This window comes from Cololabis saira, chromosome 18, assembly GCF_033807715.1.
Source record: "Cololabis saira isolate AMF1-May2022 chromosome 18, fColSai1.1, whole genome shotgun sequence".
NCBI lineage: Eukaryota > Metazoa > Chordata > Actinopteri > Beloniformes > Belonidae > Cololabis > Cololabis saira.
In genome coordinates, this window is record NC_084604.1 from 7,561,467 (window position 1) to 8,117,390 (window position 555,924).

At 41.6% G+C, this 555,924-nt stretch overlaps 9 protein-coding genes across 9 annotated transcripts in view; 7 read left to right on the plus strand and 2 right to left on the minus strand.

Annotated features, from left to right (window-relative positions):
- Positions 1–16,553, plus strand: part of LOC133418714 (AN1-type zinc finger protein 3-like) — an 18,873-nt gene extending 2,320 nt beyond the window's left edge. Inside the window, exons 2-6 of the mRNA XM_061707555.1 lie at positions 4,111–4,151; positions 6,938–7,132; positions 10,383–10,448; positions 10,529–10,699; positions 14,088–16,553. Of these exons, the coding sequence (XP_061563539.1) occupies positions 4,111–4,151; positions 6,938–7,132; positions 10,383–10,448; positions 10,529–10,699; positions 14,088–14,242 (628 nt within the window). The 3' untranslated portion in view covers positions 14,243–16,553. The remainder of the gene's footprint in view (positions 1–4,110; positions 4,152–6,937; positions 7,133–10,382; positions 10,449–10,528; positions 10,700–14,087) is intronic.
- Positions 16,554–99,058: 82,505 nt separating this feature from the next.
- On the plus strand, positions 99,059–376,384 carry galnt14 (UDP-N-acetyl-alpha-D-galactosamine:polypeptide N-acetylgalactosaminyltransferase 14 (GalNAc-T14)). Its single transcript, XM_061707516.1, has 15 exons — positions 99,059–99,064; positions 101,668–101,837; positions 238,297–238,395; positions 257,898–257,965; positions 261,687–261,752; positions 295,251–295,372; positions 299,975–300,062; positions 326,630–326,714; positions 331,171–331,274; positions 333,791–333,917; positions 343,873–343,965; positions 344,926–345,009; positions 348,008–348,152; positions 351,085–351,204; positions 375,977–376,384. The coding sequence occupies exons 1-15, from the start codon at positions 99,059–99,061 to the stop codon at positions 376,133–376,135; spliced, it is 1,536 nt and encodes a 511-aa protein (XP_061563500.1). The 3' UTR covers positions 376,136–376,384.
- Positions 376,385–384,586: 8,202 nt separating this feature from the next.
- On the plus strand, positions 384,587–418,182 carry vash2 (vasohibin 2). The gene is made up of 9 exons (XM_061746483.1): positions 384,587–384,682; positions 385,226–385,628; positions 395,472–395,560; positions 395,795–395,851; positions 400,795–400,869; positions 402,980–403,217; positions 403,303–403,446; positions 410,561–410,679; positions 414,022–418,182. The coding sequence occupies exons 2-9, from the start codon at positions 385,308–385,310 to the stop codon at positions 414,089–414,091; spliced, it is 1,113 nt and encodes a 370-aa protein (XP_061602467.1). The 5' UTR covers positions 384,587–384,682; positions 385,226–385,307; the 3' UTR covers positions 414,092–418,182.
- Positions 418,183–422,818: 4,636 nt separating this feature from the next.
- Positions 422,819–436,587, minus strand: LOC133418693 (calpain-1 catalytic subunit-like). The gene is made up of 20 exons (XM_061707517.1): positions 436,321–436,587; positions 436,050–436,137; positions 435,831–435,946; positions 435,612–435,745; positions 435,311–435,500; positions 433,739–433,813; positions 433,539–433,624; positions 433,387–433,458; positions 433,112–433,269; positions 432,733–432,890; positions 429,843–430,084; positions 427,938–428,022; positions 427,764–427,838; positions 427,578–427,635; positions 427,423–427,478; positions 425,722–425,790; positions 425,491–425,569; positions 425,256–425,369; positions 425,074–425,129; positions 422,819–424,210 (listed from the first exon to the last, which is right to left on the minus strand). The coding sequence occupies exons 1-20, from the start codon at positions 436,558–436,560 to the stop codon at positions 424,184–424,186; spliced, it is 2,178 nt and encodes a 725-aa protein (XP_061563501.1). The 5' UTR covers positions 436,561–436,587; the 3' UTR covers positions 422,819–424,183.
- A 46,248-nt stretch (positions 436,588–482,835) lies between these two features.
- angel2 (angel homolog 2 (Drosophila)) lies at positions 482,836–497,131 on the minus strand. Its single transcript, XM_061747084.1, has 10 exons — positions 497,013–497,131; positions 492,303–493,270; positions 491,115–491,326; positions 489,474–489,543; positions 487,656–488,086; positions 486,629–486,764; positions 485,781–485,812; positions 485,470–485,489; positions 484,668–484,798; positions 482,836–483,759 (listed from the first exon to the last, which is right to left on the minus strand). Exons 2-10 carry the CDS (start codon positions 493,096–493,098, stop codon positions 483,566–483,568), a joined length of 2,022 nt encoding a protein of 673 aa, XP_061603068.1. The 5' UTR covers positions 493,099–493,270; positions 497,013–497,131; the 3' UTR covers positions 482,836–483,565.
- Positions 497,132–499,410: 2,279 nt separating this feature from the next.
- rpl7l1 (ribosomal protein L7-like 1) lies at positions 499,411–505,750 on the plus strand. Its single transcript, XM_061747083.1, has 6 exons — positions 499,411–499,453; positions 501,065–501,176; positions 501,357–501,520; positions 503,098–503,235; positions 503,345–503,454; positions 505,193–505,750. Exons 1-6 carry the CDS (start codon positions 499,440–499,442, stop codon positions 505,399–505,401), a joined length of 747 nt encoding a protein of 248 aa, XP_061603067.1. The 5' UTR covers positions 499,411–499,439; the 3' UTR covers positions 505,402–505,750.
- Positions 505,751–507,910: 2,160 nt separating this feature from the next.
- Positions 507,911–509,912, plus strand: srp9 (signal recognition particle 9). Its single transcript, XM_061746681.1, has 3 exons — positions 507,911–508,070; positions 508,200–508,268; positions 509,234–509,912. Exons 1-3 carry the CDS (start codon positions 507,999–508,001, stop codon positions 509,351–509,353), a joined length of 261 nt encoding a protein of 86 aa, XP_061602665.1. The 5' UTR covers positions 507,911–507,998; the 3' UTR covers positions 509,354–509,912.
- A 1,716-nt stretch (positions 509,913–511,628) lies between these two features.
- On the plus strand, positions 511,629–523,975 carry ephx1 (epoxide hydrolase 1, microsomal (xenobiotic)). Its single transcript, XM_061707099.1, has 9 exons — positions 511,629–511,802; positions 514,672–514,861; positions 514,961–515,141; positions 517,174–517,392; positions 520,266–520,395; positions 520,569–520,783; positions 521,706–521,814; positions 522,028–522,150; positions 523,398–523,975. The coding sequence occupies exons 2-9, from the start codon at positions 514,679–514,681 to the stop codon at positions 523,600–523,602; spliced, it is 1,365 nt and encodes a 454-aa protein (XP_061563083.1). The 5' UTR covers positions 511,629–511,802; positions 514,672–514,678; the 3' UTR covers positions 523,603–523,975.
- Positions 523,976–530,633: 6,658 nt separating this feature from the next.
- Positions 530,634–538,273, plus strand: LOC133418694 (transcription factor 23-like). The gene is made up of 4 exons (XM_061707518.1): positions 530,634–530,747; positions 532,712–532,804; positions 535,783–535,947; positions 537,490–538,273. The coding sequence occupies exons 1-4, from the start codon at positions 530,634–530,636 to the stop codon at positions 537,616–537,618; spliced, it is 501 nt and encodes a 166-aa protein (XP_061563502.1). The 3' UTR covers positions 537,619–538,273.
- The last annotated feature ends 17,651 nt before the right edge of the window (positions 538,274–555,924 follow it).

Here is a 555,924-nt window from a genome sequence, read left to right on the forward strand (position 1 = left end):
CCTCTCCTCTGGGAACACTGGACGTTATGTTTGAATGAAGGCCTGGTCGTAAGATACAGTATGTACATTTTACAGTTTAATTGCCAAGTATGCTGGCACAAAGTAGAGGTGCACCGATCAGGATTTTGAGGGCCGATCACTGATAGTCAATATCTGCCGATCCCGATCACACCGTGAAATCCATAAATTCGTCAATAGTGTTGTCTCATGTACACAACACTGACATTGTATTATTAGGTATAAAAATTAGGAGATGAGAAAGTATCATGAATTGTTTGTTTTATTGCAGGCTGAGGCAATGAGCAATATTTCACCCTAGAGACTCTTGGAGATGATTTAGGGTGCTTTCACTCCTGTCCCGTTTGGAGCAGTTGTTCCGGAACAGGGAGCGTTTCCCCCTAAAGATCGGTTCGTTTTGGTATATGTGAACACAGCAATCACGCTCGGATGCGACACAAGCGAGCCGAGATCCTAGGAGAGGTGGTCTCGTCTCGCTTCCATTCCAGACCTGGAGCGGTTTGTTTGCAGTGAGAACATAATCGACACAGCAACCCACACAACTCCATTCAGTGACTACTTTTACATGCAGTCAAAATTCAAGTCAAGGTCAATATTCCGGTTACTGAAACATTGGGAATAATCTGTTTCCATGTGTGAGCAAACAGGGTTATCCCTGTATACATGGTAATCAATCATTTGGGATATCTCAATCAAACCAGCGACGCACCGAGAACGTCATGACGCAATTCCTGTCATTTCCGCTTCTTCTTCCTGTATCCAAAACAACAACAGCGCAAACCCGGCTGCAGCAGGCGGCCTCTCGTCCGCCGCCGAGCTCCGCTCTGCACCGGTAGCACATAAATGAATGGGTAAAGGCTGATTTATGGTTCCGCGTTAAATCGACGCAGAGCCTACGTCGTACCCTACGCTCTGCGTCGGTGTAACGCGGAACCATAAATCAGCCTAAAGCCGCCGGCTGCGGTCTGCGCTGAAAGGGCCGTGTCGTTTATCCCGGGGTACAGAAGAGGAAACTCCTTCCGCGTTCATTTGACCAATCAGAGAGCAGCTGGTTCGCGCATGGCATTTGTTAACAGCTTTGAAACGGTACAGACGTTTGCCTTGTGAACACAAACGCTACAGACGAGAAACGGAACAACTGTATCGATTCAGCCCCTGAATCGATACAGACAAAACAAACGGGCCACAGGTGTGAAAGCAGCCTTAGTTTGTTGTAACTGTGTGTAATATTGAAGCAGTAATTTCAGAGTATGTTGTCATTAATGGCTAGTTTTCTGTGTTTTCTTAACCTATTTTTCTATGTAACACAATTTGCTTTCATCTCCAGCTTGAAGTTTCAGTTGCAGTTGAGTATTTATTTATAACCTCTAGGGCTGCAGCTATCGAATATTTTAGTAATCGAGTATTCTACTGAAAATTCCATCGATTAATCGAGTAATCAGATAAAACATATTTTTGTTTAGTTAAAGAGCAATTATAAATATACATAAGATGTAGTAACCGACGACATAGGGATCTTATCAAGAAATGTTCTTATTTCTAACCTAAAAATGCCATTACACCTGATAACACACATCACTTAAAATGTTAGGTGTTTTTCCCACGTGTTTCAATTGAACTTTCATTTGTGTCAAGCAAATTTTAAGTTCTAGTTAAAGCAGCACTATGTAACTTTTCCACCTTAATATAATATTTCCAGAGTCATTGTGATGGTACATCAACTTCCAACAGGTTTAATGAACCTCTGTCATGGTCTGAGGGGTCTGTATCACCTTCACTGGCACTATGTAACTTTGAGGTGGATGGTAGGAACCCTTCCACACTACTGGTAAAGCACTACCGCTTTTGTCCAAAGGAGCCGCCAAACTCAACAAAAGCTGAAAGTTACATTGTGCTGTTTTAAGTTAAAGTCTTGATAAGATTTTGAGTGTTGGCAGTGTTCAAAATAAAATTCTGCTGTATTGGAGCACATTAGGCACCAGGAGAAGCTGCAGCGTTGAGGATGTACTGTTGTGGTATCAGCTCTGTCTTATAGTGAAGATGCAACAGTGTTGCCTTGGTGTCCAGCTGGAAATGCTCCCACACTTTCGACATTTTCTGCCTTTTCTTTTAGTTAAAACCAAACATATCCGCCGCCTCTTTTTTCTTCCTTTACGTGCGCGGCGTCAACGTGTTGTGCCGCATTAAACGTAGTCCGGGCGCAATACCTGCTTTGAGCTGCAAAATTAAACCAAACCTCGAGACAGAGAAAATTCCTCGATCATTTTTTGTAATCGAATTACTCGAATTATTGGAGGAATCGTTTCAGCCCTAATCCCAAATTCATCCAGAAGTATTGTGGTGTCTTACACACAAAAATATCTTTTAAAGATCCATAACTGTTATTTGCTCTTATTGTTTGGTCAGACTCACTATATATAAAGTTTTCATGCCAGCATCTTGGATTTATTATTATTTGAGAACAAACTACAGTATACCTGAAGATTTTCTTTGATATGAACTTCTCGGTTATCGCATCCGTATTGGCCAGCAGAACCAGTTAATTATTGGTTTTGGCTCAAATTCCAACTGTTGTTCGCCTCCAGTTTAAATTTTATAAAAGAGAAATTGTTGACATTATAACAGTCTCTCCCATTTGTTTTGGGTACGTTGTGGTGCAGCGATTGAAACAAATGAATTTTGACTTTGGTGACTCGCAGGTGTCATGACTGAAACAGGTAAAAAAACGGCTTACGGTTTTTGGGTTTACGGTTCAGGACACACAAAGGGCTTTGTTGTTTCATTGATGGGCTTGCTAAGCTGTGTAAGGATGATTCTTTGTCTTTGTCTCTGTTAACACGCAATACAAGTTCAACAGTTGCAATTAAAACATTCTAGGCTGATTGTTTACAAGGATTTGAATGTTTTAAAGGACTCTTATATGGGTTTCAATCATAGCATCAGGGCTATATGATGATGAAATATGATGCGATAGTCAAACATTTTCATTGCAGGAAGTTTATGGGCTCAAATTAAAGCCATAAATATTTTGTATCTGTAAATAAACTTTGTGAATGAATAAATGAGACGTAAAATGTAAATTTATTTTTTTAGAAAGGCGCTTTATGAAAATAAGTCCATTTACTTGTATTAGTTTGCAGCCCAGTCTTGCCACATCCAATATGGCGGCGACGTCAGTAGGAGATGCAATGTGCTGATTGGCTATCCAGAAACGCTTTGAAACCCGTGCCAAAGATCGCTGATTGGCTCTTATTATTGGCATGTCAAAACAGTGCCATAATTCGTAGTTGTAAAAAAAGTTTGTAGCTTTTGTAAAAAAAGCTTTGTATATCCAGTGTTGCACACAGATGAATTAATTCCACAGCTACAAATATTTTTTGCACATGCACAAAATATTTCTACAAGTACCAATATTTTTTGCACATGCACAAAATATTTCTACAAGTACAAATATTTTTTGCACACGCACAAAATATTTCTACAAGTACAAATATTTTTTGCAAGTACAAATATTTTTTGCACACGCACAAAATATTTCTACAAGTACAAAGTTTATTTACAGATACAAAATATTTATGGCTTTAATTTGAGCCCATAGAAGTTCAACAGAAACCTAAGCCGGTAGACGGTGGGAGGCAGGTTCGCTGAAGCAAGTAATTGACAGAAGTTCACAATTAAAAAAAAAAAAAAAAAAAAAGAAGAAATGATTATGCCTAACACAAGCATATATGTCATCTTTGGCTCAAGATGTGGTTTGTCTTTTTGAAAGTGGAAAAAAGGATCAATCTCTGGTGGCCTTTATCAGAGGCCATACCACAATTCATTGATGTTTGTTTTACGTTATTATGTTTAGCCACGCTACACTAAATTCAAACAGTTTATGGCCATATTATCTTTAGTCGCATATCAAATAATGCCTACATTGTTGATAATTTAGCTGCCCTGAAATGACTTTGGCTTTCAAATTTAAACTTTTTAAAATAAAGCATTGTAACACACAATGTTTTATATGTAAAAAGTTTTAATAATTTTAAAACAAAATCTGGACGTTCATGCGCTTAGTTGTATTTGCCTTTTCTCATGTTTTTTCAGGTCCAGTGAGACCATGAACCTATGCTCCAAATGTTTTGAAGGTAAGTGTTTTTGATGTGAATGAAGACTGGATTTGAATAAATCACTCATTGTCTTCCAGGTCACAACGCATATCGCCCGCGTCAAATGAGGCAAGGCACAAAAAAGTGAGAAAATAGATAATAAAATGTCACTGTATTGTTTTTCTGTGCCGACCTGGGTTAGAATCTTTATCATCGACGCAATAGTGAAAGATGAGATGAAAATATAAGAATTAAAAAAAGATTTTGTGACAGAGAAAACACTTTATGCAGTTTTTGAGAAAAAGCTAAAGTATTGCCTGACAATGCTTTTTCTAAACAGCCTAAAAAAAAAAAAAAAAAAAATATATATATATATATATATATATATATATATATATATATATATATATATACTGTATATGATATATTAAAATATATATTAAAAATTAATATATATGCCATAGGTTTTTACCAACTTAGTATTAATCATTAATATATATGCAGACAAAAAAAAAACAGCCTAATGATCAAAATAAAAAATAAATACATCTACTATTAGGTTGTTGGTTTTCCAGACAAAACTGGAAACAGCAGGTCAGAGCTTGAAGAAAATCCATGTTTGTGACTAGTTGCAGTCGGTCCATCTGTACTAAGAAGTCCCAGGAGGAAAAAGGAAAAGTGACATGATGCGTCTACGGTTTGAAGTTTTGTCCGCAGTCGCGTCCATAAATGGCAACGAAACTCGGATTTACATTAAAACAAAGATCTGAAACTGCCTTGAAAAGTCAGAATCAGCTGCAACGGTGTAACGAGTGTAAGAAAAAAAAAAAATTCCCTATTAAAGTTTACAAGTGTGAACAGATGCCCCGGTCTGTTCAGGTCCTGGTTTGAGTCCTGCAACGGTAACAGGCTGAGAATAGACAATACACATGAGTACAGCAGCTGAATAAAAGTGGGTTAGCCCATGTGTGGAAAAGGAACTATAATCTAGGCCCACTTCCTTCACCTTCTTGTGAAGATAAATTGTACAGATGATATCTGCATAGTTCAGGGGTCGGCAACCCGCGGCTCTTTAGCGCCGCCCTAGTGCCTTCCTGGAGCTTTTTCAAAAATGTTTGACCTTTTTTATTCTTTTTTTTCTTTTCTTTTTTTCTTCTTTTTTCTTTTTTTAATTTCGACATTTCGACTTTTTTCTCGAGATTGTACTTCAACATTAATCTCGACATTTCGACTTTTGTTTTTCGACATTTCGACTTTTTTCTCAACATTTCGAATTTTTTCTCGAAGTGCATAATGAAAAAAAAAATCTTCCCCCAGTTATAACTAACATAGATACATGCAGCATGCGTTGTCTTCATTCTAAGGCTTCTACAAGACTTTTCATTTTTTGCGGCTCCAGACATATTTGTTTTTTGTGTTTTTGGTCCAATATGGCTCTTTCAACATTTTGGGTTGCCGACCCCTGGCATAGTTGGATAATCTGAGATGGTAAAGTGCAGCTGTACGAGGCGATCTCTCCCTCGCTGAGCCATCTCTTTGGAGAACTGTTGGCCATGTGGTAATGCAGTATGATATGAGGATCACATTCAAGTTTGATATGTTTTGTTCTTGGAAACATTCACCATCTAAAATAAGTTTTTAAGTGGTTTTGAGGGGTCTTCAGTTGCTGGGTAGCATTTTTACACAAACGACAGGAAAACCGTCAGTGTGTCAGAGTTGGTGCCCTGGGAATGTGAACAATGATTACTTTAATCCTTGATTAATTGAACCAGAATTTGTATTATTATTGTTCCAATGGACCAACAATTGGAACTGGATGACCAGCAACAGACTAGGGCTGGGCAATATGGACCAAAAGTCATATCTCGATATTTTCTAGCTGAATGGCGATACTCGATATATATATCGATATTTTTTCTGTGCCATAATTGGGGTTTCCCCAAAGCATTATAGCATAGCATCTCTGTTAGCTTCATTTTTTTCTGAGGCAAACCCTTAAAAAAACAGTCAGTTTTAATACAAAGCCTCGTGCCAAATGTCACACAGGTACATTTATTAACAGAGGTCTGCACAATATCAAAATGTATAAAACAAATGAAATAAAAACTGCCTGCATATATAGAATAAAAATGCTTCTTGAATAAAATAAAACAAATATCCCTTTCCTGCATAACAATTAAATTAAAATACACTGTGCAATTAATACAATGTAGACAGTAACAGGCAGACTTTTCCACTGAGGTTGACAGTTGTGCAAATAACAAAACATTTGTGCAAATCTCAAATAAAACATTCAAGTCAATTTGTCACAAAATAAGCTATATCAAAATCATTAAAATGTTTATTTTTTTTTCTCTCGACATAAACGGTATTGTCTCGTACCATATCGCGTTTGAAAATATATCGATATATATTAAAATCTTGATATATCGCCCAGCCCTACAACAGATTATGAGCCTGGAACATTATTCAGTTCAGAAGTGACGAAGCCGTCTGGGTGAGGCGTGAAGCGAAAGTCCAGTCGCCTTCGTTTCCACCTGGATGACCCGGATGACTGAGAATCTGCACCAGCATATTGTTGTTGTTGTTTTTAAGATTGTAATTTTGAATTTTTTGCAGTTGCATCTCAAATCATGTTTTTTGTGCAGTTGAATGCAGAATGACCACAATGGCGGGAGGTTGCAATGTCAAGAGGTGCACACGTGCAGATTCCATTGTTTCAGCTTCATTTCTCTTTCCCTTCTCTCTGTTTGATGATCTAATCCATCGCGCTGTCCTTTCTTTTGACCTTCCTCTATTCACTTGCTGACTGTTCTTGACCCCAGATGTCCAGAAGAAGCAGCCAGTGGATGACTGCACATCCAAGCCAATCCAAAGCAGCGGGAGTAGCCAATCAGCTGTTTTCAGTAGCGAGACGAGCAGTAGCAGTAGCCAATCCCTGTCGTTGTCCCTGCCCTCTCACTCGGAGCAGCCGTCAGGGGAAGAGCCCGTGTCCATGTTTTCCACCAACATGAGGGAAGGTAATTTGACATCGAGTATTTACGTTTACTATGTTCTTTTTCACTTTTTGAATAATTGCTGAATACAGATTTGTGTGTTTTAGCCACTTGTAAAGGAAGATATAAAGCATGGCTGACTTTGGATAAGTAACAGTTACAGTCCAGTGGGATGCTAAAATATTCAGTTATTCACACACGCTCGCCCGAGTCCAGCATATTTGGTGGCATATTAAATCAGACAACTGAACTAACTGGCTCCCTAACCGGCTCCATAACTAGCCCACTAACTAGCCCACTAACCAGGGGCCTCATTTATAAAAGAGTGCGTAGGATCCATACTAAAAGTGTGCGTGCGCACAACAAAATCCGGATTTATAAAACCGTGTGCACGCACATCTGCACGCAATGTTCTCTTTATAAATCACAGTCCTGCTGGAAGGTTGCGCAGGTGAATTCGCCTCATATCCCGCCCTCTACACGCCCACTTTCTACCATGAATGGTCAATACAAAGCACCTGGCGACTGTATTTGCATATAAATGAGCCTGCTGAGCATGCGCAGCGGCTTCCTGCAGTCTGTTTCTGCTGCGCGTCAGGATGAATGAGACGTGTCGAGCCACCGTGCCACTAAATTTCACGGAGACTGAGATGGAGATGTTGTGGATGAGGTGGAGGACAGGAAAACCACATTATTTAGTGGTCACAGTAGTGGCATCACTAACAAAAATAAAGCGAGTGAGTGGCAGCACGTCGTTGCTGCGCTAAACGCCGTGAGTGCCACGGACAGATCTGTGGCAGAAATAAAAAAGAAGTGGTGCGATCTGAAGGTGGAGGCCAAGAGGAGCGTGGCCCGGTGTCGTGCCAAAAAGTGAGTTGCCTGCCAGAATCTGATTTCTGGCCGCGGGAGCGCGCTCAGCAGCACGTTGAGCGATAGCGCTAAAATGTCGATTTTCAGATTATGAAGATCAAGAATGAGATCAAGTCATATTTAGGCAGAAACAACTTTTCATTAACTGTATTTGGCCTTCAATCAATTTTTGGCAGGTAAAAAGACCCATTTTCAGGGGAGAAATCAGATTCTGGCAGGAAATCACTTTTTGGCACGACACCGGCACGGCGTGTCCTGCACCGCGTCTGCAGCAGCAGCACCAGAGAGATCCAAGCATTGACGCTGAGCTTCAAACACAGAGGGACACGATCAGCGCTATTATATTATAAGTCTGATATGTGATGACATTAAAAGTATGACGTCTGCGTCGCCAGTTCCCCATATCTTCAAAATGTTTGTGCGCTAGGATCAAGGTTTGCGAAAAGATATGCACATTTTCCCGTTACGTTTTTTTTTTTAAATCCCAACCTTTGTGTAAAAGGTGGCGTGCGCATCTTTCAAGCCCTGTTTTGTGCGCACGCAAGCTTTATAAATGAGGCCCCAGGACATTAACCGGCTCTAATTAGTCATGTTTCCATCACCCCTACATTTGCACAAAACTATTGAAAAAGAAATCCTGTAATGGAAACGGCTCTAATTGGAAAAAACTCAAACATTGCAAAAACCTTTTTACAGTTCATTTTTTAAGCGACTCCAAAATCTGTCACAAAAGTGTAATGTAAACGCTGTTTGAGAATCTCCACGTCTCCGCCAGCGCCGGACGTGACGTAGCCGGTCAATATAAAGGCATCAAAATGTAGTTTCCAGCTGCTCTTGGCCTCATTAATACAACGTAGTTGTGCTTAACACCACTTGATCATTATGTATTACATAAGGGCTTTGCCTCTGAATAATCATGAATTATCATCTGACCAATCTCTCAACAGCAGTAACGGCAATCGCGTCTAGTCATGTCTTGAGTTTTGACTCTGATCTCTCCATCAGAGCATTATCTGATCGTTTCACTGTCCAGATTGCTGCTTGGTGCTGATAGGGAAGTACAGAGTGTATTTTTAAAGTTTTGCTTGTTAAATGCAGCTGAAAATAACACTATTTGATGAGTGAGGGTGAACTAAAAAGGTGTCTTTATAATATAGCATTGTCAGACAAAAGCAAGCACATATTTAATCTGGAGTCATCATCAATATAAAAGGGGCTTAATCCATAGATTCAGACTAAACCAGCTCTGGAAACAATTCCTTTGGTTTCCCACATTATTTTAACTGTCACATACACGTGACCTTCAGAAGCACAAGCTTAAACTGCAGCAATTTCGTTTGTGGACATATGTGTACAGTAGATGTGGCCTAATATGGCGGCGGCAGTAGCTCAGGTGGAGCGGGTCGTCCAATGATCGGAAGGTCGGCGGTTCGAATCCCGCTCTGTCCCAGTTTGATGTCGTAGTGTCCTTGGGCAAGACACCTTACCCACCTTGCCTCGTGTGAATGTGTGTGAATGTTGGTGGTGGTCAGAGGGGCCGTTAGGCGCGATATGGCAGCCACGCTTCCGTCAGTCTGCCCCAGGGCAGCTGTGGCTACAATGTAGCCACCACCACTGGAGAGAATGTGTATGAATGAATAATGATCTCTGTAAAGCGCTCTGGGTGCCTAGAAGGGCGCTATATAAATCCAAGTCATTATTATTATTATTATTATTATTATTATTATTATTATTATTATTATTATTATTATTATTATTATTATTATTATTAATATGACTTAAAGGGGACCTATTATGGCGTCTAATACCTATTTTAAACAGGCCTTGAATTTTTTTGCTAAATAAATTAGAAATTCAGCCTCTGAGCCATGTCTTTATCATCCCATTCTCTAACCTCATTATCTATGAGGGATTCTGAGTGGGCGGGGCTATGATAATGAGGCTCTGTGCTGATTGGCTGCCTGAATGACGCGATACACCGCTATGAAAACATGGCGGAAGCTCTGGCCGGCGGAGTTAGTTGTGGGCGTGGTTTCACGCATCGGACCACTTTATATATGTTAAAGCAAGAGAAAAAACCTGTTTTTCATAATAGGTCGCCTTTAAGAAAAAAAAAGGTTTGCACCCCAAATGTCAGCACCCTGCTTGCACTATAATACAATCAGTGTGCTGGTTAGCTTCACATATAGTACATTCGTATGGCAAAATAACAAAAAAATGTTTAAAAGTAACATTTTATGCTTTTAAGGTGTAAAATTGAGAGCAGTGATGTTTCTACTTAAGACACGTTGCTTTTATGATCATTGTATGTAGTGGTCTGTTATTTTTATACATGCTCTTTTCTGCCTTTCATGGAGGTAATTTCACTTCATCTTTCACCCATCCTGTAATTGTCCGTTTGCAGGCACGTCGTCGACAGAAACCGCCCAGGGCACACTCTGCACACCCACCAAACGTCCACGAGAAACCGGTACAGCCCGTCTCTCCTCTCTACGCTGTGCGTGTTCTGCCCTACTAAACCCTCCCTGATAACTGTACTGTTGGTTCCAGCCTCCAGCCCCGAGAGCGAGGCCACCTCGGAGAAGCGGCTGCGGACAGAAGACAAGGAGGGGAGCAGCCAAGAAGCCCACAGGGCGCCCAGGCAGAAGAACCGCCGGCGCTGCTATCGCTGCCAAACCAGACTAGAACTAGTGCAGCAGGAACTGGGCTCCTGTCGCTGCGGTCAGTACCCGGCCTTTACTGCTCAGGTCACATGCATGTTACTTAGAGCAAAGAGATTACACAAACACCAGAACAGCATCGCTTACGCTGAGAGAGACTCCCCAGTTTGGTGGAAAATGACTGCGTTTACATGCACTCAATAACCCTTTTAAAACCCCAATATTAGCAATAACCCGAAATTTGCACAGCCATGTAAACTCCAAAAACCCCTTTGAATAACCCGAATTTGCTCATATTCGGGTTTTTAAAAACCCGAATATGACCCCTGGGTTACTCCTTTTAAAACCCGAATATTTGGTCATGTGAACGCCAAACGGAATATCCCCATCAAACGGAACAGGAATTTGTTTTCTGCGCATGCTCTGTTCGCAAGGAATCTTGATCTTTTGAGTCCAGGAAGTTCTTATAAACACGGAGAAACACAAGACCAGGAGGAGACTAATCACTTCATAAATGTAATGAAGGATATGAACATTTCTGCATTTGTAGACGGTAGAAAGAACCGGGATAGCGAGATTTACAGGAAGGTGAGCTAAAAGTTGCGCAAAGCAGCATTTGTTTTTAATTTGGATACAGGAAGAAGAAGCGGAAATGACGGTAATTGCGTCATCACGTTCTCCGTGCGTCGCTGGTTTGATCCAGATATCCCAAATGATTAATTCAATTCAATTCAATTTTATTTATATAGTGTCTAATACAACAAAAGTTGTCTCTAGACGCTTTCCAGAGACCCAGAACATAAACATAAACCCCCGAGCAATTATTACATAAACAATGGCAGGTAAAAACTCCCCCAGTGGGAGAAAAACCTTAAGCCAAACAGTAGCAAGGAAAAACTCCCCTTTTAGGAGGGAAGAAACCTTGAGCAGGACTCATAAGGGGGGACCCTCATGCCGAGGGCCAGACTGGGGGTCAGGGACGTCAACAGCACAGCAGGCAGGTGGAAGCAGCAACGGGATGACTGGGGGTGGGGACCGCAGGCCAGCATGCAGCTCCCGAAGCTCCGGAAGCTCCGGCCCAATCAGCAAGTCCCAGGTTGGGGTGCAGGGTCGGGGAAAGGTTGAGAAGGGGCAGGGCCAGGGCCAGGGAGAGGAGTCCTGACGGACAAACCTCTCCCCCGCCTGCCCGGGCCGTTACCCTGCCCCTCTCACTCCCACGCTGCAGGTTCCGGTGTTGTGCATTCAAAAATGCTCTTCGCCACCGGCAGAGGATGCTGCACCATGTACAAAAGAGAAAAAAGGGAGGAGAAGGGGGGGCCAGCACAAGAAACTACAGGAGCGACTCTAAGACACTAGAGTCTACACTACCTAGAGATTTACCAACACCAGCTAGAGGTTTACTAAACACTAACTAAAGGCTTTACTAAACAGAAAGGTTTTAAGTTTAGTTTTAAAGGTGGAGGTGGTGTCAGCCTCCTTAACCCAGATTGTATATAGTAGTAGTAGTAGTATGGAGATAGTAGTGGTGCCTGATAGCAGAAGACCGTCCTCCAAATCTACATTTGGATACTCTAGGACAGGGGTTCTTAACCTTTCTGACCTTGGGGCCCAATTTTTTCAGTACAGAGTGGCCCGGGGCCCATTAAATATAAACACTGTATAGCAGGGGTATTCAACTAAAACTTTAAGAGGTCCATTTAGAGAAAATTTACTCAAGCGAAGGTCCAGAACATCATAATATATATATATATATATATATATATATATATATATATGTGTGTGTGTGTATATATTCAAGTAGCCTCATAGTTGTATCAACATCTGCATCCGACTGTTATATTAAAAAAAGTACATATTTGCCCATTAACATGTTTAACTTGAATTAAACATTATTTTTTCTCTTAAAAATAAAGTAGATTTTATTTTATTTTTCAAATGTTATCTTATTTTATTTCTCTACCAGCAGTTTGAATTTCCCCTTTTCTTTGTTAATTGTCTCAACACATTTTTATACTAAATTAATATAAACACATCTTAACAATTGACCAGTTTTGCAGTTTTTCTTTCTTCCCCTCTTATAATCTTATGCCCCCACTTTCTGTTGTTCAGTGAGAGAACTGAGCTCTAACTTCTCCTGTCAGGACTTTAAATCTGGGCTGGATGGTGTCAGGTTCTCATATGCATGTGGAGGTGCTCATTGATGAGCCTGAAACGATATTTAGTTTTAATTATGTTCACTGTGGAGAAAGCTGCTTCACAGCTGTATCTGGACCCAAACATGCTCAGGATGTTTTAAGATGGTCAGTTTATTTTTCTGTGACTTCAGTTCAGACTTGAGTGGATATGTTTGATGAAAAACTTTGTGTTTTGTTTCAGTGGCGTTTCACTTTCGCACTTTGAACGCCACGGTCTCTGAACGTATGAGACACTGGTTTTGTCCCAGTGGGAAGACTGAACAGGATGAATTTGTCCATTCCGGGTTGCATATTTAAAAATACAGCGAGGACAAAACTTAGTTTGATTTTACTTTAAGTTATTTACATTAATAAGTTGTCAGGACTCAGTGTGTCGGGTTCATCCGAGCCTGATCAGCTGCGACGGGCACAGCCCGCACCGCAGCTCTCTGGTCGCGCTGCAGCAGTTACTTTCCGATGCTTTTTCGAAAGCCCGAACAGTCCAGTCCAGCAGACACGACAGCCCACGCATCTACATCTACCATCCTTCAGCAGTAACGACGGAGCCGCCGCCCGAGCGGCAGCCTCAGCCGACCTCCCCGGCCGCGGGGACGTGCCGGGATAAATGATCACGCCGCGCTCGCTTGCTCTGGGCGCAGACCCAATTAATCGATCCCTAATCCTGGCGGATCTAAACCTAGTCTGTGCAAAATGAAGGATTTTCTCTGTAAAGACACACCATTTCTCTTACTATTACACGTACAGCTAGCTGAGTGTCTTCTTCTCCTCATTTGGTTGGGAGTTGCTATGCAGTCCCGCGGCCCTCGCGGCCCACACGTACAAAACTGAATTTTTTTTGGCGGCCCACTAGATGGCGCTCGCGGCCCAAGTGTGGGCCGCGGCCCTATGGTTAAGAATCACTGCTCTAGGAACTACGAGTAAACCTGCACTCCGAACAGCGATCTCTGCCAGGAACATAAGGCACTATCAGGTCTTGCATTAATGACCATGTAAACGGAATATTCCGAATGTTTCAGTAACCGGAATATTAGCAATAACCCGAATTTTGACTGCATGTAAATGTAGTCAATGTCTCAAGATGTTCAAGTGAATAGATGATTGATTTAAAAAAAAAAAAAAAAAAACACAAAAAAAAACCTTAATTCCGCTTTTTTATTGTCATTCATTTCAATGTCTTTTCATACATTTTTTAAAGTAGCACACATTTGCTGAGTGAATGATGTATTGGGGTTTCTCTTCATTCCCACCTTCCAGGCTACGTCTTCTGCATGCTGCACCGTCTCCCGGAGCAACACGACTGCCTGTTCGACCACCTGGGGCGCGGGCGCGAGGAGGCCGTCCTCAAGATGGTGAAGCTGGACCGCAAGGTCGGCCGCTCGTGCCAGCGCATTGGGGAGGAGTGCTCCTGATCGGCTCACGGAATAACCAGCCATCCTATCACAGATGACGCTTGTAGAGGATGAGGAGATGAAAGGAGAGCTAGGAGGAATGACCATGGGTAAGGGGGTGGGAGGGGAGGAACGCTGCTCCACATCCTGCATCATCTGACCCAACCATTCTGGATTTGAGCTTGTGGCCAGTCCTGATTTCCCATCTGGAGCATGTGTTTGGACTCTGGATGAAGCAGATTTGCAGAGCCACATTCTGCATGTTCACGAACACAGCCTTACCCCCCCCACCCATCCAGCCGACTCTGCTGCTCCTGTCATGGTTTCCTCCTCTCTGCTTCCCCCCGTACTGGCAGGAGGGACCGGCTCATGAACTGTTACAGCGTTCAGCTGAATTGATCCACTTGGTTTCTTCTCTTCCCCCCCATTACTTTCTCGTGGCCGGGGGTCCAGCTCTCTCCCACAGCCACTCCTCAGGTCGCCATGCAGGGGTTGGACTATTAAACACGTCACTCAAAACCCATCTTCTTTTGTTTTTATTCCACTAGTTTAGATCCATGCACAGCACCTTTTTTTGTTTGCTCACGCGTGGTTCCAGCAGCAACATATTTGTGCGGGTTTGAGTGTTTGTTTTGGTAACTTAAAGGCAGTCCGATAATAACGCTGTCATGGGTTTTGTTTTTGGGTTTTTTTGGTGTGTGTGTGTCTCATGGTGATTAGCTGTTTTTCCTGCTTGACCGTGGTCTCGTGGAGGACAGTGCAGCCATTCCTGCCTCTGTTCATATGGACTGTTGAATAAACTAAAAATGCAAATATTAAAAAAGGAGAAAAGGAAAAAAAAAAGCACTAACGGAAAAGAGTTGCTCTTATAAATCCTGTGTAGCAGATCCTCTTCTACCACTTCCTCTCCCCTTTTCAGTTTACTGGCTTCTGTTGTCGGGGCGGAAAGCGGAAAAACCACCGACTGTTTGTGTTCTGTTGAAGACGTCTTTAAAAACACCATGTAGAAATAAAATACATGAACTTTCTAAGTGGTTGTTGATCAGTGGTGAACTGAGTATGTGAACTACTAATTACCCTTTAAACAGTTCTGTAATTCCTCTCACGGGTTAGGCTTAAATTTCTTGAAAATTTAAGATATCAGGCATCTTTTTGGAATATAATACTTTTATATATATCGCAGTTGATTTTCCTACACAACTCTTATCAATGTTTGTGAGCTTTCTTTTAAATCAAACATAAAGGGGTTTATAATTTGTTAATGCAGCAAACACAGGGCTGCGAATCTCAAATTAAGAAAAACAGCATAAATTGGAGATTTCTTACTGAAAAGCAGCACTTGTTCGATATAGTTGAGGAAAACTGAACAAAATGCTGGCTAATATAAAAATGCTGGGACGTGCACATGTTCCTAGGTTTAATGAATACTCCCAGACTCCTGTCACTTTAGCAAAGCATAATGCAACCATCATTGGTTGTCTTAAATTTTACAACTGATAATCATTTTCAGGTATATTTGGGGAGAAACTCAAAGCTGTGAGAGTCGTCACGGATCAGAACTGTCTCTCGACTGTATCATCATACATAGACTTGTTTGGCTGCAGAAATGCAAATACCTAAGTTTTGTGGTTTCTCTAAATGGTCCGAGTCAGTATTTACAGTCTGGGTCACATCTCCTTTTCTGGAAACGTCTACAGAACACGTTTTCTTTTCTCCTACTTTATGATTACTACTATCTTTTTTTTTTTGTAGTTTGGGCATTAAGCAAACGTGTGCATTAAGATTTTAATTTGTAATCTGTTTAAAACGGATGCAGACTCACCCACAAAATGTACTTTGCAGCATTATTAGAAGTGTCGTTTGTTTTAACTGTGCATTGTTGTTTTTCAATTTGGAGAACTGACAACGGTGAGAAAATCTTTCCTCGAGTGTCTGGAGAGTCAAAGAGCTTGGTGTTTTTGTAACGGAGCTCCAGAAGAGTTGATGGGGCTGAAAGCCTGTAGAACTCCACTTTACTATGCTAATCTTTCTCCTCCCACTTCTCCAGCAAGAACGCAGCAAAGCCTGGAAAGAGTTTGCAAAGTGTCATGGCTGGTTCCTATTTTGACTTTTTTTCCTTTCTTTTTTTTGAGTGCAAATGACAAATGGAAAAATGAATCTTTCTGTACCTTTTTAAAGAAAAAAATATTTAACCTTCTGTCAGTTTGAGTTACTTACTCCCTAGCATAGTGTATTTAGTTAAATGTATAAATCAAGAACATCATTTTTTTTTCTTTAATTTTACCTTGTTCCATCTTCTGCCGAGGAAAATAAACTGGATTAGAGGATGCAACGTCTGTATCTGTGTGTTTTCATTACTATTTCAGCATTTCTTTTTTTTTTTTTTGCCATCAAATTTTGTCAATTTTAACCTCAGGCTACAAACGCCACATTAAAATGCAAATGTAAAGAAAGGAGATGAAAGAAACCCACTAACTTATAATAAATATAGTTCATGTTTTGTCTCATTGGCTTCGCTTAATTCATTAATATGTTTCCAATGTGATGCAAGTGCTCATTCACCTCAAACCTAATCCAAATACTTGGGGCAGTGTACATTTGTGGGTAGTGATGGGTGGAATCTCTGCAGCACATCGTACAGAATCAGCAGCATTCATGGATCTGCAGCTTCTTCAGTGGATGAAGAGCACAAACTTTCACTGGACACCCATTAACTCTCCATTAACTCTTTACTCCAGAATTGTCCTCTACCCTTGGCTGATACAACCACATGGGCAAGGGATTACTATAGGAAACCTTTTTCCAGTTATACATACCGTATTTTCTGGACTATAAGCCGCTACTTTTTTCATAGGTTTTCAACCATGCGGCTTATACAAAGGTGCAGCTATTCTGTGGATTTTTCTTCCACCGCTCGGGGCGCTCTAACCGGAATTAGAATAAAAACTAAGACAAAATAAATGCAAAGAAGAATACGCTACTTCTTCTTTAGCAGATAGAAGTAGAAGCAGATTTCAAACAGATAAATAGATAAATAAATACCGGTTATTTTCTCTTGGTTCTGTCCCGTTTTAATCAGCAAAGTTGCTGCCGTGTTAAAAGACACTGTTAGGAAAGATCTATTTAGGTACAAACATGTACATCATTTACAGTTCAAAATCCTTCTGTACATGTAGTAAATATCTAATCTAACAACATAAATATCTGCGGCTTGCATATCTGTTTTTTTTTTAAATAGAGCGGATGCAGTTTATATGCAGGTGCGGCTTATAGTCCAGAAAATGTAGTTATATTCACTAATTCAACTTATGAAAACAAGAATTGAATAATACGTTTAGAAAACCCAAAGGGAAATTATTTTGTTGCAATGTAAATTAATGAGATAATGTATAAAGTAAAAAAATGTAAACACATAAGAAATTGTTGGATAACAGGTGTGTTTGATCTTCTTGGATGCATCAGTGTTGACAACAAGGAGTAAATCTTCAGTTGTCACAGGTAAACTTGTAAATGGTATGGATGGAAGCATCCATCCAACAGCTCATCCTCCTGGTTGCAGGGGCCTGTACTACGAAGTAAGTTCAACATACCCAGGATATCTTTTCCTTATCCAGATTCACTAACCCGGACAATTGCAATCACGCTAAGCGGTCACACGACGGTGGTTATCAACTCGGTATATCAACCCAGGTTTCTCCAATCTGGATATGAGCGCGTGCACATAAAAGGGGCGGTGTTTTCAGCGCATGACCAATCGCAAGCATGGAGAAGTCCGCTGTCAGAGCCGCTTATTTCAGTAGCGAAGAGCAAACAATAATTCTACGGAAATATGATGAGTATAGGCATATAATACAGGCAAAAAGCAACACAGTTGCAGCTGCAAAATGCAGGAAAGACAGCTGGCAAAAGATCGCTGACTGTATAAATGCGTCACTGCCCCATCATTAGGGCATAAGTAGATCTGACTATAATTACAGTTGTCTATTCTGTTAAATGCATGTGTTGCTTAGATGTATTCGTATGGCATGTATGACAATTGTAGCCTCATTCCTTCCGCTGCAACCCCAGCGGAGTGAAACGCACATGGGAGCAAATAAAAAATAAATATAAAAACATAATTCAAAGCGGTAAGTAGGCTCACTTTCATATCTTAGAAGTACAACAAGTACAAGGCTTTAGTGTTTCTATCACTCTCTGTTTTAGGATGATATCAGTATACAAAAGCACAATGAAATAGCATTGACATTACTTGCAGCAAACAGAAAAAAAAATGACAAGAAGAAGATCGGAGGGATCCTCTCACGATCCGCGCACCGAGCTCCACTGGATTCTCTTCGAAATGGCATGCCATTTTCCAAGAGAGCTGATTGGTCAGTGGGCGGTGCTTTTAAACCCGGCGATCTGTATCTCGAACATAACCTGCTCCGGAGCAGGTTAGCTGTTCAGCATAAGTTACCATGGCGATGTACCCCGGTAAGAAGTGAACCACCGTCGTAGTCCTGAAAACCCAGGGTTAAACCTGAAGTTACCTCGCTAACCCCAAATTCCGCTTCGTAGTACAGGCCCCTGATGTGCTCCCTCACAATAACACGTCCAGCTGTTGGTAACAAACACTGCAGCCACTCGTACCCACTTCTCTCGCTCTCTCTGAAGCCTTCTGTCCACGCAGAACGATGCTGGTCCAGAACCTCCGCCTGCAGCAGTGGAGGATCTACACTATTTTACATGGGGGGGCAAAGGAGAGGCAGGGGGTCGAGACCAGGGGACCAAAAAAAAAATATGTCTGGAGCCACAAAAAATGAAAATTCTTGTATAAGCGTTAGAATGAAGGCAACACATGCTGTATGTATCTATATATATACATATATATATACATATATATATATATACATATATATATATATATATATACTTATATATATATATATATATATACATATATATATATATATATACATATATATATATATATATATATACATATATATATATATATATATATATATATACATATATATATATATATACATATATATATATATATATATATATATATATATATATATATATATATATATACATACATACATACATACATACATATATATATATATATATATATATATATATATATATACATATATATATATATATATATATATATATATATATATATATATATATATATATATATATATATTTTTTTTTTTTTTTTTTTCTTTTTTATTTATTTATTTATTTATTTTTTTTCATTATGCACTTCAAGAAAAAAGTTGAAATGTCAAGATTAATTTTTTTTTTGTATGATTTATTTATAAAACTTTGAGCATACAAATACACAATACACCACCTACATGGAGAGAGACTGATACATAGATGAATACCATGGAACAGGGTACCAAAAAAGAGGCAGTTTTATCCCCCATTCCCACCCCCACCCCTTCCCTCCCGTACAAGTAAAAACGAAACTAACACAACTAATTATATACATAAATGAAAAAAAAAATAAATAAAAATAAATAAATAAAAAACAAAACAAAAAAAACTGCTACTGTACTATAGGCTAATGTCCATGTGTGTGTGTGTGTGTGTGTGTGTGTGTGTGTGTGTGCGTGCATGCGTGCGTGGGGGGGGCAGCAAGACTAGGTTGTCTAGATGTCAGGGTCAACCTCTAATTTGAGAGATCTGACATGATCTAGGAAGGGTTGCCATATTTTATGGAACTTCCGTTCGGAGAAACGAAGAGAGTATTTAATATTTTCCAGTCTCATAAAATGCAGTGCGTCTTTAATCCATTGAATGAGAGAGAGGGTAAGGGCAGTCAAGATTAATGTTGAAGTACAATCTTGAGAAAAAAGTCAAAATTTCGAGAAAAAAAAAGTCCAAATGTCGAGATTAATGTTGATTCGATGAAAGGACTAGATGGCCTTTTCAGTCCTACCCCTAAATTTTGCGCGTTCCCTTGAGGGTAGTGGTGTCCCAATTCCTCTTTGCATCTAGGGCTAGTGGACATAACGAGGGGTAGGGGGTATCAGAATCAGAATCAGAAAAGGGTTTATTGCCAAGTTTTCACACGAGGAATTTGTTTTGGGGATTGGTGCAACACAATACAAATATAAAAACAAATATATAAGAGATAAAATAAAATGAAATGTATAAACAATAAAAAGTATAAACAGTAAAATAAAATGTAGACCAGAATGAATCAGTATGAATCTAGCCCTTCACAGCGAGGGATTTCAGATGCTGACTCGCCAACCGAGGGGTAGAGAAAATTCCCAGAATGCTTTACTTTCATAATATTCACTCAGTGAATGTACATAATCACTTGCTTGCCCGTTGTTGCGAAGTCTTTTCAGATCTCGCGGCGACGCGCGCCGTACGGTGCGCGTCGCCGCGTGTCGCCGCATAACCTACACCGTAGGCTCTGGGTTGATTTAACGCAGAATCATAAATCAGCCTTTATTCTGCCGAGATCTGAAAAAATTTCACTTTATATTCACTTTATATTATCACTTTATAATATATTATATTATATTTTTTATTGCTTCTTTTTATATTCAGACAAATTAATGTGGCAGCTACAACTGTTAGATTTCATCTATTAAACCAACATTTATCTTCCTAAATTATTTATTTCAGCCACAGAGCTGCAGGTCAGTTCGTTGGATCACTTTCTCCCCGGGACGACGGCGTGGGTCGACCCGGCGATCATGTCTGTACTCCGGCCGTGAGCTGCTGCTGCTGCTGCTGCTGCTGCTGCTGCTGCTGCTGCTGTTCTCCCGAGCCGGCGACTCTTCTCATCCCCGATAATATCCCAGAACATTTCTTAACAGGCGTTATTTGGATAAACTGAGCCCAGGTTGGGGATCTTAACTGTTACTTTTACGCCTGAAAAAATATTAAAACTTAATAAAGTGGCATATTAACAGCGCTACAGCTGAAATTAAAACAGCTTTTAGCTCTCGGCTTCCTGATATGGTGTGACGTATGTGCAAACGTAACTACGCAGTCTCTTACGTACCCGAACGTAAACCACGCAGTGACGTAGCAAGTGGTGTCCCAATCCCTAGGGAACATTACAAAGCCCTACCCTGGTGGCTTCATTTTGAGGGTGAAGTGGTAGTGAGTGAGGGCTAGTGGTAGTGAGTAGGGTGAACATTGGGATTGGCCCTTTGTTGCTGCTCCTCAGTGGTCCTCTCCCCATCTGAACCTCCTGATGAACATTCTTCAAATGCCCCAATGGAAGCTTAACTGTATCACTGGAACTCAACTGGTGTCACCTCTTTGTCACTGAGTACCTTAAATAAATCTGTCATCTTCATGAAGGCACATTGTTGTGTTTTCCTAATGCTTCCTCACTAAACTGTTTCAGCTTCAGCTGCATCTTCAGAACTGATGAACTCCCAAACCAGGGGAAACTAATGAAATAAAGCAGGAAACTGTTTTACACTCTGCAAAAGAGGAAGCTTGAGCTGAGTTGAAACTTAGATGTGTATCACTTGTGTTGGTTAAAATTATCTCCAAAATTATTAAATGTACTTTTAAATGTTGAATTGAAATATTTGAATAAATCAATGTAAAGATATTTATACCTACAGTAATGAGAAAATTAAAGTAAATCCTCTCTGAAGTTTTATGAAGCAGGACATTGTTAAAAATAGATAAATACATAAGTAATAAAATTAAGAAAAAGGATATGTATCTGGTCCTCACTAAGTCTTAAAATTCACAAGTGAATGACAACACATAACATGTAAATAACTTTTTTTGGCATCATTTATTTCATAAAAACCATCCCTTCAGTGTGTGCCTTTACTTTTATTTCTTATTATTTTATACTTATTATCAATCCAAAAATAGTGATTACAAAATTGATAAATTGAGGTATAAGTATGCTGAGATTCATCCTGCAGTGGCAGTGAGGTGATTAGTATCTTACCTGAATGCATTAAGTGACGGGAGCATTATTTTATAGGATGTTACTGGACTATCAAATTATGCTACCCCTGCAATATTGATTTTAAATGGATAATATGGGATGTTGAGTATTTGATCCTTCAAAATACACTACCCATGACATGAATTGCATTACACTTTGTGAACATTATACAATAAAGAACAAAAATAAAACAATTCTATGGCTTTATTTGATATTCATTCAGTCATTCACCTTTATTTAACAAGGCAGGTAATTAAGAACATTCTTATTTACAATGATGGCCTGGCAAGCGACAAGGACCACTTGGGGGAAAAGGAAGTGGGCTAGGGAGAAAAACACAGTCAAATTGTAGCTCTACAAACGTAGAAAACCGTTAGGTAGCATTTTTTGATAGGGTAGCAAAAATCGATAGACAGACGCTATCAGTTTATGCGGCGGTAACATTTTTCGACAAAGCAGAGGAAATCGACAAAACACCGTCACTACCATGTCTTCAACACGGCAGTGGGCTCACCGCCAGGCCTGCTGTGGGAGCTGACTTGTAATAATAATAATAATTAAAGCTGCAAGCAGCGATGAACGGGCCCTCACACTCATGGCCACCGCCCCCCATAAGCATATCAGAAATGACACCACCCACGACTTTCTATGTCAAACCATTCAAAAGTTATGGCAGAAAATAGGGACAACCAATCAGAAGAAGGGGCGGGGCTGATTTGCACCAATTATGGTCAAGGACTCAAAACCATATCCGATGACACCACCCACGAGTCTTTGGCCGCGTTCGGACTGCAGGCAAATATCCGATTTTTAGCCCATCCAGATTGAAACTGGATGACTCTTTTGAAGTCTGAACAGTCCCAAACCGCATGAGATCCGATTTTTGCAAACCAGATCGAAAACCACCTCCGGGAGGTAGTTTCATATCCGATCCATATCGCATTTGGGCAGATGCGTGTCAGTCTGAACAGCTCCAAACACTCAGATCGGATATGACTATCCCAGACGCTCCAAACCACCCGCCCATTTCCAGTTGTGGAGCTACTCATCCTTTCACAGAGAGCATGTACAATCTCTGATGTCACGTCAAAAACTATTATTTGTAGTTTAAGTGTTACAAATTCACATTACAACATGTTTTAATAGCAAAGAAAAAGACCGCATTTCCACGTACGGTGTGCGTCGCCGCCTACCCTACGCCGTAGTCTCTGCGTTGGTGTAACGCGGAACCATAAATCAGCCTTCATATCTTCCTATCAGTCGCGCTGTGAGCCTGAACCTGCAGCCCGTCAGCTCATTTGTTGTTCATTGCTGGTTCGTTTTGTTAACTCTGAGCTTTGTTGGTTGGTTTGTTAGTTTGCTGGTGGTTTTGTTCTGAACACCTTTTTCTATTTCTCATTTTGCTGGGACGTCGGTCCCTCCGCCGAGACACATGCGGTATGCGTTCATTGTTATGTCTAAAAATGATGCGCAGTGCCGACCCAATCAGGAATGGTACAGATATATATATATATATTTTTATATATATATATAAAAAAATAAAATTATAAAAAAAATAAAGGATCCCCATTACCTTTGATCGGGTGGGCAGGACGCACGTTTTGCCCCAAAACCAGCCTCAGTACACAGAGGTCCGACGGGAGGATTAGAGTGAGATGGGGCAGTCTCAAACGATTTAAAATATTGCACAGTGTATTCCCAGCTTTACAGGTATACAGCATGTGAGCTGGCTCCATATTGTTATTGTTTTTGATGTCGCAATTACATGACTTCACACAGTACACGCGCTGGGTGACGCCTCTGCTCCGACTTCGTTGCTACGGCAACCCGCCAGATTAGTCAATGATGTGGCCCAGTCTGAACAGAGCCATATCCGATATGGACACTTGCTAAAAACAGTGTGGACAGTCAGCCCTGAAAATCGGATATGAGAAGGAATCAGATATATATCAGATTTGCCTGCAGTCTGAACGCGGCCTTTATGTCAAACCATTCAAAAGTTATTGCAGAAAAAATCGGAAGTATCACATATCGACCAATCAGAAGAAGGCGCTGGGCTAATTCATGCCAATGAAGGTCAAGTACTCAAAACCGAGTCAGATGACACCACCCACGAGTCTTTATGTCAAACCATTCAAAAGTTATGGCAGAGAAAAGTTTTCTAGGGGGCGCTGTTGAGCCATCTTGCCACGCCCATTAATGCAAACCATGAAATATCAAATTTATCACCAGGCCTGGCTGGCATGCAGAATTTGGTGACTTTTGGGGAACTATCAAATATGGACCAATCAGATGAAGGGTGGGGCGCGCTTTTTGGCGTCTAGCGTCGCCACGGAAATGCTTTTGAAAGAGAAAAGTAATGCGCGTTGTCGCAGGATGGAGACGCATATTTTGATGTATACACCTGAGTGCACGTTACGGTTCGGGCCGTATTAACTGCCGAAGGAATGGCATAAATTGCGCCAAAATTACACGATTAATTAAAAATGGCCGACTTCCTGTTCGGTTTCGGCTATGGCGCGAAGAGACTTTTCTTTAAGTTGTGACATGATACAGGTGTATACCGACTTTCGTGCATGTATGTCAAACCGTATTGTGGGGCTTGAGGCACAAAGTTTTCTAGGGGGCGCTGTTGAGCCATTTTGCCACGCCCATTAATGCCAACCATTAAAAATCAAATTTTTCGCCAGGCCTGGCTTGCGTGCAAAATTTGGTGACTTTTGGGGCACGTTTAGGGGGGCAAAGAGGCCCTCATTTTGTCGGAAGAAAGAATAAAGAAAGAATTCCTACAGATACAATAGGGCCTTCGCACTGTAAGTGCTCGGGCCCTAATAAAATCAAAATAAGAGATAAAAGGGATAAAAAGTCAAGACATAGCAGAAAAGAGAATAAAACAATTAAAAACAGAAACTAGGGGGAAAAAACAACAGCATTGTCTAGTGATAAAATGCTTTGCTAAAAAGAAAGGTTTTTAGTCCTCTTTTTAAATTGTCCGTGGTTTGTGGTGTCCTTAGGTTGTCAGGGAGGGCATTTAGTGACGCGGGGCAGAGACACTAAAGGCCCCGTCACCCAAGGGTGCAGAGTCTGGTCCTGGGAACATGAAGGCGGTTAGTGTGAGGAGAGCGGAGGGAGCGTGTAGTGGGTTGTGGGAAGAGTAGTTATTTGAGGCAGGGGGGGGGGCATTTCCATGGACACTCTGGTGAGTGAGGAGGGAGACCTTATATTCTAATATCTTATTTTAGTTGTGCATTCACATACTTATGTGCACACACATAAGTTCACCCAACCAAATATGCTGGTTTAATCAGAACAACAATTTAATGCTGGATATTCAAATTCCAAAACTAAGAGCGGGTTGTTACTCTGCACAGACACTAGATGGTGCAACAAGACAATACAAATCTGTTTTCTTCCTCGCATCATGTTAACTTCGTGCACTATGAGCTTAGGGGGATGTCTGATGATTTATGGATATCAAATTTGGGATAACTGACATTTTTGTCAGCTATTTTGTATATGTGATTAGAGTAAAAGCCCCTGTTTTAATTTGAGCTTGTAGAGTTCAGACGGATGTGAGCACCAGTGTTCCAGCAGCGCGACCTGCGTCGTGGAAACGGACAGGTTTGAGTTGAGGGATGGCAGGTTTGAGTTGAGAGATGGCAGGTTTGGAGTTGAGAGATGGCAGGTTGGAGTTGAGAGATGGCAGGTTGGAGTTGAAAGATGGCAGGTTTGAGGTTGGAGTTGAGAGATGGCAGGTTGGAGTTGAAAGATGGCAGGTTTGAGGTTGGAGTTGAGAGATGGCAGGTTTGAGGTTGGAGTTGAGAGATGGCAGGTTGGAGTTGAGAGATGGCAGGTTGGAGTTGAAAGATGGCAGGTTTGAGGTTGGAGTTGAGAGATGGCAGGTTGGAGTTGAGAGATGGCAGGTTTGAGTTGAGAGATGGCAGGTTTGAGTTGAGAGATGGCAGGTTTGGAGTTGAGAGATGGCGTCTTCGTTCCTGGAGGCATCGGGCTGACCAGTGGGATACCAGTCTACTTTTTCCCTTTTCTCTCTTTTCCTCTTCCATTCCTCATCTGCCCATCTCCCCTGTCCTCTCAGGGTACATGTCCATGATACCTTCAAATCTGGCACGGATGTTCATTTCGACTCAAAGCAGGGCTGTTTAGGTTTCTCTCTGTCCCATTTTCTTACAACGACCCTGCGATCTTTTCTGTGTTTATACATATTTCAACAAACTCTTATTTTGAGAGAAAAGGGTTATGAGACATTTTTGGGCAACCATATCAGTTATTTTCTTTGTTTTCATCCCTGGTGTGTCACATGTAGGCTGTTTGTTTGTTTGGAGAAGTATTCGACCCTGCGGATGAGTGAAGACCTAAAACTGCTGGACTTAAAGCTTAAAGACGCCGCCTTTCTTCGGCGTTGACTCAGAGCTGTTGGGGGTGGAGCTCCACACTGACCTGTCCATGCTGACCCGTCCATGCTGACCCGTCCACACTGACCCGTCCACACTGACCCGTCCACACTGACCCGTCCACAATGACACATCCACACTGACCCGTCCACACTGACCCGTCCATGCTGACCCGTCCACGCTGACCCGTCCACGCTGACCCGTCCACGCTGACCTGTCCACGCTGACCCGTCCATGCTGACCCGTCCACAATGACACATCCACACTGACCCGTCCACGCTGACCCGTCCACGCTGACCCGTCCACGCTGACCTGTCCACAATGACACATCCACACTGACCCGTCCACGCTGACCCGTCCACGCTGACCTGTCCACAATGACACATCCACACTGACCCGTCCACGCTGACCCGTCCACGCTGACCCGTCCACACTGACCCGTCCACGCTGACCCGTCCACGCTAACCCGTCCACTCTGACCCGTCCACGTCCACTCTGACCCGTCCACACTCTCTCTCCCGTCCACGCTGACCCGTCCACACTCTCTCTCCCGTCCACAATGACCCGTCCACACTGACCCGTCCACACTCTCTCTCCCATCCATGCTCTCTTTCTCTCCCATCCACGTTTTTTCTCTCTCATCCACGCTCCCTCTCTCTCGTCCACACTCTCTTTCCCATCCTCTCTCTCTCATCCCCGTTCTCTCTCATCCTCTCTCTCTCTCATCCTCTCTCCGGAGGGTCCATCCATCTCCACCTCAGTGAAACACCCGCACACGCGCTACTTGAACCCGCGTCTGTCAGCGCTCTCAGTCCGCGCTGTCAGTCCGCGCTCTCTCCCTCTCCATCTCTCTCTGTCTCTGTCTCTCCGTCTGTCTCTTCTGAGAGTTGGAGCCGGCTGCTGCAGGTCGGCGGCTCCACGGAGCGTGTTTCTTTCCCCGCCAGCCTCTCTTCCTCCGATGGGATTCTGACAGCAGCCGGACTGCGGGCTCCGCCGACTCCTTCTCCCCAGCGGGAAATGACGCGTGTGTGCCGGCGGCTGGCGGTGGCCGCGGCGGTGCTGGTGTGGCTGGGAGCGCTGGTGTACCTGCTGGTGCTGGGGCGCAGGAACTTCCCCGAGCTGGGGGCTCCTGGAGGGCAGGGAGCCGCCGGAGGGCAGGGAGCCGCTGGAGCGCAAGGACCCGCCGGAGCGCAAGGCGCCGCGTCGCACAACCAGGTGAAGTCCTACACCTTATTCTGCCGCTGTGTGCAGCCTGGGATGGAGATAACTGGTCTGCCCGCAGTAAAACCAGGGATCTTCCTTTGCCTCCCAGCTGTATTTTTGTCAATCCCATAATATGAGCGATTTAATATGAGGGATCTGACTTGTTGTAGTGATTGGTTGTTTAGGAAGCTTACATACCCATTAACTCTCGTTTCAATGTTGTAACATATTTTGGTTGCCTATTTTTGATCAAAACCTTGACTATAAAGGTAGTTTTAGAGCTACGTAAATGTTGCAATCAATATCTTTGAATTTAGTTTTTTCTTCATTTATGAGTTGGGGTGGGGTTATAAATATGTGTAAGAGTTGCTTGTTTTTTTTTGTCAGAGTTTAACAAGAAGTTACTCGGCTATCTGTGGTGTCAGTGAGCATTTTAACTTCATATTTTTTTCATTGTAAAATTTCTGTTTTCTAAACGCTTCTATAACAATTTGCTTGGACACAACAATACAAAGTTCCCACAAGACGTCCGGAATGACTTTTATGCACTACATCAATTTGCCGTTTTCAGTTACTTTTTTAATTCTCTCCAATGTCGAAGTTTATAGTGAACTTGCAATGATTAATTTAAAGATTCAACTTTCAATTCAATTCAAATTTATTTATAGAGCGTCTAATACAACAGATGTTGTCTCTAGACGCTTTCCAGAGATCCAGACCACATGAACATAAACATAAACATAAACCCCCGAGCAATTATTACATAAACAATGGCAGGTAAAAACTCCCATAGTGGGAGAAAAACCTTAAGCCAAACAGTGGCAAGAAAAACTCCCCTTTAGGAGGGAAGAAACCTTGAGCAGGACCAGGCTCATAAAGGGGGACCCTCCTGCCGAAGGAGATGGTTGAATTTGTTCAAAACGTGTCGCAGGGAAAGATGTTAGCAGGTGCATTACTAACATGCAGCAAAATAGTAGTCGACTTAGAAAAGTAGACGAAACGAAATTCATATTTATTGTGGCAAAAAAAAAATGCTCTTGATGAGCCATCAGGTTGAGAAAGGGCCAAGAGAAATCGAAAGAGCCGACGTTCATTTTTATATGGGCTGTGACGTCATCAATCACATTTTACCCCCCTACAAAATCAATAACACCCCCTGGTGGAGTGGAACAGGTACACCGTACAGGATACATTAGATTAGATTAGATTGTCCTTTATTCCTCCCTCAATGAGGAAATTCTCTTTGTGCAGCAGCAGTAGCCTACACTTAACACACACATGCAGCGAAAGGGTAAAAAAAGTTAAAAAAATACAATTACAAAATATAAACAGTATATACATTGGAAGGAAAATAAAAGTAGTGCAGTACGAGAAGAAAAAAGCAGGTAGGATGTGTATGAGGTATAAAGATATTGCACATCTTGTTATTGTCCGTTGCTACGGTGATCAGCCTGGTTGTGCAGTCTGATGGCAGCGGGGAGGAAGGACCTGCGATGCCTCTCAGTGACGCATCGCGGGTGATGAACCCGGTGGCTGATGGAGCTCTCCAGGGTTCTGACAGTCTCATGAAGGGGGTGGGAGACATTGTCCATGATGGATGATGTGACAGACTCACAAGGGGGAACGCAAGAGCGAGACTGTGGTGGAGTAAAGAATGAATTTATTGTAGAGAAGGGGAAAAAGGGGGTCCGGTTAGGGCAGAGGTGGTTGCTGGCATGGGGAATGGCTGGCGTGGGGAGGAGAGTAAAATGGAGGGCTGAGCGGAAGGCAGGGGTATCTTGGAGCGGGAGGGTGGCTGGGAGAACAGACTGGTGGGTAGCTGGCAGATGAGAATGGTCCTGGGGGAACAGCAGAAAAACAGTCAGTAACCGAGCTCAAAAAACAACAAGGAGATATTACTAGGATTTCACTTGAATCGGCCTGACGTGCGCACCACAGAGGTTTGACAACAATCTGGCGAGGAGTGGTGGAAAAGCCAGTGTAGATATACTGCAGTGGAGATGAGTTGATGGATGGCAGGTGTGGAGACTGAGGGAGCTGATGAGCTGATGGCAGGCAGGTGTGGAGGAATCCAGGAGCTGAGAGTGAGTGGCAGATGACCACACCCACACCAGCACACAAAACAAAACACAGGGAGAGACACAAGGAAACACAAGGGAGGGGAGAACACAGGGAAACACAGGGGGAGAGGGAGGTACAGCCATGGCTGTAACAGATGACAGCTTTGCCACCATCCTCCTCTCCCCCACCACCTCCACAGGACAGAGCCGGCTTTCCTCACCACCTTGTCCAGTCTCTTCCTCTCTGCTGCTGTGATGCTGCTGCTCCAGCAGACCACACCATAAGACTCCAGCATGGTCCAGTCTGTCCCTCAGGAGTTCTGGCTGGATGATGTTGAAGGCACTGGAGAAATCAGTGGGTGTCCTCAACCCGATGCTCGGCTGGTAGGCGAACTGCATCGAGTCGGCGGAGGAGCTCACCAGGGGGCGCAGGTGGTGGAGGACCAGCCTCTCTAGGGTCTTTGGGTGTGATGTCAGGGCCACTGGCTGGTAGTCGTCGAAGTCGCTGGGTCGAGATGACTTGGGCACCGGTACCACATTCAGTCATACACACATGTCAACACTCCCACTTATGAATGACTTGTATACTGTACAGCTTTTAACAATCAAAATAACTAACTCAAAAATAAATGAAAAGTACATTCCTATGTACTTAACATATATACAATACATTGACACTTAAACCAAACATGTCTCCTGAAAACCTCATTAACTTAAAGGGTACCTATTATGGCATCTAATCCCTATTTTAAACAAGCATTGAATGTCTTAAAAACAAGCTTTTAATTGTTTTTGCTAAATAAATTAGAAATTCAGCCTCTGAGCCATGTCTTTATCTTCCCAGTTTCTAACCTCCTTCTCTATGCGGGATTCTGAGTGGGCGGGCGGCTATGATAATGAGGCACTGTACTGATTGGCTGCCTGACGCGAATGACGCGATACACCGAGAGAAAATGGTGGAAGCTCCGGCCGGCGGAGTTACCGTGTCCTAACACCGTGTCATAACTGCATGCATGGGAGCGAGCGAGCGTCAGCGACAAAATCAATTCCATTGCTTTATTTTCTATTGGACTGTCCTAACTGCCCCATCGATGCTGCGCGACGCGGCGCACGGTTTTGAGCTGGCCGTTTCCTGCTGCTCGCGTTGAAAGCCGGTTGAAAGCGCTGTAGGAAACGGTCACGGATGAAGAACCGCTGATCCAGTTAGTTGAAATGAGAAGTTATCTCTATGATACCTCCTCATTTCACTACAAAAACCTCAATATAGTGGCAGCTGCTGGAGGGAGATGGACAGAGAGCGTCCCATGTCACACAGTGCGACGCGATAGTCGGACGCTCGCATGCAGTTACACTGTTTTATAGTTGTGGGCGTGGTTCGCATTTTGGTTACATAATGAAAATGCGCAAATCTGAATGGCTCGTAGAAGCCACATCACACTGGATGGCTCATCCGGGCGGCTGTACAGACACTACAGAATTTGGTTGCTTTCCTCCTTCTCTGAGTTGGCAGGCTGAGGGAGACCTTTAACCTTTGAGACAGGCTTGGTCATAGGATCTGCAATCATCTCATCCGTAGGACAGTACACAGTACAAGTGTCAACCTCCCTTCTTTAATCAGGTACCTGATGAAATGATACTTGATATCCACATGTTTGCACCTTTGCCTGCACACAGGGTTGTTAACAAGTGCAATAGTGCCTTGGTTATTCTCATAAACAACAGTTTTAACATACTCATAGTTGTCAATACCCTTCAGTAATTGCTCCAAATAGATGTTAGTAGATGTAGATGTTGTTAGAGCTAAAGCCATGTATCCGGCTTCACATGTGGATAGCGCTACTGTAGGTTGCTTTTTACTTCTCCAAGGTACCAGTGAGCTGTCTTTGCTCATGCTCACACAGTAACCAGACGTGCTCCGTCTGTTGGTGTTGTTGGTCCCCCAATCTGCGTCACTGTATGCCCGGAGGCCTAAACCATTGCTCATCTTCCTAAAAGTCAGCTGCTTGTCTATAGTACCTATTAGAAAACGCAGTACATGTTTCACTGTCACCAAATTTTCATCTGTGGGGTTTGCAAAATGTTGTGCTCACCACAAAACATAGATCAGGTCTTGTACAAGTGGCTAAGTAGATAAGACTACCTACAGCTTCCCTGTACTTCCTAACATCAGTCATCTTAGGTGCATCATCAGAGTAGTCACACTTTTGTTCACACTGATGCTTAAGTGTTCTGCACTCCTGCATGTCAAAGCGGTTTAGAATATTTTCCACATATCTCTGTTGTGACGTTGTTACACAATCATTGGATTGACTGAAATGTATCCCTAGAAAATGTTTCAACCTGCCTAGGTCCTTCATTTTAAACCTGGTGGAAAGTATTGCCTTCACTTGCTCTTGACTTCTCATGTTTGCTGCGATAATAAGATCATCCACCCAGATTACTATCATCACCTTCCTCGCCTGCTTAGACTCTTGTGTAGACACAATGGTCCGCTGGGTTCTGTGTGAAGTTGTCATTTATCAAACATTTGTGTAGCATCTCATTCCAAACAGTCCCGATTGCTTCAGGCCATAGAGAGATTTCTCTAGTTGAAACACTAGGTTCCCTTCCACTTTTTTGTAACCCTTCAGGTGATCCATGTATATGTCTCGGTCTATGGGTGCATGTAGATACGCTGTCTTTACGTCCATCTGGTGTAGTACCAAGTTCTCTTGGGCTGCCTTCTGCATGACTACACGTATGCTGGTCAGATTGGCCGTGGGGGAGAATGTCTCACCATAATTTATTCCTGCTATCTGACTATATCCCTTTGCCACAAATCTGGCCTTGTACTGTTCACATCCATCAGTATAATCTCACGATACGGTACGATACACGATATTGAGGTCACGATAACGATACGATACGATACGATATTATAGCAGTATTTTTTTAACAACCTTGAATGAGGAACATATGACTGGAAAAAAATGTCTTTTATTTGAAAGACACAAAATACAAAATAATGCTGTGCGTTTGCCCTATTGTTACAGTTTGTAATACTTAACTATAACTATAACTATAATACGTAATACTATAACTGTTTAAGTTTTAAAGAGAAAGTCAGGCCAACCATTTTCCACAAACTGAACTAAAAGTAAATGTCAGGTTTGCATTATGCATCTTCAGTTTCATACAAGTACAAATATTTTGCCACAAACTGAATAGTTTCTCTCATGTATGATTTGACTTTTTTCTTTTCCAGAAATTTAACAACTAAAATTAAATAAATAAATAAAAGTAAATTAATAGATAAAATAATAATAATAATAAAAAATACATGCAATTTTACATCATAAAAAAGATTGATTCATGCTCACCTTATAAGTGTAAGAGGAGATTTATTTTTGTTAAGAAGGTTAGTTTGGTAATTCAGGGTTCATTATTTTATTTTATTATTTTATAAATATATTCTTTATATTCTGTAAATCAGGGACTATAATTACACTAGTCAGTTAATCTGTAGTTGTTAATATGTTTTAGATTGGGCGGAGTGATACGGCACTAGGTGCTGTGTTGATGTTTTAAAATCCTACACTGTTGAGCGGACATTGAAGTACACTGGAACTCACGCAGAAGTTGTCCCGTGTTTATCCAACTCATGACCCCAAAAAGGTTTAATTTAATAAGGTAAGGCTTAACTCTACACCAGCCTTACATAAGTAAAAGTTCAGAGCTCAAAACGGGACCGCAAAACGGGACTAATTTCTTCTGAGCGGAGTAAGATTTTGGTCCGCGGGTCGAGGTGCGGTCGGATGCGCGTTACTAGTCAACACAATAGATTAATATTAATAACCCAATATCGCGATACAGTTTGTCCCCTCCACGACACGTATTGTGACGTTTTTGTATCGCAAAATTTCGTGGCACGATATGTTGTTACACCACTAATCACTACCCACCTACCTCCCATTGTCTTTCTGCCCTCTGGCAATTTGGTCAGGGCAAAGGTCTGGTTTTCCTCTAGTGACTGCATGTTGTCGTGCATTGCCCTCTTCCATTCGCGTGACTGTGGTGATGCCATAGCCTGTTTAAAGATCAGTGGCACTCCACACACTGCTCGGTAGCAATAGTCTACACTAGTGAGCGTACTGTCATCAACGGCGCTATCTTCCTGAGTATAATCACTAGGATAACTCTGGGGCTTGCGCTCTCTACAGGGGGTATCTCCCACTGCTTGGGGCCTGTGGCGTCACCCTGTGGTGCTCCATCATCTCCTGGAGATTCCTGGAGTCTCGTGTCTGATTTTATTCTTTCTCAGTAGTGTCTGAAAATCTCTGTTAGTAAACTCGGCACCATTATCTGACCGGATGCATTTCATAGTGCCATAAGGTGCTACGTCAGCCAGGAACTTTTCAGTAGCCTGTATGGCATCAATTTTTGCTTTGAGAAAGTATGTGAAAACTGCTCCTGTACACACATCTACAAAAAAAGAGTGCATATACCTGTAACCATAAATTGACTAAGTCACTGGACCAGCTAGATCAGTATTCACCAGTTCAAGTGATGTCTTCACCTTGTCAATTGCATTTCTGTTTTTTGTCTGAGTTAACTTCCCTTTTATGCATACAGGTACATGACATTCTTTGTCAGGCTTACGCTTTGCTCCTTTAATGTGCATTCCTACTGTTAAATCCTGCAGTTTTAGTATATCGTTGTAGTTACAATGACCTATAATCTTGTGCCAGGTTTGGATGTCATGGCTAACATTTCACACATCATTTTCATCGCACTCTGTTTGCAAGTGGTACATTCTGTTACACACTTGAATGTTAAACCCTGTGCCATTTGGCACCATAAGAACCCCATTACCTCCCTGGAAGAGTACCATGGAACCATTTGCAGTGGCACACTTTATGGAGAAGATTTCTTGAGGGAATGAAGGGATGTACAGGGCGTTCTTAAGTGTTACTGTAAATCTGCGTCCGTCGCTGTCAATGAGACACACCTGTGCGTCTCCTCTTCCTTGCGCCAACCCGAATGTCCATTTCCCATCGGCCAGCTCCACATGCTGTGCCTCTCTGGCTTGAATGAGCTGTCAAAGGTCTTGAACTGGCTTCTGTCGTTGAGGATGTGTGACGACGCGCCTGTATCGACAATCAACCCTTTCCTCTCGATCTGCCGCTGCTGCGCTGGCTTGCAGGTGTCCTCAGTCACTGCCTGGAATGTGAAGTCGTCTCCCGCGGGTCTCTGCGCGTTGATCTGTTCTCCACGACTCGCTGCACGACCGCCACTGCACCAAGCTTTCTTAGTGCATTCGTCTTTTCGGTGTCCCTTTTCTCCACATCGCCAACATGCCATGTCTGTCAATAATCCGCCGGACTTTTTCTTCGGTGCTGTATGGGCTTTTTGCACCCTTTCTCCCGCTTCCTCAGTTACTGGCTCTACATCCTCCGACGCTTCAAAGTTTCGCAGCTTAGCCTTGAATTCCACCAGTTTCATGTCCACTGAACCACGTGTTACCATCAGCGTAAACACCTTGTACTTCTGTGGAAGTCCTCTCATAATCATAGCCATCATTAGCTCCTCACTCGGCGCTTCGCCTGCACCTTTGAGTGCCGTAATGATTTGCTTTGCCGGATAATGTACTCAGTCTCAGTCTCAGTATCCACTTTCTTCAGCGAGGTCAACATTATGTACATGGAGACAATCCGTGGCCTACCTTTGCCAATGTAGTGCTCTCTCAACACTTGCAGACTTTCATGTCCCTTATTTTTAGTGTCTCTGAATATCAGTCCCAAACTCAAGTTGTCCAGTAGTGGAGCCATTCGTCATTGCGTCAGCATTCAGCTTGTCATCCTTGGCTTGTTCCGAGGCGGTCAGTTATCCACCTGGCTCGTTCAAAATAGTCTCTTTTAATCCAACACGGTGGATACAACACAGCATCCATTCTTCCCAGAGCTCATATTCCTCGACCCTACCGTTGACCACTTGGTCTTATTATGGTTTGCCATTTTTCTCTGCTCAGTTTAGCTCTCTGGTTTCACTGCGCTAAACTAGCTACCACACTTTTAACTAACTACTGTAGCTAACGTGTTCGTCGCCGTCAAACTATTCTCGTAATTACTGGGCCCATAACCTGTTAGCAGGTGCTAGGGCTGGGCGATATATCGAGATTTTAATATATGTCGATATATTTTCAAACACGATATGGTACGAGACAATATCGTTTATATCGATTTAAATTTATTTATTTTTTTACATTTTTTTTTTTTTTTTTTTACATTTTTTTTTTAATGATTTTGATATAGCTTATTTTGTGACAAATTGACTTGAATGTTTTATTTGAGATTTGCACAAATGTTTTGTTATTTGCACAACTGTCAACCTGGAAAAGTCTGCCTGTTACTGTCTACATTGTATTAATTGCACAGTGTATTTTAATTTAATTGTTATGCAGGAAAGGGATATTTGTTTTATTTTATTCAAGAAGCTTTTTTATTCTATATATGCAGGCAGTTTATTTTTATTTCATTTGTTTTATACATTTTGATATTGTGCAGACCTCTGTTAACAAAGGTACCTGTGTGATATTTGGCACGAGGCTTTGTATTGAAACTGACTGTTTTTTTAAGGGTTTGCCTCAGAAAAAAATGAAGCTAACAGAGATGCTATGCTATAATGCTTTTGGGGAAACCCCAATTAAGGCACAGAAAAAATATCGAGATATATATCGAGTATCGCCATTTAGCTAGAAAATATCGAGATATGACTTTTGGTCTATATCACCCAGCCCTAGCAGGTGCACTAACACGCAGCAGAATAGTAGTTCGACTTAGAATAGTAAACGAAACAAAATGTCACTACAGCCTTTTTGGCATATTTATTGTGGCAAACCTAAACTGGTCTTGATGAGCTATCAGGTTGAGAAAGGGCCAAGAGAAATTGAAAGAGGCGTCATTCATTTTTATATTGGCTGTGACGTCACCAATCATATTTTACCCCCCTACAAAACCAATAACACCCCCTGGTGGAGTGGAACAGGTACACCGTACAGGATACGTTCAGTCATACACACGTGTCAACAAAAGATAAGAGGCGAGGTATTTCTCAGGCGGTCCGGTGTTTTACCACTAATCCAAATAATAGGAATGCCCTCTATTTATGAGATTGTGCAGCCGGTTGACTTTATTTTCATGAATTTAATGAATACCTCCAGCGACACTAAGGTGGAAGGTTTTTAGATGGAAAGATCCTTTCATTCATGTTTGTGGAGTTTGAGAAATGCTACATGCCAAGCCTCAGCAGCCTGTCTACATGAAAAGTGTTTTTCATTGATGTAACAAAAATACACTGATGTTACAGAGAGCTGCTTATAAGTTATTCACATTTTCTTATCAGATCTGTGTGCTTCCTGTAGCCCCCGTAAATAAACATCTTTTTAATTATGACTTCATTAAATTCATGAAAATAAAGTGGTACTCCTGTAAGTTTTTAGATACCTATTGTGAATGGAAAGATATTCTAATAGTATATAAAAAAGCCATACGCAAAGCCAGAACATCTTATTATTCAACGTTGATAGAGGATAACAAAAGTAACCCACGTTTTCTGTTCAGCACTGTAGCCAGGCTGACAAAGAGTCACAACTCTGTTGTGCATTCCTGCAGCTCTCAGTAGTGAAGACTTTATGAGCTTCTTCTCAGTAAAATCATCAAAATTAGAGATGATATAAATAAGGCCCACCCGGTAGCGGTTGTGGGCGTTTCTTCAGCTTTAGCTACTGCCTAGGCTCTGACTTGGCAGAACTAGTTCCTAGAGTATCCAAATGTAGATTTGGAGGGCGGGTGTTCTGCTATCAGGCACCATTACTATGGAACCAACTTCCAATCTGGGTTAAGGAGGCTGACACCACCTCCACCTTTAAAACTAAACTGAAAACCTTTCTGTTTAGTAAAGCCTATAGTTAGTGTTAGCAAACCTCTAGTTAGTGTTTAGTAAACCTCTAGTGAGGGTAAACTCTAGTGTGTTAGAATCAGTAGTCATAGTTGCAGCTATAGAACAAGACTATAATAGTTAGTCTCAAACATAGCTTCGTGGTAGATATGCTGCTATAGGCTTATGCTGCAGGGGGGCACCGACATGATCCACTGGGCGGTGCCTCTCACCCTTCTTCTCTTCTTTTCTTCTCTTCCATTTTCATTTATTAATTATAAGTATCTCATAGACACCATTTTTGTCCATCGTACCCCCATCCCCACCCTTTTCTCTTCTGTTGTAATAGACGATATATAAATAAAATTGAATTGAATTGAATTGAAATGAATGGCACATATTGTAACCCTTGACCTGCCTCGGGTCCTTGTTAATCATTGCCAGGGAAGGAGGGCGGTCTAAGAACCAACGCTCTGGTGTTTATGTTATTGTGATTCGCTCTTGATGTTAGTATTTGCTCTGTGAGTGAGCTGCAAGTATATAAACCAGACACTGGTTTATACCAGCTTTAAGAAGAGCCCACCGGATCAATGCAAAGTGTCTGTGTGATCATCTGCATAGTGTGTTTATGTTACTGTAAATATATGTGTTGCATTTCAGTCAGTTTGTTGTTAAGGAAGAGTGACACAACAAATCCCTTCCATGTCTATTAAAGGACCCCTTTGATTACACAGCAGTTCAATTGACTATCAGCAGTTTTCCTCTCTTTGACCAACAACATCATCAAGTCATCATTGAACTCCACCCACTGTGCCTTTGTCTCCACTCTCACTCACACTTTCATTTTTATAATTCCTTGTTATGTCCACTTCTTTTTCTTAACTGCCATAATTGAGCAGCGGCTTCTTCTCAGCAGTTGTCACATTTCATTGATTGGCTTTAGCACTAATTACAAACAGAGCCAGCCCGTCAGCAGGAAAAGGCAAAGCCAATCACGTTAATTATCTCTGTTTAAGAGGTGGGTTATTGAGTCTCGAGTAGACAAACTGTATTTTAACCCTTTCTGTGGCGAGATAATTACACGTTTTATCTGCCAGGGAGTTTTTTTTCATGACCAAAATCAGGGTTAGGGACAGTTCAGCATCAGAGGAAATTGGAAGATGTCCTCAACATTCCAACCCAGATTGACATGCTTTCTTGATAGACTGGATGAAACATAACGCATCTGAAGACATGCATGGATGCAGGATATGAACTGCAACAGCATCTTGGTTGCAACCGTTTCGTCCACAAGAGCACTTGAAAAGAAAAGAATCCATACTGATAAGCGCCCAAGGTCGACCGGATTACTCAGTGTCTTCTGGCTGGACTGATATAATGTTTTTTAATAGACAGATTATTTTCACATCATAATATTAACATTGAAACTGATCCAGCATTACTACAGGCTGACAGTTTAGTTTTTGAATGAAGGTGACAATTACATTACAAAAACTACATGTCTTTTAATGTGATTGAAGGAATTTCCTTGAGGCTCGCTCCAAAGTCAAGGAAAACCTCAAGGGCAAGTCATTTTTTCCAACAGAATTATTATTATTACAGGGATCATTCTCTTTACATGGATGACAATCATATAAACACAGACCTTATTTTTAATAAGACAATTTCAGTTATTCAATTTTGATGCTTGTATTTTAATTGTATTGTAATTGTAAGTAATTGTACTATGTATGTTTATCCTTCTGAGACCTGGGGTACGGATATGTGGAGATCTCACATTACACTGTCTATATCATAATATATAATTGCTTAAATATGTTAAAAGGAAAAAGAAATTGCACCGGGTCTTTGGAGGTTAAATAAGTATTAGGGATGCAAATTGATCAAATAATTAATAAATCAAGAGTTGGTTGACCTTTTTTATCAATTAACATGCATGCTGTGGATCTGACTTTGCAAACTTGTTGAGCATTTGTACTTAAATGTAGTGCCACGTCATGTACATTCAACTTGTTTGTCATAACCAAGCGCCAACCATCTAACTTCTGGGTTGTGGCTTATTCAATTCAATTTTATTTATATAGCATCTATTACAACAGATCTCTAGGATCTTTCCAGAGACCAGAACAAGATCCCCGAGCAATTATTACATAAACATAACATAAACAATGGCAGGTAAAAACTCCCGTAGTGGGAGAAAAACTTTACGCCAAACAGTGGCAAGAAAAACTCCCCTTTAGGAGGGAAGAAACCTGGAGCAGGACCTGGATCATAAGGGGGTAGAAACCTGGACCAGGACCTGGATCATAAGGGGGTAGAAACCTGGACCAGGACCTGGATCATAAGGGGGTAGAAACCTGGACCAGGACCTGGATCATAAGGGGGTAGAAACCTGGACCAGGACCTGGATCATAAGGGGGAACCTCCTGCTGAAGACCAGCTGGGCAGAGCAGGAAAAGAGAGCTAAGATTCATTGCAGTTCCTCAGCTCTCCTCTAGAGGCTGGCTGCAAAAGCAAATCAATCTATTGACTTCCATGTTGAAATGTCCAACTTTAGAGCAGAAATAAACATATTTATATATCCGCCTGGTTCAAAAACCATTTTGGTCTCAATTGTTTTATTTCACAACCATGAATGAATGTTCCAATACCTTTTTTTTCTTTCCATTTCTGATACTTGGACTCTAGGTATCGGCCTATACCAAGTACTAATCCGATATCAGTGTAAATAAGACATTTTATTTTCTAATAACAAATTAAACAATTAATTTAGATTTAGTAGTTTTATTAAACAGAGAAATCCAACATTTTAATGACCAGCAAAGGGGTGGCCATTCAGGACAATGAATTATCTAACTTTGTCCATCATTGTTCTGGTTATTGTCCATCTATCGGGAATTTCTCTTGTTTCTTGAAGCTGACTCCAGAGTCTGCTGTGTTTTTTTTTGCTGTTTGTTTAGTTTTTTTTTCTGTTTTATTAATGTTGTTGCAGTTCTTCTGTTTTGTTTTTTTCTATTTTTATTTCTTTTTTTATTTTCTTTAGTATAAGAAAAAGAGAGAATTCTCTGACCGTACTGCTTCCATTCTCTATGCCATTTATGACAATACTATGATTATCTTGTTTCCATGAGATTCTTAATAAATAAATTCATCACAAAAAAAAGAAAAATCGATACCCTTATTTTTGCAGGTAACAAGTACTTCTAATACTGGTGTCAATATCAATACAACTTTAGTCTAAAGGTACATTCTCAGTATGCCTGTCATGACACATGTTAAAAAAGAGAGGGATAGAGGTTAAAAGTTAATTTTAACACTAGGGGAGCAATGAAAAACATTTCATTTTGCTCTGATATTCTGCTATGGGCTTTAGGTGCACAAGAGCAGAGGGCTGTCTAGACTGCAGTCTTCATTGAGGGTGTTGTGCAGGCAGGTGCTCACGTGCATTGGGAAGCTCTGACACTTGAAGGCCTTGTTTAATGGCTATGTTGTGCAGAACACAGCGGGTCAATATTATTTTGCACAGTTTGGATTTATAGAGCAGGTTCCCACCGTTTGTGTCTGGCACCACCCTCGTGACACCAGGCTCTGAGGTCTGAGTCACTGTGAGAATGTCTGTCAGCACATCAAGTCCATTTAATCAACACAGCGATACTTTAAGAAACGCAAGCTGAAATTAGGTGTGAGAATTGCTGATTGATTAAGATAAACGTGTCACATTTCTCATTTATTCTCATGCTTAAAGCATTTCAAAGTTATCTGCGTGTAGTGAAAATAGCAGTGTGTATACGGCAGTCATGTTGCAAAGTCTGAGAATGACAAGTAATATATATGTGTGTACCCCTCATACTCCAACCACGAGAGCTGTGTGGTTGGATGCAGGGACAGATTTTGTTTATACAAATTAATTCTGCTCACATGTTTGCAAAAAAACTGCTGAAAAACATCCAAGTGCCTGAAAAATACATGAACAATTTTCTCACATTTATATTCAAGTGAGCAAGTGAACAAGCACATGTCGAGCTTAGGTATTGAAATTAGGTATCAAATGAAGTGGAGTTTCTAAATACCTGATGGTATTGAACCATTAGGACTGATATAATTGTATGGGTTTTCCATACCCAGCCCGAGGGGCAGGCCTGGAAGAAAATAGGAAATCTGAATTGTTGCAACCAGAACTTCTCTTCACTTCAGGAAAAAGACACAAACTTTGTTTGAACGATGAGCTGGATATCCCACTGACATGCATTATTCTGCATTTGTGCATAAGGGCACAATCTTGGACAAATTCAGACTTTTTTTGTTTCTTGACAATATGTTTCACTGCGCGGTTGCGTTTGTTATGACATATTCAAAAGTTCCAAGATGGGGTTCACAATTGCTGAAGAAAAATGGCGAACCATGTCTGTCTTTAGACGCTTCTGCTCTGTCAACATTCAGCATCAAGTTCTGAATTACAATAATCACAAGCATCATAAGTGTAACTTGTGCATTTCCTCCTTTTTACTGCCTTTCTTCTGGCTGCTTCACACCATCTCCACAACGTGGGCATTGCATATTCATCCCTGACCTGCAGCTATGTCCTTATATTCACACTGACAACGTTTCTGTTCCGCAGCTATCTTTTTACAATGTCACATACATTTTTAATGTTTGTAGGGGGGGGGTTATTGTTGATAATATGTGGCCAGTTTTGAGACTAACAAAAGCTGTTTATTTTACTGGCGATTGTTTCTTTGATGCTCATATCAGGTGAAACTGGATGCTGCACACTGTTGTTAGGATTTCATGAAATTATTGAAGCTCAAAACTGTCTAGGCTCTCTCTTCAAAGTAATCTCATTCTGATTAAGAGCCAAGGGTAGACAAAAATTAGATTAGAAGTTAAATACAATACACATTGTTGGAGAGGAGACGGGGGAAAGGTGACACCTTAAGGCGATTTCTCCTTGATCTGACTCTCCTAATGAAATTAATTTGCAATACACATGCCATGGGGGAATAAGCAGACGCTTAGCTGTGGGGAGTCTCACCTGTGAGCTAGGCTTGACACCCCAGGGAAAAGGAAGATGGAAGTGACACGTCTCTTAGGCTCAACCAATGAAATTCACTTGCAAAGAACACCCCCTTTAGAGTATAAATTCAACTAGGCTGATGACCACGCATTTCTTTCCTACCCATGAGAGAAGTGTACCTCCGGCCGGAGACAAATGTACCTCCGGCCGGAAAAACCTTGTGCTTGACATGATTAAAAGTTGTATTAACCTGTGATTCCATTCCACTAGTCTTTCTTGGTTCTCCAGACAAACGGACACGATAATTCTTTCACTGTGCAGTGGGGTTTCAGAGACAGCGAAAACATATATTACATAGTCTTACCTGGTGCACTTTTGCTAATCTGGAGGTAGCAGAAGAACTGAAATATATATTATTACGTTCTACATCTGCAACAGACATATATTACCATGTACTTCATGCCAGAGCTCTGTTTTTGTTATTAAAGTTACATTCACATTAGCAGTGTGGCGGTGTGGAAATGTCACTACATGCGATTTTATGCAATATATTGCAAAAGTCGGTGGGAAGTGACTTGTAAAAGATGTTCATTCATATGTAAAATTTCTGATTTCCATCTTTAAGGCGACTGCAAAATGATCACCTGATGCTTGTTTTAGGAAAAAACTGAAAAAAAGATAAGCTAATATCTAATATAATTGGAGAAGGTCTTATCAACTCTAACGTTTGTTAAGTTATGCTCTTCTTAATATTTGTTAAAAGAACATTTTCTCTGTGAAAATATAGAAATTATGAGGACAAAGGATATTAACTAAGACAGCACTGTTTTCCTTTCATTTCCTTTTATTTATTTTCCTCTTTTTTCTGAGTACAAGGACTCTTCAAAAATCTGACGATTAAGGCAATGAAGCTTAATTTGCTGTTGTTGAAAGTGGCCCTGAATAACATTCTCAGCTAAACGCTTTGGATTTGATATGTAATTAATCTACTTCAGATGAATTGGCAGAACAGCTGCTGCTACTTCAGTCTGCACATATCAGAAGAGGTAAAAACACTTCATGTGTGAGCTATCAGCCTACTCGTGTGCGTTCTCTCTTAAAGACAGTTTGTGTGTGTTTGTGTGTCTAAGTGAATGTTGTGTGTTTTTATGTCTTTTTTAAGTCATTGCATATGCACCTTCTCAGCAAATACTCCACCAGATACACACTTGTCAACGTAATCCCCCAGTTTTTCAGTCCCAGTGTAAAGCTGTTGGATTACTCTGCAGGTAAAGAGTGCTTTGTTATATCATCACCATGCACGCAGGTCCATTACAGGAATACCGGGAATGAACTAGGCTTGTTTTGTGTGGCGTACTCAGTCACAGAAAATACTATAAGCAAAAGTAAATATGTTAAAACTTCATATGCTGAATTACATGAAACAAAATGCACTCAGTCTGATACCGAAGTTAGAAGGAATGCTTGTTGCATCAGTTTAAAAGTCAGATGTCCTTGTTTTGCATTTGATGATACACTTTTCTGTGTCCACAAGAAAGGCAATTGTATATGTCAGTTTCTCTGAGTGTTCAGGCAAATTGTCCACATGCAGCCCAAAGTTTATGACAGCAGAGGTTGTATGCACCGATGCTACACACTTGAAAATGAGTGAATTTGTGCTGACATAGTTACCGTATTTTCGCGACCATAAGGCGCAACTTTTTTTTTTTTTTTTTTTTTTAAATGTGCCGGGCGCCTTAAGAAACGGTGCGCCGTGTCTATTACCTGAATTACGGTAATGTCAGGTCGGCCACCATGAGAAGGTAAAAAGAGAAGGGGGCGGGTGAAGCTGAATGAGACCATCCACTGAGCTGTTTAATGCGAAACAGATGATGAAGACTTTTAAGGATTTGCTTGATGTGTAAAGTGAAATAAAATACAATCAAACTAAGTTTTGCTCCGCTCTATTTAAATAAGCACACTTGTGTGTGAGTGTTCTGCAGCGCCGGCCGGTCGGAACCGTCCACATTCCCCGGTTAAAGCAGCGGCTGCAGCAGCGCGGTGATGGTCGCTGCTGCAGCCGACTTCCTGGTTCCCCAAGCGGGTCCGATGACCTGGTTCCCGGCCGCTTTAAGAGCAGAGATTTCTGGGGTCTGTCTCAGGTCAGATCAGCTTCACTTTCCGAGATTTGCAGCCAAATCTGTCGGTTACAAACCCGGTACCGGATCCCGACATGCGCGTGTGTGTATTCGCGGCGCGACACACAGATTCTCATGTAGGCTATGTGGTGCTGGACTGGCGCAGCTGATGGACAGAAACTTATGGTGATTTTTAAAAGAAAAACTTTGCATAAGAGGTTTCCAGCCGGAGTCATTATAAGGGTGAATGAAAAGAGGGGGCTGGATGAAGGGATGATGATGATCAAGAAGCTGAGACAGGTCTGGAAATTCGGACTGGCGCAGATGAATTAACGGAGCTCCTGTCGGATACAAACCCCGGTACCGGCTCCCCGACAGCGCGTGTGTGTGAGCGGGTCCAGCGCGAGGGTCCCGGGACGCGGGACCCGGGACCGCCGCGGGACCAGCGCGGGGGGGGGGGGGCGGACCGGGACCCGGTCCGCCGCGGGACCAGCGCGGGGGGGGGGCGGACCGGGACCCGGGACCCGGTCCAGCGCGAGGGAGCAAACGGGGAGCGGGACCGGGGACCGCCGCGGTCGGGATTTTTAAAAGAAAAGCGTTCCCTAAAGAGACTTTTCCAGCCAGAGTGAAATGAAAAGGGCTGGATGGATGAGGAGATGATCAGTGGCTGAGACAGGTTTGTGCAGCAACCCGGTGGTTTTTTAAAATTCTTTAATGCAGAAACAGAATATGAACCTTTGAAGGGTTTGATTGATGTGAAAAGTGAAATAAAATATCAAACTAAGTTTTGCTTCTGCTGTATTTTTAGCGCATGTGTGTTTTGCAACGCGTGTCTGTGCAGCTCCGTCTCCGTAGATGGCGCCTTTTGGGTCGGTGCGCCGTATGTGTGTTTTAAAACCAAAAATGACACACAAAACTGAGGGTGCGCCTTTCCACACAGTGCGCCATATGGTCGCGAAAATACGGTATACAGTTATACTTGAATGATAGCTGTATACGTGCTATTTCACCATTGTTACTGGCTTTGGCTTAACAGTTGTCTATTATATAATAGGAATACTTTGCTGCATGATCATATTGTAAAGTGTACGACTCCAACAGGAAGAATCTTATAAAATCATTAAAAAATGCTCCAGTTTGGTGAGATTTTCAGGAAATGAATGATGTTTAATATTCCTCTTCATTACTCTCTCTTTAGCTCCTGCTCTATAACGGTGATCTTTCCTTTTCAAGTCAGTGGGGATGTGGGGCCTCATTATTTGTTACGCTTCCGCAATAAAAGGTTTATGATTATATTGGCTTTTATATTAATTATATAATTACATGCTAATCACAGATAGATAGATAGATAGATAGATAGATAGATAGATAGATAGATAGATAGATAGAAATGACATACATTTAGGAAGACATGTTCAGGGGGAGTGGAGACAGTGTAGCTTGAGTGAATAGTGCCAGAAACCAAGGTGAGCATGTGCTTTGTGGATAGTGCGATGATAAAAAAAGAGTACAAGAGATAAATAAATAAATTACAAAAAAATGACAAACTTGGTGTGTGGGTGGGTGTTGGGGCAGGCTGAGGTCGACCTATGTGGAGAGATGTCCAGCTCCCTTCTCCCCTTCAGTCAGTACGTTTACATGCAGCAGTTCAATCGGATTTCTGATCATATAAGACATCGTTCGGACTTTTAAACTGCATGTAAACACCTTAATCCGATCTACTTCGGACCTATTTCGGACTTATATCAGACATTTAATAAATGGATAGCAAAACCTAGATAATTCGTTCACAGTCAGAATTTTAACGCCATGTATACGGAGACATCGGAAATTGCAGTCTGCGCATGCTGGAGAATTTCCTCTGGGACATTCACCCGGAAATGAAAGGAGACGGCTCGTGTTAAATAGTTGTTTAAACACCTTTACAAAGATTGCGAAAGAGATGGCAGAAGCTTCATCAGGACACCAGAGCAGATGAAAATAAAGTGGAAAAATATACAGAAGGCGTAACATTGGCACCAAACAAAGACAGGTCAACCAGAAGTGGCTCTTTGTTGAAATGGTTACAAATTGTTACCATGGTTACAGCGCCAGATAGCGTCACAGAGTCAGCCATGCTCTGGACATTTATCCCATTCTCTGAACAGCATGTAAACTCAGACAAGTGATTGGGTCTTCTGGATGTTTATCTGATACCATCAGAAATCCCATTTCTTTGCTGCATGGAAACGGACTGAGTGAAGCGTCTCAGAGCTGAATGGCCAAAAGAGTTCCTCAGCCTGTTTGATGAGCATGACAGTCAGTCAGTACGTTTACATGCACTAACAGGGTGTCCAATTGTTGCCTTAATCCAACCGATTTCAAATTTTTAAAAGCCATGTATACACCTTAGCCGGGTTGAACAGAAGTTCTTGAGATGGAGCTTTTAAGTGTCAGATAATGCTCCTAATCCGAGTTATTCCAGCATGTATACCAACCCAGGCTGAGCCGAGCTAGCGACTGCAGCTCGGCTCGAGCTCGAGCCGCGGGAGCAGGAATAATAACAGTCACGGCATCACAACAACACGGTAACAGAAGAAGAAGAAGAAGGAGACTTTGTGTGCATTTTACCTGCAACATAATCAGGCTTAGTATACGACATGTACTCTGCTGCTGGTTTGGTTTTGCTGTGCTTGGTTTGACTTTCACAGCACCTCAGATACTTTAAAGAAGTTAATCATATCAACCCCCTGATCAGTGCTCTTTAAAGGAGCATGAGGATGGATTGAGGCAGGATTTATGAAAAAAATTCGTATACGTTTAAAGTTTTCTAGTAATAATGTCAGATGAAGCGTTCCAAACCAAAAAGAATGAGCCCTCTAGCGTATCTCTCCGTTGCCTTGAACAGGCTGTGTGCTGCAAAATGTGCTGCAATTGTGCCTGGAATTTCCCGCACTGCCCTGTGGATGTGACGTCACATGACGCTGCATGCGCGTTCTCCCCGTTCTCCCGTGCCGGCTTCGCTGTTGGCTGCAGTACCCCCAACGGCCGTCGTGGCGAAGGGTGGCGCTAGAGAGTCTAATTTCTTAAAAGGAGCCTCAAGCTCCTTTAATGTAGTAATGATCATTTATCTTTACAGTGGGAACTGGCACAGAATTGCCCTTTAAATCTCCTTTAACTTTTAAACCAGTGGCTATAATGTTTTTTGTAACTCTTTTTTTTAATCCCCTTTGCAAATACAACGTTTTCCATTTCTGAGTTGCGTTTCAGTTATTTTTCTCCGGAGGTTCCTGAGGAATAAGATCGATGCTCAAGTCGCTCTGCTTGCCTCGTATATCACAACACCCAGTTACTCCAGAATGGGAAAAGCTGCATACACAATACTCCAAATTACACTAAATTACATATGTACACACATACACAAACTGGCTCCGCACTCACTGTTGAAATGATTCATTTTCCTATGTAAAATACAGTTATTGTTCCTTTCTCCTTCTCTCTCCTTATCAGTAGGTTTTTGCATGGACAAGAGGAGTGGGAAATGAGTTTTCAGAGGAACTATAGCCAGTGCCAAGGGAGGGAATAATAGTAATAATGTTTTATACGAGGCTCTTAGTTTGGCAGGGCCCACAGGTTGGCTATCTAAACTGGCCTCTGGCATCAGGGACCTAATTTGTTTAACACTCCTATCACAGCAGGAACAAATGTGACTGTTAATGGTTAAAGCAGCTGAATTACGACAAGAGTCACCTCCCAGTTTAGTTTTTTTTTTTTTTTTAAACATTTGTTTATTGGATTTTCACAGAAGTATACAAAGCAGAGGTAGTTTTGTAGTTACATGCAAACTTCCAGTACAACCCAGTAAATAGAAACCTTATAAAAGAAAAGACTGTGTTTTTCTTTTTCACCCCAAAAATAAATAAAAAAAAACAATACAAAAAAAAAAACATCATCAGAGACCAAAACAAAAACATAACATATAGGACATACTGCAAGCCAAATTAAAAAAATAATAATAGTAATAACAAATAAAAAAGCAAACATCAAACAAACATAAAACATCAGTCCAGAAGTATTACATATAAGATTTACCGTGACCCGCGCCGCAGCGCCCCACCCCTAGTACAAGTTTATAAAGCCACTATTCCACCGGACCTCACCTGTCCGCCACTAGAGTAGGATCCAGACTTCGTACAAAGGTGAAGAATGGACCCCAGGCCCTCCGAAATTTGTCCACAGAGCCATTAAGGGAGAATCTGATCTTCTCCAGTTTAAGATTATACAAAATATCCCTTATCCAGTGGGTGTAGGAGGGGGGGGAGCGACTCTTCCAATTTATCACTATCAACCTCCTAGCCAACAACGTAACAAAAGCCAAAACATCCCTCTCCGATTTGGAAAGAGAGGGCAATGAGGGGAAAACCCTAAACAAGGCTCCTAGAGGAGTAGGTTCCACTCTCTGCCCCACTATCTTTGATAGAGAGCGGAAAATCTCTGTCCAAAAGTTGTTTAATGAGGGGCAAAGCCAAAAGGTATGCATGAGGTCTGCTGGAGTTTGTCGGCATCTATAACAGTCAGGCGATACAGTATCGTATATTTTAGACAACCTTTCTTTGGTGTAATAGATGCGATGTAAAAGTTTGCATCTCCCAGTTTAGTTTTGACAAAACCAGAATCTGTTTTTTGGAAAAATGAAACAAACACAATGTAATCCCTGCCAGTTGAAAAAAAATCTGTTCAACTCGACACTACCTGAATTTTAAATAACGAAAGTATGTTATGTTATTTTAGTTTTCCGTTTATCCATTATTGCCTTCTAACATTTTTTCCCCCCAGTTGTCTGCAGTTTTATTAATGGTTAATATCAAATTTGGCAAAACCTGAAAGCCACATACATATATGTATATATATGCATTTTGATCTTGAAACAAAGTTTTTTTAACCTTTTTTATTCTCCAACTTTTGAACCCTGATGTTTTGTATTGGGGTTAAATCATCATGAAAGGTGGTCTCTTACTATCTTCTATCAAGAGCATCTATTTTCTTGCATGCTGAGATATTGCACTGCTCTCTCTCAGAACTTTATCTCTTCCCTTACACCCAAAAAGTGCTTGCTTGTGTGCAAACAAACATGTTCTGCTACTTCTCAAAACTCTGCCTCTGGTCTGAGATGCACTGCAGATTGCTTCCTTGACTTGTACTTCTTTTCTGTACTTGTGAAACATTTGCCCTTTGATTTTCTTTTTTTTTTTTTGCTTTAAGTTTCCTGTCAAATGTGCTTGTTAAAACATCTCAGCCAACAGTGGGCAGGATATGATGCTGATGTGACTGCCTCTTTCATAGTGTTCTTATTTTACTTCATACTTTTTTCCTCCAAATTATTAAAAGTTAACTTGGTTCAGCAGATCATACGTAACAATATTTTAATAAAATTCTACTTGTTTGTTGTTTAGAAAGTAATTTGGTAGTCGGTGGTTAGAGCTGCCTCACAGAAAAGTCTGATTCCAGTTTCAGCTGACACCTTTCTGCATTCCTTATGCCAGTGTGGGTTTAATCTGGGTATTCTGGCCAAAACATGTTGTCATGTTTGGCGTCCTGTCCATGCCTTGACTAACAGCTGGGATCGGCTCCAGCAGACCCCCGTGACTGAAAGGATAAAGTGGGTATAGGAAATGGATGGATGGATAAATAAAAAAAATTATGACTGCGTAACACATTAACAAAAGTATTCTTACAAATTGAGATGTTTATTTTAATGTCACATTAATATTGTCAGTCTCTTAAAATTCCATTGAATAATAATTGTAATAATAACATAATTAATTGTAATGCATATTGCATATTCATCTCTGACCTGCAGCTATGTCCTTATATTCACACTGACAAAGTTTCTGTTCCGCAGCTATCTTTTTACAATGTCACCAACATTTTTAATGTTTGTGGGAGGGGGGGTTATTGTTGATAATATGTGTCCAGTTTTGAGACTAACAAAAGCTGTTTATTTTACTGGCGACTGTTTCTTTGATTCTCATATCAAGTATGAAGAAAACCCACATGGATACTGCACATGTGCAGTGGGGTTTCAGACACAGCGAAAACATATATTACGTATTCTTACCTGGTGCACTTTTGCTAATCTGGTAGCAGATGAACTGAAATATATATTATTACGTTCTACATCTGCAACAGACATATATTACCATGTACTTCATGCCAGAGCTCTGTTTTTGTTATCAAAGTTAAATTAACTTTTACAAAGCTGAAACACATCATTAGCAGTGTGGCGGTGAGGAAATGTCGCTACATACGTGCGATTTTATGCAATATATTGCAAAAGTAGGTCGGAAGTGACTTGTAAAAGATGTTCATTCATACGTAAAATTTCTGATTTCCATCTTTAAGGCGACTGCAAAATGATCACCTGATGCTTGTTTTAGGAAAAATCTGAAAAAAAGATAAGCTAATATCTAATATAATTGGAGAAGGTCTTTTTTTAACTCTAACGTTTGTTAAGTTATGCTCTTCTTCAGTGTCCCTGAAACTGCTGTCTACATGTTGTTATGGGGTAATTGACCATTAAACAGATCAACTGATGTAATTAGTGACATCATCAACACCATTCTGTGTTTCTTAACTGGGAGTTGGGTCAACTGTTATGTGCTCCGTAAAAGCTAAAAGTAGCAAAAAATGTCCACCTTGTCATAGTCCATCCCGTCATCAATGTTTCAATGATCGGATGGACCACGACACGGTGGACACATCTACATGTTTTCAAAATTCTGATATATTGACACATATTAAAATAGTTATAACTTATAACAGCAAAGGCTTAACTAGTCTGTAGCAGAAGTATCAATATTGACTTTTTAGGTTATGAACGAGTACTTTTATTTTATACGTGGAAAACAAATTTGAAATCACTGTACCAATTCTGTGTGAGCGAGTATGCTTCTCACAAAGCATAAAAAAATGAGGCTTTGACTTTTTGCTTTCCCAGAAGTTAATATGTGCATGAGAAAGGAATCAGAGCAGACCACATCAATTCATCGCAGATCTCCTTTGCATGATAGCTGTTCCGTTAGTTTGTCAGCCTGTCTGCTTGGGTCTCTATGCAGAGATTGTTTTTCTCTTTCATCCAGAATGAACTGATCCATGTTAAACTCCTGATGCATGTAATGGACAGTTGTGATGCCTTCGGTGAAAAGCCACAATTTAAATGATCATGAAAATAAAGAAATAAGCATGAGGTGGTTTTTATTTTTTGCTAGATAAAGTGTAGAACAGACCAACTACCTTTCTCCAACCAATCTTTGTAAAAGAATGATTTTTGTTTTATCAAGATGCATCTGATGTTCCAAAGCGGGACTGAATGTATTGAAAAATTGTGTTGAAAATTATGTTTCCAGTATTGCCGTCATATAACTGGAACATAATACCATCAAAATATTTAAAGCTTTTATGAGGAAAATTATACCAGACTTTCTTTATTTTTATGAAGCTCTGTAACAATTTGAGTTTGATGGATCAAAATCGATCATATTTAACCCCCATTCATGTTTCTCCAAAGGAAATTAAAGTTCTCTTATCCATTTTATCAGTAAATGCAATGGAAAACTGGATAAACGTCAGTGTCAACCCAATTATTTATTTATTTATTTATGATGTTATGATTATGTCTTAATGTGTTAGTTGGGGGGGGGGGGCTGGTGGCCTGGGTTCGGGGTTCTTCCTTGTCGGCGTCTCTCGGGTGGCGGGGTTGCGCCCGTTAGGCGAAGCAGCATTAGTTTTGCAAGGATCTTGCCAGCAATTAGCAATTGAGAGCAAAGAGATGCCACAACTGTTACCACAGGATGACCTGTCTCCCTTCTTTTTATAAATGGTGACAATGTTGCTGTCTTTCCATTCCTGGGGAAGTGTCTCACTTTGCCAGATCTTGCAGATAAGATGGTAGAGCTGTCCCAATAAGAGGTAACCTCCTATCTTGAGGACCTCGCCGGGAAGTCCATCAGGGCCAGGGCTTTTCTTGTTTATGAGGCTCCTGACTGCGGAGAGAACCTCAGTGAACTTGGGTGGTTCATCGAGAGAAGGAACTGATGGAAGTTCTGGGAGAGCATTGATTTATTTGGTTCAGCAGGGAGTTGAAATGTTCGCCCCATCGTTCAAGGATCTGCTGTTTCTCCTTGAGTAGCACAGAACCATCTGCGGATCTTACTGGCACGATATTTTGCATACAGGGACTTAACAGTATCATAGAAAGCGAATGAGTTGTTATTGTCTGCATGCCTTTGGATTTCTTGGGCTTTTCTGAGCCACCACTCTTTCTCCATGCTTCAAAGTTGTTTCTGTGTCTCACTGCGGATGGCTTTATAGTGAGAGAGGAGAAATGGAGAGTGGGGGTTGGAGAGCAGTGCGGCATGGGCTTTAAGCTTGGCTCCAAGAAGCTCCTGTATATCAGTAAGCTATTGTCAAACCAGTCTTGATGTTGTTTTTGCGTGAAACCGATGGTCTCTGAGGCAGCTTGATGTATTGCTGACTTCAGTTTTGCCCACTCGCTTTCAATATCAAGGACACTGTCATCCTCCTCCAGGGTGGCGAGCCTCTCTGCCAACTTGCTGCGGTAGCGGTCAACGTACTGTGGAGAGTCGAGAGCCCTGCAGGCGAGACGCTTCCGGGACTGCTGTTTTTTGTGTGGTAGTCGAATCTTCAGCTTTAGACTGGATCTAATCAGCCGGTGATTGGTCCAGCATTCAGCCCCACGCATGGCCCGAGTTATACAGACATCATTCTGGTCCTGTTGCCGAGTGATGATGTAATCCAGTAAGTGCCAATGTTTCGACCTGGGGTGCATCCATGATGTGATGTACTTCTTTTTCAGCTGAAATATGGTGTTGGTTAGGATCAGCTGATGCTCAGAGCACAAAGGAGTCGGAGACCATTGCTATTTATTTTCTCCGTCCCATGTCTTCCGATGACTTGTTTCCACAGTTTGTTGTCAGTGCCTACACGGGCATTGAAATCGCCCATTAGGACAAGCTTGTCGGAGTCAGGGATTTTAGACAGTGTGGCATAAAGGGGACTCATAGAAGGCATCTTTGGTGTTTTCGTCAACATCCAATGTGGGAGCATAGGCACTGATTAAGGAAGCAAAGCGACCTTTCACTAAGGGGATACGCCAAGTCATAAGCCGTTCGCTGATGCCTTGAGGGGACTCAGGGATGTTACTGAGTAGCTTGCTTTTCACGGCAAAGCGAACTCCGTGGAGTCTGCGTTCGTCTTCTGTGAGACCCTTCCAGAAGAAGGTGTAGCCTTCACTGAGTTTCACTCAATGCCGCAATGTCTATGTTATACCTCCTGAGTTCATGTGCAATGAGAGCAGTCTGTCTTCGAGGTCTCTCCGTCCCGTCTCTAGCATCAAGGAGGGTGCGGACATTCCAAGTAGCTAGTTTCATAGTCATAGACTTCGGTTTAATGTGGTTCTTTCGACCACAGAAAAGGGATGCCTTGGTGGCTGCGGTAGGCCACCCAGGTATAAAAGGGACAAACAATTTTTGAGTCACCTTTTCTAAACCCTTCCCCTATAAGGGGTGAGCAGTGTGGACCCTAAATAGGGCTGCTCAGACGCACGGGATGCTGCTGAAGGAAGATGTTGTTCCAGACCCATCCTCACGAAGACCATTAGCCTCTGTGCAGGATTCAAGCTAGAAGCTTCCAGTCACATCCATGACCTGCCCCCGTCACTCTATCCTATTGCCAGCGGACTTCTATGGTGGAAGCTGAAGCCTGCGCTGCTGCCCTACATCTACTTGCCGAGGATCAACAGGGACTTGAGACATTTTGTGACACAGTAACCCCCCCCCCGACACATGACTAGGCTGATTCAATGAGTTTGCTACTTTTTGCGTGGCAGCAGCGCTAGGAGCTACCATATCTCCTGAATAATGATTTTCATTTGGTCAGCTACACACTCAGAACTGTCACTTGTTGGATTTGGCGTACATGTGAGTCTGACCTGAGGCGTAGGCGGGCTGGTGTCTTGGTCAGCTGTATTACGGGCGCTGGCACTAGAAATTGGCTCTACAGCGTGTGTAGCAACACCTGGGGTGGGACTATCAACAGCAAAAGAGATGGGGGGAACTACGCCCCTGCCCCTGCCAATGTGAATGGGTGTGCCAAACCGTGGAGACAATGCATTACTCTGAGTAAACGTTTTACAAAAGTGTTTGACACAAAGAGTTCAGTTCACCTCAATATGTGAAATCATCAACAAAAAAACAGCAAATAATCTGTGTGACAGGTCACTAGTATGGCACACTAAGTTATCCGTGTCACTGTGACACTCTGCACAATAATGAGCTTCACTACAATGCCCGCTACCTGTGTAACTGAAACCTCAAATACTGTGAGCTGATGGACTAATGAAGTGATGTGGCAGGCAGGACAGTCACCGGATCGACGAGCTTGATTGAAGTCTCGAGTTACGGCACCATTGTAACCGCTGTGTACCCGTCCCACCAAGGATCCACACACCGGCTGGACTGGATGATGAGGCTTTTTATTTGGTAGCTGCAACGAGTGACACAACACACACGCACAATGTGGTTAGCACCTCCACTGGCACTCAAGATTGTTAGCAGTGCGCTGGAAACTGCTAACCAAATAATGTTTACATTTCACATAAGTGCATTTCAAAAGATATAAACCATTACAATTGTCAGGGTGGTTGGAGTAGGACCCAGATGCAGGAGAGCAGGAGGCAGGAGTTCCAAAAACTGTGATTTATTCACTCAAATAAACAAAAGGCGCTGCTGAGCAGGATCGAGAAAAAACCAAAAACATGGACGTGAATAAAAAACTTGAGGTGGAAAACATAGAGGGAGGAAACAGTACGGACCAGCAGGGAGCAAGGGAAAGACAAGACCAGATATACACTAGGGTTAGCGGGACACAGGTGCAGACGATCAGGGCAGATGGGAAACAGGAAGGTCAAACCAGAACTTAAACACAAAGACATGGGCTTCAAAATAAAGCAGGAAGTGACAAAACTGTGATGAGTTTTAACAGGATACTCTAACAGGTAATCGTATAGTGGTTTTACATTTTACAATGAATTCAACTCGACATATTTTATAACATCCCTTTTCTTTTTATTCATGAAAATAGAAAAATACAATTACAACAAAATAGTGGTCAAAATAAATAACCAAATTGCCTTAAACCAGCAATATATAATAGGCTATATGAATAATGACAGACAATAAACAGTATGAGCCTATAACCGTGACTCAATATAATTTTAAAATGGAGCATTTAGTACAATAGCAATTTACCTGCAACGAGCGACACAACACACACACACACGATGTGGTTAGCATCTCCACTGGCACTCAAGATCTACGAAGAACAATAGCATCGACTTCAATACAAAGTACAGCACAATTAATGTAAGTGAAAACAGAACGAAACAAAAATACACTGAAATAGCATGGCAACGTCCGTTACATGACTGTGTATGCTACAAGAATTATCTCATTAGTTTTAACGCAGTTAATAAACATTTTGCAGAGCAACAAAAGATCGTGGCTTACTGTTAGCAGTCCGCCTGACTAACCACCTTGGACTTGGGGTGCTCAAAACACCCGGAGCCACCTGGTGGCTAAAGTGTGAACCTTATTCTCCATCCGGTTACATATAATTTTCCTCATAAAAGATTTTTATGGTATTATGTTCCAATTAGATGACGGCAATACTTTCAACACAATTTTTCAATACATTCAGTCCCGCTTTGGAACATCAGATGCATCTTGATAAAACAAAAATCATTCTTTTACAAAGATTGGTTGGAGAAAGGTAGTTGGTCTGTTCTACTCTTTATCCAACAAAAAATTAAAACCACCTCATTGATTGCTTTTTCTTTATTTTCATGATAATTTAAATTGTTGGCTTTTCACCAAAGGCATCACAACTATCCATTAAATTTACAATAAATTTACCATTAAATTATTCTGGATGAAAGAGAAAAACAATCTCTGCATAGAGACCCAGGAAGACAGGCTGACAAATGAACTGAAAAGCTATCATGCAAAGGAGATCTTCGAAGAATTGATGTGGTCTGCTCTGATTCCTTTCTCATTGGTTCCTAGCAGTTCACTTCTAGTGGCTGGAAAAATCAAGGGGGAGGGATCTTAAGTATGAACGAAAACAGCGCATTCATAGCTGTACAAAACGTTGTTTTTTACTTGCATCATGGTTGTACAAAAGGCCACTTTTAACGCTGTGTTTGATGCGCGTCTATGAACGCCGCTTTTTGCGATGTTTAAGGGCCGCGGAAAACGCAGCTTTTTACACCACTCGTATAAAACGCAGCAAAGTGACAAACATGCGTGTCAAAACAGCGGCGGCAGATCCACACAGTCCTGGTGCAGATAGAGTCATGCTCGTTATGTCTGTGGTCGTCGGAAGATGCAGCATTGATGGTGCTGGTGGGCTGATTTGTCCACCGATGATCAATCGTGTGAGCTGGATCCAGAGGTTCTTCAGTCATCGCTGGACCGACACGACTTTGCGCCATATATTTCGGTAAATTAATCTCCTGACGACATGCGTGTGCTGCTGCAAGCTTGTAACTGGCTGCTGCAGCTCGTCCCCGTCGGTAGCGCAGGATGACAGCCAGCTCTCTGCTGTGGTCTCGGACTCGCCGTGTCTGGTTTTGAGCTGAATTAGTAACAAGTCGTCAAATGAAACGGAGGACATGCAGAAATATTGTCGCTGTTTCTCATCATCAGTTGCTGCATCGGCAGGACTTGGAGCTCTCCAGTCTCCCGACAGCTCTGGTTGAACGGCCAGACAAACCATCTCCGATCACACTGTTTTCTTTACCGAGATCACAAGAAAAGCAGAGCAGTGATCTCCTTTTCATCCCGTGTTGCTGTCTTGTTCATTTATCTTTATTCCACCAGCTGGTTTATTAGACTACTACCAAATATTTTATCACTTTTCTAATTCTGGCTCTGCATACTGCCCCCAATCGGTCACCGCCGGTACGACACGTTCTCCTCGCGTACTACAGTACTTGAGTGGCGTTGCAACGGATGCGAACGCAGACTCAAAAAGCAAGTATATCTGCCCCTTTATAATCTAAATGCCAAAAAGGTGTGAGAGAATAAAGGGTGGTGCATTTGTGTGTAAGATTAAGGCAAATATTATGTGAAGAGCGCAGTTTCTCTCCACTGACATTTTTGTGTGTGCATCTGTGTGTGTTTGTTCTTGCGTGACAGTCATAATTCACACCTTAATGCTTTTAGGATTAAGCAATCGCATTAGTTTATAGTAAGAACAGGGTAAAATGAGGACAGAGGTTGTGATAAAAAAATATAACTGAGGAAATTTTAGACAGAATCATACTGCATGGAAAGAAGCATGCACTAATAGGCATACGGGGAGTCTACAGAAGAAATGTGGACAGCATAACTGGGAGAGAACAAAAGGGAGAAAAGGAAAGGGGTAACAAAAGGACATTATGATGCAAAGAAAACACCAATTTCTACATTTTTTTTTTTTGGCCACGGAAAAATAGAACATTTATAAATACATTTATGAATACAGAGAGGGTGGGAGGAAGAGAAACAAAAAGAGATGGAGAAAGAGCCAATACTCACAAATGCACACACACACCTAAAAGAACAAGAGTGAGTCAACAGGGAGCAAATAAACTGGTTTCAAGCAGACAGAGTACAAGCTGTTTTTTGCTATCACCAGTCATTTGTGATCCGTGTGTCATTTCTCCATTCGGCGCCAGCCACAGCCAGCTTCTCCCATCTGCTTTTGTTACAACACGAGATAGTCTTAATATGCTCACAGCACTGTCCGGCAAGTTAAAGCAGTGAGGTAAAACAAATAATAAATCATTAAGCAAGGAAGAAAAGTGTAATTCTCCAGCTTAAATTCCTTTTTCAGATGTGCACTCTTCTTCAATAGTCTGAGGATTTCTGTTAATGAGCACCCAGCTTGCTATTCCATAAAACACACTGCAGTATCCTTCTTATATCTTTAGTAATAGCGATGTGGACGCTCAACCCTGCAGGCAGGATTTTCAAATCTTCAAGATTACAAAGAAGGCCTGTATGCCCATCTTTACAATGATTTCTTATTTAGAGCCAATGTTTTGCTTCTAATTTGTGAGCTGCTTCTCCATAATAAAATGTATGATGTAAGAAAACAGTGTTAGTTCTCTTTTTTATAAAAATCTTCGAATCTTGATATATCTCTTTCTGGCATAAAGGTGCAACAACAACGGCCCATATTCCCCCACCTCCCCATCCTCTCCACTTTACCTCCAGACCTTTCAAACACAAAGTGGATGTGGAATAAAGGGCCAACAGTCTAGGATGAGTTTTGGTGAACTCACCTACATATGTGATACATTCTATCTCACAGCTGAAAGTTTTTATCATGGACGGACGGTCCAAAACAAATGTATATTATTATATATATTTGTTCCAAATAGGTTTTATTTCACACTGTTTTTTATAGTAGCCAACACCACACATCTTGTATTCACCTCTGTGATCTGTAGCATAATCAGTATCTGAATCAGTAACCCCTCGTTATGTCCCGATCCAATCATAACCGGAAATCAGGGCCGATCATGCGACTTCCGAAGGATTGGGATCGGGTGGAAATGATCAGTTTTTTCATTTTTATTTTAATTTCACTAAATTACATTATTTAATCAATAATTATATACATGATGTATGTATTGTCTATCAATAAGTTTCGCTGTTAATAAGTACAGTTTATGTCAGGTGCGAAGTAGGCGTAACCTTCAATCTCGAGTAGCAGTTGTAATTAGTGAGCTGATGTCACCATTGCCAACTTACTTTGTTGCTATATTTAGCGAGTTTTCAGAACCCTTTTAGCAAATAGTAATATATGTAGAAACCTTTTTTCAGGTGTTATTGAAGAGTTTTATAAAATAACTTGAAGGCTCATAGCGTTGAGTTTATAAGATATAAGATGTGCAATATCTGCCAATCTGCCAGTCTACCTCACAACACTCCACCTGCTTTTTGTGCACTGTTTCTTTCTTTCAACCAACTGTATATACTGTTCATATTTCTGTGATTATACATATTTTATATATATATTTTTTGTATTTTTTATATATTTTTTATTTCTGACTTTTTAGTCTTTTTACCCCTCCCCTGCATGTGTGTGCTAAGTGTACTGCTGCCAACAAAAATAAGTTTCCCCACTGAGGGAGAAAATAAAGGATATCTTATCTTATCTTATCTTTTCACTCTTCTCAGTGAGCAGCTTGTGCTGCTCTGTGCCCGTCCTCCACACCAAAGTGCTCTCAGCTGCCCTCAGCTTTGCTCATTTAATAAGAATTGTAATAATGGTTATTTATTGTTCTAATTAATGTAATGATCGGAAAAAATATTCAATGGCTCTGCACTGGCCTATAGTCAGGACAAAGGCTGGGGGTTGGAATTGTGACAAAAAAAGAAAGTGTCTTTTGTAGTTCTAAACATATCTAGTGTTTTTTACTGCTTTTTTTTTTATCTCTCCCATTACCTTATTCCTCTTTTCTGCAGCATCCATCACAACAAAATCAAATTGTAAAACAAATTGCTACTTCTTTACTGGGGAGTTGGTAAGACTGGCTGACGTAAACGTTGAGCAAACTTGAAACGGGCTCACCAGCATTTCAGAAATGTAATTTAGGATGTCGACTGTTTGCAATTTGGGATTTTTTTTTTGTGTGTGTGTGTATTGCCAAAGTATGGGATTGGGATTTGGTATTAGCCGATACTCAAAATCAAATGACTCGGACTCAGTGGCAAAAGAATGTCATTGGGACATAGTAACTACCATGTGAATGATGACTTTCCAAATAAGGTCATAGCAATAGAAAGCAATAATCCTATTAAGACATATGGTGTATGGCACATGTTTTAGTCTTGTTATTCTGGATATGTAAACACTAAACTATACAAGCAGTTCTAACCACCTAAACACAGCTAAATACAGCCTAATATAGTCAGGTGATCATTCATTTATATTGCAAATAAATTGATCATAATCTTATACTCCATTTGATTCAAATTATTTCATGAAAATTGTACAAAGCATCTATCATGGGAGATCCCCAGCAGTCTAGGCTCATAGAAGTACAACTGTGTGAATTGCTACAGGTCATCTGAACCAGTCCTAAATATAGCATTTTTAAAAGCAAATTTTAAGCTTTAGTGTCAAACTTGAGAGGATATCTTCAACCGGAACGCAATACATACCCGAGGCTCCTCCATGTTTCACAGCAGTTACCGTCTGGAAGCTGGTGCCATCAAAGGGAAGCCTGATATTTCAAGCTAAGATTCTCGTTTTACTTCTTGAAACTCTGGGAAACACAAGTAAGCCTACAGACTGTGAGCCAAATGCTCTGTTGCGGTAATTTGCAACAGTGAGTCCTTTACGATGACTCAGGGCTCGGCTTTAAGGGCTTTATATGCCATGAGACAAATTTTAAATTCTATCCAGGATTTCACACGTATCCAATAAAGCTAATTTAGGATCAGATAAATCTGATTTCTCTTGCTAATTATCAACAGGACCCCCCCTAGGATTTTGGATCAGCTGGAGGCTTTTCAAAGTAATTTTGATGCATTTGTATGCATTTGTCAAGTGACAAATGCATACATTTTTGTGTCCTCTTATTTAACATGAAATTCTTCCTTCTAGTTTCTGATCTGCTGTCCCGTGCTAATTATAGATCTCCTTTGAGTCTTTGTGCTTTGCTTTGATCCACCAAGATTGAAATCGGTCACATCTCTAATCAATAACATGGTGGTTTGCTTAAGTTAGCAGGTCAGCAAAGAGACACCAGTAGCTTGTGATGTAATGTCAGCTTTATCATAGTTTACTTTGCATAATTATCAGGTCGACAAAAGACATTGCCTCTGTGTTTTAACCGGTGATAGTCAATCTAAATCGGTTTAAAGGTATGGAGGATTTTTTGCGACAAAATTAAATAAATAAATACATCATTAATTAATTAAAATGGTAATGAAATATATCATTAATTAATTAATTAAATGTGTCATTAATTAATTACAATTCTAATGAAATATGTCATTAATTAATTAAAATACAATTCATTTTAAGTAAAAATATATATTATTTATTATTATTATTTCAGCATTTAATTAATTAATTACACATTTAATCAATGATTTCGTGTTACGTGTGAATCATGAAATGTAAAACTGCATTTAATTAATTAATTACACATTTAATTAATGATTTTGTGTTGCTGAATCATGAAATTTAAATGTAAAACTGTCAGTTTCACTCGTCAAACTCAGTGGGCGGGGCTAACGCAAATCCAGCAGAGGAAGCAGAGAAACTTCCTCTGCTTTACATGCTACATGCTCAGGGTCAGCAGGTCCTGCTTCCACATACTCTGCAAGATCGAAGATATCGCTCACCAACTCTCTACAAAGTTCACGAAAATCCTCCGAACTCACAGCTGCCATGTTTTGAACGGCTTCCTCTTCCACCTTCAGATTTAGACCAAAGCAGTGGATTCCACTGGATTCGCGTTAGCCCCGCCCACCGAGTTTGATGAGTGAAACTGACAGTTTTACATTTACATTTCATGATTCAGCAACACGAAATCATTAATTAAATGTGTCATTAATTAATTAAATGCAGTTTTACATTTCATGATTCACACGTAACACAAAATCATTAATTAAATGTGTCATTAATTAATTAAATGCTGAGATAATAAATATATATTTTTACTTAAAGTGAATTGTATTTTAATTAATTAATGACATATTTCATTCTAATTTTAATTAATTAATGACATATTTCATTCTAATTTTAATTAATTAATGACACATTTAATTAATTAATAATATATTTAATTCCCATTTTAATTAATTAATGATGTATTTATTTATTTAATTTTGGCACAAAAAATCCTCCATATAAAAAAGGCATCTTACGTTAAGTTATGTTGTATTTATGTAATAATTGATCGGGGGTCATGTTCTGGGTCTCTGGAAAGCGCCTAGAGACAACTTCTGTTGTAATAGATGCTATATAAATAAAATTGAATTGAATTGAATCTTTTTCTTCATAAACAGAAAGTGTGAAATTTGTCTTCTTCTCTCTTCATTCTTTGTATTTTTCCATGAGCCAGCATCTCAATAATTACATTGAGTTTAAATCCTTTCAAATTCAATTTAATTAATGTGCATCAGAATGGAGCGCCATTACATTCACAATTAAATAGATAAATAAATACTTGCATTAATAAATATTCCATGAAATAAATAAATATGACAATCAAATAAATACAAAATAAATTAAAATAAATTACTACAATTTATATTTTTGTCATGACACTTATTTCATCATGGTATCATTATTTATTTATTGTAAAATGTCTGAGAATAAAAGCATCTCAGACTGTCAGATAGGCTGCCATTCTTTAGCCGTCTGACGAATCAGAAACTAACTTCAGCGTTATGGACTGTCTTGCCAACTCTGACATTATGGCTGTATTTAGCTTTCAGACCCCGCTAGCGATTTTTTGGTCTGTTTTTTTATTTGTTTCCAAAAACTGACTGGCGGCGTATATTAGGGACTTCTTTCAGGTTTTATTGAAGACTTTTGTAGACTCAAACGTGAAAGTATTTATCATTTTTTCACATCACAGCGAGAAGTAGTGGGTCCTGCTGTGGCCCCTCCCCGTGGTGGCCCAGTAGTAATATGCAGATAAAGGTGACCCAGTGGTCTGTGTCTACGGCTGTTTTCAGGTCTAGCTACTGTCACAGCTTTGCTCCTCCTCCCTATTGTGTTTTGAAGTCACATGACTCTGTGATGCCATGCAAACAAACAAGCAGGCTCCGCAGAGGACGATAGTTTTTCTCTTTGTTTATTTTTTTATAAAACAATCCAAGCATGCCACTGTATTCGTTAAAATTGTCCTGCTAGTGTTCTTTTGTTTTTGAACAGAAACTTTTATTTTGATATTTTCTATTCATCTATAAACTTTGCCCAATTCAAACTTGGGGTTTAACTAATTTATGATCCAAAGGAAAAACATCACAAAAACACTTAAAGGAGCATGAGGCTCCTTTTAAGAAATGAGACTCATTAGCGCCACCCTTCACCACGACGGCTGTCGGGGGTACTGCAGCCAACAGGGAAGCCGGCACGGGAGAACGGGGAGAACGTGCATGCAGCGTCATGTGTCATGTGTCATGTGTCACATCCGCCGCCCAGCGCGGGAAATTCCGGCCCGGAATTGCAGCACATTTTGCAGCACACAGCCTGTTCAAGGCAACGGAGAGATACACCAGAGGGCTCATTCTTTTTGATTTGGAACGCTTCATCTGACATTATTACTAGAAAACTTGAAACATTTACGAATTATTTTCATAAATCCTGCCTCAATCCTGCCTCAAGCTCCTTTAAAGGTCATGATAATTCACTCAGATTTAGCAATTTAATGATGTATCCACTTGAATTGTTAAAAGTATCAGTATCATATTGGTATCGGTGATACTGGCCCTGTATTTAATTGGTATCAGATTGATATCAGAATGATATCAAATTTCGCAGTATCGCACACCACTATGGACCAGTCTTCATGCAGCATCCACGATCCCACCGTTGGCTGATCCAGCTCTGAACAGGTGCTCTGAATTATGATAAATTATTATTGATATCATTTTAATCAATTTCCATCCATCCGTCTTCCACCGCTTATCCGGAACCGGTTGGTCGCGGGGGCAGCAGTCTCAACAGAGATGCCCAGACTTCCTTCACCCCAGACACTTCCTCCAGCTCTTCCGAGGGGAGTACGCAACCCAGTCTCACATAAAAACGTACCCTGCCTACGTTGGTCGTACGAGGCGTTCTCCAGCGTGTCCTGGGTCTTCCCCGGGGTCTCCTCCCGGTGGGACATGCCTGGAACACCTCCCCAGGGAGGAGGGACATGCCTGGAACTCCTCCCTAGGGAGGAGGGACATGCCTGGAACACCTCCCTAGGGAGGCGTCCGGAACAGATGTCCAAGCCACCTCAGCTGACTCCTCTCAATGTGAAGGAGCAGCGGCTCGACTCCGAGCTCCTCCCGGGTGACCGAACTCCTCACCCTATCTCTAAGGGAGTGTCCAACCACCCTGCGGAGGAAACTCATCTCGCCCGCTTGTATCCGCGATCTCGTCCTTTCGGTCACTACCCAAAGTTCATGACCATAGGTGAGTGTAGGTACGTAGATTGACCGGTAAATCGAGAGCTTTGCCTTTTGACTCAGCTCTTTCTTCACCACTAATCTAATCAATTTAATAATTCTAAAAATTATTCAATGGCTGTCAGCATCGGCCAGTATTCAGGATTAACGGAGTTGGCAACAGTGGGCGTGGAAAGGGATTCTCTGGAATGGTGAGGCTACTTGGCATCAGTGTAAGTGGGGTGGCGCACCCATTCCATCAAGGTGGCTGGTAGCCTCTCTGAATAAGTCTGAGCTGCTTTTAGTCATTTTACAGTAGTCAAATACAAAACATCCAGTGGAAGTGTTTTTTTCTTCCTCTTTTTGGATGTTTTTTTTTTTTTACTGAGGTTTCTTGTCTTCTTCCCGCTTTCCTGTCGTGCGGATCTGCTTAAGTTCACCACTACGACCAAACCCATCCAGAAAACCACAACCCTTCATTTAAATATAAGGAATTGAGATAAAAAGAGCTCTGAAATAAAAATGTAATACGAAATCATGGCAGTACCAAATAAAAGTCTCACTCATTAAAAACATTTCCATTTTGAATAAAGGTGTCATGAAATAGGTATGTTGTCATTTGAAAAATATAAATTGTATTAATTTATTTTATTTTCATGTTTAAGTATTTCTTTATTTATTTAATTGTGAATGTGTGCTGAGGCTGTTGTGAATTAGCTGAGCTTAGGCCCGTTGAGTGTCATACACTTCGATTTCCTTCCCATTTAAATATTACTTCTTATAGAGATGAGATCCTGTAGTTGTCAGCTTGGAGTTTGGTAGTCTTATGATCCCCTACAGTATCCCGTACAGCTCAATGATAACTTCAGGAAGGTTTTCTGAAACAATTGCTAGCTCCTCTTTCCACATTTATTCCTTAGTAGTTCCATAATATAGATGGGGTACTTGGTATGGCAGATACTGTGACCACAGTGTTAGCAAAGAAACCAATTCATCACTATATATATTTTTTATGTCTCTGCACGAACACAAACAGACATTGGAACGAATAGATATTGCGTGCGTGCATGCAAACACACATGAACGCACGCAATATCTATTGCATGCACGCGCGCACGCACAAAAAACACACAAACACACAGACAAATCTATAATCTCAGAATACTTCTTCGGCTGAGTAAGGGAAATTTTATTTTGCTCTCATCACTCAGAGTCCATTTATACAGAAAGTGCAATTTTCTAGTTCTTGTTTTCATGCAGTCACCTCTAAACCAAGCCTGCAAATGTTCAATTTATCAACCCAAATTAATCAAACACCCACATATGACATGACAAGTTAGAGCACATGAACTAAATAGAATCACTACTGGAAAATTTGATTGTCCATCCATCCATCCATTATCTATACCCGCTTTATCCTTTGCAGGGTCACGGGGGTCTGCTGGAGCCTATCCCAGCTATTTTCAGTTGTGAAAATTTGATTGTTGGAGTATAAATTCAGGCAACAGTACATAAACAGAAAAGGATACATTTACAAGCAAATCTAGATCTGCTCGAAAGATTGTTTTTAGTCCTGTGTCTTGTGATATTCACCTGGCAACAACTACAGTAATATAATGACACCATATGCAGTGTTGGCAGATGAGACTTTGGAGGATTAATTTTCTCACTTAAAGAAGCAGATAGCTATTCAATATCCAGGGTGTAGATTAGAAACACTTCTTCACAGTAACATGTCCAGGATTATACCATATACGCTGTTGACACTCACTGCCATCCTTTTGCTTTGTTTGCAGTCTCTGTCTCCCGGTATAAAAACGGGACAGATTGGTGTTGGAGATTCCAATCCCTAAGCATGAATTGTAGCTATTTTGAGTGAGAACAGAATACATGTTTGCAGCAAAGAGGCAGTTAATGTTAGCACAGGAGGTAACAGACCTACATCAAAGTACATTACTATTTTAAACCTCTGAGAAGATTCAGGAATTTCATTTCACTTAAGTGATGGTGTGGATGGGGTCAAAAATGATAACTTCCAATTTTCAATTTTGTGTGTGTACAAAATGTGTGTAAACTGTGCTGTTTGTACAGGTATCACTGTCCTGGTACTGCTTTATAGGGATTTTTGTTCTGGTCTATGTTTAAAAAAGAAAAACATAAGATGTCACACTTTCAAGGCATCAGTATTGTCATTGCAGCTGCTGAGGCTAGGGTGGTGGAGTGGGGTGGTGGGGGTGACGACATCCACTGCCAATCCAGGAAGCAGGAACACACGGAAGCACACGTCAGGCACTGGAAATCTGCAACAAAAAAAACACAAACAAAACACGAAACCGGCACGGAGCCAACCAAAACATGAACAGCAAGCACGCAGGTGAACAAGCCAGTGTGTATGTCTATGCGTGTGTATGCGTGTATGTATATGATCATGTGTGTGTGTGTGTGTGTGTGTGTGTATATATATGTGACTAAGTGGCTATATGTGTGTATGTGTATGTATGTGACTGAGTGGCTATATGTGTGTGTGTGTGTGTGTGTGTGTGTGTGTGTGTGTGTGTGTGTGTGTGTAATAAACCAAACAAAGCTCCACCTGAAGTGTATCTATAGTGGGGGAGGGGGGGGAGCAACCCCGCCACCCACGAGGCCAGAGGCCGACACGGAAGAACCCGGAACCCAGGCCACCGGCAACCCCACAGAGGGGAGAAGTAGGAGGGAGGCAACCCACCGCCTGCAAGGCCCCCCCCCCCCCGGCGGCGGCCGAGAGGGCCCGCGGGCGGGGCCCCCCACGGCGCGGAAGGAAGCAGCCAGGGATCCCGCGGCGGCGGACCGCGACCCAGGCAATCCCCGGCCACCCGGTCCGGGCCGGACACGTGGCCAGGAGGCCCTCAACCTTCAGGCCAACGACCCCCACCCGGCAGGGGGCCAGCCTGCCCGGAGAGACAGAGCCGTGGCGGCCGCCGACGTGGGCAGGCGCACCCGCCCCCACGAAAGTGGCCCTCCAAGACCAGAGGGGCGCACCGCCGCAGAGGCAGCGGGGGGGACCGGAGACAGGCCCGGAGAGAGGGAACCCCCCAACAAGGCGACACCCGTGCAGGCCCGACAACGGAGGGCCCCGGACCCAGGCATCCCATTCATTCATCCATTCACCTATCTGATACCTATACTAATAATGAGATATACTATAATAATAAGATATACTATACCTAATAATAATACTAATAATACTAATAATAATAATAATAATAATAATAATGATAATCATCATCTTTGTTTTAATATAATATTGATAAATTATTAAGTTTTGTTGTTCTGCCAATGGAGGCTCAAATCCTCCATGGCAGGACCCTTCCACACCGCATTCTCACCGACACAGACACACAATCACGCACCGTTTCCCCCTCCCCGGGGGGGTCCAGCACCGCCAGAAGGCACCCGAGGCTGCACGGCGAGCCCCGCCAGGCCCGGGTATCCCGACCCACCCATCCCAGGCCGGCGAGGGAACGCGGGTGATGTGGGACCCCCTCCCGCCCCTGGTGTTGAGTGCATGTGATTAATGCCATAAAAACAGGGAGTGGGAGGGCCAAGTATCGATTTGACACCGACCCCCCCTCCCGAACTACGTGTCATTGTCAAATGTATTTATTAAGTGTTGAATGTGCAGTGTCTACTTTGCTGTTAAAACCGTGAGGCGGATTTAAAAGGAGGATTTAAAGGAGAGCTCCTATCTCTGTCCCCTTTTTACCTTCCTTTTTCGCTTCAAGTCACCCATGAAACCAATTTATTTATCTTCTGCTTAAACACAAACACACGCACAAGCACAAATTTGATGTATCCCAACCAAAATTAAACAACAAATGAATAAATCCAGAGCTCTAAACTTTGCACACACCACTAACTTCATTCTCTTTCACACACCTGCCGCCAAGAGATTTAATATTCAATCTGTTTTTGTTCAGATGTCTTTCCCACACAAGGCTTAGGGTTTTATGTTACCTTCTGTTACTCTCCCTGTTTGTTGTTCAGTAACCCCACACATGTGCATGGGTTTCAGCATGTTATTTATGTGTCAACATCATACCAAAAAAATGATCTTTGAGGGACATGTGTCCGAGACAGATTACGGGGGAGTGGCAGAAAAGTAGACGGAAGAAACATTTTATCTAGTTACTTTGTTTTTACTCAAGGCTTTTGTAGAGCACAAATCCTTGCTTTGCTTATAGACTGCTTCCCCTGCAAAGCACCCTCACACCAATTACAACACACATCCAAAGACCCATGCACTTATATTCTCCAGTGAAGGAAGATTTTGTGAAATTGAGGAATTTTTAACAGCTTGGTTAGGATAAACCACAGTCTCAGACTGATGTCCACTGGGATTCATGTATGGATTAGAGCGATGGCAAGAGCATCCCTGCAACAACAGAAGCACCTGAATTATAGATATAGACAATGTTATCTTACAGAACAGGAAGAAAGGGTCTTGGTTTTCCAGGACAGTGTAACTAGTTTACACTGGGAGAGGGCAATGTTATTTGAATTATGTTTTTTTTATTTCTTTTGGTGTGGCCATCGTCATCTTAAGCTTGAGTTATGGTTCTGCGTCAAAACGACGCCGTGCCTACGGCGTGTGCTACGCGTCGACGCAGACCACACGCCGTCACTGACGCCGTCACCGACGCCGTCACTGACGTGCACCTCCCGAAAATTGTAACTATGCGTAGAGGCGACGCAGACCACACGCAGACGGAGAGGGCTGTGATTGGTTCGCTTGGTAGCAACGCATTTCCGGTTTCCGGTTCATCCAGCTTTTATTAGTTCATCTTTGACTGAAAAAAATCTCTGTACACATTAAATAAAGACAATGCTTCAGTTTTTCCCTCTTTAATTCCTGTGTACATTGTACATTTGGCCAATGAAGATATTCTGATTCTGATAACAATCAAAGAGAAATTGAAAGCGTGTCTGGCTTATTTGGCTTCTTACATTGTGGACAGCCCTCTTTTGGGGTAACAAAAAGAACAACAGCTGAATAATGGACCTACATTTTGTGTCTTTCTGCCATTTACTGAAATAAGCAGAAGAAGAGATGTGCCTTCAGTATGCAGGAAGTCTTTTTTTATCTAATACTATGCAAATATGAGGAAAAAATGGATCCTCAAAAGTAGCTAAATTTAAACTCGGAGATGCACAGTTCCAGATAAATTGAAGCATGTTCACTTGTGTGCACAGTGGGGATGTTAGGCGAACGTAGTGAGATAACATATAGTCCGCACACATTTTACAAAATAGAAACTAAATCAAGTTAAGTCGATACCATAACTTCATCAACAAAGATCTTATTAACCCGATATTTGGGACAAATAAACACTTATTTCAATGTGAACCAGGATAGTCATATAATGTGACAGTAAACCTGTTCTTCCTGACAACATATTTGTGGTGTTTTTAACGGTATTTTTCTGTATATGCTTCGCTTAGATTGTTGTGCTGATGCTGCTTGTTTTTGTGAGATGGAGGTAAAAATGTGCATCTGTACGAGGTAATGTTTAAATTACTTCCCATCTGTTATCTCATACATATGCATGCACATGGCACACGCACACAAGCAGAAGATCAGCGCTTGTTTTTCTTCACAGTTATGGACGTCAATTGATGCAGAAAGCCTTGCAGGACTGTGGAAAAAATGCTTAAAATTCATGGCAAATTTTGGGTGCAAACATAAACATAGTTTATCTGTTTATCTCATCCTCTCTTTAACACTCTCTCTTTTCTCCATACGTGCTATAGCAGATGCTTTTATGACTGGCTCTTTATTGTATGAATATGCAATGTGATCCTCTCCTGGTCCCCGAGGAGACACTCAGGATAATCTCAGCTCTGCTGCCTACACAGGCAGGTCAAAGGTCAGAAGACGGCCTTATCTGCAGAGCCTACAGAATGAAGCGCTTAGATAAATCCACTGAATATCCTGAAGTAGAAATAAATATGCATTCTTAATTGTCAAATCGCAGAAAATTGGCTTATTAACCACTGACACAAGCATGGATTATGAAATCAGTATTCAAGTATATTAAATCAAGTTTCACCTTCATAGGAAAATAAGCAGTGTTCTGAAATCTGAGATGCTGGTGGACACTTTCCAGCAGAAGAAGTTAAAATTGAAAATGTTGTGGAACACACATTCCATTTATGAGTATATCCTGCTGTGATTTGATCGATCTCAGTTAATATAGCACATAGAATATCAATGGAAAGAGTGATTCAATCAGCCCATGATAAATTGTGGCAGCAGTGCATCCATTAATCCCAGTTGTCTCTGGTGAAAGTTTGTTAAACTGCCAGGTGAATAGTGAGGCAGGTTTTGGCTGCTATTCGCAGCTCTCTGTTGCCATGATTCTGCTCATATCAGTCTACAAGGGACTCCTCTAACTTTGAATCTTTGAGTAGGTGCATTGCCAACCTTTGCTTACAGCATTAATCATGTTCTCAGAGCTATTGTGTAAACGTTCTTATAATCTGCTGCATCTGATCTGCTTTTCACAAAATTAATTCAAGTCTCATCCAGAACAAGATGCCTTTGAAAGTTAAGCAGGCTGCCCCCAAGTTGAATATGCAGTTGTAATATCTAAGCAGAAGGGTTAACTAGCAAGTTAACTGGCTCATTCGAGGCTGATGCATTGCAATTCAATTCAATTCAATTCAATTCAATTCAATTCAATTCAATTCAATTCAATTCAATTCAATTCAATTTTATTTATATAGCATCTATTACAACATAAGTTGTCTCTAGGATCTTTCCAGAGACCAGAACATGATCCCCGAGCAATTATTACATAAACATAACATAAACAATGGCAGGTAAAAACTCCCCTAGTGGGAGAAAAACCTTAAGCCGAACAGTGGCAAGAAAAACTCCCCTTTAGGAGGAAAGAAACCTGGAGCAGGACCTGGATCATAAGGGGGGACCCTCCTGCTGAAGACCAGCTGGGTAGAGCAGGAAAAGAGGAAACAGACAGAGAGAATGAAGATCAGAGAAAGGAGAGACACCTGTCTCCACCTGTCTGTGTGGATGTCCGCATATAGCAGACATCCACACAGGTTCGAGCAAGCAGTGGGATGATCAGAGGGGGGACCGCAGGTCAGCACGCAGCTCCTGAAGCTCTGGCCTGCAAACATGCACAAAAGAGAAAAAGAGGGGGCAGACCAGCACAACAAACTACAAGAACGATGGACAACAATGATGGCTATGAGACTTAGCTCTATTGACGAGTGAGGTCAGCTCAGGGAGGTCTATAGGATCAAAACAGTCTAGAGATAAGTCAGAGCCTAGGGAAGTCGCTAAAGCTGAAGAAACTCCCACAACTGTTGCTTAAGTTGATTTCTTCTCTAATTCTCATGATTTTACTGCTAAAGAAGCTCATAAAGTCTTCACTACTGAGAGTTGCAGGAATGCACGGCTCCACAGAGTTGTGACTCTTTGTCAGCCTGGCTACAGTGCTGAACAGAAAACATGGGTTACTTTTATTATCCTCTATCAACGATGAATAATAAGCTGTTCTGGCTTTGCGAATTGCTTTTTTATATACTATTAGAATATCTTTCCATTCACGTTAGGAGTCTACAGACTTACAAGAGTACCTCTTCCTTTCCATTTTACGCACGTTTTGTTTCAACATGTGGATATCTGAATTATACCAGGGAGTTAAGCTCCTGTGGTTGGAAACCCTCCTTTTCAAAGGAGCAACTTCATCTAAAGCTGAGTGCAGAAAATCAGCAGTGTTACTAGCAAGGAAATCAACATCTGCAGAGGTAGAACCCAGGTCACTGGCCTCGTTTATTTCACTATTTTCCACTATCGTAAAATGAACAATGGCCTCCCTAAATTTAGCAATAGCTTCATCTGACAAACATCTGCTAAAATAATACCTCCTATTTTGCGCTTCAATATCGACAATATTAAATTCAAACGTTATTAAAAAGAGGGAGTTTACAGATCTACAAATCAGTAGGAGTATATTTTGTCTTTGCTCATTTATGGGATGCTTGCATTTTTTCTGATAATTGGTGCTTGTTTGTGTTTGATTTTCATACATTTAGAAAAAATGTGTCAGTGAAGCAAATCCAACCAGTAATATACTAAAACGTGACATGCACAAGTATTGAAATCCCTTTTCTTTTTGTAATGACCTAATCTTTGATATTTAGGTTCTAATTGTAATTACTGCATCATCTTTGAGATTGACAATGGTCATTGATTATATTCATTGTAACGTTGCTCAGCTCGCTGCGCTCTCATTAACCTTGGGATTTTTTTTGGCATCCCAGTTATTCATTGGCAGCCCTGCTGACTTTGCCCTTAAAGCCGTGACACATCAACGCCACGTCAAGAACCTGCAGTGATTACAGGGTCTCCTGCAGTCTCTTCCTGTCAACGGCATCTGGGGGGGAAAGGAGTACTTGGAACCACTACAAAAAGCACTTCTAACTAATGACTAGGACAAACAATATATAGCTGTACAAGATGATATAGGTAGACACGTACATTAGAATAAAAGAAATGTAGCACTATGTTCATTTAAAAAGAAGTAAAGTAAACACAGGAGCTCTAATCCTAGAACCATCTGTGCTTTTTTCTAGTGTTTAGATGCTCAAGTCAATGATAGTTTTTTATATTTATACTTTTTTATGTTTAAGCTTTTCATTTAAAATTGACATGGAGTTAGCATTAGGCTTATATTAACTTTAGTTTGTGTTGAAGTTCAGCTACTACCCTGAAAAGCCAATAACAGTAATCTCTTTCTCACGGACGTGACAATAATTTAACATGTTGAATGAAAAAAAAAGGGAAGGAGTCTTAACAGTGCAGACAGTTTGAGACACACTTTAAAACAAGAGGGACAGATGTTCTCCAATCCCCCGACACTCGACTGTCAATTGGTATGTCACTGCTTTCATAGACCGATGATTGCTGCTGAGTCTGTTCACCTGGTCATAGATTGTTTAGCAGACTCCTGTAGCTTAAATACCAAAACTGTGTAATGATAACAGCAAATGAGTATTTGCTTCGTATGTGTTGGTTATGTGAATACTGCTTATACATCCAGACAGTAGGGGGCGCGCAGCGTCTGAGCAGATTAACTGAAGAAGTAGACCTGTTAGAGTCGTCCTGCCTGTAACTGCACTGTGGAACAACCAGAGGTGTCTTCAGTATTCACATTCATTACTCAGGTAGAAGTATAGATACTAGAGTTTAAAAATACTCCTGTAGAAGTTGAAGTATCAACTCAAGTTTTTTACTCAAGTAAAAGTAAAAAGTACTGGTTTCAAAACTACTTAAAGTATAAAAGTAAAAGTAATGTAAGGGGGAAAAAAGCCATTAAGGACAAAAGCCATTGAAAATGAATGCATCTTAGTATAATGCAAATATATTAAAGAACCATATACGTGTACTATTGAGCATTAACATGTGTTTCAGAGAGCAGGAGATATGATGACTAGTTGCCTATAAGTATTGTAATGGTGCAAAAAGTCAAACTTCAGAGGCATGTTATCATTTATCCTAACCTTTATTGGAATGTACATCCAAGTTTAGTTGCAGGAATCTGAGGGAACGGATGTAAGAACAAAACTGGACAAGAACATCTGAAACAACCACAACCAAATTCACTCTATCCGGATGGAGCAATTTAACTGGATAGTTTTTTTTAAAGGCCCAAATGAAATAGAGTAACGAGGCTGTTTTTAAAATGTAAGGAGTAAAAAGTACAGATAATTGCGTGAAAATGTAAGGAGTAAAAATAAAAAGTCGTCTGAAAAATAATTATTCCAGTGAAGTATAGATAACCAAAATTTCTACTTAAGTAAGTATTTGTACTTTGTTACTTGACACCTCTGGGAAAAACTGCTATATAAACGCACCTTCATCTTCAAGTAAAGGTGTTGTTATTGAAACCCAGCCCACACAAAAACAATACAAACTGGTCATTCATTCCGGCTGTAAAAATGCAGATAAAGCCGCAACGTTTTTCAAGAAATCATGAGAAATGATGTCTTATGTGAAAATGCTAGTGTTGAAGTTTATCTGCGTGTTCAGGCAGTCGGGCCTGTGTGTGGTGTTGTTTATTCTTCTGTGTGTTGTGGTCATGGATAGAGATGTATGAGCTGGAGCAGAAAACAATATAGAAACCAAACAAGCACTTCTGCTGCAGGGAGAGATCTATACATAGCCTTAATTGATGACTGGGCAATGTGTGTGTATGTGTGTATTCACCCTTCTCCTGGGTGAGGCAGCATTGGAGAGACGAGTGTGTGTGTGTGTGTGTGTGTGTGTGTGTGTGTGTGTGTGTGTGTGTGTGTGTGTGTGTGTGTGTGTGTGTGTGTGTGTGTGTGTGTGTGTGTGTGTGTGTGTGTGTGTGTAGCGGTGCTCTCTCTAGACTTAAGCTCAATAAGCTCTTACTTCAACAAACAGCAACCACTTCACATACAAAATGTGAAGAGATGGAAAGCACAATGAATGGAAGACATAAGAGAATATAAAAAAGGAAGAAAATGGTAGAAATTGAGCAAAACAAAACTGATGAGAGGAGAAGTAAAAAGTCACAAACACAGTCACATGGAAGGTGGGACTGGATGTGGAAGAAATAGTGAAAAAAGTACATAGAAGGATTTTTTTTTATAAAAAAGACAAAATGTTTTATTCTATGTTGTTGATGTGACAAAGTGACGTTGATGTGATGTCTGTTAACCACAGAGGAAATCATTAATCAATCATATCGTTATACTACCAGTTAAACCATGTACAGACATTGTAACCTTCTATTAAAGAAAGAAAACCCCACTGAAACAACCTGAAACTGACAAAAAAAATAATGAATAATAATCAACTGAATGTTGAAGAATGAAAATCAGACATTTCTTTTGATTTGTGGTTCAACAGAATCATTTAAGAATATGGATTATTAAAACTGGCAGGTACTTCTTTCATGATGTAATAAAAGTATGTTGCAGTCATTTTTTTTCTTTTACTAACCCAAACCTAAAATTGACAGAAAACGAAAGCAAAAAAACCAACCTAAAGAATGTTAAAAGGGATGCTTTTGTTTCACTCCTCCCTCCATCCATCCATCCATCCATCCATCCATCCATCCATCCATCCATCCATCCATCCATCCATCCATCCATCCATCCATCCATCCATCCATCCATCCATCCATCCATGCATCCCCTCCTGCCCCAAAAATGTGGGTATTTATTCTATATTTGCTTCAGTAAATTTATCTACTGTACCATGAGCCTTTGCATCATTTCCACAGTACCAGCCAGTAATTGTAACACATGATGCCAAGACTGTGTGTCACTGAACTGATCAGTTGGTTCGGTTCTGCATGTGCTGGGTTTGGATAGGTGTCAATACGGTGTCATGGAGCATTATTTTGAAAAGTACCAATATCTCATTAGTTTGCATAAGTGAACATGTTAGAGCTGGAGCAGCTGGAATGTCATGGCTCCAAAATGAAACATTCTTTCACATACAGCACGCTTTGATGGCTTTAATGAGTCTGACTCTCGTGACTGAGTTGGTTTAAACAGTGATTAGCACATTTAATAAGAGCGTTACTAACATTAATGGTTATCTTTTTTTAAATATAACATAATAAAAAAGATCTGCTTCTGCATAATTGCACTGAAATAAATGGTGGTCTTGGGATTTATATTTTTGAGATGATTTTTTGTGGGAACTGCTTCTTTAGTGTTAAGTGAGATTAATTAAGTGGGGTTAATTAAGTGAGACTGTATACATTCCTCCTCATGGAAATCTGAAAACAAAATCCCCAACAAACAAACATCAAATAGCTGAAAGATTGCATTTTTTTAATATGTCGGTGAACCCAATATTTGAATGAGTTTGATGATGTTTAAAATTCCACAGTCCTGTAAGAACTCTTAATTCATGCTAAATGTAGCTGCTAAAGTCACTTATTATACCGTATTTTCTGCACTATCAGGCACACTTAAAATCATTTTGTTGTGCTTACTGACCTCAAACTAGTTTTATGTGGTACACTGCGCTCAAAAATAGTGCAGATTTAGTGACTTTGGTAGCGACCGAGCTGCTCTGCTTGACTGACTGTCGGACCGCTCAGCTGACACATTAAAGTTGGTTTGATACAGGTTCCAACGTCAGACAACGTTAAACAACTAATTATGTAGTGTTGGCAAACAACCATCATCCAACATCTAGGCAGTGTTACCTTACTATACTGTAATTAGACATCCAGCGTTAGGTTTTTAGAGCAAACACAATTTTCAAATCAGTATATATACACAGTATATATACAGTGTATATATATATATATATATATATATATATATATATATATATATATATATATATATATATATATAAAAACCTGTTTGATATAAATACCTCAACCATTTAAGTTAATCTTAAATTAGCTTTTAATTCTCCTCTACAATCAATGGGTAAACAATTTTTTTAATCATACCCTCGATCTCGTCCTTGCCTACGAACCCGATAATCTGTTAGTGTCGCTTGTCTTATTGCTATCCAAATACTATTTAATAGCGTTTGAATTTAACATTGTCGACGTTGAAGCGCAAAATAGGAGGTATTATTTTAGCAGATTTTTTAGCCCTTCCTTGAACCGCCACCTTACTGTGGTGGAGGGGTTTGTGTGCCCAAGTGATCCTAGGAGCTATGTTGTCGGGGGCATTACGCCCCTGGTAGGGTCTCCCATGGCAAACAGGTCCTGGGTGATGGGCCAGACTAAGAGCGGTTCACAAGCTTATCATGGTTAACAGAAGAGCAAGGACAGTTACGTCGCCCGGATCAGCGTCCCCGGGGCCCCTCCCTGGAGCCAGTCCTGGGGTTGGGGCTCGTAGGCAAGCACCTGGTGGCCGGGTCTTTGCCCGCGGGACCCGGCTGGGCTCAGCCCGAAACGGCGACGTGGGTCTGCCTTCCTGTAGGCCCACCACCCGCAGGAAGGTCCATGAAAGGCCGGTGCAATGTGGGCTGGCTAGCAGTCGTGGCGGGGTGCCTCGACGACCCAACCCCCTGGACCAAAACCCTCGCAGTAGGGACATGGAATGTCACCTCGCTGGGGGGGAAGGAGCCGGAGCTTGTGCGTGAGGTTGAGAGATACCGGCTAGAGATAGTCGGGCTCACCTCCACACATAGCTTGGGCTCTGGAACCCAGCTCCTTGAAAGGGGCTGGACCCTCCACTACTCTGGAGTTGCCCAGGGTGAAAGGCGGCGGGCTGGTGTGGGCTTGTTTATAGCCCCCAGCTCAGTCGCCATGTGTTGGAGTTTACCCCAGTGAACGAGAGGGTCGCTTCCCTGCGCCTTCGGGTCGGGAAAAGGTCTCTCACTGTTGTTTGTGCCTACGGGCCGAACAGCAGTGCGGAGTACCCGGCCTTCTTGGGGTCCCTGGGAGGAGTACTGGATAGTGCTCCAACTGGGGACTCCATTGTTCTACTGAGGGACTTCAACGCTCACGTGGGCAATGAAAGTGATACCTGGAGAGGCAAGATTGGGAGGAACGGCCTCCCCGATCTGAACCTGAGCGGTGTTTTGTTGTTGGACTTCTGTGCTAGTCACAGTTTGTCCATAACGAACACCATGTTCAAACATAAGGGTGTCCATCAGTGCACGTGGCACCAGGACACCCTAGGCCGGAGGTCAATGATCGACTTTGTTGTCGTTTCATCTGACCTTCGTCCGCATGTCTTGGACACTCGGGTGAAGAGAGGGGCTGAGCTGTCAACTGATCACCACCTGGTGGTGAGCTGGATGCGCTGGCGGAGGAGGAGGTTGGACAGACCTGGCAGACCCAAACGGATTGTGAGGGTCTGTTGGGAACGTCTGGCTGAGCCCTTTGTCAGGGACATCTTCAACTCTCACCTCCGAGAGAACTTCTCTCAGATCCCGTGGGAGGCGGGGGACATCGAGTCCGAGTGGACCATGTTCTCTGTCTCCATTGTCAACGCAGCGGTTCGAAGTTGTGGACGCAAGGTCTCCGGTGCCTGTCGTGGCGGCAATCCTAGAACCCGGTGGTGGACACCGGAAGTACAGGATGCCGTCAGACTGAAGAAGGAGTCCTACCGGGCTATGTTGGCCTGTGGGACTCCTGACGCAGTAGATAGTCGCGGCTCAGTCGCGGCTCGGCCGCGGCTCGGCCGCGGCTCGGCCGCGGCTCGGCCGCGGCTCGGGCAGTCCTGGAGGCAAAAACTCGGGTCTGGGAGGAGTTCGGGGAGGCCATGGAGGAAGACTTTCGGTCGGTCTCGAGGAAATTCTGGAGGACCGTTCGGCGCCTCAGAAGGGGGAAGCAGTACTCTGCCGGCACCGTTTACGGTGCCGGCAGAGTACTGCTTCCCCCTTCTGAGCTCTCAGGCAGTGCTCTCACTGCCTGAGAGCACTGCTCTCAGGCAGTGCCATTCTGTGGGGGGTCGTCAATGAGTATGGAGTCCGGGGACCTTCAGCACGTGCTGGGGCGGTTTGAGGCCGAGTGCGACGCGGCAAGGATGAGAATCACCACCTCCAAAACCGAGGCCATGGTTCTCCATCGGGAAAGGGTGGCATGCCTTCTCCGGGTGGGTGGAGAAATCCTTAGTTCAGGTGGAGGAGTTCAAGTATCTCGGGATCTTGTTCACGAGTGAGGGAACGATGGAGCATGAGATTGACAGATCGGTGCAGTGTCCGCAGTTCGATGAAGCTATTGCTAAATTAAGGGAGGCTATCGCTCATCTTACGATAGTGGAAAATAGTGACGCAGTTGAGGCCAGCGACCTGGGTTCTACCTCTGCAGATGTTGATTTCCTTGTTAGTAACACTGCAGATTTGCAGGTTTCTTCAGAACAGTCGAAGGTCTGTTATGATGTTCCACAGGGTTCAGTGCTAGGGCCAATCTTGTTCAGTTTAAAAATGCAGCCATTGGGAAGTATAATCCAGAATCACAACATACATTTTCATTGCTATGCTGATGATACGCAGCTCTATTTGTCTATTTAAGCCGGATGAAACAGAAGCCGGATGAAACAGAACCTTTAGCTAAACTTCCGGCATGTCTTAGGGACATCAAGGACTGGATGTCTGGAAATGTTTTGCTTCTTAATTCAGATAAAACAGAGGTTATTATTTTTGGTCCAAAGTAGGGCTGTTCGATTAATCGATTTTAAATCGTAATCGTGATTATGTAATTAGAACGATGTTAAAACGTGAAACTCGTAAAATCGATTTTTCACTTTTTCTTTTTTTTTTTTTTAACTTGTCTGCACACATATTAATTAGAGATGCACCGATCGATCGGCCCCTGATCGGGATCGGGCCGATAATGGCCCTATCGGTTTTGATCGGAGATCGGAAAATAATAGTTCAGAGCGGCCGATCTGATGACGTTTACAACAACAAACCCCCGCCCGCGCGGGCGTTCCCGCATTTCAGACCGAGTTGTCCTAAGGAGGCGTCGGCCTCGCCGGTGCGGGAGTTTTACAATGTCTGAAAAGGACAACAAATTTGCAGTTTGCAAAGTGTGTCCAAAGGAGATACCACGAGGAGGAATGTTACAAAAGAATTTCAACACAACGAAGCTGATAAGACATTTGAAAGTTCTTCACACAGAGTATATTGAGTTTTCAAAGTTGGCTGCAGCAGAAAAAAGGGAGAGAAAAAAAGGAGCGCGCAGCAACGCCACTAACTCCGCTGTAATACCTGTAACAGAGACTTACAAATGACAGGAATAAAAATAAAGAACTACATCGTAAGGTAATTCATTCATATGCTTTGCTCATCAGCCGCTTTCAGTTGTAGAAGACATCGGGTTTAAACACGTTTGCAGCTTGGATCTGCGGTGCGCCCTGCCGCGGTGCGCGGTGCCGCGTCGTAAATATTTCACTGATGAAATCCCGTCTGAAATCCTCTCGCAGAGTGATGCAGAAAAACTAATTCACGCGTTTGTATCTTCTTGGCTAGATGACTGTAATATATTATTAGCAGGAAGTAATTAGCTGAATATCCTCCAGCTGATCCAAAATGCAGCAGTGCGAGTGCTGACAGGAATCAGCAGGAGAGACCACGTCTCTCCAGTGTTAGCGTCGCTACATTGGCTCCCTGTAAAATTCAGAATCCAATTCAAAATTGTATTATTTGCGTATAAAGCCCAAAACGGCTTAGCGCCATGATATTTGCAAGACCTGATAGTTCCTTATGTTCCTAACAGAGCTCTCCGTTCTCAGAGTGCAGGTTTACTCGTAGTTCCTAGAGTATCCAAATGTAGATTTGGAGGGCGGGCGTTCTGCTATCAGGAACCGTTACTATGGAACCAACTTCCAATCTGGTTAAGGAGGCTGACACCACCTCCACCTTTAAAACTAAACTTAAAACCTTTCTGTTTAGTAAAGCCTCTAGTTAGTGTTTAGTAAACCTGTAGTTAGTGTTAGTAAACCTCTAGTTAGTGTTTAGTAAACCTCTAGTTAGTGTTAGTAAACCTCTAGTTAGTGTTTAGTAAACCTCTAGTTAGTGTTAGTAAACCTCTAGTTAGTGTTTAGTAAACCTCTAGTTAGTGTTTAGTAAACCTGTAGTTGGTGTTAGTAAACCTCTAGTTAGTGTTTAGTAAACCTCTAGTTAGTGTTAGTAAACCTCTAGTTAGTGTTTAGTAAACCTCTAGTTAGTGTTAGTAAACCTTTAGTTAGTGTTAGTAAACCTCTAGTTAGTGTTTAGTAAACCTCTAGTTAGTGTTTAGTAAACCTCTAGTTAGTGTTAGTAAACCTTTAGTTAGTGTTAGTAAACCTCTAGTTAGTGTTAGTAAACCTCTAGTGTGTTAGAGTCAGTAGTCATAGCTGCAGCTATAGAACAAGACTAGAATAGTTAGTCTCAAACATAGCTTTGTGGTAGATATGCTGCTATTGTTAGGGGTTATGTCCTTGGACCCAAGCGCACGACATCAGACAGGTTCAAGGTTAGCCCAAAAAAAGGCGTAGTTTATTTTCACAAACAAAAAAACACTGCCTCCTTAAATGGCAGGGGAAAGAAAACTCACTGTAACGAATACAGGAAAAAAGTCCTCAACAAAAATCCACAAAAGTAATCCAAGACTCCAGAAAACCCCGACCAAACACAGGAGTGACAAGAACGAACTCACAAGAGTTCGCCGGCAGTTCTGACCCTTAAATCCTTCTTGGAATCATCTGATGCGCTGCAGCTGCGTCAAGGCGCGCTCCCGTGTTGGCTCGGCTGCGTCGCCGGGCGCGTCGCCGGGCGCGTCGCCGGGCGCGTCGCCGGGCGCGTCGCCGGGCGCGTCGCCGGGCGCGTCGCCGGGCGCGTCGCCGGGCGCGTCGCCGGGCGCGTCGCCGGGCGCGTCGCCGGGCGCGTCGCCGGGCGCGTCGCCGGGCGCGTCGCCGGGCGCGTCGCCGGGCGCGTCGCCGGGCGCGCAGATCTCTGACTGCGCGCTGCGCTGACTCTGCTTCTGCAGCGCAATCGGCCCGAGGGGAAACCCCAGCTGGCCGAGACCTAACAGCTATAGGCCTATGCTGTAGGGGGGCACCGATTGATCTACTGAGCGGTGCTCATCACCCCTCTTTTTCTTTCCTTTCTCAGTTATTAATATAAGTATCTCATAACCATCATTGTTCTCCACTGTTCTTGTAGTTGTAGATGTTTGCAGGCCAGAGCTTCAGGATCTGCATGCTGCCCTGCAGTCCCCCCCTCTGATCATCCCACTGCTTGCTTCCACCTGTCTGCATGGATGTCTGGTAGATGCATGCCGGCACCTGACCTGCATTAACCCCCCCCTCCAGCTGGCCGGTTCCCCCCCTTATGATCCAGGTCCTGGTCCAGGTTTCTTCCTCCTAAAGGGGAGTTTTTCTTGCCACTGTTCGGCTTAAGGTTTTTCTCCCACTAGGCGAGTTTTTACCTGCCATTGTTTATGTTATGTTTATGTAATAATTGCTCGTCATGTTCTGGGTCTCTGGAAAGATCCTAGAGACAGCTGCTGTTGTAATAGACGCTATATAAATAAAATTGAATTGAATCGTATTTTAAAACAAAAATCAGTATCAAATAACTGCTGATCTGCGGGGGTAGATTGTAAGTATAAGCGTTGTAGGATATATGCATTTGCTTTCAAATGTGAATGGTGTTTGTATCCTTGTTTTCATTTCACGTATTAATTATGACTGGTAATAAAAGCAGACATCTACTTTGTAATATCAAGGTTAAATAATCTTGGATTAAGAAAACAAAGTATGCATTCTTTGATTTGAATTGTAGATTTTTATCTCTTGTAGAAAGTTTTGTTGGATCTTCTCCAACTTCACACTGATTAAAGCAGAATGCAGAAAGTGCTGATCCATCGTTTTCTACTGGCTGTGTTCTGCTGCTTTGATTTCTCTTGGGCAAATCAGACAAAAAAGGGCAATGGCACCCATGAATCGCTCTGAAGCTGATATGACAATTTAAAGGCGCAAACTTACAGAGCAGTTTGCTTTTTCCTGAGATGGAAAACTCTGATATCTGGTTGCGGTGTGAAAAACTAATGGGCAAACTTCAGATATCAAGATTTAAAAAAAAGAAAGAAAAGTGTATAAATTAGGTCTATTGTGCTGTTAGTTGTTTCAAGCTTGGATGTTTTTGTTTCGTCTTACCTGCGTGGACTGTGACTAATTCCACTCATTTCTGTTTTCTTTTGTGCATTTTATTTTTTTAGCCTTTATAATTTCTCTTCTGGGTGTTTATCTGTATGAGGTTTTCAAATTAAGCATTTCACTGCCACCCTGTGTCCCATAATGCTTAATCTGCTGCGGAAAACCAATAAGATATATTTCATTTTTGCAGAGGATTTATTATTTTGCTGTAATGATGAAAACTCCCAAATATATTCAGCTTCTTGAGGATGTATTTTTGATTCCGTTTTGTTGTTGTCTATTTTTTACAAGAAAATCATTAGATATATTGTACTTTTCCCATGGTTGCCATTAAATGCCAGAAAGACAATGCTAGGGAAGTAAGAAATCCATAGAATTAAACACCACACGTAAGCTGGGGGCAATAATCATGTGTGCAAGGTTTAGTCTCTCTTCTATAAAGCCTGAGTTAGAAACCTTTTCAATTCGGGCACATGGAGTATGATATTCCTCTTACCTCTTTTGCAATGGCACTGATAACCACCATTTCTCTCAATTTAATTTGCCTTGGACATATCCTTTGTTTTATGTGTTATTACAGTCATTACAAAAGTGATACATCACATTATCACAAATGGGTAGACATTAGAGCTGCAAGATTGACCGGCCATGGATGGCAATTTGGTGATTTTCAGCCTGAGCGGCCTGACCGGTGACCGGAAGGTCACCAGCACTTTTTACCCATTATATTCCGATCCGTTTTGCACATGCACCACATAATGTATGCAGCACATTAAACGTGAAAGAGTTGGTATACACGTAGCATGAGCAACATGATAATAATGATATTATTCATTTTCATTTATTGATTAATTCCAGACATGTCAAAACCATTGTATAGAGCATATACAATCCCTTGTAAATACATGTATATAAATAGATGAATCTATTTCAACTGAATGTTCACAAAATAAATAACTGATAAAACAAATCTATACCCAATAGATTTGTAGCTGTATGTATACACTATCAGTATATACATACCTATATACATGCACACGCATAACACACAATACACATAAAATCTGTTTAACATATCTGAAAAGGGGGAGGAACATGTAAAACGTATTCAACCCTAACCCTTCTCCAATGTTCCATAATACATGCTAAATAATAAAAACCATGACCTCCCCAAAAAAATTATAATTGTTGAGCTTTGAGTATAAAAAAAAGGGATGAATAAAGTGTTTCTGAAAAATACGAACTAGCAGAATCGGTATTGGCATGTCACACTCACTGACCAAGAAAATTGCAATTGGTACATCTGTAGTAGACGTGTAAGTGTTCATATGGGGGATCTGGGGTATAATGGTGTAATGAAGAGACACACAAGGTTAATACCTTAGATATCATGGGTCATCTGACTGGTACATACTGAGGTGAGGGGGGGAGGTTTGTAACATGTGATTAATCAGAAATAGTTGATACAATATTGTCCATTCTCAGTTCAGGTCAGGTGTAAAAAGCTTGGGTGGAAGATAATTGGGCTTCTTTTCACGGCTTTTGAAGACATTTCAACTCTCAAGCACAAACGTATCAAGAAAATACTTCAAACCCGTGGATACAAAAATATGTCTTAGTTAATTAATGTAGAAAAAACAAAAAAATAAATAAAAGTCACAAACACAACAGCAGATGTCACAGCTGTAAACAAAGTATAAAAAAGGGCAAAAACATTCACTCCATATATGACAGAAGTGTCTGGGAAACTTTGAAGTGTTTTCCATCGTTACATCTCTGCACTTCAAAACTAACTCAGACAAATATTGTTTCGTCTGAAAGGTAAACACTCAAACAGAAACTGAGCTCCACTGTACTGTATAGGCAGGCCAGTGGAGAGGAATACACAGATCTCTATTAAAAGGGAAACAACCATTCCACAATTGCATGGCATAACTCAGGAGAGTCAGCTTCTCAGGCCAAGACCAATCTGTGCACCATCTCAACGATAAGGGACACTGTTTTAAGGACACTAATGTATAGTGGAAAATTTTACAAGATATGGTCGCTAGACCATGTTCCGGAGTCCGGTGCCTCTCTACAAGGATTTTGGATGACATGGGCTGACAAAAGACTAAAGGATTTCTGAGAAATTACATTGCAACAAGATAATTTACCTTTGGGGAATAATAAAGTATTCAGTTAAATTCAGTACAGTTCAATTCAGTTCAGTTTTCTGGACAGAGAAAGATAAGTGGCTTATCAAGTGATTTCCCAATCATTCACACCTTGATTCACGTGATCAGATTTTTTCCCATGCTGACATGATATTATAGAGAAAACATTTGACCCACAGGAGGGATGAGTGGGTACTGACCCACTCACTTATCACTCGTGAATCCACTGGGATTCAGTGTGACTTCAATGACTCACAAGAATGAATATAACCCTCATCCTACTTAAGTCTTCAAACCAAATTAGCCAGAACTGAAGAATGTGAAAGGTAAAACTGTCTTTAAGAACCAAGAAAAGAAGTTCAGATAACATCTACTCAAGCTTTTGCTAAAGCATACTAGCGTTAACATTGTTATGCTTCATACAGTGGTTTTGTGGTTCCTGTGGTTTCAGTGGTTCCTGGAAGTAATAGAAAGAAAGCTACACTGTTTTTGACCACTGTTCATTCCTCAACTCTTTTGGATTCAGTCCTCCAATTCTTTAATTCTTAGGAAGCTGTGAGAAGGTATTTTGGTATCTTCAGGAGGTATTTCATCACCTAGCCTCGGTAAGAGGTTACATAGACTTGAAGTATCTCGTGTTAAGGTTTTCAGGACTTATGTCTTATTGGTCCTACGTTTTAGTGAAGTAGTTCAGTTATCCTGTAGTGGAAAAAGAAAACTGAACATAAAGTAGTTTAACATTTCAACAAGTCCACTCTTATTAGGGCCCGAGCACGGACAGTGCGAAGGCCCTATTGTATCTGTAGGAATTTAATTTTTTTGCCCACCTAAAACGTGCCCCAAAAGTCACCAAATTTTGCACGCAAGCCAGGCCTGGCGAAAAATGTGATATTTAATGGTTTGCATTAATGGGCGTGGCAACAGCGCCCCCTAATCTACGGTGTAGGTTACACGGTGACGCGCGTCACTGCGTTCCCTACGCCGTAGGCTCTGCGATTTAACGCGGAACCAGCTGCTGCTGCCGAGCCGGCGGCTCTTCTCATCTCCGAAAACATCGGAGCAAATTTCTTAACAGGCGTTATTTGGATAAACTGAGCCCAGGTTGGGGATCTTAACGGTTACTTTTACGCCTGAAAAAATCTTAAAACTTAATAAAGTGGCATATTAACAGCACTACAGTGGAAATTGAAACAGCTTTTAGCTCTCGGCTTCCTGACATGGTGTGACGTAAGTGCAAACGTAACTACGCAGTCGCTTACGTACCTGGACATAAACCACGCAGTGACGTACAGTAGCAAGTGGTGTCCCAATCCCTAGGGAAGATTACAAACCCTTGTGGCTTCATTTTGAGGGCTAGTGGTAGTGAGTAGGGTGAACATTGGGATTGGCCCTTAGATGTTGGGTTTTAAACGTTCCTTAGAGCCCACATCCTCTGCTTCCAATGTCTTTGGTCTTGTTCAAATGGCCATTTCTCGTCATCATGTACTTGTTCACCAAAAACTGATGCAATACATGTTTTCATGTTAATTCATTTCCCTCCGGGGATTAAAAAAGTATTTTTGAATTGAACTGAATTGTATTGGACCCTACATTGCAAAATCCGCCAACTGGGGGCTCACAAGTAAGCGTCCTCATGTAGCAGTCCCAAGTCTAGGTACAGTAAGTGGGAAGGGTTGTGTCAGGGAGAGCATCCAACATAAAACCTGTTCCAAAATCAATATACAGAGCATCGATCCGCTGTGCTGGCCCTCAAAGGCAAAAGCCATAAGAATGATAAGAAAAAAAAATTCTATTGTACCACTATGACTATTTTTTAGTACTGATACCATGGTTTAAATGCAGGTTTTACTCTGTTCTTCATCCTGTCTTCTTGATACAGTATGTGGATTTTGCTGTCAGATGATATGTGATAACCGCGTCACCTGGGATGCAAGTCTGTGTGAAGATCTCAGCGTTCTCATTAGAATTCAAAATGTATCAGTATGTCTGGTCCAGATGAATTAATATGTTCCTTTGGTGGTTTAACACGCTTGCTCCCGTTCAGGCAGACACTTTAATGCCCATACAGGGTTCCACCCTGTTTTTCCAGTGGTTCGTGCCTCAGGTCTGTTAATTGAATGTCTCTACTCATGTTAGCAGCCGTGAAAGGCATTGAGAGGATGCCATGGTACATTAGCAAGACAAGGGTGTGTGCGTGTGTGGGGGTCCGTGTGTTGTAAGTAAGACACAATCCACAGCACCTTGAATGCTGATTTTTTTTAACTTCTACCGAGACGAGGTGTAAACAAATCAAACAAGGGCGATGAGGCTGTAGCATCTATTTATGAGGGTAGCGTCCAGAGAAACGGAAATGTTCATTTTTCTACTCTTCTTCTCTGATTTTTATCCACACATTCTTGTCCCTATCTATCATCTTTTTTTCTACCCCCAATCCCGTCATTATGTAATATGTTTTTTTCTTCTATTTTGATGTCCACATTTTCAGCCTTCTCTTTCTACTCTTCTTTGTTCCACTTTCTTTCCTTCTTTTCACTTGTCTTTTCTTATATAAACCTCATCCGTGTTGAATCGAATTAGTTCTCCAATGTCTTAATTGCGTCTCCACCGTTTTAATGTGGTGATGAAAGTAGAAGTTTCTTGGGGAACTACCACAACTGTTTCCTTTGTTTTAGCTTTACACTCACAAGAAGAAAAAACTTTTTTTTAACTTAACATTGCAGTATGTTGGGGGTTGTTGGGTGTAGTTTTCCAGCATGCCTTATAGGCAATGTGTTTGTTGGCATTGGTTAAAAGTTATTGTTCATTATCTGTTCTTGTTATTGAGGATTTTTGCAGTAGGAAGTTATTGATGATGTACAGTATGCAGATGATATTGATGATGAACAGTTTTGTGCATGTGGAGACAGTATTTCACTGTGGGTGAGAGTGCATGAACAGTTCTTCAGGAGGTGTAACATCACGCTGAATCAAATGTTGTGCAGATGAACTATTTATGATTCAGATATCTATAGCTGTACACAGTTTGTGATTAAACAAATTCTTGTCACCAAATGCAGTCGTTAAAGACATTTCTGGAAGCGTGCATGCTTTCTGGTCACTGTTAACCAGTTGTATACGCTGCAGACTTGGAGCTATGCCGTATCTTTCTACCTGTGACAGGAAAGTTCTGGCTTCAGATGTTATTATGAGGGGGAGACACAGTGTGGCAATAAAAACGAGGGTTGAGGGTCCATGCTATCCTTAAACAGAGACACGAGTTTGGAGGGTTCAGGAACTGCACTTGTATACAGTTTTCAGGTGCAGCCTGCTTAAGGCTCACAGCAGTTTGACAATCTGCTGAGGAGAGAAGCACCAAGGCTCACAAGACTGTGCGAGATTTGGAGTAATCACCTGCTCCAGAAGAACAGAACGTTTTACTGTGAAAGAAATAAAAAAAAACACTCTCTTTTTAAATAGGCCCATGTCTATTGAAGTGTATGTGGTGTTAGGGTGAGGTTTTGGCATGGCTGCAGGGAGTGTGGCAGTAGTTCAGGTGATTGTGGCAGCAGAGGATGGACCGGCTATTTTCACCCTGCTCATTAACATCTCCCCTTTATATACAGTAAAATCTGTGTGTTTGCTCTGAAAACAGCACGTCATAAATAAACTGTGCTGACTGTTTATGTTGTGTGTTTAGTTCTGGTCGCTGGGTTTAGCTACACCCAGGTTGTTTCAGATGTCTGTTCCAAAGCTTTCATCTTTATATCACAGTATGTCGTCAAATTCGTACTGTACAGCTCAGGAAAGTGGGATTTCACTTTGAAGGGAGAAAAATGTGTTTTGTGTCCTGAAGATGTCCTGAATTCCCAAAACACAGTCTGCACCTGCTGTTTAGTATTATTGTAAACTGTGAGAGAAGCGCTTGGTTCGCACGGGAGAACTCCCGGGCGAACCTGGACTTAGCGTGGGAACTGGCAGGCGGGGGTTGAAGGGGCAACCCCTTCCGTGAGAAAGGTATAAAAGACAGGGAAGCCGGAAGTCCAGTCAGAGTCTGCCGTGGGTTAGTGCAGGACGCCCGGCGCAGTTTTTTTTCCTTGGCCTACTCAAACCGGACTGTCCCCGGCTCTCCCAGTCCTCTGTGTTAAGGTGAGAGTTTATCAAGGCCTAGCCCCTATGTGATTGTATGTTGCTCTGTAATTTGCGGGGGGTAACTTGACACAGAGTTATCCTAGCAAACGAGTAATTGCTCTGCCATTTGCGGGGGATGACCTGACCCGTTATCCTAGCAAACTGGTGGTTTTGTGTGGATGTCTTCTATGTAAATGCTTGCTTTTTGCTAATAAATGTATTCATATCTTATAGCAAAGGCGAGGTGTGTGTGTGTGATTCATTTTGGTACAGCCGACCACTCCTAGAACCTAATTGAGATTTCTCCCAAAACACACTTAAATCAGTGTGGCAGAGTGGAGGAGCTGCAGCCACTCAGGTTGACGGGGCGCAGGTGTGGCCCGTCAACCTCATCACCCTGCCAGCCTTATAAAGAGGACTGAGGAGTCAGACTGGGGCTGAAGCTGCTGGCGTGAGGTGCTTGTACACTGGGTGTTGGTGAAACTGGGTAAATAAAAGGGTTCTTCACAAAGCTCCGTGTCTCTCCATCCTGTCGGTCGGGCCCCGTGGCACTCACCGTGCTACACTGGCACCCAACGTGGGGCCCGATGGGAGGAGATGAATGGAGCGGGCCCTGGACGCGCTCGCCCAGGCCATTGCGGACCTGGCCGCCCTGCGCCGGGACCAGGGCGGGTATCAGCTCGCTGTGTTGGCGGCGCTGATGCCCGCGGATCGACCCACCCCTGCGCCCCGCTTGAGGTTCACTGCAGCAGCGCGGGAGGGGCTGGCGGTGCCGCAGCTGAGAGGCCGGGAGGCAGAAGCTGCGGGCCGCCAAGCGACGGCTCCCGAGACGGCGGGGCCGACGGAGCGACCTATCCCGGCTCCACGCCTGAGGTTTGCCGTGGCAGCGCTGGCGGCGCTGCAGCCGACCGGCCGTGAGGCAGTCGCTGCAGGTCGCCAGGAGTCGGAGGCGGAGTCGGAGGCGGAGTCGGAGGCAGAGTCGGAGGCGGAGGCGGAGGCGGAGGCGGATGCGATGGCGGAGTCGGCTGCAGAGGTGGAGGCGGACCAGCAGGGCGGCGTGACGGAGGAGGCGGTCCTGGACACGCCAGCTCCAGACCAGGGCTGCGCCGTGGAGGAGGCGGTCCTGGAGGCGGACCAGCGGCCGACGCGGGTCCGCGTCACGGAGGAGGGGGTGGTCCTGGATGCACCGTCTGACCCGAGGCCACCATGGGCCCGGTACCGAGAGCGGCGTTATCGGCGGTCGGCCCGTCGCCGAGGACGGCCGCCCGACCGTTCCCGCTGGTCGGCCCGAGGGCGACCTCCCGACGGTGCTCGGCGGCCGTCTGAACCAGGAAGGCCCAGGGCGCAGACGCGGGTTCCGGGCTTCCTCTCCCGCTCCGCGGGGGGGGGAGTAGGCTCGGCCGGACGGACCCCGGCGCGAGTTTGGCGTTGGGGGTGTGTGGCAGAGTGGAGGAGCTGCAGCCACTCAGGCTGACGGGGCGCAGGTGTGGCCCGTCAACCTCATCACCCTGCCAGCCTTATAAAGAGGACGGAGGAGTCAGACTGGGGCTGAAGCTGCTGGCGTGAGGTGCTTGTACACTGGGTGTTGGTGAAACTGGGTAAATAAAAGGGTTCTTCACAAAGCTCCGTGTCTCTCCATCCTGTCGGTCGGGCCCCGTGGCACTCACCGTGCTACAATCAGCTTTCTCGTCTACTGTCTTTGTGCCTTGTCAGGTTATTCGTATTGTGCTTCCTACTAGAGCCCTGTTCGGAACTGTTTTCTTCATCCCGCTCCCGCTGAATTTCTGACCATTACCGCCAGCTCCCGCAGTGTTTATATCCACTCCCGCCCGCATCCGCAAAACTCATGAATTCATGCCGCACAATAATAGAGATGCATTGATTTTGTGTCTTCTCCCGTCCCGCAAGAGAAATGTCCTGGACAAATCTATCTGATTTAATGTTAACATGATAATTGTGGAGCTGGATGGATAATTGACAGTTCATAGGTCACCTGACCGAAAGTTAGATACAAATCCATCATTGTCATCATCCACAAGCTATTTCACCTTTCGCGCACGCATCAATTATGATTGAGGTTATAGTTATAGCTGTGAGTGGCTCAAATAACACTAATAAATAACATCAAATAAACAAAGTTAACGAATGAAATGAATTAATTTAACAAATTAACCACTTGGCCATTACATTGCTGTAGAGAGAGCGAATGCTGCTGACCGATTGAAGTTCAAATCCCACGTCTCTCTTCCAAGATGCTCCACAGACACTAAACGCAGTTTCGCCAAATATCTGACGGGCCTTGCTTTGTCTTTGTTTTGTAAAGACCTTGTTTGAGGTTCTTTTCCACGCCGCCCGCTCCTGCCCGCAACAAAGTTCAAACTGCCCACTCCCGCGAGATTTGCGTTGGTTCCCGCGGGACTCAATCCCAATGCAGCCCTCTAGTGAACCATTTTCTTAAACTTCATTGCAGAGTGTAGTGTCCCTGTGCTGTCACACAGCACTAGGCCACTCTTGCACCAAACAACACATAAAAATGACCCAGGGCTGAAGTGCCCAGCACGTCCTGTATCAAAGGCCCTTCAGAAGTAGTTGATAAATAACGTGTTGTCTTAGGTGGTAATAATATTAGACGATGTGTCACTGTAACTGAGTTTTTGGAGGTTACCAGATCTATTTTACTAGAATGTAGTTCCGAACTGTTCTGGATTTCTTTCCTCCCTGTTTGTATCCATTTTTTTCTCAATTCATCTTCTTCTTCTAACATTTCTTTTAAGTTTCTATTAAATTTATTTTCACATTTGTAATTTTCCTTGCTCATTTTTGAATTTTTCATCTGTGGACTATCAACTCTCTTTTTCTAATTCATCAATCATCTTTTTCGTTACTCACATCCATTCCCTTCACATCTTACACACCACATTGAACTATAACCTTAATAGGTGTCTAATAATTAGACAGATATTTAATCAAAAAGATTTTGGGCATCTCTTCTCTTCCTCTTGGTATTTTTTCCATCTCTTTCTTTTGCTGCATCTTCCTTTCACATATATTTCACACATCTTCATGGCATCTTCTCTTTAATTATTCTCTTCTTTCCTTTCCCTTCCTCCTCCTGTCACCTTCTCATCTTATTTCGATATGCTTATCACTTCTAATCTATTCCGTGGTTTCCACTGGCTTTTTATTTTTTCCCTCTTAGCCTCCATCTCTCCTATTTTGCCCCTTCATATTCCTCTGGTCGTCCTCTTTTCCTTATTCCCTGTGTCTTTACCTCTCAACAGACCATTTCATACTTCTCTCCTGCATCTTGCTTTACATTAATTTCTCTCTTAGCTCCTCTGTTACTCTTTTTCTATTTTACTGTCCTTTTGCCCACATCTTAATTTTCTCCTCTTTGTCAGTTTTTTCCTGCAGGCTGTCCCTTCTTCAGCCTTTCCTCTTTTTGTCTTCCTTTTGTGAATTAACGTTTTGCTTCTTTACCCTGTCTTCCCTTTTCCATCCATCCCTATACCCTCGCCTCTATTCCTCCTGGTTTGTTGTCACATCCACCAGGGGAAGAACTAGCAACACAGACCCGAGCTCAAAGCGTTCTAATGACCCCGTTATGACAATGTGTTGTATCAGCCAGTCGACTGGCTGAAGAGCAAGATGAAAGAATAAGGGAAGACTGTTAGTTGTTTTGCACCATAAATGTTGTTCTGTTAAACACACCATTGACGCTGTTCCCCTGCGTGCGTGGGTCTCTGTGTGTGTCCATTCATCACTTATGGATGACTATGTGTGTGATCATTGGAAAGAAATATGGCCTTGGGGGAGGGGGTTTATGATGCACCAAGGGAGAGACAGAGACAATACATTTGTCACATCTCTCACCCTAAAGTAAACATCGTTTCTCTTATATACTACATAAATTAACACAGAAGCGCACACCTCCTCTCTAACAAGAAAACACACTCTGCAACATCTCAAGTGACACCTTCCACACAAAAAACATTTATGCCTGCAATCTCTCAAACATTCAAACATTCACAGCCCACTCAAACCCTCCTGCATGTAAAACGAATTTGTAAAAAAAAAAAAAAAAATTCTGTACTGTTTTATAAATGGTAGAAACTCTCTTTTGAAATACTCATACTTTCATTTTCATACTCTGACAGAAAGTGCAGTTCTAGCTTTTATTTTCATTACCAACACATGAATGTTTGGAGCTTAAGGTGATTTATGTGCCACATTAACATTTCATATTTTATTTTATACTTGCTTTTGGCGGGGGTGGGTGGGGGGGTTCTGCAAAGTCTTTGTGTCACTGGGAACAAAGTCTTTCTGGTGCTTCCAGAGAATTTAGGAACTGACTTTTAATGTGGCACCACTGGGGACGTGGCTCCTGATTGGCATATTAAAGGGCCGCAGTGCTGCTTTAGCACGCTCCACCCTATAAACCACCAACTGCATATGTTTTTTAATACTTGCTTCTGCTTTCCACAGATGCATACATGAGCTTTAAGCCTTCCAGACAGCAGTTCAAACACATCTGAGCTCAGACAGTGATTATACTGAACATTTTGTTACTTTTATTTTCTCATCAAAGGTAGGATTTTGTTTCACATTACTGTAGTTTTAAAGTGGCATTTCCAAACATTTACTAGTGTTCAAGGATATCCTATTACCAGAGGGGAAGAAGGAAATATTGAAATTCAAGAAATAATAGGGTTTGTTTTTTTCAATTAATTTTTGAAATTATTATGTCTTTGAGTTCATTTTCAGCCGGTGAATACATCACATGCTGCCACAGATGTCAAAATGAACTGAATGCCTTTTCATTACTGCTTACTGTTAAGTGAAAAGAAAATAGAGGGTGGAAGGTAGATTATCTCTTTTTTCCAAAAGGACTGTAGTGCGGTCACTCTGTTGATGTTTGCATATGTTTATGCCAGCACGTGTTCTCTTAAACATATGCTACAAATAATTCAAAATATTATAAAGCTAAAGTCAACTTGTGTATTCATTTTTTTTTATGTTAGACTACAGACAGTTCAGAAGCAAGTCGACCTCAGTAATTTCTTTTTATTTTCTGTCACTATAGTCAGGGGGATTTTGGGTACTGTAGCTGAAGTCGCCGAAGTAACGGTGCTAAAATCGATAATGATTCATTACAGTCCCACATCACATGTGTAAAGATCCCCAAAATGGCACCTTTAAAGAGACACACTTACGACGCAGAGTTCAAACTCAAGGCTATCAGCCACGGGGATTGCATGGGAGCGGTGGATGGCGGAAGAGGAACACACGTTCACCAAGACGGGACGGCAGCGCCGCGCGTCGTACGCCACCATCTGCTAGTGGATCGGGGATGCCTGGGCTGATATATCAGCCTGAACTGTGTTCCGAGCTTTCACAAAGGCAGGAATCGTCACAGACCTTCAAGACAATAGCAGTGATGCTGATCTGGAGAAGGCATTTGACCGTGTCCCTCGTGCTATTCTGTGGGGGGGTCAGTGAGTATGGAGTCCGGGGCCCTCTATTAAGGGCTGTCCGGTCTCTGTATGATCGGAGCAGGAGTCTGGTTCTCATTGCCGGCAGTAGATCAAACTTGTTCCCGGTGCATGTTGGATTCCGGCAGGGCTGCCCTTTGTCACCGGTCCTGTTCATAATTTTTATGGACAGGATTTCTAGGCGCAGCCAGGGGCCAGGGGATCCGGTTTGGGAACCACAGGATTTCATCTCTGCTTTTTGCAGATGATGTTGTCCTGTTGGCTTCATCGGACCGGGACCTTCAGCATGTGCTGGGGCGGTTTGAGGCTGGATGCAAAGCGGGGATGACAATCGGCACTTCCACTGGGAAAGGGTGGTGTGCCTTCTCCGGGTGGGTGGAGTCCTGCCTCAGGTGGAAGAGTTCAAGTATCTCGGGGTCTTGTTCACGAGTGAGGGAAAGAGCGAGAGAAAGATGGAGCATGAGATTGACAGACGGATCGGTGCAGCGTCCGCAGTTCTGTGGTCAGTGTACCGGACCGTCGTGGTGAAGGAAGAGCTGAGTCAAAAGGCGAAGCTCTCGATTTACCGGTCAATCTACGCACCTACCCTCACCTATGGTCATGAACTTTGGGTAATGTCAGAAAGGACAAGATCACGGATACAAGCGGCCGAGATGAGTTTCCTCCGCAGGGTGGCTGGACGCTCCCTTAGAGATAGGGTGAGGAGTTTGGTCACCCGGGAGGAGCTCGGAGTCGAGCCGCTGCTCCTTCACATTGAGAGGAGTCAGCTGAGGTGGCTTGGGCATCTGTACCGGATCCTCCTGGACGCCTCCCTAGGGAGGTGTTCCAGGCATGTCCCTCCTCCCTAGGGAGGTGTTCCAGGCATGTCCCACCTCCCTAGGGAGGTGTTCCAGGCATGTCCCTACTCCCTAGGGAGGTGTTCCAGGCATGTCCCTCCAGGAGGAGGCCCCGGGGGAAGACCCAGGACACGCTGGAGAGACTATGTCTCTCGGCTGGCCTGGGAATGTCTCGGACTCCCCTCAGAAGAGCTGGAGGAAGAGATGGAAGAAGAGCTGGAGGAAGTGTCTGGGTTGAAGGAAGTCTGGGCATCTCTGCTGAGACTGCTGCCCTGCGACTGAGTAACGGATAAGCGGAAAAAAATGGATGGATGGATATATAATGTACAGTATATGATACAAAATATAGATGCAAGTAAATCTTCATATTTACTGTCCTGGGCAGCTCACACACCTTTACCTATAATGTCATATGACATCCTGTATATCCCAGCTTACGTTCATTATCAACTAAATTTGGACCTGAAGTCTGAATTTAAGTGTATTTTCTGTACAAAGATGTCAAACCTTGACATCTGAGTAAATAACTGAGACTGTATTGATTTACTAAATTAACAGGCCCTTCACAGTGTCAGCAGGTGTTTAAGATTTGTTTGGGCTCTTGTGGCCCTTTATTCAAGTTGCTGACAGGAAAGGGGTAGAGAGAGGGAATGGGGATGACATGCTTAACCCACTATGCCACAGAGCGGCCCAACATGCAGTTTTTTCTACATACATTTTGTCCTTCTTTGTCCTCCATTTCTCCATGACTCTGGTTACAGTCAGGGGTGCTTTTGACAAGTTTCTTCTCCATAGAGAGCATGGCCAATGCATTAAGATGATGCTGTGTTGTTGTGTTCCTGAGAAGGTCTAGATTCTCTTCAGAAGCCTCTCAGATCAGCTGTAGTCAGAGGAGTTGAGATGATGATCTTAAGCAGAGCCACCGTCTCTGAGAAGGTGTCCTGGAGATTATTCCCCAAGAAGAGCTGGTTCAGAACCACAGAACTCATCATAGCTGTAGATGAGGCCCAGTTCAGTTTTCACCTTGTTCAGCAGAGGATAAACCTCCATGGTGTTCAGTCCTGCTTCAGGGTTGTTGTACTGCTGGAATCCGTCTGCTTGTAGAAGTGCAGCACTGATCAGCTGCTGGGAGAAGGAGAACTGGTCTTATACACAGCCTAAGATGGTGTCACAAACCTAAAACATGAATGCATCAATTTAATAGAACTTGGAGATGGGTATAAGTCAGCTTTAGGTGATATGATCTCATATATAAAAACAAATTATTTTATCTATTATGTGTTCATTAGATTTAAGAGAAAATGCAAATAAACATAGCACCTCTATAAAAGTAACAATTATATTATGCATTGTCTATTCTAAGGTGTGTTCCCCACTTTTGTGCACAACACACCACTAAAATTAAAAACATTGTAAAAGACCAACACCACATATTTAGCTTCCATCTCACCTCTGTAGCTCCCCTCTGAAGGTCACCTGAAGGTCACCTGAAGGTCATCTGGACTGAGTCGACAGTTGATTGATAGCGATGTCTGGCTGATCAGGACCAAGCTGTCTTTACGTCGAGCTTCTGTCAAATCGCATGGTTTTAAGTGAGTTCACTAAATTTCATTTCTCTTTCACCATTTAGCTTCTTCCTCCGTTGGTCGTCTCCAACTCCCACCCAAACTCAAACTCACTCTGCTGCACCTTGTGACAGATGGACATGGTTTAACATAGCTCTGGGCGCAGCAGGGCAGCACCAACAAACATCCATCTCTTGTATTGAAGAGAGGCAACTGCTCATGTACAACTTCTGTGGGCAAAGATTCTTGCGCGCCGGGGAGGAAACACATGACCAATCAGTAATTCTAGACAACATAGATGAACATAAAAACCTTTACTCACTTACTCACTAACGATATACTATTTATTTTGCTCATCATCTAAAAAATTGTAAATAAATAAATATTTTTATCCCGATTTTTTACCCATTTTATAACTCAGTGCTCTTTACCCTGGGCATTGCTCCCTCTACCAACCCCGGGAGGGCCTTGCACTGAGCTCAAGTCTCCTCCTTAACCTGAGGAGTGAGCAGGCCGCTTCTTTTCACCCGACAGGGTGGGGCTTCTCTGGCGCGTGGAATGATCATGTTATTCCTGTCAGATCATCCCCCCCCCATTGTGGATTTGTTTATTTGTTTATTTATAGGATCCCCATTAGCTGATGTCGCAACATCGGCTATTCTTCCTGGGGTCCCCAATGCAATTTAAAATAACATAGTCCACACATACACACATTTATCGCTGTTACAGGTCACTGTAACCCGAGTCATCATATACACAAACAGCAAACTTTTTGTCTAAAATACATTATTGGTACAAAGAATGCATCATACAGTCATTACAATACCACAAAGTATAACCCGCAAATAAATTCCTGTAATAAATTATAGCACGTTATATATTTCTTACCCATTGAATTTTATGTAAATAGTCTTTTGCTACCTTTTTAAAACTGTATTTTGATGTAATATTTTTGATGTTATTAGGTAATGCGTTCCATCCTGTGATAGCTCTGTATAAAACAGTGTGTTTGTTCTTGGCTTAGGTGCCAGTAAATTATCATAACATGATTGTGTGGTTGGATATTTATTGACATTTCTAGTGAACACCATCTGATCTGCAAAATATTGTGGTTTTTTACTATTAATCAATTAAGTCCTCATGAAAGTAAGGAGACTTAATTTTAATCCGTCTACAACCAACAGCCATGATAAATGCTGATGCATTTTTAAGATATTTGCATGCAGTGAACAATTTAAAGCAGTGGATCACGTTATTCCAGCCAGATCCCATCCAGGATCACGTTATTCCTGCCAGATCCCCCCCACCCCCTCTGGCGCCCCGGCTGGCCAGAGGGGGCAGTAGAGCCCAGGACTGCTGCATGTTTTTGTGAGGGAAGATCACATTAGCTACCCTAGGGAGCCAACCCCACCCAGGGTGGGAACTTAACACACCCTCAGCACCCACTGAGAATTGAACCCAGGACCTTCTAGCTGTGAGATGGCTGCACTACAAGCTGCACCACTATGCCCCCTAGAGTTCATTATTTTAGTCATGATAGAACCATCTCCTGATTCTGATCGACTGAAGGATCTGTCTCTGTAAACTAAAGATGTGATCAAGGTAATCCTATGTGGTTCAATAGAGGGTAATGGGACTTCTTTGTTTTTGAAGATGTTTCACCAGTTTCTGAAAGGTTTTTTTCATTTCTATGTCACTTGTGGCGAGATTCATGTTTCACATGTTGCTGGGACACTCAAACTTGGAGAATCACTAAAGTCACATAAAAAATGTGTTGTCCAAGTCACAAAAAATGAATGTCCAGCCATTTCCCCTTTGCCTTTATTGTAGATTACTGGACTTGCTCTCTTGTGTAGCAATATTTTTTTGTTAAAGGAGCATGAGGCTCCTTTTAAGAAATGAGACTCTCTAGCGCCACCCTTCACCACGACGGCCGTCGGGGGTACTGCAGCCAACAGTGAAGCCGGCACGGGAGAACAGGGAGAACGTGCATGCAGCGTCATGTGACGTCACATCCGTAGGACAGCGCGGGAAATTCGGAGGCCGAATTGCAGCACATTTTGCAGCACACAGCCTGTTCAAGGCAACGGAGAGATACACTAGAGGGGTCATTCTTTTGGGTTTGGAAAGCTTCATCTGACATTATTACTAGAAAACTTAAAACTTATACTAATTTTTTTCATAAATCCTGCCTCAATCCTGCCTCATGCTCCTTTAATTGTAGTCAGGCCAGCTGACAGTCTTGCCGGGGCCCCGGAAAAAATAATCTAAGATGGGCCCCCCTACACCCGGATCTCTCCTTCTCTCCTCTTCCTCTCCTCTCCCTCTGCTCTTCAGGTTTTTATACAAGCTAATGGACGTTAACATTAGAGCTAGCCAGTTAGGTTAAGTTACGAGGTTGGTAAACGTTGGCTGCGCTGTTTCTTACCTTGCTCTACGCTGACTTTATTAATTCCAGCTTCACCGTCACCACCTTTTTAAAAATATTTGTGTAGAGAATCTCTGGGGCCTCTATTTTCTTCTTCTCTTCTTCTCTTCTTCTCTTTTCTCTTCTTTTTCCCTTCTTTTCTGAGCACCGGACTTGTGCTGACCGGACATTTTGACCATTCTAATTCTAATGGTTGAATTAAATGATAACATCAAGTTTTGATCAGCGGCCAAACCATTTTTGTGTTGGGGGTTCTTGACCACAAGGACAATTAGGAAGAAAACAAATAACAAGCTTTTATGTAACTCAAATACTACATATCTTTTCCACAAATAGGCATATTTTGAAACATTTTGAAAAATGATTCCATTATTTAATGAGAATTAGAAAAAAAAAAAAAAAAATATATATATATATTATTATTTTTTTTTTCAGTTCTGGGCCCCCCCCTACCCTGGGCCCGGGACATCAGACCCGTTTGCCCCCCCCTATCGGTGGGCGTGATTGTAATAGTTAAAGTAAATGCTGATGCAACATGTACGCAGCTCTGTGTTTGAAAGATAAAAAGATGAAAATGTTACATCACATCATCAGTATGAGATAAAAAAGAAACTATAAGATTTTTATACTTTGCTAAAACACAACAAAATGTTCTAAAGGGAAAATAAAACAGTCACAAAATACAGAAAAAAGCAATGAAGGAAAAACCAAACAAAAAAAAACACTATTTTTACTGTTTAATACCAAAGATCAGCAGGTAAAAAACTGTTCTGAATTGTACTGAACTAAAATGACTCTAAAAGCTTTTCACCTGCTTTTTAAAAAGGCTTCTTGTTAATAGAAAACATGCAGATTCACATGCTACCACTTATAATGTGGCATTTATGACTAAATCTCACATTCGCCCTGATGACGCAGGGAAAATGCCAGTCGACATCAAAGGCTGATGCTTTTTGCTCCAAACCAAGCAACACATGTACAACATATTAAAGTTGGTTTTAACACTTCTAAAGGAACAACAATAGTTTTTTTGTTTCTGATTGGATGATACATTCATGTTTTAAATTATTAGGATGTTAACTAGGATGTGTCTAGGATGTTAACTAGGATGAAGATCTGACTCATGAGACCATGTGGAGCTGCTTTCAGTCTGTTAACTAACAACGTGCTGAGACACAGCGGAAACATCATAATTAATCCAACAAACATGTCAGAGTTCCTTTGTCATAGATCATGAAGTGAGACAGCTTGCTATAAGAAAGTGATGGGAAGTTAGTTAATTTTGAAATAGATAATTTGTTCTTGCTCTTGTGATTTTCAGATTTCTGATGCAGAATGGGAGGATATGTTGGAGGGTTTTGATGAACGGAGTTATCTGAACGCTCGACGCTGGAAGCCTGGTGACGACCCGTATACACTCTATGCCTTCAACCAGAGAGAGAGTGAGCGCATCCCTAGCAACCGAGCCCTGAAGGACACGCGACACGACAGGTACAGACAGCCTGAAGGAAACACGGAACATCCAGTTACATTTACTCATTTAGTAGATATTTACCCAAAGCGACTTACAAGTGAGGAACATCAATCCAGCTACAGCACATAAGAGACCCTGGCATTAAGTCAAAAGACATAAAATAATAATCATACAATAAATAAATACAAGACATAATTTAAGAGATAAGAGGGATTTAGTAGTGCCACAATTAACAAACTGAAATTGTGAGCTTATAATGTTTTAATTGATGGTTGATGGTAGCATTCAGGTGATGTGATTTCAACCTTTAGCCATGCATATTAAGCCAAACCGTGCATTTCTTACCTGAACATTGACTATATATGTATTCATATCTCCCTCTCACAATGTATTTTTTAAGTCTATTGTTTTTTAATGGGTCAGATGGGGCTAAAGTTGGTTGTCTGCCTTTCCACTTCATCCACAGGACGTTACAGGCGGCATCAGAAAACATAACACTTCTGGAGCTTTTGAAAATGTCTAAAATCTCTGCTTGTTCACTTTTAAAGTGGTGTGAGGAAGAAAACGATTTGATCACAAATTTGTCAAAAGTGTCACTGTCAAACTCATACGTACAGTATTGGTCTGGAGGTAGATTTTGTTTAGTTTATGGTGCAACACAAACCAATTACAAACCTAAAATATTTACTCACCAAAATTAGAACCACAAACATGAACCACAAGTGAGTAAAATATCGGATTAACAGAAATACATGTTCTGTTTGCTGAGCTTAATCACGATGGGAGCAAAGGCGTTCTGCTGCGCTCAGCCTGATCTCTGGATGGATATTTCTATTACACACAGACAGCAGTGTGATGTATGAATCCGTCAAGAGTGCACTGCAATAAATAGAGTTTATCAGCACACAAACAAACCAAACTCCAACACCTTGCAGGCATAAACACATGTGACAGTACAGATAAGGCCTTGTGTTGTAGGTAGATGAAGATGCAGACACACACAGAATTACACAGTAACAGCAGGATCTCCTGGAGCTTGTAATTATTCTGTTCCTTAATTTAGATTATGGAGTATGCTGACACCAGCAATTATTATTATAATCCAACCGTTTGCTGAGAAATTAAATTAAAGAAAAATATAAATCCTCTGAGCGAAGCACCCTTCTCATATGTTGGAAAGATGCTGAGCAGGAAGATAAGGAGCATGTCGTTTTGATAGTGTCTGCTTACTTATATTTTAGGAGATAAAATACTTCCTGGCACATTTGTATTTAATCTTTTCCCGTATATTTTGTTGGAGGGAACTGTATTTACTCAAGCACTGTCTTTTATGTCAAATGTGGTTAGAGCAAATACATACACAAGCCAAATAATGGATCTGCTGTTGGAAGATGAAGACGTTGGACTGACCAACATCTAAAACCAATCCAGATACATGTAGGTTACTTAATATTTTAAAAGGCTAACATTAGCTCCTGTGATAGGTACAGTTGCAGCAAAGGGGGATTAAATCAATTAGTCTGGTTAATCGATGAAAATTATGAAAAATGTATTATTTGCGTGACACACTTTTTCACTTTTCACATCAAGTGCTATTTTATCGTGACAATAATTATCATCCCTATTCTGCTGCTTGTTCACTTTAATCAAGACCGAAGTGCAGAGGTGGGTAGAGTAGCCAAAAATTGTACTCAAGTAAAAGTACTGTTACTTCAGAATAATATGACTCAAGTAGAAGTAAAAAGTAGTCATCCAAATAATTACTTGAGTAAAAGTAAAAAAGTACTTGGTGAAAAAACTACTCAAGTACTGAGTAAGTGTTGAGTAACGTCTGATTAATTTTTTTTAACACAACTATTCAAACAGACAAAAGTACAAAATAATCATCTTCAGGCAAATTAAATCAATAAAATAATAAAATAAATTAAAATTAATAAAAAATAAAAAAAGCTTAAATTAAAATTAGTAAGTAAATTCAACTACTTTACTAAATAATAAATAAATAAATTAAGCACAAGTAGCACAAAATTTCAAGCCTTTGTACTTTTATTTTTTAACCAGCTCCGCAGGCAGAACTAGAACAAGCCCATGAACTCATAGAAACTCTGTGTGTGTTTGAGTCTGTGTAAATGTGACAAAACATGCAAAAACAAAAAATTTTCCCAAAGAATCACCCAGTGATGTCATGAGATTAACGCGTACACGGATAAAAGTGATAAAAGAAAAGTAACAGCTCAATGTAGCCTAATGTAGCGGAGGAAGAGTAACAATTTCTCCTTCACAAATCTACTCAAGTAAAAGTAAAAAGTATAGTGATTCAAAACTACTCCTAAAAGTACAACATTTCCCAAAACTTACTCAAGTAAATGTAACAGAGTAAATGTAACTCGTTACTACCCACCTCTGCCGAAGTGACATCACAAGTGATGTTATACATGCTGTAATTACTCAGCGATAAACAGGAAGCTTCTTTCGGTGTGTCAGAGGTGCATGAGGATGAGTTTTCAATTGCTTTTTACATATTTTATTTATCGTATTTTACATATCGTACATATGGAGTAGAATAAAGCACATTTGTGTCAGAAGTTGTTTCCTGTATAAAACATGCACTGTCATGTCATCCCTCAGATGAGGAGATACATGATGTGTCACTCAGTCATATCTTGTGTGCTGGCTCTCAGTGCTAGTGTGAGTTGTCTTACATCCATATGTGTTGGGTAATGTGTGTAAGTGTGCATTGTGCTGATCACCTGCATCATCCGCTGTGCTAACCGAGGAGGGAACTTCCCTGTGGAGAACTGCAGGCACAGGACACACGGCACTGAGCATGGACGTGCGTGTGTAATAGTGAGTGTGTTAGAAAAGTGAGAAGGGTAGGTAGGAGGGGGGGAGCAGGGATATGCTTACACATCCATCTGTTATCAGGGAGGTAGGGGGTTGATAGCTCTCATTTATCTCTTATAGGACAGTGATGAAGTGTGTGCGTGTGTGTGTGTATGTGTGTGTGTGTGTGAGTGTGGAAATGAAGGGTTTGGCTGTGATTATGTGTTAACTGGCTTCTCATGTAGCTGTGGATCAGAGGAGCACTTGGCAGGGAATAATGATAACACCTCGCTCTGAAAATAGAGAAACTGCAGTGAAATTCGTAACTGAAGCTCAAGATGATTTTTGTTCTTAGAAAACTCAGTTTCGATTGTGGACTTACTGAAGTGCCTCCTACACTTTGGCTGGGCTCGACAGAAGAGGTATTTTGTTTAAATTCAATGCAGTTGGTACAGAAAAAAGAGGAACTCTCTTCAAAGGCTGATGATACAAATAGAAGTTGCATATGGACATCTATGTATGAAGGTCAAACATTTAGCTTTACATCCAGTGCAACCCGTTCTCACATCAAAATGTGAAATAGCAACGTTGGTACAGTACAAAACGTATTAGTTTCACAATAAGGCCTCTCAAATTGTGATATTGTCAAATTTTTTTCCCTATCATTTTTTATTGGCCTGCCAAAAAGTCATGTGACTGCCCGCAGCTGCCTTGTAAAAATAAAAACATGGCAGCCATCCTTGTCTTTTCAGTGGAAAATGCATTATTTTAAGGTAGTTTTGACATATAAAATCGTTTTGATTATATTTCTACCGAGAAATATACATTGAAATGTCATAATATTCGTTCAGTTGATGTATATGACTTTTGGTTTGTTAATTAATACGATGAATCTTTCAGGTCTCGGGATAAAATTGTTAGTTTTATGTTTTCTGTTGTTGCTAAGCTGGTTGCTAAGTGTGCCGCTATGGATGAAACCAAGTGCTTGTATCCTATTTGAATTGTTATTTACATTATGTAGTTATATGAGCTGAAGCTTTGATTTTCATAATGTCATGTACACGGGCATCGTTCCAGACAGCCAGACTTTGCTGTATACTGTATACTATACACCCTGTATACTTCCTGTGTTTTTCATTCAGATTGCTGTGATTGTTATAATAATAATAATAATTCATTTTATTTGGAGGCGCCTTTCACGTCACCCAAGGTCACCTTACAGAATAAAAACACAAGAAATACAATTAAAAATAGAATGACACCTACATTTCCCTCAGGGAATTAATAACAGTGGAGGAGCTACTGTCCAACTATTCCTCTTCAGAGAGAGTCATCCAAAGTCACCGTTTTCTGTCCCAAAATACTTTGGTACGTGTTGCGTGCTGTGGCCTGCTGAGCTTGAACCTGGTGCAATCTTCTCTTCAGTAAACAGAGTAGCCCCTCACTACCTCTCTCTCCGTCAATGCCTCGGTACTGCCTGAAAATATATATGATATAAAAATGTATTACCCACATGTTACCAGACAAGTAATTTGCAAAATAATTTATCGTACTTACTTTGTCCAGTGATGCCTCGGGAAAGCTCTTCAGTCACTCTTGCCATTTTCTTCATGTACTCCCAGTGCTGCTTGACTTCACAAATCACAATTACTACTTCTTCATAATCTCATCGTAGACCTTTTTCTTCTGTACCATATCACCATGACCTGCAATCCATCACAAGGTATTGTCAACTGTCTTACATTTATGGCAAGATGTGCATATTAACACTTTTGTATTCAGTGTCTTTCAATGTTTACTTACGTTCCCATGGCCAGGAGTAGTTGTCCTCAGTCAAGAGCTCATTAGGGGGAGGGAGTTTTTCAGCTTCCCCCACAACAGCATTGTATTCATTGATGGAATCTTCAAAGGCTTTCTTTTCTACAGCAATCTTTTTCCTGAGTTGATGCCTCCGCTTATTGCAATCTAGAATGTGAAACAAAATCATTAAGTGTATTATATGGAGCAAAGTCCCCCTCAAATATGCAACACTGCACAATATGCACTCCAGTACACTACCACCATCCACTATAACCTCAATAATAAACAAAGTACAATGATCACCTTTCTGACAATGTCAACAAACACTGAAAATGTAAAAGCTTAAAAGTAGAATGTACGGCAGAGCTGTTGTAGTGGATTGCATTAGAGAATTGAACGCAGGACCTTCTAGCTGTGAGACAGCTGCACTACCAGCTGCACCACTATGCCACCTTAGTCAGTTAACTTAATTTTGTCTACTTTTTAAAATACTCAGCTGTACAAACAAGCATACTGCGCTGTATTTAAGTGAGACAAATGGGAGATTGTATACTTTTCAAATAAATCTTTTGACAGTCAAAATAAAGGTATATACAGTTGAGGGCGATATTATTAGCCCCCTTACAAAATAGTGCTTGTTTTCTAAGTGTTTTCCAAGTGATATTAACCAGAGCAAAATAAGCTGAACACAGCTTTTTGTAGACTTCGTAGTTTTATTTTGGATGCTTATACTATTTTATATTCCACTCAGAAATGAAGATATTGTACAAAACACAAAAACTACCAGGGTCAAAATTATTAGCCCCCCACACCCTAATAGTCAATTGTGTATCCTTTTTGCTGTATTACTGCCTGCAGACGTTTGTTGTAGTTTACAACAAGTCTCTCACTTCATTTGAGGAATCCTGGCCCATTCTTCTTTGGCAAATCTCTCCAGTTCCTCTAGATTTGATGGGTGCCTGGCATGGACATGTTTCTTTAGGTCACCCCACAGATTTTCTATTGGATTTAAGTCAGGGCTTTGTGCAGGCCATTCAATGACATCCACTTTGGTTGTATGGAGATAGTTCTTCACCAAGAGGGAGGTGTGTTTAGGATCCTTGTCATGTTGGAAGATGAAGTGACGTCTCAGACCCAGTTTCACAGCTGACTGCCTACGGTTCTCTTTCAAAATAGCCAAATATTTTTCTTTATTCATGATTCCATCCACCTTGACAAGATTTCCTGTTCCAGATGCACTGAAGCATCCCCACAGCATAATACTCCCACCACCATGCTTCACTGTGGGGATGGTGTTCTTTGGGTTGAATGCCTGTCCTTTTTTTCTCCAAACGTAAGCAGTGTCCCTGTGGCCAAAGAGCTCTAGTTTAGTCTCGTCAGACCATAAGACACGCTTCCAGTATGAATAATCTTTCTCCAGGTTGTCTCGAACATACTGAAGTCTGGCTTGAAGATGCCTCTTCCTCAAAAGTGGGGTTTTTCTTGGTCTGCACCCTCGTAGGTCATTCCTGTGCAGAGCTCTAGTTATGGTCTTCTTCGAGACAATGATTCCTGATGTGGCCAAGTCATTTGCCAGTGCCTTGGAAGTTAATCTGGGGTTTCTAGACACGTCTCTCACCAGTTTCCTCTCCAGTCTCTCTGAAATCTTTCTATTTCTACCTCTGCCAGGCTTGTTCTGCACTGTGTTGCTGTCTTTGGAGCGTTGAATGATGCCTTTCACTCCAGTCCTTGACACCTGGAAACGGTTGGATATCTTCGTATATCCCTCCCCTGCTTTGTGGGCATCTATAATTCTTATTCTGAGGTCCACACTGATTTCCTTTGTTTTTGGCATGTTGCTTCCTCAACTGCCAGCTCCATAATGAGGCTTTTATACCATGTTTTGGCTTGAGTTAATTAACTTAACTGAATTGAGTGCTATCACCTGTTTGACCTGATTACCTTTATGCACATCACCTGTGAAGGTTAAGCACATGACTGCATAAAGGTGGCTTGTGTGATTAATAAATGGTAATTTCTTAAAGGGGGCTAATAATAATGTCCCTTGTCATTTTAGCTTTTTCTTACATAATAATGTTTTGGTGCACAAATATAAATGTTTTGGCCCATATAATGACAAATTGTATGTTCAGGAATGCTCTGTTAGAACTGCCTTGCTCTGCTAAAAAGGATCTTGCCAGAAACTCGAAAAAACTTAAAATTCCATAGGGGGGCTGTTAATATCGTCTTCAACTGTGTATATATATATATATATATATATATATATATATATATATATATATATATATATATATATACATATATATATATATATATATACACATATATATACATATATATTCATAGCAACATTAAAAAGATAGGACTTTCCAGGATCTCCATTTGAGTTTTTATTTATTTATTTATGCAAGTGTGTAGCTTCTGTTTCTTAAAATATCAAAAGTAGATTCAGTTTTTTCAGGGTTTTTTTCTTCCCAGTTTGCAGTTTGCCTTTGTAGCTAAGTTTCTTTTTTATTTTAGATTTCGGGACTGGAGTCTGCATAAAAACATTGTTGGCAGGGCAAAGGAAGAGGTGAGAGCGAGGAAGACAGCTGGTGCTGAGGCAGAGAAAAAGATTATAACTCAAGATGAAATTAGGAAAATGAGGAGAAGAGGAGGAGAGGTGGTGGAAAAGATAAGAAACGGGGGAGATGCCACAAGCTGCTGAGAGGAGAGATAATTGCCACATGCAGAGCTTGAGAGGCTGTGTGTGTTCGTTTACGGTATATGTATAAACCACTCTACTTCAGTACACTGCTATTATCTCAGTGAGCAGGATAACCTCCCTCTGCCTGCTTTCAGACCATCTGTAAATCCAGCAATCACTACCCTGGAGGGATTAGATCCAAGCAGGAAGACAATGGGATGATACAGGAAGGATACATCTCCTTTACTGCTGCTGTGGCTTGATGTAATGACGGGAATCTGACATTGTTTTATTGCAGAAAGATGGTATTGTGTTCTTTGAGCTTATATATATATATATATATATATATATATATATATATATATATATATATATATATATATATATATATATATATATATATATATATATATATATATATATATATGTATATATATATATTTTCATCAATATCTTGGCTACCATTACTAATTTGTCCCCAACTAGACCGAGAGCTTGATGACTTGAGAATTAGCAGCAGTGACCCTAAGTATTTTTTAAAATCCATTTACCAGCGCTGCCACAAAATAGGATTTTAATGCAGCCTAAGGTCCTAAGGCCAGTGTGCTCCTTTTGCCTGACACAACCCTACAGTATGCATTTTGCGTAAATGCAGAGGGTTGTGTCAGGAAGGGCATCCGACGTAAAAACATACGCCAAATAAACAATGATGCAAGTAATGAATTGAATTGAAAATTGGGGTCCAGCTGCCGAAGCTGATCTTCCATTCGAAACATCCTGCGCAGAGGGGTCAGCGAACCCACCTACCTGGTTGGTCGGTGACCCCGCCCTCACAATCCCTGTTGGCCCACAGGCATCCGGTGCTTCATCATCCGAGTTGCTCTGACGTGCTGATAGGATCTGTGCTTAGGCCATGCTCAACAGGCCTTCCGCATTTACAAGCTCTCTCTGCAAATCATGGTTTGCCAGTTTCTCCCGTTCATATTTTTGTCGCAACTCATTAAGTTTGTCTCCATGTTCCGCAGCCTGCAGTTCGGCCTTACGTTGCCATAGGAGGGCCAGCTGGCCCAAAACGTTGGCTATACGGATTTCTTTGGTCGCTCCCTTTTCATGGTTTCCCGGGCTGCTCATCGTGGCTTATTAGACCAGGGGAGAATCAGGAGATGGAAGGGAACCTGGATGGTTGAAAACACTTCTTTTTTCAACCGAATATAAAACTAGCCTAGTGGTCCTTCTCACTAACCTTTGATCACCTCTACTGGTCATGTGTCCTATGCGAGTCTTCTGGCCCTCTGATGTTTATTATGTTTCTTTATTATGTCTCTTTTCTTTGTTTTTCAGAAAACAAAAATGTACACTGCGTTTATGTCCTACATCTGGATCTTCCTCCACAAAATATGTTTGACAACAAGACTTTTGTTTCCACTTCATAAGAATGGTTTTCTTTGCAATACATAACGCAGTGAGAACCAAGTGAGCAAAATTAGGTTTCATGTGGATGTCACCCAGGGGACCTAGTAGGCATAGTGTGGAGCACGTGGGAATTTTGCAATTGATCCATGTTGATAAATCTTCACATACCTCCAGCCAAGATTTCTGCACAGGTGCACAAACCCATAAAGCATGCCTGTAATTATCAGGGCTGTTCTCTGTGCACTGTGAGCAGATATTAGAGGTGACAAAACCCATCTCGAACATCCTTTGTCCTGTATAATGTGTTCTGTAAACAACTTTGTACTGTATAAGTTGTAAGTTTGGATTCTTGGTCATTGTGAAAATATTTAAACATATTTGTGACCAAGAAATTTGATTAGGGTTAAGAGATAAGTCAGTCTCCCATTTTGAAATCAGAAGAGAGAACGAGTTATCTGTATTGGACATTAATCTGTATAGTTTTGATAGTAATTCTGGGGTGTTTAGATTAAGTAATTCTGTTACCTTAATGGGAAGTTGCAGATCCGCTAATCCCATATCAAGGTACAGTTTATGATTATATGTTCTAAATACTTTATTTCTTGCTCTCTCCACTGAGTGATATTGGCCGTATTTTTATTATTTTGAAGAATGTCTGGGTTGTTCCAGATGGGCGTGCAATTACAGTACATCAAAAAAAGGGAGATTTTGGTTATTTTAAGGAAGTCCCAACCGGCTATCAGAGATGAGCTAATATTTATACTTTTAAAGCATTTTTCATGCTTGATATTTTGACTAGTAAATGGTAAATCTGAGATTTCCAAATCATTGCAAAACACTTGTTCTGAATCCAGCCATTGATTATCTAGTAAGTGATTTTTGAACCATTTTAAGATATATTGTAACTCATTGGCTAAGAAGTAATACTGGAAGTTGGATAAATCTTAACATTCCACAGTCTCTGGTTTTTTGTAACATTTTTAAGTTAATACGTGGTGGTTTGTTTTTCCATAAAAATGTTAATATATATGAGTCCAATGACTTAAACCATGAGAGGTTTGAAGGGTATCATTGAGAAAAGATAATTTATTTTTGGTAAAACCATCAATTTTACGGTGTCAATGAGTGAAATGGAAGAGAATAATAGCAGCTGCTAAAGGCTCGATAAATATTGCAAATAGAGAAAGAGAAAGAGGACAACCCTGTCTGTACAGTACCTCTCTGAAAGTTAAAGTTTGTAGAAGTTTGATTGCTTCTCCTTACACATGCCTTTTTATCCAATCAATAAAAGATTTGCCAAATCGAAATTTATGCAAAGTTGCCAATACAAATTTTCAATTTACCTGATCAAATGCTTTTTCTGCATCTAGAGATATAATTGTAGTTTCCAGATTATTGATATCTGAATTATCTATAATATTAATTAGTCTACATGTATTAAAAAGAAAAGTCTACCCTTAATAAAGCCTGTTTGATCCGGGTGTATAATATAAGGGATTATTCTTTCCAAACCTTTGGAAAGAGTTTTGCAGATTATTTTGAGATCTACATTTATAAGGGATATATATATATATATATATATATATATATATATATCGATGGGAGCGTACTGTAGGATCTTTGCCTGGTTTCAATACGAGGCTGATATTAGAAGATTTCATAGTTGAGGGTAAATTCATAACCTTCTCATGATGTAACTTTGGCAGGTTGATATTTCCAAGAAACAGGTCAATTTAGCTGCTGGTAATCATATCAAATGTTAAACCTCTGGTTTTCACACGTTCTGTGTCACTTACTTGATCACGCACTTTGTCAGTAACCTTCTGCATGTCTGTGTGCCTGCAAGCGTGAATATGTGTCTTGCACATACCCTCTAACATTAGTATCCCTTGACACACAGTCAACCATTTAGTCATGTCCATGAATCACAACATGGAGTCAAACATTACTCACTCTATTAACTTTGATGGCTCCCACACAAACACTCTGTCCTTCTCAGATCACAAGCCCAAGACAACAGTCAAATGTTAAACGTTAACAACCACTAGCACACCCCCCCCCCAAGCTCATTGACTCGATCAACTCTTGTAGTGATGACTGATCGGAAAATCTGCTCTCAAGAGGCTAAGATTCTTTTTGAATGGTAGTTTAATAGTGTGGGTTGTGATAACACTTTATGGAAATGTTTTAACAGTTGCTTTACTTCCGGTACTCTGCTATATTACTTCATCTGCTTCTTTCCAGTAAATATAGGTATGAGGAATTGCTATTAGGTAGATGCATTTAAATTAGGACTGAATGGGGATACTGGGTAGGAAATGAAATACCTTAACAGTGATCGTTTAAAACGTATTGAGTCTGCATAGTGCTCAGTGCATTGTGACTGGATGGTAAGATAATGTAAATAACAGCATTAACTCTGTGCAACATATCACTGACATAAATAATCACCACAATCAATCAAAGCACTCATTCAGAAATGTAGGAATGACAATGAAATCATGGAATCTCTGGATGCTTGTCAAATTTAATTTTGCTACTTCCGTGTCTGCCATATAATGTGGTTTACTTTGCTTAAAACAGCCATAATTCCGAAATGGTGAATGCTAAGTTTAAAAGTTGTTCACATCTTTATTTGTTTCAATTCCATCTTGATGGTGAATAAAGTTGGTCGGTAAGATATTGGCACATGGATATTTAGAAACCTTAACATGAATCTAAAAAAATCACTTTTTTAAACACATTTGATGAAATCTCTTAAGACAAAAATGTAATTACTCATACGTCTTAATAATTCTAATACTTCAACAAGTTCCTCTCCCAGAAAGTAGGCTACATGACTTCTATTACATTTACCACTGTTTACAATGAATTTAACAAACAGTACAAGCCGTTGCAAGAAAATCCCTTTGGTGCACTGTGGGTAATCTGCTGATGTGGAACCTGAGCTCTGGAGCACCCAGTACTCTACAACAGTGTAGAGTGACAGTGATGCTAAGCAGCTTTACCATAGCCAGCGCCTCAGCTAACCATTTTGCTGTGCTTTTGAGATGACAGCATGACAAAACAATCGAAGCTGAAGATACTATGACTGTATTAAAAAAAGAAAAGAAATTGATACCTGAATAGATATAATTCACTCTTTATGATTGATCTTTCCCAATATTAATCTCCAAATGTTTATCATTGGAAAAATGTCATGTCATCACTTTGTTTTGTTTTGATGAGTGTGAAGAATTGCATGATGAGAAAACGCAGAACGTTTGTAACACGACCCCAGCTGCTCCTGAAATTGACTGAGACGATGAATATCAGTAAAGCTCTGATGTTTCATTGATTTCACTTCTTAAATCCTGTTTTAGTTCTGAGAGGAAGAAGGAGAGAAAGGGAATGAGGCAAATTAAACACAGAGTTTTAAAGTCTTGTATATTTCAGGCATGGATAGTGAAAGTTACTGTAAATGAACGGCTGAGCCTTTTGACACATTGGCATGCAGCTATCTGCGTTGTGTTTTGCTCTGGTGCATCCATTGTGTTGTTTAGTGTTTCCTGTCCAAAGAAGAAGCAGATAAGGGAGGCAGAAGAACATTTGTGTAACTGCTGAAAAGTGTATGAATCTCATCACAACATAGCACATTGAAGGCCTTATACTGGTTTCATTTTGTAAGCCCTCAAATGACAGACTGAAGGAGGATGTGCAACAAAAGCAGCATATTAGTATTAAAACTAGGTTATAGCAGTTATTCACTCTTTAAAATATGTTTTCATGTTATTTTGTGCCTCATCTCATCTCAGCTTTCTTTTATATAGCTTTTAGTTGTGCCATGGACTGCCATTATATAATGTGTTCATGTGCATGCACACACTAGCAAGGTTGTGCCAGCTATTGATTGTTCTTGTCCTTGATTGATTTGTCTTCATTGATCAATTAGTGTAAGTGCTTGTCAACCATCCTGTCACTGCTACTTTTTCCAAGAAAGATTGCTTTTACATCCACTTCTTGTCTTCCATCCATCCATCCATCCATCCATTTTCCTCCATCTATCCGAGATTCGGCCGCAGGGGCAGTAACCTAAGCAGGGTGTTCCAGACTTCCTTTTCCTAGGCCACTTCATCCAACTCATCTGGGGGGTTCCCAAGGCATTCCTAGTCCAGCTGAAATACATAGTCCCTCCTGCGTGTCCTGGGTCTTCCGTGGGGTCTCCTCCTCATCCCAATCGCTTCACATTTGCCTGCAAACTATGTTCCAGTGAAAGTTGAAGGTCTTCGCCTCGATGAAGCCAACAGAACCACATCATCTGCAAAAACCAAAGACCCGATTCTGAGGTCACCAAACCAGACTCCTTTCACTTGTCGGCTGCACCTAGAAATTCTGTCCCTAAAATTAATGAACAGAATCGTTTCAGAATCAAGTCCAACCCCCACAGGAAACACGTCTAACTTACAGCTGTGAATGCAGACTAAGCTCTGACACTGGAAGTAGAGGGACCAGAACCCCCATATTTCTGGCAAAAAGACCTTACCAGGGAGGCTGAGGAGTGTGATCCTTCTATAGTTGGAGCACACCTTTCTGTCCCCCTTCTTAAAGAGAGGGACGGCTACCTAGCCTGCCAATCCAGGAGCACTGTCCCCAATATCAATGCAATCTTGCACAAGCGCGTCAACCAAGACAGCCTCAAAATATCCAGAGCCTGAAGGAACTCAGGGGGGATCTCATCCATTTCTAGGGCCTTGCCATCTAGGTGTTTCTCAACTACCTCAGAGACCTCCGCCCCAGAGATAGGAGATCCCACCTCCAAGTTCAAATGCCCTGCTTCCTCAAAGGAAGGCATGTCGGTGGAATTGAGGATTTCCTGAAAGTATTTCCTCCACCAACTCATAACATCCCAAGTTGAAGTCATTTTTTAAAAGCATTGGAACTGCAACAGAGCTGCCAGACCTCCAATATCCTGACATCTCCAGCTACCTTTCCTTCATCCTACTCCGGGCATTCTCTAAAACAGTGTTTTTCAAACTTTTTTGAGCCAAGGAACATTTCTTTCATTGACAAAATCCTGCAGCACACTACCAGCTGAAAATTTGAAAAAAAGCTTATATTAACAATAGAAGTGTTATATTGTTAATATTAGTGCTGTCAAATGAAAAATTGAGAGATTAATTAATTAAGATCTGTAATTAATTAATGAATCTAATTAATCTCTTTTTTTTAATCTTGCCTAAGAATTGTTGAGAAAAGCCCTCAACTTGATGTGTCTTCCTTTAATTACATTAATTACATCATTACATTATTGTGTCAGATCACAACATTTATACATAACCTCCAAAAAAGTGGCTTTATAGTCCTATGCAGGGTGCAGTCGGATGCAGCCCTAGCCATTTACATCCACTTGGCAAGAACATTTGCCAGCTTCTCGGTCGCAGACTTGCGCATGCACGGGGTGCTCTCCTGCGTTGCTGTGGTTTGATAAATTGCTAACATCTTTGCTGCCAACTTTAGCTGTGGCTGCGCTCGCGACCGGTCGCTTTGCGTTTATGTGGCTAAACTTGAGCTGCTTCGGTGGTGAGCAAATCCCTTTCCACAAAGAACACATATCACTCTACCTTGTATCAAAGCCGTTTTAGAGGGGCATTTTAGAAATGTAAATTCCCCATTCACTGGACCGACAACTTTCACATGCTCCTCCATTTTCACTTCTCTTCTCCGTTACCCACCGTTCCTCCCCATGCCTGTCCAGATACAATAGGAGTCTACCAGCGCATGCTAAACACGCCCAAACACAGTGACAGCCAATCAATGTCCACTTCAAGGTGGGACTGACCATTGTTTTCCACCCCTAACAACTCAAGCACAAGAAGCCAATTGCACAAACACAGATTTCATAATAAAGGCAACTCAAACAGAAAAAGTAAAGCTAGAGATTAAAAAATAGTTTAAGCGATTAAAAAACATAACGCGCTGGATATGCCTGTATTTATTCAATCGAAATGAACACGCTAATTTGACACCCCTAGTCAATATATGGGAACTTCACTGTCAGGCTGAAAACCAAACTGGCCCGTTTGGTGCATACAGCCATGAAGGTGATGGTGAAATGGACCATCATTCCTTGCAGTTCATCTATGAACAAACAGTTGTCAGGCAGGCCCAGAGGACGGTAGCTGAGCCATTCCACATCCTTTACTCGGAATGTGAGCTCCTGCCCTCTGGGAGACGATACAGGGTTCCCAAGTGCATATTGAATCACTTTAAAAACTCATTTGTGCCAATCTCCTTCAAACTCCTGAACAATGCTCCATGAGGTCAAATGACTTGCAATAACTTTATTCAATTATTTTTTATATTGTGTTTCATTATGGTCATTTTTAGTGTGTTTCAATTAGTGTATTTGTGTGTTTTAATTGTTGCTAAAATGGTGTGCCTGGTGATGTATTGTTTTGTCACTGTAGCTGTCAAGGCATTTGTGGCATAGCTGTGGATTCCAAGACAAATTTCCCCAAGTGGGACAATAAAATATATGAATTAAATTGAATTGAAATGAATTGAATATAAGCTTTTTTAACATTGAAGAATTATGTTGAATTATAATTAGGGATGGGCCGATACTGCTCTCATATACTCTCATATAACTTACTGGTTAGTGACTCTAGGGGAGATGTTGAGCCGCCCAGCGGCTCCCCGGGTGAGTGTGCAGACTGGCAGCCGAGCAGCCTCCGAGCTGCCGGCTGCTCAGCCAGCTGTTCCATGTTTCAGTTTGTTCTATCTTCCTTAATTATACAAACTGGACGGTTGAGTATTACCCTTACTCACAGGGAACTTTATTAAACACTCCACATAACTCACAGTACAACATAAACAATCTCATTGTTACATTCCGGTTAGCCGCGTTAGCCGCGTTAGCCGGTTAGCCGCAATAGCCGCGTCGACAGCCCGCAGTCTGACTTGCTTTTGTCGTCGTCCATTATTTTGAAATATGTCCACACTGCTGACATTAATTGTTTCATTAATTGTTGCTATCTTGCCTGAAATGGCGCTGCCAGTCTCACCCACGGGCACCACTCTCCTCCCCCAACCACGCACCACGCCGGCTAACCGGACTTTAACAATGGGATTGTTTATGGTCTTCTTCTTCTCTGTTTTATTGGCGGATCACAACCAACTTTAAGGTGCATACCGCCACCTACTGTACAAGAGTGTGTAACATCATTTAATTTAGCCTGTTTTTCAAATTCCATTTGATTGTTTATGTTGCTTCACCGCACATGCGCAATTGATGTACCTGCGATGAGACAGCGCGGAGGAAAGCCCGGCCGGCTGAGTTTTGTTTAAAATTGAATTTCTGTTGCAAATAAAACCTGTCTTCGAATTCATTGCATTTTTCATTGCATTTTTAGCCTAGTTATTTTTGTGGTAGAAGTATCGGATCGGTACTTGGTATCGGCGAGTACACAAATTAAAATACTCATACTCGTACTCGGTGTGAAAAAAATGGTATCGGGGCATCCCTAATTATAATGTCTTGAATACAAACACAAAGAAAAAGTCTTTCATATCTATTCTCACTCAGTGTGAAACCTGGGCGTGTTTAGATGAACACAGAGCTGATATCCTGACAGGAATCAATGAAAGACACACACAAAGCTCTTCCTCCATAGCTCTCAGTCTTTCTCTGTTTTTAGTTTTTACATCAATCAGGTTTGAAAAGCCCACTTCACACAGATATGTTGTGGAAAATTTGGAGCAATGTCAAAATAGCTTTGTTGGCCAGCATGGGGAACTCCTTGGCACCTGCCAAACAAAAACTGTCCAAAGGTAAATCAGCAAAGCTTAGCTTGAGACTACGATCTGGTCTCAGTTCAGTTAGTTCCTCCTGCTCCCGTAAAGTCATGTCCTTTCAAACAGCTGATGCTGAGCTGAATGGGTCCCTAACCCAGTCAAGGCATTCTGTGGAGGCTGAAGAGAAATAAAATGACATCTTATCCTCAAGAGCTTTCAAATGTTTAACTAGTATCTCACACATTGCAGTAGTGAGATTCTAGTTAAACATTTGCTGCCAAAGTTTCACTTTTGAACAGAATCCATTCATTTTATCTGTACTTGTAAGCAGGTTTTGATTTCGGCCTTGCATTCCTGTGTTCAGGTTATTCAGATGAAGAAAAATATCTGCCAGGTATGCCGCCCTTGCACACCACTCATCACTTGCAAGCAACTTTGCGTAATCTGACCCCTCATTTGTCAGAAACACTTTAAGTTCTTCTGGCAGCTCATACACACGGGCCAGCAACCATCAGACCTCCGTATGAAACAGAAAGCCTTTTCATATGCCATTTCCAAAGCCGCAAATATGAAAGTTTACCATGGGCACAACATCATCCAACACAGGAACAAAGTCTGCTGGTAAAATCTTGGCTATGCGGTGTAAAAAACTGTGCGTAATGATTTTTCCTTCACTCTTCTTACAACCATGGTTGCAGCTCTATCAGTGCAGACACGTGCAAATTTTCCAGCTTAAGTCCTCTTTTTTCCAGATATTCTGATGTTACCCAAGAAATTTCCTCTCGTGTTGTTTTTTCTGGCAAAGCCTTGCAAAATAGAAAGTTTTCTCTGATTGAGTTGATCATCTCCACTAATATCAGTAGACTCATCAAGTTGCAACACAAGTTTATTACTGATACGGATCTTGTCCAAAACCACACTTTCGATGTCTGCAGACATCTCATCAATATGTCTGGAAGTGTTATCTGGGAGAGGGACTTTGGCTATTTCTTTAGCCACTCCGGGTCCGAGCATCTCATTTACAGTACAATGGCTTTGCAGGCGGGAGGTATTGCTCTGCACCGTCTGGGACTGTCTTGATGTAGCCATAAGTCCAGCGACATTGTAGCTAGCTTTAAGGACTTTATTGTTTACCTTTGCGGTTTTTCTCATGAAAGTTGCCTGTTTCTCCGTATGTTCACACAGGCGTACAAAATACTCCACATTTTTGTTTTGAAGTGAAAGGTGTTTCATTTGGAGATGGCGTTTAAGTTTACTTGGGACCATAGCGCTGTTGGAGAGCTTTTCACCACATACCAAGCACAACGGAGTCAGTGCCGTTCCATCTCCGGTAAAAGTAAAACCAAATGAAAGATAGCTTTCGTTGTATTGCCTCGCGCCAGAGACTTTGCTCGACGTCACTGTCTTTGCTTTCTTTTGACCTCCACTCATACTAGGGCCTTCATCTGGGATTTTGTCCAGGGTCCAGTTCAGAGTCAGCATTTTTCCTCTTCAAAAACGTATCCATCACTTTCACCTTCGTCCCGCTATCCACAATGCCACCCTCAATGCCACTGGAGGCCGCTGCATCCACGCTGTCTCTGAGAACAAGGCAATTAGCTACCTGCTGCTGTCACTTATTGGTATGGAGTACAGAGTACTACTCGGTTACTCTTCCAGGAGCTAGACTGCACAGGCACACAAATTGGATAATTTCCCACGGCAACACCTGACAATATCTCCCGGCACACCAGTGTGTGTACAGTGGCTGAAAAACACTGCTCTAACAGATTACAAAAGCCTTGAGGGGTATAAATGGACGTTCTGCCCTGGATATGTGACCAACATTCTGTATTAGAATCTTTCAGCAAATGATTATTCCATCATTATTGGAAGAATGAGTGGCACATCATTCATTTAATTAACAAAGGCACTAAATAAAGACACAACACCAACGCAGTCAGTGTAGGCCAATGTAATCAAATAGACCATTTACTATGTGAAAAGCTCTATCTGTTCTCCTTTTTCGAATATTCTGGGATCCGTTGCACAACAGCTATCGGGCATTGTTACTACCAGATACCGGCGCAGAAACTTCCTTCTCTCCCGATTCAGCCTTACTGCCCATATGGCGTTGTTTACATTCCAGGGTGTTGCAAGCTGGGAATTCTGACATCACGGTCCGGAGCTATATAGGACTCCTTCTTCAGCCTGATGGCATCCATAACCACTGGTTTTCACCAGCATGTTTGTGGATTATGACAACTTTACGGCCACAGCTCTGGTTAACTAAACATGGTCCACTCAGACTCAAGGTGCCCCACCTTCCCCGGGCATGGTTGAAGCTCTGCCAGAAATGGGCGTTGACGCTGGAAATTTCTTTTTGTAGATATAGAAAAATAAATAATTGGATACATCTGTGAATAATACAGATACATGTGGTTGTCCATAGAAAAAATTTGAAGGATGACATAAGAATATTTAAATGTGCCTGAGAGTCCAGTTGAGTTTGTGTTTTAGTTGTTATGTTATGTTATGTTATGAATCTTTATTTCGGCTTGTACACACTTTTTTACAAAACAAGATGAAAAGGTAAAAAAAAAACATTTCTTTTGCCGAAAAGGTGTAGCTGAAGCCGTAGCTTATAGTGCCGACCCTTTTTTTCTTATGATCAGCATAAATACGAGACATTAGCTTTTACTCTGTGGAAACAAACAATGCATAAAGAAGACAAAAATAAGTAAGACAAAATATAAAATTGAAGTTTCACATTCTAGAATGTTTTTGATAGTATACTTTATATTTATAGTGTTTTATATTTATTTACAGTATTTTCTTTAAACATTTCCTTAAACTTGAAGATAGAACTACACATTTTTAGGCCGTTGTCACAACTATTCCATATTTCTCTAGCCTTAACTGATGTACATCTCTTTTTAATATTAGTTCTTGCTGTCGGCTTCTCAAACACGAGTTTCCCCGTCAGATCATAGCGGGTTTCCTTTATTTGGAACAAATCCTGAATGTAGCTTGGTAGCAGTTTTTGCTGGGCTTTAAAGGCAAATAAAACAGTAAAGTATTATATTTAATAAAGAGATTATTTGTTGGTTTATAATAGTCAGATCTATTAATTAACGCTCTTTTCTGTAACAGGAAAATAGGGTTTGTATTTGTTTTATAGGTGTTTTATAGGAGTTGGATCATTTCAAGAACAACAACATAAGTGTTGTTTTGCTCATGATGATTTCTTCCTCTGTTCAGACTTTTTCTTAATATTATATTCTTATTATAATACATACGCATACCTAATATGTGTTTTGTTACATGTATTTTAAAGATTCACTAATCCACCACACAATTGTGACACACCATTCTGCACACACTGCACCCGTCACTGCCTTCAATTGTTCCCTGTCTTGTTCTTTCATGTTTCACATCAGTGGTTTTAGTTCTCTCTTGGAGAATCAGGGATTCAGCTCTTAATGTTTGATCAGTCTGTCAAAGAGGACTGTTGGAGGACACATTCACTTTCATGCACACAAAAAACTGCATCTGCTGCAAGATTAAAATGCATATATTGGCAACAAGGTTTTGCCAGTTAAGGTATAAACCATTGATAAATATGCAGATTATGTTGAAATGCCTTCTTGTACATAGCATCTGTCTTCATGGGTCAGCATAACAGGTCAATGTGTTTGTGTGGGAGACAGAAAGGTGAGAAGCAGAAAACAAAGGTCTGCATGCTGTACAGTTGGCTATTTTGGATAGTACAAAATGAAAATATGTGTATCTTGCCAAATATATTCAGGCAGGCATTAATATATTAGAGGGAGCCAAAAAAATCATTACATTTGTGTCGAAAACCTTTGTGATTCTGATGAAAGAGGTTGAAGGTTGTGTATCCTGCCAGCTTCACTTTTAGTGATTGCTTAAAGGCAAAAAGGCAAAAACATTTTGTGGCATTGTTATTTTCATTGGAATCAAGTTTAAGTTTGTAGGTTTAAGTTTGTCAGCTCAAATCTTTTGTTTATAGTTCCTCTCTGGGTTATTTCAACTGTGCATGTAGTACATCTTTGAGAACTCTGTCCTCAAAGTGTAACAGCATGGATCCTAAATAGATGTAATTCGTCATGTTCTTAATGAGTGCTTTTTAATCCATTAAAATAGTATATTTTGTTCAACAAAAGGCTATTATATGATGCCTAAGTGCAGTCTGACAAGAAATGTTTTTGGGCTGTAGTTGTTGATATTATTTTTGTTGATAATCTTTTATGGACCTTAGTTTTGCGGCAGTTGTCTGGCTGACAAATAACATTTAATTGTCAGAGTTTTATGTGGCTATATTATTTTGTTGATATAGTTTATTAGAAAATAGTACAAGTTTTCCTCTTTTCATGTCTTATTGCAGTGAGCATTTAACTGACCTTATTCAACATTGTTATGATTTTAATTTTCCTGTATTATGGTTGTATATGTGTTTTTCTTCTTAGCCATAACCCTGCACTATCCAAATGCAGTGCAGAGTTACTGTTGTAAACAGCTTGCAAACAGCTGGTTGTAACTTCAAGCAGAAGGTCTTTGACATGCAGGTAGGACACACAAATACACAAAATCTGAACCCAGCACACATTTGGCAGCAAATCACCTTTCCCCTGCTGAGTTGTTGATAATTAGAAGTATAACACAACAGTGAAGGTAAGTAATTGTCTTTTGGTGTGTTTATTTTTGGATAGTAAGTGTGTTCTTTTCAGGTTCTATTTTTTTAATTTTGGCCATGTTCCACCATGAATCTTTAACTGTAGCTTCTTGCAAAATGTTTGTGAACTTATCACCTTTAAAATTGTTTTAAAATTGGCTGTTTTGAGAGTTGTGGAAATAGGGACCTCTTTCATTTTATGTAAATATATGTATATTGTAGCGAGTCGTAACGGGAGTAAGAGGCAGAGAGTTGAAGGTAGGAGCGATCTTTATTGCAAACATTTACAATGAACTCGCTAACTAACTGAGGGGGGTCGGGTTGGTGGGGCCCCGGGGGACGACTGCGTCGAGGGGCCTAAGCCAATTCCAATGGCCTGGAAATGTCCACGTGGGCAGGCTTTACCCTGTTGTGGAAAATGTCAGGTCTAGAACCAAAGTCCACAATCAAAGTCTTATCCCCCTTCTGCAGGACCTTAAATGGTCCATCGTAGGGAGGCCGTAGCGGCCCACGGTGAGCATCGTGTCAAATGAAAACAAAATCCGCTTCTAGTAGATTGGGGGGAACCCTGGAGACAGGGATGCCGTGCTGCGACGTGGGAATGGGGTTGAATGCCTTGTTGGCCTCCAGCAGGGCAGACCGCTGTCCAGTCGCAGACCAGGGTGTCGTGGCATCCGGAACGAATTCCCCAGGAACCCGTAGCACCTGGCCGTAAACCAACTCGGCCCGATGAAGATTGCAGGTCCTCTTTAGGAGCATTCCATAGGCCGAGCATGACCCAGGGGAGTTTATCCACCCAGTTACCTTCTGTCAAACTGGCACGCAGGGCGGCTTTCATCGAGTGATGAAACCACTCACACAAACCGTTAGCCTGGGGAATATATGCAGTGGTGCGGTGCAGCTTGATCCCCAAACCACGGGCGACCCCGTTCCAGATCTCTGAGGTGAACTGTGTACCTCGGTCAGAGGAGAGGTCAGAAGGGGCACCGAAACATGCAATCCATGTGCCTATGAACGCTTCGGGCCACGTCGGTGGACGATGTCGAGGCAAGAGGAATGGCTTCCGCCCAGTGGGTCGTCCTATCCACCATGGTGAGGAGGTAAATTAAACCATGGGACTGGGGGAGTGGCCCGACCAGGTCGATATTGACGTGGTCAAACCTCTTCTCCATCCATCCATCGTCGGCCGCTTATCCGTTCCTGGGTCGCGGGGGAAGCAGTCTCAGCAGAGATCTCAGCAGACTTCCTTCACCCCAGACACTTCCTCCAGCTCTTCCGAGGGGAGTCCCTGGCGTTCCCAGGCCAGCTGAGAGACATAGTCTAGTCTCTCCAGCGTGTCCTGGGTCTTCCCCGGGGTCTCCTCCCGGAGGGACATGCCTGGAACACCTCCCTAGGGAGGCGTCCAGGAGGCATCCGGTACAGATGCCCAAGCCACCTCAGCTGACTCCTCTCAATGTGAAGGAGCAACGGCTCGACTCCGAGCTCCTCCCGGGTGACCAAACTCCTCACCCTATCTCTAAGGGAGCGTCCAGCCACCGTGTGGAGGAAACTCATCTCGGCCGCTTGTATCCATGATCTCGTCCTTTCGGTCACTACCCAAAGTTCATGATCATAGGTGAGGGTAGATGCGTAGATTGACCGGTAAATCGAGAGCTTCGCCTTTCGACTCGGCTCCTTCTTCACCACGACGGTCCGGTACATCGACCGCATAACTGCGGACGCTGCACCGATCGGTCTGTCAATCTCACGCCCCATCGTTCCCTCACTCGTGAACAAGACCCCGAGATACTTGAATTCCTCCACCTGAGGCAGGACTTCTCCACCCACCCGGAGAAGGCACGCCACCCTTTCCCGGTGGAGAACCATGGTCTCGGTCTTGGAGGTGCTGATTCTCATCCCTGCCGCGTCGCACTCGGCCTCAAACCGCCCCAGCACATGCTGAAGGTCCCGGTCCGATGAAGCCAACAGGACAACATCATCTGCAAAGAGCAGAGATGAAATCCTGTGGTTCCCAAACCGGATCCCCTCCGGCCGCTGGCTGCGCCTAGAAATTCTGTCCATAAAAATTATGAAATGGACCGGTGACAAAGGGCAGCCCTGCCGGAGTCCAACATGCACTGGGAACAAGTCTCATCTACTGCCGGCAATGCGAACCAGACTCCTGCTCCGATCATTCAGAGACCGGACAACCCTTAACAGAGCCCCCCACAGAATGGCACGAGGGACACGGTCAAATGCCTTCTTCAGATCCACAAAACACATGTAGACTGTTTGGGCAAATTCCCATGAACCCTTGAGCAACCTGCGGAGGGTGTAGGGCTGGTCCAGTGTTCCGCGACCGGGACCGGGACATGTCCCTACCTCTCAGTAGGGACATGGAATGTCACAAACCTCTTCTCAGGAACAGGACATGGTTCCAATGGGGCTTTAATGTGGCGGTGTACCTTCCCGCGTTGGCAGGCCATGCACCGTGCTGCCCACAACGAATTCAACATACTCGACATATTCGACATATTTTTGACTTCATTTTAACATCATCCCTTTTCTTTTTATTTATGAAAATAGAAAAATACAATTACAATAAAATAGTGATCAAAATAAATAATGTAATTGCCTTAAACCAGCAATATATAAAAGGGCTACATGAATAATGACAGACAATAAACAGCATGAGCCTATAGCATGAGCCTATAACCGTGACTCTATATAATTTAAAACGGAGCATTTAGTACAATAGCAATTTACCTGCAACGAGCGACACAACACACACCCGATGTGGTTAACGCCTCCACTGGCATTCAAGATCTACGAAGGAAAATAGCATCGACTTCAATACAAAGTACAGCACAACTAACGTAAGTGACAACAGAACGAAACAAAAATAGCCTACACTGAAATAGCATGGCAACGTCCGTTACATGACTGTGTATGCTACAAGAATTATCTCATTCGTTTTAATGCATTTAATAAACTTTTTTGCGGAGCAACAAAAAATCGTGGCTTACCGTTAGCAGTACGCTGGAAACTGCTAACAACATCCAGTTAACAGTCATGAAAACAGAGACCTGAACTTAACCTTGAGTACCAGCAGATGGTGCAGGACAATATATACACAACCTATATGCAACCATATTTCAGCAGTAAGTTATTCTTATACCCGTTACATATGTATGTATAAATGTGTGTATATTCAGGAGCTGCCACTGTCCTATAGTTAAAACTATCGAAAAATTATCAAAAGGAGCTTCTCTGCATTGTATGAGAACCAATTCAAGACCTTGTTTGTGCTTTGTTCCCTTCTGAAAATCAGTTGTCCACAAGGTATGCCATTTTAAAATGCATTAGTGAGTTGTTTGCACAGCTACAGAACGTAATGGTTTCTGAATTGTATTTTTTCTTTTAGTTTAATAAAATAAATACATTTTAACATGCATAAATAAACCTCTGTTTGAAACACTTGTGTTTTTCTGCACTTCATCAGACAGACCTTTGATAATGTATAATTTATTATTACATTATTATGATATTGTAAAATCTAATTCTCGCCTGAAAATAGCTGGGATAGGCTCCAGCAGACCCCCGTGACCCTGAAAAGGATAAAGCGGGTATAGATAATGGATGGATGGATGGAAAATCTAATTTTGACAATCTCAGTGAAAAAATTGTCCAGCGATAATGATAAATGGAGTTTTATATTTGTAGCACGGCGAGTGCCACGGGGCCCGACCGACAGGATGGAGAGGACACGGAGTTTAGTGCAGAATCCCTTTTATTAGCAACACATACCGCCACACGTGCACAAGCATCACACAGCTCCTCAGCAGCAGCTCCTCCGACCCCTTTGCTGCTGTCCAGCTCTGCCTTATAAGGCAGGCAGGGTGGAGAGACCCCCAACGCCAATCTCGCGCCGGGGTCCGTCCGGCCGAGCCTACTCCCCCCCCGCCCACTCGGAGCGGGAGAGGAAACTCGGAACCCCCCGGGTCGTCCTGGTCGGGGGGTCGTCCCCGGCGTCGGCCTGACCGCCGAGGAAGCCGCTCTCGGGGCCGGGCCCATGGTGGCCTCGGGCCAAACGGTGCGTCCAGGACCACCCCCTCCTCCGTGACGCGGCCCCGCGCCAGCTGCCGGTCCGCCTCCAGGACCGCCTCCTCCTTGACGCTCTGCTCTGGCCGCTGGTCCGGCCCCGTCTCCGCGGGACCCGCCGTCGCTAGTGACTCCGCCGCCGTCCCGCCGCCCTGCCGCCCTGCTGGTCCGCCCCCGGGACCGCCTCCTCCACCCCTGCGCCCTGCTAGTCCGCCTCCACCTCTGCAGCCGACTCTGCCTCCGACTCCGCCTCCGTCTCCGACTCCATCCCAGGAGCCGTCGCCTGGCGGCCCGCAACTTCTGCCTCCCGGCCTGTCAGCTGCGGCGCCGCCAGCTCCTCCCGTGCTGCTGCGGCAAACCTCAAACGTGGCGCAGGGGTGGGTCGCTCCGCGGGCATCAGCGCCGCCAGCACAGCGAGCTGATGCTCGCCCTGGTCCCGAAGCACGGCTGCCAGGTCCGCCATGGCAAGGGCGAGCACCTCCAGGGCCCGCTCCGTGCCTCTCATCCCGTCGGGCCCCACGTTGGGAGCCAGTGTAGCACGGCGAGTGCCACGGGGCCTGACCGACAGGATGGAGAGGACACGGAGTTTAGTGCAGAATCCCTTTTATTAGCAACACACACCGCCACACGTGCACAAGCATCACACAGCTCCTCAGCAGCAGCTCCTCCGACCCCTTGCTGCTGTCCAGCTCTGCCTTATAAGGCAGGCAGGGTGGAGAGCGGCAGCCACTCAGGCGGATGGGACACAGGTGCGTGTGTCCCATCAACCTCTCCACCCTGCCACAATATTAACCCCAACCCACTCAAGCATTTTTACACACAACTCACATTCACTCATCCACACACACTCTCAATCTACAGATATCAACAATTAATCACACACTAATGACAACATCAGAGGCAATCTTGAGTATATATGGACTTTGAGGTCAGGAATTAAACCACCATCCTTCCCAAAGGCTGAAGAGGCTCTGCCTCCTAAACCATAGTTTCCTCGATCCAACAGAGATCTAATAAGACAAGTGGAAGCACTTGAGATCTTCCTTTTTTTCATTAAGAAATTAGTCTTATTTTTTATGAGATTTTTTTAAATGTGTTTTTATTTTTATTAATTTTTATTTTTCGCATTTTTATTATTAATATCATTATTTGCCTCTCTTGTATTGATTCGTAACTCATTTAATCTGTGTGGTTGGGGATCTAGGGCAGGTGGCAGCAGATGGAAAGTTGCAGAAAAGCATGTAAGACTCCAAACAGTGCAGTGAAACATCAAAGCCATGGTAAAAATCTGGTTGCAGCAAAGCTTAAGAATCTGCCTCTTCTGTCAAATCCACAACTCATCTGGATTTCAGAGCCAAAAAGATAATTTTGCATTACAATATTTTAATTTGGTTTAAAGTGGGAAAAAATGCTTTTGTATTTGTATTCCTCTGCATGTACATATTTGGCTAAGTACAGCAAAAGCTGAAATTTGAGGTCTCAGATTTCTATCTAAATTCCCTTAGAGAGGGTTTCAGTCAATTTCACATACCGGTAATCAGATGATCATTTCCAGTTAAAGGCTGTCAGGCCAAGACAGTTTGGCAGGCAGAGAAGGGAACTGGCTCAAACTGTTTCTGACTCATGTCTTTCATCCTCTTGTCAAATCTTTTCAGAGAGATTGAAAACATGTTTTAGTATAAATTCCTCCTCAAAAAAACAAAAGAACAAGGTAAATGCATCTTGTAGTATTCTTATGCACAGAACAACGGGTTTTTCAGGGTACCCAGTTGACCTTTGGTCTTTGTTTCCATGATTTCTCCCAATAAGTGTGGTTGTAATTGGAAGGTTGGCCAGCCATGGTTTTAGCAACACGTAAGTGATGACTGTTTTATGATCAGGTATGACCACTATGCACTGTATTTGTATCAAAGCTAAAACTGAAAGTTGGTGCCGCTCCAACACTACAGTAAGAGCTTGTGAATCTGAACCAGAAGTGGCAAGTAAACCATCTTTGTTGTGTTGGCACCGGGGATGTGTGTTAATTTAGTGCAAACATGATCTGAGCAGTGAGACTAAAGAAATTAACTGAGCTGAATTGGTGACTTAGTTGCATGTGTAATGCTAGCAAGAAAGAAAAACAAACAAAAGGCATACAGAGAATCAACTAACTTCAGTGTATTTACAGAAAACACCGATCAGGTTCACCCATTATCACACCTGGATGGTGTGTGTGTGTGTGTGTGTGTGTGTGTGTGTGTGTGTGTGTGTGTGTGTGTGTGTGTGTGTGTGTGTGTGTGTGTGTGGGGGGGGGGGTGACTAAAGGAGAACGTAATCTGTAATGTTACACAATGCAGGTAATGAGTTCCTTGATACCCTGTATCCAGCATACATGGAAATACATGGAATGATTTTGAGATCATTTACAGGAAAGAATGGAAATGTTTGTCTGAAGGAATTGTGCATGTTCACGAGCCATAGGTTTTTCCCTTTGGTTGAATTTCTGGGGGATTTCCAATCAAAAATCTGCTTGCTTTTCAGAAAATGTGTCTTATTTTGATTGCCAGTCTTTGTTTTTCAGAGATATTTACAAGCTTTTTGAGTTAAGCTGGATGCAAATCTACTCTCGAGGTACCAGAAGTTAAAATTAGATGGCTGAAAAAGAGCGCAATGAAGCAACTATAATAATAGCAGATGTTGTGAATGTGAAGAGACAATGTTCATCTTTCAGAGGAGTTAATGAAAAGAGGAAAACAATAATCTAATGTCATACCTTTACCTTCACATTAAATTCTTTTATAAACAGGTTGTAGTTTTCTGAATAAGATTTAAAGGAAACTGAGTTCCTGGCTTAGCCACAAAGATAGACATGGATGAATGAAAATGTAACGGCGTGAAGAGAGACAGAGCAGAGTACAAGATGAAGGGAAGAGAGAGAGATGGATCAGTCGTTCTCCGAACGTGACAGCCTCATTGCTGTGTAAATGAGAAAGAAGCAGGATAAAAACAAGAAAGGAAATTGTTCCGTCTGGATCTTCAGCTGTAGTGTCATTATCCTGAAAGGTCTTGTGCTGCCTCTTGTCTCCATTTTCTCTGGTCTCATCTGCTCTGCTATCCAGCCGTCTAATAGAGCAGTACACGCAAATTGTTCACGTTAATTAAGTGGAGGACAGGAGAAAGGTGGAATAGTGGAGGAAATATAACTCCTCCTACTGTATTCTAAAGATGAACGTCAGGCTGAAAAAAATAACAAAAAATATTCTCCCATTTTGTTCATGCTAATAGTTTTTATGCTAGACTGTATATGTTAGGCTTATTTTAGGTGTCCAAGGAAGGAGCACTGGGTGATAAAATGGGGTATATATATATATATATATATATATATATATATATATATATATATATATATATATATATATATATATATATATATATATACATAAAAGAGGACAGATAGTACTTTGATGCTTTGCTTTTACCATCAGTCACTGTAGCAGGGAAGAAACTGTTGTAAAAGTGTGTCTTCCGTGTGATGATACTTTCCGTTCTGCTTTGTCTAAGGCTGTACTTAGAGTGTTTATGTTTGAGGAGGTTGCGTGCTGGGTGATGTGTGTCTCTGATGATGCTATGTGCTAGTGATGCACCGAATGTTCGGTAACCGAAATTGTTAGGGCGAAAATAGCAAAAAAACACTTTCGGTGTTCGGTGGAATAAGTGGAGGAAAAAAACGAACAATTAATAACGGCGTGTGATGATGCAATCAAACAGAGAACAGCGTGGAGTGATGGGGAGCGGTGTTAAATGCAGCAAACATGTCAGCATGTCAGATCATTACTTGGATGTGGGGAAAAAGCAGAGGACACGAGAAATGATGCAGGCTGAGTTGAATTTGGGAAAGCCGCTTGGTGATGGAGACGGTGACGGGACACACAGCGCAGGAGATCGGGGAGAGAGTGCAGAGAAAAGGGCCCGTACTACCGATGTGGTGGTGAACCTTCACTGTCTGATATGTTTGACGAGATCTTCCAAGAAAATAACCCAGATTTTTACAATTATTATACAAGGCTTCAAATTTCGGAGATCAGCCCCACCGCGACCCGATTAATTGGATTTGAACGGGAGAAAATGAAAAAGGATTATGATTATCAGCAGGATTATCAGCGAATTGTTTGCAGTCTCTGGCTTCAGTGTACCATGGTGCCTTAAGGTTAATCACTGGTTGCAGAGCCCTCACTCACCACTGCACCTGATATTATCCACTGGTACAGTTTTATCTATATATATCTATATTTAAAAAAGGGAAGAATTCAGCAGCTGTATGGTGTAAAGTTTTATACATTTTTTTTTATTTTACACAGTTTATCACTCTCCTGTCATTACCAAAGAGTTTGCATTGTTATTACAGAAGTAATTTTAACTAACCATGCAAAAGTCTTAGTAGATGCATTTCCTGTCAATGTAAAATGATAAACTGCTATACAGTAAATGCAGAGCAGACTAATCATCACATTCATTATCAATCGTATTTTTTTGTGGTTTGATGAAATAGCATTAGTTCAATTAATGCTCTGCCCTTACTTTTTACTGTTCTTTTTATTGACAGACTCACCTGCTCCTTGTCAGAGGACCTCGTAATTCACTAGCAGTTGTGGATGTAAATTTCTTTATGTGACAAATTAGTTCCCTGGTCATAGCCTCAACCTTACGACTACACGCTTGAGCAGTATAGATCTATGTAGCAGTGCAGAGGAGGAGTTAACAGGCTGTGCTGACAGTAGTTTACAGTATATTGATCTGCCCTCCGGTGACAGAGGTTTCAACATCTGCTAGCTGAGGGCCAGAGTTCACTAATTTCCTCTAATCAAGTTCACCACTGCAATACAGTGGATGTTATTGAGAGAGACAGAGTCCAAATGGCCGATGGAAGAGATGGAAATAATTATATTGCTTTGGCTGTTAAAAACTGTATTTTTTTATCGGGGCCCGGGCACTGAGATTGCGAGGACCCTATCTCTTGTGATTGTGGACTGTTGGTTTGTATAAAAATAATACATTTGAGCATGTCCTTTTGGGCTTTGGGGAACACTGATCAACATTTTTTACAATTTATCACCATTTTATAGACCAAAATCCGAAAAGATTGTTTATTTTTATTAACTTTTTGTATCACTAGCAGCTAAATATCAGCAGAAAAGTTTTTTTGAAATCTTTCTTGTTTTTATTTTATTCATGAGGTCGGGCAGTGTCTTAAGTTGAGTTGAATTCATATTTTTCTGTTAAATTCACTATTATTCACCTGTTATTTCGTTTGCAGTTTGTCAGCCACTTCTTCGTTTGAACCATGAGCCATTTTCTTGATTTTTCCTTCTCTGAGGGTCACATTAGTTCCAAGGGAACACGGGGGAGAACATGCAAACTCCACACAACTCCTTTCGACAACCCCAGGGTGTGGGTGCTGAAGTCAGAGTCATCAGGACCTTCTAACTGTGAGACGGCACTACCAGCTGTGCCACTGTTCCCCTTGTTAGGGCCCGAGCTCTTACAGTGTGAAGGCCCTATTGAATCTGTAGGAAATGTTCTCTTTTTTTTTTCCTTCTTCCAATGAAATGAGGGTCTTTTTGCCCCCTAAACGTGCCCCAAAAGTCACCAAATTTTGCACGCAAGCCAGACCTGGCGAAAAATGTGATATTTAATGGTTTGCATTAATGGGCGTGGCAAATGGCTCAACAGCGCCCCCTAGAAAACTTTGTGCCTCAAGCCCCATAATACGGTTTGATGTACATGCACGAAAATTGGTACACACCTGTATCATCTCAATTCAATTCAATTCAATTCAATTTTATTTATATAGCGTCTAATACAACAGAGTTGTCTCTAGACGCTTTACAGAGACCCATACCCAGAACATGACCCCCGAGCAGTTATTACATAAACAATGGCAGGTAAAAACTCCCCTGGTGGGAGAAAAACCTTAAGCCAAACAGTGGCAAGGAAAAACTCCCCTTTAGGAGGGAAGAAACCTTGAGCAGGACCAGGCTCATCAGGGGGGACCCTCCTGCCGAGGGCATCTCGCAACTTAAAGAAAAGTCTCTTGGCGCCATGGCCGAAACCGAACAGGAAGTCGGCCATTTTGAATTAATCGTGTAATTTTGGCGCAATTTATGCAATTTCTTCGGCCGTTAGCCAACAGAAAAATTTTCAATTGAATCATTTTTTTGGTCAATTCATCAACTCTCAAATTTCCACTAGAGATTTTATTAAAATTTTATTAGAATTCTCACAATACTTATGATAGACTGATTAATTATTGTTTATTATTTTTTTCCTCCTTAACGAAGGTGGTGTCCCTAATGAGATGGTCACGCTACATTCATTGTTGAAATCCATGGTTGTTAAATTACTGCCAAAATGCCCGAAAACCAAGAAGCAGCGCTCCAATAATGTTGACTGATTGTCTTTTTGTAACTGAATTTATGCAAAGTTTCCCAAGCTGAATTACATTAAACATGGTATGGAGTTCATATGGCTAAAGATAAAGTGTTACAGTTTGGTGTGGATCAGAATAATTTCTGTTATATTTACAGTATTAGCCTTGGCTGCAGTTGTGACCCTTAAATTCTCTTTTAATGAATAGATCAGCTGGAGATAAAATGCTTAATTTGTGATAATATTAATGTGGAAAAAAAGGTATGCCCTCTTAATTTGGAGCTTTCATGCACTTAAAACATTTGTCAAGACCTTATCAGGTTTTATAATTAGGTGAACCCAATCTCACATGAACATCATTACTGAATAGACCAATGATGTCATACTTTACATATTTAAATACTTAGCAGCAGTAAAAGCAACTTGAAGTAATGTTTATAAATCAGATTAAAGATCAGATTAATGCCCACTCTGGTATCATCTGCACGCAATACAATTATCCAGGAGTCTTCTGGTTTCCTCAAAAGCAACTTTGCAAGCCTAAGCCATTACTGTATGTATGTTTTTGCTTTTTTTATTATTCTTTTTTGTAAAGAGAGATTTTCACCTGACAACCTTTCCTAACAAGCCATGCTTGTGCAGTATTTTTCTGATAGTACTGACATAAACTTAAATAATAGAATTCAAATTGTTTAGAAATTGCTATTTGGCTAACAGAAGGCAACAAGCCTTTAGAGAAAGCAAAACAGCTCCATTTTCTTATTTTTAAGTTTCTTATATTTCAGTCTAAAATTAGGATGAAATTGGGGTGACATGCCCTTTTGGAAAGATGGACACCTGTCTTATCTTTTTTTTTTAAAACTTGTGAATAATTATTTTCACAGTCGGATGATGGAATCCAAATTGTTTGGAAATGGCTTTATAACCCTGACCAGATTAGTGGGCAGCGCCACTGGTTTCTTGAAGGTCATTGCTCAACCTTTCTCCTGCACATTGTGTACACAAGCCTGAATGCTCCAGATCAGCAGTCTGCTTCCATAGAGGTGCTTACACTTGACGATGATCAGATGATTGTTGGGTTAGCTGAGTTACCTAGGTACTACTTTCAGTCTTAATTACTATCAAAGTAGTACCTCATTTCTTTCTCGATAATTCCGTTTTATGCTGTAATTGTTGTTGAATAAGTATGTCATATTTCACATGTTGTTTCTCATCTGAGCTTGTTCGCTAATTATAAGACCTGTTATTAGCCATGATTTTGTTTTTAATATTCTGATATGTAGGATTGACAGAGTTTTTTCACTTGACTGTAGTTTCTCATTACATTATTTTTGATGTAAATGTAATTTATTCTTGATAGTAAAAGAAGTTTACAACATTTCTCCTCTACCAGTATGGCGTGTATGTGAACCTTTCTTACTTATGCCGACTAATAACATAATGGCCTTTGGGCTGAATGTTGGTGTTTTCTTGGTGTGTGGATGACATAAATTTCCCTATTCTTGTCAGAGCAGTGGAAAATGGAGTCTCCAAATTAATAATTTTCACATCTTCTCTTTTACTCAGCCCTCTGAAGGCAGTACAGGAAATTAGATCTGATTCTCTGATCGTTTGGTTTGGTTCCAAGGGACATTGGCTTTTCATCCTCACTGCTTGTTCATTCCCTGTATTATTTTACATCCAAATTCACTCCTTTATGTTCCATTTTATTTCTTTCTCACTGTAGCTCAGATAAAAGGATGTAAATTTAGGGAGCAGGTGATGACTGTTGGGCAAACGACCTGAGTGACTGGTGTACTTGAGAGAAAAGAAACACCTTGATGCTAGAAACTTAAACGTGTATATTTTTTTTGTTATCATCTCTGTCACGACGCGGTTGTAATAGGACCCAGATGCAGGAGGCAGGAGTTCCAAAAAGTGTGTCTAGTGTGCCTAGTGCCCAGGGAGTCTGGTGCCTAGTGCCCAGGGAGTCTGGTGCCTAGTGCCCAGGGAGCCTGGGCCAGGGAGCCTGGGCACTAGACCGGACATACCGGCGAGTAAGTTCAGGGGACCGTCCGCGGGGCCGGGCAGACCGGCGAGACAGGTCAGAGGGACACTCTCAGGACTGAGCAGACGGGTCAGAGGGACACTCTCGGGACTGGGCAGACGGGCGTTCTCAGGACCTTGGCTTGGGCTGAGGCGCGAGCAGAGTCCTGGGAAGGGGTCTAGGTAACGGCTGGGGCGCAGGCAGAGTCCTAGGGGCCGGCTTCGGGGGACACAGAATCCGAGGGGCCGCCGCCATTTCCCCTGGAGCTGGAAACACCTGGACCCGCCTCGAGCCAGGTGTGTTTCCCAGAAAGGGGGACTCCTCCTCCTCAAAGCTAGGTATATTCTTCTCTGCCTCCCGGCTCGGAAGAACTTGAAGAGAGTAATATACTCTCCTGCTGGGTCCATAGTGGCTGGTCCGTTCTGTCACGACGCGGTTGTAATAGGACCCAGATGCAGGAGGCAGGAGTTCCACAAATTATGATTTATTTTATGAAACAAACAAAAACCGCTGCTGAGCAGGATACAAAAAACCAGTGCTCAAACAAGAACCAAAACCTTAACGTGGAAACACGGAGGGAGGAAAACATTACGGACCAGCAGGAAGCAAGGGAAAGACAAGACCAGATATACACAAGGGTTAACGAGTCACAGGTGCAGACAATCAGGGCCGATGAGAAACAGGAAGGTCAAACCAGGACTTAAACTCAAAGACACAGGCTTCAAAATAAAACAGGAAGTGTCAAACCCTGACACATCTCTATCATGAAATAATCTTTATTCATACCACCCTTCTTTTCCACATAAAATACCAAAGCTAGATTTAAGGTCCTAGTCTGCAACACTCTCAAGTAACACAAACTCATCTGAGATTTGAAAATCTTGACTACTCTAAATGTAAATGTTTCTCAAAGATCTACTCCCCTAAACCTTTCCAATAGATAACCTTCTGGATGTGAGAGGCTTAAAACGACCCTGCCATAATGGATGCACATCAGTTGAAAGACAATGGTTTAATCACCCTGCATGCACCTCTTATTACTGGATAGAAAATCTTAATATTCCTCAGGATGAGCCGTTCTGTGGTGTAGTAGGTTAAGCAGCGGCTCATATACTGAGGCTACAGTCCTCCTGCAGGTTCGAATCCCGGCCTGCGCACCTTTGCTGCATGTCATCCCCATTCTCTCTCTACCCCCTTCCTGTCTGTACACTTTGAATAAAGGGCCATTAGAGCCCAAAAATATATATATAAAAAAATATATATTCCTCAGGATGTCCTTTACAGTGAGTATGGATCACTTAATACTGCAGTATATCCACACAATGATCGAAACAAAAACCTAGAGTAAATCTAAACCTGGAACTGAAAAAAGAAATGAAAAAAAATAACCAAGTCTGAGTAAATAGACATAGGTCAAACTGGAAGGGAGGACAAGGATTTAACCATGTTATTGATATATGTAATAATAGATGTGAATCCTAGATGACAACGCCACAGACACTCCCCCCCTTCAGAGCCTGCACTGTCAATTGCTCTCCATCAACGTTGAAGGTTTCTCCAAATGCAAGGCAGACATACTACCGACAGTGACAAAACGCTTCAACATAGTGTGCATGCAGAAAACCCACATCGGCCCTACACAACACCAACCATCTATCCCTGGAATGACACTGGTGGCCGAGATCCGACACAGACAGTATGAGTCAGCTGTATTCAGCAGACCAAACCTCACAATTGAACAGGTCTGCACCCACAGCACCGAAGGGCAAATGGAAACCCTCTCAATTGCCCTCCTAAATGTCTCTGTCACATTGGTGTATAAACCCACTCAAAGTCCGTTCCTCCACTCTGAACTGCCAGACAGATGCAAGAGGAAATACCAGTATTGGGGACTTCAACGCCCATAGCATATTGTGGGGCTATGAAGCGAACAATCAAGATGGAGATGAAGTCGAAACCTAGGTTGAATTGAAACACCTGACCCTGATTCATGATGCCAAACTGCCAAAATCCTTCCACAGCGCCAGATGGAAATGAGGATATAACTTGGACCTTGTCTGTGTGAGCAGCGAACTAGCATCCAGAGCTGTGAAAAAGGTCCTGGACTCTATCCCCTACACGCAACACCGGCTAATCACCATAACCATCCAATCTGTTCTACAAGCAACAACCGTCCCCTTCCACAGAAGGTTCAATTTGCGGAAGGCTGGCTGGCTGTCATTCCAACAGGAGACCGAAGAGTCCATCCCCAGCATTTCACCACACCCCAACAACTATACCATGTGCACAGAACTGCTGAAAAGGTCAGCCAGGCGACACATACAAAGAGGATTCCAGACCAGTCCCTGGGTTGTCAGAAACATTCAGCGATTTACTGAACGCCTAAGCACAGGGTATAGCACGAGGACCCCTTCTCCTCCACCACTATGGAACTCGGCGAGATCCTGTTGAACAAGGTCGGAGAAAATCGAAGGCAAGACTGGAAGGAGTTCATCGAAAACACTAACACGACCAATAACAGCAGGAAGGTATGTGCCACAATCCGCTGCCTTGATGAAGACCATATCACACCGCCCACGCTCACAACAGTCACAGCAAACTCAGTTGCAGCACTGCTGATCAGGAAACTTTTTGACATCACTGGTGATCTAGATCTAGATCAAGCTGGGGCGGCACCCACCACACCACACAGCCCTGAACACGACACCTGCTGCATCATTACAGAATGCCTAAAGACAACGCCAGTCCTGTGTCTCTATGCCTTAGCTGGCACCCCCCCCTGAAAATAAAAGGATGCCTGAAAATAAAAGACTAAATTAAAGCTGCAAGCAGCGATGAACAGGCCCACGCGCATGCAATTTTCACCAAGAAAAGTCAAGGACTCAAAACCGAGTCCGATGACACCACCCACGACTCTCTATATCAAACCAAACAAAAGTCGGCTATTTTCTGCCATTTTTTCTGCAGAAAATGGCAGAAAATAGGAACCCAGGCCAACACATGGCCAACGTTCCGGGGGCCGTCCTGGGGACTGGGCAGACCGGCGAGACAGCTCGGGGGGGCGTCCCCGAGGCCTAGGCCTGGGTCTTGGCGTGGGTCTTGGCGGGGGGCGTGACAGGGACTCTTGGCTGGGCTCGGGGACTTGGCGTGGCTCGGGGACTTGACGTGGCTCGGGGACTTGACGTTAAAAGACGTATTCATAAACTGCTGATGAATAGATTGGGTAGACTAATTCGGGGTTATCACCCGGAACCCACCAACAGAGATGAGGCCCAGGTACTAAAATAGTTTCTCAGCTAGCTAGGATCCTCATTTTTAACACCTCAAAGGCCAAAAAATACTTTTTAGGAATCAAGAGGCAAATCTTGCCCTGCTCTACATCAGTGCATAGCATACGAAGAGAGCCAATACCTGTAGATGTCTGGACACCAAAATCTTTACTACGTGGAAAAAGACCCCAGTGTCCTTCAAGAAAGCTCTGTAGAAACTTAATTTCCTGGGAATTCTTATATATCTGTCCCTCAAGTTTTTCCTTTTTTTCTTCAAGTCATCCTCTGTAAATAGTTAAAAACATATTTTATTAAAAAACCTTTCTGAACTATGTTGTTTTTTAGCTCATGTCAGTCATCTACATTTTTAGATATACTGAGTGGATATGTAGATGTTTACAAAAGTACTGACACATGGTCTTTTCATAACCATATATTGATAAATGATTCAATTGATCCTGATATGAGGCATGGAAATGCTATGTTTTATTTTAAAATAACATTTTATTGTTAAAAGAGCAAAAGCATATCGCATTTCTACCACTTATAAACACAGCAGTTATCTCCAAATTCTGGGAGATTTCTCTCCACTTTTGTCCCTTTTTAATGATGTCCCGATAGGTCTGCAGTCTCGCATCCCTAAGCTCCTCACACAGACTCACAGCCAAGATCATTATTTCCTCCATGTTGATCGTCTCTGATCTACAAGCTGCAACTTTTTTTTCCACCTCCACCACCTTCTCCTTCTCCTATTGGACACTGCCGAGATGCCGTCACAGGGCGCACGGTGAAATTAAAAAATGTTCAATTCGCAGCGGCAGCCTGCACCGTCTTGCGCCCTTGCTGCAGTGGCAACCTGGCGGCATGCGCCCTCTTGTGCGCCGCCGAGCTCGGCGGCAGACCCTTGCGCCCTCTTGTGCGCCACCGAGCTCGGCGGCAGACCCCTTGCGCCCTTGCGCGGCACAAAATAGCACATACACAATGAATAGGAAAGCCGGCGCCGACTGCCGCTGTGCGCCCTCTATGTGAAAGCCCCTTAAGGCATTACCTTCCTTCTTTCTCTGCTGAGAATTGCACATATGCAGTAGAATATAGAGCCAGGTAAACAACATGATGGTGACCACAGCAACTGAAGACATCAAAGTTAATTAAAATATGTATTTTTTAAATGAAATTTCCATCCTTCATGTGTTTCATTTTTAATCAGCACATCATGTAAACAACCTCATGTAAAATTTAAAAGCAGGGAACTAGATGAGAACCATTTAATAATTATGAGATTCATGATTCAATTAGTCGGCTCATCGTTTCAATAGTCGATGACTAATCGACTATAAGGATAATCGTTAGTTGCAGCCGTAGTGTGATACACATGTAGCGCTCCCCTTAGTAATCTTAACAATAAGGGCAGGGCTTTTGGGTTCTTATATTGACTATGTTTAACCCTGATTAACTCAGTTTTAATGTTAGTTTTGAATCTCTCTTTTTTTTAGATTACACACATGAACAGACTTAAATTTACCTATGAATTCAATTTAAACTCCAGTTTTTAATAAAGATTTTACACCCCTAAGGTATTTATATCTTTTAAATAAACAAACCTCTCTCTTAAGGTAAGTAAGTAAACACACCACAAGAATTTTAAGAAAAACAATTCTCAATTATTTAATTGAAAACTTCTTAATGAAATGGAAAAATAAATAAGAATATGAAAGTTCTTAGGATTTTAAATCTTCACAATAAATCCCTCTTTAAACAAAAACACTTATTTGTCCCTTTTTCCACAGGAAACACAATAAATGAAATACTCTTTTCTTTCCTTCAAATAAACAAAGTAAATAAAATACTCTCTCTTGTTTTTGAAAAACACTGTAGCAAAACTTTAGTAAATGTAAACAAACCCCTTTTTTTACCTCAAAAGGAGTAATGCAGTACTTTAAGTTCCCACAACTTAATATAAGTGCAAAATGTGAACCCACAAACCTTATAAACACAAAGCCGGCACTCTTATTAGCTTATTGAAAATAAACCCCGGGGTACCCCTTTAATGTTTTTGTTGCAGGCCTGAATGTAGCTTGGGATCGTGGAAACCATAAACACAGTGGTTGCTTCACCCAGCCGGGCACAGAAAAATAAAAAGGTACCTTACTGGTCAGGACTGTATCCTCCTGCCCACTGGCTGAAGGCTGGAGAACAGGTGATTGCAAGAGAAAATCCAGCCCGAGGAAACCAAAGACCCGTCACTGCCCAAGCTGCGGTGCTCACGCCTTGTCTGCAGCTCCACGATCCGTCCCCACAGTCACGGACGAAACAGTTGGCGGGCTGCCAACTAGTCCGGTCCTGTGAGCCACTAGCTTCTGCTTTAGCCGCCAGCCTCCCGACGTCCTCACCTGCGGAGTAGTTCACTCACAAACATATGGAAGTCACTCTCAAGTCCTCTGGAGCGTCTGGATTAAACACCTCCACGAACCTGGTCACTCACGTCTGCTCAGCAGTCTCATTTCGTTCCTGCTTTTCCCTTAAGGCTCCTCGTGTGCCTTCTCCTTGCTTAATCTGTCCTCCTCTCCTCATTGTCCCTCCTGGACAAACACCTGAGAAGTTACGTTCCGGCCCATCCACAATTAACCCCATAAATGCCATACATCTTGTTTTTACAGATAAATCATAGTTCAAATAAAACATTAAACATATAATATATATATTAAAATTGCTTTTAACCTTTTATACATTTTAATGAATTTAAACCTTTTTACTCACACTTTTTTATATACTTTGATGAAATTACACAATGAATATAAGTTACATTTTTAACCGGGTTACACCCTCCCCCTTCTAAAAGTCTTTGATGTCCTCATCAAACCCTAATGAACTTTTAGTACTGTAACAAGAAACTAGTGAAAAGGGTGCATAACCTGGTTTAACTTAACTCTTGCCAATCTTAATGACAACTCCTCTATGTACAATAGTGAGAGGCTGATCTGTAGCTCTACCAGGCTCATCATAAGTTAACCTGATGACTGGTTTTATTTTTCTTTTTGGACGGTTTTCAGGTTTGCTACTCTCTTTTGTCTTAGTGACAGTCTCTGGGTGCTTATCGTAGCAAGAATTATCAGACTCTGGATCACTTTCTTCCTCTGAATCTTGATCACCATCCTCTTCTCTCACACCATCGGGTTCCTCTTCCACACTTTCCTCCTCCGACAAACTGTCTCCAGCAGGATTTTCATCTGACGGTGAAGAAGAATCAGCATCATCCTGGATGAGGTGTGACTGTACAGCCGTTTGTCTTTCTCTTTCCAGGATTTCTTTCAGGTAAGTACTGTATGGTTTTTCAGATCCATAATACTCCATTTCTGAAGATGAATCCATGCTCTCTTGCATCTCTTGAAGATCTTCCTGTACTTCAGGTAAGACTTTCTTTGATTTCTTTTGTGTCTCAGATCTTGTTTTTGTTCTTGTCTTGACATGTGACTTGTCCTCCACATCCACTGTCGGCATTCTTACAAACTGTCCAATTGGAAGGAGGTGATCACGATGGAGAGTTTTGACTCCTCCTCTTCCATCTTCCGGTTTCACTTTGTATACTGGAAGGTTGGGCATCTTTCCTACAACCACGTAAGGGATAGAACTCCAACGACTTTCCAGCTTGTGTTTTCCTTTCAAACCCAAGTTCCTGAGTAACACTCTGTCACCGATCTCCAGGGTTTGAAATCCAACTCTTTTGTCATAGGACCTTTTGTTCCTCTGATGTGTCTTGTAGGCTGTGTCAGCAGCAAGTTTGTATGCCCTCTCCAAGTCATCTTTCAGCTTGGCTACATAGCGAGAATGGCAACCAGGAGCTTCACCATCAGGAGAGGTTCCAAAGCACAAGTCTACGGGAAGTCTTGCTTCTCGGCCAAACATCAAGAAATAGGGTGAGTACCCTGTAGCGTCACATTTGGTGCTGTTGTATGCATGAACCAGGTAACCAACATGTTTGCTCCATTGTTTCTTCTTCTCACAACCCAGGGTTCCCAGCATGGAAAGAAGAGTTCTATTGAATCTTTCGGGCTGTGGATCTCCTTGCGGGTGGTAAGGAGTAGTCCGGGATTTCCGGATTCCCATCATCTTCAGAAGTTCTTTGATCAAATGACTTTCAAAGTCTCTCCCTTGATCTGAGTGGATTCTTGCTGGCAGACCATAATGCAGGAAGTACTTGTCCACCAGAATCTTCGCCACTGTTTGCGCCTTCTGATTTCGGGAAGGGAACGCCTGTGCATAACGGGTGAAATGATCCGTCACCACCAGAACATTTCCGATGCCTGTAGAATCTGGTTCCATTGAAAGAAAATCAATGCACACGAGGTCCATTGGTCCACTGCTTGTAATGTGATGCAAAGGTGCTGCCCTATGACAAGGGGTCTTTCGCGTAACACATGCTCCACAGTTCTTTATGTACTGCTCAACGTCGTTTGCAAGCTTCGGCCAAAAGAATCGGCTCCTCAACAAGTCTGTGGTTCTTTCAATACCAAGGTGTCCTAGATCATCGTGTGTGGCTTTCAACACCAGTTCTTTGAACCCACTTGGCAAGACAAGTTGAGTTAGTTCTGCTCCAGAGGGCCGCTTGCTTAGACGATGTAGTAACCCGTCCTTCATCATTAGCTTTCCCATCTCTTTCTTGAGACGGAAACTTTCTAGACTGGATCCATTTCCTTCAGGCCATTTTCCATTTTTAACAGCTTGAATGGCATGTCGGATGGCTACATCATCCTCTTGAGCTTCTCTCAGCTCCTGCTGAGACATCTGCTCCAATGACTTCAACTCCAAGTGAGTCGGGAATGCAAAAACATCAGGCACACATTCAGGAGAAACTCCCAACTGATCTATATACCTTGGTGGACTGCCCACAGTACCAGGGATCCAGATTCGCTTGCAGATGGATCTCACACCGGACTGTGGTATGGTGGTCCATTCCTCGGAAGTCTCATCAGGCATGTTCCTGGAGAGCAAGTCTGCGTCTATGTTGTGTTTGCCTGGTCGGTACTGAACATCAAAGTCGTAGGTGGATAAGGCAGAGAGCCATCGGTGCCCCACCGCACTAAGCTTGGCGGTCGTCAGCACATACGTAAGCGGGTTGTTGTCCGTACGTATTGTGAATCTGACCCCATACAAATAATCATGGAATTTATCCACAACCGCCCACTTAAGGGCCAGGAACTCCAGCTGGTGAACGGGATAGTTCCTCTCAGATGTCTTCAGCTTCCGGCTAGCGAAGGCAACTGGCCTCAGACCCTCGCTGTGCCCCTGATATAGGACGGCGCCAAGCCCTTTGAAGCTGGCGTCTACATGCAGGACGTATGACTTGTTGGGATCCGCAAAGGCCAACACTGGTGCATGGGTAAGGCAGTGGATAATTTTGTGGAAAGCCTCTGTGCAGGACTGGTCCCATCGCTCACCAAACGGCTCAGACTGTTTGAGGTAAGTCTTTGTGTTGTCTTTCTCAGGTTTCTTACTCCTCTGGGTCGGAGCATAACCCTTTGTGAGCTCTGACAATGGCCTGACGATAGCCGCGTAATTGGCAATGAAACGGCGATAATATCCGCAAAATCCTAAAAAGGATTGAAGAGCCTTCAGGTGCGTAGGCTGTGGCCACGTGGTAACTGCCTCTATCTTGGAGGGGTCAGGCAATACTCCATCTGCCGAGACAATGTGTCCAAGGTACTTTACCTTTGGGAGACAGAACTGGCATTTGTCGAACGAGATTTTTAATCCAACCTCTGCCAGGCGATCCAGAACTTTAAGAAGCCTCTCTTCATGCTCTTCTAAAGTTCGGCCAAATACAATCAGGTCGTCGAGGTAAACAAGGACTTCCAGCAGATTCATGTCACCCACAGCTTTCTCCATTAATCTCTGGAATGTGGCTGGGGCTCCAGTTATCCCCTGCGGCATCCTTTCGAACTGAAAGAACCCCAGTGGACAGATGAATGCCGTCTTCTCCTTATCCTCCTCAGCCATGGCAATCTGGTAATAACCGCTCCGCAGATCAAGAACGGAGAACCACTTGCTCCCGGTCATCGAATCCAAGACATCATCGATGCAGGGTGTTGTGTACTGGTCGGGGATTGTTCGGCTGTTCAACAATCTGTAATCGATACACATTCTTACAGCTCCAGTCTTTTTGCGAACAATCACGATTGGAGATGCATAGGGACTACGAGACTCTTTGATGATCCCTGCACGCAACAGTTCCTGGAGGTGCTTTCTCACGTCTTCCAGGTCAGCTGGGGCCAGGCGACGTGAGCGCTCCCTGAATGGCCGTGGATCTGACATCCGGATCATGTGCTCTACTCCCTTCGCCAATCCAACATCCCATTCATGAAGCGAGAACACCTGAGACCTTGTGGATAGCTTCTGACGGAGTCTCTGTTTCCACTCCTCTGAGACAGGCGAGTCTCCAAAGTTAATCAGGTTTGGATCAAACTCGATGTCAACAGTCTTGGATGGAGAGAGGTGAGTAACTGCATCCGTCAGATACATGTGCCCAATAACTGTTCCCACTGGTATGACCGTCTCTGACATGGACTCATTTTGGACCAAGATTCTGAATTGGCTGACATTCACGTCTTCGCTGGGCACCACCATTGGCTGAAGTAGCACACCAGCAGGGAGTGGCGTGAGGGGAGATGAGTCCACCATCAGGATCTGTTTGTCGACTTGGTGTTTGTACTCGACTTTACAGACTGCACTGCAGTCACCACCAGGGGGCAGCGTCAGGGGGCCAGGACCTTGCCACAACACACAGCCGATGTCACCTTTCTCTTCCAAGGCTGTGGTTGTGTTTGTCGAGGTTTGATTAATGTCTCTGTAACACCGTATCCCCAGTGTCTGTGTGATGTCAATGCCGTTGTCTTTACTTTGTTGTACAAGACGTCGAATGTGACTGGCATTCGTCCCAACAATGACAGGAGTCTGGTCTGCAGTTCGGGGCTGGGGGCAAATAAGAGCGAGAATAGTCACTGTCTGGTCGGCACCTGCAACCTTTGCTGGATATTCAACGTCGACCACCACGTATCCACGGTAGGGATAACTGCCCTCGGATTCACTTAGTCCCCACAGAGCTAAACCAGACACAGGGCGTATGGGAACATCTGACAGGTAAGTTTGGTACCAAGACTCGAAAATGATGGTGACCTGTGAGCCACTATCAAACAAGGCGTCACAGTCATGTCCATTTATTTTCACAGGTACGATGCTAGGTGGACCAATCAAGCCTTCAGGGATGCCATCCGGCTCAGATGAGGTAACTGCACTTTTCTTGACCCCACAGTTTACTTCACTGGGGGCGGAACCGCTAGACCGCTGTTCGTCTTTTGTCATCTTTAAAGCGTGAATTAGCTTTCTAATAACCTTGGCTTGGTTTTCAGGGTTGTGGCACTTGGTGGCAAAATGTCCGCTCTCACCACACCTGTAGCAGAAATTCTCCTCTGACTTTTTTGGTGTCCATTTGGGAGAGTTGGAGAACGATTTTGAAGCCTCCATGGTCGAAACTGCAGCGTCCTGCTCAGACATCTTGTTACTAGTTTTCTGCTTTAATCTTTTCAATTGTTTTTTCAAAGCAGCCAACTCAGCGTCCTGCTGGTTTTCAGGGCCAGGCGGTGCATTGACAGGTGTAGCCTCTCTGTAATCCTCTTTAACAGGAGTGTATTGGGTCACCACTGATGCAACCATTGATTTCAGTTCTTTTATTTCCGCCTTTAAACTCTGAATCTCTGCTTGCCTTGTATCCACTTCTGGGTTAGCATGCACTTGGTGTACTGAGGCGCTGAGCTTCTTTCTAGAAGTTTCATACTCTTCTTCAGCACGAATCTCAGTCAAAAGCTGTAGAAAGCTTGGGGGCGCAGCCTTCCTTTCTCTCAAACGCAGCTGGATCAACATCAGGTCTGATGCGATAGCACCTCTTAGCAGTTGCTCCAGTCGGGCTCGATCCATGCAGCTGGCAGGAAGACCACCTCGTTGGTTCACCTTGGCTAGAGACCTTTCCAGGCGTCGAAGGAAATCTGACAGTTTCTCTCCTTTTTGCTGCTGCATCAATCTGAAAGCAAAGTAGAGATCATCACCAGACTCAGCACTTCCAAAAGCACTCTCAAGGGCTTCCAGACACTCTTTTGGGCTGGCATCAGAATGTGTGTGTCGCACTGCTTTCACAATTTCTAGTGCAGGTCCCTTTAAACTTCCCATGAGTCTGCGTCTTTTTTCTCTGTCAGAGCATTCTGTCTCCTCCACCATAAGCGATGCTTGTTCTAACCAATGGTCAAATATTTCCTCACCTGGCGGCGTTGGTAGGGCTCCTGAGAACGTGCGTAGTCGACCATAACTCCCTCCATCAGCTGGTTTAGTTGTCTTATCCAACAAATCTCCAACAGCACAAAGGATAGATTCAGTGGTGTCAGTGGGCGGGGGTGTGCTGAGGAATAGTGATTTAAGATCCTCCATAGTTTTACCTTCAGCTTGCAGCAACCCTCCCAGTTTACTGTTAAACTCTTCAGCAGCTGCCTGTGCCTTTCCTATGATGATAACAGGCCACGCCTTTCCACCATCAATTGGTATAACTTCAAGAGGAGCACTCTCTTCATCCACAACCTGTCTACTCTCGCACAAAACCATCCGTTGGTTTAGTCTTGCACTGAAGTTTCTCCCACGGACACGCACTCGTCCAAAAGACTTGATAGTTTCCAGTGTTTCTTCAATTTCACTGACCTCCACTTCTTCTGGGACGATGGTCATAAGCGCATATGTCTCATCCAAACCCTCACCACGGCACCAGCGCTTTAACTCTGACACTAGTTCTGTTCTTTCCATGGTAAAGCTGTTTGTAAGTTAGGTTAAAACTTTACTTAGTTACTTCACCTTTAAAGCTTTAACTCCCTTTTTATTTTAAACCGAGAAATTCAAAACAATCCCAGCGGTGCCTCCATTTTATGTAGCGCTCCCCTTAGTAATCTTAACAATAAGGGCAGGGCTTTTGGGTTCTTATATTGACTATGTTTAACCCTGATTAACTCAGTTTTAATGTTAGTTTTGAATCTCTCTTTTTTTTAGATTACACACATGAACAGACTTAAATTTACCTATGAATTCAATTTAAACTCCAGTTTTTAATAAAGATTTTACACCCCTAAGGTATTTATATCTCTTAAATAAACAAACCTCTCTCTTAAGGTAAGTAAGTAAACACACCACAAGAATTTTAAGAAAAACAATTCTCAATTATTTAATTGAAAACTTCTTAATGAAATGGAAAAATAAATAAGAATATGAAAGTTCTTAGGATTTTAAATCTTCACAATAAATCCCTCTTTAAACAAAAACACTTATTTGTCCCTTTTTCCACAGGAAACACAATAAATGAAATACTCTTTTCTTTCCTTCAAATAAACAAAGTAAATAAAATACTCTCTCTTGTTTTTGAAAAACACTGTAGCAAAACTTTAGTAAATGTAAACAAACCCCTTTTTTTACCTCAAAAGGAGTAATGCAGTACTTTAAGTTCCCACAACTTAATATAAGTGCAAAATGTGAACCCACAAACCTTATAAACACAAAGCCGGCACTCTTATTAGCTTATTGAAAATAAACCCCGGGGTACCCCTTTAATGTTTTTGTTGCAGGCCTGAATGTAGCTTGGGATCGTGGAAACCATAAACACAGTGGTTGCTTCACCCAGCCGGGCACAGAAAAATAAAAAGGTACCTTACTGGTCAGGACTGTATCCTCCTGCCCACTGGCTGAAGGCTGGAGAACAGGTGATTGCAAGAGAAAATCCAGCCCGAGGAAACCAAAGACCCGTCACTGCCCAAGCTGCGGTGCTCACGCCTTGTCTGCAGCTCCACGATCCGTCCCCACAGTCACGGACGAAACAGTTGGCGGGCTGCCAACTAGTCCGGTCCTGTGAGCCACTAGCTTCTGCTTTAGCCGCCAGCCTCCCGACGTCCTCACCTGCGGAGTAGTTCACTCACAAACATATGGAAGTCACTCTCAAGTCCTCTGGAGCGTCTGGATTAAACACCTCCACGAACCTGGTCACTCACGTCTGCTCAGCAGTCTCATTTCGTTCCTGCTTTTCCCTTAAGGCTCCTCGTGTGCCTTCTCCTTGCTTAATCTGTCCTCCTCTCCTCATTGTCCCTCCTGGACAAACACCTGAGAAGTTACGTTCCGGCCCATCCACAATTAACCCCATAAATGCCATACATCTTGTTTTTACAGATAAATCATAGTTCAAATAAAACATTAAACATATAATATATATATTAAAATTGCTTTTAACCTTTTATACATTTTAATGAATTTAAACCTTTTTACTCACACTTTTTTATATACTTTGATGAAATGACACAATGAATATAAGTTACATTTTTAACCGGGTTACACACAAGCTACAATAAAGCAGATAGCAGATTGAGAGCATCCTCACAACAGCACCGAGGATCATCAACTACTTTCTCATTCTCCTGAGGGACAATCCTGCTGCTTCAGTGGGAATGAAAACATACAGAAGGACATTCCCCACCCTGCTTTGATCTTCTGCTTCTGACATGCACTACAGGTACAGTGGGTATACAGTGATTTACACAGATGTCCATGTATGCAGTGCTTTATTGTATCACATACACATTCACACACGGACTCAGGGCTTTTTGGGGGTCAGTGTCTTCCTCAATGAACCTTTGACCTATAGACTACGAGGGCAGGAATGGAACCACCAACTTTCTAATTGGAAACTGACCACCCTGCCAACCGAGCCAAAGCCCTAATGTCAAATGATCCAATAAAACCATTAGAGATGGTGTCTTTGATTTTATGTTACTAACTTGAAAAATAAGCAGTGTGAAAAATGTATTACTTTGAACATGAATGTACACACAAGGACCACTCATTGGTCTTTGCCAAATTTAAGGTAACACTGTCTTAAAATGTGAAATGAATACAGTAGTCATGACATGAAAGTGGATAATCTGACTAATTAATTAGCTAACATCCACTAGTTTCCCTTAACATTATGCCACAGAGTGGTGATAATACTACAGTACTAACTTTCTGCAAGTGTATTTTTGTTTAGCTGATCCCACATTTGGCCTGTAATGAGCTGGGATAGGCTCCAGTAGACCCCTGTGATCTTGCAAAGGAAAAAGCGGGTATGGAAAACGGATGGATGGATGATCCCACATAGGCTACTGTACCTGTATCTGGATGTGCCAGAATTCTCTCCAGCTAAATGCAGAAAAGACAGAGGTGATAATTTTTGGCCCTAAAAATGAAAGGGAAAAGATCAGCGCTCACCTTGGCTCCATGTCATTGACAGCTACAAATCAAGCCAGAAATCTGGGTGTAATTATTGACTCAGACCTGAACTTCAACAGCCATCTAAAGTTTATCACTAAATCTGCCTATTACCACCTAAAAAACATTGCTAGAATTAAGGGGATTCTGTCTAAACAAGACATATAAAAACGTATTTATGCCAGTCCTTAGAAACACCAGGAAACTGGACCACATTACACCGGTCATGAAATCACTACACTGGCTTCCAGTGAGTCAAAGAATAGAGTTTAAAATCTTACTGCTGGTCTACAAAGACCTGAATGGTCTTGGACCAAAATACATGGTTGATCTGTTAGTTCCTATGAAGCTCCCAGACCCCTGAGGTTCATCTGGATCTGGTTTGTTGTGGTTCCAGAACAAGAACCAATCAAGGTTCATCAGCGTTCAGTTATTCTGCTCCTCACCGGTGGAACAAACTTCCTGTAGACCTGAGGTCTGCTGCAACTGTCAGCTCCTTTAAATCAGGGTTAAAAACATTACTGTTTACTCAATCGTACTCTTAAATTAAATACTTACCTGCTGTATTCTACTGCCCTTAATTTTTAACAACTTGTGCTTTTTATTATTTTACCTCTTTTCTTATCATTTTATTTCATTTTCTTTGTTATTAACTGTTTAATTGTGTCTTACTGCTTTTAATGTTGATGTAAAGCACTTTGAACTACCTTCTGTTGAACTGTGCTATACACAAATAAAGTTGCCTAGCCTTGCCTTGCCTTATCTTTCCTTCATTGTGCATATCTGTTCAACATCACTACATATTTATAAATTGTCTGGTGTTTTGCGACCGTTGTGTGTTGGAGAGAATAGTAACGCGGGAGTGTGCGTGTGTCTTAGTGAACCCTGAGTTGAAGACTTGCAGCAAACTTGGCAACGTTGAAATCACAGGATCTCTGTCAAAATCTCATACAGCCTAGTGGACTGTACACTCTGATGAATGAGACAGTGTAATTTGTTGGGTTGTTGTTCATCTGAGGGGGTATTTACTAATTTTAAAACAAGGATTTTATTATGGAATGTTCTTGGAATGTAAAACATTTGAACTGAAAGTGGCTGGAATTCCCTTTCACATGAATGCATAAACTTTTTTTATTCAGCAAAAACCTGATCAGGTAAAGTAGAAAGTAGAAAAAAAAAGGTGATGCACAATAAAATACACAGTAAATACAGACATGACAGCAGATTCAATTTAAATAGCTAAAAACTTTTATTATTAAAAACTAAAGTATCTTCTGCATCTGATGATCTTTGATGAGTACAAAAGAATCCTGTGAAAGGTAGGCCAGTGGTAGAATGAGGGTTGCTGGATCAATTGTAATGTGACAGCAGAGTTCATTTAAGCCACATCCCAGTGCAGCCTAATCCAAATGGAGCGCTGAATGTCCAGAAGCTAATAGGCTCCCATGAGCCTCTCCTTTGGCTCTGCCGCAAGATTAACGCAAAGTCTGTTCCAAGCTGTTTCCAGCTCCTGATTCTGTCTGTATGTGTAAGAACTAGGGAATCTTTCTTCTAGCTTCTAGTGTCGGCTCAAAACAGTTGCAGCTATAAATGCAAAGAATGTGAGAAATGTAACGCAAAACAAGCCTGACTAAGTGCCGTATGTGATGAGTGGGATCTGAGTCTAGGTTTGACAGTGATGTATTAATGTTTAAAAATGCATGAAAACCACCTCTAACCATTCTAATTCTCCACAAAATCAGCTGACAAAAACCATCCGTTGGTATTGAGAATCTATACTGTTTAATGTTGTCGATCCTGTCGCTGGTTTTGCATTATTGATTTAACACAGAACCATTGCAGCCTCATTTGAATATAGAACCTGTGCTTTTCTACCAGGCTCCACAATAGCTTCCAAACAAGCATCAAAATCAAATTATCTCCCCATGTAGACCAAACTGGAATAGTTTTTAGCTGCAAGTGACTACAATAAACTACACATTTTGATCTGCATTTCTTTAATTTTCCTCCACGCTGTGTCAGTCAACCATGTCCGACCTGTCCGTTTACCTGAGCACCTACAGAACATCGTTTAACCCCCGTGACCGCCCATATACCACATATAACCAGTTTTGTTTCATGTTTAAGATAACATTTAAGGCATTCATTTTCGTTCTCCTTATTAGCACGGAGGTTAGAGAGGATGAATAATGAATCAAAACAACACGCACTGTAGACAACACTGTCTGCACAGATGTCTATAGCATAACTCTCTCCCCTTTGTGCAGTGCCTTGAAGAATATCTACAAGACATGACAGACCTAAAAAATGTTAAAGCTTTTAATTGTTTTCATGTGATTTGCTTTCATCCTAATTGCTCTTTGATTATATAAAAAGTGGGAAATAGCAAGAAACAGTAAGATGCGTTCCATGTTATTAAGAGTGGCATTGTGCACACACACACACACACACACACACACACACACACACACACACACACACACACACACACACACACACACACACACACACACACACACACACACACACACACACACACACACACACACACATATATATAGTTATAAAATAAATATTTGTGACATATTAAAACATATATATCATATGTATTTTATATAACAAATGCACACATATATGCCTTAGGTTCTTACCAGCATGGTATTAACCATTAATATGTGTGCAGAAAAAAAAAAAAAAAAGTGGCACTGTGCTTTAGTTTGTTGGTATGAGCTCAGCTCTTTGTTCTCTCTCATGCTGCCATTTTTTATAACTTCAGTTGTTCCTTTTCTCAGCTCTTTTCTTTCTTTTCCTTTTTCTCTGTCACTGCAACATTCTCAGGATAACTTGCATGTCAGTTTTCTTTCAAGCCTGTCCTACTTCTTTGTCTAGCTTACAATCTAATCTTCTCTCTTTATACTTTTATCCCAAATAGTTTGCCTCTTTTATTTTTTCAGACCTATCCCTCCCTTGACCACTCTTCTTTTTCTAAATTATTCCTCTGGGCCCACACTTTTTCAGCCCTCATCTGTTTCCCCATCATGAATGCTGCGTCAAACCATACTTATTCCTTTACCCTTTTGTTTACATTTTTTGGCACGAAAATTGTCTTTGATGTCACAGACAAAATAGTTTCGTAAAGAATTTATCCACAATTTTTTTTGTTACATCACCATTAAATATGCTATTCACATGTCAGTGTCCCTGTGTGAGTGAAAATCATTCAAAACAGCACTATATTATGTGTTTAGGCTGTACGGAAGCCACTAAAGCAATCATCCTGAGAATTTAACTGTTATTGTTGCTTCTCAATACTGTTTAAGAAACAAATAAAAACATAGCACTCACGTGCACCGTCTGCATGGCTGTAAACAGGGCTATAAAATAGCCCGCACAAGTACAGATTACCCTTTGTCTCTCACCGTATTGTATTCTACCTTTACAAACTGCTCTAAATGTGGGACTTGCTGAGCAAAACAATTCTGCCCGAAACAATATTTGTCAGCGATGGAACGGAAGCATACTTTCATTCATTAAATCTGTGCTCAGACACATGTCCAGACTGCCATTGTCCTTATTCGTTTCTTTGTTACACTGAATGTTTATGTTGCTTGTTGATGTAAGTCATGAACATTTTGGTGTTAACAACAGCCCAATGGCCAACATGGCTGCTCTCAGAGCATAAACGTATAGATCCAAGCTCTGCGTTCAATGTGGCACAATCAATATCTCTGTCCTCAGGACAGGAAGTATAATTTTCTACTCTCAGAGCATTATCGTGTGTGTGTTTGTTTGTGTGTATTTGTATGTGTGTGTATGTCCAGGATCAGATTATGCCTCATGCTTGGAGCATGCTGTGTACTGTAGCAATAATGACAATGAAGACGTGTCATTTATTGTAGTGTACCGACCAATTACAGTGATCTTTTCAGCTGTGGGGAGACAGAAATGACACTGATGGGGGTGTAAATGTAATGAAAAACAGACAATACACAGCAAAAATTGGAGTGTTTAATATTCGGGGTTAAACATGTCAGAGTTGATTTCCACTCTCAAAGTGTCATTTTAACACATTCTGATTCAAATAGTGTTCAATGTTGGAGTTATTTAACAGAGTTAACTAAATTAACTCTGAAGAGATGTAAAGAGGAGATCAATTACATCTCTACAGAGTTAATTGGTAAGCCCCTGGAATTCAGCCCAGGTAAACCTGTGTGTTCGTAAACCATCTGCATCAATTAACAGTCTGCTGGGTCATTCCATGTGCTGCTGGAGTCACAGTCGGATTAGTGCTGGAAGGAGAGTTTTACGGAATCGCAGACTAGGTGTGGTTTTTTAACTCATTGGCAGGATGGAAAAGACCTTGGAGAAGTTGAAGCTCAGCTTAAGGGGAATTGAACCCAAATTCGGCTCTTTGGAGTCACCATTGAGACGAACTAGAGACTTCTAAGGCAAATGGAAAATTACTGGAGTCGGCCTGACCCAAAACAATTGTTGATATTTCAATCTGACCTTGGCAGACCGGTCCAGTCACAATCTCCATGGATGTTATTAAAACAAGACCCTCCACTCCCACTAGCCCTCCCCTTCCCTTCATGACAACTGTGCAACTGTATCAGAACTATACAGAGCTGGCTGATAACATCAAGTACAATGGCTGAGGAATAAATCTGGGACATAGTTCAATAACTTCCTCACTCACTCACACAAACACACACACACACACACACACACACACACACACACACACACACACACACACACACACACACACACACACACACACACACACACACACACACACGTGTACACAATAACAAACAAAGTGTCATTTTAACACATTCTGATTCAAATAGTGTTCAATGTTGGAGTTATTTAACAGAGTTAACTAAATTAACTCTGAAGAGATGTAAAGAGGAGATCAATTACATCTCTACAGAGTTAATTGGTAAGCCCCTGGAATTCAGCCCAGGTAAACCTGTGTGTTCGTAAACCATCTGCATCAATTAACAGTCTGCTGGGTCATTCCATGTGCTGCTGGAGTCACAGTCGGATTAGTGCTGGAAGGAGAGTTTTACAGAGGTAAGTACAAATTACATTTATGGGAACAATAATATTAAATGAAACGCAGTATATAAAATGAAATATTAACGGAGAATATGCTACTTTACTAAGCTTTTCTCATGTCTCAAGTCTCATGTATGCTTGAAGTGGGGTAAAACAAAGCTTCATGTTCGAGCTTCATGTAATATAATGGTCAAAACTAGTTTTGGGCGGGGGTCAACTTTAATGGGTTCATGGTCCACACACCAATGGCATTATCGATAATTGAAAAGAAAACTATGGATTTGTTTTGTTTTTTTATAGTGTTTTTAATAATTTTATCTTGAATTGCTTCAGTTGTAGTTGTTTACTATCAAATATAAATTACTCATTTATATTTACTTGTTTTTTTTAGGTCTCAGCAAAATGCTGGTCCAGGTTCGGTACTGCCAACAGCAGAAGTATGTGAAGTTGGATGTGATCGATGGACGGTTTGATTTCATGCAGTTCCATGAAAAAGGTATGTTTTTAAAATTTGCACTGAAGAGGAAATACATTTTGTGTAAGTCTGTTTAATCATACAGTGGTGGATTAATTTATTGAATGTGAAGTCATTTGTGAGGCAAGAGCAGTGCTGGCTTAAAGGGTGCACTCAGATGTATCTTATGTTTTCCAGTCATCGAGAGATTTTGCCTGCCACCTGATGCAAAAGTAGTGTACAAAGATGCGACAGGGACAGAAGTTGATGAAGACATTTTCAGTGACCTTGTCAGCCAAGGCAGTGTGGCTCTAACAGTTTTCTCAAATGATGGTGAGAAATGTAAAGGGGTCAATTACACGATCAAATGTCAAATGGTGTAACCTGTATTTTTTCACAAATCTATCAATATACAGAATAATACATCTGGAGTATAATGTGGAATAAATGTAATTTACTTTTGCAATGCAAAACCTGGGGCCACAGTACCTTTTCTACACCCTGCAAACCAAAGTTGTCTTTGTTTTTGCTTTTTAGAGTTTTCTGATAGCTCCTTGTCCTCTGTATCCGAGTGGTCTGACTCGAGCTTCAGTTCAAGTGCAAGTGCATCAACTATACTTCTAGATGAGGTCCCTAGGAAGAAACCAAGAGTTGAGGGCACAAGTGAGGCAGCGTCTGATAAAAAGGTTGCAACAAATCTCAGTTCTCACATATTTCTTAAAATGTCATTTGTCATTCTTAACCTCTAGAAAAGATGTTTATCACAATTTTGGTTTCTTTTTCTTTTCTTAAGTTTATCGAAGCTGTACTTGGAAGAAGTTCAGGTGGTGAAGAGGTCCTCGAAGAATATCGCACAACACAAACTCTAACAGATGCCACCAGAAGAAAAATGGTCAATATATTAGTGGCCCACATGACAGATAAACACGGGTAGGTGTGTCCTATTTGTTTACACTCTTTCAACAAAAAAAAAGAAAAGTAACTGCTTAGCCATTACACAAATAAAGCATGCCAATTTAATGTCTCTTCTCAGGCACCTCCCAACCAAAGCTGTTAGGGAAGAGTACGCTCTTGGGATAGTGACAGTGTTCCCGTCCCTCAAAGATCCATACTCCAAGAAAGGCTACGTATGCATAGTCATTATTGTATTCTTTGTTTATATAATTTTCATATTTTAGGTTGTTGGTTTGACATTTGAATTCTTAGATTTCTTATGAGTTCGACAACACATTAATTGTGAATGTATTTCCATTTTAGGAACACTTCTATGATGCTGCAAGCAGCACAGGATACATTTCTTGGCGTCTGAAGACAATCCAGAGAAAGATTCGACGAGGATCTGCACCGCCAAGTAGCCCCGCTGGCCTTTCTCCAGGAGGAGGTAAGAAAGTAACCGTCCACAAACTAGATAATGTTCTCATTAACATTTACTTGTACCTAATTCTGTTTTCATATACCTATCTGATCAGCACCTAGGGTTTATTTTCTTTAAAGTGTGTTTTGTGTGCTTTTCTTCAGGAGGCCCAAATGCCCAAAGGTCCATTATTGTTGAAAAGCAGCTTGACGGGGATGCTTGCCAGGAAGCCATCTCTTTGCTCAACCATACAACAGACACTTCCTTAATTCTCCAAAAGATGAGAGAGACCTTTCAGCATCGTCGGAAGCTTATCAATGACCCAGACAAAAGTCTTGATATCCTGTCCATCTTCCCAAGATTCCTGGATACGAAAGGATTGGTAAGTATGCAGTGGTATGTTAATTGAACTTGAACTTGAAATTTTGTGCTGAATGTGGTAGTACTATATTTTCTTTCTTATAGGTGAATCAAGACTTCACTCTCCTGTTTGATGATGAGGTATCAACTAAGCTGCTTCAGAAATGGGATCCAATCTTCAGGTGTAACGTCATCAAAGAGGCCAAGCAGCTCACCTCAACACCAGAGTTGCGTCAATTGGTGCAGTCAGCAGAGACTCCACCAGGAAGTGATCTTGAAGAAGCAACAAGTGAGTTTTTCTCTATAGAATTTGCTATAAGCAGTTACAATCCAATAGTCTTGTGACTCTTAAAGGAGAAGTTCAATTTTTTACAATCTAGACCTTATTTCTGGCTTGGTTTATGATCGCGTACTCACCCACAACACTTTTTCGTCTTCCGAAGCACTCCGGATGATGAAAAAGTGTTGTGGGTGAGTACACGATCATAAACCAAGCCAGAAATAAAAAACGGAACTTCTCCTTTAATAAAGACCATTGATTTTTTTTCCTTTTTCCATAGCCTATGACCAAGAGATGGCCTCCTTGTTGTTGCTGTTACATCTTCTTCCGCCACCACCAGGGGGACCGAAGAATCCAAAAATCAGCGCCTCTGATGCAGTTGAGAAACTTGTTGTCTTTCACAAGGTAATTTAATATTTATTAGTTTTTATCATGTGTAAAATGGCTAAGAGGTTGATTAAACAAATTGTTTACATTAACATAGGATGTTTGTATTCACATCTGTAATTCTATTTACTCTGACCCCAGTCTTGCTGCAGTTTAGAGGAGCATCTTCGGAATCAGCAGAGCCAGCAGCCATACCTCTTAGCTGTTGGGCGCCAGAGGAGGAACATCGACAGCTTCTACATCTCCATGGACAAGCGTCTCATCCCCTGCCAGGCAAACCGCTCCCTTGGGGCATTTGATGAGCTTTTTAAAGCTCATTTTGTGTTCAATGTGTCTTATGATGGTGCACTTGTGAATTTCTACACCTTTCTGCAGACAACAGTTTACAATATTGATATGGGGAAAATGAAAGAGTCACCAAGAGTTCGAGACATGAGAACCAAAATCCTTAACCACGAAATAATTGTCACAAACCTTAGTTAAAGGCAAGGCAGTCTCTTGAAGGCATTGTTAGCAAAATGCTGACATGTTTTCTTTGTAAGAAAGTTTATCCCAGCAGTCAGCAGTTGATTTCGCATTTAAGAGGTGAACATGGTTATTATCCTGGACCCAAGTATAAGTTGTTTTGTTGTCAGCCAAGCTGCAGGCTTCAGTTTCAAACTTATGCAGGCTTCAGGAAGCATCTCAATATTGTTCACAGCAATGTTGAGCAAATTGCTCAAAGTTCAGCTGTTGCTTGTTCCTCTAGTGATCCAGTTTCACATGCTTTGGAGGACCAATTTGATTCCTCAGATCTTCCTCAAAGTTCATCCAGTGTTCTTCCAGGGTCTAGTTCTTCCCATGCTCCAGAGAGCAGTGTTTCAGGACTTACCAGGGATTTATCCAAAGAAATGTGTGCATCCATCGTGGCCAAACTGCAGGGTAGTGGCATTTCCAACAGTTTGGTATCTTCGCTTGTAGGAGATTTGGAGGAATTAACAAGTGAGCTTCGCTCAGAAGCGAAGCAGGCCATTCTTTCTGCTTTACCCACAACCAACCCCAACATATCTGTAATAAATGAATGCTTTGAAAAATTTGAAAACCCTTTCACTAATCTGAATACAGAATGGAAACGGAATAAATATTTCAACCTAAAATGGGGAGTTGTCGAGCCTAGAGAAATAACACTTGGAGTGAGATATGACACCAGGCGTAATCAGACATCCGGTACTTATGATCAAGTACCTGTAAAGGATACTTTTATCTATGTACCCATTTTGGAATCCTTGAAGTTCATGTGTAGAAATCCAGAGATTTGTGCTTTGCTAAAGAGAGAGTGTAGCTCAGAACCTGATGCTTATCATGACTTTTGTGATGGAAGTTACTTTAAAACTCACCCCTTGTTTTCAGCCAAAAGACATGCATTTCAAATTCAGCTATACTACGATGATTTTGAAACAGCCAATCCGCTTGGCTCAAAACGTGGAATTCACAAAATTGGTTGCATTTATTTCATTGTAAGAAACCTACCTCCAAAATTTAATTCGATTTTGATGAACATTCATTTAGTATCACTTTTCCACACACCAGATCTGAAAAAATATGGTTTTGATGTTATACTGGAACCGCTGATGAATGATGTGAAACAACTGGAAAGCCAAGGGCTAAGTCTTCCATTTTCTGATGAGCAGGTATATGGTACAATCTCACAGATCACTGGAGATAATCTAGGGATGCACTCAATTCTTGGTTTTAACGAGTCATTCAGTAGCCGTCATTTCTGTCGCCTTTGTTTGATTGAGAAAGATGATTGTCAAACGGTGTACACTGAGGATGATCCTAAAGTGATTATTCGTGGAAAAGATATGTTTGACATGCATTGCCAGTCTCTCAAGGAAAATCCTCAGTTGAAGTCACTGTATGGTTTGAAAAGAAACTCTGCATTGAATTCATTGCAGTATTTCCACGTTTGCAATAACTACTCATTTGATATAATGCACGACCTTCTTGAAGGTGTGGCTCAATATGAGATCAAATTGCTATTTGAATATCTCATAAAACACTTCATATCAGAGGAAAACTTGCTTTCAAGGATTTATTGTTTTGACTATGGTTTTTTAGAAAGAAAAAACCGCCCCACTAAAATCATAGTGGATGGTGCTGGCAATGGCATTGGCTTGAACTCTATCCAGACATTATGTCTCATGAAAAACATCCCACTTTTGTTTGGTGACATTATACCTGCGAGGGATAGACACTGGGATTTGTTACTATTGTTACTTCAAATAATGAACATAGTTTTTTCACCTTCTCTCACTCTGGGTATGACACTGTATTTGAAGAATTTGATTGCTGACCACCACAAACTATTTAAGGACTTGTATCCGCACAGAAACTTAATACCCAAGCATCATTTTATGATTCATTATCCGTCTTCTATTAGGAAAATTGGCCCATTGTTGTATGTCTGGTGTATGAGGTTCGAGGCTAAACATAAGTTGTTTAAAGATTACTTCAAAAATTTCAAAAACATAACCAAATCACTGGCTAAAAGGCATCAAATGGCCATTGCTTATCACTGGGAATCTTTCACTCTTAAACAGAAGGAATATGGGCCGATTAAATCCTTTTCTTTAGAAGATGAACATGTGGTCAACAGTGAAATGCTTGAAATGTTGTCAAAAGATGTTTTCTCAACTAGTTGGGTTAAAGTTGATGGTGTGGAGTACAAAGCAGGACTTGTTGTTTGCAATTCAATGGAGGAAGACATGCCAGTCTTTTGTAAAGTACTTGATGTACTCCTGGTTGAAGATGACATTTTTCTATTGACACACAAGCTATTTACAGAGAACTTTGATGAACACCACCATGCGTTCAAAGTTTTACTAACAGAGGAAAGGTGTGTAATAAAGACAACTGAACTTAAATGTCACAAACCATTTGATATTCAAAGCTCCTATGATGCTGCAGATGAAAGTTTGTTCATTATACCGTCATTTATGATGTTTTAAGTGACTGCATGGGAGAAAAGAAAAAATTAAAAGAAATGTTTTTGAAAATATATTGTTTTTCGTGGAATTATTGTCATTTTAATTATTGTATCAAAAGATATATTGAATTATTACATGCATATTAGGGATAACAACTACCTAATTACAAAAGTCAGTAAAAGTAGTTATTTCAAAATGTATAGTATTAATTTAACCCAGTTTAGTGAGTTAAAAAGGAACTCTGACATAGTGTTAATGATAAATCCCTTAGTGTTAATTTAACCCAGTTTAGTGAGTTAAAAAGGAACTCTGACATAGTGTTAATGATAAATCCCTTAGTGTTAATTTAACCCAGTTTAGTGAGTTAAAAAGGAACTCTGACATAGTGTTAATGATAAATCCCTTAGTGTTAATTTAACCCAGTTTAGTGAGTTAAAAAGGAACTCTGACATAGTGTTAATGATAAATCCCTTAGTGTTAATTTAACCCTTTTTGGTGAGTTAAATAAGGAACTCTGACACAGTGTTAAATAATTAACTATCTTGAAAGTGTTAATTTAACTCTGGAGAGTGTGGAGCTATATAAACCCTGAAAAAGTGTTAAAATCAACTCTGTGGGAGTTGAATCAACACTCCAGTTTTTGCTGTGTAGGTTAAGGTATAGATGAAACACTGGAATGTGAATACATATCGTCTGTGTTAGAAACAGACCAAATATTGGTCAGAACTTAGTGTTTGTCATATTTCTTTTGATCAGGAGAGTAATTATAGTTAATCGTATTGTAATTGATTAAGTTCCTTTCAGTGATCAATTAAAGGTATTCTATGCAACAAATCCCTGATTTTGGAAAGCTAGCAAGATTTGAAAGAGGCACCTCTAAGCCCCGCCCATTCGGTCCGAATGAAACGGATTGGTCCAGGACCAGAGGCTTGGCAGGAATGTAAAGAACCAATCAGATGCCTTCATTTTAAACCACGCCCCCCCGCCCTGTCCCATGCACGCACTCGCTTCCAGCCCCCCGTGTCCACTTCCCACGGGTCCTCCTGGGCTCACAGTGTCCCAGTGTAACCCCCCTCCCTCCCCTCTGCCACTGACCCCAGTATGTAGTTATTATGTAGTTATTTCCAGAGCAGCTCGGTCCCCACTGTGTGGGTGAGCGGGGAGGAAAGCCGTTAGTCCGGGCTGCTGCTGCAGGACTCTCTGCACAGCAGCAGCAGCCCGCGGGGACACGTGAAGAGCCGCAGCAGCTCCGGCTCGGAAGCAGTATGGGGGTCCATGGGGATGGAGGGGTCTCCATCCCGGCGAGAGCGGAGAGCGCCGGTGCGGCTGGCGGAGCGCTGTGGTGCCGTGCAGGCTCTGTTGCCACAGCTACGCCGTAGTGTACGCCGTAGCCTACGCCGTAGCCTACGCCGTAGCCTACGCCGTAGCCTACGCCGTAGCCGTGGCTCTAGAGCCTGCAGCGCACCGCAGCGCTCCGTCAGCCGCACCGGCGCTCTCCGCTCTCGCCGGGATGGAGACGCCGGTGGGCAGGATGCACGTTTGGGTGGGAACAGCCCACCCCTGCCCCCCCCCTAAAACCGGCCTCGCTTACAGGTGAATGAGACATGGGGTAGTTTTGTTGAAAATGTGCTGTCCAAAATGTCCTGGAAAACTGAACTCCTGCAAATGCGCGTTCCCCAAAGTTTTTGGGGGCGTGGCTTTGGACGGAGCGCTGACGGGAGGGGGAGGAGGGGGCGGGGCTTAGATGAGGGGGCGGGGCTTAGAGGAAGTGCCACTTTCAAAATTTCAAAATTCTTGCTAGCTCTCCCAAATCAGGGAGAATATGTTTAAGTATTTTGAATTTGATTTTGAATTGAATGTGGTGTGTTTTTGTTTCACTTTATTGTAAAAGGAAAAAAGGGCCAGTTCAGTTTTTATGACACTGACATGTTTGTGTTAAGCTCTTAATAGTTGTCATTTGGTTGGATTCAGTGGTATACAGTACTGAATGTACCACACGTGATATAAGGTAACAATGCTCCCTTTAAAATGAGAATGTTGAGACTGCTGACTTGACAGTAATTCTGAGCTGTAATGGACCGAACTGCATTAAGAAAATGAATGAATAAATGAATGAATTAACTTCTATTTTTCTGTTTCATATTGGTTAGGGAGAAAAAACGAAGGTGACCCAGGAGTTTTCTTTACAATTATGTCTTCACTTAGAAGTTGTCTTCTTCTGTGCTGCACGATAATGCCGTTTACAATGCCAAATCAGGAAAAAAAGTGGGATAATATAGAAAATGTAAAAGAAATTAAAGCTGCAAGCAGCGATGAACGGGCCCTCGCACCCTTGTGCACGTTCAGGCGTGCTGCAGTGGAAGCGCTTGTATGACTTCATGTAGATTCTTCAGGCCTGGACGTTTAGCGGATGACACCACCCACAACTCTCTATATCAAACCATTCAAAAGTTATGGCAGAAAGTAGAAACTATCAGATATCAGGGTTGTGATAAAGACTCGTGGGTGGTGTCATCGGACTCGGTTTTGAGTACTTGACCTTCATTGGCCTGAATTAGCCCCGCCCCTTTTTTTGATTGGTCGATATTTGATAGTCCCTATTTTCTGCCATAACTTTTGAATGGTTTGACATAAAGAGTCGTGGGTGGTGTCATCGGATTCGGTGTTGAGTCCTTGACCTTTATTGGTGAAAATTGTACGCGCGAGGCCCCGTTCATCGCTGCTTGCAGCTTTCATTTATATTATATTTGTATGGGTTTTTATGTGTATATTTATATATAGATTTAGGATATATATTTTTTTAGGCAGTTGTGAAGGCAGAATGGTTTGGGCCAGGGATTAGGGACCAGTACAGTTTGTTTGTGTATATATAGAAATCACTTGGGGGAGGAGAGGGGCTAAAGGTTGCATGTCATGTTAGATAGATATAGTTTATTTATCCCAAGCTGGGAAATTGTAGTTTGGGGTGCTGCAAAAAAGAATACAAAAATAAATTCCTTTTGCTGAAGATTTCGTCCGGGTCTCCTCATTTCTGGTCACCTCAGCCGCTCAGTCAGTCACACCCTTTGTCATGGCATTGATGTCATATAGATGTAGCTCTCAATTTGTAGCCTTAAAACACCCCTGCAGTTTCTTCAGCTTCCTGTGACCATCTCCTCGCAGTACTTTTAGCTACAGGATGCCTCTGGATGATGGGTTTGTAGGTGTAGGAGAAAAAGACCAGATTATGACCCGCCTTGCCGAGAGTGGGTAAGGCAGAGGAGCTGGACACATCTCTGACGTTCCATGGTGATGCTCCATCAGAAAGAGTAACCACTACTCACAGTGTCGTTGTATGGGTTAATAAAGAGGGACATTGTGTGTAGAATGTCGTTAGTGATGCTAATTAGGCGAATCAGAAGGAAATGACACTGTGGCTGTGAAGCAGAATCTGTGATCTTTAGCCCACAGTGAGCCAAGGAGATAGGAGATAATTTAAATATTCAGGGCCTGAGGCTTCAGAAGCTAGTTTCATGTCACGTTAAGGGGGGCGAGAAAAAGAAAAGTGATCTCTTTGAGTGTGAGTGTGAGTCTGTGTGTATGTGTGTGTGTGTGTGTGGGTGGGGAGAGAGGGATACTGTACTGACTCTATTGAGTCACTCACTGCCAATTATTAAAACCCAACGGCGACCTCTCCCCCTCTCTTCCCATCTGCCTGACTCACTTTGCACCTCATCTAGCCACCCTGTCTCATTCACCATCTATCGCTAAGATCTCCTATTAGCTTTTTTCTTAGTTTTTCTCTAGTTTCCTCTCTTTCAGTCAGTATAGAATCATTTTCCTAATTATTATACTCGTTTGGAAATTGGAGAGGAAAGGGTGGAAATAAGAGCAGAGGAAAGAAGGAGAAGGGGTGGAGCAGGAGATTAAATGTGAAAAGACTGAAAGGAAGATCTATGAGGAGGATGTGAAGAGAGGGAAAGTATCTGAGGTGATAACAGTGGGAAAGGACAAGGACAGAGAAAAAATGGAGACGAGGATAGATTAAATTAGATTAGTTTTGACTAAATAGAAATTAGATTTTCTCAAGTGGAAGCATATTACCACAATATTTCACACCAGTTAGCTACACTTTCTATTTTGCTTTCTTTTGCTCCTTTTAATTGCATCAGTTTAGTCATTTTATATATATTATCTGCCTGTTGAAATAAATTATTTGGTCAATGTTTAAAACCTGATTAAGTAACTTGTGATGGGTGAATGAATGGAGTAAAACTGCTGGAAACAGGGCAAAAAAAAAAAAAATCACAGGCCAGAAGTTGAACCTGGACTGGCTGCAGTGTGAATATACTGTATAGTCTCTTTGTATTGGATGCCTCTTTTAGTTGAGCTCCCTGAAATTCCTTTTTTGCAACTTTTTAAACCGTTTTTTTATCATCTCATAATTTGGCAAATTTATGTACAGCACTTTTGTGTGAACAAGATAGATCTGGGCAAGAAAAATTATCCCTGCTTTTTTAAGGCATTTTTAAGGCCACCGTGTGGTACCAGAACGGCTTGACTTCACATTTCCATTAATTGCCCTAATCTCTGGACTCTGCTAGAGAATAAGAACACAAAATCATTAAAGGACATTCCCTCATTTGGGGTTTTCAAGATTGCTGTGGCCAGCTCTTGTTTGCATCATTTGGGCGAGAATGTATTTACTGTGAAGGTCATACAACATGATTAATGATAATTTGGCACTTGAAAAATAATTCAGTGACAGCACTCACAAAAGAATTGAATCTTTCATGATACACTACATGTAATCACTGTTAGGATTGAAGTAATATTGATTTGCTGAGACAGTGGAAAAAGGGACCTAAACTCACTCCACTCACGCTCAGCCTGGACTGAATGTGAGTGGAGTGAGCAAGTGGGTTCCACTAAATGAACTAATACAGCTTCATCCATCCATCCTTCTTTCGCTGTATATCCGAACTCAGGTCTTGAGGGAAGTAGCCTAAGCCTAACCCAGATGCCCGGCTCCACCTTATCCAACTCTTTTCTTAGTCCCTCCTGGATGACTAAGCTTCTCATTCTTTCTTATGGGAGAGCCCTGACACCCTGTGGAGGAAACTCATTTCTGCCGCTTGTATCCGCAATCTCGTTCTTTCAGTCACTACTCAAAGCTTGTGACCATAGCTGGGCCAGGAACATAGGCCTTCTAGTAAATTGAGAGCTTCGCCTTACGGCTCAGATCCTTCTTCACAACAACAGACCAATGCATCACTGCGAACGCTGAACCAATCGGCCTATCGATCTCCTGCTCTGTTCTTCCATCACTCATGAACAAGACCCCTAAATCCTTGAACTCCTCCACTTTCCACACCTGCCATTAAAACTGTAGGATTGCATTATGTAATTGGAGACTCTAACCAGGTGCCCAGCAAAATAGAATTGGTTGCAGTTCCCCGCCCTCCAAAGGTTTACCAGGTGCGGAGTTATAGAGGCGTTAATCAAAATAACCTTGTAAAAATTTAAAACCAATGCGCATTTGGTACCAATTAGAGACGGAAAAATTAGATGCAGACTACTAAATATACGATCGTTAAGCTCTAAGTCTCTATTAGTAAACGATCTAATTAAAGAGATTGTTTGAATCGTTTGAATCGACTCCGCCCGGCTACTTTAATCATCATATTCCTCGAAGCACGGGCCGAGGCGGAGGAGTCGCAGCAATTTATAACTCCAGTCTCCAAACAAAATCTGAACCTAAATGCGATTATAATACGTTTGAAAGCCTCACCCTTAGTCTGAACAATAAAACCATGAGAATTAGAGAAGAAATCAACCAGCCGGTTGTGGGCGTTTCTTCAGCTTTAGCGACTTCCCTAGGCTCTGACTTGACTGTAGACTGTTTTAATCCTATAGACCTCCCTGAGCTGACCTCACTCGTTAATAGAGCTAAGTCTACCACATGTATGTTAGACCCCATCCCGACTCGACTATTCAAAAATGTTTTTTCTCTTATTGGCGCTACAATACTGGACCAGATCAACTTATCCATAAACTTAGGATATGTACCAGAGGTTTTCAAAGCTGCAGTAATGAAACCTTTACTTAAAAAACCTTCTCTTGACCCAGACAAATCATATCTATCTGACAGGTTCCAGTTTGTTCATGTACATGAGGTTTCTTCAGAACAGTCAAGGGTCTGTTATGGTGTTCCACAGGGTTCAGTGCTAGGGCCAATCTTGTTCAGTTTATACATGCAGCCATTGGGAAGTATAATCCAGAATCACTGCATACACTTTCATTGCTATGCTGATGATACGCAGCTCTATTTGTCTATGAAGCCGGATGAAACAGAACCGTTAGTTAAACTTCAGGCATGTCTTAGGGACATCAAGGACTGGATGTCCAGAAATTTCCTGCTTCTAAATTCAGATAAAACAGAGGTTATCATTCTCGGTCCAAAGCATTTTAAGAAGGGATTAGATGGTGTTGCAATGGCTTCCAGAGCAACTGTGAGAAATCTTGGTGTTGTTTTCGATCACGATTTGTCGTTTAAACCATAAATTATTCGGGTTTGTAAAATGGCATTTTTCCATCTCCGTAATATCTCAAAGATTAGGAACATCCTCTCGCAGAGTGATGTAGAAAAACTAGTTCATGCATTTGTATCTTCTAGACTAGATTACTGTAATGTGTTGTTAGCAGGATGTCCAAGTAATATGCTGAATAGGCTCCAGCTGATCCAAAATGCAGCAGCGCGAGTGCTGACAGGAATCAGCAAGAGACCCCGTCTCTCCGATGGACCCTCCTCTCCAGTATTAGTAGTAGTATCAGTAATAGACTATACCAGGGAGGCTGACAAGTGTGATCCTTCTGTAATTGAAGCACACCCTTCTGCCCCCCTTCTTAAAGGGGGACAGTGCCTCTGCCAATCCAGAGGCACTGTTGTATTGTATACCACTTATTGTATCGTTATCTAACATATTAGTAAATATATTATCTATTACAGTTTTTTTCGATTGCTTAAGCATGATTTTCGAAACAGGGCCCGTGTTTTCAAAACACTACACACAATTAGCACAACAACACACCAAATTAGCAAAACACTACAGATCCTTTGCAAAATTAAACACGCTTGTAAAAACTATACACTTCTTTTTAAAAACCACACTTTGTTACCATATGAAACACACACGTTTCACATTACTATACTCTGTTTGCACGAGTTACACTCTGCTGTGATAAACCTAAAACACTTTTAGCACTTCTACGTCCCTATGATTAGAGTAGGCTACTATCAACAAAGTACAAATATAATGTAAATTCACCAAACACTACACAAGACCAATGTTGCAGACTGAAGAAACTCATTTATTTCTCAACACGCCCAAAATGTTGACATGGAGATTCATAATACTCTAACGTCACTTTACATATTGTAAGTTACTTTAAAAAAAAAACAAAAAAACTAGATGTTGTCTCTTCTCCTAGCTGGATCTGGCCAGAGAATTTCATCAACATCGCAGGCAATGTTGTCATTAGCAAGATAACTTGGAAAGAAACGTCTTGAATGACGAATCCATCCTTGCATTGCTGGTACCTCCATCTGGTCACATGCTTCCTCCACGGCTTGGATGAGGGACTTCAGCCTGGAGACGGAGATCATATACTTTCCACCACCATGCCGAGAAAAACTCTTCTATAGGGTTGAGGAATGGAGAGTATGGTGGAAGATATAGGACGGTGTTAGCTTGGAGCTGATTGAGTGTTATAGCATTGTTGGCCAAAACCATGTTTACTATCTCCCTCTCTTGCTGTTCTGTGAACATAGGAGGCCTTCCCCCTTGTCGTTCCTGACCCTCAATCCTATGTAGAAAACAAAACAGTAAACAATACAGTAGTTTAGTTTTTATAGCGCAGATACACCTGATTGGTGTGTTTACAATAAAGCAAGCGAGTGTTTGCAGACCTGATGACTGTGTTGAACCAATTGGTTGGACGGTGTGCTAATTTGACAGTCAGTGCTTTGGTATTGCAAGGAAGTGACTTCATGATAGATTTTTGTGTGTAATGTACGTTTAGTGTGTTTAGTGTTTTGAAAATCACTGTGTGTAGAGTTTTGCAACAAGTGTGAGGTTGACAATGTGCTTATAGTTGTGCAAATATGGGCTGATGTTTTGCTTCTTGAGTGTAAGGTTTTGTTAATAGTGTACTACTTTTAATTTTAGTGTGTAAGCAATCGAAAAAAACTGTAATGTGGCACTGTTAAGTGTGATCCTGCTGGGCCTAGTGATTCTGGGAAAAAGGCTCAAACTGTACATGGTATTAAACAGCCATTTAGTATTATTGCCATCTATGAAACCTGGATCAGCTCTGAGAAAGGGGCTGACTTTGACCTGTAGGGTTAGGAGTTCAATTATATCAACAGAGAAGGGAAAACTGGTGGAGGAGTAGCTGTGTATGTGGACAAAAACTTAAAGTATAAAAAATTAGAAAACATGACCAGAGTGACTAAAGATGTGTATATCAGTGTATATCAGTTGAAATATATATGGAAAAAAACAAAAATGTTATTCTTATTTGCATATACAGAGCACCTGGTTCAAATATGGAAATATTTAAAGAATGGTTTGACAGTAACATCTCAGAAGGTCTTTTTCTTTTTTTTTTCTTTTTTTATCCCCAATTATTTCCCATTTTTATCACCCAGTGCTCCTACCTAAGTCAGTCCTGGGCATTGCTCCCTCTGCCAACCCCGGGAGGCCCTGCACTGAGCTCAAGTCTCCTCCTTACTTGAGGAGTGAGCAGGCCGCATCTTTTTACCAGACGGGGTGGGGCATCTCCGGCCGGACGTAAACGTGGTAGGATCACGTTATTCCGGACAGGGGGCAGTGTATAGCCCAGGACCTTCTAGCTCTGAGACGGCTACACTACCTGCTGCGCCACCGTGCCCCCTAGAAGGTCTTTTTCATCTGTTGTGACTTTAATATAGATCTACTTAACTCAAACAATCATAAACCCACTGAAGAGTGCATTAAACCGTCTCAGACAGTCTTTGATGCTATTAAAGTTTGCATATAAACTTCTGCTGTGGAAATGTATGATTGAGAACTTATTGTCTGCTTTAACTCTCCTGTTGTATTGATCCGTTGTATAATAGCAGCAGTTATCCACGATGTCCTTGACGAAGTTATTATCTGGATCTACATCTTCTTCCATCTCCTGACATTTATAATAGCTGAATGTTTTCAGTTCCAGGTTATCGGCAATAACAGTCATAGGTATTAGTGTTGTGTCCATAAATGATGAACATTTCCCATAACTTGTGACATGGTGACAGTGAGTCATGGGTGTTATCACTTGTGATCCAAATGTTCATCAAAGAGTTCAATTATATTTTTCCAGCTCAGTGATGTCCCGAATAACCAGAACCTTCGCCTCCTCTGGTGTTCCATTCAGCTTAATGAAGACCTTACAGTTCGTGGTAATCAGCCAGATATCTGGATAATCAGCACAGCAAAAACAGCAATCTGGCAGCATGCAGCAAGAGGGTTGCTGAATGAAAAGCAAGAAATTAGCGAAAAGAAAACATGACACATACAGCTGTTCAGGACACCACATGCACACGTTTTAATAGTATTTTAATTAGTGCTGTCAAGCAATCAAAAAAAATGGAGAGATGAATTAATTAAGATCTGTAATTAATTAATCTAATTAATCTCTTTTTTAATCTCACCTAAATATTTTTGAGAAAAGCCCTCAACTTGAGGTGTTTTCCTTTACATTCATTACATTATTGTGGCAGATCAAAAGATTGATGTATAACAAAAAAAAGTGGCTTAATAAAGTCTTTTTTCTTTTTTTTTAGCAGTCTTGAACAGATGTAGTCCTATCCATTTACATCCACTTGGCAAGAAAATCCGTCAGCCTCTAGGTCGCAGACGCGCACATTCGCGGGGTGCTCTCCTCAAGTTTAGTTTGGTGAAGAGCATTGCTGTGGTTTGATAGCTAACATCTTTGCTGCCAACGTTAGCTGTGGCTGCGCTCGTGACCGGGTGCTTTGTTTATGTGGTAGGCTAAACTTGAGCTGCTTGGGGGGTAAGCAAAGTCCTTTCCACAAAGAACACATAATACTCTACCTTTACCAAAGGTGCCGTCAGGGCGTTTTAGAAATGTAAATCCCCCATTCACTGGACCGACAACTTTCACAAGCTCCTCCATTTTCGCCTCTCTTCTGCGCTACTCACCCCCCCCCCCCCCAAGGCCTGTCCAGCTACAATAGGAGCCTACCAGCTTATGTTAAACACGCCCAAACACAGTGACAGCCAATCAATGTCCACTTCAAGGTGTGACTGACCAAGTGACAGAAAAATAAAGTTAGAGATTAAAAAACAGATTAAATCTAGCAGCCCTTGGAGCCAAAAGAAGAGAAGTCTCGAAAACGGGTGCAATCACGTTTATTGCCGCTCTTCCAGCACCGTGAAACTAAAAGTAGGATATAAATAAACGAAGGTGCATATTATACAAGATATCAACTACATGCTCAAAGATGAATGAAGAATATGCCCACATAAATGCAATAGGTTACAATAAAGCAAATATTCCCATGAAATTCACAAGTCGCTAGTCTAGTCTGTGTGACCAATTCAAACACAAGAAACACTGTAAATATTACAATAACACTTTACATTACGATAATAACTGAAATGTCACTGAATTTCATACCTCCCTCCACTTTCCAAGAGTGCAAACTAGCCATCCATTTAGCAGTCCATTAGTAATATTAGTTCACTACAGACTGAACACGAATACATAGATATATGTTTAAAATGTAATTTGAAACAAATATATACACATAAAATGTAAGTAAAACAGTGATAATGTGTTGTGAAAACGGTTTACTTACTGTATAATATAGTGTACAGTTTATAAATAAGAGACCAAGCCGTTCATGCCGTTACGCTGAGATCTGTTTTGTGTTTACTTTTTTTAACGGTAACGTTAATTTCAAAATAAGTCTCTTGTATTATGCAGTCATTAAGTAATTAAAAAATATAACGCACTAAATATGCCTGTAATTAATGAATCGCAATAACGTGCTAATTTGACACTCCTAATTTTAATGTCATCATTAGACGTGTGAACATGTAAACATAGTTTCAAACGTCAGTCATTGTTCTCGCACAGTCCAACAACAAACAGAAGGGAGAAGATTTTGACGGATTTCGAAAAAAAATCCTAAACTAGATAAATTAATTGAAATGGAGATTGGATTTTCCCTTCCGTCAGAAATCGCCAGAATGCAACGGTATACCAGTAAACAAATCTGACTCTGTATCAAAATTTGGGCTTATTAAAAATAAACAAACAAACAAAAAAAACTCCTCTTAGACTCTTAAGTTACAAACGTGCTTTACCTTAATTACTGGAAGTAAGTAGAATTGTGAATGGTTGCTGACTCTTCATGGTGTGGGTTTTGTCTCTGAGGCTGCTTGTCAGTCAAATTGGGTGTGTCTTAAAGGGAAACTCTTATGGCGCTTTTACACTAGTACCTACTTAGCCCGACTCGACTCGCCTCGTCCCGGTTTTGCGCTTCTCCACTACGGGTGGAGGCGGGTGGAGGCGTGCCGAGTAGATACTTTTTCTGTAACTACTCTGCCGAGGTTCTAAGCGGCTGAATCGGCTGTATCTGACGTCATCACACTACAGGCCACCGATTGGTCGGGGGGTTGGAGTCAGACGTCTGAGTCAGGAGGAGGAAATCAGTGAAAGATCGACTTGCAAAAGTCAGTTTCATGATCCAACTCTGAGGTGCAGATGTTCATAAACCTGGTGCTGAGGAGAGAATTAAAAAGGGATCTAGACGGTGATAAGGAACGACCAGATCTACCAGGAGCTCTGTCTCTTCATAGCTGCTCACGGCTTCAGCTGACTTTTCAGCAGCACCGAGACAAACAAGAAAAAAAAAAAGCGTTGCCGCTTGAAGCTTCTCTCACTCCTCCAGGTTCTACATCTTTAGTGTTGTTGTCTTCTCCGTTTAGATCACACAATCAAATACGTCACAGCAGCTTCTCTCCAACCTCCTACTTCTGATCTGGGTATTGAAAACAAACGAGGGCGAGGCGAGTGGAGGCGATATGAGAGTCGAGTCGTGCTGAAGGGGTACTAGTATAAAAGCGCCATTAGATTCTTAGATTGTACTGGAAGTGTAGTGAAAGGCAATGGGAAGCGGGTTTTCCATTCCATCAGAAATTGCCATGGTCCAGCTGTATACACTGTGGTCACAAATCAAAATCTGTATTAAAGATTTGTACTAATTTACCTGTTCACAGCATTTTATTGTGAACATATATTATTTTAGTTTACAAAGGCAAGTTATTACAAGTACAGTATATATCAGGCAGGATATTGTTTAAAATATCCATATTTTTTGATGAAGCCTCTAAAAATCAAAAAGAGGAATAGCCGAAATGCATTGACTTTCTCTGCGAGTGTGTCTGTGTACCATATATACCTGTAATTTAACTTGATGAAGAGGTGTGTGTCCAGTATTGACTTGGACAGCTGTGCTGCTGAGACCAATACAGTCATCATGCACCATCTGCCATGCCCACACATACACACAGACAACATGCTGTGATTTAAATAAACAGGCACATCCACCACCTGCCATGGCCCTCAGCCACTACACAGCCACCTACTTCTGTCTCCTTTGTTACATCTCTCTCAGACTAACAGACACACTCTCACACCTACATTTACATGGACACTGTCAATCATTTTCTATTATGTTTCTTGAGGTTTGTGCAGCCTCTTCAATTGATCAATTGATTAATTAAAAGCATCAAAATATAAAAAAAAAGAAAAACAATTTAACAGTCTCATCCAAAAATAAAACACAACAGCAAAACAATGTGTTTGAGAGGGAACAGGAGGAAGCAGAACACTTATTTAGTCCTGTCCCTTCCTCACAATATCATATCATATATGCCATATAAAAATGTAAAAATTAAAAGAAAATAAAGAAAAGACAAAATAACAAAAAATAAATACAACACAAACAACCAATAAACAAGATCAAGGCATAATTGAACGGGTCTCCTACAATATCCTAAATTCAAAAATCCAATCTCCCAGTCACCTCTACGATGATCCATGACCAGCCATGAATGCAGGCAGTTACATTTGTATCGTATATGATCCATCCCACAAGGAACAAAATAACAATCAAAGAAATACATATGGAAGGCAAATAGAGTTCTTCAGAGGTCCCCATTTTATACTTGTCACGAATTGCTTTCTTGTATGTTTTTAAACTGTATAAAGTTAGTGCTTCATTTGATTTCATCATCAAGAACATTCCACAAAGTTCCCCCACAGACTGATATGCACATGCTTTTTAAGAGCAGTACATACACAAGGTTGTTTAAAATGTAGTTTTCCTCTTAGATGATATTGTCCTTCTTTATCTTGAAACAGTTTTTGAATATTTTCAGGCAGTGCATTATTTCTTGCTTTGGACATTATTATTGCTCTTCTAATTTTCACTAGGTCCACAAATTTCAAAGTCTGTAATTTAAGGAATAGAGGATTGGTGTGATGGAGATACCCAGCATGATTTATTATCCTTACTGCTCTTTTTTGCAATGTGCATATCCTTTGTAAGGTGCTCTTGTAAGTATTACCCCAGATTTCAACACAATAGATCAGATATGGTAATATGAGCACAGTACAGATGGTGTAGTGTTGTTTGGTTCAAGATGTGTCTACATTTACTCAGCACTCCAATACTCTTTGCCATCTTAGATCACAGATACTTAGGGCCCGATTTACTAAAGGTTTGCGTGCGTAAAAACCTGTGCAAACTTGACAGCACCCGCAAACCAATGTGCGAGCTGATCTACTAACAGCGTGCAAAGACGACTGCGTCTCTGAAATGCGCTAAATTGCACACGCAATCCATTTAGTACTTTTGCCCTGATGAATAATCAATATGGGGCGTACCCGGCAGAAATCCTAAATACTGGGAGGGGAAAATGCAAATATGTCCATTTACCACACGCAATGAGATTTACCAAGCCTGAAAGTAATTGCGCGTATTGTGATTGCGTCTGTATTTAATACGTTCGAAAGGAAGGTGCTAATCTGCTGCTGCTGTTATTGTGGCAAGGAGGCGACATCCAAAATCAAAGAATACCCAGAGAGAGAGTCTTTATTCTGCTGCATGCTATTTTAAAAATGGTTGCACAAGTTTTATTAAAGGCCACTTTTTCTTTAGTTCTTCGCCTTATATCTTTGCCACCTTCTTTTATTGTGCCCCCCTCCACTCGCCCACAAGCAGGCCAAGCCTTTGTGCCAAAACTTTGTATTTTTATTGATTACTTATCTTATTGAACGTGAAATCATCCTTCGTAAATTACATTTAATTAAAACCCGTGCTTATTAATCACAAAACACAGGTTAAACATCATGACCAAATCCGCTCCGACCCGCTGTGTCAGGATCAGCGCAGAGACTGCAGCTTCGCCTGAATTATGGTTCTGCGTTAAATCGACGGCCATATGATGGTCCCGTCTGTCACACATTTACTGTCAGTGTTTGCTATATAATATATAATATTTGCAATATACTGTGGACATCTGAATAAAAACTTAACTCATAAATAGATTGAATCAAAGCGCTCTCCAGCTCTGTGTCTGATTGTCTTTTTCTCCTCAGATCATGCCGAGCACCGCCGGGTCACGCAAACCCGACCAATTCAATATTAAAATCAAATTCGGTCCTGTGGCCCGTTTTTCTATTTCGTATTTTTGATCTGTGCCTAAAATTGAAATATGAAAAACCAGACGTTTTTCCGTTTTTTGTGTTACCAACTGCATTTCTATCGCAGGTTTTCTCCGATATTGCGTTTCTTTTGGTAATGTTTAAATTTCTTTGCTGTAGTTCATTAATGTGTTTATTTGCCTCTTCCACTAATATCTCTAACTCCAACTCGTCAAATTTCATTTTGCGCTTGTGACTTGTGACTGTGCTTTCCATCCACTCTCCATGGCGCAGATCTGCGCTCGCAAACCTTAAGACACGCAACACCTCATTTAAATACTGCTGTTTGCACCTGTTATCAATTGCGCACGCATTCTTAGTTGATCACCTGCAAACCACACGCAAACAGCACGCGCAAACTTTTTCAGTGCACACGCAATTTAGTACTCTTTATTTAGGATCTTAGTAAATCGGGCCCTTAATGTGGGCCTTCCAGCAGAACTTGTGGTCTATTAAGACACCCAAAAATGTGTTGTCATAAACTTTTTCTTATACAACATTATTCATTTCTATTTGAACATCTTCATTCATTTTACGATTTCCAAATAACATAAATTTAGTTTTGTTCAAATTCAATGATAACTTACCAACATTTTTATTTATACAATTCTTTCGTGACCACTTCCAAGAGCTGCGGCAAGTCTTCTCCAGAACAAAAATATTTGTGTCATCCGCAAAGACAACAAACTTAAGTACATTTGAAACTCTACAAATATCGTTGATATACAAAATACATAGCTTTGGGCCTGTGGGACACCACAGGTAATATTCAGACTCTTTGACTTATGCTGACCCATCTGCACAAATTGACGCCTGTTTTTAATGTAGCTCTTGATCCAATCAAGTCAGTATGGATGTTGTTGAGTATTACAATTATCTTGGTGCACACATTGACAATAAGCTGGACTGGGCTAAGAACACTGATGCCATCTACAGGAAGAAAGCAACTGAGGTCCTTCAACATCTGTTGGACTATGCTCAGGATGTTCTACGCGTCTGTGGTTGCCACTTCTATCCTCTATGCCAGTGGTTCTCAAATGGGAGCGTGCGTACCCCTGGGGGCACATGGAGGTACTCCAGGGGGTACGTGAGATTTACAAAAATATATATTTAAAAAAGCAGTAAGCCTAATAATAATAAATAAGTCTTGAGAAATAATTATATTATAAAATGTATAATAAAATACAAATTCACATTCATACACTGAATTTTATATTCAGTATTCAATTTTAGTATCCTTAAAAAAAACGGACTCTCCCCAAATCAAGTTAGTTTGACCCATTGACCCAGAATGCATCACCTGTCAATAACCTGCCGTTACCATAACGATGCACTGTAACGATGGAGATGAGGCTGAAGCGCAGCAGCAATGCTGCAGAAAACAGAGAGACAAGTCAAAAAGAAGGCGAAACCAGAGCCGACGAAGTACCAACAGTACATGGAAGACTACGTGCTAATGGGATTTACATCCACGAGTTGTAACCCACCCAAGGCACTTTGTTTTTTTTTGGCGGGAGAAATAAGCCAACGCTAGCATGAAGCCAGCACATCTCCAGCGGCATCTCACCACAAAACATGGATGTCATGAGTTTTTTAGGAGGAAACTTTTTGACTTCAAGTCATCACAAGACACAATGCGAAAAGCCTCCACTACATCAGCCAAAGCTCTGGAGGTCTGTTATGCGGTGTCTTTGCTCGTAGCTAAAGCCAAAAGATCATTTACCATAGCTGAAAACCTGCTGCACCCCGCCGCTGTTGGATTGGCCGAAACCATGCTGGACAAAAAATCAGCGGATATATTAAAAACTGTGCCTTTGTCTAATGACACCGTTTGCCGCAGAATAGATAAAATGGGTACAGACATTGTCGAACAAGTTGTGGGAAAACTGGGCGACTCTTTTTCACTCGAGCTGGATGAATCCAGAGATGTCAGTGGACATGCACAACTTGTTGCTTATGGGAGATACATTGAGACTGACGACATTTGTGAACACATACTTTTCTGCAAAAGTTTGGAGGGGAGAACAACAGGAGAGGACATTTTTAATGTCGTTAATACGTTTTTCTCTGAAAATGGTATCAGCTGGAAATCCTGAAGTAGCGTCTGCACCAATGCAGCTGCATCAATGACGGGCAGCGCGAAAGGGCTCATAGCGCAGATTAACAAAGAAAACCTCGACATTAAGTGGACTCACTGTGTGATTCACAGGGAAACGTTGGCGTCCAAGAAAATGAGCCCTGTGTTGCGTGATTTTTTGTACGACACCATCAAAGTAATAAACTTCATCAAGTCAAGGCCACTTAATGCATGTTTGTTCCGCCGCCTCTGTAAAAATATGGGAGCTGAACACACACAACTGCTCCTGCATACAGAAGTAAAGTTGATTATTTTTTGTTAGCAAATCTTTATTTATTATTAAGTTATGAATTTGTAAAGAAAATATGATTTATTTATAATTACAGTAAGTTAATGATTTGTTTTTTGTGGACACATTTTTAGTTATTTATGCCAGTTCATATCTGTGTTTGGGATACCCAAAATAATACAAAGTGATCAAGTGTCAAATTTTACATCTCGGTTGTTTGCCCAAGTCCTCCAGCAACTTCACATAAAGCATAATAAGGCCTCTGCATACCATCCACAGAGTCAAGGTGCACTGGAGCGCTTTCATCAGCATTTAAAATCATTGCTCTGCGCTTATTGCACAGAGTTGAAGGCAGATTGGGAGGAGGGTTTACCATGGCTGTTGTTGGCAGCTAGAGAAGTGGTCCAAGAAAGTACAGGATTTAGTCCCAATGAACTTGTTTTTGCGCACCCTGTCCGTGGTCCCTTGTTTGTGGTGTATGATCAGTGGAAGTTGACTGACCCCCCAGAGAACTTGATTACTTATGTTAATGGTTTCAGGCAAAGACTCTATGAGGCTGGGGAAATGGCAAAACAAAAATTACAAGTATCTCAGAAAAAAATGAAAAAATTGTTTGACTGCAGAGCAGAGCAACGTAAATTCAGTGCTGGTGACCAGGTTTTGGTTTTGCTGCCGCTTGTTGATTCCCTTTTTCAAGCGAAATTTTTTGGTCCATGCAATGTAATCCGTCAGGTTTCAGAACAAAATTACCTGATTGGAATGCCAAATAAAAGAAAGTCAACTAAAATTTGTCATGCGAATTTGATCAAACATTATCATTTGGACATACGTCATATTAAAGGCAAAGCAAATGTAGTTGCAGATGCATTGTCCCGTGCGCCTTGGTACTAAGATGTCCTTTGGTGGAATGGCCTATCGTTCCTTTAGATTTCTATTTTCCCAGTTTTTGATGTACTCTTAAAACTGCTTCCTCTGGATCTGAGGTTGCTGGTTTGTGTAGACTGGGAGGACGTGATAGGGAAATTGTGTGTTGGAAGATTGTTGTAATTATGAGCTGATCTCATTGGATGTTTGGAGATCATAATGGATTAGAAAATTGTCTTTATTAATTGAATGTATCTAATAATATTTTTTTGTTCCAGGGTCTGAGGTGGGACCTCACTCTTAAGGAGGGGGGTGTGACGGCCCTAGGCTTCAAGGCCAAGTTCCTGTTTGTTGTTGCTGTTTGGTTGCTGGGATCTGGGGCGTCCCTGATTCTTTTAAACATGCCATAGTGAGACCACTTCTTAAAAAAGCACATCTTGACGCCAGTGTTCTGTCCAATTTTAGACCTGTTTCTAATCTGTCTTTTATTTCAAAGGTCATTGAGAGAATTGTTTTTAATCAACCGCAATCGTTTTTAGAAAATAACTGTGTGCTTGAAAAATTTCAGTCTGGGTTCAGGACAAGGCATAGCACTGAGTCCGCACTGTTGAAAGTGCATAATGACATTGCCCTTTCCGTTGATGCCAAATGTCCTGTTGTTTTAGTTTTGTTAGACCTGACAGCGGCATTTGATACAGTGGATCATTCAATCCTCTTGTCTCGCCTTAATCAGTGTGCTGGTATTCGTGGCACAGCACTGAAATGGTTTAAATCGTACCTGACAAACAGAAGTTTTTCTGTAATGATCGGCGACCTGTCCTCCTCTGCTGCCCCTTTGTTCTGTGGTGTGCCCCAAGGCTCCATACTGGGCCCTTTATTGTTTTCGCTTTACATGTTGCCTTTGGGCTCTATCATAGCCAGGCACAACCAATCTTTTCACTGCTATGCAGATGACCTGCAAATTTATCTTCCTGTGCTCCCAAACAAAAGTGGTGCTCTTCAAACCCTTTATGACTGCATTGCATAAATTAAAATGTGGTTGGGGCGAAATTTTCTGCACTTAAATGAAGGTAAAACAGAATATATTTTCTTTGGTGATTCACCACACTCTGGTGATCTATCTTTTAAAGTAAAAACTTCTGTGAGGAATCTTGGAGTTATTTTTGATAGCAACTTAAAATTTGACAAGCAAATTGACAGCGTGGTCAGGACCAGTTTTTATCAGTTACGGGTTTTAACAAAAGTAAAGCCATTCTTAAATCGTGCAGACTTGGAAAAAAACATTCATGCTTTTATAAGCTCGAGAATTGACTACTGCAATGCTTTGTATGTTGGTGTCTCCAAGTCTTCTCTTAGCCGTCTTCAGCTTGTTCAGAATGCCGCTGCACACTTTTTAACTAGTACTCGACGTCGCGAACACATCACTCCGGTTTTATTTGCTCTTCACTGGCTTCCTGTTTCTTTTAGAATTGATTTTAAAATTTTAATCTTTGTTTTTAAAGCCCTCAATGGGCTTGCCCCTGTTTATTTATGTGAACAAGTGCGAGTTCAGAACTCCACTAGAGGCCTACGGTCCTCAAATCAGCTCCTGCTGGAAGTCTAAACTCTGGGGTGATCGGGCCGTATCCGTTGCTGGACCCAGGCTCTGGAATAAGCTGCCCCCAGAAATGCGCACCATCACTGACTTTAGGGTTTTTAAATCCAGACTGAAAACCTAGTTATTTAGACTGGCTTTTAATACATAGTATTGATGTGATATATTCTTAATTTAATTTTAATGGTTTTATTATGTTGTTTTTAAATTGTTTTGTTTTAATGTGGATTTTAATGGAAAGCACTTTGGTCACCCTGTGTGTTGTAAAGGGCTTTAGAAATAAAGATTGATTGATTGATTGATCCTATAGGTTCATACATTCACACACACATTACTGATGAACTGAATCCATACTTACTTTAGATTTATTTAATAAATGTATTTGAACTTTAAAGAGTCTTGTGTGGTCTCCACATTTTGTCCTTCCTTGAGCCAGGTCGTGACAATATTCATTGTTTTTTATTTCTACATGCAATGTTTGCAATACAAATGTATTTGTCACTCAGGTACATTGGTACAATGTTTAATAAATCAGACAATGATGGCACAGCCCTGTACCTCTTTCTTTTCTACCAAAAATGTTTTGCGCTGGTCAGGGGGTACTTGGCTGAAAAAATATTTCAAAGGGGTTACATCCCTGAAAGAAGTTTGAGAACCACTGCTCTATGCTGTGGTTTTCTGTATGAGGGCAGCTGAGACCGACTGACTGATCAGACTGATCCGTGAAGCCAGGGATGTTGTGGGAGTGAAGTTGGACTCTCGAACGGAGGTGTCTGAGAGGAGGATGCTGTCCAAGCTGCATGTCATCTTGGACAATGTTTCCCAACCACTGCATGACATGCTGGTCAGCTACAGGAGTACATTCAGTACAAGGCTCATCACACCAAAATGCACTAGAGATCATGACAGGAACTCATTCCTGCCTGTGGCCATCAAACTGTGCAACTCCTCACTCGGAGTGTCACACGCATTTAGTCAATGGGTTTACTGTGGGCTTTTAATAACGTGCAATAACTACATATATGTGCAATATTCTACATTCGACTGTTGGTAAAACTGTTGTTTTTTCATTTGCTAATTGTTTTTGTCAGACAAATAATTTAGGTTTTTAATTACCTTACCTGTTTCGCCGATCCTTTCTCCTTCATCAGTGTCACAAGATGGTGTGTAGGACTCGTCATTTATCAGCTGATGTTGAAAGAGGTTGTATTTTTATTCACACTGTAGATATCTACGCATATTTTAGGGTTTAGATATATTTCATTTAATATTAGTACTTATGTTTAAATTAATTTATATTTACTTTCTTACTTCTTTAAGACTTTTGAATGGGAGCATCTGTAACTAAAGGCAATTTCCCCTTCAATCAATAAAAATCTTTCTGATTCTGATATGCAATTCTCAGGAGAGATGAGAAGGAAGAAGATGCCTCACTCTGTTAATTTTTTTGCATACAACAATTTTTTTTGTCTGCGACTATTTGTATGATCGTTTTTTGTCGACAACGTTGATCAATCGTTGCGCCCCTAAATGCCATTTTCTGCTGATTAGCAACAACTCAGAACCGTTAGTTTTTTTTACTTCATCTTGTATGAAACATGACGAGAAGAAACATCATGATGTTTTAAATGTCTTCCATTGTAATAGTTTGTCATCTGAGTCATTCTTCCTCCTCCTTGATTCTAGCAAAAGAAAATGACTTGCATGTGTCATGTTGCAATGTTATGTATCTGGCATCACTACACCCATCCAACCCACACATCTGGCAGCTGGAGCACAACCCAGGTCAAGTCTTACTGTTCCAAACTTTTCTCTGTAGAGGAAATCACCCCAAACCTGTATTGTTGGCGAGTCGCGACAAGATCTGCAGGTTCTGTAGTGGGCGAGTAACTGGAAGTTCAGGTGGGATCAGTATAACAAGGTTAGCACGAGCAGTAATTTGTCTACATCTGTTATAGCTTTGTAAATAAATGACGTCTATCACCGTGGGTTCCCTGGCTGCCTCCTCCCCTGGTCATGGGGGCTCCGCCGGGGCTTCCCTCCATCACCTGCTGGGAGGGGCGGGCCTTGCTGGCGGGTGGTTTCCTCCTGTTACAACCAAAAACGTAATAACGGCCAATAACGTAATAATTTTGGCCATTTCAAATGTAATAAGGCCAATAGTGTAATAATGTGCCAATAATGTAATAAAACTTTCGAGCCAATAACGTAATAACTTTTTGCCGATAATGTAATAAGGCATTACATTATTGGCTGGTTATTACGTTATTGGCCTGGTATTAAAAAAGTATTACAAAATTATTACATTATCTGCAAAAAGTTATTACATTATTGACTCAAAAGTTTTATTACATTATTGGCACATTATTACACTATTGGCTTTATTACATTTGAAATGGCCAAAATTATTACATTATTGGCAGTTATTACGTTATTGGTCGTTATTAGGTTTTTGGTTGTAACACCTCCTGCCCTCTTCTGGTCCTCCGCGGGGCGGCTGGTGGCCTGGGTTCGGGTTTCTTCCTTGTCGACTTCCGGTCTCTCGGGTAGCGTGGTTGTTCCCTCCCTCCTCCACTGTAGTTGCAGTTCAGGTAGAGCATTGTTTTGACTGTTACACACATACACACACACACAGTTACACAGACATACACATCTGCTCACTCACCTACATACTCACTCCACAGTTTTGGGGGACAGATAATTGCAGTAGCCTAGTCTTGAATCAGTTTCAGGGACCTGAAATGGTTGCTGTTTGTGTCTCTGCCTGTTCTCGTGTCTGTTTGTTTGTTTGTTTGTTTTCTCTCTTGCAGATTTCAAAGGCTTGTGTGCCTGTTGTGCGTTTCCCTGTGTTTCTCTTATTTCAGACTAGCAGCGGAGCCCCCCCCCCCCCCCGACCCGCCCTCACATATGTTTATATTAATTATGTAAAAAAAAAATAAAAAAATTTTAATAATCAAATGTCACAGGCTGTAAGCCCTGGATGACAACATTGTAAATCATGGTTTCTAAATATCTTTACAATGTTAATGTGTCTGTGTGTGTTGACGCACACAGACAATATAAACAGACTTCAGTGCAGATTCACATGCTGTCAGCACTCTGTCATTAACCATTTTCTCATTTCATTTCTAATATCACTTATCCATTCAACAAAAAATGCAATAAAATAATTAATATTTAATTTGACTTCTGACTTCTGATGATGTATTTGCAAAAACATCGTTTTCCTTTTGTGAAATAGTTGACTATAAAGTACATTTTACATTCCTCAATGTGACCAGTTTGAAAATAAGTGTGAGGGCTTTGATAAGTTATTTAATTACAAACAGATGGAATTTTTCAATGTCACTGCACAAATCTTTAAAACCAAATACTCAAGATTTTTTATTCATCGAAAAAGCTTGAAGCTTAGCGGCTGTTGATTATTTCACAAGAAATGCATTTTTCACAAAGATCAACAACATGGTGAAATGTTTCCATATTATATGTATTTATTTCATCTAAATAAATCATTCACAGCTACAGGTTAGGAACTGTTGGTCTATTGAGCTTTATAAGCCGCCGCTTTATATCCACTGCGAAAGCTTGAACTTTCATCCCGTAACCTATTTCTTTGTGTGTGTGTGTGTGTGTGTGTGTGTGTGTGTGTGTGTGTATGTGTATGTGTATGTGTATGTGTGTGTGTGTGTGTGTGTGTGTGTGTGTGTGTGTGTGTGTGTGTGTGTGTGTGTGTGTGTGTGTGTTTCCACTGCTTCTCCCTAAATACTTGTGTGTGTTTGTGTTCAAGCAAGTGATTGAGAGTCTGGGAATTGCTCCAAAATAGGACGCAACCCCTCCAATCACCAGCTGTTTACCTAAGATGGCTTCTACTAAATTTGGAGGACCACACACTTGCATACACACGTGCACTCACGCACACACACACACACACACACACACACACACACACACACACACACACACACACACACACACACACACACACACACACATACACATACACATATTCTCAATCACTCCCTATCAGATTCGATTAGGCTATCTCTGGGTGACACCAGATAGGCGATAGGTTTATTCCAAGTGTTCAATCATTACTCATGTTGTGGATACAGAAACCAGCTTACATAATTACTTTGGTCACAACTGCTTCCATTTTGGGAGGAAAATTAAAATCGAGGTCAGTAGAAGTCTTGGTTTAAGGCAAGTGCAAGGCTAGATTTAAGTGAAGTATCTAGTGAATGAATGTAAGGCCCAGTCCCAATCCCCCCCCTAGCCTACTTTTCAGTCGTACCCCTAAATTTAGCGTGTTCCCGTGAGGGTAGTGGTGTCCCAATTCCTCTTTTCACCTAGGGGTAGTGGGCATAACGAGGGGTAGGGTGTAAGAATCTAGCCCTTCACAGCGAGGGTTTTCAGATGCTGACTCGCCGACCGAGGGCTAGAGAAATTTCCCAGAATGCTTTATGTCATCATTTGCAGACTGAATCAAACAAAAAAACATGGCAGACATTTCTTATTTTTTAGTGAATAAAATCAATATTTTGAGTTAGTTTCTGCATAAAAATGCGTTTTGATTACATTTTGTAGCGAGAAATATATATTTTACATGTACATAATCACTCGCTTGCCCGTTGTTGCAAAGTCTTTTCAGATCTCGCCAGAATAAAGGCTGATTTATTGTTCCGCGTTACACCCACGCAGAGCCTACGCCGTAGGTTACGCGGCGACGCGCTGCGTACGGTGCGCTGCGTACAGTGCGCTACGTATGGTGCACGTCGCCGTGTAACCTATGCCGTAGGCTCTGCGTCGATTTAATGCGGAACCATAAATCAGCTCCCGAGCCGGCGGCTCTTCTCATCCCCCGAAAACATCAGAGCAAATTTCTTAACAGGCGTTATTTGGATAAACTGAGCCCAGGTTGGGGATCTTAACGGTTACTTTTACGCCTGAAAAAATATTAAAACTTAATAAAGTGGCATATTAACAGCGCTACAGCGGAAATTAAAACAGCTTTTAGCTCTCGGCTTCCTGATATGGTGTGACGTATGTGCAAACGTAACTACGCAGTCGCTTACGTACCCGAACGTAAGCCATGCAGTGACGTAGCAAGTGGTGTCCCAATCCCTAGGGAACATTACAAGGACCCTACCTCTGTGGCTTCATTTTTAGGGCTAGTGGTAGAAAGTAGGGGGTGTTTTGGGATTGACCCTTTGTCAGTGTAATGTCCCCTAAAGTGATGGAAACAAAAATGTGTGTTTGTGTGTGTGAGACTTCTCTAGAGTTATGACAATGTCCAATTAAGGAATAAATGGAGAGCGCTGACTGACAGCCTGACTGGATAACTAACCATCTGCGTGTCTGTGTGAGTGTGTGTGTGTGCTGTAATGGCTTCAATTGCTCTCTGAAATGGCAGCCAGATGGCCGTGTGCTTTCTGAAATTCAAGGTGACAGGTTCAGCACCCCTTTGCTTAGGGGCCTTTGGGCAAGAAGTCTGATGCATCTAATGACGTTGAGCTGTGAAATAGCATTAATTGAGTCAGTAAGTCTGTGTGAAGCAGTTGTTACGTGTACATATTGTAGTTACTTTTTATTGTGATTATTAAGATTTTACACAAAAACTGTTAAATATGAAGTGTTGGGAAAGAACACACCAGTAGAGATGTGACTGAGCAAGTTTAGGGCCTGCCACTTTGCATTACATTTACAGTGGGCTGTGGTTCAGAGGGTAGAGAAGGCTGTCTTCCACCCAGAAGGACAGCAGATCAATCTTATTCCCACTTTTTCAAGTGAACCCTGAAAGCTGGCCTGGCCCCCGATCTTCTCATCACAGTATGACGCAGATGCAGTGACTAGTGGTGTATGTGTGGCAGGATGTGAAACGGTGTAAAACACTTTTTATCAACCTACACAAGGTTAAAAATGGCGCTTTGTGAGTGCAGAGTATTTAAAAATAAATAACAACTTGACTATTTTGAAGTGCATTTGGATTAAGAGTATCTGCTTTGCCCCATGTTAAATATGACTTTATTTTTTATCTATTTTCAAAGCATTGCCAGAGCCATCTTCCATTAAAGCAAATTTGTTAAAGACTGTCAGAAAAGAGACGTCCGTCTGCTCTTTCAATGGCCGCGGTTACATGATGTTTTTATCATGTAACAATAATTTATCAATAATTCCAAATTAAACTATTTTCCTTCGAGTTTACATGGAAATAGTCATTCCGAATTGAGGTTTACGGAAAACACGTTTGATCGGCTTTATCCAATTCCTCTTAAGGTCTGGGGGTTGGGAAGGTTCTGATTGGATACGGGGGCGGACCGGATGTTACGTCTACCGGAAGAAAAACAAACTTAGCCGCTACAACTTTGAAAAGCTCACAATTTTTATGTTTCCTGTTTCCATCTGTTCTTTTAATTATTTCCAGGTCCTCCAAGCTATTTATTAAATAAATGGTCTCTGCTCTTGACCAGCGTTTACTGCGTGCTGCCATCTTGAAACTTTGTTTGGAAAACAAGCCCAGCGGAATATAAGCGTAAGAAGCGAAAGAAAGACTGGAATTAATTTAAACCGGAATGAGTGTATACATACAGTAATCGCAGAATTATTCTATTCGGATTTAAAATAGGAATAAACCAGCCACTTACTTCGGAGTTAAGTTTAATTCGGAATGGCAATTTTCATTCGGAATTAGGTGTTTACATGATAATTTTTACTCATTTTAAATTGGATTTAATATTAATTTTGAATTAAAGAGGAATTAAACTTCCCATGTAAACGCACTGATTTACATGTCCGCATTATTCAACAGATTTGGTTTCTGTATCTTCAACTAATGAAAAAAATAATTTAAAATTTTTACATTATACAATGTCACTTTTAAGGTCGTTTCTAATGTTATGTCCCTCATTTCTTATGTAATTTTGACTTGTTGTTGCCTAAAAATATGATACATATAGTGTATAAATCAGCTTTCTGTTTGGCTAGTGTCAGCCACCCCACAATATACTAGCATAACCCTTAGTCTGTTGTTTTAATGATTTTGTAAGTCATGCAGTAGAACAGTTGACAGTGGTTCCGAAGCAGATGAGTTTGCTACACTCATAGGTAAAGTGTTGGACCAGTCAACGAATATGTATAGCCCCATTTCACTATTTCATGTATTCAATACACAGCCAGTCAGAGGTCAGTTTGAAAACTCATGAGTGCATTAGACAAAAGTATGTGTTTGCATGCATGCCTTATCTTAGACAACACACCACCATGGAAAAGAAAATAGAAAAGCAGAGATTCTTTTCTTGAAGAATTTCTTCCATTTGTTTCATAGCAACAGCGGGAGCGGCGGTAGCTCCTCTGTAGAGCTCTGAGAGCTTTGGAGGAAACAGGTCAGCACTTTGAAGAGAAGGTCATGTGATTCCTGTCTGCAATAGACTGTGTGTGTGTGTGTGTGTGTGTGTGTGTGTGTGTGTGTGTGTGTGTGTTTGTGTGTGTGTGTGTGTGTGTGTGTGTGTGTGTGTGTGTGTGTGAGAGAGAGAGAGACAGAGAGAGAGCATGTTACCCCATTTACCTGTGATTTTCTATTCTTGCATAGCCTGTAACTGTCTAGTATGTGGATTTATTCATCATTTGGTATTGTGTGTGCGTGTGTGTGTGTGTGAGAGAGAGAGAAAGGGGGGCGGGGGGGTGCGGGAGAGATTAAAGGAATAGATACTGTAGCCAAAGGGTGAAACACAACTCTATTTCGGCATCACTTCCTGCAACATTTAGCTTCAAAGCATCACAAGAAAAGACCTGAATGAGAGATGGGAGCTCCAAGAAAGTATACTTGTAGCACATAGTGATGGTGACTCTTATATAAAATTGCTTAGGTACTTGTTTCTTTGGAAAATGTTTTGGTTAGGAAGTGTTATGCCGACTATACAATCAATTGAAATGATCACTTTAGGTTTGATTTTATAAAGAGGGGTGTAACTATGTTTAGTGCTGTCAAGCGATTAAAAAAATTGAGCGATTTATTAATTAAGATCTGTAATTAATTAATCTAATTTATTGCTTTTTTAATCTCACCTAAGAATTGCTGAGAAAAGCCCTCAACTTGAGGTGTTTTCCTTTGAATTCATGACATGTGGCAGATCAAAAGATTGATATATAACAACAAAAAAGTGGCTTAATAAAGTAATTAATTAATTTATTTATTTAACAGATGCAGTTCTAGCCATTTACATCTACTTTGCAAGAACATTCTCCAGCCTCTCGGTCGCAGACTTTCGCGCGGTGCTCTCCTCGATTTAGCTGTGGCTGGGCTCGTGACCGGGTGCTTTGCGATTATGTGGTAGATAAACATTAGCTGCTTTGGTGGTGAGCAAATTCCTTACCACAAAGAACACATATCACACCACCTTCATCAATGGTGCCGTCGGCATTTTAGAAATGTAAATTCCTCATTAACTGGACTGACAACTTTCACATGCTCCTCCATTTTCAACTCTCTTCTCTGCTACTCACTGTTCCTCCCCAAGCCTGCCCAGCTACAATGGGAGTCTAACAACGCCTGCTAAACAAGCCCAAACGCAGTGACAGCCAATCAATGTCCACTTCAACGTGTGACTGACCATTGTTTTCCACCCCACAACAAGCCCATCACACAAACACAGATTTCACAATAAATTAGAGATTAAAAAATAGATTAAGCGATTAAAAAACATAATGCGGTAAATATGCCTGTAATTATTTAATCCCAATTAACGCACTCATTTGACACCCCTACTTTATGTTATTATATGGCTGTGTCATATGGATTACACTTGTGTTCTGTGAGAATTAACTTTTTTTTTTAAACATATATCTTTGTATTTCAAGAACCAGATAAACAAAACTCAAAACTTGCGGGTTTGATGAATGAAACGTGTATACAAATTGTGCTTCTGTTTTGTGTCTAGGCTCCGCTCACATTATAAAGAGGCACTGAAAGAAAAAAAAAGAAAAAAATATATCCAGTAGCCATATTTAAACGGTAAATGGTTTGTTCTTATATACTGCCTTTTGATCCTTAAGAGGTAACAAATTGTTATTTTGACTTAATGGGTGACGTGTATATAGGACAAAATAGCATTGCTTTTGTATGCGTTTATTTGGCAGCTTTTTTAAGTTGACTGATATTTAAATAAAAATAAATCTGTGCAAAAGATTATTCTATCTATCTATCTTAATCTATCCATCCATTCTATCCAATTCAATATCGCTACTTAATTATTTTGAGACAGGGAATGGTTTATGTTTTTACCTTAACTCATTTAAGATAAATACTATGTCCATTATTTTTACATTGTTACACTGATGAGTAATTAAAAAGAAAATTGTGCTTATTTCAAGTTGTTTTACTTGGCTCTTACAAATTATTATTGCTAGCTGCTTCCTGTCATAGTTCAGGCAAACTGGGTCAGATTTACTTGCACGTCCTTGGAGATTGAATTAGTTTTACTTCAAACATACGGCAACTTGTGGATTTTCTTTTCATCACCAGAATCTCTTAGGTAGTTCCGACCTCTCTGTGAGCAGTATATTTCCTGGCTTCTTCAAACTTGCAGACTGCCTCATTTTATTTATTTATTTATATATTTATTTTTTTATCCTGGCAAGGGAAAATGAACAGCAGCTACTGTATATGCTTAGCCTGTTATTTTCTTGAGGCAAGCCACTCAACCAGCATCCTTAATGGACTTCTCGTTCTGCTGAGATTAAACATGCAAAGTTATAGCAATCTCAGTCAGTGATCAGATCATCCAAGAATAGCTGAATTCAGATGGCAAATCCATCTATACATTTACTTTACCTATTTTATCCCAGCTAGGGTTGCAGATTCTTATCTGAATGCTCATATGGCAGAGCGCAAGAGAGACTGCAGGTACACTGGAGAGACTACACAGATGCATAAAAATAATACATACTCGCAGTCTCATTTAAGGGCAATGTAGAATCCCCCAAATAACCTAACAAATAATGAGACTTATTTTCTAACGATGGGTTTACAGAACTTGACAGAATTTCCAAAATGAAACGGTTAGAGAAAACTTCTGTTGGCAGTCGATGAGAAATTGAGTGGATTCCATGCAATTTCTGGGGTCCTTTACCTTCATCAAACTTTTAGATAATGGATTTTTGGAGATATTCTTAGACTGGAGTGTATTTAATTTAACTACTATGAATTTATTTAAATTGTATTACAGTGAGACTGAACTGGACAAAATTGTATTTCATTAAAAGTACATTAAAATAAATTGATTGAATTGTATTCTAGCATAATTTGATTGAAATAGAATGTATTTAATTGGCTGTAAAGTTAATGTGTTCACTCTCGGTTGAGTTTCTTGTGTCAAGTGGACCGAGTGAGGAAAGTAGACTTGGAATGAGGAGGTACAGGAGAGTGTAAGACGGAAAAGGTTAACAAAAATGAAGTGAGGTAGCAAGGAAAGAAGGAATGGAGGCAGGCAAGCAAAGATATGCAATGAAAGACAAAGAGTGAGGTGGTTCTGAATGGAAGGCCATGTTCTCTGCAAAGGCGGACATTAAGGAAGGAGAGAAGCTTTGTGCCAATCGGTAAGACAGAGTGCTTTAGATGGAAAAGTTGTGTACCAGGTTGCGGGGATTAAAGACAGATATGGAAATATTCTTGGGGGTGCTGAATAGCTCACTTGGTAGAGCAGGTGCCCTGGGTTCCACTCCTGGCCTGTGACCGCTTGCTGTGTCTCAGGAAAAGGGTATAGAGAGAGGGGGGAAGACGCGCAGGAAAGAGCGACAGGCCCAGATTCAAACCTGCCCTGCTTCCTCAATGACAATAGCTCAACCCACTGAGGTAGCCAGGGCCCTTCCCTTCTCTCTTTACCTTAAAAATTTTAAATGAAGAGTAGAAAGACAGTATGGTCCTAATGACTTACCACTGGAAGTATTGACATGATTTATTTAAGTATGTTGTTCAGCAATATTTTTGAGAGTGAAAGAATCCCTGTGCCACGGAGGGCAAAAGAGTGCTAATGCTAATTATCAAGAACAAGGGGGATGTCCTGAGTTGTAGCAACTACAGAGTAATAAACCCCACATTTCAAATTTGGGAAAAAAATCAAAATGATAATGATTTGTCAGCAGCAGTATGGTTTCTTGCCAAGAAATAGCACTACAGATGCAGTATTTGCTCTGAGAATGCTCATGAGAGGTATGGAAGGTCAGGAAAAGTTGCTTTAAGTCTTTGTGGATTTAGAGAAAATGTGACAAACGGAGGAATTGCAGAATTGCATGAGAATGCCTGGAGTGCTAGAAAAGTATTTTAGAGACGTACAGTACATGTACGGCAGCATTATGGAGCTAGAACAGTCTCAATAATAACAAATGCACACGCAGATTCACAAATGCACAGGGCAAGATTCACAAATGCACGGGATAATTTGCAAATGCACAGGACAATTCACATGTGCGCAGGACAAGATACACAAATTATGTTCTTTGTTTCTTTGTGAACTTCTGTCAGGCTTTAACATTTCCCCCTGTTTTGAGTTTCAGTTCTGTCCCTCCTGTTTCCCATCTGCCCTGATTGTCTGCACCTGTGTCTCGTTATCCCCTGTGTATATCTAGTCTTGTCCTTCCCCTGCTCCCTGCTGGTCCGCACTGTTTGCTCCCTCCATGTTCTCCTCGTCTGGTTTTTTGGATTCCTGTTTTTGTTCTGCCTTGTTGATCCTGCTCCAGCAGCGTTTTTGGTTTTCGTTACAAATAAACCTGAGTTTTCTGGAACTCCTGCCTCCTGCTCTCCTGCGTTTGGGTCCTCAACAAACCTAATCGTAAAATCTTTGTATGATGTTAAATGACATTACGGTGACATTGCATTAATGGTATCTGAGCAGTCCTGGGAGCTGTCCTCTGCCCCAGGTGCAGGAAGAGAGACTACAGTAGTGATGCTACCTCCAACACTGATGCTTCGAAGCAGCATCAAGCAGTGGGCTGGAGCTTTCTTCATGTTACGTCACTGATGACGCATTCAGACCGAGTCAGCTGACTGTTTCAACTCAAAACTTTATTTAAATTCTGCGAGTCAGAATTTATTATCAATTCAAGCAACAGCAAAGACGGATATCATTAGCTGCTACACTCATCTCATTCATGGTGCACCAGCAACCAGAACATCACCTGTGAAAACATTCGCAACTGGGAGACCAAACAACAACAAAAAACAAACAGCAAAATCACACATATAAAACACACAAAACCACAGTTAGTGAAGGAAACCTCCAAAGGAATATGGAATCCCATGAGTCCCTGTGCCATCCCACCTGACAGTGCCCCTGCATGGACAGCTGCCACTAGAATAATACGTGGATTGAATTGGTAGTTACACAATTAAAGCGATTGAGATTAATCATTAAACACTTCTCATAGCAAACAAGGGGGATTAAGTATTAACATATTAAATTACCGTATTTTCACGACCATACGGCGCACTGTGTGGAGAGGCGCACCCTCAGTTTTGTGTGTCATTTTTGGTTTTAAAACACACATACGGCGCACCGACCCAAAAGGCGCCGTCTACAGAGACGGAGCTGCACACACGCGCGCTGCAAAACACACACGCGCTAAAAATAGAGCGGAAGCAAAACTTAGTTTGATATTTTATTTCACTTTTCACATCAATCAAACCCTTCAAAGGTTCATATTCTGTTTCTGCATTAAAGAATTAAAAAAAACCACCGGGTCGCCGCACATAAACCTGTCTCAGCTACCAGCCCTTTTCATTTCACTCTGGCTGGAAAAGTCTGTTTAGGCAACGCTTTTCTTTTAAAAATCACCATAGCCGGCAGTTTCTGTCCATCAGCGTGGCAGGCAAGCACAAGAGTAAATAAACTTTTCATACCCCGTTGTGCTGCGGATCCCGACCGCGGCGGTCCCGGGTCCCGCTCCGCCCCCCTGCGCTGGTACCGGGTTGTATCCGACAGGAGCTCCGCTCCGCTAATTCAGCTGCGCCAGGCAAGCTCCACATAAATGAGAATGTGTGTGTTTCGCGCCGCGAATACACACACACGCATGTCGGGATCCGGTACCGGGGTTTGTAACCGACAGATTTGGCTGGAAATCTCGGAGGGGGAAGCTGATCCGACCTGAGACGTACCCCAGAAATCTCTGCTCGCAAAGCGGCCGGGAACCAGGTCGATCGGACCCTGCTTGGGGAACCAGGAAGTCGGGAGGAGCAGCGCGCATCACCGCGGCTTTAACCGGGGAATGTGACCGGTTCCGACCGGCCGGGACCGGAGGAGCCCGCCTGCACTGGTAGCAGGGGCTCCCGGGGAAAGACCACCGGCATTTCAGCCGGATCTGCCACGGGGATGCGGCGATCGGACCGCAAACCCACGGCAGGTGCATCCTCGGTTCCGACATGCAAAACACACACGCGCTGCAGAACACTCACACAAGTGTGCTTATTTAAAAATATAGCGGGAGCAAAACTTAGTTCGATTGTATTTTATTTCACTTTACACATCAAGCAAATCCTTAAAAGTTTTCATCTTCTGTTTACGCATTAAACAGCTCAGTGGATGGTCTCATTCACGTCCGCAGCTCACGGGGGCTTCACCCGCCCCCTTCTCCCTTTACCGTTCTCATGGTGGCCGGCCTTACATTACCGTAATTCAGGTAATAGACACGGCGCACCGTTTCATAAGGCGCCCGGCACATTTAAAAAAAAATAAATAAAAAATTATGTGCGCCTTATGGTCGCGAAAATACGGTAGATGTTTGACTTATCGCTCCGCTGTCCTTCCTGGAAGCCATGTTGAATTGAGTATATTGCCCCCCACGTGGGGTCCGTTTTTATGATTGGCGGAAACAAGGAAGATATCTGATTGGTTGCAGATCATTCCGTGACATTTGTGGATTGAGGCAAGTCTCAAGGGGTGTCTCAAAATTCACACACGAATGCAGCAAAGTTCACAGACTAAAAACCGTTTGTAAATCAGGTTATATTTGTGTGTGCATCAGAAATACATTTGTGTATCTTGTCCTATGCACGTGTGAATTGTCTTGTGCATTTGCGAATCATCCCGTGCATTTGTGAATCCTGCCCTGTGCATTTGTGAATCATCCCTGTATTTGTGAATCTTGTCCTGTGCATTTGTGAATCGGCCTATTGAGACTGTTCTAGCTCCAAACAGCATGGCCGCATTTAGGTGTGGAGTTGGGATAACAGAGGATTTCAGCTAGAAGTTGGACTGCATCATGGATCATATTTTAGTATGTCATGATAATGACCAGGTTTACACATTAGGTCATGCAAGACTCTCCATGGACTGTGTTTGTGGATAACATTGTGAGCTGTAGTAGCAAGGCGAGTGCTACGGGGCCCGACCGACAGGATAGAGAGGACACGGAGTTTTGTGCAGAACCCTTTATTCGTCAAACACTTCCCAAACACCGCCACACGTGCACAAATGCAGCTCCAGCAGCTCCTCCAACATCAGCAGACCACCAGTCTCAGCAGCAGCTTCTCCTCTTATAAGGCTGGCAGGGTGGAGAGGTTGACGTGCCACACCTGTGTCCCGTCAGCCTGAGTGGCTGCAGCTCCTCCACTCTGCCACAAGGAGTAAGAATAAAAATCGTGGAAAGGTAGAGATATGGAGAGTGGAGAAAGGAAATGAGGGTTATTCACAACAAGAATTAACGGGTTTATTAACGGGTCACAGTGAGGATGCAAGGGGTTGAGGTAAAGTATTTTTTAGCAGTTTAAATATTTGGACTCAACAGTGCAGATCAATGAGGAGTGTGGAAAAGAGCTAAAGAAGGGACGTCTGGCGGGGTGAAGTGGGTGGAGACAATGGCTTGGACACAGTGGCACTGACCAAGAGACAGGAAGCAGAGCTGAGGTAGCAGAGTTGAAGATTTTAATTTTAATTTTATCTGGGAGTGAAAACGATGCGTTATAATTAAAAATCCGCACATCAGAGGAAATGCCAGAGTTAGATGCATTGGAGATAAGAAAGAGAGGCTAGACTGAGAGGGTTGGGACATGTAAAGAGGAAGGATTAATGGGTACAAGGATGATGAAGGTTTCTGTGAGGAAGATGCACAAGACAGGGTAAGATGAAAACACATGATCCCCTATAGATTACCATAGCTGAAAGAATGGGGTTAAGGGGTAAAAATATTGCATTTATCCAGAATCTTTATAGAATTGTAGTGTCTCTTCTTTGTTACACAAAACTGACACAGTTAACACATCAAGGCTATGTGCAGTACATTGCTTGGCTCAAGGGCACTTTGATGTGTAGACTTAAAGAGCCAAGGATCACAGGCCTTCATATATTGGCAAATGACTGTTCCTCTTAAGATACCTCCTGAGACACAGCTCAATATAGAAAAGTCACTTAGATGTTACTGAGTACAGCCAGTGTTGTGCATGAAAGAGTTCAAATGAACACGTTCATTGAACACGTTCATTTCTGTGAGAAAGTTGAACTGAACGCAACATATTTGCAAATAGAGAACTTGAACGTGAACTTGTTAATTCTGCAGATAACGAACTGGAATTTGAACTGTTCAGATTATGTGAGTTTCAGCTTCACTGTTTAGGTCCAATTTTTACGGAAATCCTCCTTTTGATTTCACAAGCAGGCGGCGCGCACATTTAAAATACTCGACGAGACGACACCTTCACACTACATTACCCACAATGCAGTGCACACACTAGCAAAACAACGGGCAGCAGCTCAATGGCAACAGCGGCCCGAGCCCGGTGCAGTCTTTACGGTGACCAGTGAAGAGAGAGACGTTGCAGACGCAGCGTCAGCGAGCCGTCAGATGATGATCTGCTTATCTGCGGGAATTTTACACATATTCTCCCAAAGAGTCCGACGGTAAAAATCTAACCTTTCCGTGCAAATGATGTCCACCTGCACTGAGAAAACAAGTCTTAACGTCTGCCTCGTTAACTTCAAATTTGAAACGTCATGTGGAGTTAAAGCATCCGTGTGAGAAAATATCTGCAAGTCCTTGACAATCAAAAAAAGTCACCAGGAAAGAACAACCCCAGTCCCACTGCCTGCACCCTTCAGGGGTTTGATTTCCCAGCAACACGTAGACAAACTGATAATGGACTACATTGTTGGAGATTTACTGCTAGGTATCGGTTTTGTGTTTGGAACCCCAGAATGCAGAAACAAAGTCAGTTTTAACGTGTTTATTGGTAAAACACAGCGTTTCCAAAAACGGACGACGAGGCAGGAGAAGGTGGCGGAGGACAGGGCTGAGCACGGGTAGACGCTGAAGCACACGCAGAGGGATCAGGCACGTCAGAGAGGCACCAGGGTATCTGCACAAAATCCCAGGAATGGTTAAGAGCGATGACTAAACACAAAAGTCACTGGAAACTGAAGCCCCTATCATCAATAATCAATATCAATAATCTGGCACAGGCGTGGTGTCTTGGCCAGGCTTTATAGAGTGTCTTGGATGAGAACCAGGTGGCTGGCAACCTCATTGAGCATGCCAGCCTGTCCACGCCCTCCGCTGCTCATGCTGCCAGGGAGAGAGAAAGGGGTGGGGGGGGGAAGAGTAAAGAGTAAAGTTGAAAAGCCACTAGGACAATAAATGATTGTATACAGTGAACAGTTTTAGGATAGGGTGTTGTTTCATTCGTACTCCTCACCTAAAAATATTGAAATGAACTTTATTTGAACTAGTTCATAGTGAAAATGGTGAACTATGAATGTGAACTATTCATTTTTAAACTATGTGAACTGAACTTTGAACTAGTTCATGAGAACTATGAACTTGCACAACACTGAGTACAGCCCAATTGATATCTCCTGCTCATTTAAGCTTTAGCTGAAGAATTGTGGCAGTGGAAAAAGCACAGTGGAAATAAATGAATATCCATCCATCATATATCATTCCTATTTAGGGTCATGAGGATCTGGTGGAGCCTAGAAATTATAAATATGTGATCTAATAGGCTTGTTCTTAGGGAGATCAAGTTTGAATTTTGAGAAATTAGATAAGTATTGCATCATAATCAAATATATAACTTTCTTAAACCCATTGAGTGCTGAATTACGTTTCTTTTCCAGGTTTATAGTTTTTGAATGGCTTTGTAATTTTAACTAAGTTCTTAATCATATACACCGATTCTTTGGTCAGCTTAGTGGCCGCGACAGATTAAGCAAATGTTCAGATTTAATGTCTCATTTACTTCCAAATCAGATCAATAAGATGTTACTCTGGCATTTGTTTCTGTAGCTATAAATTGGTTCACAGCCATTTTTGATATTTTGTTTGGTCACTGCATCTGTCGCACTGGCATTTGCAGAGATCAGCCACCTTTTTCATATCCCAGTTTCTTTGAGCTAATCTGCTGTTTATGGATTGCTTGAATGGATGATTCATTACTTTCAGTGACGGTTTCAGTGGTTCAGTGATTTTCAGGGTCAGGATTTTGGTCTGTTTGGACATTCAGAATCTCGATTAATCAAATTTGAATTGTGTTGATCCTATTTTCTCGGCCGTGCTGCTTAATTAATTATCGTAATACATTATACTTATTAACAAAAGTTCCTAATCTTTAAAATAGCTAATTTCGCAACACCTGTGTCCTGTATGTATGTGTGACTAAATGTGTTTTTGTTGCTTTGTCTATGCACATCGCTCTCTCTTTATCTACTTCTCTCTCTCTGTGTCTCTGTGTGTGTGTAATAATACAGTATAAGCATTTTTCTATAGCACCATCTGTGGTGGGATCCTGGTTAAACTATTCATCACCCAGCTGAACCCACACAAGTGTGTGTGGATTTGTCCGTGTATGTGTGTGTGTGTTTCTGTATGTATGTTTTGCATCATTAAACTGGGTATGTGCCTCCTCGTGCGTTTTATGTGAGAGTAGTGTGCATATTTGATCTAAAATGACCAAAGCTCTATTGTACAAAATCCACCATGTGGAAAAATTCTCCCTGTGCCTGCTGCTGCACATTCATCTACTATGCTCTCTGTGTGCTTGTGTGTACGTGCATGTGTGCGTGTGACCAGGGGCTGCAGAGTGAGTGATGGTTTCCTGCCTGAAGCAAACTTACTTGGGTGTTGCAGTTACTGCATGTCAGGCTGAACACAGACAGACAGACAGAGAGAGAGAGAGAGAGACAGAGAGAGAATATCCACAATATACTATAAATATGCTAACAATGTCTCTCCTTACATTGGAAAATTAGTTAGAGGATGGAAAATGTTGGTGTGCTGTCATAAGACCAACTGTACTCCCCCCAAAGCCGGAGCAGGTCTGCATTTAAGACTCTGGCCAACCACATAACCTGCTTTGTGGTATTGTCACATTGTGAAGTTAATAGGGGGATAATGAAGGCCTCGAGGGCCAGCTCATCAACATAAATGGGAATTTGTGCTAAATGGACTACCAGGATAAATAAAAGGTAAAATAAATAAAATAAAATACATTACTGTAAGATGTCTAACATTGCATTCTCCAAACTAATACCACGACAGAGCCAATGAGGAAGCAATGAGGATTTTGTCAGAGAAGGTGAAGAAAAGAGTGATTGAGCAAGAGCCAGGACATAAGTCTGTATTGGACTGGCTTACACTTGGTGGCCGAGCTGATTGATTGATTGGCTAAATATTTCCCTGATCTGTTAGCGTATGCAAAGTTTTCCAGGCGAAGCCTTTGTACTAGAAACTGCGTTTTTGCGTCAATTATTTTATTTAATTCTATCTTAGTTTTGCTTATTCTATTAAGGATATGTTCGTCCGCAGAGGTCCCGAAGGCCTCCTCTAACGCTTTAATTTCGCATTCTAATTCCTTTGTTTTTAAGTTATCTTTCTTTTTCTTATTTGAAGAATTTTGCAGTTGATCGTTATTTTGCAGAAATATGTCCCATTCTTTTTTGAAAAAATTAATAAAGTCGGGGTCTTTAAGCAATGATGTATTAAATCTCCAATTTCTAGAGGATGGTACGCTCCCCCTCTTCCCCAGAGTGAAAGAAACTGGTGCGTGATCGCTAATAATGATTGGGTGGATTTGGGATTCTGAGATATCTCTCATCAGAGAGCTGCTAACTAAAAAATAATCTAACCTGGAATATGAGTGATGAACAGCTGAGAAAAAAGTATAATCCCTGAGAGTTGGGTGGAGAGAACGCCATGTATCGCAAAGACCAGATCATTCATATATTGCTTAATAATACTTGCGGACTGCCAACTCCTGTGACCGCCTGCGTTACTGAGCCTGTCCACTCCAGGGTCCAGAACCATGTTCAGGTCTCCTCCGATGATGACTGTGTTGTCTAGGTGATCAGAAAGTGAAGTGAAAAAAAGAGTGAAAAAACAAAGAGTCCTCAACATTTGGACCATATACATTAGAAATACATAAATTCATATTTTGAATGTGCAGAGCTAATATTATATATCTACCCTCTGGATCAATGTGTGTGTCCTTTACAGTAAAATGTACCCTCTTATTAATCAGAATCGCTACCCCTCTTTGTCTGGAGTTGTAACAGGCTGAGAAAACATGCAGAAATTGTGCCGTGGCAAGTGCGTCTATTGAAGCTTTAACTAAATGGGTCTCCTGTAATAAGACAATGTCTGCCTGCAGGGTTTTTATTTGATTAAAGAGTTTTAGTCTCTTCTCTCTAGTACCAGCTCCGCGTACATTCCAGGTGAGGAACTTTAATTTGTCCATAATCCAATCGTTGGAGGTAATATTATATGTAGATGGTTATGTTGCATGAACTCATGTAAATTACTACTGATATATTGTCCCATATGTGCGTGCCATGTTATTGTATGTGTGTGGCGTGTGTATTCATACCGGTTTACCAGTGTTGTTCTCGTTCACGAAAACGGAAACGAAATATGTTCGTCAACGCCCATTTTTCACCGGACGAAAACGAGACCGGACTAGACAAAAAACACGTGTATAAACAATAACTAGTACAAAATCGTTATGCAATGTCATTGACTAATAAAGACTAAACGAAAATATAGTTCACAAAATAAATAATCCACTAAAATCTATGGTCATTTTCGTTCACGAACAAAGACGATACGAAATATATAATTATAATGAACGTATCACTTCCTCCTGTCTCTTTTGCCATAGAGCGCCGCTGTGCGTTCGCAAATGCTCACCGGGACTGTCCGGGAGCACAGTTGTCTATCACTTTTTATTGGCATTGTGGTCAGGATGCATATATCGAACATACCCTTCCCCCCCACACACACAAACAAAGCTTTTGAAGTTGCCGCCAGCGGAGCATGCAGCCGCAGCTGCACACAGACCCAACGCGGAGATTTCATAAAATAAAATAATAATGCTTTGCACGGGGATCGGTCATAAGTTGAAAGGAAAGAACACTACAAACCTGAAACGACACATCTCCATTTACCACAAAGAAATCAAGGTAAGCTAAGTTAACATAAAGTATGCTGCTGGTTGTTTACAACATTAAATCAACGTTGTGTTGTTGAGTGTACTGTCAGCTTAATGTACAATAAAACCTACCCAAAACTAGTCTACTAGTTAACTTACGTTAGCTTCTTAGCATGTAGCAACCGCAGACACTTGTAGCGTAGAATTAATTAAATATACTATTCTATTGGTGGGGCAACTATGGTTTCAGTTGGATTGCAAGTTTAACCTATTTAAAGCAGACATACGTCGTAAGTGCAGTTTTCAGGAGAAAATATCAAAAACAAGAAATTGCCAAAATGCTGATGTTTACAGTAGACTATTTTGTTATATACATTGGGAGTTCGTTTTTATTTTCTTATTTTCACTGACCTCATATCAATTTTCTTGAGTGAACTAGCCCATTAGGCACTTTATTTTATTTTCATCGCATATGTATATTCATTTTTAATGTAACCATCAATGTGTCTGAATTGTGATCCACATAAATGTGCAAATTCATGTCAATTCATGTTCCCTTTGTAGATGTATTTCTTAAAATTGACATTTTTATCAAAAGGATGAGAGAAAATGCGATGGAAAATATTTTTTCGATTTGATCTAGTGATAAATGTCTAAAATAATTGTCAGACTAAAATTAGACTAAATTGTCAGACTAAAACTAGACTAAAATGCCAATAGTTTTTGTTGACTAAAACTAAACAAATAAATTTGCGGTTTCATGGACTAAGACGAAGACTAAAATGCTCGACTTTTAGTCGACAAAAATGTGACTAAATAAAAAAAGGATGAGTTCGACTAAATATGACAAAAAATAACAACGGCGATTGAAACAAGACTAAGACTGAAACAAAATTTAAAAGCCGACAAGAACAACACTGCGGTTTACCAAACAGAAAGTGCTGCAGGATGGGACATAGGGAGATAGAAAAGAAAAAAAGGATTCAAGTTTAAGATGAAAATGGGAAAAGGGGATGAGGTGGGGGGGTGGGAAATAATTCTAATAATAAAAAGAAAAGAAATGATCACCAGTGTGGGCTGTGTGTTGTTGAGACGAGCAGTGTAGTGATTGTTAATACTGTAATTTAATATGAGCCGAAAGTGTTTATGGAGCTATATCTAATCTAGTCACCAACAGTGAAGAAATACTTTGTCCTCATCTGTTTAGAAGAGTGGTGTCCGGGTTGCGGTACAGTTGTCTGTTCACGTACATCTTGTCCACGGTGATGACTGCTCCCTCTTCCATGAGCCTCCTCCGGATCGGGAACAGGACCCGGCGGCGGTCTAGGATCTCCCGGGGGAATTGATCGTTCACGCTGAACAGTAGTCCGCGTAGCTGGGGTCCACGGCTCCTCACCTGCTCTTACTGTTTATAATGTTCAAACTTCACTACGATGGGTCTTGGTCTCTGACCCTCTGCTCTCCTTCCTCCCAGATTAATTCAAAGAGCGTGAGGATGGTAAAAGGCCTCTCGGATGCCTTGAGTTTGTGGCTCCAACACAGCCACCACCTATGAACTTGTGAGAAGTTATGTTTCATGGGAAGGGGTGGTCCCCAAAACTAACATCAAATTTGTAAAAAAGTAATGAGCTGATCATTTTGGTTGCTTTGTATATGTAGAAATATGAATATATACAAAGACTGAAAAAATAAGTCCTGCTTATAGTTGTAATAAATAGCAAATACCTGCAGACAAAAAAGCTTTAGAAGTGGATTTTTTTTTTAATGTATTTACACATACATAAGCTTTTTTATATAAGATGACACAATCTGAAACTAGTGTATTGAATCACTGGGTAAGGAAATGTATGTTTCCAAACACAGCAGCTTGGTATGACAACTTTTCCTAAACCTGGACAGCCATACTACTACTGCACAAATTGGCTGTATGCTTTGGCAGTGATGTCTGGTCTTGGGAGCAGCACTGTCAACATCAGAACATGCTCCAGCAGTGAATCCTTTGAGTAGTTTGTTAGGAACAGCAGTTTTGTGTAGAAAAAATCCATAAACTATGTTACTATGGGCTATGTTACATGCAGTAAAAAAAGTATCTTTGCACATTGTTATAAGGTAGTGTTGACAAAAAATAAAGAAAAACCTTCAGCAGATGTCTGTTGCAGTTCCTCAGTGGTTCTCTCTTGCCCCGTTTACACGTAGCAAAAACGGTAGTGTTTTCATGCGTTTTGGCCATTTGTTTGCACGAAAACGAAGCTCAAAGTCACCAACAACGATCATTCCTGAAAACTCCGGCCAAAGTGGAGATTTGCAAAAACTCAGTCCTCACGTTTGCTTATAAACGGAGGGAAACGGGCATTTAGGCTTCAGAACGTCACATTATGCGACAGAAACGTCACCAGCGTCATGTGTTCGACCTGTGTTTACAATTTGTTTGGCCACTGTTGTTACTCGTGTCATTTGTTGATGTTTTTTTTCCAGGATTCCGATTGGCTAGCATGACTTTATCTTCTCGGTTTGGCTGCTCATAGCACCTTAACAGATATTCATGCGGGTTCGTGTAAATTATGGTATTTTTCAAAACATAGAGGGGGAAATATCTGTTTTTGTAAATACCCGGCTATGTGTAAACGTGGCCTCTGACTCCTCTCATCCTCATTCAGTTCTCAGTGTTAGTGTCCTCTCTGACTGCCATCCCTGCTGTGCTTGCACCGCCTCTCCCTTTACCTCCACCTTATCCACTCCCACCTGATTGCTGAAATAAGACCATAGTAAAGGCTTATGTTCAAAGAAGAAAAAAAATCTTACACCATGGCAGAATATCAGTTATACTATGTATAAGACTAACTCATATTTTTTTTACTTTAGCTGTAGTGGCCTGTCACAGTTCACATGAAAAATAAGCACTGAAGTGGAGCATACACACTTTCTATTTTTTCTATGCAACTGAGTACTGTAAGCTGTCTGTCATTATGGTGATTTAAGAATCCCTGCGTAATTCTCGGTTCTCATACTACATGCAAATACATTCATTTCATGTGATAAATTGGTCAGTGAAATCTCAACCCAAGTAAGACTTGGATGTTAGCAAATCAGCTTGTAATTACCTGCATCCTCCAATTTATGATTTTTTTGTAGGTGTTATCCTACTAATATTTCATATTTTACATACTCCTTATTCAAATGCTTTGCAATCTAGCATATACTAAAAACAAAAGCCGTATTTATGGAGACCTTTAGTGATTAGCTTATTGTGAATGTTACAAAAACATTGCTCTGCATTGTCAATTGACTTTTTTTTCCCTCCTTCGGTAGTTTCCTTGTTACCTGAATATTTCAAGTTATACTAGGCTTTGGCTGGTAAAAAAAAAAAATCCACATGGACAACTTTGTTGGCTCTTTAGCTCAATTCACCCCAGTGCAGTACCCCCGTTCGGGCAACCGAGATCACCGAAATGCCAAAGTTCTGCAGTGATGCTTTGAGTTGAAAATGTTATATGTTTTTCCAATCCAATGTATTCATATTAAGTAATAATAATATGGAATTATATTATGTTGTTTTTTTGTTGCTGCAGTTATTCAGGCAAAACAAACAGCAGGTCATTAGCATTTATTTCACAATTAGACATACAATCTGCAACCACTGATATACACATTAATGTTAGAGATGTACAATAGAAAGTTATATTGGCTGTTTTTATGCCTACCAACATAGTACACAGTATTGAGTTCAATTACACGAGATAAGGTCTAGGAAAAACACCCCAATTGTATGCCACATCCATAACAATATTTCCAATGTACATCTAGCCAGTATAATTCCCCTACTGCATAACATAATGTAAAAAAACGACACATAAGGAACAACATTTTCAGAATTAAACAGGAAGTAAAGCAAAACTAGGTAAATACAAAACAGGAAGTAACAAAAGCACATGTAAATGGGGCTAGAATTCAACCAAACAATGAAAATTTACACGACAGCAAAAGAAAAAGATAAAATGGAAAAATGACTAACATCAAATATAAATACAATTAAAGCTGCAAGCAGCGATGAACGGGCCCTCGCACTCACGGCCACCGCCCCCCATAAGCATATCAGAAATGACACCACCCACGACTTCCTATGTCAAACCATTCAAAAGTTATAGCAGAAAAAAGGGGCAACCAACCAGAAGAAGGGGCGGGGCTGATTGAGGCCAATGAAGGTCAAGGACTCATTACAGAATCCCATGACACCACCCACGACTCTCTATGTCAAACCATTCAAAAGTTATAGCAGAAAATCGGGACAACCAATCAGAAGAAAGGGCGGGGCTAATTAAGGTCAAAGAAGCTCAAGGACTCATTACAGAATCCCATGACAACACCCACGACTCTCTATGTCAAAACATTCAAATGTTATAGCAGGAAATAGGGACAACCAATCAGAAGAAGGGGCGGGGCTCATTTTCGCCAATTATGGTCAAGGACTCAATACCTAGTCCCATGACACCACCCACGACTCTTTATGTCAAACCTTTCAAAAGTTATGGCAGAGAAAAGTATTCTAGTGGGCGCTGTTGAGCCGTTAGGCAACGCCCATTAATGCAAACCATGAAATATCAAATGTATCGCCAGGCCTGGCTTTTCTTTAAGTTGTGACATGATACAGGTATGTACCGATTTTGGTGCATGTACGTCAAACCGTATTGTGGGGCTTGAGGCACAAAGTTTTCTAGGGGGCGCTGTTGAGCCATTAGGTACCGCCCATTAATGCAAACCATTAAATATCACATTTTTCACCAGACCTGGCTCAGTGTTTCGAGAGGAGGTAGTAAAACGTTTTTACTTTTAAGTTTAACAGCACACTGGTTGGATGAAAGCTTCGTGCCACACAGTACAATTCTAAACACAACTTTTATCTTATTTCTAAAGATAAAGGAAGCTCTGAAAACCTTAAAAGGAACCCTGGCTATTAAGACATGTAGGTCTTAAAAGATAAATGTTGGTATCAATTATAAAAATGTGATATAAAAAACCTTTTAGATGTCTTAGTTTTTATAAAATTTGAAAATATAATTTAACATGTAGGTCGCCATTGTTGTTTACATTCTGGGTAGTGACGTCAGACGGAGGCACCTGCTAGCCCCCGTCCACTGTTTTGACACCCAGAAACAGATGAAAACACAGCTAAACAGGTGACGGCGCACCAGAAACACAGATCAAAACACAGCCAAACATTAAGGTGACGAAGCACCTACAAAAAAGTTAAGAAAAAAAATAAATAAATAAATAAAAATTACAGCACCATAAAGCATGAACTATAAAAACTAGTGCTGGGCGGTATACCGGTGATATAAATTTTTGGTCATACCGCCCAGCACTAATGAAAGGACACATGAGTCTATCTTTCTTGAACAGTTAATTTAATTACTGATACTTATTAAAATATAAATTTTGTTAAGGAAATCTATTAATTTTGAGATAGATAAGGGTCGCCCCAACTGACTTTTTTAAGGTCGTTGCCCTATTAATGTAGGTTTAAAAACACTAAAATACCTTTGTTTTAAGTTTTCACATATATGCACACTACATTCCAAATGTTTGGAAAATGGCCAAATATATCTTTATTTTAAGTATTTTAAGAAATAGGCCTTATACATCATTGACCCAGAACTGTAATTCAGGCTTAAAGGAGACATATTATGGCATTTGATGTATATTTTAAACAGGCCTTGAATGTCTTAAAAACAATCTAATCTAATCTGTGGCTCATTTTCAGGGCGGTGGGTATGGGGGTATTATTGTTCCAATATTATTTGTGTGTGCGTAAAAAAGATGTGTCCATGTTATAACGATTCGTAATGATAAACATTTGTATGTAAATAAAAAAGTTGTACCCAAAATTCTGCAGTCACTCACATGAGTGATAAATTATTAGGGTTAGGATTGTTTTTATGTGAGTATGAATCTAAAAGCTGTGAGTGCAAAGTCTTGTGAATACAACTCTAATTTCTACGACTACGAGTCTTCACTGTGAACACGAATTCAAGTTTATGGGTACGAGTCGAAAAACTGTTGGAATGACGTCACAGCATAGACATACGTAGACGCCCCATCGAGTGCTGAGCCAACTGCCACATCCAATATGTGTTTTTCGACTCGTACCCATAAACTTGAATTCGTGTTGACAGTGAAGACTCGTAGTCGTAGAAATTAGAGTTGTATTCACAAGACTTTGCACTCACAGCTTTTAGATTCATACTCACATAAAAACAATCCTAACCCTAATAATTTATCACTCATGTGTGTGACAGCAGAATTTTGGGTACAACTTTTTTATTTACATACAAATGTTTATCATTACGAATACGAATCGTTATAACATGGACACATCTTTTTTACGCACACAAATAATATTGGAACGATAATACCCCCATAGGGGGGGGCTATGATAATGAGGCTCTGCTCTGATTGTCTGCTTGAATGACGTGTAGGAGGGGAGGAGACAAAGCGTTGCTCCGTAGCAAAGCGTGTCCACGGTTCTGCGTTAAATCGACGCGTACCCTACGCCGTAGGCTCCGGGGGAGAGCTGGCTCTCCCGGCTCTCCCCCGGAGCCTACGGGTTCGGATCCCCTCGACGGGCTGGTCCGTGAGCAGCTCCTGCAGCTCCGTACGCGGCGCCGGGGCTCCGGAGCTAAGCTAAATACTTAGCCCATGCAAAGACCATACTCGTAGACAAATATAAATTACATTAAAAAAACCGGAACTTACCGCTGGCTCGTGTCAGTTCCCGGGTCCGTGCTGTGGGATCTGATCCTTTTATGAGGGTAAATGTCCATGCAAAACCTCATCTTAACTCTCCCTCGTTGTTCAAACAGCCAGCGCTGCTGAACAATGGCGGAGCTCGAGCGGCCGGCAGAGCTGGTGGTGGGCGTGGTTTCAGCAGCGGAGGAGACCGAGGGCGTGGTTTGCATTTTGGTGACGTAAAGAAAATGCACCAATCACAACGGCCCGTGGAAACCACATGACACTGTCACTGTGAGTGACGTCATCACGCAGTCCGGGCTCGGAGCTCCGGGAGCGCGCCCCCTCCCTTTTCTCTTCCCCAACTCAAAACTGCAGTTTGCGCGTTCACGTGTCTGAGACAGGCTGAGACAGGCTGAGACAGGGTGGCAATGATTCATTCGACATAAATATTCATAGAAAATCCCATATTGGAAGGACTTTATAGCAATTCACACAATATTTTCACATTACAGTAAACAATATATGTACGAAGTCACATGTCAATAAAATAATTTTATGGCAAAGTCATAGCTTTTTACATTATTAGTTGGTATTTTCAAAAAAGAGAGTGGCAGAGTTCTTCAAAAATAATATGTTCCAGTGTATGATTTTTTCGTCATGCCAAAAGGTCTCTGAATCTGCCATTTAATTTTCCTTACACAAAATCTTTGATTTTTAATTAATATTTTTCCAGAAATACAGAGTGACATAAAAATGCCAATTCCTTTCAAGCAATGACCACGATACGCGACACGGTCAACAAGGAACCTACTGACAATCATATATGTCGATTTCATTAAGATTGGATGAACGAAACAGCAATTGCAGCACATAATTTGATGAAAAATGTATACCTGACCAAAAGGTGGCGCTATGGAGTTCATCCAAGATTGTCATATCCACTTGTTCAGAATGGAAGCCTGATTACATGTATTGATTTTGGGTTAATTCTGACCAATTATGTTTAAGTTACAACAACTTTTATGTTCATGGCGAGACACCGAAATTTTACTACCTTTAACGGCCACGCCCTTCGATAAGAACGTACAGTTTTCTCTGTCAGTCATCGTCAATGTCTTACCTATTAAAGTGACCAGCTTTGAGATCAATACACTCATCTCGCTTGGAGCACAGATGCATACTAGAAGACATGACAATTCCTGGTGCCAACAGGTGGCGCTACAACCGATCCTAAATATTCCACCATAGATGTCTTCAGGCTCAGCCTACAATCATGCACATACGTTTTCGGCCACATCAAATCATGTATTGCTGAATTACAGCCAATTGATGTTTGATGGCGAGGCTTAAAAATGACCTCAAACTTCGGTGGATCACTACGGTCAAGCCCTCTGGCAGAAACTTAAAAGCTTCGCAATTTAGCGTCGGCCATGTGTCTAGATTGTACAAACCAAGTTGTGAGCCAATCTGATAAAATCTCTAGGAGGAGTTCGTTAAAGTACGAGGCCTGGAAATGACCATAATTCATGAAAAATGACATTTTCTGTTCAAAATGCCGGACTTCCTGTGTAACTTAGAGCATGGGTCCAAGAGACTTTTTTGTAGGGCTTTGTCAGATATAATAGACACATAAAGGACATTGCTGTAAGTCAAACCATATTGTGGGGCTCGTCGAAACACATAAAATAGGTGGCGCTATAGAGCCTAATCCTTTTTGACCCATGCCTGTCGCCCATAAAATACGTAATTTTACGCGACTCTGGAAGCGTGTGCAAAATTTGGTGAGTTTTGGAGCATTTTAAGGCCTCCAAAAAGGCAATTTATTTACGGCGAGAATAATAATAATAATAATAATTAAAGCTGCAAGCAGCGATGAACGGGCCCTCGCACTCACGGCCACCGCCCCCATAAGCATATCAGAAATGACACCACCCACGACTTCCTATGTCAAACCATTCAAAAGTTATAGCAGAAAAAAGGGACAACCAATCAGAAGAAGGGGCGGGGCTAATTCAGGCCAATGAAGGTCAAGGACTCCATACAGAATCTGATGACACCACCCACGACTCTCTATGTCAAACCATTCAAAAGTTATAGCAGAAAATCGGGACAACCAATCAGAAGAAGGGGCGGGGCTAATTTTCGCCAATTATGGTCAAGGACTCAATACCGAGTCCGATGACACCACCCACGACTCTTTATGTCAAACCTTTCAAAAGTTATGGCAGAGAAAAGTATTCTAGTGGGCGCTGTTGAGCCGTTAGGCCACGCCCATTAATGCAAACCATGAAATATCAAATGTATCGACAGGCCTGGCTTTTCTTTAAGTTGCGACATGATACAGGTGTGTACCGATTTTTGTTCATGTACGTCAAACCGTATTATGGGGCTTGAGGCGCAAAGTTTTTTCTGTCTGAACCAATCAGATGAAGGGTGGGCACGCTTTTTGCCGTCTAGCATCGCCACGGTAACGCTTTTGAAAGAGAAAAGTAATGCCTGGTGTCGGAGGATGGAGACGCACGTTTTGATGTATAACACACCTGGGTGCACGTTACGTTCGGGCCGTATTAATGACCGAAGAAATGGCATAAATTGCGCCAAAATTACACGATTAATTCAAAATGTTCAAAATGGCCGACTTCCTGTTCGGTTTCGGCCATGGCGCCAAGAGACTTTTCTTTAAGTTGTGACATGATACAGGTGTGTACCGATTTTGGTGCATGTACGTCAAACCGTATTGTGGGGCTTGAGGCACAAAGTTTTCTAGGGGGCGCTGTTGAGCCATTAGGTCCCGCCCATTAATGCAAACCATTAAATATCAAATTTTTCACCAGGCCTGGCTCAGTGTTTCGAGAGGAGGTAGTAAAACGTTAATACCTGAAGCAACAGCAGGACTGGTGTCATCACCATCACCACCTTTGAACAGCCAATATGCTTACCGTGTTTTTTCATACACGTATAGTTCATACAGGAAGATAGTGTAGCCTTTGTCTCACTTGATTTGGCCTTGTATTCATATACATACTAATTGAATGATTATAGGCTATCCCATTTGTTGCCCAAATAAATCATTTCAAAATCAGTAAATAATTAAAATCAGTACTCGAGTTGTAAAAAAAAAAAATCAGGGGGGATGGTGGATTTGATCATATGGGGACAGATAATTGTGCTGATTACAAATAATATAATATATTACAAATAATAGCAGTGACCCAAACACCTGCAGAAATACTGCAGGAATGACATAGCAGCAGTTAAATGCAGCCTTCTGTAAGCTTTAAATATCCACTGGGCTTACATCAAATACATCAAAACACAACAATAAAAAACACTTTTCTGAACTTATCAATATGACTCTGTCCTTCACAGGATAAGTAACACGCGAAACCTACGCTGTAGTTCTGCGTCGGTCCAACGCGGTCCATAAATCAAGCTTCACAGCGCGACTCACTGCCGCAGGCGCGCGCCCGGCTCATGCTCGTCGCCGCGGAGCTTCTCGCCACGCCGACTCCGCGCTCATGTATTTAATACATTTATAAAGCCCATATATTTATAAAGCCCCGCCTGGCCGAGCCCTAACACTGAGGCCATGGTAGATAGGTACACGCGGACACGCCGGCCGTCCTGTGATTCTCCAGATCACACAGATGGCCAGTCCGCCCCACAGCGCACAGATTGAAATTTGGTGGCACGGCGGCACACCACAAATAAAAACATAATAAACACGCATAAACACAAACAAACTAGTGATAGACGATCACTATAACAAATATTAATAATAAAGGGCATTACTTACCATTACAGTTTGACTTTCCGGGCCTCGCTGGGCAAAGTCATTAATTAATTGAACTGTTCAACTCTCATCACTCCTTTCCTCTCCTCACTCGCCAACTCTTCCTCTACGCAAATATCGCCGCCAAATATTGCAGCCCATAACAATGATGTAAACACACACACCTTAAAAAAAAAAAAGTCCTGCGCGTGCGGACCCTGGACATGCGCGGGCCCCTATGCAGTTGCATTGTCTGCATATATGGTAGTTTCGCCACGTATGGTAGTTTCTGCATATATGGTAGTTTACAGTAATTTACTGTAATGACAATATCTTCACGTTGCGAAGCTCGCCGTCTCCGGCTCTCCATGACGCGGTGAAGTTAGTTTTATGTTGGATATTCAACAGACGTTCGCTCTGGGGGCATTTCTGTCGAATATCCAACCTAAAACTAACTTCACCGCGGTCTCGCCATGACCGTCATTTTTTTGAAAGCACACACTCCGTTTCCTCTGGTCTCCGCGTGTGGGCAAAGAAAGGCTTCACTGTAGCCAGAAATAACGGAGTAACGCACCTTTGGTAACGATAACTGCGTTACTGAATTTAAAAAGTAATGCGTTAGAGTATTAGTTGCCGCAAAACTAACGGCGTCCCAACCATGGATCTAGGACCCAACACTGATGCACAAGGAGGTGCGCGCGCATAAGCGCCCCGCCCCCCCTGCGCGAGCCGCGCGGGAGCGTGCCCCCTCCCCTTTTTCTTCCCCAACTCAGAGCTGCAGTTGCGCGTTCACGTGTGTGACAGTCTGAGACAGGGTGGCAATGATTCATTCGACATAAATATTAATGAAAAATCACTCATGTATCTTTGACTTATGGGATTAACATGATATTTTCTCATTACAGTAAACAATATATCTACGAAGTCAAATATGTCTTTGACATTTTGTGACAAAGACATAGCTTTTTATGTTATTAGTTACTTTTTTTAATTTTTTGAGTGACGAAGTTGTTCAAAAACAATATGTTACAGTGTATGATTTTTTAGTCCTGTTGTAAGCTATCTGAAACTGTCATTTAATTTTCCTTACACAAAATCTCTGATTTTTTATTAATATTTTTCCAGAAATACAGAGTGACATAAAAATGCCAATTCCTTTCAAATTACGGCCACGATACGCGACACAGTCAACAAGGAACCTACTGCCAATCAAATGTGTCAATCGCATTAAGATTGGATAAACCAAACAGCAACTAAAGCACATAATTTGATGAAAAATGTATACCTGACCAAAAGGTGGCGCTATGGAGTTCATCCAAGATTGTCATATCCACTTGTTCAGAATGCAAGCCCGATTAAATGTATTGAATTTGGGTTCATTCTGACCAATTATGTTTAAGTTACAACAACTTTTATGTTCATGGCGAGACCCCGAAATTTGACAACCTCTGACAGCGACGCCCTTTGACACAAACTTACAGTTTTCTCTGTCACTCATCGTCAATGCCTTACCTATTATCTCACCAACTTTGAGATCAAGAAACTGATCTCGTTTGGAGCACAGATGCAAACTAGAAGACATGACAATTCCTGGTGCCAACAGGTGGCGCTACAACCGATCCTGAATATTCCACCATAGATGGGTTCAGGCCCAACCTACAATCATGCACATACGTTTTCGACCACATCAAATCATGTATTGCTGAATTACAGCCAATTGATGTTTGATGGCGAAGCTTAAAAATGACCTCAAACTTCGCCGGATCACTACGGTCAAGCCCTCTGGCAGAAACTTAAAAGCTTCGCAATTTAGCGTCGGCCATGTGTCTAGATTGTACAAACCAAGTTGTGAGCCACTTCGATAAAATCTCTAGGAGGAGTTCGTTAAAGTACGAGGCCTAGAAATGATCAGAATTCATGAAAAATGACATTTTCTGTTCAAAATGCCGGACTTCCTGTGTAACTTAGACCATGGGTCCAAAAGACTTTTTTGTAGCTCTTTGTCTAATATAATACACACATAAAGGTCATTGCTGTAAGTCAAACCATATTGTGGGGCTCGTCAAAAAACATAAAATAGGTGGCGCTATAGAGGCTATTCTTGTGGACCCATGCCTGTCGCCCATAAAATACGTAATTTTACGCGACTCTGGAAGCGTGTGCAAAATTTGGTGAGTTTTCGAGCATTTTAAGGCCTCCAAAAAGGCAATTTATTTACGGCGAGAATAATAATAATAATAATTAAAGCTGCAAGCAGCGATGAACGGGCCCTCGCACTCACGGCCACCGCCCCCCATAAGCATATCAAAAATGACACCACCCACGACTTCCTATGTCAAACCATTCAAAAGTTATAGCAGAAAATCGGGACAACCAATCAGAAGAAGGGGCGGGCCTAATTTTCGCCAATTATGGTCGAGGACTCAATACCGAGTCCCATGATACCACCCACGACTCTTTATGTCAAACCTTTCAAAAGTTATGGCAGAGAAAAGTATTCTAGGGGGCGCTGTTGAGCCGTTAGGCCACGCCCATTAATGCAAACCATGAAAAATCAAATTTATCGCTAGGCCTGGCTTGCATGCTAAATTTGGTGGCTTTTGGAGAACAATCAAATATGGACCAATCAGATGAAAGGGAGGTGCGCTTTTTGGCATCTTGCGTCGTCACGGTTACACTTTTGAAAGAGAAAAGTAATGCGCGTAGTCGCAGGATGGAGACGCAAATTTTGATGTATAACACATCTGGGTGCACGTTAAGGTTCGGGCTGTATTAATTGCGGAAGGAATGGCATAAATTGCGCCAAAATTACACAATTAATTAAAAATGGCCGACTTCCTGTTTGGTTTTGGCCATGGCGCAAATAGACTTTTCTTTAAGTTGCGACATGATACAGGTGTGTACCGATTTTCGTGCATGTACGTCAAACTGGATTGTGGGGCTTGAGGCACAAAGTTTTCCGGGGGGCGCTGTTGAGCCATTTTGCCACGCCCATTAATACAAACCATGAAATATCAAATTTATCGCCAGGCCTGGCTTGCATGCAAAATTTGGTGACTTTTGGGGAACTATCAAATATGGACCAATCAGATGAAGGGGGGCGCGCTTTTTGGCGTCTATTGCGCCACGGTAACACTTTTGAAAGAGAAAAGTAAAGTACGGTTCGGGCCGTATTAATTCTCGAAGGAATGGCTCATATTGCTCCAAAGGTCTGCTTATCATTGAACATAAACTCCTAAGTATATATTTACAAATATTATGGAAGACAACACAGTAAGCAGGCTATTAATTAATGACATCAATAACCATTTACCCGATTTTTGTTATCTGTGACTGTGATTGTGGGAAAGTATGACGAGGGGGGGCATTTCACGGCAGGGGGGCTGAATCTCTATGAAATTGTCCTGTTTGTGATAGTAAATAATTTAAAAAAAATATATATATATATTTATCAGATTTTCAATTGTCATCTGACGGGCCAGATATTATTGGAGACGGGCCAATTTTGGCCTGCAGGCCGCCAGTTGCCGACCACTGGTTTACAGCTTAAGAAAACTCAAATATCCTATCTCAAAAAAATTGAATATTCTGTGAATCTTAAACTGTAAACCATAATCAGCAATATTAAAATAATAAAAGGCTTGCTTATGTGTGTATACCTGAAGTGTGACTACCTGCAGAACGTATTTTAGCATGAAAGCTTGCATATTTAACGTACATCAAGCATCCTGTATCATAGCTACATGTCTGCCGTTTGTAACAAAGCAAACCGCGTGAAAATCGGTTGAAAATTAAGCAAGTTATAGTTATTTTACTTATGCAGACACCTCCTTCCTCAATAGAAGTGAACAGACTACAGTCAAAGCGATACCGATCCAAGATGGCGGCCACGCCCGACGTTCTCAGGCAGTCAATGCGGCGCCTCGACCAAGATGGCGGCCGCGCTGAACATCAGCCCCTCCCCCCGCGGGAGCTGCGCGCGCAACGCCCCCCCTCCACCCCCCCAACCCCCTTCACCCCCCCCCCCCACCACCACCCCTTCCCCCCCTCCCCCCGTCCTCCTGCGGGAGCTGCAGCCCTCCCCTCTCCTCTACTCTGCTGACAGAGAAGGATAGACTGTCAGATAGACTGATCGAACATAAATATTAAGGAAAAATCACCTGTCCGACACAATTTCATAGAATTAACTGTAGCTTTAAACAACACATTAAACAATATATTTAGGGAGTTACGGAGGTTGTAGGACATAAGAAAAAAAAATGTGATTTATTTTAAAATAAGTTCATATTTTGAAAAAAATAGAGTTACAAACTTTAAAAAAACCTATAGGTACCAGTGTATGATTTTTTAGTCATGTTGAAAGGTATATAAATCTGACATTTAATTGACATTTAACAAAACCTCTGATTTTAAATTATTATTTTACCAAAAAAGTCAGAGTGACGAAAAATGGCAATTCCATTCAAGCTTTGACCACAATAGGCTATGCAGTCAATAAGGAGACTTACAACAATAACATGTATTGATTTCATTGTGATTGGATGAACCAAACAGTAACTAAAGCACATAATTTGATGAAAAATGTATACCTGACCAAAAGGTGGCGCTATGGAGTTCATCCAAGATTGTCATATCCACTTGTTCAGAATGGAAGCCTAATTACATGAATTGATTTTGGGTTGATTCTGACCAATTATGTTTAAGTTACAACAACTTTTATGTTCATGGCGAGACACCGAAATTTGACAACCTCTGACAGCGACGCCCTTTGACACAAACTTACAGTTTTCTCTGTCACTCATTGTCAATGTCTTACCTATTATCTGACCAACTTTGAGATCAAGAAACTGATCCCGTTTGGAGCACAGATGCAAACTAGAAGACATGACAATTCCTGGTGCCAACAGGTGGCGCTACAACCGATCCTGAATATTCCACCATAGATGTCTTCAGGCTCAGCCTACAATCATGCACATACGTTTTCGACCACATCAAATCATGTATTGCTGAATTACAGCCAATTGATGTTTGATGGCGAAGCTTAAAAATGACCTCAAACTTCGCCGGATCACTACGGTCAAGCTCTCTGGCAGAAACTTAAAAGCTTCGCAATTTAGCGTCGGCCATGTGTCTAGATTGTACAAACCAAGTTGTGAGCCAATTCGATAAAATCTCTAGGAGGAGTTCGTTAAAGTACGAGGCCTAGAAATGATCAGAATTCATGAAAAATGACATTTTCTGTTCAAAATGCCGGACTTCCTGTGTAACTTAGACCATGGGTCCAAAAGACTTTTTTGTAGCTCTTTGTCTAATATAATACACACATAAAGGTCATTGCTGTAAGTCAAACCATATTGTGGGGCTCGTCAAAAAACCTAAAATAGGTGGCGCTATAGAGCCCATTCTTGTGGACCCATGCCTGTCGCCCATAAAATACGTAATTTTACGCGACTCTGGAAGCGTGTGCAAAATTTGGTGAGTTTTCGAGCATTTTAAGGCCTCCAAAAAGGCAATTTATTTACGGCGAGAATAATAATAATAATAATAATAATAATAATAAACATCACAGATACAATAGGGTCCTCGCACTTTCAGTGCTCGGGCCCTAATAATAATAATAATAAACATCACAGATACAATAGGGTCCTCGCACTTTCAGTGCTCGGGCCCTAATAAACATCACAGATACAATAGGGTCCTCGCACTTTCAGTGCTCGGGCCCTAATAATGTGAAGATGAATGTTTATATCCTCTTGTTGTAATGTTTTAATCAGTAGGACACAATTATGAAAAAGTAATATAAATCTGATTTGACTTGATATCTTTTATTTCGAACATAAGTACAAAATAAATAAATAAATAAAACAGCAGAACAATAAATCAATAACATAAAAAAGAGCAATAATAATCACTAAACAATACATGTATCATAAACAAAGTAGACGAGAATTAATAGATATAATAGCAAATGTGTTATGCTCAAAAAAGGAGTAGGAAGAAGTAAAAGACGTATGAACTATTTCATACTATTACTATTTTTTCCAGTTGGACCCTCATTATTAAATATGAAAGAAAAGAAAAAACTTGACGTAGTTAAAGGTTGCACAAAATAATAATAAGAATTTTATAAATATAAATTGTGGTATACCTGAGTATTATTCACCTGAGTTATTTTCCTTGAGTCCCTGTATTCATCTATACGTAAAAGCAGACATTATTTACGATGTGAATTACACTCGTGCACAATCTTTTTCAGTTACAAACATTCTCACTCAGAGATATTTCTACACACATTTGTAGCAATACCACTAATGGCCTATAGTGGTAATTACTGATACACTCTACGAGTCGTGTGTGGGAGTAAATGAAGACGAAAATGTATTATCTTGTTTCTCAATACATAAAGAAAAATTAGGTGTAATGAAATGTAATTATATGTATTATATTGGGGTTGTAGCATGGGCAAGTGCTGTTGGTAACATGATGGTGATGTGAGCAAATTGGCGTTGTAGCGACAATATATAAGTAATAATAAAGGATATTTATTCCAACGATTCGAGCGGGATGGGCGTGCGCATCAAGTAGAGATCTGGGAGGTGATCGGAGACCAGATACCGCACCAATACTGGATTATTCCCTCCATGGGAAGGAGATTCTTTTTACCTGGATGAAAAGGGGATGTACCAGTTTGTGATTACGAGGATTACTGAGCCGGAGAGACTAAACGCGCGCAATAAACCATATAAAAGTATGAACTTGTTCTTGATTGATGTAAATAATATATATATCTTGATGAATTGTTTGGTGGATGGGTTTTGTTTAGGAAGTATTAAAGGAGCTTGAGGCTCCTTTTAAGAAATTAGACTCTCTAGCGCCACCCTTCACCACGACGGCCGTTGGGGGTACTGCAGCCAACAGTGAAGCCGGCACGGGAGAACGGGGAGAACGCACATGCAGCGTCATGTGACGTCACATCCGCAGCCCAGCGCGGGAAATTCGGGACCGAATTGCAGTACATTTTGCAGCACACAGCCTGTTCAAGGCAAAGGAGAGATACACTAGAGGGCTCATTCTTTTGGGTTTGGAACGCTTCATCTGACATTATTACTAGAAAACTTAAAATGTATACGGATTCTTTTCATAAATCTTGCCACAATCCGGCCTCAAGCTCCTTTTAAAGTGGGGGTGCACTTAAAATGTACTTCAAGTCAAACGGGATTGTTCCTGTTCATACAGATACATATATGCACATACATACACCCACAACCATACAAGTCCAGTCTCTCACCAACCCTCACCCAGCACCCCCCCGTGGCCGAACAAGAACAGGACCAGGAAGTCCCGATCCCCGTCCCGATTGGCCCATATATACATACACACACATGCACACATATACACATATATAAACATCCACAAATACACAAATACACATGCCCATATGTATACTTAGACATAAAACCCCCCGTATCCCCTCAAGCCCCCTCATCCCTATATCTTGTAAAAATCATTTGTTTATATTTGTTTCTGAACTGGTTTATGCTTAGACATTGCTTCAGATCCATACTCAGTCTGTTCCATAGCCGTACTCGTTATTTGTTATGCAGAATCTTTTCATCGTATTTCTATATCTTTGGATCTTGAAATTAACCATTCCCCTTAAATCATACTCTCTTTCATGAAACGTTTTTTTGCAGGTGATTTGGTAATAGGTTGTTCCTGGCTCTATATAGAAATTGTGCTGTTTCAATTTCTACCATATCAAAAAGATTTATTATTTTAGACTTTACAAATGATGAATTGATTTCTTCCAGATATCCGACTTTATGAATTATTCTGATAGCTCTAATTAACTTTTATATGTGTTTCCCCACACCTCTGTGCAGTCATTTAAATAAGATAGGCCCAGTGAACAGAACAGAGTGTGGAATGATTTGTAATCTAATAAATGCCTTGATTTGGCTATTACAGAGATGCTTCTAGTTATTTTAGTGCAGATGTATTTATTGTGAGATTTCCAGCAAATCTTGTCTCTCTGTGGACTCCAGGTTTTAAATGTACGTAACTACATCAGACTAACATATCATGATACTCACATTTAAATTACTCAACATCAGTTATTGCTCGTTGGGCCAAAAAAATGTATCCAGTTTTAAGACCTGGTGGTTTCAAGACTATTTATTTGTTTATTTTGTCACTATGTCCTTATAAGTCATTACTTAAATTTATTTTAACTAATCAGAGGCTTTCTTTTTCATAGGACTGAATCTCTTTAAGAAAAAAAAATCAGCTTTTGTGCTGAATAATAAAATAAAATTGCAACATATAACATGTGTAACATGTAAATATCAATTATCTATCTATTACATTTAGCAGATGCTTTTATCTAAAGCTACTTCCAGCAGAGGAATAAAATCAACAGGGACATAGTAAATCACAAAGTAAGTGCAGTTACGTCAGCAGTTCAATAACTGCAGTTTCCGAAGTTGAGGAGAGAGACAGTTTACGACTGAAGGTGTTCTAGGAAGGGAAGGGTCTCGAGAGCTTTTTGAACACAGAGGAAGGACTCTGCTCTTGCGGCTACTGGTAAATGCTTCCGCTATTGAGGGACCATGTGAGAGAAGTGTCTTGTCTGAGATTGCATTATGTGAAGAGCGGACAAGGCCAGTCGTTTTTCTTGTGATGATCGCAGTAATTGCGAAAGGGTGTGAGCCTTTATGATGAAGTCTATATAAACAGGTGCCGACCTTGAGATTGACTTGTAGTCAAGTGACACAGACCTGTGTTTTATTCCCGCAACCACCAAGTGAAGATCATTGAACAGAATTGTGACGTATGCCCGTCAATCCAGACGCACATACGTCATGTGTAGACCTGCTACTGCATTCTGGACATTTTGTCACAGTTTCATCGCACAAGCTAAAGGAACGGCTAGAAGGGCATTGTGGTAATTGACGTGCGATATAACTATTGGCTTGTAGTTGAGCTGCATATTGAGTCAGGTACGGCCTTATGTTTTGTGTATTGTAGAGACTTTGAATCGGATTGCTTCACAAACCTGGAGTGTCACAAAGCTGTATTGGCACTCACATCAAACACAGACATCATGGAACGTGATGATGGCCTTGTGAACTCTATATATTTATAAAAGAGATGATTGTAAAATGAAATCAGAAAAGTGTTTGTTTGGTTGTTTGATTCCCTGATGCTTTCTTCTGTCTTGTGTACTTCAACCTTGCTACCCCTTATTAAATTATCACTCTTTTAATCCCTTCATCGCCTCGCTCTCTCTGAAGTCCATCCATGGGATACAAAAAAGAAAAAGAAATAGGGGTGCAAAACACGGAAACTGATAAGCAGACACTTTTAACCTTGTTATTCTCAGTGACAGATCTTCAACTGCTTTATTGTTCAAAGCTTTCTCTGAGTTTAGATCCTGCTTTCTCTCTCCTTCAACATGACAGGACAAAATGAGAAATGTATACAGATTGACAAGTACAGTGGGGCAAAAAAGTATTTATTCAGCCACCAATTGTGCAAGTTCTCCTACTTAAAAAGATGAGAGAGGCCTATAATTTTCATCATAGGTACACTTCAACTATGAAAGACAGAATGGGGAGAAAGAAACCAGGAAATCACATTGTAGGATTTTTACTGAATTAATTGGTAAATTCCTCGATAAAATAAGTATTTGGTCACCTACAAACAAGCAAGATTTCTGTCTTTCACAGACCTGTAACTTCTTCTTTAAGAGGCTCCTTTGTCCTCCACTCGTTACCTGTATTAATGGCACCTGTGTTAACTGGTTATCAGTATAAAAGACACCTGTTTTAACTGGTTATCAGTATAAAAGACACCTGTTTTAACTGGTTATCAGTATGAAAGACACCTGTTTTAACTGGTTACCAGTATAAAAGACACCTGTCCACAACCTCAAACAGTCACACTCCAAACTCCACTATGGCCAAGACCAAAGAGCTGTCAAAGGACGTGAGAAACTAAACTGTAGACCTGCACCAGGCTGGGAAGACTGAATCTGCAATAGGTAACAGCTTGGTGAAGAAATCAACTGTGGGAGCAATTATTAGAAAATGGAAGACATAGGGGCAGGGTGGTGCAGCTGGTAGTGCAACCGTCTCATAGCAAGAAGGTCCTGGGTTAGATTCTCGCCGGGGACGCTGTGGGTGCTGAAGTGCGTGTTATTTCAACATTACAGGCCTCTCTTATCTTTTTAAGTGGGAGAACTTGCACAATTGATGTCTGATTAAATAACTATTTGCCCCAATGTGTGTGTGCGTGTGCATGCACACACATAACAATACACATAACACATAAATCCCGTTAATGATGTCTGAAAAAGGGGTAGGAAGAAATAAAACATATTTAATCTTACCCCTTCTCCAATATTCCATAATTAGGGCCCAAGCATTTACAGTGCGAAGGTCCTATTGTATCAGTAGGAATTTTTTTTTTCTCGTTTTTATTTTTATTTTTCTGACGAAAGGAGGGCCTTTTTGCCCCCCTAAACATGCCCCAAAAGTCACCAAACTTTGCATGCAAGCCAGGCCTGGTGAAACATTTGATATTTAATGGTTTGCATTAATGGGTGTGGCCTAATGGCTCAACAGCGCCCCCTAGAAAACGTTCTGCCTCAAGCCCCACAATACAGTTTGACGTACATGCACGAAAATCGGTACACACCTGTATCATGTCGCAACTTAAAGAAAAGTCTCTTGGCGCCATGGCCGAAACCGAAAAAGAAGTCGACCTTTTTGAATTAATCGTGTAATTTTTGCGCAATTTATGCCATTTCTTCGGCTGTTTCTTTGCCCGAACCGTAACGTGCACCCAGGTGTGTTATACATCAAAATGTGTGTCTCGATCCTGCAACGATGGGCATTACTTTCTCAGTCAAAAGTGTTACCGTGGCGACGCCGACGATAGACACCAAAAAGCGCGCCCCCCCTTCATCTGATTGGTCCATATTTGATAGTTCCTACTTTCTGCCATAACTTTTGAATGGTTTGACAGAAAGAGTCATGGGTGGTGTCATCGGACTCGGTTTTGAGTCCTTGAACATAATTGGTGCAAATTAGCCCCGCCCCTTCTTCTGATTGGTCGATATTTGATAGTCCCTATTTTCTGCCATAACCTTTGAATTGTTTGACATAAAGACATGTGGGTGGTGTCATCTGACTCGGTTTTGAGTACTTGACCTTCATTGGCATGAATTAGCCACGTCCCTTCTTCTGATTGGTCGATATTTGATACTTCCTATTTTCTGCCATAACTTTTGTTTGGTTTGATATAGAGAGTTGTGGGTGGTGTCATCGGACATGGTTTTGAATCCTTGACCATAATTGGTGCAAATTAGCCCCGCCCCTTCTTCTGATTGGTCGATATTTTAAAATAAAAGTGGTAGTCTCCGGTAACTATCATAAATTAAGCTCCCGGTGGTAAGCTATCCAGGTCCTGCTTTCCAGAAATTGTTTTGCAGAAAAGAAAGGATTGCATACAATTATGGCTAAAACATTGACTTTAAAACAACTTGTTGCTTTTGAATACACAGATAAAGACTATTAATACGTTTATAGTTGGGACTCCAATTACCAGCTTGCTAGTTTAGGATTCCACGAAAATTGACACTTTGATTTATCATAATGTGATTATATACAGTAGGTTTGCATGCATGCTTGACAGCAGGTTAGCAGTTGTTTTGTAGGTTGTGTCCATTTACACTGTGACTTGAATAACTTTATTCTATAGAATTGTAAATTACTGAAAGTCAGTTCATGAATTTCATACATAAATCCTCTTGACGCTTTTCAGGGATTTAACCTCCTTGAACCGTAATAGGTGAATCCAGTGGAACTACTCATTCAACATAGTCATTCATTGGTGTCAGTCATTCGGAAATGTTTCTAATGGAATTTTTTATCTTAACTGTCTCTCACTGTTTCTACCTTCCTTTTTTCTCTTTCTTTCACTTGTTCATGAAAAAACCTTTTTCCCCACTCACATCCAATACATGTGTGAGTGTGAATTTAGATGTGCAAATTAATTCCCATACCAGCCAAAACTTGCCCATTATCTATTTTATTAACATATGAGTAAAAGTAAGAGAAAGATATAGTGGGAAGTGAAATAAAGGCAAGAAGTAAAAAGCTTAAAACACATTATTTCAGGTGTACTATATTTCAGACATATAATATAGAACATAATATAGAAAAAATAATATATGATATGGTTAGTTTAATTTAATTAATGGATGGATAGACAGATTGATAGATAAATAGATGAAGTTGACCCTATTACATAACTCATTGATCCCTTCAGTGTTCTATCTCTGTTTACACTGACAGAGCTGATTAGATGCTCTGACCTTGCAAAATACCACTGCATACTTTTGCTTTTTTCCAAGTGCCAATAAATAAAAGAAGAGGGGGAATAAGAAGAGGGCTGGTATATGAATATCTTGGTTCACATGCATGGACATCAGGGGCAATCCCTCTGGATTGGCTGACCGGGGTGGGGTTTTTAGAGGAGGGACCAGAGGGTTCAAATTAAAGGGGAATCCCACTCCTCAGCTTTCCTGATAAGGGCTATCCAGGGGTGCTGGAGATGAGGATCTGATCGATTGTTGAACCTCAGATTCACAAGGAAAAATATGGTCGTGGAGACCTGAGGTTCTGGAATGGTAAGTCGCTGATCTTAGCTAATATTGCTAGTAATAATACCAGCTCTATACCCTTGTTAGGGTCCTGGACAGGGTGTGGGAGTTTGTCCAACCAATTCGCATGTGGTTTGTGGAGTTGGAGAAGGCATTCAACGGTGTCCCTCCGAGTGATTTGTTGGTGTGCTCTGAGAGTATGGGGTATTTAGTCTGTTGCTATGAGATAGTCAGTCCCTGTACAAACAAAACACGGTTTGCATTGCGGGTAGTAAGTCGCAATTGTTCCAGGTGGTAGTTTGACTCAACGATGCGGTCCTTTTGACTTTATCAAAGCATGATCTTCAGCTTCCCTTGGGGCAATTTGCAGTGGCGTGTGAAATGGCATGGTTCCCAGTTGGAAAAAGGTGGAATGCCCTGTCAGGGTAGGGAATGAGGTGCTACCTCAAGTGGATGAGTTTAAGAATCTTGGCAGGGCTCTCACTCAGAGAAAGGGTGAGAAGTTTAGTTATCCGGGATGCACTTTGAGTACAGTCACTGCTCCTCCACATCAAGAGGAACCAGTTGAGGTGGCATGGGCATCTGGTGAGAATTTCCCCTGGACGCCTCCCTCAGTAGGTGTTTCGGGATGTCTAACTAGAAGGAGGCCCCTGGAAAAACCCATGACATGCTGGATAGATTATATCCCAGCTGACCTGGGAATGCCCCGGTATTTCCCCAGAGGAGCTGGAAGAGGTGGCTGGGGAGAGGGAGGCCTTGGTCTCTCTGCTTCAGTCTCTGCCCCAGTAACCCAATGTGGTAGCTATGGATAGTTAATTGATCGGTGCATCTCTAATTATAACCAATTAACCAACCGTCAACAAAAGTTCAACAATAAACCATATGCATATTTTTAAGGCTATTGACTCTCTAACACTTAGCCTTTTTTGACTTAACTGAATTAAAAATTGAACAAAATTACCTTTTATAAAAGGGGAGCTTTAGATAAAATTGTACCCATAAGGTGACTAATACACAAATAACAAAAAGCATGATGGTAAATTTCCATCCATCCATTTTCTATACCCGCTTTATCCTTTGCAGGGTCACAGGGGTCTGCTGGAACCTATCCCAGCTAATTTCAGTCGAGAGGCAGCGGTCCACCCTGGACAGGTTGCCAGTCTATCGCAGAGCCAAATATATTAACAGACAACCAGGCATACTCACACCTACGGGCAATTTAGAATCATCAATTAACCTCACGTGCATGTTTTTGGACTGTGGGAGGAAGCCGGAGTACCTTGAGGGAACCCACTCAGGCATGGGGAGAATATGCAAACTCCACAAAGAAAGACCCCGGTGGGCCTGGGAGTTGAACTAGGAACCTTCTACAGGTTAGTGTCTAAACTGGACGATTCAGTCTCTCTCCCGATCTCTAAGTGGGAGGCGGATCTCTCTCTTAATACCGACCAGTTTTCTTGGTCACAAATATGCTTAAATACGTTTACTATGACTAAAAACCCAAACCTACAACTTATACAGTACAAAGTTCTTCATAGAATACATTATACTGGACAAAGGATGTTCCAGATGGGCTTTGTCACCTCTAATATCTGTTCACAGTGCACAGAGAACACCCCAGATAATTATATGCATGCTTTATGGTTCTGTACACCGGTACAGAGGTTCTGGAAGGAGATTTGTGAGGATTTATCCACATGGATCAACCACAGAATCCCAGTGTGCCCCACGGTATGTATATTAGGTCACCTGGGAGACACTCAAATAGATCCTAATTGGACACACCGGGTTCTCACTGCCTTATGTATCGCAAAGAAAACCATTCTAGTAAATTGGAAACAAAAATCCAGTTTATGTATCAACCATTTTAGGAATCTTTTATCAGATCATATTAGTAGTGAGATAATGTCTGCCTCCACTGAACAACATTCGGCTGAATTGCACTCTCTGTGGTCCCCGTTTATTGGCTTCGTTACCTAGTGGGGGCGGGGGGGTGGTGATCTCGTAGCCCTTGGGGTTGGGGGTCGGCTTGGGGGGTCTGGGGCGCGGGCCTCTGGTGGCCCCTGGGGGGCGGTGGGGGGGTCCGCGGGGCCCTGTCCCTAGCCGGTGGGGGCCTTGGGGGCCTGTGGGGGGGGTTACCTCATGGCGGTGGGGGGGGGGGGTGGCTGGGGAGGGCTCGGGCGGGGGGCTGTGGCTGGGGCGTCTCCGGGCCTCCCGGGGGGGGCGGGGCCGTGGACGTGGGGGTCCCACCCGGAGGGCCCGGCCCTGCCTGGGTGGGGGGTGGCTGTCTGCGCTGGGGGGGCATTGCTGCCTTGGTCCTCCGTCGCTGGGCGGGGGCCAAGTGCCCCTGCGGATGTGGGGACTCCGGGACCCTTGGGGTGTCCGCCGGGGTGGCCTCGGGGGGGGGGGTGGGGCCGGGTCCGGGGAGCGGGCCTCCCCTGACCGGGGGGTGCACGGGCGGGCGCGACGGCGGGGTGGCACCATTCCCAGGTATCTATGTCTTATGTTGTCAGTATGAATGGGAGGATGTTGGACCGTTTCCCCCTCCGTCTGGGGGCTCCGGCGGCGCCGGGGGCGCCCTTGGAGGTACGGTGGGGCCCTTGCCCGGCTCGGGGGGCCGGCACCCGTCTACTGGACGGCCGGTGGGGGGACGCGGGTGTCTTATCAGGGCCGGCTTTGCTGGTCCTGCTTCCTGGCTTCGGCCTCCGCTCCCCCTCTTGCCCCCCCTACACGATTCATACGCACATAGGCGAAAGGCAGGGGGTCCGGGTCGTGGGGGGCACTGTCCCGCGGGGCCTGGCACTCCCCGCCTCACGGTTTTAACAGCAAAATAGACACTGCACATTCAACACTTTATAAATACACTTGACAAGGACACGTAGTTCGGGAGGGGGGGGGTCGGTGTCAATCGATACTTGGCCCTCCCTCCTCCCTGTTTTTATGGCATTAATCACATGCACTCAACACAAGGGGCGGGAGGGGGTCCCACATCACCCGCGTTCCCTCACCGGCCTGGGCCTGGGACGGGTGGGTCGGGTTACCCGGGCCTGGCGGGGCCCGCCGTGCAGCCTGGGGTGCCTTCTGGCGGTGCTGGACCCCCCCGGGGAGGGGGAAACGGTGCGTGATTGTATGTCTGTGTCGGTGAGAATGCGGTATGGAAGGGTCCTGCCATGGAGGATTTGAGCCTCCATTGGCAGGACATCAAAAACTTAATAATTTATCAATATTATATTATACAAAGATGGTTATTATTATTATTATTATTAGTATTATTATTAGTATTATTATTATTATTATTATGTATAGTATATTATATTATTATTAGTATAGGTATCGGATAGGTGAATGGATGAATGAATGGGATGCCTGGGTCTGGGGCCCTCCGTTGTCGGGCCTGCGCGGGTGTCGCCTTGTTGGGGGGTTCCCTCTCTCCGGGCCCGTCTCCGGTCCCCCCCGCTGCCTCTACGGCGGGGCGCCCCTCTGGTCTTGGAGGGCCACTTTCGTGGGGGACGGGTGCGCCTGCCCGCGTCGGCGGCGGGGGCGGCTCTGTCTCTCCGGGCAGGCTGGCCCCCTGGCGGGTGGGGGTCGTTGGCCTGAAGGGTGAGGGCCTCCTGGCCGCGTGTCCGGCCCGGACCGGGTGGCCGGGGATTGCCTGGGTCGCGGTCCGCCGCCGCGGGATCCCTGGCTGCTTCTTTCCGCGCCGTGGGGGCCCCGCCCGCGGGCCCCCTCGGCCGCCGCCGGGTGGGGGGGGGGCCTCGCAGGCGGTGGGTTGCCTCCCTCCTACTTCTCCCCTCTGTGGGGTTGCCGGTGGCCTGGGTTCCGGGCTCTTCCTTGTCGGCCTCTGGTCTCGCGGGTGGCGGGGTTGCTCCCCCCCCTCCCCCACTATAGATACACTTCAGGTGGAGCTTTGTTTGGTTTATTACACACACACACACACACACACACACACACACACACACACACACACATATAGTCATTTAGTCACATGCATACACACACACACACACACACACACACACACACACACACACACACACACACACATGCATGATCATATACATACACACACACACACATAGACATACACACTGGCTTGTTCACCTGCATGCTGGCTCTCTAGTTTTTGGGTTTAGGTAGCGGTAGCGATAGCTTAGCTCAGACTGCGATCAGATCTCAAGATTTAGGTCGATTGCTGTTCGTGTTTTGGATGGCTCCGTGCCGGTTTCGTGCTTTGTTTGTGGTTTTTTTGTTGCAGATTTCCAGTGCTTGACGTGTGTCTCCGTGTGTTCCTGCTTCCTGGATTGGCAGTGGATGTCGTCACCCCCTCCCCCCCCCCCAAAAAAAAAAAAAAAAAAAAAAAAAAAACACTGGGTTTGTATGTGTATATTTATGTATGTGTACGCATATGTGTGCGTATATATATATGTATATATTACATATAGTAATAATGCACATATATACACTTTTGGTTTCTACCGTCATGGTATCAATCAATAATATGTGTGCAGACAAGGTAAAAAAAAAAAAAAAAAAAAAAGAACTAGGAACCTTCTTGCTGTGAAGCAACAGTGCTAACCACTAAGCCACCGCGCTCCCTCGTGATGGTCAATTTGAAAGAACAAAAAAACATGTGGCTTAATGTTCATAAAATATATGAACAATCATAAAATATTTCTCATTATAAAGAAAAATGGAAATCTCACTGACTGGCCACACTTACAGAGAAAATGGCAGCGCTCAGCAAAAAGGCAGTTGCTTAAAACAAAAAGTACAATAAGGACAACAAATTCTCCACAAAACTTTACCACACGATTTAAATTCAATCATAATCATAATCAGCTTTATCAGCCAAGTTTGAACATGCCAGACAGGGAATTTGACTCCGGTTATTTCGCTCAGCCCTGCGATAGACTGGCGACCTGTCCAAAACCTGCCTTTCGCCTGAAATTGGCTGGGATAGGCTCCAGTAGACCTCCGTGACCCTGTACAGGATAAAGCGGGTTTAGAAAATGGATGGATGGATGGATGCATGCATGCATGCATGCATGGATATTTCGCTCACTGTACCCAGATTTAAATAGTAGCAAACAGTAAATAGACAAATGTGGCTCTTATTAACATATATACAATTAAAAAAAGTGAAAGGTGCAGCAGTATGAGGTAGACCTTATTATTATTGCAGTGTGATTAATTACTCAGAGACTCTATGAGTGATGAGAGTTCATCAGAGCAACAGCTTGGGGGAAGAAACTCTCTCTGTGTCTGGAGGTTTTGGTGTACAGAGCTCTGTAGCGCCGTCCAGAGGGGAGGAGTTGGAACAGACTGTGTCCTGGGTGTGAGGGGTCTGCAGAGATGCTACCTGCCCGTTTTCTGGTCTTGGACAGGTACAAGTCCTGGCTAGATGGGAGGTTATCCTCTCCGCAGACCTAATTGTCGGTTGCAGTCTGTGTCTGTCTAGTTTGGTGGCCGATACGAACCAGACAGTGATGGACGTGCAGAGAACAGACTGTATGATGGCAGAGTGGAAGGTGGTCAGCAGCTCCTGTGGCAGGTTGTACTTCCGGAGCTGACGCAGGAAGTACAACCTCAGCTGAGCTTCTTCTGGACAGAGTTGATCATTGTCACTTTCGCGCACGCATCAATTATGTGATTGAGGTTATAGCAGTGAGAGTAGGCTGTGAGTGGCTCAAATAACACTAATAAATAACATAAAATAAACATGAGTGTGAATGAGTGTGTAACATGTAATGTTGGAATAAAAGGAGACATTTAAACATCGAACAACCAGGTATTATAAACAGAAGAGGACAGAGAGACAGTTGTTTAATTTTAGTGTGTGAAATGTGTGTGAAATGTGTTTAGGATGCGTGCAGCCCTGTGAGTTAAGTGTGTGTGTTTGTGTGTGTGTGTGTGTGGTGGTGAGGGGGGCATTTATATACAGTATATCACTTGCTATAGATAAAAGTATCTTGACTGCTCATACATATGTAAACATACCAATATAAAGTCATACACATGCAGTTAACTAGGACATATACATAATAATTATGACAAAAATAAAAAAAGGATATTGTGCAGTTCTCAATGAAGTCCAATGTGAAAACATCTATTTGTCCCACGTTCATCATATATTGTGTGGTACTGTGTCACAACTCATGGCCAGCACATACCAGTACAGGCAGCTACATAAATGCATAAAAATACATACATGCACATATATATATACATATACATGCATACATACACATACCCACATATACATATTTATCCTCCTTGGCGGTCCATCGTAGTCGAAGATGATTCTCCACCACGACAAGGTGGCGACCCAGGGAGAACTACATATTTATACACACACAACATCATGCTTTGGGGATGTTTTTCTGCAAGGGGACCAGATAAATGTAACATCCATTTTAGATATAAGGAACACAGAAACTTAGCAGTATGAAGTATGGCGCTCCAATGAGCCATACTAAAGCCAAAAGCTATTAATTTAGCAAAAAACTGTATGTTTTTGATATTTCAGTGGACAATGAGATGGAGCTATACAAATAAACAAGAGCAGCATGAGACACAGTCTGGACAGGGCAGGAGAGGACACAGAGAGAGAGAAATTGAGGGGAAAAGGCAAAGAAACAGGTTGAGGAGAAGAACAAGTGAAGGACAGAGAGACAGGAGTGTTGGAGGTGTTAATCAGAAGCTGCAGTTGTGTGTGTGTGTGTGTGTGTGTGTGTGTGTGTGTGTGTGTGTGTGTGTGTGTGTGTGTGTGTGTGTGCGTGTGCGTGTGTGTGTGTGTGTGTGTGCATGGGTTGCGTCTATGTGCGTTTGAGAGAGAGTTAGCTGACTTGATGGTATCTTAGGGCTACATCAGCAACCATTAGTATTTTGCAGCACGAACATACACTTTGGCAGGTCAGCTGCCACTGCCTGCAGGGAGGATATGTGCGTATGGGCTTTGCTGATTTTGGCCTGTCCTTTCATGTTTTTAATCTTACCTCCAGGTGAACTTTGAGGATTCACACTAAACAATTGCGCAAAAACTCCATTCACTCCTCAAATTGCACTTCTCATCGAATAAGGATGATTCTCACAAGAGTCAGGCAGAAGTGAACAGTACGCAAAATATTTCCACTTTTCTTCTTTTGTCTTTTTCATATTTTTATTATTTTTTTCTTTCACCCTTTCAGTTTTTCTTTGTTCTGCTCTTTACTTTCTCCCTTCCCATCCATTTCCTTTTTTCCTTCCCCTCTTTTGCTATTCAGCTGTGAACAGAACTTACAGTGCATTGTACTGATCAACATTAAAAACACATGTCTAATATCCAAATATTAAGCTGGTCCACTATGAAAGAATTAGAAAAAAATTCCAACAAAGTAACCTTCATATCAATGTTAGCATATTGCACCATCATGAAATAAACAATGCATGAATGAATGAATGAATTATTTTATTTTCGTGTCTGCAATTCAGCTTAGTTGACATATTGTTATGGCTGATGATGGTCACATGCAGTTATAGGATAAGCCTAAGAGGGACTTTGGTGTGCATTATCGGATAACAAAGGTTTGGTTAAGGGCTTATTTATTTATTAATTTATTAATCTTTCCATAATCTATACCTGCTTCATAGGGTCAAGGGGGTCTGCAGGAACACATCCTGGCTGTCTTCGAGTAAAAGGCAAGGGTACACCTTGGACAGATTGTCTATGTAGGGGTCAAATGGACTAGCAAACAGTCACATAGTTGTATGGTTAGAATGTCCATTTAGTCTGTCATGCAAACTACACACAGAAAGGCCCCAGAAAGGATTTTAATCATTAACCTTCTGAGACTGTAAGATGACAGTACTGAACACCAACCTTTTTTTTTAATTAAATGTAATAGATTCCTCTCAGACACTTCATATTATTAGCATTTGTATATTTATATTATATATCTCAATTATTTGCTGTTAGTCATGCTTTTTTCCCGCATTTTCATACACGGCTTTTATCTTTTCTTCAGTTCTTTTTCCATTCTTAATGTGTCAAAAAAGAAAATGCCTCTGTGCTCCATAACGTTGCACATTTTAAAATAAATATGGTATTCTGACTGTGCCCAGTTCTCTGTCCATCAGCAGATGACACATCCCTGCCCTGTCTTCAAAACTAATGTCCCTTTCACATCAAACGAGGTGGTCTAGCTCTGTGGTGTGTTGTGCCGCACTGCATGGGCTTTGCTTGGTGCAGCAATAAATTGTCATTGCAAGGCATATTTCGTTGAAATAAATAGGTTTCATACTGCAGTGGTGTAGTCAGTGCTTTCGGTGTTAAAGGGGCATTACACAACTTTGTGCCCCAGTGTATAATCACTGATGTCTTCAAAGGAACACTATCTAAAAGTGCATTTCAAAAACAACTGACACATCTGGGCACTGTTGTCACTGACAGAGCTAGTCCTAGGGTTTTTCTTCTTCTTTTTAAGCACGTGAAATTATCATTGTTGCTGGCAACATATATCCTGCACACAAGCTTTCTGGCTCATGACGAACTAGCAATTTTACGAAAAAAATGAAGACTGGAACCTGCTTTGTCTTTCATCTTTAAGATGGGACAGTATGATATATCACATTAAACTGAATCAATTTCTGTCATTGTTTAACACCCGTAAGTAAGACATGAAAGCTAACAAAATGTGACTTTGCTACTTTGCTATCTTCTTTTTTCCACTTTCCTTTTCCATCTTCTGTTCATCTCTTATTTAACTGATGCTGTGATTAATGTTAGAGATGTTCTGATATCAAGTCTTTCTCTCCCACACATGGCCTACTTATTATCTATTAAATAAAAAGCAGTCAGAGTTGAATTTCAAACATGAGTAATTGTACCACTGCTCCAGATCTTCAATTACAGAGTGAAATCCAACATTTTCTATGACCAACAGGGGCTGACAAAGAGTTCCATAGTTTTGTCCATTGTTGTACTGGCATCAGTCTGGAACCTGCAGCCCTGTATAAGGACTGTGAGATAAGATATTTCTTTATCGTCCCACATGGGGAAATTCACATTGTCACTACACAGTACAATGTATGAACATCATTAAAATCCCAAATTTAGTAAAAAAGTAGGCTACAACATAGAAAGTATTGAAATCAAAGAAAAATAACATACTTGGCTATTTATAGTTCCAGCTACACAGTGCTAGATATGGTAAAATCACAAACTATACAATAGGATGAAGGTGGAAAATGGGCTGTGTACGGTAGACAATGAGACATTTCACAGACAGGTAATATTGATCAAAATATTTCCAGTTGTAACACGTTTTTGAACTTATTACACTCAGAGTTAATTGCACATCTAGAAAGTAATGTCCGTGAGTGCCTTAGGGATGCAGTGGATGTTATACGTCCAATGCACCCGTTTCTGCCAATATCGGTGAGTATTTCTGATACTGATATTGGTATCAGAAGAATTTTTTTTTTTTTTTTTTTTTTCAATTAAGATTTTGTGGCTGGAATGGCTTTCATTTGAAAGTGGCTAAACAGGAAACAGTCGAGGAAACTGAACCTGGACTGCCTGCATGAGAGCCTCTGCTTATGGTGTGCCCACTCAACCACCTGAGCTATTCACTGCTCTTTATCTTTGCTAATTTTATTTTCCTTTTTCTTCTTCTCCTCTCTCTTTTTCTTTAACAAATTCATTTTCTTTTCACTTAACATCTTGTCCTATTTCCTTTTATCCCTCTCATATAATTTTTTTTACACCATCATAGGCTATTCACTTACTCCTCCCTGTACAGTCACTCTCAACTGTTTCCCTCTCTGTGTGTGAGACACAGACACAGACACAGACACAAACACGTGTGTACTCATGTGTAAAAAAGTCCTTTGGGACGAATAAAGCTTGTTTTTATCAGCTTCAACATCAGTTTCATCAATTAACACAACTTTTATCTCTACATCTCTGTCTGTCTCTCCCCCTGCCAGTCACTGTATGTCTCGGGCCCTTGTGTTTCTTTCACACGCATTTTCTCTCTTTTGTTCTCCAACACCCACACATTCACACAGAAGAGGCTCATCTTATCGTTTCTCTCTGTTGAATAGATCAACTGCAGGAACAGCAGAGATGGAATCAAAGACAGGGGGATGGGGGAACAATGCAATATGAAGTGACAGACATACCGTATACCGTGCATGTAATTCTCGTGCAGTGGAAACTTGCATCCAGATATCAATATCCTTTTTTCCCCTTTCTTTCAATTTTGGAAAATGTGGCTTTTGAATGTATTTAGTTTCATATACTGTAGTTAAGAACAAAAATTAGTTCCCCTTCTTATGATCCTGTATCATTTATTTGTTTGTTTATTGTCTGTGTGTGTGTGCGCGCTAAAGCATAATAAGGAAATTACAACCTCAGGTGATTAGCAACATTTAACTTTTTCCGTTTGTCACCATTTAATAATAATTATAAAAAAGACTCCATAAATTCAGGTAGTCAGTGATCCAAGCAGTTGTGGAGGTGTCCGCCTTTGTCTTTTGGAGCTTCTTACACAGTAAAGCAGGCTGAATCATGTTGCACCAAAGAGACCAAAGAACATGATCCTCAGCTTGCTTTGTTGAAGCAGGATGTTAATGGCTTCTTGAACACAAACCTCACAACAATTAGCAAACTGCAATCTGTGCTGAAAGGAACTTATTTGCTTACTTAGGCAGACCAAGAAAAGTCTCTGCGGGACTTCCATCATGTGTGATGTAGGGGCAGCAGGTCTATAGTCATTAAGAGCTGTGAAACAGTGAGCAACCCCTCCCCTTCTCACCATCACCGGACTTTTTTTTAATGTGTGTGGCAGAGTGGAGGATTGGGCGTGGTCTGCGGGGGAGCAGCACACAGGTGTGCCAGGTTCTACTGATTGTGGCACACCTGTGTCCAATCAACCTCTCCACCCTGCCTGGGTTTATAAACAGCAGCTGCATACCAGAAGAGGGGTCTGCTGAATGGAGGTAGCTGGCTGACAGGCTATGCCCCATGTGCCATTTTTTTAGAATAGTGATTTTGCTTTCGCCTGTATGTCTGTTTTTTTTACAACAAATAAAAAGTGTTATTTTTTTGGCATTCTACGCTCTGCGAGGTTTTTTTTGTACACCTCATCACCCAGCTCCAGTTTTGCCTTGTCCCCTTGTACGTGGGGAGGCCGGTCTGGTTCCTCACATTCGGTGTCAGGAGTGGGCTCTTTGGCGCCAACTGAAAAACTGGAGAGAAGAGGTGGGAAGCGACGCCGTGGGGTTTGGAGGAGTCTGGGAGACCCGGTGACCAGGAATCTGGGAGACCCGGTGACCAGGAGTTTGGGAGACCCGGTGACCAAGAGTCTGGGAGACCCGGCAAACCAGGAGGAAGCGTCCACGGCAACCGGGAGGAAGCGTCCTCGGCAAACCGGGAAGAAGCGTCCTCGGCAACCGGAGGAAGTGGCTGATTTCCTGTCTCGCAACGGGGTTGGCGAGACTCCAGAGGGGGAGGGAAGTGTGAAAAAGTGAGCAACCCCTCCCCTTCTCACCACCACAGGACTTTTTCTTAATGTGTGTGGCAGAGTGGAGGATTGGGGGGGGCAGCACACAGGTGTGCCTGGTTCTGCTGATTGTGGCACACCTGTGTCCAATCAACCTCTCCACCCTGCCTGGGTTTATAAACACTAGCTGTATACCAGAAGAGGGGTCTGCTGAATGGAGGTAGCTGGCTGACAGGCTATGCCCCATGTGCCATTTTTTTAGAATAGTGATTTTGCCCTCCGCCTGTATGTCTGTGTTTTTTTTTACAACAAATAGAAAGCCTTATTTTTTTGTTTTTTTTACACCTCATCACCCAGCTCCAGTTTTGCCTTGTCCCCTTGTACGTGGGGAGGCCGCTCTGGTTCCGGATGAGACTTATTTGTTCCTGTTACTAGGGCCGGAGCACTGACAGTGCGAAGGCCCTATTGTATCTGTAGGAATTTTTTTTTTCTTCTAATTTTTCTTTTGACGAAATGAGGGCCTTTTTGCCCCCCTAAACGTGCCCCAAAAGTAACGCAATTTTGCACGTAAGCCAGGCCTGGCGAAAAATTTGACATTTAATGGTTTACATTAATGGGCGTGGCCTAATGGCTCAACAGCGCCCCCTAGAAAACTTCATGCCTCAAGCCCCACAATACGGTTTGACGTACATCCACGAAAATCGGTACACACCTGTATCATGTCGCAACTTAAAGAAAAGTCTCTTGGCGTCATGGCGGAAACCGAACAGGAAGTCGGCCATTTTGAATTAATCGTGTAATTTTGGCGAAATTTATGCCATTCCTTCAGCCGCTAATGCGGCCCGAATCGTAACGTGCACCCAGGTGTGTTATACATCAAAATGTGCGTCTCGATCCTGCGATGATGGGCATTACTTTTCTCAATCAAAAGCGTTACCGTGGTGATGATAGACGCCAAAAAGCGCGCCCCCCCCCTTCATCTGATTGGTCCATATTTGATAGTTCATACTTTCTGCCATAACTTTTGAATGGTTTGATATAGAGAGTAGTGGGTGGTGTCATCGGACTCGGTTTTGAGTACTTGACCTTCATTGGTGCAAATCAGCCCCGCCCCTTCTTCTGATTGGTCGCTATTTGATAGTCCCTATTCTCTGCCATAACTTTTGAATGGGTTGTGATAAAGACATGTGGATGGTGTCATCGGACTCGGTATAGAGTACTTGACCTTCATTGGCCTGAATCAGCCCTGCCCCTTCTTCTGATTGGTCAATGTTTGATAGTCCCTATTTTCTGCTATAACTTTTGAATGGTTGGATATAGAGAGTTGTGGGTGGTTTCATCCGCTAAATGTCCAGGCCTGAAGAATCTACATGCAAGTCATACAAGCTTCCACTGCAGCCTGAACGTGCACAAGGGTGTGAGGGCCCGTTCATCGCTGCTTGCAGCTTTAATTTTCTAAGTTGTTCTCTGAATTATTCAAGTCTGTTGCATGAGCTTCCATCACACGTAGCTCAAAGTGAGTGCTAGCTTCTGTTACCATAATGCAGCTGATCAGACCTCTTTGTAGGTTGTAGAAGAAGACATTTTTACAGTATATCCCAAAGCCATGTCTTCAAGAGCTGCAATGGGCTACATGTACTCTGGGCACCCCAGTACATTGTATGGTTAAATAGACTTTATATGCATTTCCTTTTGAACTAGCTAAAAGGATGTAACTCGCTGTATCTTAACTGTATCTGCAATAGAATCTTGACCTACAAAAAACTGTTTAATTTGTGTGAAAAATACCATTCAATAACAATAAAAGATAACGGATTATGATGTTGCGGTCTCCACACAAATAGTATGGCTCAAAATGGAAACCTCAACATAAAGGAAGGACATCAACAAAGAGCACAAGTTTTAACAGCTTTTATTAAACCAACCTCCCAAAATGTTACATGGTTTAGTTTAATGCAGGGTCATCAAGTCCATTATGACTGAGCAGCTCAGCAAGTTCAGTTAAACAGATAGGTTAACAAATAACACTAAGCAGGTAGCAGTAAGCATAAATCATAATACTCACTATAAGGCAAAGGGGACCTGAAGACGCCGGCTGGACTAAGGAGGATGAGGGGGGGCACAGGCCACCCACTCTGGGAGATCGAAGCTGGACCCCCCCCCCCCCCCAACTCAAAACCCATCTAACTAAAAACTAATAAGCGAACAACCTAAATAAGGACTACCGGCCATCTCCAGGCCCAAACTAAAACTAACTAAACTAAGGATGAAACTAAACAAAAGCTAACAGAAGAGCATCTGGGTTTGGTGTTGCTTACCAGGTTCCAACAGCTGCAGACGAGAGGTTAAATAGTCGCTCAGTCGCTCAGCTGTGGCTTGTTATAAAACTAATGATTTCAACTGAAAACACATTAAACCATGAATAACTGATTTAATATTTATGTTTTTTGGTAAGGTACTGTGGTATAAACGGGATAATGCCCTTCGAGGTGTACATTATCAGAAATATATGGACTTCGCGTTGGACGGTTCACGCCCCCGCGTCGTCCATATATTTCTGATAATGTACACCTCGTCGGCATTATCCCTTACTTATCCCCTGGGGCTTATCTATGCTTATCACTGCATCAAAAGATCAGATGTCATGTTCATTAATACTCTTTTTGGCAGGTGCACCACCCTTCACTATGACTCCGATCTCCCTCCAACATCCATCATCATCACCTTCCACAATGAGGCCAGGTCTACGCTCCTTCGCACCATCAAAAGGTAAAACATTTCTGATCTACTAATTAACAGTTGTTACTTTTTGCTTAACCTGAGCATTGGCTTTTCTTTTCAGTGTGTTTGATGACATGATTATTATGTTTTCATCATCTCAAACTACATAAACTGAAATAAAATATTACAGGACATTGTCTATTACTATACAATATATATCTCAAGTAATAACCATAACAGTCGGCATCGACATATCTGCGTACATTAAAACGTGTTTACTTGAGCTAGTGATAATGCAAAATACACACACACACACACACACACACACACACATACACATACACACACACACGCACACGTTCAATACATTCCCCTGACCCTCATTCTCTTTTCATTTCAGCAGGTCATACACACATTCTGCACAAAAATAAAGTAAAAGAAAACACCCACCCACCTGGGTTGGCATGATTTCAGCTCATTATGCCAGTCAGTCAGCAGGGACAGTCTCAGTCTCCTTTTGTTCAGTGTCACAAAGGACATTGTGTGTGTGTGTGTGTGTGTGTGTGCGTACGTGTGTGCGTGCGTGCGTGCGTGCGTGTGTGCGCGCGTGCTGTGTGTGCCCCTGATTGTCCTTCCCTTCAGCGTTTTTGAAAGCTCTGCAGTTTTCAACCAATTAAAAGACAATCTGTCTCCCTGGGCCTCTGTGCTTCTTTTGCTTCTGTTTTCAAATTGCGACTTGGAGATGGAGTGGTTTAACTATCTGAGTTTTATTTAGTACATTTTGTGCATTTTCTGTCAACAGGATACATCTTCTTTTTCTTAATACTCAGAAGTACCAGCAATAACAGGCCAGAAGCCATGAAGCTTTTTTTTTTTTTTTTTTACATATAATGTATATGAGAGGGAGGGGGTGAGGGGTGGTATCTGCTGCAAATCTGAAATGAAAGAAACACAGGAAAACACACAACGAGCAAACAAGCCTTTGGAATCTGCAAGAGATAAAAACAAACAAACGGGAACATGCAGAGACATAAACAGCAACCATTCCAGGGGCCTCATGTACAAAGAGTACGTGGATTTCAACTTGAATCCGTGCGTGGAATTTTGCGTACGCAAAAAAAAACGCTCGTATCCCCAAAATCCATGCACGTTTCTTTGAACATCACAATCAATGTGGAACGAGCGCACATGCAGGAGCACAACACTCCGCCCTGTCTCCTCCCTCAAGTAGGTAAATTTGAATATTATGATGAGTATAAATAGCAATTGGAAATTGACCAAGCAAACAATGGCTAAAGTAAGTGTAAAAAAGAGGAAGTACACCAAGCGTGAGCTGGAGACATTGTTGTCAGAAGTGGAGCCCAGGAAAATAGTCCTTTTTGGTTCCCTGTCCTCTGACGTGACCAGTAAGAGGAAGAAAGGTGAGTGGGAGCTTGTGGCTGCATCTGTAAACACGGTGGGCTCTGAAAACCGCACCACTCCACCACATGAAGGTGGAGGTAAAGCGGAGAGTCGCTGCACACCGGCAAAGCTTACACCAGGACAGGTGGTGGACCAGCCATGGAAGACCTCACACCGTTTGAGCAGTGCGTGTGCTCAATCTATATATACACACACATAGCCACACAGACATACTGTATACACACACACACACACACACATAGCCACACAGACATATACACACACACACACACACACACACATAGCCACACAGACACACACACACACACACACACACATAGCCACACAGACACACACACACGTAGCCACATAGCCACACAGACATATACACACACACACACACACATAGCCACACAGAGATATACACACACACACACACACACACACACACACACACACGCGCACGTAGACATATGCACAAGGCCGTTCACCTGCATGCTTGCTCTGTAGTTTTGGGGGTTAGTTAATCGCGGTAGCTTAGCCTAGTTGTAATTGGGTCTCGGGACCTGGGACAGTTGCTGCTTGTGTTTCTGCCGGTTCCGTGCCTGTTTCGTGTCTGTTCTGTTTTTTTTGTTTTTTTTTGCAGATTTCCAGTGCTTGACGTGCGCCTCCATGTGTGTTCTCGCATCCTGGATTAGCAGCGGATGTCTCCATTGAGTGAAGTTTACCGAAGTTTACCGTCAGGATGCGTCTTCTGAGAGTTTGGCAAAATGTTTTGAATTACCAACTCAAATTAAAGCTGCCAGCAACGTTTGAATTGGGCTCTCACATTCATGGCCACTCCCCACCCCCCCAGGTGCCCCCACATTCCTGGGTCAATATCACTATAAAAAGTGCCTTTGGTGTTCACAGTAGGCCTGGGCGATAAACCAAAAAATTACAGATACCGATATTCACTGCGATGACCGGCGTCAATTTTCCCATGTCCGTAAATTTTGTGATTTGATAAAATTTTAAAAAATAAAGCAGGGAATAAACAACTTCTTTTTTGTTTTGACTGTGTGTTCCGCTAGTTTCATTCCTCTTTAAGACGGTGTACAGTATGTTTGTAATAAAGTGACTCCACCCATAGGCCTACAGTCTGAAGGAGAAGGAAAAACCAAGAAAATGGCTAATGGTTCAAACGGAGAGGTGGCTGACATAGCCATAAACAAAATACCAGGGCTCATGCATTGAGCATACGACTCACGCATTTTAACAGGTTCACACGCTCTCACGCCACACATTTGTCATGCTGAGAAATTAACCTCACCACACAGTAATTCCAACAGCCCATCTTACAATCGATTCAAGGTATGCTACTGTGCGCTGAGCTCTTGGCTGAGAGCAGCTTTCTGGAGTTACCAACCTGCCAGTATAAAATAGATTTTTTTTCTTCATTTTGTTGTTTGTTGCCGGGTAAGGTCTGAGTTTCAGCTTCAAACACTTCATGTATGCGTAGGAGAGGTCCCTCTTAAAACACACACACACACACACACACACACACACACACACACACACACACACACACACACACACACACACACTTAGCCTAATTTGGGACTAAATGTGTGTGTTTTTTTTTTTAAATCTTTAACATTTCTTTAAAAGCGGAGTATCCGCCAATGTAAAAGGGGCTAATTTCTGCAACAAGTACAATATTTATTGCCAATTACAGACAGATGTTCACGTCACAGTCCTGACACCTCCAGCATCTATTCACCTTTTATACAACTGCAGGCACTGTTTTAAAACTCGTATCTGTATCTTTTACTCCCGTAATTTTCCTCAGCATCAAAATCCTGTAGTTGCCATATGATTTTTTCATTAGTTGATGTGGTGCATTTTTCCACCAATAGAAGAGGGGATGTCATGTTTTTGTGAACAGTGTGTGTGTGTGTGTGCGCGTGTGTGTGTGCATGTTTTCTCTTGCGTTCTTCAGTTCTTTCCCAAGAAACATCTTGTTTTCAAATGTATTCCTGATTAATACATGATGGCAAGGTGCAAAAAGAACATGCCATATTTTTGTTATCATAACTCTGAACACGATTTAAAAAATATATACTGTAGTTTGAACTCTGTACCAATGCCAGACTGGGTCAAAAAGTCTGGTTGGGAGTCAAACACACACTCAGGCCACCCCTACTCATACACTGCACAAATATGCTCACACTTGACAAGGCGCTGATATTTAGCTGAGATGTGTAGAAGATGACTACGCTGTATATGACCAGAGATATGGTAAAGAAAGACACTGCAGTGTGTTCCTGAGGGACCAAATAAATTCCCCAAGTTACAGCTAGAAGTCCTTGATTTACCACATAAATGTCGACGAGGATAAAGTCATGGCGGATGCCTCGTGTGGATGCAGAAGAATAAGTATGACTCTCTGCTAAGTTGCTAAGTTCATAAAAAAACAAAGGACTTTGTATTAAAGGAATGAATAAAGAACATGGCGGCGGCTATGGTGGGAAGTACCGCTCCCTTTGAGTGCCAAACCCAAACGTGGGAAGAATATTGTGAAGTGCTCCGCCATTTTTTTGAAGCTAAGGAAAACAACGATGGAGGTTGATAGGAGGCTATTTTGTTCAGTTCAGTGGGCACTCAGACTTACAGCCTCATGAGGAACTTGGTCAGCCCCGCCAAGCAAGGAGACAAATGGAAACAGGCTCGATATCAGGCAGGCAGTATCAGTAGGCAGATCTACAATCAATCTGGCAGAGGACATGTGGAACTGGGCTGGTATATGAAGGAGGACTGATGACAATGAAAATCAGGTGTGGAGATGGGCAGGGAAGCACAGGTGAGTGGAATGAGATAATTTCCTGGCTGATGAGGGTTGCAGGATCTGAAATGACAGGAGAATTAATGATCTGATACAACAGAGATCATCCCATGACAATTAGCTTAAAATGTAATTTCGAATATTTACATCAGTTCTCTTAAATGTCATTTGATATACCTAAAATAATTTATATATTTTTTTTCTTCTTTAAATATTTTTATCCCGATTTTTTTTTCCCCGTTACCCATTTCACCCAGTGCTCCTACCTAAGTGACAGTCCTGGGCATTGCCACTGCACTGAGCTCAGGTCTCCTTCTTAACCTGAGGAGTGAGCAGACTGCTTCTTTTCACCAGACAGGGTGGGGCTTCTCTGCCGGACGTAGCGCGTGGCCAGACCCTCCCCACCCCACCTGGCGCCCCGGTTGGCCAGAGGGGGCATGTGTAGCCCAGGACAGTGTGCATGTTTTTGTGAGGGTAGCTCACATTAGCTACCCAAGGGAACACGGGGAGAACATGCAAACTCCACACAGAAAGATCCTTTCGCCAACCTCACCCAGGGTTTGGGCACTGAAGTCATGGGGGAACTTACCACGCATTCAGTGTCCCCGGCAGGAATTGAACCCAGGACCTTCTTGTTGTGAGACGGCTGCACTACCAGCTGCGCCACCGTGCCCCGAAAACATGGGGGTGGGGGGAGAAGTCAGGAGGCGTTATCAAGTGGTACTGAGAACATGATGGCAATGCTGGCTGTCTGGTTGGCCACTAAAACATCGGAAGAGGTGGCTGACGCAGCATTGGGTGCAGGAGATGGAGTGGGTGCCAGATCCACGCTACCTTGAATAGCAAGGGGATTTGTTGTAAAAGGAAAGGCATAATACTAATTTGGGGTAATAAACACACAGCACTGTAAAAGGGCTTAAAGAGAGACTGGTGGAGACTGTAAAACAAAAACAACAACCAAAACTATTATCTATACCTCCGGTACGTGCAAATATGTGCAAAAACCACAATCCACTTACATACACTGTTTATGGCTGGGTTTAACTTTTAGCATAAGGTTATTAACTGCTGCTCACAAAGTAAACAATATGGCAGGTCTTCGTATTCCTTATTATATTGATGTTGTGTTGTGATGTAGAAACAGGACCAACATCTGAAGGGCTCAATTTCTCTCATTTATCCTGACTGGGGCAGCTTACTTAACAAAGACTGTGGTTTTAATAGACATGTTGCTTGGTCTGGTAGGTGCCTCAGCTCCAAAACTTTCATATTTAAAAACTTAAAAATGCAAATTTTCCATACTTTCTTTAGTATGCCCACTAATAGGGGGGACATACTAAAAGAAAATTTCAATTTTTAATGTTTAATGTAATTGGTCTATGGTCAAGCAAAGCATGTGACGTGCTGAGATCAGGTTGGCAGAGGGGGAATTTAATGAATTTGTTGACAGCTATGGTTATATGAAAAGTATTTTGAATTAAATTGACTAAACAGCCACAATAATGACATGAAAAAATTCCCTGGGACAATAATATGGTAAGAGCCCAAAAACATACAGCTCAATATGGGAACTACAGATGGGCTACTTGACAGTTTGAGCAGGTTTGCACCATCAGCACCAGGACACCATGCCCTCCCTTCCTTCCACTTACTCCTCTTGGTGCAGTCTCTGAAGGTCTGAACAGTTTGAAAACCCATGATGAAAATGTTGTGATTGGGAATGTCCTGCTGCAACTATATCTCCAAAAAGCACATTAAACTACTTTCTCGATACACCCTCTGACTCCATATTAGCACTGTCAGTACATCCATTTTATTTGCCACAGACCTTACATTCCACATGATAAAAGTGGTATACCCGGCTTACCCCTGAGTTAAAAAAAAAAATCTACAAAAGTTTTCAGAAACAATTAATACTTTAAAAATATGTTCATCTCATGGTCAAAGGGTGGCTTTCTGAGGGCCAAAAGGCTCTTCTCAATATTCAACCAAAGTCTTTTCCAAAAATGTATTTCATCATCTCTGGTTCTGCCGGAAGATATAAGCAGCCCACAAGACAGCAAAACACAGAGCATGAAAGGGCATATTTTGTTTTGCTGTGCCTGTGTTCATGTAACATTTTCAGTTAATTACAGAGTAAACAGTATCAATGGGAATTGGAAAAGTGTGAGAGAAACCTCTGACTAACAACAGAAAAGGGTTAATCAAACATGAGTGTAATGTTTGTTTTGATATCAAGCTTGCACTTATTATGTGCTGCTTCTTTTTTTTTTACAAAGTGCATTAATGAACCACTGAATGTGTTTTTTTTCCCCATCTATGTTAGACACAGTATGTACCATTAATCACACACATATTGAGCACGTATCACTATCATATACAGACAGTCACACTGGAGTGCATTTTGACATTCTTGGGTTTTAGTACCTTACCAAGGACACTTTGTCATGTGGACTGGAGAAGAAAAGTTATTGAGTTAGTGTCACTCAAAGATAAATGTTCCTCTGGTGCTGCCTGGATTACTTTGCTGTGATCTCATACTGTATGTTTTTAAACCGAACACTTAAATCAACGGTTGTCACTAACATTGAGCAAGTATGAACTGTATTTGCAATTGATTGATAGGCTTTCTGAGATGTGAACTTACAACCTCTTTAATAAAGATTATGTAGGAGTCTTCTTAGACGCTGGAGGACTTTTTGGTTCTACGGAAAGATTTTCTGTTCCAGATGGTTTAGGATTCTGTTCTGCTTACTTTTCACCACTACAGGAAACAGCTTGTGTTTAACACAAAGACCCTACGTATTTCAGGTTGACTATCCAGTTGGGTTTCTACTTTGTGACAAAACATTTTTTTAAAGCTGAACATAACATCATTACTAATTCCAGTACTAGAACCAGCCAAGTATCTGTTACATTTAGTTGTACCACCATCATTTCATCCCTTTTCGTTCAATAGTTTCTTATTTAGTGGAGAAAGAAATATGTTGGTGTTCATGGAAAAAAAGTTGTCAAAGCAAAGTTAAGAATGATAACGAAAGTTACGACTGTAAATACGGTTCTATGAGTCCCGGATGATCGCCAGGCGGTGCTGTAAGCACTGGATATCTCCGCTTCGGGCATGCGAATGTTGAGTACAAATAACAACAATGTCACGTCACCCGTGACCCCTGCATGACCCTCGGAAGGGTATATCTTCCGGCGTCCCTAGGCATGCTCGATAGTGTCCACCACCCAGTGGGACAGGCGCTGTGTAGAAACAGCTCGACCTCGGTTAGGGCCACCATGGCAGATAAAAAGCTGCTCCGACCGTCACACAGGCGCGGTAGCATCAACGTAAGCACCAAGGGGCACAAAGGGCTTGGCCCACCCTCCGCTGGCTTGGGGTCGAACTGGGCCAGCTGGACAGGCCGATTAACATGATCGCGCGGCAGGACCTTGGGCAGGAACGCTACATTCGGCCAAAACGTAACCCCTGACCCATCTGGGTTACATCTCAAGCAGGACCCACTGACTGACAGGGCATGTAATTCACCGACTCGCTTTGCTGATGTCATGGCGAGGAAAAAAACTGTCTTCATCGACAGCCACTTTAGGTCCAACCAGGCCAAGGGCTCAAAAGGTGGAGAAGAGAGGGCACCTAGCACCATGGGTAGGTCCCACATAGGGGCCCTCGGGTGGCGCAGCCTCAGAGCCCCCCCGAGAAAGAGAGAAATCAACCGGTGACACCCCACGGTGGCATTCTCAACCCAGCCATGTTGCGGCAAAATGGCCGCTGCGTACACCCTTAAAGTGGGTTGAGCATGACCACCATCCAGGAGGGACTGAAGGAACTCCAGGATCAAGGCCAGGGGGCAAAGTACAGGGTCCTCTGCCCTGTCTGCACACCAGGCAGAGAATCTCCTCCACTCACACTCATACCGGACGCGGGTGGAAGGCGCACGGGCATTCGAGATGGTAGTCCTGACGGGCTCAGTACAGCTTGACACTAAGGGGTCGGGCCCTGCAGTGGCCAGACCCAGAGTTGACGGCGATGGGGTCGAGGTGCCAAACCTGACACCCGGCTGGGACAGAAGTTCCCTCTTGTTGGGGAGGCGCCATGGTGCGTTGCAGCAGAGCCTCCGTAGCAGTGGAAACCCTGGTTTCCCTGGTCAGAAGGGGCCACCAAGTGGAGCCTGTGATCCCTCTGGAGGACCTTCTGCAATGTCAGCTTGCGCCGGGAGAGGAAGTCCGCCATCTGATTCCTGTCCCCTGGCAGGTACATCGCCGAAGGACAGGCAGGCGAGGAGCGGCCCACGTTAGAAGCCCCTGGGACACCTGCAGCAGCTGTGCAGAGCTGGTGCCCCCCTGGTGGTTTATCCGAGAGACAGTGGACACACTGTCTGACCGAACCAGCACGTGCCTCCCCCACAGGTGTGGCAAAAGTGCTCGAGTGCGAGGTGCACAGCCCGGAGCTCCAGCACGTTGATGTGGCCTGTGCAGTCCCGGGCAGACCACTGCCCTTGGGCAGGCCTGCCGCGCCAAACAGCACCCCACCCCGAGAGGGAGGCATCTGTGACGGCAGTCTCCCGACAGGAAGGAACAGCGCCTAAGGGCAAACTCCCCAGCAGGAATGCCCTGTCTTTCCAGGGTGCCAGGGCATGGACACCCATCCGCGACACCCTGACCAGCCTGCGCCTGTGCCTCTCGGCATCCAGGTGATGGCTGTCCAGCCACATTCGCAGGGGGCATAGCCACAGCCGGCCCAAGGTACAAAAGGAGAAAGTGTTGCCGCCACGCACCTGGTGAAAACCCTCGGGGACAGGGAGAGCCTGAACGGGAGCCCTGAACTGATAACTGATAACTGAACTGGTAGGCGAACCTCAGGAATCGCTGGCGACGTGCCGCGATCAGCACGTGAAAACAAGCGTCCTGTAGGTCCACAGTTGTAAACCATTCCCCCTGACCGACCACACGCAGAGCATCTGCTGTGGTCAGCATCCGGGCAGGCAGGACCTTCGTGCACCTGTCGAGGCCTCTGAGTGGGACGATGTCCGCCGTCCTTCTTGCTGACGAGAAAGTAGCTCAAGTAGAACCCCCAGGAGACGAAGGGCCTCTCTGCGTACTGGAAGCAGGCGCTCTCCTGTGAAGGTGCGCCAGCCGGGCCCTGGTCTCATCGGCCAGGTCGGTGCGGTTCAGAGCTTCCAGGGCAGTTACCCCAAACAACTCCCCCGGTTCCACTGGTGCCTGACGAAGAACCCTACGAGCAGTCTCCGTCAAACGTGACTGCGCTAGCCAGACATGACGGCATGTGTGCACCAGGATGGACATCAGCCGCCCCAGCTCCCTCGTCTGGAAGACAAAGGCCTGTAGGGATACGTCACACATGTCACGTGTGGAATCATCCACCTGTGCATCCTGCAAGGAGGTTGAGAAAGCCAGCCAAAGATGGGAAAGGGTGTTCTCCAGCTGGCCAATGCGCCACCGCCGTGTCATAGGCCTTGCGGATATAACCATCAGTAACCCTACACTGGGTAGAGGGGCACTTGGGATCTGGCTGGCATGTGGCTGAGACCAGCCACTTCTGCATCCTCCATCGCCGTCAGAGCGCGGTTATATGATGTCGGCCTGGAGAGGACTGTGACATCTCTCCAGCATGAGTGCAGCTCCCTCAGAAAATCAGACGAAGGTGGAATGTTTAACTCTACCGCAGAAGGGTTGCGCCTGTGGAAGGTGCTAGAGGCCACTTCCGCATGCGGTGTATCCAACTGCAAGTGCGCCAGGGCAGTGCGGATAACGCTCCCCACGGGGGAACAAGCCATCCCCCTCCGAGAGCTCTGGGCAGATGAGTTCGAGGAGATCCCCAAGTCTTGTAAGGCTGGGCCCCCTGAGGACATATTGAAGTGGCTCGCCGAGACCGCAACTGAGATGGCGTCCTCTAGTGGCGGTGGCGACCCCAGAACAGAAACTTCCTTAACAAGGAAACACAAATGAGACAAGTGGGAGAGGGGAGTGGATGTGCTGCCTTCACCAAAAAAGTAACTTCCTTAACAAGGAAACACAAATGAGACAGGTGGGAGAGGGGAGCGGACACGCTGCCTTCACCAATAATGTAATTGTCTTACCTATAATGTAACTTTCTTAACCAGGAAACACAAAAGCTACAAGTGGGAGAGGGGAGCGGAAACGCTGCCTTCACCAACAATGTAGCTTTCTTAACAAGAAACACAAATTCAACAGGTGGGAGAGGGGAGCGGACACGCCGCCTTCACCAACAATGTTGGTTTGCGTTGTTGTGGTTCTTGGATTGCTTCAACAGGAGCAACTTAACAAGTTGGAGAGGAAAATGCAACTTTCTTAACGAGAAAAACACATTAACTGTTGCACAGAATGTTAAGTAACAAGAAGCGCAGGAACCGATCTAGGAACCGATCACCTGCTGACGCCGGAAGATATACCCTTCCGGGGGTCATGCAGGGGTCACGGGTGACGTGACATTGTTGTTATTTGTACTCGACATGCGCGAAGCGGAGATATCCAGTGCTTACAGCACCGCCTGGCGGTCATTAAGGGATGAAATAGAACTGCATCTTGTTTTGTCATGGTGTGTAGAAAGCGTAATGCCTCCATTTTTTTTCATCCGCAAATTATTAATTGTCAGGTTTGATTGACAGAGCAGGATTTTGAACCTTATATTGCCTTGTACTCTGTGGCTTAGTTCTACATTCATTGCAGGCATTTGCAACTACTTGTAAATTACCGCAAAAGTATAAGATACACTTTAACATTCTATGCAACAGATGTGATGCAATCCCCCCTGTTCTGGTCAGCTCACTCCTTATACTTCAGATGTCACTCCTCCTGATTGGTGGATTGGCTGTTGAATCCTCCCCGCCTCAATCAGCTTTCTCCAGCTCAGATATACGGCATCCAGCAATCTGCAGGGCAACCTGTGATCTGTTGCACTCACATTCACACTCATGGCAACAGCAGTAACAGATGAAATACAAAAAACCAAGGGGGTTTTTTGCAACTAAGAAAAGGACAAATATATAGTTTATACATACCAAAGAGGATCTGTCCAGGAGATATGACCTTGTGGAATTTGCAGAGGACACAAAAATAAGAACATAATGAGAATAAAATAATAATAATTATACATATAAAAAAAGTCCAAACGAGTACTATCAGATAAAAATAAAAACAAAAGTGGTTTCAAACAGGCCATTTTTCAATAAGATTGATGTTCACAGATGTAGAAGCATGCTGACAAATCAGACTGGACAGTCTTTGGGCAAGATGGAATACTCTGTCTCAACTAAAAATGCACCAGCCCAGACCTTTGTTAACATTCTGTTAACAACTACAGTCCTAGAGTTGAATATAAATTATCCCATCTGAATACGGTATAAAAAATACTCCCAACACAAAAAATACAAAACAACCACAGCATTCTTTACACATACACACAAACCCCCCCCCCCCCCCTTGCTGAAAGAAAATTGCAATTTAGAGCAGGCTTCCCAAATTTGCAAGCATTCATGCACTTCAAAAAGCCATTTTGGAGATGCTGAGGTAAATTATTGAAGCCTATAGTAATTACAATTTAATTAACCAGGCTAGCATTAATTTCTGTGCAATAAAGAGACAGCACTTACTGTCATCCAAGTAAGAGCTCCATCACAACTTCACGGAAGCAAAAGAATCGGGTTACAATAGAAACTCACCTTCCAATGTGTGAGATTAAAGAAATTAGGCTACAGCCTCGTCACTGGTGTGAGTGTTAGCTTTCTCCTGCTGCAAGCATTGGTGTGAAAGTAATTCCTATTGAGTTTCAAAACATTTGAAAGATTGGAGTGATATCATGTCCCGCTACATGTAAGGTAACATGAGCAAATGTACAGATACAGTATGCTGCTGAGCTAAACAAACTGACTGTTGGGAGATGTCTTTGCCTGCAGTGTTTGAGGTCCAAATATATGGCTAAGATTTAATAACTGATATATTATGTGTATACTAACAAGCAAAGAAAAAGGGCATGCACTTATTGATTAATGGGATGAAAAGTCACGTTATGACTACATGTGGGCTCACTGCAGTTTCATGTTCCCAAAATGCACTGCAAAGGGTCATGTTAAACTACTGTTTTCTTGCCCATGAGCAGAACATTTAAAATACAGTTTTTATTTCATTTTATACCCAAAATATACAATATTTCAAGTAACAGAAACATACTGTTGTAATATTTCTAATGTAATGGACAGCAGAGGAAATGCAATCCAAAATCCATTTGAAATGACTAATCTAGTCACTGTTTGAAAGGCCTTTTGTCTTTTGTCTTTTTTTCGACGTTATACAGTATGTTGTGTCCTTTTTGTAATGTTGGTTTAATCATTTTAACAATATACTCCAGTTAAATTCAAACCTTGGTCTCAGTGTTTCATTGTCCTTCAATCAGCTCCTTGAGTCGAGCCTTGTCCTAGCCCACACTTGATGGTAGCCTGATTATATGTGCTACAATTGGAGATGTTATAAACATGGAATATCATTTCAGTACTTAATACTGGAAAGTGAAAGTGTATACACAGACAGAATAACAGCTAACTAAAGAGTTGTAATGTTCTAAGTCAGGTATTATTTGAATGTATCTTACAAAGACATAATTCTTCTGTACATACTGTAAGGAAATATGTATAAGAAGTTGCTTGTAAGTAAGTAAAATTACTGCTATTTTTAGGGCTCGAGCACTGAAAGTGTGAGAAACCTACTGTATCTGCAATGTTTATTGGGGCCCGATAAACATGGGTGGGACTGCAGGAAGCTCTGGCCTGCAAACATGCATGGAAGAGAAAAAGAGGGGGTAGACCAGCACAACAAACTACAAGAGCAATTCACAACAATGATGGTTATGAGATACTTATAATATAAAAGTCCACTGCACTCTCAGACTGCCAGCTCCATCTGCAACATGCTCTCATCAATAGAAGAAATTACTTCTTTTGACAATCTGTGACAATAAATTGAATATCATGTCATTATGGACCGTTAGTTTGTATAAAAATAAGACCTTTGAGGATGTCTTCTTGACCTAAATCCAAACAGATTGTTTATTTTTATTTACCTTTTGTACCAGTAAGAGCTAAATATCAGCAACAAAGTTGATTAAAACCTTTCTTGTGTTCATTTTATTCATAAGGCCGGGTCTAATGAGTCTGCTCTGTCAGTTGTTCCAATTAAGGTAAAGTTGGAAAAGGAACAAAGGTTGTGGAAAATTATGCCTTTCTAGATCCGGGCAGCTCTGCAACATTTTGTACAGATGCTTTGATGATGCAGTTGAATGCATCTGTAAAGAAAGTGTAAATCATGCTCAAAACAAAGGAAAGACCTGTAAGTAGCTATAGACTCAGTTCAGCTCAGACTCAGGTTTGGAAGTAGCTCCTTTTAAACAAAATTAGTATTTGAAATTGCCTGTGATTATACTGAGAAGTCCATTCCTGTCAGTAAATCCCTAAACAGATTCTCCCAAGGCATTAGAATCTTGGAAAATAGTTAACAGTAAAGGTAGTGGGCCTTATGCTGTGCTAACATGTCTTGGTTGGGTGGTTAATGGTCCACTCATTCAGGGTAGTAAAGAACATGGACACGATTCTAGTTCTATTCAGGTAAACCATATTTCCATAAGCAGTTTGGAAGAAATGTTGGTCAGTTAGTACAATCAAGATTTTGTAGAGCACCAGTGTAACAATCGTGCTGATATGGCTGTGGAAGAAAAAACGTTAATGGACATTATGTTAAAGTCAGCTGTGCTTAAAGATAGTCACTATTACCTGAAGTTACCTTTTCATAATGCTGATGTAAAAATGCCCAACAACAAGCAGATGGCCAAGCAGAGGGTGCAATGTCTGTTAAAACGATTTCAGAAGAATCATCTATTCTTTGAAGAGTACAAAGATTTTGTGCATAATGTTAGCATGGAAGGGTATTCAGAAATCATACCACAAGAGCAGGTGAAAAATGAGGAAGGAAAAGTGTAGTGTATGTACCTCATCATGGGGTCCACCACCACCGCAAGAAAATATGGCGTGTTGTTTACGATTGTGCTGTAATGTTTGCTGGAACATCACTGAACAAAGAGCTAGTACAAGGACATGATTTGACTAGCACCTTATAAGGTGTTCTCATTCGTTTTTGGCAGGGTCCAATTGCCCTTATGAGACATAAAAGGAATGTTTCACCAAGTCAGAGTAGCCGAGGAACTCATAAACTACCTGCGTTTTCTCTGGTGGCCAGATGGGGACATCACAAAAGAGCTTGTTGAACATAAAAAGTTGGTTCACATTTTGGTACAGTATCCTCACCCAGTTGTGCCACATTTGCACTATTAAAGACGACTGATGACGACCAACATCTGTACCCAGAAGATGTTGTAAATACAATCAAGCACAGTTTCTATGTGGACGATTTTCTTAAAGGAGCATGAGGCAGGATTTATGATAAAAATTCATATACGTTTTAAGTTTTCTAGTAATAATGTCAGATGAAGCGTTCCAAACCAAAAACAATGAGCCCTCTAGCGTATCTCTCCGTTGCCTTGAACAGGCTGTGTGCTGAAAAATGTGCTGCAATTCCGGGCCCGAATTTCCCGCGCTGTCCTGCGGATGTGACGTCAAATGACGCTGCATGCGCGTTCTCCCCGTTCTCCCGTGCCGGCTTTGCTGTTGGCTGCAGTACCCCCTGACAGCCGTCATGGTGAAGGGTGGCGCTAGAGAGTCTCATTTCTTAAAAGGAGCCTCATGCTCCTTTAAGTCTGTACAGTCTGTTGAGCAGGCCATCTTTCTTTATCAGCAGCTCACAGAGGTATGTGCAAAGGGGGGATTTAGGCTCAATAAATGGGTATGTAGTGAGCGCTCTATGTCCTTGCTCATATCCCTGAGGAAAGTAAAGCAACAGGTGTAAAAATGCTGGACCTAAGCCGGGACCAACTTCCCACTGAGAGAGCCTTAGGAGTGCAAGGGGATGTTGAACAGGAGGTTTTCACCTTTAGCATTGTAAACAAACACAAACCACTAACAAGATGCGGTATTCTGTCCAATATCAGTTCTATTTATGACTCTTTGGGTTTCTTGGCTCCAGTTATTCTCCCTGCAAAGCAGATTCATCAACATCTATGTAAACTGAGGTTTGGCTAGGATGAAACAATACCCCCAGAAAGCAAAAGTTTGGAATAAATGGGTTGATTTATGTAATTCATAAAACTAGCATCCTTACAGCAACACCTACTTACATGTAGCAACTGAAGCACCACCGCTGCCACAGTGTAGGATTAAATTCCCACTTAAGCCACTGTCAAAGCACTTTCGAAGTGAATACTCTCCAAATGGCAACTTTTGAGTAATTATCATTTTTGAAGAAATTCCTCCCCTAAAATTAATATATACAGTGTTGAAAATGACTTCTGCAAATATAGAGCTGCTATTCTGTGTCAGCTCACTGCAGTGTTGTCAGTGGTGATAATATTTTCTGTGAACTCTCAGCACACTTGAGAGGTGGTTAAGCTTCATAGCTAGTGGTCTGTGAACCAAAGAATGGGAACTACTGTGTGTGTTTCTGCATTTGTGTGTGTGTGTGTGTGTGTGCATGTGTGTGAGTGTGTATGTGGTGGGGGGGTGAAAGACAAAGAAAAATGGTTGTTGCCCCTCTAACCATATGTGTGTAGTGTAGTTAGATTAGATTAGATTGTCCTTTATTCCTCCCTCAGTGGGGAAATTCGCTTTGTGCAGCAGTAGTACACACAACACACACATGCAGCGAAAGGGTAAAAAAAGTAAAAAATATATAATTACAAAATATAAACAGTATATACAGTGGAATAAAAATAAAAGTAGTGCAGTACGAGAAAGAAATAGAAACAGTGCAAAAAAAGCAGGTAAAGGTTATTGTCTGTTACTACTGTGATCAGCCTGGTTGTGGAGTCTGATGGCAGCGGGGAGGAAGGACCTGCGATTCCTCTCAGTGATGCATCGAGGGGTGACAAAGTCGGTCGCTGATGGATCTCTCCAGGGTTCTGACGGTCTCATGAAGGGGGTGGGAGACATTGTCCATGATGGAGGACAGCTTAGCCACCATCCTCCTCTCCACCACCTCCACAGGATGGAGACTGCAGCCCAGGACAGAGCCGGCTTTCCTCAGCACCTTGTCCAGTCTCTTCCTCTCTGCTGCTGTGATGCTGCTGCTCCAGCAGACCACCCCATAAAAGATGGCCGACGTCACCACAGAGTCATAGAAGGTCCTCAGGAGGCCGTCCCTCACTCCAAAGGACCTCAGTCTGCGCAGCAGGTGGAGTCTGCTTTGGCCTTTCTTATAAAGTGCCTGAGTGTTTACAGTCCAGTCCAGTTTTTTGTTCAGCTGAAGACCCAGGTACTTGTAAGAGTCCACTATCTCTATGTCCGTTCCCTGGATGTTCACCGGCGAGGGGGGGACTTTGCATCGGCGGAAGCCCACTACCAGTTCTCGTTACTCCCTCTTGTCTCCGTTGTTGATGAAACCGATGATGGCGGAGTCATCCGAGAATTTCTGTAGGTGGCAGTTTGTTGTGTGGTGAGTGAAGTCGGCTGTGTAGACGGTGAAGAGGAGGGGGGCCAGGACGGTCCCCTGTGGTGCTCTTGTGCTGCAGACCACCGTTAGGTACATAGATTTATGTTTGTTTATATACGATATCTTTCAGATTACCCTTTTTCTAGCTACCTCTAGGACTTCCGTCGCAGCCTATCCCAGCTCATTACAGGCGAAAGGCAAGGGTACACCCTGGACAGTTCCAGTCCATCACAGGGACCACATATATACAAACAACTGTACACTCTCACACACATACCTATGGTGAATGGGCAATTTAGAATAATCAATCAACCTAACACAGATGTTTTTGGACTGTAAGAGGAAGCCGGAGTAACCAGAGAAAAACAAACACAGTCATTTTAACAAGATTCTGTGGGCACTGAAATAATAAAGCTTTTGCCACATAACTGATGATAAAACTGAGGCAAGAGCTGTTGCGTTGTCAGTGAGGTGAACTGTTAAGTAGTAATTACACAATATGAAAAGAATAGTGTTTAAACTGTTTTGCATGTCACCCTCAAGTCAAAGATAGGCAATTTTTCCATCAATTATTTAAACTTGAACACATTATTCACCCAGATGGATATAATATTGTGAAATACGGTCGGATTGTCCAACATGTAAGATAACATGTTGCTAATGCTAATGCTAGTCATACTCTTTCATTAAAAAAAAAACTCCAGGCACCAAATCAACGCACTTTGCTTTCTTCTCTCTTTCTGTTCTTTACTTAATGAAACTGTATTCTCTGGGATCACTCAGCTTCTCAAAAGGCACTTAAATGCAACATATTCAACAAGTCTGATCTCCTTCAGGAAGGTTCAACATGATAGAGTTGGTGGTTTACAAGCACCTGTAGTAACTTCTCAGAAAGAAGATGAAATTCTGGAAAAATATAAAAAGCTTTTTTACCATGACGCTCACCTTCAGTAGGTTTGGAAAAAAGAGACCAATACGAATGCTAAGAGAAACAAAGAGCATTAACCCCTTATGTTGACTGGTTGACTTTTGGTTTGTTGTGAAACATACTTAACTGGAGTGGGTTTTCTCTCCTCCTTTAAGATTTTCCCTTCAGGGGTCACAACTACAGATATTCATTTCCAGCTGACTGTCTTCTGCGTGTTCTTCCAAGTTTATTTTCATCTTATTATACTGCCACCTGGAATACAGTTTAGATCAAGGGTGGGCAGTTCTGATCCTTAAGATGTTTCCCTGCTATAAAAGACCTCATTTAAAGTGATGGTTGTCAACTGCTTGTTAAAGAGGTCTGCACAAGTCAGTTAATGAATCAGTCATTTGTATCAGGGTGTGTTAAGGCAGGGAAACATCTAAAACATGCAGGACAGCAGCCTTCGAGGACCAGAATTGCCCACCCCCATCATTTGTAGCGTACCTAGGTAGCCACATTTTGTGTCTTTGTTTGGCTGTCTTTGATGTTTCTTATGAAGTTATTTAATCTTTTTACCCTTCTGATGCTTTCATGTAGAATGTATATAATTGTGTGTGTGTGTGTGTGTGTGTGTGTGTGTGAGTGTGTGAGTGTGTGAGTGTGTGAGTGTGTGAGTGTGTGTGTGTGTGTGTGTGTGTGTGTGTGTGTGTGTGTGTGTGTGTGTGTGTGTGTGTGTGTGTGTGTCTATATGGATTCATTTGTGGATTCATTTGTACATATTAGGGGTTAAGACAAAATACACATTTTTAAATTTCACTTTATCATCTCATCATTCCTTCTTTGTATGTCTTTATTTCTCTATCTTAAGCCACCCTTCTCTATCTTGATTCAGCCCTTTGACCCCTTTTTCATTTATTTGCTTTGCCTCACACCATCTCATCCATTAATCTGTACATCCTGATTGGGCCTCAACTCCACAGAGAAATTGAATTAAAATCAAGGTTATTTGTCTCCCTTACCTACCTGCCATCTCTGTCTCTCCCTCTCCTTTGTTACCCTTACTCTTTAATCATGTCCTCCCTCTCCTGCCCTCTCCCGCTGAGCAAGCGTAACCCTCCCCTGGGATCCAGGGGTTCAGACACTCACAGGTTTCTTTCAACACTTCCTCGTCCTCCGTTATCAATCTGCCCTGCCATTTGTTCCTTTATGCCATGCTTGCTTCCCAACTTTTCCCTACTTCTATTTTTCTCCATTTCCTTGTAGTCTTTCACTCTCAATATGCAAACTACCATTCCCTTCCTTAATAGTCAATCTCTTGTATCCTTTTTTCTGATTCTTCCCGATTTCTTTCTCTATTTCTTTATCTTCTAACTTCCCCCCTAGTCCCTTTCCTCTCACTATTATCCACCCTTTTCTTTTCCTTTTCATCTTTGATACTTGCCATTTATCAAAGTTTATTGAACTTTGGAAATGATTAAATAAATAGTCCAGAACCCATCCAGAAGGAAAAGGATAGAAATTCTCATTTTCTTTCTGTAAGTTATGAATTTTTTATGTTTCAATCTTCTGCTTTAATGAAATAGTTTTTTAAGATGTGACACATCATACATTTTATTAAAAAGAGAATTGTGCTGACATTTTCAATATGTTGTTTCATATGGTGTGCTGTGCATATCTAAAAGATTCATGAGCACCTGAGAGGAAATGTGTGTACAGGTTGGCATTTACTCGTACTTGTACTTTGTCTTTTTTAAGCTTGTTGATGCATATTTTAAGGATGTGTACCTGCATAGTTGACTGATATGTTGTGTTTCTTTGTTTTTGTTTTATTTCCCACTTCAGTGTTATAAACAGGACTCCAGTTCATCTCATCCATGAAATAATTCTTGTGGACGACTTCAGTGATGATGGTGAGATACATGCATACAAACACGTACAACTACAAAGACATATATTCCCAGTCTCTTCTAGGTCAGAGATAACAGAGATGAGACGTACAAAACAGGTCAGATTGGGATATTTGACGACAGCAGCTGGGTCCATGGTTGTACAGATGACGCACAAGTTGTATACATACTTTCTCATCTGCAGCTCTGTTCGGTGAGAGAGTGAGAGACACAAAGGCCAGGCGAATTATAGTGTATAATAAATTAATAAATAGATAAATGAAAATAAGTACTGTCTAACTTCTGTCACTGGAATTAGGAAGGTAAGTATCAGACAGGTCCTGCATTTAAAGTGTACTTGATTGTTTACAGGAATTGTCAACATCCATCCATCCATTTTCCACCGCTTATCTGGGAACCGGGTCGCGGGGGCAGCAGCCCCAAGAGAGATGCCCAGACTTCCCTCACCCTAGACACTTCCTCCAGCTCTTCCGAGGGGAGTCCGAGACGCTCCCAGGCCAGCCGAGAGACATAGTCTCTCCAGCGTGTCCTGGGTCTTCCCCGGGGTCTCCTCCCGGAGGGACATGCCTGGAACGCCTCCCTAGGGAGGAGGGACATGCCTGGAACACCTCCCTAGGGAGGTGTCCAGGAGGATCCGGTACAGATGCCCAAGCCACCTCAGCTGACTGCTCTCAATGTGAAGGAGCAGCGACTCCGAGCTCCTCCCGAGTGACTGAGCTTCTCACCCTATTTCTAAGGGAGCATCCAGCCACCCTGCGGAGGAAACTCATTTTGGCCGCTTGTATCCGCGAGCTTGTCCTTTACTCAAAGTCCATGATCATAGGTGAGGGTGAGACCATAGATTGATCGGAAAATAGGGAGCTTCGCCTTTCGACTCAGCTGTTTCTTCACCACGACGGTCCGGTACACCGACCGCATAACTGCGGACGCTGCACCGATCCGTCTGTCAATCTCACGCTCCATCTTTCCCTCACTCGTGAACAAGTCCCCGAGATACTTGAACTCCCCCACCTGAGGCAGGACTTCTCCACCCACCCAGAGAAGGCACGCCACCCTTTCCCGGTGGAGAACCATGGCTTCGGTTTTGGAGGTGCTGATACTCATCCCTGCTAGGGATGGGAATTGATAAGATTTTTTCGATTCCGATTCTCTTATCGATTCTGCTTATCGATTCGATTCTTTATCGATTCTCTTATCGATTCTCATTTGGAAAAAAGGAGAAGAAACAATTTTAGTATCAACTTTGTTTTAATAAAACAAAGTTGATACTAAAATACTAAAAAGAAACAATTTTAGTATCAACTTTGTTTTAATAAAACAAAGTTGATACTAAAATTTTTTCTTTGTTTCAATTTCTTTGTTTCTCCGATCTTTTTTGTTCAAAGATATAAAACTTTTATATCTTTGAACAAAAAAAATATAATGAGGTCTTAAGACGCCCCCCAGCCTTGGCCTCCTCGATGGTGCCAGGGGGTCCCCACAAAAGGATTTGTAATATACAGTAAAATATGTATTTAATATAAAATAATAATAATAAAATAAATATTCTTCTGTAAAAATTAACGAAAAACAACAAATTATTTTGTAGCAATTACACAAGAATGTCCAGTAACATGTTCAACACCACAAACTTAGTCACTGCTGGTAACATTCATCTATTCTGGCCTGATACTCTTCCCTGCCTTGATGAAAGGAGAATCTAGCGGTAGAAGCTCTTTAACTTATCCATATAATAGACGAGCTGCAGCTGTGTCAGGAGCTCCGCTGTCCGCCGGAGCGCAGCTCTTCTGAAGCATGATTTATGGTTCCGCGTTAAATCGACGCAGAGCCTACGGCGTAGGGTACGCGGCGACGCGCGCCGTACGGTGCGTGTTGCCGCGTACCCTACGCCGTAGGCTCTGCGTTGGTGTAACGCGGAACCATAAATCAGCCTTACCAGACACCGGCTGACTCCGCGCTCCCAGCTCATCAGCCGGCCCAGTCCTAACAGTTTCCCCCCTCTGTTAAAATGTCCACATTGCAAGAATTGTCGCCCTGTTGTCATCCTTTTTGGTAAAATGTAACCCAACTTTCGAGCGTTTATGCCGCTTTGTCCCCGTGTTTTCCTGCTGGGCGTGAATGCGCACGTGGCGCAACGTGCTTGGTGACGTCATTAGCGCCCACTGGAATCGATAAGGGAATCGTTTGGGAAAAAGGCAAACGATTCCAAGGAATTGAAACACTGGGAACCGGTTCTCAACAAGAACCGGTTCTCGATTCCCATCCCTAATCCCTGCCGCGTTGCACTCGGCTTGAAATCGCCCCAGCACATGCTGATGGTCCTGGTCCGATGAAGACAACAGGACAACGTCATCCGCAAAAAGCATAGACGACATCCCATGGTTCCCAAACCGGATCCTCTCTGACCCCTGGCTATGCCTAGAAATTCTGTCCATAAAAATTATGAACAGAACCGGTGACAAAGAGCTTAATCCGAGGTTCAACTATCGGCCGTATTCTCCTCCAGTACCCTGGTGTACACTTTCACAGGGAGGCTGAGAAGTGTGATCCCCCTATAGTTGGAACACACTCTCCAGTCCCCCTTTTTAAAAAGAGGGACCACCACCCCTGTTTGCCACTCCAGCGGCACTGTCCCCTTCTTCCATGAAATGTTGCAGAGGCATGTCAACCAAGACAGCCGTACGACATCCAGAGACTGGAGGTACTCTTTTCTCAGTCAAAAGCGTTACCATGGCAACACTAGATGCACTAGAAGCGGTGAAAATTCGGACGCTTATTGGTTGGCCGAACGTTATCGTAGAGACATCATTTAAATGTTCCCAGACTCGGTTCGCTTCGGACCAAAAGATCTTTCAACCTCATTATGCCAATTATTACAGGTTTTGATCCTAAACCAAACCCCTTGCGGGGAGCACAGGAATGAATGCATTACAACCATAAACACCTCAAACTGACATAGAACCACCCCGAACACAACCATACAGTCCCAAACCAAAGCAGCAACGAATGGGGGACGAATGGGAAGTTGGGCATGCCCATATCAAAATTTCCTAGTGGACAATTGTAATATGGTCATGTCACTACTTGGCATGCCCATAATAAGAAAAGGGAAACCTTTTCTGGATACTAATATATCGCCTTAATTTTTCAGGGTTTCTCGGGCGTGTTTTATTTTTGGGGGATTTTTTTCTTCCATATCAGAGTGGGGTCATGCTGTACACCCGCTGCTGCGCAGTGGGATTTTTGCGACTTTAGTTTAATAGCAAAATCCTAGCAACATTGCCCTTTGGGCCGATTTGGACAATTGTAATATGGTCATGCCACTACTTGTCATGCCCATAATGAAAAAAAACACAACTGAGAACCAAGGCTCATAAATGGAGATGGTTTTAGAAATTATGTCAAAAAGAAAAGTGAACTGAGAAATACTGTAAGATTGCACTCAATTTCATGGTTACAGATTCTGTTTTGATTCTCACATTTTGGCTTTTTATTTGCAATACATACGGCATTGAATTGATGGAGAGGGAATGTGTTTCTATGCAAGGGTAGACCAATTCACTTTGCACCAAATGGAAACAGCTGAATCCAGAAGTCAAGGAGAGTTAGAGATGGGTTATGCTGTAGTTTGATATATTAATTACCAAGAAAACACAAAATATCCTGTTTTATATTGATTGATTAATTGACTTGATTTTGTTTGTTTGTTTCTTTCTTTTTGCAGAAAGTGACTGCCAGCTTCTCACCAAACTGCCCAAAGTCAAATGTTTTCACAACAGCAAGAGAGAAGGTGCGTGTGTGCGTGCGTATTTGCCTTTGTGAACATTAAAATGTTTCTGTTTTGTATTATTGTGTATACATTTACATATTTAATAATTCATTTAAATTCAATTCAACTATTTTACAAGTTGTTCTTCACTTTCCAGCATGTACATCTAAAAATAAAAATCTTTTTTTTTTGTCAGTAGGAATGAATGAATGAATGAATGAATTTTATTTTTGTGTCATGTCCGAAGACCCATCCCTTACAGGATTATAAGACACCAGAAACAGAAAATCAGAATCAGTATATATCTCACGAAACACACAAAAATTAGATCTAGCTTTTAAACCATCACTAGTTACACAAGGAGCAGTGGGCTGCCATTCTTTCAGCACCAGGGGGAGTTGGGGGATTTAGGGCCTCGCACACGGGCCCTTTGTTGCAAACTTGGGGACTTGAACCTGGGTCTGCCTAACTTTTGGACTTTAATTCCCACACAAATACACATAGACAGATGCACAAACACATTGACAATGAGTAAAGTTAACCCTATATAGCCCAGTAGCCTGACATAAAATACTGTATTAAATATTAAACAGGAAAATATTTTTTATTTATGTTTGCTATATATATTTAAAATAAAAACAGCACCAACTGTTGTATGGAGGGGGGTGCAAAGGTCTAATAAATTCATGTGTCGAATATTATACAATCCGGCATTATCATTAAAGTTAAAGTGATTAATTCATCTATAAATAGAATTGGATAACTTAAATTATCGGATCTGAACTGAAGTGACATGAGCAGCCGTCCAAATACAGGTGAGAGTGGAAGACAGAAAATCCACAATCCAAAACAAAATGTACCAACAAATTCTACATATTTACTAAACAGTTTGTCAAATAGCCGCTTGTAATGTTTTTCTATAACATCTATTTGGGGATGCCTCTATGCTTTTAATTATAGAATTCAAAGGAAACCATGACATGAATTTACTACTACTACTAATACTACTACTGTCATTTAGCAGATGCTTTTATCCAAAGCGACTTACATCTTACATCTACACAACATAAGCAAGAAAATACATAGGAGGGTACAGCAGGGATAAGTGCTGGTCAGACTGCTGTGACTCCAGTTGGACACAGGTGCTGCCATGCCAGTGCTAGAATGTTTTTTTTTTTTCCGCCCAACCCAACAGTCCTAACCCTAACCCTTTATACCAGAAAGCTATGACTAAAAAGACACCATCATGCGATCATCTTGTTATGAGTGCATGCAGAGATGAGCAGAGAGGTTTACTAGATGCAGAAGTGCTCCTTAAAGAGCTGAGTCTTTAGCTTGCTCTTAAAAGTAGGTACAGACCCTGTAGATCGGCCAGAGTTTGGTAGGACATTCCACCGTCAGGAAACAATGGAGGGACATATGACATGACCAGAGCCTGAACCAAGAGTTGTGTCATATGTTCTGTCAGGTAGGGCCTGATTTTCCTGATGTTGTAAAGAGCGGCAAGACCGGAAAACCGACACAACATGGTCCTTAAAGGTCAGCTGGCTGTCTAATATGACACCAAGATTCCTAGTAGAAGACATGGGCACTAGTGTGGTGGAATCCAGCTGCACGCTTATCTGAGGAGGATATCATAAAGACAGGGCGATATTCGCATTGAGATGGCAGTGTCGCCAGGTGGGAAGGAAAGGAAAAGCTGGGTGTCATCGGCATAGCAGTGGTAGGAGAACCCATGAGAGCTTATAATTTCACCAGTGAAGTGGTGTATAGTGAAAAGAGAAGAGGGCCAAGCAACGGTCCCTGTGGCACCCCTGTTACCAGCTCATGCGATCTGGACACTTGCCATGACACTGAAGGATCTTCCTGCGAGGTAAGACATGAACCACAGGAGGACAGATCCTGAAATGCCAAGCTTTGAAAGTGTGGAGAGGAGGATGTGGTGGTTGACCATGTCAAAGGCGGCAGACAGGTCAAGCAGTATGAGGACTGAGGATAAACCAGCAGATCTGGCAGCCCGTAGTGACTCAGTAACTGACTGAAGATCAGTTTCAGTTGAGTGGCCCTGCCTAAAGCCAGGCTGATGTGGATCATAAAGGCAGTTGTCATGAAGGAACTGTGAGACCTGACTGAAGATGGCACATTCTAGAATTTTAGATATGAATGGGAGCAGTGAGACCGGCTGGTAGTTTTCAACATGGGAAGGGTTGAGTGTGGGTTTTTTCAGCAGTGGGGTGACCCGAGATTGTTTGAAGCCAGAGGGAAAGATGCCAGATTTAATTGAGAAGTTGATAATGTGGTTTATTGCCGGTTCAACGGTAGGTAAAATGCTCTGTAGGATTTCAGTAGGAACAGGATCAAGAGGACAAGTCGTTGGTTTTGAGCTGACTAGAAGTTTAGAGACTTCATCCTCATTTAGAGACTTCATCCTCATTTAGTGACCGGAAGGAGCAGGGAGAGGCACCAGTAGCTGGTTGGAGTGGGCTGAGATGGACAGGCTCAGAGAATTGGTTACTGATAGAAGCAACCTTTTCAGTAAAGTAGGACGCAAACTTTTCTGCAGACAACCCAGTCGGTGGTGGAGAAAGAAGAGAGTTAAACGCCATGAACAGTTGTCGGGAGTTGGGAGCATTTTGGATTTTGTTCTGGTAAAAGGATATCTTGGCAGCCTTTAAGCTGGATGTGAAAAATGAAAGATTTTGTTGGTACTCAGTACGCCACTTTCTTCCCGCTGTCCTAAGTCCAGCTCTGTGGTCCTTCAGAGCCTCTGTGAGCCATGGACTGCAAGGTTTCTGTCTGGATAGAGTTTATCCAGAGAGGAGGCGAGTGAGGAGCAGAGTGTTTCTGTAGCCTCATCAACAGATAGTGTGGAAAAGTCTAAGAGGGAAAGGAGGTTAGAGGAGACCTCATCAGATAGCTGTGTAGGGCTGAGAGATCGTAAGTTGCTGCGGTTAGGAAACCATCTTTGGAGTCAGGTGAGTGACACGAGGAAGGGAGATGGAAAATTTAACCAGGAAGTGGTCTGACTGATTCAGTGGTGTGACACACACGTCAACTCTAGTGCAGTTTCTGGTCACCATCACCAGTTCAAGGATGTTACCAGCTTTGTGTGTTGGAGGAGTCTGGACACCAGTGTAAAATTGAAAGAGTCGATGAGAGCCAGAAACTCATTTGCGTGTTTTTTGCCGATTTGTAAATGTTAATGTCTCCCAGTACAATTAGTGGAGATCATCAGGAATGTCAGAGAGAATAATGTCCAGTTCAGATATGAACTCATCTATGTTGCCTCCTGGAGGTTGGTATATGACCAGAATGTAAGCAGTGAAGGGCTTAGAGATCTTTACTGCGTGATATTCGTGATATTAGCAATGGGACAGATGGATGTGAAAATCCCCTTTTTGGACGTAAGAATGCCTGTACCACCTCTTTGTCCAGCAGATCGAGCTGTTTGAGTGAATTCTGCATCTACGGATACAGCAGCGTAGCTATTGTGTAGTCTCTGCCAGGGCTAGGACCTGAATGTATGACGGATGCAACAATGAACTGATGAACTCTGTTAACTGCGGACTGACAGTTCCAGAGACCAAAGGTAACAGAGGATGTTGCTGACGGATATACCACAGAACAACACGGTTTTGCGGATTGCGCTGCCTACGGGAGCCGCGTCTTGTTCTGTACCCATATCTGACCGGGATGGTTTTGAGACACATCTTGCATTACTTTGGTTGTAGCTCTGCTCGGTGGACTCGCCCAGGTCTTACCCTATGTGGTCTTAACCCGAATTGGGAAGTAAAGACGCTGATGCTTCAGCGCCCCGAGTGTGGTGAAATACCAGAAGCTGCAAGCTGCAATCACTAGGCTAATTGCAACTTGCTGAAACCGCCTCTCTCTGCTTCCCCCGAGCAGTTACAAAAAAGTGGGTGTGGCCCGCGCCTATGGCCTCAACTGTAGTCAGAGAGAGCCACTAACGGCAGAGATTCAGACTAACAAAGGCAATCAAGTGCCCGAAACGAAACCAGAAACTCACGCAGACGCTCACCTAAACCAACTGATCACTCGCTAATGAAATCTGTGCTTGTTCTGCCGTCAGAGAGAGCCGCTAACAGCAAAGAATTTACAAGCCAGCTTGCATCATTATCCTTTTTCTATTGATTGTTCCACCTTTGGAATGATAGAGTTATGTAGAACTGCTTGCATTTTTTTTACCTCCCATTATATTCGCCCCTTATTTATGAACAATATCCTGAAAAACGTAAACTCTTCCATTTGAGGCAGCACCTCATGCCCAACCCACAGAAGGCATTCCACCCTTTTCCATGACCATGACAGAGCCATGCTCTCAAATTTGGAGGTGGTGATTCTTATCTGTGTCCCTCACACTTGGCATTGAACCACCTAACAAGACCACGTCATCCAAAAAGAGTAAAGATCAAATGCTGACACCACTCAAACTCTGCGGGTGTGCTTTGAGGCTACAGACTGGGATCCACTCTCTAAACCAGTGTTTCCCAACCCTGGTCCTCAAGGCCCACTGTCCTGCATGTTTCAGAAGTTTCCCTTCATCAACACACCTGATTCTAATTAATGGTCCTAATTAGCTTGTCATCAAGGCCTGCACAATTCTGTTGATGACACAGCCACTTGTATCACGGTGTGCTGAAGCAGGGTAGTGATAAGTGATTATTATCAATAACCAAGTTTTTCTGTTTGTAGTTGATAGTAACCTGCTTTTTGGGCATCTATGTAGCCGCTAGATACTTTGAATTTCCCTCTGGATTAATAAAGTATCTATATAAATATGTATATACTAAATATATGTATATGTATATATATATATATATATATATATATATATATATACACTGTATATTTAGTGGGGTCTTCAGGATCTGACTACTTGGCTGTGGCTAACTTCCTTGCAGCTTTCTCGTAATTGCCATTTGCCTGTGCATTTGCCTGTGGAATCCGCAGGCATTTGTAGTTGTCTTGAACATCCCGTATGTTGCCCTTTGGTAGCTTAACCCCCTCAGTAGTGATTATCTTGCCCCTCTTGGACACCATCCGAACCGATTTGTCCAGCCTCAATGACATTCCGAAACCGCTGCTGTAAATCCTTGTGAGGTGGATCAGTGAGTCGATGTCTCGCTCAATCTTGGCATACAGTTTGAAGTTATCCATGTAGATGGGGTGGCTGATCTTTGCTCCAGGTCTGATTTGGGATCCCTAGTCACTCTTTGTGATGATGTGGCTGAGAGGGTTCAGGCCTATGCAGAACAGCAGTGGGGACAGAGCAGCTCCTGTTTGTGTGCACGCACACACGCACGCACGCACGCACACACGCACACACGCACTACCAGTTGAAAATTTTGGGCACAGCTACTCATATATATATTATTAGTTTTACTTACATTGACAGCTTTAATCTGAAACAACTTTTACATTGGATTTATGGTGGGGCAAGATGCTAATGAGTGCATGATGTCCCTGAAGGTCCCAGTACGTACAAAATGTCTGTCAAAGAAAGCTACAGTACCAGGCTGGTGTCTTTTTAGGTCATTTAAAAGATAATCAAGCCACTAAGCCTGAAGTGATAACCATTAACAAGCCCAATTTATCTCTTTCTCTCTCTTTCTCTGTGCTTCTGCTTGTGACTGAGGTATAGCAAAATGTTTTAGTTATATCAAAATGTTTTATTGTTACATCATGTAGAAGAACATTAGAAAAATACAGATAAAATAGAATAAAAAAAATACAGACAAGAGCCACACTTAGCTGAGTTGATTGAATACTTTCACCATAGCATAGGAATGTGAGTTCAACTCAGCATTTCCTCACTGAGGCTAAAACAAGCATAACACCCATGTTAGAAGCAGTTTATGAGATATTTCTGCTTTAGTTTTAACCAGACAGAATGCTCATTTTTGATCCCTGGTAGAAAAGAGGCTTTTGTAATTTTCCAAATGTGTACTTTCCAGAAAAGCATTACCAAGATTAATATTTCCTCAAACCTTAGGTGCTGGTATCTGCCAATTGTAATATTACAGCATGAAAATGAGCCCCACTTCTCTGTAAAAGCTGCTCACAATATACAAACCAGTAAGCTTCTTGGTATCAACTACAGTACTTCTCTGCCCTGTATTGACATTTGAAGTCTTTATAGAGCACGACCACCAGCTGATCAACTTGCTTAATAAAACTTTACAACTACTAGGAAACATTTACTAAACATTACTTCATGAGTGAAGTTTAACATTTTTAATGTGTTTTTTTTATAACTGTCTATATCAAATATCTATATTCAAAGCACTTTGAATTACCTTGTGTTGAATTGTGCTATACAAATAAACTTGCCTTGCCTATATGCATATGGTTGGTTAGTGCTGAGGTTGGCAAAGGAACCCCTTTTTTATACGCAATTTGATCTTGTAGCAGACATACATTTTCTTCTGTATATCACAGAGTGAGGTTGAATGTGTCCTTCATTAGCCCTATTGACAGTCTAACAAACTTTATTGGGACCTGAGACAGAACTTGTCAAAGACCGTGAAGTACAGAAGGACAAAGATAGAAGACCACAATGGATCTTCTGATGGAGTTTTGAGGGTAGGTGGAAGGCTGAATAGGATGGCAATGCCAGAAAAATCCAACCATCAAGCAGTTCTTTCCCAAGACAGCCATCTGACCAAACTGCTGCTTTGTCATGCCCACTCTTCAGTAGGCCATGGTAGCAGAAATTAGTTGCTTTCAAAACTTCTCCAGAAGAACTGGGTTATTAAAGCTAATTTTGCAACCAGAGGCCTCCTGAAAGATTGCATATTCTGAAGACGTTGGCACACTCCCCCTAGTGTGCAGAAGATATCTGACGTTATTTTGAGCCACCTCTGTTGACATGCCTTGTCACCAGAGCCCGGATATTTTTTGGACATTCATTTCTGTATGGGTGCGCTCCGAAGCCTATCACTAAATTATGGCTTCTCCTACAGGCCTGACTTGACTTGACTCTGACTGAACGTTACGCTGACATATTTGTATGTAAGTAGACTAAGATCACAGTAAAATATTGACATTTAATTTAAGCATGTCAAGGAATATCCACAAGTGAAATGAGATGAAGGGATTAATATATATACAGTTACTAGACCAGCGGCCCTGACACATCATGAAAGCACCGGAGAGTCGCAGCTGGATCCACAGGTGAGACCTACTCTGGACCTTCTGCAGTTCGCTTACCAGCCCCATGTGGGTGTGGATGATGCTGCCATCCACCTGCCATGAGTGAGCTCACTCACTTACTTATGCTGTTGGAAACACAATGAGAATCATGCTATTTGACTTCTCCAGTGCTTTTTTATTTATTTATTATTTTTTATTTATTTATTTATTTCGTGCATGGTGGTCAATCTACACACCCATGACCGAAAAGGAGCAGGATGAAGACAAGTCTTATTTTACCTGCCCCTTATTAAATACCAAAACAAAAAGAACAGTCAATGTAACCAATATTTACAAAAATATACACTTAAATAGAACCAACCACAGATAATAATAATACTGCTTAATTCCCAGTCTATTCATGATCATATAACTTAAATATTTTATCTTTATACATTTTTTTGAACCTAAGTGAATTTGTGCATTCCTTTAAATCATTCATCATTCTTTAATACCATCAAGCATCTTCTGCTGAGATAAAAGCATCAGTGTCACATCCAGTACAGCTCTATACCTGCCTCACTCACCTGCCAGCTCTGCCTCATCTTTCACTATGGTTTCTCCCGCCTTCCACACCTGCTCCGCATCTGCAATCAGTCCTGGGCTGCTACTTAATCCCTTCCCCACGACGGACCCGGTACCGGGGCCAGCAGCTGAACGCACCAGTTCATGTGTGGAAAAAGTGACTCAAGTGCTGTCAGGGTATTTTCTTTCAACTGTTTCTCAAACAAGAAGCTCTAAAGCCAATATGTGAAAACTCCAAGTACGTTTTGTCAACAAAGTATTTGATTTATAACAACTTCAAAATACATATGCAACAAATGATGGCGCCCCCAACAGGAGCAACACCCGCAACAAAACGCAACAGAACGCAAGAACAATTTTCTCCACCCCAACGTAGTGGATATCATATAAAACTAGAAAAAGCTACACTTTCAGATCATACCGAACATAATCTTTTCTGGGCCGACCACTTCGTGCCAAGCTCAAAACAAACCGAAAACCAAAAGTCACATTTCAAAGCCAGCACATCAGATTGCGGGTTCATCACACAATACGTCAGCAAATCCCAAAACTATTCCGACCAAAAGCAGTATATTTTATTTCGTTACCGTTTCGTTGTCATTTTCAGTCTATCCACACATTTCTTTGACCAGAATTCACAGCTTAATCCTCCATAGAAGTGATACTGCTTCATGCGCCGCCATTTCATATCCTGCCGTCGCGGACATTTTGTTAACTCCTCGTGGCTTTTGGGAATTTACGTAAACTTTGTTAACATTCTACATGTCGCGAGCTTTCAAACGATATATTACACTTGAACCAGACTTCATCCATCAGGCCTCTACTGTTGAGCGTAAACGCTGGAGCGCGGCAGCCATCTTGGATCAGTGACACACAGTTGCACAGCGCAGAGAGCGACACCCACTGAGAGACCGGCACAGAGTGCTGTGATGTTTGGATGGAGATTTTACATTTACGAAATCATGTATCATCAAATCATCAAAGTATTTTATACCCATATTCACTTCAAAACGGGTAAAAAACACATTTGGCACATTATGTCCCAGTATACTGTAGGCATCCAAGTGCCCAAATAGAGAGTCTGCCTGGTACTAACCACACTAAAACCTTTATAAAATCCATGTGCTTTAAGCTATTCTCATGTAACTTGTTACAGTTGTAGTCAAGGAGTTGCTGAATCCAGGCAGTGGTGGCTTTATAATTATATGCATTGCTATCATGGTGTTTTCCACTCTGCAAACTAAAAAGAAAATAAGACGAAAATAAACATTTTTTTCTTTGGTTTATGACAATTTGCTCAGGCATGTGAACATTCACAATTTTTCTGACACTAGAAATGTATGCTGTGAGGTCTTAGCTATCCATTGAGACCAAGATTATACATATTGTCCTTATAATTGTGGAGATATTGTTGATTTAATTTGGATAGGCTTGTTCAGGCGAAATTCACCTCCAAAACCATAGGGGTGAACAGGTTAAGCACTCTACTCCCAGCCCAACCAGTTCTCACATCAAAACGTGAAAAAGCAACGTTTGTCCACAGTAGAAAACGTATTAGTTTCACAATAAGGCCTTTCAAATTGTGACATGTTCACTTTTTTCCCCCTATTATTTTCTATTGTCCTGCCGAAAAGTCATGTGACTTCCCGCAGCTGCCTTGTAAAAATAAAAACATGGCGGCCATCCTTGACATATAAAAGCGTTTTGATCATATTTCTAGTGAGAAATATACATTGAAATTTCATAATATTAGTTTAGTTGATGTATACGATCTTTGGTTTGTTAAAGATTATTGTTAGATAAATCTTTCAGGTCTCGGGATAAAATTGTTACAGTTTCACGTTTTCTGTCGTTGCTATGCTGGTTGCTAAGTGCACAGCTATGGAGTATGCTATTTAAATTATTCTTCACATTATGTTGTTATATTCAATTCAATTCAATTCAATTTTATTTGTATAGCGTCTAATACAACAAAAGTTGTCTCTAGGCGCTTTCGAGAGACCCAGAACATGACCCCTGAGCAATTATTACATACAGTAAACAATGGCAGGTAAAAACTCCCCTAGTCGGAGAAAAACCTTAAGCCAAATAGTGGCAAGAAAAACTCTTTAGGAGGGAAGAAACCTTGAGCAGGACCAGGCTCATAAGGGGGGGGTCCAATTACATAATTAATCTAGCCACTTGTTAGCACCTCTTTATTAAGGAGTGGGTTATTTACTGATGTTTCTGTAGTGGAACAAAATATCTATATTAGTCTGATGCCAAGCACAGACCTCATTCTAAAAAATAATATTCAGGTATGATTCAAGTCGAGCAGACCACTAAATAATAATCTCGTCCGGGTTGACGTGTATATATATATATATATATATATATATATATACTGTATATATATATATATATATATATATATATATACCGTATATATATATATATTGATGTACCTGACGTCAGGTGCCAAATACCAGGTAATGTTTAGCCGAGGATATTTCAACCGTTCTCTTTGTACGATTAACGCTACTAGACAATGGGTCAGATTGAAGACAACGATGCCATATTTCTTGCCTATGTGCTTTTGGATGAGTGTGAGGTAAGTTACTCTTAAACTGAAAACCTTGTCTTAATTAATTACAGTCACCGATTGCTGTGTGTGTGTTGGGGCGGGATGGTTTCGGGGATGGCGTGGGGGGGGTATTTAATTTTGTGAAGCGCTTGTTTTTTTTTATTATTTGTATGGAAATTGCTGTACATATAGTGTGATTGCTTGAAAGTAGGCTAACTCCTAAAAATGTGAAAGCTATAGTGCAGAGCTGACTTTTGGTGGTAAGTGTTAAGTAGAACAATGTGTAGGCTCACTCACTGGCACTTCATTATGTACAACTGTGCAATCTAATACAATCCAATGCAACAGCTCTGCCGTACATTCTACTTTAAGAAGCTTTTACATTTTCAGTGTTTGTTGACATTGTCAGAAAGGTGATCATTCTACTTTATTATTGAGGTTATAGTGGATGGTGGTAGTGTACTAGGAGTGCATATTGTGCAGTGTTGCATAGTTCTAGAGGGACATTGCTCCATATAATACACTAAATGATTTTTTTTTTTCACATTCTAGATCGCAATAAGCGGAGGCATCAACTCAGGAAAAAGATTGCTGTAGAAAAGAAAGCCTTTGAAGATGCCATCACTGAATACAATGCTGTTGTGGGGGAAGCTGAAAAACTCCCTCGTCCTAATGAGCTCTTGACTGAGGACAGCTACTCCTGGCCATGGGAGTGTAAGTAAACATTGAAAGACACTGAATACAAAAGTTTTAATATGCACATCTTGCCATAAATGTAAGACAGTTGAAAACACCTTGTGATGGATTGCAGGTCATGGTGATATGGTACAGAAGAAAAAGGTCTACGATGAGATTATGAAGAAGTAGTAATTGTGATTTGTGAAGTCAAGCAGCACTGGGAGTACATGAAGAGCTTTCCTCCCAGCTTTCCCGAGGCATCACTGGACAAAGTACGATAAATTATTTTGCAAATTACTTGTCTGGTAACATGTGGATAACATATTTTTATATCATATATTTTCAGGCAGTACCGAGGCATTGATGGAGAGAGAGGATGTGAGGGGCTACTCTGTTTACTGAAGAGAAGATTGCACCAGGTTCAAGCTCAGCAGGCCACAGCACGCAACACATACCAAAATATTTTGGGACAGAAAACGGTGACTTTGGATGACTCCTCTGAAGAGGAAAAGTTGGACAGTAGCTCCTCCACTGATGAAGAACTTGATGATTAGGAGATGGTGTGAGTGACCAGGGTGTAAGGGTCTGTTTTTAACACTCCATCTACTTGGACTTAATGATGAACCGATGTGGCATTTTTTGCACTATTCTCCATCCCACACAGTCTATATTCTCATGTATGTATTTGTGTACTTGCATTGGACTGTTTTTTTATTTATTTATATATATATATATATATATATGTATATATATATATATATATATATATATATATATATATATATATATATATATATATACATACGCACACATTTTGTGTTATGTGCACCAATTAACTTATACTTGTTAATAAAGATGATTCTGGTTTTATGTTTATGCCTTTAGATTCTCATTTTACTTTGCATTAATCTATTAGGCAAAGGCCAAAGAATTAAGATGATGATGATGATTGCCAATGACTGTAATTGGTAAATCACAAATAAATTACTTGAACTTGAACTACTGTTGGATTTTCCTACACTGCTACACCATGTTAAATTCCTATATTGTAATCGATTTGGAAATGACATGCTGATTGAATGGATGCAGTTGGAGCCCTGCTGCTGTCACAGAAAATATACATGTGTATAATATATAAAGTCAATTTCTAAATTGATACATAGCTGTTTACTATTTCAACATTTCCTCCTTTAGACAGGTTTACTCGCACAAGTTAACTGAAAAAAGTGAACAGTCCTTTCTCTTACATTTATAATTTTATTCTTCTTTATTGCCCTTTTTGGTTGGGAATGTGAAGACATATTCTTTGTAACATAAAATAAAACCTATTAATTCCCTGAGGGAAATGTAGGTGTCATAGCGATCACAGCAATCTGAACGAAAAACACAGGAAGTATACAGGTAGAGAATAGCAGTACAGAAGCCAAGACAATAAGAATAAAATAAAACGGTGAACACTGAGTGCTTGCACCAGATATATGACTGGATCTTTGTATGAATTAATATGTTTGCTTTCATTGGCTGATAAAACACATTCTGATTGAATGAACTATGGCATGCTGACACATGAATGAATAAGAATAGTTGGTCTTTTCAACCCTAACCCAACCCTAACCCTAAACCAAAGGATTTCAAAGCCAAAAGTAATGCCCTGGCTGCCAGCTCAGAAGGTGATTCATTTGGTCACTATTTACACTAAAAACAATAATAAACAAACAAACAAGTAAAAAGCTTCATTTTTTTATATGCAAGGCCTTCAAAGTGCTGTCTGAAACTATGCCTGGCATAGCCTGCGTGCATGACAAGTGTTGTGCCACAGAGGGGGTGCTGGTTCAGTTATCAAAGAGTTATTGATGATTGTCCTTCGACAATGATTCATAATTAATAAAGTAGATTATTTGAACTATTATATGTGTGTGTGTGTGTGTGTGTGTGTGTGTGTGTGTGTGTGTGTGTGTGTGTGTGTGTGTGTGTGTGTGTGTGTGTGTGTGTGTGTGTGTGTGTGTGTGCGTGCGTGGTGACTTGAGTCTCACGTGACTCAAGACGGCGGACGAGATTTTGTGTCATCCAATGAAAACAGGCTCGGAGATTTTATGACCAAGATAAGTGTGTGCATGTGTGTGTGGGGTTAGTAGGAGAGCATGAGAGGAGAAAAGTAAAGCCCATGACACTAAAATAAATTCTCACTACCAGAAAACCAAGTTCTTCTGATGTTTCCCACGCAGAAACTAACTTCACATGTACGCTCTGGTCATTCAACTGGGAAATGAGGAAGGGCTTTGTTTTCTGTTGTGGAAGAACATGTCATCAAGATCCAGCAACATGGATGCAGCAGTAGACAAACAATAAAATAAACAAACACACTTAAACTAATAAACACAGTTGTGACAGGATCAGCTGCCCGGCTCACAACGTAAACTAACTTATAAATTGTGTAACTAAGTTTCTCTGCCCAGACACAAAACAGCCTCTTACGTGGATCTTTGTAAGTGAAGAAAAAGGTGGTTTGGTCTGGCCGGTCAGTGAACAAAGGGTGGTTACGCTCAGCAGGGGATCCTGATAAAGAGCGGCCCTCTCTCACTCCTGTTCTCCGTGTCTTCCTGTGGATGAGGGGAATGCATGGGCACAGCAGGAACATCTCAGAACAGCTCGGAACATTCGTGGGTCACTCGTTGCAGCACTGCAGACAGACGCTTCTTCGGTCACGATCATGGAGGAGGCCAGCTCATAGCTAGTAGCGCTTCATGCTAAAATAGGAGTTGTGACCTGAAAGAGAGGAGAGAAGGGCAGAGAAGAGAAAAAAGAGACAGAGCGAGAGGGGAGTCTGCTCTTTGTAGGGGCCCAGGCTGCAGAATGCGCCCCCCCCCCTGCAGTTTGGGGTCCATACCCAATCAGAGGGCTGTTCCTTATCACTGAAGGGGCGTCAATGCAAATCCTTCAAGGACTTTGAGACATTATGATGGTTCCTTTGTTTCAACCATGCGGTCAGTTGTAAGGAAAATCAAGGCTGGTCTCAGAGTCAGGCCTCAGAGCTGGGCCTTAAAGTTCCCTTAAGGCCTCCACTGCTCATACAATCACATAATCACAACCAGCATAGAAACGACAGAAAACGTAAAACTGCAACAAGATTCATCTTCATAACTAACAAACGAACGATTATATACAGCAACTGAACGAATAATATGAAATTTCAATGTATATTTCTCACTAGAAATATGATCCAAACACTTTTATATGTCTAAATTACCTTAAAATAATGCATTTTCCACTGAGAAAGACAAGGATGGCCGCCATGTTTTTATTTTTACAAAGCAGCTGCTGGCAGTCACATGACTTTTCGACAGGCCAATAGAAAATAATAATGAAAAAAAAGTGAACATTTGGTGGCACCTTTCAAGTCACCCAAGGTCACCTTACAAAGAATAAATGCATAAAATACAAGCATAAAATAACAACATCAAGCATTATTAAAACCAAACAACATCAACCAATGTTATAGCCACAGAGACAGTGCACTGGCAGGAGTATGCCAGTTTGAAAAGGTGAGTTTTGAGTGTGGATTTGAAAGTTACTATGGAGTCTGAAAGTCTTATGTGTGGGGGGAGGGAGTTCCATAGTCTGGGTGCCGAGCATCTGAAGGCTCGGGCACCCATCACGTGCTCGGGCACGTGATGTCGGGATGGTAAGTAGTCCAGCAGAGGTTGAGCGGAGGGTACGGGGGGGGGGCTGTATTCTTGGAGGAAGTCAGAGAGGTAAGTGGGGTCAAGATGGTGGAGAGCCTTGTAAGTGAGGAGGAGGTTTTTGTAGTGGATGTGGTGTTGTACCGGGAGGCAGTGAAGTTGGATTAGAACTGGGGGGATGTGGTCGGACGATTTGGTGCGGTTGATAATCCGCGCGGCCGAGTTCTGAATGATTTGCATTCTGTTAATGAGTTTGGTGGGGAGTCCGGTGAATGATGTCCACAATAGATGTCACAAGGAACGCTTTACTCTTCCAAAAAATGATGATGGATACTTCTGTAAACGCACTTGAAGTGGCTCCACCATACCTAGGTTGTCAGGTGGGCCGGGCGCCTGCTCTGGGTCATGGGGTGAAGGGAGGGGGGGCTGCGGCGGCAGCGGGGGCTGCGGCGGCAGCGGGGGCTGCGGCGGCAGCGGGGGCTGCGGCGGCAGCGGGGGCTGCGGCGGTAGCGGGGGCTGCGGCGGCATCGGCTCGGGCAGGAGTGAGCAGCCGGACAACTCGTCTGGCTGGTTGTTAATTTGAGATTGAGTCTCTGATTCATGACCACCGTCGTCTAATTTGATGGGTTGGTTGTGCTTGAACCACTTCCGAATATCCATTGTTACTGCTTTGTTAACGGTGCAGCCAACACAGCACAATCCAGAGGACCATGCTAAAAATCCATATGGTGTAGGGTTGTTAGTGACATAGTCCAGTGGTAGATGGTCCAGATGATGAAGTCACAGAACCACGCGGTGGAGGCAGAGGAAGGAAGCGCATGGGCCGAAGCTTCACTGGAGACGACAGCCTAGCGTCGCCGGGGATCAGCCGCAGCCCAGTTGGTTAGGATGCAGCAGGTCAGCTACATCATCAGCAGGCTAGCCGGCCAGGTGGCAGCCTCGCTGGGGACAGGGAAGCAGCCAAGCGACGCTGGGGATTAGCAGCAGGCTAGCCGGCTAGGCGGTAGCTTCGCTGAAGACAGGGAAACAGCTGAGCGACGCCAGGGATTAGCAGCGGACTAGCCGACTGGCAGGCGAACACCCTCGGGGCAACGGTGTGTCGGGGATACAGTGTCCTCCCTGTCGACAGCAGTCCGTGGACGCAGGTAAGCGTCCAGGAGAGCTGGCAGGGTGGCAGCGGACCAGTTGGATCGGGTGTTCATCGTGGGGCACACCAGACCAAGCTATCCAGCCACAGAGTGTGGAAAGGAGTCCCAGGAGTCCCGTACAGGTGAGCCTTGTACCAGGGTAGCTAGACCACAGGCTAACCAGCGGCGGGCAGTGGCAGCAGCAGGTAGCTTAGAAACTGTTAGAAACTGTTTGGCTTGTGTTTCAGTGTCACAGAGAGCTAGATCGATCAAGCTGAATCTAACAGATGGCTTTAAAATCCTTTAACGTCCAGAGTTTGTGCACATAAATGTCGTGATGCAACAAAATGTATCAGAAAAGCGAAAAGGCAAAAAGCAGCAGAGGAGGCGCGGCAGAAGCTTGCCAGCGGTCCCTCACATCTCACGAGTAGAGTGCTTAACCTAGTCCCCCCTGTTTTATTCTTGTCTAATTTGTGGAGTACAAACGTTGCTATTTCACATTTTGATGTGAGAATGGGTTGCCCGGCCAGTCACTACCAGATTGTTATTCACGTTATGCAAGTCTATCCAGCACTCACCTTTGGACTGATCACACGGTTTTGACCCTGCCTGTTCCCGACCTGTTCGCTTATCTCCGTCCTTGTCAGTCAGCATCTCTACTGTCTTCTGGGTCAATGATTATCTGCCAGACAGGCCGCAGTTTGTGTGACTGGGGAGGACCTTGTCTAATTTTGTAGGCCGCAGCACAGGGGACAGTTCTGTCTCCGTTCCTAATCACTCTGTTCAGTACAACACTGAGGCCACGTTTACACATAGTATTTACGTATTTACAAAAACTGATATTTCCCCCTCTACGTTTTACACAAATCCGCATAAATAGCTGTTAAGGGTGCTATGAGCAGCCAAACCTGCAGGGGGCAGTGTAATGAGAAGCGTAAAGTCATGCTAGCCAATCGTAATCCTGGAAAAAAACGTCAACAAATGACACGTGTGAAGCCTGAATAATATGGTTCCGCGTTAAATCGACGGCGTAGCCTATGTAGGGTGCGCGTCGCCGCGTACCCTACGCCGTAGGCTCTGCGTTGGTGTAACGCGGAACCATAAATCAGCCTTGACTGCCAGTTACTTCCAAGATGGAACGAGAGTCTTTCGTGGTAAAATACAAGAAAATATTGACGGTGGCCACAAAAATTGTAAACACAGGTCGCACACATGATGTTGGTGACGTTTCTGTTGCATCTCCGTTTCCATCCGTTTACAGGCAAACGTGAAAACAGAGTTTTTGAAAATCTCCACTTTGGCCGGAGTTTTCAGAAATGATCGTTTTTGGTGACTTTGAGCTTCATTTTCGTGTAAACGAATGGCCAAAACGCATGAAAACGCCACAGTTTTTTGCTCCGTGTAAACGGGGCTTGAGTTGTGCCACCTACAGAAAATCTCTAATGACACTGCGGTGGCGGGGTGTATCATAGACAGTCAGGCCTCGGAGCACAGAAGTCTGGTGAGTAGCTTTGTGGAGTGGTCCAACATAAATCACCTCCTCCTGAATGTCAGCAAGATGAAGGAGATGGTAGTGGACTTCAGGAGGAAGAGGAGTGGAACTGTGCCCATAGCCATCAAGGGTATGGATGTGGTGTACAGCTAGAATTACTTGGAGGTGTACTTGAATGACAGACTGGACTGGAGCACCAACACTGATGCGGTATACAAGAAAGGGATGAGCAGACTGTACTTCATTAGAAAACTCAAATCTCTTTTTGCAGCAAGATGTTAGATCTTCTACCAGTTTGTGATTGCAAGTGCCATTTATTTTGTTGTTGTCTGCTGGGGGGACAGCATCAGTGTCAGAGATGGCAGCAGGTTCAATAGACTGATCTGTAGAGCTGGTAACATCATTGGATAGGGACTGGATACATTTGATTCAGTGAGGGACAGGAGAACACTCAACACACTGCTAACCATCTTGGACAATCAGTTCCACCCCCTTCATGACACACTTGCAGTCTAGCTGACTCTTGAATGTGTTGTTATTTTCAGTACATCATAAACACTTCAATTTTTTTTTTTTAAAAAGGGTTATTTTCTCTATTTTATATGTCAGGCTGTAAAGAGTTCAGATGTGGTAGTGCTTTGATTTTAAGTACTTAATTTGTGAAGAGAAAATATAAAAAATCGTAATGCTCCTCACAACAAAAACACGCACAGACACAGCCCTCCACACCATCCTCACACACCTCGACCAGAAAGGGACATATATGAGAATGCTTTTTATCGATTATAGCGCTGCATTTAAAGCAGCACAACGTAACTTTCAGCTTTTCTGAGTTTGGCGGCATCTTGTGGACAAAATCGGTAGTGTTTTACCAGAAAGAACACTACGTTTCCCATGAGCACTAGCGCGTACAGCCGGAAAACTCCTGTCCCGTCGCTGCATTTGTTTTGATGAGAGGAGACGGGATGCTTTTCTGTTTCACCAAGTGAACAGACAGAACGCAAAAAAAAAGATGTTAAACTGCTGGAAAGGAAGTGGAATTTACTTGGATACCTTAAACAAGGAAGCCAGGGAGCGGTATATGCAGAAAATAATGATTATTAACGGTCTGGATCCATATGAAATCCCTAAGAGATCCCTGAATCCCTTAAGAGCCATGTGTTTCAATAAATTTGTATAATAGTACAACATACACTACATGTTTTGTATCCCTCTTACGTCTCTTTTCTTTTTTTTGACTGCTATATTATGTGGAAGAGGCTCCGAAGCGTGAGCAATATTTTTGTTTTTCTCGTGAGATTATTTTTTTCCTCTGCAGCTACAAATAGAGTTAATATTTTTTCCTCAACAAACTAGTTTTTTTATCTGAAGATTGGGGTTAATTGCTCCGCAGAGAGCTGGCCAGCAACTGCGTTTAGCTGGAGAGTGGTGGAATAAAACCCGTGTTTTGATCCGACGCCCGTCTGTGAGTGTTTGTGGTTTAAGGCTGTTTATGGTTCTGCGTTAAATCGACGCAGAGCCTACGGCGTAGGGTACGCTGCGACACGCACCGTACGTTGCGCGTCGCCACGTACCCTATGCCGTGGGTCTGCGTCGATTTAACGCAGAACCATAAATCATGCTTTACTGTGTGTTTGGTCGTTACAGCCGCGATCCAAAACGAGCCGATGGCTCTTTCACTCTTTTACTTTGTTATATCAGATACTTGGCCTCCGGGGTTCTGCCTCCGAGCAGGAAACCGTTGAAAAGTTAAACCATTAGGGTCTTTTCCCCACGTCTGTTGTGTGGAGCTGCTGCAGCCACAACACAGCAACAGCTTCTGCGGAGCTCTGAGCTCCACGCCCCGCCCATTTTCGTCTCGACTGCGAATCGGGAAGGAGGGGGAAGTGACGTATGCCGTAAAGCAGTCAAAGTCGTAACGATTTGTAGTTTTTTAGTGTGGCAGGGTTCCTACCATGCTCCTCAAAGTTACATAGTGCCAGTGAAGGTGATACAGACCCCTCAGACCATGACAGAGGTGTCATTAAACCTGTTGGAAGTTGATGTTCCATCACAATGACTCTGGAAATATGATATTAAGGTGGAAAAGTTACGTAGTGTCGCTTTAACACAATAGCCCCCAATATTCTAGTAAAAACCTCAACCTTGGCACCCATGTGCATGTGGATTAAGGACTTTTTTTCCAATCGTCCACAGACAGTCAGACTCACACCTCTCTTCCAGTCTGCCTCTCAACACCAAGGCACCCCAGGGCTGTGTTCTCAGCCCCCTCCTCTACTCCCTTTATACTCGGACTACACTGCTGCTCACCCTTCAAACACAATCTAATTCGCAAATGACAAAACAGTGGTAGGTCTGACCACAACCAATAACAAGCCCCTAAATAAATAATTTTTGATTTTTTGAAGAACAAGGTCGACCACACTCTGTTAACCATCAGAGAAGATGTAGAGGGGGTTTGCTTGTTCAAGTTTTTGGGGGCCCGCATTTACGAGAATCTACTGGTGAATGACGACCACCCCTCTGGTTAAAATAACAAGGCCTTCTACCACTTCATCCTCACATATATACAATGAAAGCATCCTCACTTACAGTATTATTATGTGGGACACAAACTTCCTAGACATGGACAGGAAACGCCTCCACGGGGTTATCAAAACATCTAAAAAAATAACCCCCACCCTTCTTCTCCAGAAGGCCAATGCAATCCTTAAATATGAAACTCGTCCCTCCAATCACCTCTCCACTTTGTTGCCATCTAGGAGGCATTACAGACCCATTAAAGCCTACATCCAGGCTGAAAAACAGATTTTTCCCTTGGCCCATCACAGAACTGAACTTAAGTAAAATGTATAGCGTTAATTCTGAGATCAAACTTAAAAAAAGTAGAATACTAACACTCAACATTATACAAAGTTAGCTGGCTATGTCTGTGTATTGTATGTGTCTATCTAAATAAATGGCTGTCCAAGGTTTCCTCGTTTCTACATCAGTATGTGTGTCTGCTTGTAGGTGGGTTGAGTTTATGTATGTGAGTATGTGTGTGTGTCCATCCATCCAGAAAATAAAGCTTTATTGAGGATGAAATGGGATTTTTAATTGGCTGAGCCCGGGCCTAACGGCGCCTCATGGAACTTCATGGCCTCTTGTACAATGTCACCGACACACAGATTGACAACGAACACACACACAACTACAAAAACATTTGCACACTATACTAGACACTCGAATACACTTTTAGTGAAACAACATGCATTCACAGACTACATTTCCAAGTCAGAGGGTATTGATTAGGCCATTTAGTACAAATACAAGAGAACAACAGCTTTCATTTGAAGACGTCCTGAACTGGTTGTTACGCAGACATTTAAAAACATGCAAAATGTTCATCTCCAGACTGCCGACAAATATTTGCTTTCCCTGATACAACCATTTTTTCTTTTGTTCCCATGTCTAGCCTTAAAAAATGCACAAGTCTTTCCTCACACATGCACACACCCACAAACCCACAGAGAGAGAGAGAGAGAGAGAGAGAGAGAGAGAGAGAGAGAGAGAGAGAGAGAGAGAGAGAGAGAGAGAGAGAGAGAGAGAGAGAGAGAGAGAGAGAGAGAGAGAGAGAGAAATAGTAGGATGAGCCTGTTAAAAGGTTGTGTCCATGTCTGACAGGGCCTCTAAGAGCCCTGTATTGATTTTTCTTTCGGCAGATTGACTCTGAGAACGATGAAGCAAACTATAGTGACAAAAGGAGAGATTGGATGTCAATAATCACAACAAGGCATGACTATCTCCAAGTTTTAAGGGTTCAATTCTCACAACTCCTTAGTATATTGTTTTTGTGTTGTATAGTAGTATATTTTTAAATTAGACTAAAAATCTCTTTGCATGTGAAAGGTGTCTAAGGTCAGTGGTTCAGGGTGGAAATTAATTTATAATCCAACAATGGTAATTAATTGAGTCTAAATAAATTGACTTATTTTAAAAAACATAGAAAGCTTCAAATCATTGAAGCTATCACAAAATAAAACCTATACAACACCAAACAAATACAAAGCTCAAAAAAATTATCGCCCATCTTATGATAAAATCCTCCATGTTGCTCATTACCTTAAAAAATCTAAAATCGACCCAAACTCTGGCTTTCAGACTTGAAATAAAAACAGGTGACGCTTCCTGTCCTGACCTGTCCTCCACCCTGTTTCTCCTGCTGCAATAAATTGGCCTCGCCTGTCAACAGGTTCAAAAGCTGCCACTTAGAGGAGTCTGACTTCCTGTAGCCAGCTCTTAGGATGAAAGCAGTTTTCAACCACTTTACCCCAAACCGATTGAAAACAGTTTCAAGTACAGTGAACAGGTTAAAAAGTCTACTGCATCCATAAAAACAATGAAACACCGTTTCAACCTCTGCACAAAACGGACATTGGGGGGAAACAGTGGGATTAATCACAGAGATAAAACCGTTCACTGCAATGGCTCCATGTAATATTCTCCACCGGAGGTCCCCAGTCCTTTTCTTCAGAGGCGGTTTGTATAAAACCCTCCAAACTGTCCACCCCCAGTGTCTTTCTCCACACAGTGTCAGCTCTCCCGTTCTGCTTGTTCTTGTTCAGTGCTTTTACGCACCGCTTGTAGACTTGTTTTCCAGTCACAGTGTAAATATCCAGTCCTGGTCCTCCTTGTTAAAAAAGGCACCTGAAAGTCCATCTAAAACCGGAGCGAAGCCCAACTCCGGAAAAGGATATTCCTCCTCTGGAAAGTCCACTCCTTCTCCGTAATCCCGCAGCATCTGTATCTCGTCCACTTTCAGTCTCCCAGCCCACATGTTTAAGATGTTCCTGGTCTGTCGAATAGACCTCAGTCCGAGGAAAGCAGCCACAGCCGGGGCATCTGTCAGTCCAGGACCAGCCTCCTCCACGACTCTCCTCAGGGTGACACCGCCCGAGTTGCAGAGCATGCTGGTGAGACCCGGTGTTGTGCTATCCTGGATGTCCAGTCTGGCCCCATTGATGAGAGGCTCCTCTAAAAGCCAATGCAGCAAGTTTGTAGGTTCCGTTCTGTTCCATTTAAAAAGGTGCCATGTTTTAAAAAGTGACTGATAAAAAGGAGGTAAAACACACACATTCAAAGACATAGAACACATTAAAACAGTGCAGTATCAATACACAGGCCATCTGTCCTCCTCAAGATGCTGATAGCCACCTCCCTCAAAACAACATTTCTTGGTCTTATGAGGTATCTCTGTACAAACTGTATTCTAAAAGTGGCCCCTCCTCCCTTGGTAAAAACAAAACGCTTTGCGGAAACCAATGCAGCTTGTCCCAGAAGAAGTCAAATAAAATGCTCTGTACCTTTTGTATCAGGCCTTTAGGGGGCTCCATGCAGGCCAGTCTATGCCACAAAGCAGAAGCCACCAAATCGTTCACTACCAGTGACCTGCCTCTGTAGGATGTGTGTGGCTTCAGCCATTCCCATTTGTTGAGTTTCCCTTCCATTTTCTCTTTTCTGAACAGTTCTTTAATTCCCGACATACACCCCGAGGTACTTAAGACCGTCAGTTCTCCACTCCAACCCCCCTGGTAACCTGGGCAGACCTCCCTCCCATTTCCCAATTGCCAGTACCTCACTCTTTTCCCAGTTTACTTTAGCAGCTGACAGAACCCCAAAATCTTTAACAGTCTTCGCCACTTTATCTATGTCACTCTGATTTTTAACAAAAATAACCACGTCATCTGCATAAGCCAATAAAATGTGTCTCTTGTTAAAATCTTTTAAAAGCAGGCCTTCAGTGACATTACGGATCTTACACAGCATGGGTTCAATTGCCAGTGAATACAACATTCCTGAGAGCAAACAGCCCTGTCGCACCCCCCTACACACTTTAAAAGGGGCACTCAGACCACCATTAATCTTCAGCACACTCTCAATGTCAATGGTACAAAACTTTGACCATAGCTATAAGACCTGGGCTGAGGCCAAAACCCTCCATTGTTTTCCACAGGTAAAGGTACTCAACCCTATCAAAAGCTTTTTCCTGGTCTAACGAAATGAGACCAGTTTTAAAGCCCAATGAACCAGAGATATCCAAAATGTCACAAATTAAGAACACATTGTCCAAGATGGACCTACCAGGCACACAGTACGTCTGGTCCTGATGGATGACCAGGTCCATCACCTCCCTCAGTCTTTTGGCCAGCGCTTTGGACAGGATCTTGTAGTCCGTGCAGAGAAGAGACACTGGACGCCAGTTCTCAATCTGTTGACGATCCCCTTTTTTTGGCAGCAGAGTTATCACCGCTCTCCTGCAGTTCAGCGGCAGGCACAAGTCTTTAAAACTCTTGTTTAAAGCCGATAGGAGATCTTCACCTATGTCTTTCCAGAATTCTTTATAAAACTCTGCAAGAATGCCGTCGATGCCAGGAGCCTTTCCTCCCTCCATGCCCTGCAGTGCTGCGAAAAGCTCCTCCAGCACCAGAGGTTCCCCCAGCCAGCATTCATGTCATCAGGGACTTTAGGCAACTCGTTGCAGAAGGATCCAAACAGTTCTTTGTCGTCTCTGTATTTGCTGCTATACAGCTCAGAGTAGAACCTCACTGCCCGCCTCCTTATGGCATTGCCATCTCTGAGTTCCTCTCCTGCAGCAGAGCCAAGAGCATGAATAGACCTACTCTGTCCATTCTTCATCTCAAGCCCGAAGAAGAACTTGGATGGTGCGTCCATCAGCTCCACACTCTGGAACCGTGACCTGACCAGTGCCCCCTGAGCCTTAGTCCCAATAGGTCCCTAAAGAGCAGAAGTTTTAGCCTTGAGATCCTCAATATGACCCCCCGATCTCCAGTGGAGTCTACTAGACTCTGTAGCTCCACAACTTCAGTCTCTAGATCTTCCATTGATCTGGTAATGTTCCGTAATGTTCAATGTCACACATTGAGAGTGTACTGCTGACAGAGCTGTTTTATCTCAGTCTTCCCACAATCCCACCACTGTTTCAAAGATTTAAAATATTCCCACCTGCTCCTAAAAACTCTCCAAAAAACCCTAAAAACCTAAAATGTGCATCACATAACAAAGCAGTGTTAAAATGCCAATATGCACTCTTATGCTTTAAGGCAGGGGTTCTTAACGTTTCTGACCTTGGGGCCCAATTTTTTCAGTACAGAGTGGCCCGGGGCCCATTAAATATTAACACTGTATAGCAGGGGTATTCAACTAAAACTTTAAGAGGTCCATTTAGAGAAAATGTACTCAAGCGAAGGTCCAGGACATCATAAAATATTTATATATATATATATATATATATATATATATATATATATATATATATATATATATATATTCAAGTAGCCTCATAGTTGTATCAACATCTGCATCTGACTGTTATATTAAAAAAAGTACATATTTGCCAATTAACATGTTTAACTTGAATTAAACATATTTTTTTCTCTTAAAAATAAAGTAGATTTTATTTTATTTTTCAAATGCTATCTTATTTTATTTCTCTACCAGCAGTTTGAATTTCCCCTTTTCTTTGTTAATTGTCTCAACACATTTTTATACTAAATTAATATAAACACATCTTAACAATTTAACAGTTTTGCAGTTTTTCTTTCTTCCCCTCTTATTATCTTATGCCCCCACTTTCTGTTGTTCAGTGAGAGAACTGAGCTCTAATTTCTCCTGTCAGGACTTTAAATCTGGGCTGGATGGTGTCAGGTTCTCATATGCATGTGAAGGTGCTCATTGATGAGCCTGGAACGATATTTAGTTTGAATTATGTTCACTGTGGAGAAAGCTGCTTCACAGCTGTATCTGGACTCAAACATGGGTGTTTTAAGATGGTCAGTTTATTTTTCTGTGACTTCAGTTCAGACTTGAGTGGATATGTTTGATGAAAAACTTTGTGTTTTGTTTCAGTGGCGTTTCACTTTCGCACTTTGAACGCCACGGTCTCTGAACGTATGAGACACTGGTTTTGTCCCAGTGGGAAGACTGAACAGGATGAATTTGTCCATTCCGGGTTGCATATTTAAAAATACAGCGAGGACAAAACTTAGTTTGATTTTACTTTAAGTTATTTACATTAATCAGTTGTCAGGACTCAGTGTGTCGGGTTTCATCGGAGCCTGATCAGCTGCGACGGGCACAGCCCGCACCGCAGCTCTCTGGTCGCGCTGCAGCAGTTACTTTCCGATGCTTTTTCGAAAGCCCGAACAGTCCAGTCCAGCAGACACGACAGCCCACGCATCTACATCTACCATCCTTCAGCAGTAACGACGGAGCCGCCGCCCGAGCGGCAGCCTCAGCCGACCTCCCCGGCCGCGGGGACGCGCCGGGATAAATGATCACGCCGCGCTCGCTCGCTCTGGGCGCAGACCCAAGTAATCGATCCCTGATCCTGGCGGATCTAAACCTACTCTGTGCAAAATGAAGGATTTTCTCTGTAAATACACACCATTTCTCTTACTATTACACGTACAGCTAGCTGAGGGTCTTCTCCTCATTTGGTTGGGAGTTGCTATGCAGTCCCGCGGCCCTCGCGGCCCACACGTACAAAACTGAATTTTTTTTGGCGGCCCACTAGATGGCGCTCGCGGCCCAAGTGTGGGCCGCGGCCCTATGGTTAAGAATCACTGCTTTAAGGTAGTGATTAAAATGTCGCAAGTGACTAAAAAGTGATCAGTAAAACCAACAGGAACCATTTTACACTCTTTAACTATAGTGTGAGCCCAGGTATACTGTTTAGCATCACCCTCCAACCTTCTCCACACATCCACCAACTCATGTTCTGCCAGCAGCTGCTTCAGTGCTCTCTGTGATGCAGCGTGAGGTTCAAGATGGTTCCTGTCCATAAAATCATTCTCAGTGCAGTTAAAATCCCCTCCCACAAATAAAAAGTCCTCCACATTAACTTTTCTAAGAGCAGTGCTTAAAACCATTAAAAAGAGCACTCTGTCAGGTCCTGTGGTCGGAGCGTACACATTCATAAATACTCAATTAAAATGCTCAAAGGATACCCTCACCACCAATAGTCTGCCCTCCACCACCTGCTCCACCTCCAGAGATGCTGGAGTGAAGCTCTTTGAGAAGAGGATGCCCACCCCCCCACTGGTGGTGCTCCTGTGACTCAGCACCACCCCGCCCCCCCCCCCCCCCTACTCCCTCTTCCACTCCGACTCATTAAAAATATCACTGTGAGTCTCCTGCACGAACATCACATCAGTCTTTTTGATGGTCATCAGCTGGTACAGCAGAGACCTCTTCTCCACCTCTCTTGCCCCGTTAATGTTTAACGTGCTGATTCTTAAATGAGTCATCATGAAGGAGAAGGAAAATGTAAACCTAACCTACATTTAGAGTAGAGCATCTTATTCATCATCCTCATCTTCATCGTTGTTTACATCTTTCCTAATCTTCTGAATGATCTTCTTCAGTCTGTACACTTCCTGGACGATAAAACATCCCCTCCCTTTACTGCTCATCTGTGACCGGGCAGATTTAAAAAAACAATTCTCTGTCAGAGAAGTGATCCTCCACTTTCAACCCCTTCATGTTTTTTGTTTTCTGCAAGGACTATTTGATCATTACAACACTGTAAGGCTTCTGAACCTGACTGCCCGTCAGCCTGGAGTCAGAAGAGTCACCTTCATTGACAGAGTCCTCCTCCATATCTGACCCAGACTCCTCCAGACTGGACTCAGACTCTGTGTGTCTCTGTCTTGCTATGCCTTTCCTCACCTGTGAGAGCTTCCCCCATTGCGTCTGGTCTTCCTCTTCAGACGTGAAACTTTTAAGGCCTCCTCGTCCTTTTCCATGTCAACATCCTGACTCCCACTTTCCTCCTTCACCTACATGTCTGTCCTTCTGCTTTGCACTCTTCTCCTTTCCTCCTCCACCTGTCTGTTTATCCTTTCTTTTTGCAACCTCCTCTTGTCCTCCCTCACTTTGCTGTTTCTCCTGTTCCCCTTCACCCCCCTCCACCTGTTCAGAATCAGAATCAAAAATACGTTTAATGCCAAGTTTGTTAAACACACACAAGGCATTTGTTGTGGTGATTGGTCCAATACGAAGAGAGAAACATGAGAGAAAATGTACAACATGAGGTTTTAAAGTGCCGGATATGAGTCTGTGCAAAGTTGACCTAGGATGTGCGTTAATGTAACCCCACTACCTAAAGGGTGAAAGTAAGCCGGTACAATCCGGTACTCCGTACCACCAAAAGATTCTGTGCCGGTACGCAGTCCCGGGAATAAAACAGACAAATTGCTGACAATAATTTCCACATACAGCGGGTCTTGAACCCTCGACCTGTCACACCAAAGACAGCGACGCTACCGCTCAGCCATGACTCAGCTTCGCCTTTTTTGACTGACTGAGTGAGGAGAGACAAACATAGCGATATAATGTAACTGAGTCCCGACCTGTTTTTTGGTCATTTTTAAAATATTTGTATGATATAAATATTAGTGAAACTCCACTATTTGTGCTTTTGTGAATAGCGTATTCCAGTCTTTACTTCCTAAACACACACACTGCATGGAAGGGAGCGTTTGATTTATTGTTTACGTAACGTTACTTTTTTTTTTTTCACGACCAAACCACGCACTTTATTGATGTCATTTGCACCGGGCAAGGACAAAAAATAAATGATTCCACCAAAATTCCAAATTTTTTGTGGTTGGCTGACACATTACCAGCATATTTCAAACATGCTGGTAAATAATCACATACTAAATAAATCACAAATATGATATTTGTGATTGGTTTTCATTCCTCGTTTCAGGAAAAAAAGAAAAAAGCGTAAAAAATGTTGAAGTAACGTTTTTTTTATGTTTTAAGTGTTTTGCCTTGACGAAAAAAATGCTTAAGTAGTTTTTTTTCCATTTCAATGCACACATTGTAAGAGACATTTTGAGACATTTTACTCATCTTTTACTCTTTTTTCATTTATGTGCCCAATGTTCTGAAAATTCAAAGACAGAGACTTGTTAACTGTTCAGCTGCTGATGAATTTAACTATAAATGTATTCTAATTTGCAGTGGCGATTTTGGTCTGTAAATTTTGGTGGGGCCATGCTGGAAAATCTTATGCAATCAGTATCAAGTGAGAGAAGGGACCACAGCCCCTTTGACCACAAAATTGCAGCTGAACAATGCCATCATCACACAAACAGTGCCAATCTAACGACATATATTATCATATCAATAGCGCTACTGTTGTGCCCTTAAATAGGGAAAAGTAGTGAGGGAAGATGTATAAATGACAGACACAGCTCTTGCCTTCACTCGATTGTATTCAGTGAGGAAGAGGAGCGCTATTCCCCCTACTGGAACCCTGAGGTATTACCACTGGATTGACGCACAATTACCACAAACACTTACACTTTAAATGTATTTTCTACACAGTTATAACCGGAGCAACTTAGCAGAAATAACAAAAAAAAACGTATATTTTACAATACTCTGAAAAGGAATTAAATTATATTTTCTACAAAAAAACGAAATAATTACTCTCATCTGCCACACTGCCCATTTGGTAGTGTGGCAGATGAGAGTAATTATTTCGTTTTTTTACAAAAATGGGCAGTGTTCAAGAGCTCATATCAAATACTCAAGATCGAAACAGCAACGTGACAACAATAAAAACACAATGCACAAGCACGACAGTGCACGAGCATGGCGTGTACGGTGCACATGCAATACACAGCAATTAATAAAGCCACCACACAGAGTATACCACAGCCAAACAGCCATTTCAGCACCACAGACAGGTAAACAGCTCCATCAGCGTCGGGGAGCCCACGTGAGGTTGTGTCCCCCCCACACCCACACCCACACATGTATCGCCAGTTGCGCATTACACAAAGTCCACTATAATTCAAAGAATATAAGTACATGGTCAGTTCCACTATAAAAATCTGTTAGACTCACCGTTGACGATCACTTCTGGTTAAATCATCCGGTCGATGTGGTCCCAAACGTTTTATTTCCAACTTGATCTCAATTGCTAAAGTGCTAAATCGCACACTCACCAAATAGTCAACTTCATTCATTTTGAAAGAATGAAACGTCACCTATCAATCAAAGTACGTAGCCGGCGTACGGCGCGCGTCGCCGCGTAACCTACGTCGTAGACTCTGCGTTGGTGTAACGCAGAACCATAAATCAGCCTTTATTCTGGCGCGGTTTGAAAAAGACAAGCGAGTGATTATGTACATTCACTGAGTGAATATTATGAAAGTAAAATATTTATTTCTCGCTAGAAATATTTTTTTTTTTATTCAGTCCGCAAATGACGGCGAGTGCATTCTGGGAAATTCTGGGAACAGCCAATCACAGAGTGAGCTGTTTGACCGCCGGCCGACGCCGATTCAACATGTCTGCTTCAGTTCAGAGCAGCCAATGAGAGGCGCTCTGGGGCCCTGAGCTCGCGGCCCCACTGTCGAAGCTAATGTGTGCGCTGTACACGCGCACGCGCGCGCAGCAGTTCACCAGTTAACAACATTAGAGGCAGAGGTGCCATCTCCGCTGTGCCCCACCGAGCGGAAACAGAGGAGGGGCTGGATCAGGCAGGGCGAACTATTTACACACAGTTACACTACAAAAAGTGTCAGCAGATGAAATTAAGTTGCATCAAATGAAAACTGCGGACATTTCATTGGAGACAAATTTATTATGAACTTATGTTTAATGACACATAATCTTCCCCTGCTCAGCAGCGCACTCTGGTGGGGCCGTGCCCCACCGGCCCCTAATGCAAAGACGCCAGTGCTAATTTGAAACAAAACAAATTGTTATGATTTTGAAAGTTTTGTCAACATTTACAAATTATTCTGTGACAATCCTTGGTCCGGACTGGCCTTTATTTACACCATTTAAATAAATAATTTGTTATAGGCCTACACAGTGTCAAGTGTTTCTAATTTCTACACCATGCAGGCGTTAAAAAATTTAATGCGTGTTCAGGGATGCAAGAAACAGGTGGTGGGAGGAGAACAAGCCATGAAGGTTGCGGTCGTAGTACCAGCAAGAACTTTAATCTACTTTCACCCCTGTACCTACCTCTACCTGTTCTCCACCACCAACTTCCTCCACCTGCTCTCCTTCACCTACCTGTTTTTCCTGATCTCCTTTTTCTACCTCCACTTGCTGTCCTTCACCTACCTTCATCTGTTGTCCCTCACCCACCTGTACTGTATGTCCATCCGTGTCTCTGTCCTGTCCTGCCTGTGTCCTCCATCAACTGACTCTTGTTTTGGAGCAGAGATTTTTTACTCTGATCTTAAAAGCCAGGCTCAGCTCCTCAGTCCTGTTGTCTAAAATCATATGCAGCTGTCTCCTGTGGTCGCCTTCATCACGCTGTCTACAAAAATAACCACTGCATTATTCATCCGAGCAGGGGACTTGATGCTGCTGTGACCCACAACCTGCCCCGCGGCCAGACTGCAGTCCTCCACTGAACAAGGAAACCCCGGCGAGATCTTAATGCCGTGTTTCCTTGTCAGTTTGGTCAGGTCCATGGCGGCGTTTCAGACGCCGACCAGCAAGATGCTGGCCGACGAAACGCACACACACGCGAGAGCTGCAAGCAGTAAAAAGCCTTAAAAGCACAATGTTGTTGACTTTTATCCTTTGAGCATTCATACGTGTTAACTTTTGTGCCACAGAGGGGGTGCTGGTTCAGTTATTGAAGAGTTATTAATGATTGTCCTTTGACAATTATTAATAATTAATAAAGTAGATTATTTATCAAATTGAATTATCAAAATGAATTAATCAAAACGGGGCACCACCTGATATAATCAGGAAAATGATAACTAAACAGCAAAATCAGTCTCAAGGTAAGTTATTCCTCAGAATAATAGTAAAGGAAGGAATCCGAGCACAGACCTTTGCAACCAGCAGTTGTGACAAATATGTGTAAAATAAGCACAAACAACTTCTCTCATTCAAATTATTATCAGAATTTATTTACACAAGTATCAAAAAGATGATAAAACAACACTTAGGATAAATTCCGATGCCTAAACTACACATAAACTAAACTAAACATTAAACACAAACTTCTGATCGCGTGTGTGTGTGTGTGTGTGTGTGTGTGTGTGTGTGTGTGTGTGTGTGTGTGTGTGTGTGTGTGTGTGTGTGTGTGTGTGTGTGTGTGTGTGTGTGTGTGTGTGTATGTGTATCAGAACAGCGCCACGTCACGTGGACATACAACCAGTACTGGAGTTGAGGGGGTATGAGGGGGGGTGGCATCCCCCCCTGAAATAAAAACGGTCAAAATCATCCCCCCTGTAAAACTGCCATCCCCCCTTTCCATCCCTTATGTCATTTCATCAATGAATGTGGTTTTACTGCTATTTCAACATTTAGAGTCATCACCAGAAAAATAACTCATTTGAGAATTTTCACCTGTTTCAAGTAAATTTTCACTTGAAATAAGTAGGAAAATCTGCCAGTGGGACAAGATTTATCTTCTCATTACAAGCAAAAAAATCTTGTTCCACTGGCAGATTTTTCTACTTATTTCAAGTGAAAAAAAAGGTGTTTTGGTCAGTGCTATTATTTGTTATATATTATATTTGTAATCAGTACAAATTATCTGTCCCCATATGATAAAATCCACCATCCCACCGATTTTCTTTTACAACTCGAGTACTGCATACAACCAAAATGACGGACCACGTCACGTGGACCAAAAGAAAAATGGCGGACAGCGTTACGTAGACCAAAAGGCAGGTTCCTCATTCTGCAGTAAAGGGTTACATTAAACCGCAAGCTTTCATGGAGGTTATGAAGGAAGAGAGACTTAAAAGTATGATCTTCCTCCAAACCTGGTGTGTTGCATCCCTGGAAGAATGCAGCTGTCAGACACCAGTAATATTTTTTTGGTGGTTCTGACTTCTGGTGCTTAATTGAAGAAGCAGCCAGAGTAGCTGATGCCCAGTCGGTGTAAGAAAAATACTCTTCTTGCAGAGCTTCACAGAGTGCTTCATAGCAGTTTCTGGTTTCAGGTGGAAGGGATCTTATGAAAGCACGGCCACTTCTGGCTGTGGTTTTCCAGAGGAGCTTTACTTTTTCTCTGGATGATTCATGAGGCAAATCCCGGAGACAATCCTGAATGTCCTGAGATAATTCTCAATACTTAACCCTGGATCATCGAGTCGTTTCCCATTTCCCATTTCTGCTTTTATTATTGGTAATCAGGAAATGCCTTGTTTCCAGATTAATTTTTTTCAATATTAAAAGGAAAATTGGTTGGCCGTCATGTACATGGGCCGTAGTTCAAGAACACTCCTGAGAACTGTCTCAGAGGTCATTCTTTTTTTTAGTCAGAGAGGACTGAATGTGTAGGTAGTAAAATAGTGTAAATATTTAATAGTGGCATCACAGATGCAAGGAGGCAGGGAATGTTCTGCCCTTAAGCGAGTTGTTGTTATATTTTTGGTTGTTTGGCACTGCTGTTCGGTGAAATGCAATATGAGGTGTTGCAACATGAAGAGCAGAAACAGGAAGAATATTTATTCATATCAACATTATCTTTAAACATCCGTTGCTGTCCTTGATTTGCTTCTTCATAAGCATTGCCTGTGAGTAATATTATGTTGTTTACAAGGTTACCTTTCAGAATAAAAGAATATTTGTGATTGGTAAGATGCTTTTTCTATGTTTGTGTTAGATTAGTGTTGGTACTGGTTGACGTGCTCATAATGTATCAGAAGTTCAATATACCTATATTTAATTTGGATATTATCTAAATTTAGTTCAATTAATTTGTGTTATTTAGCAACAAAGTCATTATTAACATACATTGATTGTTCGTAACTGGATATTATTTGTTAATCGATAAGCAAAATGCAGCACAGCAACTTTTATACAAGATATAATGCTCATTTTCCAACTCAGAAGTCAACCAACTAAATAATTTCAGAGGGATGCTCTTATTCAGAAGGTATCTGTTTGGTCAAATGATATCTCCCTCTTACTTGTTGCTATGCAGGAGCTATAGTTTCAGAGCACGACCTCTTCTGCTAAATTTGTGAGATTACGAGCTTTGAGGTCACCTGACAATTCCAAAGTTGTTGTTTAAAGATATGTTTTCCCCTTTTTAGAACTATACATATTACTTATTTATTAAAGATATGATTTTGACTATATCTCAAGTGTTTCATATGCATAGACATAGATGAGAATAAAACATATAAAGCATTTAAAAAAATAACTTATTTTTGTGTTTATGTTTTGTATCAGGCCTGATCAGGTCCAGAGTGCGGGGGGCTGATGCTGCAAAGGCAAGAGTCCTCACCTTCCTGGATAGCCACTGTGAGGTCAACAAAGATTGGCTACCCTCCCTCCTGCAGAGAATCAAACAGGTAGAGGACAATATCACTGTGATAAAAAACATTAATTGTGTGGCTCTGAAATTCCCTTTATTGAATCTCAATTGAGAATCAGCTTGCTTTATTCTTTTCTAATCTGAGGCGGACTGTGTAAGGTTTACATTATCTGCATGGATGGAATTATGAGCACCAGTAGCCTCACTGTGATGGGGCACATACTACCGTCGTGGTAGTGAAGAGCTACTGATAATATAAGAGACTGTGAGCAAATGTTGCCTGTGTATTTTTTTTCTCCTTATCACAGCGCAAATGTTTGTCTTACCAGCATCTCATCTCGCCTTTGTATTAGAGATTTTGTGCCGCCAGGCTGGCATTTAAATTTACATCTCCACATCCGGGTCAACAGGGAGTGACCGAAATGTGAGAGTTTAACTTATCAATTTTATTGCTGTTTATATGTATTGTGGTTATGTCATAAGTCTAACAATTGCACACTGTTTATTGTGCATAAATATTTCTTATTACCAGACCGAATAGATATTGCTTTTTAAAGCTCTTGTGTCACTCCTGTCTGAAACACCCCTGTTTTGATGCTTATATTCTGTTTGACCCAATTAGTTAGGGGTTGGTTGTGTCTATTTAGGCTGTGCCTTTCAGTTGTTCGGGGGAGCTTATGGTGAACGTATGTCTGGTGTCCGCTCTCATGAAAAGTGACTTCTTTCTGGGTCCAATTTTGCTGAACTATTTTGAAAATCTATTTAAATATTTTTGTGGCTTTCAAGTCCATTCATTTTGTTTATATAGCGGTATTTTCTTTTTCTTTGATTTTGATACATTTTTTTTTCGGTTGTCAATAATTTATGCCTTATTAAATTGGGAAAAATAAAAACATTCCATCTTTTCCACTACCTCTCGTCTGCTCCTGAGTGTTTAACAACTAGTTCAAGTCTCTCATCCAAATCTACCCTTGACACACACCATATTCAAATGTGGAGCCCTTCACGGCACCACAAAAAGTCTCTTTTCTTTTTTGTGTTTTTCAATGTTACAGAAGTAAAAGTGCGATCATCCCATAAGTAGAAATAGATGTTGTTCTGATTGCCCTCATCTCCTTTCAAATGTTTTCTGTCCTGTCTTCTTGAACTTGACACCTCATAATTTATTAAATTATCAATTTCATCTCTTGCTCTTTAATTTCCTAATTTTCACTCAAGCCCAATACTTAATTAGGGCCCGAGCACTTACAGTGCGAAGGCCCTATTGTATCTGTAGGAGATGTTTTTTTTTATTTTTCTCGTTTTTCTTCCGACGAAATGAGGGCCTTTCTTTTGCCCCAAAAGTCACCAAATTTTGCATGCAAGCTAGGCCTGGTGAAGAATTTGATATTTAATGGTTTGCATTAATGGGCGTGTCCTAATGGCTCATCAGCGCCCCCTAGAAAACTTTGTGCCTCAAGCCCCACAATACAGTTTGACGTACATGCACGACAATCGGTACACACCTGTATCATGTCGCAACTTAAAGAAAAGTCTCTTGGCGCCATGGCCGAAACCGAACAGGAAGTCGGCCATTTTTTATTAATTGTGTAATTTTGGCGCAATTTATGCCATTCCTTCGGCAGTTAACCATTAACAATTAATGCAAGCGGGATGTCAGCAGTGTGGACATATTTCAAAATAACGGACGACGACAGAAGCAAGGCAGACTGCGGGCTGTCCGCGCTTGTTGCAATCTTGCCTGAAACGACGGGTATCACTCTCTTCTCATCACCACGCCGACTAGGGGCTAACCCAAATGTAACAATGGGATTGTTTATGTTCTTCTTCTTCTCTGTTTTATTGGTGGATCGCAACCAACTTTAAGGTACATACTGCCACTGTACAAGAGTGTGTAACATCATTTCATTTAGCCTGATTTTTTTAATTCTATTTGATTGTTTGTGTTGTTTCACACGGACGGCTTCAGGTGAAGCACCGCACATGCTCAGTTGATGTTCCTGCGATGACACTAAAGCGCGGAGGAAAGACCGGCCAGCTGAGTTTTGTTTAAAATTGAATTTCTGTTGCAAATAAAACCTGTCTTCCAATTCATTGCATTGTTCATTGCATTTTTAGCCTAATTATTTTTGTTTTGAAGTATCGGATCGGTACTCGGTATCGGCGAGTACACAAATTAAAATACTCGTACTCGGTATGAAAAAAATGGTATCGGGGCATCCCTAGTTAAAACTAAAACTTGATCCAAAGGTTTTTCTTTTGGGCAACCCTACAGGATATCAAATGGGGCAAAACAAATCATCTTTATTGAGGACAATAACAGTACTCTATTGTTACAGCCACAGACCCCCCAAGATAGAACAGTGGCAGCAAAGGGTTAATGAGGTGTCATGGAGAGGATTACAGCTAGATTGCAGCTGAAAATGGATTCATTCATTGATATATGGTGACCATGGATGCTGATGCATGATCGGAGCTGCCACTGGTTTGATACCACCTGGACGTGTATTAGAAAGCAAAGCAAATCGGTAGAGCGATTGTACTTTGATGCTTACACACTTACGTTTTTTACATATATATATATATATATATATATATATATATATATATATATATATATATAAAAAGATGTTTCGCCTCCCATTAAACATTTGAACCCCAAGTCATACCGGCATTCTCTTATCAATGTCCAGTTCCAGTTCTGGGGACTTTAGGGTTCTGAGGGTTAAGAAGGCGTCCTCAGTAGCCCCTTTCACACAGCCAGTTCGAGGCGGGAACGTTGCGCCTTTAAGCCGCCTCGCTGTTCTGTGTGAAAGTCACGGAGGCGGAATGGGGGGGCCAAGTGGCCCCACCAATAAGCCGGCAGCGGAGGTAGTCACAGAGCCGTCACAGAGACGAAACGGGGTCTGTGTGAATGACACAGCCGGCATGCCGCTGACATGACGGTCGGACTGACGCTGTCGTCACGCCTCTGATTGCGGAACGCCGGCATGCTGTGTGAATTTACAGACGGAAGCGGCGTTATGCCGGCGTTGTATGGTTCTGTGTGAACCAACAAAGGCGGCGTATTGGCAGGACTTCTTTACACCAATATTGCGGAATCTCTGTGTGAAAGGGGCTAGTGTAGATTGACAGGTGGGGGCTTGAAATCATGAACTCACTGCAGCCTTGTCCTGTACGCACAGAGATTTCTTGAGACTCAGAATCTTTTCATTAAGTGGTTTTGATGATGACATATTTAAATAATTTACTACTACTACTAGTACTACTGTCATTTAGCAGACGCTTTTATCCAAAGCGACTTACATCTGATACACACACCATGGAGCAATTATGGTTAAGGCCTTGCTCAGGGGCCCAAGGTGGTTCATCTTGGTTGCCATTCTGGGGCTTGACCCTGGTCCTCCCACCCAAGCTCACCTCTGTAGCCACTAGACTACAGTTTAAAATAGATTTTAAAAGTCAAATGATACATTATTTATTCTGTATTTGGAAAATATTCAGTGACATAAGTGGTCAAGTTCAAGTTTTGTGGGTGTACCCTTGATTTAGTGCAAAAAATGTACTATTGTTGCAGCTCAGAAAGGATTAGAAAAAAAAAGTACTGTAACTACACACGTCAAGCTTCAAACTTACTTTCAGTTTTACACCCTGCCTAATCTCAGGCTCATGTTATGTAATTGCTTTGTTATATGTCTTCGGAAAAAAAAGTTGTTTGTGTATTTGATATTTGCGGGCATGAATAAAAAAGTTTTAAAAAAATGACTGCATAGTATTTGACATAAAGAAGGTAAAAAAAAGAAAAGAAAAAGCTTTGTGGACCTTAAGGCTTGTGGAGTGGCAAGGTAGACTGTAATGTTAGAATGATGCACCCATTAACCTGCCAGAAATTATAAAGCAAAGGTTTTGTCATTTATTCTTTTATTATTATATTATTATTATATTTGGCAGATCTGGCCCTGGCAGGCTGGTCTAGCAACAACCCCCATAACTATCAGGGTCTATGGCTGAAAGCTTTCACACAGTGTGAATTTTTTTTTTCCACTCCTCCTCTTTCTTAGTGTCAGTGTTCTTCTACCTCCTGAAATGGCGGTGCTGACCTCATGCATCTGTCTACCTGTTTTCTCTTTCGACAGGCTATATTTGAAGGAAATTTCATAGTAAAATGACTAAAGGAATCTCATAATTTTTTTTTTTTTTTTTTAAACATTATCCATTTAACATGTTGTACTCTTTCACTTTGTTCAGTTTAGTTCAGTTTTCCCATTGTAAGTGATGAACACAAGAGATATAGGGACACAAATTCATGTTCTTATGGCAGGAGGGGAAAATTGAAGTCTGGAACAGATTAAGATTTTTGAAATGATTATTGTAACTTCTGTCTTCCTGTTATGCTAATTTTAAGCAAATTGTTTTTATTTTTCCAGTCTTTCTTTTTGTGTGTACATTATTGTTGCTGAAATTCTTTCAGAGCAGTCCAGTTCCCTCAGATAAACACACACTGGACAAGCAAAATCTGAATTATTTGTAGTTTGATTATCTGTTTAATTGTTTTTCTCCAGTCCCTCAATATCTATTTGCCTTCTATTCCCTTCAAAGGCAATATCTAATGTTTTTTTTTCTTTCTTTGGATATCCAGGACCCAACTTGTGTGGTCAGTCCAGTCATTGATATCATCAACATGGACAGTTTCAACTATGTTGCAGCCTCTGCTGATCTTCGTGGAGGTAAACTATCTTCAATTTGTTCTCAGAAAATAAAGTGGGCTTTGCTGTACCTTCAGGGTATTGTTTGGTGACGAAAAGAGATCCCTAAGGATGTCTGATATATGAAAAGGTCTCTAGAGAAAAGTTAATGAACCTACTTTCTTAGTTTAAACACTTAAAGCAGTACTATGTAACTTTTCCACCTTAATGTAATATTTCCAGAGTCATTGTGATGGTACATCAACTTCCAACAGGTTTAATGAACCTCTGTCATGGTCTGAGGGGTCTGTATCACCTTCACTGGCACTATGTAACTTTGAGGAGCATGGTAGGAACCCTGCCACACTAAAAAACTACACATTTTTACGGCTTTGACTGCTTTACGGCATACGTCACTTCCCCCTCCTTCCCGATTCGTAGTCGAGACGAAAATGGGCGGGCCGTGGAGCGCAGAGCTCAGGAGAAGCTGGTAACCCGTTGCTGTGTTGTAGCTGCAGCAGCTCCACACAACAGACGTGGGAAAAGATCGCTAATGGTTTAACTTTTCACCGATTTCCTGCTTGGAGGAAGAACCACGGAGACCGGCCAAGTATCTGAGATAACAGAGTAAGAGTCGTCGGCTCGCTTGGATCGCGGTTGTAACGACCAAACATAACCTTCCACACATGATCACAAACAATCACTCACACAGACCGGGTCGGATCAAAACACGGGTTTATTAAACCACAAACAAACAAACACACAGACCGGGGTCGCATCATTCATACGGGTTTTATTCCCACTTCTCCAGCTAAACACAGTTGCTGGCCAGCTCTCTGCGGTGCGATTAACCCCAATCTTCAGATAAAACTAGTTTTTTGAGGAAAAGATATTAACTCTATTTGTAACTACAGAGGAAAAAAATAATCTCACCAGGAAAACAAAAATATTGCTCACGCCTCGGAGCCTCTTCAACATAATATAACAGTCAAAAAAAAAAAAAAAGAGAAGTAAGAGTGATACAAAACATGTACTGTATGTTGTACTATTATACTAATTTATTGAAACACATGGCGAGTCAAACATTTACCAAAGCAGCTGCCAAACACTCCTAAACAAAGTAGCCGGAGACGGTGGTTCTGCAGAACTGCGGCAGTAAATCCTCATCGGAGCTCCACTCTTTGATAGGGATTTCATATGGACCCAAACCGTAAATAATCATTATTTTCTCCATACACCGCTCCCTGGCTTACTTGTTTAAGGTATCCCGGTAAATTCCAGTTCCTTTCCAGCAGTTTAACATCTTTTTTTTTGCGTTCCATCTATTCACTTGGTGAAACAGAAAAGTAGTTTTGAAAGTCCGTCCCGTCTTCATTCGCTATCAAAACAAATGCACACGACGGGCACAGGATCTTTCCGGCAGTACGCGCTGGTGCTCATGGGAAATGTTGTTTTCTTTCTGGTAAAGCACTACCGCCTTTGTCCAAAGGAGCCGCCAAACTCAACAAAAGCTGAAAGTTACATTGTGTTGCTTTAAGGTCTATTTATTGTATTATTTTATTGACTGATTAAAAATCAAATGTCACCCTATCTATATTTAATTTAGTTTAATATCATATTTGAAATATAGACCAGATCAGATTCAAACATTTAAATGCACCTGTTCATGAATGATTTATTTTCATTATTTCAACATATTTTAATATTCCATACTGCAGCAATAATATTGAAGAAACTCTGAAATAATTAAATCAGAGTGAACATTTTTTATTTGAACAATGTCAAAACATGTTATTGTTTCTCTGTCTCTCCTGTCTACCATATAAGGTTAAACATTGTGTGGCAGGATGGTTTCTTTCTAAAAAAAGAGTGCCCGGTCTATTAATGTGACTCAAATTCAGCATATTTTAAGAGAAATGTATTAAAGCCCCCTCAGGTGAAAGCTTTATGGACAGAGGTTATTTCAATGAAATAAAATGGACATGATAGCTTAAAAAGTTGGGCCTGAGAGTTGGTAGCCTGCAGCAGCAGCTCCAACCTCTTAATCTCTATTTTACTTGGTGTTTGGGTTACTTGACTTGTTCAGTATGCAGACTGCACAATAAAAGGATACAAAATCCTAGACCCCCTCTATATCAACATGAAGGGAGCATACAGCTCTTCTTCTCCACTCCCGGTGGAGAAATCAGATCCCAGCTGGATCTACACTGAGGCAACCTACTTGCTACTAAAATATAAATATAAAAATGAAGGCATCAGTGCAAGGAAAATGTTAAAAGAAAAAATTGCCCCTTGAGGAATGATTCAGGGTCACAGACTGGGATCTTCCTATAGAGGACATTGGTGAGCTTATTAAAAGATGTCTCTAGTAACTACATCTGCCTCTGTGAGGGAGAGGGAGCATCAGACCAATTTAAAAAAATCATTTCATAACAACAAACAATGGAATAACAAGGAAATTTAAGATTAAAGTGAAAAAAAGGACAAAACTACAGGGATGAGATGGAAAAACTGTCTTTGAAGTGTAATAATAATAACCTGGGGCCTCATTCATAAAGCTTGCTTGCGCACAAAACAGGGCTTGAAAGATGCGCACGCCACCTTCTACGCAAAGGTTGGGATCTAAAAAAAAAAAAAACTAACCGAAAAATGTGTGTATCTTTACGCCAACCCTGACCCTCGCGCACGAACATTTTGAAGATATGGGGAACTGGCGACGCAGGCGGTGAGGTGGTGAAATTAAGCCAGATTCATGTCATACTTTTAATGTCATCACATATCAGACTTATAGATCCATGTACACCCAAGCCGGTGTTCTGCCGAGTTGTCCTACCTCGGCAGAAAATACTACCGTATGATCCCTGTTTCTTTTATCTCAGTTTCTTTTTTTTCAAAGGCTTTTTCATGCAAATAGACGATTTAACAGCAGGAAGTCAGAATGTGCTTCCACATAGATCTATGTGCACGACGCTTCGGCGGAAGAAAAAATAAGTCAGATAACGCTTGCACATAGACATGTTGATGTCTATGTGGAAGCGTGATCTGACGGGATATTTTCATCCGTCAAATCATCCTACCTGCTACCTCATCCCTTACATATATACGGGGGCTGTGTGGAGAAGCTCTCGGATGTCAAGTTCCTGGGCCTGCACTTGAATGATAACCTGACCTGGAAAACCAACACCACTGCACGGATCAGAAAGGCACAGCAGTGACTCTAGTTCCTGAGACTGCTGAAAAGCATCGCCCTGGCCAAGAATCTGCTGCTGTCCTTTTACAGATGCTCGATTGAAAGTGTATTGGGATACTGCATCCCAATGTAGTTTTCCAGCTACACAACTCAGGAGAAGACAACAGAGGATCATCCCCACAGCAAGAAAGATCATCGACTGCAATCGCCTCTCCTTAGACGAGTTGTACAGGTCCCACTGTCACTGGACACCCACCCAGCACATCACCTGTTCCAGCTGTTACCCGGAAGGCCATTCAGGACTATAAAACAGACTGAAAAACAGTGCATACCCCCATGCTGTTGCAAAATAAATTAGCATTAATCTTGTGCAATATTCAACCTCACATTACCACATGTGCAATATTTGAATATATATATATATATATATATATATATATATATATATATATATACTTGTACATTCTGACTCTGATTCTTAACAACATTAAAGAAGTATGGAATGACACATGAAACATCTATCTAGAGTTATAGATTTACTTTTAAGCTAAAGCTATTTTTTGATGGCAGTAGTCTGCCTTTTTTATTGTCCACAAATGGCCAACAGCATAAAATGAGACAAAAGAGGAGAATGCAGCAAAGGAATAAAGAGAAAAAGAAACAAGTAAACATAGAAGGGAGTTTTTCTTTATAACATACACTGTGGTGGTAGCGATTGCAAATAAAATAAAAATGCAGCGAACCTTTTTAACGGCATAATAGGCCAACAAGCCTTGCATCTTCTGCTTGTCATCTCTTCATCAAATGTACTTTGATGCGAAATGTGTCAAATTGCTTAAATGGGTTGTTTTTACGTGAATCGAGCACCTTTTTCTGGCTGAGAAGCATGGCCTAAGTTTGCGAAGTGCTAATTCTTATCCCATCTCTGTGCGCGCACTCTGTCCTCCGTTCAGTGAGCTCTTCAGCCGTATACTCTGGCTCAAAACGGTAAGGACGTCCATCATATTCAAAGTCGTCGTCCACAACCTCAGAATTTGACAAATATTCAGACATGTTTCAAATAACTAACAGTAAACTAACAGTAGCGAACTCCAGCTGTACACAGAGCTGTGTCTGCGATGCGCGCACAGAGATGACGTCATGAGTTCAGAGGTCTTGTTTACAAACTGATTTATTTGTTACACATGCAGCCCCGGATGTAGACAACAGGTCCTGGAAGCAGATCTAGTGATTCATAAAAGAAATGAAGAGTTTTGCGGCAATCATGTGTTATTTAGACGCTGCATCGTCTGTGTCCCGCTGTGCCTCGCTCACTACCGTTATATTTAGGGCCCGAGCACTTGCAGTGCGAAGGCCCTATTGTATTTGCAGGAATTCTTCTTCTTCTTCTTCTTCTTCTTCTTCTTATTGTTCTGACAAAAGGAAGACCTTTTTGCCCCCCTAAACGTGCCCAAAAAGTCACCAAATTTTGCATGCAAGGCAGGCCTGGCGAAAAATTTGATATTTAATGGTTTGCATTAATGGGCGTGGCAAAATGGCTCAACAGCGCCCCCTTGAAAACTTTGTGCCTCAAGCCCCACGATACGGTTTGACGTACATGCACGAAAATCGGTACACACCTGTATCATGTGGCAACTTAAAGAAAAGTCTCTTGGCGTCATGCCCGAAACCGAACAGGAAGTCGGCCATTTTGAATTAATTGTGTAATTTTGGCGCAATTTATGCCCTTCCTTCGGCAGTTAATACGGCCCGAACCGTAACGTGCCCCCAAGTGTGTTATACATCAAAATGTGCGTCTCCATCCTCCGACACCACGCATTACTTTTCTCTTTCAAAAGCGTTACCGTGGCGACGCTAGACGCCAAAAAGCGCGCCCACCCTTCATCTGATTGGTTCAGACCGAAAAAACTTTGCGCCTCAAGCCCCATACTACGCTTTGACGTACATGAACGAAAATCGGTACACACCTGTATCATGTCGCAACTTAAAGAAAAGTCTCTTGGCGCCATGGCCGAAACCGAACAGGAAGTCGGCCATTTTGAACATTCTGAATTAATCGCGTAATTTTGGAGCAATATATGCCATTCCTTCGAGAATTAATACGGCCCGAACCGTAACGTGCACCCAGATGTGTTATACATCAAAATGAGCGTCTCCATCCTGCGACTACACGCATTACTTTTCTCTTTCAAAAGTGTTACCGTGGCGACGCTAGACGCCAACAAGTGCACCCCCCCTTCATCTGATTGGTCCATATTTGATAGTTCCCCAAAAGGCACCAAATTTGGCATGCAAGCCAGGCCTGGCAGTAAATTTGATATTTTATGGTTTACATTAATGGGCGTGGCAAAATGGCTCAACAGCGCCCCCCGGAAAACTTTGTGCCTCAAGCCCCACGATACGGTTTGACGTACATGCACGAAAATCGCTACACACCTCTATCATGGCACAACTTAAAGAAAAGTCTCTTGGAGCCATGGCCGAAACCGAACAGGACGTCGGCCATTTTGAATAAATTGTGTCATTTTGGCGAAATTTATGCCATTCCTTCGGCAGTTAATTCAGCCCGAACCGTAACGTGCACCCAGGTGTGTTATACATCAAAATGTGCGTCTCCATCCTGCGACACCACGCATTACTTTTCTCTTTCAAAAGGGTTACCGTGGCGACGCTAGACGCCAAAAGGCGCGCCCCCCCTTCATGTGATTGGTCCATATTTGATAGTTCTCCAAAAGTCACCAAATTTTGCATGCAAGCCAGGCGATAAATTTGATATTTCATGGTTTGCAATTAATGGGCGTGGCTAACGGTTCAACAGCGCCCCCTAGAATACTTTTCTCTGCCATAACTTTTGAATGGTTTGACATAGAGAGTTGTGGGTGGTGTCATGGGACTCTGTAATGAGTCCTTAAGCTTCGTTGGCCTTAATTAACCCCGCCCCTTCTTCTGATTGGTTGGCCCGATTTTCTGCTATAACATTGGAATGGTTTGACATAGAGAGTCCTGGGTGGTGTCATCAGATTCTTTATGGAGTCCTTGACCTTCATTGGCCAGAATTAGCCCCGCCCCTTCTTCTGATTGGTTGTCCCTATTTCCTGCTATAACTTTTGAATGTTTTGACATAGAGAGTAGTGGGTGGTGTCATCAGATTCTGTATGGAGTCCTTGACCTTCATTGGCCTGAACTAGCCCCGCCCCTTCTTCTGATTGGTTGTCCCTTTTTTCTGCTATAACTTTTGAATGGTTTGACATAGGAAGTCGTGGGTGGTGTCTTTTCTGATATGCTTATGGGGGGCGGTGGACGTGAGTGTGAGGGCCCGTTCATCGCTGCTTGCAGCTTTAATTATTATTATTATTATTTTTCTGACGAAAGGAGGGCCTTTTTGCCCCCCTAAACGTGCCCAAAAAGTCACCAAATTTTGCACGCAAACCAGACCTGGCGAAAAATTTGATATTTTATGGTTTGCATTAATGGGCGTGGCAAAATGGCTCAACAGCGCCCCCCGGAAAACTTTGTGCCTCAAGCCCCACGATACGGTTTTACCTACATGCACGAAAATCAGTACACACCTGTATCATTGCACAACTTAAAGAAAAGTCTCTTGGAGTCATGCCCGAAACCGAACAGGATGTCGGCCATTTTGAATTAATCGTGTCATTTTGGCGAAATTTATGCCATTCCTTCGGCAGTTAATACGGCCCGAACCGTAACGAGCCCCCATGTGTGTTATACATCAAAATGTGCGTCTCCATCCTCCGACACCACGCATTACTTTTCTCTCTCAAAAGCGTTACCGTGGCGACGCTAGACGCCAAAAAGCGGGCCCACCCATCATCTGATTGGTTCAGACAGAAAAAACTTTGCGCCTCAAGCCCCAGAATACGGTTTGACGTACATGAACGAAAATCGGTACACATCTTTATCATGTCGCTACTTAAAGAAAAGTCTCTTGGCGCCATGGCCTAAACCGAACAGGAAGTCGGCCATTTTGAACATTCTTAATTAATCACGTAATTTTGGAGCAATATATGCCATTCCTTCGAGAATTAATACGGCCCGAACCGTAACGTGAACCCAGATGTGTTATACATCAAAATGTGCGTCTCCATCCTGCGACTATGCGCATTACTTTTCTCTTTCAAAAGTGTTACCGTGGCGACGCTAGACGCCAACAAGCGCACCCCCCCTTCATCTGATTGGTCCATATTTGATAGTTCTCCAACAGTCACCAAATTTTGCATGCAAGTCAGGCCTGGCGATAAATTTGATATTTCATGGTTTGTATTAATGGGCGTGGCCTAACGGCTCAACAGCGCCCCCTAGAAAACTTTTCTCTGCCATAACTTTTGAATGGTTTGACATAGGAAGTCGTGGGTGGTGTCATCAGATTCTTTATGGAGTCCTTGACCTTCATTGGCCTGAATTAGCCCCGCCCCTTCTTCTGATTGGTTGTCCCTTTTTTCTGCTATAACTTTTTAATGGTTTGACATAGGAAGTCGTGGGTGGTGTCATGGGACTCTGTAATGAGTTCTTAAGCTTCGTTGGCCTGAATTAGCCCCGCCCCTTCTTCTGATTGGTTGTCCATATTTTCTGACTATAACTTTTGAATGGTTTGACATATTTGAAATATGCTGGTAATGTGTCAGCCAACCACAAAAATCTCTGGAATTTTGGTGGAATCATTTATTTTTTGTCCTTGCCCGGTGCAAATGACATAAATAAAGTCCGTGGTTTGGTTGTGAAAAAATAAAAGTAATGTTACGTGAACAATAAATCAAACGCTCCCTTCCATGGTGTGTTTGGGTCTAGGAAGTAAAGACTGGAACATGCTATTCACAAAAGAACAAATAGTGGGGTTTTACTAATATTTATATCTTACAAATATTTTAAAAATTACGAAAAAACAATTCGGGACTCAGATTACATCGCTATGTTGGTATCTCCTAAGTCAGTCAGTCAGAAAATGGCCAAGCTGATTCGTGGCTCAGCGGTAATGTCACTGTCTTTCGTGTGGGAGATCGTGGGATCGATCCCAGCTCAATGCAAAGATTATTGTAAGCAATTTGTGTTTTTTTTTTTACATCAACATGTGCGTCTCCTTCCTGCGACGATGCGCATTACTTTTCTCATTCAAAAGCGTTAACGTGGCAACACTCGACGCCAAAAAGTGCGCCCCCTTCATCTGATTGGTCCATATTTGATAGTTCTCCAAAAGTCACCAAATTTTGCACCAAGCCAGGCCTGGGGATAAATTTGATATTTCATGGTTTGCATGAATGGGCGTGGCCTAATGGCTCAACAGCGCCCCCTAGAATACTTTTTTCTGCTATAACTTTTGAATGGTTTGACATAGAGAGTCGTGGGTGGTGTCATCGGACTCGGTATTGAGTCCTTGACCATAATTGGTGCAAATTAGCCCCGCCCCTTCTTCTGATTGGTTGTCCCGATTTTCTGCTATAACTCTGGAATGGTTTGACATAGAGAGTCGTGGGTGGTGTCATCAGATTCTGTATGGAGTCCTTGACCTTCATTGGCCCGAATTAGCCCCGCCCCTTCTTCTGATTGGTTGTCCCTTTTTTCTGCTATAACTTTTGAATGGTTTGACATAGGAAGTCGTGGGTGGTGTCTTTTCTGATATGCTTATGGGGGGCGGTGGCCGTGAGTGCGAGGGCCCGTTCATCGCTGCTTGCAGCTTTAATTCAATTTTATTTTTTTATTTTTTTTTTTATATAGCGTCTAATACAACAGAGTTGTCTCCAGACGCTTTACAGAGACCCACACCCAGAACATGACCCCCGAGCAGTTATTACATAAACAATGGCAGGTAAAAACTCCCCTAGTGGGAGAAAAACCTTAAGCCAAACAGTGGCAAGGAAAAACTCCCCTTTAGGAGGGAAGAAACCTTGAGCAGGACCAGGCTCATCAGGGGGGACCCTCCTGCCGAGGGCCAGACTGGTGGGTCAGGGACGGCAACAGCACAGCAGGCAGGTGGAAGCAGCAACGGGATGACCGGGGGTGGGGACCGCAGGCCAGCACACAGCTCCCGAAGCTCCGGCCCAATCAGCAAGTCCCAGGTTGGGGTGCAGGGTCAGGAAAAGACTTGTGCTCCGTAATGCAAGCTACAAGCCACCCACGGCCACCTGCAGGACAAAAGAGAGAAAAGGGAGGAGAAGGGGGGGCCAGCAACGGGATGACCAGGGGTGGGGACCACAGGCCAGCACGCAGCTCCCGAAGCTCCGGCCCAATCAGCAAGTCCCAGGTTGGGGTGCAGGGTCAGGGAAAGACTTGTGCTCCGTAATGCAAGCTACAAGCCACCCACGACCACCTGCAGGTTCCGGTGTCCTACAAAGGATGCTGCAACATGGACAAAAGAGAGAAAAGGGAGGAGAAGGGGGGGCCAGCACAAGAAACCACAGGAGCGACTCTGACACACTAAAGTTTACACTACCTAGAGATTTACCAACACCAGCTAGAGGTTTATTAAACACTAACTATAGGCTTTACTAAACAGAAATGTTTTAAGTTTAGTTTTAAAGGTGGAGGTGGTGTCAGCCTCCTTAACCCAGATTGGAAGTTGGTTCCATAGTAGTGGTGCCTGATAGCAGAACGCCCGCCCTCCAAATCTACATTTAGATACTCTAGGAACTACAAGTAAACCTGCACTCTGAGAACGGAGAGCTCTGACAGAAACATAAGGCACTATCAGGTCTTGCAAATAATGCGGAGCTAAGCCGTTTTGGGCTTTATACGCAAGTAATACAATTTTAAATTGGATTCTGAATTTTACGGGTAACCAATGGAGCGACGCTAACACTGGAGAGACGTGGTCTCTCCTGCTAATTCCTGTCAGTACTCGTGCTGCTGCATTTTGGATCAGCTGGAGCCTATTCAGCAAATTACTTGGACATCCTGCTAACAACACATTACAGTAATCTAGTCTAGAAGATACAAACGCATGAACTAGTTTTTCTGCATCACTCTGTGAGAGGATTTTCCTAATCTTTGCAATATTACGGAGATGGAAAAAGGCTATTTTACAAACCTGATTGACATATGGTTTAAACGACAAATCCTGATCGAAAATAACACCAAGATTTCTCACAGTTGCACTGGAAGCCATCGCAACACCATCTAATCCCTTCCTTTTTTTTTTTTTTTTTTTTTTTTTATTGATCTTTTTATAAGAAACAACATACACTTAAAACATGGAAACGTGTAGTCAAACAGACGCACTATACATTGTCTCCTTTTTTTTTTTTTTTTTTTTAAACACACAAAACCTAACAAAGGAACAGAGTCTCTGTAGCGTTAAAAATTAAATAAACAGATGAGCAAGAAATGAAACTGGAAATAAATAAAACATAAAAAAAACAAATAAAGGAGATGAAAAGAAAATTAAGGGAGGGGGGGGGGTCAGTCGGTGGGTAGAGTCTTCAACGCGGTAAAGTGGTCTATGAACGATTGCCATTTGTGAATGAATTTAGCTGAGTTGCCTTTTACAGAGTATCTCACCTTCTCCAATTTAAGAAAAAACATAACATCACTAAGCCAAATAGAAATAGACGGGGACCTGGGGGATTTCCATAAAAGTAAGATACGACGTCTTGCTAAAAGGGATGTGAAAGCCAATACTTCTGACTGTGTGTGGCTGATATGTGAGGAGTCAACAGAGAGTCCGAATATTGCTAAGAGAGGGGCCATAACAACTTTTTTACCCAGAACTTTAGACATGATCACAGAATAATCACTCCAAAATTTCTGTAACCTAGGACAGGAGAAAAACATATGACTTAAATTGCAGGGAGAACCCTGGCATCTGTCGCATAAGTCTGCAACATTCGGATATATTTCCGATAATCGGGATTTTGATAGGTGGGCTCTATGCAGCACCTTAAATTGAATAAGTTCTAGTCTAGCGCAAGGCGTGCTAGATCGTATGCTACGGATAGCTTTATCCCACAGCTCCCCTGTGAAGTCAAGGCCCAACTCTCGTCCCCAACCCTCCCGAGCTTTATCTACAGAATGATCATCAAATGTCATACACAGTGCATATATCTTAGATATCAGAGACTTTTGACTGAGTTTCATAGTTAGAAGATCATCCCACGGTTGGTTCGCAGGAAGGGAAGGGAAGCATGGAAACAAAGCAGAGGCGCAGTGTCGAAGCTGGAAGTAGCGAAACAAATGGGAGGCAGGCAAATTGAACTTTGACCTCAGATCTGAGAATGTGGAAAAGATACCATCCTTATATAGATCCCTGAAGTGCTTAATGCCCCGGTTGTACCAAATCATAAAAGTGGTGTCTATTAGTGATGGAGGGAACAGATGATTCTTAGTAACAGGTGTATAGATGGATGGAGAAGCAAATTTAAAGTGGCGCCTAAACTGTGACCAAATCTTAAGGGAGGAAAGCACCACAGGGCTATTTGTAAACTTAGAGGGATTCAATGGTAAAGAGGAGGAGAGTAGGGCCGTTACAGAGGATGAAGAGAGTGACTGAGCCTCCAATCTGCACCATAATAACTCAGGAGACTGAAGCCAATAAATTAGTTTGTGAATATGCGCTGACCAATAGTAAAGCATAAAGTTTGGTAGTGCTAGACCCCCATTAAATTTAAATTTTTGGAGAAGCGAATACCTCACTCTGGGTGTCTTACCGGCCCATAAAAAGTTGGAAACAATTTGGTCAAGTGATTTAAAAAAAGATTTTGGTAGAAATAAAGGAGTGCATTGGAACAAAAAAAGAAATTTAGGCAATACAGTCATTTTCACTGTGTTAATTCTTACTATCAGCGACAGTGGTAGGGAGTTCCACCTCTGTAAGTCCGCCTTCACTTGAGTTACCAGTGAGGAAAAATTAGCGGTGAAAAGAGAGGGCAGAGTGCGGGTCACATTAATCCCTAAGTATCTAAAGCCCGACGGGCTGAGTTTAAAGGGGATATCAGATTGTTTGAGTTGTAAAGCAGAGGAGTTTATGGGGAAGCATTCACACTTGTTAAGATTGACCTTATAGCCGGAGAAGGATCCATAATTCTTCAACAGAGATAATATTGGTGCAATGCTGGTTAAAGGGTCAGATACATATAAAAGGAGGTCGTCTGCATAAAGTGACAATTTGAGTTCCACATTGGACCTAAAGACTCCGCGAAATAGAGGAAGAGTTCTTAGAGCAATTGAAAGTGGTTCGACGGATAGAGCGAATAGCAAAGGGGAGAGAGGGCAGCCCTGTCTCGTGCCACGTGATAATGTAAAATAAGTGGAGTAGTTGTCATTGGTGTGAATGCTGGCCTGAGGGGAAGTGTAAAGAAGTCTAATCCACGATATAAACCTGTGTCCAAATCCGAATTTATGAAGTGTTGCAAAAAGATAGTTAAATTCGACACGATCAAACGCTTTTTCAGCATCAATTGCGATAACAACTTCAGGGAGTGGAGAAGAATCTTTAGAGAGAATCACATTAAGAAGTGTACGAACATTATAAAAGAGCTGGCGTCCCTTGATGAAACCATTCTGCTCCTCAGATATGATGCTAGGAAGGATCTTATCAAGACGAATTGCTAGTGCTTTGGCTAAAATTTTGACATCCACATTCAGTAAAGACAAGGGCCTGTAAGAAGTGCATGATTCAGGGTCCTTGTCCTTCTTCAAAAGGAGGGCAATGGACGCCTGCATTAAAGAGGGAGGCAATGAGCCATGATCAAGGGACTCATTGTACATTGAAAGTAAAAGGGGGGCTAATTTGTCTTTGAATTTTTTGAAAAACTCAGCTCCGAACCCATCGGGACCAGGGGCCTTGTTGCTTTGCGTAGCTTCAATGGCGGCAGCAATTTCTTGCAAGCTGAAAGGAGCATCGAGGCCATTAGCCACATCCAAATTAATAGTAGGGACAGTGATATTATCAAGAAAGGAGGTCATTTCTGCTGTGTCAAGTGGAGATTCTGACTCATAGAGAGAGGAGTAGTATGACTTAAAAATTGTGTTGATGGCGATTGGATCGGTGGTAAGTGTGCCATTAGAATCTCTAATGCTGGGAATCAGTCTCGACGTTGCTTGCCTTTTTAATTGGTGAGCCAATAACCTGCTTGGTTTATCGCCGTGTTCATAATAGTTGGCATGAGCGCGTAATAGGAGCCGTTCAGAATCGGCTGTCGCTATAAGATCGAATTTTGACTGCAAATCAAGCCGTTGTTTCAGTAAACTCGGACTTGGGTTAACTGAGTTTAGTCTGTCTGTGTCCTGAATTTTAGATGTGAGCTCCTGTAATTTAGCCCTGCGGATTTTACTGGCGTATGCTGAATAAGAGATAATCTGTCCTCGCAAATATGCTTTGAGTGATTCCCATACTAGCGAAAAACTGGTAGAGTCTGTTTTGTTTAATGCAATGAAATCATCTATTGAAGCAGATATAGAAACATTAAATGCATCGTCGGATAAAAGCAATGGATTAAACCTCCAGGGAGAAGAAAAACGGGGGCGCTCAGACCATGTTATATTCAAAGTTAGAGGGGCGTGATCCGAAATAACAATTGGGTGGTATACGACAGAAGTAACTTTGGGGAGAAGAGAGCCATCAACAAAAAAATAGTCAATACGTGAATATGACTGATGTACTTGAGAAAAAAAAGAGAATTCCTTATCTCCAGGATGTGAGAACCTCCACGGATCAACAAGCCCGTTCTTGACTGTAAAATCGGTAATAGATTTTGACATAGAGGATTGAGTCAAAGTACGAGGATTCGAACGGTCCAAAGAAGGATTAATAACACAATTCAGATCACCGCCCAGTATTGTAATATGCGTATTTAAGAAAGGGAGGTTGCCAAACAGCCTATCCGTAAAATTGGGGTCATCAAAATTAGGGGCATATATATTCACCAACAATACAGGGTTACAGTATAGAGTGCCCGCAACAATAAGATATCTACCATTCTTATCAGATATTGTCCTGGAGACGGAGAAATTGACTCTTTTGTTGATCAAAATTGCTACTCCTCTAGACCTAGAATCAAAATTTGAATGAAAAATATCACCCACCCAAGCTCGTTTGAGTCTGAAATGATCTTTATTTCGCAAATGAGTTTCCTGAAGGAAAGCTATGTCAGTGTCTAAGCGTTTCAAATGTGAAAAAATCTTTGATCGCTTAATTGGATTATTCACACCTTTAACATTCCAGCTAGTGAATGTAATGTTTGATCCAGTATCAGGCTTGCGCAGATTACGATCGCTCATAGGCATTCTCTGAGAGAAAATAAGACCGACTCACCCACCACCAGAGGAGATATAAGGAAAAAAGGTAAAAGGGAAAACCAAAACAAACAAAACTCAGGAGTATATACATACCTACAGAGACAAAAAGCCAACATCCCATAACCCCCGCCCACCCACCCAACGCACATTAGATGATCCCATCCCCAAACGATGGAAACAGCCGTGCTGGCTTCAAAGGAAGCCATTCTCGAAAGGAGATGCTTTCGACTGTAAAGCTAGATACAAAAACGAAAACAAAATTAGCTCCTGCAGAGTTAAAACCTTAAAAAATAAAATAAAATATGAGGCATATGAAACCAACAATCTGAGCCATTCTGACGATCGCTGTCTTGTCAGGGTAACAACAAACGTTAATTAAAATTAAGGAGAACTTTGGCCTATAGAACAATGATATATACATATATGTACTCGCACACCCACACAGACACGCACACACATGCACACAATTTAAGCAAAGACAGGGGTGCGTGCATATTTTCTAATCAAGGCATCATACCAGAGAAATGATTAGGCCTTCAATTTTAAACGGTGTGGTTCCCATTGATAGTTAGAAGAGAAAAAAATAAAATAAATAAAAATTAATAAATAAATAAAAAAAAAAAAAAATAAAAAAAATTACGACATAAAGTCCCATTTTCTGAATTGACTCAGTCACTCACCCCGGGCCAGAGTCCCGCATGGAGGCATACGAAACCAACAATCTGAGCAATTCTGACGATCGCTGTCTTGTCAGGGTAACAACAAACGTTAATTAAAATTAAGGAGATCTTTGGCCTATAGAACAATGATATATACATATATGCACTCGCACACCCACACAGACACGCACACACATGCACACAATTTAAGCAAAGACAGGGGTGTGTGCATATTTTCTAATCAAGGCATCGTACCAGAGAAATGATTAGGCCTTCAATTTTAAACGGTGTTGTTCCCATTGATAGTTAGAAGAGAAAAAAAATAAATAAAAATTAATAAATAAATTAAAAAAAAAAAAAAAAAAAAAAAAAAAAATTTACGACATAAAGTCCCATTTTCTGAATTGACTCAGTCACTCACCCCGGGCCAGAGTCCCGCATGGACAGCAAGCTGGATAAATCGTCCCAGAAAATTAGCTGGTAGTCACTTTTTTTATTTTCCTGATGAATGCCAGGGCTTCATCTGGCGACGTGAAGTCACGCTGCTGGCCATCATGGGTTACACGCAGCCGGGCGGGGTACAGCAATCCATACCGGACTCCTTCAATCTCCCGCAGCTGACGGCGCACGTCATTAAAGGCAGCGCGCGCCCGCGCTGTCTTGGCTGTGTGATCCGGGAACACGGAGATGCTCATACCCCGGACTTTTATCCGCTGCCGCTCTCTCGCCTTTCTCAGGATGTCAGCGCAGTCGGTGTAGTAATGGAGCCTTGCCACTATTGCGCGGGGCCGCTCCCCGGTCTTCGGTCTCGGCATGAGGGTGCGGTGGGCTCTGTCCACCACCGGCTCTGCGTCGAGGGAGAAGGCTTCCGCCAGGAGCCTGGAAACACCTGCTGCAGATGAAGAGTCAGGATCCTCCTCCGGGACGCCAATAATCCGCAGGTTCTGCCGACGGGACCTTGACTCCAAATCCTCGCATCTGTCCTCCAGCCTCACATATTCTTTCGACAAGTGATCAACTTTTTTCTGGAGAGCAACGATGTCATCTGAGCAGCTTGAGAGCGAGAGCTCGATCCCAGCGACCGTGGCTGCGAGACCCGCGACGTCCGCCTTCATGGAGGAAATACTGCCAGAAAGATCAGCTTTAAGGGAAAGCAGCTCGGACTTAATGGACGTTAAATTCTCGTTCAGTGCTTGCTGAAGCTCTGACCTAAATACAGCCGCAACATCATTGCGAAGAGCGGAGAGAAGTTCGGTTTTAAGCCGGCTGAACTCCGCAGCTGGAACCTGCGCAGCGCAGGTGCTCTCCGGAGGAGGGGAATCACCGCGGGGCGAGGAGACAGCATGAGCAGCAGGCCGCGGGTTAGCTGGAGGGTTATTCCCCGCTTTGAAGGACTTTGGAGGCATTTCCGTGGTAAGTCGTCGAAGTAACCGCGTTGAAAATAGGTTAGTTAAAACCAAAGCCGTGGGAGTGATACAAAAAGTGCCAATAAATGCTGAATTAAAATTAACTCTGCAGGAGCTCCGCTAATTACGTCTCACCCCATGTAAAGCTAAGCCGGAAGCCCTAATCCCTTCCTAAGATGCTCTGGACCAAGAATGATAACCTCTGTTTTATCTGAATTTAGAAGCAGGAAATTTCTGGACATCCAGTCCTTGATGTCCCTAAGACATGCCTGAAGTTTAACTAACGGTTCTGTTTCATCCGGCTTCATAGACAAATAGAGCTGCGTATCATCAGCATAACAATGAAAGTGTATGCCGTGATTCTGGATTATACTTCCCAACGGCTGCATGTATAAACTGAACAAGATTGGCCCTAGCACTGAACCCTGCGGAACACCATAACAGACCCTTGACTGTTCTGAAGAAACCTCATGTACATGAACAAACTGGAACCTGTCAGATAGGTATGATTTAAACCAACATAGAGCTGTCCCTTTAATCCCAACAACGTGCTCTAACCTGTGCAGTAAAATGCCATGATCTATAGTGTCAAAAGCTATAGTGTCAAAATATGGAGAAGCGGCTCGCAAAAAACCCCCTAATATCTTCCGAAGGACTCCAAATGACACCAAACTTGCCTGGGTGAGTATACGACCATAAAAAATGCCAGAAATAAGGTCCAGGTTGTAAAAAAACGAACTTTCCCTTTAAGCCCACAAGAAATGTGCATTGTATCATGATAAATACAGGTCAATTAAGATGTTTTTAATTTTTTAAACCAGTTAGTAGAACAAAATTGCTTTTGCTTTTGTTTCATTTTATTTATCACACAAAATTAAATATTGTGAGTGACTTTTGTTTCTTAAAACAGGTCTAAGAAAAGCTAAAACAATTGTCCATTGTTCCATTATATAACTTACAATCATGTTTTATTGTCAGAGTGAGAGGAGATCACGGAGGAGAAATTGTGGGGATAGCTGAATTAAGGTTCTCAGTTCGTGGACCTCACATTAACATCATCATTGCGGGGAAAAGCGTACGCAATCAGTAGTGAGTAAAACTTCATTGTGAAATCGTAAATATTGTATTGTTTTTTCATTGAAATACCTACCATAAGCTATTGTTATAATAAACAATATCGTCACCAAAAATTCTACTGGCCACAATGAAAAGAATTAAACAATTATACAAGTTTTTACAATTTCATTCACATTATTCACACCTAAGTCGTTGATTTAACCACAAACATTGCCATTTATTTAATGGCTGAGGGAAAGTAAATTTATTTAAAGGATCTTAAAAGACATGTTATGAAAAATGTATTTCCTTTTGTGTTTTTAAAGGATTGAGCGCCTCTGGAGGGATTTGTTCATGAGTGTGACAGGAGTGTATTACAATATCCTGCACTCTTTTGAAGACGGATACTTTCCAGACATCTGCGACGTCCTTAACATTTTCTGCTGCCACTATGTTTTCCTACCGCACATTTAGGCCAGCCTAGATGTCTTCAGCGGTGCATGGAACAACCATCCCATCAGGACTGAGCAGAACTTGACCCCAAATCAGTTGTGGCGAATGAGCCAGGCCCTTAAACCTGTTGTAGATCCGGATCCTGAGGTTACTAATGCATTAGTATTGTTGATCTTCAATTTATTAAAACTATAAACTTGATAACTACCATATGGATGTTCCAATTATTGTGACTAAAATGTGAAATATTACTATTTATTGATCAGTTTGATACAATTAGTTTAAACAGTGATAGAGCTACTACAATAATTTGGCTCACTTTTTCACTGCAACTGACAGCTGCCTAATATCCACATAGTCACTGTTTATAAAGAATAGTGTAGTCTTTAGCTTTTATTTTATGAAGACTTTAAGACCTCTGTGGAAATAATTCCATCATAGATTGATCAATATCCTTTTTGGGTAGAAAATAGTCACTGGAATTTGATGTGTTCTGAGATGTAAATTAGTTCAGCTTTGTTCTTTGACCACAGTATAAATAAGGAAGTAAACCTCCCCCTGAAGAGGTTTGGTTCATTGTCCCAGGGTTTCAGATGTTTCTCTGAAAATAAACCTGTTGAAGACACTGGTTTTATTAAAACTTGGTCTTTAATAAGTGATTAAACCTTAATGTTGTAACACTGTTTTAAACCTTAATGTTGTAAGACTGTTTTAAACCTTAATGTTGTAACACTGTTTTTATACATAAAATGTCATGGATTCTGTTACCTAACCTTTTTTGTTTTTAGTAGTGGTATTGGTGGCTTGGTGGTTAGCACTGTTGCCTCACAGCAAAAACGTTCCCGGTTAGACTCCCTGGCCCGGCAGGGTCTTTCTGTGTGGACTTTGCATGTTCTCTCCGTGCTTGCGTGGGTTCCCTCCGGGTACTCCGGCTTCCTCCCACAGTCCAAAAAACATGCGTAGTAGATTAATTTATGGTTCTAAATTGCCCGTAGGTGTGAGTGTGTCTGGTTGTTTGTCTGTATATGTGGCCCTGCGATGGACTGGCGACCTGTCCAGGGTGTAACCCTTGCCTCTCGCCTGAAAATTAGCTGGGATAGGCTCCAGCAGACCCCCATGACCCTGCAAAGGATAAAGCAGGTATAGATGATGGATGGATGGATGGATGGATGGATGGACGGATGGATGGACGGACGGATGGACATTTGTTCAAAAATATTTATTATGCATATTTCTTTTTCACGCAAATGTCTTTTAGGTAATAGCCTACCCATCACAGAGATTCAATGGGAAGATGAAGGAAAAATCATCCTCGTCCTGGTGTTACTATCTCTGAACTGGACAGTCTCCTTTCGGACTGGAAACCATGGCTATGCAAGGCAACATAGATCAATTGCAGCAATCTGATTGTTTCGGAGCGGACATCTATGTTAACACTCTCCAATACATGCAGCACTTTCTTGAAGCCAGATAAAAGAACATCTGGCCGAACTAAAATAGAACATTACTTATTGTGCCCACAATTCCCCATACTGACACATTTGCCCCTACACAAGTCCAAAGCCAGAATCTATGGAGGTGAGGGCCATCATTAAGTCCTGCTGAAAACTTGTATAGCTCTGGTAGTGGCTGGGGAGCTTCAACTTCATGAAGCTATGAGAGCCACTGGATAGGTTGAAGTTACAACTTCCACATTCAAGTTTCCAGTTGGGCGTTCCAACCCAACCCAAAACTTGATCAGGTCACGCAGCACATCTGGAGTTGCTGTGGAAAAGGAAATTGTACTTTTGAACCCAACTTTATATTGGAGTAGATCTTTATGATAATCTGAAGTAAAAATTCTTTACCAAGATTATTTATCAATTCCATTAAAAAAAAGTGTAAAGACATATCAATGTTACATTTAAAAACATGACAGTGCTGGACTTAAAGTATAGTATGATGTTACAAAACTGAAATTCATATCTGTTTTCCTGCTCGTAGTTCATAATGTTAAAAATATTTTTGTAAATGCTGTGAAATATATACAAAGTATGACCTAATTTAAAAGCCTTTCTGTTAGTTTGTGTTTGTCCCTTTCTTAATTTGAGATGGGTTTTACCGTTTGTCTCTTCAAAGAAATATCTCCTGGATCCACTGGGACGCATGTTCAGTGATGTATCCTAGGGTCATCGGGTGTTTCGGGTCTCGCAACATCAGACACCTTCTCCTAGGTGACCCAGCCGGGGGTGATCAGCTCCCGGCTTGCGTCCCAGTAGCAACCCACGGATCTGCCCTCTTTAGCCACAACCACCTTGTGGCTTTCTCTGCAGCTTCACTTGCAGATTTGATGGCCCTCTTTTTTGCTGCACCTGTAACGCCCAAGCGACCTAGGGCTTTGCAGAGCGAGCGTTCTGCGAAGCCTCGACAGCCGACTTCTATGGGCTCATAGAATATTCTCCAGCCCCTGCCCCTACACTCCTCCACCAACTCCTGGTATTTGGCACGTTTCCTCTCGTTGGCTTCCTCAATCCGCTCTTCCCAGGGCACTGTCAGCTCCAGCATGATCAGGTGTTTTGAAGCCTCGGAGGTGATGATCATGTCTGGCCAGAGAGATGTTGTAGCAATGTGCTGGGGGAACCTCAGCTGTTTCCCGAGGTCGATGTACAGCTGCCTATCAGGGGCTGTGTGTAGGAGTCCTGATGCTGTCTGTGGGCCTTTCACGGGTCTCTCTCCAGCTTTGACAAAGGGGATTGCCTTATTTGGAGCATGGTGTTGTTTGCTGGTGCTGATAGCTGAGGCTATATCATCGCCATTGATAGCAGCCATCGGCCAGGGCCCTTGGACAGCTGCTGAGGAGGTGTTCTAGGGAGCCTCTTCGAGAGCAAAGGGGGCAGGAAGGTGTCTCGCTCTTCCCCCACACATGGAGGTTTGCTGGACTTGGGAGAGCATCGTAGACTGCCTGCACGAGGAACCGAACCCGATGGAAGTCTGCCTGCATGATGTTTGACCAGGTGACTTTGCGCTGTAACGTGCTCTCCCACCTTGTCCATGCTCCCTGCTGCCGGAGTCCCACCACGCTGCTCACTCGCTCTTCCTCCACACCTGCTCGGACCTCTTCCTGGAGTAGATGGTGTCTCTCCTTGCCTCGGGCCTGGCTGATTTGGGACTTTGGGAAGTAGCCCAAGCCTGCTCTTCCTGTTGCCAAGACCCCCACCAGTGCCTTCTGCCTTAAGCAAGACTCTGCCACCTCCACTACCTCCTCAGCCCTCCACTTCCTACCCGTCCTCACTTCAATCCCAGCTGATGCTACCTTGCAGTCCCTGGAATCCCTGTACTGTAGGGCTTCTCTGGTGCATGCTACCTTGAATTCCTCAGTGAGCCCACTGAAAGGTAGCTGCAGGTTGTACTAGACCCGTACAGGGCAGCGCTGTTGAGGCTGCGTGGAAGGCCTAGCCACTTCCGGAGAAAGCTGCTGATCTTCCTTTTAAGGGATTCCACAGTTGATACTGGGACTGCGTAGACGAGGAGGGGCTACAGGACTCTTTGCAGGATGGAATGCTGGTAGATCCAGGCTTTAAATCTACCTGGCAGGCCGGACTTGTCCACCTTGGTGAGCCACGCTCCAAGGTCTTCGCCAGACTTCTGTCAAATTCACATTAATCTGTACTACTTTGTTGTGTTGTTGTGAAGTCGGCATAGAAACAGGACCGTTTCACAAAAGTAAAGCACATCTCCCACTTCATGAAATGAAACAAGTGCACATCGATGTGCTTAATATGAATAACCATTTTATTGTAGCAACTGGGATTGTTATGAGGAAACTATTAGGTGTGAATTAAGATGGGAATGAAAAATAAGCAAAGTAAGACAATTTATTACCTTCCTCTATGAATTTTGGAAGATATCCAGTGACTAGAGCAGTTTTCTTTAGTGGGACAGTGTCATCCTTGTCGCTGTCACAGCTTGGTTGTTTCCAGGTAATGCCTTGGATCAAAAACTGAAGGATGAATTATGGTTCCGCGTTAAACCTACGCTGTAGGGTACCCGGCTACGCAGGAAGCTCTCCGTAGCCCACGCCGTAGCCTGACGTGCACCTCCCAAAAAATGTAACTACGTGTCGAGGCGACGCAGACCCAACGCAGACCGTGATTGGTTTGCTTGGTAGCAGCGCATTTCTGGTTCCGGTTCATGAAGCAGTAGTGAACTTTCAGAGCTCTTTTTTTGGTGTGTGTGTGATTTTTTTTTTTTTTTGGGTTGTTTTGTTTTTTTGCACAATAGTTGTCCTTATCTCTTTTATTCACTGTGACCGGAAAAACCGGAAGCTAAACAAAGTATCAACTAGCGTTCTGGGGGGGTACTGCACCGTGGCAAAATGGAGTGATGGAGAAGTCTGGAGGGTTCACGATGGCGTCACGGCAACGGCGTATGCTCTGCGTTGGTTTAACGCAGAACCTTAAATCAGGCTTAAGGGATCAAATATAAACATGTTTTCCTGTGATCCAAACTTCTACGATTTTACAACGTGATCTCAAAATTTTAGTTATGTTTTTATATATTAATCATTTAAGTAACAAAACTTTAACATGACTAAAATTAACCCTTTCAGATGTACAGCCCCCTCTAGCACCAAGCAAAGCTTAAATGTCTTTGCAAAAAAGATGTCTCCAAATATGACTTAAAAAGCAGCTTACCTGTGGATTGAGCTTCTCGCTTGACTCCCTTGGAAAAATTAAGGGGTGGATATCTGGCCTATCTGAAATAATTGGTCATATTCCTGTTTCCTTAAGACCTTTACGGATTTGCTTAACTTGCTGTTTAACACGGTGAAGTACCTGCAGACATAATTGACAGGAAAGATTGGTGGAGGTTGGAAATGGAAAATCCCAGGACAGGCAAAGATCAGTCACTTTGGTGTTTTCTAAGTTCATCATTCTTCCGCTAAAGTAGTTACATTCACAAACAGGTGAAATGAGTTAAATACTTTGATGAGAAGTTGTCACCAGGTAGTGCACGGAAAGTTAAGAGGTACAAAAAAACCCTAACATTTGGAATTAAACACCAAAAGCTTTGGAAATTACAAATTAAAAAAGTGTCCCAGCACAGATATCAACAAAAATATAGTAATTCATAGAAAAGCGCAATTTGTAACCAAGTTACTCATTAAACCAATAGTTTCACGATGGTCAATATAAGGAGAGTCCTCCAGGGTCAGAACTGATGCTGCAGTCTCACTGCTCCCACCAGTCAATACAGTCACCACAGGTAAACTGAGTCCTGAGAAGCCTAATCCAACCTGCAGGGAAGAAAGACCGATCATATGACCTGCAATCTCATATACTGTAGGTTGCTGTCCCACAAGACAGCAGCTGCAGAAGGAACACTGTGTTCTTTTTCCCCGTCAAATAGGGTTGTAGGTGCAGCAGAGCCTTAAGAAAAGAAAAAGAAAAGGCAAGACTATTAAGCTTTCGTTTTTAAAAACATGCTAGCCCACAGTTACACCCAAATGTGTCTTTGTAGGTTTATTTATATTAAGCGATAAAATACTATTTATTTAATGTAGAGTTTGCATGCAAGTACTATTCCCTCATTCTATGAAATAAGTGTCCAATCAAAGTCTGATTCATTGAGGATGACATCCCGACGAATAAGAATCCTCCTCTTTTCTTCATCCCATAGACGGTAACCTTTTGCATTGTTTGCTTACCCCATGAAACGAAGCTTCACAGCTTTCTTGTCCAGTTTTCATCTTTCTGTGTCTGGGACATGTGCGTAAGCAACACAACCAAACACTCTCATGTGACTCATGTCCGGCTTTTTCTCGTACCATCTCTGGTAGGGTGTCTCCTTTTTCAGAACAGATGTGGGCAACCTGTTCTGTATGTAAGCTGCCGTTGCCACAGCCTCCACCCAGTAAGTCTTTGGCAGCTTAGCATGAGACAGCATACTTTTTGCTGCTTCAATCGGTGTCCGATTTTTTCTTTCTGCAACACCATTTTGCTGAGGTGTGTGAGGTACAGTCATCTCATGGTGGATACCTTGAGCCTTCAAATATTCTTGAAATTCACTGGATGTGTATTCCCCACCATTATCTGTTCTCAGTCTTTTGACTTTCTGCCCACAGGCATTAGAGAATGTCTTCTCAAATTATTTGAATTTGCTAAGGACTTTTCTGTTTCAGGAAGTAAACCTTGCAGCATCTTGAATAATCATCAATGAAAGTCACAAAGTACTTTGCTCCACCTATGGATTCAGTCTGCATTGGACCACAGACATCACTATAGATCAGCTGCAACTTATGTTTGGAGCGAATTTCTCCCACTGGCTTGTGTGATTTTCTAGCCAGCTTGCCCTCCACACACGCTTCACAGAAGGGAACTTCTTTCTCTGCGGTAAGATCCACTCCATTTACCAGATTTTTGATTTCCTTCAACATGCTGGTGTGACCCAGGCACTGATGCCACAGGCTGGCTGCTACTGATGTAGCCTACTTGATGCAGCTTGACAAACATGCAAACTTCCCTCAATGTCCAACTTATACAATCTGTCAGATCTTTGTGTTCCCATCCCTTGAAGATTTCCATCTTTTCCACGAATGTAGCAGCGAGACTTCTTGAACTGCACCGTATTTCCTTTTCTGGTAGCAGCTCCCACTGAGAAAAGATTCAGCACATACAGCACATCATACATTGTTACAGTTTTTACATCACTGACTTTGAATGTCATTCTCAGTTTGATGTTGCCAAGTCCCAGTGCATCCACCACCCTGCCGTCACCAAGTTTAAAATAGTAAAATAGTAATAAAAAGGTATAGAGTACACTAACAATATTAATTTCTGTTCCAGACAACATTAAAAGATGTTTCAGAAAAATATTACTCAGTAAAGTAAAGTAAATGTTTCACTTTATAGTTATATGAAATTTTTCGTCATCTCTTTATACTTTATTAGCGAATGTAGAAATAGTAAGTTAAAGGTATAACCTTCTCATGGCCTGTCTTACCCTACTATCGCTAACAGACAAAGGCCTTCAGCCCTGGTACTCTGTCCTGCTGTGCTTGTGGCCGAGGAGAAGCTCCCCTTGCTAATATGTGCACCAAGGACCGAGCTGCTGCCTCGGCTCGGGGCGACAGACCCTGTCAAAAACAGTCACTTTATTCACAAGAAATTAGACTTTATGGAAAGATATGAGCCTGAACCTGCTGGCCTGCAGAAGCGCTAGCATAGCTTACTATCGTAGCTTACTGTCGTAGCTCACTCGCTTAGCTGGCTGGCTTGTATTGGTAATAGCACAGTTAAAGCAATTAATATTAATAACAAAAACATCTCACAAAAAGGGGATTAACTATCTGTAGCAGGGCTAGTGCTACGGGGGCCGACCGACAGGACAGAGGACACAGGTTTTCAGTGCAGGAACTCTTTTTTTTTCTCCAGACACACCCAAATCACATGTGCGCAGCAGAACCTTCTCCCAGCAGCAGCAGCCCCTCTCTGGAGTGCAGCTGCTCCTTATGAAGGGAGACAGGGTGGAGAGGTTGATTGGATACACCTGTACCCAATCTCCTGAGTGGCTACTCCTCCACCCTGCCACACTATCCAAACATGTTGAATTATGAGTTTCACTTACCGGACCGCTGTCATTGCTGGAAGCCATGTTGATTTGACTGAAATTCAATTCAGCGCGGTTGGAATTGTTTAATCTGATTGGTTTATGAGTTAATCGTCCCCCACGTGGGGTGTGCTCTTATGATTGGCTGAAACAATTGAAGATATCTGATTGGTTGCAGATCCTTCCGTGTTTAAAAAAAAGCATTTGTGGATTGAAGCACGTCAGGGGAGTCTCAAAAGTCACACACAAATGCAGCGCAGCCCACAGGCAAAAAAACGTTTGTAAATCAGGTTATATTTGTGTGTGCATCAGAAATACATTTGTGAATCTTGTCCTGTGTATTTGTAGATCAGCGTGTGTATTTGTGAATCGGTCTTTGCATTTGTGAATTTTGTCCTGTGCATTTGTGGATCAGCGTGTGCATTTGTCACTTTTGAGACTGTTCTAGCTCCATACATTAGGAAAACCGAAAATAGCTGCAAATTGCTTCTTGATGTTTTCATGGTCAGCTGCATCATAAGGGAATCTGAGGTACCTGGCAGACATGCCGATGATCCTGTCCCATACAGCTGACATTGCAAGGCTCAGTGCAGACTCTGACCGGTCCACCAACTCCCTTTGGAAGGATCTGGTTGGAAGTGTAGTGAGCACTTGTAAGGGAATAGGTATTGAGTGGTTCCTCCCCGTGCACCTCTCCAAAGTTGGACCCAATTTGGCACAGAGTTCTCTCTACTACCTACTCAGAAATGTGTGTCCGCCAGACCTGATGTGTGCGTGAGGGACCGCAACTTTTCACATTCAAGTCACTTTTTGAACATCTGTGAGCGTAGAAACTGGCGGACGCAGGTTTCTTGTGCACTGCACTCTTTGTACATGAGGCCCCAGGACCCTTTGAGGCTGCTCTTCCATTAATAATTAAGTCATTAATAATAATAATACTAATAATAATAAAAGAAAAAAATTTCTTAAAGTTTCAGTTAAAATGTGTAAACTATCGTGTTTTTTTCCCAGGTTTTGATTGGAGTCTTCATTTTAAGTGGGAGCAGCTGTCATCTGACCAAAAGGCTCAACGGACTGACCCAACGCAGCCAATCAAGTAAGAGCACAAAATCTTAACCAATATGATTTGATGCACATTCTTGATATGGACAAAAATATATACAATAAGATATGGAATACATGTGTTAAAAGAAATATAAACTACCGGTCAAAAGTTTGGAAACAGTTTCCCTTTCAAATGAAGGTGTAGTAGTGAAAAAAAAAAAAAAATCACTGGGTTTGTATGTGTATATGTATGTTTGTGTATGCCAGAACATCTGTCGACGATTTCTGAATTTGTCGATATGCCAGGTAACCGCCAGCTCCAAAAAGCAGAAATCCTGTTATCAGAAATTCAATTATGGAGGCATCTTTAACATCCTCAGCCGACAGTATGGACGGACACACGATCCTCCACGTCTTCCATGGGTCCATCGTGTATCCAGCAGCAAACGTCCCGTCGGGGCAAGAGGGCTCCCATTTGCCCTGTCTCCTTGTCGAGAAAATTTGGTCAATTGCACTGAGAGACCAGCTAACCAATTCCATGATTGTAGAAAGTTTCGGAGGATGTGTAAAGAGAGGCTCCAAAAGAGTGACAAGACAGAAAAAGACAGAGAGCAGCAGCAGGGCAGATAGGGAGGGAGTGAGAGTAGAAAAAGCTTCCGCCTTCACCGAGAGCAAGAAGAAGAAGTGCTGCTTCAGGGTTGTTGTACTGCTGGAATCTGTCTGCTTGTAGGAGTGCGGCACTGATAAGCTGCTCGGTGTCAGGTGTAACCCGATTGAAAAAAATACTTTTATTTTGGTACGTGTGCCTGACGTCATTGCGTCATGCCGATACACCGTCAAAACCTGTATAAGCCCAGTGTGACTCGCTGCGGGAGGGGAGAGGAGCACGCTGAGGAATTGTTTGCAGAAGCGGTTGAATGCAGAGCCTTGCGCCGAGTAAATCACGGAATTTAAGCCGACTACCGGAGTTGCTGAAGCGGTTAAATACCGCGCCGTGTGCTGATTAAATCCCGGAATTGGTGAGTCAAGCCAAAGCCATTTATGTAGCTTAACCTAACCGGTACCTCGAAAGAAACTCATGCGATCACGGTTTTAAACATAGGAGCCGACTGCCGGAGCCGCTGAGCGGGTGAATGCCGACCCGTGTTGCTGATTAAATCCTGAAATTGGTGAGTCAAGCTAATATTATTAATGTAGTTTGACTTAGCCGCTACGGGTGAATTGTTTGGTGCAGCTTAAGTATTCTTGTGCCAAGTTCTTTGAATGTGTTCTTCCACATGAAATACTAACCATTTAAAGTATTCCTTTGTTGATGATGTCTTATTTTCAGTGCATTTCCATGCAGTCCAGGTAGTCAATTGTACCATTATAGATTTTGATTCTGGATGTTTGTGATGCTGTGATGACTGGTGAATAGTTTAATATAACAAATATTGTGTTAATTATTCACATTTAATTATAGCCTATTAAGATTTTGAGTATACTGTACAGTATTTGAATATACATTGATATTGATTTAAATACAACAATTAGAAATATGATTGTGTGCACACAAAATATTTAATTGGTCCTGTTTTTATACAGGACAGGTTTGATGGTGAGCTAGAGCCCTAGCCTGGGCACAAAGCCTGAGGATTGTGCCAGGAAGAACCTACTGAACCTCAAATGCTCTGGTCGGGCTGGTAGGAGGCTCTATGGTGCAGCCGCTTTTCTCCCTAACTCTTGCCACACCTGTACGGCCTACACCTTCATTTTTACATATACTCACCCCCTAACATGGATTTTTTCCCCACTGGACATTCAAACATTCGGTCGTTGCCCTGTGTCAAGCCTCACTAATACGAGTGAGATTGAACTTTTCCTTTATGGAAAATTGTGGAACTAGGTGCTGCAACATTAATGAGAAGATTTAATGAACTGTATATATTGTTAATGAATGGCCATTTGTATTGTTTTCTATTTGTCTATGCCTCACATTTATATAAATCATGGTGTACTGAATTTAGAGCTGCATTCAGTGTCTTCTTCTCCACTCCCGAGTCGACCTGGGTCTTCTGAAATTAGCCTAATTAAAAATTGTGCCGCGTATTAACTACTGGACCTACCCTTAAACAGGGTAGTGCACTTGTTACACTTGTTTGACACTTCCTGTTTTATTTTTAAGCCCGTGTCTTTGTGTTTAAGTTCTGGTTTGACCTTCCTGTTTCCCATCGGCCCTGATCGTCTGCACCTGTGTCTCGTTAACCCTTGTGTATATCTGGTCTTGTTTTTCCCCTTGCTCCCTGCTGGTCCGTACTGTTTTCCTTAATAGGCAGACTTGGTGTGCTCACTCAAAAAGAGTAAAAGTGTGTCACATAGTGCCAGTCCAAAAAACTTGTCAAAAAAATCAAAATCCGACAGCACTCTCTTAAAGTACAAAACTTTAATATGGTTTAAATCACTGCACAGCAGCAGGAAATCGGAAGCGTTTCCGCTTACAGACGTCCTCCATCGCTGAGGACTGCTGTAAGCTGAAACGCGTCCATACTGTTTTCCTCCCACCGTGTTTTTCCAAGTCTTCCAAGGTTTTTGTAGTTTGTAGTTTTGTAGTTTAGGCAAGTTGGCTCAGCGCACCTTGACTCGTTTGTAAGAAGGGCTGTTGGAATTACTGAGCAGTGAGGTTCATTTCTCATTGTGAGAAATGCCATGTGTGGTGTGAGAGTGTTTGAACTTCTTGAAATGTGTGAAAACAACTGTGAAACAATTGTCAAATTCACCTTTAATAACAAGAAACAGAAAAAATGGACACTACATCACTTCAGAGCCCTGTTATTTTGTTGGCTATGTCAGCCACCTCTTCGTTTGAACCATCAGCCATTTTCTTGGTTTTTCCTTCTCGTTCAGACTGGATGGTTGGAGTCATGTGATTACACACACACACACACACATACACAAACACACACACACACTGTACACCGTCTTAAAGGGGAATGAAAATAGAATGAGTGCGAGGGCCCGATCATCGGATTTTGAAATATTTTGAAATATTTTTTTAATCCCAAAATGGATAAAAAAATGGGGATCAAAGAAAACATTGTTTTTAATATCAAAGAATCTCATCAAATCAGTTGTTGATCATACTATTTTTCACATCATATATGTTTTTATTACTTAATTTGCAAGTATTTTCATGAATTCCATTTTTCAGTCATTTTTTGTTATCTATTAAGGCCTCCTTGTTAACATGGCAAATGTAAATTGTGTCCTGTGAATGATACAATCTGAATATGCTTTTATAACATCACAGAGTTTTGTTTTTTTCAGATCCCTTTTAGATTTAATAAATTACAGAATTATTTTTTTTCTCTATTTATATAGCATCTATTACAACGGAAGTTGTCTCTATGCACTTTCAAGAGAGCCAGAACATGACCCCTGAGCAATTATTACATAAACCTAATGAGAAAAACCTTAAGCCAAACAGTGGCAAGGAAAAACTTCCCTGCAGGCCAGGATGTCAGCAGGCATCTACCAGACATCCATACAGACAGGTGGAAGCAGCAGTGGGATGATCAGAGGGGGGGACTGCTGGGCAGCATGTAACTCCTGAAGCTCTGGCCTGCAAACATGCACAGAAGAGAAAAGGAGGCGGCAGACCAGCACAACAAACTACAAAAACAGTGGAGAACAATGATGGTTATGAGATACTTGTAATTAATAACTGAGAAAAGAAAAAGAAGGGGGGGTGATGGGCACCGCTCAGTGGATCATGTTGGTGTCCCCCCGAAGCGTAGGTCTATAGCAGCATATCTACCACGAAGCTATGTTTGAGAGAAACGTTTTTAGTCGTGTCCTATTGCTGCAGCTATGATTACTGGCCCTAAACATTTACGAGTAAACCTGCACTCTGAAAACGGAGAACTGTGTTAGGAACATACAGTACTATCAGGTCTTGCAAATATCGCGGAGCTAAGCCATTTTGGGCTTTATACGCAAGTAATAACATTTTGAATTGGATTCTGAATTTTACAGGTAGCCAATGGAGCAAAGCTAACACTAGAGAGACACAGCACTCGCTGCTGCATTTTGGATCAGCTGGAGAATATTCATCAAATAACTTGGACATCCTGCTAATAACACATTACAGTAATCTAGTCTAGAAGATACAAACCTATGAATTAGTTTTTCCACATCACTCTGCGAGTGATTCTGGATTATACTTCCCATGGGCTGCTTGTATAAACTGAACAAGATTGGCCCTAGCACTGAACCCTGCGGGACACCATAGCAGACCCTAGACTGCTCTGAAGACGAGATTCCTGTTTTCACTTCACCTCTATTTTTCAGTTGACATGCATTTTTATGACCTCTACTTTTAACCCCTCATAGATTTTTAATCTTTATTGGACTTAAATTTAGAAGTCTGTCACTCATCTTCAGTTTATGTCACAACATTAATCCATTCATATGCATTACATTTAAAAAAAATCTATTTTTCACCTACCACTTTCCTTTATTTTCTCTGGCAGGACCCCCATCATAGCAGGTGGGCTGTTTGTAATTGACAGGTCCTGGTTCAATCACCTCGGGAAATATGACACCGCCATGGACATCTGGGGTGGGGAGAACTTTGGTGAGTTGCCTCACAAGGTTGAAAAAAACAACACCAGCACACAGTTACCAAGAGTCATCTAATTTATTTTGAAACTCAAATGAAAATAGAACAGATCATCCGCAGACTATATACTGACAGGAGAAAAGGAGCTGTCAGCGAATGTGTTAAATTAAAGGCCCGATATTTAAATTCTATTGTTATTTTTAATGTCACAGTTATGCATGCTTATTTATGCTAATGCTATTATCAAGGAATATAATTAGAAAACTACATTTGACTGAAAATGAACACAAACTACATTTTAACATAACGCCATAAAGATTGGTTCAGGTTGCTTAAACTTCTACTTAAAGCAAATAATATTAAGTTTCTGTGCAATTGCCAAGCACATCAGAACCTCATTTTTGAAATTTTGCATAAGTACAAATCAGACTCATTTTCATGACTTAGTTTAATGCAAATAAATCACGCTGTGCAGTGTTATCAGTACATGTTTGTATAGACTGTAAAAGTACAACCGTTGTTGATAAACAGACACTAAACTTTATCGAGAAAGAAATTAAAATTAATCACTCTTGATGGTGGACAGGCTGACATCTGAAGTTTGGTTTGGTCTCTGGGGGAAACTCCCTCTCCTCTCTTTCTCCCCTGTAAACTCAGACATTAATTTGTGAATTAACACAAAGCTGCTATTCAAATAGTTTTTGAATACTATTTGAACCACAATGAAATTAGTCATGTCTGTCTGTGTTTACAACAGTGACAAGTCATTAAAACATACACAGTGCATTTGAATTGATGCACATCCATGGACATAGGAAGACATCATACATACTTTTTTAGAGGTGGTCAACCTGGTCATAAAATATTCACAGTGGTTCGGCCCACTTATCATTCACTGTGCAGAAAGAAAAGCTACTAATGAGAAACAGCCGATATGCAAATAAACATGAAGCCTAATCATACTTAGGCCTGAATTTGTTACGTCTTGTAATGTTCATGGGTGTCATAGGACTTCGTTGTTTAGTTTAGGGATGCACTGATCCAATATTAGGATCAATTATTGATCCAGATATTGACAGAATATGTGGATCAGTTATCAGAGGATTAAATCGATTAAACAAATGTTCACTTTAAAGGAGCCGTCTGTAAGAAATGGCCAAAACTGGTACTGCAGTCACTTTCAAAATACTGTTGAGCGGCGTGTACCTTCCCCCTCCTCCCCCCGACCAGAGATTGCCAGGTAGGCTGCAGAATGCAGCAGGAACGTAGGCTGCCATGGCTGCCATAATTAGAGCCGAGCTGGCAACCCGGATGCCGAAACAATACTGACTTGGTGATTGGGAGATAGGTGGAGGGTGGAGCTTCAGAAACAATACTAACTTCGTGATTGGGAGATAGGTGGAGGGTGGAGCTTCAGAAACAATACTGACTTGGTGATTGGGAGATAGGTGGAGGGTGGAGCTTCAGGCCAAAACAAAAAATGACAACATAAACATCAGTTGAGGGCTGCAACTCCTCTTTTTAAACTGGAATATCCTGGCTTGAGTGCTGTTGTCAGTGACATAAGTATTTGAAATGAACATGATTTTTAAATGTCTGTTGACATATCGGGGTAATTTTATGATTCGTTTTATTATTGCTCTTACATACAGCTCCTTTAAGTTTGTTGTTGATGTATGACATATATACTGTTTCTATGCAGGCTCAGTTTCAGCTGTTACATTATACACAGAACGAATTAGAATCAGTTCATTACATTTTTATCTGTGTTATTGTGTTATTTAATCTGGGAAGAAATGTTGCAGTGAAGATCATTAAGTCTACAATCATATCAGATTGATATCTGTCATCAAACAACATGCAAATCTCAGCCATCAGTATTGATATAAAAACTGAAGAAGTTGAAATGGTGCATTGCTACTTTTCTTATCAGATATCAGATGGAAGAGTACAAATGAGTGTGGAAGAATCATTTTAACCTAAGATGTGGCCAGATGACTGTCTGGGGTATCTGTTGACGGCTAGGAATATGAATGAATTTGTGATTACTGATTACTCAAGTTAATGTCAACTAATGTCAATATATTTGTTAAAGCAATTCAATTGTGACTTGATTTAAAAGAAACAAAGTAAATATATGCAATATAAAGAACAAAACATGAAGTGTCTTATATTGTGTAATTCCTGGAATCTTGCACAACAAAACAAATGACTTGCATTCTGAAAGAGCGACTCAAATGAATGCATAAGCAAAAGAAAATTACTAACAAGGCGCAGTGGCGCATTGTTTGCGCCACTGCGCGTTGTTATTAAATACCAGCTGCAATTCTTTAACTCTGCAGCAGTGTTTACCACAAACCAAGAGAAAACAAATAAAGTTACCCAATTCCTGACTCTTTTGGAGAAAGCAAAAACCATTTTATAACTGCATAACACAACTTGTTTGGACCAGATAATGTGACCTATGCCACTGTAATAGCGACCATGCATATAACATTGCAGGGAACTGCGTGTGTCTATGGTTTGTGCAGAGATCTCGTTTCGTGTGTGGCAGTGTGGCGGCAGTCTGGAGATCCTGCCCTGCAGCCGAGTGGGTCACGTCTTCAGGAAGAAACACCCATATCTCTTCCCGGAAGGCAATGCCAACACATACATAAAGTAAGGGTCTAAAGATGTTCAGTCCTTTAATGCATATCATTTCTAAATCAGAATAATTTGAGATTATTAAAAAAAACTGTGATTACTTATAGTTATTTTTCTTTACATGATCATATAAACAGGGTTCAGATGTTCATGTAAATTTCTTTACATCTGAACCCGAGTGGTGTTTTGTTGTTGGACTTCTGTGCGAGTCACAGTTTGTCCATCACGAACACCATGTTCAGGCATAAGGGTGTCCATCAGTGCACGTGGCACCAGGACACCCTAGGCCGGAGGTCAATGATCGACTTTGTTGTCGTTTCATCTGACCTTCGGCCGCATGTCTTGGACACTCGGGTGAAGAGAGGGGCTGAGCTGTCAACTGATCACCACCTGGTGGTGAGTTGGATGCGCTGGCGGAGGAGGAGGTTGGACAGACCGGGCAGACCCAAACGGATTGTGAGGGTCTGTTGGGAACGTCTGGCTGAGCCCTCTGTCAGGGACATCTTCAACTCCCACCTCCGGGAGAGCTTCTCTCGGATCCCGGGGGAGGCGGGGGACATTGAGTCCGAGTGGACCATGTTCTCTGCCTCCATTGTCAACGCGGCGGCTCGAAGCTGCGGACGCAAGGTCTCTGGTGCCTGTCGTGGCGGCAATCCTAGAACCCGGTGGTGGACACCGGAAGTACAGGATGCCGTCAGACTGAAGAAGGAGTCCTACCGGGCTATGTTGGCCGGTGGGACTCCTGACGCAGTAGATAGGTACCGGCAGGCCAAGCGGGCCGCGGCTCGGGCAGTCTTGGAGGCAAAAACTCGGGTCTGGGAGGAGTTCGGGGAGGCCATGGAGGAGGACTTTCGGTCGGCCTCGAGGAAATTCTGGAGGACCGTTCGGCGCCTCAGAAGGGGGAAGCAGTACTCTGCCGGCACCATTTATGGCGCTGGTGGGGAGCTGTTGACCTCGACTGGGGACATTGTCGGACGGTGGAAGGAATACTTTGAGGATCTCCTTAACCCGACTGACATGCCTTCCACTGAGGAAGCAGAGGGTTGGGGCTCTGAGGCGTGCTCATCCATCACCCAAGCCGAGGTCACCGAGGTGGTTCGTAAGCTCCTCGGTGGCCGGGCACCGGGGGTGGATGAGATTCGCCCTGAGTACCTCAAGTCTCTGGATGTCGTAGGGCTGTCTTGGCTGACACGCCTCTGCGACATTGCATGGAGGAAGGGGACAGTACCGCTGGGGTGGCAAACCGGGGTGGTGGTCCCTCTGTTTAAAAAGGGGAACCGGAGAGTGTGTTCCAACTACAGGGGGATCACACTTCTCAGCCTCCCGGGGAAAGTCTACGCCAGGGTACTGGAGAGGAGATTACGGCCGATAGTCGAACCTCGGATTCAGGAGGAACAATGCGGTTTTCGTCCCGGTCGTGGAACACTGGACCAGCTCTATACCCTCCGCAGGGTGCTCGAGGGTTCATGGGAATTTGCCCAACCAGTCTACATGTGTTTTGTGGATCTGGAGAAGGCATTTGACCGTGTCCCTCGTGCCATTCTGTGGGGGGTGCTGAGGTAGTATGGAGTCCGGGGCCCTCAACTAAGGGCTGTCCGGTCTCTGTATGATCGAAGCAGGAGTCTGGTTCGCATTGCCAGCAGTAAGTCAGACTTGTTCCCGGTGCATGTTGGACTCCGGCAGGGCTGCCCTTTGTCACCGGTCCTGTTCATAATTTTTATGAACAGGATTTTCTAGGCGCAGCCAGGGGCCGGAGAGGATCCGGTTTGGGAACCTCAGGATTTCATCTCTGCTTTTTGCAGATGATGTTGTCCTGTTGGCTTCATCAGACCGGGACCTCCAGCATGTGCTGGGGCGGTTTGCGGCCGAGTGCGACGCGGCAGGGATGAGAATCAGCACCTCCAAGACCGAGGCCATGGTTCTCGACCGGAAAAGGGTGGCATGCCTTCTCCGGGTGGGTGGAGAAGTCCTGCCTCAGGTGGAGGAGTTCAAGTATCTCGGGATCTTGTTCACGAGTGAGGGAACAATGGAGCGTGAGATTGACAGGCGGATCGGTGCAGCGTCCGCAGTAATGCGGTCGATGTACTGGACCGTCGTGGTGAAGAGGGAGCTGAGTCGAAAGGCGAAGCTCTCGATTTACCGGTCAATCTACGCCCCTACCCTCACCTATGGTCATGAACTTTGGGTAGTGACCGAAAGGACAAGATCGCGGATACAAGCGGCCGAGATGAGTTTCCTCCGCAGGGTGGCTGGACGCTCCCTTAGAGATAGGGTGAGGAGTTCGGTCACCCGGGAGGAGCTCGGAGTCGAGCCGCTGCTCCTCCACATTGAGAGGAGTCAGCTGAGGTGGCTTGGGCATCTGTACCGGATGCCTCCTGGACGCCTCCCTAGGGAGGTGTTCCAGGCATGTCCCACCGGGAGGAGACCCCGGGGAAGACCCAGGACACGCTGGAGAGACTATGTCTCTCGGCTGGCCTGGGAACGCCTCGGACTACCCCCGGAAGAGCTGGAGGAGGTGTCTGGGGTGAGGGAAGTCTGGGCATCCCTGCTGAGGCTGCTGCCCCCGCGACCCGGTAACGGATAAAGCGGGAGAAGATGAGTGAGTGAGTGAGTGAGATGATCATATAAACCAAAGGTATTACATTTTTTCCCTTCTCAACCTAAAATATATCCATTTTATGCATTTCATGTCAGCAAAACATTTCAAAAATATGAAATAGAATAGAACTGTTACTTTAGTGCCAGCAATGAATCGATATACAGTATATACATACATGTGTGTATATACATGTATATAAAGCTGCGTTGTACTGGAGGTCGATGAGAACTAACTGCGGCAGGGTTCTTGCCGTGACGCAGGTGTGGGGCATGCAATGTGGGAGGCTGGGGAGGGAGGGGAACAGGGGGTGGGGGCAGACTTGGGGTTTGGGCGAGTTCATGGTTCATGGTCACTACTAAACCCCAGCCCTGGTGTTTCCCGGCCTGCTAAAACTGCACAGCAAACAGCATTTGGTAGCCTTGGGTCCAAACTTTGAATGATAAAAACACAAGCCAGAAAACTGCTGGGGACCAGAAGAGTGTTGCAGACGAGAAGTGGTTGCAGCAATGAGTGTGGAGTCATACCGCGTCACAGGAGCTGTGCGGTCTGCGTGGGAAAAAGACAGTCAGGCAGATCTGTGTCCATAGCCTCCATGCTGTAGGTGCTGCTTCTATAGTTAGTGAGTGTTTTGATCCCTTGCCCCATACTGCGCATGTTATTTTGCAGGTAGAAGCTTTCAAGCATTTGGGAGTGTGCCTTCTTTGCAGCTCTGATGGACCTCAGCACTTAACATCGGGCCTGCCTATATTCCTCGCTGTCACCTGCATTGAAAGCCTCCTGCCTTTTCTTGATTTTAGTGTCAGTGTTAAACTAAACCAGGGCTTCTGATTTGGAAAGACATGGACAGTTTTTGAGGGCACCCAATAGGGGCCTTTCTGTGTGAAGTGTGCACGTTTTTCCAGTGCATACGCGGGTTTCCTGTATATGTGGATTTTGTGTATCACCTGGGGAGAACTGGCTCCAGCAGACCCCAGTGACCCTGAATAGGAAAACATTTGTATTGATAACAGATCGATGGATTCACAAATGTGAATGCCTTGGAGCTTCATTAGCGTAAATTGTATTTTGTTCCTTGTCTCTTTCAAACAGCTCAAAAAGAGACACTAATAGTCCCGGTCTTTTAACAGGAATTGTGTGTTCAGAAAAAAATCTGAACTGATTCTGATGCAATAAATTACTAGATATTAAATGTAAAAGTATAGAATCAGGACTCACCTAAGATACAGTTCATTTTATAAAAATAGACTGGCAGACTGATGTAAAGTCTGTATTTGTATTGAAATACCTTCTGGGAAAAATAAAAAACTGAAGTTAAAGATAAGTACATAGATGACGTCACTCCTTTAAACAAATTTGATTATAGATTTTAGTATTTTAGTACTTTATAAAGTGTGTGTATATATTTTGACTTTTGTCAAGGCAGCTTCTGTTTGAGAAGGAAAACGATTGCTTGTATTGGAACCGCAAAGGCTTGATGTTTGTGATCAACAGCATCCCCCCAAACAATGCTGCTATTGTCTGCTGATCTGTTGCACTGGTGGTTAATGAGAAGGATCCCTTTGTGTTGTATTCACAATTATGAATGTGCTCAATAACCAGAGCTGCTCAATAATTTGATTGCAAGGGTAATACTGTTCTTTCTGTTACGGCTCCTGCTTCTCTGCCTGCACCATCCCCCAGTCACCCCTCCCCCACTGCTGAGAGATCTGCCTGTAGCAGGAACATCTCTGCACAAGCTGGACCCAATCTACGTACCCGTCGTTAACGAGCTCACAGGACAGCACGGCACAGCTGCAGCCAATCCTCCCATCATCACCACTGCCTATAAGAGCCGGTTCAGCAGTCTACTCTTCGCCAGATCTTCCCATAACTTCTTGTGACCCGGACCTGCTGTGTTGTTTCCTGTTGGAGTACTTTTTGTTGTTTTTTTTCAGTTCGGATACCAGCCCTCCTTGTGGCTGCCCTTCAGTTTTTCTCACTCTTTGGCAAATAAAGCCTTAAAGACATTAACCCCTTCTCTGCCTCCTGTGTGGTTGCGTTTGGTTCTCAACATTACCGGGTCATAACAGAAGATCTAGCATGAATGAACCAGCAACCACGAGAGCCAATCAGCGGAGCTATCCTCCACCCGCACTCTCCGCGCTCTCCGGCTCCAGGGGCGCTGTTGGCGGATCACACCCAGCAGCTTACCAACGCAGCAACCATGGTACAGACCCTGAGGGAGGAGCAGGAGAATCAGTCTGGTCAGCTTCAACAGCTCCTGCAGCAGCAAGCTGCACTCACCGCCCAGATGAACACCCTGTCGTTGCAGCTCGCTGGGCGCTGCTGTTCCACCTGATGCTGCACCAGCCCCTGCCATCATGACGCCCCCCCAGGCCCCACCTCTCGCTGCCATACCTGCTCGGGAACCACCTCTGTCGAACCCAGCCCTCCAGCCCAGCATGTTTTCCTCTGATTCAGCCCGCGTGGCCTACATCACCACTCATACCACCGGGAATGCCCTTCGATGGGTACAATCCTACCTGAGCTCCAACCCAGCCATGAAGCACAACTACGGCGTGTTTGAGGAGAAGTTCGGGCGGGTGTTCGACCACCCGACTGCTGGACAGGATGCAGGCTCCCAGCTGCTCAACATTAAGCAGGGAACCCGCACTGTTTCAAACTATGCCATTGATTTTCGGACTCTCGCTGCCAGCATCGGGTGGGAGGACTCGGTTCTGCGCTGCATATTCGGAGGTGGGCTCTCGGAAGCTATGAAGGACGAGCTGGTGAGAGACAGGCCTTCCACACTAAATGCTCTCATCACCCTGGCTACAGATGTTGACCAAGGTCTCTGTGAGCGTCGAGGAGTCAGAGCATTGCAGCACCAGGACTCCTCTCGCTCTCCTCGTTCTGAGGCTGGTCAGTGCTCAGGTCCAACTCGTTCTCCCGATGTGGCATCATCCAACACCACCATGGGAGTAGAGCCTATGGAGGTGGGAAGAACCCGTCTGACTGCTGCTGAGAAGGAGAATCGGAGGAGACGTGGACTCTGCCTATTCCGTGGTCAGGAGGGCCACACCAGAGACGGCTGTCCCAAACTGGCAAAGAGACTAGGCTCATCGGAGACCTGGGGATTTCAGGTGAGCTGAATGGCAGGGAGAAACACTCACCGTAGACGCCCTTATTGATTCAGGTGCTGATGATAGTTTCATTGCCAGCCAGGCCCGTATTCCTCTGTCCAACCTAAAAGCCCCCGTACCTGCTTTTGCACTGGACGGGAATGACATTGGCCCCATCACCCATCGTATGCATCCCCTCACACTGAGGTTTTCGGGGAACCATGTGGAAGAGATGCGCTTTTTTGTGTTGAAGTCACCTGTCACTCATTTTAGGCCGGCCCTGGTTGGCGCTGCATGTTCCTCATGTGGATTACAGGACTGGTCGCATCATCAGCTGGAGCACCTCCTGTTACGCCCGCTGTCTCCGCGCCGCCCAGAGTCCCTCCAGTCCCGCACCGCCTCCACCTGTTCCACCGGACCTGTCCACGGTTCCTGCCGCCTACCACAACCTGGGTGAGGCATTCAGCAAGGATCGGCCCCGTTTTCTGCCTCCCCATCGGCCATTCGACCTTGCCATTTAGCTCCTTTCTGGCTCGCCTCTTCCAGCTAGCCGGCTCTATAGTCTGTCCCTACCAGAGAAGTCAACCATGGAGAAGTACATCAACGAATGCTTGGCAGCGGGTCTTATCCGCCCTTCTCAGTCCCCGGTGGCAGCAGGGTTCTTCTTTGTTAAGAAGAAGGGGGAGATCTTCGGCCCTGCATCGATTTCCGGGGGCTCAACAACATCACTGTGAAGAACAAGTACCCTCTTCCCCTCCTCAGCTCCAACTTTGAGCCCCTCCAGGGGGCCACCATCTTCACGAAGTTGGATCTTCGGAACGCCTACCATCTTGTTCGGATACGGGAGGGGGATGAGTGGAAGACTGCCTTCAAGACTCCCAGAGGCTACTACGAGTATCTTGTCATGCCCTTTGGCCTCACCAACGCCCTTGCTGCGTTCCAGGCCATGATGAACAATGTACTCAGGGACATGCTGGACCTCTTCGTAGTGGTTTACCTGGACGGCATCTTGATTTTCTCCAGGAGTCTCGAGGAGCACGTTCGTCAGGTCATCCAGCGGCTCCTTGAAAACCGGCTCTTCATTAAGGCAGAGAAGTGCACCTTTCATGCCCACTCTGTGGAGTTTCTGGGATTCTTTGTCGAGGGTGGACAGACGCTGCATGATCCCAGGAAGATTCAGGCAGTCGTGGAGTGGCCCCAACCTGGAGGGGGCCAACTATCCCACAACAGTCTGGTCAGATCACAAGAACCTCACCTACATCAGGGCGGCCAGACGATTGAACTCCCGGCAGGCGCGCTGGGCATTGTTCCTGGGCCGGTTCAACTTTACTCTGACTTACCGGCCAGGTTCCATGAACACCAAAGCTGATGCCCTGTCGCGGATCCATTCGGCTGGGGAGGCCCTGGAGAACCCGGACACCATCCTCCCAGCCTCCCAGGTGATTGGCATGATAACCCACAACATCGAGGCGGTGGTCCCAAAGCACTCAGCCAGATCTCAAGACTGGACCTCCCAACCGCCTCTATGGGAGGTCCAGTGCGGACCCAGGTTCTCCAGTGGGGTCATGCCACCCGGGAATTCACCGGACTCTACTGTTCCTTCGTCGGCGTTTCTGGTGGCCAACAATGACAGCTGATGTCCGGGAGTTGTCTGCTTGCACAGTCTGCGCCCGAAGCAAGGTCCCCCTGCTGGTCTCCTGCGTCCTCTACCTATTCCGGGTGGCCCTTGGTCACATATCGCAGTGGACTTCGTCACTGGTCTGCCGCCCTCACAAGGAAACACGGTCATCCTCACGGTGGTAGACCGATTCTCCAAAGCGGTGCACCTGGTAGCTCTCCCCAAACTCCCCTTTTCAGCAGAGACAGTCGAGCTCCTCATGCAGCACATTTACCGTCTCCATGGGTTTCCCGGGCTCTCATCATGGATCCAGGGCTCCTGCGAGACTTCTATCAGGCCCATCCCGACGCGCCGGGCAGGTCGCCAGGTGGCTCCCGTCGGAGGGGGGGTCCTGTTACGGTCCTCTGCCTGCACCATCTCCCAGTCACCCCTCCCCCACTGCTGAGAGGTCTGCCTCTAGCAGGAACACCTCTGCACAAGCTGGACCCAATCTACGTCCCCGTCGTTAACGAGCTCACAGGACAGCATGGCACAGCTCGGCCAATCCTCCCATCATCACCACTGCCTATAAGAGCCGGTTCAGCAGTCTACTCATCGCCAGATCTTCCCATAACTTCTTGTGACCCGGACCTGCTGTGCTGTTTCCTGTTGGAGTACTTTTTGTTGTTTTTTTCCAGTTCGGATACCAGCCCTCCTTGTGGCTGCCCTTCAGTTTTTCCTCACTCTTTGGTAAATAAAGCCTTAAAGACATTAATCCCTTCTCTGCCTCCTGTGTGGTTGCGTTTGGTTCTCAACATTACCAGGTCATAACACTTTCCCTGCGCTTGGACCTTGTGTTTGTGTGTATGTATTTTGAGAGGTTCCATGCATATGAAATGTATTTTATGTTTATACAGAAAAAGGAATGCCACACCTCTCGCTTCCGCTTTCATTAAACTGCTGCAGGCACTTTGTAAATGCTTATAATGGAAGGTTTCCGTCATTTCAATGAGATTTTTCACACTTTACACAAACTCAGCTAATAGCTCATATATATGTATATATGCAGACAAAGCACTAAATGGAGATGAGAAGTAAAGATGGTGTGATCAGTGTTAGAGCAGCTTAAGTGAGTAAGGTGTATAGAGCTAAATATAAATGATTGTATGACACAACAAAGTACATCATTTACAGCAGGTATACACCTGGATCTGTACCTGTAAATGCTATCACAACACGAAACAAGAAAACTGCTGGTTATTGCATGTAAACTAAGAAAAGATTACAATCACCAAGAAATTACGTTGAACAGAACACATCAGGAAGTGGTCTGGCCCAAATTATGACCTCCATTTAGCCCTGCCTTTCACGTACTGTATGATCCATGTCTGCAAAGAAAACAGTATGTGGATAAACAACAGTGTATGCATAAAATGATGACAGGTGCCTCTATCCTCTCCTCTGTTTCCACTTCACCCTGCCTGCAATCACTTCTCCAACTCTTTTCTCCTCTTCCCAATATTCTGAACAGTTGAGCCCAAGTAAGTAAACTCCTGTACCTTGTTCCCTGCTTGAATATTGTGTCTTGCTGCAACTGACCTTGATTCCTCTTTGAATATCACCACCTCTCCAGGCTCTTGTCTCACCTCTCACTACAGATCACAAGGTGATCTGTCAACATAATTGTACAAGTAGACTTCTTTCCAGCCTCATATGTCAATCCATCTATTGAGAAGAAGGGGTCTGAGCTGATCCTTTATGATGTTCTGCCTCCCCAGACTTCCTCATGGAATACCAATATTCCTCCATCTACAACTTGTGCATCTCCATTAGCATACTCAAAGCAGGTGTTAAAAATACCAGGTTATGATCTGATCTGCCCAATGGAAGTAATAGTGTGGCTGTGTAGGCATAGCAGGTCTACTAGAGCAGCCTCTAGTGGCAACTGTAAGGTTGCTTTTTGTAGAACTTAATTTGTGTTTTTTTATAATAATTATAGCAGTAGAGATGTGTGTGCAGATAGGCCTAGATAAGCAAAGCTAGCTCTTATTATGTGTGTAAATTTGTATGTTTTTAATATTTGTACTGTGTATGTTTTTAATGTTTGTAAGGGCATGTCAAGTATGTCTACTTTTCTAACTCCTTTCTTTTAATTGTGATGTGAGTGTTGCAAATTAGCATTCACATCAGATAGCCATTTATGTCTGTCTATGTTTTCTGTATCTGTCCCTTCCAAATAAACAAATGAAATGTGTTTGCATTAAAGAAGGTCCGGGGTCTTATTGGTCGGTGTTTCACAATCCACATATTGGTTAAAAGTTGGTAAAGCTGTACCTAAGCAGAATATTGGGAAGAGGAGAAAAGAGTTGAAGAAGTGATTGCAGGCAGGGTGAAGTGGAAACAGAGGAGAGGATAGAGGCACCTGTCATAGAAGAGTGACGGAAAAAAGTAAAGAGAGAAGTTTATAAGATGGTGAGCTGGGCCTAAGTTCACATGATTGAAGTCACAGGTGATGATAATGAAAGCTATCTCAGAAAACACATGGTTGCTCAGTGTTCTCTTGGTGGAGTTTTCCAGTCGTGCAGAAATTTCTGACTTAAAACCCCAATACAAACAAGCGTCACAGGAAATTTTGATTAGGTGTTATGTGTGTGTTTTTGTGTGTGATAACAGAAACACACGTCGCACAGCTGAGGTTTGGATGGATGACTTCCGTCTCTTTTACTACTCGGCCCGACCAGCAGCACGAGGCAAATCCTATGGAGAGTGAGTGCACAGAAACACATGAAATATTTAGACCAGTGTTTCCTCACACTGTCCCTCAGGGCATACGGTTCTGCGTGTTTTAGACGTTCTGTACTAACACACCTGAATCAAATGAGTGGACCATTGACAGACTTGCGTAGACCTTAATGACAAGCTAATTATTATCCACAAACATAGTTATGTTTGAACAGGAAAACATCTAACACAGCATTGATGAACATTGATTTAGACTTGCTCATTTAGCTCTAAATTACATTGCTATTTGCACAAATAGACTTGCAGAAGTATGACTTGTTTGGCTTAATAAAACTTGTTTGGCTTAATAACAAGAGTTGGTTGCTCTAAACATCAGCCTCAGATATGTTTCAGTTTAAAATTAGATTGGTGGTGTATGAATTAATTAATTAATTTATTACAAACATGCTGCAGGACAACAAAGACACGAGTCATGAATATGGCCATTAAGAGTTCAACTGACAACAATAATCAGACTAAGAGGACATTTGCTTCAGCTGCACAATGGAATTTCATGTTTTTCATATACTCCCGTCATTTAACTAAAAACTTTGAGTCTATGCTCTGAGTCTTGTGTGTTACTTTTAAGTTTTAAGCCTACAATAGATGGATTACATTACACTCATGTTTTGATCAGTGATGGAATGATAACATTGATAATACACTTAGTATAAGACATTCACAAACACAGCAGGAGCAGACACTAAAGCATTCAACAGTATGTACATTTTTACATCATACACCATTATGAGCCGAGATTATTAAATTATTCTTGTCTTGGTTATACCTTAGATTTTCATCGTCTGTCATTTTCTCTTATTCCAAATTATTTTATGACTACCTCTTCTTTCCTAACTATCACTGAAAATGGTTTATCTGTCTGATGGGCCATTTTTGTCTGAAGCTGACTGCTGTCATGTGTGCATTTATTCTGTATTTCACCAGCATTGGAGACAGAGTTGAACTACGAAAGAAGCTCAAATGCAAATCCTTCAAGTGGTACTTGGACAATGTCTATCCAGAGCTGAAGTAAGAATATGTCCATTTGTATATTCACTCCAAATCATGCACAATTTAGATTGAAACTATTTTTAGATCTTAAAAAAATGTATTCTTATACAAATACTTTGTTTTCATTACAAGCCTTTCATCATTCTTCATTAGAATCAACGGTGAGGGATACGTGATGGGATGCTATCTTAGAAGAAATTAAGCATTATTGCCAATATTCGGGTTTTAAAAGGGTTATTGTAAACGCAGTCACTGATGAGAAACCCAGTATTCCAGGTCCTGAGCATTTTTTTAAACGGCAGCAATAAAAAGTCATCATCACTGCTCCATCCATAGCTCCATTTCTGTGAGTCACCATGGCAATATCATCTAAATGGAAGAGACCCTACTACTGTTAGAATTAAACTGTTATTGTAATCATATAATGAATTTGAGCACATATTTCTGCAGAAAAGTAAAGTGGCTGCAGTGGTGAAGGAAATACAGTTGGTGTGGGAAAACTGAACTGAGCAAATGAATGTGTAATTTAAATTATTGATGACTGTTATAATATGGCATGAGTGACAGGTTGTAAAATGGATGCATTTTGTACTTCATGCCCTATTCACACGGGATCAGAATAATCTGGGGACCTGCTGTGATTTGTTTTAATCATAGAGGACGTCTGTGATTTTAATTCCGTCCGAGTATACTGTAAGTATAAGTTCCACCGCAGATTACCTACCTTATTTCAGAAAAACACCAAGGTCATAAGATAAGTTCAATTGTGTCCGAATGAACATGTCAGGCCTAATTCAATGATTTGCGGGCTGGAATCTTAAAAAAAAAAAAGATTCCCCTCGTCACCTTTTCTGCCTCTTTCGCGGCATAATTTGTGCAATTGTGGTTCATAGTGAGATGTTATGTTTCAACGTCAGCCTATATCCACCCCATATAGGGTAATAATCTGATATTTTTAGCTGATAAACATAAAGAAAATAAATCAACATTAAACTTCACACAGAGACTCATTAAACAAGAAGTCCAGATCGGCAGAAGAACGACAATGAGGTGAAGACACGTGGCTGCATTTTATCTTTCATTAAACTTAAAGCTTCTCTGACAATCCAAAACCTTATGGGCTTGAACGAAAAACCTCAACACCCAGTTACATTTACCTTTCAGTTTACTGTTATCATGGAAACAAAAAACAGGCTGATACACCATTTTCAGATTTTTTTCACTTCTTAAAATATGATTTGTTGTCACGGAAATCTAAATAAGTGAATTTTCAAATTTAATGTTGAATCAAAGGTAATCATTTAATAAAATGCAATGCCTGGACATCCCTCATGATCACTGTCTGTAAAACACTAACTTCACTTATCCAGCACGAATGCACTACATACTCAGTTTTTCAATTTTTTAAATTTTCAATTACAGAGGCCAAATAGGACAGGACTTAATTTTTGTTGTCATTTTCCTACTGGTGACTACGGAGCCCCTCTGGTGGCATTTGAAAAAAATAAAATAATGCGTGGCCACGCATTAATAATTCGTGGCCACGAGATAATCAATGCGTGGCCACGAGATAATTAATGCGTGGCCACGAGTTATTAATGCGTGGCCACGCATTATTTTATTTTTTTCAAATGTCACATGTTATTACTACACTCGCCATGACAATACTCTTGCTCTTTAATATAAATAGACTATAATTACCGTTATTAATGATGAATAACCATCCCACCAAGGAAGTTGCATCCACGAAGTCCAGACAATAGGTTATAATGCCATCCACGAGTAAAGTAATGCGTGGGCACGAGATACATAACTCATGGCCACGCATTGATTATCTCGTGGCCACGAGTTATTAATGCGTGGCCACGCATTATTTTATTTTTTTCAAATGTCACCAGAGAGGCTCTGTAGGTTTTAGACAGGTAAGTCCAACATAACAGGCTGTTGGTTGTCACTCACTTTAAAAACATTGTGCCCTATCATAGCAAAAGTAGCCTGTCAGCCTTGATTGGAATATGGGTGCCATTAATACATCCAATCACAGTGGGGACATGGGGATCATGAAGGACAATTATTTAATTCAGAGGATCAGGGAGCAGGATACTATTAAAAATGTAATTGTAAATCATCAATGTTATTCCTTTCTAAGTCATGGGATGCATGGATAGATAAGATCACTATGTGTGGTCATCATGTGTCAGAACCATGTGTAATGCTGTGTTGTTTGCAAATGTGAAACATTAAAAATAGCCTGCTTTTCATTTTTGTTTTGTCTTTTAATTACATGTCATGTTTACAGTGTGGGCACCCTCCATCAGCTTCAGACTCTCTCATAGGTTTTGTCTTTTACACCTCCTTCACTGTCTTTGTATATGAATTCTCTGCGTCTGTCATAATTGGCTTTGCTCCCAAGGTTCCTGGCTCCAGGTAGTTACTGCCCTCAATGTGCTCAAATACAAACAAATAATCACACTTCAGAACATTAGGCCAAAACACCAACTCTTTTATATGCATACCAAACATCCTTATACTACTACCTGATAACGGCAAATAAGCACCCTCATATAAATGCTTCATCTTGCTCTCACACACACTTCAATGCACACGCTCTCTTAAATACCAAACGATTCACTGGAGGCTGTTGTTAATCCCCCAGAATGGAATTAACAGGCTTACTCTCAGGGGATGCCGGACTTGACCCTTCAAAGCAAAAGTAACCTTTAACGGGTTATTAAAAGAGAGATAGTAGATTGTATTAATGCTGAAAGACTTAAGCCTGAGTTTATAGCATAACTGGGAATCTAACAAGAAAGACCAAAAAAGTTTAACAAAGACAGACACTTGGAAGAAATCTCTGTTGTTCAGCAGAAGAGTGCAGTCCCAACTGATGATAAATCATTATTGTATTAAAAATTCAAATTAAAAAGTGGCATCTTAGTTTCAACTCTTCTGATTTTTCCCATTCATTGTTATCAAACCATGTTACCAATGACACACATCTCCTCTCCTTCATCAGGGTCCCCGACGATTCTGATTCACAGTCTGGGGTGATCAGTCAAAGGCAAAATTGCCTTGAGTCTGGCAGGGTGGAGGACCAGGACAAGCCTGTTCTAACATTTGCTCCATGCATTCGAACAGAGGGTGTTCCTGCCATCAATCAGGTAGGTCCGTCAGTAATTAGAAAGGATGTGGGGGAAAAAAACTATTATTTGTATGAGATTTTTAGAAATACACAGGAGGGTTGAAGTAATTTAAAGACAAATTAAAGCTGCAAGCAACGATGAACGGGCCCTAACATCCTTGTGCACGTTCAGGCGTGCTGCAGTGGAAGCTTGTATGACTTGCATGTAGATTCTTCAGGCCTGGACATTTAGCAGCTGACACCAGCCACGACTCTCTATATCAAACCATTCAAAAGTTATGGCAGAAAGTAGGAACTATCAGATATCGACCAATCAGATGAAGGGGCAGGGCTAATTTGCAGCAATTATGTTCAACGACTCAAAACTGAGTCCGATGACACCACCCACGAGTCTTTATGTCAAACCATTCAAGACTTATTGCAGAAAATCGGAACTATCACATATTGACCAATCATAAGAAGGGGTGGGGCTAATTTGCACCAATTAAGGTGAAGGAGTCAAAACCGAGTCCGATGACACCACCCACGACTCTGTATGTCATACCATTCAAAAGTTATGGCAGAAAATAGGATCTATCAAATATCAACCAATCAGAAAAAGGGGTGGGGCTAATTCATGCCAATGAAGGTGAAGTACTCAATACGGAGTCCGATGAAACCACCCACATGTCTTTATCCCAACCCGTTCAAAAGTTATGGCAGAGAATAGGAACTATCAAATATTGACCAATCAGAAGAAGGGGCGGGGCTAATTTGCATCAATTATGTTCAAGGACTCAAAACCGAGTCCGATGACACCACCCACGACTCTTTATATCAAACTATTGAAAAGTTATGGCAGAAAGTAGGAACTATCAAATATGGACCAATCAGCTGAAGGGGGAGTGCGCTTTTTGGCATCTATCGTTGCCACGGTAACGCTTTTGAAAAGTAATGTGCGTCGTCGCAGGATGGAGATGCACATTTTGATGTATAACACACCTGGGTGCACCTTACGGTTCGTGCCAAGAAGCGGCCGAAGATATGGCATAAATTGCGCCAAAATTACACGATTAATTAAAAATGGCCGACTTCCTGTTCGGTTTTGGCCATGGTGCCAAGAGACTTTTCTTTAAGTTGCGACATGATACAGGTGTGTACCGATTTTCGTGCATGTACGTCAAACAGTATTGTGAGGCTTGAGGCACAAATTTTTCTAGGGGGCGCTGTTGAGCCATTTTGCCACTCCTATTAATGCAAACCATTAAATATCAAATTTTTTGCCAGGCCTGGCTTGCGTGCAAAATTTGGTGACTTTTGGGGCACGTTTAGTGGGGCAAAAAGGCCCTCATTTCGTCGGAAAAATTTAAGTAAAAACAATTCCTACGGATACAATCGGGTCTTCGCACTGTAAGTGCTCGGGCCCTAATAAGGTAACGCCAGCTGTGCACTTTTGTTTTGCAGTGATACAATAAGGATTTGTTTATGCGCACACCTATGCAACCATGTTTATGTCCACATGGATATGTTTGTTTATGTCACTTATTATTTTTCTCCCTGATGTGTTTGCACTGTATTCAGTTTTTAATCGCAGAAACACATCTAAGGTCCTGCGTGAGTGTGGGTTTATGTGTTGTATATATTAGCCATTTTCCCAGCTATAATTAATACCCAAAGGGTTCTCATTATTCCATGTTTAGAGCAAGTGTGTAGGCTCTGATTCAATTTGCTTTTTGGGAGTACGTCCACCGGGAGGCGGAGATTGTAATGCTGCATTGGCAGGAGGAGGAAGAGGAAGAGTAGACCCCCTTCTGATGAACGCGCCTGGCCCTCGGCAGGCCCAAGATGTAGTTCAGGCAAGATGTAGGCAAAAATGGAGACGCCGGCAGCAGCGACTACCCCCTCCTGTCCCTGTTTCAGGTGTGGTCCGGACACACCTTGCAATGTCCCTGTTCCAGGGGTGGTCCCGGAAGCACCACGTAATGTCCCTGTTCTCAAGGTGGTCCCGGACGCATCCCAGCATGTCCCTGTTCTCCAGGACGTCTGATGCGCGCCCCATCCGGGATATCCCCTCGTCTAGAGACAACTTCTCTTGTATTAGAGGCTATATAAATAAAATTGAATTGAAATAACTTGTTAAGCTTGTTAAAATCATCGATAGTCAAGCAATTTATTAAATGCTAAATGCAAATATATGCAACAAAAATACCTAATTGAAACAGAAAAGTTAACCTAGACAGTAGACTGGACTCTAGATGCAACAGTGCTGCTGTCTGCAACAATGGACAGAGCCGATTGTTCTTCAAGATGTAGCAAGATGTTACATATATCCTTTATTTCTGTGCAAATGAGACTGTTGGGGTAGCAGCAACAGAACCCATGACTTGGGGAAAAAAAACCTGAATGAACTTATAAAGAAAGCTGGCTCTTGTCTGGGAACTGTTTTGGAGCCTTTAGAACCGATTGTGCAATAAAGGATGCTTCATTAGATGAAAAACAAAAAAAAATTCCAGTGTACATCAGACCAGTCCATATCGGATAATGTATTTGATAATGCAATGTTCCACTTCAGCAGAAGCCAGCCACAGTGGTGACATACCTACATACCTGTTTCCGGTCTCTTAATAGCCTAATAGCTTTTATGCTGGCATCCTATAAACTAATACAAATACCTGTAATGTCTGCTAGATCAGTATGCAATACATACAGCACACTGTGTTGAACATACACTATAGTATGTAGTTATGAAAGTGGCCATGATCAGGATGAAACATCAAAATGGGCAAAAAAGGGGATTTAAGAGACTTTGAAAGCGTGGTTGTTGGTGCCAGATGGGCGTTGTCAGAGTATCTCAGAAACTACTGAACTACCGGGACTCAAATGGTCTGAAAAAAACAATGTATCAAATGGGTAGATATTCTCTGTGCAAAAGTGTCTTGATAATGACAAACTTTCTTTTTTTTTCTCTTTAGGAGTGGGTGTATACTCATGGGCAGCAGATCCGTCAGCGGCAGCACTGCTTGTCTCTGTCTACCACTTTCCCTGCCTCACAGGTCCTGCTGCTGCCTTGCAACATGGTGGATAGCAAGCAGGTCTGAATGTGCACACACATACTGTACCTCATGATTCAGCAGACAGGGGTTGTGTAGCTATAGACAAGTCATGATTGCTTATCACATGACTGATAAATTAATCTAAATGTTAATTCATCTAAAAAAGAAATCATTTAAAGATGAGACCACTTCCCCGAAATTTCTTGAGTTAATCCACTTTGGATTCTTGCAAACTAATGCACATCCAGTAGATGTATGCATTTGATCAGACATGAAAAAACTATGTACAGGTTGTGTGTACGTACATGTTACATGTATGTATACATACATGTATATACATGTTACAGTGGAGTGTGTGTGAGTCACTTGGTCATTTGTATTGCTGTTATTCTGTGAAATCTATGTGTCATGAGACATAGTTCTGCACAGCATCAAATACCATGCATATTATCATCACCATATTATTATTAGGGCCCGAGCACTTACAGTGCGAAAGCCCTATTGTATCTGTAGGAATTTTTTATTTTTTTTTATCCTTCTTCCGACGAAATGAGAGCCTTTTTGCCCCCCTAAATGTGCCCCAAAAGTCACCAAATTTTGCACGCAAGCCAGGCCTGGCGAAAAATTTGAAATTTCATGGTTTGCATTAATGGGAGTGGCCTAATGGCTCAACAGCGTCCCCTGGAATACTTTGTGCCTCAAGCCCAACAATACGGTTTGACGTACATGCACGAAAACCGGTACACACCTGTATCATGTCTCAACTTAAAGAAAAGTCTCTTGGCGCCATGGCCGAAACTGAACAGGAAGTCGGCCATTTTGAATTAATCGTATGATTTTGGCGCAATTTATGCCATTTCTTCGGCCGCTTCTTCGCCCAAACTGTAATGTGCGTCTCGATCCTGCGACGATGCGCATTACTTTCATCCGCCCCCCCTTCATCTGATTGGTCCATAATTGATAGTTCCTATTTTCTGCCATAACTCTTGAATGGTTTGATATAGAGACTCGTGGGTGGTGTCATCGGACTCAGTTTTGAGTCGTTGAACATAATTGGTGCAAATTAGCCCCGCCCCTTCATCTGATTGGTCCATATTTGATAGTCCCTATTCTCTGCCATTACTTTTGAATGGTTTGATACAGAGAGTCGTGGGTGGTGTCATCCGCTAAATGTCAAGGCCTGAAGAATCTACATGCAAGTCATACAAGCGTTTGACTGCAGCACGCCTGAACGTGCACAAGGATGCGAGGGCCCGTTCATCACTGCTTGCAGCTTTAATATTCTTCTTGTTTCTGGTCACATAATAGTGAAGCTGTGCCTTAAAGGAGTCTGAATATTTGTACAATTCCCCTGTGGTAGTAATTTATTAAAAAGTTGAATATTAATAGATGTGCCAGCTGAGGGCAATAATCAGGGGGTGAAGTTGTTTACAGGAGTGATGACTGAAAAGAGGCAAGCTTGAAGCCATACGAATTGAAGCTAAACAATTACAGTGGTGCAATCACTCACTTGTGGAATTATTCTTTCTTCTCTATGTGTTTACGAGTCAATGTGAAAGGAAGAGGGTAGGCCTGCAACAATAAGACTCAAAAATGAAGGATGAAAAGAAGTTGGATCCACTGTCATTAAAAGTTGCCATCACTTGAGAAAAGTCCATACAATCTAAAGATTTCTTCAATATCTTCACTGATATTGTGTGTTTGTTTCTGATGCATTTTACACATAAATCCTTGAAAAATACTCCACAAATGCAGAATAAAATGGTAAATGGTCTGGTTGAACTGGGTCAAAAGTCAGCAACGTAGTCCCCCCCACAAATCTACTGAAGACATGCACTCCTTCCTTACTTCTGGTTATGTTCCATCACCTCTCAAAACTGCAATAATTATACCAAACCTCAAAAGATCCAAGCTCAAATCCTAAAAATATACATATATATATATATATATATATATATATATATATATATATATATATATATATATATATATATATAGTCTCCGAATATAACATCCTCAACCATTTAGCACCTATTGGTATTAACAAATCAGCTCTCGCCTGGTTATTTTCATAGCACTCCAATTGTACTTTTTCAAATCAATAGGGGAGAGCCTTTTTATCACTTATTGCCTCCCCTCAGGCCAACATGTTGGGTTAGTGGTTAGCACTCTTGCCTCACAGCAAGAAGGTTCCTGGTTTGATTGCTGGGTCCAGTAGGAGTTTTTCTGTGTGGAGTTTATGTGTTCTCTCCATGCATGTGTGGATTTCCTCCCACAGCCAGAAAAACATTTACATTTGTATGTCAGTATGTCTCCCCGTGCATGTGGGGTTGCAGCAGGAAGGGCATGGGGTGTAAAACTGGGCCAAATTAATGTGCAAACTATGATTGACTATAGCAACCCCTCCAAGAGGGATTGTGTCAAAATTGTTGATGATGATATCCTCCCCCTCAGCAACATTTTCAGGAAATAGTATTCATTTCCACAGCTATACAGAAATGACTTTGCTCTTTCACTCCTCCTACCACCACAAGTCTTCCCTTGTCGTTTACAAGAAAATATAACTTGTTTTCTCACAGCTTTCTCAAATCTAGTTATAACATTTTTTTTTTTTTTTACCCTCATTGGCACTGTTGTAAAGTGGACCACAAGCACATCCTGTGGTTCACCATAGGATCTCTGGCATCAAAACTTGGACACTGGTGAAAAAATAAGAATAAAAACCTAAACTTGAACAGAAAACACTTGGAGTGCTGCGGTGGACAAGCTAAAATGCATTTATTGAGCCAAATATGAAGGAAAAAAAAACAGACATACAGAGTATTGTATTGAGTCAAGCTCTGGAGCAGACTTACTCACCTATGCATCATGAATTATGAAGTACGCAAGACTAATTCTGTTTGAAAACACAAGCATGTGTCGTTCATTTCTCTTTTTTCAGCTCAAAAAAACAAGAAAGACAAAAAAGCGCCAAACACTAAAACACCTGTAACAAAATCCCAACATTCGCTGCTGTGTTTAAGGCACAGTGCTCGATCAAATACATGAACAATGTAACTTATATCTATATATGGTGAATTATGCCCAACAGCTCCGCTACACACATCCCCCCAGAACTCAGCATAAAACAAGGAGGAACAAAACAAGTCTGTCAGCTGTAACACTTTTTAGTGTTTTTAGGGTTATGTCTTAAAGGCACAGTGCTCAATCCACTACATGAACATCCATCCATCCATTTTCTATACCCACTTTATCCTTTGCAGAGTCACGGGGGTCTGCTGAGCCCATCCCAGCTCATCACAGACGAGAGGCAGGGGTTACACCCTGGACAGGTCGCCAGTCTATCGCAGGGCCACATATAGAGACAGACAACCAGACACACTCACACATACGGGAAATTTAGAATCATCAATTAACCTACAGTACTATGCATGTTTTTGGACTGTGGAAGGAAGCCGGAGTACCCGAAGGGAACCCACGCATGCACAGGGAGAACAAATCTCACCGGGCCAGGGAGTTGAACCTTCTGCGTGTGAGGCACTACATGAGCAATGTAACTTATATCTATATATGGTGAATTATGTCCAACAGCTCCGCTACACACATCCCCCCAGAACTCAGCATAAAACAAGGAGGAACATAACAAGTCTGTCAGCTGTAACACTTTTTAGTGTTTTTCGGGTTATGCAAAGAAAAAGAAGAATATACGGTCGAGGTCGGTGAAATCACAATATGCTTGTTTATTATGAAAAACAAACGGTAACAAAAAAAAAGGTAACTTCAACTGTTGGCTTCTGTGTCACACATGACAGCAAGCTCCAAACAACCCTGAAAAACAGTGTTACTGTAGAAAGAATAATGCACAACATTAAAGCGCTCTCACAAAATGCTGCTCCGTACCGCGTGAGCCAGATGTAAGAGAGAGAGCTATGCGGCAGGCGCTGCCTGATGATATCACTCAGTCCCTAACGTCTGCCAATCATATGGCTGTTACACAGCGTAACAGGGAAAAGGTTGAAGCTGAGAAGCACCTTCTGGCATGTTTGGAAGAGCACCACCACTGTTCCCAGGTAGCATGGTCAAAGGAAGAGGCCTGGAGGCTTCTGAGGGGGCAGGTGGTGAATGGGTGGGCATCCCGGGCAGGGAAGGAGGGCTGGAAATGGCTTGCTCACATCCAAGTGAGCAGGCTTGAGACGGTCCCTTGAGATTAGCTCGGGCCGCCCACTCATGTCCAGATTTTGGGGAAGAAGTCACCTGGAATCCTTAGCAGTTGCCCGTAGACCAACTCTGCCGATGATGTCTGCAGGTCCTCTTTGGGAGCAGTACGTAGACCCAGCATTACCCACAGCAACCTGTCCACCCAACCACTGTTCTTGAGGGAGGCATGCGGGGCAGCCTTCATCAACCGGTTGAAGCATTAGCACATGTCATTACCCTGTGGGTGCAGTGAAGGAGCACTCCAAGGTTATCTGCTACTGCAGCTCAAAGCTCCGATGTGAACTGTACCAAAACGGGCTACCCATGTTCCAACAAATGCCCACGCCACCCAGGCTGTAGTTGTCAATGCCAGAGGAACTGCTTCTGGCCAGCGGGTCCACCTGTCAATCATGGTCAGGGCATGAGTGTAACCACGATAGTAGTAGTAGTAGTAGTGGAACTACCAGTTCAATGTTTGCATGGTCAAAATGGCATTCAGGGGCTGAGAAAGTGGCTAATGGGGCTCTAATGTGGCGCTGTACCTCAGAGCACTGACAGGCAAGGCAGTTGATGGCCCAATCTCTAATGTCTTTTTTAAGCCCACCCTTGACAAACTTTGCTGCCACCTGTTCGCCCAGGATGTGAGAGCCTGTGGATAGACTCAAAAACACGCCGCCTTTAACCAGCTGGCACAATAGGATGGGGCTGGCCTGTGGAGAAATCACAGAGCAGAGTGGTACCTCCTCTGTGGAGGAGATACCACTACAGGGGACCAGAGAAACCTACGGAGTCTGTCGGACTCTATGTTTCTCTGGTCCCCTTCCCCTTCTGGTCCCCTTCCCCTTCTCTGGGCCAGTGCTGCAGTCTTACACACTTCTCTGCTGCTTCTCGAGGACTAACGCCTGCCAATAAAACTGTAGGAATGGATTATGTAATTGGCGACTCTAACAAGGCGCCTAGCAAAATAGAATTGGTTGCAGTTCCCCGTCCTCCAAAAGTTTACCAGGTGAGGCTTGATAAAGGCGTTAATCAAAATAACCTTGTAAAAATTAAAACCAATGCGCATTTGGTACCAAATAGAGACCGAAAAATTTGATGCGGACTAGTAAATATACGATCGTTAAGCTCCAAGTCTCTATTAGTAAATGATCTAATTACAGAGACCAGGGGCCTCATGTACAAAGACTTGCGTGGATTTCCCACTGAAACATGGCGTACGCTTAAATCCAGAAAACGTCCTACGCACAAATAAATCCAGATGTATGATACTGTGCGTAGGCATGAATCCAAGCACATTTCCTCTGAACATCCCAATCAACGTGGAATTGAGCACACGTGTAGGAGTACCGGACTCCTCCCTGTCCACGCCCCCATTTAAATATGCAAATATATTTAAATAGGCCCCGCAGGTGAGATTTCCCTTTCTGCGCAACCAAATAAGACGAAAAAACGATGAGTAAGGCCACGAAGAAGCGAAATTTCACAGAATGTGAGGTGGAGACGCTCCTCAGTGAGGTAGAGGCGAGGAAGAGAGTCCTTTTTGGCTCGCTGTCCTCGGGCATAACGAGGAAACGTAAGAGTAGTGAGTGGGACAGTGTGTGTGAGGCGGTCAATGCTGTGGGGTTGGAGCAGCGGACACACGCAGAACTCAAAAAAAAGTGGTCAGACATCAAGGTGGAGGTGAAGCGGAGGACTGCTGCCCGCCGCCAAAGTGTGGCCAAAACAGGCGGGGGAACAGGAGAGGAGGATCTCACCCCTTTTGACCAGAGGGTCGCCGCAATCGTCGGTGACACTGCGCTCACAGGGGTGGTGGGAGCACATCTGGGTGACTCCGAGTGCTTCCAAGGTAAATAAACAATAGGCTATATATGTTATTTAAATGAGTGCTTATCCCATTCGGTCTGAATTGTAATGAAATAAGCACAAGTTCCCTTCTGAAATGACTAATGAATGAGAAGATCACTCAATTAATTCTTGTAACTCACAACAAATGTGTTCATTATATGGGTCATAGACTAGCCTGCTCACAGTCCAATAAGATAAAAGTTCATGCGTAAATATGGAGGATATCAAAGACTTTGACTCGTGTTTGTTTAATTACTCAATTTATTGTCTTCCAAACAGACGATGAGATAGGAGGGGACACGCGGTCTCAGCCTCTTGTCACAGACTCGGGGGATTCCCCCGGCGTCTCCGGCGTTCCCGGTGTCTCTGGCGTGTCTCCGGCGGGGACGACGGTGTCTCCGGCGTCCCCGGTGTCTCCGGCGTGCCCGCCGGTGTCTCCGGCGTCATGGGGTCCTCCAGTGCGCCGCCACCGCCGGCTGCTGATGTCCGCCCGACCGGCCGTGTCCTCACCCGTGCTGTGCTGGATACACAAGAGGACATCGTGAGAGCAATCGGCGGAGTCACTGATCGCCTGGACAGACTGATTGTCGTACTCACAGATATTAGTAGAGCCTTAATAAATTTGGTCAATAAGTGAATTCTGTGTCCTTGCCTCTTTATATCGTTAAAAGCACATGTTGCTGGGCCCGAATGGCCTCCCGGGTAGGATGTACATTAAAGGGTTCAGCGTCTGGTTCGTCTGGTGGGGGGGATATGCTGCTCTGGCAGTGGTATTGCGTGCCGGTGTGCCACATTGTGGAGGACGCCGCATGCCATCACAATGCGGCACACCTTCTCAGGTCGATATAGCAGCACTCCCCCAGTCCTGTCCAGGCAGCGCCACCGTCCCTTCAGCAGGCCGATTGTCCTCTCAACGACTGACCGAGTACGAGAATGGAGGTCATTGTACCTCCGCTCTTGGTCAGTCTGGGGATTGGTGAGAGGGGTCATCAGCCAGGTTTTCAGTGGGTAGCCACGGTCACCTGGGGTCAGTTGAAAGCAGACAATGTTATTCGACAAGTAGGTACAGTAAATTATGTGCAGAATGTATGTACAGTTTCCATTTGTTAATTTTATACATCACTTACATGGATCTCACACTATTGCTGTAAATTAATGCAGAAGCGCGCCGGGGAAAAGGCGAGGCTGATTTCAAGTTTTGAGTCATTTCAAACTTTACGCATGTGTTTATTGACACAAGTACTTTACACACAGATACAACCAGGGGCTTGTTAGAAAGCTCCAAAGCTGTAGTTTAACCAGCAAAACACAGCAAGTCACTAACTTGAACCACTAACTAGTAATGATGCTGTGAAGACAGGATGATATTTGGGGGCGCACATGCTCAATGCGCATCTGGGGGATTAATATTAGGACAATTAAACGGATGAATTATTTACTCACCAAGAAGCCACCCATCGCGCGCGGTGCCAGCTTGTAGTCTGTTCCCAACCATGCTGTTAGTTAGAATGAATGAATCGTGCGTTGAACCAGGCCACCTCGCCACAATGTTTAATAATTGCATTTGCGCATCACATATAATCTGTATATTCATGGAATGAAAATGCTTCCTGTTCACGTACACATATTCATCCAGTGATGGTGCTTTTATAGCAATGTGTGTGCAGTCGATAGCTCCGATTACATTAGGAAAACCGGCTCTCGCTGCAAATTGCGCTTTAATGTTGGCCTGTTCAACTGCATTGTATGGGAATTTGATGTACCTGGATGACATGCGGATAATTCCGTCCCACACAGCTGGCATGGCTCGGCTCAGGGTCGACTGGCACAGTCCCGATCGGTCGGCCAGCTCCCTCTGGAATTGGGTAGAACTATCAGATTCTGCGCACATAATTGTAGTTTGTAAGTGGTTGACAGGTAGTTATTTTGGATTTCTCATAAATCTATCTTAAAATATAAGATACTAGACCTCGGTTGGGCTGGTGGGACAGCGGCGGAAAATTTCCCGTATTTTTAAATCCAAAACTTGACAGCTATGAACACCCATGCTTCTTTATTCTTAATACAGTAACTCTTAATACAATAGTTTTAACACACCAAAAACACACAGTAGTCCTCAAACAGTTCATGCATGCATACACTTCATACTTGAATGATATCTAGTATAAATCACTTCATACAATGCTCTAGCACTTCAGGGTCTCATACGCTACAGCACCAAAAGCACACTTTCAAAATCTGAGGGGTATCATCTCCAACAGCGCCCTTTGTTTCCCAGTACGTGTAAATATCACCAACCTAGCTCCTTCATACCTCACCAAGCTCCTTGAAAAATATTCACCCTCCCGTGCACGTCCCCCTCAGCCTTAATTCTCTTCACAGACTGCTTCTCCACAATAGAACTAAGATATTTTAGTTGATCTGCTCCCTAACTTTGTAATGTTTTCCCACAAGACATGTGTTCAAATAACATCTAAAAATTCCCAACTCTGTTTGCAGAAATGAAGCCCAAAAGTTATAGGCATCCTCCGCCATACATCACTTTCACCTGCAGCACGTCATTACCATACCACCATCTTTTGCATCTTTTAGATACAAATTTGACTCATCAGTCCAGAGCACCTGCTGCCATTTTTCTGCACCCCGTTCTAATATTTCTAACACCTTCAAGGCAACTTATGGCCAGACTTATTCAGACTATAGATACCTGGGTGCCGTCACTTCTGGGTCCCAGGTGTTCCTGAGCTGATAGAGATGCTAAACATCTTTGACTTCGGGATCCCACTAGCCAACCTGGACAGCAGTTTGGCAAATATTTTCTTTCAGATCTTTCTGCAATTAATCTTGCATCCCACATTGAATCGTGTCAGCTGCTGAAAAAGAACTATCAAATCTTACACTCTTGAAAGCATTCTTACTTTTACAGGACTCCCCTGAAATTAAGGAGTAAAGAAGTAGAGGAATAACAAGAGAATGAAGCATTAAAAAAAAAGAAATTAGGGGATGACTTAGTGTTAAGAGGTTTTTGCTGGTTTTAAAATATGTCAGCTTTGGGGGCACGGTGGCGCAGCTGGTAGTGCAGCCGAGGGTGTTGGGGTTGGTAGAGGGTGAGCCATGCCCAGGACTGACTTAGGTAGGAGCACTAATTGAAAAAAAAAAAAACAGGGATAAAAATGTATTTAAAAAAAAAAGTGTCAGCTTTTGCTGGGCTCGTGGAGACACCCTGAAGGGGTGTAGCTGAAAATCACCACTGGGAAACGAAATTGACTTTCGTTGACTTTTTTTTTTTTTTTAGTTTATTTTGTTTTGGTCATTTACATTTTAAGATGTTTCCATATACACACTGTATATGTATACACACACAGGTATATATATATATATATATATATATATATATATATATATATATATATATATATATATATATATTGTATATGTACACATTTCCTTTTTTTTTTCTTGACCAAAAAGGTATAGGCTGAAGCCTCATGGCTTATTTTGCCTATCCTTTTCAACAAAAGGTAGACTACAGAAAAAAAAGATACTAATGAGAAGAAAACGAAACGAACGAACAAAGCAAAGAAAATGAACAAAGAAGAGAAGAAAATAAATGTGGTCACTCACGATTGAGGACAGCTGCAGGAGGAAAGTTGCATAATTTAGACAGTTTAATATGAAGATAATTTATATTAGTGTTCTATATTTATCTATTATTTTAGATTCAAATTTTTTTTTTAATTTGTAAATTGAGCTACTTTTTTTTAGTTCCTCATCCAGGCGGTTCCATAGTTTCACCCCTTCGACACTGATACACCTTGACATTTTTTTGTTCTTTTTTTTTTGACTTCTCAACACTGGAAGCCTCTCCTGACTGGAAGCTAGGCTGAGTTGGTGGTAGAAGGGCTGAGGGTACAAAGTCACCGTCATCAATAGTCTGGCCATCAGCTGCCGCGTCAGTCAAACTTTGGGGAGGAACAGCCCACTGGTCCTCAACAGTCCAGAAACCAAGAGAGCCATCTGAAACTGCAGGATAATCCAAAGGGGTTTAGACAAGGTCAATGTCAGGCAAAGCAGGGTCAAGAACATAAGAGACAAGAAATCATTTGGCACCCTTACAGCTGGATATGAACAGGCTGGAATCCTGACAATCTGGCAATGGAAAGATGTGCAGGTGCAGTCAATCAGTAATCAGAACACATGAACTGTGATGAGCTCAGGAGATACCAGGAACCGCAGCCCTGACCCATGACATGAAGAAATGAAATAGTGAAGAACCTTTGGAAGCAAGGAGAGAAAAGAGGATAAAATAATCAAAGATAGAAGTAAAGCGGAAAAAAGAAAGATAATGTGGTAATTAAAGAAATAGGTAAACTTGTAATAAACTTGTAGGAAAATGAAAGGCAGGGAAGAATGAAGGAAAGGCAAGAAGGAACAAACAAAGAAAAACTCAACACAGATAGGTTGGGGGAAAAAAATGATTAAAAAAGCTCCCAAAAAGAATTGGGAATAGGAGAGAGAATAAAGTTAATAAATCAAGGAAAGAGGTAAAAGAGCTGAGTTTTCATGACTAGTAATGAAGGGACTTGTATATATGCACACTTGTGCACAGCTATGCCACATGCTTCATACATAGGGGAGATTCAGTTTAGTAATACTTTTAACAGACAAAAAACACACATACAAACACATAGGCATCCACCCACAAACACCAGTCTTTGTGCACTATGGGCATGATTTACTAAAGGTTTGCGTGCGTAAAAACGTGTGCAAACTTGACAGCACCCGCAAACCAATGTGCCAGCTGATCTACTAACAGCGTGCAAAGAGGACTGCGTCTCTCAAATGAGCAAAATAGCACACGCTAGTCATTTAGTACTTTTGCCCTGATGAATAATCAATATGGGGCGTACCCGCCAGAAATCGCTAAATACTGGGAGGGGAAAATGCAAATATGTCCATTTACCACCCGCAATGAGATTTACCAAGCCTGAAAGTTTTTGCGGGGATTGTGATTGCATCTGTATTTAATACGTTCGAAAGGAAGGTGCTAATCTCCACATGCAAAAGGAGAAATATTTTATTTGAATGTTAAATCGAGTATTATTCAGCAAAAGGTTGCCACAGGAGGCACATTCATTTGTTTATTTGTGATAATAAATAAATCACGTGTTTTCATGGAGAAAAAAGTGTTTCTCATTGTGCGCCTATACTTGTTCTGCAGTTGTCATACCCCGGTGTTGTACCGTATTCAGCACCCCTGCCGTGAAAAGCACCCCCTCGTCTGACAAAAATGATATTCTCATTCCGTGTCACATTCTGTTTAGCGTCCAGTTTTGGGTTAATGATTCATGTTTAAATGCGCTCATGGATTCCACAATAGTCATACTTTCCCACAATCACAGTCACAGATAACAAAAATCGGGTAAATGGTTATTGATGTCATTAATTAATAGCCTGCTTACTGTGTTGTCTTCCATAATATTTGTAAATATATATAATATAAACTCCTAAGTATCGTGTTTGTGTGAGTGTGTATATATAAATATATAGTGTATATAATATATACAGTGTGTTGTTTTTTTTCTTGGTCTACTTATCATTGAATATACGAGGGGGTGCTTTTCACGGCAGGGGTGCTGAATACGGCACAACAATTTGCCTCTTCCACTAATATCTCTAACTCCAACTCGTCAAATTTCATTTTGCGCTTGCGACTATATCCTGCTTTCCATCCAGACTCTCCATGGCGCAAAGTTTGCGCCGCAAACCGTAAGACGCGCAACACCTCATTTAAATACTGCTGTTTGCACCTGTTATCAATTGCGCACGCAATTTATAACAGGTGCAAACAGCAATGATCACCCGCAAAACACACAACAACAGCACGCGCAAACTTTTTCAGTGCACACGCAATTTAGTACTCTTTATTTAGGATCTTAGTAAATCGGGCCCTATGTGTGAATTGTTTTAAAGTTCCTTAAACACATCGCTGTCATGTAGCTGAGACCTATAAACCTTTGTACTGATACAAAGAACAAAGCTGTGTGCCTATTTGTATGTGTGTACATGTCAGAAAGCAGGAAGTCGTCGAATAAGAATGTAAATCCACCAGATAAACAGCCCAGAGTTGACCATTAGAGCCCGAGACACAGCCTGCAAGACAAAGGGATGCAGATTGAGGTTAAAATGAGCACAGAGAGAAGCAGAGAGGTTAAGAAGTAAAGAAAGGGAAATCACTGAGAAAGTAGTATACAGACAGTAGTAAACATCAGATAGCAAAAGAGGAGGAAAACATAATTAAGGTGAAAGATAACATTTAGCATTTTGATATACTGAGCAGTCCAAGGACATGCGTTGAGCTCCAAAAAACAAAAATATTTTAACCCAAAAACAACAAAAAGAAATGGAAACCTCAAAATCACAAACAGAAGAGACCTAAAAAGGGTCAAAGTATCAAAGTAACAAAACTCCAGTCAAAATAACTGATAACATAGGTCAAATTAACTCAAACCACTGACCTCTCCAAATAGTGGCGGATCACCCCACAAAGTGGAAATAACCTAGCAAGACCAACAGAAACTAACAATTAAGCCTGCAACTGTGTGACTGGGTGGATATTACCCGTGCTTCCCATTAGTGTCGCAGACCAGCTCAGATGAACTACAGTAGTATAAGAAAAACAGCAGAATTTGTTTTTAAATCAAACCACACTCCCATCCATCCATCCATCCATCCATCCATTTTCTTCCGCTTATCTGTTACCCGGTCACGGTGGCAGCAGTCTTAGCAGAGATGCCCAGACTTCCTTCACCCCAGACTCTTCCTCCATCTCTTCCTCCAGCTCTTCCGAGGGGAGTCCAAGACGTTCCCAGGCCAGCCGAGAAACATAGTCTCTCCAGCGTGTCCTGGGTCTTCCCCGGGGTCTCCTCCCGGTGGGACATGCCTGGAACACCTCCCTAGGGAGGCGTCCAGGAGGATCCGGTACAGATGCCCAAGCCACCTCAGCTGACTCCTCTCAATGTGAAGGAGCAGCGGCTCGACTCCGAGCTCCTCCCGGGTGACCGAACTCCTCACCCTATCTCTAAGGGAGCGTCCAGCCACCCTGCGGAGGAAACTCATCTTGGCCGCTTGTATCCGCGATCTTGTCCTTTCGGTCACTACCCAAAGTTCATGACCATAGGTGAGGGTAGGTGCGTAGTTTGACCGGTTAATCGAGAGCTTCGCCTTTCGACTCAGCTCTTTCTTCACCACGACGGCCCGGTACATCGACCGCATAACTGCGGACGCTGCACCGATCCGTCTGTCAATCTCCCGCTCCATCTTTCCCTCACTCGTGAACAAGACCCCGAGATACTTGAACTCCTCCACCTGAGGCAGGACTTCTCCACCCACCCGGAGAAGGCACGCCACCCTTTCCTGGTGGAGAACCATGGCCTCGGTCTTGGAGGTGCTGATTCTCATCCCGCGTCTCACTCGGCCTCAAACCACCCCAGCACATGCTGAAGGTCCCGGTCCAATGAAGCCAACAGGACAACGTCATCCGCAAAAAGCAGAGATGAAATCCTGAGGTTCCCAAACCGGATCCCCTCCGGCCCCTGGCTGCGCCTAGAAATCCTGTCCATAAAAATGATGAACAGGACCGGTGACAAAGGGCAGCCCTGCCGGAGTCCAACATGCACCGGGAACAAGTCTGACCTACTGCCGGCAATGAGAACCAAACTCCTGCTCCGATCATATAGAGACCGGACAGCCCTTGGCCCCCGGAGGGGCGCCCGCCACAGAATGCCCATTCTGGTCCTCTTTGGGAAATTAAATTCGGTTTCCCATTTTTAGAGATATTTATACGAAGTCTTTGCTTTTTTGGCAGAAGCCTTCTCTATGGTTACATCCATCCATCTATCCTAATTGTTGTTCCAAGTTTGTTCCCGTTTTTGACACTAACCTCGTGAGAACTGTCACCCAGGCTACAACAAGGGGCAGTTCTTGTGAGGTTAGTGGCAATTCAGTTTGGAGAGGCACAATAATGGTTTTTAAAAATTATTATATTATAAAACTGGAAATTTACGGGAAAATACTAATACGGGAGGACGGCGGGAAAGAGGGGTAAAATACGGTAGTTTCCCGGCCAAATCAGTCTGTGAGGGAGGATGGTATTAAAAGCAGAGCTGTAGTCCACAAATAGCATCCGCACATAGCCCCCCTGCTGCTCCAGGGGTGCCAGAGCAGCATGGAAGGCTGAATGAAATAAAATAGCTCTGGTCAAGTCTGGTCATAAGTCATAATTATATCGAAAAACTTGAACAAGCAAACAATTCACTTCAAACCACTGTGAAAAGTCTCGGCAACCAAATGGATTCGGTTATTAAAAATAACAAAATGATGATGGAAAAAATACTGGACTTACAAATTGGAAGAATGTGGGACAATGTCCTCTTCACTCGCATTCCAGAAAATTCTGCAGAAAACCCAGAGGAACTTGTTAAAGAGTAAGAGAGGAAATCACCGCTGACACTCCCAACTGTTAATCAAAACACTTTGCATCGAGTCCATTGTCTTGGAAGACTCAATATAATCAATGCCTCTATCAATCATAATGTTATTTTCCTAACCTTTTCTCATCCAATAGATTAATGTATAACTGTTGTAAGAGATGTACAGTAATCCCAAACTAGATTGCTCAAATTCACAGACTTCCAGAAATCAGCTGAAACCATTAAAGAATACATGACATACTTCGGACTTGGCTATAGCTGGAGAATAAAGACCCCGCCCTGGCGAGAGAATATACTTATTATTCCTCCATCCATCAGTCCATCTGATTTTTTTCTCATTAGTAATTCCCTTTCCTAAAATATAATCAATCCAACAATCCACCCTATAACCCCCCCCCCCAAACACACACACACACACACACACACACACACACACACACACACACACACACAGTTCTCTGACACTCAAAATCCTATTAATATTTCAAGCTAATACAAGATGGTGCTTCAGCACATCAATTCTACAGGACACTGATTTTGACAACTTCATTAAAGGTGAGTGGGCTTTCTCTCTGGAGATGAATAACCTTCCGAACACCTCGCCATACTGTGGGGAAACTGGGAAAGCATATAATAGAGGGAAAATAACATATTCAACACATCAAAAAAAAAACAGTAGCATATATAGAAAGTAAACTAGAACTAAATATTAAACAATTAAATGATTATTATATTACAAGCCCTTGTGAGGAAACTCAAAATAAACTTTTATTTAAAGTTACAGCTTAAAAAAACTTTCTTGTTCAACAACTCAAGAATACAACACTTGCTGGCGCTGCACATCTGCGACCCGGGCTCCCATCTTACACTTCATTTTTCTACATCTTTTATTTTACTTTACTTGAACTTAATTTATTGATAGTGTGTGCAATGAATACCAAGAGCGTAGGTTTGGTCTCAACATTGGTAGGGACGATATAACGGCATAACCTGCATGTACTTTACAGTACTGTAACTGCGCACTGGACGCAGATTAGTGACATCAGCCAATCAAACGTGCGTTTGAGGAAAAAAAAATGTACCGGCACATTCAGCAAGTGAAAAGGGGTAAATGTAAGTCTGAACATAATGAAAATAATTAACTTAATAATGGTAGGGTCAATTCTATCCTTACAACATTTGGGAAGACAATTTAAATCACCTATATAGCTGAACTCATTTTATGATGCAAATAAGGTTGCTTAAAAGTTGGTGGGGACAATTTGAGCCCCCTGAAAAGTTGGTAGTGTTATGTCCCTACCGTCCCTATGCAAACCTACGCCCTTGATGAATACCGTCGAAAAACTACTCCTTTTGATGCTTTTTGCCACTGAACTTTTCTGGCAAGGCCGAACACAACAAGGAGCAAACAACATGTGTACACACAAGATGTGTTGCTGTCTCTCCACGCTGTGGGAGCCACAGCACCGGCTGTCGCCTCAGGACATACGGGCCTTGCCCGTGAGAAAAACAACTCTGGCAAAGACGACAGAAAGGACCGCCAACGACTCCTGGTGGAGAAGCAGCGGGCCACCTCTCTCCTCCACTTAAAAACTCAGAAACGTGAGGTATTTAAAAAACAAGCTGGACAAGCGATGGACCTATGTTGCATATAGACATGAGCAGTGTTGGGATTAACGCGTTATTTAGTAACGCGTTACAGTAACGCCATTAGTTTTGGCGGTAACTAATACTCTAACGCATTACTTTTTAAATTCAGTAACTCAATAACCGTTACCAAGGGTGCGGGACTCCGTTATTTCTGGCCAACTACAGTGAAGCTTTTTTTCCCCACAGCGGAGACCGGAGGAAACGTAGTGGGCGAGTGTGTGAGCATTCAGAAACATGAGCGGTCATGGCGAGCCAAGAGAGCAAGGAGAGTTTCGCAATGTGGAGATATTGTCATTACAGTCGTTTTCCGCGGGGGTTACGTTCCAAAAACAACCCGTGATAAGTGAAATCCGCAAAGTAGCAACCTTTTTTTTTTTACAATTATTATACAAGGCTTCAAATTGCGGAGATCAGCACCGCCTCGCAGGTATTTCACTGCTCTTCTAAGCTGCTGCATCCTGACTCGCTCTGTAGCGTCTTTTTCTCCTAAAGCCGCGGTGCAGGTGTGTTTTTTCCAGAGAAGAACATAGTTATGGGTCGTTGTTGTCGCTCTTTTTTCTTCTGGGCAAAAAGATTCTTATAAAACGACATGCCACCATGGATTATATCTGAGACTGTAATGAACGATTCATCAAAGGCTCCCGTTCTTGAGCTGCTGCTGAAGCTCATTGGCCGTTCTCAGCTTGTTGCTAAGCAACAAACGTTATTGATACAGGAAGTGAAGAAGCGGGGAGACTGTTTAGCCAATCAGAATGCAGAACACGATGCACAATGTAAATCCATACAGTACCATGCTGAAATGAACATTAATGGGAGCATTTAAAATAATGTTTTTTTTAAAGTAACTAAAAAGTTACTTTTCATAGTAAGTCATTACTTTTTGGTCTAAGTAACTGAGATCTCTTGAGGTCTTGTGGCCTTTCCCTCACTCGCACAGACAGGAGCGAGAGGTTGGAAAAAAGCAGAGGTGGTGGCATCTGTATATACAAGAACAATAACTAGTGCAGACAGTTCACACTCCGCAAAATGGTTTATAACCCTGATGTTGAACTGATTTGATTGAGTTTGACACAGCGAGTTTGAGAATATTATTCCTTGTGCAGCGTATGTCCTGCCCAGGGAGGGCAGAACCGGGGAGGAGTGCTGGGTGACGGGCGGGTGCTGGGTGACGGTGGGTGCTGGATGGCGGTGGGTGCTGGGTGACGGCGGGTGCTGGGTGACGGTGGGTGCTGGGTGACGGCGGGTGCTGGGTGACGGTGGGTGCTGGGTGACGGTGGGTGCTGGGTGACGGTGGGTGCTGGGTGACGGCGGGTGCTGGGTGACGGTGGGTGCTGGGTGACGGTGGGTGCTGGGTGACGGCGGGTGCTGGGTGACGGGCGGGTGCTGGGTGACGGTGGGTGCTGGGTGACGGCGGGTGCTGGGTGACGGTGGGTGCTGGGTGACGGCGGGTGCTGGGTGACGGCGGGGATGCTGGGTGAGCGTTGATGGGAGACTGGACTTTTAGGCTGGGGCGTGTATATATATGTATGTGGAAACGCATGTATCTATACATGTATGCAGGGGAGCTGACAGTCTTGCCGGGGCCCGGGACAAAATAATCTAAGATGGGCCCCCCTGCGCCCGGATCTCTCCTTCTCTCCTCTTCCTCTCCTCTCCCTCTGCTCTTCAGGTTTTTATACAAGCTAATGGACGTTAACATTAGAGCTAGCCAGTTAGGTTAAGTTACAAGGTTGGTAAACGTTGACTGCGCTGTTTCTTACCTTGCTCTACGCTGACTTTATTAATTCCAGCTTCACCGTCAACACCTTTTTAAAATATTTGTGTAGAGAATCTATGAGGCCTCTATTTTCTTCTTCTCTTCTTCTCTTTTCTCTTCTTTTCTGAGCACCGGACTTGTGCTGACCGGACATTTTGACCATTCTAATGGTTGAATTAAATGATAACATCAAATTTTGATCAGCAGCTAAACCATTTTTGTGTTGGGGGTTCTTGACCACAAGGAAAATTAGGAAGAAAACAAATAACAAGCTTTTATGTAACTCAAATATTACATTTTTTCCACAAATAGGCTACAAATATTTTGAAACATTTTGAAAAACGATTCCATAATTTAATGAGAATTACATTTTTTTTTTTTTTTTTTTTTCAGTTCTGGGCCCCCCCCTACCCTGGGCCCGGGACAACAGACCCGTTTGTCCCCCCCTATCGGCGGCCGTGCATGTATGAACAGAAACAAGTACATGTGTATATGTATGCTTTAATGTGTGTAGAAATATCTTTGAGTAAAAATTTTTGCAACTGATTTTTGTAACTGAATAAGATGTGCACGGCTATATAAATTCACATCGTAAATAATGTCTGCTTTTACATATAGATGAATACAGGGACTCAGGGTAAATAACTCAGGTGAATAATACTCGGGTATACCACAATTTATATTTATAAAATTAAAATTATTATTATTAACTTGTGTAACCTTTAACTATGTCAAGTTTTTTCTTTTCTTTCATATTCAATAATGAGGGTCCAACTGGAAAAAATAATAATAGTATGAAATAGTTCATAAGTTTTTTACTTCTTCCTACTCCTTTTTCGAGCATAACACATTTGCTATTATATCTATTAATTCTTGTCTACTTTGTTTACGATGGTACATTTATTATTTAATGATTATTATTGTTCTTTTTTATGTTATTGATTTATTGTTCTGCTGTTTTATTTTTATTTTTTTTTAGCTTATGTTCTAAATAAAAGATATCAATCAATCCTCGACAAATGCAATGGTAATGTGGAAATGTGTATGCGAACAGAGCCAAACATCCACTGTCCAACTCAGACCACAACACAGTTCAGCTACAAAACAGCTCTCAAAAGCAGTAAACCACAGACTAAGACTGTTAAGGTCTGGACCAAGGACAGCATCGAGGCTCTCAGCAGAATGGAACATAGAGTATTTAATGGCATGGATGTGGACACTGCTGCAGAAGCCATTACAGGTTATATTTAGTACTGTATGGACAATGTCATTCCACAAAGGGGAATAACAGAATGACTTTTACATGAGATTTGAAACCCGGGACTTTTGCTCTGAATGCAGGAATATTTTGGGGTTAATCTCTGTGACTGGGCTGGATAACAGGTTGGTGATAGATCTTCATAGAGTCACAGCACTTTTCAAAAAACACATCCACCCGGAAGAACACAGGGCCAAATGGGAGCTCTGCTTTTCTCCATAATCATGAGGAACTGACACGTACATGGCGTCCTATCTTCCAGAAATCTGTAGACTCACACCTATCCCCTCCCTCTGGAAGAGATCAACAATTATACCGGTCCATGCAAAAACTAAGGTGTACAAAGACTACAGGCCTGTGTCTCTGACATCTATTGTCATTAAGTGTTTTGAAAGGATGATGGTGTCACTGCTGAGGCGGCAGGTGGATGGGCCGTGTGACCTGTTTCAGTTTGCATACAGATGATGCTGTTAACACAATCATACATCCTGCGAGCAAACATCTGGATGATCCAAAGGCTTATGCAGACGGGTGGTTTGTTGATTTTAGCTCAGCATTCTTTATATAGCGTCTATTACAACAGAAGTTGTCTCTAGGATCTTTCCAGAGACCCAGAACATGAACCCCGAGCAATTATTACATAAACAATGGGAGGTTAAAACTCCCCTAGTGGGAGAAAAACCTTAAGCCAAACAGTGGCAAGGAAAAGAAGAAAAAAGAGAAAAAAGTGGCATTTCTTGAAATGAGTTAGTCAGCTGCCCAGCTGAGTCCTTAATAGTGAAAATCATTGTTTTTTTTCTTTGTTACATTTGATTTGGTTAGCCAAATATATCCCGGATTTATTGTCATGGTGACATTTTTCTTCAGTCTCCAAATTAGAAATTGAGGTTGTTTTTTTTTTTTTTAGTTTATTATCTCGTTTAATTTAACTTGATGTTTTCTTTATTCTGTCTGAGTTTCTTCTGTTGGATTATTTGCATTCAGTGTTTCAAGTTGTTTCATCTTTAGTTCTAGTTTAAGTTCCTCTTTTTTTTCTTCTTTTTATGAACGGAGTATGATGATTTGTACCTTGTAGTACTGCCTTACCTGTTTCCCATAGTACTGTGGATGAAGACTGTGGGGAATCATTTATTTCTAGGAAGGATGCACAATCTTTTTCAAAATATTTATTAAATTCAGGGTATTTAATAAAAGACGTATTAAAGTGACATCTAGTGGTATGATTATGTAAGCCTGATTGACACAAATGTAAAAGTACCTGGAGCATGGTCACTAATTATGATAGAATTAATTTTTGAGTCAGAAATTTCAGACAGAATCAAGTTACTTGTCAGTAAAAAAAAAAAATCAATGAGTGTGATGGGAAAAATGCATACCCTCTGGCTGTTTTATTGTATTTGTGGATTACCGTTACGCTTATTGCTCATATTACTGGATTTGTCTATTGATGGGTTTGAGTACTAAATTACTATTATAATAGTACTTATAATACTATTATTACTGTTATGGAAAAATAGAAGCTAAAGATCCAGGCACTCGAGACGAGGTGGATAAAAAGATAAAAAAGCCTTTATTAGAACAGGGCTGCCAACATGTTTGGGCCTATCTGGCCTTCATCAGGGCAAAAACAATACAGAGGAAAGGAACCCATATAAATAACCACAGGTGTGGTAATGAGCACAGGTGAAAACAATCAATCATCAAGGCGAAAACACAGGTGAACCATATAGCAACATTTTTAGGTGGTATGGGGAGTTAAACTCATCACAACCAATAATCATTGGAATAAAACATCCATATAGTACACAAAGACATATGAGCAAAACATGTCTACAACCTGTGCAAAGACAGGTCTGATAAAGAAAAAAACACTACACAATATTTCATATTGTGTAGTGTTTTTTTCTTTTTCTTTTTCTTTTATTTATTTTTTTTCTTTTTCTTTTTCAGACCTGTCTTTACACAGGTTGTAGACACGTTTTGCTCATATGTACGGCGCTACCAGGCGCTCGCCTTCGAGCCCCAACCCCGCCACCACAATAAGGTGGCGGTTCAGGGAGGGGCTAGTCAAAAAGAACTAAGAGCTTGCCGACTTAAAGAGACAGTGGCATGTAAAAAAAAGAACAATGGAGCATGTTCAATGTCAGTAGTGCTTCAACAGTCAGTAAATAGGGGAATACTTGTTGATTTTACTTTTATAACTGCCCCTCCCTCCTTTTGTTCCCAATTAAACCCATAAAAGTGTAATCTTGACAAAATGTAATGTTACAGAACAAAGCTGAAGAAATTAGCATCTATTAATGCATTTGAGGAATCTCCACATTTACTTCCTATTATTGGGGTTAGGTTTGATTGTACTCAAGAATCCCTCTCTATCGCATCCATTAGCTTACCCAGAGCTCAGTATGGAGACTGAAAGGCTGCATGGTGACTGAAGAGCTGGTTGAGATGCAATTTTGCAATCACCTTTCAAAAGGTCCCTGTGCTTTTTTGAGAAGTGTGTGTGTGTGTGTGTGTGTGTGTGTGTGTGTGTGTGTGTGTGTGTGTGTGTGTGTGTGTGTGTGTGTGTGTGTGTGTGTGTGTGTGTGTGTGTGTGTGTGTGTGTGTGTGTGTGTGTGTGAAAAAAGGGAGAAAAAAGTTAAAATTCAAAGTAGTAAATCTGCCATTTTGTTAGCTGTGCTTTTTTTCTTATGCAACTTATAAACTAAGTTGCAATTGCTATATTGGTTTCGCGAATGTTTGTGGTCTCCTTCTACATTTCTAGACTTTATCATCTGTGATCAGCAGATTTTTTGGCTTTTATTCATAAAGGTTAGGGTTGGGGGTTGGGTTTAGCCCAACAAAAACCCTAACACTGTTTCTCACTTTCAAATTATATGATTTACACTATGGGATTTTTTTGGTCCAAATGGTGTCACATGCCCATGATGTTACCAAATAACGGATACATGGGACATCTCCACAATATCAGTTACTTTTATGCATTTATACATCCTCCACTCCTTTTCTGGATTCCTCTCCCCTCTATGTTAATCCTCCCCGCTAAAGATGCAAGCAGCGTAGGTGAGGACAGACAGAGGAGTCCAGGTAGCAGACACATCTCAAATTGAGACGTCCTTGTTTTCGAAGTTGTTGTTGTGGGTTTTTTTTTTTTTTTTTTTCAGCTTAATACAACATGTTGCACAACAGCACCATCTAACCATTGTCCGTTGCAACACACATTTGTATTTTATTGTTCATTTTAGACGAGAATTGAAAGTGTGACATTAGGTACGTTTATTTCAAATTAATTTCACAGTGTAAGATTGAGATATCACACTTTTAGGATGTTTGACATGCTGAAAATACTTTTACAAAAGGTACACTAGTGCAACATTTATAACTCCAGCAGCAAACTTCCTCTCTCCTTAGTCTTTACTTCTCTGGGTGCATTTTTAGCGATTTAGATCTTTCAAAGAATTTTTCTGAGACTGATTTGCAAGTCTCAGTCAGGAGGAGGTAAGGGAGTTGAGATAAAGAGTTGAGATAAAGACAAACGAGAAGAGTCCCCTCCCCTCACACAAGCAAAGGAAAGTAGCTCGTCAAAGAACTGCAGGAGAGCTCCATCTAGTGGTCAATTAAGAGAATACAAAGTGATCCTTCATAAACTAAAGGAAACCTTTTAATGATTTAATTATATTTTATGAATTGTATTGTATTATAATTGTAATTTTGCATTGTAATTCATAATTAATATTTTTAATTAATTATTTTGGTGTACAAGGGAATTAGATGTAGCACTGCCGAGCTGAAATCTGTTACCATTACTATGGAACCAACTTTCAATTTGGTTTAAGACTTCACCTCCACTTACAAAACCAAACTTAAAACATTTATGTTTAGTAAAGGCTGTAGTTAGTGTAAACTTTAGTGTGTTCGGGCCAACAGTCATAGCTACAGCTGCTGGACAAGACTAGAGCAGCTCGTCTGAACCAGAGCTTCATCCTAGATATGCTGCTACAGAGCTACGTACGCTGCAGGGGGACGCCAACATTATCCACTCAGGGGTGCCCCTCACCCTTTTTTCTCTCCTCTTCTTCTCTTTCCTCTCTTCAACTCAATTCACAATTTATAAAAAGTATCTCATAAGCATAATTACACTCCATTGTTCTTATAGTTTGTTGCGCTGGTCTGCCCCCTCCTTTCTCTTCTGGGCATGGATGCAGACCAGAGCTTCAGGAGCTGCATGTGACCCTGCCGTCCCCCCCGCTGACCATCCCAGTGTTTACCTCCATCTGTCTCAGAAAATTTGAATATTGTGATAAAGTTCTTTATTTTCTGTAATGCAATTAAAAAAACAAAAATGTCATACATTCTGGATTCATTACAAATCAACTGAAATATTGCAAGCCTTTTATTATTTTAATATTGCTGATTATGGTTTACAGTTTAAGATTAAGATTCCCAGAATATTAGAATTTTTTGAGATAGGATATTTGAGTTTTCTTAAGCTGTAAGCCATGATCAGCAATATTATAAAAGGCTTGCAATATTTCAGTTGATTTGTAATCAATCCAGAATGTATGACATTTTTGTTTTTGTAATTGCATAACTACCGATATCCTGACCCATAGTCTCAAACTCTGACTACCTCAGTGTCTACACCCCTTTATAGGATGATACTTTTTTTACACATATGTAGACATCAACATTGTGTTGTCTGTGTCAAAAGTTTTATCTCTTAATGTGGGCCCAAAGCAACAAGAACAAATATTGCAAAGGTCTTAAAGCAGCACAATGTAACTTTCAGCTTTTGTTGAGTTTGGCGGCTCCTTTGGACAAAAGCGGTAGTGCTTTACCAGTAGTGTGGAAGGGTTCCTACCATCCACCTCAAAGTTACATAGTGCCAGTGAAGGTGATACAGACCCCTCAGATCATGACAGAGGTTCATTAAACCTGTTGGAAGTTGATGTACCATCACAATGATGATGATGAAATATTATATTAAGGTGGAAAAGTTACATAGTGCTGCTTTAAGAGCTTAATGTGATGTGAAATTTACATTATCTGTCTGTTTTTTGGCTACCCAGCTCTATATTGTGTTTATACTGTCTCAATGACTTCAATATTTATTGAGGTTTATCCTTCAAAGTGTAGCCCTGAGAGATGCTGTTCTTTTTACATATGAAACTGTGACTGCAGGTTTGTCACTGTCAGATGCTTAGTTCTCTGCAAATAGCTACTCACACTGATAAATACCTTCTCTGCTGATCATAAATAAAGACCTTGGTCAGTTACATGTTTATGCATTGATAAAAATCCCTTTTCACTGCAGTGCAATGAATGCAAACAGGTGCATCTACTATAGAAAATTGAACTAAAAAGGGTTATTATTCATGTCCACTAAACTAAAGAGTGAGGTTGTAGAAGTTAAGAATGGTTAATCAGGATTTGTTAGTTAAAAGTACAAAGTACAAAATGTACATCAAAGAAGATTGCTGGTGACTTATTGGGTCATTCAAAAGATAATAAAGTCAGAGCTTGAAGCAATATCCATAAACAAGCCAAACTTATGAACTCTCTCTCTCTCTCTCTTTCTCTCTTTCTCTGGTCTTCTTTGCTTCTTCCTTGCAGCGATGGCAGAGATCGGGAACCCACTTGGAGCACATTGTATCTCGGTTCTGCTTGGACTCGGAGATGGCTCTGGATGGGATGGATTCATCCCGAATGTTGGTCATCAGCCCCTGTGAATTAAGTGCATACACACAGAGATGGGAAGTTCCCTTTTCTTGACCCCATCATCTTTAAACTCCAAATACTTGCCCTGTCAAACTCACTCGACACGTCAGAGACGAGAACAGAGACAGCAGCTTGCACAGACTGAAGCTTTATGAGCAATCAAGTCACACCACCATAAAGATCTGCAGAGAAAGTTGAAGATTTGTATGCAGCTTGACTGTTAAGAGTAAGAAAGGACTGAAAAACTTTGTAGGGCCCGATTTCTTAAAGAACTGGATCGAAACATTGCCAGAAGAGGAGACGCATGGAAAATGTGTGGGTTGAATGGAAATTCAAGTTTCTACATTTGAGGCTGTTCAAAAGTTTTGTTGAGAGTAAAACCAAGTGCACTTTAAAACCCTGAACTTATAAAGTTGAACAGAAACGTTGCTTTATAAGGGGGGGTGGGGGGTTATCAAGACTATGTGCCCTGTAATCCTTTAAACAGTACTGTTTTTGAAGCTCTTCAATAATTACAAAATTAAAACCAAGCACAACTCACATTGTCTCACATATTTATTTTTGGTCAAATACTGGTCTTTGTCGTTATTGCAGGAGAAGCATCCCAGTTGGATTCAATCCATTCTTATTGAAATGAGACCAGTTTTATAAAGCAATCAAGAAATTCCCTCAAACCTCAAAATTGCTTTAATAGTGGTCAGCTTTCGGACAAAATATAAAAATAATCCAATGGTTTTCTGGTCATCTAAAATCTGCCAGACTAAGAATTTCAATCTTTTGAAAAATATGTATACTTTAAGTTGTTTCACTGCAAGTTAGAATCCCTGCTGCTGCCTTTCAGTGTGAAGTTTGCATGTTTTCTAAGTACTGTCATGGGTTTTTCTCTGGTAGTGTGGCTTCCTCTCACAGTCCAAAAACATCCATGTTAAGTTGATTTGACCACTGGAGTGAGTATGAGCTTGCATAGTATTCTCTGTGTGGTCTTGTGATACTGTTATCCGTGCAGCTGCAGCCCCCTAACCGTGCCTGAATGGGATGAAGTGGGTAAAGAAAATAGATGAATGGATGGATATAAGAAATAGATGGCAGGAAGATGTTTGAATAAAGCTTAGACGGTGACATGTATATCACTATGTTATATCTTCTCTTCTTTTAACAACATTAAGGCAACAATGATCATTAATGAGCATGACATTTTATCTCCCAAGTGGCATTGGAAACTGAACTAAAAACCTATTTTACCTGACTTGCTTCATATTGGATTTCAATTGCTCATTTGTTGCATTTTCTGTTTAATAATACTCCAACTATTTCCAGTTGCCTGCAGGTCTTGACTGCATTAAATGAGTCATGGGGTCAAAAGACTGACAGATGTTTACCAAACTGAAAAGTGAGGCTGTGGAAGTTGATATTATATCAGGATTTATTGGTTTAAAATTCCCTTTTTACGTACATGCTTACATGCAGCCAACATGATGACTGTACTTGAGCCCTCATTCATGCAGCTGAACAATGTGGTCCTCCAGGTTCTTGGAAAATGATTGGACACTGTTAATGAAACTAAACAAACTATTTCTGACTAGATTTATATTTATCTGCTTTTATCCAAAGCGACTTACAAATGAACAAGCATACATGTTTTTGGACCCATGCATGAATGGGAAGAATATGCAAACTCCACACTGCTGGGAATCAGGAACCTTCTTGCTGTGAAACAGTGTCATACGTCCATATATACTTTTATTTATCTTTATTTATTTTAGCAGTTTAAGATCAAGAAAAGTAATTATTAAAATAACCTATTTTTGTACAGTGTTTCAGCATAAAAACCTGTCTATCTTTCCTGCTGACAGACTCAGCCTGACCTGCTGCCAGTTTTGTTGCTATGAAGCATTTAAAAGCCTTTTTGTAGCCTCTGTTAATTTTTTTTTCTTTTCCAATGCTCCAAGCATCAAATTCAAGATGAACATACTATTTTTTTATGAAGGATAACAATTTTTAGTTTAAGGATTAGCATTTCTTTGCCTATTACAGTGTTTTAGCTTGTGGCAGCAGATTGAGTGCAGGGGGAAAATAGAGGAGGAAGATGCAACAGAAAAGAACAAAGTCAAACAGTAACACCCCAAGAAGGAGCGTAGATTCAGAGCATTCCTTGCGGCAGGTATCAGACACAGAAAGAAAAAAATCGTAATAATGAGGAAAAGCAGACTAAGAATTGCTACTGCACACAGAAACACGAGCAGTTCTGAAATAAAACAAAGGACACAGCATAAATGCAGCACATAACAATCTACACATCTACTGGTCGCTTCTCAGCTAACTTCTTTTTTGTTTGTTTTATTATTGTTATTATTGTCAGGGGGGTTGCCTGGAATTTGAGACCAGATCTTTTGTTGGCTACATAGTTGAGAAAGTGTGTTTAAAAGTATAATTTAACTTGTAACTGAACACCTGACCTCTGGAATCAATTTACTAAATCAATAAATAAATCAGCCAAAGTGGTAAAAATTCAGATTTTGGAATAAATGTTTCTACATTACATCTGTGTCATGATTTTGTTTTTTTATGTCGAAAACAAACCAAAAGCACTGCAGAGCAGGGTTGACAAAAAAAACACAAGAGCCAAAATCCAAAAACCTGACAGGACACACGGAGGGTGCAAACAGTACGGACCAGCAAGGGAAAGACAAGACCAGATATACACAGAAGGGTTGACGAGACACAGGTGCAGATGGGAACCAGGGAAGTCAAGACAGAACTGAAACACAGACAACACACCTTTTTGGAACTCCTGCCTCCCTACGTCTCTCCTGCGCTTGGGTCCTAATCTACCCACTTATGACAGAACTCTAAGAATTGCCTGTTTTTCTCCTACCCGTTGTGCTGCGATCGGGTTGGACTGCCAGCCAACTATACTCCACTCCTTCACCCTCCGGTCACCTCAGCCTGCCTTGGATCCAGCCCGCCAGGCCTCAACTGGTTTTTTCCCCCCAAACTGCAATTAAGGCCTTTCCGGGCATTAAACTCCACTTCTGCCTTCCCGTGTCTTGCACTTGAGCCCAATGCCTACTGAGACCTAACAGAAGATCTGGCCATGGAATACAACTCAGCTGACACAGGGAACCAGTCTCCTGGCCCCACACTCAGGCCTCTCCAAGCCCGGGAGAGGGTTCTTGCCAACCACTCCCACGCCCTCGCAGAGGCCTCTACAGCGGTCCAGGCTCTGAACACCCGCCTGGCGGTCCAGGAGGATAACCAGGAGCAATGTGACACCCAGTTCCAGGAACTCCTCAACATGACCCAGGCTCTGATGGCCAGAGGTGTCAAGTAACAAAGTACAAATACTTCGTTACCTTACTTAAGTAGCAATTTTGGTTATCTATACTTCACTGGAGTAATTTTGGTTATCTATACTTCACTGGAGTAATTTTGGTTATCTATACTTCACTGGAGTAATTTTGGTTATCTATACTTCACTGGAGTAATTATTTTTCAGACGACTTTTTACTTTTACTCCTTACATTTTCACGCAATTATCGGTACTTTTTACTCCTTACATTTTAAAAACAGCCTTGTTACTCTATTTCATTTCGGCCTTTAAAAAAAAACTATCCAGTTAAATTGCGCCATCCGGATAGAGTGAATTTGGTTGTGGTTGTTTCAGATGTTCTTGTCCAGCTTTGTTCTTACATCCGTTCCCTCAGATTCCTGCAACTAAACTTGGATGTACATTCCAATAAAGGTTAGGATAAATGATAACATGCCTCTGAAGTTTGACGTTTTGCACCATTACAATACTTATAGGCAACTAGTCATCATATCTTCTGCTCACATGATAATGCTCAATAGTCTCCAGCTCCAGCTGCTCAACCCAGCTTGCCAGCCCTGTGAACCCCGCCCTGCCAGTCCACCCCCCTTCAACGGAACCTTTGCCCATGTCCGAGGCTTCATGATGCAGTGTGAGTTGATGTTTTCCCACCAGCCCAGTCAGTTCTTCTCACCTGCATCCCGTGTCGCCTTCGTTGCCTTCAAACCTCACCACTGTTGATGCCCTGGACTGGGTGCAGTCCATCCTCTCTGCCCGCCCCGACTTGTTCGATGACTATGCGGCCTTCCTCACTGAGTTCATGAGGATTTTTGACCACCCCACTGCAGGACAGATGTTCCCAAGATGGTCCTGGACGCACCCCGTTGCGAAAATGCTTGTGGAATAGTTGATGTGTGGTGGAGCAGCTCAGGTGTTTCCACAGTCTAAGTTGTTTATTTTCCATAATTCCATTCAAAAAGTTAAACTTTCATAGATTCATGGCCCACAATTTAAAACGATTTCAAGTACTCGCCCTGGGGGAGTAATCCAATGTAGAACCACTACTGACCTACGTTATGGCTCTATGAGAGTGCATGAGTGTTTTACATTTTACTACTTAATGGGTACACAATGTTTGTGTGTGGTTATGTTTTGGTTTTTGTGGGGTTTTTTTGAGAACACATATAATGTGTGTTTTTTGTTTTTTTTTACTTTGTTACTGATATATTTGAGAGCGTGTCATATGTGTGAATATGTTTAGACCTGCTGTGAACTACTGTTGACTTTTTTGTTAAAGCAGTCACTAGCATATGTTTTTACTCATCCTTGCATATAGATAAGATATGTATGATTATAAAGGCTTGCCAAAATGATGCGACTGTTGAGCCCAAGTTATTATGTGCAGCCTGTCTGTTGCTAGTTCAAGGCCCACGGCTTGTTAAGAGACATTGGGGTACTAATAAGAATGTTTTGTACTGTTAATAATGTTGGAATGGAGAGAGATGGATGTTTGTGGGGTTGCAACCCTCAGTTTGTTGAAAATAAATTTGGCACACCCACTCTTTGCTGGTGCACACCCAATGTTTTTTTTTCTGGCTACGCCACTGTACCGAACCATAAGGGACAGAGGCTTTGCCATTGGCTCTGGTACTCCATCTCCCTGGCCATCCGTAACTCTGATTCACTGCAGTCTTTCAAAAGTCATCTCAAAACCCATCTCTTCAACATCATTTACAACACCTGACGAATCATTTTCCACCCTTTGAGTATCTTTATGTGTTTGTATGTAGGTACTGTATTTACTGTCCATTTTTATCCTTTTTGCTTTGTGTTTTTGTAAAGCATCTCCTACAAAAGCTCTATAAAATAAAAAAAATGTTCCCTTTAGTAATCCAACAATTGGGAAATTCTTCCTCTGCATTGAACCCATCTCTAGTCAAACTATGAGCAGTGGGCTGCTGCTTTTGTACAGCGCCCTGGGAGCGGTAAGGGTCTTGCTCAGGGGCCCAAAGTGGTTGACCTCGGTTGCAATCCAGGCTACCACTCCCCCATATAAAATGTATGTATGTTTGTATGAAGCTGATGATGTTATTATTAATATTATTATTATTATTATCATTGTTGTTGTTGTTATTTAGCAGAAGTTGGCTATGACGCGAGGGTCAGTGTCTTGGTCAGAAAGAGCAGAAATAACGCCAAGAACTTCCATGAAGGTCTCTATTTCACCCATCACGATGTCCGGAGAAGAAACATCTGCTTCTACGTTCTCGGCCAGTTGTACAATATCTCTGACCAACTCACAGGAAACTTCTTGAAGATCTTCCATGCTGTTAGCAGCCGCCATGAGTTACAAAAATCAGATCCCAGGGGTCATATTCGGGTTTTTAAAAACCCGAATATGAGCAAATTCGGGTTATTTAACGGGGTTATTGGTGTTTACATGGCCGTGCAAATTCGGGTTATTGCCAATATTCGGGTTTTAAAAGGGTTATTGACTGCATGTAAACGCAGTCAGTGACTACGTTTACATGCAGTCAAAATTCGGGTTATTGCTAATATTCCGGTTACTGAAACATTCGGAATATTCCGTTTACATAGTAATTAATCATTCGGGATATCTCAATCAAACCAGCGACGCGTGGAGAACGTGATGACGCAATTCCCGTCATTTCCGCTTCTTCTTCCTGTATCCAAATTCAAAACAAATGCTGCTTCGCGCAACTTTTCTCTCACCTTCTTTTAAATCTCGCTATCCCCGTACTTTCTACCGTCTACAAATGCAGAAATGTTCATATCCTTCATTACATTTATGAAGTGATTAGTCTCCTCCTGGTCTTGCGTTTCTCCGTGTTTATAAGAACTTCCTGGACTCAAAAGACCAGGATTCCTTGCAAACAGAGCATGTGCAGAAAACAAATTCCTGTTCCGTTTGATGGGGATATCCCGTTTGGCGTTTATGTGACTGAATATTCAGGTTTTAAAAGGAGTAACCGAATATGAGCAAATTCGGGTTATTCAAAGGGGTTATTGGTGTTTACGTGGCCGTGCAAATTCAGGTTATTGCAAATATTCTGGTTTTAAAAGGGTTATTGACTGCATGTAAACGCAGTCAATAAGATATCTGTAAGAGGTAGGTAAATATAATACTAAATGAAGTGATCTAGATTATATACAGGAATTACATGGAATGAGAGAGGAAGAATAATACAGAAGGAAGGAAAAAGAAGACTCGAAGACAAAGAAAAAAGCAGGGGCAAAACAAAAATGATAATCATATTTCATAAAATAATTAATCGAAATGTTGTATTTGGTGCTTGTTTGATTTCCAAATATATTAGTGTTTGTGTGTGAATGGATCAATGACGGACATTCGCTTAAAACATTTTTTGTAAAATACTTTATGAAGTTCGCTCCATTCCAATGAATTAGTTTACTGGTAAATTTGCCACATCCAATATGGCGGACGCGGTGACGTGTCACAGCAACGGGCCGACCCGCTCAGGCCCCGCCCCTCTTTGTTAAACTGACCAATGACAGCGCCTGCTCGCAGGCTGCGTTGCTGGTATCCAAGGGAGACAGGATATCCTGCGGGTGCGTTAATACACCGCTTCATTCCAAAATCATTTGCTTGACTAAATAATCTATTTTCTTGTAATAACATTAGACATTCTCTACTGGCTGCAGACAATACGGTGTATGCTAAAGGGATGGGATTTTTTATGTATATATGTTTATGAATTGAATTGAATTTAAATTGAATTTAAATTTTATTTCGAACATGAAACAGTAGTGAAAACAAAACAATAATAATCAATAATAAATAAATGTAAATAAGAAAACAAAAAGACAAAAATATAAATAAAAACATGCATCCATCATAATTAACATGCTCGAAAAGGAGTATAGAAGTAAAAACTTATTAAATCCTACCCCCTAAACTCTATTTCATTATAATCAAAATTAATCAGAATCTGAATCAGAATCAGAATCACGTTTATTTGGCCAGGTCAGGTCAGACAAGACATGGAATTTGATTTGGTTAATTTCGCTCTTAGCTTTCAGCTCTATTAATATATATACAATTTTTAAAAAGTGAAAGGTGCAGCAGAATGAGGTAGATATGATTATTGGAAGGTGTATTGTTACAGCATATGATAGTGTTATTATAATTATTGTTATTATTATTATTATCATTATTGCACAGTGATTGATTCTCTGAGACTCTATGAGTGATGAGAGTTCATCATTCCTATACTACCAACATGTGGAATTCCTTACCCACAGCCATAAAAGAGAGCAAATCCCTAATCTCCTTCAAATCTGCCCTAAAAAGCCACCTACAGGAGGCTGCTACTCGTAACTGGGAATAATCAAAGCCTCTACTGCACATCCCGCTGTTCTTTCTGATTATTGCTTCTTGTTTTTGTTTTTTTTGTTTTGTTTTCTGCTTTTGTTTTGTATTACCTAGCTTATTCTATTTGTCTCATCACCTTTTTAGTCTCTCTCGGTGCAAAATAACAGTAATTCCCCCCTTTTCTTTTTTCTACAATCTTCCCTACAAAGTACTGCTTCTTACCTGTATGTCATTCAATGTTATATGAATTTAAAAAAAGGTCTCCAATGTAAACAAGTGTAATGCTTTCTTGGAATAATGCCTTTTAGTTGACTTTGTATCAGCAAATCTGTACTGTCATGAAACTGTACCTGATCCTATGCAATTCTTCTAATAAATTCTTCAATCAATCAATCAATCAATCAGAGCAACAGTTTGGGGGAAGAAACTGTCTCTGAGTCTCGAAGTTTTGGCGTACAGTGCTCTGTAGAGCCGTCCAGAGGCGATAATTTAATTTCTATACAAAAAACTAAAGATATCATATATATATATATATATATATATATATATATATATATATATATATATATATATATATATATATATATATATATATATATATATATATATATATATATATATATATATATATATTTATTTTTAATTTTTTTCATTTAGTTTAGTTTATTGGTCCTTACAATTTACACAACACAAATAACCCAAAGTACAAGTGTAAATCGTCAGTGGATTTATTTTGAAAGAGCTGCAGGAAGTGGCTCCTGCTCCAGCTTGACGCAGGGGAGGGTGAAGTTAAAGGTTTGAACCTAAACACACTCAACAGTCTGCGGCGACAGAGCTGGATGGAGTCTAACCTCGTCTAACCGAGTATTTTCCAGTGAGATGTCTTCCAAACCGGAGACTCAGACGTATAGCTGATATTTGAACCTCGTTGACTAACACGGTAGGATTAATTTAATAACGGTTTGGATGTGCGAATATACCCCCCCCCCCCTCTCCAAAAAAAACTGTATTAGAAGTATTCTATCCGAACTAACTGATTGGTGATTTAAAAAATGCACCTTTCTTCTGTATAATGTCAATATAGTATCATTGTTCCATGCATTTCATATCACAATATATCATGTTATACTGGCACACATTTATTTGTGGTGTACCAACTCAATGGTATGTAGCTAGTAGGGCAATCCTTAACACAAATCTGATGATCTGTTTTTAGATGTGGTCCTTTCAGTAGTTGCACCTACTTAAAAAAGAAAGAAAGAAAACCCATACAGGAATATAATACGAGTGTCAAGTAAAGCCTGAATTATGGTTCCGCGTTAAATCGACGGCGTAGCCTACGGCGTAGGTTACGCGTCGTTGCGTACCCTACGCCGTAGGCTCTGCGTTGGTGTAACGCTGAACCATAAATCACCCTTAAGTCTGCTTCCAGGGTGCAACATGCATGCTGATGCTGCGGCTGCTGCTCTTTCTTCCCTCTCAGTTCCAGCAGATCAACATGTTCTGCAGCCTAATGTAGCTGGAGGAGGGTTTCCCCGGCCCGATTATCCCCCCCATCCCGACCGATGACCGGGCCCTGCTCCTCCGGCCGGGCCGGCACCCCCCCGGCCAAGCTGAGCAGACACGGCCGCTCCAAGAGCTCCAGCGCCGCCTGCCTGCTGCGCTGCGCCGGCCGGGAGGAGGCCCGGGCGGCCGCCCCGCGCCGGGGCTCCCGCTCCCCGGAGGAGGACGAGGACAAGGACGGGGGGCTGCTGTTCTTCGTTAACCGGAGCGGGTTCCCCATAGAGAGCGGGACCTGGGACAGGATGTGGGCGCATGTGGCCGCTGTGCACCCCGAGGGCCAGGAGATGGTGGACAGGATACGGAATGCGGCATATCTGCCCAAAGTAAGTCATCTATAATTCATTATTCTGAAGGATTCTTTTTTCTTTTTTTTTTTTAACCCGTGGATGATTTTTTTTTTAAACTGCCAGTGAATTTATTTTGTTTGTATGTTTCACATTATCACATTAAAAAAAAAAAAAAAAAAAAAAAAAAAAAAAAAAAAATATATATATATATATATATATATATATATATATATATCCTGTTTATCCTGGCCGAAACAAGATGACATTATATAATATTATTGTATACGAATATTATAATATTAATATTATACAATAATATTATTATACTTAATATTATACTTATGACATATACGTATCACTTAGCAACCAAACGCCGCTGCATTGCATTGTGGGAAGTTTCTGCTTAGCTAATGTCCATCAATCCTCACTAATAAATTTCTCCGGAATGAGTATGGATAGATTCAGATTCAGATTCAGAAAACTTTATTTATCCCCGAGGGGCAATTGCAAGAACAACTGAGCATCAAGACGTTGAAAGTACCAAAAAGAATAATAATAGCATAAAATGAAAGCAGATAAATGAGGCATGTCTTGTATGTACAAAATATATAAATATAAGAATATCAAAATATTAGATAGATAGAGCAGGGGTCTCCAACTCCGGTCCTGGATCCACCTATCCAGCATGTTTTAGGTGTCTCCCTGCATGAACACACCTGATTCTAATCAATGGTTGTCATTAACTTGTCATCAAGGTCTGGACAGTTCTGTTGTTGACACAGCTCCTTGTATCATGGTGTGCTGAAGCAGGGGAAGATCTAAAACATGCTGGATAGGTGTTCTCCCGCAGGACCGGAGTTGGAGACCCCTGGGATAGAGCATACTATTGAGTACGTTCTAATATTTCGGACGCACTAAAAATCTCGCATTGTGGCAGGATGAAACTCGACTCCAGAGGTTGGTAAAACAGGACTTTATTCCGAGACAACGGAATCAAACTAACAAAAGAAGTGACAGTTGACAACTAACAGCTGACAACAGAAACCCAACACGCGTTGCTAAGCAACCATAAAACACTTGTGACCACGCCCCTTCCCTACAGTCCTGATGGGTGCGAGGTCCATAATTGTGTCCGCCACAGCATACTCATTTTGCATACTCATTAGGGTGGAAGTATGCAATTTCGGACGCAGCCACTGTTTAGTTTCAGTAGGTTAGAATTCACAAGAATCTAGTCAGTATTAATGATGACGATGAGTTTTCAGTTAGTGTTCTGTTACCGTTGGTTACGGGCGGTTGAAACGAGAGACTGAAAAAAACAAGTTTTTCCTTCGTCCACAAAAAGCGTTCCTCTGCTCTTTTGTTCTCAAACTCCTACATTGGTGAGCCCGACGTGATCTGCGAGGGTGATGGCCTGCACCGACGATATATATATATATATTTATACCACGGTCTGTGTGAATACTCGATTCTGATTGGCTGGCAGGTGTAGTTTATCACTTATAACCTACACCTAGAAAACAAGTTCGGTCAAATTGCCTGATAACTTTAATATCATTGCGCTGGATCAACTGCCAGGTGGTAACCACGGCAACGGAGATTCAGAGAAGAAGAGCCGGCTACCGCAGGACGGCAACATGAGTAATTTTGTAATTTCTTTTAATTTATTTGGTGAATTTAACCATTTTGATGACTGGGATGCAAAAGAGGAGAGAAAAGAAAATAGCCGAGCGGAGCTGAGCGGACTAGAATATCTAAGTCGTATCTCTGGTCCGTCCTAGTTACTGGAGAAGTCAACACTGTGTCCATTAAGGACCTTATGGGACGGTAGTGATTGTTCCAGGTATTAGTCAAACCCTCAGGTGTTACCATGGAAACTGAGTTATGGCTTGTTAAAACACTTTGTAACTTACCAGGTTACAACGGCTGCAGACGAGAGATTAAATAGTCCACTCAGCCGCTGAGCTTGTTATAAAACTAATGATTTCAACTGAAAACACATTAAAGCATGAATAACTGATTTAATATTCATGTTTTGTGGTAAGTGACCGTGGTATAAGCGGGATAATGCCCTTACAGGTGTACATTATCAGAAATATATGGACGACGCGGGGGCGTGAACCGTCCGACGCAAAGTCCATATGTTAATGTACACCTCGAAGGGCATTATCCCTTACATATATATATACACACATGTACATATATTAATAGAGGGTTTGCATTGACGTCACTTACCCACTGGACCAGCCCCCTTACTCACACTGAGTGGCAAAAATGGCTGCAACTAGTGGAGAAGACGGGATAACAGCTGATTATGGGCTTAAACTAAAGGCAGTTGGACTTGACAGTGACCCGTACAGTTACCCCAAGAACCAGTGGTCCATGAATCCAGTTTCTGATATTTATATGTACTTAATTGCTACACCTGGGAAATACACGAAGCAAAGCTTTTAAGGTATACAAAAGTCTTCACGTTTGGTCAGAATTCAAGGCAGGATTTGTTAGAGAAATTAAAGTAATGAGGACACCGAACTTTATGATTTGACCGTTTACCCAAAAATCCAACATTACCTGATACAAAATGGGAACCGCAAATCCAAGTTTCGGTGCCTGGAATCCAGTTTCTGTGAATTGCACAACAGCTCTTTCCCATTTTAGATGTTTTCCAGTTGCTCAAACTGAAAGTTTACACTGCCACTCAGTCTTTCTGCCACTCAGTCTTTCTGACACTCAGTGGGTGTAACCCGCTGTGAAGTCGCATCTGTGACATCATGCTCATTCCCTCTATAGACAGACCAGGGGAATGCCTTTCCTTCTCATATGTTCCAACCACACAAATAATTTTGCAGCATTTTGAGGACCTATGTATTATGCAGTTTAGTTTTAGTTTTTTTGCTGCTTTGCAAGTTATGGTACTTATGTGATAATGTCAGCTTGTTCATTAATTCTGTCTCACGAATATTTTGGTCTATATTGGGTCTACACACAACATTACTGTGACAGCAAATCTAAATTGGGAAATCATTACTGTCAAGTGACATTGATTTTGCCCTTTAGATTGGAGTGTATTTGTATTTGTTACCCCTGAGAACGCAATTGGACTTTTAAGATGTACACATGCATAGTTAAGATGACATTCAAAGGTAAAACCAAAGCCACTCAATACTGTATTTCTGAGAATAACTTTCTCAGAAATACATTACTTTCTTTTACTTTCTTTTATATGCCAGAACCACAACAAAAACTTCAACCACCAGCTATTTTTAATGAAAGGAAGCATTAGCTTTTATTATTGAAACGTATTGAAAAAATGCTTAGTGAAACTTTACAAATACTGAAACAAAGAGTTGATGATTAACAAGTGTTAACCACATTGTAATTACATTGTACATTACATTGTGATTGTAATTACCAATTTAATCAATGTATGATAACTATACTAAAAATAACGCTATCATAAACAATGATTTCCTGCTTTTGTTTGTGTTATAGTGTTGCAAATTTGGGTACTTTTTAAAGTTTTGATAGGCAATACAACATCACTTTTGATAGCTCATCTTTTCATATATTTTAAGGGCAAAAATTATTAATGGAAAAAAATAATCAATGGGTGAATTAATAAAGGAAACTTTGAGCTGTATCCATATCCAAAAGTCCTACTGTAATAGCCGGTTACCCATCATTTAAGTGTTGCACAGTATTATTACTTGTATGCATTATTTCAAAAGTAAGAACAGTAATTGTTGTGGTAGTAACTTTAATCACTGTGAATTTGTAAAGTGTATTTTTAGATTATTCCTTGTGTTGTAACAGGAAATACAAAAATCAGCGAAACTTTGAAAAAGTGCAAGTCTGATGCTTTTGGTGCTTTTCCACTAGTACCTACTCAGCCCCGACTCGACTCGCCTCCGTTTGGTTCTTTTACTTTTCTGTAACTACTCTGCCGAGGTTCTAAGCGGCTGAGTCGGCTGTATCTGACGTCATCACACTACAGGCCACCGATTGGTCGGGGGGTTGGAGTCAGACGTCTGAGTCAGGATGTGACATCAGTGAAAGAGCAACTCTGACGGCTTCTTGTTCATTTTATTCCACTAGCAATGGCAGCAAAAGTCTGTTTCATGATCCAACTCTGAGGTGCAGATGTTCATAAACCTGGTGCTGAGGAGAGAATTAAAAAGGGATCTAGACGGCGATAAGGAACAACCAGATCTACCAGGAACTCCGTCACTTCATAGCTGCTCCCAGCTGACTTTTCAGCAGCGCCGAGACAAACTAAAATAAATTAAAAAGCGTCGCCACTTGAATCTTCTCTCACTCTCATTTTTTAACTTGATATCGAACACAAGCCACAGACCCAGCAGCACATCTATCATCTCCTCCAGGTTCTACATCTTTAGTGTTGTTGTCTTCTTCGTTTAGATCACACAATCAAATACGTCACAGCAGCTTCACTCCAACCTCCTACTTCTGCTCCAGGTGCTGATTTGTTCTGGAAAAGAATCTTGGCCGAGTTGAGTCGAGTGGAGCCGAGCTGAGTGGAGCTGAGTAGGTGCTAGTGGAAAAGTGCCATTTGAGATTGAAGCAACTACAGTTTATATTTGTCTTTTGTTTGTTATTTATGAAGTTCCCCAGGCCACATTTTCCTCATGTTCCCTGTGGTTCATATGAGCACTTATTGTTTCTCAGCAAGAGGGGGGGGGGGGTCTTGTCCTGTCACTACTAATATTAGCGAGCTTTGCCAAACTGCTCCGTGTTTTGGAAAGAAGGACAACATGAGGAATGTTGGAATGGAGCACCAATAGACAGAACATTATAAAAACCACACATTCAAAATTCATTTGGTGTCCTATGTTTTATAGTATTATTTTGCTTCCTCTGTACACTTTGACAACTTTTTTTGAAGTATTAAAATACAGAATGTCTGTTAGAATATACGATATAATTCAGACTATATTTGTCTGAATGATTGATACATTATACATAATATCAGGAAAAAACTTAAGCTAAAGAGAGGCAAAAAATGGTGGGGAGGTAAAGAGCAAAGGATGACTTTCATATTAGGACAATGTGGAAGTAGAAACTAAAAAATCAAAAATATGTTCAAATAAAGTGTATCGTTTCTTTTGCTTGGTCATTTTAGAAAGTGATATGTTGGGAAATTAGTTTGAAACATAATAGTAAATCACTTATATTTATAGTTTGAAGAGAATAATGAAGTATATGATGTGAAAAAAGAAAAGCATAATTGATGTTATATTTATGAGTTATGAAGATCTGTCATTCAGGACATGGAGACAAATCAGGAAGTACACAAAGGTCCCATGGGTTTTTATTCAAAATGTGACAAGTCACATTTCAATTAATTCATTTCCCTATGAGGATTAATAAAGTATTTTTGAATTTGAATTGAATGTGGTGCATTATGGACGTTTTCTGTGTAGATCTGTGTTGTTGCCAGGCTGCTGTCAATCTGAATGCCCTGATTAACAGCATATAAATCTTGGCAGGGCAACCAAATAATCCCTCTAATACAATCTGGGAATTAGATCATCTCTGGACCCAGTGGACTACATAAAAGGCTTTAAATTGGAAACAAAACTCACTACAACCCCCCTGAGCAAGTATCAGTAGTGTGGATGTAAAACAGAAACGTCAGATAAACCTTCTGATTTTAACCAGGGTTAGATTCAGCATCTCTGAAATGTAAACCGTTGTACAGATGGGGCGGCTCACGTTGTCAGGAGGATTTCACTCAGAAAAGATGTGGGTGGATTACTGGTCGTGGATGGCAGATTGGTTTCCATCAATGTTGGTTTGTTTTATTTAGGATCCCCATTAGCATTAGCCACAGCGTTAGCTATTCTTCCTGGGGTCCGACATACACACAACACACAAATTATCACTTAATACATAACAGACATGCATTATACATGACAAACAAAACAATAATAGACACAACTTCCTTAGTGACAAACAACACAGAGGATAAACTAAATCACCATCATTCTCAGACATAAATACATAGAAATGAAATCAAATAAAACACCTTCATAAACAATACCTGTCTGAAATGACCTTATCTTAGAATTCTTGACCACTTTTCACTTTTATTGTGATAGGGTTTACACTACCTGTAATTCTATTCAAACTTCATTCTGTTCATTCTAAATGTCAAATCATCATTCTCCACAAAAGAAGAACTTCTGACAGTACTACCATTCTACTAACTACCAGGGGAGTTGATATCTATAACGCGGTGAAGGAGTTTTTGGTGGAGAAAAAGATGCCACTGGAAAAGCTGCTATCAGTGACTACGGATGGGGCTCCTGCTATGATCGGCCGACATGCAGGATTCAGTAAATAAAGTTATAAGGGATAAAGTTGCAGAAAAATACCCTCAAGTCATAGAAAGACAAAACAGGTTTTGAGACCTGGGTCAGCTGGAGCCATGCGTGTCATTCATTTGTAATCCTTTTATGATGGTGGACATATCAAGCATTGCTGAGCAGTTAAGTGTAACTTTCACCCTTGATGCTTGACAGATGGAGCTGGAAATGTTCACATTGCACAATGACATCCACCTGAAAGCCTATCAGGGTGCACCAAACGTTTGGGGCCTTGTAGTGGTGTATGTACAGCAGCTTTGAAGATTGAAAGCCTGTTTGGTTCAATCTATCTTTGTGAATCTGCCTTTTCTGACATGCACTTAATCAAGAACAAATACAGAACATGCCTTGCAGAGCACGAGTTGCAGTGTCAAGTTACACACAGGAGTACAACACAGTGGTGGAGAGCATGCAATGCTAGGCTTCCCACTAACTGACAAAGAAACAGATACTAGATTTGGTGTACAGTTCAAAATGTGTAATTAATTTGTGATATATTAAATATGTTTGTTAAAATTAACATTTGGTATCACAACTGTTAAGTGTATTTTTTACCTAGGCTTATGCAGGATGTTTGTTGAAAATGTCAAAAATTCTGGAAAGGTACATTGTGATTTCCTAGTGACATTGTGACTGTTGTAGAAGTGATGGGTTGAAAATGTTCAATTTGAAAAACCCCGGAACTTGAAAATATGGAAATAAAACGTTGCATATTGATATTAATTTTTTTCCTATCTTGTTATCATTGTTGGTATTTTCTTGAGAAACCATTAACAATGTCTTCACATAGCTAAATACCATTAATCATAATGATAGCATAATTAAGGCTTAAATAAGCAAATTGGCTATTTCAAAAGTGTGTATCAAACCGGTAGCCCTTTGCCTTAATCAGCACCCAGGAAGTAGCCCTTGGTTTAAAAAAGGTTGGTGACCCCTGCTATATAGTTACATAGTTTTCAATGCTTAAAATGTGATTGTTGTGCAGAGCTTTATTTATTTAGATTTATTTCATTTTATTTAGCCATTCTTTAATCAGGAAGGTCCCACTGAGATCCCAGATCACTATTTCAAGGGAGTCCTGGCCAAGAAGCATCAACAGCACATCCCACAGACACACTTCCAGTTCCAGTTACAAACACAGTTGCAATAAAAAGAGAGAACATAAAACCAACTAAGATTTCAACCAATATATTCAATCATAGTCACACATACACAGAGACAAAATTGCAGGATTCATCAATTATAGGTCCATCAGTACGTCCCCTCAGAATTACAGATTATTGTACTTAAGTCAAATGTTGAGAAGGATAAGCTTTCAACAAGGTTTCTCTACATTAAAATGAAGATCCTTGCTGCATAGAAAAACATCCATGTAGATGCAATGCTTTGTAATGAATTACTAAGCATGGATTACTGGTATCTACCAGCTGGTTTTCATGAATACAGGTCATCAGCTTTCAGTGTTTTTTCTTTTGCTTGTGTGTGTGTGTGTGTGTGTGTGTGTGTGTGTGTGTGTGTGTGTGTGTGTGTGTGTGTGTAATAATAAGTTAATGAAACAATTAAGAGCTGAATAGTGTTGCTATTGTACATTCTCTGTCTGTGGTTGCAGATCACTTGGCACCAGTTATATGATCTGTAATCAGTAATGAGACCACAGGGATGCAGGATTTAAAAATGGCAGAAGGTGGTTTGGGGCTCTAATGGCACTTTTGCACTAGTCTCACTTCAGCCCGGCTCGGCTCGGCTCGGCTCCGCGCGGCTTGACACGGCTCCACCCGTGTGTTTTTCCACAGCCAGGTGAGAAGTGGGCAGGTTTGGGTGAAGCTGCTGTGACGTACTCGATTGCGCAACCGCTTTGTTCATGTCGGCGCTGATCAGAAATCAGCTGGAGCCGCGAGCGGCTGAGAGTAAAACAGCCCGTCTACATCCATTTTTTAATTCTCTCCTCAGCCACCAGGTTTATGAACATCTGCACCTCAGAGTTAGATCACCAAACAGACGTTTTGCGCTTCATAATAAAATCGCTGCGAGCCGCGGGTCGCTCTCGCTCTGACTCCCGCTTCCTGATTCAAACGTCTGCCGGCCCCGCCCCCCGACCAATCAGAGGCGTGGAGGGTGATGACGGCCCCGCCCCCGACCAATCAGAGGCGCGGAGGGTGATGACGGCCCCGACCAATCAGAGGCGCGGAGGGTGGTGACCTCAGAAATAGTCCCGGTGTCGGTGCTTTTTTTTCCCACCTGCTTTTTTTTCCCGGCTCCCCGTACGTGATGACGTTCCGTCTTGTGATTGGCTTTTGACCGTACGTGATGACGTTCCGTCTTGTGATTGGCTTCCGTACGTGATGACGTTTCGTCTTGTGATTGGCTTTCTACCGTACGTGATGACGTTCCGTCTTGTGAAAACTGATGATTAATAAATGTAATAAAGCAAATCGATAATTTAAAATGTCTATTAAGATCAAAATATTTAACTGCTTACTGCTATGCAGCAAGCAAACGATTGTTTACCCTATACTGTATATAGTAGGCTATTATTGTTCTCAGCTCACTGATGAATCTCCAATTGTCTAATGAAAATAGTCCCTAATAAATATTTTAACTCTAATATTTTTTTTAGCCTATGTCAGTAAGATCACTGATAATTCTGATAATTCCTTGTATATGTTTCTTCTGCCTTTTACCTCCACTATGATCTGCTGCTTCTGACTAAAATACCATCGCGGGGAAAAAATGCACACTTCCGGGGAAAATATTGCAGCCCGATACAATCTGGTACCCACACCGGGTTTACTTCCGCATACAGCGGCCCATAGAGCATGCGCAGTTGAGTCACCTCCCATGATGCTCTGGGGCCTCCCATCATGCCCCGGGGCAATGACTCGAATATTAATATAATATGTATTAATATAATATCTTAATTAATGTATATTATTACATGTATAGTATTACATATATTATTAATATATATATATAATATTATATAATATTAATATAATATAATTACATAATATATATTAATATAAACATCCGTGGAATGCACGGACACGGCTGAGACGTCAGCCGTGACGTCACGCCCAGAAAGAGACTTTTCTTTGACTTTTCTGGCCGTTATAAAACATTTTTGACGGATATAAAGTCCATGACTTAAAAATATAGAATACAAAGATTAGTAATTGCCGGTGATTACAGCTGGAGGTGTTCTGTGAACAGTTTTAGAGGCTTCTCTTTTACTATTGCGGTCTATGGGAAAAAAGCTTTCTGGGCCCCATGGGATTTTTGGTTGCAGTACCACGGCTGGCCACTGGAAAAAATCGGCGCGCCTTCTGAGTGGGAGACCCGGGGGCTGGTCTCAGCCCTAGTGCGAAAGCGCAAAATGGGGCTGTGGCGGGTAGAACCGAGGAGAAGTGATACTAGTGCAAAAGCGGCTTAAATGTTACCCCATGCCAATTTGCTGGAAATGATGTGTAATAGTCTATCGTGTCTTCTTTCTCAGCATCCTGTTCCTGCAGTCCCCGTCTACAAACCATCCATGTCGGTCCCTGACTGGGTGGTGGTTGTTCAGAACTACATGAAGGCTCTGCAGTATCCTTTAAGACTGACACTAAATATTTTTTAGCCCATTCATCCATAACAACAAAAGTTTGTGTAAAGAACTAGGTGGAGTTAGTTTTTCTTTCGTCTGATTGAATGTAATGTTTTTAAAGACATTTATTGAGAATAATTTGTGTGTAGCACCTCCTTCCGAAGAACTCATAAACAATGATACGGTAGAGAGAATCACTTGAAAATGTTGTAGTCTCTTAACATATCTTTCAGATACAACCACACTGGAACCCAATTCTTTGAAATCAAGAAGAATCGTCCACTTTGTGGGTAAGTGGACTGCAGTCTTAGAAATGAAAAACAAGTAATAAGTTGTGATGCTAATTTAGACTTTTATTTATACTGTATAGTTCTAATCTACAGCAAATGCAACATGTTGGTTTTCATAACACTGAAATCTAATTAAATGAATAATTGTCATTGATTTTAGAAAACTGATCTGTAATTTCAAATGCCAACCCCCTCTCCACCTTCATACCTGCAGAACAACACAAAACGTTTAGTTCTTCTAGAGATACAGCTTTCAAGCTACAATTATCTGCAATAGATGCTTCAACTGATTGCTGCTGATTGAGTTAAAACATTTTCAATTACATTTTATTTATATAGCGTCTATTACAACAGAAGTTGTCTCTAGGATCTTTCCAGAAACCCAGAACATGACCCCCGAGCAATTATTACATAAACATAAACACTGGCAGGTAGAAACTCCCCTAGTGGGAGAAAAACCTAAAGCCAAACAGTGGCAAGAAAAACTCCCTGGATCATAAGGGGGGAACCTCCTGCTGAAGACCAGCTGGGCAGAGCAGGAAAAGAGAGTTAGGAAAGAGATGATGAAGATCGGAGAGAGGAAAGGCACAGATATATTGTGAAGGTACAAAAGACAAAATATATTAGTAGTCATTATCCGTGAGCAGGAGAACTAAGAGTTCTATATACATATTACTGATACATGGTTAGTTGGTGAACTACAGCAATGGCTAGATAAACAGGTGTAGACAGCAGACACTGAGATGGTCAGAGGAGGGACTAGAGGTCAGGATGTCAGTATACATTATATCCAACAGAGAAATACATACAGACAGATGAAGGTGAACACTGGGATGGTCACAGATTGGGACTGTAGGTCAGTATGCATCTCCGGAAGCTCTGGGCTGCAAGAATCTACAGAAGAGAAAAAAAATACTGGACAGACCAGCACAACAAACTACAAAACAAGGGAGCACAACTATGCTTCGTAGACACATCTAATTCATACCTCTGGATTGAACTGAAGAAAGGAAAGAGAGGAAGAGGAGAGAAAATGGGTCAAGGGCAGCACTAGAACCAACAACAATAACCTCTGTTTTATCAGAATTTGAATGGCTTCATAGATAAATACAGCTGCATATCATCAGCATAGCAAAGGAAATTGATGCTGTGGTTCTGGATAATATGCATGTATAAACGGAAGAAGTTTGGCCCTATCGCTGAACCCTGCACGGCACCGTAGCAAATCCTTGTCTGTGCAGGAGAAACCACATTAATATGAAGAAATGAATCCCATCAGATAGATATGATTTATATCTATCTATCTGTCTAACAAGCACGTGGATAAGTCAGAATCCAGGCTAGGATGCAGAGCTGCAGTCTGACACACTTCTCTACTACTTCTTGAGGACTACGGCCTGTCAAAAATATAAGAATGAATTATGTAATTGGCAATTCTAAGAAAGTCCCAAGAAAATTGAATGGTGTCGACCCTCCGCCTGCCAAAAGTCCACTAAATGCAACGTGATAGAGGTGTTAATCTGATTCTCTAACTCTCTAACTCTAACCGGGGGGGGCACAAAAGAGAAAAAAGGGGGCCGGCACAAGAAACTACAGGAACGATGGACAAAAATGATGGCTTTGAGATACTTATAATTAATAAAAATGGAAAGGGAGAAGAGAGGAAGGGAAGAGTAGAGTCTTCCCTATCTCCCTCCTCTTATTCCTCTACCTGGCTGGTCTTCAGCAGGAGGGTCCCCCCTTATGATCCAGGTCCTGCTCCAGGTTTCTTCCCTCCCAGTTTGAGCAACTGGAAAACATCTAAAATGGGAAAGAGCTGTTGTGCGATCGACTGTACTCATAGATTTAGCAAGAAATCTGAGTTTTACAGACTGAAAAAAAATAAGCTTAAGAGAGACAAACGGATCGCTGCAATTCACAGAAACAACTGGATTCCAGGCACCGAAACGTGGATTTGTGGTTCCCATTTTGTATCAGGTCATGTTGGATTTTTGGGTAGCTAACGTTAAACGGTCAAATCATAAAGTTCGGTGTCCTCATCACTTTAATTTCTACAACAAATCCTGCCTTGAAGTCGGACCAAGCGTCAAGACTTTTGTAAGCCTTCAAGCTTTGCTTCGTGTATTTCCCCGGCGTAGAAATTAAGTTCATATAAATATCAGGAAACTGGATTCGTGGCCAAATATTAATGTCCATGGACCACTGGTTCTTGGTAACTGTACCAAATATTAATGTCCATGGAGCACTGGTTCTTGGGGTAACTGTACGGGTCACTGGCAAGTACAACTGCCTTTAATTTAAGCCGATAATTGGCTGTTATTCCGTCTTCTCCGCTAGTTGCAGCTGTTTTTGCCACTCAGTGTGAGTAAGGGGGCTGGTCCAGTGGGGAAGTGACGTCAATGCAAACCCTCTATTGTACCCTTGAGATTTCAACTTTGTATTCAGCAAACCAGCAGTTGACAATATGGTGGCTGTTTTCATATAAAAAGGTACTGTTCAAACTAGACTAATGGATTTGCAGTAATCCTAAAATTAAATGGATAAGCAAAGCCTGTGTTTTACCATAATTTACAGACATTGATCGTGACGTTGAGGCCTCGCATTTTATGTAACTATTACCTTTTATTTAACATTACATTTGAATATTGATTTAAAAAAATCTGATCAGACACTCCAGAGTCAGATTTCAGTGACTACACGTCAGTTTGACAAGTGAGAAAATCGGAAAATGGCATTGGCCTACGTTTTTAAATTGCTATGGGAACAGTAAACTTAACAGTAACATAATCTGAGCTTTCATTAACGCCCCTAAAGGTTTTGTGCTGTCAGAGAGGCTGTGAGCTTTAGGCCGCGTTCAGACTGCAGGCAAATCTGATTCATATCTGATTCCTTCTCATATCCGATTTTCAGGGCTGACTGTCCACACTGTTTTTAGCAAGTGTCCATATCGGATATGGCTCTGTTCAGACTGGGCCACATCATTGACTGATCTGGCGGGTTGCCGTAGCAACGACGTCGGAGCGGAGGCGTCACCCAGCGCGTGTATTGTGTGAAGTCATGTATTTATTTTATATAGCCTATATAAAAAATCCCAAAATATCTGTACCGTTTCTGATTGGGTGGGCACTGCGCATCATTTTTAGACATAACAATGAACGCATACAGCAAAAGTTGTGTCTCGGCGAAGGGACCCGGCGTCCCAGCAAAATGAGAAACAGAGAAAGGTGTTCAGAACAAAACCACCAGCAAACTAACAAACCAACCAACAAAGCTCAGAGTTAACAAAACGAACCAGCAATGAATAACTGGCAGCCCCGCTCTGTAACCTCTCCTCCTAGGAGGAGAGGGGCTGACGGGCTGCAGGTTCAGGCTCACAGCGCGACTGAAGGCTGATTTATGGTCCCGCGTTACACCGACGCAGAGCCTACGGCGTAGGGTACGCGGCGACGGCACCGTACATGGAAATGCTGTCTTTTTTTCTGCTATTAAAACATGATTTGTAATGTGAATTTGCAACACTCAAACTACAAATAATAGTTTTTGACGTGACATCAGAGATTGTACATGCTCTCTGTGAAAGGATGAGTAGCTCCACAACTGGAAATGGGCGGGTGGTTTGGAGCGTCTGGGACAGTCATATCCGATATGAGTGTTTGGAGCTGTTCAGACTGACACGCATCTGCCCAAATGAGATTTGGATCGGATATGAAACTACCTCCTGGAGGTGGTTTCGATCTGGTTTGCAAAAATCGGATATCATGTGGTTTGGGACTGTTCAGACTTAAAAAGAGTCATCCAGTTTCAATCTGGATGGGCTAAAAATCGGATATTTGCCTGCAGTCTGAACGCGGCCTTAGTGTATCACCTAAAAATATCAGACCATTACACTAAATAGGGTGGATATAGGATATAGAGTGGATGAAGCTGTAATATACTATAACACACTGTACTGCAATGGCCAAAATTAGGCTGGGAGGCAGAAAAAGTGACAATAATAAAACATTAATAAATTAAAACCCACACATCACCAAATTACTGACAGGTGCATTTAGACGGGATTGAAACCACCGACATCCGTGATTATTAAAAATCACCGCAGGTCCCCAGATGATTTAAGCCCGTGCAAATGGGCTTAAAGGGGTATTATATGTAATCTATGGTCCTGACCATTTTCCAAACTCTGGGCAAAATGTAATGAAAACGGAAGTGTTTTTCATGTCTACAAGGGGCTAGATTCAAAAATAAATGACCAAAACAAGCTCATGTTCACAGCACAAGCCTGGTAGAAAAAACAATGAAATATGAAATAAATCAATATAGTGCCATCATCTGGTTCACATCAAGATATATTGCTTGCATATCCTATCTGGCTATAAAAAGAAGTGACTGTCAAATAACTTTATCCTTGTACACAGTAGACCATCACCCAGTAGGTTATACTGGGAAGGCTTTAGCTGGTCTTCAGCAGGAGGGTCCCCCCTTATAAATGATCCAGCTCCTGGTCCAGGTTTCTTCCCTCCTAAAGGGGAGTTTTTTTTGCCAATGTTTGGCTTAACGTTTTTCTCCCACTAGGGGAGTTTTTACCTGCCATTGTTTATGTAATAATTGCTCGGGGGTTTATGTTCTGGGTCTCTGGTAAGCTCCTAGAGACAACTTCTGTTGTAATAGATGCTATATAAATAAAATTGAATTGAATAGTGTAATTTAACAACTGACTGAAAGCACAAGATGTTTGAGAACTTTTTTTAACTTTTTAATTTTTAATGTTTATATCATTTTTGAATGACTCTTTTAACACTTATTTTCCTCTGTTTCCTGTTGTCCTCCTGTTATCTCCCTTGTCTTACTTTCTTCGTTTAATGCTTATTCTTACTTGTCCATTGTTATCCCTTTCTTTTTTCCCCATTTCATTCCTTCTCTTTTCTCCCCACCTTCCTCCACAGGTTAATGGAGATGGCCAGAGAGATGATAAGAGAATCTTTACCAATCAAATGCCTCGAAGCTGTCATCTTAGGAATGTATCCTTTTGTGGGTATGTGCAGCGAGACACAGTGCTTTAATGTCATAATGTCCCTCGTTCCCCACTACCCCACCAATACAGTTCTTATTGTGCTGCTTGGCAACAGGCCGCCTGAGATATTCATCCCTCTCTTTCAGGCCTACTAACATTTAGCAGGGTCTAAATTTTACATCAGCAGTGTCTCATTTTCGCAGCAGTTTCACCATCAAATTTATAGAGAATAGTTTTCCTTGCAGGGGTCTAATTAGATGTCTTATTGTTCAGGAAGTTAGATATTAAAACTAGGATTGATCCATTCGATCATTTATTATTGCATAAGAAAAGAAGCTGGAGGCTAACTACACAGATTAATGACTCAAATCAGCCCCCCCCCCCCCCACCCGCGGAAATATTTTGAGCATAATGCATTTAAATGCATCAATCTGGTGCACTTTGGAAAGCTAGAATAACAATAATAGGGTGTCTGCTGCCTTAACTTACCTTGGAAACTCCGAAGCTTCTCTACCTGGCTAAACTAATATTAATAACTAAATAATTAATAACTAATATTCTCCGCTCCTCTGTTTGTGTGTGAGCACAGAGCATTCACAGCCTTCACCGCTGATTGGCTGTTTCCCGTGCCTGTCTCTGTGTGTAACCAGTCAGATGGTGCTGTGGGCGGGACATTGCTGGACACAGTGACTGCATGCAGAGACGCGGCTGCATCAACCCCAAAATAACGCAGTTTTAAATTGTACAAACACAATATTGGTATCGTTGGAAAGGGAAAATTGTCCTCTTAATTTTGGGGGGGCTTCAGCCCGTTTTTTTATTTGTAGTGAGAACATAATCCACAGCAACCGACACAAATCCATTCATGTGTATGTGTCCGCGGCGCAAGGACCACACTGATTGTGCTGCAGCTGCCCTCATCACCGCTTGTTGCTTTTCTGATTCGTTTTGAAGAATCCTGCAACTCTTCCTTCTTTTTGAAAAAAGACAGTAAATACAGCTGTCTTTTTGACATGTTTGCGTTGCTCGCTGCTTGCTCCCCAGATCCAGCAAATTTCCCAAGTTTTTTTTGGTCAGGGGCGTGGTTTGTTGGCCCATCTTTTCATTGCATCAACAAATCTCCGACTCTTTCAAATGACGTTAAATCTTTATAAACAACATGAAATGCTTGGGATTTGTTCTGTAAATGAATTTATGCATATTATTATTTTTTATAGCCTACATTAAAAAAAAACTTTTTTATATTATTATTGTTTTATATATATACGAGAGGTGCCGGATCTGCCCAAATAAGTCCCGGAACGCAGGGAGGCCAAAATCGAGAGGTGCCGGATCTTGTTCCGGCAGGATCCGGCACAAATTAACCCCATGTCATGAACTTTGGGTAGTGACCGAAAGGACAAGATCGCGGATACAAGCGGCCGAGATGAGTTTCCTCCGCAGGGTGGCTGGACGCTCCCTTAGAGATAGGGTGAGGAGTTCGGTCACCCGGGAGGAGCTCGGAGTCGAGCTGCTGCTGTGGTACAGTACAGTACAGTCCAATTCATTCAATTTGAATCAGTATTCAAAATTCATAAATAACAAAAACTCAGTTAAGCAAACAGATTGCCTCAAATCTTTGCTTTGATCCCCTGTGAAAATACAGTCAATCTGTGAGCAGGAAGGGCTGCCTAAACAGACAGACAGAAAACTGTTAAATATTTAATAATTATTCCATGGTATTATTATAGTGTTTGTCTTCTAAAAGTCAATTCTGCTGTTGCTAATCCAAAATTAATACACGTCGAATTCTGGGACATTACAAAATTGCAGTGCATGACTAATCAATTGAATACACTAAGAAGAGAAGATTTGAAATCCACATTGGTGAAGTGTGTTTCATAAATGAAATTCAAAATAAAAAGCTCAAGCACATGAGCAAACCAATTGGGCCAGGTGCATTATTCAAAAATACAATGCAAATACAGTTAAATAAAATTCATAAAATAAGGCTGAGTCTCAAATAGGCACTTTAGCAGACTCTCAATTCAAAATTGAAACTAAAGCTGACTCAATACAGCAATTCAAGTGCTAGTACCTGTAACGTTTACAATCCCTCCTTAACTGGTGTTCACCAGCTACCTGACCAATGGGCTGACATCTCTCGAGCGTTTCCCTGTCAGTTTTAAGACACAGTTTTCAGGCCACTGCTTTCACCATGTGGTGCTGGGAATCTACTGCAACGGCCGATATGGATCCCTGGGCATGAGCCGTCGCCAGGACCTGATGGACAAACCACTGACTCACCGCACGCTGGGAGAACTGGTGGCTGAGTTTGAGAGTTCTTACAAGAGATACCAGCATACTTTAAAGAAAGTAAGAAAGGGCATGAATGAGGGAAAGGTGATGGAGAGTTAAGAAGTTTTCCTTTCTTTAATAACACATTTTCTTTGTCTATAAGGTGAAGATTGGCTTGTATGTGCCTCACGACCCCCATGTCTTCCAGCCAATCGAGTGGAAGTATTTAGTGTTGAACACAACTCGACTAGGATCTCAGGAGATGATGAAGGAACTGGAGAAACACGGCCGGGATATGAGGATGAAGGTATGGTTTTTTTATGCATTATAATACTTTCTAATAGCTTGAAAGCAGCTTTATTATATGTATATGTATATATATATATATATATATATATATATATATATATATATATATATATATATATATATATATATATATATATATATATATATATATATATTATTATGGTGGTTGAATATCAGAAAAGGTGATTATGAAAAGGGATCTAGAGAAATTACAATGCTATTGGTTGCTGTCTGCACGGTGGCTTGGTGGTTAGCACTGTTGCCTCACAGCAAGAAGGTTCCCGGTTCGACTCTCTGGCCAGCTGGGGGTCTTTCTGTGTGGAGTTTGCATGTTCTGGGTCTCTGGAAAGCCTTTAGAGACAACATTTGTTGTATTAGACGCTATACAAATAAAATTTACGGTAATTGAATTGAATGTTCTCCCCGTGCTTGTGTGGGTTCTTTCCGGGTACTCCAGCTTCCTCCCACAGTCCAAAAAAAATGCTAGTAGGTTAATTGGTGATTCTAAATTGCCTGTAGGTGTGAGTGTGAGTATGTCTGGTTGTGTGTATCTATGTGTCCCTGCGATGGACTGGTGACCTGTCCAGGGTGTAACCCCTGCCTCTCGCCTGTAATTGGCTGGGATAAACTCCAGCAGACCCCCGTGACCCTGCAAAGGATAAAGATGGATGGATGCTGTCTGCACAACTCCTTCCCAAAAGTTGCTCAAATAAACACAAGAAACGTCTGCTCCAAGTGGGATTAGCTCTCAGTAGGGGTGTAACAGTACACACCTCGGTTTTGAGGTCATGGTTTGGTACATTTTTGATCAAGTAAGGGAAAAAAACTAAATATAAAAATGGCCTATCTGCCTTGAAGAAGGCCTACATGGCAGAAACATGTTGGCATTTTTTAACTTTTACAAAGCCATGATTAAATAAAGGAGTTTTATATTTTTCTATTATATTTTCCTCCATATTCTTCTATCTTCTTGAGTGCCTCAGTTTTTCTAAATTGTTTTTCAATTTTTTTGATCCCCATGCCGAAGATCACCTGAAGTATACTCACACCCAGCAGCACTCCATGCATTTGTAGTTAGACTTGTAAAAATTGCTTTTTGTTTCATTTTCAACTTTTGCAAACAACGGTTTATACATTTTCTTAAAAAAATAAAATCCATACATACATACATACATACATACATACATACATACATACATACATACATACATACATACATACATACATACATACATACATACATACATACATACATACATACATACATACATACATACATACATACATACATACATACATACATACATACATACATACATACATACATACATACATACATACATACATACATACATACATACATACATACATACATGGGGCGGCAGTAGCTCAGGTGGTAGAGCGGGTCGTCCAATGATCGGAAGGTTGGCAGTTCGAATCCCGCTCTGTCCCAGTTTGCTGTCGTAGCGTCCTTGGGCAAGACACCTTACCCACCTTACCCACCTTGCCTCGTGTGAATGTGTATGAATGTGTATGAATGTTGGTGGTGGTCGGAGGCCGTTAGGCGCGATATGGCAGCCATGCTTCTGTCAGTCTGCCCCAGGGCAGCTGTGGCTACAAATTGTAGTTTACCACCACTGGTGAGAATGTGTATGAATGAATAATGATTTCTGTAAAGCGCTCTGGGTGCCTAGAAGGGCGCTATATAAATCCAAGTCATTATTATTATTATAAATACATACATACATACATACATACATACATACATACATACACACACACACATAAATAAATAGGAATAAAACATATAATACTGCTTAAATCTATTACCAAGTCCTCCAATAAATAAAATATTCTCAAATTAAACAAAATATAAATGTGTGTTTAAAACCTGTGTTCTCAACAACTGAGTATGGTGGCAGAACCGCCGCTATGAAAACACCAATGAGTTGTAGCTTTAGCCCGATCTGAATTACTGCCAACAGCCTGTTACAGTGGCAAAGGTAGCAGCGTTGACACGGTGCTGGTTTCTTTTTCAATTCAATTCAATTTTATTTACATAGCATCTATTACAACATAAGTTGTCTCCTTGTGACCAGAAAATGACCCCCGAGCAATTATTACATAAACATAACAACAATGGCAGGTAAAAACTCCCCTAGTGGGAGAAAACCTATGATCCAGGACCTGGATCATAAGGGGGGGATCCTCCTGCCGGAGGCCAGACTGGACAGAGCAGGAAAAGAGAGAACAGACAGAGAGAAAGGAGAAAGGGGAGACACTTTACTCCGCCGTTTCAAATGCGTTATGAGGTTTGACGTGTTGCCAGAAACATGTCCGGTTGCTGGTGAACAACGTCGGCACACGGCTCTCGTCTTATCTACTTGTCTTTGTCCGTTGTTGCTTTTAACCGGGAAACCGAAGTGTTCCCAAACAGGAGACCTCAAAGATAAGGAAGGGTCTTCAAGCTCCGGCTTCTTGTTTGCATCAACCATGACGGCTGCTAGCGGATAGAAAAAACGACAAAATTACAGTCCCCCACTTAAGATGTCCGTGTGGGAACTGGGATTTGAAGTAAACTCCGTGCACAAAACCAGCCTGTTACCTAGCTACTGTTAATTGGTGCACGTCTGCACCGTACCGACGGCCCTGTACCCAAACCGCTCAGTACCAACGAGTGTAACGTTACACCCCTAGGACTCAGTAAAGGCGTTAGCACAACTTGACCTGTGAGAACTTGTGACAGTGCCGATACTATCTTCCCCAACACCTAGCAGCGACAAACAAACTTACCTGCATGGTCCCAGACAAGGAAATCCAAACAGGCCACACCCACTCCCTTAAATGAACTTCCTTTTCCTGTATTTCCTCCTCAAAAGCCTGATTGACCTCACTGAACCCCCCTTCATTATCTAATCTTCATAACTGACTCCTATTTTTTCATCTTGGGCCCCACTACATAGCTTAATTTCTTTCACTATTTTTCTCCAACTCTGTTCCCCCAATAATGTGACTACTTATGTAGCTATGAAACCTCTGCATAACACAAGAAGAATGAAGGAAAATGTATTTTTTTTCTTAGTAAGGAAGTGGTGTACTTATATCTAAAATGTATATTATAATTTACTGTTAACATCAGATATAAGATAATACCAAATGTTTAAAAACTCATTCAGTGTTGACTACTATTGCAATAGTTGGCATTTTGTTTTTATTTTGCTTTAGTCATATATTAAGTCATACATTAATTGTTAAGGACAGTGCTTGGTTACAAAAATTTCAATGAATAAAAAGTCACCCTTTAAAAGTAATTGTTCATTGAAGTAAGACTATAATTTGGTCGGCTTTAAATTGCTGCAGTTCTATTAAGAGAAAGAGTAAATGCAGTTTGCAGTCTGGAGAGCCCACTCTCCCCACTCAAACCTCAATAATTCATTCAGAATGGTCAAAAATGTACATTGAAGAGTCAAAATGGAGTACTTGACTCAAGAGGGTAAAAACAGTTCTCTCAGAGATGTCATAGTAACTCAGAGTCACGGAATTGACCTTTTAAAGAGGTTTGTTTTTAACAACATGAGAAAACTCCTAAAAAAGTCTCTCTGATCAAGTGTATGTTTTTTTTCTCCTGGACCATGCTTGGGGAGGTTGTGTGTTTCCGTGGCTCAGGCTGGTTTGTGTATAGTGATACTGCACCACATGTCATCAGGATATGTAGGTCAGTGGATTTGCAGCTCTCACACACGATGTACGTGAAAACTCAAGCAGATACACCCATAATCTGTTTGGCTTTGGTCTGCGAGACTTTGGCAATATATCTACTTCTCTACAGCCGTGATTCCCAACCCCCGGTCCCCGGACCGGTACCGGGCCGTAGAGCCGTTACTACTGGGCCGTGAAATGGCTTGTGTTACGATCATAATTAGGGCTGCAACGATTCGTCGACGTTGTCGACAAAAATCGATAATCAAAATTGTCGACAATTGTCGCCAGACATTTTTTTCCCATTGGAGTGAGGCATCTCATTTCACTTCACCTCATACAATCTCTGCCGAGAGCCGCGTAGCACGACAGCTCAGCGCAGCTTTTTTTTTTTTTTTTTTGCGTCTCAGCGCAGCTGCGGGTAACAAAACTTCAAAAGTTCGGGAGCGTTTTAGCCTGGATACCGCGAATAAAGCAGATTTATGGCTTACAGTTTAAGATTAAGATTCCCAGAATATTCTAATTTGAGATAGGATATTTGAGTTTTCTTAAACTGAAAGCCATGATCAGCAATATTAAAATAATAAAAGGCTTGTAATATTTCAGTTGATTTGTAATAAATCCAGAATGTATGACATTTTTGCATTACAGAAAATAAAGGACTTTATCACAATATTCTAATTTAGAGATAGACAGTCTTGTATACATAATTTATTCAATTTGAGGTGTAACCTGTGAAAAAGAAGGAAGTGTTTGCAATTTGTTTGGAAGGAAAATTGTGTTTTACTTGTGCTAAGTCCCTCTTAGATCATGTAACATTTCAGTTTCCATTTATCCTGTTCAGTGTTGCATTGGGAGGGAGCCTAGCCCAGCTTTTAGCTTTTATTGTTATAGTATATCCGGCCAGCCTAAAATGCATATTCTTGAACTTAGATCATTCAAGGAAAACCTATGCAGACACAAGGAGAATCCCTGAACTGGGAACCTCGCTGAGAGGTAGCAGACCAAAGCACGACACCCCCGTGACAACCTGCACTTTGAAAAATAAATAAATAAAAGCACATGCAACATTAAAGTGTAGGAGGACAGCAGAGTTTTAAAAACATGCGCACACACACACACACACACACACACACACACACACACACACACACACACACAATGTGACCAGCTATAAGCTACTTCCTGGCTTTTCTATTCACGCTCATCCTGTTGTTGTCATCTCCCACTGAGATCTTAATGATAGCCTCAAGCTGCTTCTTAAAAAAACACCACTGATTTGTAGCCTCAGAATAAAACATTTAAACCAGGGGTTCTTAACCTTTCTGACCTTGGGGCCCAATTTTTTCAGTACAGAGTGGCCCGAAGCCCGTTAAATATTAACACTGTATAGCAGCGAAGGTCCAGAACATCATAATAATATATATATATATATATATATATATATATATATATATATATATATATATATATATATATATATATATATATATATATATATATATATATATATATATATACAAGTAGCATCATAGTTGTATCAACATCTGCATCTGACTGTTATATTAAAAAAGTACATATTTGCCCATTAACATGTTTAACTTCAATTACACATTTTTTTTCTCTTAAAAATAAAATAAATAAATAAATAAGATTTTATTTTATTTTTCAAATGCTATCTTATTTTATTTCTTTACCAGCAGTTTGAATTTCCCCTTTTCTTTGTTAATTGTCTCAACACATTTTTATAATAAATTAATATAAACACATCTTAGCAATTTAAAAGTTTTGCAGTTTTTCTTTCTTCCCCTTAATCTTATGCCCTCACTTTCTGTCGTTCAGTGAGAGAACTGAGCTCTAATTTCTCCTGCCAGGACTTTAAATCTGGGCTGGATGGTGTCAGGTTCTCATATGCATGTGAAGGTGCTCATTGATGAACCTGGAACGATATTTAGTTTTAATTATGTTCAAACATGTTTAAGATGGTTAGCTTATTTTCTGTGACTTCAGTTCAGACTTGAGTGGATATGTTTGATGAAAAACTTTGTGTTTTGTTTCAGTGGCGTTTCACTTTCGCACTTTGAACGCCACGGTCTCTGAACGTATGAGACACTGGTTTTGTCCCAGTGGGAAGACTGAACCAGGATGAATCTGTCCATTCCGGGTTGAACTTCCCTTTCCACCTGTTAGGCTTCTCATCTCTGTAAGAGTCAAGCTAATTACTTACTAAGTAACTTACTAAGTTTTATTTACATTAATAAGTTGTCAGGACTGCGCGTGTCGGATTTCATCCGAGCCTGATCAGCTGAGACGGCCGGGCAGAACCCGCAGCTCTCTGGCCGCTGCAGCAGAGTCACTTTCCGATGCTTTTGCGAGCCCGAACAACAGTCCAGTCCAGCAGACACATCTACTTGTACAATCCTTCAGCAGTAACGATGGAGCCCACCGCCCGAGCGGCACCGACCTCCCCGGCTGCGCGGACGAGTCAGGATAAATGATCACGCCGCGCTCGCTCGCTCTGGGCGCAGACCCAAGTAATCGATCCCTAATCCTGGCGGATCTAAACCTACTCTGTGCAAAATGAAGGATTTTCTCTATAAATACACACCATTTCTCTTACTATTACACCTAGAGCTAGCTGAGGGTCTTCTTCTCCTCATTTGGTCGGGAGTTGCTATGCAGTCCCGCGGCCCCCGCGGCCCCCGCGGCCCCCGCGGCCCACACGTACAAAACTGAATTTTTTTCGCGGCCCACTAGATGGCGCTCGCGGCCCAAGTGTGGGCCGCGGCCCAAGTGTGGGCCGCGGCCCTATGGTTAAGAATCACTGAACTAATGTGTTTCAAACCAACATAGTTCACAAACAGACAAACACAGTTTTTACAGGAGTGCCAGTGGTTCACAAATCAGCAGTTTACACCAATTTATAAACTCCAAACGTCAGCCCTCATGGATGGAAGGTGAGTCTTCCAGAACCAGGAAGACCAGTTGCTCTAAGAATTCCCCTGACCTAGAAGAGAAGTCTGAAAGCATTAGCATTCATTTAGATTGTAGTACATGCAAGTATTCCTTTTTGTTGTTCTTTTGAACGTTATTACATCATTCTGTAGAGAGATATAGATAGACAGTTAGAGAGATGCTGGTAAAGAAAAGTGTTTATATGTGTTCAGGCTGCACACGGGGACCATACACTCCTTGCTTGAGTGTAGAGGTTGAATCTCAGAGTGCAGGATGTGACTACACTCAGCAGTTTCCTGTCCCTGCCTGATGACAGGCTGCTCAGAGAGGGACTGCAGGGGCGGCATTTTCATATTATACTGTCAGATAGAGATAGTATGAAATAATGTATGCATTCATCAATCACTTTAATATAGTTTCATTTAATAAAAAGAATGATAATAATTGATGTATTACAGATCCTAAAAACATCCAGTGCCCAGTCGCCTATCAAGGAACGCAGCCGGGGGAAGTCCTTATCACCACGGCGACACCATGGCAGCTCCCAGCAGCGGTTCACTCACTGCAGAGACAAATCGTAAGTGCTGTGTGCTTTTGGCCTGGAAGGTGGAAGCAGGTGGTGTGTGTATAGAGGGATGTATGACGTCACAGATGCAACTTCACAGCGGGTTTCGCCCACTGAGTGTCAGAAAGACTGAGTGTCAGAAAGACTGAGTGTCAGAAAGACTGAGTGGCAGCGTAAACTTTCAGTTTGAGCAACTGGAAAACATCTAAAATGGGAAAGAGCTGTTGTGCGATCGACTGTACTCATAGATTTAGCAAGAAATCTGAGTTATCGTTTTACAGACTGCCGAAAAATAATCTTAAGAGAGACAAATGGATCGCTGCAATTCACAGAAACAACTGGATTCCAGACACCGAAACGTGGATTTGTGGTTCCCATTTTGTATCAGGTAATGTTGGATTTTTGGGTAGCTAATGTTAAACGGTCAAATCATAAAGTTCTGTGTCCTCATCACTTTAATTTCTACAACAAATCCTGCCTTGAAGTCGGACCAAGCGTCAAGACTTTTTTAAGCCTTCAAGCTTCGTGTATTTCCCCGGCGTAGAAATTAAGTACATATAAATATCAGGAAACTGGATTCATGTCCAAATATGGTTGCTGTACGGGTCACTGTCAAGTCCAACTGCCTTTAATTTCCAATTTTCCACAGTTTCTCCTACTAGTTGCAGCTGTCTTTGCCACTCAGTGTGAGTAAGGGGCTGGTCCAGTGGGAAGTGACGTCAATGCAGACCCTCTATTGCAGGGGTCACCAATCCTGGTCCTCGAGGGCCGGTGTCCTGCATATTTTACATGTTTCTCTGCTTCATTGCACCGTGATAAAAGTGACTGTGTCGTTAAGAGGATTGTGCAGACCTCAATGACAAGCTGATGACGATGATTAATTAGAATCAGGTGTGTTAAAGCAGAGAAACATCTAAAACATGCAGGACACCGGCCCTCGAGGACCAGGATTGGTGACCCCTGCTCTATTGTATAATTCTTTCGCAGACTGTTTTTGTTTTAGCGACTTATAACACTCTTTAACTACAGAAGGATTTCAAACTTCACAGTGAATCCGCCGACCTGTCAGCTTTAAAATGGTGTTATAGTCTCTGTCCTCTACTTCCTTCTGTATCCTCTGTTCCCCCCCCCACTCACACACACACACACACACACACCCCTCCCCCTCCCGTGACTCTTTGCAGGTCAAGGACAGTTCAGACTTCCCTTTATGTTTGTGTGTGTCGCTTTAAGATATGCCTCTAAAGAATAGATGTTATTTGAGGTCAGCATCAGAACTGTCCTTGTTGTTCTGTGCATCTGACACAAGATGTTAGGGCCCCCCCTCACACACACACACACACACACACACACACACACACACACACACACACACACACAAACACACACACACACACACACTGGCAGGATGTCTATCCTGTCTGTGTGTGCTGTCAGCTGTGTGGCGGGACGTAATACAATCTGACTGGAATAACAGCTGCAGCCCAGCAGTAGAGCTGGGTCTACACACACACACACACACACACACACACACACACACACACACACACACACACACACACACACACACACACACACACACAAGCAAAAAAACAACACTGAAAGCTCGTTAGACTCTGTTCATGTTGACATCTGCTGTGGCTCCGTGATGAGCTTTTATATATGGACATAAAACGTGGAAGTTTCTAAAAAAATTGTGTTTTGTAGTTTTTTGTTTTTTTTTCATTTATTTAAATTAAATCATCAATAATACAATTTAACTTAGTCAGTAGATCAGTTCAGATAAGATTCACATTTTTAATTTTTAATTTTTAAATCATTAAGCTGTAAGCTGTGTGACTTTACCTATGTGATTTTTAAGGGATGACGTCTTGACCAGAAACACAATCACACCCATTCAGGGTTTCACTGACATTCATTTGTAGTTTAAATTAAAATGTGATACAATTTACCATAGTTTACGCTTCATTTAAAAAGTGTTCAGGTAAAATGTTCTCAAAAAATATGCAAAAAATTGTAAACTTGTTTTTATACAGCGAAGAATCATTTTTAAACACCGATCCAAGTGTGTAGTCAGTGGGACTCCTGACCTCCATGACCAGTTCACATATTTTATAATGTCAAAGATCCTGTTAGTAGTTTTGCTGGTCTGTTCATCTCAGGGGAAAAAACAACTTCCTTTTGATTTAAGTGATATGTCACATATCATATCATAATGTGAAAATGTTGCATTGTTTCTTTATATTTGCAGCATCAATTGGCTTTTGTTTCCTTCAGTGTTCTACTAAACCTAAGTCTCAGTTCAGCAGGAACCTCCAGAACAGAACATGAACATGTTAAATCACTGGAATGTGACTCTTACAAAGCAATTACTGCGATCAACAGAGCTCTTCCTCACTTAATGATATGTTGCCACTTCAGGCTGAAGAAGAACAGCTATGTGATTATCTGCTGCTGGTTCAACATCTTCAACAGAGGGTTATTTATTCAGCGTCTGTGAGATGTTTCAAATACTACCCAGAGTTACCACATTTAATAATGATGATATGCAGTACTGGAGTTGAGGGGGGATGAGGGGGGATGGCATCCCCCCTGAAATAAAAACGGTCCAAATCATCCCCCTGTAAAACTGCCATCCCCCCTTTCCATCCCTTATGTCATTTCATCAATGAATGTGGTTTTACTGCTATTTCAACATTCAGAGTCATCACCAGAAAAATAACTTATTTGATCATTTTCACCTGTTTCAAGTAAATTTTCACTTGAAATAAGTAGAAAAATCTGCCAGTGGGACAAGATTTATCTTCTCATTACAAGCAAAAAAATCTTGTTCTACTGGCAGATTTTTCTACTTATTTCAAGTGAAAATCTACTTGAAACAGGTGGAAATTGTTTTTTCCAGTGATGAGTCTTGTTTTAAGTGTAATGAGATTTTTTTACTAAAATAAGACATTTTAACTAGAAATAAGTATAAATAAATAAATAAATATAAACAAATATTCTTGTTAAGATTGTGAGTTTTTGCAGTGATCCATTTTACTTATCCGGTGAAGGACAGTCATATTGATAAGTTCAGAAAAGTTTTTTATTGTTGTCCCAGTGGATATTTAAAGCTTACAGAAGGCTGCATTTAACTGCTGCTATGTCATTCCTGCAGTATTTCTGCAGGTGTTTTGGTCACTGCTATTATTTGTAATATATTATATTATTTGTAATCAGCACAAATTATCTGTCCCCATATGATAAAATCCACCATCCCCCCTGATTTCTTATTACAACTCGAGTACTGATGATATGATATGATAGATAATAAAAAGCAAGTGTGTGTGTGAATGTTCTGTTTTTCCTGCTCAGGCCGGCGGCGGTGGACAGGAAACCTGCAGAGCTCAGCACTCTCGGTGACGGCTACCAGATCCGCGTGTGACTCCGTCCCTCACCTCCCGGTCTCGGTGATGGCTACCAGGTCTCGGTGATGGCTACCAGATTCTCCGTCCCTCACCTCCAGGTCTTCTGAAGCCACACAGAGAACTCAGCAAGCCCCTCCAAGGGTTCTGGTCCGCCACCAGCATTTACGTCAGCTGAGTTTCTGCATCTGCAGCATCACAGCTGGAACTGTCACCCATGAGGTGAAAGGCAAACATCCAAATATATTACACAAGGATAAACTTAACATTTTAGTTTACACACCACATGGAAGGTGACTCAAGTTTACTCGTTTTGGTAGCAGTTCATTCATCTACCTATTTTTGAATTTTACACAAACACCTCTTAGTTTTGTATCTGAAGTGCTTTTGTCAGAAACATTGCAGCATTTATTTCAGTGGAGACAATTTGTCCTGTCAGAAAAGTCCCAACAAAAACATGCTAGGTTTTCAATTTGTGGAATCTTTTTAAACGTTACCATGTACCACATCTGTTGCACAGTGTTTTTATTCCACCCTCCATCTTTTGTCAGCGATATAAGTGGTGAGGATTTCAAATATTTTGAAGATTTGGTTGTCAGTTTTCCAATGTGGCGGTGCACAAGATTAACGCCAAGCAAAGCTCATCAGCGTAGAAGTCATTACAACTACAGCTGGATTTTTAAGCCCTGACAGCTGACAGTGATATAAGTCACATATTACTCCAACTTTATACTCAATATTACCTTATCTATATCACTGGAGAGCATGTTTGATAAAATATGCAGAGAAATAAATGATGCAGTCATTAGACATAAAAACAGGATGTAAAAAAGCAAGAGGATGAGGAAAGAAGTGAGACGTTGTACAAAGAGAGAACAAAATGAGAATTGTGGCTATATCCCTGATCCCCCCACACTCATTCACCCGTATATCCCGTCTTGTTCTTTTCCTTGGACTGATTTTACCATTTAACTGGACTGTTTGCTGGTTTGGAGCATTCAGTTCCACTTAAGAAACGACTTCAGCAAGGATATTGGATCATCTGTCTGGGAATCTGGGAAGACTTATAAGGCCTTTTCCACGCAATTTGAAGTCAATTATTCTACAGTAGGAGTGAAAAGGTCTACATGGCAAACTCCCCACTCTTCAGTTGGGTAAATGTTAAACCACAGGACAAATGACACCAAAGAGGAGGTTATTGTCATAATAAGAAGCACAATATTTTTGGCAAAAAGCATCAGTACAAACCCCTCATACTAACTGAGTGGATGTGTGATGATACTTCTGGCACTGTTTATTTGAATATCTGTTTATCAGATTTATCAATACCAGTGGGAGTTTAGTTGACATGTGTGAACAGCTGAGCGTACCAAAGCTCAACAAGCTCTCAGACTCCAAACCCCTGACGAGCGAAGGGGGGGATGTAATCGTCACTGAGCAGGAGCAAGACAGGCAGTCTCCTCATATACAGAAATACAATAATACACACAACTTACTGCATGTTTGAAGTTTTTCAATGCAATTTAGTTTATTTGTGTCTTAGAAATTCATGACAAAAGGGCTCTCTGGTCACTTTACACACAAATTAAACAAGTTAAATGCAAGTCCATTCGAATAAGGTTCGATGTAAAAATGAATGCAGTTATATTCAGATAAGTATATTCATTATAATACTTTTGAATAAAAATTCATTACAATTAATTAAAATCATATCCATATAATGGCAATTCTTAAAAAGCAGCTGAGTTGCATCAAATCTTTGCTTTGATTCAGTGTCCTGTTCTGACCGATACATGCTGCTCTGTGACGGTGGACCAGAAAAATACATCCTTCTAGCAGGAAGAGACTCCAGCAGTGGGACAGGCAGGGTGGGCCTGCTGAGATGGGTGGGTGCTGGCTGGGTGCTGGCTGGGGACAGAGGTGCCACATACACAAAAACCCCAAGGAGAAAGAGACAGAGAAATACAACATTGATGATGACGATAATGATAAGGAGAGTGAAGAGAGCAAAGGTTCGTAGTGTTCATGTCCTGTCTTAAGCTTGGAAATAAAAACTCTATGCACATTTTGATTGAAATTTTAAATTCAATTAAGATTAAAAAAAAAAAAGTGTTAAACCCCAGACTGGACAGGGCTGGAGCTAGAAGAAGAAATTAAATTTACCGTATTGGCCCGAATATAAGACGGTGTTTTTTGCATTGAAATAAGACTGAAAAAGTGGGGGTCGTCTTACATTCGGGGTCTAGACGTTACACCCATTCACAACGCTAGATGGCGCCAGATATCTTTAAAGCGGATGCTGAACTTAACTCCCCAGGCCAAAGGAACACCTGGCACCAAGAAGAAAAATAAAAACAGCGCTAAAAAAGAAAAGAGAAGAAAATAAAAGAAGATATAACAGAAAATGGAGAAACGTTGCGACAATCTGGAGAAAAGCTGGTTGAAGATCGGCCAGTTATGATGCAAACTTCAAGATGATGATTTGAATGAGGCAAATAACAGGCTTTTTCTCTCGAATATATTGTTATAATCATTTGTTTCAGATGTACTGTAATTAATTTCTGTATAAAAATTGAATTTGGTGTTCAAAAAGACTTTTCTAACTTGAGTCTTGAAAAAGAGGGGGTCGTCTTATAATCAGGGTCGTCTTATATTCGGGCCATTACGGTAGTTAGTAATCATTATCTGGACACCCAAGTCTTTTATGCTGCTTAAAAAAAAATCACGTAAGACTGGAGGAATGACAATTGCCTGGTTTCAGGATGTTTAAGAACAAGACAGCTGGCTTACATATACATCACTTTAACTCTATTGTTGCTGATTTATATTTTTCATCTGAAGGTATAGATGAAAACATTTTATTTCCTAAATGAATCAAAGCAAGAAAATTGTCTTATCTGTCATATCTGCTCAGTTTAAGTTATTATATTCTGCATTTCTGGCTTTGAGGAGTGTTCCCATCCTCATACGATCATGAAGCATCTTATCATTATTATTATTATTATTATTATTATTAGATCAAATTATTTGAGTACTGATCCCATACCAATGTTGTTTTTTATTTTTAAAGAAAAAAAGTTTTTTTAAATGAACATCAAATATTGAATATCTATTTAATAAAGAAAACCCAGGTATTAACCTCAAAGTACAGCCACAAATATGTGAAAAAAGAAGGCATATAAATGTAGATGTTTGAACACATTAGGGATCAAAAGTTAAACCATAAAGCTGATCACCTGCTCTCCTTTAGCTCACACCAAATGTTCAGTCAGTGTTTCACTGTTTAGAGAAGGAAGCTTCAGGAATAGAAAGAAACTGCATTGTGGCTCCAGATGTTCAATTACACAGTAATATATATATAGTAATACATCCTACAGTTTTCTCTGGATTTCTGACTTTCTTTTGGGAATTTCTCTAATTTCTGGAAAGTCAACTCCAGGTAACGCTAGTGCATTTCATCACTCTTTCCCTCTGGCTCTTTCATGTGATGTCTCCTTAAATGCTTGTAAGGTTGCTTGCATTGTTTTCATCAAAACTGCAGCTTTGCATAAAATAACAGCATTTTGCCAGTGTAAAGCTAATGGTAGTTATCCCACTCTACCCATCAACTTGTGCATCACTGCTTCTCCACCTGGCAACTCAAGACAGGAAGCTGCAAGGTATTAAACTCGCCTTGCCTAATGGTGCACAACTTCCTGTGTTGGCTTTTAGAGCAATAAAGAAAATTGGACTTCTATACGTAAAAAAAAAGATGGTGAATTGAAGTAAATACTAAATTTTAAGCAAGTATTTCTGATTCTGGTAGTGGAGCAGCACTACATTTTTTTTAATGTTTGGACCAACACAGACTGGAGACAGAGATTTAACTGTCTGATCTGTCACACTTTGTGAGCAAACTTACCAATGTTGTGGAGTTTGGTTGTGTTGTGTGCTGATGCTTGATATTTGTCAACACACAGAAAAGCACAAAGCTACTTTTTTATACAGTTGTGAATCTGTTTCACACTTATTTGCTATCGTCAAAACAATCATGCATTTTCTGACTAAAGATGCAGCAAATCATGTATATCCATCCATCCAATAACTTCTGCTTATCTGAGCTTGGGTGGCGGCAGCAGCAGCAGCCTAAACAAAGAGGTCCAGAACTCCCTCTCCCTCCTACGGAAGAGTATCTGGGCCAGGCAGGAGAAAAATCAAAATAATATTTTAGAGGAGGAAGATTTTTTTTTCATTATGCACTTCGAGAAAAAAGTCGAAATGTCGAGATTAATATTGAAGTACAATTTAGAGAAAAAAGTCGAAATGTTGAGGAAAAAAGTCGAAATGTCGAGATTAATGTTAAAACAATTTCGAGAAAAAAGTCGAAATGTTGAGGAAAAAAGTCGAAATGTCGAGATTAATGTTGAAGTACAATTTCGAGAAAAGAGTCCAAATGAAATTGTATTTCAACATTAATCTCGACATTTTTTGACTTTTTTCTCAACATTTCGACTTTTTTCTTGAAGTGCACAATAAAAAAAAATCTTCCCCTCTCAAATATTTTGTCTCCTGCATGGCCCAGATACTCTCCTCTTGCTCCTTGTTGGGAATACTTTAGTGTTCCCGAGCTGAGCCAGAACTTTGATCCCGGTAGCAGGTCCTGGGTGGATGGCTGAAGCCTCCACCTGCCTGGACATGCTGAAACATGTCAGTGTTCAGGACGTGAACTGACCTAAACTGTAACCTCTCAATGTGGAAGAGCAGCCACTACCACGAGTCCAAGTGGTGGAACTTCTCCCTTCTCTAAGGGAAAGTCCAGCAAACTGAGGAAACTCATTTCAGCCATTTGTATCTGCTATCTCATGGTTTCATGACCGTAGGTGAGGGCTGACCAGTAGCACCTTGTTTTTTGGTTCAACTCTGCATTACTGCAGGCACATGCCCCACTTCCATGTATGTGTATATTGCAGAATTATGCATTTGTATTTTTGAAACTTGAGCAAGTTTTAAGGGCCTATTTTTCCCATTATGCAGATGTGACCATGAGGATAAAAAACCCCTCTGGTTCTGGTTTTGCCAAACCTAACTTGTCACTGATGGATAGTGGAGTCAACAAAGCAGATACTCAATGTAACATCTTGGATGTGTTTAAATGTCAGTGTTTGAAAGTTCATCCCACAGAATATTTCCATTGCTTTTGTAAGAGCTTTGTCTTAGATTTGCTTTCTCAAGTTTGAGTTTGGTTCATTGATTGTACTTATTGAATTTGAATAAGGACTTTTTGTTAAAAAACATGAACATCTTATAGTTCTAGCAGGTGTTCCTGTTGAGGGCCTTTAACTTGTTTCCAAGTGCTCATACCTTGTTTTTCAGCCTCTGCTTTGCCTGAGGTTTATGTCCTGCAAACATTCACCAACTTCTGCTTCCCCATCCCATCATTAGTCAATACATTTGATCTACAGTCACACATTGCTCCATGCAGGACCACCCTAACTTTGAAAAGCACTGCTGTATTGAAAAATGCACTTGTTTCCAAATTCTATCTTTGATACAGGCACTTAATGAAATTGTAACATAATTCTATGATATATACATTTTGTAAGTTCTGTCATGTGGTCTCTATTGGAAAACTTTAGACCACCGTTTTATTAATGACTGATCAAGGAAAAACAAACAATACATATCAATAAATGTAACAGTCAAACCAAATGCAGAAGAGAATATCTAGAGTATTTTCAAAACTTTTTGGTGAACAGTGAAAAGGTCTCCATGAAAAGCTTCTAGTGCCTCAGCATTGCTGTTGAATATGATATATTTTATATGTGACTTTCTTTGGTTTATGTTTGGAAAAATGTCCAATGTGTGTTGAACAAAAACATGTTTTCTTGTACTGCAAGTTTTTTATTGTTTGGTTGAGTAGTTTTATTTCTTATTTGAAAGTGCTCTGAAATTCTGTAATAAAATATGCTTTGTTTCTTTTTTCTTTGCCTTTTTCTAAAAATGGTGCTATAAACAACCAAGGGAGAAACCGTTTCAGTGCAACACAGGGCATGATGAGGACAAAAGAAAATGTTCGTGTACAAATGAATCCCTAACGGTGTTGATCCTCGTTTAGGTTTAGAAAAGGTTGAAATGGCTCAAAATGGACTGATTGATGAAGCCTGACGAAACATGACTGAGTCCTGAGAATCATTGTTACTGTTGTTTTTGCAGTGCTTCTACATTAATACAGACGTCCCACATATGTGCTTTTGTATTCAGTAGGGATAAATATTGTTGGAGAAGATAAGGTAACTCTCCTACTGATACAGCATCAACTTTGCCACAGCAGCTGTTTTTAATCAAAAACTGTTCTTTTAATATATATATATACGTGAATAAATACATCTTTTTTTTAACGTGGAGTTCTTTCATTAGCCACATTTCGGGATGTAACATGAATGAGGTATTTGTGCTGAGTTTGAAAAAAGAAGTTACTGGAAAACAGAAATGCAAAGGATGTGCTTGAAAAACAACCCCACATCAGAAAAAACAAACTAAACTAAACCTTAGTGAATGATACCTTAGTGAATGATAATCATTCACCTTAGTGAATGATTACTTTGGCTTTCATTTTCTCCAAACTCCATGAACATAAGCTATTACATATTCTGACTGAAGACTGAAGATGTGTTGTGAAGACGAGGCTCAGGGTTGTCCAGGATCTTGATTTGCAGAGACTACAAGACAGTCCCCAAAACAGAGCCAGCCTTTTTTTTTTTTATCAGTTTGTTCAGTTTCGATACGTCTTCTTGGTTTAGAGGATTGAAAAGAAAAAAGGTGATGTAATGAGGATATAGTACAAAATCTGTCCATGAAAGACGAATTGACTACGTTTACATGCAGTCAAAATTCGGGTTAAGATAAATATTCCTGTTACTGAAACATTGGAATTAAAGCTGCAAGTAGTGATGAACGAGCCCTCGTGCGTGCAATTTTCACCAATGAAGGTCAAGGACTCAAAACTAAGTCCGATGACACCACCCATGGTTGGTGTTAGGATATTGGTCCAAGAGACTTTTTGGTGCGTCTTGACATGTACATGTGTAGCGAATTTCGTTTTTCTAGGTCATTCTGTGGCGACGGGCTCGATTGTATAATTGTATACATTTTCAAGGGGGCGCTGTTCAGCCATTAGGCCACGCCCATTAATGCAAACCATTGAATATCAAATTTTTCACCAGGCCTGGCTTGCGTGCAAAATTTGGTGACTTTTGAGGCACGTTTAGGGGGAAAAAGTCCCTCATTTCGTCAGAAGAAGGAAAAAAAAAAATTAATAATTCCTACGGATATAATAGGGCCTTCGCACTGTCAGTGCTCGGGCCCTAATAATCTGTTTCCATGCGTGAGCAAACAGGGTTATCCCTGTTTACATGGTAATTGGAATAATTTGGGAAATCTGGATCAAACCAGCGACACACGGAGAAACGTCATGACGCAATTCCCGTCATTTCCGCTTCTTCTTCCTGCATCCAAATCCAAAACAACAACAATAACAGCAGCACGACGGATAATCGGACCCGTTGGTACCGTTTTGTTTCTTGTCCCTGTAGTTCGCCTTTTTCAGCGTCTTCCAGCGGTGCTTGATCTGGTCTGGCGTTCCTACAAATCCTGCTTCACACAACTTTTGGCTCACCTTTTTTGTAAATCTTCTATCCCGGTACTTTCTACCGTCTACAAATGCAGAAATGTTCATATCCTTCATTACATTTATGAAGTGATTAGTCTCCTCCTGGTCTTGGTTTCTCCGTGTTTATAAGAACTTCCTGGACTCAAAAGACCAGGATTCCTTGCGAAAAGAACATGCGCAGAAAACAAATTCCTGTTCCGTTTGATGGGGATATTCTGTTAGGTGTTTACATGACCAAATATTCAGGTTTTAAAAGGAGTAACCCAGGGGTCATATTCAGGTTTTTAAAAACCGGAATATGAGCAAATTCCGGTTATTCAAAGGGGTTATTGGTGTTTACATGGCCGTGCAAAACCGGGTCATTGCTAATATTCTAGTTAGAAAAGGGTTATTGACTGCATGTAAACGCAGTCAGTGTTTATGAGTAAAGAAGACAAAAGACTTTCACTTTGTGAACAAAAATCACTGAAATGTTTTAGTACTGTGCTCTTCAAGGAAAGAGTGGAGGGATTTGCATTTTTCACCTTCTATCATTAAAAAGGGATTTCAACTCATAAAAGGTAAGGGAGCCAGTACTACCTGGACAAAGGTGAGCTTCAGTCCGTCAGACAGAACTGCAGCAAAAACTGACTTCATAGAAAGATATTATTTTGACAAAAACAAGTATGAGAAACTCTGTCAGCGTTAAGAGGTCAGGTCATTGTCTGGGCTCCACGCAGGTACCGTCACGCAGAAATAAAAGATGAAAACTACATTCCAGAGTGTCACCAGCAACAAAGTCAAGAGGTACGGTCTTGGATCTTTGGGCTTGTATCAATTTATTTGGTAAACATCATTTATACTTTTACGACGGAGTATTAGGGCCAAACTAAGACAAAAAAAAAAATTGAAAATTACGAGAATAAAGTCATAATATTGCAAGAATAAAGTCGTAATATTTTGAGAATAAAGTTGTAATTTATGAGAATAAAGTCGTAATTTATGAGAACTCTAACAGGAAGAGCACATATGTCTCTTGTGGAAGAGGAGCTGTCTGGTATAGTATAGTGTCACGGCTCACACAGGACAGAGAACCCAAATGCACAACACCAGGCAGAATCAGAGTCCAAGAGGCTTTATTCAGGTCCAAGGCAGGCAGGGGTCAAAACCGGGTAGTCAGGCAGATCAGGCAAACAATTCGAAGGGGCAGCCAAAATCCAAAAAAACAGGAGTCATACAGGGTCGCAGGCAGGCAGGCAGGCAGGCAGGCAGGCAGGCAGGCCGGCCAACACATGGCCAAAGCTCCGGGGGCCGTCCCCAGACACCGTCTGTCGCGAGGACACTTACCCTGCGTTCACACTGAAAGCGTCACGGGCGTCATAGGCAGCCGGCTGCCATTCATTGTCTATGAAAACGCGCGCCGGAGCGTCAATTTGAAGTTGAAAAATCTGAACTTTATGCAAATGAGCAGCGGCGACGCCGAGGCAGCGTCCAATCACAGACCAGGATTCCCGAAGCGAGAAGTCTCAATGCAGATTGTACTGACCAAGCGAGCCGATGACTCTTTCACTCTTTTACTCTGTTATATCAGATACTTGGCCTCCGTGGTTCTGCCTCCAAGCAGGAAAGTGGTGAAAAGTTAAACCATTAGGATCTTTTCCCCACGTCTGTTATGTGGAGCTGCTGCAGCCACAACACAGCAACGGGTTACCAGCTTCTCCTGAGCTCTGCGCTCCAAGCCCCGCCCATTTTCGTCTCGACTGCGAATCGGGAAGGAGGGGGAAGTGACGTATGCCGTAAAGCAGTCAAAGCTGTAAAAATGTGTAGTTTTTTAGTGTGGCAGGGTTCCTACCATGCTCCTCAAAGTTACATAGTGCCAGTGAAGGCGATACAGACCCCTCAGACCATGACAGAGGTTCATTAAACCTGTTGGAAGTTGATGTACCATCACAATGACTCTGGAAATATTACATTAAGGTGGAAAAGTTACATAGTGCCGCTTTAAATGTAAGAAACAAAACAGTAAAAAAGGAGGTGAATAATTCTGTGATAATTCTATCCAACGTCTGGAGAATGTGTACGCTTTGGTAGCAAGTCTTTGAAAGGAAGACTTGTATGGGTAGAGATGTGGGGTGTTTGAGCACAATTCCAATATGAGAAACTTCTAAAGTTACCACAGAATAAACTGGGCCACATTTTATTTTATAGTACGGAATAAAATTTAAGTCAAAAGATTTCAAGAAGATATCAAAATAAGGGTTAAAATAAACAATGTAGTATCCTTAAAGCAGAAACCCAATAGCAAAGATCATTTAGCCTCCAGGCCAGCTCTATTTGGGATAATAAAAAGAAGTGGCGGGTTGTTTGGGACCATGTTAGGAAGAAAAGAGTTCTAGCTGTTGGAACCCCCGAAAGCCCAATAAAACACATTTGATAGCAAGGATCTTCTGAAGCGAGTCGCTGGGGCCGGCGTCTCGGCGCTGGTTTAGTTGTACATGGAGTTGATGAACCACTGAAAGCAAAAGAAAAAAGTTACAATTAGCAGGTCTATGTATTACTGCGGCACGCAATCTGCTCAGCAATGGCTGCACAGCATCTAATGTTTGTTACAAGTACAACTGCTAGAACACAAGACTGTTTCTACTTATAATTCTTGCTTCTTCTAAGTCTTTGGTGTTGAAAGCCATAATGAATTGCTACAGCACATTGCTTACTGCAGGGCTATTGAGGCCACCCCCCCTACATGCACTGTGCATTCCTCCATCACATGCACAGGTGATTTCTTGAAGCCTGGAGGCCACACATTTGAGCTCAACGCACAAGACTATTAAAGCCACACATTTGAGCCCACGGACTATATAAAGTCAAGTAAGTTTTGATAATATTATGGGGTAAATATATTTGATCTATAATGGTATTAATGTTTAACTTGCATTACTTTTTGATTGGGTGGGGGAGTGGGGTGAGTTAGTATTTACTCAACATTCATGTTTTTGTTGTTCATTAAAATAATTGTTCATACAAGAATAAAAACTAAAGTTCTACTCAAATAAATCTGTTGAAATGTCATGTTTTTGTATTATCTTGCATGGATATCTGCTTATGACAAAATAAATATTTACATTTATGTTTGGATATGATACAGTTTGTTTAAATTACCCCCAATTTCCAGTTAATTCCCATAAATTCCCATAAATTCCCAATAATTCCCATAAATTCCCATAATTCCCATGGAAAGTTTCCAATTTGGAATATTTCCAAAATTCCCCAGCTTAACTTCCCATGGAAAGTTTCCGGAAAGTTTCCGGAAAATTTACTGGAAATTTTCCACCCCTTTGCAACCCTAATTGCTATTATAAGTTGTAACAGACTTGCCTCGTCCCAGTTCAGACTGATCATCCCATCCTCAGAAGATTTGTCCTTGAAAATGCCTGTTTCATAAATTAGTAAATGAAACAAACATCTTTGATCAAACTTTGGCTTAAGATCATTTAAAACAGAGAAGCGATAAACAGTGTTTTGAAGTCGGTTTGCTTGCTGGTGTTCATGTCACTCACCTGACATCTTGTCTAAGCGGAACATGATGGTGATGAAGTCTTCCAAGGTCGTAGATGAGGAGCTGGAATACCTAAAGCTCACCGTCCGCACCATGCCGCTGTTCACGTTCATTACTGGTTTGAATAAAAGAAGAAAGTGGCAGTTAGTCCAATTCTGATTTCTGTGGCACTTTATTCTCAGCCGTGTTAGTTAAAATATTTTGTTCCAGTTTCAATAATTGGTGAATAACATTACCTGCAGCCTCAATAGCTTTCTGGAGCTCAGACTCAGACAGGGATCCATTTCGATTCACGTCATGGCGACGGAAGAGATCCTACAAAAGTGACATATTCACAATTTATACCTGATAATGGGTGAAACATGTCAGTCATAATCAAAGATATGTGCATAGATGGGCGTGCAGGAGTGAGATCATGGAAGAATGAACTGAAAAGCCTCTCATTTCTTTCACAACTGCTGCATTACCTTGTATTCATTCATCTTCTTCCAGAAAACGGAGAACTCTTTGCTCGTCATCTTCAACCTTTGGTCAAACTTTGCATATTAAGGGCATTTTGGTTAAAAGCACTATTTTATCTGTAAGCTCAATTCTGTGATTACTTTTTGGTTGTAAGGCATAATGGGCCCGATTTACTAAGATCCTAAATAAAGAGTACTAAATTGCGTGTGCACCGAAAAAGTTTGCGCGTGCTGTTGTTGTGTGTTTTGCGGGTGATCAACTAAGATTGCGTGCGCAATTGATAACAGGCGCAAACCTCAGTATTTAAATGAGGTGTTGCGCGTCTTACGGTTTGCGAGCGCAAACTTTGCGCCATGGAGAGTCTGGATGGAAAGCAGGATAGTCGCAAGCGCAAAATGAAATTTGACGCGGTGGAGTTACAAATATTAGTGGAAGAGGCAAATAAACACATTCATGAACTACAGCAAAGACATTTAAACATTACCAAAAGAAACGCAATATCGGAGAAAATCTGCGATAGAATAAATGCAGTTATAAGACAAAAAGAACGGCAGATGAGGTTAAAACAGAGTCGGCGGCAGAACAGATCTAATTGGGGGGCACATAATAACCAGCGATGTAAATGCTTAATATGAGTTTGCCATCAACGATCACAGCAAACCAGTTTCAATTACACAACATACTGCAAAATCTCTTTTTAATACACACACACACAAGTGTATTGTGCACCCAAACTGCAAAAAAACAAAAAACAACGACGTACAGGCCACGTCTCTCCCTCCCTCCCTCCCTCGCCCTCTCCATCTCTCTCTCATACAACGCATACACATAAAAATGTGAACGGTGAATCTCCAAATTTAATTTGACGAAATTAGACAGACCCAAACATTCCACATTTGCGTAATAATAAACGCCAAGGCTGGCGCCATGAAGTCAATTAAATGCATGTGTCACCTTTAGAAGAGTTGCACATCTTAATTTTCCTATTTCACCATAGATCACACTTTGGGAAGCCTTCTTTATATTTTAGCGTTATTTCCGCGTAGATAAGAGTGAGTTTGATGCTCCTTAATAAGTTTTGTCCGCGGATCAACATCAACCCAGCTCCCCCAACCCCTTGCTCCCTGACTGGCTGATTTATGGTTCCGCGTCACACCAACGCAGAAACGACGGCGTAGGGTACGCGGCGACGCACACCGCACCGCGACCCTACGCCGTTGGCTACGCCGTCGATTTAACGCAGAACCATAATTCAGGCGAAGCTGCAGTCTGTCTGCGCTGATCACAGACACACCGGGCCTCCTTGCCACAATAACAGCAGCAGCAGATTAGCACCTTCCTTTCGAATGTATTAAATACAGACGCAATCACAATACGCGCAATAACTTTCAGGCTTGGTAAATCTCATTGCGCGTGGTAAATGGACCAATTTGCATCTTCCCCTCCCAGTATTTAACGATTTCTGCCGGGTACGCCCCATATTGATTATTCATCAGGGCAAAAGTACTAACTGAATTGCGTGTGCTATTTTGCGCATTTCAGAGACGCAGTCCTCTTTGCACGCTGTTAGTAGATCAGCTGGCACTTTGGTTTGCGGGTGCTGTCAAGTTTGCACACGTTTTTACACACGCAAAACTTTAGTAAATCAGGCCCAATGTGTTTTAGATGAGACTGTAACATGAAAGAAATAACAAAGCTTAGGATACATCAACCGTAGCAATGAAACTCCTGCAGGTGTCCAGCCCGAAGCCGTACCGGGTGCCTGCGAGAAGCACAAGGACAAACACGAGTGATGGGTAACGAGCAGGAGTCCCAACCAACCTGTGCACACCGCGGGGGTTTTTGAAGGCTCATAACTCACCGTGAGGGAAGTTGTCGTTCAGAAGCCTCTGAAGCCGGATGGAAGTCAGCTCGCCTCTCTGACGACACACAGAGGAATAACTAATACTGGTACATATACAGGAAGAAATACACAAGAATCTGGGGGAATGGGACGACTAACGGTACGACTATGTACAAAAACAAAAAACAGCAACAAATCTAACACCTGATTGGCGTAGCGGTTGAATAAGTCACTGCCGGAATCCTTGTCGGTGTCCTCCTCCTCCGGCTTGGTCGGTATCTGGCAGAGAACATTTATGAAGTCATCTGTAACAGCTGTCAAAGTTACAGACTTCAACTTTGTGAGCGGAAATATACATTGTAGTTTAATGTTTCATACTTCTGGAAGAATTAATGTCTCCTCTTCCTTCTCATCATCATGATCATGATCATGATCATCATCATCATCATCTTCATCATAGTGACTGGAATGATAAGAAGAGTTTAGTGAGAGTCAGACCTTTTCATTTATCACCACTAGTAATCTATTTGTTTTCCTCTTTTTTTGTTTTTAATATTTTTATCCCTGATTTTTCCCCATTTTATCCCCTAGTGCTCCTACCTAAGTCAGTCCGTGGCATTGCTCCCTCTACCAACCCCGGGAGTTCCTGCACTGAGCTCAAGTCTCCTCCTTAACCTGAGGAGTGAGCAGGTTCTTCTCACCGGGCTTCTCTGGCCGGACATAGCAAGTGGAAGGATCACGTTATTCGATGTACAGTCCAGGGGCCTCATCTATAAAGCTTGCTTGCGCAGAAAAAGCGTCTGAAAGTTGCGGAAGCTGCCATCTACGCAAAGCCTCGGATCTAAAAAGAACCGAAAACCGAAAAATCTGCGCATCCCTACGGCAACCCCGACCCTCCCGTAAGAATTTACTTAAGACGCGGGGAACTGGCGACGCAGGCTGTGAGGTGGTGAAATGAAGTCAGATTCATGTCATACTCTTAATAATGTCTTCACATATCACAACATATATCAGACTTATAATGAAATAGTGCTGATAACGGAGCAGGCAGGGGGGGGGATGGCTGCCGCTCCGAGCACACTACTCCATGCCGAAGAGGAAAAAAGAAAGTGTTCTGATTAAAATAAGGAAAGTTGGTCTATATAACAATTGCGTTCATAAGGATAAAGTTTTAAAAAAAAATAAAAATTGAAGAAATAGTCTTTTCTCCCCATGTGTGTGCCTGTCATGCACGGGTACGTGCGCGCATGTTGTGTTTACTTTTAAGCCTGAATTATAGTTCTGTGTTACACCAACGTGTAACACACCATAGACCATAAAGACCATAAATCAGCCTAGAGCAGCTCTGAGGGGAGGGGAGGAGGGGGAGCGGGTCCCGTCTTCGCATCGAGAGTCTTGATGATTTGCAATCACAGAGTGAGCCTACCGTTAGTTTTTAAACTGTAAAAAGTGGGAGGGACAAAAAAATGATTTTGAAAAGACGGGGGGGACATGTCCCCCCCCTGTAGCGCCGGGGAACTCACGTTGTTTAGCGCAGCAACGGCGTTCTGCTACTCCCTCGCTTTATTTTATCCACTATTTATATACTTTTTCTACTTGTACTGTGACCACCAGATAATGTGGTTTTCCTGTCCTCAAACTCATCCTCAACATTTCGATCTCAGATCTCAGTGAAATTTAGTGGCACGGTGGCTGGACACATCTCATTCATCCTGAAGCCAAACAGGCTGCAGGAAGCCACTGCGTATGCTCAGTAGGCTCATTCATATGCAAAAACATACCATTTATGGTATGGAGTGGGCGTGTAGAGGGCGGGATATGAGGCGGATTCAGCTGAGCAGTCTTCCAGCTGGACTGTGATTTATAAAGCGAACATTGCTTTCAAGTGTGCGTGCACGTGGTTTTATAGATCCGGATATTTTTTTGCACCCGGCATTTTCGGCTTTTGAGTGTACATGCACTTTTAGTATGACTCCTACGCAGTCCATTTTAAATGAGGCCCCAGGACTGCTGCGTGTTTTTGTGAGGTAGCTCACCACCAGTAATCTAATCGTCTCCAGGCAAAGACAAGGAGGTGGATGACATGCAGCCAGAAGGCTACAGGCTCCCTGGGCCAGCAGTGAAGCACCTCCAGCCTCCGACTCAAGGCCCTCACTAAACTAACCAACCCCAGCAGCTTATCTTTTGTTATTGGCTCATCATAGTCCCTTCAACACTGTGTGGGCCAGATATTCAAGCGTGCATCCGTTGGAATATGTGTACGACATCAAAGCAAGCCTTCACCTGATTGTAGTCTCGGCCTTAGTGTAGACGGTGAGAACGAAGTCTGTGGACATGTAGGGTTTGATGGTGGAAGGGACGACCACGTACTCCCCAGGCTCCACGCTGTACTGCACAATCACATCCCTCTCATAGCTGTAAGACAGTTTGTCTTTAATAGGACGGTTGGTTTTGAAGAAGGACGACCTCAAGCGCCCCTGTGGGGTCTGAGAAGAACATGGATGGGATGGTTTCGTCAACATCAGCTGATTATTCAAGAAGTTTACATGTGCTTGATATTAGTTCCTGTGTGTGCTTACCCCTGCCGGGACCTGTTGAATGTGAAAGCAGAAGAAGAATGTTTTAATAATACAGTTTCGAAATCAGTGCACTAAAAACTGTATTTTTCAAACGACATGCTACTCTACTACGTCGTAGCTAAACAGAAGTCTGCAATTACCCAGCTGATTTATTACTGCCGTCAGCAGTCACATCGACAGTACCAGAAAGCAGACAGCAGGTGCTACATGCTGTCCCTGCTTTTTGACCATGTTCCCAAACTGAAAACTGGTCTTAAAGCGGTCAACAAACGACAGCATCTATTGTACATGGTGTTATAGCATGTGCTATCTCTGACTGCAAGGTGTAAATCCTCTGTTGCTAGATCAAAATGCCTACATATATGTGACTCTCAGGTTTTGCCAAATTTGGTGCTAATCTTTTAATATACGCACACAACAGTTTTTTTTCTCTTTCATTCAATAATTCTTACTGTAGTTTTTTCTTTTTTAAGATTTGTTTGGGCTCTTAGTGGCTCTTTATTCAAGTTGCAGACAGGAAGGGGGTAGAGAGAGAGAATGGGGATGCAGCAAATGTGCGCATGTTGGGATTTGAACCTGCAACCGGTGCAGGGGCCTCATTTAAAATGGAGTGCGTAGGATCCATACTAAAAGTGCACGTACGCCCAAAAGCCGAAAATGGCGGGCGCAAAAAAAAATCCGGATCTATAAAACCGTGTGCACGCAGACTTCCACGCAATGTTCCCTTTATGAATCACAGTCCACCTGGAAAGCTGCGCAGCTGACTCCGCCCCATATCCCGCCCTCAACACGCCCATAAATCCATATGGATGAGCCTACTGAGCATGCGCAGTGGCTTCCTGCAGCCTGTTAGGGATGAATCTGGATGAATGCGTCAGAATGAATGAACGTGTCGAGCCACCGTGCCACTGAATTTTGCTGAGATCTGAGATCTAGAAGTTGTGGATGATGTGGAGAGAGGACAGTGAAACGAGATTATTTGGTGGTCACAGTAAAAGTAGGAAAAGTATATAAATAGTATAAAATAAAGCGAGTGAGTGGCAGCACGTTGCTGCCCGTTAGTGCCACGATCGCACAACGCAATTTCCACTGGGGGCAGGGGGAACATGTCCCCCCCACTTTTCAAAATGATGTATTTGTCCCCCCCCACTTTTTACAGTTTAAAAACTAACGGTAGGCTCAGCAAATCATCAAGACACTCGGGACGGCGGCCCGGCAGCCCCCGCTCCCCCTCCTCCCTCCCGTCTCCCCTCAGAGCTGCTCTAGGCTGATTTATGGTTCCGCGTTACACCAACGCAGAGCCTACGGCGTAGGGTACGCGGCGACGCGCACCTACGCCGGACCCTACGGCGTAGGCTCTGCGTTGGTGTGACGCAGAACCATAATTCCGGCTTAAAAGTAAACAACATGAGCGCACGTACCCGTGCATGACAGGCAGACACACACGGGGAGAAGAGACTATTTCTTTCATTTTTATTTTTTTTAAAACTTTACCCTTATGAACGCAATTGTTATATAGTCCAACTTTCCTTATTTTAATCAGAACACTTTCTTTTTTCCTCTTCGGCGTGGAGTAGCGTGGAGCGGCATTCAATCCCCCCCCCCCCCGCCTAAGAGTATGACATGAATCTGGCTTCATTTCACCACCTCACAGCCTGCATCGCCAGTTCCCCGTGTCTTAAGTAAATTCTTACGGGAGGGTCAGGGTTGCCGTAAAGATACGCAGATTTTTCGGTTAGTTTTTTCTTTTTAGATCCGAGGCTTCGCGTAGAAGGTGGCTTCCGCAACTTTCAGGCGCTTTTTCTGCGCAAGCAAGCTTTATAGATGAGGACTGTAGCCTCAGTATAATAGCTGCTTGCTTAACCCACTGTGCCACTGAGCAGCCCGTTTTTGCTGATTTTGCTGTCGACCGGTGTGTTCATAATGTAGAAAAGTGGTCACTCTTCTAATACTTTTTCAATTCAATACAATTCAATTTTATTTATAGCGTCTATTACAACAGAAGTTGTCTCTAGGATCTTTCCAGAGATCAGAACATGACCCCCCCAGCAATTATTACATACAAAAATGGGAGGTAAAAACTCCCCTAGTGGGAGATTCTTTATTTCAGTTTATTTTGACAGTCCTCAAAAAGACAATTTAGATTTGCAACCAAGAAAATCTTGTCTTCTGGAGAGTTACCACAATCAAATCTCCCCCCGGCTACTTTGAATAGTTCTCTTTGGTTGCATGTGAGACTGGTGTCGAGGCGTGGTGTTTGGCCCAAGGCCCATCGCTGTACAGCGTGCACGATGCTCACCAAGCAAATAGGCTCAGGAAGGTTCTTGCACCCCAGGCTATTCAGCTTTACAGCCCCTCCCAGGAATGTGGAGGGACATAGTGTATTTTACTGCCTTGTATTTTGTATTTTATATCTCCATATCCGTCTTTTAGGTTGTCGTGATATAAATATGCTACGTTTGACTTTTGAATAACAACAAATATGCCATTTCTGGCAATTCATGAGCAGTGTTTTCGATGAAGAAGAGTAACTATAAGGGACCTTTCTGTGTCCCGTGTTCTACGTGATGGATGCAGAAATTCAGAAAGCGTACTTTGAAAACGACGAGTCCAATTGGGTGGAATCGTTTCTTCAAGCGATGTTCGCCCTCAGGTTTCTGCATCAGGGAGAGCAGCATGTTCTTGTCTCCGGGCTCCGTCTTATCTATGATTTTCACCTGAATGCGGTATTGAGGATTTGTGTAAAAGGTTCCTGGAGGGTAAATAGAAATGTTGGATGCAGCGGTTACATTTTTAAAGGCAGTTTAATGTGTGTGTGTGTGTGTGTGTGTGTGTGTGTGTGTGTGTGTGTGTGTGTGTGTGTGTGTGTGTGTGTGTGTGTGTGTGTGTGGTTTTTTTTTTTTGGGGGGGGGGGGGCCTTCACACATAAGAGAAACGATACAGAAAAAGGAATGAATAATGATCTGGGCTCACTGTCATTTAGGCTGCCACCAGCAGATCTCCCCGCTACCCATTTGCCATCGTAAATCATGCACTTCCACTGGCACTTGTAGTCCCCGTCAATGAAATTAGGGTTCTCACAGCACGCGGATACCATGTGGAAATAGTAGCAGAAGTCGTCCAGCGCCATCCTGATGGACATTTGAAGATGGAAACATGAAAGAAAAAAGGGAAAACGTCAGCGACAAGGGTAGAAACCTCAGTAAATATGGTGGTCTGTGTGCGTGTGTGTGTGTGTGTGGGGCTACCAGAATTCTCCATTATTAAGATTTAAACACTTCTCCCGATCTGCCGGGCTCACTCTGTTCCACAGATCCGAGCTGAGCACAAGGAGCATCTTGGTCAGAACACAGTAGCACACAGTATTTATTGCTGTAGTTGACATAAATGATATAGTTACTTGTCGCTCCACTTTCCCTTCCACTCTTGTTTGCCCCAGGGGTTCATGAGTCGCACCAGCCTCACTTTGGAGCCGTAATGCTCAACCTAGAGAAAAAAGTTGTCCCTACTTGTTAAACGAAACAGACTGAGCGAGAGGATGAATTCTTTTTATTTTCAGATTTTGTTCTCATTTGCAACAACTGCAGCTTCATGGTTTACCTCGGTGACCTTTGTGACTGAGTAGGCATGCCCATCCACCAATCCCGTTTGTGAAATCGCGTTGACCATCCTCCCCTGAACCAGACATGACAAGTAGGGAGGTTCAAAAGGGGACACTTTAAGGATAAATAAATAAAACATAAAAACATGTAATGTGTGTGTCCTGTAGACCTGAGGTCTGCTCAAACTGTCAGCTCCTTTAAATCAGGCCTAAAAACGCTACTGTTTACTGAAGCGTATAAATTAAATACTTACCTGCTGTACTCTACTGCCCTTACTTTTTAATAACTTGGTCTTTTTATTATTTTACTTCTTTTCTTATCGTTTTATTTTATTTTATTTGTCATTTACTGTTTAAAGGAGCATGAGGCTCCTTTTAAGAAATGAGACTCTCTAGCGCCACCCTTCACCACGACGGCCGTTGGGGGTACTGCAGCCAACAGTGAAGCCGGCACGGGAGAACGGGGAGAACGCACATGCAGCGTCATGTGACGTCACATCAGCAGGACAGCGCGGGAAATTCGGCCTCCGAATTGCAGCACATTTTGCAGCACACAGCCTGTTCAAGGCAAAGGAGAGATACACTAGAGGAATCATTCTTTTTGGTTTGGAACGCTTCATCTGACATTATTACTAGAAAACTTAAAGGTATTGTGACATGAAAAACAAATTTTTCTTGATTTTTTGTGTTTTGTTGGGTGTCTTGACATCAATTACACCCAAAAAACAACAAACTTTTAACATTCAGTGTATTGTGTGCTTTCTGGGATTTTCCGCATAACTGTGCAAAAACGGCGCATGTGGTTTGGTGGCGGGCCGTGACGTCAGGGCCCGCTAAATCACCGCCCCCTCCACCCAGCTCCCTGCCTCCTCTCCTCTCCAGCGCACCATAAAGGCTGATTTATGGTTCCGCGTTACACCGACGCAGAGACTACGGCGTAGGGTTACGCAGCGACGCGCACCGTACGCTGAACCCTACGGCGTAGGCTCTGCGTCGATTTAACGCGGAACCATAAATCAGGCTTAACAAGGAGCTGTTTAGAGCCTCTTTTGTTCTAATCACCGGAGGAGAACTGCTAAGAAGACCCGCGGCCACTGACTGGACTTAAGATAAGGGGACAGTGCTGCTTGCATGCCCTTATTTTTATGATTGTTTGTGGTTCGGTGTGCGCGTGTGTGTGGAGACGGAGACGCCGGCAGAAGTGTGTAGCAGTTGGTTGGAGGAGGTTGGGAGGAGGAGCGGGGCAATGATTGACAGGAAAGGGGGAAAAGGAAGCGTTTTTCACGGCGCAAAAAAACACCGTCATAAAAAGCCAGGAATGGAGTACTGGAGTGAAGTTTTTCTTGTTACACCCTTTTAGACACATTTGAGGGATGTTGGCCAAGAATTTTAATAGTGTTAAAAGCATGTTAAAAAATTATGTCACAATACCTTTAAAACGCATACTAATTTTTTTCATAAATCCTGCCTCAAGCTCCTTTAATTGTGTCAGTACCCAGATGTGAAACTTTTATTGCCCCCTCTATGTGGCTGTGAGGTGTGAACTGGTCTGCTGAGGGAGCGGTTCTTACCCCTGAGGCAGTCCCGCAGCAGATCATAGATCGGCAGCCGGCGGCTCGGGTCAATGCGAGCCACAGGTCCTCATCGTGTCCCGCATAGTGGGACCCCCCAAGGTCGTAAGTCATGTTCACGCCTCCACTGAAATCCTTGCACGCATCTGCCGGCAGTCCTGCGTTCATGTCGGCGTATGAGCCGCACACTCTGAAGGAGACAAAAAAAAGAAAAAGTAGACTACATACTTCAAGTTCCGACTCTGGTGTGCGTACCCTTTATGTAACTGGACCCTTTTCGGCGAAGACGTGCGCTACATACTTGGCAAAGGCCTTTTCCAGCAGGGGAACCCAGAACTCGTTTCCACTTTTGCTATACACAGATAGTAATTGGTTGTGGTATGTTGGCAGGTAGTCGTCAATGACAACATCCACCCACTTGCCAAACCTCCAAAACTGAAGCAAACATAAGAAAATAGTCATTTTTCTGAAGTATAGTGAAAGCACTGTTTATTACACTCATATTTCCTGGAGTATTTACCCTGAAGTGAAATATTCCTGCATAGTCCTTGAAGGACTGGTCCATGGGCATTACTTGAGCCATCAGTTCTTTCCTGAACGTTAGGGAGGCAATTGCAGCCAAAAACCAGCAGTTACCTGTTCAATGGAGAAGAAAAGAGAAAAAGAGAAAGAAATGATGCGATATACTGTACAAGGTGTTCACATTTTTGTTTTACAGCCAAGGGGAATCCCAACTCACCTACACTGCCTTGCCCAAAGTCAAACCGGGAGGCTCCTTTTAAGCAAAATGTAGGCTCACTGCTGTTATTTTGCAATTTCAAGATATCCTGGAAAAGAGTGATAAAATAAGCTTCATGCAGACAGGCGGGTACGAACACAATGAAACAAATGCAAAATGTATAATATAAAATGCAGTTTCCACCATCTGCACATGCAAATGTTTATATACTGTTTCTATTAGTATTACATTAAACAAGAAAGATCATGAAAACTATTGTAAAGCAGTTTACAGCTGGGCGAAGCCATTTCACATCATCTTCTTGCCAGGAAGCCAAGCTGGGCAGGTCACCCAAAGATCGGTTGTCAGGTGGGAAGGCGTTGTCTATGAACAGCCTCCTTCTGGCGGCACAGTAGTCCTTCAGCTGCGCATAGTCTTGGTTCTTGAACTTGGCTGGGTTGGTGGCGCTTCCCTCGCTGCCATCTTGGTAGCGCAAGTTGATGATGGAAGTGCAGGTTCCAGACTCAGACATGATCAGCGTAGGCTTGCAGCAGACTCTGGAAGACCGAGACCAGACCAGAGCAGCTGCCGCTTGTTTTATACTGCAGGAAAGACACCTGGGAGGTTGGACTTGTGGCTGCGCCGTAGACCACACCTCCGCTAGATAAACACCTGCCCCGTATGATGGAGACAAGATAGAATAAAAACAGCTGTTTGGACATGAAAGGTAATTTTGCTGCAGAAATTATTTCAAAGGAATTTATCACACCTAGTTTTCCGTTTCTTGTCAGACCAGTTACACGTCAACTCACCCCACAACTAATAATTATTATTATGAACAACATTTTGACATCTTTAGTTGGCAGTTACGTGAGCAAGGTTAATTAAAATCTAGCTTTGATACTGTTGCAAAACTGACCTATCAAGTCAAATCTTTGGTGTCAGAATTTAAAAAGGGGGAAAATGATATTTGTCTTAAACATTAAACATTTTGCTTTGAAATTCCCATCAAAAAATTAAATTTTTTTTACCAAAATACTATAGTTTCTAAAGTCAAGACCATTTTAAACCCATTCTGTGAAATGTATGCAAGAGGAAAAAAGAAAGGAAAACATAAAAGGAAGTATCTGTGAGATGGATATGATACAATCTCTGGTCATTAAAGTTGAGAGTTTGCACAAAATACTTCATAACAAGACTGCAAATCATTTCTGGCAGAAACAGAAAAATGTTGCTTTATTGAAGACAAGATTAGAAAAGAATCAGTTGTTAAAACTTAACACGCACTTTTCTCAATTTTGACTGATACCAATTTTGATACCAATTTTTGAGAAGTTTTGAGAAGCAAATGTTTGATCTGTACGGCTCGGTACAGGAGCTCAGCTGTTTTATAGAGTCCCTTTGACAGTTATTCAGTTATTCTTTCTCCAGTTACAACTGTGGTGAAGGCTTTAAATTAAAGTTGAACAGAATCAACAAGTTCATCCAAACACACCCAGCATGTACGTGCCAACACTGATAACACAAAAGATTGACGGTTGCAGAATTAAATCATTATTTGGAGTCATGTGGTCACAGTGAAACATTGTAGCAGCAATAAAAGTTTTATGATTGCATACATTTGTGTTCACGGGATCTGTTTCAGCATGATCCTTGGAGCACCTGTTGTAGAAATAATGTTGCCGACAGATTTCACATGCTCCACTCAACCAACAGAAAACTGTGAAGCTATGATAATATGATATTACACAGTTTAGGCAAAATCTTATTTCTGGTGCATTTTGTAGTTTTTTTCATCATATTTTCCTGTCAACATTTTTTGATAAAGAGGGCGCAGATGGAAGGGAAGTAGAAATTCTTAATTTTTTCTCAATTTAAAGTTTTATTTTTTATCTTATTCAACTTGTGTTAAGAAAAATGATTGAAAAAAGACACTTTTTCATAAACATAAACTATTAAAAGAAATGAGTTTCTGTTAATCAGCATATTTGTGGTTATGTCATATCACATCACCTCAAACAGCAGCTTCGTCACCCAGTTTATCCACATCTTATTCACATCAGTGAAAATAACTAGACTAAAGCTTAGATGTTAAATTGAACAAATATTGAACAAATATTAAGTGGTGTCAGAATTTTATAACAACTTTCGGGAATTTCGGATCATTTGTACACACTCACACACAGTCAAAAGAGTTTTAAAAGGAATCCCAACTGAATTTGCTTCTGCTCGTTCAGTTATGTGATAATGTGTAATCTTGCATTTGCTGAAGTTTCAGCATTGTCTCCAACCGTGGCCCGAACCCATCACATGTTTGCAGGCAGTTATAAAACCTATATAACAGGCAGTTATATAGGTGTCAAGTTATATTGACACCTATATGTGTGCTTTCTGGCACAAGTCTTTAGAATTTGCATGCAACTGAATTCATACATGAGAACAGGGCCGGATTTAGCGAGGCCCACTAAGGTGGGCAGACGGAAATGTAGGGTGGGCGATGCCCGTGCTGCAACGCATGCGAAAATATTTTGGGGGGTCAAACCCCCGAAATGCATAGAAAACTATGCTGTCATCATATCAGTTCATCTATCTTCTCCACAGTATAATAACCCAATTGCCCTTCCTGACACTTCCCTCTGCATTTACCCGGGCTTGGGACCAGTGTTCTGCCAATCCTTGCTCCCTGCCGAGAAATGCTACTTTGTGGTTCTGCGCATGTGTGCAATCGATTTTCAAAGTTTGATTGCCCCGCCAATCATTTCTTGCACGATGTAAAATGGATAATATGGGATGTTGAGTATTTGATCCATCAAAAAAAAAGCAAAAAACATCAAATAAATGCAGCCTCAACAGAGCACAATGACATGAATTGCATTACACATTGTGAAAATTATACGATAAAGAGAAAAAAAACAATTTATCGCTTTATTTGATATTCATTCAGTCATTGGCCTTTATTTAACCAGGCAGGTCATTAAGAACAAATTCTTATTTACAATGACGGCCTGGCAAGAGACAAGGACCACTTGGGGGGAAAGCGAGTGGGCTAGGGAGTAAAATACAGAAAAAAACAAAACACAAAAATTGTAACTCTGCAAAGGTAGAAAACCATTAGTGTAGCATTTTTGGCAAAGCAGCAAAAAATAGCAGAACACCGGCACAAATAGGACACTGGCTTGTGCTCTGTTGAGGCTGCATTTATTTGATGTTTTTTGCTTTTTTTTTTTTGCTTTTTTTTTTTATCAATCAATCGTAGCCTACGGCGTAGGCTCTGCGTTGATTTAAAAGGTCCCGCGGCAGGCTGGTGGCTCCAGAGCCTGCACGGCATGGAGCGGGATAGAGAGAGGCGTCTCCATCCCGGCAAGGGCGGAGAGCGCCGGTGCGGGTGGCGGTGCGGGTGGCGGTGCGCTGCCGTGCAGGCTCTGGAGCCACGGCTACGCCGTAGGGTAAGGCGTAGCCTACGGCGTAGGGTACGCGGCGACGCGCACCATTCTGCGTTGGTGTAACGCGGAACCATAAATCAGCCTTCAGTGTGTGCTGTTCTGAACACCGGGTCCCTCCGCCAAGACACAACCTTTGCGGTATGCGTTCATTGTTGTGTCTAAAAATGATGCGCAGTGCCCACCCAATCAGAAACAGTACAGATATTCTATTCTTTATAAAAAAATAAAATTATAAAAAAATAAAGGATCCCCATAACTTTGATAGGGTGGGCAGGACGCACGTTTGGGTGGGCACAGCCCACCCCTGCCCCCCCCCCTAAAACCGGCCTCGCATGAGAAAATGTTGAAAACAAGTTTTGGCATACCAGAGACATGGGACGCGTTGAAAAGTTTAATGTGCACTGACAGTGGCCTGAAGGCGCAACAACCAGCTGGTTCTGCTTTGACTGCACTCACTCTGGTTCATCCATCCATCCATCATCTATACCCATTATATACTTTGCAGGGTGACGGGGATCTGCTGGAGCCTATACCAGCTAATTGCAGGCAAGAGGCAGGGGTACAAACTGGACAGGTCACCAGTGCATCGCAGGGCAACATATATACACAAACAACCATGCACACTCACGCTCACACCTACGGGCAATTTAGAATCACTAATTAACCTAATATGTATGTTTTTGGACTGTGGGAGGAAGTCGGAGTACCCGGAGGAAACCCACACAAGCACGGGGAGAACATGCACACAGAGTCGAACCGGGGACCTTCTCGCTGTGAGGCAACAGTGCTAATCACCAAGCCACCGCGCTGCCCCAAACTTCAGAGTTCAGAGATTTCCTTTAACTCAATTCAGCTTATTTCTATTCAGTTTGTACAGTACCAACTCACTATAAAAGCAATGTTACAGAAAGTCTCCTACTCAACAGGAAGATTGCTGTGTGCCTAAATTGGTTTGAAGTGATAGGAAGAGAGGAAAGGACAGAAAGACAGACAATAATAATAAGGACCTATAAACACTGGGTAGGTTGGTCAAATTAGAGGCCACAAAGCCAGACAGATGCATGACAACACATGCAGAGAAAAGACAAGAGAGAGAGGGAGAGAAAGGCCCAGACTGCAGGAGAGACCCACAAAAGTCTGGAAAAGGTAGTTGCAAGCAAGTCATGTTACCATTTGTATAGAAATTATCTATTTGAGGGTTCATAGTGCATCATAGCACAGAGACAGCACTGGTTCGAGTCATGAATGACCTTCTTATGGCCTCAGATAAGAGATTAGTGTCCATACTGGTTCTACTGGACCTCAGTGCAGAGAAGGAGTATAGAGTATAGAGAAGGATTAAATCAATTCATCCATCCATCGTCTATACCCGCTTTATCCTTTTGCTGGGTCACGGGGGTCTGCTGGAATCTATCCTAGCTAATTTCAGGTGAGAGGTGTTGGGTCCAAATCAACATTACATAAATTCATAACGAGGAAAAACACAGAGACTACCTTGGAATGGGTTTTTAGCGCACTCCTGCAGGAGGGGGAGAGCAGAGGAGTGCAGGGCAACGTGGCCCTCATTGAGAACTCCTGAGCTTCCCCAAGATCCTCCTCCCAGAAGATGCTTTGATTAAGAAACTTTGACAGGAAATGACGATATAAGGACAGTCAACGGTAAACAATTAGACAGTAGACAATTGTGTGAGCACAATTGTGTTTTCAAGAGCATTTTTGAGTCAAATACTTCTTTTTTTTCAATCTACAAACTTTAAACGAATATTTCCAACACATTCTCACTCCCAGCTCGTCAAAAACCGACGCTTGGTCAGGGCCCTTAGGCGTCAGTTTCTGACGCACAAGGTCGCCCTCAGCGTCATGCACCGACGCAGCGGGCTCTCAACAGATTCTAATTTAACCCGGCGGCGTCGTTTCAAGCCGCTCACAGCATCAATCCCATTGGATAAGTGAGGACCGGCTGCGTCGCTTCCAGCCGCTGAGAGCATCAGTCCCATTGGATAACGGAGGATCGGACACACGGAAGTATTCTAATTACTGTCCGTTTTGACGTTAACTGCGATTTTCACAATGATATCTGCAACATTTCTTAAGGCAGAAACACCACTGTATCCTTGTTAATTACACAACATTAGTGGGTTAATGTCCTGCACATCAATTTTCATGTTTTTCCCTTCATTCTGAGAAATAAAGAGTTGTTTTACGCTGAGCGCATCATGCCAGCCAATCAGAATCCTGGAAAAAACATCAACAAATGACACGTGTAACTTCCAGGCTGATTTATGGTTCCGCGTTACACCAACGCAGAGCCTACGGCGTAGGGTACGCTCTGCGTCGATTTAACGCGGACCATAATTCAGGCTTTATTCTAAAGGAGGCGGCGGCAAAATGTTGCAAGGATGTCTTTGTGGTTTCCATTCGGAGCTATAAATCTGTTTTTTCCTAATCTGCAGGTCAACATATGAGATGTAAAATGGTTTTACTGACACCGGTGCTGTCGCTGCTGCTCTCCTGGGCTGCGGCGGAGACGTGCCGGGGGACGCGCTGCTTCGGCGGGGGCTCCGGAGACCCGAGCCCGGGCAGCAGAGCCTCCAGACCCCCGAGCACCATGGGCAGCACCCCGGGGCAGCACCCAGGGGAGATGGGCGCACCCCGCCGGGGCGCAGCAGCAGGACGCGCGGCCGCGGATTGCGAGCGCCTCCAGCGCTGCCGGCGCTGGCAGGATGCTCCGGCGCGAACTGCTCCGGCTCGGGGAGACGCATCAGCATCCCCATCCCCATCCAGCCCGAAAACGACACCTGGGACTGCCGGGGGATAGAGTGCAGGCTGCCGCTGAGGATCCGAGCCAAGCCCCGGGGAAGGTCCTGCGTCGGGGACGGCTGTGCCCCGGAGGAGGAGAGCGTGCCCCCGGTGCGTGTGTCCGACAGAGCCGCGCAGTTCCTGGCCGACTTCCCAGAGTTTGGATATCCGTCGCCGGAACTCGGCGGGGCGCCTTTGGGAGTCCAGCTCACATGTGACATAAAGCCAGGTCTGCTTTCTGCATTAACATTCTCATCCGTCAGCTGAACCAGTGACCCGCATGTGTCTGGATTTTAAGTGTGACTTTAGAATCATCATCATCATCATCATCATCATCATCATCATCATCATCATCATCATCACCTTCATCATCACCATCACCTTCATCATCATCATCACCATCACCTTCATCATCATCATCTTCATCACCTTCATCATCATCATCTTCGTCATCATCATCACCTTCATCACCTTCATCATCATCATCACCTTCATCATCATCATCATCATCATCGCCACCACCATCATCATCATCGCCACCACCATCATCATCATCGCCACCACCATCATCATCATCATCATCAGTCAAGTCAAATTCTACGCGCGAGGTCCCGTTCATCGCTGCTTGCAGCTTTAATTTATATTTATATTTATATATAACTATTTTAACATTTCTAAACACAAAAACACGAAAGTGTCCTTGATAATTCAATAATACAATAGGTTCATGTTAAGGACATCCGTTTTAATTAGTTCTCCTTCGATTATGACATGTTATTAATGCTCAGTAGGCACAGGAGGTTTGTTATGTATTGTTTGTCCCAGCTCAAAGCGTTAGTGAATTATTCAAAAAACACACAAAAAAGGCCCGAAAAAGGCACCACACACGGTGACCTTTGGCACTTCCGAAGGTCGCATGGGTCTGGACCTCGGCACAGGGGATGAGAGTCCGCTCCTGATACAGAGTCTAGAATTTCAGTCTCTTAGCTCAAAGCGTTAGTGAACTATGCAAAAAAAGACACGAAATAGTCTTTTCAGGCCGAAAAGCAACAGACGCGGTGACCTTTGACACTTCCGAAGGTCACACAGATCTGAAAATCCGCACAGTGGATGTAAGTCACCTCCTGATACAGAGTCTAGAATTTCAGCTTGCTAGCTCAAAGCGTTAGTGAACTATGCAAAAAAAGACACGAAATAGTCTTAGTCTGGTTTTTGACGAGCTGGGAGTGAGAATGTGTTGATATTTCAGTCTGGTACCCCTGTAAAAGTCCCACATCCCATCAAGGTTTTGCCCCGGATGGCCTGGCCCATCACGTCCCACAGGTCAGGCTCGCTTTTTGAAGGTTTGTAGTTCAAGTGTACCCCTCCACTGAAGTCCTGGAAGGCCTCAGGTGGGGTACCGCTGCTCATATCTGCGCAAGATGCACAAACCTGACCACAGGTTAAATAAAGACAGTCCTTGTGGGAAAGAGAATGACTATAGATTGGATTTTATATTGATATGATGTAGCTGCAATGAAATAATTCAAATGGAGGAAATGGTCTCAGCGACTGCGATCAAAATGCTGAAGGTCCATTTATTTTAGTTCTTTTCATTTTAATGTAGGAAAAGGTTACATCAGAATTCAGGTCATACTTAAGAAATGTCTTACCATCAATACGAGTTAGCAGCCTCGTCTGCAATCAAATTATTTGCTAAACCCTCATACACACTGCCCAGAGGTTAGAGTTTTAAAGAGGTCGTGTTAAACATACCGGTTACCCCTGCAAGTGTATTCAACCTTTATCTTGAGCTGTTACATCTTTTTGAAGACTCAAATTAATTTTGTCAGCTCTATTTTCAGTGCAGTCTGAAGTGTTTTTCACCAAGAAATGTTCGGCAGAACAGCTTAAGAATGTATTTACCTAACCTTTCCAGCCACTGAGGGTGTTGTTTAAACGAGTTTTACCCGATCTTGAGACCAACAAAAACATATTTGCACCTTGCTTCCCACGTCAGCTTGACAGGTGTCTTCATGCACGACTCGATCTACCTGCAGCATTTTCACAATCACCCATGGTACAGTTGGTAGGAGGTAGGACACATCCATGTGCCCACTCATTTCCCTTTTTTCTTCCTTCAATTAATGAACTGGTTTGGCAACATGGATTGTCTTTGAAGCAAGACTATGAGATCAGGAACCAAACCCCTTTACCGTTGGGAGAGTTGACTGCCACCCAATGAATATTTGGTAACATAAATTCAGCACATCTGGAGGTCAAAACTCAGTTTGAACTTTGATTACATGCAGATCTTTGAAAATTCCTAAATTGGGGCCAGCCAACAAACCATCACTTACTACATGTTTTTAAAGTACATATTTTTTATGATCAAGAGTAGGAGCTTAGAACTCTGATATACAGTTTTGAGTCATGAAAAACTGTATTTAATATTTTGATGAATAAAATTCACATCACAAACAAAAAGAACTTCTCTTCATTACCTCCATACTAGAATTATTTCCTTTTATTGCAATACCAATATTTTTGCTGGTGAATGACCCAGCCATTTTGCATTTATGGGATGGATCTAGTCAGGACAGTCCTTTTTTGTCCTTAGTAGTTTATGAATCCCAAAGGGTTATAAGATCGGAAGGGAAGCGCTGTCCTTTCCATCATGTTTTTTTTGTTTGTTTTTTTTATTTTGTTTGTCTTTGGGTTTTTTTAATGAAGGATAATAGGAAATATTTTAGTTGCAGGACATACGGGGAACTTGGACAGTCAGGTCATGCGCTGTAGTAGAGAGAGAGCTGGTGTGACAGCGAGTGATAAAGGGAAGACCTGCAGTATTTATGCCTAAACAGTTTTACATCAGCTGAAAAGTCAGTGACAGGGTTTATAAAGGATTCATTCCTTTTGTGTGAAAATGCAAATTATTTCTTTTGTCTGAAAGTAATGTGCTCAGGCCTTACGATTTGAGCAGACCATTCCTTGGTGCTCAACATTGATGTAGAAGTTGCTACATTTTTTGAAGACAAGTTCTTGCGATACAAAATGTTCAAATTTTCATTTAGTCATGGCGTGTTACATAACCTGTTAGAAAAGTGCCTTTAAGGCCCAGATTAGATAAACATCTTGTGACCTGTCCAGATTGCAAAATTTAACAAGCAATGAAACAGAACAAAAAATTTGCTTCCTTAACCTTCTAGCCTTTATAAAGAAGGAAGAATGTGACACTGACTAAACCCGGAGATCCACATCCTTTACTGATCTGACTTTGGTCAACTTTGTTCTCTTTGTCAGTCATTTTTGGGCTCTAACAGTCACTTTATTGAAAGGTAAGATATAAAAAATATTTTGACATATTTTACAACTTGCAGCTCTGTTATTTTTTTTTAGTTCATTGGTCAATTCATTTGGAGAAATTATTCCAAAATTGAATACAGTGATGTCCTCCTTTTTTTTCCCAGGATGAAGTGCCTTGCAATTTTTCTGGGAGTGGCCCTGGTCATTTTCCTGGCTGAACTCGGAGAGGGTAGACCTCCCAGACACAGTATGTTTAAAGGGACAAAAAAGGCGACACACATTCATTAATTTCTTCGTTTTCCAAACACATGGCTTATCATAGAGGGAAAGAACATCTGATACTAGATTTATTCATTCATTTTGTGACTTTGGTCTCGTAACGTTCCCTGTCAGGACAAATAACACAGAACATTGACTGGAACCAAACCAGTGAAAGTGTAGTGCAGTAAAGTGACTTCAGATTATGTTTGGCTTTCTTTCAATATGATCAGCACATCTGTCAAGCCAAACTTTTTCTATTAAGTGCATGAACATACAGTATAACAATAAACGTTCACTATTCTAAAAGCTTTGAAAGCCAATTATGTTTAAGGAAAGCAGAATGTATTGTATTGCAATACATTTTAATTGAACAAAAGAATTAATCATTAAAAATACTGACATCAAAATTAAACACGACTTAACAATTCTTTAGATTTCATTGTCATCTTGATTTTTCTTCTTTTAGGGATCTGGATCAGGGTCGGGAGGGAAGCCGGAAGGTAAGCTCTCTTGACTGAAAGTTGAAACAGCTTGAAAAAAAAAAGAGAAACTTTTGTTGTCTGAGTGTCAGAATTATTTACACCCAGTCTCTTCCTCTTCAACCTAGTTTGGGTCTGACGTGGCAGCTGACCTCACATCAGGTCTCATCCTGAACGAAATACAAAAGAATCAGCAACAGCAACAACAACAACAACCCAATGGCTATAGGAGCTGAGAACTCTGATATACAGTTTTAAGCCATGAAAAACTGTATTTAATATTTTGATGAATAAAATTCACATCTAAAGCAAAAAGAACTGCTCTTTATTGCCTCTTACTGGAATTATTTCCTTTTAATGCAATATAAAGATTCTTGCTCAACATATGTTCGTTACAAAAAATTCATTTTCTTTTGTCACTTAAAATATTATGTCAGAAAGAATAAGTATTAGAAATAAAGGCCTACCTTAAATACCTTCAACTCGGTGGTGTAGCCAGAAAAATGACATTGGGTGTGTACCAGTAAAGACTGGGTGTGCCAGATGTGGGATGTGTGCAGACAAATTATGATAAATGATAGTCATGATGATCGTTTTATTTTCACACTTGTTATTCCTTATTTTTCTTTTTGTTCCCCCTTTGCTGTCACCAATGAATGCTAAACAATATAAATCTAAAGTATTTAAGATCTCATTGCTGTAATATTGATTTGCCTGACGCGGCTGGATCTGTGAGTCTTTGTTCACTAAGATGGTTGTAAAGACTGGGTCAGCAGCATCTTTCATTTCCTTCTTAATGAAAGAGATTCTTAAGCTAAGAGCGACTCTGGGAAACGCGTTTTTCTTTCACAGGCTCCTTAAGAAGGTTTGAAAGAAGTCTTTTGCTGTTAAGAGCTTCTTAACTGATCTGGGAAACCGGGCCAATTTCATGGCTGGAGCGTATGTTAAAGAGCACAGTTTGATTAATGAGACGTCCTCATGTCCTCCTGTATTTCTTTCTTTGTATTTCCCTCTACTTCTTATTTGTTCTCGAAGCAAACATGTTCCTGTCCAGTTTAATCCAGTTTTATTTTGCTTTTGGTTTGAAACATTGGGAGATACTCTTGTCTTTAAGTTACATGGATGGTATTGTTATTAGTTTGTCGACTTTGCGCCTCAGGCACCTCAGGACTATGCGGTTTTTCAGACGGAAAGCCCATTCTGATCTGCTGGACATTATCTCGTTAGTTCAGAAAAACATTGCAGATTTTTTTTTTTAATTAAAATTTTATCTCATTAATTAATCTCATTAAATTTTCTCAAGTGAATGCAATACGCTTCCGTAGGTTGTTACTGCTGCACCAGTCTGCAGAAACTTTCACCTCCTCTCTGGTGCTTCTCCTCGCCGTCCGGGATGAGACTCACCAACGTCATTTCACCCACATACTCAATGTGGTTTGTAGCAGAGAAGAGAGGTGAAAATGGAGCATGCGAAAGTTGTCGGTCCAGTGAATGGGAAATTTACATTTCAAAAACGCCCTACCGGCACCATTGATAAAGGTAGATTGATATACGTCGTTTGTGGAAAGGACTTTGCTCAGCACTGAAGCAGCTCAAGTTTAGCCACATAAATGCAAAGCACCCGGTCGCGAGCGCAGCCGCGATCGGTGGAGACTGGAGGAGAGCACCCCGTGCATGCGCACGACTGCAACCGAGAGGATGGCGAATGTTCCTGCCAAGTGGATGTAAATGGCTAGGAATGCATCTGTTCAAGTCTGTTAAAGGAGCTTGAGGCAGGATTTATGAAAAAAATTCGCATACGTTTTAAGTTTTCTAGTAATAATGTCAGATGAAGCGTTCCAAACCCAAAAGAATGAGCCCTCTAGTGTATCTCTCCGTTGCCTTGAACAGGCTGTGTGCTGCAAAATGTGCTGCAATTCGGTCCCGAATTTCCCGCGCTGTCCTGCGGATGTGACGTCACATGACGCTGCATGTGCGTTCTCCCCGTTCTCCCGTGCCGGCTTCACTGTTGGCTGCAGTACCCCCAACGGCCGTCGTGGTGAAGGGTGGCGCTAGAGAGTCTCATTTCTTAAAAGGAGCCTCATGCTCCTTTAAAAAGATAAATAAATGACTTTCTGAAGCCACTTTCATAAAGTACAAAATTAAAAAAAAAATGTTGGTATGGCCACACCGTACTGGCTATTTGTCCCCTCTTACTGCTGTTTGGGGCAGTACTTGTTGTGTTTGGGGTGGTTCAGGGTGGTCAATGAGGCACACCCCCTGGTTCTATTTGGGGTGGTTCTGGTTCGGTCTGACGCGCTTTTGAATGTGTTTGGGGTGGTTAATGTTGGCCAATAAACCACCCCCCCCTTGTGCTAGCAGGGGGTGTGGGTAAGGGTTGTTAATGAACCTAGTGGTTGTGTTCGCAGTGGTTCTGGTTGTATTGCATTCATTCCTATGCTCCCATATAGGAAAGAATAGGTTTTGTGTTGCCGTGGTAACAAGACCCGAAGGATTTGCTGTATAAACAACAAATGGGACTGTTGTGTTGGGTGGGAGGGAACCTAGCATGGCAGCACCTCTGTCCAACTGGACTCTCAGCAGCCTGACCAGCACTGATCCAGCTGGACTATGGGATTTCTTGCTTGTGTTGTTCTCTCGGATGTAAGTCGCTTTGGATAAAAGTGTCTGCTAAATGACAGTTTTAGTAGTAGTAATAGTAGTAGTATTTTGTATAAAGGGAAGGTAAAATCTGCTTTTGCACCACTTTGGTTTTGTTCTTGTATGGGACTCATTGTTATTAATTAGGGCCCGAGCACTGAAAGTGCATCTGTAGGAATCTGTAGGAATTTTTTTTCCTCATTCTCGTTTTAATTTTTATTTTTCCTCTGACGAAATGAGGGCCTTTTTGCCTTGACCATAATTGGTGCAAATCAGCCCCCGCCCCTTCTTCTGATTGGTCGATATGTGATAGTTCCTATTTTCTGCCATAACTTCTGAATGGTTTTACATAAAGAGTCATGGGTGGTGTCATTGGACTTAGTTTTGAGTCCTTGACCATAATTGGTGAAAATTGCACGAGCGAGGGCCCGTTCATCGCTGCTTGCAGCTTTAATTATAACTGATAGTGAAAGATAAACTCTTCCTTTTTGCTAAAACAGGGAAATGATGAACCAGATGAATAAGCACCTGTTGCATGTTCATGTACGAAAAGTAAAAGCCTTGAAACATAGTAAATGGACATTGTTCTCTTTTGTTTTTTAAGACATTTTTAATGCCCTGTAATGGTGTGGCGTTGTACCAGTGACCTTGTCACCTTTGTGGTGATGACAGACAGATCTGCAACACATTTCAAAAACAACATCACTTCCAGGGATCTCTAGAAGAGATGCTGAAACACTTTACAAAGACATGGCTAAGGAGGAAAGTGTGGGTACTGGATGCTTTGTCAACAGTCCCTACCTGTCCCCAATAGAATACGTCTGTCGAATATGAAAATAAATAATAGTAAAGATAACCTCATACTGTTGCACACCTAAGATGTGGTTTCTAGAAGGATGAGAAAAACATGATGAACTTTCACCGTTAAAGTCACGTACTTGTAATGTTGCAAGTGCATGAAAAAAAACCTCTGTCATTTAAGCTGTTGAAATTGACCATAATTATAACTGATACTGAAAGATAAGATCTTCTGAAAGATCTTCCTTAATCCTAAAACAGGGAAATGATGAACCAGATGAATAAGCACATTTTGTATGTCCATGTACAAAAAGTAAAAGCCTTGAAACAAAGTAAATGGACATCGTTCTCTTTTGTTTTTTAAGACGTTCATCTTCCGTCTTCAAGACTTTGGTCACAATATCTCTTAGTAGTAAGTAAAAGCACACAAGTTAGTTTTAAATATGCAATATAGAATATACTGTTTCTGCATCCACAGGATTTATGACTTGCATCAGGGTGCTGCTTTTTATTAGCCCAGCAAGACCTTTCTAAAAACAAACAGACATTACGGAGGTTCATTGTTCTGGAACATACTGATGTGTGTTAACACAGTGTTAAGTCAAAATGACACAAGCAATGTCTCAAATAATACTGTAGGTTCATGCGGTGCATCAGTCAGCTAAGCGTCACAAAACAATGTCTGAACAATTTGGAGTAATTTTTGGCTGGAAAGCATTCAAAGTTTTAAGCCTTCACAGGTGTGCACATCTCTGCAAATTTAAACCAAAATAATGCCCAGAAAAATAATCAGTAAATAGAAATATACTATAATCCTAGATATCTCAGTGGTCATGATCAGTGAGGGCTTCAGTTTAAACAGCAGTGTAAGAAGAAGACTGAACAAAAAGTATTTGTTTAAATGGCTTCCAGTAATAGATCCTCTTTTGTCTAAAACAGGGGTCGGCAACCCAAAATGTTCCATATTGGACCAAAAACACAAAAAATAAATGTGTCTGGAGCCGCATAAAATGAAAAGTCTTGTATCAGCCTTAGAATGAAGGCAACAGATGCTGCATGTTTCTATATTAGTTATAACTGGGGGAAGATTTTTTTTTTCATTATGAACTTCGAGAAAAAAGTCGAAATGTCGAGAAAAAAGACGAAATGTCAAGATTAATGTTGAAGTACAATTTTGAGAAAAAAGTCGAAATGTCGGGAAGAAAGTCGAAATGTTGAGAAAAAGGTCAAAATTTCGAGAAAAAAGTCGAAATGTTGAGAAAAAAGTCATAATTTCGAAAAAAAAAAAAAAGTCGAAATGTTAAGATTAATGTTGAAGTACAATCTCGAGAAAAAAGTCGAAATGTCAAGATAAAAAAGGAAAGGAAATAGGAAGAAAAAAAAGAGAAAAAAGGAAAAAAGAAGAGAAAACATTTTTGAAAGAGCTCCAGGAGCCACTAGGGCGGCGCTAAAGAGCTGCATGCGGCTCTAGAGCCGCGGGTTGCTGACCCCTGATCTAAAACAACATGTAAATATAACTGAAGTTTACAAAACTCTATATGATCAAATCATAAGACTAATGGAAAAAAGTGTAGTAGTTGTTTGGCTTTAATCCCCAGTAAAAAACATGCACAGCATTCAGCAGGAACAGCTCATACCCACTCTCAAGCACGGTGGAGAATGTTTGGTGAGTTGTTTTCCAGTCCAGGACCTGGACACCCTGCAGTCAGGGAGTCAACCTTCAACTCTTCTGCCTTCAAAGTACTGAGCCAACAGAGCTGACAGATGAAGCTTGCTTTTCAGTGGCTTGGCAACAGGAAAATGATCTGAGGCACACTGGAAAATCTACACTCACCGGCTACTTTATTAGGTACACCAGTCCAACTCATTAATACACATTTCTAATTAGCCAATCACATGGCAGCCATTCAATGCATTTAGGCATGTAGACATGGTCCAGACGATCTGCTGCAGTTCAAACCGAGCATCAGAACGGTTAGAAAGGTGATTTAAGTGAATGTGGCATGGTTGTTGGTGCCAGACGGGCTGCTTTGAGTCTTTCAGAAACTGCTGATCTACTGGGATTTTCATACACAATGATCCCTAGGGTTTATAGAGAATGGTCCGAAAAAGAGAAAATATCCTGCAAAGCTGCAGTTCTGTAAGCGCACATGCCTTGTGGGTGCCAGGAGTCAGAGGTGAATGGCCAGACTGGTTGGAGCTGATAGAAAGGCAACGGTAACTCAAATAACCAGTCGTTACAACTGAGGTCTGCAGAAGATCATGTCTGAACCACAACACGTCAAACCTTTTAATTTAATTTAACTATTAATGCCGTTCTGAAGGCAAAAAGGGGTCCAACCCAGTACTAGCAAGGAGTATATATCCCAAACCTGAAAAATAAAAGAATCTAGGTTCTTGAATGTCTATAATTCTCCAGGAACTGAAGCAATATTGTAAACAGGAAGGGACCAAAAGTGTGATGCAACTATGTGAGAGACTTAAATTCAGGTGATAAAAGATGAAAAGAGAAAGACAGCTGAACTATAAATATGTATTACTCACATAAAGACAAAATAAAGATAAATATAGCTACTTTATGAAAGTTATTTTTTCAGTTGGATTTTTTTTTTTTAACTCACAGCAGAAAATATGCTCTTACTTACTAGTTTCAAAGGGTATTCTTTATAACCATCTATACATTCAGGTTTGTTTCACTGAAATTTAGTATTGTTTCAATGTGTTACTAGAGGTTTTTTTTATTTTTTTTATTTTGTTTTATTTTTAAAAAGCGTATTAAAGATTAATGTTGTTTTTTTGTGAAATCTATCCTGATTAGACCAATTATATTTAAGTGGCACTTAATTAGATCGATTTCTGATGAATGTAGTTTTATTTTATTAAGATGTTAGTGAAAATAAGGTTCTCAGATGTGTGTGGATTTGGTGTGCTGCTTGTTTATTGATAAAGGTTCTTAAACAATCACTGTGACTTGACATCTGATAAGATGTTGCAGAGCATCCTTCCCTTTCTGCAACAAGCATACAATGAAAGGCAGAGAAAGGAGAACATTTTTCATAAATGTTTTATGTCTGTGTTTATTTTATGTGTATTTTATGCTCAAGGAGGAATTCAGAATCATTCCCATAAAAGAGACAGTTTATATTTCCATTCAACTTACAGTATGTGTATAGTGTCAATTCACAATAAAAGTCACAGAGAGCCACACGCATTACATGATGGACTGTGTCAACTTGTGTGTGGAGACTACAACAGCAACCAGGAATACCTGGTGTTTCTCCAACAGCAGACCACAGCTTCCTGGGATAAATGCTTTCCTAATGGAAAAAAGGAGAAGCTTCAGTTCAGCAAATAAGGAAGAGCTGAGGACTGTGCAGAGGGAGCTGAAGAGGAGGATGGAATAAGGAGATTATGGAGGACCAGCTCCATGAGAACAATGAATACGTTTACATGCAGTCAATAACCCTTTTCTAACTGGAATATTAGCAATAACCTGGTTACGCACGGCCATGCATGGGCGCAATTTCCACTGGGGACAGGGGGGACATGTCCCCCCCATTTTTCAAAATCATGTTTTTGTCCCCCCCCACTTTTTACAGTTTAAAAACTAACGGTAGGCTCAGCCTGTAATTGCGAATCATCAAGACACTCTGTGCAAAGGTACTGACGGCCCTTTGTTTATAAGGAAAGAAAGGAATGAACATGATCTATTTTCATATTTTATAGGAGAAATATGTGGAGACAAGTGCAAGTGAAGAAGTGCAGGCAGGAACCCAACCATGTTAGCCCAAAACTGATTGTAGAACAGCATCTCAGCAACAAAACCTTAAGATTTCAAGAGAAGTGGTACTGTGAATTTCCTTGGCTCCATTATAAACAAGGAGGAGTCAATCGAATCCTATGTTCTTTCTGTGCCCAAGCTTTTGAAAATGAAAAATCAAGCCTGGCCAAGAATACAGATCTAGCCATCCATCCATCCATTATCTATACCCGCTTTATCCCTTGCGGGGTCACAGGGGTCTGCTGGAGCCTATCCCAGCTCATTTTAGGTGAGAGGCAGGGGTTACACCCTGGACAGGTCACCAGTCCATCACAGGGCCACATATAAACACACAAACCATGCACACTCACGCTCACGCTCACACCTACGGGCAATTTAGAATCACCAATTAACCTAGCGTGCATGTTTTTGGACTGTGGGAGGAAGCCGGAGTACCCGGAGAGAACCCACGCAAGCACGGGGAGAACATGCAAACTCAACACAGAAAGACCCTGCTGGGCCTGGGAGTCGAACCGGGGACCTTCTTGCTGTGAGGCAACAGTGCTAACCACTAAGCCACCATGCTGCAAGATCTAGCATTTTCCCAAAACGGGCCAAAAAAAAAGTTAAAAAGTGTCTAAAAAAGTAAATGCATGTTAAAATTGTTTGATTGTTCGCATTCACACACACATAGTCTTACAAAGCCACACTGCACATCCACGCTACAGCTAAACGCACAAATTTGCCGTTCCTACTTGTGTCACCCCCACCTCTGAAACTAAAGTTTCACTCTTGCGGCCATGTAAACACCAATAACCACCTTTGAATAACCGGAATTTAGTTTCAGTAGTTTTTAATTTCAGTAGTCATAGTCGCAGCTATAGAACAAAACTATAATAGTTAGTCTCAAATATAGCTTTGTGGTAGATATGCTGCTATAGGCTTATGCTGCAGGGGGGGCACCGACATGATCCGCTGGGCGGTGCCTCTCACACTTCTTCTCCTCTCCTTTTCCCTGCCTCTCTTCTCCATTACCATTTTTATTTATTATAAATATCTCAAAGCTATCATTTTTTGTCCATCGTTCCTGTAGTTTCTTGTGCCGGCCCCCCTTTTTTCTCTTTTGTGCATGTTTGCAGGCTGGAGCCTCGGGAGCTGCGTTCTGGCCTGTGTTCCCGGCCCTCCCCCCCCATCCCCGGTCATCCCGCTGCTGCTTCCACATGACTGTTGTGTGCTGCTGACGCCCACCCCCCCCCCACCTCTGGTCATCCCGCTGCTATATAATGTTTTTTTTTTGTATTTAAACTGTATCAAAGATGGAACTGAGTCAGTCCGTGACTCTGAGTTTTCAGCGCCGTGTGATTGACAGCTGTCAGGCCTGTGTGTGTGTGTGTGTGTGTGCGTGCGTGCGTGCGTGCGTGCGTGCGTGCGTGTGTGTGTGTGTTCTTCTGAACAAGTTTGTGACTTTACTCTGCTTTCTGCAGCATAGGCCTATAGGCTTGCTTAGCTCAATAAAAGTGAGAATAAATGTTGTTTGATGGGTAGGATCAGGGCCGCCGCAAGGGGTGTGCGAACCATGCGACCGCACGGGGCCTCGCGCCCCAGGCGGCCTCGCGCTATGGGCCGTTTTTTTTTTTTTTTTTTTTTTCAAAAAAAAATTTTTTTTCAATTTTTTTTTTTCGTTTTTTTTTTCGATTTTTCCCTTATAAATATCAACAGTCACGTTCCATTACAGACCTAAATGTGTACTTGTCTGTGCATATCAATAAATATATGTGCAATGATGACGCGTGTCTGTTGTTCAATACAACTGATCAGACCAAGCGCGGACACAAGCTGCTCTGATCCAGACGGTGGAGTTGGAACAAACTGTCACACAATGTCGAGAGAACGAGACAGATTCAGGAAATTTCCATCAGGGGATGAAAAAAGAAAAAACTAAAGAAAATGGAAGAGTTTAATGCCTCTCTGAAAGGCTCGTTTGATAAATTTGTTACAAAAATCACCGATCCGACCGGGTCTCAAGCCGCCGTGGGGCCCCGCGTCGAGGCAAGCCCAGATGATGATGAGGCAGGGGAAGGTATCCAGTATTTTGCTAATTGGAGAGTTAAAATTGCGCATATAGACACCCGATCCGACCCGAAAAACCCCAAAATTTCGCGCGCACTCGCTACGCTCACGCGCGAGGGCCCCCCCAGCCATTTCGCACAGGGCCTCGCAAATCTCCCAGGCAGCTCTGGGTAGGATGATGTTGTTGAACGTTAAAATGATTATCATAAGGGCCCATGGAGAATGCTCCGCCCCCTCTGTACTGAAACCCGCGCTCCGCCACTCCGCCATCCACCATAACACGGTGTGATTGTGGATTCTCTGCGCCATTGTGTGACCAAACTGAGTGCTTGAGGAGGGCATGCACCGTGCACGTAGGATATTATTGTAGGTTGGGCCCCATAGCGAGTTTGTGTCCAGGGCCCGTGGTCATGATAATCCGTCCTTGGATTTCCCGATCAAAGGAACAGGAATTTGTTTTCTGAGCATGTTCTTTTCGCAAGGAATATTGTTCTTTTGAGTCCAGGAAGTTTATATAAACATGGCGAAACACAAGACCAGGAGGAGACTAATCACTTCATAAATGTAATGAAAGATATGAACATTTCTGCATTTGTAGACGGTAGAAAGTACCGGGATAGCCAGATTTACAAAAAGGTGAGCGAAAAGTTGCGCAAAGCAGGATTTGTAGGAACGCCAGACCAGATCAAGCACCGCTGGAAGACGAAGAAAAAGGAGAACTACAGGGCCGAGAAACAAAACGACTTCTACTGGGCTGTTCATTATCCGCCGTGCTGCTGTTATTGTTGTTTTGGATTTGGATACAGGAAGAAGAAGTGGAAATGACAGGAATTGCGTCATGACGTTCTCCGTGCGTCGCTGGTTTGATCCAGATTTCCCAAATGATTACAATGACCATGTATACAGGGATAACATGTTTGCTCACGCATGGAAACAGATTTATCCCAATGTTTCAGTAACCTGAATATTGACCATAACCTGAATTTTGACTGCATGTAAACGTAGTCAATGTTAGCAGACTCAAAGTTGTTCTACATCGAACCATCAAGGGGAACAACTTTCAGAATGTGGGGGATCTAATGGAGTGAACATTTTATTCAGACTTTATCAGTCATCATCCATTGCTCCTACTCAGCATGCTGTTGCAATCACTACTCAGTATGTACAAGCATAGTTTAGTCATAGTTCCTTTATTTGTCCTCATGTTTTATGTTCATATAATGTTTGCATGCAACTGAAGAGAATTAATTTACCCACCAAAGTACGTCACATACCTGTGACAGGTGCCGTTACTGTCTCCTTTCAGCTTTTTAGCCCTGGGCTTGACGTCACACACCACCTTTGTTCAGTTAATGCAAATTAGCTATTTTAGCTTGGCTGATTTAGTTTATGTCAAGCTAAGATGCTAATTAATATTAATCACCTTCGCAGCGTATCATCCGCTTTGCAGAGAAGGTGATTGGCTGCAATCTTCCATCTCTCCAGGACCTGCAGCCTCCAGGACCCTGAAGCGTGCAGGAAAGATTGCAGCAGACCCCTCCCACCCCGGACACAAACTGTTCCAGACTCTTCCCTCTGGCAGGACGCTGCGGTCCATCAGGACCAAAACCTCACGCCACAAAAACAGTTTTTTCCCAACTGCAACCGTCCTCATCAACAAGGCCCCGGTCCCCCCTCTCCTCCGTCTACCATGGACTGCCCCCCCACCCCACTCTACGTTACATTAACGTAAAGATTCCAATCCTGACCTTATGCGTTACATTAACGCACATCCTAAGTCACTCTTGCACAGACTCATATCCGGCACTTTAAAAAACTCATATTGTACATTTTTGCTTATACATTTTCTCTCTTATATATTTGCTTTTATATTTGTATTGTATCGCACCAATCAACACAACAAATTCCTTGTGTGTGTTTAACAAACTTGGCAATAAACCTTTTTTCTGATTCTGATTCTGATTCTAATTTACATTCATGCTGATCAAACCTGTTCAAACATCATCCTTTCAAATTCCAAAACATTGGACATGAGTGCTGAAATGATGACCAGCAGAGTTCCACAGGGAACCACAGTTACACAGCCTATCTTTCGCAGGGCTAAGCTGTTACCGTGTGCAGAGCTCTCCGTTCTCAGAGTGCAGGTTTACTCGTAGTTCCTAGAGTATCTAAATGTAGATTTGGAGGACGGTCTTCTGCTATCAAGAACCGTTACTATGGAACCAACTTCCAATCTGGGTTAAGGAGGCTGACACCACCTCCACCTTTAAAACTAAACTTAAAACCTTTCTGTTTAGTAAAGTCTATAGTTAGTGTTTAGTAAACCTCTAGTCAGTGTTAGAAAACTCTAGTTAGTGTAAACTCTAGTGTGTTAGAGTCAGTAATCATAGTTGCAGCTATAGAACAAGACTATAATAGTTAGTCTCAAATATAGCTTTGTGGTAGATATGCTGCTATAGGCTTATGCTGCAGGGGGGCACCAACATGATCCACTGGGCGGTGCCTCTCACCCTTCTTCTCCTCTTCCCTTCCTCTCTTCTCCTTTTGCATTTTTATTTATTATAAGTATCTCATAACCATCATTTTTGTCCATCGTTCCTGTAGTTTCTTTTGCTGGCCCCCTTTTTTCTCTTTTGTGCATGTTTGCAGGCCGGAGCTTCGGGAGCTGCGTTCTGGCCTGCGGTCCGGACTGCGGTACCCCACCTCCTTGCCACTGTTTGGCTTAAAGAGCATATTGCAGGTTAGAATTTTTTCAAAAATGATACCTGACCTTATGTGAAAATGACTATGTGAGAAGTTAAGGTAGGATTTAATATGTTTTACAAGACATAAGGGCACTTATTCAGAGGAAAAATTGGCTGATTTTAGCCAAGTTCCTACAAACGCTTTTTTTTTCGAACACCGCGTCATATGACGTAGCACTGGGGAGACGTCTCCACAGCTCTGCCCCATCTGACTGCCCAGACCCGTACACACGTAGCCGGGCATCTGCTAAACCGAAGATATTTTCCTACGTTTGGACCTGTCATCCACATGAAAACGCAAATAAACAAATGTTTAAAAAAACTCTGGGCAAAGGGAAGATTTTTGAAAACTCTGTTTATGTAGATGCGTGTAGACCTGGTGTAGACAGAGACAACCGGAGTTTTGCGTTTTTCGAACGTCACATTATGCTCCAAAACAACAACAAATCTGCTCTGAGTCTGACGTCTAAGGGTACGCGGCGACGCGCAGCAGGGCTGCAGCTGGGCTGCGTCGATTAACGCGGCAGCTCCGCGGCGGACACGGGGAAACTCCAGCTCGTTATCCAAGGAGGAGGCGCGGATCCCGGGGAAGCGGCGCAGCAGAGACGGCCCGGAGGCTGGAAGACCAGATGATCTACAGGTTTGGAAAGCTTATGAAAGTGGTCGAAAACGCAGATCTTCGGTTCTGTGTGGAAGGTTTTTTTTTAACAACGATGTAATGTGGATAAACGATGGGGGGGAAGTATTCGGTTTTAAAAATACCCGGCTATTTCGGATGCTTTAATCAGAAAAAAGAGAAGATAATAAGCCTGTTTTCTGTTTAGAAAGTACAAATGTAGACAGATTACAAGTACTCACCCATCTTTTAGGAGTTATTTTCGGAGTTTCTTTCAGGAGCACGGGCGGGTGCTGTAGTGAATAAAGACGGATTTATGGTTCCGCGTAAAATCGACGGCGTAGCCTACGGTGTAGTTTACGCAGCGCACGCAGCGTTCGGTGCGTCGCCGCGTAACCTACGCCGTAGGGCTGCGTTGGTGTAACGCGGACACATAAATCAGCCTTTTAAAAAGCGAGTTTCAGCTGTCAATCAAAAGAACGTGGGGGGACTAACGGGTAACGTAATTATAAGGCTGTGGCCTGTCATATTGGTGTGAATACACATTCACAACCTCTTCAGTGTCACAACTAACATTAAGATCCATTATTTTTCCTATTGTTGAATTCACCGCGCTCCCCAATGCGACGTCACTTCCGGTTCAGCTTTTTCAGATGCGGAAGTAAAATACTCTCACAAAAACAACTCCAGAGGTCACTGTAGTATATATTTATGCGTATTTCAATGAAAATTCAGTTCCTACATTATTTTCCTACACATTAATTCACAGGGGTCTCCAACCTGCAATATGCTCTTTAAGGCTTTTCTCCCACTGCCATTGTTTATGTAATAATTGCCCGGGGGTCATGTTCTGGGTCTCTGGAAAGCGTCTAGAGACAACATCTGTTGTATTAGACGCTATACAAATTGAATTGAATTGAATTGAATTGAATTGAATTGAATTGAATTGAATTGAATTGAATTGAATTACCTGCAGATACTGCAGGCCTGAAGTACTGTAACTGTACTACCCAGCAGTGTCGAGTTACCTTTCGACAGGTGGTAGTTCTGACATGCTCACAATTCAGTTTGGCAACATTTGACGTCACTACATTCAGAGTCAACGGACGGTGATAATCGGGATCCTTTAATTATGTATGTATAAAGCCACTGCAATTTAATAGACCCTTGAGTGGTACAATGTTTAAGCTGTACACAAAAAGTAGACAAGTATGCATATTGAGAAATTTTTCTGGCTAAAAAACCAGACATTCAAATGAATGTCTGGTTTTTTGTCTATCGAAGACAGGAAAATGAGTAATGCAATTGTATTGGTCAGTTTCTGAGAAACTGATCAAAGTCCTGCCCCCTAAAATTATGCTTAAATACTGCTCAAGGAAAATTCAAGATTACATTATAGCCTTACTGGTTTTTCGAATTTTGACAAGTTTTTTGGGCCTACCAGATATTTGAAGGTAAAAAAATATATAATATCTTAGTGTTTTTTTATATGATGCATTGGTATTAGGATGTGTAAAAAGTATTGATCATTCAGTGAAACTATGACATGCAGCTATTGTATGTCACAACTGTTGGAGCAAAAGTCTAGACATGTTTTTGTCTTGCAGGATGAAGTGTGCTGTGATCTTTCTGGTGCTGTCCCTGGTTATTCTCATGGCTGATCCGGGGGAATGTCTCTTTAGATCTACATGGAGAGGGATCAAATCCATGGTTAAGGGTGCTGTATCAGGAATCAGAGGTAAATCTAAATTATTATTTAGGATTCAGTTTTATGTAATTGTTTTGAACGTATTTATTTACAGTATTAACTGCCAATGAGGATTTATGTTTTATTTTATGTAATTTGTATTTTTTAGCACACAGAGCCCAACGCAAAATGGAGAAAATTCAAAAGTAAGTATTTCCTACTTGTAATCTATGTTGATATCAATATCATTTTAAAATGGACATTATATGTTCATATAATTATTTTGCATGATAAACTAGAGAAAAGTGTCCACAATTGTCCCCTGCATGCTCAAATATCAAACTCAAATTATACTAAGTCGTGTTTAATTCCGGGGAGGCCATGGAGGAAGACTTTCGGTCGGCCTCGAGGAAATTCTGGAGGACCGTTCGGCGCCTCAGAAGGGGGAAGCAGTACTCTGCCGGCACCATTTATGGTGTGGGTGGGGAGCTGTTGACCTCGACTGGGGACATCGTCGGACGGTGGAAGGAATACTTCGAGGATCTCCTCAACCCGACTGACATGCCTTCCACTGAGGAAGCAGAGAGTGGGGACTCTGGGGCGTGCTCATCCATCACCCAAGCCGAGGTCACTGAGGTAGTTCGTAAGCTCCTCAGTGGCACCGGGGGTGGATGAGATTCGCCCTGGGTACCTCAAGTCTCTGGATGTCGTAGGGCTGTCTTGGTTGACACGCCTCTGCGACATCGCATGGAGGAAGGGGACAGTACTGTTGGGGTGGCAAACCGGGGTGGTGGTCCCTCTGTTTAAAAAGGGGGACCGGAGAGTGTGTTCCAACTACAGGGGGATCACACTTCTCAGCCTCCCCGGGAAAGTCTATGCCAATGTACTGGAGAGGAGAATACGGCCGATAGTTGAAACTCGGATTCAGGAGGAACAATGCGGTTTTCGTCCCGGTCGTGGAACACTGGACCAGCTCTACACCCTCCGCAGGGTGCTTGAGGGTTCATGGGAATTTGCCCAACCAGTCTACAAGTGCTTTGTGGATCTGGAGAAGGCATTTGACCGTGTCCCTCGTGCCATTCTGTGGGGGGTCAGTGAGTATGGAGTCCGGGGCCCTCTGTTAAGGGCTGTCCGGTCTCTGTATGATCGGAGCAGGAGTCTGGTTCGCATTGCCAGCAGTAAGTCAGACTTGTTCCCGGTGCATGTTGGACTCCGGCAGGGCTGCCCTTTGTCACCGGTCCTGTTCATAATTTTTATGGACAGGATTTCTAGGCGCAGCCAGGGGCCGGAGGGGATCCGGTTTGGGAACCTCAGGATTTCGTCTCTGCTTTTTGCGGATGAGGTTGTCCTGTTGGCTTCATCGGACCGGGACCTTCAGCATGTGCTGGGGCGGTTTGAGGCTGAGTGCGATGCGGCAGGGATGAGAATCAGCACCTCCAAAACCGAGGCCATGGTTCTCCACCGGGAAAGGGTGGCGTGCCTTCTCCGGGTGGGTGGAGAAGTCCTGCCTCAGGTGGAGGAGTTCAAGTATCTCGGGGTCTTGTTCACGAGTGAGGGAACGATGGAGCGTGAGATTGACAGACGGATCGGTGCAGCGTCCGCAGTTATGCGGTCGATGTACCAGACCGTCGTGGTGAAGAAGGAGCTGAGTCGAAAGGCGAAGCTCTCGATTTACCGGTCAATCTACGCACCTACCCTCACCTATGGTCATGAACTTTGGGTAGTGACCGAAAGGACAAAATCGCGGATACAAGCGGCCGAGATGAGTTTCCTCCGCAGGGTGGCTGGACGCTCCCTTAGAGATAGGGTGAGGAGTTCGGTCACCCGGGAAGAGCTCGGAGTCGAGCTGCTGCTCCTTCACATTGAGAGGAGTCAGCTGAGGTGGCTTGGGCATCTGTACCGGATCCTCCTGGACGCCTCCCTAGGGAGGTGTTCCAGACATGTCCCTCCTCCCTAGGGAGGTGTTCCAGGCATGTCCCACCGGGAGGAGACCCCGGGGAAGACCCAGGACACGCTGGAGAGACTATGTCTCTCGGCTGGCCTGGGAACGCCTCGGACTCCCCTCGGAGGAGATGGAGGATGAAGGAAGTCTGGGCATCCCTGCTGAGGCTGCTGCCCCCGCGACCCGGGAACGGATAAGCGGCGGACGATGGATGGATGGATGGTGTTTAATTCCAATAAAGCTAAAGAAATAAATTACACAATACTTTATTTTTCCATGAAGTTGCTTTATATCAATGTCTTTAAATAAATTGAACCTCAGCCCTAACTTTTAATTTTTCTCCTTTAACCAGGTATGCAAACCAACTAGACTACCTGTATCGAAATCGATATCAGCTAGGTACTGAGGACTGAACCTGCCAAACAATGTGCCGCTGAAGAAAAGCATAACATCAAAAACGCAATCTTGAATTTACTTTGTTCCTTCTTTCATTGTTTCGATTCTTATCTCCCCTCTTGTTAAATGCAGCTTCAAAAATGAGCTCACATTGGAAGCTTACATTATTATTAAACTTGCATATCAAAATATTAAACTGTACTTTGTGTTGTGATTTAAGTGAATACATCTAATACAAAGTGATAGAATTGACAGTATATAAATTGATATTATCTGTGAAAACAGTAAAATCATGAGAATTAGAGAAGAAATCAACCAGCCGGTTGTGGGTGTTTCTTCAGCTTTAGCGACTTCTCTAGGCTCTGACTTGACTCTAGACTGTTTTGATCCTGCAGACCTCCCTGAGCTCAAATCACTCGTCAATAGAGATAAATCAATCACGTGTATGTTAGACCCCATCCTGACTCAACTATTCAAAAATGTTTTTTCTGTTATTGGCGTGACAATATGGTATAGCGTTCGATGTTAAGTATAATGCTAAAAAGAGTGTTGTAATGGCCTGCAGGGCGTTAGGGGATAAGGACCTTTCCTTTCCTTTCTTCTTCCTGTCAGGACAAGAGCTTTCAGTGTGTAGCAAAGCAAAGTATATTGGACATGATATAACACACCAAATGTCTGATGATGATGATGATGATGATGATCTGTATAGACAGCGTTGCATATTATACACGCAAGCAAATATGCTATGTAGGAAATTTCACTCATGCTCTAATGAAGTAAAGTCAAACCTGAGTCCAGATAACATCTCTTTCAGGAGCCGTAAAGACCTTTGATCAATAGAAAACATTTTGCACATCATGAAACAAAATACTGGCAACCAAAGGTCCAGGATTGTTGAGCTGGAAAGAAGAATGGCACATTTCTCTCCTAAAACTCCAGGAACTGGGGCCTCATCTATAAAGCTTGAAAGCTGAAAGTTGCGGAAGCCACCTTCTACGCAAAGCCTCGGATCTAAAAAGAAAAAACTAACCGAAAAATCTGCGTATCCCTACGGCAACCCTCACCCTCCCGTAAGAATGCACTTAAGACACGGGGAACTGGCGAGGCAGGCTGTGAGGTGGTGAAATGAAGCCAGATTCATGTCATACTATTAATAATGTCATCACATATCACAACATATATCAGACTTATAATAAAATAGCGCTGATCGTGTCCCTCTGTGTGTGAAGCTCAGTCAGTCAGGACTCTGGTGCTGGAGCTGCAGCCGGTGACACGCCGGGAACCTCCTTCACCCACCGCTTAGGACAGAACAAATGAGGGGCTGCGTTTAGGGGCTCCACGGACCCCTAAAGGGACTCAGATTTTTTTTCATATATATATAATGAGTTTTACGCGCGCGTGAAACCTTTACGTGCGGGTGTAAGCCTAAATTATGGTCCCGCGTTAAAACGACGCAGCGCCTACGGCGTAGGGTACGCGGCGACGCGCACCTACGCCGTAGGCTCTGCGTTGGTGTGACGCAGAACCATAAACCTTCCCTGAGCAGCTCTGAGGGGAGGAGGGGGAGCGGGACTGCGGGGCCGTCCTCGTATCGCTTTCATACAGTATCTTGATCATTTGCAATTTAAGGCTGAGCCTACCGTTTTTAAACTGTAAAAAGTAAGGGGGAAAAAAACATGATTTTGAAAAGACGGGGGGGACGTGTGTCCCCTTGTTGCGACGGGGAACTCACTGCGTTTAGGGCAGTTCATACTATTGATATACTTTTTCTACTTTTAGTGTGACCACCAAATAACGTCGTTTTCCTGTCCTCCACTTCATCCTCAACATTTCAATCTCAGATCTCAGTGAAATTCAGTGGCACGGTGTCTCGACACCTCTCATTCATTCTGACGCCAAACAGGCTGCAGGGAGCCACTGCGCATGCTCAGTAGGCTCATCCATATTCATTTATGGTAAAAAGTGGGCGTGTAGAGGGCGGGATATGAGGCGGATTCAGCTGCGGATTCAGCTGATTCATAAAGCGAACATTGCGTGCAAGATTGCGTGCACATGGTTTTATTGATCCGGATTTTTTTTTGCGCCCGGCATTTTCGGCTTTTGGGTGTACGTGCAATTTTAGTATGACTCCTACGCAGTCCATTTTAAATGAGGCCCCAGGTCTCCTCACCTCCCAGACGTTTAGACTGTTGTTAAAAGATGAGGGGATGCGGGCTTCCGGCTTAGCTGTACATGGGGTGAGACGTGATTAGCGGAGCTCCTGCAGAGTTAATTTTAATTCAACATTTATAGGCACTTTTTGCATCACTCCCACGGCTTTGGTTTTAACTAAATTATTTTCAACGCGGTTACTTCGACAACTTACCACGGAAATGCCTCCAAAGTCCTTCAAAGCGGGGAATAACCCTCCAGCTAACCCGCGGCCTGCTGCTCATGCTGTCTCCTCGCCCCGCGGTGATTCTCCTCCTCCGGAGAGCACCTGCGCTGCGCAGGTTCCAGCTGCGGAGTTCAGCCGGCTTAAAACCGAACTCCTCTCCGCTCTCCGCAATGATGTTGCAGCTATATTTCGGTCAGAGCTTCAGGCAGCACTTACCGAGAATTTAACGTCCATTAAGTCCGAGCTGCTTTCTCTTAAAGCCGATCTTTCTGGCAGTATTTCATCCATGAAGGCGGACGTCGCGGGTCTCGCGACCACGGTCGCTGGGATGGAGCTGTCCGTCTCAAGCTGCTCAGACGACATCGTTGCTCTCCAGAAAAAAGTGGATCACTTGTCGAAAGAATATGTGAGGCTGGAGGACAGATGCGAGGATTTGGAGTCAAGGTCTCGTCGGCAGAACGTACGGATTATTGGCGTCCCGGAGGAGGATCCTGACTCTTCATCTGCAGCCGGTGTTTCCAGGCTATTGGCGGAAGCCTTCTCCCTCGACGCAGAGCCGGTGGTGGATAGAGCCCACCGCACCCTCATGCCGAGACCGAAGCCCGGGGAGCGGCCCTGCGCAATAGTGGTGTAATGAAATGTCAGGAGGGTCTCTGTGCCTGCCGGTGTGGATGCTGCAGGGAGGAGTTCCAGTACCTGATTGTGAATCACTTGCACCTGTGTCAGCTAGGAGAGGAATAAAAGAGGTCTGTGAATGACTGGACGGTGAGTGGGGAATACTTCAGTTTCTGTTCGAAGCTGCGGCACCGGGCTGGGAGGGTGCGGATCGCAGCTTTTATTGTTGCCGGCCGCGAAGACAGCTGGATAGGGGAGAGAGCCTTTTCTGAGTGAGGAGGGGAGGCTGGATGCCTCCTTTAGATAGTGAGGGACCGGGGTGTAGTAGGTGCCCATGCCTTCTCCTTACTGAGGCTTCCCTGCCACAAACTGCTGCCGGTTGTCACTAACCTGGCCGCAGTGAGTTTGGTCCGTGACGCTTCACGGGTAACTCCATGCTGACACCCCGTGGGGGGGTGTCGTCGCCAGACCGGGCGAGATAAGTTAAACTCAAATACCGTATACATTGTCCGTTATTTGTTGTGTCCTTCATATTTTTTCCTTTCATGTCTATGTATTTGAGTGATTTGATGCCCGTTCATTTCCCTATATGAACCGGAGCATAATGTTTTAACGCATATTCCAGGGTAATTGATCCTTTGTCAGGGGCTCATTTAGAGGCGACGCTGAAGGCCCCCGGGCCCCCTGCCTCCCCCTAGTGGTGTGGAGTGGTTTTGACCTGCTTATAGTTTGGAGTGGTCCCTGTGGTTTGCTGTGCAGTTTTAGCACTGAGTTTTATTAGTTTGCTGTGTCAGCTATTTGGTTTTATAGTGTGCAGTGACTCTTTGACCGTGTGCCCGCCTCGTCTGGGTTTGTGGACTTGCATTTCGTGTGGCAGGGTTGTAGGGTGGCCATTGGTGTGCCATAGCTGTTAGCCTCTAGTTCTCAGCCTGTTGCAGGGGTCATATTGCCATTTTTAAACAAAGATATATTTTCTAATAAAGATTATTTTGTATCCTATCCCTGTGTATTTGTGTGGTTGATAAACATCCTCTTGCCTCTTATACCGGACCACACCGGTTTAATAAAGGTGGTGGCAGCTTTATATTATCAGTGAAAATATATAATCTAATAAACGAATAATTATTACAGTGGCAAGGCTCCATTATTACACCGACTGCGCTGACATCCTGAGAAAGGCGAGAGAGCGGCAGCAGATCAAAGTCCGGGGTATGAGCATCTCCGTGTTCCCGGATCACACAGCCAAGACAGCGCGGGCGCGCGCTGCCTTTAATGACGTGCGCCGTCAGCTGCGGGAGATTGAAGGAGTCCGGTATGGATTGCTGTATCCCGCACGGCTGCGTGTAACCCATGATGGCCAGCAACGTGACTTCACGTCGCCAGATGAAGCCCTGGCATTCATCAGGAAAATAAAAAAAAAGTGACTACCAGCTAGTTTTCTGGGACGATTTATCCAGCTTGATGTCCGTGCGGGACTCTGGCCCGGGGTGAGTGACTGAGTCAATTCAGAAAATGGGACTTTATGTCGTAATTTTTTATTTTTTATTTTTTATTTATTTATTAATTTTTTTTTCTTTTCTCTTCTAACTATCAATGGGAACAACACCGTTTTAAATTGATGGCCTAATCATTTCTCTGGTATGATGCCTTGATAAGAAAATATGCACGCACCCCTGTCTTTTCTTAAATTGTGTGCATGTGTGTGCGTGTCTGTGTGGGTGTGTGAGTGCATATATGTATATATTATTGTTCTATAGGCCAAAGGTCTCCTTAATTTACGTTTGTTGTTACCCTGACAAGACAGCGATCGTCAGAATGCCTCAGATTGATGGTTTCATATGCCTCATATTTTATTTTATTTATTTTTTTTAAGGTTTTAACTCTGCAGGAGCTAATTTTGTTTTTGTTTTTGTATTTAGCTTTATAGTCGAAAGCATCTCTTTTCGAGAATGGCTTCCTTTGAAGCCAGCACGGCTGTTTCCATCGTTTGGGGATGGGATCATCTAATGTGCGTTGGGTGGGTGGGCGGGGGTTATGGGATGTTGGCTTTTTGTCTCTGTAGGTATGTATATACTCCTGAGTTTTGTTTGTTTTGGTTTTCCCTTTTACCTCTTTTCCTTATATCTCCTCTGGTGGTGGGTGAGTCGGTCTTATTTTCTCTCAGAGAATGCCTATGAACGATCGTAATCTGCGCAAGCCTGATACTGGATCAAACATTACATTCACTAGTTGGAATGTGAAAGGTGTGAATAATCCAATTAAGCGATCAAAGATTTTTTCACATTTGAAACGCTTGGACACTGACATAGCTTTCCTTCAGGAAACTCATTTGCGAAATAAAGATCATTTCAGACTCAAACGAGCTTGGGTGGGTGATATTTTTCATTCAAATTTTGATTCTAGGTCTAGAGGAGTAGCAATTTTGATCAACAAAAGAGTCAATTTCTCCGTCTCCAGGACAATATCCGATAAGAATGGTAGATATCTTATTGTTGCGGGCACTCTATACTGTAACCCTGTATTGTTGGTGAATATATATGCCCCTAATTTTGATGACCCCAATTTTACGGATAGGCTGTTTGGCAACCTCCCTTTCTTAAATACGCATATTACAATACTGGGCGGTGATCTGAATTGTGTTATTAATCCTTCTTTGGACCGTTCGAATCCTCGTACTTTGACTCAATCCTCTATGTCAAAATCTATTACCGATTTTACAGTCAAGAACGGGCTTGTTGATCCGTGGAGGGTCTCACATCCTGGAGATAAGGAATTCTCTTTTTTTTCTCAAGTACATCAGTCATATTCACGTATTGACTATTTTTTTGTTGATGGCTCTCTTCTCCCCAAAGTTACTTCTGTCGTATACCACCCAATTGTTATTTCGGATCACGCCCCTCTAACTTTGAATATAACATGGTCTGAGCGCCCCCGTTTTTCTTCTCCCTGGAGGTTTAATCCATTGCTTTTATCCGACGATGCATTTAATGTTTCTATATCTGCTTCAATAGATGATTTCATTGCATTAAACAAAACAGATTCTACCAGTTTTTCGCTAGTATGGGAATCACTCAAAGCATATTTGCGAGGACAGATTATCTCTTATTCAGCATACGCCAGTAAAATCCGCAGGGCTAAATTACAGGAGCTCACATCTAAAATTCAGGACACAGACAGACTAAACTCAGTTAACCCGAGTCCGAGTTTACTGAAACAACGGCTTGATTTGCAGTCAAAATTCGATCTTATAGCGACTGCCGATTCTGAACGGCTCCTATTACGCGCTCATGCCAACTATTATGAACACGGCGATAAACCAAGCAGGTTATTGGCTCACCAATTAAAAAGGCAAGCAACGTCGAGACTGATTCCCAGCATTAGAGATTCTAATGGCACACTTACCACCGATCCAATCGCCATCAACACAATTTTTAAATCATACTACTCCTCTCTCTATGAGTCAGAATCTCCACTTGACACAGCAGAAATGACCTCCTTTCTTGATAATATCACTGTCCCTACTATTAATTTGGATGTGGCTAATGGCCTCGATGCTCCTTTCAGCTTGCAAGAAATTGCTGCCGCCATTGAAGCTACGCAAAGCAACAAGGCCCCTGGTCCCGATGGGTTCGGAGCTGAGTTTTTCAAAAAATTCAAAGACAAATTAGCCCCCCTTTTACTTTCAATGTACAATGAGTCCCTTGATCATGGCTCATTGCCTCCCTCTTTAATGCAGGCGTCTATTGCCCTCCTTTTGAAGAAGGACAAGGACCCTGAATCATGCACTTCTTATAGGCCCTTGTCTTTACTGAATGTAGATGTCAAAATTTTAGCCAAAGCACTAGCAATTCGTCTTGATAAGATCCTTCCTAGCATCATATCTGAGGAGCAGAATGGTTTCATCAAGGGACGCCAGCTCTTCTATAATGTTCGTACACTTCTTAATGTGATTCTCTCTAAAGATTCTTCTCCACTCCGTGAAGTTGTTATCGCAATTGATGCTGAGAAAGCTTTTGATCATGTCGAATTTAACTATCTTTTTGCAACACTTCATAAATTCGGATTTGGACACAGGTTTATATCGTGGATTAGACTTCTTTACACTTCCCCTCAGGCCAGCATTCACACCAATGACAACTACTCCACTTATTTTACATTATCACGTGGCACGAGACAGGGCTGCCCTCTCTCCCCTTTGCTATTCGCTCTATCCGTCGAACCACTTTCAATTGCTTTAAGAACTCTTCCTCTATTTCGCGGAGTCTCTAGGTCCAATGTGGAACTTAAATTGTCACTTTATGCAGACGACCTCCTTTTATATGTATCTGACCCTTTAACCAGCATCGCACCAATATTATCTCTGTTGAAGAATTATGGATCCTTCTCCGGCTATAAGGTCAATCTTCACAAGTGTGAATGCTTCCCCATAAACTCCTCTGCTTTACAACTCAAACAATCTGATATCCTCTTTAAACTCAGCCCGTCAGGCTTTAGATACCTAGGGATTAATGTGACCCGCACTCTGCCCTCTCTTTTCACCGCTAATTTTTCCTCACTGGTAACTCGAGTGAAGGCGGACTTACAGAGGTGGAACTCCCTACCATTGTCACTGATAGGAAGAATTAACACAGTGAAAATGACTGTATTGCCTAAATTTCTTTTTTTGTTCCAATGCACTCCTTTATTTCTACCAAAATCTTTTTTTAAATCACTTGACCAAATTGTTTCCAACTTTTTATGGGCCGGTAAGACACCCAGAGTGAGGTATTCACTTCTCCAAAAATTTAAATTTAATGGGGGTCTAGCACTACCAAACTTTATGCTTTACTATTGGTCAGCGCATATTCACAAACTAATTTATTGGCTTCAGTCTCCTGAGTTATTATGGTGCAGATTGGAGGCTCAGTCACTCTCTTCATCCTCTGTAACGGCCCTACTCTCCTCCTCTTTACCATTGAATCCCTCTAAGTTTACAAATAGCCCTGTGGTGCTTTCCTCCCTTAAGATTTGGTCACAGTTTAGGCGCCACTTTAAATTTGCTTCTCCATCCATCTATACACCTGTTACTAAGAATCATCTGTTCCCTCCATCACTAATAGACACCACTTTTATGATTTGGTACAGCCGGGGCATTAAGCACTTCAGGGATCTATATAAGGATGGTATCTTTTCCACATTTTCAGATCTGAGGTCAAAGTTCAATTTGCCTGCCTCCCATTTGTTTCGCTACTTCCAGCTTCGACACTGCGCCTCTGCTCTGTTTCCATGCTTCCCTTCCCTTCCTGCTAACCAACCGTGGGATGATCTTCTAACAATGAAACTCAGTCAAAAGTCTCTGATATCTAAGATATATGCACTGTGTATGACATTTGATGATCATTCTGTAGATAAAGCTCGGGAGGGTTGGGGACGAGAGTTGGGCCTTGACTTCACAGGGGAGCTGTGGGATAAAGCTATCCGTAGCATACGATCTAGCACGCCTTGCGCTAGATTTGAACTTATTCAATTTAAGGTGCTGCATAGAGCCCACCTATCAAAATCCCGATTATCGGAAATATATCCGAATGTTGCAGACCTATGCGACAGATGCCAGGGTTCTCCATGCAATTTAAGTCATATGTTTTTCTCCTGTCCTAGGTTACAGAAATTTTGGAGTGATTATTCTGTGATCATGTCTAAAGTTCTGGGTAAAAAAGTTGTTATGGCCCCTCTCTTAGCAATATTCGGACTCACTGTTGACTCCTCACATATCAGCCCCACACAGTCAGAAGTATTGGCTTTCACATCCCTTTTAGCAAGACGTCGTATCTTACTTCTATGGAAATCCCCCAAGTCCCCGTCTATTTCTATTTGGCTTAGTGATGTTATGTTTTTTCTTAAATTGGAGAAGGTGAGATACTCTTTAAAAGGCAACGCAGCTAAATTCGTTCGCAAATGGCAATCTTTCATAGACCACTTTACCGCGTTGAAGACTCTACCCACCGACTGACCCCCCCCTCCCTTAATTTTCTTTTCATCTCCTTAATTTGTTTTTTTTTATGTTTTATTTATTTCCAGTTAATGGGATATCACTTATGGGCATCTACATTCACCACTGCATTTGTTTTTTGTATGCATTTTTGCTCATACATTACTTTCCTCCTTTGATCATTTCTTGCTCATCTGTTTATTTATTATTTAACGCTACAGAGACTCTGTTCCTTAGTTAGGTTTTGTGTGTTTTAAAAAAAAAAAAAAAAAAAAAAGGAGACAATGTATAATGCGTGTGTTTGACTACAGATTTCCATGTTTTCATTGTATGTTGTTTCCTATAAAAAGATCAATAAAAAAAAGAAAAAAAAAAAAAAAAAAAAAAAAAGATGAGGGGATGCTACACGATGGTAAATATCAACCTGTTCCAACTTTTTCAGATTGTGTTGCTGGCGTCAAATTTATAGTGAGCTTCCTGGCACACTTTGGGCCCCTCAGTACCAATTGAGCATTGTGTCAATGCGACAGCTTACCTGAGTGTTGTTGCTGACCATGTCCATCCTTTTATGACCACAGTGGACCATCTTCTGATGCTACATACAGCAGGGTAACGTGCCATGTCATAAATAGTCTCAGACTAGTTTCTTGAACATGACAATGAGTTCACTACTCAAACGGCCTCCACAGTCACCAGATCTCAGTCCAACAGAGCACCTTTGGGATGTGGTGGAACGGGAGATTCACATCATGGATGTGCAGCCGACAAATCTGCAGCAACTGCATGATGCTATTAGTCAATAGTCAATAGTCAAGCTGAAGAAAATTGCAGTCGATATGGACCAAACTCTGAGGAATGCTTCCAGTACCACGGTGAATCTATACCACGAAGGATTAATGCCGTTCTGAAGGCAAACAGGGGTCCAACCCAGTACTAGCAAGGAGTATATATCCCAAACCTGAAAAATAAAAGAATCTAGGTTCTTGAATGTCCATAATTCTCCAGGAACTGAAGCAATATTGTAAACAGGAAGGGACCAAAAATGTTCTGCAACTATGTGAGAGACTTAAATTCAGGTGATAAAAGATTAACCCAGATGAAAAGAGATAGACAGCTGAACTATAAATATGTATTACTCACATAAAGACAAAATAAATATAAATATAGCTACTTTATGCAAGTTATTTTTTCAGTTGGATTATTTTTTTTAACTCACAGCATAAAATATGCTCTTACTTACAAGGGGGTGCTTTATTAGTTTCTAAGGATTTTTTTTTATAACCAACTATACATTCAGGTTTGTTTCACTGAAATTCAGTATTGTTTCAATGTGTTACTGGAGGTTTTTATTTATTTTATTTAATTTTGTTTTACGGTAGAAAGTACCGGGATAGCCAGATTTACAAAAAAGTGAGCGAAAAGTTGCGCGAAGCAGGATTTGTAGGCTAGCCAGACCAGACCAAGCTCCGCTGGAAGACGCTGAAAAAGGAGAACTACAGGGCCAAGAAACAAAACGACTTCTACTCGGCTGTTCATTATCCGCCGTGCTGCTGTTATTGTTGTTTTGGATTTGGATACAGGAAGAAGAAGCGGAAATGACGGTAATTGCGTCATGACGTTCTCCGTGCGTCGCTGGTTTGATCCAGATATCCCAAATGATTAATTACCATGTATACAGGGATAACCCTGTTTGCTTACGCATGGAAACAGATTATTCCCAATGTTTCAGTAACCGGAATATTGACCTTAACTCGAATTTTGACTGCATGTAAACTTAGTCAATGTTAGCAGACTCAAAGTTGTTCTACATCTAACCATCAAGGGGAACAACTTTCAGAATGTGGGGGATCTAATGGAGTGAACATTTTCTTCAGTCTTTAGCAGTCATCATCCATTGCTCCTACTCAGCATGCTGTTGCAATCACTACTCAGTATATGTAGAAGCACAGTTTAGTCATAGTTCCTTTATTTGTCCTCATGTTTCATGTTCATCTAATGTTTGCATGCAACTGAAGAGAATTAATTTACCCACCAAAGTATGTCACATACCTGTGACAGGTGCCGTTACTGTCTCCTATCAACACACACCAAAGCAGCAGATGAATCTTCAGCTGAGCTGGTCACAGCAAAATTGTAAAAACTGAATCGGATAGACTTACATGGACTTACATCATGTATATTTTTGTATCCACTGCTACAGGCCTTGAATTGGAAGAGTATATAAGAAAGGGACAAACTATGTCACCCATATTTTCTAAAGAGGTCTTTAGAAGCCTCTTTCTTTTGGTAACTACACTGCACCTTGTTGAAAGAAGAAGGAGAAGGCTTGGTAGATGGAACATGCCCACCTTCGTTCAGTTACTGCAAATTAGCTATTTTAGCTTGGCTGATTTAGTTTATGTCAAGTTAAGATGCTAATTAATATTAATTCATGCTGACCAAACCTGTTCAAACATCATCCTTTCAAATCCCAAAACATTGGACATGAGTGCTGAAATGATGACCGTCAGAGTTCCACAGGGAACCACATTTACGCAGCCGATCTTTGGCAGGGCTAAGCTGTTACCTGCAGCTACTGCAGTAGAGTCATTCTATAATTAGGGGTACATGTCATGTCCATGGGCTGTATTTATCAATTTACTAAATATTCACTTAAAGCAATGATCAACTTTATATCAGGGCACATTTCTCTTTCATTTAATACAAAAATGTCAACAGATTCCATCATTTATTTAAAAAAAGATGCTTATTCTATACTGGATTTTATTGTTTTTGTGCTGTCCGATTTGCTAAATGTCAGGTTTTGCTCTTCAGATTAACACAAAAATACATTTTTTTGTATTTAATTTCCATAATTATTTGTTCAAAATAATCATTAAAATATGAGAAAGGTGTTTTAAAACTATTTGGTTCATGCATGTACATTAAATCATCCACTTTGTGTGTGTCCGAGAAATCTCTGTCAACTGTGTTACCCATTGAAAAAACCCCTATTAATCAGCAATGGTTTGCTCCAAAGTCACATGTCCAAAATTATATGATGTCACTTCCTTCAGGGAGGGAGATTTGAAGACGGTGTGGTACATTTCTACTCCTCCTCTTCAATATTTCATCAATATTATTGTGTGCATATAGAGTGGGTTAATTGATCGTCAACTGTGTTATCAACATGTTCTTGTGAACTTGCTTTACATGTTATTTTTACAAAAATACAGAGAAACTGTATAAAAACATGAGTTGATCAAGGCCATGTAGTGACAGGTCCAAGGTCTGCAGTTAGCACAAGGCCCTAAAATGGCCGAAATGTCAACTGTGTTACCTGTCAACTGTGTTACCCACCTGTGTTACCCAACTGTAACACAGTTGACAGGGATTAACACGGTTGACAATGTTGGCAGTTTATTGTCATTTTTTATGCTTATATTGAGTGTTGTTGATAAAAAAACATTCATGAACTATTGTTATAACACAGACATTACATAGTAATTACATAGGAGTTGTCTAATTACATAGTAATTTTTGCCTGTCAACTGTGTTATGAATGGTTTTTGTGTCATATATCTTTTAAATATTGACTAAACTGTAACAAAAAAGATGGGGGGATATCTGTAGAGAGGGAGGTCTTACATAAGATTGGTGAATAACTCTAAATTCAGTGTAATATGCATTTATTTTGAAAAAAAATATTAATCCCTCCTGATAACATCCCATAGAATGTCCATTATGAAGCTCAAAATTCATATTTTTAAATCAGTTAGACAGGCAACCTTAAAACCCCTGGTGAATAGACTCAAAACCTTTCAAACAAATGTATGATCAAATGTGTAGTACCTAATTCTTGTTGTATATGACACAACATTTGTCCGTAACACGGTTGACAAAATAATGAGTCCAATGTTTATTTTCATTAAAATATTTAATATGTAATTAGAGTTTAAGCTTGGCAATTAATGAATTTAGCACATTTAGGGGGTATATTATGGAAACAACTAGATTATTTATCAAAAAAGAAAAGTCATTTTGTCACTTTTGGTTGATATGAAATGTACCCCTAATTATAGAATGACTCAGTAACTGTACTGTAACTGTACTGTAACTGTACTTGTACCCAGCAGTGTCCAGTTACCTTTCGACAGTTGGAAGTTCTGACATGCTCACATTTCAGTTTGGCAACATTTGACGTCACTACATTCAGAGTTAACGGACGGTGATGATCGGGATCCTTTAATTATGTATGTATAAAGCCACTGTTTGGGTTAAGGTTTTTCTCACCATTGCTTGTGTAATAATTGCTCGGTGGCAGAGGTGGGTAGAGTAGCCAAAATTTGTACTCAAGTAATAGTACTGTTACTTCAGAATAATATGACTCAAGTAGAAGTAAAAAGTATTCATCCAAATAATTACTTGAGTAAAAGTAAAAAAGTATTTGGTGAAAAAACTACTCAAGTACTGAGTAACTGTTGAGTAACGTCTGATTTATTTTTCTAACACAAGCATTCAAACAGACAAAAGTACAAAATAATCATCTTCAGGAAAATTAAATCAATAAAATAATAAAATAAATTAAAATTAATAAAAAATTAAAAATAGCTTAAATTAAAATAATCTTAAAGTAAATTCAAGTACTTTAATAAATAAAAAAATAAATTAAGCACAAGTAGCACAAAATTTCAAGCCTTTGAACTTTTCTTTTTTAACCAGGCAGAACTAGAACAAACATGAACTCATAGAAACTCTGTGTGTTTGAGTCTGTGTAAATGTGACAAAACATGCAACATTTTTCCCAAAGAATCACTCAGTGATGTCATGAGATTGACACGTACACGGAGGGGATGAAAGAAAAGTAACAGCTCAACGTAGCCTAATGTAGCGGAGTAAGAGGAACAGTTTCTTCTTCACAAATCTACTCAAGTAAAAGTAAAAAGTATAGTGATTCAAAACTACTCCTAAAAGTACAGAACTTCCCAAAACTTACTCAAGTAAATGTAACAGAGTAAATGTAACTCGTTACTACCCAGCTCTGCTCGGGGGTCATGTTCTTGGTCTCTGGAAAATGCATAGAGACAACTTGTGGTGTAATAGAAGCTACGTTAATAAAAACTGAATTGAACTAGTGTACCTGAAAGGGTCCTGAAATGATTGGAGGCAGAAGCCTCTCAGCTGCTTTATGAGATAGAAGCCGTTGAGCTATAAATAGCTCTCTATACAGTTCTCATGGATGTGAAATCTTGCAGTGGAGACCAAAACTACTTTTTGAACCAGGCAGTAAAGATGTTTATTTATGCTTCAATTTGATATTTTAACATGGGGGTTAAGGCAGACTGACTGCCCTTTGGCCCCAGCCAGTCAGTCAAGGAACTGCAATTTAATAGACCCTTGAGCGGTACAATGCTTAAGCTGTACACAAAAAGTAGACAAGTATGCATATTGAGAAATGTTTCTGGCTAAAAAAACAAACATTCAAATGAAATCAACTCCTATTGAAGACAGGAAAATGAGTAATTCCATTGTATTGGTGAGTTTCTGAGAAACTGATCAAAGTCCTGCCCCCTAAAATTATGCTTAAATACTGCTCAAGGAAAATTCAAGATCACATTATAGCCTTACTGGTTTTTCGAATTTTGACAGGTTTTTTGGGTCTACCAGATATTTGAAGGTAAAAAATATATAATATCTTTGTGTTTTTTTATATTATGCATTGGTATTAGGATGTGTAAAAAGTACTGATCATTCAGTGAAATTATGACATGCAGCTATGTCACAACTGTTGGAGCAAAAGTCTAGACATGTTTTTGTCTTGCAGGATGAAGTGTGCTGTGATCTTTCTGGTGCTGTCCCTGGTTATTCTCATGGCTGATCCGGGGGAATGTCTCTTTAGATCTACATGGAGAGGGATCAAATCTGTTTTTAAGGGTGCCGTATCAGGATTCAGAGGTAAATCTAAATTATTATTTAGGATTCAGTTTCATGTAATAGTTTTGAACGTATTTATTTACAGTATTAACTGCCAATGAGGATTTATGGTTTATTTTATGTAATTTGTATTTTTTAGCACACAGAGCCCAGCGCAAAATGGACAAAATGCAAAGGTAAGTATTTCCTACTTGTAATCTATGTTGATATCAATATCATTTTAAAATGGACATTATGTTCATATAATTATTTTGCATGATAAACTAGAGAAAAGTGTCCACAATTGTCCCCTGCATGCTCAAATATCAAACTCAAATTATACTAAGACATGTTTAATTCCAGTAAAGCTAAAGAAATACATTACACAATACCTTATTTTTCCATGAAGTTGCTTTATATCAATGTCTTTAAATAAATTGAACCTCAGCCCTAACTTTAATTTTTCTCCTTTAACCAGGTATGCAAACGAACTACAACAATATCAGCCAGGTACTGAGGACTGAACCTGCCAAACAATGTGCCGCTGAAGAAAAGCATAACATCAAAAACGCAATCTTGAATTTACTTTGTTCCTTCTTTCATTGTTTCAATTCTTTTTGTCATTTCCCCTCTTGTTAAATGCAGCTTCAAAAATGAGCTCACATTGGAAGCTTACATCATTATTAAACTTGCATATCAAAATATTAAACTGTACTTTGTGTTGTGATTTAAGTGAATACATCTAATACAAAGTGATAGAATTGACAGTACTGTATATATATTGATATTATCTGTGAAAACAGTAAAATCATGAGAATTAGAGAAGAAATCAACCAGCCGGTTGTGGGTGTTTCTTCAGCTTTAGCGACTTCTCTAGACTCTGACTTGACTCTAGACTGTTTTGATCCTGCAGACCTCCCTGAGCTGACCTCACTCGTTAATAGAGATAAATCAACCACGTGTATGTTAGACCCCATCCTGACTCAACTATTCAAAAATGTTTTTTCTGTTATTGGCGTGACAATATGGTATAGCGTTCGATGTTAAGTATAATGCTAAAAAGGGTGTTGTAATGACCTGCAGGGCGTTAGGGGATAAGGACCTTTCCTTTCCTTTCTTCTTCCTGTCAGGACAAGAGCTTTCAGTGTGTAGCAAAGCAAAGTATATTGGACATGATATAACACACCAAATGTCTGATGATGATGATGATGATGATGATCTGTATAGACAGCGTTGCATATTATACGCGCAAGCAAATATGCTATGTAGGAAATTTCACTCATGCTCTAATGAAGTAAAGGCAAACCTGTTTGGAGCATATTGTGCTGTTAATATAATATAATCTCTATACTACCCCCTGTGGGTCAAGTTCAAGAAGGCAAGCTTACACAAACTATAGGTTGCATATAATGATTGTATGAGAATTTTGATGAGAAAACCAGGGAGGAGCAGTGCAAGTCAATTGTTCTGTAACATGGGCATGAATTCTTTTCATGCACTCCTGAGAAACTTGATTTACAGATTTATGAGTCGTTTGGATGAGTCTCAAAACTCTATTATCAAACTGCTGGCTAATCCCGGCCTCGGTGCAACAAGATATCAGTCTCCGTTCTGCACACACTGGTATGAGTGTCTCTTGTTGTAGCTGTTGTTTTTATGTATTTATGTTCTCTTAATGTTTTTATGTGTCTGTATGTTTTTTAATGGATCTTGAAGTCTGCACAAATAAAGTTGATGATGATGATGATGAAAATACTGGATCAGATCAACTTATCCCTAAACTTAGGATATGTAACACAGGTTTTCAAAGTTGCAGTAGAGCCAAAACCCCCAAAGACAAAATATGAGTCTGCACAAGCTGACTCATATTTTATTTTATAAGGAATAGCTGAGACCAATATTGCTATCACAATTACACACTTTTAAATACATTTTAATACATAAATGAATGTAATGTCTAGGGGTGTCAAATTAGCGAGTTAATTGCGATTAATTAATAACAGGCATATTTCGTGCATTATGTTTCTTAATGGATCTTATGGATCTATTTTTTCTTCTGCTCTCTACTTTTTCTGTTTGAGTTGCCTTTATCATGAAATCTGTGTTTGTGCGGTGGACTTCTTGTGCTTGAGTGTTTAGGGGTGGAAAACAACGGTCAGTCCCACCTTGAAGTGGACATTAATTAGCTGTCACTGTTTTTGGGCTGGCTCCCATTGTAGCTGGATAGGCATGGGGAGGATCGATGAGTACTTTGTGTTCTACTTAGCACAACAGTCGTGGGTCTGAACTTATGCAAAGCTACCAACCAGAATGTCTTATTAGACTTTGAAGATCCCAGCATCTGCAGTGTATATCATCAAAAGATTCAGAGAATCACGAGGCATCTCAGTGAGCAAGGGACAAGCCTGAAGGTCAAAAGTGGATGCTTATGCTCTTAGGTGGAACTGCATTAAAAAGGGCAGGATTTTTCTATCAGAAATGTCTGATGGTCTGTGGTCAGATTAATCCAAATTTAAAATTTTATTGGGAAATCATGGATGCCATATGTTCTCTGATTACAGAGGAGAGGGGCCAGTCAGCCTGTCAACAACACTTAGTTCAAAAGCCTGCGTCTCTGACGGTATGGGGTTACATTAGTGCTTGTGGTATGGGAAGCTTACACATCTGAAGAAGCATATACATATATATTTATACACACACACACATATACACAGTATATACTACCAGTCAATAGGCATGGTCAATGCTGAAAGCACATGAAGGTTTTAGAGCCACATATGCTCCAGATAACATCTCTTTCAGGAGCAGTAAGGACCTTTGATCAATAGAAAACATTTTGCACATCATGAAACAAAATAGTGGCAACCAAAGGTCCAGGATTGTTGAGCTGCTAGAACTCTTCATCGAACAAGAATGGCACATTTTTCTCCTAAAACTCCAGGAACTGGTCTCCTCACCTCCCAGACATTTACAGACTGTTGTTAAAACACGAGGGGATGCTACACGGTGGTAAATATCAACCTGTTCAAACTTTTTCAGATTGTGTTGCTGGCGTCAAATTTATAGTGAGCTAATATTTTCCATGGTTTGAACCCAGCACATTCAATAAACAAACAACAAAAAACTGTGTTCACACCTGAATATAAATGAATCAATTCTACATGTGCAGAGCCTGTAAATCTGCCTGTGAACCGCTGCAGTGCAGTCCAGAATACCAACATGTGAAGTAAATCATGCAAACAGATGAACCAGCTGTGGCTCATTTTGCATGACTATAAGGATGAGAAAATAAAAAGAAAGAAGAAAAAAAAGAGTGCTTCACCATCAGACTAAGGAGCACAAATGTTAGATTCCCTGCAAAACGGAAGGAATGGAAACAAAATCGCTGTCTCATTTGATTAGTAATTTCTTCAAGGATAAATTAAACTTTAATTCACTTACAGAAGAAAACCAATCGTTTATTTCTGGAACAGTGATGAGGATAAAATATTCTAAGATGCGTCAAATGCACACAGGACACAATCAGGAGCCCCGAGCCAGTCACTCCAAACCCCCAAAATCAGACTTCCATGAAGCTGCATGTCCAGATTTGTGTAAAATTCAAGGAAAACCCGTAAGGTGTTCATCATGTTCATCCAGAGCTGCTTTAGTTAGGCTAAGCATCACTTCAAGAAATCTAAGATAGATTATAATTCTTCTAAGATAATGCCCAATATGTTTTAATGATGTGGTAGAAAAGGGTATAAAATGAGATCTTTATTGTGATGTTTTAAAATGCATAAAACACGGAGATAATTAAATATCACCAGCCACATGAAAAAAATACCAATGGTTTATTTACAAACGGTAAACTGCCCAAAACTAGCAAACATCATCCCTTTCCAAAATACTAAAAAGAAGTTGAAAATTAATGTTATGTGACAAATTGGAGATCTTGCTCTAATAAAAGTTAACATTAAAATCATGAGTGGATTTTTCAGGCTCTGTAGAAACAAGAAAGATTAAATAAAGATCCTACAAGATTAAACCTTCAGCTTTAACTGTAAATTAACATCCATCCCAGCAACAGCATGGGGAAGACCTTTCCTCATTAGAAAAATATTCGGCATGTCATGAAATGAGATGCTGGGGACAACTTTCCAACAACTTTGGACACAATTTCATTAACATGTCTCATTTACCATGTTATTGACACATTTTTTAGATATATGTACTATACATGTGACTATCAACCTTTTAAGCCACACCAGGCCAGGAAGGTGGAAGCACAGATCACTGCATCTCGTCTGAAAAGGCTGACACAGATTTCACACTAAATAAGAAGTTCAATCGATGGAACTGCAAGTTAAATGTACATTACATATACATCTTTAAATACTCTGTACAATAAAATAATTGTAAAATGTTGTATATCTTTTTTAAAAGAAACCAGATGAGAAACAATTTAAACTCCGTACCCAACTTCATTTCATAGGAAGTTTTGTTGCACTTAGTATATTCAAAAATGGAGCAACTGTTAATAGTCTCACTAAATACAGTTCACGTTTCAAAGCCTAAATTTATTTTAGATTTTAGAATTAGAAAAAATGTTTCATTGAAATTAAAAAAAAAAGTTTTTCCTAAGATCAATTTATCCAGAGACATGAATGAATGCTAATAACGAACGGGGGAAGGTGTTTTACACAGGATGCCCCTTCTTGATACAATACAACACACGGGAAGAACAAAGCAAACCTCACATACAGAAAGAGCTTCCTGCTGCGAGGAAACTGCATCAACCAGCAGGTTAAAAACTGCATATTCATGTAGGTCATCCTGTTGCCTTTCAACTTATCCTAAATTCTAACCTAGAACTGCCTCCTTACACTATTTTTCACTTCTTTATTCAGTTAAGGCAGGGGTCTTCAACTTAAAAAGAAATAAAGGCAATTTTAACCAAAATAATTTGTGAGAGTTAAAATATATATATATATATATATATATATATATATATATATATATATATATATATATATATATATATATATATATATATATATGACTAATGTCAACTTTAGGGTGGAAAAACAAGCTAGTTAGCTGTTTAACAAGAGAAAATCTGTTGTGAAATTGACTTGGCTATTTCATATTTAACGCTAGTTAGACCTGATGGATAAATTAGTGACAATAAGGAAGCCTAAAGCTGGAGATTGTAACGTTCCAGCTCGGCCTAACGTTACTCCTTCCACGTCTGACGAGGCCAAAGTTTCATCAACCGTAAACACATGTAGCTAATAACCCAGTCAGGAATTGGTTAATAAGGTGATAAGTAGAATAAAACACATTCAAACGTTATTATAAGCCAGGCTTAAAACTTGACACATTAAAAAAAAGGGAAAAAGTAAGAATTCCAAGCGGGGGTCCCTGCTCTGTTTTTCTCTCACCCAAAGAGGATTCCCTGGGCTAAAAAATGGTGCAGACCCCTGCTTTAGGGTATGTATTTATTATTTCTATATAGTGAGCAGGATTTGATCTCCTTTTCTGAGCAGGTTTTTAGTAAACTCAAAGTGACACTAATTGCATGTGTACAAGCCGAGGAGGCTTAGATGCAATAACGAAACAGATCTCAATATTCAAACCACAAGACATGCTCCCGTCTTTAGGAGAGGAAAAAAACAAACAAAAAAAGACTTAGTTGGTTCTTACACTACTTTGCTTTGAAATCCTTTCTAATCCCTTGCTTAAAATATGCTTTTCTTTGTGGACTACTCTCCAGCATTCCAGTCTCATCTGGTCTCGCTGGCGGCCCGATGGCGGCGTGCTGAGCCCGGTCCGCAGCACAAACGGAAGCTGGCCAGGAGGGGGAGATGGTCGGACGGGTGCCGTGGGTTGGGCAGGCCGTGGACTTCCTCCATCTCAGACTGGCCGACCAGAGACAGCCGGCCCAGCAGCTGCAGGCCACAGCCACCAGGAACCGATGCTGAGAGGAGTAGAAGGAACAAAAGACACACTGCAATTCACAGAAGATCACAACAAACTAAAGAAAAGGTATTATTCTTGCAGATGTTTATTTAGTGCTGTTGCTAAATGTATGGAGGCCATTACTTCTCATCTCCCTACAGTAGAACATAGTGAAACATTTGAGGGCTGTGACCTCGTTTCTACCTCTGCAGATGTCGATTTCCTTGTCAGGAATACTGCAGATTTGCTGCACTCAGCTTTAGAAGCACTTGCTCCTTTAAGAAGGAGGAACCCTGGTATAATTCAAACGTCTGCATGCTGAAATAAAAAGTGTGTGAAATGGAAAGGAAGTAGTACTCTTGTAAGTCTGTAGACTCCTATCGTGAATGGAAAGATTATCTAATAGTATAAAAAATACTATGCTTGCAAGGTTAGAACAGCTTATTATTCGTTACTGACAAAAGATAATAAAAATAATCCATGTTTTCTGTTCAGCACTGCAGACAAAGAGTCACAAATCATGAGAATTAGAGAAGAAATCAACCAGGCCCACCCGGTAGCGGCTGTGGGCGTTTCTTCAGCTTTAGTGACTTCCTCAGGCTCTGACTGGACTAGACTGTTTAGTTCCTATAGACCTCCCTGAGCTGAACTCACTCATCAACGTATGTTAGACCCCATCCCAAATTACAGGCCTCTCCCATATATACATATATATACACGAATAAATAAATAAATAAATAAATAAATAAATAAATAAATACATTATATGAGCACACATGAGAAAACATGTCAATGCTGACATCTGTGAAAAGATAAATGTAAAAGTTCACCATATTAATTTGTTGGACAGTAAGTGTTTCAAGAATATAAAAGCAAAAAAACAAAGAGCAATTGAGAGAATCCTTCTAAGTGTATTTGCATCAGTACCAGGGCTGTACAGGATGTAATCCACGGTCAGGGCTGTGCGTGAGTGACAGGTGGTGATCTCAGGCCGGCCGTCCGGGGCCAGGTGGTGCCGGTAGGACGACTGCAGCTTCAGGCTGTGCTCAATACGCCCCCTAAACAGGACCAAAACCACACATTCAAATTGTCAAACAGTGACAGATGCCTGAATGCGTGTTATTTCTTTTAGTCACCACATTTTATAAGCTACTTTTTTTTTAAAGCATAAAAAAAGATAGTTTAAAAACTAACAAACATGACTTGGACATTGACATTTATTTATTTGCACAGTATGAATCCCATATATTTCGTATAATTTTTTCTTGACAACTTCTGGCAGCGAGCTTTTCCTGGACACCTTTGATCTCTCGTTTGATCTCTGTTTTTTTTTTTTTTTTTTTTTTTTTTTAAAATAGGGCCATGACAAAGCAAAATATCCTTGGAAAGGGGTGCCCCAAGGCTCTGTGCTCAGTCCCCTTCTCTTCACTGTATACACCACCTCCCTGGGCCATATTATGTACTCATACAGCTTCTCATCTGTTTTGCAGATGATCCACAACTATACCCGTCATTCCTTCCTGATGCCTCCGTATCTATCTGCAAGGATGAAGAAACACCACCTTCTACTTAACTTGTCTATGACTAAACTCCTGATTATTCCTGCCCATCATTCAATCAACCACAATATCAACATAAATATTGGCTTTACTGCCGTTGCTCCTAACAAGGCTGCAAAAAACCTGGTTGTCGTGCTAGATGACCAGTTATCTTTTTATGACCATAAAGCCCCGTCTCCTGATTGTGCCTCTTTGCACTTTACAACATACAAAAAGCAGGACACTCAAGTCTTATTACGAGCCACGGTTGCATCCCACCTCGACTAATGCAATGCCCTCCTGGCTGGCCGTGCAGCTTGATGAAACCTCTACAAAAAGGTCCAGAATGTAATGGCGCATCTGGTTTTTGATCAACCCAAAAGGGCACATGTCACAACTCTGTTCACTCATGGCTGCCTAAATCAAACACACGCTGACGACACTCAGAGAAACTTCATGAAGGCGTTCTCCCCTTCCCTAGCATTGTGCTCATCACAAGAACAGTAAGTGCCCTTGCCCTCTCTTCACTCAAGGCTCTCAGCTGTGACTTCTTGGTTCCCCAATGGTGGAATCCAGGAAACTATCCCTCTCTGTTTTCATGAAGTTCTTCAAATCCCTCCTCTCCAAAGAGCATCTCCTATTGCAACTCTGTCACACTGTCCTTGTAACACAAACCCCACATCGTTTTAAACTGCACCGACTCTGAAACTTACTACGTTTACAACAGCTTGATTGATTTCTTTGGATTAAAGTGCCTGCTAAGCGTCATGTATTGTCGTGTTATGTAATGGATTACTTTGGGAAACTTTGTCAAGCACAATACGGAATTACATTCACACATGGCAATTACAAATTTACTGAGCAAAAAAGAAACTCTTGTACAATAAAGACAAATAAAGAAAAAAAATGCAATAAATGCAGCAAGTCGGTCACATTTGTTTAGTCTAAAACTAAATCCACCAAACAGATACTTGGTAGGTCAAGAGAGCCGTGATTGCTTTGTCAAGAAAAGAAAAGAAAAGAAAAGAAAAGAGAGGGATGTTACCTGTGAGAAACAGTGGTGCCTTTGGTGGCGAGTTCCTCAGTCGACGTGTTAGAGGCCACGCCTTCAGCAGCTGATGGACATTTATTAGTTAAGAGCCATACTATGTAATACCACGTGAAGAAAGTTGAACTTATTCCAAATAAATGATGTCTGACGTAGTTTCACTATAATAAAAACAAGTAGTTCTCTGTGCTGATCTTGGTATGAGGTTCAACTCCGAATCACATCTAACTAGTAATATTAAGTCTGGAGTAGGGTTGTGCTGTTTGTAGGAAAACTAGTTCAACACTAGAGATGAAGTTTACCTTTTGGGCTGGGAGGGGAGGATTTAGCTGTGGGTGTGCTCTCATACCGACACCGATGGTTGATTCCCAAACTGGGAGACCAAATTGGAAATGGCAGGAGACGTTGCCCTCTGGAAACGGCTTCCTGACCAGATACCTAAAAAAGACCCCAAAACATGATCAGCCTTTAAATTCAATGGATTATTCCTGATAAATATCCATAAAGTAGTGGTTTGAAATTAATGTAGAAACCAAGAGAAACACACAATCTTATCACTTTTGGTGCTTTTCCACTAGTACCTACTCAGCCCGACTCGCCCCGGTTTGGTTCTTTTCCACTAGGGGTCTAACGTGCCGAGTAGATACTTTTTCTGTATCTATTCTGCCGAGGTTCTAAGCGGCTGAGTCGGCTGTATCTGACGTCATCAAACTACAGGCCACCGATTGGTCGGGGGGTTGGAGTCAGACGTCTGAGTCAGGAGACGGAAATCAGCGAAAGATCGACTTGCGGCTTATTGTTCATTTTAATTGCAACGGCAGCAAAAGTCTGTTTGGTGATCCAACTCTGAGGTGCAGATGTTCATAAACCTGGTGCTGAGGAGAGAATTAAAAAAGGGATCTAGACGGGCGATAAGGAACGACCAGATCCACTAGGAGTTCTGTCTCTTCATAGCTGCTCACGGCTCCAGCTGACTTTTCAGCAGCGATGACACAAACAAACAAAAAAAGCGTCGCCGCCTGAAGCTTCTGTCCCTCTCATTTTTTAACTTGATATCAAACACAAGTCACAGATCCAGCAGCACATCTATCATCTCCTCCAGGTTCTACATCTTTACTGTTGTTGTCTTCTCTGTTTAGATACACAATCAAATACGTCACAGCAGCTTCACTCCAACCTCCTACTTCTGATCTGGGTATCTAAAAACAAACGAGGACGAGGCGAGTGGAGGCGAGACGAGGCGTGGTGAGTAGGTACTAGTGTAAAAGCGCCATTAGTGAGCTTCCATAACACTTCTGCATGCTTTGCGACTAATAAATGACATCTCACCGTGCCAATGGTTAGTTCTTGGTACCATAGTGAGCCTCTGGTCAGGAAGCTGTACAGGGGACTCCAGGGGACTGAGTTAAAATCTCCACACAGCACGACGGGGCTGCTGGAGCCGTCGGGGAGGCCGGACAGCCGGCTGATCTCAGCCAGCAGGATGGCCAGCTGGGCCAGCTTGATGTCCCCGCGGCGAGGGTTGAAGAGCAGGTGAGTGTTGGCCACACAGATGAAGGAGGAGGCCTCTGGCTGGCCTGGGCCGATGTTGGGCTGCAGGAGCACAACCAGCCCCACGTTGTCCCGGTCAAGGAGAGCGTCGCCAGGCCGGAAATACTCCACAGGGTTGGAGGAGAGGAGGGAGAAGCGGGACGTTTTGAAGGCAATGGCACAGCCGTCTGGCTTCCTTCCTGTCCGCTTCTTAAACTCGCACTGATAACCTACACACACACACACACACACACACACACACACACACACACACACACCTGTTACACTCATGATTTTTTTTATTTTTCCCCAATAAATGCGTTATTTACATTAAAATTATTGTTTTTCTCTGTTCATTATTATGCTACTGTTATGGTCCAAGTCCTGTTACAATTAATTGGAAATTTATACTGACGCATACATAAATAACATTTATATTTTTTATTTTTAGGTTTAGAACAAAAACTCACACTGATTTTAATATTGAGATACATTTATTCAAGAGCTTGAGCAACACTCCGTTTCCCAAACACAGACATTCAGCAATCTGGTTGGGATGGAGGTGCCGTACATCGTTTTACTCATGGTATTAGCACTTTTAATAGCCATCTTTTTGCTGCAAGTGGCCAAATTACCTGCCAGGGAAATTCCTCACAGTGATTGGGCTTTCTTATTTCAAATGGCTTTAAATAATTTTCTTTTTAAAATAGTGTCTGGATTTGGAATTAAATCTACGACAACGATGTCAAAAGATGCTGAACTGGCACGTTAGTCAAAGACATGACACACGTTAGCATGGTAAGCACAATATTTTCACTACCGCAAAACTACAGCTGTAGAGCAAGACAAAACAAGACTGAGACTTAAAAAAAATAAACTAAAATGATAGGATGACATTTCTGTCTTTTGATGTGTTTCTTGAAGAAAAACTGTAATTTTACAATGTGCAAAATACAAAGTATTAGGTTCAGCACTCACGAGGAAATAAAAAAAAAAAGCTCCAAGCAAATATAGAATTTTCTCTTTCTATTAGCTTCACTTGTGTTTAAAAAAAAAAAAAAAAAAAAAAAAAAAAAAAAAAAAAGAACTTATCCCCGATTTTTTCACCCCAGGACTGACATAAGCCTGATTTAAGGTTTAATACCATGTCCTTCTTGGTTTTGATAATGCCTTGGACAGTTCTTACCTTTGTTTTACAAATGTCTTCCGTCTCCGTACTTGTTTTGTTTGTTTGATGAATTCTAATAATTTGACCCACAGTGTTCCTTCTCACGTGGTTTTTCCGAGAATAAAAATCAATGAACCCTAGCGGATGTTAGGTTAAATATCTTGTTGCCAGCTGAAACATACTAAATAGAAATAAAAAGTAAGAAAACTAGAATTTTTGTGAGTCAGATTCAACTTTCCACTAAGCAAAATGAAAGACTGTCTTGCTACTATAGCTCATTGCCTAACTCCAATTAAGCTTATTAAAAGACAGTGCTGAAACTATGCAAGAACTGCTGCAAAATCCATCTCAGAGGATCTGAAAGGATCAACTAAATGCTTTTAAGAAGGGTTAAACATTTGGAAGCAAAATTTCTCACAAGGACAGAAGTACTAAGCCTGAATTCGTACCTAGAGCCTGTAGAGCAGGTTTGATCTGGTTTTCATAGTGGTCCTCCTGCACTTCCTGAAGACAGAGAATCTTTAAAAGATTGAAAAGAAATTAAAAACATATTAATTCACATAAAACTATCAAACTAACTGTCAAAACATTAGAATCTATACAACCAATTTAGGCCAAACAGCATCAGAGGAGTACTGGTAGGATACAAGTTAGTGTCAAACTATTCCTCATGCAAAACTATACATTCAAATGTTATTGTATTTCAATTCAATTTGATTTATATACCACACAAGTCGAGACCCAGAACATGACCCCCGAGCAATTATTACATAAACAATGGCCACGGTTACATTATGTTTTTTAATTCGGAATTAATTATTCCGAATTAAATAATTCAGAATTAAACTATTTTCCTTCGAGTTTTCATGGAAATAGTAATTCCGAATTGAGGTTTACATGGAAAACACGTCTGATCAGCTTTATCCAATTCCTCTACAGGTCTGGGGGTTGGGAAGGTTCTGATTGGATAGGGGGGGGACCGGAAGTTAAACTACCGGAAGAAAAACAAACTTAGCCGCTACAACTTTGAAAAGCTCACAATTTTATGTTTCCTGCCATCTGTTCTTTTAATTATTTCCAGGTCCTCCAAGCTATTTATTAAATAAATGGTCTCTGCTCTTGACCAGCGTTTACTGCGTGCTGCCATCTTGAAACTTTGTTTGGAAAACAAGCCCAGCGCGGAATATAAGCGTCATGGAGACAGACGGGCGAGGGAACGAGCAGAAAGAAAGACCGGGATTAATTTAAAGAGAAAAGAGTGTAAACATGATCGTGGAATTATTCTATTCAGATTTAAAATCGGAATAAACCAGCCGCTTACTTCGGAATTAAAGGGGACCTATTGTGGCATCTAATACCTATTTTAAACAGGCCTTGAATGCCTTAAAAACAAGCTTTTGATTGTTTTTGCCAAATAAATGAGAAATTCAGCCTCTGAGCCATGTCTTTATTTTTACCGTTTCTAACCTCATTATCTATGCAGGATTCTGAGTGGGCGGGGCTATGATAATGAGGCTCTGTGCTGATTGGCTGCCTGAATGACGCGATACACCGCTACGAAAAAATGGCGGAAGCTCCGGGCGGCGGAGTTAGTTGTGGGCGTGGTTTCACGCATCACTCCTGTTGTGACGTAACTTTGGGAGCAGAATCTTATTTGCTCGTAGATCCACATCACACTGGACGGCTCATCCGGGCGGCTGTACAGACACTGCAGAATTTGGTTGCTTTCCTCCTTCTCTGAGTTGGCAGACTGAGGTTAGACCACTTTATATATGTTAAAGCAAGAGAAAACGTGTTTTTCATAAGAGGTCCCCTTTAAGTTTAATTCGGAATGGCCATTTTCATTCAGAATTAGGTGTTTACATGGTCATTTTTACTCATTTTAAATCGGATTTAATTTTAATTCTGAATTAAACTTCCCATGTAAACGCACTCACTGGCGGGTACAAAACTCCCCTTTAGGAGGGTAGAAACCTGGACCAGGTCCTGGATCATAAGGGGGATCCTCCTGCTGAAGACCAGACTGGACAGAGCAGGAAAAGAGAGAACAGACAGAGAGAAAGAAGAACAGAAAGGACTCGTCCACTCACGTCTGCGTTATGCTGCTGGATCTCAGTCAGCAGGGTGGGCAGCCTGTAGTCCCAGAGCAGGACCCCGGGGGGACAGTGGTGGTAAAGGTAGGAGTTGTCCTTCAGGAGCTCCTGAGACAGGATGTTGTAGGACATCACTGAGAAGTCAAACTCCGTGTTCCCCCTCGGGGGCTGGAGCTCCGAACTGCAGATCTCCCAATGTCTCTGGAGAGCTGAGGAAGCAGAGATGAACAACACTGCTATGGTGAAATAGAACTTTGGAGTGAATCCAGTCTTTGTACAACCAGCCAATGTATCTAATGTCTATTTTAAACTGAATAAAATGAAATAAAGACTAAAACATTTTAGTTTGTTTCAAAGAATATAGCTGAAAATGAAAAAGCTTTCTGCAAAAATTGCTTGAGATTATTCTATTTTTACTGTGAAGATTTAGTTTAATGTAAAACATTGCAGAAGAGTATTAGGGCCATGCAGGAGAAAATGTTTTTATTTTTTTTTATCGTGCACTTTGAGAAAAAAAGTCAAAATGTCGAGATTAATTTTGAAATACAATTTTGAGAATAAAGTCGAAATTTCGAGAATAAAGTCGAAATTTCGTGAATAAAGTCGAAGTTTCGAGAATAAAGTCGAAGTTTCGAGAATAAAGTCGAAATGTCGAGAAAAAAGTTGAAATGTCGAGAAAAAAGTTGAAATGTCGAGATTAATTTTGAAATACAATTTCGAGAATAAAATCGAAATTTCGTGAATAAAGTCTAAATTTCGAGAAAAAAAGTCTAAATTTCGAGAATAAAGTTGAAATACTTTTTTCTCAAAATTTTACTTCAACATTAATCTTGACATTTCGACCTTTTTCTCAACTTTTTTCTCATAATTTCGAAAAAATATTCCTCCACTAAAATATTTGTATTTTTCTCCTGCCTGGCCCTAATACTCTTCCGTAAAAACATACTCCTATCAATTGACCATAAAACATGAATAGCCACTTTAAGTGTGTTGACCTACGTATGACAGACAGTAAGTCAACCTAACTTTAACCACAGGAACCTTTTTGTTATCGTCTGTAGAACAACATTTAAACTTAGATTTATGTGGCTTCACATAGATCCGATTACACAGTAAAACCACAAGCTTTGTGCTCTAGCAAGGTCCAGAATGAATACGTGTAGAAAGCATTCTCTCCATTATTACCTCCATGTTTTAGTGGTTCTGCTGGTCCCGGTGTGTTCCTCTGAGGGCCAGCGGGCCCGCCCTTCCCTCGGAACCACGGGTTGGATTTAGGGACTGCGCTTGGATCTTGCTCTGGTCTGAACGTGTGGATTTGGATCCCAGATCCTGCAGGTGCTGACTGCTGATTTGGAGTTCTAGCTGTACCATCTTTACTGGGATTGTCTTCATACCCAGTTTTAGTCCGTTCTTTATCTCCGATGTTTTCCGTGCTTACAGGTTTTTCAGCTCTAATTTCCCCTCTCTTCCATATTTTATCTTTTAAATATTGCTCCCTCTTGGACTTGCCCTCTTTGGTCTTGACTCCTGTCACCTTTGCTCCTCCTTCTGCTCCATATACTTCTTTTGTCTCTTTCCTTCTCTTCTCATCTCCACTTTTCCTTCGTTTGTTCAAAGGCTGCCTGTCCCAGTCAGAAGAATCCATCCTGCATCCTGCAGTGTGGAATGAACTCCACCTACTGTACCTGAAGTTAACTGGGTGGATGTTTTGAGGGTGTGAAGATCTAACAGTGATGGCAGGATGGGCAGATGGCTGGGGATGAGTGAGAGTGGGAGGCCAGGGTGGGAATCCTTGAACAAAGCAGCATGAATGAGCAGCAGCGATGAAACGGGAGTGACGGGGGCAGGAGGCCGGATTGCTCCGAAAACCAACCTGATAGAGAAGTGAATGAGCTCGGGGGTGGATGGAGCAAATTAAACTTCTCAAAAGCCGGAACAACATGGGTGTCTGGAACGAGAGTTTAAAATACAAAATGAACATTTAACTTTCAAATGAACATGAATAACAAATGGAAAGCTGCAGATTGAGAAGATGTTGGTCCTTAAGGCCCGCAGAGAGCAGAAATGTGGGATTATGCAGCAGCTCTTCAACCTTAGCCTGAAGCAGAGGAGAGTTGTGGTAATGTCAAAATAACCATCCCTTATTCTTGTACCTAAACACACAAAAGAAACCTAATCAGTTTGGCCTAACATGGAACATGAAAGCCCTGTCGAGACTGTTCTGTTCTGACCTGAAGAATTACTTTTCAAAACCAACACCAGCTTGATTACGGCTCAGGAACTTGGGTTAAAGATAAAGCCATTATCTCTCTGACTCAGTGCACCCACTCTCCTTTAGAAATCAGGCAACACTTGGATGATTATTTCTTCTTTTAATACAATCCAGAGGATTCTACTACATAAATATGTAAGCACGTAAGAAACACCAGAAAACTGAGGTGAATCTCCTCAGAAGTGCCTGAATTCTTGGGATCTAGACAAAAACGTCCATTTAAGATTGGATACAATCTTTTGCTTCTCTTCCTGGAATTATTTATATACAATTACAAATAATTCCAGTAAACTGCAATTAATTCAATGATAAATGAATCAAAACAAACTGGATTCATTTGAATATAACTGAATTATAAATACTGATCTTGCTTAAATTGATTCCCAAGTGTCCTGAGATGTTTTTTTTGTTATTAATTTGTGTTGTGCAAATAAATGCATCTGAAATTCAAATTAAATAAACTAGGAAAGGCTGCATTTCCTTTGAAAATGCAGGGTTGAATGCTGAGATGCTAAATGTGAGCAAGACATAGCTGAAAAAAACAACTGAACTGCTGACAATGAAAGAAATTGCCAAAGTCATGCGAAAATGTGAAGAAAATCGCTTTGGATAAAAGCATCTGCTAAACGACAGTAGTAAAATAGTCAAAACAAACATTCAAATACTCTCAAGATGATGGAAGAAGAGAAAGAGGAGTTTAAGACAGGAAGAGACACTGAAAAGAGGAATATTTGCTTAAGAGAAGAAGATGGGCTTATGACAGGAAGATGAGATAAAAGACAAGAAGTATGAAAATAAGAGCTGAAGACATGAAGATGGGCTCAAGAGAAGAATGACCTCAAGACAGAGAGATCAGTTGGAAAAGATGACCTGAAGAAAAGATGGAGCTGAAGAAAACTATGAGTGTTTAAGAGAGAAGGATAGGTTGAGGAATTAAGCCAAATCATTTGCAGAAATTTCAAATTTTGCAAGATTTAGTTAATGCAGTCTCTTCTTAACTGTAAGTGTGTATTTGAATAAGTGCTGAAATAACACAGAATTGTTGTATTGTATAAAGATGATAAGACGTTATAATTTAATGAAGGACATAGTTGTAAAAGGATAAGAGCAAGAATAAGGAGGAAGTGTAAAATCAGCAGAAAAGGGAAGGAGAGTGAGGAGAGGGATTAAAAAGAGGATGAGAAATATGACAGACATACAGGAGTCGTCAGTTCAAGTATTGTTCAGATATCCACAGTACTGGAGTTGAGGGGTGATGGCACCCCTCCTGAAATAAAAACAGTCAAAATCATCCCTCCTTTCCATCCCTTATGTCATTTCATCAATGAATGTGGTTTTACTGCTATTTCAACATTTAGAGTCATCACCAGAAAAATAACACCAGAAAAATAACTTATTTGACAATTTTCACCTGTTTCAAGTAAATTTTCACTTGAAATAAGTAGAAAAATCTGCCAGTGGGACAAGATTTATCTTCTTATTACATGCAAAAAAAAAATCTTGTTCCACTGGCAGATTTTTCTACTTATTTTAAGTGAAAATCTACTTGAAACAGGTGAAAATTGTTGTTTTTTCCAGTGATAAGTCTTGTTTTAAGTGTAATGAGATTTTTTTTTACTAAAATTAGACATTTTAACTAGAAATAAGACAAATATTCTTGTTAAGATTGTGAGTTTTTGCAGTGATCCATTTTACTTATCCTGTGAAGGACAGAGTCATATTTATAAGTTCAGAAAAGTGTTTTTTATTGTTGTGTTTTGATGTATTTGATGTAAGCCCAGTGGATATTTAAAGCTTACAGAAGGCTGCATTTAACTGCTGCTATGTCATTCCTGCAGTATTTCTGCAGGTGTTTTGGTCACTGCTATTATTTGTAATATTTTATATTATTTGTAATCAGCACAAATTATCTGTCCCCATATGATAAAATCTACCATCCCCCCTGATTTTCTTTTACAACTCGAGTACTGGATTACATTACACTGAAACACTCATTAATCAGGTAAATCAACTCCAGCTGTGACTGCTGGGGATTCAGCTGGAACATTGGTGATCAAGACTCAGAACAAACTTTCACTGCGCGGAAACTACATGGAATTTAACACAATTCTTTCATCATTAGATGAAAATTAAAATGTAGTGCTTAATTTTCCTGGCTTGCTGCCCTGCCTATCGGTGTTTGTCTGATCCACCTGTCATGTTGCCTATTAGTTTGTCTAGTTACACTGTTGCTTTTTATTCTGTGTTTAGTGCTTTTGTCTGGTTTGTTTTTGGCCTGTTAGTGTGTTACTGTGTCTCGTTTTATTAATGCTGATGTTACTGTTGCTGCTTCATGTTGTTTCTGTTTTCGTTTGTATCAATTGTCTTACTTTTTAATCTTTATTTTGATTTAGCCTTCTTATTCGGAAATGTTTTATTGATTATATCTTAATATTTTTTCAGTCCAGGGACAGCAGATGCAAAATAGCCTTTTTGGCTAATTCTGACATATTTTACATGTGTTTAAATGTATTATTAATGTGCATTGTCCCTGATAACTAAACCTTTAACTAAATAAATAAATTAGCGGCAGATGTCTTTCCTGAACGTAATGGTTCAACTGTTTTTAAAACGGTAAGGGTTTTAATCTGGGATGGATCTGTCATCGGTTCCCATTCTAACAGATAGAAACTGACACTATGAGCTCTGAGACGGTTTGACAAAAAATACATACAAGTCACAGTCTCACTAAAGTCGTATTTCCTGAACTGTGACTAACTAAGTTTGATTAGTGTCCCTGGCTGAAGTAATAAGCTCTGAAAGGGTCAACGTTTTTCAAAGAGTTTAAGATTTCATCGCCACTATATTCCAATGGGCCTTGGATCTTGGAAATCATGAAATGTCATTAAGGATTTGAAGACCGCGGTTGAATTGGTTTGAAATTGGATATTGGATATTCGACATTCAAAGACATCCATTTAACTTGTGATACATACCACTGATTTTGGTCATATTGCTTGTGATGCGTTCAGGTCAATAGACTATATATCACAAGAGAGTAATTATTATAAAATCATATTATGGGCTGATTTAATGAGGTTTAATGAATTCAACACCCATAAAACTTCTGATACATAACACCAGAATTCACAATTAGCAATTTTGACAGAATTCATTAAACCTCATTAAATCAGCCCATAATATGATTTTAAAATAATTACTGTTTTGTGATATATAGTCTAGATGACCATGAACACATCACAAGTGGTTTGACCAAAATCAGTGGTATGTATCACAAGTTAAATGGATGTCTTTGAATGTCGAATATCCAATATCAAACCAATTCAACCGCGGTGATTTGAAGAACCAGAAGTCAAAGATGGAACAACCTGAACGAGCTGGACGTTTAGAAACATGAATGGTTGAAACAGCTAAAATAAAAGATGCAGGACTAGTTAGACGCTGAAAATTGGCTGAAGATTTTTAAAATGATAAAAAGAAAAAGGATCACAAAAGGTCGAACGCTGACTCGGCATTGATCAATAAAGAGAACCAGGAACAGGTTGATTGAACCTGAATGAACATTACCAGAAATAAAACAGCATGTTTGGTTAATCTGGTAAAGCTGGCTCATTTTAACTTACCTCGCTTTACGGATCAAATATGTATTTCCTCGGTTACGACTAAAAGACATGTGGATACAATAATTCCAGACATTGTTGCCTAATTAGTTTTTAAATAAAGTAAAGCAAATCGCAGTGCATGGCCCTGAAATATGACGTAAACACTACGTCAAAAGGAGGCGCGGACGCCGGTGCGATGCGTTCATGACCTGTTATTAAAATAGTAATATTGGATGTAACTGAATATTGGCAAATAATTAAGTCAGTTACAGGCAGTACTGGAGTTGAGGGGGATGAGGGGGGATGACATCCCCTCCTGAAATAAAAACGGTCTAAATCATCCCCCCTGTAAAACTGCCATCCCCCCTTTCCATCCCTTATGTCATTTCATCAATGATTGTGGTTTTACTGCTATTTCAACATTTAGAGTCATCATCAGAAAAATAACTTATTTGACAATTTTCACTTTAAATAAGTAGAACAATCTGCCAGTGGGACAAGATTAACCTTCATTACAAGCAAAAAAAAATCTTGTTCCACTGGCAGATTTGTCTACTTATTTTAAGTGAAAATCCACTTGAAACAGGTGAAAATTGTTGTTTTTTCCAGTGATGAGTCTTGTTTTAAGTGTAATGAGATTTTTTTACTAAAATGAGACATTTGAACTAGAAATAAGACAAATATTCTTGTTAAGATTGTGAGTTTTTGCAGTGATCCATGTTACTTATCCTGTGAAGGACAGAGTCATATTAATAAGTTCAGAAAACTGTTTTTTTATTGTTGTGTTTTGATGTATTTGATGTAAGCCCAGTGGATATTTAAAGCTTACAGAAGGCTGCATTTAACTGCTGCTATGTCATTCCTGCAGTATTTCTGCAGGTGTTTTGGTCACTGCTATTATTTGTAATATATTATATTATTTGTAATCAGCAAAAATTATCTGTCCCCATATGATCAAATCCGCCATCCCCCCTGATTTTTTTAAACAACTCGAGAACTGGTAATAACCATCTACAATGACCCTTTGAAGAGACTTAAATCATGACTACTGCAATGATTCATTTCCATTTGGAAATGTTCATTATTTGGAGAAGTGACGAAATACCTTAGTCTATAATATAAACCTTTAAAAAGGACAAACAACTTCTCTCGTTTAAGGACATTTATTTGGAGTCTCAAACCAGGCTTTTGGGCCTACAAGGACCAGTTCTGAGAGGACGAGCATTCCAGAAGTGGATGAAAAGTGATCAGTGCAGACAGGTTTTACAGCATGAGGCAAAAGATACAATAACTGGTTCAAAAGGTGGGGAGTGGCCATCGTTTAGACTTGGCTCTCCCTTTGTGGGAGAACAGGCTGGGCCTCCTGGTTCTCTTAATCCTATCTCCTTCGGCCAATCTCTGGATACAACATCCTGAGAAAAACACTCACATAATCTGCCTCCCTCATTATTCCTCTGATTCCCTGCCTTTTATTTCCCCACAGTATGACCTTGAGCTGATAAATCTTGGATGTGTGTGTGTGCATGCGTGCGTGCGCGCGTGCGTGCGTGCGTGCGTGCCAGCATGTACATGTAGCAGAAACAAACAGATGTCCTGGCTTTTCTCCTATCTATCTGTATTAGCTGCCGTGGCATGTTTCTTGTGACAGCACAATGCAATATGTTTAATAAAAGTAAATAGAAGGACAATAAAAGATTATGTTCTAACAGTTAATAAAGTGTTTTGAATTTAATTGAAATGTAATTCACATCAAAAACAGACTGCTGTGTTTGGGCTTTCCCAAGTGTTACCTTAGTGTTACTTCTCTACCTGACAAGCCATTCAGAGGCTTTGACACTTTTTCTTCTTTGATTTTCTTCTTTGATTTTCTTCTTTGATTTTCTTATTCCAATTTGCTTTGCACAATTGTATTTTTTTTTACAAAAGTAAAAAATCTGCCTTGCAACAATGCTTCCAAACAACCAGACTGATGCCATATTTCCTACTAACACAATTTTACTAGGTCTTCAATATACTGTACCTACTGCAGGGAACTTGAGAAACATCAATATTTATACAAGGTGATGCACCTGTAAGACTATTTACTGAAGCAGATCTCTTCTGAATCAATCAAATCCACCTGTGAAACTGTTTCAATATTTTGCTTAACTAATCTGCAGAATCTATTTGATTTTTTTTTGTGTGTGTGTGTCATAATTGTTTGTCTTTTGGATGCTTCATGGACCTTAAACTCAAACTATTTTGGGAGAACTGTTCTGTTGATAGTATAAGTATTGATAGAGATAAAATTATGTGACAAAAATCTGTTTATTTCATTTGACAATAATGAACGATGGGATTTTCGCCCACACTGCGGACTCTGACCGCTCGGGGGCGCCACGGAGCTTTAGCTGGAGTCCACATGTACCGGAAGTGACGCCATCACCAAGCGACGGTAAACATCTGGCCATGGCGGAATCCGAGTATGTATTTGTTCTTTAATTATATCTAAGTCCATCCCTGCTTTCTTTATGTGTGTTTTACTGATTGGACGCTGCAAAAAAAAGGACAAGTTATAACGTTTCGATTAAGACAAGTATTTCCAAGGCTGATGGCTAAAAAAGCAGCGATTATCGATCAAAACAATCACATGGACCTCAGTACATTACTGAGAGGAATGTGCAGCGTTCAGAGTTTAGTAGTATTAGTATTAGGGACCGTATATATGGAGATTAGATTTATTTATTTTCCTGTCTTGTTTTTTTTTTTTGTGGCGTAAATCATCTAGGGTTGCCACCTTTCAGAAATAGAAATAAGATTTCAGCAGCGCAGGAGCCAAAAAAAAGCCCCAAAACTTCTAAACTGAATAAAAATGTGTTTATTTTATATGAAAAAACTAAATGCTTTGATTTAAAGTTTAAAGTGCTTTAATAGCATTGAACTTGCATGACTGTAGAGACAGACAACCATAGCAGCTGAAATATCCTCCTATGCTATGTATGTCCACATCAGCCAAGATGTATAATATAGCCTACAGGTGAAGAATATGGTGTAAAAGTTAATTTATTTCAATAATTCAACTAGAATATGGTGTAAAAGTTACTTTATTTCAATAATTCAACTAGAATATGGTGTAAAAGTTAATTTATTTCAATAATTCAACTAGAATATGGTGTAAAAGTTAATTTATTACCTAGTATTATTACATGCAAAGCAAGATATGTTAAACCTTTATTTGTTATAATTTTGATGATGGAATTGTTTATTGATTTCATAAAATATTGTCTAATTTATTTTTTATTTGGGGTTTTCATAAACTGTGAGCCATAATCATCAAAATGATAACAAATAAAGGCTTGAAATATTTCAATTTGAATGTAGTGGGGAAATAATATATTTGTTTCACCTTTAGTTAAATTTACTACGAATGACGTTTTGCAATAAATTCAAATTTTCCAACCTTCACCTGTATGTTATGACATCAATAAATAAGAGCTTAATATATGTCCGTATTGGACATAATTCCCAATTCCCAACCCCTACCTGGAGGTGAAGCCTGAGTCCTCCCCGCAGCGCTGTCTGGCACATAGAAAGATCTGGGCACAGACGCAGCAGGTCCTGTTGGCCCGCCACAAAGATTTTGCTGCCCTTAATGTTTCCTGTGTTTTATTTTGTTCATTATTGATACATTTAGTGTTGATGTGTGTGTGACAGACGTGTGTATGGGGCGTTAATGAAAATACGGGACAAATCGCGTCCCGTATTAGTTCAATAACGGACGCAACATTTTTTTCTCAAATAAAGGACAATTCCGTATTTTACGGGAAGGGTGGCGACCCTAAAATCATCTGACCAGAACGAGTCTGTTGGGACAAAGTTTTTTTTAGGCTCAGTGAAGAAAAACGATGATGCGATGCGAACGTAGTTTCTTCATGTGTCTGGATACAAACTAAAACATATTTTAATGTTTATGTTCCAATGTGTTGTTTGTTATTTATTTAAAAAAAAAATGGAAAAGATTGACTTGTGATAGCTCTAAGACAGAACTTCAGTACAAGTAATTAACATGGATTTCTTGTTTGTCCTCATAACAGGAAAAAGGAAAAGGTGATCAAGTTAGTTCCGGAGTATCTCCTGAAAAAGAGAAAAACATACCAGGCCATTAAAGCAACACAAGCCAAGCTTGCACTGCTCGAGAAAAGAAAGGTTTGTGACGGCTTTTCTTGGCTCCATACAGCTGTGTGATCAATCAAACATAACGAAAGACATTGGAGGAATGGTGGAAGATTGAATGTGACCAAGATGGCTGGAATATTGAGCAGTATGTTGGAGCGGCTGCGTCCTGCACTGCCTTGTTTTCACGTGTGCATCTTTCCATTCTTGCAGGTTTCCAAAGGCAAACCTTTAAAATTCAAGCGTTTGGAAGATTTGTTGAAAGACAGCCACAGGAAGCACCGTGATGAGACCCGGATCCGGAGGAACCAGCACAGGCCACCGACCCCTCTCCCTCCCCCTGAGAACAAGCTGGCCGTCGCTGTCCGCATCAGAGAGTGAGTGCTTTTGGTCAAAAATAGGTTTTTCACAAGTACCTGTCATGTATTCATAATCTGAAAAGTGTAGTACCCCTGATCAATATCAGACGCTAAAGCCGGGCCGACACTGTGCGATTATCGGCTCGTTTTGAACCGATATTCCAGTCGTGCGACTATTTTTTGGATCGGGCCGGATTTCGACCCAATCGTTGGTCGTGCCTCGTGCCGTGTACATGGGGTAACGAGTGTTTGAAATCCTGGTCGCTCCTTGTGAAGGAATCGCACAGTTGAAGCAGCTACGACCCAATTGGCCTCATCCTTTCACAGAGAGCATGCACAATCTCTGATGTCACGTCAAAAACTGTAGTTTAAAGTGTTGCAAATTCACATTACAAATCATGTTTTAATAGCAGAAAAAAAAGACCGCATTTCCCACGTCTGCCCGGCCAATTCCTTGTCCAATCACGCCGTTGTCTAATCTTTTTTCATTTATCGCCACACAGAATGGCACAAATTGCTAAAGGCTGATTTATGGTTCTACGTTACACCAACGCAGAGTCTACGGCGGCGATTTAACGCGGAACCATAATTCAGGCTTAAAGGAGCATGAGGCTCCTTTTAAGAAATGAGACTCTCTAGCGCCACCCTTCACCACGACGGCCGTCGGGGGTACTGCAGCCAACAGTGAAGCCGGCACGGGAGAACGGGGAGAACGTGCATGCAGCGTCATGTGACGTCACATCCGCAGCCCAGCGCGGGAAATTCGGGCCCGAATTGCAGCACATTTTGCAGCACACAGCCTGTTCAAGGCAAAGGAGAGATACACTAGAGGGCTCATTATTTTGGCTTTGGAACGCTTCATCTGACATTATTACTAGAATACTTAAAACATATACACATTTTTTTTCATAAATCCTGCCTCAATCCTGCCTCATGCTCCTTTAAGGCAGCACGTTTGTTTTTGCTGAGCATCTTCGGTGTCTCCCACTTCGGGGTTCCTCCTCTTTCACTTCTTTTTGACGTTGCAGTTCCAGTAACAGAAGTCCGACGTGAGGATTATGAACGTATAGTGTGAGCAGACGGAGCATCAGAGCATCGGGTCGTACAGTGTGAGACCATAAATCGTGGGCTGCAAACTTTTGAACTCAGCGATCTAGTCGTGCAGTTTGAGATGGGGCTGAATCAAACGATTTAAAATATCGCGCAGTGTATGCCCAGCTTTAGGTAGGAGTATTGTGTTTTTAAGTTCTATGGGGGGGGGTGCAATTGGTTTATTTTCCAAAATGCTCCTGAGTCCATTCGGTAGCCACGTTACATGTTTAGAGCTGTTTGTGATGTGGTCATTGTGTGACTTTACCCAGCAGCCCGAGGACCAGCAAACTACTGTAAATTGGGGGGGGGGGGGGGGGGGGGCTACAAAATTAAAAAATCCTGTTCTTGTTCGGTTAGGCTGAATGACAACTGTAACATGTGACACTGGACTGAAACATTATTTGATTGGGATTGTTTTTGTATTTTGTTAGTTTCCAGTCCGTTTATTTTATTTTTTACTTAAGTGCACCATTATTTCATTTGTATCTTTACTGTTATGTCAGGATTAAAGGCGTCAGCCCCAAAGTGCTGAGGGCGGTCCAGACGATGAGGCTGAGGAAGATCTTCAGTGGCGTCTTCGTCAAAGTAAACAAGTCTTCTGTTGCCATGATGAAGCTGGTGGAGCCGTACGTGGCCTGGGGGTGAGTCTTTCCCAGGGTTGGATTGGAAAATGTGGTGTTAATAGCAAGTTGTTTTGCTTCAGTTTGGGTTTTTTTTTTTTGTTCTTTAATAACTTCATCTTTATAACAGATTCCCCAACTTGAAATCAGTCCGTGAACTCATTCTGAAGAGAGGTCAGGCCAAGATCGGCAAGAGGCCGGTTCCTCTGACAGACAACACCTTCATCGAGCAGCACATGGGTACGTCAGTTACACTCAACACTGCTATGGCCCTGCTTTTCACATCTGGAGTTCCTGAAAATATGCAACTGCTGCCAAGTCTTAAATTACTCACATGTTGTGTTTTTTTAGGGCTGCTCGATTAAGAAAAGAAAAAAATCACAATTATTTTGGTCAACTTGAAATCATGATTATTATTATGTTTCGTTTATTGACCTTGAGTACAAAGTTATATTTTCAGGCCATATTACAAATATTTTTTTCCCGAGACGCGCCAGCTAAGGATGGACATTATTCATGACATCATGACGACTGTTACCAATTTACAGGGTGGCCGAGGTCCTTAAAAAGTCTTAAACTCTATTTTCCTAAAATAAAGCCTTTAAATGTGTTAATTTGTCTTAAATCTCAATCCGACGGTCTTAATTTTTGAATCTTAATTTTAGAAGGAATTTATCCAATCATCATAAAAAAGTTTTCTTACATTTTGAAAAGGAAAAGTGTATTTATTTATTTAGTTTTGAGGAGAATCTACTACTACTACTGTCATTTAGCGGACGCTTTTATCCAAAGCGACTTCCATCTGAGAGAACAACACAAGCACAAGCTAAAAAGACACCATCTTGTCGTAAGTGCATGCAGCTTACCAGATGCAGGAATGCTCCTTAAAGAGCTGAGTCTTTAGTTTGCTCTTAAAAGTAGGTAGAGACCCTGCAGATCAGACAGAGTTTGGTAGGTCGTTCCACCCTCGGGGAACAATGGAGGAGAAGAGTCTAGCTGATTTCACGCCACGTTGTGGTGGAAACACCAGGCGTCTTTCACTGGCTGAGCAGAGCTGAGGAGAGGGAGTGTAGCTCTGGATGAAGGAGGGAAGGTATTGAGGAGCCGTTTGGGTAATTGTCTGGTAAGCCAAACGCAGAGCTTTGAACTTGATGCTGCAACTGGAAGCCGGTGCAGGGAGATTAGAAGCGGAGTGACATGAGCTCTCTTGGACTGGTTGAAGACCAGACGTGCTGCTGCATTCTGGGTAATCTGCAGAGGTTTAACTGAGCAGCAGGAAGGCCGACCAACAAGAAATTACAGCAGTCATGACATTACCAGAGCCTGAACCAATAGCTGTGTCCTAAGTTCTGTCAGGTCGAGTCTGATGTTCCTGATGTTGTAGAGAGCGAACCGGCAAGACCGGGAAACCGAGGCAACGTGCTGCTTAAAGGTCAGCAGGTCTGTCTCCTGCCGAAGCTCTAAATCTGTTTTAGACACGCGCTTGCTCGACAACCCCTCCATCAGTGTTGCCAAATTGAGCAGATTTCCATCCAACTGGGCTGAAAAATATAGGATTGGGCAGGTTGATGAAATTTGGGCTGCTTTTTACAAAATATTTAGGAGAAATTATTAACAAAAAAGTTTCCATTATGGTAGAGAAAAGTAGAAATGTGCACAATAAACTCATTGACATTTTATTTACTGTAATTACTCAATTTAATTCTGGTCTTTGTTTGCAGTCTGACCTTTTTGGCTATTTAGTGGTGTTGTGAAGCTTCATTTGCTTATGACTGGAAATGTATTACACATTCAATGATTTACGGTTTTAACATAGAGAATGAATTATTTGGGCTGGTTTTTCATTATTTCGGTGGGTTTTACATCGTGTTTGGGCTGGATCTGGAAACTGACTTTGCACCTACTGTCACAATCCTGTTTGGATCATTTTGTTGTGTCCTCCTCTTTTTTGACCCTCCACTCTCCTTTTAATCCCCAGGAAAACATGGCATTATCTGTCTGGAGGATCTGATCCATGAAATCTACTCGGTTGGGAAAAACTTCAGTGCGGCCAACAACTTCCTGGTTCCCTTCAAGCTGTCGGTGCCTCGCCACGGTGCCAAGGACAAGGCCGGCCTGCTGAAAGACCTGGGAAACCCGGGATTCCGCAGCAGAGATATTAACTCCATCATCAGACAGCTGAACTGAGCAGAGATTCGTGAAAGATGGACACTCAGAACCTTGTAAACACCAGTTATGACAAATTGTGTGGTTTTGTTTGTGGTTCAATCTCTTGAGCCAGCACAAAGACAACGAAAGGACTCTCTTTTTCTTTTTTTTCTTTTCCCCATCCATGTTGTTGAGTTAATGCTCACCACAGACTGAAGCAACTGAAGCTATCTTTGGTAAATTTAATGAATTTGTCTAATCCATTCCACATACAGGAACCTTCCTCACGTCTTTAAAGGAGTTGATCTGTGTTTGGAACATAATGTGAGAGTGTTGTCCTACATGCAGAAGCCAACGGTCCACTTACAATAAATGTTTTTACTTAATACAGGAGACGTTTGTATGAAAAGTTGTGAATTATGAAAAGAACAAAGGGGCACAGATTCAGTTAGTAGTTAGTTGGTGAGAGGGAGGGTATTTGGACAATGACACACCACCACTATTCATTTGAAAAGTGGTATAATCAGTGACTACGTTTACATGCAGTCAAAATTCGGGTTATTTCTAATATTCCAGTTACTGAAACATTCAGAATATTCCGTTTACATGCGTGAGCAAACAGGGTTATCCCTACATGGTAATGAATCATTTAGGATATCTGGACCAAACCAGTGGAGAACGTGATGACGCAATTACCGTCATTTCTGCTTCTTTTTCCTGTATCCAAATTCAAAACAAATGCTGCTTCGTGGAACTTTTCGCTCACTTTCTTGTAAATCTCGCTATCCCGGTACTTTCTACCGTCTACAAATGCAGAAATGTTCATATCCTTACATTTATGAAGTGATTAGTGATTATTAGTCTCCTCCTCACTCCAAAAGTGTGGCGTGGTCTTGCGTTTCTCCGTGTTTATAAGAACTTCCTGGACTCAAAAGACCAGGATTCCTTGTGAACAGAGCATGCGCAGAAAACAAATTCATGTTCCGTTTGATGGGGATATTCCGTTTGGCGTTTACATGACCCAATATTCGGGTTTTAAAAGGAGTAACCCAGGGGTCATATTCGGGTTTTTAATAACCGGAATATGAGCAAATTCGGGTTATTCAAAGGGGTTATTGGTGTTTACATGGCCGTGCAAATTCGGGTTATTGCCAGTATTCGGGTAAAAGGGTTATTGACTGCATGTAAATGCAGTCAGTGTACTCTTTTGTCTTTTAATTTAAGAGGTTCAACATTTAAATCCTTTAAAATGTCAGGATTTTACAAAAAAGAGGATTGTCCACATTACTGTTCCATTTGTGGTCTAAGAGCTCCACCTGCTGGTCAGTTATGGTACGTTTTTAACACCACCATGTCTTGTCAGCACTTTGCTCTCACACACTCAAAAGCTGCATGTATGCGGTTACCATGGAGACCGATGAGCAGGCAAGGTCTAACACGGATGTGATTGAGTAGGATTTTCCCCGAGTGCATTGCTTTAAACCAGGGGTGTCCAAAGTCGGCCCTCAAGGGCCAGAGTCCTGCAGGTTTGAATGTTTCCCTCCTTCAACACACCCTGAAATTAATGGCTGTGTCGTTAACAGAGGTGTCAAAAGTATTCACATTCATTACTCGGGTAGAAGTATAGATACTAGAGTTTAAAAATACTCCTGTAGAAGTTGAAGTATCAACTCAAGTTTTTTACTCAAGTAAAAGTATAAAAGTACTGGTTTCAAAACTACTTAAAGTATAAAAGTAAAAGTAATGTAAGGGGGAAAAAAGCCATGAAGGACAAAAGCCATTGAAAATGAATGCATCTTAGTATAATGCAAATATATTAAAGAACCATATATGTGTACTATTGAGCATTAACATGTGTTTCAGAGAGCAGGAGATATGATGACTAGTTGCCTATAAGTATTGTAATGGTGCAAAAAGTCAAACTTCAGAGGCATGTTATCATTTATCCTAACCTTTATTGGAATGTACATCCAAGTTTAGTTGCAGGAATCTGAGGGAACGGATGTAAGAACAAAACTGGACAAGAACATCTGAAACAACCACAACCAAATTCACTCTATCCGGATGGAGCAATTTAACTGGATAGTTTTTTTTAAAGGCCGAAATGAAATAGAGTAACGAGGCTGTTTTTAAAATGTAAGGAGTAAAAAGTACAGATAATTGCGTGAAAATGTAAGGACTAAAAGTAAAAAGTTGTCTGAAAAATAATTACTCCAGTGAAGTATAGATAACCAAAATTTCTACTTAAGTAAGGTAACGAAGTATTTGTACTTCGTTACTTGACACCTCTGGCAGTCATACATTTTCTGCATGCCACTTACTAACTGGGCTTTACTCGAAAATATAAGTGACCATTGTGAACTAATTCAGCCCCAAACTACCAGAGGAGGGCAGTAATACGCCTGGATGCATCGAAACTGCCGGAAACATAAAAGAAGAAGAAGAAGAAGAATTAAACAGAGAAGAAGAAGAAGAAGAAGAAGAAGAAGGGTTCCGCGTCACCTCTTCTCTCTGTTCTGATTGGTTGTTCAGCAGTAGGTTGTGTTCATGCCGTGATGATCTGAGACTGACAAGTCAGTTCAAAGCTGATTCAAACACATTTACCGGTGTAATCTGGGAATAACGTGGTGAAAATAATGCCTTATTATCAAATTTGGGAGGACTTTGCTCGCGCAGCCGAAAAACTGTATTTGACGGATCCCATGAAGGTAAAGAGCAGTATTTCAGAGCACAGCGCGGTTAGCGTGCTAGCGTGTAGCTGCTAGCTTCTCGTCCCAGCGCTCTGACTGTTTTATGTTAGAATGTGCACATTTCTAAGTAGTTGTTGTGTTTTGCAGGTCAGAGTGGTTCTCAAGTACAGACACTGTGACGGTAACCTCTGCATCAAAGTCACCGACAATGCAATGGTAAGTTTAAAAACAAAAAAAAAGAGAATAAGTAGGTATTTACTTTAAGATTGCAGAAAAACACTGTCTTAGCGTTTTGTATTTAGTGTCTTGAGGGCAGAAAGCTTGTATTTGAAGGAAAAACAATGTGCTTTCTGTGTTTTTTTGGTTGGTTTGGCTTGGCAACACTGTTGGACAAACTGAAACGTGTACATAAAAATACAAGCCTGATGTGTTTGTTGTAAATGATCTTTGATTACCTGGAGGGAAAACGTGATGGATGAGCAATGATTAGAAGTTGAATTATAAAGAACTAAGATTTAGACATTTAGCACAAAGACTTAACAGATCATGGTAGACAATCAGGTCACGAACAGGTCATTAACAGCGTAATTCTGTGCATACACACACACACACACACACACACACACACACACACACACACATAAATATATATGTGTGTGTGTATGTGTGTGTATATATATATATATATATATATATATATATGTATATGTGTGTGTGTGTGTGTGTGTATATATGTGTGTGTGTGTGTGTGTGTGTGTGTGTGTGTGTGTGTGTGTGTGTGTGTGTGTGTGTGTGTGTATACGTTCAATTAGAAGCCCTGGTAAGGTTTGTTCATGCTGATGCCCCGATTTGAGGTCTATTCTTCAAATCTAGCGAGTAACCATAAAATCTTATTTTTGTTATTCTTTATCAAATAAAACACATTGACGTGCACTGCATAGATTAATATCTGTGCTTGATAAAAGAAAATAATAGTGTTTACCAAAATGTCTTATTTTCATAATTGTTGTAAGTGGGGGAAGTGACAGCTGTAGCTCACATAAGGAATAGAAGAAAAATATTATTTATTAATCCCATGAGGGAAATTCTCATTTTTCTCAGTGTGTTTTTGCTTTACTACTGTGACGTAAATATGGTGGTTGCTCTCACTGCGTTCATGTCAACATGTTGTCCATCTTCAGTGTTTACAGTACAAGACGGACCAGGCCCAGGACGTGAAGAAGATCGAAAAGCTTCACGGAAAACTGATGAGACTCATGGTGTCCAAGGAGACGCACAGCAGTGCCATGGAGACAGACTAAAATGTATCGTGTTCTGATTTCTGGAGCATCTGGACCGGGTTGGGCAGAGACGGCAGTCGTTGACAGTCCTGAATGATTAGTGTGTGATGAGAAATCTGAAAGATGTTAGTTGTTAAAAGGGAATGTCGTGATCTGGTTTGCCAGAACGTTAGTAATACTGTCAGAATAAGTGCTCTCAGTATATACTGTATATATTATGTTCTGAAGATTACCGTATGTTTATATACTTTTTCTATCAGTTCAAATGCCATTATGCCACTTTTCAGGCATTTGAAGCAACACCTCTGATCCTACTCATATAAAGTAAGCTCAGTGTGGGCTGATGGAAAGTGTCTGAACCTAGAAATGTTGGAAAAGTAAGAGATGGGTTGGTGGGACAAATGCATTGTTTTGTCACGTGAGATTTTGGGGGAAGTTAGTTATTAGATACTCATTTTTAAATTGTGACATTCTATACTTTTTTTGTTAATTACAGATTTGTGCTACCCAAAACAAATGCTATAAATACAATTTCAGTAAAATGAAAATAATTTGTCCAATAAAAGAATTTCCTTGTGTACAGCCAGTATCTCCAGTCTTCATGTTTCAGTGAACTGTATTTAAATATAAACGAAGAAGTGTAGAAGAGGGTTTGATATGTTATTTTAGACAAACTGTCTTTAATATTAATATAATAATAATATTATAATAATAATGATTCTGTTCCACCAGTAATTTCTGTAAATATGGGTTTGGGGAAAAAAATCCTTTGTGAAAATGAGAAGGAAAGGAAAGGTGTCTCGGCATGTAATTCAGATGATAAAAGAAACACACCTGCAAATAAACACTTCTACAAAGTGAATCATTAGCCCCTTTCACACAGCCAGTTCGAGGCGGGAACGTTGCGCCTTTAAGCCGCCTCGCTGTTCTGTGTGAAAGTCACGGAGGCGGAATGGGGGGGCCAAGTGGCCCCACCAATAAGCCGGCAGCAGAGGTAGTCACAGAGCCGAAACGGGGTCTGTGTGAATGACACAGCCGGCATGCCGGCATGCCACTAGACGCTGACGCTGTCGTCACGCCTCTGATTGCGGAACGCCGGCATGCTGTGTGAATTTACAGACGGGAGCGGCGTTATGCCGGCGTTGTATGGTTCTGTGTGAACCAACAAAGGCGGCGTATTGGCAGGACTTCTTTACACCAATATTGCGGAATCTCTGTGTGAAAGGGGCTACTGAATAGATATAACAGTTGCTGTTTGGATTCTCCTTTATTCACAGCAACCCTGATTATGCGTGTTTTTCTCTCCCTCGATTATGTAAACACACTGGCAGGACCACGTGGTTGGTTGACGAGTCTATAGCCCCTTTCACACAGCCAGTTCGAGGCGGGAACGTTGCGCCTTTAAGCCGCCTCGCTGTTCTGTGTGAAAGTCACGGAGGCGGAATGGGGGGGGCAAGTGGCCCCACCAATAAGCCGGCAGCGGAGGTAGTCACAGAGCCGTCACAGAGACGAAACGGGGTCTGTGTGAATGACACAGCCGGCATGCCGGGGCCAGCGCTGACGCTGTCGTCACGCCTGATTGCGGAACGCCGGGATGCTGTGTGAATTTACAGACGGGAGCGGCGTTATGCCGGCGTTGTATGGTTCTGTGTGAACCAACAAAGGCGGCGTATTGGCAGGACTTCTTTACACCAATATTGCGGAATCTCTGTGTGAAAGGGGCTCATGAGCCCTGGCGGTGTTCTGACCATTTCTGCTGCTTTGCCAAAAAATGCTCCCTAATGGTTTTCTACCTTTGCAGAGCTACAACTTTACTGTTTTACTCCCTAAACCACTTCCTTTCCCCCCCAAATGATCCTTGTCTCTTGCCAGGCCGTCATTGTAAATAAGAATGTGTTCTTCTCTGCCGCGTTCCATTTACCTCGGAACTGGGAACTGGGAATGGCAGCCTTCTTGGAATGGTAATTCGGGGGTGGTGAAGCTTCTCCCACTTTCCCAGTAGGAAATCCCACTTCGAGGGGCGTTCCAGTTGAAAATTCCGACTAGGAACTGGGAAATTCCGACTTCCGAGGACAAATGGAACGCGGCATTAATGACCTGCCTGGTTAAATAAAGGCATATAATTGTTTTTTTTTTCTTCTTTATCGTATAATGTTCACAAAGTGTAATGCAATTCATGTCATGGGTCATGTATTTTGAAGGATCAAATACTCAACATCCCATATTATCCATTTTACATCGTGCAAGAAATGATGCAAACTTTGAAACTCGACTGTGCGCATGCGCAGAACCACAAAGTAGCAGTTCTCTGCAAGGGGCAAGGATCGGCAGAGCACCGGGTCACCTGTGGAACCAGAGGAAACTCGGGGAAACTGGAGCTGGTCCGGCGGAGGCGGGGAAGGAAAACTGAGCCGGGGGGGAAGCGACGTCCAGCTTCTGCACCTTTCCGCTGACACTGCTGCAAATTAAGGTAAAACTACAGTTGAATGTCATGCACACTTAATAACTTGTGTTGAAGCTTCTTCGAGAATAAACTTATTGTACTTGTACTGAAAGAAATTGACGTTGAATTTCTCTAGCTGTGACTTTCGTTAGCGATTTAAGGCTGATTTATGGTCCCGCGTTACACCAACGCAGAAGTTACGGCGTAGCCTACGCGGCGACGCGCGCCGTACTGTGCGTGTGGCTGCGTAGCCTACGCTAAACTGTGCGTTGGTGTAACGCGGAACCATAAATCAGCCTTTAGATGTAATCGAGGAATGAACTCCTAGCAGCGTGCATTAAAACCCCTTAAAGCGGGTAAGGAGTGTACAGGAGTTGTTATTTCTGAGCTGGAAGTGCTGATCCCCAGACTGGGTCGGGCCGTCTGTCTAATCCCAACCAGCTCAAGTCTCGTTTCCTTCGCCAGAACATTAAAAGGCCATTTCAGCGCTTTTGACAGCATTGAGGCCGTTTTTAAACCAGGTCCAGTTAAAGAACCACAGACGCATCTGTCCATATCGGTCTTAAATTGTATCAATATTTCTTTCCTTTTCACCAAATGCATGAATTATTGAAATATGCCTATGTAATGTTATAGATGTATTTTAAAATCCTAAGTATAAATAAACATCTGAATGTATGAAATGACAAAGTGATATATGATTTTTCATTTTAATCACTACAAAGTAGTAGGCTACTATTACCTGGACAAATCAAACTGTGTTTCATCTGTTCATTACCATCTATGGGATGATTTGAGCAGTTTAAATTGTGATTTATATATATATATATATATATATATATATATATATATATATATATATATATATATATATATATATATATATATATATGTTGTTGTTTGTTGTTTTTTTTTGTTCGTCTGTTTTTAAACCTGCAAAATCCCCCTATTTTGTATCAAAGGCATAATTTAATCCAGGTGTGAGTGTTTTTTTTTTTTATTGTGTCCTGGTCAAAAGAAGTAAATTGGCCTTTTTTAAGGTTTCACAAATCTCAAAGGTTTTTTTTTTTTTTAATATTGTTGATGATATAAAATATAATTGGAATCCAGGTTTCAGGAGTGTAAGTATCGTGTTTTTTTTTTTAGACTGGACCTGGTTTAAGGTGGCCTCAATTCTCTAAACTGCAGTGTAATGGCCCTCAGCCTTTTGGCTAATTATTATTATTATTATTATTATTATTATTATTATTATTATTATTATTATTATTATTATTGCCTTAATTTAACCAGGTCGGTCCTGTTGAGAAACAATGACCTCTAATTGGAAATCAACTCCTACAGCATCTAATTATTGTCCCTGCTGACCACAAACACCACCATTGTTGTTGTATTGCTCCCATATTTTCCCATAGTTTTTAAATGCAAGCATTGTTCTCCAGATTTAGGGTTTCACCACAAAATAATGTGCTTATTGTGTTATGAAGTAGAAGTAATTAAATCCTAGCCCACGTGTCGTATTCAAGCATAGTTTAAATTCAAAAACCTACATATAAAGTTTTTAGTAAGTGTTCTCAAGTATTGCCAGAAAAAACACTTGAATAGAAATAAAGTAAAATGCAATAGTGGGAATACTGTCTCAAGCCAGCTTTATTTTCATAGCATGTTTAAATATCAGACTTTTCAGTATTAAATACAAGCCCCCTACTGAAGTAAACGTGATCATAGATCAGAATAACTGGCAACAAGTTGTTAAACTTTAACTATCATAAATAATTTGTTTGTCGTTTATTAAACAATTATGTCACAATGTGAAACCTCTGGTTCCAAAAATGATTATTTTTCAGAAAGGTCAAATATATATGTCTGCACCAAGCAAACAAGACAACTAACATGTGCTGTTATCTAATATGATTAATTATAAGTTGAGAAGTCTCACAATGTAACACACAAGTTCGGTTACTGAAGTAAATGTCGTACAAAAACATGATGCCCTAGCTCATTCTTCAAAAGTACAGTCTGAACAGTCTAAACCAGGGGTCGGCCAAATGTTGAAAGAGCCGTATTGGACCAAAAACAAATAGGTCTGGAGCCGCAAAAAATGAAAAGTCCTGTATAAGCCTAGAATGAAGACAAATGGCGAAAGGCGAAATGTCAAGAAAAAAGTCGAAATTTCGAGAAAAAAGTCAAAATTTCGAGAAAAAAGTCAAATGTTGAGAAAAAAGTCAAAATTTCGAGAAAAAAGTCAAAATGTCGAGAAAAAAGTCGAAATGTCGAGATTAATGTTGAAGTACAATCTCGAGAAAAAAATCGAAATGTTGAGAAAAAAGTCGAAATGTTGAGAAAGAAGTCGAAATGTTGAGAAAAAAGTCGAAATGTTGAGAAAAAAATCGAAATGTTGAGAAAAAAGTCGAAATGTTGAGAAAAAAGTTGAAATGTTGAGAAAAAAGTTGAAATGTCGAGAAAAAAGTCAAAATGTCGAGATTAATGTTGAAGTACAATCTCGAGAAAAAAGTCGAAATGTCGAGAAAAAAGTCAAAATGTCGAGATTAATGTTGAAGTACAATCTCGAGAAAAAAGTCGAAATGTCGAGAAAAAGCCGAAATGTCGAGAAAAAAGTAGAAATGTCGAGATTAAAAAGGAAAGGAAAAAGGAACAAAAAAAGAGAAACAAAGAAGAAAACAAAAAAAAAAGGAACAAAAATATCAAACATTTTTGCAAAAGCTCCAGGGAGCCACTAGAGTGGCGCTAAAGAGCTACATGCGGCTCTAGAACCGCGGGTTGCCGACCCCCGGTCTAGAACATTCGATAAGTGAAAAAGTTGGCTTTTCAGGTTTGTTCACAAAAATGTCATATTGTGTAATGTTACTCTATCTTTGTGTTTCTTGTGTTTGTGCAGACACATCATGTTGACAGAGGTGCTGGTTGCCGTGGTGATCGGGGGACTTCTTTACGTCCTGGTTCCGAGGAACAGGAAGCAGGTTCTGAAGGTAGAGGACGGCTGGTGGGGACCTGGATCACACTCTGGTGGGGAGGAAGATGTCACCATTCACCCCTTTAAAATCAGCACCAGTGACGAAGAGCTGGAAGTTAGTCACTCTTTTAGTTTGTGTTTGAGGATTGAGATCCATAGCAAGTCATCCTGACACTTTAAAAAAGACATATTTATCTTCCTCGTCCTCCTTTAGGACCTCCACAGGAGAATGGACCAAACCCGTCCTGTTCCTTCTCTGGAGGACAGCCAGTTCAACTACGGCTTCAACTCTCACCACTTGGAGACCGTGGTCTCTTACTGGAGAAATACGTTTGACTGGAAGAGACAAGTCGACAAACTCAACCGCTATACTCATTTCAAAACCAAAATAGAAGGTGAGATTTCAAGCAGAAACATTCACGAAGAATATGTGACGTTATTGCTAACTAGGGCTGCCTATTGATTATATTCTTTAATCATGATTAATCAAACAATTTTAATAGTTAACCTGTGATCAATCGCACAAATTATTTCAAAACATTTTCTGTATACCGTAAAAAAGATTTTTTTCAAATTACAATAGTACGGAAAGTGACAATTATCCGTGCTTTAAACAAGTGGTTGATGTTGAATTGAATTATATTATATTATATTATATTATATTATATTATATTATATTATATTATATTATATTATATTATATTATATTATATTATATTATATTATATTATATTATGTACAGCCTAGTTCGTTTTCCTTGTTAGTTTTTTTTTTTTAAATTAAAACCATATCAGGTGAATCTATTTAAAGAAATAAACGTATGTCTGATATAAGGTGCAGCCTTTTGATTGACAGCAGGCTCAGCCAATGGTTATCCATCATCACTTATTGTCCTGGTAGCTCCTTCAACACGTGGGTCAGTTGAAAGAGCTGGTATCCAGGGCCAAATTTAGTATTCCTCTCTTGTAAGTCACTTTATGTTATTGTCTGAGCACCACATTGACAGGTTTCTTCCCTCCTAAAGGGGAGTTTTCCTTGCCACTGTTTGGCTTAAAGAGCATATTGCAGGTTAGGGTTTTTTCAAAAATTATACCTGACCTTATGTGAAAATGACTATGTGAGAAGTTAATGTAGGATTTAATATGTTTTACAAGACATAAGGGCACGTAATCAGAGGAAAAAGTGGCTGATTTTAGCAAAGCTCCTACAAACGCTTTTTTTTTTTCGAACACCAGTCATATGATGCAGCGGGAGGGAGACGTCGCCACAGCTCTGCCCCATCTGACTGCGCAGACCCCGTACACACGTAGCCGGGTATCTGCTAAACCGAAGATATTTTCCTACGTTTGGACCTGTCATCCACATGAAAACGCAAATCAACGAATGTTTAAAAAAACTCCGGGCAAAGTGAAGATTTTTGAAAACTCTGTTTATGTAGATGCGTGTAGACCTGGTGTAGACAGAGACAACCGGAGTTTTGCGTTTTCGAACGTCACATTATGCTCCAAAACAACAACAAATCTGCTCTGAGTCTGACGTCTAACGTGCCACCCAGAACTACAGATGATCCACCATCTGTCCTCCAAGCTATTTATTAAATAAATGGTCTGTGCTCTTGACGACCGTTTACTGCGTTACACCGACGCAGAGCCTACGCCGTAGGGTACGCGGCGACGCGCAATACAAAGCCTCGTGCCAAATGTCACACAGGTTCCTTTATTAACAGAGGTCTGCACAATATCAACATGTATAAAACAAATGAAATAAAAATAAACTGCCTGCATATATAGAATAAAAATGCTTCTTGAATAAAATAAAACAAATATTCCTTTCCTGCATAACAATTAAATTAAAATACACTGTGTAATTAATACAATGTAGACAGTAACAGGCAGACTTTTCCACTGAGGTTGACAGATGTGAAAATAACAAAACATTTGTGCAAATCTCAAATAAAACATTCAAGTCAATTTGTCACAAAATAAGCTATATTAAAATCATTAAAAAAAAAAATGTAAAAAAAAAAAAAAAAAATTTTTTTTTTTTTTTTTTTAAATTGATATAAACGATATTGTCTCGTACCATATCGTGTTTGAAAATATATCGATATATATTAAAATCTCGATATATCGCCCAGCCCTAATAATTATACAGCGTTTTTCTAGTCTAAGGACCAGGCTCTTTTACAATTTAGGGGGCTTTCTCTCACTTACATTCTCTCTCTATCTCTCTCTCTCAGACACACACACACACACACACACACACACACACACACACACACACACACACACACACACACACACACACACACACACACACACACACACACACACACACACATATTCTCTCTCCTGATATGTTTGAAATAGTTACATTTTTTTTTTTTTCTGAAACCAATACTTTTCCTACTGTTTGACTTCTGTCCAGGAATTGATGTTCATTACGTGCATGTGAAACCGAAGAGGGTGCCCGAGGGCACTCATGCTATTCCTCTGATAATGGTACACGGCTGGCCCGGCTCCTTCTACGAGTTCTACGGGTTGATCCCCCTACTGACGGAGCCGTCAGAGCCCGGGGACCTGGTGTTTGAGGTGGTGTGTCCTTCCATACCGGGATATGGCTTTTCCCAAGCTCCACAGAAGAAAGGTGAGTCTGGAAAGTCCTAATGCTGGATGTGGTAGCTCTGAGGGGGTTGGTGGAAGGGTGTGCATGGTAATGATTTCAGCACCATTCAAATATGTTCTAAAATTCAATGACGACAGACTTATCAGAAGTATTATCAATAAAGTTGCTTCCTTTGCGTCATGCTAAAGAATATGAAATAATCTCCAAGTCTGGATTAGAAAAAGGTCCATGTAGAATTGTTTGTGTTTCCAAATGATTTATGATTTTCTGTCATAATCCATTATGGAAAAGATACTGTACAAGTTGAATCCCAGTGACAGCCATGGTTAAAATAATAAAGGAACAATCCTAACTGGAAAACACGTGCTGAAGACCTTAAACCACACCAAATAAAAATCTACAACAAAATGTTTGAACAACACCCAATGTGGTAAACTTTAGATCACAACTTGTGAATGACCACACAGTGGTTGTGCTTCTATGCCTGTAATGTATAGATCTGTGGACCTGCAAAACTATGTAACAATGTGTTATCCCTCCAGTCCAGGAGTTGCAAAAGGTGTTCAACGCTGAATATTTTACAACTGTACCAAATTCCTAAACCTAGGAATATGATTTATGTGGGTTCTATGGTACAATAATTATCTCTTAATGTGAAATATACAGTCCAGGGGTGTTTGGACTGGATATTGTGGAGTTTGCCATGACCAGTACTGGAATTGAGGGGGGATGAGGGGAGATGGCATCCCCCCTGAAATAAATATGGTCAAAATCATCCCCCTGTAAAACTGCCATCCCCCCTTTGCATCAACCATCAATTATTTGACAATTTTTACCCGTTTCAAGTAGATTTTCACTTGAAAAAAGTAGAAAAATCTGCCAGTGGGACAAGATTTATCTTCTTATTACAAGCAAAAAAAATCTTGTTCCAATGGCAGATTTTTCTATTTATTTCAAGTGAAAATCTACTTGAAACAGGTGAAAATTGTTGTTTTTTCCAGTGATGTGTCTTGTTTTAAGTGTAATGAGATGTTTTTTACTAAAATGAGACATTTTAACTAGAAATAAGACAAATCTTCTTGTTAAGATTTTGAGTTTTTGCAGTGATCCATTTTACTTATCCTGTGAAGGACAGAGTCATATTGATAAGTTCAGAAAACAGTTTTTTAGTGTTGTGTTTTGATGTATTTGATGTAAGCCCAGTGGATATTTAAAGCTTACAGAAGGCTGCATTTAACTGCTGCTATGTCATTCCTGCAGTATTTCTGCAGGTGTTTTGGTCACTGCTATTATTTGTAATATTTTATATTATTTGTAATCAGCACAAATTATCTGTCCCCATATGATAAAATCCACCATCCCCCCTGATTTTTTATTTTACAACTCGAGTACTGGCCATGACTATACAATAAAGTATATTCAAAGTGTAGACTCTTAAGTGAAGGGGTTTGAATGAAATATGGCATTTTCCAGTTGGATGTTACAACCATTTTAAGAACAGCACACCCATTTTCAGGAACTCAAAAGCATTTGGGGAGTTGACTGAAAATGTGTTAGTGGTCAAGGGTGGGGTCCATTCCCTTGTTACTTAAAGATGAATCAAGCAGATTAAAGGTCTAGACTGTGCCAGGTATTGAGTTGGCATTGGTCAGCAGTTTGACTCAAGCTGAATGTCTCCAATGAGATTTCACTGTAAGTGAAGGAATCCATCTTTAGGTTTAAAAAAATCTTTAAGAGGGGTGGCAAAAGCTTTTAAAGGTATAGTCTGTGATCGTATTCAAAAACATTTATTGTTATACTGGGTGAAATGCTCCTTCCATCCTGAGAGTAGCCAGTGAATAATGTGTTCAGAAAAAGGAAAGAAAAAAATCCGACCTCTCTGACAGCTTTAATCCTGTAAAAACTCTGACCAATCTGTTTTTTGCGGTCCGAGTGGCACGGATTGGTCAGAGGACCAGAGGATTGGTTCTTTCCCGCCTACCGATCAGATGCCTTCATTTTAAGTCCCGCCCACGCCCCCCTCTGTCCCATGCGCACACTCGTCACGTCGAAAATCTTCCTGGAAAACTTCACACACTCGAGTCACGTTTGCTGAAGAATGGCGCAGAAAACGAGAAAACGCAGCCAAAAATACCACCTCCCCAGTATGGGGGTCTGTGGCAGACCCCTCGAGGCGTCTCCATCCCGGCGAGAGCGCCGGTGCGGGTGGCGGTGCGCTGCGGTGCCGTGCAGGCTCTGTTGCCACGGCTACGCCGTAGGGTACGCTGCGACGCGCACCATTCTGCGTTGGCGTAACATGGAACCATGAATCAGCCTTCAGTGTGTGCTCTGTGTGCTGTTCTGAACTTCTCTGTTTCTCATTTTGCTGGGACGTCGGGTCCCTCCGCCGAGACACAACTTTTGCGGTAGGGGTTCATTGTTGTGTTTAAAAATGATGCGCAGTGCCCACCCAATCAGAAACGGTACAGATATTCTGTGATATTTTTTTATATTTATAAAAAAATACAATTATAAAAAAATAAAGTATCCCCATAACTTTGATTGGGTGGGCAGGATGCACGTTTGGGTGGACACAGCCCCCCCCCTGGCCCCCCCTAAAACCGGCCTCGCTTACAGGTGAATGAGACATGGGGTAGTTTTGTTGAAAATGTGCTGTCCAAAATGTCCTGGAAAACTGGACTCCTGCAAATGCGCGTTCCCCAAAGTTTGTGGGGGCGTGGCTTTGGACGGAGCGCTGACGGGAGGGGGAGGAGGGGGCGGGGCTTAGAGGAGGTGCCACTTTCAAATCTTGCTAGCTCTCCAACATCAAGGACTATACCTTTTAAATACTAAAGTGAATAAATAAAATCAATCAATGAATATATATGAGCTTTCAATATGTTTCTTTTCAACAGGTTTTGATTCTGTCTGTGCGGCACACATCTTCCACAAGCTGATGGCCCGTCTGGGTTTCCAGCAGTTCTACGCTCACGGAGGGGACTGGGGGTGGCTGGTCACCACCAACATGGCTCAGCTCCAACCCAAGTATAACATTAACAAAAAGGGAATTTATTTCCCTTTCCTTGCTACCTTAAGAACATAGAACTTGTGAAACGATGGATGTTTGCCTATTAGTACATCTTTATTGTTATATAATTGAATAATATAATTTCTGTTACTTAATTTGTTTTTTAACATTTCAATTTTACACATCCTAGAGCTGTTAAAGGCTTGCATGTGAACTTTGCCCCGCCCTCCAAGCCGGGCCTGATGATGGGTTTATCTGTCATGCTTGGCCATCGCTTTCCAAAGCTGTTTGGCTTCACTGAGATGGATCTGCAACGTCTGTATCCCTGCAAGGAAAAACTGCTGGTGGAAAGTGTCAAAGAGTCTGGCTACATGCACATCCAGGCCACCAAACCCGACACCGTGGGTAAGAGACTCTAGTCAACGTCACCAAAGTCCATCCAGTCTGACTGGGGGCCTTTGCTGGATTTCTGTCTACGTCATTTCATTGCAAGTGTATTTTTAAAAAGAAGCCCAAGTTCCAAAAAAGATGTACTTGTTTTATGTACTCACCAGGGCTGGGGATCCATTCAAATGTCAAGAATTGATTCTTAAGATTCAGAATCGATTATCAAGATTTGATCAGATTCGATTCTGATATCGATTTTGGGTTAGTGTTATTAAAACCGTTTTTTGAGCTTTTGCATGAATTATATGACTGTACTTCTGCAATATATTAATATTAGTATTATATTGAGATTAAACAGCAAGTATTGCAGCTAATGATGCTGTAAGGACCAATCAGCTCTGCTGCTTTCAGAAACATTGTGTGGCAGAATTACCAAAAAGATCCAGGGCAGCAAACACAGACGGATGAAATCAGTTTTAATTTTTCCCATATTCCGGTTACATTTTTTTCCATTTTCAGCCTTTTTTCGGGTTTTTCATTTTTGAGAATTTGGTTTTTAGCATTTTATGCAAATGTAACCCCAAGACAGTATATAAAGTGATGAAATATAGACAATTTATGCAATTATAACTGAAAACTTTAATGTTTTTATACCTTTAAACATATTTAAAGGAAAAAACATTGTGTCCAACAAAACATTCCTTTGTTGGGCATAAACACAAAATACCATAAGTTGTAATGTAATGATGAAAATTTTTTTTTTTTTAAATCCATCTTTAGACATACGAATAGATTTTTAGGAATAAGAGAATCAATTTAGAATCGGTAAATCTTTTTTTTCAACACAGGCCTAGTACTCACAATTTTGTTTAAAACTAATGTCTAATATCCTTATGAGCATTTTGATTCTAATTACTATTCCATTGTTTCTGCCCTTCAGGGCGAGGACTGAATGACTCTCCGGTGGGTCTGGCTGCTTACATTCTGGAGAAGTTCTCCACGTGGACGAACCGTGACTTCAGAAACCTGGAGGACGGCGGTCTGACCAGGTGAACACATCACTAACTACATCACAATGCTGCACTGTGGATCAGTTAAAGGCTGCAAAAGCATGCCAAGGCTGAATTAAAAAAAAACTGTTCTGTTTCAAGATGGAAACCAGACCTGACCGACCCAAAGGAAATGTTACATTTTTTGTTGTTGTTATATGTTAAATTTAGTTTAGTCATACATTATGACTGAGATCGTGATCCGTAATACAGGAAGTTTTCTCTGGACGACCTGCTGACCAACGTGATGATCTACTGGACGTCAGGCTGCATCATCTCCTCCATGAGGTTCTACAAGGAGAACTTTGGAAAAGGCCTGGACCAGCCGCACTCCAAGTGAGTGACAGCCAGTGAAGGAGATAGATAACATGAAGAGTTGTGTGTTTTCACTATTTTCAACAGTTTTCAACATTTTGTATGTGGTTTATCACCAGTGTTGTGCTAGTTACTGAAAAATAGTAACTAGTTACCGTTACTAGTTACTTCATTAAAAAGTAACTCAGTTAGTAACTCAGTTACTTAGAACAAAAAGTAATGCGTTACTATGAAAAGTAACTTTTTAGTTACTTTAAATAAAAACATTATTTTAAATGCTCCCATTAATGCCCCTCTAGCCTTCATTTCAGCAGGTTCTGTATGGATTTACATTGTGCATCGTGTTCTGCATTCTGATTGGCTAAACAGTCTCCCCTTTTCTTCACTTCCTGTATCAACAACGTTGGTTGCTTAGCAACAAGCTGAGAACGGCCAATGAGCTTCAGCAGCAGCTCAAGAACAGGAGCCTTTGATGAATCGTTCATTACAGTCTCAAATATAATCCATGGTGGCATGTCGGTTTATAAGAATCTTTTGGCCCAGAAGAAAAAAGAGCGACAACAACGACCCATAACTATTTTCTTCTCTGGAAAAAACTCACCTGCACCGCGGCTTTAGGAGAAAAAGACGCTACAGAGTCAGGATGCAGCAGCATCATCAGAAGAGCAGTGAAATACTTGCGAGGCAGTGCTGATCTCCGCAATTTGAAGCCTTGTATAATAATTGTAAAAAGAATTTCACTTATCACGGGTTCTTTTTGGAACGTAACCCCTGCGAAAAACCAGGGATTACTGTAATGACAATATCTCCACGTTGCGAAACTCACCTTGCTCTCTTGGCTCACCATGACGTCATGTTTCTGAACACACACACTACGTTTCCTCTGGTCTCCGCGTGCGGGGAAAAAAAGCTTCACTGCAGCCAGAAATAATGGAGTAACGCACCGTTTGGTAACGGTTATTGAGTTACTGAATTTAAAAAGTAATGCGTTAGAGTATTAGTTATCGCAAAACTAACGGCGTTACTGTAACGCATTACTAAATAACGCTTTAGTCCCAACACTGTTTATAACAGTAGTTAGACCTTAGAAATGCTATTTACCAAATGTAAGTTTTCCGGTTATAACTGAGAGTTAGTTCAGAAATGCTTGTTTCTGTATTAAGAAACGTGACTTTCTGACTTGATGTTTGACAACTCCTATGAAATAATTCACCTCATGATTAGTCAGATGTTTTTCTTGATGCTAAAACATAATCTTCTTTTGACAGGATGCCAGTGTATGTTCCAACTGGCTTTGCCTGCTTCCCCAACGAGCTGATGCACACGCCCAAGCTGTGGGTCCGGCAGAAATACCCTCAGCTCATCTCTTTCACACCCATGGCTCACGGGGGCCATTTTGCTGCAATGGAAGAGCCCAAGCTGATGGCAGAGGACATCCAGAAGTTCACCAAAATAGTGGAGAAAAAGAAATAGGAATGAGTTGAGGGTGGACTAAAGTATGAAGCCAGAGTTTTCCCTGCATGTGTGCAGGAATAGGAGCTGCTGATATAGATGATGATGATATATGATGATGCTGCATATAGACAGTTTATGCAATTATAACTGAAAACTTTAATGTTTTCATACCTTTAAACATATGTAAAGGAAAAAACATTGTGTCCAACAAAACATTCCTTTGTTGGGCATAAACACAAAAATAACAAAAGTTGTAATGTAATGATGAAAAAAAAAAAAAAAAAAATGATTTTTACGAATTAATATGAGAATCGATTTAGAATCGGAAAATCAATTTTTTTTCAACACAGGCCTATGTTTTATAGCGATTACTCTAGAAAATGCAGATATATGAAACAACACAAACATTAGACCTTTGGACTGATCAGATGACAACGTTATAGTGTGAAACTCATGCCAATATGCCAGAACATGCCAATACTATCTGAGTCATTGTGAAAATATTTTCATCTGGATTGTTTTAAGCTCATGATCAATCAATAGATTCCTCAGGTTACTTTGAACAGATTTAGCCTTTAGAGTTAGTGAAGCAGCTGCAGACGGGAGGTGATGGGGCACCTGGTGTTGTTGGCGGCATTCCTTCCACTGATAGCACAAAACCTCTGTACTTATTCCACAACCACGATAACGGCGGATCCCTTGAACCCATACCACGTTTAATATTTGCAAATATGTCCTTTCAGACTTACTTAAAGCTTGCGTGCATGACTTTAAAGGCTTTGATGTTGACTTTTATTCAAGTTTGTGTAACATGCATTACATTCACGTTTCCTTTTTGCAGTTTTTTCACTTGCTAAATTCAGCGACTACAGTTTACAGTCCCTTTAGACAAACTTAATTTATATTAAAGGAAACCACAAGAAGGTTTTTTTTATCTAAATCATTGTTTCAGCAGTAGGAAAACCACCCAAACATAAAACTTCCAAGAGGTGATCATTGTTGATTGTACTGGAATAAGCTCAAACAATACAAAAATGTATTTTGATAGAAAATGATTCACTACAACAAGGTATTCAGTTTGGTTTAATGAAGAAGAGTAGGAAGATATTTTCACTGTGTGGAAATTCACAATGTATATGTTATTGTGTTTAGATTATGACAAGTTGTTCAGACCAAATAAATTTGACACAACATGATCAGCTTTACTCCCATTTCTGGTGCATTTCTGTAGCTTTACTGCTGGCTTTTCTATCACAGGTTCTTACATGCATTTTCTGGAGTTAATCTTGTCAAAAACTTTAGAAAACCTGACCTGAGGTACAGTAACCTGAATGATTGGTTAGCAGAGTTAACAGATGTAACATTCAAACCTGTTGTCAGCAGTTAAATAAATATAAGTTAAATATAATCTATATCTGTATCTATAATGCACTGTTACTTTAGTTACATGACTCTCTGTTTCCTCCATCGCTGAACTATTAACTGCAAAAATAATCTCAAAAGCAGAAGGTAGTTTAAGTCTTTTTTTTGTTTTTTTTTTAAGGAAAATAGGCATCATAATGAGCACAGCTAAAGAGAATTATAAAATGTAAAATACAGAGAGGATTGAGTCCATTTACAGAGGGTTGCAAAAGTATTCATCCCCCTTGAACTTTGTGACCTTTTGCCACATTTCAGGCTTCAAACATAAAGATATAAAACTGTAATTTTTTGTGAAGAATCAACATCAAATGGGACACAATCATGAAGTGGAACGAAATGTATTGAAAATTTCAAACTTTTCTAACAAATAAAAAACTGAAAAATTGGGTGTGCAAAATTATTCACCCCCTTTACTTTCAGTGCAGTAAACTCTGTCCAGAAGTTCAGTGAGGATTCTGAATGATCCAGTGTTGACCTAAATGACTAATGATGATAAATGGAATCCACCAGTGTGTAATCACGTCTCCGTCTAAATGCACCTGCACTGTGATCGTCTCAGAGGTCCGTTTAAAGCGCAGAGAGCATCATGAAGAACAAGGAACACACCAGGCAGGTCTGATACTGCTGTGGAGAAGTTTAAAGCTGGATTTGGATACAAAAAGATTTCCCAAGCTTTAAACATCCCAAGGAGCACTGTGCAAGTGATAATATTGAAATGGAAGGAGTATCAGACCACTGCAAATCTACCAATACCTGGTCGTCCCTCTACACTTTCAGCTCATACAAGGAGAAGACTGACCAGAGATGCAGCCAAGAGGCCCATGATCACTCTGGATGAACTGCAGAGCTCTACAGCTGAGGTGGGAGACTCTGTCCATACGACAACAATCAGTCCTATACTGCACAATTCTGGCCTTTATGGAAGAGTGGCAAGAAGAAAGCCATTTCTTAAAGATATCCATATAAAGTGTTGTTTAAAGTTTGCCACAAGCCACCGGGGAGACACAAACATGTGGAAGAAGCTGCTCTGGTCAGATCAGACCAAAATCAAACTTTTTGGCAACAATGCAAGACGTTATGTTTGGCCTAAAAGCAACCCAGCTCATCCCCCTCAACACACCATCCCCACTGTCAAACATGGTGGTGGCAGCATCATGGTTCGGGCCTGCTTTTCTTCAGCAGGGACAGGGAAGATGGTTAAAATTGATGGGAAGATGGATGGAGCCAAATACAGGACCACTCTGGAAGAAAACCTGATGGAGTCTGCAAAAGACCTGAGACTGGGACGGAGATTTGTCTTCCAATAAGACAATGATCCAAAATATAAAGCAAAATCTACAATGGAATGTTTCACAAAAAATATATCCAGGTGTTAGAATAGCCAAGTCAAAGTCCAGACCTGAATCAAATGGAGAATTTGTGGAAAGAACTGAAAACTGCTGTTCACAAACGCTCTCCATCCAACCTCACTGAGCTCGAGCTGTTTTGCAAGGAGGAATGGGCAAAAATTTCAGTCTCTCGATGTGCAAAACTGATAGAGACATAACCCAAGCGACTTACAGCTGTAATCACAGCAAAAGGTGGCGCTACAAAGTATTAACTTAAGGGGGATGAATAATTTTGCACGCCCAATTTTTCAGTTTTTTATTTGTTAAAAAAGTTTGAAATATCCAATACATTTCGTTCCACTTCATGATTGTGTCCCACTTGATGTTGATTCTTCACAAAAAATTACAATTTGATATCTTTATGTTTGAAGCCTGAAATGTGGCAAAAGGTCACAAAGTTCAAGGGGGGTGAATACTTTTGCAACCCTCTGTACTTTTACTCCCATTTTGTGTGTGTGTGCGTATCTGTGTAGAGAGAGAGGAGATTTGTGTTTGGTACATTATTTCTTTGTTTTAACCATGTTTCTTGGCAGTAAATCCTATACAGTAATCCCTGGTTTTTTGCGGGGGTTACGTTCCAAAAAGGACACGTGATAAGTGAAATCCACGAAGTAGCAACCTTTTTTTTTCTTTTTCAGAATCAGAATCAGAAAGGGGGTTTATTGCCAAGTTTGTTAACACACACAAGGAATTTGTTGTGGTGATTGGTGCAATACAGTAAAAATAAAAATAAAAAATATAAAAGCAAACAAATATATGGAGATGAACTAAGAGATAGAATAAAGTAAAATGTATAACAGAAATAAACAGAAATGTACAATATGAGGATTAAAAAGTGCTGGATATGAATCTTTACAAAAAGTGACGTAGGATGACAGATAAAATGTATAAACAGAAATGAACAGTATAGACAGAAATGTACAATATGGGGTTTTTAAAGTGTCGGATGTGAGTCTGTACAAATGTTACGGGGTTGGAATATTTACGTTAATGTAACGTAGAGTGGGATGGGGGGGCAGTCCGTGGTAGTCGGGGGGGGGGCACACCGGGGCCTTGTTGATGAGGACAGCTGCAGACGGGAAAAAACTGTTCTTGTGGCGTGAGGTTTTGGTCCTGATGGAGCGCAGCCTCCTGCCAGAGGGAAGAGTCTGGAACAGCTTGTGTCCGGGGTGGGAGGGATCTGCTGCAATCTTTCCTGCACGCTTCAGGGTCCTGGAGGCGTGCAGGTCCTGGAGAGATGGAAGATTGCAGCCAATCACCTTCTCTGCAGAGCGGATGATACGCTGCAGCTGCTCCTGTCCTTCACAGTGGCAGCAGCGTACCAGACGGTGATGGAGGAGGTGAGGATGGACTCAATGATGGCCGTGTAGAACTGCACCATCATTGTCTTTGGCAGGTTGAACTTCTTCAGCTGCCGCAGGAAGTACATCCTCTGCTGTGCTTTTTTGGTGAGGGAGGTAATGTTCAGCTCCCACTTGAGGTCCTGGGTGATGATGGTCCCCAGGAAGCGGTAGGACTCCACAGTGTCTGCTGGGGAGTCACACAGGGTGAGGGGGGCAGGTGGGGCTGCGTTCCTCCTGTAGTCCACTATCATCTCCACTGTCTTTAGAGCGTTGAGCTCTAGATTGTTCTGACCGCACCAGGTCACCAGCTGATCCACCTCCCACCTGTAGGCGGACTCATCACCATCAGAGATGAGTCCAATGAGGGTGGTGTCGTCCGCAAACTTCAGGAGCTTGGCAGACTGTTGACTGGAGGTGCAGCTGTTGGTGTACAGGGAGAAGAGTAGAGGAGAGAGAACGCACCCTTGAGGGGATCCGGTGCTGATGGTCCGAGGGTCAGAGACATGTTTCCCCAGCTTCACCCACTGCTTCCTGTCAGACAGGAAGTCTGTGATCCACCTGCAGGTGGAGTCAGGCACGTTCAGCTGGGAGAGCTTGTCCTGGAGCAGAGATGGGATGATCGTGTTAAAAGCAGAGCTGAAGTCCACGAACAGGATCCTGGCGTAGGTTCCTGTGGAGTCCAGGTGCTGGAGGATGAAGTGCAGGGCCATGTTTACAGCATCATCTACAGACCTGTTGGCTCTGTAGGCGAACTGCAGGGGATCCAGTAGTGGGTCGGTGATGTTCTTGAGCTGTGGCAGCACAAGGCGCTCAAAAGACTTCATGACCACAGAGGACAAACAAGATAACAAACATCCACAGGTTTTTCCCTGGTCAACATTGTGATTATTTTGACTGTAAAGGTCTGGCCTTGAAGCATAAAGCTTATCTTGCCCACCTTTTAACAGAATAGAATACACAAAAAGAACAAATGAAGTATCATGAGGCTACACAAAATAATAATAATAATTATGATGTTGATGATAATAATAATAATAGCTTAAATAACTGTAATAATGATAATAATGATAGCTCTGAAAACAGAAAGTGAAAAGATGCTAAGGAAACCAATTTAGGTTGTCATTTTATTTCATGCATGTGTACATTCTTCTTTGTTTGCATAATGTGCTCCTATATATGTGTCCATTAACTTTGCTTTGAATAATATCTTGTATGCGTTTATTGAGTTTGCTAGTTTAAGGTCGTTGTCTAATGAGTTCCACAGTTTTACTCCTAAAACAGATAAACATCTACCCTTTGTGTTTGTTCTTACTGCTGTTGTGTCAAACATTGCTGTTCCCCTGAGCTCATGTTTGCCCTCTCTCTTGAACAGTTCCTGCAGCCCAGAAGTAAATTGTTATAGGCCTTATTATCACAGTGGTGTTCAGATTAACTATATCTTGCAATTTAAGTGTATGATTTTGAATGAAAAGTGGGTTTGTTGATGCAAGATAGTCAGCCAAGTTTACAATTCTAGCAAGTTTACATTCTCAGCATTGTTGCTAAGCAACCAACGTTATTGACACAGGAAGTGAAGAAGTGGGGAGACTGTTTAGCCAATCAGAATGCAGAACACGATGCACAATGCAAATCCGTGAAGCAGCGAGACGTGAAAGGTGAACCGTGTTATAGCCAGGGATTACTGTATATGCATGTGTGGGATGAGCAGCAGAGCCGAGTACGTCAGGCTGCCAGGTCGCCTGACGCGGCTGCACTTCACCACCAGGCCAGTTTGACCTGGAATAGGTGGACATTGTTCTGTTCAGCGCTGAGATCAGATTACAGCACTTGGATCATATGGTCAAAGCGTAGAGAAGAATGCTACGCTGACTGCTGAGTCCCACCTTCTGATGGAGGCAGTGTGACGGTGTGGGGCGGCATCTCCCTCACTGGAAAAACAAGGCTGGTCGTCATTGGCTCTGCAATCTTGCAATCTCAATGCAAAGAGATATGGAGATCTGCAACCAGTGGCCATCCCATCCCTCCAGAGTGTGGAATAGACTTTTTTCTACACTGTGACTTTGATTATAGCTCATTACCACCTAAACTCTCTGCTTTCCATCAGCAAGTCCTTCTCAGGCCCAATAATTATGAAGCAAACATAAATATCTTCCCCTGTTTGGAAGCACGTAATGTCGCGCTGCCCCACGCCCCAGTCCCCCCCCCGTCCAGCTGTTTGCAGAGCTGGGAGCTTCTCAAGGTCCCCCGGTGCCCCGGCTCGGCCCGGCCTCCCAGAGCTGCACTCCCTCAGGCCCGACAGCCCGCTGCTCTTCCTGGCAACCAAACAGCCCGGGGAGGATCAGCATGACCGGGCAGGAGAGATAAGGACCACATGAAGTTCCCTGCATTACCTCACCCGATTAGGAAACAAGCAGAGAGAGACTGGGAGACTGGGAGGAGTCGGAGAGTGATGAGCACAGGAGCAGCCTGGGATATTAAGGTTCTCACCAGATAAAAGTCTGAGCTGCACCGAGGAGCATGAGAACTCTGCAAAGGAACAGAAAAGTACTCAACAGCTACAGAAAGAAATTAGTTCAGAAACAACTGCATGAGATCTGATGAGGTCGTAGAGCAATTTTTCATGAAAAAGCTTCGTTTTTAGACTGAGATTAGACTTTAAATATGCCCTCACACTAGATTAAAAAAAAAATGTATCTCAGGTTATGTATTCTCTTAAATTAGCATTCGGGGATGGACTGTTTGTGCTTTTTTTGTGCTTTTAAGTACAACAGCTTGCTGTATTTGTAAAACAAACCTCTGTCCAGTCAATGAAAGAAGACTTAAATCAGTTAAATAGGTGCTGAAGAGCTGCAGCGCTGTGGCAGCATCTATGGCAGGGAACCCGTTAGAAGGTCTCATGTCAGTGGCAGGACTAGGACTGCAGAGGCAGCCGGCCCCGGGGACCGGCGGCCCAGATCCCCTGCATCCTCACACGCTGGCCGTCCACCGCACCGGCCGGGAGTCCAAGTGGGTGAGTCTGGATTCTGGATTGATGCTTCACTTTTCACAACTTAAAGTCAAGCGTGACCCTGATTTTTTTTTTTAAGAAAAATTGTGCAGATGAGAGAAATCAATTTGAGGTACCTGTGGGATATTGTACAATTACAATTTGAATACAACTATATTTGTTTGGTATGAGGGGTAAAATATGCATCACTATTCACTTGTATAGAGTTTACACTGATGTCATGTAGATTAGATTAGATTCCACTTTATTGTCATTGCACATATCAAAAGTACAGGGCAACGAAATGCAGTTTAGCATCTAACCAGAAGTGCTTATGCAGTGAAATAAACACAATGTACAGTGTATATATATGTATGTATGTATGTGTGTGTATGTGTATGTATGTGTGTGTATATATGTGTGTGTGTGTGTGTGTGTGTGTGTGTGTGTGTGTGTGTGTGTGTGTGTGTGTGTGTGTGTGTGTGTGTGTGTGTGTGTGTGTGTGTGTGTGTGTGTGTGTGTGTGTGTGTGTGTGTGTGTATGTACATAGTGCAGATTAATAAATAACTATTGCTACTAGGTGCATGTCAGATATGAATGAATGACAATATATATCACGAACAGATGAGATGTGATTATATGATTCACACAGATTTGAATTACAGTATATACATGGGTGATTGCAGTATTTACATGGAGTAGTATTTACAGCAGTGCGAGGAGGTAGTTGGTAAAAAGTCCAGTGCAATTATATTATGTACGGTTGTGCAGAATAGTGCAAAGAGTAAGTGGGTACTAGCCCCGTTTATGTAGAATGCTGAGGATGAGTGAGACTGTAAACCACGCAGCTTAATTAAAGGGGACCTATTATGGCATCTAATACCTATTTTAAACAGGCCTTGAATGTCTTAAAAACAAGCTTTTGAATTGTTTTTGCTAAATAAATTAGAAATTCAGCCTCTAAACCATGTCTTTATCTTGCCATTCTCTAACCTCATTATCCATGGGATTCTGAGTGGGCGGGGCTATGATAATGAGGCACTGTGCTGATTGGCTGCCTGAATGATGCAATACACCGCTACAGAAAAATGGCGGAAGCTCCGGCCGGCGGAGTTAAGCCTGAATTACGGTTCTGTGTTAAATCGACGCAGACCCTACGCCGTAGGCTCTGCGTTGGTGTAACGCGGAACCATAAATCAGCCTTTACACCGTGTCGTGCATGCGATGCGAGCGAGCGTAAGTGACAAAATCAATTCCATTGCTTTATTTTCTATTGGACTGTCCTAACTGGCGGCAGCGACGCAGCGCGCCGTTTTGAGCTGAACATTTGTCGGACGCCCTGCTTCTATTTTCTTCCTCGCGTTGAAAGCCGGTTGAAAGCGCTGTAGGAAACAGTCATGGATGAGGAACGGCTGATCCAGTTAGTTGAAATGAGAAGTTATCCCTATGATTCCTCCTCATTTCACTACAAAAACCTCAATAAAGTGGCAGCTGCTGGAGGGAGATGGACAGAGAGATGATGTCACGCAGTGCTACGATAGTCGGACGCTCGCATGCAGTTACACGGTTTTATAGTTGTGGCCGTGGTTTGCATTTTGGTTATGTAACGAAAATGTGCAGAATCTGAACGGCTCGTAGATCCACATCACACTGGACGGGTCATCCGGGCGGCTGTACAGACACTGCAGAATTTAGTTGCTTTCCTCCTTCTCTGAGTTGGCAGGCTGAGGTTAGACCACTTTATATATGTTAAAGCAAGAAAAAACCTGTTTTTCATAATAGGTCCCCTTTAATGGTCACAATGAGAAGAAATGGGAAAGCGAAATATAAGTGTTGCAGATGTGTCACCATGGTATGCTTTGCCTCAGGTGCAGTCAGTGTGTGGGTCCAGACCTGGTTGTGGGTCCAGACCTGGTTGTGGGTCCAGACCTGGTTGTGGGTCCAGACCTGGTTGTGGATCCAGACCTGGTTGTGAGTCTGTGGTCCAGGTCAGCGCACTGAGGAATCAGCACTCGCCAGAAAACGCTGCTCGCGAGAGAAGTCGTGTACGCAGTCTGCGGCAGGCCTTCCACAGCTTACAGGTACATGTGCAGCTTTTATTGAGTGTCATGAAGTTGACACAGAATGCAAGCTAGTTCCCTGTTGTCGTCGGCTTTCCCATATATTCTGTTTAATTTTAATTGTGTTGAATTCACTTGATAGTTCGTAAATAAAAACAGAAACTCGTTTACCTTTTACAACTGCTCCTTGTAGGCTCTGAACAAGTTTTTTCGTTTAAGTAAAGAAGCAGTTTTGTTTCATGTACAAATATGGATCCCATATTGATGTGTTTGTGTACGGTACTGATACAAAGTTAGTAAAAAACACAGTCTGACAGGCGAGCCAAGTGAAACATGGGTTGTATTAGGGCCTCAATTGATGAAAAAATGGTTCCTTTAGCCTGGAAAGTGAGCATGATGACTCCCATTTAGCAGTTTGGTTTCAGGGCACATCAAGCCACTGAATCTTCTTACTGTATGTTTATTAAGGAGGTTAAGTTAACCCTTGTGCTGTCTGCAGGTCAAGGAAGGAGGAAAAGAAGGAAGGAAGGAAGAGAGAAAAGAAGGAAGGGAGGGAGGGAGGGAGGGAGGGAGGGAGGGAGGGAGGGAGGAAGGAAGGAAGGAAGGAAGGAAGGAAGGAAGGAAGGAAGGAAGGAAGGAAGGAAGGAAGGAAGGAAGGAAGGAAGGAAGGAAGGAAGGAAGGAAGGAAGGAAGGAAGGAAGGAAGGAAGGAAGGAAGGAAGGAAGGAAGGACGGACGGAAGGAAGGGAGGAAAGATGGGAGGAAAGATGGGAGAAGGAAGGAAGGAAGGAAGGAAGGAAGGAAGGAAGGAAGGAAGGAAGGAAGGAAGGAAGGAAGGAAGGAAGGAAGGAAGGAAGGAAGGAAGGAAGGAAGGAAGGAAGGAAAAATGAAAAGAAGGAAATAAAGCAGGAAGGAAGGAAGGAAGGAAGGAAGGAAGGAAGGAAGGAAGGAAGGAAGGAAGGAAGGAAGGAAGGAAGGAAGGAAGGAAGGAAGGAAGGAAGGAAGGAAGGAAGGAAGGGAGAAAACAAGGAAAGAAGGAAGGAAGGGAGAAAAGAGGAAGGGAAGAAGGAAGGAGAGAGCCGAAGGAAGGAAGGAAGGAAGGAAGGAAGGAAGGAAGGAAGGAAGGAAGGAAGGAAGGAAGGAAGGAAGGAAGGAAGGAAGGAAGGAAGGAAGGAAGGAAGGAAGGAAGGAAGGAAGGAAGGGAGAAAAGAGGAACGGAGAAAAGAGGAAGGGAAGAAGGAAGGAGAGAGTAGGAGGAAGGAAGGAAGGAAGGAAGGAAGGAAGGAAGGAAGGAAGGAAGGAAGGAAGGAAGGAAGGAAGGAAGGAAGGAAGGAAGGAAGGAAGGGAGAAAACAAGGAAAGAAGGAAGGAAGGGAGAAAAGAGGAAGGGAAGAAGGAAGGAGAGAGCCGAAGGAAGGAAGGAAGGAAGGAAGGAAGGAAGGAAGGAAGGAAGGAAGGAAGGAAGGAAGGAAGGAAGGAAGGAAGGAAGGAAGGAAGGAAGGAAGGAAGGAAGGAAGGAAGGGAGAAAAACAAGGAAGGAAGGGAGAAAAGAGGAACGGAGAAAAGAGGAAGGGAAGAAGGAAGGAGAGAGTAGGAGGAAGGAAGGAAGGAAGGAAGGAAGGAAGGAAGGAAGGAAGGAAGGAAGGAAGGAAGGAAGGAAGGAAGGAAGGAAGGAAGGACGGACGGAAGGAAGGAAGGAAGGAAGGAAGGAAGGAAGGAAGGAAGGAAGGAAGGAAGGAAGGAAGGAAGGAAGGAAGGAAGGAAGGAAGGAAGGAAGGAAGGAAGGAAGGAAGGAAGGAAGGAAAGAGGAAGGGAAGAAGGAGAATTAGGTCATTTTGACCCGAAGACAGCACAAGGGTTAATATTAGACAAATGCCTGTTTGTATGTTTTACACAAGGTTTGATCCTTGGGCCCCCAATATTTTCAATGTATAATAAATTATCTTGGTGTTTTGATATCAACGTTCAAATGTATGCAGATAACATAGTTGCTCAATAAAAAAAAAAAAAAAAAAAAAAAGGTTTCTATCACATTCACTAAATGACCAGTAGACCAGAATCGTGTATTTAGAGGTGACAAACTGAAATTGGTATGACATTAGACTCTGGTCTCACTTTTAAAAACACAAACTATGTGGTCAACATTATAAAATTCAACCTGTAACCTATTTGCTGGTGTCACTACATTAAAATCTACAGAACAACTTTGTAACAAGACCATTAAGGTGTTGGCCAAGAAACCATATTAATTAATGGCTCTGTTATTATTGAGAAAAGCCATTTATTAAGCTTTGAACATTTTGAAACTTTTAAACATGTTTGTTTTATCCATAAATGCCTCAATGGTTAAAAAAAATGCTTAAAAACTAAACAGTTCTGTGAGCATATGAAGTCTAAACGTTATTTTTTTTCTGTAATGTAATAATGTTGTCTTTTCTTTTATGTATTACATCTATATACATATACAGGACTCTCTCAGAAAATTAGAATATTGTGATAAAGTCCTTTATTTTCTGTAATGCAAAAATGTCATACATTCTGGATTCATTACAAATCTACTGAAATATTGCAAGTCATTTATTATTTTAATATTGCTGATCATGGTTTACAACTTAAGAAAACTCAAATATCCTATCTCAAAAAATTAGAATATTCTGGAAATCTTAATCTTAAACTGTAAACCATAATCAGCAATATTAAAATAATAAAAGGCTTGCAATATTTCAGATGATTTGTAATGAATCCAGAATGTATGCTATTTTTGTTTTTTTAATAGCATTACAGAAAATAAAGAACTTTATCACAATATTCTAATTTTCTGAGACTGTCCTGTATATACATATATAATGTTTGTTTGGTGGTGTTGTTTTTGTTTGTTTGGTGTTGTTGGAGGACTATGGATGGTAATCTTTCCATGATGTCATAAATCTTTACCAAGTGTTCATTAATATGTCCTCACCAAAGGTACAAAGTGAAATGAAAAGAATGCATCTCTCCACAGGCAGCTTTACCTTCAGTCCCGCGAGACACCAAGCTCTCCAAGCTGGATGTTCTGGTTCTGGCTACTAACTACATAGCTTACCTGACAGAGATCCTGGACCAGGGGGGGAGCGTGGCTGAGCAGATTCTACCCTCCAGGCCCGGTGGATACCTGCATCCTGTTAAGGTAGGAATCAGTCGTTACTGTCACCAACATACCAGCGTTGATGTTGAAGATCATCTTTCTTGTAAGTAGTCAGGAGTAGCTATTCTAATTAATTACATCTTTACTCATGGCTGGAAAACATTAACTTATCAATCTAATTTGATTAAGTTATAAAAAGAGGGATCAACAAAATTAATCATATAATTACTTTCTAATTTTACTTTGTTAGATATACTTACAATTTACTCATAGGTTATCTGATAAGCATTATACGTTGCTCCAAAGCTTTTATATTAAAGGGGACCTATTATGGCATCTAATGTCTATTTTAAAGAGGCCTTGAATGTCTTAAAAACAAGCTTTTGATTGTTTTTGCTAAATAAATTAGAAATTCAGCCTCTACCATGTCTTTATCTTCCCATTCTCTAACCTCATTATCTATGCGGGATTCTGAGTGGGCGGGGCTATGATAATGAGGCTCTGTGCTGATTGGCTGCCTGAATGACGCGATACACCGCTATGAAAAAATGGCGGAAGCTCCGGCTGGCGGAGTTATTAACCGTGTCATAACTGCATGCGATGGGAGCGTCACCGACAAAATCAATTCCATTGCTTTATTTTCTATTGGACTGCGCCGTGCCGTTTTGAGCTGAACATTTGTCGGACGTCCTGCTTCTATTTTCTTCCTGTCGCTCGCGTTGAAAGCCGGTTGAAAGCGCTGTAGGAAACAGTCATGATGAGGAACGGCTGATCCAGTTAGTTGAAATGAGAAGTTATCTCTATGATTCCTCCTCATTTCACTACAAAAACCTCAATAAAGTGGCAGCTGCTGGAGGGAGATGGACAGAGAGATGATGTCACGCAGTGCTACGATAGTTGGACGCTCACATGCAGTTACACGGTTTATAGTTGTGGGCGTGGTTTGCATTTTGGTTACGTAACTAAAATGTGCAGAATCTGAACGGCTTGTAGAAGTCACATGACTGTGGACAGCTCATCCGGGCGGCTGTACAGACACTGCAGAATTTAGTTGATTTCTATGGGGGTATTATTGTTCCAATATTATTTGCGTGTGCGTATCTCAATCTCTGTGTGTGTAATAAGATTTGTGTGTATTCACATTTGTGTGTATTCACATTTGTGTGTGCGTAAAAAGATTTGTGTGTCTGTATTCACATTTGTGTGTGCGTAAAAAGATTTGTGTGTCTGTATTCACATTTGTGTGTGCGTAAAAAGATTTGTGTGAGACCGGCTGGAGCTTCCTCCATTTTTTCGTAGCGGTGTATCGCGTCATTCAGGCAGCCAATCAGCACAGAGCCTCATTATCATATCCCCGCCCACTCAGAATCCTGCATAGATAATGAGGTTAGAGACTGGGATGATAAAGACATGGCTCAGAGGCTGAATTTCTAATTTATTTAGCAAAAACAATCAAAAGCTTGTTTTTAAGACATTCAAAGCCTGTTTAAAATAGGTATTACCGGTAGATGCCATAATAGGTCAGCTTTTCAGGCAAGATCTCACAGTAAGCCATGTGATGCCGCTGCGTGTTTCTGTCCTCAGAAGTGGCCCATGCGTTCACTGCTCTACTGTGGAAACGTGGGAGATGTTCTGTCAGCCAGTCACAGGCCTCCGCCGGGATGGAACGAGAGACGCACCCTGACCCCTCCAGCAGCAGCAGACGACAAGTGAGAGGAGAACCGGTGACTTAACTCTCAGCCCTGTCCTGATCTCCAGTGCGACGCCACGTCACTGCTGATGGCAGCGGACATTTCACAGAGTGTGAGATTCATAACACGGCTTTATAAATGGCTGGTGCACAGTTACTGAAGTTACTGAAGTTACACATTTCTGGCAAAGCTATTGTCTTAATATTATGGGTTGTAATTAACACAATGATTTGTATTTATTTTTTAAAAATCCACAAATGCTTGTGCTCTTAGTAACCTACATTTCCAAGTTAAAAGACAAAATGATCTAAATATTATCGTAGCCATTATTTGATGGTTACTTGAGTTAGTTAATGGGATTTAAAAGACAATAGGCATTTTTACTGTACTTAGTAGAGATAAACATGCATACATGCACAGATTCATGTACATTGGTTAAAGCACTCATACACAGAGTCAAATTAATTTAACATACTGTATATGCTTGCTGAGTATGATTCATCTTTATCTAAGCAATAGATAGCAAGCTGTCAGGGGGGATTTAATATGAGGAAATAAAAACGCTGCTTGACTAATTATACCACAAATCACAACATGAGGGAACAGTGTGTAACCTATTACTTTGATTTAAAACATTTAAAGTCATTTTCTCTCTTTTTTTTAAGTTATGTTCACAATTTGGTCAACTTTAAAAAGCTTGTGTGCTCTTATAAAGAAATAAAAAGTATTTTTGGAGGGTTGGCTTTGTTTTTGTTTGGATGTATTTGGATGTGTTTGCATGTGTGCGAGTGTGTGGGAGTGGACGGACGGACAGACGGATGAGCGTGAGGGAGGAAGTGTTGTGGGAACACAGCAGCTGTCTGACCACTTAGTTCTCATTACAGCTCTGCTGCAGAATGTAACCTCTTACTGCCCAGAAAGCACCAGCACGTATGTTGCTGGGATTAGAACAAAGAGCTCAACATGCCATAGATGTTCTTTTTTTATTTAATGCTTAGGAAAAATGTTTCATTGGGCTGCGAATAATAATTAGTAAAATGCAGATATCAACTTTGCTACGTATCAATATCCTCGACAGTAGAAATTTCAAGTTGGAATCATTTGCTATGTTTTATAGTTTTCTGTTATTCTGAAGACATACAGGACTGTCTCAGAAAATTAGAATATTGTGATAAAGTCCTTTATTTTCTGTAATGCAAAAATGTCATACATTCTGGATTCATTACAAATCAACTGAAATATTGCAAGCCTTTTATTATTTTAATATTGCTGATCATGGTTTACAATTCAAGAAAACTCAAATATCCTATCTCAAAAAATTTGAATATTCTGGGAATCTTAATCTTAAACTGTAAGCCATGATCAGTAATATTAAAATAATAAAAGGCTTGCAATATTTCAGTTGATTTGTAATGAATCCAGAATGTATGACATTTTAGTTTTTTTAATTGCATTACAGAAAATAAAGAACTTTATCACAATATTCAAATTTTCTGAGACAGTTCTGTAAATAAGTTTCATTTGTTGGATTCTTAGTCAATATTTCAAAGTTATTTTTAGCTGGATGTCAGGGAGTAAATAACCCTTGAAACATCACCGGTTGATAACAATTGTCACTATCAAAGCCATGGGAGTAATGTAAGCCGTTAATGGAGTTCTGAGACATCATTTGTGACATCTTAAGTGAATGGCTGCGCAATGTTTCAAACAACTCTCTCCAGGTTTTGTAGTGCAAAATCAAGTCAGCTACAGTATCTTGACCAATCCAGGCATTTTGAGCAGACATGTTATGTCAGTTTTTGTAGTTTCCTACACAACAACTGCTGTCTATAGGAAGCTGTCTAGACTCTAGGCAGAGGTTTTCAGGCTGCTTTAAAAGGCCCGTTCAGTGGTGACTGTTCCCAGGGGTTTGTTATAGTAGAGCAGTTCATGTGGGTGAACTCTGTGATTTGACACATGTACATTCAAAACCTACATGAAAAACACTTTCTAAAGGTTAAAGTGCAACTTCATGATTGATATCTCTGACAGACTGTACATAAACTACAATCTCTGGATTGCAGACACAGTCTTTACTTGTAAATACTGCATTTTACAAAATGTCTAGCTGATGTTAAAACGTTTCTGTAGGTGTGGCCCCACGTTACTACGGAAGAGTATCAGGGCCATGCAAGAGAAAAAATATTTGAGAGTGGAAGATTTTTTTTTTTTATTGTGCACTTCGAGAAAAAAGTCGTAATATCGTGATTAATGTTGAAATACAATTTCGAGAAAAAAGTCTAAATTTTGTGAATAAAGTCGAAATTTTGCCTTTTTTCCTCAACATTTCGACTTTTTTCTCGAAGTGCATAATGAAAAAAAAATCCTCCTCTAAAATATTATTTGTATTTTTCTCCTGCCTGGCCCTAATACTCTTCCGTATGTCTTAGCTGATGTTAAAACTTTTCTGTAGGCGCAGCCCAACTTTGCAGCCTTACTTGGTGCCAAATGGTTTGTTTTCCCCACAAAGGCATGTATTTTTTTTGAATATCAAGTTGTAATTCATTGAGAATCATATTTTGTTTCTGTATTACAAAATCATATAGAAAGCCAGAACCTTATCCAACTGGGCTATATTGGTAGAATAGGTATTAGGATGGATAATAGAAGGATACTTTAAATGAGAGACTCTCTCTTGTAGAAAATGGGCTCAGCTCCACCAGCAACAGCGAGACGTTCAAGGTGAGCTCTATAAATCTGCCTGTACTTTGGGGGTTTCTCGTTTATGTTGATGACTACCTTGGAGCTGCCGGAATAAATCACAGAGACAAACTGGCGATGAGTCAATGAAGCAACAGTTTGCTGGGACTGTAAACTCTGCAGCAAGAGAGAGAGAGAGAGAGAGAGAGAGAGAAAGAGAGACGGAATTTGAGCAGCTTTAAAAAGTCAGCAAAAGTTTGACTGGAATTGATGAAATAATTAATTGTTTTAGTGCTCTGATAATAGATTGTCAGACACATTCTTCCTTTTCCTCTCCCAACCCAAAGATCTGAACCTGACTTTACTTGCTCTTTTTACACCTTTTACAGCACTTCGTCTTTAGCTGGCAGCTATCACCTTTTCAGTTTTCAATATTTCTATTACTCAGCATGTTTCAAATTTCACAAATGTTTTACTTTAATTTTAACTGATGTCTGCGGCTCAGCCCGTTTTTTTCCTGAATGGATGGATCACGATGATGGTTTTCAAAAAAAAGCTCCCCTTCTAGCGTTTAGCACTTCCATCTCAGCTGTCTCAAGTTTGAAGGGTTTCTTTTCCGGACTTTTTCAGCTTTTCCCATCTCTGTTCAATAGGCTTTAGATCCGAGCTGATCCACTTCAGAATAGTCCAGTGTTTCATTCTTGGACAAAACTGTTTTCTGAAACTGGGCATCACATTTTACTCCAGAATGCCTTGATATGTTGAGATTTCCTTGTACCCGGGATGCCAGAGCCAGCAGAGCAGCCCCAGATTAGAACCAGCATCCTTAATGTTCCACAATAGGAATGATTAGGGCCCGAGCACTGACAGTGCGAAGGCCCTATCGTATCTGTAGGAATTGTTCTCGTTCTCGTTTTTATTTTTCCGACGAAATGAGGGCCTTTTTTCCCCCCTAAACGTGACCCAAAAGTCACCAAATTTTGCACGCAAGCCAGGCCTGGCGAAAAATGTGATATTTAATGGTTTGCATTAATGGGCGTGGCCTAACGGCTCAACAGCGCCCCCTAGAAAACTTTGTGCCTCAAGCCCCACGATACGGTTTGACGTATATGCACGAAAATCGGTACACACCTGTATCATGTCGCAAAAAGTCTCTTGGCGCCATGGCTGAAACCGAACAGGTAGTCGGCCATTTTGAATTAATTGTGTAATTTGGCGCAATTTATGCCATTTCTTCGGCCGTTAATCCGGCCCGAACCGTAACGTGCACCCAGGTGTGTTATACATCAAAATGTGCGTCTCCATCCTGCGACGACGCGCATTACTTTTCTCAGTCAAAAGCGTTACCGTGGCGACGATAGATGCCAAAAAGCGCCCCCTTCTTCTGATTGGTCAATATTTGATAGTTCCTACTTTCTGCAATAACTTTTGAATGGTTTGACATAGAGAGTCGTGGGTGGTGTCATCGGACTCGGTTTTGAGTCCTTGAACATAATTTATGCAAATTAGCCCCGCCCCTTCATCTGATTGGTCGATATCTGATAGTTCCTACTTTCTGCCATAACTTTTGAATGGTTTGATATAGAGAGTCGTGGCTAAATGTCCAGGCCTGAAGAATCTACATGCAAGTCATACAAGCTTCCACTGCAGCCTGAACGTGCAGAAGGGTGCAAGGGCCCGTTCATCACTGCTTGCAGCTTTAATTATGATTTTTTTTGTCTTTGAAGGCATCATTTTTGCATCTGGGAAAATAGAGCTGATTTGACTTGCCAAAATGTTCCAGCCTTGACTTACCTATCAAAAGGGCATTCTTGCACTTTTTAATGAGACATAAAGATTGGGACAAAGTTTTGGAGCCTACTCCGTTCGAACTGTTCTTGATAAGAATTCAAGCAGGAAACAGAAATAAGAAAGTGATTGGACTTTTCTATGAAGCATTCTTAGGCATGGATTTAAACAATACATTAAGGATAAAAGAAAGATGGGAAATTGAAATTAATAAGGATATCACAGGACATATGGGAGGAAATATGCACAGAAGCACACTTAGTCACTAATTCAAATACAAGAGGGAATACAAATGGAAGGTGATCACAAGGTTCTTTCAGACACCAGAAATAGTGGGCAAAATGGGTCCGACACTCTAATAAATGCTGGAGAAACTGTGGTATGCAGATGGGCAACCATACTCACATATTGTGGACATGCTCAAAGTGAAATACATATTGGGAAGATGTGTTTGGGGCCCTTTTCAGTAGTATTTAATCAAGATCTCGTAAAAGATCCGAAGGAATTGAGGGTAGAGGTAAAAATATCTCTTACAGATATTACTGACAGCAGCAACTAAGTGCATCACTATTAAGTGGTTAAAATCTGACCTACATACAACATGTGGACTGAAAAAGTCTGGGGAATCTTTCAGATGGAACAGATAACATACTCTCTTAGACTTCAGAAAAGTGTTTTTCTTAAAACGTGGAGTCTGCCGTGGCTCTGTTAACGCAGTCAATGGACTCTCCTACACATTCTGAGTAATACATAAGACACACTAATACCCTCCCCCACCCCCTTTTTTAAATGTATTTATGTTTTCATATTTATTATTTTTATGCACCTTGCTTATTCATTTATTTATTTTTATTTTCCTCTCCTTCTGTGTCTCGCTCTTATCTTTATTGCTTTGCTAATTAAATGGTGCAAACTAGTCTGTGGTTACAGACGGAATAAATGGAAAACGGTAGACAATGTGTATGTAAAGGAATGTTTAAATTGCTTATACTAAAATAAAAACTAAGTTAAAAAAAGGCATTCTTGCAAAAGCTTTGTCAATATGCATTTCAAAAGTTCTAATGTAATTTTTTTTTGTGGTTTGCATACAACAATGGAGTACTTCGTTGAACATTGTTCTGGGCTCTTTAATCTGTATTATTCACCTCTTCAATGAGTCATCAGTTTTCCTCTTGTGGCCACATCCAGGGAGGTTAGCTGTCCCCGTGGAACCTGCATTTCTGATAGAAATGTCCAATTTGTCACAGGAACATTATGCTCCTTGGAGACATAAAACATAAATGTACATTACATATCATAGCAATATCACTGACTTCTGTTTTCTCTGGTTCATAATCAGTGAGGTGAACACCATGATACCAACCAATAGAGTGCCCATTTTTAAACTTAAACTTAATTTATTTATTTTATTTTTCACCCATTATATATACTATTATATAGTCTCACTGACTGCAAACTTGAAAACAGCTGTGATGCTAATTACAGGACACATGCCAATTTCTTTTTTTTTTCTATGATTGTGTTAGACCCTATATAAATAAAATTGAAAAATTGAATTGCGCAATGTTGAATTTTAATTACCGGTAGTAATTTTTCAGTAATTTTTTATTTATTATTACTTTATTTATTATTTACTTTTTCAAATTATTCTAGTGACCTTTGTTGGATTTTCTTTGTTTAATTGAAGAGTACGAAAGGCTGCAGCTGTAACTGAGCTGTAACCCTCATCAGGTATATAATATAATATAATATTATATATATATATATATATATATATATATATATATATATATATATATATATATATATATATATATATATATATATATATATATGTATATATATATATGTATATATATATATATATATATATATATATATATATATATATATATGTATATATATATATATATATATATATATATATATGTATATATATGTATATATACCTGGTACTGTATGTATAACAGCTCATATCTCTGACTTTTATAGCCAGAGAACATTTCAGCTCCTCAACTTCATTTTCAAACTTTGAAATTATGCTTCAAACACTATTTTAGGTCTTTACTTTTATCTTACTTTATTTGTATGTCATTATGCTGAATTACAAACATGTAACTGTCTTAATATCTCTTTATAGTTTTCATGATCAAGAACTTGTTTTTGCCTCAGCTTTTCCGTATGGCAGTGCTGATGAGACCAGTAAAACATCAGCAACTTCAGCAACTTCCAACCACTATTAGTATCAAACTGGTCACTTACTGTAGACCAAAATACCAAGGCAATGATGCCCTAAAATGGAATACTTGAGTTATGATGGTAGGTATGTGAATCTTTCATTCAACCATCATTTTTAGTTATTAAGTTCTATAGACAACTTTCTGCTCGCAATTTATATTTTGTTTATATTTAGTTCAATCTGTCCTCTAAAGACAGATGTTTATGCCACTGGAACAGTTTCAACAAAGTGTGGATCCAAAACCCTCCTCTCATGTTGAGAGATAATCAACATATTTTCACTATCTCTTGCTCATTATAGCCGGCACACACGGATTACAGCCGGGATTTATGAATCTCTGAGGCCACACTCCCCTCTCACTTTGGCCAGACCTGAACTTGATGGAAATCCTAGGAGAAGCTAAGAACAAAGAGGAGGAGAGTGACTGTGAAAGTATAATGGTTTAGATTCCCTGTCATCCAGACAGGCCCCGGCTTGCCACCTGTCCCTTGAAATACGGAATTGTTACGTCATTGGGAATTAAAAATTGGGTTCCGTATTGGTTCAATACGGAACGCAGTTTATTCCGTATTTCACACACATGAACAACGAACTAACAATAATGAACAAAATAAAGGACAGGATGTATTAAAGACAGCAACATATGTTGGTACGCTCTCTGCCTGCCCCTTTGCGCTCCGTTACCTAGTTGCCTCTCACTGCTGCACCTTTAAAAAAAAGTCAAATCAAGATGTCTACAGAGTAGGAAAAAATATTTCAGAGGGGAAGATTTTTTTTTGTGCACTTTGAGAAAAAAAGTCGAGAAAAAAGTGGAAATGTCGAAATTAATGTTGAAATACAATTTCAAGAATAAAGTCGAAATTTCGCTTTTTTTCTCAACATTTCAACTTTATTCAAGAAATTTTGACTTTTTTCTCAACATTTCGACTTTTTTCTCGAAATTGTACTTCAACATTAATCTCGACATTTCCACTTTTTTCTCGAAGTGCAGAATGAAAAAAAAAATCTTCCTCCTCTTAAAATTTTATTTTTATTTTCTCCTTCCTGGCCCTAATACTCTTCGGTAACAGAGGCTCCAGACACCCCACCTCATCCTAAAAAGAGGAAACGTCAGCAAAAACATTGACGGGAGTGGGAAGAAGGCAACCCGTGGCTCGATAGAGTCACTGAAGACGAATATAAAGCAAACTGCAAGGCGGCAGAAGAACATTTTCAGTGTCTCCCGGAGGTGTGTCAGACAACATGCTGCAGGGAACCTCCACAAACGTAATATAACATCCCAGAGGAGCCAGGCATCTGTTGCACAGTCCTTCATACCTGAAACATCCCCTGAGGTTGGTATTTGATTTGATTTGATTTTATTAGGGATCCCCATTAGCTGGCGCCGTAGCGACCAGCTAGTCTTCCTGGGGTCCACATAAAAGACATACAAAATAGATTTACAAATACAACATTAATTAATATCAGTATTCAGTACTAAAAAACCTTACAATTTAAAACAAGTTACATGATGGGAGTTGTTAAAAAAGCATGGTAAACAAAAAAACAAAAACAAAATACAAAAAAAAACCTTACAGTGACAAATACAATTTTAACTTCTTTTTAAAAGTAAGTTTACTGAAAAGGGTATTGCAGAGGTTTTGGGGCAGGTTATTCCAAAGAGCCAATGATCGATATATGAAAGTTCTCTTTAAATTATGGTATGGTATTAGGGATGCCCCGATACCGATACTGGTATCGGAGCCGATACTGCTCTCATATACTCGTACTCGTACTGGCAAATATTCTCCGATACCACGCACCGATACCACTCCATTGTTGTTGTAGTTACTGATTAATGACTAAAGTACAAAGTAAACTAAAACTAAACATCACAATACATTGAACTATATCCCATCTAATTCCCTCAGATTTAGATAACATTTGGATTCAAATTAATGTGTTTTTTAAACAGTTTTTTAAAACTTCCCTTAGTCGGTGCTTCAATAATCATAATTGGCAACTTGTTCCACACGGTGTCAAGAGGAGGAAAGGAGAATACGTCGTTTAATACCAGCAACTTGATAAAACATCATAAAGCTGAGTATACGGAGTTTGCTAATGCTACTGCAAGACCACAACAGCCAACATTAGCTCAGGTTCTGCAAAACCGACACATAATGGCAAGAGAAAACCCACGGGCCGTTAAAATAACGGAGGCTCTAACCTGTTACATAGCGCTGGATGAGCAGCCACCGTCAGCTGGAGAAGACCAAGGACTTCACCTGCTTCTCAACGCACTCAAGCCGCGATATGATGTTTCATTGTTATGTTATACCGTATTGGCCCGAATATAAGACAGTGTTTTTTGCATTGAAATAAGACTGAAAACATTCGGGGGTCTAGACATTATACCCATTCACAACGCTAGATGGCGCCAGATATCTTTAAAGCGCACCCCTGTCACGAAGAAGAAAAATAAAAAATAGCCGTAAGAAAGAAAAGAGAACAAAATAAGAGAAGAGATAACACAAAATGGAGAAAACGTGACAATCAGGAGAAAAGTGGGTCGAAGATCGGCCAGGTAAACCGGCAGCTGAGGAGAAGTTATGATGTCGGTGCGGCGCGTGGCCGGGGGGCGGGGCTAGCGCTCCCAGCGCGACCGGGCCGCAGAGGAAAGCCCAGCCGGCTGAATCTCAACAGATGGTGATAAATGAGGCTTCAAACCATGGCAAAGCGGCTAATCAGGGTCGTCTTATATTTGGGCCAATACAGTATGTTTGATATTTTCTTAAATGTGTGGAGACTTTTTATTTACACAGAAAGATTATCTTTTGTTTAAAATAGTTATTCTACTAATTTTATTTATTTTTATTAAATATATCTGTTGCAAATAAAACCTTCCAATTCATTGCATTTTTCATTGCATTTTTAGCCTAGTTATTTTTGTGGTAGAAGTATCGTATCGGTACTCGGTATCGGCAAGTACACATATTAATTTAATTAATTTTAGTTAAGTCCAAAAACATGCATAGTAGCTTAATTGATGATTCTAAATTGGCCGTAGGTGTGTGTTTTTTCAATTCAATTTTATTTATATAGCGTCTATTACAACAGAAGTTGTCTCTAGGATCTTTCTAGAGACCCAGAACATAAACCCCCGAGCAATTATTACATAAACAATAGCAGGTAACAACTCCCCTAGTGGGAGAAAAACCTTAATCCAAACAGTGGCAAGAAAAACTCCCCTTTAGGAGGGAAGAAACCTGGACCAGGACCTGGATCATAAGGAGGGAAGAAACCTGGACCAGGACCTGGATCATAAGGGGGGACCCTCCTGCCGAAGACCAGCTGGGCAGAGCAGGAAAAGAGAGAACCGACAGAGAGAATGAAGAATGAGGGGGGGTGGGGGGGTACAGGCCAGGATGTCAGCAAGCATCTAGCAGACATCCATACAGGCAGGTGGAAGCAGCAGTGGCATGATCAGAGGGGGGGGTCAGCATGTAGCTCCTGAAGCTCCAGCCTGCAAACATACACAAAAGAGAAAAGGAGGGGGCAGAACAGCACAATAGTGTGAGTGTGATGAGTATGCCTGGTTGTTTGTCCGTGTATGTGGCCCTGTGATGGACTGGCAACCTGTCCAGGGTGGACCCCTGCTTCTCGCCTAAAAATGAGCTGGGATAGGCTCCAGCAGACCCCCGTGACCCGGCAGAGGATACAGCAGGTATAGAGGGTATGCATTGACGTCACTTCCCCACTGGACCAGCCCCCTTACTCACACTGAGTGGCAAAAACAGCTACAACTAGTGGAGAAGACGGGATAACAGCTGATTATCGGCTTAAATTAAAGGCAGTTGGACTTGACAGTGAACCGTCCAGTTACCTGAAGAACCAGTGGTCCATGGACATTAATATTTGGTACAGTTACCTGAAGAACCAGTGGTCCATGAACATTAATATTTGGCCATGAAACCAGTTTCCTGAAACTTATATGTACTTAATTTCTACGCCAGGGAAATACACGAAGCAAAGCTTGAAGGCTTACAAGTCTTGACGCTTGGTCCGACTTCAAGGCAGGATTTGTTGGTGAAATTAAAGTGATGAGGACACTGAACTTTATGACCTTTATTTGACCGTTTAACGTTAGCTACCCAAAAATCCAACATTACCTGATAAAAAATGGGAACCACAAATCCACGTTTCGGTGCCTGGAATCCAGTTGTTTCTGCGAATTGCAGCGATCCATTTGTCTCCCTATTATGAAAAACACGTCTTCTCTTGTTTTAACATATATAAAGTGGTCTCCACTCAGCCTGCAAATTCAGAGGAGGAAATCAACCAAATTCTGCAGTGTCTGTACAGCCGCCCGGATGAGCCGTCCAGTGTGATGTGGCTTCTACGAGCCGTTCAGATTCTGCTCCCGTCGTTACGTAACGACGGGAGCGATGCGTGAAACCACGCCCACAACTAACTCCGCCTGCTGGAGCTTCCGCCATTTTTTCATAGCGGTGCATCGCGTCATTCGCGTCATCGCATCAGGCAGCCAATCAGCACAGTGCCTCATTATCATAGCCCCGCCCACTCAGAGATAATGAGGTTAGAGAATGGGAAGAAAAAGACATGGCTCAGAGGCTGAATTTATAATTTATTTAGCAAAAACAATCAAAAGCTTGTTTTTAAGACATTCAAGGCCTGTTTAAAATAGGTATTAGATGCCATAATAGGTCCCCTTTAAGTTTATTTTTCGGCAGTCTGTAAAACAATAACTCCGATTTCTTGCTAGATTTATGAGTACAGTCGATCACACAACAGCTCTTTCCCATTTTAGATGTTTTCCAGTTGGTCAAACTGAAAGTTTACGCTGCCACTCAGTCTTTCTGACACTCAGTGGGCGTAACCCGCTGTGAAGTCCAACCTGATCTCACAAAAATCTGTGAAATGCCCACGACCTCTCACCACTATTTTCCGTGGCACCAGCACGGAAAGCTGTAAAATGGACATATCCAAAAAGCAGGCAAATATTTTACTGAAGTATCACATCAGTGTATTTGAATAAATGAAATAAACAATAGGAACATTATATTGACATGCAGTTTTTTCTACATACATTTTGTCCTTCTATCCCTGAGAGAATCACATTTCTCCATGACTCTGGTTACAGTCAGGGGTGCTTTTGACAAGTTTCTTCTCCATAGAGAGCATGGCCAATGCATTAAGATGATGCTGTGTTGTTGTGTTCCTGAGAAGGTCTAGATTCTCTTCAGCTGTAGTCAGAGGAGTTGTGATGATGATTATTCCCCATGAAGAGCCGGTTCAGAACCACAGAACTCATCATTGCTGTAGATGAGGGTCAGGTCAGTGTTCACCTTGTTCAGCAGAGGATAAACCTCCATGGTGTTCAGTCCTGCTTCAGGGTTGTTGTCCTGCTGGAATCTGTCTGCTTGTATTGAAGAGAGGCAACTGCGCAAGTACAACTTCTGTAGGCAAAGGTTTTTGCGCGCCAGGGAGGAAACACGTGACCAATCAGGAACTTTAGACAACATAGATGAACATAAAAGACTTTACTCACTAACTATATACCATTTATCTTGCTCATCTAAAAAAACAAACACACATTTCGAAGTATTTTACTTTATTTTTTTTGTGGTGAGGCGGTGCTCTAGGGCCCTCTATTGGCCAACCGGCACCGGTTCCTAGAGGATCCAAATCTGGGTTAAGGAGGCTGACACCACCTCCACCTTTAAAACTAAACTAAAACCTTTCTGTTTAGTAAACCTCTAGTTAGTGTTAGTAAACCTCTAGTTAGTGTTAGTTAACCTCTAGTTAGTGTTTAGTAAACCTCTAGTTAGTGTTAGTAAACCTCTAGTTAGTGTTAGTAAACCTCTAGTTAGTGTTAGTAAACCTCTAGTTAGTGTTTAGTAAACCTCTAGTTAGTGTTAGTAAACCTCTAGTTAGTGTTAGTTAACCTCTAGTTAGTGTTAATTAACCTCTAGTTAGTGTTAGTAAACCTCTAGTTATTGTTTAGTAAACCTCTAGTTAGTGTTCAGTAAACCTCTAGTTAGTGTTTAGTAAACCTCTAGTTAGTGTTAGTAAACCTCTAGTTATTGTTTAGTAAACCTCTAGTTAGTGTTAGTAAACCTGTAGTTAGTGTTAGTAAACCTTTAGTTAGTGTTAGTAAACATCTAGTTAGTGTTAGTAAACCTCTAGTTAATGTTAGTAAACCTCTAGTTAGTGTTTAGTTAGTGTTAGTAAACCTCTAGTTAGTGTGTTAGTAAACCTCTAGTTAATGTTAGTAAACCTCTAGTTAGTGTTCAGTAAACCTCTAGTTAGTGTTAGTAAACCTCTAGTTAGTGTTTAGTTAGTGTTAGTAAACCTCTAGTTAGTGTGTTAGTAAACCTCTAGTTAGTGTTAGTAAACCTCTAGTTAGTGTTAGTAAACCTCTAGTTAGTGTTAGTAAACCTCTAGTTAGTGTTTAGTAAACCTCTAGTTAGTGTTAGTAAACCTCTAGTTAGTGTTTAGTAAAGCCTATAGTTAGTGTTTAGTAAACATCTAGTTAGTGTTTAGTAAACCTCTAGTTAGTGTTAGTAAACCTCTAGTTAGTGTTAGTAAACCTCTAGTTAGTGTTAGTAAACCTCTAGTTATTGTTTAGTAAAGCCTATAGTTAGTGTTTAGTAAACATCTAGTTAGTGTTTAGTAAACCTCTAGTTAGTGTTAGTAAACCTCTAGTTATTGTTCAGTAAACCTCTAGTTAGTGTTTAGTAAAGCCTATAGTTAGTGTTTAGTAAACATCTAGTTAGTGTTTAGTAAACCTCTAGTTAGTGTTAGTTAACCTCTAGTTAGTGTTAGTAAACCTCTAGTTATTGTTTAGTAAAGCCTATAGTTAGTGTTTAGTAAACATCTAGTTAGTGTTTAGTAAACCTCTAGTTAGTGTTAGTAAACCTCTAGTTAGTGTTTAGTAAACCTCTAGTTAGTGTTAGTTAACCTCTAGTTAGTGTTAGTAAACCTCTAGTTATTGTTTAGTAAAGCCTATAGTTAGTGTTTAGTAAACATCTAGTTAGTGTTTAGTAAACCTCTAGTTAGTGTTTAGTAAACCTCTAGTTAGTGTTTAGTAAAGCCTATAGTTAGTGTTTAGTAAACATCTAGTTAGTGTTTAGTAAACCTCTAGTTAGTGTTAGTTAACCTCTAGTTAGTGTTAGTAAACCTCTAGTTATTGTTTAGTAAAGCCTATAGTTAGTGTTTAGTAAACATCTAGTTAGTGTTTAGTAAACCTCTAGTTAGTGTTAGTAAACCTCTAGTTAGTGTTCAGTAAACCTCTAGTTAGTGTTAGTAAACCTCTAGTTAGTGTTCAGTAAACCTCTAGTTAGTGTTCAGTAAACCTCTAGTTAGTGTTTAGTAAACCTCTAGTTAGTGTTAGTAAACCTCTAGTTAATGTTAGTAAACCTCTAGTTAGTGTTCAGTAAACCTCTAGTTAGTGTTCAGTAAACCTCTAGTTAGTGTTAGTAAACCTCTAGTTAATGTTAGTAAACCTCTAGTTAGTGTTCAGTAAACCTCTAGTTAGTGTTAGTAAACCTCTAGTTAGTGTTAGTAAACCTCTAGTTAGTGTTAGTAAACCTCTAGTTAGTGTTCAGTAAACCTCTAGTTAGTGTTCAGTAAACCTCTAGTTAGTGTTAGTAAACCTCTAGTTAATGTTAGTAAACCTCTAGTTAGTGTTCAGTAAACCTCTAGTTAGTGTTAGTAAACCTCTAGTTAGTGTGTTAGTAAACCTCTAGTTAGTGTTAGTAAACCTCTAGTTAGTGTTAGTAAACCTCTAGTTAGTGTAACCTCTAGTTAGTGTTTAGTAAACCTCTAGTTAGTGTTAGTAAACCTCTAGTTAGTGTTTAGTAAACCTCTAGTTAGTGTTAGTAAACCTCTAGTTAGTGTTAGTAAACCTCTAGTTAGTGTTAGTAAACCTCTAGTTAGTGTTCAGTAAACCTCTAGTTAGTGTTTAGTAAACCTCTAGTTAGTGTTAGTAAACCTCTAGTTAGTGTTAGTAAACCTCTAGTTATTGTTTAGTAAAGCCTATAGTTAGTGTTAGTAAACCTCTAGTTAGTGTTCAGTAAACCCCTAGTTAGTGTTCAGTAAACCCCTAGTTAGTGTTAGTAAACCTCTAGTTAGTGTCAGTAAACCTCTAGTTATTGTTTAGTAAAGCCTATAGTTAGTGTTTAGTAAACATCTAGTTAGTGTTAGTAAACCTCTAGTTATTGTTTAGTAAAGCCTATAGTTAGTGTTTAGTAAACATCTAGTTAGTGTTTAGTAAACCTCTAGTTAGTGTTAGTAAACCTCTAGTTATTGTTTAGTAAAGCCTATAGTTAGTGTTTAGTAAACATCTAGTTAGTGTTTAGTAAACCTCTAGTTAGTGTTAGTAAACCTCTAGTTATTGTTTAGTAAAGCCTATAGTTAGTGTTTAGTAAACATCTAGTTAGTGTTTAGTAAACCTCTAGTTAGTGTTAGTAAACCTCTAGTTAGTGTTAGTAAACCTCTAGTTAGTGTTCAGTAAACCTCTAGTTAGTGTTAGTTAACCTCTAGTTAGTGTTAGTAAACCTCTAGTTAGTGTTAGTTAACCTCTAGTTAGTGTTAGTAAACATCTAGTTAGTGTCAGTAAACCTCTAGTTAGTGTCAGTAAACCTCTAGTTAGTGTTAGTAAACCTCTAGTTAGTGTTAGTAAACCTCTAGTTAGTGTTTAGTAAACCTCTAGTTAGTGTCAGTAAACCTCTAGTGTTAGTAAACCTCTAGTTAGTGTCAGTAAACCTCTAGTTAGTGTTAGTAAACCTCTAGTTAGTGTTAGTAAACCTCTAGTTAGTGTTCAGTAAACCTCTAGTTAGTGTTTAGTAAACCTCTAGTTAGTGTTAGTAAACCTCTAGTTAGTGTTCAGTAAACCTCTAGTTAGTGTTAGTAAACCTCTAGTTAGTGTTAGTAAACCTCTAGTTAGTGTTCAGTAAACCTCTAGTTAGTGTTTAGTAAACCTCTAGTTAGTGTTAGTAAACCTCTAGTTAGTGTTAGTTAACCTCTAGTTAGTGTTAGTAAACCTCTAGTTAGTGTTCAGTAAACCCCTAGTTAGTGTTAGTAAACCTCTAGTTAGTGTCAGTAAACCTCTAGTTAGTGTTTAGTAAACCCCTAGTTAGTGTTAGTAAACCTCTAGTTATTGTTTAGTAAAGCCTATAGTTAGTGTTTAGTAAACCTCTAGTTAGTGTTTAGTAAACCTCTAGTTAGTGTTAGTAAACCTCTAGTTAGTGTTAGTAAACCTCTAGTTAGTGTTCAGTAAACCTCTAGTTAGTGTTTAGTAAACCTCTAGTTAGTGTTAGTAAACCTCTAGTTAGTGTTAGTTAACCTCTAGTTAGTGTTAGTAAACCTCTAGTTAGTGTTCAGTAAACCCCTAGTTAGTGTTAGTAAACCTCTAGTTAGTGTCAGTAAACCTCTAGTTAGTGTTTAGTAAACCTCTAGTTAGTGTTAGTAAACCTCTAGTTATTGTTTAGTAAAGCCTATAGTTAGTGTTTAGTAAACATCTAGTTAGTGTTTAGTAAACCTCTAGTTAGTGTTAGTAAACCTCTAGTTATTGTTTAGTAAAGCCTATAGTTAGTGTTTAGTAAACATCTAGTTAGTGTTTAGTAAACCTCTAGTTAGTGTTAGTAAACCTCTAGTTAGTGTTAGTAAACCTCTAGTTAGTGTTTAGTAAACCTCTAGTTAGTGTTTAGTAAACCTCTAGTTAGTGTTCAGTAAACCTCTAGTTAGTGTTAGTTAACCTCTAGTTAGTGTTAGTAAACCTCTAGTTAGTGTTAGTTAACCTCTAGTTAGTGTTAGTAAACATCTAGTTAGTGTCAGTAAACCTCTAGTTAGTGTTAGTAAACCTCTAGTTAGTGTTAGTAAACCTCTAGTTAGTGTTTAGTAAACCTCTAGTTAGTGTCAGTAAACCTCTAGTTAGTGTTAGTAAACCTCTAGTTAGTGTAACTAGTGTGTTAGAGTCAGTAGTCATAGCTGCACTACAGGACCAGACTAAAGCCCCTGGCTTCATCCTAGATATGCTGCTGTAGAGCTTCGCTGCAGGGGGACACCAACACAATCCACTGAGCGGTGACCCTCACCCGTTTTGCCCTCCTGTTCTTCTCTTTCCTTTCCTAAAGTGAATCCAGTTATTAATTAGAAGTATCTTATAAGCTCCATTGTTCTTGTAGCATGTTTTGCTGGTCTGCCCCTTCTTTCTCTTCTGAGAGCTTCCACAATTGCATGCTGGCCTGGAGTCCCTATGACCATCCCTGTGTTTCCCCCCCATCTTTCCACATGGATGTCTTATGTTGGGAATCTACTGACCTCCTGACCTGCAGTTCCATCCTCTGACCAGCTCAGTGTCAGAGTCTGCACCTGTTTTTATCATATCTGTAGCACACCAGCCAGCAACGCTTTGGTCTTATGTACATAGAAGTCTTAGTATTCCAGCCCACGGATAATTAATAATAATATTTCTTTCCTTTTGACATTGACCCATCTCTGAGTCTTTGGAAAGGGCCTATAAAGGGCCTCCCCCACTATAAATACACTTCAGGTGGAGCTTTGGTAGGATTAACACACACACACACACACACACATAGCCACATAGACATATACACACACACGCACACATACACATATATATATATATATATATATATATATATTCATACATGTACACATACACACACACAGCTACACATACACACACACACACACACACACACACACACACACACACACACACACACACACACACACACACACACACACTTAGCCACATATACATATACACCATTATTATATTATATCAACCATTAATATGTGTGCAGACAAGGGGAAAAAAAAAAAAAAAGGAAAGGGCCTATAAACAACTTGTGTTGTAATAAACGCTATATAAATAAAAAGGTATTGTTAAAATATTCTGTCTGAAAGACATTACTTCCACATAAAATATGTTATGTCTAAATCATGTTCATGTTTTAAAGCAGCAATAGTACTCCCACTGAGGTAGTTTAATTACAAGTATGGTCCAGTTTAGGAGCAGATTTCCTAAATTAATTTTTTCCCCCACAAGAAATAAGTTGTTACATATAACAGTGGACATGTTATTAATCATTATTTTATTGCCATCTCAGTTCAATTACAGTTCAATACTCACACCCAAAACAATGAGACACAATGGAATTTAAACAGTCACTCTTTAAACCCACTGAAAGGACCACCAGTTTCCTGCATCATATCAAGTCCATCCTTCCAGAGCAGCACGTAGTTACAAATGTTGTTTGCCAGTTCATGCTTGCGCTTGTCTCGTCCTAGACAGAGTTCACGCCTACATTTCTGAACTGGACATAAAGATGAAAAGGACTGACACAAAACCTCCCCATACATTGAAGTCACAGCCAAAGCAGAGTGATTTCAATCCTCATGGGGTTTCTCTTCTTTCTGAGAAGGTGTAACAGGAACAATTCTTGAGGATGGGATGACAACTAATAAATATTGTTCAAAACAATATTTATCGTTTGAAGAAATTACTAAGTGCCTCACTGTTTTACTGTAAAAAGTCCACCGATTAGCAGAATCAGTGAAACATGCTCATCAAACATTAAAGTCTACATTACT

Coding starts and splice junctions, on each gene's coding strand:
- ephx1 (XM_061707099.1), top strand. CDS start 514,679: ATGTTGACAGAGGTGCTGGTTGCCGTGGTGATCGGGGGACTTCTTTAC. Junction 515,142..517,173: donor TTTCAAAACCAAAATAGAAG/GTGAGATTTCAA, acceptor ACTTCTGTCCAG/GAATTGATGTTCATTACGTG. Junction 521,815..522,027: donor GAGGACGGCGGTCTGACCAG/GTGAACACATCA, acceptor TCCGTAATACAG/GAAGTTTTCTCTGGACGACC.
- LOC133418694 (XM_061707518.1), top strand. CDS start 530,634: ATGTCAGTGGCAGGACTAGGACTGCAGAGGCAGCCGGCCCCGGGGACC. Junction 530,748..532,711: donor CCGGCCGGGAGTCCAAGTGG/GTGAGTCTGGAT, acceptor TCTGTGGTCCAG/GTCAGCGCACTGAGGAATCA. Junction 532,805..535,782: donor AGGCCTTCCACAGCTTACAG/GTACATGTGCAG, acceptor ATCTCTCCACAG/GCAGCTTTACCTTCAGTCCC.
- LOC133418693 (XM_061707517.1), bottom strand. CDS start 436,560: ATGTCTGAGTCTGGAACCTGCACTTCCATCATCAACTTGCGCTACCAA. Junction 433,625..433,738: donor CAGTCACAAAGGTCACCGAG/GTAAACCATGAA, acceptor TTTTTTCTCTAG/GTTGAGCATTACGGCTCCAA. Junction 427,479..427,577: donor GAACGACAACTTCCCTCACG/GTGAGTTATGAG, acceptor TGCTTCTCGCAG/GCACCCGGTACGGCTTCGGG.
- rpl7l1 (XM_061747083.1), top strand. Junction 501,177..501,356: donor CACTGCTCGAGAAAAGAAAG/GTTTGTGACGGC, acceptor CCATTCTTGCAG/GTTTCCAAAGGCAAACCTTT. Junction 503,236..503,344: donor GAGCCGTACGTGGCCTGGGG/GTGAGTCTTTCC, acceptor TCTTTATAACAG/ATTCCCCAACTTGAAATCAG.
- angel2 (XM_061747084.1), bottom strand. CDS start 493,098: ATGTTCATTTTGTATTTTAAACTCTCGTTCCAGACACCCATGTTGTTC. Junction 488,087..489,473: donor ACCTGCTCTACAGGCTCTAG/GTACGAATTCAG, acceptor GTGTGTGTGTAG/GTTATCAGTGCGAGTTTAAG. Junction 485,813..486,628: donor CTCCCCTCCCAGCCCAAAAG/GTAAACTTCATC, acceptor CACAGCTGAGAG/CCTTGAGTGAAGAGAGGGCA.
- galnt14 (XM_061707516.1), top strand. Junction 331,275..333,790: donor CTGGGGTGGGGAGAACTTTG/GTGAGTTGCCTC, acceptor TGGTTTGTGCAG/AGATCTCGTTTCGTGTGTGG. Junction 345,010..348,007: donor AATGTCTATCCAGAGCTGAA/GTAAGAATATGT, acceptor CTCCTTCATCAG/GGTCCCCGACGATTCTGATT.
- srp9 (XM_061746681.1), top strand. CDS start 507,999: ATGCCTTATTATCAAATTTGGGAGGACTTTGCTCGCGCAGCCGAAAAA. Junction 508,071..508,199: donor ATTTGACGGATCCCATGAAG/GTAAAGAGCAGT, acceptor TGTGTTTTGCAG/GTCAGAGTGGTTCTCAAGTA. Junction 508,269..509,233: donor AAGTCACCGACAATGCAATG/GTAAGTTTAAAA, acceptor GTCCATCTTCAG/TGTTTACAGTACAAGACGGA.
- vash2 (XM_061746483.1), top strand. CDS start 385,308: ATGACCGGGCCCTGCTCCTCCGGCCGGGCCGGCACCCCCCCGGCCAAG. Junction 395,852..400,794: donor AAGAATCGTCCACTTTGTGG/GTAAGTGGACTG, acceptor CTTCCTCCACAG/GTTAATGGAGATGGCCAGAG. Junction 403,447..410,560: donor GCCGGGATATGAGGATGAAG/GTATGGTTTTTT, acceptor GATGTATTACAG/ATCCTAAAAACATCCAGTGC.